The sequence below is a fragment of the Ranitomeya imitator genome, chromosome 4, assembly GCF_032444005.1.
Source record: "Ranitomeya imitator isolate aRanImi1 chromosome 4, aRanImi1.pri, whole genome shotgun sequence".
Lineage (NCBI taxonomy): Eukaryota > Metazoa > Chordata > Amphibia > Anura > Dendrobatidae > Ranitomeya > Ranitomeya imitator.
The window spans coordinates 144,497,010-145,073,725 of NC_091285.1; the positions used below are offsets into that span (position 1 = coordinate 144,497,010).

The window sequence follows — 576,716 nt, forward strand, 5'->3', positions numbered from 1 at the left end:
TGTAGGCCTAATGCAGTGTAGTTTTCTACAACTACTAAACGAGAGTCGGAAGACAGAAGCAATGGCAAGGAAACCTGGGGAACACCTTGGAGTGTAACACACCATCTCTCTCCACCCGATACCCATTTTGTAGGCCCAATGCAGTGTATTTTTCTACAACTACTAAACGAGAGTCGGAAGACCGAAGCAATGGCAAGGAAACCTGGGGAACACCTTGGAGTGTAACACACCATCTCTCTCCACCCCATACCCAATTTGTAGGCCTAATGCAGCCTACTTTCCGACAACTACTAAACGAGAGCATGAAGATCGAAGCTCAGGAAAGGCAACCTGGGGAACACCTTGGAGTGTATCAAACCCTCTCTCTACACCACGGAAGGGCTGATTCTTAGGAAGGAAGGCTGTCGGAAAGAAGCAGGGCGCGTCCGAGGGTGATTATATTCTTATTAGGTATATACTCACCCTCGGATGCGCCCTGCTTCTTTATTTGTAATGAATGTTTATTTGCAATGTGGTTTTGACTTACTCTATTTTTTTGGTAAATAATGATTTTATTATTTTCATTGTTTTGCATCTTCTTGGCAATAATATAAAGAAGACGCGACAGGACAACACTCGGTGGATGCCATATCTGTGTTTTAAATTGAAAAAAACTTTCAGTTAACTACTTGCAGGAGAAAGTTATTGTAGCTGGTGGCCATTTTTAGTACTGTACCAGATTTTTGTTGTATGTGTTTGTTTTTAATGTTAAAATGTCTGCATTTGATATCTCTCCAGTATTTTCTTTTTTATAAGCAAAATACTTATTTTTATATTTTCTGATGTTGGTTCAAGGGGTACACGGGCAGCAGTAGACAGGTCAGTGGAGGCCTAGTGGAAGGAGGGACCGCAGACAGGCTTCGAAGCCCTAACATAATAAATTGGGCTGGCTGTAGGCAATTTAAAATTGGTTCCAGGGGAACACGGGCAGCAGTAGACAGGTCAGTGGAGGCCTAGTGGAAGGAGGGACCGCAGACAGGCTTCGAAGCCCTAACATAATAAATTGGGCAGGCTGTAGGCAATTTAAAATTGGTTCCAGGGGAACACGGGCAGCAGTAGACAGGTCAGTGGAGGCCTAGTGGAAGGAGGGACCGCAGACAGGCTTCGAAGCCCTAACATAATAAATTGGGCTGGCTGTAGGCAATTTAAAATTGGTTCCAGGGGAACACGGGCGGCAGTAGCCAGGTCAGTGTAGTAGTAGTGGAAAGAACGGGCCGCAGACAGGCTTCGAAGGCCTAACATAACAAAAATTGGGCTGTAGGCAATTTAAAATTGGTTCCAGGGGAACACGGGCGGCAGTAGACAGGTCAGTGGAGGCCTAGTGGAAGGAGGGACCGCAGACAGGCTTCGAAGCCCTAACATAATAAATTGGGCTGGCTGTAGGCAATTTAAAATTGGTTCCAGGGGAACACGGGCAGCAGTAGACAGGTCAGTGGAGGCCTAGTGGAAGGAGGGACCGCAGACAAGCTTCGAAGCCCTAACATAATAAATTGGGCTGGCTGTAGGCAATTTAAAATTGGTTCCAGGGGAACACGGGCAGCAGTAGACAGGTCAGTGGAGGCCTAGTGGAAGGAGGGACCGCAGACAGGCTTCGAAGCCCTAACATAATAAATTGGGCTGGCTGTAGGCAATTTAAAATTGGTTCCAGGGGAACACGGGCGGCAGTAGACAGGTCAGTGGAGGCCTAGTGGAAGGAGGGACCGCAGACAGGCTTCGAAGCCCTAACATAATAAATTGGGCTGGCTGTAGGCAATTTAAAATTGGTTCCAGGGGAACACGGGCAGCAGTAGACAGGTCAGTGGAGGCCTAGTGGAAGGAGGGACCGCAGACAGGCTTCGAAGCCCTAACATAATAAATTGGGCTGGCTGTAGGCAATTTAAAAATGGTTCCAGGGGAACACGGGCGGCAGTAGCCAGGTCAGTGTAGTAGTAGTGGAAAGAACGGGCCGCAGACAGGCTTCGAAGGCCTAACATAACAAAAATTGGGCTGTAGGCAATTTAAAATTGGTTCCAGGGGAACACGGGCAGCAGTAGACAGGTCAGTGGAGGCCTAGTGGAAGGAGTGACCGCAGACAGGCTTCGAAGGCCTAACATAAGAAAAATGTCAATACAATGGTATTGACAGTGCCAGGCATTGAAGGATGTCAGCGCATAGACTAAACATTGGTGGAGCTGTGAGAGAAAATTTTGCAAGTCGTAGAGCACTGTTTGACCTGGGGGGGACTGTCTTGTGGCCGGCGGTACAGGCCCAGGGCCCCTCATATTACAACGGTGTGTCTGACGTTGGGTGCGCACCACCACCGCCAGACACTTTATTGTACTATGAGGGACCTAGTGGCAGTGCCGTCGACCAAAAGCGGGCACACCCACCTCTTCAGACAAACAGTACTCTCACGGGTGCTGGCGCCAAGTGGCGATACCACGGCCCAGTGTGGGGACTTTGGCCATTTAGGGAGGTGTTAACATGTCGGATGCTGGACAATCAGGTGCTGCAAATTACGAGATTGGAAAAGTCGTTCAGAATAGTCCACAGGCAAGACCTTTTCATAGGAAAGCTAGGTGTCAGCCGGGCAAGGTGGGGCAAAAGATTTCGAAATCCAGTTGTGGTTCATTTTAATGAAGGTTAGATCATCTACATTTTGGGTAGCCAGACGAGTCCTTTTTTCTGTTAGTATTGAACCTGCAGCACTGAATACTCTTTCTGATAGGACACTAGCTGCCGGGCAAGCAAGCTCCTGCAATGCATATTCTGCCAATTCTGGCCAGGTGTCTAATTTTGATGCCCAGTAATCAAATGGGAATGACGGTTGAAGGAGAACGTCGATAAGGGATGAAAAATTGTTAGTAACCATACTGGACAAATGTTGTCTCCTGTCACTTTGAATTGATGCTGCAGTACCTGTCCTGTCTGCGGTCATAGCAAAATCACTCCACAACCTGGTCAGAAAACCCCTTTGGCCAACGCCACTTCTGATTTCTGCCCCTCTAACACCTCTGGTCTGCTGGCCCCTGCAGCTCGTGTTAGAACGATCACGGGCGCTGTGTGCAGGGAATGCCAGAAGCAAACGGTCAATAAGCGTTGATTGTTTGGTTGCTAATATTAGTTCCAAGTTCTCATGTGGCATTATATTTTGCAATTTGCCTTTATTGCAAGGATCAAGGAGGCAGGCCAACCAGTAATCGTCATAGTTCATCATTTTTGTTATGCGTGTGTCCCTTTTGAGGATACGTAAGGCATAATCCGCCATGTGGCCCAAAGTTCCAGTTCTCAAATCTGAGGTTGTGCTTGGTTGAGGGGCAGTTTCAGGCAAATCCACGTCACTTGTGTCCCTCCAAAAACCAGAACCCGGCCTTGCCGCGCCAACAATTTCCACTGGCCCCGGAAAAGCTTCCTCATTAAAAATATAATCATCCCCATCATCCTCCTCGTCCTCCTCCTCCTGTTCGCCCGCTACCTCGTCCTGTACACTGCCCTGGCCAGACAATGGCTGACTGTCATCAAGGCTTTCCTCTTCCTCAGCTGCAGACGCCTGATCCTTTATGTGCGTCAAACTTTGCATCAGCAGACGCATTAGGGGGATGCTCATGCTTATTATGGCGTTGTCTGCACTAACCAGCCGTGTGCATTCCTCAAAACACTGAAGGACTTGACACATGTCTTGAATCTTCGACCACTGCACACCTGACAACTCCATGTCTGCCATCCTACTGCCTGCCCGTGTATGTGTATCCTCCCACAAAAACATAACAGCCCGCCTCTGTTCACACAGTCTCTGAAGCATGTGCAGTGTTGAGTTCCACCTTGTTGCAACGTCTATGATTAGGCGATGCTGGGGAAGGTTCAAAGAACGCTGATAGGTCTGCATACGGCTGGAGTGTACGGGCGAACGGCGGATATGTGAGCAAAGTCCACGCACTTTGAGGAGCAGGTCGGATAACCCCGGATAACTTTTCAGGAAGCACTGCACCACCAGGTTTAAGGTGTGAGCCAGGCAAGGAATGTGTTTCAGTTGGGAAAGGGAGATGGCAGCCATGAAATTCCTTCCGTTATCACTCACTACCTTGCCTGCCTCAAGATCTACAGTGCCCAGCCACGACTGCGTTTCTTTCTGCAAGAACTCAGACAGAACTTCAGCGGTGTGTCTGTTGTCGCCCAAACACTTCATAGCCAATACAGCCTGCTGACTTTTGCCAGTAGCTGCCCCATAATGGGAGACCTGGTGTGCAACAGTGGCAGCTGCGGATGGAGTGGTTGTGCGACTGCGGTCTGTGGACGAGGTCTCGCTTCTGCAGGAGGACAAGGAGGAGGAGGAGGGGGTGCGAACGGCTACAGCCAACTGTTTCCTAGACCGTGGGCTAGGCAGAACTGTCCCAAACTTGCTGTCCCCTGTGGACCCTGCATCCACCACATTTACCCAGTGTGCCGTGATGGACACGTAACGTCCCTGGCCATGTCTACTGGTCCATGCATCTGTTGTCAGGTGCACCTTTGTGCTCACAGATTGCCTGAGTGCATGGACGATGCGCTCTTTAACATGCTGGTGGAGGGCTGGGATGGCTTTTCTGGAAAAAAATTGTCGACTGGGTAGCTTGTAGCGTGGTACAGAGTAGTCCATCAGGGCTTTGAAAGCTTCGCTTTCAACTAACCGGTAGGGCATCATCTCTAACGAGATTAGTCTAGCTATGTGGGCGTTCAAACCCTGTGTACGCGGATGCGAGGCTAAGTACTTCCTTTTTCTAACCATAGTCTCATGTAGGGTGAGCTGGACTGGAGAGCTGGAGATCGTGGAACTAGCGGGGGTGCCGGTGGACATGGCAGACTGAGAGACGGTGGGAGATGGTATTGTTGCCGCCGGTGCCCTAGATGCAGTGTTTCCTACTACAAAACTGGTGATTCCCTGACCCTGACTGCTTTGGCCTGGCAAAGAAACCTGCACAGATATTGCAGGTGGTGCGGAAAATGGTGGCCCTACACTGCCGGAAGGGATGTTGCGTTGCTGACTAGCTTCATTGGCCGAGGGTGCTACAACCTTAAGGGACGTTTGGTAGTTAGTCCAGGCTTGCAAATGCATGGTGGTTAAATGTCTATGCATGCAACTTGTATTGAGACTTTTCAGATTCTGTCCTCTGCTTAAGGTAGTTGAACATTTTTGACAGATGACTTTGCGCTGATCAATTGGATGTTGTTTAAAAAAATGCCAGACTGCACTCTTTCTAGCATCGGATACCTTTTCAGGCATTGCAGACTAAGCTTTAACCGGATGGCCACGCTGTCCTCCAACAGGTTTTGGCTTTGCCTCGCGTTTTGGGCAAGATACGGGCCCGGCAGATGGAACCTGTTGCGATGTTGATGCCTGCTGCGGCCCCTCCTCCTCCGCTTCAGAACTGCTGCCGCCTGCACCCTGTTCCCCCAATGGCTGCCAATCGGGGTCAAGAACTGGGTCATCTATTACCTCTTCTTGTAGCTCGTGTGCAACTTCGTCTGTGTCACCGTGTCGGTCGGTGGTATAGCGTTCGTGATGGGGCAACATAGTCTCATCAGGGTCTGATTCTTGATCAGCACCCTGCGAGGGCAATGTTGTGGTCTGAGTCAAAGGACCAGCATAGTAGTCTGGCTGTGGCTGTGCATCAGTGCACTCCATGTCAGATTCAACTTGTAATGGGCATGGACTGTTAACTGCTTCACTTTCTAAGCCAGGGACGGTATGTGTTAAGAGCTCCATGGAGTAACCCGTTGTGTCGCCTGCTGCATTCTTCTCTGTTGTTGTTTTTGCTGAAGAGGACAAGGAAGCGACTTGTCCCTGACCGTGAACATCCACTAACGACGCGCTGCTTTTACTTTTACCAGTTTCACGAGAGGAGGCAAAAGAGCTAGAGGCTGAGTCAGCAAGATAAGCCAAAACTTGCTCTTGCTGCTCCGGCTTTAAAAGCGGTTTTCCTACTCCCAGAAAAGGGAGCGTTCGAGGCCTTGTGTAGCCAGACGACGAACCTGGCTCCACAGCTCCAGACTTAGGTGCAATATTTTTTTTCCCACGACCACCTGATGCTCCACCACTACCACTACCCTCATTACCAGCTGACAATGAACGCCCCCGGCCACGACCTCTTCCACCAGACTTCCTCATTGTTTTAAAAACGTTACCAAACTAACGGTATTTGTTGCTGTCACACAACTTACACGGTGAGCTATAACTTCAGTATGATTTAGCTACCCCTTTACAGGTGGGTGAGACCACAACGAAAATCAGGCACAATGTTACACACTCTGTTGTTGGTGGCAACAAATGAGAGAGATGCCACACACGCAGGACTGTCACTGAAGCGCAAATGTAAATATTAATCTCCCACTGATTTGTTTTTTTTTTTTTAAAGGGAGACTTTAGAAAAAAAAAAAAATAAAAAAAAATGATTTTTTAAGGAAGAATTTATAAACCAAATAAAATGAAATGATTGTTTCAGGGAGAATTTAGAAAACAAATAAAAAAAAATAGGCTTTCTATGGCCCACTGAGTGAGAGAGGACGCACACAGGAGTCAGGAGTGGCACACAAGCCCAGAGGCCAATATTTATCTCCCACTGATTGATTTAGTGATTTTTTCAGGTAGATTTTGAAACCCAAATCAAGCAAAAAAATTAATAGGCTTTCTATGGCCCACAATTGGAGAGAGAGAGAGATGGCACACCCAGGAGTCAAGACTGGCACACAAGCAGAAAGGGCAATATTAATCTCCCACTGATTTGATTTTTTTTTTTTTTTCAGGGAGACTTTAGAAAAAAAAAATACAAAAAAATGAATTTTTCAGGAAGAATTTAGAAACAAAATAAAATAAAATGATTATTTCAGGGAGAATTTAGAAAACAAATAAAAAAAAAAATAGGCTTTGTAGGGCCCACTGAGTGAGAGAGGACGCACACAGGAGTCAGGAGTGGCACACAAGCCCAGAGGCCAATATTTATCTCCCACTGATTGATGTAGTGATTTTTTCAGGTAGATTTTGGAACCCAAATCAAGCAAAAAAATTAATAGGCTTTCTATGGCCCACAATTGGAGAGAGAGAGAGATGGCACACCCAGGAGTCAAGACTGGCACACAAGCAGAAAGGGCAATATTAATCTCCCACTGATTTGATTTTTTATTTTTTTTTCAGGGAGACTTTAGAAAAAAAAATACAAAAAAATGAATTTTTCAGGAAGAATTTAGAAACAAAATAAAATAAAATGATTGTTTCAGGGAGAATTTAGAAAACAAATAAAAAAAATAGGCTTTGTAGGGCCCACTGAGTGAGAGAGGACGCACACAGGAGACAGGAGTGGCACACAAGCCCAGAGGCCAATATTTATCTCCCACTGATTGATTTAGTGATTTTTTCAGGTAGATTTTGGAACCCAAATCAAGCAAAAAAATTAATAGGCTTTCTATGGCCCACAATTGGAGAGAGAGAGAGATGGCACACCCAGGAGTCAAGACTGGCACACAAGCAGAAAGGGCAATATTAATCTCCCACTGATTTGATTTTTTTTTTTTTTCAGGGAGACTTTAGAAAAAAAAAATACAAAAAAATGAATTTTTCAGGAAGAATTTAGAAACAAAATAAAATAAAATGATTGTTTCAGGGAGACTTTAGAAAACAAATAAAAAAAAAATAGGTTTTGTAGGGCCCACTGAGTGAGAGAGGACGCACACAGGAGTCAGGAGTGGCACACAAGCCCAGAGGCCAATATTTATCTCCCACTGATTGATTTAGTGATTTTTTCAGGTAGATTTTGGAACCCAAATCAAGCAAAAAAATTAATAGGCTTTCTATGGCCCACAATTGGAGAGAGAGAGAGATGGCACACCCAGGAGTCAAGACTGGCACACAAGCAGAAAGGGCAATATTAATCTCCCACTGATTTGATTTTTTATTTTTTTTTTCAGGGAGACTTTAGAAAAAAAAATACAAAAAAATGAATTTTTCAGGAAGAATTTAGAAACAAAATAAAATAAAATGATTGTTTCAGGGAGAATTTAGAAAACAAATTAAAAAAAATTGGCTTTGTAGGGCCCACTGAGTGAGAGAGGACGCACACAGGAGTCAGGAGTGGCACACAAACCCAGAGGCCAATATTTATCTCCCACTGATTGATTTAGTGATTTTTTCAGGTAGATTTTGGAACCCAAATCAAGCAAAAAAATTAATAGGCTTTCTATGGCCCACAATTGGAGAGAAAGAGAGATGGCACACCCAGGAGTCAAGACTGGCACACAAGCAGAAAGGGCAATATTAATCTCCCACTGATTTGATTTTTTTTTTTTTTTCAGGGAGACTTTAGAAAAAAAAAAAACAAAAAAATGAATTTTTCAGGAAGAATTTAGAAACAAAATAAAATAAAATGATTGTTTCAGGGAGAATTTAGAAAACAAATAAAAAAAAAATAGGCTTTGTAGGGCCCACTGAGTGAGAGATGACGCACACAGGAGTCAGGAGTGGCACACAAGCCCAGAGGCCAATATTTATCTCCCACTGATTGATTTATTGATTTTTTCAGGTAGAATTTAGAACCCAAATCAACCCAAAAAATAAATAGGCTTTCTATGGCCCACTATTTGTGAGAGAGATGGCACGCTCAGGACTGGCACACGAGCCCAAAGGCCAATATTAATCTCCCACTGATTGATTTATTGATTTTTCAGGTAGAATTTAGAACCCAAATCAAGCAAAAAATTAATAGGCTTTCTATGGCCCACTGAGTGAGAGATGGCACACACAGGAGTCAGGAGTGGCACACAAGCCCTGAGGCCAATATTTTTCTCCCACTGATTGATGTTGTGATTTTTTCAGGAAGATTTTGGAACCCAAATCAAGCAAATAAATAAATAGGCTTTCTATGGCCCACTGAGTGAGAGATGACACAGACAGGGATGGCACTCTAGCAGAAATGCCAATCTTAATCTCCCACAAAAAAAAAAAAAAAAAGGAACTGTCCTTCAATTACTATCTCCCTGCAGTAATCTCAGCCAGGTATGGCAGGCAGCAATAAGGAGTGGACTGATGCACAAATTAAATAAAAAGTGTGGACAAACAAACAAGATAGCTGTGCAGAAAGGAAGGAACAAGAGGATTTGTGCTTTGAAAAAAGTTGGTTTGCACAGCGGCGTACACACAGCAATGCAGCTATCAGGGAGCCTTCTAGGGCAGCCCAATGAGCTACAGCGCTGAGGAAAAAAAAAAAAAAATGTAGCTTCCACTGTCCCTGCACACCGAAGGTGGTGTTGGGCTGTGGAAATCGCTACAGCACAAGCGGTTTGGTGGTTAATGGACCCTGCCTAACGCTATCCCTGCTTCTGACGAAGCGGCAGCAACCTCTCCCTAAGCTCAGATCAGCAGCAGTAACATGGCGGTCGGCGGGAACGCCCCTTTATAGCCCCTGTGACGCCGCGGACAGCAAGCCAATCACTGCAATGCCCTTCTCTAAGATGGTGGGGACCAGGACCTATGTCATCACGCTGCCCACACTCTGCGTTTACCTTCATTGGCTGAGAAATGGTGCTTTTCGCGTCATTGAAACGCGACTTTGGCGCGAAAGTCGCGTACCGCATGGCCGACCCCGCAGAGGGGTCGGATCGGGTTTCATGAAACCCGACTTTGCCAAAAGTCGGCGACTTTTGAAAATGAACGACCCATTTCGCTCAACCCTAGCCATAAGTACATAGGGGAAAATAAATATTTGATACTCTGCCGATTTTGCAAGTTTTCCCATGCGAAGAATGGAGATGTCTGTAATTCTTATCATAGGTACACTTCAACTGTAGGTAGGAAAACTTGCAAAATTGGCAGTGTATAGTAACATAGTAACATAGTAACATAGTTAGTAAGGCCGAAAAAAGACATTTGTCCATCCAGTTCAGCCTATATTCCATCATAATAAATCCCCAGATCTACGTCCTTCTACAGAACCTAATAATTGTATGATACAATATTGTTCTGCTCCAGGAAGACATCCAGGCCTCTCTTGAACCCCTCGACTGAGTTCGCCATCACCACCTCCTCAGGCAAGCAATTCCAGATTCTCACTGCCCTAACAGTAAAGAATCCTCTTCTATGTTGGTGGAAAAACCTTCTCTCCTCCAGACGCAAAGAATGCCCCCTTGTGCCCATCACCTTCCTTGGTATAAACAGATCCTCAGCGAGATATTTGTATTGTCCCCTTATATACTTATACATGGTTATTAGATCGCCCCTCAGTCGTCTTTTTTCTAGACTAAATAATCCTAATTTCGCTAATCTATCTGGGTATTGTAGTTCTCCCATCCCCTTTATTAATTTTGTTGCCCTCCTTTGTACTCTCTCTAGTTCCATTATATCCTTCCTGAGCACCGGTGCCCAAAACTGGACACAGTACTCCATGTGCGGTCTAACTAGGGATTTGTACAGAGGCAGTATAATGCTCTCATCATGTGTATCCAGACCTCTTTTAATGCACCCCATGATCCTGTTTGCCTTGGCAGCTGCTGCCTGGCACTGGCTGCTCCAGGTAAGTTTATCATTAACTAGGATCCCCAAGTCCTTCTCCCTGTCAGATTTACCCAGTGGTTTCCCGTTCAGTGTGTAATGGTGACATTGATTCCTTCTTCCCATGTGTATAACCTTACATTTATCATTGTTAAACCAAATCTGCCACCTTTCAGCCCAAGTTTCCAACTTATCCAGATCCATCTGTAGCAGAATACTATCTTCTCTTGTATTAACTGCTTTACATAGTTTTGTATCATCTGCAAATATCGATATTTTACTGTGTAAACCTTCTACCAGATCATTAATGAATATGTTGAAGAGAACAGGTCCCAATACTGACCCCTGCGGTACCCCACTGGTCACAGCGACCCAGTTAGAGACTATACCATTTATAACCACCCTCTGCTTTCTTTCACTAAGCCAGTTACTAACCCATTTACACACATTTTACCCCAGACCAAGCATTCTCATTTTGTGTACCAACCTCTTGTGCGGCACGGTATCAAATACTTATTTTCCCCACTGTATGTAAAAGTATTTACTTTTATATAAATGCCACTATTTTCCTGTCTTTTGTTTTGCTTTTTTATCTGTGCCTCTCTTTCTGAGATATACTCCTTTCTTCACTGCATATAGTTTTCCTAACTGAACATGGTCATCAAGAAGCCTTCAATAAAGACAACTTGGCTAAAGAAAGACAGAATTAGATACAAGGAAGATGTGCTATATCTCATTTATTTTCATAAATCAACTATGAGGTTTTTGGTTAAAAGAAGAATAATACGGCTTACAAAAAAAGCAAAATTTTCGCCTCAATCCAATTTTTTTTTACTTTACTTGTAAGTTGTCATCAAGCTGAAAGCTCGTCGGCTGCCTTTTTGCTAATTTGTAGAGAGACAGGAAAGAGACTAAAGAATTCTAAAAAAAAAATACTCCTCTAGCAGCTCAGCTTCTGGTGGTGCGTAGTCCCTTGATGTCAGAAAGAACGAGTTGTGAAAAACCTAGCCAGTGCCTTGGACGACATATCTCATGACGAAGGTTTGCTACAAGGGTTCCACATCCTTTAATGTACTTATTGGGGCTAATATGAAGATAGGAAAATATATTTGCTATATAAAAATAAATGAAAACATGCTCATATGTAATAAAAGGTAATGACGTTATAAAAGAAAGCTATCTCAACACTACAAACCACTGCATAGGGGACTTGTTAGGGATGAGGCTAAATATGTTTATGTATATATCCTTTCTATAATGAAAACGTTGGCCAAAATTCAAAGTTCTGATATCTTTTAGCATATCCACCCTTATGAAATATGTTATCGAAGTCATAGATAACTGCACTGGATGTTATAATGCTTCATATTGAAACCACAGGTTATTAACATAGAGACGATGGGTGATGACGAGTTACATTCACAGTGTTGAAAAGTATTTTACAGTACAAATCATCTAACCAATTTTACAGGCATTTTATATAGAGATAAATGTTTTTTATTTTTCCATCATCTTTATTGTTAGCTATTTATTTAATGAATCTGCATTTTGGTGATATATACAGCCTTCAGATTTTATTTAACATTGCTTAATCTCCAAGAATTTGTAACTTAGATTTAGGCCAGTTGGGTCTCGTTGGTCCTGAACCAGTAAAATCATCAAAGATTTTTACTTTTGCACTGTGTCCTGAAGCTGTTATGGCAGTGATGAAAACGGCTGAAGAACGTGCACTTCACTTGGAGCTTCAGACACAGATTCCTTTAACAATGAAGTCCATATGTTCTGTTTTGGGAGGTATTTAAGAAGCCACAGTCTTGCTCTGCAGGTCATGTAATCCAAACACATGCTACACCATCTCGGATGAGTCCTGCTTAAGAAAAAAAAAGAAAAAATAAATTCAGAACTACACTGACTTACATTTATTCATCAATAAAATTAAAGGAGTAAAAACCAGTTAACAATCTGGTGATAACAGTATGGTTACATGTAACGTACACACTTTGGCCAAGCAGCATGGTACTTGGTTATGCAACACTTATAAATTCAAACATTTTGTCATAACCTACATGTTCCATTGACACAGTATCATCTATATATATAATTGTCTAAGGGTTTTTCCGTCTGTCTGTCTGTCTGTCCTGGAAATCCCGCGAAGGGCACTGCATGGCGATGATGATGTCATAAAGGTTGCCTCGACCAATCAGCGACGGGCATAGTCTGCCGCGAATTCGCCTCGACCAATCAGCGACGGGCACAGTATTGACGTAGATGTCATAATGGTTGCCATGGCGACGATGATGTCATAAAGGTTGCCTCGACCAATCAGCGATGGGCACAGTCTGCCGCGAATTCTGGAATCATCATTGTCCATATACTACGGGGACATGCATATTCTAGAATACCCGATGCGTTAGAATCGGGCCACAATCTAGTATCATATATAATACACCAAAACACATCTTTCAGCATATTGTCTGTAGTGACCTCCATTGTTCTCTCTCACCAGCTCTCCATCATGACATCTAGACAAGATGGAGACGAAAAGAAAGAGACAACCCCTATCATAGAAGATGTCATCTATAAGGTACCTGGATATAAATGTTTATTTGTGATACTGATTAATTTCATCAGTACTGGAGTAACAGCAACTCTCAGCATCTCTTTACCATTGTTAAGGACATACTGGGAATTGTAGGTTCATACTATCCAATTATTTATGGGGCTGACTTGATATTACAGTTGATTGCTGTACTAAACTTAATTATTGTATTAAAATACTTATGATAGCTCTGCTAATGTAATCATGTACTGGTGGTTCTGGTAAAATATTCATGTCCTGATGGTTGTTCTGGTGCCGTATTAATGTATCAATGGTAGTTCTGGTGACACATTCATGTTTTGACGGTAGTCAGGGATAAATATCTCTATTTGTTATATTGTAATGTATAAATGGTCTGCAAACAATGATTGATTCTATATCTAACTTTAAAACACACCCTAATAAGTCACACATCTAAAGTACACCACATTTTTTACTTTTGCTGGTATTTTCTCGTGACAAAGGTAACAGATCTAGAGGAACAGGTCGTTAGAGCTTGTTTGCTGACTGATTGAAGGAGGGGGTAGTGCATTAGGGTTCTTGTTACCTTAGGCTCTTACCCATTCCTTTGTTTGGGTGGGTAACATTGGCTTCATCTGCATAGAGTGCAAAAATACCTTGCTCATGCCCATTTCCACTAAAATGTTGCTAACTTCTTTCTAGGTCATCATATCTGGCAGACCCTGAGGCCATTATTTAACTTTGGATTGTCAAGGCAACCATTGGAACCACACAATCTTGAGCTCATGTTTCTGATTCTCTCCCTTTCCCTGTTAACCATTTAGATGACACAGTTGCTATTGACCTCAGCATCTAGCGAGTTAAACAACACATACCAATCATGACCAATGCAGCAGACTGTTAACTATAATTTAATGCTAAAGCCGCTGCATTTTAACCCCTTAGCGACCGCCGATACGCCTTTTAACGGCGGCCGCTAAGGGTACTTAAACCACAGCGCCGTTAATTAACGGCGCTGTGGAAAAAGTCCATAGCGCCCCCCAGAGGCCGATTTTCTCCGGGGTCTCGGCTGCCGAGGGTAGCCGAGACCCCAGAGAACATGATTCGGGGGGTTTTTAACCCACCCCGCATTTGCGATCGCCGGTAATTAACTGTTTACCGGCGATCACAAAAAAAAAAAAAAAAAAGCGATCTCTTTTTAATTTCTCTGTCCTCCGATGTGATCGCACATCGGAGGACAGAGAAAAGGGGTCCCAGGTGGCCCCCCAATACTCACCTAGCTCCCCCGATGCTCCTCGTGTCTCCCGGTGGGCGCCGCCATCTTCAAAATGGCGGGCGCATGCGCAGTGCGCCCGCCGGCCGGCACCGGGTGAATCTTTGGGGTCTCGGCTGCCGGGGGTAGCCGAGACCCCAAAGAGCACGATCGGGGTCGGTATTACCGACCCCTGTTTTGCGATCGCCGGTAATTAACTGTTTACCGGCGACCGCAAAAAAAAAAAGTAAAGTGTAATTCTCTGTCCTCTGATGTGATCGCACATCAGAGGACAGAGAAATAGGGGGATTCGGGGACCCTAGCATACTCACCTAGGTCCCTGGATCCTCTTGCTGCTCCTCCTGGCCGCCGGCAGCAGAACATGGCGGACGCATGCCCAGTGCGCCCGCCATCTGTCTCCATCTGCCGGCCGGCAGGAGAACAGCAGTTGGGGCTAAAATTAGGGGTACGGTTAGGGTTAGGGTTAGGGGTAGGGGTAGGGTTAGGTTAGGGTTAGGTTAGGGGTAGGGTTAGGGGTAGGGTTAGGGTTAGGGTTAGGTTAGGGTTAGGGGTAGGGTTAGGGGTAGGGTTAGGTTAGGGGTAGGGGTAGGGTTAGGGGTAGGGTTAGGGTTAGGGTTAGGGGTAGGGTTAGGGGTAGGGTTAGGGTTAGGGTTAGGGGTAGGGTTAGGTTAGGGTTAGGTTAGGGGTAGGGTTAGGGGTAGGGTTAGGGGTAGGGTTAGGGTTAGGGGTAGGTTAGGGGTAGGGTTAGGGGTAGGGTTAGGGGTAGGGTTAGGTTAGGGGTAGGGGTAGGGTTAGGTTAGGGGTAGGGCTAGGGTTGGGGCTAAATTTAGGGTTAGGGTTGGGGCTAAATTTAGGGTTAGGGTTGGGGCTAAACTTAGGGTTAGGCTTCTTTCACACTCACGTCGGTACGGGGCCGTCGCAATGCGTCGGCCCGACATACCGACGCACGTTGTGAAAATTGTTCACAACGTGGGCAGCAGCTGTAGTTTTTCAACACATCCGCTGCCCAATCTATGTCCTGGGGAGGAGGGGGCGGAGTTACGGCCACGCATGCGCGGTCAGAAATGGCGGATGCGACGTACAAAAAAACGTTTCATTGAACGTTTTTTTGTGCCGACGCTCCGCCAAAACACAACTGATCCAGTGCACGACGGACGCGACGTGTGGCCATCCGTCACGATCCATCGGCAATACAAGTCTATGGGCAAAAAACGCATCCTGCGGGCACATTTGCAGGATCCGTTTCTTGTCCAAAACGACGGATTGCGACGGAATGCCAAACGACGCAAGTGTGAAAGTAGCCCTAGGGCTAGGGTTAGGGTTGGGGCTAAAGTTAGGGCTAGGGTTGGGGCTAAAGTTAGGGTTAGAGCTGGGATTAGGGTTAGGGTTTGGATTAGGGTTCGTATTAGGGTTAGGGTTGGCATTAGGGTTACGCTTGGGATTAGGGTTAGGTTTGGGATTAGGGTTAAGGTTAGGGTTGTGATTAGGGGTGTATTGGGATTAGGGTTAGGTTTGAGGTTAGGGTTGAGATTAGGATTAGGGGTGTGTTGGATTTAGGGTTTTGATTAGGGTTATGGTTAGGGTTGACATTAGGGTTGTTTTGGGGTAAGGGTTGTGATTATGGTTAGGGTTAGTGATTAGGATTATGGATGAGGTTGGGATTAGGGTTAGGGGTGTGTTGGGGTTAGGGTTGGAGCTAGAATTGGGGGGTTTCCACTGTTTAGGTACATCAGGGGGTCTCCAAACACGACAGCCAATTTTGCGCTCAAAAAGTCAAATGGTGCTCCCTCCCTTCTGAGCTCTGCCGTGCGCCCAAACAGTGGGTTACCCCCACATATGGGGCATCAGCGTACTCGGGATAAATTGGACAACAACTTCTGGGGTCCAATTTCTCTTGTTACCCTTGTGAAAATAAAAACTTGGGGGCTACAAAATCTTTTTTGTGAAAAAAAAAATATTTTTTATTTTCACGACTCTGCATTCTAAACTTCTGTGAAGCACTTGGGCATTCAAAGTTCTCACCACACATCTAGATAAGTTCCTTGGGGGGTCTAGTTTCCAAAATGGGGTCACTTGTGGGGGGTTACTACAGTTTAGGTACATCAGGGGCTCTGCAATCGCAACATAATGCCCACAGACCATTCTATCAAAGTCTGCATTCCAAAAAGGCGCTCCTTCCCTTCCGAGCTCTGCCGTGCGCCTAAACAGTGGTTTACCGCCACATATGGCGCATCAGCGTACTCGGGATAAATTGGACAACAACTATTGCAGTCCAATTTCTCCTGTTACCCTTGTGAAAATAAAAACTTGGGGGCTACAATATCTTTTTTGTGGAAAAAAAAATATTTTTTATTTTCACGACTCTGCATTCTAAACTTCTGTGAAGCACTTGGGCATTCAAAGTTCTCACCACACATCTAGATAAGTTCCTTGGGGGGTCTAGTTTCCAAAATGGGGTCACTTGTGGAGGGTTTCTACTGGTTAGGTACATCAGGGGCTCTGCAAACGCAACATAATACCCGCAGACCATTCTATCAAAGTCTGCATTCCAAAACGGCGCTCCTTCCTTCCGAGCTCTGCCGTGCGCCCAAACAGTGGTTTACCCCCACATATGGGGTACCAGCATACTCAGGACAAATTGGACAACAACTTTTGGGGTCCAGTTTCTCTTGTTACCCTTGTGAAAATAAAAATTTGGTGGCTAAAAAATCTTTTTTGTGGAAAAAAAAAATATTTTTTATTTTCACGGCTCTGCATTATAAACTTCTGTGAAGCACTTGGGCATTCAAGGTTCTCACCACACATCTAGATAAGTTCCATGGGGGGTCTAGTTTCCAAATGGGGTCACTTGTGGGGGATTTCTACTGTTTAGGCACATCAGGGGCTCTCCAAACGCGACATGGCGTCCGATCTCAATTCCAGCCAATTCTACATTGAAAAAGTAAAACGGCACTCTTTCTCTTCCAAGCTCTGCGGTGCGCCAAAACAGTGGTTTACCCCCACATATTGGGTATCGACGTACTCAGGAGAAATTGCACAACAACTTTTGTGGTCTAATTTCTCCTGTTACCCTTGTGAAAATAAAAATTTGTGGGCAAAAAGATAATTTTTGTAGAAAAAATGCAATTTTTTTTTTCACGGCTCTACGTTATAAACTTCTGTGAAGCACATGGGGGTTCAAAGTGCTCGCCACACATCTAGATAAGTTCCTTAAGGGGTCTAGTTTCCAAAATGGTGTCACTTGTGGGGGGTTTCCACTGTTTAGGCACATCAGGGGCTCTCCAAACGCGACATGGCGTCCAATCTCAATTCCAGCCAATTCTACATTGAAAAAGTAAAACGGCACTCCTTCTCTTCCAAGCTCTGCGGTGCGCCCTAACAGTTGTTTACCCCCACATATTGGGTATCAGCGTACTCAGGAGAAATTGCACAACAACTTTTGTGGTCTAATTTCTCCTGTTACCCTTGTGAAAATAAGAATTTGTGGGCAAAAAGATCATTTTTGTGTAAACAAAAGCGATTTTTTATTTTCACGGCTCTACGTTATAAACTTCTGTGAAGCACTTGGGGGTTCAAAGTGCTCACCACACATCTAGATAAGTTCCTTAAGGGGTCTAGTTTCCAAAATGGTGTCACTTGTGGGGAGTTTCCACTGTTTAGGTACATCAGGGGCTCTCTAAATGTGACATGGTGTCCGATCTCAATTCCAGCCAATTCTGCATTGAAAAAGTCAAACGGCGCTCCTTCACTTCTAAGTTCTGCGGTGCGCCCTAACAGTGGTTTACCCCCACATATGGGGTATTGGCGTATTCAGGAGAAATTGCATAACAAAATTTATGGTTACATTTCTGTTTTTACACTTGTGAAAATAAAAAAAATGGTTCTGAATTAAGATGTTTGCAAAAAAAAGTTAAATGTTCATTTTTTCCTTCCACATTTTTTCAGTTCCTGTGAAGCACGTAAAGGGTTAATAAACTTCTTGAATGTGGTTTTGAGAACCTTGAGGGGTGTAGTTTTTAGAATGGTGTCACACTTCATTATTTTCTATCATATAGACCCCTCAAAATGACTTCAAATGTGATGTGGTCCCTAAAAAAAAATGGTGTTGTAAAAATGAGAAATTGCTGGTCAACTTTTAACCCTTATAACTCCCTAACAAAAAAAAATTTTGTTTCCAAAATTGTGCTGATGTAAAGTAGACATGTGGGAAATGTTATTTATTAACTATTTTTTATGACATATCTCTCTGATTTAAGGGCATAAAAATACAAAGTTTGAAAATTGCAAAATTTTAAAAATTTTCGCCATATTTCCGTTTTTTTCATAAATAATCGCAAGTAATATCGAAGAAATGTTACCACTAACATGAAGTACAATATGTCACGAAAAAACAGTCTCAGAATCAGCGGGATCTGTTGAAGCGTTCCAGAATTATAACCTTATAAAGTGACAGTGGTCAGAATTGCAAAAATTGGCCTGGTCATTAAGTACCAAATTGGCTCTGTCACTAAGGGGTTAAGTTGTAGTTGGATGCACTTCTTTTATTTCTCAGGTCAGTAAAAAGCTGTTTTGGTGATTACTAAGGATCAAACAGCTCTGTGTGATGTTTAAACTGGATGAAGAACAACAAAACTCTGCTACAAAGATGAGATTTCATGTCATAGGGCATACAATATGGCCATGGTAACCACAGTAGTTGTACTGCATCAGCAAGGTCGGATACAGGGAAACCAAGCAGATAAGACTAGAGTATCAAGATATGCTGTTCATGCTCTTTGGAAGCACAAATAAATTAATGGGCAACATTGAAAACAGTAGATGCAGTTTTTGGGTGAGGAAACTTAATGAACAAGATGAAAGACACATCATGCCTACTTCCTTTCAAAATTAGCAGCAAACAGTTGGACCCAGCTACACTTATCTATGGTTCAGAGAAGTCTGACCAGAAATAGTCTCCAATGAAGAATTATTGCCAAAAAGCCCTAACTTTGACATTGAAACAAAGCCAAGCAGCTCAAGCTATGCATGAAAACACAGGAACAGTAGTGCAGAAAATAATGACATCTGGTGCTCTGGAACGAAACATCAAAATGTTAAATATTTGGCTGTAAGAGAAAACATTAATGATAGACGGATCCCTCTTTAAAAGGCTAGAGGACTTTCCTAAATTCTCTAACAAAAGCTTACGCAAGTTAAGAGACTTGAGCAACCTCTTGGTAGAACTCCAAGTCGCCAAAACTGAAGGAAACCTGCTAGGCCTACGTCCATAGACACAGCCAGGGGTATCAAACTCATAGTGCTGAAGCTACTTCACAGTTTGAAACATAAAGGGGCGAACTGGGGCTCAGATTACAAAGTGCAACACAATGTACGGCCATCCTTTTTTTGTACCCTGTTCCAACAAATTCCTTGTGAAGGAGAAGCTCACCAACTTAGTACACTCGAACGCCATGGACGATAGATACACCACTGATTGCTCGTGTGGCTGGGACAAAGATTACCTAGGGTGTGCTATCTTGCAAGAGGCTAGATGATTATAAATTAGCCAATTCCATTGATGGTGATACCTTCCTAGAGATAATGGATCAAGGATTTCACAAGGATAAAACCAATAGCTGGGTGGCCCTGCTACCGTTCAAGTCACAGAGATCTCATCTTCTTAGCAACAGAAAGATGCCCCATGCCCCTACAGTTGCTTTCATCCTGTCCGCTGCATAAACTTTATAAGATCTGCACAGACTATACCACATCAGACAGATGTACCAGTCCTAAGCGTGGGAGTGCCTCCATTCTTCCCTGCTCTAAGGTAATGTTTATTTTAGGTCTTTATCCACTTGCCAACTCCAATTCCTTCATTTACAATACCGACACTCATAATTTCTTTTGGATATCCTCCCACCTCACCATACCCATCTGCACTGCTCCTGGTAACTCTGGCTATACGGTGTCAATATACACTGCTATGACATTCCTTTCCTTAATTTCTCCCTCGCCTCTTCACTCCTATGTATCCTAAAAGATACCAACTACCAGTGCCCTATACTATATTGCAGTGCATCTCATTAATATATCCTGTACTCACACTGGGCATCTAAGCACTATTGTATATATTATATATATTTTTTCTTGTTTATATTGTACATATATTCCCACTGTATATCTGATACCCTTACTGTGTTTTGCTTTTTCCTCCGCGACAATGTGAACAAGACCCAGGAAGGGTCGAAACATTTTACATTTGCTGTCTCATTACACCCTGCACATGTGTCTATTTGCACGTCTGCAAATCGACTTCATCTACATTATGAAATTAGAGTGTGCTGTAATTTTCACTACAGCCATGCTAGACGCAGTAATCTATGTGGTCTAGTCATGAATGGAAGTCCATGCTTGGCATGAACAGATAGGGAGATACAGTGCCGTAGTGCACAGCACCGAATGCTGGCCAGTGCTGCCCTTTGTCCAGTCCTCATGGCCTCTCCTTTTTATGTCGTAGCTCCAGCCTGGACTTCGGGATGCAACCTGGTCTCACAGCTCACTGAGCATCATACATCTATGTCGTCATGACATGCATCATGCAATAACTTTCCACCCCTGCTAAGATCTGTCCTAGAGCCAACAGGCCAGGATAGGCAAGTTTTGATGGGGCAAAGAAGAGGAGGCTTTGAAGACCATACTGCCAGAGCATAACAAGAGGGGCATTCAATTTGTGGAGAATAATTTCTCTGTAAATCGAATTTCCTGGGAAAATTTATGCAATTCTGAGAATTCAAATGTTGTCATAAATATTTCTATCTATACATATTCATATATACATACATATATACATATATACAGCATAGAAGTATTAACATTCATTTGCACCCACTGTTGACATGCCTTTGAGAAATAGGGGAACTGTAAATTGCCTAAAGCTGTCAGTTTGTATTAAGCTGTTTGGTGGATCCTGAAAATCTTGGCAGCATATAACAGCAATTTAATTGTACATTGCAAAAGAAATATAAATTGAGTAGATATACTAAAGGAGGAAAATGCAATTACAGATATGTTAATGATTTTGCATAATATATGTACTGTATATGTAATGTTTGTTGCCTTTGTTAGAACCAATTGTAAAATATGTAATACTCAACTTTATTCCCAGTCCATGCAGGGTAAATATGGAAACACTGCCATATTTATGTATAGGCACATGTCTAGTTATTCTTTAAATGTGATCAATGGGGTAAGAGTGAGACGAGAAAAAAACATTTTCATAGACAGACCTTTGTCAGATGGCTGCCATTAGCAATAAAAGGATTTAATGTACTGTAGATTTATCTGACTGATTTTTCTTGGCCGACTTTATAATTTGTTTTATTCACCAAACTGACTGAAAGTAATTATTGTGCTAAAGCACAAACTTCAAACACATTTTTTAAAATAACAGATTGTGAGATTTGCCTCCTCAATTTATTGGAACAAAGGTATTTAAAGTCACCTTTATTAAACAAAAATTTCAGTGTATACATAGAACACTGTTAAAAAAGCTAGCTAAGTATGCATAAGAGGCATGGCACCTGCCTGGGTGACTCTAACCCTGGAGCAAAGCCAGTTACTTCTTATCAGTTACAGCAAATGTGACTTTGAGTCTATCAGTGATTGTAGAACACTTTATCAAATTAAGGTGTAACAAATCAGCCATAACATTAAAAGCAATGACAATTAAGGGGAATAAGCTTATTTATGCTATAATGACATCTATCAAGAAGATAATTTGTTGAATGCCAGAAAATGGGCAAGTGGAAAGATTTGAGAAACTTTGACTACAACCCCTGGCAAAAATTATGGAATCACCGGCCTTGGAGGATGTTCATTCAGTTGTTTAATTTTGTAGAAAAAAAGCAGATCACAGACATGGCACAAAACTAAAGTCATTTCAAATGTCATCTTTCTGGCTTTAAGATACGCTAAAAGAAATCAAGAACAAAAAATGTGGTAGTCAGTAATGGCTTGTGGAATTTACCCAGTGGTCCAACAAAGGGCAGCAGATGATTCGGTGAGACAGTCTTTTGCCCCCAGGCTCACTCATTGAGAGTGAACACTAGACTGTTCTGTCCAGATCCACAGAAAATTTACTGAAGCACCGATTTCTAAAAAAACAAGTTAAGACTGGCAATAATGTCCATGTGAGAGTACAGAAAGCATGCCGGCTTACTAAACACTGAGGTGTATAGCAACAGACAGGTCAGAATACCCATGCTGATCCATATCCACTTTTGAAAACACAATCGGCAAGTAGTGCCCATTTTCATAAAAGAGCTCAAGGTCCTTCCCTTTTAATTATTGACCAATAAGCTTAACATTTATTGTGAGAAAAAAATAAAGGGACTTGTGCATAGTATAGTAGAAAAAACATTATAAATGATAGCAAGCATGGCTTTACTAAGGACAGAAGCTGGCAGACTAACATGATTAGATTTTAATAATAATAATAATAATAATAATAATAATCTTTATTTATATAGCGCCAACATATTCCGCAGCGCTTTACAGTTTAACAGTTTCAAACACAAAAGTCATAAGTAACAACGTCAACAATACAATAATTAAAGCAAAATAAGACGACCCTGCTCATGAGAGCTTACAATCTACAATGAGGAGGGGGAGATGCAAAGTACAGGTGTGTATTTACAATGATGTATTTACAATCATGGTCCAGCCATCTTCAGGGGGTGGGGGATAGATGGGCATAGTGAATGGGCTACACACACACAAACATAACATAACTTTGATTAGTGAACGTGATAGGCCACTCTGAACAAATGTGTTTTGAGCGAGCGCCTAAAGCTATGCAAATTATGGATGGTCCTAATATCTTGGGGTAGAGCATTCCAGAGGATTGGCGCAGCACGGGGGAAGTCTTGGAGTCGGGAGTGGGAGGTACGGATTAGTGCAGAGGTTAATCAAAAGTGATTTGCAGAGCGCAGTGGTCTGTTTGGCTGATAGACAGAAATGAGGGAGGAGATGTAAGGGGGTGCCGCACTGTGGAGAGCTTTGTGGGTGAGAACAAGTACTTTGAATTGTATCCTGTAATGAATGGGTAGCCAGTGTAACGACTGGTGAAGAGCGGATGCGTCCGAGTAACGATTAGCCAGATGGACGACCCTGGCTGCTGCATTAAGGATGGACTGGAGAGGGGAAAGTCGAGTGAGGGGGAGGCCAATTAATAGAGCGTTACAGTAGTCCAGGCGGGAGTGGATCAGGGCGACAGTGAGGGTTTTAGCTGTCTCCATGGTGAGAAAAGGGCGGATTCTAGAGATGTTCTTTAGGTGTAAGCGGCACGAGCGGGCAAGAGATTGTATATGGGAGGTGAAGGAGAGATCGGAGTCAAACATAACACCCAGACAGCGCGCCTGCTGCCGGGGTGTTATTATGGTGCCACCCACAGAGAGGGAAATGTCAGATTTAGGGAGGTTAGTAGATGGTGGGAGCAGAAGAAGTTCAGTTTTGGAGAGGTTGAGTTTCAGATAGAGAGCGGACATGATGTTGGAGACTGCGGACAGACAGTCAGTAGCGTTCTGTAGTACAGCGGGGGTAAGGTCAGGGGATGACGTATATAGTTGTGTGTCGTCGGCATAAAGATGGTACTGAAAGCCAAATCTGCTGATGGTCTGTCCAATTGGGGCCGTGTAGAGAGAGAACAGAAGGGGGCCAAGGACTGAGCCCTGAGGTACCCCAACAGTGAGAGGAAGAGGAGATGAAGTGGAGCCAGAGAACAGAACACTGAAGGAGCGGTCAGAAAGATAGGAGGAGAACCAGGAGAGAGCAGTGTCCTTAATGCCTAGTGACTGGAGCCTAGAGTGAAGGAGAGGGTGGTCAACAGTGTCAAAAGCTGCAGAAAGGTCGAGAAGAATGAGCAGAGAGTGGTCACCATTACGTTTTGCTGTCAGAAGGTCATTGGTCACTTTGATGAGTGCAGTTTCTGTCGAATGTAGGGGGCGGAAACCGGACTGTGAAGGGTCTAGGAGGGAGTGAGTGGAGAGGTAACGGGTAAGGCGGGAGTATATCAGGCGCTCCAAGAGTTTAGAGATGAAGGGGAGATTGGAGACCGGTCTGTAGTTGTTTGTGCAGGATGGGTCGAGGGTGGGTTTCTTTAGTAATGGAGTAATGATAGAGTGTTTGAAGGAGGAGGGGAAAATGCCAGAGGAGAGGGAGAGATTAAAGATTGTAGTTAGGTGACTTGTGACAACTGGAGAGAGAGACTGGAGGAGATGTGAGGGAATGGGGTCGGTAGTGCATGTAGTCGGACGAGAAGAGGAGAGGAGCTTGGAGACTTCTTCTTCTGTGATGGGGCATTTTATGAAGAGATGGTGAATAGTAACCTGAAAGATGTAGCTGTTAATATAGTGTTTTTTGACTTTGCAACGTTGTTTAACACTGTCCCACATATATGCATCGTGAAGAGCTGCCCACTGACTTTTTCCAACATGGAGCACTGGTATGTCGATCTTATTGTTATGTTTATTAGAGATTTGCTTGCTTGTCAGTTTAAGGTGCGCAAATGTCTCCTGGAAAGTGTTCAGCCTCAGGAATCAATATCTCCATCCAGTGACAGTAAGAAGAGGGCATGTGGGCTGGGTCTCATGTATACATAAGGCCTACATTAGCATTTCTGTCCTGCATCTGGTGGGGGCATGTGTGTCTTTGTTCCTTTCACAACCCTGCAGACAGGCTGGAGACTGGGCTTCTAAAACATTCTTCAACAAATGTTTAAAGGTAAGTTCACACAGGGCGTTTTTTGCTGTGTTTTTTTTGCTGTTTTTTATGCTAATTTTCAGCTGCTTTTTACAGTACCAATACCAGTACAGTACCAGTACCAATGCGATTTCAGAAATTTCAAGCACACACATTTTTTTGTGTGATCAGTATTTTGTACTTTGCTGCGTTTTTTGGACATAGAGCATGTCACTTTCAGCGTTTTTGCTGCGTTTTTTCACCCATTGACTTGAATGGGTGTTGAAAAAACGATGCAAAAACACAGCAAAAATGGAGGTATCATTGTTTGCTGCGTTTTTGCTACTGAAAAGTCAAGGACATTAGCATGGACAAAGAGAAAAAAATGCACCAGAAAAACGCACCAAAATTGCACAAAATCCACAACAAAAAAACGTACCTAAACCTATGTTTTTGCCGCAGTTTCTTTCCTGCCAAGAAGATCAGATTTTGGTGTAGAAATAAAGCAGCAGAAATGCCCTGTGTGAACTCACACTAAAGGTAGCTTCACACATAACAATATCATTAACGATATCGTTGCAACGTCACGCTTTTTGTGACGTAGCAACGATCCTGCTAACAATCTCGTTATGTTTGACAGCGACCAACGATCAGGTCCCTGCTGGGAGATCGTTGGTCAAGGGGAATGATCAGGACCTTTTTTTGGTCGCTGATCACCCGCTGTGATCACTGGATCGGAGTGTGTGACGCCGATCCAGCGATGTGTTCACTTGTAACCAGGGTAAATATCGGGTTACTAAGCGCAGGGCCGCGCTTAGTAACCCGATATTTACCCTGGTGACCATTGTAAAAGTAAAAAAAAAAGAAATACATACTCACATTCCAATGTCTGTCACGTCCCCCGCCGTCAGCTTCCCTGCATTGACTGTCAGCACCGGCCGGAAAGCAGAGCACAGCGGTGACGTCACCACTGTGCTCTGGCTCTGCTTTATGGCCAGCGCTGACACAGTCAGTGCGGGAAGCTGATGCCGGGAGACGTGACAGACATCGGAATGTGAGTATGTACTCTTTTTTTTTTTAACTTTTACAATGGTAACCAGAGTAAATATCAGGTTACTAAGCGCGGCCCTGCACTTAGTAACCCGATGTTTACCCTGGTTACCTGGGTGATGCAGGGGGATTTCGGCATTGTTGAAGACAGTTTCAATGATGCCGAAGTCTTTCCCCTGATCGTTGGTCACTGGAGAGAGCTGTCTGTGTTACAGCTCCCCAGCGACCACACAACGACTTACCAACGATCACGGCCAGGTCGTATCGCTGGTCGTGATCGTTAGTAAGTCATTTAGTGTAACGGTACCTTTAGGGAGAAAGTGTGAAGACTTCTATTCATCCAGGTGGCTGATCTGAAGAGAGGGAAAACAATAAGCCACATGTCTTGTGAGTGAGTAGGAGCAGTAACACGGGCAAGGATCTGTTGCTGAGGTCTGGTGCCCATGTATGGATGGCCTATGGAGATTGGAGATCGCTTGCTGGCTAGAGCTGTTTACACATGCTTCTGTAGTGAGATCTGTTATCTGAATTTGAGGAACTATCCTAAGGCTGGGTTCACATTGCGTTAATGGCAATGAGTTGACGGCATCCGTTACATAGCGGCACTAACGCTATGTAATGGATGCATTTGCGCACCCATTAACTGCCATTATGTAGCGCATTGCTAACGCATGTCATAATCGGCATGCGTTAGCGATGTGCCGTCATTCTGTGATGGACCCTCGGACGCAGTCTGCAGCATTTTTGAGTCCGTCACCGCTAGCACAGATAGAGCATCTGCGCTAGCGCGATTGCATAAACGCGATCTTTTTTGGCACTTGCGTTAACGCAGTCCGTTTAACGTATGCGTTGAACGGACTGCACTAACGCAATGTGAACCTATCCTTAGGACTATTGTTACTGGCTGGAGCAGATTGCACATACTACGGTTGTGGAATCCATCATCTGGACTGTTACTACAGACTATACTGGCGGGAGATACAAGAGTTGTGGGCCAACCAAAAGTTAGGAGATAGTGGGTATTTCCTGGTACAGGGGCAGTGGAACTCCTGGCCCCTGGTTGGGATCTTGTGGACTGAGGGGCATTGCATGGTGACCATCTACTCAGAATTGCTGGAAGACAATAGATGTAAGAAGAAAAAATAGTTGCATTGCTATTCTGTAACACCCCAGGTAACTGGTTATTACAGTGATGTTGGCTTCCTTTCGTGGAGGGTGATGTCATGCTTGGAGGCAAGGAGGATTTCCTTTATCAGGTAAGCACCTACATGCAACACATTCTGAATCCAGGCCAGAAGGGGGAGCTCTGAACACGGATTCAGGGGAGCTTCCCCAAGACATAAGTATTCTGGTCTGGAGGAGGAGTTATACAGTTGGTAGCAGACGTGGAAGAGAGAGGAGTGAGAGCAGAGAGTGGGGCCATGCAGCCATGTGTGAGTTGCAGCTCCAGGAACGGTAGATAACCTGAAGGGTTGGAATGTAGTAAGCATCTGAGGAAAGGAGCAAAGGAGAAGGAAAGGGCTTAGAGGGGAACTGTGTCTGGGCACCCTCTGAGCTGAAGCGCAGGAACCGGGCACCTTGAGCTGTGTTGAACTCTAGGTCCACAGCAGAACCAGAGGGCAAAGGACTGTATGTAATTTGCCTGCACCCATACCTGAAGGTGCAGCAGTACACAAAGAGCCCGGGTCATGATAGAGACCATATAAAAAGGCTCGCACTGCCCACCATACCGGTAACTGTCCCAGGACGGGAGAGAGAGGACTTTGTCAGGGAGCCACAGGCATCAAGGACCTCTCATACGAGCGCAAACAGGAAGGCTTACGGACCTCACCTGGGAGACGGACCCACAATTGCCTCCTGGCCGGCCAGACCACATCACCACCTGTTTGGCCTGATTTAACCAGTGAACCAGGAAAAGGCATTACAACCCTGTGTCCTCCATTTATTTGCCGGCATCCACCACACCATCCCTGCCCCGTACACCGGGAGCCCTGGAGGACTCAGCTTCACCTGTTGGAAGCAATACCATCTGGCTGCTGTACCATCACCCCAGCAGACCCCTTTAAGCAGCGTCGGTCACCTCTGACCGAGAACCACAATTGGCATCACAAACTTTTATTGCTTTGCAACTCCCTTTTAAAAACTATCCCTTTTACTTGGGCACCCAGGACCACGGACCGGGTCACTGCCACTGTGACCACCCCTTTAACAAGGACCGAACCCGGCACCGAGTACCCCACGGCCCTGGCGGGCAACTCAATTCTGCCTATGTGATTATTACAACATGCAGCCTCAGCTCTTCACATGTATAATGGGTGAATTAAGGTTTGTAGAGTTAGAAAATATGGTTTGTAATTGGATAGAGAACTGGCTCAAAGATCCTCTGTTATCTGCTGTTATAAGTTGTGCAGCTCAAGGTTCACTGCTGAGTCTGTTCTTAGTCAACTTATTTTAATATTCTATTTTTTTCTATTCTATTTTTTCTATTTTGTTTATTGTTTTTTTTTTTGCAGTTGACTCCAAACTATGTAGTAAAATGTGGTCTATAGAAGACAATCATAAGTTACTGGTTGACTTGGAGAAACTGGGTGTTTGGGCATCCACATGGTAGATGAGGATCAGTGTTCTGCCCATCTTAATGTGCAGAGAGTTAATTATCATGTTATTCAAGTTGTGGCCACTGGAGGTCATCAGTTGCCTACTTTTCATGTTGTTTACCAACCTTTCCCTCCTAAGAGCAATGTCTTATGGGTTAGTTCCGCCCACATTCTTCTTGTGAAGACAAGCTTCAGTAGCCATTTTTCCTCAGATCTGCAGAGAGACACAAGTGCTCCTGTCTCGCTTACTTTCTTACCCCTGTCCTAACGGATCTCGTTTTTCAGCAGTCATCCACTATGATCAGTCATCCACTATGATCAGTCATTCACTATGATTATTCACTGAACATCCACCTTGTACATCAACATCATTCACTATTTGATCATCTACTATGAATACTGTCCACCATTGTTGTTCAACGTTATAGTTTTGGTTATCATCACCCTAATAAATAAGACTTAAGCATCAACACAGTCTGTTTACTGGGATGTAGATGAAGGTTTAGCCGTATGTTGGAATCCACACAGCATCCTACGTGGAGGAAGGCAGAACAGTGAAAAACGAGACCGCCAGTCGCAGGCGGTGATTGTAAAGTAAGATCAGATTAGCTGCCTTCAGTGAAACTGATAGCCGGTCGCAGGCTGTAGTTGTTCAGACTGTACGGAACCGCTAACACCCACACTGCTCCGCATTCGGGTATCACAGCAGCCTCCATACAGCCGCGGGACTATACTGCAGCCCGCCAAGAGAAGCTACATCATTCCCGCCACGCGGAAGCTCACCGCACCTAGACTCAGTTTCCCGCCAAAACACTCAGCAGTACGCAGCTAAGCGCACAATGTCTCGAAACAGCACATCCTCACTCAAGACGAGGTCACGAGCAAGCTCTAACAGGTCATCATTAGCAGAGCTGGCTGCTGTCGCTCGTGCTGAAGCTGAAGCAGCCAAAGCAAGGTCCTCCTTTGCCGAGAAAGAAATGCATCTAAAGCTGAGACAAGCAGAGCATGAGGCAGAAAAGGTGCGTTTGCAGGTAGAACAAACTGCACGCCTGCAAGCCGAAACCGCACGTTTGCGGGCAGAGCATGAAGCAGAAAATGCACGTTTGCGGGCAGAGCAAGAAGCAGAAGGTGCGCGCCTGCAAGTGTCTCTAGAAAGACTTATGGTAGACAAAGAGGCAGCAGCTGCAATAGCTAAGGCAGAGTACTTGGAAGCCATGAAGGATCCTGATTATGAGAGACACAGCAACGTTCTTGGAACAGATCTAGAGCAGCAAGATCCAGCTCAGCGCGTCGCAGAGTACGTTCATCGACACTCCAGCATGGACAACACCCTCGACAGACTACAACGATCAGCCTATGCCGATTATCATCGATCCAACCCCGAACCTCACTACTACAAACAAGAAGACGTCCAAGACAGAGGAGTCGACCACAGCTACCGTTCCACTGAGAAGAAGGTACAGCTCCCACCTCACCTTAAAGAGACATCTTCTTCACTAGAAAGGTACTATGCAGACTGTCCGAAGCCAAGAGCATCTCACAGGTATGGTGATGCACCACACACTAGACATGGCTATAACATACCGGCTCGTACCAACACTGATCAAGCCACCATAGACTTAGCAAAGTTCTTTGCCCGCCGAGAACTGGTAACAAAAGGACTTGTAAAGTTCACTGACAAAGCCGAAAACTACAGGTCGTGGCGAGCTTCGTTCCAGAACGCCATTCAGGGACTGGACGTTTCTAGTAGTGAGGAGTTAGATCTCCTGGTAAAGTGGCTTGGAACTGAATCGGTCGAGCATGCTAAAAGACTAAGAGACATTAACATAGAATACCCACACATAGGTTTACGTAAAGTGTGGGAAAGACTTGACGAATGCTATGGGTCCATAGAAGTAATAGAGAATGCTTTATTCAAAAGAATTGATGATTTCCCTAAGATAGGGCCCAAGGGTTATCAAAGACTTAGAGAATTGAATGATTTATTGATAGAGTTACAGGTCGCCCAGAAGGAAGGTCACTTGGCTGGATTGGCATTCTTAGACACTGCTAGGGGTGTCAATCCAATAGTACAAAAACTTCCTTACAATCTTCAAGAAAGGTGGATTATACATGGTTCACGGTATAAACAAATTCATAACGTACCATTCCCTCCTTTTGCTGTATATGTTGAGTTTGTCACCCAGCAAGCCAAGATCAGAAATGACCCTAGTTTTGATTTCACTCTGTCATGCTCCACTACCCCTGGTGTCAAACCCAGTAAGACACCCGTGGCAGTCCATAAAACTGATATTGATTCCACAGGTCCTCCACACAAGACAACCAAGCCCCCTACGGAAGAGAGCAAACCTCAGGATGTCAGTAAGCAGTGTCCTCTACACAGGAAACCACATCCTCTACTAAAGTGCAGAGCCTTCAGGGAGAAGACTTTAGAGGATCGCAAAGGTTTCCTCAAGGAAAACAACATCTGCTTCAAATGCTGTGCTACGACCTCTCACTTCGCCAGGAACTGTGGAGCTAGCGTGAAATGTGCAGAATGCAGCAGCACGGATCACAATACAGCCTTGCATCCTGGACCACCTCCAGGAGTGTTGTCACAAGCAGAGGAGCACGATGAGAAACAGAAGAACACCGACGAAGACACCCCTGCGGTCACCTCTCAATGTACGGAGATCTGTAAGGGACTCAAGGGAGGAAGATCCTGCTCAAAAATCTGCCTTGTCCGAGTCTATCCAACAGGCCACAGAGACAAAGCGCTCAAGATATATGCAATCCTAGATGACCAAAGTAATAGGTCTTTAGCCTGGTCCATCTTCTTTGACAACTTCAGCATTGTAGGCCCCAGTTCTCCCTACTCCCTTAGGATATGTTCAGGTACCGTCGAGACGGCGGGGAGGAAAGCAACCGGATACAAAGTGGAGTCCATGGATGGCCAGACCTGTCTGTCACTACCGACCATCCTGGAGTGCAACCAGATTCCTGACAACAGGTCTGAGATACCTTCACCAGAGGTGGCAACGTTTCACCCCCACCTGAAGTGTATAGCCCACCTGATACCTAAGTTGGAACCAGAAGCGCCAATAGCTTTACTTCTTGGAAGAGATATACTACGAGTCCACAAGACTAGAGAATATATCAACGGCTCACTGAATGCTCCATATGCGCAGAGGCAAGACCTTGGATGGGTCATTGTAGGAGATGTCTGTCTAGGAGGAGCACACAAGCCGGTCTCAGTCAACAGTATGCTTACCAGCACACTAGAAAATGGACGTCCATCTCTCTTCCAGCCGTGTCACAATAGTCTGCTGGTAAAGGAACTACCGAGCAGCACTCCCCTACCTTGCCCTTTCTCAGTTCCTATCAACGAAGACCACGCCTGTGAAGGTGAACAAGACCACATAGGATGTACAGTCTTCCACAGGACGAAGGAAGACAACAAGGTAGCGATGTCTATAGAAGACAAGATATTCCTGGACATCATGGACGAACAAATAGTCAAGGATACGGCGAATAGTTGGGTCGCACCTCTACCATTTCGACCTCAGAGGAGACGCCTACCCAACAACAAGGAATTGGTCTACAGCAGATTCATCTCCCTAAGACAGAAGCTTCAGAAGTCACCTGAGACGAAGGAACATTTCTTTACCTTCATGGGAAAGATATTCCAGAACAACCACGCAGAGATTGCACCTGCACTTCGACACGGAGAGGAGTGTTGGTACCTGCCCATCTTCGGAGTGTACCATCCTAAGAAGCCAGGTCAAATTAGAGTGGTATTCGACTCAAGTGCCAAATGCGAAGACGTGTCATTGAATGATGTCTTACTGTCGGGCCCAGACCTCAACAACAGACTTCTGGAAGTATTACTCTGTTTCCGTAGAGATTCAGTGGCATTTATGGCCGACATACAACAGATGTTCCACTGTTTTCTCGTCAAAGAGGAACACAGAAACTACCTGAGGTTCTTCTGGTACCGTGACAACAACCCAGACGAAGACATCGCAGAGTACCGGATGCGGGTACACATCTTTGGGAACAGTCCTTCCCCAGCGGTCGCAATCTACGGCCTCCGACATTCTGCCAAAAAGGGTGAAGAAGAGTATGGCTTGGACATCAGGTCCTTTGTGGAAAAGGATTTTTACGTGGATGACTGTTTGAAGTCCACACCGACAAGTGAGGCCGCAATCAGTCTACTAAAGAGGACTCGTGACATGCTCGCTCAGTCTAACCTAAGGTTACACAAGATTTCTTCCAACAGCCGAGAGTTGATGGAAGCCTTTCCCTCTGAAGACTATTCCAGCGATCTAAAGGATTTAGACCTCAGCATCGACCCCCTTCCTATGCAGCGGAGCCTTGGATTGCTGTGGGACCTGAAGACAGATACCTTCACCTTTCAGATCAGCAAGGATGAGAAACCCTTCACGCGCAGAGGAGTTCTTTCCTTCGTGAATAGTTTATACGACCCCTTGGGGTTCGTAGCTCCAGTAACCATCCAAGGAAAGCTGATGCTCAGGGACTTCACCCAAGACACTACTGATTGGGATGATCCACTTCCAGCGGGAAAGGCTGACCTGTGGGCAGAGTGGAGGAAGTCTCTTGAAGCCCTGACCAACCTTCGTGTGAAACGACCGTATGCTCCTGTGCCATCCACAGAGGTCAAAACGCAAACACTTTGTATTTTCTGTGATGCATCAGTCAAAGCGATTGCAGCAGTAGCGTACCTCAAATCCACAGACGTAAGCGGACAATGCCATATCGGGTTCGTTATGAGCCGGATGAAATTGGCCCCACTTCGTGAACACACGATACCCAGACTGGAACTCTGTGCTGCTGTCCTCGCAGTTGAGTTGGCCGAGCTGGTCTTGGATGCGATGGGCCTGAAGATCGGGGATGCAGAGTTCTACACCGATAGCAAGGTGGTACTGGGGTACATCTGTAACGAGACACGACGCTTCTACGTCTACGTCAGCAACCGGGTACTTCGGATAAGAAGATCCACCGACCCTAATCAGTGGCACTACGTACCTACTCATCACAATCCTGCGGACCACGCGACTAGATCCATTGCACCCAGTCATCTGAAGGACACTTCATGGTTCACAGGTCCTACCTCTTTGTACCGTTCGATGTCCCAGATCAGCAGGCCTGAAACTTTCGAACTAGTGGGTCCAGACACAGACAAAGAGATCCGACCTCAAGTGTCTGCTCTACATACAGAGATTTCAAGCTGCCACCTCGAATCTCACCGGTTCAGCAGGTTCTCCACATGGAAGTCACTTGTTCGAGCTTTAGCTTGTCTATTTCATGTAACCCAGTCATACAAGTCAGCACTACCTGATAGCCAGAGACGTTGTAAAGGTTGGCATAACTGCAGGCTTGCGTTTACTGCTCCCGACCTGGAAAGAGCCAAGGTTATAATACTTCGTGCCATACAAAGAGAAACCTATGGCAGAGAAATAGACAACCTTAACAAGGGACAACCCATTCCTGAGGTCAGTGGGCTGAGGAAGCTCGATCCGATTGTCGATCAAGAAGGGCTGCTGAGAGTCGGTGGTCGTCTTCAAGAAGCTGAGGTAGAAGTTTCAGAGAAGCACCCGGTGATAATTCCTGGACGTCATCACGTAACGACCCTGCTGATTCAACACCATCATGTCTTGGTGAGACACCAAGGCCGTTTGTTCACTGAAGGAAACCTAAGGGCAGCTGGACTATGGATAGTTGGAGCTAAGAGAAGAGTGAGCAAACTCATCTTTGACTGTGTTACGTGTCGCAAACTCCGGGGCACATTCCAAAATCCGAAGATGGCCAATCTTCTACCCGACAGACTCAGTTCTGAACCTCCCTTCACCAACGTTGGACTAGATGTATTCGGTCCTTGGTCTGTGGCTACACGACGGACTAGAAAAATACTTACGGAAGCAAAGTGTTGGGCGGTTCTATTCACGTGTCTGTCCGTCAGAGCCGTTCATATCGAAGTAATCGAATCGATGGACACATCAAGTTTTATAAACGCACTTCGACGCTTCATCGCAATCAGAGGACCTGTGAAGCATATTCGTTCTGACCGAGGTACAAATTTCGTCGGAGCTGCAAGAGAACTCCAAATCCCTTCCAATCTGGACATCGATAATGTGGAAAGGTATCTAGGTGAGCAAGGATGTACCTGGACCTTCAATCCACCACACTCTTCGCACATGGGAGGTGCGTGGGAAAGGATGATAGGGATAGCACGCAGAATATTAGACTCTATCTTCTTGCAAGCTAACACCAGACTTACACAAGAGAGTTTATCCACGTTCTTGGCAGAGGTCTCAGCCATCATGAATGCCAGGCCACTGACAGCACTTTCTAGTGATTCCGGAGATCCATCCATCCTTACTCCTGCAATGTTACTCACACAGAAAACCTGTTTCCCGAAAGCTCCACTCGGAGAATTCAATGACAAAGACCTCTACAGACGACAATGGAGGCAGGTACAAAGCGTGTCCAACGTCTTCTGGAATAGATGGAGGAAACAGTATCTTTCCACTCTGCAAAGCAGGACAAAGTGGCAGAAAGATTGCCCAAACATTCAATCTGGCGATGTTGTACTCGTCAAAGACAGTCAGTCACATCGGAACGAGTGGCCACTCGGCCTAGTCATTAAGACCCTGCCCAGTAAAGATGGGAAAGTGCGGAAAGTAGAGGTCAGAGTGTGCAAGCTTGGAGAAAACAAACTGTTCCTCAGACCCGTTACTGAGCTTGTATTATTATTTTCCCCAAAAGAACCTAATTGTGGCATCTGTTGACGCCAAGCGTGGAGTGTTCTGCCCATCTTAATGTGCAGAGAGTTAATTATCATGTTATTCAAGTTGTGGCCACTGGAGGTCATCAGTTGCCTACTTTTCATGTTGTTTACCAACCTTTCCCTCCTAAGAGCAATGTCTTATGGGTTAGTTCCGCCCACATTCTTCTTGTGAAGACAAGCTTCAGTAGCCATTTTTCCTCAGATCTACAGAGAGACACAAGTGCTCCTGTCTCGCTTACTTTCTTACCCCTGTCCTAACGGATCTCGTTTTTCAGCAGTCATCCACTATGATCAGTCATCCACTATGATCAGTCATTCACTATGATTATTCACTGAACATCCACCTTGTACATCAACATCATTCACTATTTGATCATCTACTATGAATACTGTCCACCATTGTTGTTCAACGTTATAGTTTTGGTTATCATCACCCTAATAAATAAGACTTAAGCATCAACACAGTCTGTTTACTGGGATGTGGATGAAGGTTTAGCCGTATGTTGGAATCCACACAGCATCCTACGTGGAGGAAGGCAGAACAATCAGTGTTGAGCAATGTAAAATTTTGCACTTCAGAACAATTAATACAAAGGCTCTATTTGTTATAGTGAAAGTATAACTAGAAACGTTACTTGGAAAAAGATCTGGTTGTACATGTAGATCACAGACTATATAGCATCAAGCAATGTCAATCAGCAGCTTTTAATGCCAGAAGAATATTTCCATCTATTAAGGCCGGCGTCACACTTGCGAGTTTTACGGACGTAAGAGCGCAGAAATTACGTCCGTAAAACTCGCAAAAAATACGGCACAATTATTCTCTATGCCCCTGCTCCTATCTGCCGTATTAAACTGATCAGTATTATACGGCTTTCTACGGCCGTAGAAAATCGCAGCATGCTGCGTTTGTCACCGTATTGCGCAAATAAAACTTCAATGAAAGTCTATGGAAGCCCCAAAAATACGGATTACACACGGACCAGCAGTGTGACTTGCGAGAAATACGCAGCGCTGTTAGAGAGAAAAGCCGGCAATTCAGTGCGGTGTACAGTAAAATAACACTGACAGCTTACAGTAGAATAGGTAGAATAAATGTGTACACATAGAATAGGTATATATATATATATATATATATATATATATGTCAGTGAGACACATATATGTATATATATTAATATTTCATCCAGCGCGATATAGCAGAAAGCCGGTAATTCAATTACCGGCTTTTGCTTTCTCCTTCCTAAAACCCGACATGATATGAGACCTGGTTACATACAGTAAACCATCTCATATCCCCATTTTTTTGCATATTCCACACTACTAATGTTAGTAGTGTGTATATGCAAAATATGGCAGTTCTAGCTAGTAAATTAAGGGGTTAAATGGCGGAAAAAATTGGCGTGGGTCCCGCACAATTTTCTCCGCCAGAGCAGTAAAGCCAGTGACTGAGGGCAGATATTAATAGCCTGCAGAGGGTCCACGGTTATTGCCCCCCCCCTGGCTAAAAACATCTGCCCCCAGCCACCCCAGAAAAGGCACATCTGGAAGATGCGCCTATTCTGGCACTTGGCCACTCTCTTCCCATTCCCGTGTAGCGGTGGGATATGGGGTAATGAAGGGTTAATGTCACCTTGCTATTGTAAGGTGACATTAAGCCAAATTAATAATGGAGAGGCGTCAATTATGACACCTATCCATTATTAATCCAAGACTAGTAAAGGGTTTAAAAAAAAACACACACACATTATTAAAAATTAATTTAATGAAAAAAACACAAAGGTTGTTGTATTAATTTATTCTACTCTCAATCCACTCACTGAAGACCCTCGATCTGTAAATAAAAAAAAAAATAATAAACCAAGAATATACATACCTTCCGAGGATCTGTCACGTCCAACGATGTAAATCCATCTGAAGGGGTTAAAATATTTTGCAGGCAGGAGTTCTGTTAATGCAGCGCTATTCCTGCCTGCAAAACCCCAGCGAATGAAGGTAAAGTAGGTCAATGACCTATATTTACCTGCATTTGCGGTGAGGCGCCCTCTGCTGGTTGTTCCAAGATCGTGGGAACTTTTCTAGAAAGCTCCCTGGCTCGAGATCATAAGAGGGCGCCCTCTGCTGGTTGTCCTCATATGAACTCGAGCCAGGGAGCTTTCTAGGAAAGTTCCCACGATCTAGGAACAACCAGCAGAGGGTGCCTCACCGCAAATGAAGGTAAATATAGGTCATTGACCTACTTTACCTTCATTCGCTGGGGTTTTGCAGGCAGGAGTAGCGCTGCATTAGCAGAACTCCTGCCTGCAAAATATTTTAACCCCTTCAGATGGATTTACATCGTTGGACCTTACAGATCCTCGGAAGTTATGTATATTCTTGGTTTATTTTTATTTTTTTTGATTTACAGATCGAGGGTCTTCAGTGAGTGGATTGAGAGTAGAATAAATTAATACAACAACATTTGTGTTTTTTTCATTAAATTAATTTTTAATAATGTGTGTGTGTTTTTTTTTTTAACCCATTACTAGTCTTGGATTAATAATGGATAGGTGTCATAATTGACGCCTCTCCATTATTGATTTGGCTTAATGTCACCTTACAATAGCAAGGTGACATTAACCCTTCATTACCCCATATCCCACCGCTACACGGGAATGGGAAGAGAGTGGCCAAGTGCCAGAATAGGCGCATCTTCCAGATGACACACCCTGCCTACGGAGGAGCTACGGACCACTATTTTCGGGACTTTTCAGCGTATTACGGCCGTAATATACGGACCGTATTTTCATACGCTGTGTGTGACGCCGGCCTAAAAGTGATATAATATCACGTAACAATACTACCACACTACAAAACTTTAATGACACCGCATCTTAAATATACAATTCAGTTATGAACAACAGTTCATAGAAAGGATAACTTGTCGTTAGGAAAGGTACAAAGAAGAGCCACAAAACTGATAAGGGGCGCAGAGAATTTGGTTATGGGAAAAGATTAAAATGTTTACATTTATTTATTCTTGAGAAGAGATGTCTAATGATGGACATGATTAGCTTGTACAAATGAATAAATAACTTATACAGAAAATATGGTCAAAATGCAGTTTTGTGTAAACCCCGTCACAAAAACGAGAGCGAACTCCCTCACCCTGCAACAAGAAAAGATCAATCTCCAGAGACAGTCTTTCTTTACCATAAAAACATTAATCTGTTGAATAGTCTACCTCAAGAGCTGGTCACACCGTGAACTGTTAGGCTAGGTTCCCATTGCGTTAATGGGACAGCGCTAACGGACAGCGTTGCATGGCGAAATTAACGCCGTGCAACGCGTCCGTTAGCGCACCCATTGGCAGCAATGGTAATGCGCATCGCTAGCGATGTGCCGTTCTTTTGTGACGTGCCTCAGACGCTGCTTGCAGCGCCCGAGGCATGCCCGAGGTCCGTTCCCCGCTCTCGCAGATCGGGGATCTGTGCTAGCGGGAAGGTTAAATGCAACCCCAAAAAATACATTGCGTTAGTGCAATCCGCTAGCGCTATGCGCTAAACGGATTGCCCTAATGCAATGGGAACCTAGCCTTAGGGTATGTGCACACGTTGCGGTTTTTCCTGCGGATCTGCAGTGGTTTTGACGCTGCAGTTTTCCATGCGGTGTACAGTACAATGTTAACCTATGGAAAACAAAAATCGCTGTGCACATGCTGCGGAAAAAAACGTGCGGAAACACTGCGGTTTATTTTCCGCAGCATGTCAATTCTTTGTGCGGAATCCGCAGCGGTTTGGCACCTGCTCCATAGTAAAAATCCGCAGGTGTCTAAACCACAGTGGAAACCACATAAAAAACCGCGATAAATCCGCAGTACTTTTTGCACTGCGGATTTAATCAACTCTGCTGCGGAAAATTCCGCAACGGAATCCGCAGCGTGTGCACATGGCCGCAATGACTAAAAAAAGGTTTAGATGCTTTATTAGAAGAAAATTAGATAGGTTATTGTTTAAATGTGTAAAGTTCTTTCTTGTAAGTTTAGTCCAGTGAATCGACAATTAGGATCAGGATCGAAGATTAGCTTTTGGGGCAATCTTGATCATACTCGTACATTGTGGCTTCTTTTAAATTATGTAACTCGCTTGATATGTGTCTATTACCAGGGAAATAGAAGGCATCGATTCGGTATGCACTATGGGAAGATTGCAAAATAGCAGAAATCGTGAAATGTTCTCAGTCATGTTACTTTTGCCAGACTGGGCTTCATAAGAGATCATTATTTAAACTATATATTGAACAGCAATTTTGAAATCTTGCAGTATATAAACCAAGCAGTCAAACAGTTGTAGGTTCAAGTCACTTAGGTGGATTAAGTTAGGATTTCTTGCAGAAATTTCCTGAACCAAACCGGACATTTTCTTAAAGAAATCCACGTGCGATTTTTTTTTTTGCGTTTTTTGCACGTTTTTTTTGCAGATTTTTTCTGTCTTTTTTCCGAAGGTTCCCAATGCAATATAGTGGGAAATCCGCAAAAAAAATCTGCAAAATTAATGAACATGCGTTTTTTACCACGATGTGTTTTTTTCGTGGAAGAAAACCCAACATATGCACAAAAATTGCAGAATGCATTATAAATGATGGGATGCATATGTATGCTTTTTAAAGTGTTTTTATTGTGTTTTTATAGCGAAAAACGCGATAATTCCTGAACATTTGCACACAGCCTAAGGCTATGTGCACACGTCAGGATTTCTTGCAGAAATTTCCTGAACAAAACCGGACATTTTTTGCAAGAAATCCGCATGCGGATTTTTTGCGTTTTTTTTTTCCGCATATTTCTCTCATTTTTTGCGCGTTTTTTTCCAGAGGTTCTGGGATGCAATTCTATAGTGGGAAATCCGCAAAAAAATCTGCAAAATAAATGAACATGCTGCGTTTTTTTCCACGATGCGTTTTTTTCATGGAAAAAAAAACAACATATACACAAAAATTGCGGAATGCAACATAAATGATGGGATGCATATGTATGCGTATTTTAAGCGTTTTTATTGCGTTTTTATAGCGAAAAAACGCAAAAAATCCGTAACGTGTGCACACAGCCCAAAGTCAAAAGTGATTAAAAATGTTAAAATGTTTCAATTGCTCACCTTTTCTCCACCACAAAATAAGAAAATGAATACAAACAAAAAAATAAACACAGTATAGTTGCATCTAATCTATCAAAATAGAAAACACTGCAAAGAAAAATTAATAACTAAATACCTGGATTGTGTTATATCAGTCATTGCATCTCCAATAAAAATAAATACAGGTGGTTCTCAAAAATTAGAATGTCATCAAAAAGTTAATTTATTTCAGTTCTTCAATGCAAAAAGTGAAACTCATATATTATATAGAGTCATTACAAACAGAGTGATTTATTTCAAGTGTTTATATCTGGTATTGTTGATGACTATGCAAATAAAAACCCAAAAGTCATTATCTCAGTAAATTAGAGTAATTAACAAAAAACACCTGCAAAGGCTTTCTAAGTGTTGAGAAAGGTCCCTTGGTGTTAGAAGTCAGTACTTCACTACCATGTGAGAGGTATCACAGGAACTGTTCATTCATGGATCTGCTGCTTAGCGCAGACATTGGACCCAGCCTCTTGCTCAGGCTCCTGTTATACATGTGGTTTCTGCTGGCTCTACAGCTAAAGTCTATGGTAAGCAGTGGTATACAGAGGCAGCCCCACTCTCTGGAGTCTAAGTCCAGAAATCACCTTACTGAGCATGTCCATGATGTGGCGCCTTGTCATTGGTGCTCGGATGCTTTCTGCTATGGTGATGTGGCAGCTTCGGATTGGTCCACGGGCGACGCCCCGTCTGACTGGGCATGAGTGTTTGGGATGGAACATGGCACATAAAGTGCTTTCAGCGAAGCATGCGGGCATGCTAGCATCACTTGCGTATGTGTGGGTGGATTTGCTTCTCTGTGCGTTTTGTGTGCATAGCACCGTATCAGCTACAAGTGGGACGTCAATGATGTGTGTCAGCATGGGTTCAGGGCTGGTCCTGTGCCATTAGAATTCTGGCACCTCCGGAGAGGAGATTGGCTGTGTGTTCTTGCTGATGTGAGTTTTTGCTATCGGTTCTATCCTGTGTGTATGCTATACTTCCCTGTGGGGTTAACAGGGTATAGCACCATAGAGCAAGTTCAACCCACATGTTCTTTTGCAGTGGTTCTAATGGGGTATTGCACACTTCCTATTGTCCCTGTACCCTTTGGTGGTTAGCTGAGCTGGTACTTACCGTTCCTGTACCCATAAGTGGTTAGCTGAGCTGGTACTAACCTTCCCTGTATTCCTCGGTGGTTAGCTGAGCTGGTACTTACTGTCCCTGTACCTCTTTGTGTTAGCTGAGTTGGTTCTCCTCTCCCTGTGCACCTCTGAGTAGTATCTGGGTTTGGTTTTCTGCATTCCATTCACACTGTGTGGAGTTAATTTAGTGTGTTTAAGGAGGAACTTTCGCTAGTTTTTTATCCGTCTTTATCACACTAGCAGCAGTGTTACATCTCTGCACAGTGGACCCCGGGTTGCGATTGCACTTTATAGTTTATTTTAATTTAGTGCAATCCATCAACCGTAACAGTATGCTAGCACCAGGGTCTGGCTAGTTATGGCAGATGTACAGTTTGAGCAAAGGAAAGCTTCGGCCATTGAGAAAAAGTTCTCCACTGTCTCCCAGTGTGTATCAGGTTTTAAGCTTTGCCTGGAGGGAATCAGCGGGGGGGGGGGGGGGGGGGGCGGTTAATACTAGAAGCCAGGACTTCCCTATCATGTGGGATGTATCACGGGCACTGTTTGTTGCTCTTGTCTCCCATTTAGGTCCAGCCACTGGGTCTGCTGCTTAGCGCAGATGTTGGTCCCAGCATCTTGCTCAGGATCCTGTTATACATGTGATTACTGCTGGCTTTCCAGCTAAAGTCTATGGTAACCAGTGGTGTACAGAGGCAGCCCCATTCTCTGGAGTCCAGAAATCACCTTACTGAGTATGCCCGTGATGTTTCACCTTATCATTGGTGCTCGGATACTTTCTGCTCTGGTGATATGGCAGCTCCGGATGGGCCCATGGGCGATGCCCTGTCCAACTGGACGTGTGTGTTTGCGGTGAAGCCTGGCACATAAAGAGCTTTCAGCGAAGCACACGGGTGTGCTAACGTCACTTGTGTTTGGTGTATGTGTGGGTGGATTTGCTACCCCTCTGTCTGTGAATTTTGTGTGTGTTGCACCGTATCAGCGACCAGTGGGATGTCAGTGATCTGTCAGCATGGGTTCAGGGCTGGTCCTGTGCCATTAGAATTCTGGCACCTCTGGAGAGGAGATTGGCTGTGTGAGTACAGGGCTGGCATCTAGCTATTAGAATTCCGGCTCCTCCGGAGAGGCGGTTTGCTGCGTGTTTTTGCTGACTGTGAGTTTTTGCTATCTGTTCCGTCCCGTGTGTATGCTATACTTCCCTGTTGGGTTAACAGGGTATTGTATCACAAAGCAAGTTCAACCCATGTGTTCTTTTGCAGTTTTTCTAACGGGGTATTACACATTACCTATTGTCCCTTTACCCCTCGGTGGTTAGCTGAGCTGGTACTAACCTTCCCTGTACTCCTCGGTGGTTAGCTGAGCTGGTAATTACTGTCCCTGTACCTCTCGGTGTTAGCTGAGTTGGTACTCCTCTCCCTGTGCACTGCTGAGTAGTATTTTATCCGTCTTTGCTCACACTATCTGCAGTGTTATATCTCTGCACTGTGGACTGGGTTGCGATTGCACTTTACAGTTTATTTTATTTTTGTACAATCCGCCAAACCTAACACTTAGTCTTTTTCAGTAGGCTCCACAATCATGGGGAAAAATGCTGAAATGACAGATGTCCAGAAGGCAGTCATTGACACACTCCACAAGGAGGGTATGCCACAAAAGGTCATTGCTAATGAAGCTGTCTGCTCACAGAGAGCTGTATCCAAGCATATTAATAGAAAGTTGAGTCGAAGGATAAAGTGTGGTAAAAAAAAGGTGCACAAGCAAAAGGATAACCGCAGCCTGGAAAGGATTGTTTAGAAAAGGCCATTCAAAAATTTGGGGGAGATTCACAATGAGTGGACTGCTGCTGGATTCATTGCTTCAAGAGCCACCACACAAAGATGTATCCAGGACTTGGGCTACAAGTGTCACGTTCTTTGTGTCAAGCTACTCATGACCAATGGACACTGCTAGAAGCGCCTTACCTGGGCCAAGGAGAAAAAGAACTGGACTGTTGCTCAGTAGTCCAAGGTGTTGTTTTCAGATGAAAATAAATTTTGCATTTCATTTGGAAATCAAGGTCCCAGGGTATGGAGGTAGAGTGGAGAGGCACACAACCCAAGCTGCTTGAGGTCTAATGTGAAGTTTCCACAATCAGTTACGGTTTGGGGAACCATGTCATCCGTTGGTGTAAGTCCACTTTATTTTATCAAGACCAAAGTCAGCTCAGCCGTCTACCAGGAAATTTTAGAGCACTTCATGCTTCCCTCTACTGACAAGCTTTTTGGTTATGGACATTTCATTCTCCAGCAGGATTTGGCACCTGCACACACTGCCAAAAGTACCAATACCAGGTTTAAAAACAACAGCATCACTGTGCTTGATTGGCCAGCAAACTCATCTGACCCTAAACACATAGAGATTCTACGTGGTACTGTCAAGAGGAAGATGAGAGACACAAGACCCAACGATGCCGAAGAGCTGAAGGCTGCTAGCAATGCAACCTCGGCTCCCATAACACCTCAGCAGTGCCACAGGCTGATCGCCTCCATGCCACACTGCATTGATGCAGAAATTGATGCAAAAGGACCCCCAACAAGTATTGAGTGCATTTACTGAACATAGCTTTCTGTAGGCCAACATTTTGGATTTTAAAATAATTTTTCAAGCTGGTGCTATAATGTATTCTAATTTACTGAGATAATGACTTTTGGGTTTTCATTGGCTGTAAGCCATAATCGTCAACATTAATACAAATAAACACTTGAAATAAATCACTTTGTTTGTAATGACTCTTTTGTATTGAAGAACTGAAATAAATTAACGTTTTGATGATATTCTAATTTTGTGAGAAGCACCTGTGCATACTGTAAATTGATACACATAAAGATATCACTAAGTAAAAATACAAGCTATCATACAGCTCCTTCAATTGTAAAATATTATAGTTAAATGTCTTTAAAAAATGATGAGAGCCTATAGCCTGAAACACCGTGTCTGCAAATTAAAACACTGATTTGGCTTTTATCCTAAGTCATTTTGCAAGACTCATTAAAAGATTGATTGTGACTTGTAGAATTGCTACTTCCAACAGGTGGTGCTATAGAGTTATAGTCCTCTTTTTCTCTGAAGAGGCAATTTGCATATTCAAATTCCCAGAGGAGCATTGCACGGCGAATAAACCTCCTTACCTTGACAAGCCAGATCTGGTGTGTCACTCTCCACAGGGAGAAACCTTACCCCTTGGACTTCAGTCCAGAGCCTGTCACCTAGCCAAATTAGTTCTCATGCTTCGCACTGACGAGGGCCAACAGCCCGAAACACTGTGTCTGCGAATTGAGATTCTGATTTGGCTTTTATCTTAAGTCATAATGCACGATTCGTTAAAGGGTTGATTGTGACTTGTAGGATCGCTACTTCCAACAAGTGGCGCTATAGAGTTCAAGTCCTCCTTTTCTCTGAAGAGGCAACTTGCATATTAAATTTCCCAGAGGAGCATTGCATGGCAAATAAGCCTCCTTGCCTTGACAAGCCAGACACAAAAATAATTTTTTTACAAAAAATGTAATTCTCTAAAAAAAATAGGTTTGGTCTTAATGTAATTTCACTGACATGAAAATGCATACTGCCAGATCATTTTTACTACACAATCTACTATATAATTGTCTAAGGGTCACTTCCATCTTTCTGTCTGTCTGTCTGTCTTTCTGTCTGTCTTTCTGTCTTTCTGTCTGTCTTTCTGTCTTTCTGTCTGTCTCGGAAATCCTAAGTCGCTGATTGGTCACGGCAAAACGGCCGTGACCAATCAGCGACGGGTACAGTCTGGCGGCAAAATGGCCGCTCCTTACTCCCTGCAGTCAGTGCCCGCTCCATAATCCCCTCCAGTCAGCGCTCACAAAGGGTTAACAATAACATATAATTAAACCTGGCACTCAACTTTTTATAAATATGATTTTTTTTTTTATTCCAAGCGGAAGAGTAGTAACAGCAATATTCCAAGCGGAAGTGCAGTAACAGCAAAAAATTTCGGTCATGAACAAATGACCTTCATCAGTTACTGAAAGTTATGCCACGGTGTAACGCACTCCGCTAACGCTGCTATTAACCCTGTGTGACCAACTTTTTACTATTGATGTTGCCTATGCAGCATCAATAGTAAAAAGATCTAATGTTAAAAATAATAAAAAAAAGTAAAAAATCATTATATACTCACCCACCATTGGCTTCCGGATCCGGCCTAAGCCTTTCCCGCTCCTCGCGACGCTCCGGCGACCGGTCCATGCATTGCGGTCTCGCAAGATGATGACATAGCGGTCTCGCGAGACCGCTACGTCATCATCTCGCGAGACCGCAATGCACTCTTGGGTACGGAGCATCGCGAGGAGCATTGGTAAATGCCTCGGCTGGATCCGGGGGGCTGACGAAGGGTCAGTATAGCACTATTTTTTTATTTTAATTCTTTTTTAACAGGGATATGGTGCCCACATTGCTATATACTTCGTGGGCTGTGTTATATACTACATCTCTGTACTATAGACTATGTAGGCTGGGCAATATACTACGTGGCTGGGCAATATACTACGTGGCTGGGCAATATACTACATGGCTGGGCAATATACTACGTGGCTGGGCAATACACTACGTGGCTGGGCAATATACTACGTGGCTGGGCAATATACTATGAGGCTGGGCAATATACTAAGTGGCTGGGCAATATACTACGTGGCTCGGCAATATACTACTGTGCTATTTACTACGTGGGCTGTGCTACAGTTAGGTCCATATATATTTGGACAGAGACAACATTTTTCTAATTTTGGTTATAGACATTACCACAATGAATTTTAAACAAAAAAATTCAGATGCAGTTGAAGTTCAGACTTTCAGCATTCATTTGAGGGTATCCACATTAAAATTGGATAAAGGCTTTAGGAGTTTCAGCTCCTTAACATGTGCCACCCTGTTTTTAAAGGGACCAAAAGTAATTGGACAATTGACTCCAAGGCTATTTCATGGACAGGTGTGGGCAATCCCTTCGTTATGTCATTCTCAATTAAACAGATAAAAGGCCAGGAGTTGATTTGAGGTGTGGTGCTTGCATTTGGAAGGTTTTGCTGTGAAGTAAACATGCAGTCAAAGGAGCTCTCCATGCAGGTGAAACAAGCCATCCTTAAGCTGCGAAAACAGAAAAAACCCGTCCGAGAAATTGCTACAATGTTAGGAGTGGCAAAATCTATGGTTTGGTACATCCTGAGAAAGAAAGAAAGCACTGGTGAACTCATCAATGCAAAAAGACCTGGGCGCCCAGGGAAGACAACAGTGGTGGATGATCGCAGAATAATCTCCATGGTGAATAGAAACCCCTTCACAACAGCCAACAAAGTGAACAGCACTCTACAGGAGGTCGGCGTATCAATATCCAAATCTACCATAAAGAGAAGACTGCATGAAAGTAAATACAGAGGGTTCACTGCACGGTGCAAGCCACTCATAAGAATCAAGAAGAAAAAGGCTAGACTGGACTTTACAAAAAAAAACATCTAAAAAAGCCAGCACAGTTCTGGAAAAACAGTCTTTGAACAGATGAAACCAAGAACAACCTCTACCAGAATGATGGAAAGAGAAAAGTATGGCTATGGCGTGGTACAGCTCATGATCCAAAGCATACCACATCATCTATAAAACACGGCGGAGGCAGTGTGATGGCTTGGGCATGCATGGCTGCCAGTGGCACTGGGTCACTAGTGTTTATTGATGATGTGACACAGGACAGAAGCAGCCAAATTAATTCTGAGGTATTCAGAACCATACTGTGTGCTCAGATCCAGCCAATTGCAGCCAAAGTGATTGGTCGTCGTTTCATACTACAGATGGACAATGACCCAAAACATAAAGCCAAAGCAACCCAGGAGTTTATTAAAGCAAAGAAGTGGAATATTCTTGAATGGCCAAGTCAGTCACCTAATCTCAACCCAATTGAGCAGCATTTCACTTGTTAAAGACTAAATTTCAGACAGAAAGGCCCACAAACAAACAGCAACTGAAAACCACCGCAGTGAAGGCCTGGGAGAGCATCAAAAAGGAGGAAACACAGCGCCTGGTGATGTCCATGAGTTCAAGACTTCAGGCAGTCATTGCCAACAAAGGGTTTTTAACCAAGTACTAGAAATGAACATTTTATTTAAAATTATTTAATCTGTCCAATTACTTTTGGTCCCTTTAAAAACAGGGTGGCACATGTTAAGGAGCTGAAACTCCTAAACCCTTCATCCAATTTTAATGTGGATACCCTCAAATGAAAGCTGAAAGTCTGAACTTCAACTGCATCTGAATTGTTTTGCTTAAAATTCATTGTGGTAATGTCTTTAGCCAAAATTAGAAAAATGTTGTCTCTGTCCAAATATATATGGACCTAACTGTATATACTACGTGGCTTTGTTATATACTATGTGCCTTTGCTATATACTACGTGGCTGTGCTATATACTACATGGGCTGTGTTATACGCTACTTGGCTGTGCTATATTTCTCTGCTGTATCTGTGCATCATGTATCGTGGTATGTGTTAAAGAGGGGGGCCCACTGAGACTCTTTTGCCCGGGGGCCTCAAAAACCTTGAAATGGCCCTGGCTTCACTGATTGTTCGCGGCCGGGCATGACCAATCAGCGACAGGCACAGTCCGTCCGCGAATTGGTGCGGAATTTGAACCACGCTTCGCTAATTGGTCGCGGCCGGCCGTTTCTTTTGTTTAAATTGCATTATTCTGAAAACTTCATAAATAAACTACATACATATTCTAGAATACCCGATGTGTTAGAATCCGGCCACCATCTAGTGAATCAAATAAAAGCAAAACTTAAAAACAATTGCAAAATTGCTTTTTACTAACTGTTTTTTTCACTTGTGCATGTAGAAAAGATGTCTTTTAATGTATAAAAAATATATATTAAAACTGTACAAAAAGTTGTTCAAAAGCAGCAAAATGGCAAAAAATGCATGCACAAATTAGAAAAATCACCAATGTAAATAGAACTTCAACTTTATATGCTACAAAAGAACAAAAATGACCAGCACGTCCTAACTGAATGAAGCAAATGTTAGCAGGTGCTGATCAGTTTTTGTTTCTTTGTAGCATATTAAACTTAGTAATTGCATTTCTGCAAAATCCTCTAATTGCCTGGAAAATATGAGGTCTCCAAGATTTATATTGAACCTCTGTAATGCAAACACAGTCTGGTTATTGTCCAAGTGACCTCAACCAATCTGGCTAGGGAAAAATATATGGTAACCTGTGGAAACCAGCAGCCTATTTATCTACACCCTTCATTTTCAAAATTTGGAACCTATTTAAATTACAAACAGCAGTCTAAAAATTATCACTTTGTGTTGGAAGATGTTTGTCTTGCTGGTAGTTATACATAGGTGGTACATGCAAGTAGATGTTACACAATATAGGGCTATCAAGCAGATGGTGTGACTGATTTAATCATTGGCATCCTTGGGTGAATGAAAGCTGGCACTGATCCATACCTGATTGTGTTTGAAAAATGTTATATTCTCCATGCTGGCAGAGGATTACATGGTCGGCTTTAGTGTGACAAATCTAAAGACCCACTGAGTCCCCTCTCTGATTGTACACTGGAGGCTGGATGTGACAGTACGCCCAAAGCAAGCTGTGTCACTCCCCTCTGGTCCAATCTGGTGAGCCTGAAGTCCATGGTATCAAAATTCAGGGTATCTGATGGTGAAAGGACACAGAGCAGGTACAAATGATCCTGGCTGTTCACACTATTTAAGGTTGGATTCACACTTGCGTGTGGCTGGTCTGCGTATGGCTGTGCACAAGAACGCAACTTTATGCGGTCGGCGGGCACGTCAAAACGCCGCATGTGGACGCATCCGCATACAACGCATATTCTTGCATACCCAATGTTAAAGATAGGTACGCAGGACAATGCAGGACACATGCGGAAGTAAGCGGAGCATAGGCGGAGCTTAAGGGAGGAACTATGCAGCCATACGCAGACCAGCCACACGCAAGTGTGAACTTAGCCTTATAACGTTAGCTGATCTACATTAATTTGTGGCATCAGCAGAAAAAGCATTTGGATCATCAGGTGGAGCGCCCGCCAGGGATGTGGGGTACTCGGGCCAGGTCGGATAGTTCTTAAGGGGGATGTGTCATGGCAGCAGTGACCCGGTCCGTGGCCCTGGGCGTCCAATAAATGTGAAATGGAGGGGAAAATAAAGTTTATGGGGTATAGTTCATGACGCCACCCGTAGTATTCGGAAGGGATAGCTGACGCTGCTTAAATAGACCGCTAGGACTGATGGTGATGCAGCAGAGTTGATACAGCTCTTCACAGGTTAGAGTTAAGTCCCAGTGCACTAATGATGTGAAAGATACTAGTGATGATTGTAGTGCAGAGTGGATGGTGCAGTAAATTACTCTGTGGACACAGCAGGGTGCAGTTTCCACACTTTTACTCACACTTCTTGGTGCAGTCTATGGCACTGATTACAGATGGTTATGGAGATCTGGGCAGCATGAAAACAATTTGGGCTCCACCTAACGCGGTGAGTTTAGAGTAGGCCTCCCTATTGCGCTGTATTTTGAGGTCCTTGCTGCCTAAAGCTGTGCTGAGTCCTATGTTCCTTCTTGTTCTTTAGTCCTTGTCTGTATGGCAGGCAGCGTGAGCCTATTACAGGTGTCACTCCTTCGTGGTGGCTGCAGGCTCTCATCTGCTGCTGTGCCTTCAGATGTTGTGATGGGCCAGGAGACCTGCAGTTCCTTGCCCTCTGGATTTAGCTGATAGGTCCTCAGTAGCCACACAACCACGGACTCTGGCGTCCAGTCTCTAGCACTTGGCCCTGAGGTGAGCTTATCTACAGCTCCAATCCTCAGGTTCCTCCTTGACTTCCTCTCTTCCCTCTGTCTCCCTCAGACTAACTAACTCCGCCTCCAGGTCAGAACTTATACAGGAAGCTCCTGTGAAATCAGGTTTTAGCGCTCCCCCTTCTGGTCTGGAGTAGGAAGGTGTTGCATGCTGAAGTATTACCTGCCAAGGGAATCACTCCTTGCTTCCAGACTCCTGGGGTGCCACACATGTTATATATATATATATATATATATATATATATATATATATATATATATATATATATATATATTGTAATTGGTGCTGCTCCCTTGAGTATTTGGACAATTTTCTTTTTTTTGGAAAAAAAATGCATTTATAGATTTTAAAAAAAATTGGGTTTGATGATTATTAAACAATTTAGCCTTTTGAACAATTTTTCCCTTTCATACCTGCCCTTTGCAGGGACACAACATGCAGAGAAGAGTTGTTTCTGTAAGGATCGGACAGTGGTCACCGGGTCATAAACCATAAAATAATCTACCACTGTGCAAAAACATCACAGCAATTTTCCAGGTAATGCACCCATTTCCCTACCCTACAAATATATTAATATTTTTGGAAAAAATGATAAGGTTTGATAAAAAAAATAGCAGTAATTGAAGTATGAGAATTTTGCTCTGATTATTTTAACAATTTTGCCCTTTCAGACCTACCCTATGCAGGGGCAGCACACACAGGAAAGTATTGACTATATACCAGAGAGGAGTCATCTAGTCATTTATGACTTTCATTGTGCAAAAACTTAACTGATTAAATAATACAGATTTTCCCTGAAATACTCTGATTAACCTGCCCCCCAAAGCTTTTTAAGAGTTTTTTAAATATATATATATAATTTTGGTCAAGAAAATTGCAGTCATGAGATTCAAAGAATTTTTGTGGTGATTTGGAATCAACCTCACAATTGGACGATAATTTTGGTTTCCGTTGACATGTCATTTTGTTCTTGACAAATTGCACAATTTATATCAAAAAATATAATAAATAATAATAATTTTACCAGGGATTCAAGCTAGAGGAGGCTAATTTGCATATTCCAGGAGCCTTCTGGGAAAAGCAAGGAGTCTCCCTAAGCTAGAAGATCGTTGGGTACAGCCGGGACCAGCTGCTTGGAAAGCATCACCAAACCGCGTGCCTTACGGCGCGCAAATTTTTGCCTGTAGGACATTATTGCAAGAGAGCTTGGCTGAGTAGATTACACAAGAAGGAAAACACACAGCAAGTCAGCAGGATCTAGGAGCAACATGGCAGATGTGACAACCTACATGGTGAGCTGCAGCATGTGCTACATGTTCACAGATCGACCAGAAGAAGAATCAAATTTCACCTGTCAGAAGTGTAGACTAGTGGCCCTTTTAGAAGAAAAGGTGCGGGGTCTGGAAGAAAGAATAGCAACTTTGAAACTCATCAAAGAGAATGAAGACTTTCTAGACAGAACAGAAGCATCTCTACTGGTCACAGAAGGTGAAAAAAGTTTCAGAGAACCTCCAAAAGCAGATGAGTGGAAGCATGTGACCAAAAGAAGCAAGAAGACCATGGAGAAATCACCAACCACACAAATGAAGAACCGATATCAAATCTTTGTAGAGGATGAAGATGGCACACCTAAGGATGAAGCAATACCAGCAAGCAAAAAAGAAAAGGGCACACAGCAACAAGTGACAGCAAAAAGTACAGCCAAGAAGCAACGAAGAGTGGTGGTGGTGGGAGACTCACTACTGAGAGGCACAGAAGCAGCCATCTGCAGACCGGACATAACCGCAAGAGAAGTATGCTGCCTTCCAGGTGCGATGATCAAGGATGTGACCGATAGGATACCAAAGCTCTTCAGCTCCAAGGACGTCCACCCATTTCTTCTGATACATGTTGGCACCAATGACACGGCAAGGAAGGACCTACCGACAATCTGCAAGGACTTTGAAGAGTTGGGGAAGAAAGTAAAGGAACTGGATGCACAGGTAGTTTTTTCTTCTATCCTTCCAGTAGACGGGCATGGCACCAGGAGATGGAACAGGATCCTTGATGCAAACAACTGGCTAAGACGATGGTGCAGACAACAAGGATTCGGATTCCTGGACCACGGTGTGAATTACTTGTACGATGGACTCCTCGCCAGAGACGGACTACACCTCAACAAACCTGGGAAACACACATTCGCCAGAAGACTCGCTACACTCATCAGGAGGGCGTTAAACTAGAAGAAGAGGGGACGGGAAGAAAAACATTAGACTTGAACAAAGAAGACCCAGGAAAACATACTCAGAAGGGAGGTAAGAACATTTCTAAAACAATCCACAGCGAGGAGATTGGAACAAAACAAAATCCTCTAAACTGCATGCTCGCAAACGCCAGAAGCCTGACAAACAAGATGGAAGAACTAGAAGCAGAAATATCTACAGGTAACTTTGACATAGTGGGAATAACCGAGACATGGTTAGATGAAAGCTATGACTGGGCAGTTAACTTACAGGGTTACAGTCTGTTTAGAAAGGATCGTAAAAATCGGAGAGGAGGAGGGGTTTGTCTCTATGTAAAGTCTTGTCTAAAGTCCACTTTAAGGGAGGATATTAGCGAAGGAAATGAGGATGTCGAGTCCATATGGGTCGAAATTCATGGAGGGAAAAATGGTAACAAAATTCTCATTGGGGTCTGTTACAAACCCCCAAATATAACAGAAACCATGGAAAGTCTACTTCTAAAGCAGATAGATGAAGCTGCAACCCATAATGAGGTCCTGGTTATGGGGGACTTTAACTACCCGGATATTAACTGGGAAACAGAAACCTGTGAAACCCATAAAGGCAACAGGTTTCTGCTAATAACCAAGAAAAATTATCTTTCACAATTGGTGCAGAATCCAACCAGAGGAGGAGCACTTTTAGACCTAATACTATCTAATAGACCTGACAGAATAACAAATCTGCAGGTGGTTGGGCATCTAGGAAATAGCGACCACAATATTGTACAGTTTCACCTGTCTTTCACTAGGGGGACTTGTCAGGGAGTCACAAAAACACTGAACTTTAGGAAGGCAAAGTTTGACCAGCTTAGAGATGCCCTTAATCTGGTAGACTGGGACAATATCCTCAGAAATAAGAATACAGATAATAAATGGGAAATGTTTAAGAACATCCTAAATAGGCAGTGTAAGCGGTTTATACCTTGTGGGAATAAAAGGACTAGAAATAGGAAAAACCCAATGTGGCTAAACAAAGAAGTAAGACAGGCAATTAACAGTAAAAAGAAAGCATTTGCACTACTAAAGCAGGATGGCACCGCTGAAGCTCTAAAAAACTATAGGGAGAAAAATACTTTATCTAAAAAACTAATTAAAGCTGCCAAAAAGGAAACAGAGAAGCACATTGCTAAGGAGAGTAAAACTAATCCCAAACTGTTCTTCAACTATATCAATAGTAAAAGAATAAAAACTGAAAATGTAGGCCCCTTAAAAAATAGTGAGGAAAGAATGGTTGTAGATGACGAGGAAAAAGCTAACATATTAAACACCTTCTTCTCCACGGTATTCACGGTGGAAAATGAAATGCTAGGTGAAATCCCAAGAAACAATGAAAACCCTATATTAAGGGTCACCAATCTAACCCAAGAAGAGGTGCGAAACCGGCTAAATAAGATTAAAATAGATAAATCTCCGGGTCCGGATGGCATACACCCACGAGTACTAAGAGAACTAAGTAATGTAATAGATAAACCATTATTTCTTATTTTTAGGGACTCTATAGCGACAGGGTCTGTTCCGCAGGACTGGCGCATAGCAAATGTGGTGCCAATATTCAAAAAGGGCTCCAAAAGTGAACCTGGAAATTATAGGCCAGTAAGTCTAACCTCTATTGTTGGTAAAATATTTGAAGGGTTTCTGAGGGATGTTATTCTGGATTATCTCAATGAGAATAACTGTTTAACTCCATATCAGCATGGGTTTATGAGAAATCGCTCCTGTCAAACCAATCTAATCAGTTTTTATGAAGAGGTAAGCTATAGGCTGGACCACGGTGAGTCATTGGACGTGGTATATCTCGATTTTTCCAAAGCGTTTGATACCGTGCCGCACAAGAGGTTGGTACACAAAATGAGAATGCTTGGTCTGGGGGAAAATGTGTGTAAATGGGTAAGTAACTGGCTTAGTGATAGAAAGCAGAGGGTGGTTATAAATGGTATAGTCTCTAACTGGGTCGCTGTGAGCAGTGGGGTACCGCAGGGGTCAGTATTGGGACCTGTTCTCTTCAACATATTCATTAATGATCTGGTAGAAGGTTTACACAGTAAAATATCGATATTTGCAGATGATACAAAACTATGTAAAGCAGTTAATACAAGAGAAGATAGTATTCTGCTACAGATGGATCTGGATAAGTTGGAAACTTGGGCTGAAAGGTGGCAGATGAGGTTTAACAATGATAAATGTAAGGTTATACACATGGGAAGAAGGAATCAATATCACCATTACACACTGAATGGGAAACCACTGGGTAAATCTGACAGGGAGAAGGAGTTGGGGATCCTAGTTAATGATAAACTTACCTGGAGCAGCCAGTGCCAGGCAGCAGCTGCCAAGGCAAACAGGATCATGGGGTGCATTAAAAGAGGTCTGGATACACATGATGAGAGCATTATACTGCCTCTGTACAAATCCCTAGTTAGACCGCACATGGAGTACTGTGTCCAGTTTTGGGCACCGGTGCTCAGGAAGGATATAATGGAACTAGAGAGAGTACAAAGGAGGGCAACAAAATTAATAAAGGGGATGGGAGAACTACAATACCCAGATAGATTAGCGAAATTAGGATTATTTAGTCTAGAAAAAAGACGACTGAGGGGCGATCTAATAACCATGTATAAGTATATAAGGGGACAATACAAATATCTCGCTGAGGATCTGTTTATACCAAGGAAGGTGACGGGCACAAGGGGGCATTCTTTGCGTCTGGAGGAGAGAAGGTTTTTCCACCAACATAGAAGAGGATTCTTTACTGTTAGGGCAGTGAGAATCTGGAATTGCTTGCCTGAGGAGGTGGTGATGGCGAACTCAGTCGAGGGGTTCAAGAGAGGCCTGGATGTCTTCCTGGAGCAGAACAATATTGTATCATACAATTATTAGGTTCTGTAGAAGGACGTAGATCTGGGGATTTATTATGATGGAATATAGGCTGAACTGGATGGACAAATGTCTTTTTTCGGCCTTACTAACTATGTTACTATGTTATGTTACTATGTTATATAGCGCCAACATATTCCGTAGCACTTTATAATTAAGCAGGAACATGAACAGTTCACAGTGCGGTGATATTGCAATTCCACAATTTTATTTATTTTTACCATGTTCACTAAATGCTAAAACTGACCTGCCATTATGATTCTCCAGGTCATTAGATACCAAACATGTAAAGATTCTTTTCTATTTAAGTGGTGAAAAAAAGTTTGTAAAACATTTTTTGCCATTTTCTGAAACCTGTAGTGTTTCCAATGTCCAAGACCTGGGGCAGTTGAGAACTTATTTTTTACATGCCGAGCTGACGTTTCTATTGATACCGTTTTGGTGTAGAAATGATCTTTTGAGAACCCGTTATTGCATTTTCATGCAATGTTGTGGAGACCAAAAAAACTGTAATTCAAGCATTTTGATTTTTTTCACAAAACGATTCTGAGCTCGGCAGTACTAAATATGTGCATTTTTATTTATTTTTACTTTTTTTTTATTTTGAATGGGGCGAACGGGAGATGATTTAAACTTTTATATTTTTTTATTTTTTTTATATTTTTCATAACTTTTAAAACATTTTTATACTGCCTTCATTAGTCTCCATGGGAGACTAGAATCTGCGATCTTCTGATTGCCTGTACTACACATAGTAGGGCTTCGGGGCTTTGTCTGACCTAAAACAATGATGACAGCAGTACCATGTATTCACATACATTTTTTACATTTGAGCCTGTGAGGCTGTGTGCCCACGTTGCAGTTTTTATGCGTTTTAACGCATAAAACCGCTTAAAAACCGCATTCCCATGCAATCATATGGGATTCCACAGTTGCTGTGCCCATGCTGCGGATTTTCCCACTGCGGAATCGCATAGCGGTAAAATCCACAGCATTTTCATCATTTCTGCGGAATCGTGGTGATTCCGCAGCCATAGGATTGAAAAGCTTCTTTTATGCATATGGCTAAGCCCACCATTCGTAAAGTGAGCGCTTCATGTGCGGAGGTTTCCTAGGGTCTGGAGGAGAGAAGACTCTCCTTCAGGCCCTGGGTACAATATTCCTGTAAAAAAATTTTTTTATAAAAAATAGGGATATACTTACCTTCTGATGGCCCCCGGAGTCCTCCCGACTCTCAGCTGTGCACACAGCGGCTTCCGTTCCCAGGGATGAATTGCGCAAATCACCTGGGATGATGTCGCAGTCACGTGACCGGGACATCACAAAGGTCCTTTGCACAAAGTATCCCTGGGAATGGAACATACCAGGAGCGCCGCTGAGGAGATTGGGGGCTGTCGGAAGGTGAGAATAACCATATATTTTTTTTTAATTATTTTTAACATTCTGTCTCTTACTATTGATGCTGCTAAGGCAGCATCAGTAGTAAAAAGTTGGTCACACTTGTCAAGAACTTTGTTTGACAAGTGTGACCAACCTGTCAATCACTTTTCCAAGCGATGCTTCAAATCGCAAGCATTCTGCAAGCTAAAAACGCTTGCAAAGCGCTTGTGTTTTGGGGGAAAACGCATGAGAATTCCTCATGTATTTTACCCGCGACAGGAAGTGGCAGAAATGACATTTCTGCAGCATTTCTGCAATGCGGGCACATAGACTGAGGCTTTAAATAAGGCTGTACAGTATCTGCTTTTATATTTTTATGATGCTTAGAAATTCCCTATGTTTTGCTATTAGCGGGTTTATTTTTTTACCTACAGGGCTTATCTCGACAAGAAAACAAAGCTAGTCTTTGGAGAGAATTTCTGTTTATTTCAATACAAACAAGCATATGTCATTGCTGTGTTATCATTAGTACATGCTGTGTGAGGTTTCTTTTTGCTTTTGTAAATGTTAAAAGGGGTGGTCCATTATCTAAAATATATTTCCTAACTATCTGTTTTTACATCTTAACCACTTTTGTAATTAGCTTTATTACACCAAACCTTACACTTTTCCTTATCTAGCTAATCTTTAAATGTGTTTATTCTACTGTACTTCTTGTGATGTTTTGTTTGAGAGGAGTCCTAAACATAACATATCAGGAGGCTGGGGCTGCACTCACTCCATGGTCAGTCCATCGCCCTTCCGAAAACAGGACATCACAGGGGGCATGGCTACAGAAACACTCGCTAGTTTCTTACATTGTATTGCCTTGCATTCTGTATAAAAGATAACCTCACCTAATGAACACCGGTTTTGCTCATTCATCAGGTAATTATTAAATGAGCATTTTTACATGGAATCTGTCACCACACTTGACCTATCTAAACTAATAATATAGGCATATAGTTATAGACTGTTGGAAAAAGTCCGACCTGTATACCTCATTTCTTATGCATTGTTGTTAAAAAATCACCCTTTATCACTTTAGGTAAATCACTTCTTCCAGGCAATTGGGAGGGTTTAGTCTAGAAGATAACTCTGCCTCCAGAGCTTATTTTACATGATGGAGGTGTTTCCAGTGTGAAACAATAACTCACACAAAACAGGAGAAATTAACTTTGCTTGAGACTCGATCGAGCATCAAAGTATTAAGGTACGCTCGTTACTCGATCGAGTGTTGCTGTTGCTCAAGCGGCATGCTCAAATCCCCGACGTGCATTTTTCGTGGCTGTTAGACAGCCAAAAACCTGCTGGGATTGCCTGTCATACATGATACTGCCATAGCCATGTTGGTTACTGGCATTATTGTGATTGACTGGCCACGTGGGGTCTTATATGAGACCCGGTGACACGATGCTCGACACACTGTTGTCTAGAAAGCAATACAAAACACAGATTAAGAAAATCCGGAAAAAAAAGGGGAGTGTACATATCCAAAATAGAATAGACAATATTTTATTAGTAAATCATAACAAAACAATTAATCAGTAAAAAATTAAAAATAAGGTTACTTCTTCTAACAGTATAATCAGGGTAATCATATACATAGAAGCTAAATTGGTCTTGTTGAGGCGGTCCTCCATAATTGCAGCGAAAATAGTGACTTTAATCAGGTGTTAAGGACTGGCGGAACGCACCAAGTATAGATGGTAAGAAACTAGGTGCGTTCGCAGTCCGAGGTCCACCGTGCAGGTAAAAGACCCTGCAGCTAGCAAGACGGACAATATGGCGGTACACTAAAGGATACACGCGTGGGTTAAACCTCACCCAGCGTGAAGAAAGCGATCCTGTTAATTCACAGGACCGCAGTACCGCACTAGTGCGCGAGCAAGTGGTCAGCGGACTTAACCCCAGAAGGGATTGGAGCCCGATTAGACCCTTGCTGGCGTAACACCGCAACTGGGTGTGTAGAGAACCTAAAGAAATATAAGTGCACAAGAGTGCGAGCGATGCCGCACTAACGGACGCCACTAACCACCCAGACTCGGGTATGGAAAGCGCAAGGCAGGCGCACGGCGCCGTACTGGCAGGCACAGCTACAGGACGCTGAGATGTGTGTTTAGTGCTGTAGGCTATGTCGGGCGCTAGGTAGCAGCCATACACCTTCCGCGAACAGACATTCACTAGGGTAGGGGTTTCCAAGGACGACTTGCACTCACAACATACACACATTAGCAATTGTTAGACAATACTAGCGCATGGCCGTGCGGTCATGCGCAGTTTATATAGCAGCAGCACAGGAAGTGGCCACAGCACTTTTGCCCTTCTAGGACCTGCCAAGAGGACCAATGGAATGTGCTGCAGAGCCTGAGCACATGACCCTCGATCTCCAACGGGAGACCTTACGCTGGGCATGCTCAGTACATGCAGACAAGGACCCTTCCAATCCACCAAATAAAATTTTTTGCCACGTACCACCTTGCTTCCCACAATAGCATTCACCTCAAACTCATCCGTGGATGAACCCGATGTCCCAGCAGATAACTCAGAAAACCGAGACAAACGAACGGGCTTTAAGAGGGAAACGTGAAAGGTATCGGTGATACCAAGGCGTGGAGGAATGGCCAAACGGTAAACCACAGGGTTAACCTGTTCCAGAAATTTAAACGGGCCAATGTAGCGAGGAGCAAACTTAGTGGACTCAACTCGCAGCCTGATGTTACAGGCGGAGAGCCACACTAAGTCGCCGGGAGCAAAGACCGGAGCGGGACGCCGGTGTGTATCAGCCGAAACCCTCATTCTCTCCTTGGAGGCCCGAATGGCATCCTGTGTGCGGTCCCAGATGTCCCGTGCCTCCACCGCCCAGTCTGCCACCCTAGAATCGGTGGATGACACGGGCATGGGCACAGGAACACGCGGATGCTGGCCGTAATTAAGGAGAAAAGGAGTTTGGCCAGTGGAATCGGCTACGGCGTTGTTCAAGGCAAATTACGCCCAAGGTAGCAAAGATGCCCAGTCATCCTGCCTAGCGGAGACGAAATGTCGCAAATATGTCACCAGAGTCTGGTTGGTTCTCTCCACCAACCCATTCGTCTCGGGATGATATGCAGAGGAGAGGTTTAACTCTATGCTGAGCAAACGGCAGAGCTCTCTCCAAAACCGAGACGCGAACTGGGGACCCCGATCGCTGACAATCTTATCAGGCATACCATGCAATCGGAAAACATGCTTCATGAACAACACCGCCAAGGCCCGTGCTGAGGGTAACCGAGGAAGCGGTACCAAATGTACCATCTTAGAGAAATGGTCGGTGACAACCCAAATAATGGAGCAGCCACGCGACTTGGGTAAGCCCACCACAAAGTCCATTCCGACCATCTCCCAGGGCCTGTCTGCCACCGGTAGAGGGTAAAGCAACCCAGCAGGCCGTTGCCGAGGAGACCGATTCTGGGCGCAAGAAACGCACGCCTGAATATAGTCCTTGACATCTCGGACCATATGCGGCCACCAATATGTTCTCGCCAAAAGCTCAGAAGTCCTCTTGGTCCCAAAATGCCCACCCACTCTGGAGGAGTGAGCCCAAGAGAGAACCTCCGGTCGCAAGTTAGCTGGCACGAAAGTCTTGCCCGGGGGCACAGACTCCAGCGAAACCGGAGCTACAGTTCTCAAGCTCTCAGGCGGGACAATAAGCCGAGGCTCCTCCTCCTCCTCCTCAGATGACACTACGGAGCGGGAGAGAGCGTCGGCACGAACGTTCTTCTCCCCGGAGAGAAAATGGAGGGTAAAATGGAACCGGGAGAAAAACAGGGACCATCTAGCCTGGCGAGAATTTAGCCGCTGGGCCGTCTGTATATACACCAAGTTCTTGTGGTCAGTGAAGACTTGGAAGGGAAAGCGAGCTCCCTCCAAGAGGTGTCTCCACTCTGAAAAAGCCAACTTCATGGCTAGCAACTCCCTGTCCCCGATGGAATAATTCCTCTCCGCTGGTGTGAAAGTTTTGGAGAAGAAGAAGCAAGGATGCTTCCGACCTTGAGCATCCTTTTGGAAAAGGACTGCTCCAGCACCAACGGATGAGGCATCCACCTCCAAGATGAATGGTTTATCTACATCGGGGCGATGTAGGATGGGAGCGCTAGCGAAGTGTGACTTAATCGAGAGAAAGGCCTTGGAGACCTCCTCTGACCACAACTTGGGATTTGCTCCCTTCTTGGTGAGGGCGACCAAGGGAGCTACCAAAGTTGAAAAGTGTGGAATGAACTGGCGATAGTAATTAATGAACCCCATAAAGCGCTGCACCGCTTTAAGAGAATGGGGTTCCTGCCAGTCCATTACTGCCTGTAGCTTGGCAGGATCCATAGCCAAACCCTGGGCAGAAATGATATAACCAAGGAAAGGCAAGGACTCCTGCTCAAACACACACTTCTCCAACTTAGCGTAGAGGGAGTTTGCCCGTAAGAGGTCGAAGACTTTGCGAACATCTCTCCGATGGGAGTCTATATCTGGAGAGTAGATGAGAATGTCATCCAGATAGACTACGACCGAGGTGGTGAGCATATCCCGAAAGATGTCGTTCACAAAGTCTTGGAAAACGGCTGGGGCATTACAGAGCCCAAAGGGCATCACTAGATATTCATAGTGCCCATCCCTGGTGTTAAAAGCCGTCTTCCATTCATCCCCCTCACGGATGCGAATCAGGTTGTAAGCACCCCGCAGATCTAACTTTGTAAATACCTTTGCTCCCCGTAGCCTATCAAAGAGCTCAGATATCAGGGGTAATGGGTACTTGTTCTTAACGGTAATGGCATTAAGACCCCTGTAGTCTATGCATGGACGTAAGTCTCCAGTCTTCTTCTGTACGAAGAAGAACCCAGCCCCTGCCGGTGACACTGACTTCCTAATGAATCCTCTTGCCAGATTCTCCTGAATATACTGGGACATTGCCTCCGTCTCCGGGAGAGATAACGGGTAGACTCGACCCCGGGGAGGCTCAGCACCAGGCAAGAGGTCAATAGGACAGCCATAGGGGCGGTGAGGCGGAAGAGTCTCCGCAGCTCTTTTGGAGAACACGTCTGCATGGGACCAATAGTGCTTGGGGAGAGAGGAAAGATCTGCGGGTACTTGTGTAGTAGCAACCTGAACGCACTCCCTCTGACATCTACCCTCACAGGATTTACTCCATCCCAAAATTCTCCCAGAGGACCACTCAATATGAGGAGAATGGTAGCGAAGCCATGGCATCCCCAACAGGACCTCATCAATTCCCTCAGGAATGACTAATAGGGAGATTGTCTCCTGATGTGATGGAGACACAGATAGCGTGAAAGGAATGGTTTGGTGGGTAATCTGTGAAGGTAGTGTTGACCCATTTTCCACTCGAACGGTCACTGGCTGGGCGAGCATCACCAAGGGTATTGCATGACGCTGGGCAAAGGCGGAGGACATAAAGTTACCCTCTGCCCCAGAATCCAAGCATAGCTCGACCGTAAGAGTGGATGGGCCTATGGTAATTGTCCCCTTGAAGGACAACTTTGAGGCAAACATCGCCGTGTCTAGTGTACCTCCTCCAACTGCCACTAGACGCTGACGTTTCCCCGACCGCTGAGGACTCTTGGAGGCAAGACGTCCTGACTGCTGGCAAACATGACGGACCTTATGTGCACGAGCGGACTGAGACTTAGATCCCGCTCGTGTCACCTCCAAGGTCTCATGTGACTCAGATGCCTGGACTGGGGATTCCAAAGGTTTGGCGAAGGTAGGAGCCAGCCGAAACCTCTGCCTACACTGGGCTCGTTCCAACCTCCGCTCGTTAAAACGGAGGTCTATACGAGTAGAAATAGATATTAACTCCTCCAGTGTGGCAGGAATCTCCCTAGTGGCCAGAGCGTCCTTAACATGGTCAGCCAGGCCCCTCCAGAATATGGGGATAAGGGCTTTATCCGACCACTCCAGCTCGGAAGCTAAAGTATGGAATCGGACGGAAAAATGGCTGACCAAGGACTCACCCTGAGTTAATGCCAGTAGTTGGAGCGCTGTATCATGGGTGAGTTGAGGTCCTAGAAAGACCTTTTTCAGCGTGCCCAGAAACAACGGAGCACTCTGCACCACATGATCATCACGCTCCCACAGCGGCGTAGCCCACTCCAACGCCCTGTCCGACAACAGCGAGACAATAAATCCCACCTTAGCCCGCTCTGTAGGAAAACGTGCAGCCAGGAGCTCGAGGTGGATAGAGCACTGACTCACGAATCCCCTACAAGTTTTGCAATCTCCAGAAAATTTTTCTGGCAACGGGAGGCGGGATAATGTCGGAACAGGGGTGGCAGTGGACAAGGTTGCTGCCGCCACGCCAGCAGCCTTTACAGCAACTGCGGTAACATCCACAGCTGAGGTTGAGTTCTCGAGAACCTTCAACCTACCCTCCAACTGCTGGATATACCGCAAAGATTGCTGAATGTCCGCCATACTAGCCAGACCTTGGCGCTAGTATTATGTTAAGGACTGGCGGAACGCACCAAGTATAGATGGTAAGAAACTAGGTGCGTTCGCAGTCCGAGGTCCACCGTGCAGGTAAAAGACCCTGCAGCTAGCAAGACGGACAATATGGCGGTACACTAAAGGATACACGCGTGGGTTAAACCTCACCCAGCGTGAAGAAAGCGATCCTGTTAATTCACAGGACCGCAGTACCGCACTAGTGCGCGAGCAAGTGGTCAGCGGACTTAACCCCAGAAGGGATTGGAGCCCGATTAGACCCTTGCTGGCGTAACACCGCAACTGGGTGTGTAGAGAACCTAAAGAAATATAAGTGCACAAGAGTGCGAGCGATGCCGCACTAACGGACGCCACTAACCACCCAGACTCGGGTATGGAAAGCGCAAGGCAGGCGCACGGCGCCGTACTGGCAGGCACAGCTACAGGACGCTGAGATGTGTGTTTAGTGCTGTAGGCTAAGTCGGGCGCTAGGTAGCAGCCATACACCTTCCGCGAACAGACATTCACTAGGGTAGGGGTTTCCAAGGACGATTTGCACTCACAACATACACACATTAGCAATTGTTAGACAATACTAGCGCATGGCCGTGCGGTCATGCGCAGTTTATATAGCAGCAGCACAGGAAGTGGCCACAGCACTTTTGCCCTTCTAGGACCTGCCAAGAGGACCAATGGAATGTGCTGCAGAGCCTGAGCACATGACCCTCGATCTCCAACGGGAGACCTTACGCTGGGCATGCTCAGTACATGCAGACAAGGACTTAGTCCCAGAGAAGTCCGCTCGCTGCTGACCAGCACTGACTTTAATGGCAGAGACTGGAGAAGCAGCACTAACTCTCAGAACAGAGTGAGAATGAGCAAGACGCTGGGACCGACGTCCTTGCTGAGCAGGCTCCACTGCGGCTGGACAAGAATGGGAGACCGCAGCGGAAGTGGCTCGAGATTCCCCCTGTGCAGAAGCGGGAACTCGACCCCTAACATCAGGGATTTTGAAACATGTAAACCTGTTTGGCTAAGTGCCTTTTACTGCAACCACTAGGAGTGTATAAATCCACAGGATCATAAGCAGCTAATCCTACATGTACATATGAATCAGGGTAAGATTCAGAATCATATTACAATAAAGTGCCTCAGTGCATATGGTTTGAAATGCTAATACAATCGTTGAATAGTACATTTATATGGATGGTTGAGGCAAAAATAAAACAATCAGACCCAGGCCAAAAGTAAATGGCATGCAAACGGTTGCAATGACAGTGGATAAAGTATTAGTGCATATGTTTTACCTGACACAAAAGTCAAGAGCTGAGTGACCGCTGTGTCTCCCACCACAATGCGCGTTTCGCCTATTCTTCTTCCTGGGGCCCTCGGAAGAAGAATAGGCAAAGAACAGATAAAAAGCACAATGGGGTGGGGGATGCAGCGGTCACTCCGCTCTTGACTTTTGTATCAGGTAAAACTTATGCACTAATACTTTATCCATACTTTTCCATATACAGTCGATGTACTATTCAATAATTGTATTAATATTTCAAAACATATGCACTGAGGCCCTTTATTGTAATGTGATTATGAATTGTACCCTGATTCATATGTACATGTAGGATTAGCTGCCTATGATCCTGTGGATTTCTACACTCCTAGTGCTTGCAGTAAAAAGCACTTAATCAAACAGGTGTATATGTTATAAAATCCCTGATTAAAGTAACTCTTTTCCCTGTAATTATGGAGGACTGCCTCAACAGGACCAGTTTAACTTCTATGCATATGATTACCCTGATTATACTGTTAAAAGAAATAACTTTATTTCTGAACTATATTTTTTCCGCTGCATCTCTTTTTTGGCACGAGGCATCTGTTTTTAATTTTTTACTGATTAAAGGGACTCTGTCACCTGAATTTGGAGGGAACAATCTTCAGCCATAGAGGCGGGGTTTTCGGGTGTTTGATTCACCCTTTCCTTACCCGCTGGCTGCATGCTGGCTGCAATATTGGATTGAAGTTCATTCTCTGTCCTCCATAGTACACGTCTGCGCAAGGCAAGATTGCCTTGCGCAGGCGTGTACTACAGAGGACACAGCATGAACTTAAATCCAATATTGCTGCCAGCATGCAGCCAGCGGGTAAGGAAAGGGTGAATCAAACACCCGAGAACACCGCCTCCATGGCTGAAGATTGTTCCCTCCAAATTCAGGTGACAGTGTCCCTTTAACTGTTTTGTTATAATTTACTAATAAAATATTGTCCATTCTACTTTGGATATTTGATGTCCCAAGGTCCTGGTTGTCACAGTGGCATTGCTCTCCTCACGGGGAGAGTGATGTCACGCTTGGACGCGATGGAAGATTCCTCTTAACAGGTAATTAGCACATACAACACCATTCTGACTCCAGGCCAGAAGGGGGAGCTCTATACCCGACTTCAGGGGAGCTGCTCTCTCTGTTTGGGAGGAGTTAGTTGCTAAGCAATTGCTAGGCAGTTAGGAAGGGTTAGACAGTGGGTAGCAGACAGTGAAGACACACAGAAGGACTTAGGAGCTAGAGGAGGCCTGCAAGTGGGCCTCTCTAAGCTGAGCGTAGAAACCGGGCACAGGGAGCCTGAGGTCATAAGGAACTACAGGTCCCAGGGCAGAACCGGAGGACAGGAAACTAAAAGGGACTTGCTCACATAATACCTGAGGTACAGCAGCAATCAGAGTCCGGAGTCACCGTGGACAGAGACCCCAAAGAGACAGCTCAAGTTGCCTACCGTGCAGGTACTGTCCCTGAACAGAGAAGAAAGAGGACCTTGATAAGAGAGCTACAGGCAGCAACGGACTACAGACCAGAGCATAGTGGAAGGCTCCCAAACTGACCTGTCAAAGGGATTTCCACCTGTCTTTGAGCTGCCTGGACTCCATCTTTACCTGTTGCCAGTACCCTGGTCTGAGGCGGCTAAACACCAGTAAACCAGGTAAAGACTGCAACTCTGTGTCCTCCATTTATTTGCCAGCATACACCATCCCTGCTAAACACATTGGGAGCCCTGGAGACCCCGCTTCACCTGTGGGAAGCGACTCCATCTTTGCTGCAGCACCATCGCCCCAAGAGGACCCCTTTACGTAGCGTCAGTCACCTCTGACCGAGAACCACAGGTGGCATCAAAAACTTTCATTATTTCCACAACCCCTTTAAAGACTGTCCCTTTTACTTGGGTGCCCAGGGCCACGGATCGGGTCACTGCCAATGTGACCACCCCTTTAATTGTGACCAGACCCAGAACTGAGCACCCCACTGCCCTGACGGGCGACTCAACTATATATACCCCCCTTTCTCCAGATTTTCTTACTCTGGGTTTTGTTTTGCCTGTCAAGTTACGGAGTGTGATCTTTGTGCTGTAAAGGTTTTATGAATTAAGATATATGCACTGTTATCTGGAAGCCGTTCAAGGAGAGTTGTTATAAGAAGGAGCGCTTATGTTTAACCTTATAAATAAATTATTTAAAAAATGATGTTGGACACTTCTACATTACTATCCCCAAAGGTTGATGTTACCTGACATAGCACAGCTGACATCAACCCCCAAAAATATTATACTGATTCCGATTGCACCAGGGCAATCGAGAAGAGCCAGTCAAAGCACCAGAATTGGCACATCTGATGGATGCTCCAATTGTGGGGTGGCTGCAGGCTGGTATTTTTAGGTTGGGAATGGCCCGAAAACCAGGGATCTTATCAGCCTGATAATATAAGACCTCAGCTGTGTACTTTTCCTTGGCTGGTTCATGTAAAATCAGGAGGCAGAGATCTTCCAGGCAGCTTCCTCCTCACAGCCTGGAAGAGGTCATTATTAACATAAAGTGATGAAAGATTATTTATCAGCAGCAAGACATCTAATATGAAAGACGCAAGTAGAACTGTTTTCAGCATTCTGTTACCTGAATGCCCATACTAATAGTTTAGATAGTTCAAATGTGGTGACAGATTCATTTTAACAGCTATTCTTCATAATTATCTTGCAGTGTTAATATCCTTTACCTTACATGTATTCTTATCTGTGCTGATAATGACATTAGTGAGAAGTGTCATCTGAGTAGCCACTGACTTCAGGATGTTTAAGAATTGTTGTTTAATTTAGATAAGGACATGTCCATGAAACAGCATAATTCAATGTAAAAATGCTTGATGATAATAATTATAATCATAAATTATGGTCATACAAGCATGCAGCTTTAATCTTTAACCCTTTCCAGGCTCAATGGCAATTGAACAAAGATCCACACTCACCCAATGTGCTCTTGACCATATTTTAGTTATCTCCTGGAATATTCGACCTAGTCCACTGATCCAGCTGGATTCTGCATAAAGCCCTCTGAAGTTTAAGGTCATGGTGGCGGGCCTTGTACAGGGTTACAAATCAAGAATGATAAGCAACCTAGGGTCCTGAGCTGGAAAGGGTTAAATCATAAAAAAATGGATCAGTGGAGAAGAACATTGAAAATGTTTAAATATAGCATACAAACATTATTTGCTATTGTTAAATTGTTCCTTATAAAGCATGCGCAAAAATTAAAGCAGTACTGGTATAAAAAAATATGGGTGATCATTCTCTTTTCAAATGTGTATGGCCAGCAGAAGACCTGGTGTGGATGGTGTACTTTGAAAATCCATATTAGATGACAGCATAATCCTCGCCCACCTAGCCTGGATGTCAGCTCCTAAGCGTCTCTCCTGCCCCTGAGATCTCATACTGTTTAGTATAAGCTGCCATCAGCCAGACTGGCTGTGTAGAGATTAATTACACTTCAGCTCACTCTATAGCTAGAATAATAAAATGCTCACTTTAGTGAGAGGATCATACAGCTATTCCAATTTTTTTTTTTTAAAGGAAAGACATGTCTGTGTCCGCTCCTGCCCAAACTGATGTCAAATAGTGAGGTGCAATGCCCACATTCAGATAGTAGTGCATAAATAATGCGGCATCAAAAGAATGTAAAAGAGGTAAAAAGTGGGCATACAGGGAATGAGGATCCCATGAGAATGCAGACCCCATGCGTATTTCCACAGGAGGAAGCTTCCTAAGGCTACTTTCACACTAGCGTCAATTGGCCTCCGTCGCAATGCGTCGTTTTGGAGAAGAAACGCATCCTGCAAAGTTGCCGCAGGATGTGTTTTTACTCGATAGGCTTTCATTAGCGATGCATTGCGACGGATTGCCACACGTCGCATCTGTCGTACGACGGATGCGTCGTGTTTTTGCAGTCCATCGGGACAAAAAAACGTTGCCTGCAACTTTTTTGTCCGTCGGGTCCGCTTTTTCCGACCGCGCATGCGCGGCCGGAACTCCGCTCCCTCCTCCCCGGACCTTAAAATGGGGCAGCGGATGCATTGAAAAACTGCATCCGCTGCCCCGTTGTGATTTTATTTCACAGTATGCGTCGGTAGGTCGGCCCGATGCACTGCGACGGGCCCGTACCGACGCTAGTGTGAAAGTAGCCTAAGGGGTCATTAATCCGTTTTTGAATTGCTCATGTTTACCATGTATTTTGGCTAGTACTTCCTAAATATACAGATGGTGTTCACTGCATTGGGATTTTTTCCCATACGGCTATTCTTACATAGATATTCAAAGTACAGTATGTCAGCCTCATTTTTGATGAAAGATCAATTTTTTTATTCTTTTTTTAAATATATGCCTTTTTAGCAACATTAAACCAAAATGGTATTCAAATAGAAATACCGTGTAAATTAGTATTTACATCTATTAGGATTCGTTGTTTTGTATCACAGCAGAAGCAAAATGTGTTATTGATTTGATTTTACTACTGGGTGACAGCTAATTTGCATGTTTTTGGGGCATGAAGCAATGACAGGACGACCCTATACGCAACTGGTCTCCGGAAAGAGAACCTTACTATGATTCATTTAGGCTATCCCAGCTCTATACTGATAAGGGGCAAACACTTGGTCATCAGCAGTCTTGTCTAATATACATGGTCATGGTTTCAAGGTCGGACATTGACTTATATTGACTCTACTAGGTGGCAGTCATAACACAGCTAGCTTTCCTCCCTCAAATGGAGAACTAATTTTACGGATTTATTTTTCCCATGGAGCATTGCCAATATGGAACATACAGCTGTTCTCCTTATTGAGAGCCAGTACTTCCCTAAAATCAAATCATTGCACTGACACTGATGTAGCTTAGGAAAGATCAAGGCTATTGCTTGCTTACACATGTAAGTATAGAAGTGCCCAAATAATTACTCATAAAGGTAATAAACCTTTCGTGCAGCAGATATCACTTCTAAATGTTTGTCCTTGCAATTCCATTCCTAAAGTTAATTCTTAATAGAGTAAATGAGCTCATAGCCAACTAAAAGGGTACGCGTAGAAGTGAGTGGATGCCATATAGAGTTACTGTATGTAAGATTGAGTAGATTTTAGATATTTTGGCTAACAGGTGAAATATATGTATAATTGATGGTCAAATTATGCAAAATTAACTGTTGGTCAAAATATGCTAAATGAATTGCTGGTCAAAATATCAAACAAAAAATGAAATAGATAATTCACAAGCATGTTGTTTAACTTGTCAAAATCTATATAATAATACAAGATTGTGGCCCGATTCTAACGCATCGAGTATTCTAGAATATGCATGTCCCCGTAGTATATGGACAATGATGATTCCAGAATTCGTGGCAGACTGTGCCCATCGCTGATTGGTCGAGGCAACCTTTATGACATCATCGTCGCCATGCTGTGCCCATCACAAGCATGTTGTTTAACTTGGCAAAATCTAAATAATAATATGGAGAACATGGAAATAAGGAGCAGTACCAAACTTTTGATGTCACTTATCTCAGTAAAAACAATAAGATAAGACAGTGCCACCCACTGGACCGATACAGCTGAAAACAGTACAGTTGACAAGTGAATCAGAGGGGTGTTATGAAAAGGTAATTCAGAACCACAATGGACCTTGAAGTTCAGAGCACACAAAGTGACCTGACAATTACCAAAAACATAGAACGAGCTCTGAGACGTGGGAACTCTGCTGACCGCAATTCCTAATCCTATCACACCACACTAGAGGTAGCCGTGGATTGCGCCTAACGCTCTCTATGCAACTCGGCACAGCCTGAGAAACTAACTAGCCCTGAAGATAGAAAAATAAGCCTACCTTGCCTCAGAGAAATTCCCCAAAGGAAAAGGCAGCCCCCCACATATAATGACTGTGAGCAAAGATGAAAATACAAACACAGAGATGAAATAGATTTAGCAAAGTGAGGCCCGACTTACTGAATAGACCGAGGATAGGAAAGATAGCTTTGCGGTCAACACAAAAACCTACAAACAACCACGCAGAGGGGCAAAAAGACCCTCCGCACCGACTAACGGTACGGAGGTGCTCCCTCTGCGTCTCAGAGCTTCCAGCAAGCAAGAAAAACCAATATAGCAAGCTGGACAGAAAATATAGCAAACAAAAGTAACACAAGCAGAACTTAGCTATGCAGGATTGACAGGCCACAGGAACGATCCAGGAGGAAGCAAGACCAATACTAGAACATTGACTAGAGGCCAGGATCAAAGCACCAGGTGGAGTTAAATAGAGCAGCACCTAACGACTTAACCTCATCACCTGAGGAAGGAAACTCAGAAGCCGCAGTACCACTCTCATCCACCAAAGGAAGCAGCCGAAGTACCACTCACGACCACAGGAGGGAGCTTGGCCACAGAATTCACAACAGTACCCCCCCCTTGAGGAGGGGTCACCGAACCCTCACCAGAGCCCCCAGGCCGACCAGGATGAGCCACATGAAAGGCACGAACCAGATCGGCAGCATGGACATCAGAGGCAAAGACCCAGGAATTATCTTCCTGACCATAACCTTTCCACTTAACCAGATACTGGAGTTTCCATCTCGAAACACGAGAATCCAAAATCTTCTCCACTATATTCTCCAATTCCCCTTCAACCAAAACCGGAGCAGGAGGATCAATAGATGGAACCACAGGTGCCACGTATCTCCGCAACAATGACCTATGGAACACGTTATGGATGGAAAAAGAAGCTGGAAGAGTCAAACGAAAAGACACAGGATTAAGAACCTCAGAAATCCTATATGGACCAATGAAACGAGGCTTAAATTTAGGAGAGGAAACCTTCATAGGAATATAACGAGATGACAACCAAACCAAATCCCCAACACGAAGTCGGGGACCCACACAGCGCCTGCGGTTAGCGAAACGTTGAGCCTTCTCCTGGGACAAAGTCAAATTGTCCATTACATGAGTCCAAATCTGCTGCAACCTATCCACCACAGTATCCACACCAGGACAGTCCGAAGACTCAACCTGCCCTGAAGAGAAACGAGGGTGGAACCCAGAATTGCAGAAAAACGGCGAAACCAAAGTAGCCGAGCTGGCCCGATAATTAAGGGCGAACTCAGCCAAAGGCAAAAAGGACACCCAATCATCCTGATCAGCAGAAACAAAACATCTCAGATATGTTTCCAAGGTCTGATTGGTTCGTTCAGTCTGGCCATTTGTCTGAGGATGGAAAGCCGAGGAAAAAGACAAATCAATGCCCATCCTAGCACAAAAGGCTCGCCAAAACCTCGAAACAAACTGGGAACCTCTGCCAGAATGTTCTCTGGAATGCCATGTAAAGGAACCACATGCTGGAAAAACAATGGCACCAAATCAGAGGAGGAAGGCAATTTAGACAAGGGCACCAAATGCCCCATCTTAGAGAAGCGATCACAAACCACCCAAATGACCGACATTCTTTGAGAGATGGGGAGATCCGAAATAAAATCCATAGAGATATGGGTCCAAGGCCTCTTCGAGACCGGCAAGGGCAAAAGCAACCCACTGGCACGAGAACAGCAGGGCTTAGCTCGAGCACAAATCCCACAGGACTGCACAAAAGAACGCACATCCCGCGACAGAGACGGCCACCAAAAGGATCTAGCCACCAAATCTCTGGTACCAAAGATTCCAGGATGACCAGCCAACACCGAACAATGAACCTCAGAGATAACTTTATTCGTCCACCTATCAGGGACAAACAGTTTCTCCGCTGGGCAACGGTCAGGTCTATTAGCCTGAAATTTTTGCAGCACCCGCCGCAAATCAGGGGAGATGGCAGACAAAATTACCCCCTCTTTGAGAATACCCGCCGGCTCAGGCAAACCCGGAGAATCGGGCACAAAACTCCTAGACAGGGCATCCGCCTTCACATTTTTAGAGCCCGGAAGGTACGAAACCACAAAGTCAAAACGGGAGAAAAACAGCGACCAACGAGCCTGTCTAGGATTCAACCGTTTGGCAGACTCGAGATAAGTCAAGTTTTTGTGATCAGTCAAGACCACCACGCGATGCTTAGCTCCTTCAAGCCAATGACGCCACTCCTCGAATGCCCACTTCATGGATAGCAACTCTCGATTGCCAACATCATAATTTCACTCAGCAGGCGAAAATTTCCTGGAAAAGAAGGCGCATGGTTTCATCACCGAGCAATCAGAACTTCTCTGCGACAAAACAGCCCCTGCTCCAATTTCAGAAGCATCAACCTCGACCTGGAACGGAAGCGAAACATCTGGTTGGCACAACACAGGGGCAGAAGAAAAACGACGCTTCAACTCCTGAAAAGCTTCCACAGCAGCAGAAGACCAATTGACCACATCAGCACCCTTCTTGGTTAAATCAGTCAACGGTTTAGCAATACTAGAAAAGTTATTGATGAAGCGACGATAAAAATTAGCAAAGCCCAGGAACTTCTGCAGACTCTTCAGAGATGTTGGCTGAGTCCAATCATAAATGGCCTGAACTTTAACAGGGTCCATCTCAATAGTAGAAGGAGAAAAAATGAACCCCAAAAATGAAACCTTCTGAACACCAAAGAGACACTTTGACCCCTTCACAATCAAAGAATTAGCATGCAGGACCTGGAACACCATTCTGACCCGCTTCACATGAGACTCCCAATCATCCGAGAAGACCAAAATGTCATCTAAGTACACAGTCAGGAATTTATCCAGGTACTCTCGGAAGATGTCATGCATAATGGACTGAAACACTGATGGAGCATTAGAAAGCCCGAATGGCATAACCAGGTACTCAAAATGGCCTTCGGGCATATTAAATGCTGTTTTCCATTCATCGCCCCGTTTAATACGCACAAGATTATACGCACCACGAAGATCTATCTTGGTGAACCAACTAGCCCCCTTAATCCGAGCAAACAAATCAGACAGCAGCGGCAAGGGGTACTGAAATTTGACCGTAATTTTATTTAGAAGGCGGTAATCAATACAAGGTCTCAGCGAACCATCCTTCTTGGCCACAAAAAAGAACCCCGCTCCCAATGGCGACGATGACGGGCGAATATGACCCTTCTCCAAAGACTCCTTCACGTAACTCCGCATAGCGGCGTGCTCAGGTACAGATAAATTAAACAGTCGACCTTTAGGAAACTTACTACCAGGAATCAAATCGATAGCACAATCACAATCCCTATGCGGAGGTAGGGCATTGGACTTGGGCTCATCGAATACATCCCGGTAATCAGACAAGAACTCTGGGACCTCAAAAGGGGTGGATGACGAGATAGACAGAAATGGAACATCACCATGTACCCCCTGACAACCCCAGCTGGACACAGACATTGATTTCCAATCTAATACTGGGTTATGGACTTGTAGCCATGGCAACCCCAACACGACCACATCATGCAGATTATGCAACACCAGAAAGCGAATAGCCTCCTGGTGCGCAGGAGCCATGCACATGGTCAGCTGGGTCCAATACTGAGGCTTATTCTTGGCCAAAGGCGTAGCATCAATTCCTCTCAATGGAATAGGATGCTGCAAGGGCTCCAAGACAAACCCACAGCGCCTAGCAAACTCCAAGTCCATCAAATTCAGGGCAGCGCCTGAATCCACAAATGCCATGACAGAATTGGAAGACAAAGAGCAGATCAAAGTAACGGACAAAAGAAATTTCGACTGTACCGTACCAATGGTGGCGGACCTAGCGAACCGCTTAGTGCGCTTAGGACAATCGGAGAAAGCATGAGTGGAATCACCACAGTAGAAACACAGCCCATTCTGACGTCTGTGTTCTTGCCTTTCAGCTCTGGTCAAAGTCCTATCGCACTGCATAGGCTCAGGTTTATGCTCAGATAATACCGCCAAATGGTGCACAGATTTACGCTCACGCAAGCGTCGACCGATCTGAATGGCCACAGATATAGACTCATTCAGACCAGCAGGCATAGGAAATCCCACCATGACATCCTTAAGGGCTTCAGAGAGACCCTTTCTGAAAATAGCTGCCAGCGCACATTCATTCCATTGAGTGAGCACGGACCACTTTCTAAACTTCTGACAATAAATCTCTATCTCATCCTGACCCTGACACAGAGCCAGCAAATTTTTCTCTGCCTGATCCACTGAATTAGGTTCGTCGTACAGCAATCCGAGCGCCAGAAAAAACGCATCAATATTACATAATGCAGGATCTCCTGGCGCAAGGGAAAATGCCCAGTCTTGAGGGTCGCCACGTAATAAAGAAATAATGATCTTAACTTGTTGAACTGGGTCACCAGAGGAGCGGGATTTCAAAGCCAGAAATAGTTTACAATTATTTATAAAATTCAAAAACTTAGCTCTATCTCCAGAAAATAACTCAGGAATAGGAATTTTAGGTTCAAACATAGGATTATGAACCACCAAATCTTGAATGTTCTGTACACCTACAGTGAGATTATCCATCAAAGAGGACAGACCCTGAATGTCCATGTCCACACCTGTGTTCTGAACCACCCTGATGTAAAGGGGAAAAGAAAGACAGAACACAGTGCAAAGAAAAAAAAATGGTCTCAGAACTTTTCTTTTCCCTCTATTGAGAAGCATTAGTACTTTGGGCCTCCAGTACTGTTATGAACAGGTAATTCAGAACCACAAAGGACCTTGAAGTTCAGAGCACATAAAGTGACCTGACAATTACCAAAAACATAGAACGAGCTCTGAGACGTGGGAACTCTGCTGATCGCAATTCCTAATCCTATCACACCACACTAGAGGTAGCCGTGGATTGTGCCTAACGCTCCCTATGCAACTCGGCACAGCCTGAGAAACTAACTAGCCCTGAAGATAGAAAAATAAGCCTACCTTACCTCAGAGAAATTCCCCAAAGGAAAAGGCAGCCCCCCACATATAATGACTGTGAGCAAAGATGAAAATACAAACACAGAGATGAAATAGATTTAGCAAAGTGAGGCCCGACTTACTGAATAGACCGAGGATAGGAAAGATAGCTTTGCGGTCAACACAAAAACCTACAAACAACCACGCAGAGGGGCAAAAAGACCCTCCGCACCGACTAACGGTACGGAGGTGCTCCCTCTGCGTCTCAGAGCTTCCAGCAAGCAAGAAAAACCAATATAGCAAGCTGGACAGAAAATATAGCAAACAAAAGTAACACAAGCAGAACTTAGCTATGCAGGATTGACATGCCACAGGAACGATCCAGGAGGAAGCAAGACCAATACTAGAACATTGACTGGAGGCCAGGATCAAAGCACCAGGTGGAGTTAAATAGAGCAGCACCTAACGACTTAACCTCATCACCTGAGGAAGGAAACTCAGAAGCCACAGTACCACTCTCATCCACCAAAGGAAGCTCATAGACAGAACCAGCCGAAGTACCACTCACGACCACAGGAGGGAGCTTGGCCACAGAATTCACAACAGAGGGGCTACTATAGTTGATAGGTAGAGGAGGAAAGGCGATACAGAAAAACGCATGAGCTAATGTCGGTAGACTAACAAGATTAAGGAAGTAGAAATGATAATATTGCAAGAAAAATCTGATGTCAAGGGGATAAATTGAGATATGGCTCAATGACAGCTGTGATTGGGCAGTTAAATTGCTGGGTTACCATCTGTTCGGAAGTAATAACATGAGAATATGAAAAGGGAAAGATGTGCCATGGTCTTCTCATATGTATTATTTTGTGTATAAACCATTTATTATAATGATATGTGTGAAATTAATAAGTAGAAGTGGAAATAATGGGAGGAAAGGGGGATTAATGTAATAATGACAATAGTTTTTTTTTTTTATAGGTATCCAATAAAAGAAGAATGAGGTCTGAATGAGGTGACTAACCATAGTAAGGGCTCACTCTCATCAGCGTAAATAAAATCGGTGTGATGTTGTTCTTGAAAAGTACTGACATCACCACTTGCATCGTGATCATTTTCTCACAATGCGAGCGGTGGCGTTAGCAAGGTGACTACCGTTTAATGGCTATGAACTCTGGCGACCTTACTCAAATCAGCACTAGACACTCAAAAAGTGTTCTCATGCTGCTATCTCAGTATTTCCGGCTGGCTTCCTGAGCGGTCACATCATGACATGGCTCTACAAACCATCTGGATATAGCAAAACTGGAGTTCTTCGTGCGACAGCATCACATCTGGGTTATCTGCAAACAGGTTAGGATTGATTTTTGTTTTTATTTTGATTTTAATGAATGGGTAGAAGAGGGTCAGGAAGTTTTATTTGAAATAAAAGATTTGTCTTTATTACATTTGACAATGGGGTTAGCAATGGGGTTGTCTTATAGATGCCTCTCCATTACTAACCCCTGGACTTGATGTCAGCAGACAGCACAAAGGTGACATCAACTCCAATAATATTACCCCACTTGCCTCAGCACCAGGGCAAGTGGGAAGAGGGGAGGCTATGCCCCATAATTGGCGCATCTAATGGATGCAAAATTTCTGGGGTGGCTGAATGACAATGTTCATAATTTGGGAGGGGGCCAATATCCTTGGCCCCTTTCTAGGCTATTAATATTAGCACACAGCTATATTCCTAGGTTTTGCTGGTTATTGTTAATAAGGGGAACCTCATGTCATTTTTTTGGGATGTCACCACTTCTTAATAACCAGTAAAGACTAAGAAGATAGCTATCAGCGGATATTAATAGCCTGAGCAGCTCCATGTTTATTACTCCTTTCCTAGACAATAAACATCAACCCACAGGAGTTGGCTTTCGCTCAGCTGGATAAGAAAAATATGGGTGAGCTCACGCCATTTTTTTCTTTATATATATATATATATATATATATATATATATATATTGTATTCTGATGGTTTGGGCTGTGAATTTACTGTACTCGGCTGATGAAAGGCTGGGTTTCCTATGGGGTGGGAGCATAAAAAAACTGCACTGCATATGCATGGCCCTTGTGCAGTGCGATTTTTTTCTCATGTCCATTCACTTGCATTGCAGGATTTTGTCGGATATACGCGGTCCAATTTTTCTTCCCAGTCCGATCCAAGCTGAAAAAACATCAAAGATGACCACAGAATCATTGACTAACACTAGTCAGAGTGCAATCCAATTTTTTTTATCAGATTTCACAAGTCCATTTTAAATGCAGATGAGCCTGAGCATTATAGAAGAGATTAGCAAATAGATTTGATGCAAATTGAATTTATTAACAATTTCATAACAGCAGAAATTTTTAACAATTTACAATTTGCTTGTATGAATTGCCTAAAATACAGTTCGGTCCATATATATTTGGACAGCGACAACATTTTTCTAATTTTGGTTATAGATATTACCACAATGAATTTTAAACAAAACAATTCAGATGCAGTTGAAGTTCAGACTTTCAGCTTTCATTTGAGGGTATCCACACAAAAATTGGATGAAGGGTTTAGGAGTTTCAGCTCCTTAACATGTGCCACCCTGTTTTTAAAGGGACCAAAAGTAATTGGACAGATTCAATAATTTTAAATAAAATGTTCATTTTTAGTATTTAGTTGAAAACCCTTTGTTGGCAATGACTGCTTGAAGTCTTGAACTCATGGACATCACCAGACACTGTGTTTCCTCCTTTTTGATGCTCTGCCAGACCTTCACTGCGGTGATTTTCAGTTGCTGTTTGTCTGTGGGCCTTTCTGTCTGAAGTTTAGTCTTTACCAAGTGAAATGCTCAATTGGGTTGAGATCAGGTGACTGACTTGGCCATTCAAGAATATTCCACTTCTTTGCTTTAATAAACTCCTGGGTTGCTTTGGCTTTATGCTTTGGGTCATTGTCCATCTGTAGTATGAAACGACGACCAATCAGTTTGGCTGCATTTGGCTGGATCTGAGCACACAGTATGGTGGCTCTGAATACCTCAGAATTCATTCGGCTGCTTCTGTCCTGTGTCACATCATCAATAAACACTAGTGACCCAGTGCCACTGGCAGCCATGCATGCCCAGGCCATCACACTGCCTCCGCCGTGTTTTATAGATGATGTGGTATGCTTTGGATCATGAGCTGTACCACGCCTTCGCCATACTTTTCTCTTTCCATCATTCTGGTAGAGGTTGATCTTGGTTTCATCTGTCCAAAAATGTTCTTCCTGAACTGTGCTGGCTTTTTTAGATGTTTTTTTGCAAAATCCAGTCTAGCCTTTTTATTCTTGATGCTTATCAGTGGCTTGCACCGTGCAGTGAACCCTCTGTATTTACTTTCATGCAGTCTTCTCTTTATGGTAGATTTGGATATTGATACTCCGACCTCCTGGAGAGTGTTGTTCACTTGGTTGGCTGTTGTGAAGGGGTTTCTCTTCACCATGGAGATTATTCTGTGATCATCCACCACTGTTGTTTTCCATGGGCGCCCAGGGCTTTTTGCATTGATGAGTTCACCAGTGCTTTCTTTCTTTCTCAGGATGTACCAAACTGTAGATGTTGCCACTCCTAATATTGTAGCAATTTCACAGATGGGTTTTTTCTGTTTTCGCAGCGTAGGGATGGCTTGTTTCACCTGCATGGAGAGCTCCTTTGACTGCATGTTTACTTCACAGCAGAACCTTCCAAATGCAAGCACCACACCTCAAACCAACTCCAGGCCTTTTATCTGCTTAATTGAGAATGACATAACGAAGGGATTGCCCACACCTGTCCATGAAATAGCCTTGGAGTCAATTGTCCAATTACTTTTGGTCCCTTTAAAAACAGGGTGGCACATGTTACGGAGCTGAAACTCCTAAACCCTTCATCCAATTTTAATGTGGATACCCTCAAATGAAAGCTGAAAGTCTGAACTTCAACTGCATCCGAATTGTTTTGTTTAAAATTCATTGTGTTAATGTCTATAACCAAAATTAGAAAAATGTTGTCTTTGTCCAAATATATATGGACCTAACTGTAGCTGCTGTCACTTTATGTGATAAAGAAGATTGAATAAGCTACGGAAGGCTCATATTCTGCCACCGATGTACATGGGCGAGATGTGTCTGATGGATGTAAACACGGTTCTCTGTATAAGAAATAGCAGATAGCATTAACTCACTAACTCCTGCCTATTATTTCTGATGAGCTGCTGATTAGTCCAGAAGGATGAGGCAGTGATGAATTCAACAGGTTTTATTCACAGTACCTTAATGAGATGAGGTGAGGTGAGATACCAGGGATGATGAAGGGATGAAGATGAGGTAGAAGTTAGTACTGCAGTTTAGAAGAGCAAAGTTAGAGGTAACAAGAGAATCCCTTCTCCAGTCCTGTAGCATGTGTTGTACAAGATGGCACTGATGAAGAAGGAAGTGATATACAGATAGGACGAGTTCAAGAAGAAAGGTATTATGGGTAAACAGAGTAATAATGTATGAAGAACATAATATACAACTGCCAGTAGATGGTAGCAAAGTACAACAAATACAATAGATGGAATTAAACCATATATATCAGAAAAGATCCTATAATGGCTGAAAGTTATGTAAAAGTTTAGCTAACATCACAGTGCACATGAGGTGGACATGATGCCATTCCCATAATGCCTTGCAGCTATCATATCACACTGTGCAACGCCCGCTAGGGCTGTGGAGTACTCGGTTTGGGTCGGTCAGTTCTTCAGGGGGGTTGTCACGGTAGCAGTCTCCCCGGCCCGTGGCCCTGGGCATGTAATAAAATAATGAGGGGAAGTTTATAGAGGATTTAACGTGATGCCACCTGTGGGGTTCGGCAATGGACGGCCGACGCTGCTTAAGGGGACTGCTGGTGTCGATGGTGACGCAGCTGGGATGGTTCTGCTCCCCGCAGGTGGAGCGGAGCTCCAGGGCTACAGGTGCTGTTGTAAGGGATTGTGGACATTGGGGTGCAGGACTGAGGGTGCGAGAATTGACTAGAGGACACAAGGGCTGTAGTTTTTTTTAACTTTTACTCACTGGTTGAAGGTGCGGTCCGGGGCATGAGTAGCAGATGGTAATGGATATCTGGACACCCTAGAAGCAATTAAGGATCCATCTATCCAGATGGGTTCGGAGGTCTTCCTACTGCGCTGCCTGTTAGGTCCTTGCTGCTTTAAGCTCTGCTCAAGTCCCTTTCACTGTCTGAGTTAAAATAAAACATTACCTGCATGACAGGCCGCTTGAGCCTAATACAGGCATTGCTCCTTCGTGGTGGCTTTGGGCTCTGTTATGCTGCTGTGCCACTGGGTGTTAGATGGGGCCAGGAGACCTGCAGTCTCCTGCACCCCAGATTTAGCTGCCAGGACTTCAGTACCTGCGCAACCACGGACTCCGGTGTCCAGTTTCTAGCACTCAGTTCTGGGGAGAGCTTGGTTACAGCTCCACTCCCCAGGGTCTCCTCATCTTCTCTCCTCTTCTCTCACTCTCTCCCTCAGACTGAGTAACTCCACCTCAAGGCCAGAACTTATAGGGAATATCCCCTGAAACCTGGTGTTAGGGCTCCCTCTTCTGGTCTGGAGTCAGGAAAAAGTGTTGGATGCTAGTGTAACCTGGTAAGGGGACCCTTCCTTGCTTCCAGGCATGACATCACCTCCTGTGAGGGAGGCAATGCCACTATGACAACCGGACTCTTGGGGTGCCACAACTGTATTGCCAATCAGGAGGGATAATCAAAGCTTGTCAAACACATCTCCAGTCTCTTCAAGTCTTTTTTAATTCTTTGTACTTGACGCCGAGACACATTAAAGGTTTTTTCTTTCATTGTTGGTTTTCCATTACCACATTTTATTTTGCCATACATAATTTACTACACTAAATTAACTCTTGCAAATGTTTTCAACCACAATGCCCTCCTTCGCAAAAAAAACTGAGCATGGAGTGCTTGTTAAATGTGCAAAAAAACAACAGTAACAACAGGTATCAGTATTGGTGTGATGTGTATGGGTGTCAAATTTTTGTGTCAATATAAACAGTAGATTTTGACATGCATGCATTGAGAAGTAGACACAGTTTTCTGCATTTAACGCCTCGGGGCCCAGAAGCCACAGCTAAACAAAAGGCAAATAAAAAAGCGTGTGGCATTTGCAAAGTCCCACAGCCTGCTAAACACATGGACGCTGGAAAAATGGCAGAAGGTGGATTTCGCTTATGAATCTTCAGTAGAATTACACCACAGCCACCGCAAATACTGCAGGAGACCTACTGGAGCCCGTATAGATCCAAAATACACCCAGAAGACAGTTAAATTTAGTGGTGAAAAGATTATGGTCTGGGGTTACAGTCAGTATGGGGGTGTGCGAAACATTTTCAAGGTGGAAGGCAATATCAATATCCTAAAATATCAAGAAGTATTTGCTACCACTTGTAATCCAAATCATAAAAGAGGTCAAATTCTGCAGCAGGATGGTGCTCCATTTCATACATCCATCTCTACAACAAAGTTCCTCCAGGCAAAAAAGATCAAGGTGCTCAAGGACTGGCCAGCCCAGTCACCAGATATGAACATCATTGAGCATGTTTGGGGTAGGTTGAAAGAGGAAGCTTGAAAGACAAAACCAAAGAATCTATATGACCTTTGGGAAGCATTTAAGACTGCATTCTTTGCTTTTTCTGATGACTTCAGTAATAAATTGTATGAATCATTGTTGAACCGCATGGATGCAGTCATTCAAGCTCATGGAAGTTACACATAATATTAAATATGACTGTAATAGCACCACAACTTCATTCACCAATGTTATGCAATATACATTTGTATTTTAAGTTAATTATTTGTTTGAAGATCACATTACTTTCTGTGGGCGACAAAACTTTTGTCTTGCCAAAATCTGACCATTCTGTGTCAATTAACTGTTCAATATTTATGCATTGATGCCAATTTAGTGTCTTAAGCTAAACCACATTTTGGAGGATTTCAGCTTTCAAAAGAATAATTTATACAACCAATGGATGAATTTAACGTCAGTTTATAAGCTTTTATTTACATAACATGGATAAGCGACATAACTTCTGTCAGGGAGTGTACTCTTCCTCTTCTTCTAACATTCCATTGTCTATGTGTGACTAGGAAATATCATTTGAGCAGTTGTCCATTTGTGTGATAAATCAAGTCCACACATGTCCAAGTTCACATTAGTTGCTACTATACGACGTGGATTCTACTGCCTTTCTCATACAACACTCAACCTTGATAGAAGATAGCTAGCCATTATTTCTCTAAGAAAGTTGGTTTCATTGTACCCCAAGGTGTTTATTAGGGTTGAGCGAAACGGGTCGTTCATTTTCAAAAGTCGCCGACTTTTGGCAAAGTCGGGTTTCATGAAACCCGATCCGACCCCTTTGCGTGGTCGGCCATGTGGTACGCGACTTTCGCGCCAAAGTCGCGTTTCAATGACGCGAAAAGCGCCATTTCTCAGCCAATGAAGGTAAACGCAGAGTGTGGGCAGCGTGATGACATAGGTCCTGGTCCCCACCATCTTAGAGAAGGGCATTGCAGTGATTGGCTTGCTGTCTGCGGCGTCACAGGGGCTATAAAGGGGCGTTCCCGCCGACCGCCATGTTACTGCTGCTGATCTGAGCTTAGGGAGAGGTTGCTGCCGCTTCGTCAGATGCAGGGATAGCGTTAGGCAGGGTCCATTAACCACCAAACCGCTTGTGCTGTAGCGATTTCCACTGCCCAACACCACCTTCGGTGTGCAGGGACAGTGGAAGCTACATTTTTTTTTTTTTCCCCTCAGCGCTGTAGCTCATTGGGCTGCCCTAGAAGGCTCCCTGATAGCTGCATTGCTGTGTGTACGCCGCTGTGCAAACCAACTGCTTTTTTCAAAGCACAAATCCTCTTGTTCCTTCCTTTCTGCACAGCTATCTTTTTTGTTTGTCCACACTTTTTATTTAATTTGTGCATCAGTCCACTCCTTATTGCTGCCTGCCATACCTGGCTGAGATTACTGCAGGGAGATAGTAATTGTTGGACACTCCCTGTTTTTGTTTTTTTTTTTGTGGAAGATTAAGATTGACATTTCTGCTAGAGTGCCATCCCTGTGTGTGCCATCTCTCACTCAGTGGGCCATAGAAAGCCTATTTATTTTTTTGCTTGATTTGGGTTATAAAATCTACCTGAAAAAATCACTACATCAATCAGTGGGAGAAAAATATTGGCCTCAGGGCTTGTGTGCCACTCTTGACTCCTGTGTGTGCCATCTCTCAGTCAGTGAGCCATAGAAAGCCTATTTATTTTTTTGCTTGATTTGGGTTCTAAAATCTACCTGAAAAAATCACTACATCAATCAGTGGGAGAAAAATATTGGCCTCAGGGCTTGTGTGCCACTCCTGACTCCTGTGTGCATCATCACTCACTCAGTGGGCCATAGAAAGCCCATTTTTTTTTTTTTTTGCTTTATTTGGGTTCTAAATTCAACCTGAAAAAATCAATAAATCAATCAGTGGGAGATTAATATTGGCCTTTGGGCTTGTGTGCCAGTCCTAAGCGTGCCATCTCTCTCTCTCAGATAGTGGGCCATAGAAAGCCTTTTTATTATTTTTTTTATTGGGTTTATAAATTTTCCCTGGAACAAAAAAAAAAAAAGTGGGAGATTAATATTGGCCTCTGGGCTTGTGTGCCAGTCCTGAGCGTGCCATCTCTCTCACAAATAGTGGGCCATAGAAAGCCTATTTATTTTTATTTTTTTGGTTTTATAAATTCTCCCTGAAAAAAAAAGGGAGATTAATATTGGCCTTTGGGCTTGTGTGCCAGTCCTAAGCGTGCCATCTCTCTCTCTCAGATAGTGGGCCATAGAAAGCCTATTTATTATTTTTTTTATTGGGTTTATAAATTTTCCCTGGAACAAAAAAAAAAAAGTGGGAGATTAATATTGGCCTCTGGGCTTGTGTGCCAGTCCTGAGCGTGCCATCTCTCTCACAAATAGTGGGCCATAGAAAGCCTATTTATTTTTATTTTTTTGATTTTATAAATTCTCCCTGAAAAAAAAAAGGGAGATTAATATTGGCCTTTGGGCTTGTGTGCCAGTCCTAAGCGTGCCATCTCTCTCTCTCATTTAGTGGGCCATAGAAAGCCTATTTATTTATTTATTTTATTGGGTTTATAAATTTTCCCTGAAAAAAAATAAAAAGTGGGAGATTAATATTGGCCTCTGGGCTTGTGTGCCAGTCCTGAGCGTGCCATCTCTCTCACAAATAGTGGGCCATAGAAAGCCTATTTATGTTTTTGGTTGATTTGGGTTCTAAATTCTACCTGAAAAAATCAATAAATCAATCAGTGGGAGATAAATATTGGCCTCTGGGCTTGTGTGCCACTCCTGACTCCTGTGTGCGTCATCTCTCACTCAGTGGGCCATAGAAAGCCTTTTTTTGTTTTATTTGTTTTCTAAATTCTCCCTGAAAAAATCATTTTATTCTACTATTTTTTTTTCCTAAAGTCTCCCTGAAAAAAAAAAAACAAACAAATCAGTGGGAGATTAATATTGCCCTTTCTGCTTGTGTGCCAGTCTTGACTCCTGGGTGTGCCATCTCTCTCTCTCTCTCTCCAATTGTGGGCCATAGAAAGCCTATTATTTTTTTAGCTTGATTTGGGTTCCAAAATCTACCTGAAAAAATCACTACATCAATCAGTGGGAGATAAATATTGGCCTCTGGGCTTGTGTGCCACTCCTGACTCCTGTGTGCGTCATCTCTCACTCAGTGGGCCATAGAAAGCCTTTTTTTGTTTTATTTGTTTTCTAAATTCTCCCTGAAAAAATCATTTTATTTTATTTGGTTTCTAAATTCTTCCTGAAAAAATCATTTTATTCTATTTTTTTTTCCCTAAAGTCTCCCTGAAAAAAAAAAAAAAAAACAAATCAGTGGGAGATTAATATTGCCCTTTCTGCTTGTGTGCCAGTCTTGACTCCTGGGTGTGCCATCTCTCTCTCTCTCTCCAATTGTGGGCCATAGAAAGCCAATTATTTTTTTAGCTTGATTTGGGTTCCAAAATCTACCTGAAAAAATCACTACATCAATCAGTGGGAGATAAATATTGGCCTCTGGGCTTGTGTGCCACTCCTGACTCCTGTGTGCGTCATCTCTCACTCAGTGGGCCATAGAAAGCCTTTTTTGTTTTATTTGTTTTCTAAATTCTCCCTGAAAAAATCATTTTATTTTATTTGGTTTCTAAATTCTTCCTGAAAAAAATCATTTTATTCTATTATTTTTTTTCCCTATAGTCTCCCTGAAAAAACAAACAAAAACAAATCAGTGGGAGATTAATATTGCCCTTTCTGCTTGTGTGCCAGTCTTGACTCCTGGGTGTGCCATCTCTCTCTCTCTCTCCAATTGTGGGCCATAGAAAGCCAATTATTTTTTTAGCTTGATTTGGGTTCCAAAATCTACCTGAAAAAATCACTACATCAATCAGTGGGAGATAAATATTGGCCTCTGGGCTTGTGTGCCACTCCTGACTCCTGTGTGCGTCATCTCTCACTCAGTGGGCCATAGAAAGCCTTTTTTGTTTTATTTGTTTTCTAAATTCTCCCTGAAAAAATCATTTTACTTTATTTGGTTTCTAAATTCTTCCTGAAAAAATCATTTTATTCTATTATTTTTTTTCCCTATAGTCTCCCTGAAAAAAAGAAAAAAAAATCAAATCAGTGGGAGATTAATATTACCCTTTCTGCTTGTGTGCCAGTCTTGACTCCTGGGTGTGCCATTTCTCTCTCTCTCTCCAATTGTGGGCCATAGAAAGCCTATTATTTTTTTAGCTTGATTTGGGTTCCAAAATCTACCTGAAAAAATCACTACATCAATCAGTGGGAGATAAATATTGGCCTCTGGGCTTGTGTGCCACTCCTGACTCCTGTGTGCGTCATCTCTCACTCAGTGGGCCATAGAAAGCCTTTTTTTGTTTTATTTGTTTTCTAAATTCTCCCTGAAAAAATCATTTTATTCTATTATTTTTTTTTCCTAAAGTCTCCCTGAAAAAAAAAAAAAATCAAATCAGTGGAAGATTAATATTTACATTTGTGCTTCAGTGACAGTCCTGCGTGTGTGGCACCTCTCTCATTTGTTGCCACCAACAACAGAGTGTGTAACATTGTGCCTGATTTTCGTTGTGGTCTCACTCACCTGTAAAGGGGTAGCTAAATCATACTGAAGTTATAGCTCACCGTGTAAGTTGTGTGACAGCAACAAATACCGTTAGTTTGTTTATGTTTTTAAAACAATGAGGAAGTCTGGTGGAAGAGGTCGTGGCCGGGGGCGTTCATTGTCAGCTGGTAATGAGGGTAGTGGTAGTGGTGGAGCATCAGCTGGTCGTGGGAAAAAAAATATTGCACCTAAGTCTGGAGCTGTGGAGCCAGGTTCGTCATCTGGCTACACAAGGCCTCGAACGCTCCCTTTTCTGGGAGTAGGAAAACCGCTTTTAAAGCCGGAGCAGCAAGAGCAAGTTTTGGCTTATCTTGCTGACTCAGCCTCTAGCTCTTTTGCCTCCTCTCGTGAAACTGGTAAATGTCAAAGCAGCGCGTCGTTAGTGGATGTTCACGGTCAGGGACAAGTCGCTTCCTTGTCCTCTTCAGCAAAAACAACAACAGAGAAGAATGCAGCAGGCGACACAACGGGTTACTCCATGGAGCTCTTTACACATACCGTCCCTGGCTTAGAAAGTGAAGCAGTTAACAGTCCATGCCCATTACAAGTTGAATCTGACATGTAGTGCACTGATGCACAGCCACAGCCAGACTACTATGCTGGTCCTTTGACTCAGACGACAACATTGCCCTCGCAGGGTAATGATCAAGAATCAGACCCTGATGAGACTATGTTGCCCCATCACGAACGCTATACCACCGACTGACACGGTGACACAGACGAAGTTGCACACGAGCTACAAGAAGAGGTAATAGATGACCCAGTTCTTGACCCCGATTGGCAGCCATTGGGGGAACAGGGTGCAGGCGGCAGCAGTTCTGAAGCGGAGGAGGAGGGGCCGCAGCAGGCATCAACATCGCAACAGGTTCCATCTGCCGGGCCCGTATCTTGCCCAAAACGCGAGGCAAAGCCAAAACCTGTTGGAGGACAGCGTGGCCATCCGGTTAAAGCTTAGTCTGCAATGCCTGAAAAGGTATCCGATGCTAGAAAGAGTGCAGTCTGGCATTTTTTTAAACAACATCCAATTGATCAGCGCAAAGTCATCTGTCAAAAATGTTCAACTACCTTAAGCAGAGGACAGAATCTGAAAAGTCTCAATACAAGTTGCATGCATAGACATTTAACCACCATGCATTTGCAAGCCTGGACTAACTACCAAACGTCCCTTAAGGTTGTAGCACCCTCGGCCAATGAAGCTAGTCAGCAACGCAACATCCCTTCCGGCAGTGTAGGGCCACCATTTTCCGCACCACCTGCAATATCTGTGCAGGTTTCTTTGCCAGGCCAAAGCAGTCAGGGTCAGGGAATCACCAGTTTTGTAGTAGGAAACACTGCATCTAGGGCACCGGCGGCAACAATACCATCTCCCACCGTCTCTCAGTCTGCCATGTCCACCGGCACCCCCGCTAGTTCCACGATCTCCAGCTCTCCAGTCCAGCTCACCCTACATGAGACTATGGTTAGAAAAAGGAAGTACTTAGCCTCGCATCCGCGTACACAGGGTTTGAACGCCCACATAGCTAGACTAATCTCGTTAGAGATGATGCCCTACCGGTTAGTTGAAAGCGAAGCTTTCAAAGCCCTGATGGACTACGCTGTACCACGCTACGAGCTACCCAGTCGACACTTTTTTTCCAGAAAAGCCATCCCAGCCCTCCACCAGCATGTTAAAGAGCGCATCGTTCATGCACTCAGGCAATCTGTGAGCACAAAGGTGCACCTGACAACAGATGCATGGACCAGTAGGCATGGCCAGGGACGTTACGTGTCCATCACGGCACACTGGGTGAATGTTGTGGATGCAGGGTCCACAGGGGACAGCAAGTTTGGGACAGTTCTGCCTAGCCCATGGTCTAGGAAATAGTTGGCTGTAGCCGTTCGCACCCCCTCCTCCTCCTCTTCGTCCTCCTGCAGAAGCGAGAGCTCGTCCACAGACCGCAGTCGCACAACCACTCCATCCGCAGCTGCCACTGTTGCACACCAGGTCTCCCATTATGGGGCAGCTACTGGCAAACGTCAGCAGGCTGTATTGGCTATGAAGTGTTTGGGCGACAACAGACACACCGCGGAAGTTCTGTCCGAGTTCTTGCAGAAAGAAACGCAGTCGTGGCTGGGCACTGTAGATCTTGAGGCAGGCAAGGTAGTGAGTGATAACGGAAGGAATTTCATGGCTGCCATCTCCCTTTCCCAACTGAAACACATTCCTTGCCTGGCTCACACCTTAAACCTGGTGGTGCAGTGCTTCCTGAAAAGTTATCCGGGGTTATCCGACCTGCTCCTCAAAGTGCGTGGACTTTGCTCACATATCCGCCGTTCGCCCGTACACTCCAGCCGTATGCAGACCTATCAGCGTTCTTTGAACCTTCCCCAGCATCGCCTAATCATAGACGTTGCAACAAGGTGGAACTCAACACTGCACATGCTTCAGAGACTGTGCGAACAGAGGCGGGCTGTTATGTTTTTGTGGGAGGATACACATACACGGGCAGGCAGTAGGATGGCAGCCATGGAGTTGTCAGGTGTGCAGTGGTCGAAGATTCAAGACATGTGTCAAGTCCTTCAGTGTTTTGAGGAATGCACACGGCTGGTTAGTGCAGACAACGCCATAATAAGCATGAGCATCCCCCTAATGCGTCTGCTGATGCAAAGTTTGACGCACATAAAGGATCAGGCGTCTGCAGCTGAGGAAGAGGAAAGCCTTGATGACAGTCAGCCATTGTCTGGCCAGGGCAGTGTACAGGACGAGTTAGCGGGCAAAGAGGAGGAGGAGGATGAGGAGGATGATGGGGATGATTATATGTTTAATGAGGAAGCTTTTCCGGGGCCACTGGAAATTGGTGGCGCGGCAAGGCCGGGTTCTGGTTTTTGGAGGGACACAAGTGACGTGGATTTGCCTGAAACTGCCCCTCAACCAAGCACAACCGCAGATTTGAGAACTGGAACTTTGGCCCACATGGCGGATTATGCCTTACGTATCCTCAAAAGGGACACACGCATAACTAAAATGATGAACGATGACGATTACTGGTTGGCCTGCCTCCTTGATCCTCGCTATAAAGGCAAATTGCAAAATATAATGCCACATGAGAACTTGGAACTAATATTAGCAACCAAACAATCAACTCTTGTTGACCGTTTGCTTCTGGCATTCCCTGCACACAGCGCCCGTGATCGTTCTCACACGAGCTGCAGGGGCCAGCAGACCAGAGGAGTTAGAGGGGCAGAAATCAGAAGTGGCGTTGGCCAGAGGGGTTTTCTGACCAGGTTGTGGAGTGATTTTGCTATGACCGCAGACAGGACAGGTACTGCAGCATCAATTCAAAGTGACAGAAGACAACATTTGTCCAGTATGGTTACAAACTATTTTTCATCCCTTATCGATGTTCTCCCTCAACCGTCATTCCCATTTGATTACTGGGCATCAAAATTAGACACCTGGCCAGAATTGGCAGAATATGCATTGCAGGAGCTTGCTTGCCCGGCAGCCAGTGTCCTATCAGAAAGAGTATTCAGTGCTGCAGGTTCAATACTAACAGAAAAAAGGACTCGTCTGGCTACCCAAAATGTAGATGATCTAACCTTCATTAAAATGAACCACAATTGGATTTCGAAATCTTTTGCCCCACCTTGCCCGGCTGACACCTAGCTTTCCTATGAAAAGGTCTTGCCTGTGGACTATTCTGAATGCCTTTTCCAATCTCGTAATTTTCTGCACCTGATTGTCCAGCATACGACATGTTTACACCTCACTAAATGGCCAAACTCCCCACACGGGGCCGTGGTATCGACACTTGGCGACAGCACCCGTGAGAGTGCTGTTTGTCTGAAGAGGTGGGTGTGCCCGCTTTTGGTCGACGGCACTGCCACTGGGTCCCTCCTAGTACAATAAAGTGTCTCTGGCGGTGGTGGTGCGCACCCAACGTCAGACACACCGTTGTAATATGAGGGGCCCTGGGCCTGTACCGCCGGCCACAAGACAGTTCCCCCCCCAGCTCAAACAGTGCTCTACCACTTGCAAAATTATCTCACAGCTCCACCAATGTTTAGTCTATGCTCTGACATCCTTCAATGCCTGCCACTGACAATACCATTGTATTGACATTTTTGTTATGTTAGGCCTTCGAAGCCTGTCTGCGGTCACTCCTTCCACTATGCCTCCACTGACCACACCACTGCTGCCCGTGTACCCCTGGAACCAATTTAAAATTGCCTACAGCCAGCCCAATTTTTTTATTTTAGGCCTTCGATGCCTGTCTGCGGTCCATTCTTTCTACTACTACTACACTGACCAGGCCACTGCTGCCCGTGTACCCCTGGAACCAATTTAAAATTGCCTACAGCCATGTGTTATTATTTTAGGCCTTCGATGCCTGTCTGCGGTCACTCCTTCCACTAGGCCTCCACTGACCACACCACTGCTGCCCGTGTACCCCTGGAACCAATTTAAAATTGCCTACAGCCATGTGTTATTATTTTAGGCCTTCGATGCCTGTCTCCGGTCACTCCTTCCACTAGGCCTCCACTGACCACACCACTGCTGCCCGTGTTCCCCTGGAACCAATTTAAAATTGCCAACAGCAATGTGTTATTATTGTTAGGCCTTCGATGCCTGTCTGCGGTCACTCCTTCCACTAGGCCTCCACTGACCACACCACTGCTGCCCGTATACCCCTGGAACCAATTTAAAATTGCCTACAGCCAGCCCAATTTTTTTATTTTAGGCCTTCGATGCCTGTCTGCGGTCCGTTCTTTCTACTACTACTACACTGACCAGGCCACTGCTGCCCGTGTTCCCCTGGAACCAATTTAAAATTGCCAACAGCAATGTGTTATTATGTTAGGCCTTTGATGCCTGTTTGCGGTCACTCCTTCCAATAGTTCTCCACTGACCAGACCAATGCTGGCCATGTACCCCTGGAACCCAGCTGAAAGTGCATGTAGCCTCCTTTTTTTCTTTGTTTTATATTTAGAAAGCCCAGATGAACTACGCTGTGCAACGGTTCAAGCTACCCAGTCGACATTTCTTTTGCGAGAAAAGCCATCCCAGCCCTCCACCGGCATGAAAAAGTCTGCAATGTCATAGCACTCAGGCAATCAAACAGTAGAAAGGTGCACCTGACAAGAGACGCATGGACCAGTAGGCATATCCACAAAAAGTTACGTGTCCATTACGGCGCACTGGGTTAATGTGTTGGATGCATGGTCCACAGGGGACAGCCTACAAAGTCTTTCTGCAGTCCCTAATTCCAATTTTCCTCCGCTGACCACACCACTGCTGCCCGTGTACCCCTGGAACCAATTTTACAGTGTCTACAGCCTAATTTTGTTATGTTAGGCCTACTACGCCTGTCTGCGGTCCCTCCTTCCAATACTCGTCCACTGACCACACCACTGCTGCCCGTGGACCCCTGGAACCTATTTTTAATTGCATAGAGCATCCTTTTTTTAATAGTAGGCGTACAAAGTCTGTCTGCGGTCCACTATTGAAATTGTCCTCCACTGCCCAGAGCACTGCTGCTTGTGTACCCCTGTAACTTTTTTAAGCTGCAGTGAGCCACATTTTTGGGTTAAGTCCTACTACCTGTGTCTGTCTGCGCCACTCAATTCAGCTGTGTTCCTTTGAAAAAAGCTGAGCGTCAATAGTCTTGTTTTCAGCCTCTAGGAATTTTAAAACTGCATTGGGGTACAACTTTGGTAGGGCCTACTAACGGTGTCTGCCTCCCCAAGGTGTGCCCCAGGTTTCCTCGCCATTGCTTCGATCTTAATGCTCTCGTTTAGTAGTTGTTGGAAACTACACTGCATTAGGCCTACAAATTGGGTATGGGGTGTAGAGAGATGGTGTGTTCCACTCCAAGGTGTTCTCCAGGTTGCCTTTCCTGAGCTTCGATCTTCCGGCTCTCGTTTAGTAGTTGTTGGAAACTACACTGCATTAGGCCTACAAATTGGGTATGGGGTGTAGAGAGATGGTGTGTTCCACTCCAAGGTGTTCTCCAGGTTGCCTTTCCTGAGCTTCGATCTTCCGGCTCTCGTTTAGTAGTTGTTGGAAACTACGCTGCATTAGGCCTACAAATTGGGTATGGGGTGTAGAGAGATGGTGTGTTCCACTCCAAGGTGTTCCCCAGGTTTCCTCGCCAATGCTTCGATCTTCATGCTCTCGTTTAGTAGTTGTTGGAAACTACACTGCATTAGGCCTACAAATTGGGTATGGGGTGTAGAGAGATGGTGTGTTCCACTCCAAGGTGTTCTCCAGGTTGCCTTTCCTGAGCTTCGATCTTCCGGCTCTCGTTTAGTAGTTCTTGGAAACTACACTGCATTAGGCCTACAAATTGGGTATGGGGTGTAGAGAGATGGTGTGTTCCACTCCAAGGTGTTCTCCAGGTTGCCTTTCCTGAGCTTCGATCTTCCGGCTCTCGTTTAGTAGTTGTTGGAAACTACGCTGCATTAGGCCTACAAATTGGGTATGGGGTGTAGAGAGATGGTGTGTTCCACTCCAAGGTGTTCCCCAGGTTTCCTCGCCAATGCTTCGATCTTCATGCTCTCGTTTAGTAGTTGTTGGAAACTACACTGCATTAGGCCTACAAATTGGGTATGGGGTGTAGAGAGATGGTGTGTTCCACTCCAAGGTGTTCTCCAGGTTGCCTTTCCTGAGCTTCGATCTTCCGGCTCTCGTTTAGTAGTTTTTGGAAACTACGCTGCATTAGGCCTACAAATTGGGTATGGGGTGTAGAGAGATGGTGTGTTACACTCCAAGGTGTTCTCCAGGTTGCCTTTCCTGAACTTCTACCTTCAGGCTCTCATTAAATTGTGGTTAAACGGAACAACTGCATTTGGCGTACTAGTTGGTTTGGGGCCTACTATCGGTGTCTGCCACTCCTTGCTGTTCTCCTGGTTTCCTGTCCTGAAATTCCATTTTCAGGCTCTCGTTAAGTAGTTGTTAATGTTAGACTGCATTTGGCCTACTAGTTGGGTTGGGGCATACTATCGGTGTCTGCCACTCCTTGCTGTTCTCCTCCACTGAACAAAGCTGTGCCGCCTGTTTACTACGGTTGCCAATTTTGAACTGCATTTCGACTACTTACTGATTTGGGCCTACTCTCTGTGTCAGCCTCTCATTCCAGTTGTCCTCCACTGCAATGCCCCCTGGTTAGTCCTGTGTTACCAATTTTGAACTGCATTTAGCCAACTTTATTCTTTGGGCCTATATCTGTGTTTCCTCCTCATCCTGCCCATTGCCCAGCCAGTGATAGATGAGTCTGCTGGTACATTGACCCATAACGCAAAATTCCCCGTGCACGCTACACAGCAAGATTGTGACCCTGCTGAAAGTCAGGTTCCTCTTCCCGCATACCATACCACCTTACACGGGGACAGAGAGAAAGGTGCAGATGAAAGTGCAGGTTCCTTCATCAGGTGGGGGGAGGAATACTAGTTGGCGACGTCACTGGCACAGGGCCTCTCATAGTACGCAAAAGTGTTGCTGCCGGTGGGAGGCGCCCCCGCCATGCAAACACACCACTGTACTTTGAGGGGCCCTGTGCCAGTGCCAATGCCAACGAGTGGGCCCCCCCGCTTGCTCAGGATCACAGCACTTGCAAAGTTGAAATACTTACCTCTCCCTGCTCCACTGCCGTGACGTGGTCCAGATTTACTGGGCCCACTAATTACTTGAACCAGCCCTACCCCCCACAACTTTAGCCAAATGACCCCCAATTTCAAATGCCTTCCAATTATTATAAGGTAAATTACGATTGACAAGCTTCTTTAACAAGAATGGATGTTTTTGCCATTAAAATGGGCAGTGTAGGTGTTTTCCTGGCCTCCACTCACTGCCGACTATGCTCCCCCATTGACTTGCATTGGGTTTCGTGTTTCGGGCGATACCCGACTTTTCGCGATAATCGGCCGATTCCACTCGACTCGACTTCTAAGATAGTCGGGTTTCGCGAAACACGGCTCGACTCTAAAAAGGTCAAGGTCGCTCAACCCTAGTGTTTATGTAATTAACTTCCTTTTATAATCGATTTAGTTGTTATTATAGTAATTCTTTAGCTCAATAACTATACCACTATTTTATATTGTTATTAGTCATGAGCGAATATACTCGTTACTCAAGATTTCTTGAGCATGCTCGGGGGTCCTCCGAGTATTTTTTAGTGCTCGGAGATTTAGTTTTCCTCACCTCAGCTGAATGATTTACATCTCTTAGCCAGCTTGATTACATGTGGGGATTTCCTAGCAACCAGGCAACCCCCACATGTACTTATGCTGGCTAACAGAGGTAAATCATTCAGCTGCGCCAAAAAAAACGAAATCTCCGAGCACTAAAAAATACTCGGAGGACCCCCGAGCCTGCTCGAGAAATCTTGAGTAATGAGTATATTCGCTCATCACTAGTGTTGAGCGATACCTTCCGATATTTGAAAGTATCGATATCGGATGGGATTGGCCGATATCCAAAAAATATCGGATATCGCCGATACCGATACCCGATACCAATGCAAGTCAATGGTACACAAATATCGGAAGTGATCCTGGATGGTTCCCAGGGTCTGAAGGAGAGGAAACTCTCCTTCAGGCCCTGGGATCCATATTCATGTAAAAAATAAAGAATAAAAATAAAAAATATGGATATACTCACCCCTCCGAAGGACCCTGGCTGTCACCGCTGCGAGCGTCTGCCTCCGTCCCTAAGAATGCAGTGAGTGAAGGACCTTCGATGACGTTGCGGTCAGGTGAGCGGTCAGGTGACCGGTTATTATTATATTATTGTCATGAGAGTAACATGTTTGAAAAATTTCATTTTTTTCAACATGGAATGTCAATCAACTCTTTATATCTCTTTATATCTAATTCATTGTTTTTACTTAGGTGGAAACACTGAAGAGCTATTGTTGATCTGAAGCCTGTGTCACTCCAGTCACTCTGTCACTATTCCTTGCCCAGCTCTGCTTCCTCTTGCTTAAAGGGAACCTGTCAGCAGGATTGTGCTCAGTAACCTACAGACAGTGTCAGGTTTTCACTGTTATACTGATTACAATGACACCTTGGTTGGTGAAACCTGTCTTGTGGTTGCTGTTTGATCCTTATTTTCAGTTTTGAGTTAATGATATGCCCGTGGTCCGGGGCGGAGCTTTGGGGGGTCTTCTTGTGGTGCTCTGATTAGCTATTCATAATGAAGACTGCTGATAGGTCTCTGATACCTCAGTGACCTGCCCCCTAGTTAACATATTGAATATTATATATACATATTGAAAAAAAACCCTTCTGCAGGCAGACGCCTGTTGTGGAACCTGTGCTCCAGCATAATCGCATATGTGCTGACTATATAATTAATATGGCTGAGGTTATCCTGATATTCCCCCCAAAAAATCCACAGGCCACCCTGAAGTATAAGCATATCATTAACTCAAAACTGAAAATAAAGATTAAACAACAACCACAAGACTGATTTCATCAACCAAAGTATCATTGTAATCAGAGTATAACGGCGCTGATCTGACACTGTCTGTTGGTTACTGTGCACAATCCTGCTGACAGGTTTACTTTAACTGACACCTCTTATGCCTGAAGACCCAGTGCACAGAGACTGTCAGTTGTGAATCCTGCTTACAAATTCCCATAGGGTATGTGCACACGTTGCGGATTTTGCTGCGGATTTTTCCACAGCGGATTTGGAAAAACCGCAGTGCAAAATCACTGCGGTTTTCACTGCGGATTTTTACGCGGTTTCTTCTGCGGATTCCTCTGCGGGTTTTCAACTGCACTTTCCTATTGGTGCAGGTTGAAAACCGCAGTGGAATCCGCAGAAAGAAGTGACATGCTACTTCTTTGTTTCTGCGTGGCTTTTTCCGCAGCGTGTGCACAGTGGTTTTTGTTTTCCATAGGGTTACATGGTATTTTACACCGCATGGAAAACTGCTGCGGATCCGCAGCGGTTTTGACGCAGCAGCAGCAAAAACCGCAACGTGTGCACACAGCCTTAAATACCTCCTTAGAGATTTCTTTTGGCTTGGTGGGTGAATAAATTAAACAATTTAATTTCATGTATGCTATTGCTGCATTGCAAAAATAATTTATTTTTTTAGGGTTTAAAAAAGAAACAATTGCTTCCTTGATTACGTCTTTTCATCTTTAGAATTAAAAAAAAAAATGTAAGGATTTTTTGAGTACTAAATGGTCTGAATTCTCCTGGGAGTCCATTGCACAGGAATACACTCCTTCACAATATTGGGCACAGAAGACTCGCTTAGAAATTAAAACATTAATCATCATGCTCATTTGATATAAAAATTGGGATTTTGGGGGGCATTAAGGCCATGTTCACACGTTGCGATTTTTACTGCGGATCCGCAGCGTTTTTGACACTGCGGATCTGCAGCAGTTTTCCATGCGGTCTACAGTACCATGTAAACTTACGGAAACTCAAATCCGCTGTGCACATGCTGCGGAAAAAAATGCGCGGAAATGCAGCGTTGTTTCTTCTGCAGCACGTCAATTCTTTGTGCGGAACTGCAGCGTTTCTGCACCCATTGAATTGCATTGAGTCGTGCCCTTCCGCAGCAAAACCGCCGATGTAAAAAAGATCTGCAGTTTAGGTGAGGAGGAAACACTGCAGTTCGGGAGGGGGGAAGAGTGTGGGCGGAGTGTGGGCATTGTGTGGGCGGTTACTGTGTGCGTGTGTGTGCGGGCGGGGTCTGTGAGCTCTCTGTGCCGGGTCTGCGGGCTGTCTTGGTGGTCTGCGGGCTGTCTGGGGGTCTGTATCATCTCCATGCTGGGTCTGCGGGCTGTCCAGGTGGTCTGTGGGCAGTCCTGGGGTCTGCGGCTTCTCCGTGCCGGGTCTGTGGGCTGTCCGGGTGGTCTGTGGGCTGTCCGGGTGATCTGCAGGCTGTCCGGGTGGTCTGCAGGCTGTCCGGGTGGTCTGCGGGTTCTCAGTGCCAGCTCTGCTGGCTGTCCGGGTGGTCTGCAGCCTATCCGAGAGGTCTGCGGCCTGTCTGGGTGGTCTGCGGGCTGTCGAGGTGGTCTGTGGCCTGTCCGGGTGATCTGCGGCCTGTCCGGGGGATCTGCGGCCTGTGTGGGGGTCTGCGGCCTGTCTGGGTGTGTGTGGCACTGTGTGTGTGTGTGCGGCATTGTGTGGGTGTGTGCGCATGTGTGTGTGCAGGCATCGTTCAATGGGATTACAAGTCCCATCTGGCTATGCCTGCTACACTGACAGTGAGTGACACATTAGCCAATGATGGGACAGTAGTAGTCCCATCATCCGGCTAATGTGTTGAATGTGTAAAAAAACACAAACATACAACATACATACAACATATTACATACAACATACATACTACATACATACAACATACTACATACATACAACATACTACATACATATAGCATACTCCATACATATAATATACTACATACATACAACATACCCCATACATACAACACACTGCATACATACAACATGCAACATACAACATGCAACATACATGCAACATACATACAACATGCAACATACTACATACATACTACATACATACTACACACATGGAACATACTACATACATGCAACATATATACAACATGCAACATACTACATATATACAACATATTACATACAGTACAGTCCAAAAGTTTGGACACCTTCTCATTTAAAGATTTTCTGTATTTTCATGACTATGATAATTGTACATTTACGCTGAAGGTGTCAATACTATGAATTAACACATGTGGAATTATATACTTAACATAAAAGTGTGAAACAACTGAAATTATGTCTTATATTCTAGGTTCTTCAAAGTAGCCACCTTTTGCTTTGATGACTGCTTTGCACACTCTTGGCATTCTCTTGATGAGCTTGAAGAGACAGTCACCGAGAATGGTATTCAATTCACAGGTGTGCTCTGTCAGGTTTAATAAGTGGGATTTCTTGATTTATAAATGGTGTTGGGACCATCAGTTGTGTTGTGCAGAAGTCTGGTGGCTACACAGCTGATAGTCCGACTGAAAAGACTGTTAGAATTTGTATTATGGCAAGAAAAAAGCAGCTAAGTAAAGAAAAACGAGTGGCCATTGTCATGGCATTCTGTCTGTTTCTGGTTTTCGGCATGACAATGCATATGTTTGCTTTAACCCTTTACTCTTTTCCCCCTAAATTGAGCTAGGATATTGTTGGCTTTTACCTGAATGGAGCCTTCTCAGTTCCCTGCTGCGCAGTCGTACATTGGCATTTAGGCATTTGCCCTGCTGCATACCTTCCTCATGTGCAGTCCCTGGTTGCTGCTGTGAAGCTGTCTGTGGGTTGTGAGGTCATTTGCGGCTGGTGCATGACTTTCCACGTGGGTCAGTTCATGCAGTTTCAGTCGGGTGCCCTGAGCCTCAGAACCTGCACTGCTGGTGCTGTAATGGTTTCTGTGTGTGCTTAGGGCGTGCGGCCACACCTCCCCTGCTTTCATCAGGGTTGGGGTGTGTACTTCAAATGCTGTCCCCAGCCAATTGCTGAGTGGCAGCTCATATATAAATTTCCCGTGCCCTATGGGCGGGGCCTAAGCTACACTCACAAAGCTCTTGAACTTTGCTATGTGTGTTTGTGTTCCTTCACTTCTCTCGTCTATGTTTTGGTACCAATGTCCTTGCTTTGATTCCTGTTTCGTCCTGTTCTGTCGCCTGTCCTGGAGGTGGTATATCCAGGACCGAATCCTTGATCCTGTACCTGTCCTGTACCTGTCTGAACTGTGTCTGCTGTGATTATGTTCCCAGAATGCCTTTGCATCTGGAGCCTCACTCCCAGTGATTTTGAGTCTCCTGAAACCTGTGTTTCTGCTGAGCATCTACTACTCTGTGCTCTGACTACCATGCGGTGTTAACCCTGTCAGGCTCATGTCCAGTACGGCGGTGTCTGCACCATCACGCTTGAGTTCCTTCCTAGGTCCTATGCCCGGAGCCTGAGGACCGCAGTCTGGAACCTGATGAAAGCTGTCTGGAGCTTGGAGCCGGATGACTCTGGTGGTGCCTGTAGGTCGTGTCGGATGTCCGGAACCAAACGACTCCTATCTGATGCTCTGCCTGTGTCCTGATGTCCTGAGGTCTTTCCTAGGTCCAGATGTCCCGATGTTCTGTCTGTGCCCTGTTGTCCTGCCTGTGTCTTGATGACCTCATGGACCCTGATGTCCAGATATCCTGTCTGTTCCCTGATGTCGTGATGCCCTGCCTGTGTTCTGATGTCCTGAGGTCTTTCCTGAGTCCAGATGTCTTGATGTCCTGTCTGTATCCTGATGTCTTGCCTGCGCCCTGATGTCCTTGTGTATCCTGATGTCCTGCCTGTGTCCTGATGTCCTCGTGTATCCTGATGCCCTGCCTGTGTCCTGATGTCATGCCTATGTGTGCCTCGGTGATCCGTTGGTGCCTTAGGGTCCACTGGGTGGTACCCTTCTGAGGTGTGGAATCGGGAGATTTCCTCGTGTATCCTGATGTCCTCGTGTATCCTGATGTCCTGCCTGTGTCCTGATATCCCGCCTATGTGTGCCTCAATGATCCGTTGGTGCCTTGGGGTCTACTGGGTGGTACCCTTCTGAGGTGTGGAATCGGGAGCCTGACATCATCATGTTTTGTTTATGTACTGTGTGACTTTACTTTAGTAAACTTTACTTTCTTTATATCTGAAGTATCGGTGTAATCAAGTCCTACGTGTCTCTCCTTGTCCACATGCTCCGCTACCACAGAACCCCGGTCTCTGCCCTCCCCTAGTTCGGATAGTTGCGGGTCCCCCTCTGCGGTTTAAAGGGTCCGTATTTCATCCCCGGGGGATGCATGCCCCACGCCTTCTGAGGTTGGTCAGCTTGGGTGCGTCTATGGGCTGGGCCGCATTGGCGGCCGCAGCAGATCGTGACAGCCATCATTACTTTAAGAAATGAAGGTCAGTCAGTCCGAAAAATTGGGCAAACTTTGAAAGTGTCCACAAGTGCAGTGGCAAAAACCATCAAGCGCTACAAAGAAACTGGCTCACATGAGGACCGCCCCACGAAAGGAAGACCAAGGAAGACCACCTCTGCTTCTAAGAATAAGTTTATCTGAGTCACCAGCCTCAGAAATCGCAGGTTAACAGCAGCTTAGATTAGAGACCAGGTCAATGCCACACAGAGTTCTAGCAGCAGACACATCTCTACAACAACTGTTAAGAGGAGACTTTGTGCAGCAGGCCTTCATGGCAAAATAGCTGCTAGGAAACCACTGCTAAGGACAGGCAACAAGCAGAAGAGACTTGTTTGGGCTAAAGAATACAAGGAATGGACATTAGAACAGTGGAAATCTGTGCTTTTGTCTGATGAGTCCAAATTTGAGATCTGTGGTTCCAACCACCATGTCTTTGTGCGACGCAGAAAAGGTGAACGGATGGACTATACATGCCTCGTTCCCACTGTGAAGCATGGAGGAGGAGGTGTGATGGTGTGGGGGGCTTTGCTGGTGACATTTTTGGGGATTTATTCAAAATTGAAGGCACACTGAACCAGCATGGCTACCACAGCATCTTTCAGCAGCATGCTATTCCATCCGGTTTGCGTTTAGCTGGACCTATTTTTTTTTCTACAGGAAAATGACCCCAAACACACCTCCAGGCTGTGAAAGGGCTATTTGACCAAGAGGGAGACTGATAGGGTGCTACGCCAGATGACCTGGCCTCCACAGTCACCAGACCTGAACTCAATTGAGATGGTTTGGAGTGAGCTGGACCGCAAAGTGAAGGCAAAAGGGCCAACAAGTGCTAAGCATCTCTGGGAACTTCTTCAAGATTGTTGGAAGACGATTCCCTGTGACTACCTTTTGAAGTTCATCAAGAGAATGCCAAGAGTGTGCAAAGCAGTCATCAAAGCAAAAGGTGGCTACTTTGAAGAACCTAGAATGTAAGACATAAGTTCAGTTGTTTCACACTTTTCTGTTAAGTATATAATTCCACATGTGTTAATTCATAGCTTTGATGCCTTCAGTGTGAGGATACAATTTTTATAGTCATGAAAATACAGAAAAATCTTTAAATGAGAAGGTGTGTATTTGTAGCCAGGAGGGCAATATCCATTGCCCCTCTCTAGGCTATGAATATCAGCCCGCAGCTGTCTGCGTAGCCTTTCTGGCTGTAAAATATAGGGGGACTCCATGTCATTTTTTGGGGGAGGTCTCCTTATTTTAATAGCCAGTAAAAGCTACGCAGACAGCTGCGGGCTGATATTCATAGCCTGGGAGGGGGCCATGAGTATTACCCCCTTCCCAGGCTACAAATATTGGCCCCCGGCCGTCGGCTTTCCCCCTCTGGTGCAGAAAATTGCGCAGGAGCCCACGCCATTTTTTTCCGTTTTTTTTTAAATTAATTAATTGTTTAGTAAGAAACATAGGCCTCGCTATTATATATCTAAGGATATATCTATAGATATATCCTTAGATAAATCTATATATCTAATATCTATATATGGATAACTATGGACATATGCATAGCTATATCTATAGATGGATAACTATGGCTATATCGATCTATAGATATATTTATAGATAGTTATATCTATAGATACATAGATATATCTATCTGGCTACTTTCACAAATCATGTTTTTGTCGTTAGGCACAATCCGGCGAGATTTTTTTTTTGCCGGATCCGTTTTTTTCTCATAGTTATATTAGCGCCAGATTGCGCCTGATGGCCACACGTTTCATCCGTTTTTTGCCAGATGTGTCAGAACAGCTGTTTCCAGTGGACGGAGAAAACAAACAGAAAAACGTTTTTTTTCTGTCCGGTAAAAAAACGCCCAGCGACTAATCCAGCAAAAAACGTATGAAACTGAGATGTAAAATGATGAATCCGGCCTCCCAATCCAGTTTATAATGCATTTTTCCATTGAAATCATGCACATTTTCCGTTCTCTCTGTCAAAAAAACGGATCAATTGCATCAGTTTTTTACTATTTGCAACGGATCCGTTTTTAAAAAAATTTGCCGATCCTGTCTAATGGATAGATGTAGATAGATGTATGGATAGCTAGGTTACTTTCACACATCAGTTTGTTTCCATCAGGTAGGATCGGGCGAATTTTTGAAATAACGGATACGTTGCAAATAGTGAAAAACTGATGCAACTGATCCGTTTGATTTTTTTCAGAGAGAATGAAAAATGTGCATGATTTTAATGGAAAAAATGCATGAAAAACCGGATTCGGAGGCCAGACTCATCATTTCACATCTCAGTTTAATACGGTTTCCGCCAGAAACAGTTTCTTTTGACGGATCCGGCAAAAAACGGATGAAACGTGTGGCCATCAGGTGCAATTCGGCGCTAATACAACTCTATGAGAAAAAAAACGGATTCGGCAAAAAAAACCCGGATCCGTTTTTTTCAAAACTCGCCAGATTATGCCTAACAGCAAAAACCTGATGTGTGAAAGTAGCCTAAAGGTAACATCACACATAACGAGATCGTTAACGATATCGTTGCAATGTCACGCTTTTTGTGACGTAGCAACGATCTCGCTAACAATCTCCTTATGTGTGACAGTGACGAACGATCAGGCCCCTGCTGGGAGATCGTTGGTCGTGGGTAACGATCAGGACCTTTTTTTGGTCGCTGATCACCCGCTGTCATAGCTGGATCGGCGTGTTTGACGCCGATCCAGCAATATTTTCACTTGTAACCAGGGTAAATATCGGGTTACTAAGCGCAGGGCCGCGCTTAGTAACCCGATATTTACCCTGGTTACCATTGTAAAAGTTAAAAAAAAACAGTACATACTTACATTCCGATGTCTGTCACGTCCCCCGGCGTCAGCTTCCCTGCACTGACTGTCAGCGCCGGCCGTAAAGCAGAGCACAGCGGTGACGTCACCGCTGTGCTCTGCTTTACGGCCGGCGCCGCTGACAGTCAGTGCGGGAAGCTCACGGCGGGGGACGTGACAGACATCGGAATGTAAGTATGTACTGTTTTTTTTTTTACTTTTACAGTGGTAACCAGGGTAAATATCGGGTTACTAAGCTCGGCCCTGCGCTTAGTAACCCGATGTTTACCCTGGTTACCCGGGTGCTGCAGGGGGACTTCGGCATCGTTGAAGACAGTTTCAATGATGCCGAAGTCTTTCCCCTGATCGTTGGTCGCTGGAGAGAGCTGTCTGTGTGACAGCTCCCCAGCGACCACACAACGACTTACCAACGATCACGGCCAAGTCATATCGCTGGTCGTGATCGTTGGGAAATCGTTTAGTGTAACGGTACCTTAACTATCCATATATCTATCTATATCTATCTCATTCCATCTATCTATCTGTCTGTCTATCTATCTATCTATCAGTCTATCTATGTGTGTAATGGAGTGTGGGTTGGACAAATGTAAAAGAGGAGGTTGGACAAGACATGACATCACAAATCTTTTTTTTGTTCAATAATACATCTTTATTTAGCTTTCAAAAACGCGTACAAAAACGCATAAAAAAGCATCAAAAACCATGCACAGAACGCATAAAAAATGCATCTGTGTTTTCTGCCAAGAGCTGCGGATTTAGTGCAGAAAAATCCGCAGGCAAATCTGCAACGTGTGCACATAGCCTAGCAAGTGTAAATTCCCCCAGTAGATCCACGCATAGTGTTTTAACTTCTACACAGTATTGGGCAGTGTTATTTTTCATCACTATCTCAGGCCGGTTTCACACATCAGTGGCTCCGGTACGTGAGGTGACAGTTTCCTCACGTACCGGAGCCACTGACACATGTAGACACATGGAAATCAATGCATCTGTGCAGATGTCATTGTTTTTTTGCGGACCGTGTCTCCGTGTGCCAAACACGGAGACTTGTCAGTGTTCGTGGGAGCGCACGGATTACACAGACCCATTAAAGTCAATGGGTCTGTGTAAAACACGTACCGCACACGGACGTTGTCCGTGTGCAGTCCATGTGCCGTGCAGGAGACAGCGCTACAGTAAGCGCTGTTCCCCCCACTGGTGCTGAAGCCGCCATTGATATCTTCTCTGTAGCAGCGTTTGCTGTAGAGAAGATATGAATATTCCTTTTTTTTTGTTTCTCGTGTTTAACATAAAGATTCCTGTCCCCACCCCCCTCCCACCCCCTGTGCACCCGCCCGCTGTTCTTAAAATACTCACCCGGCTTCCTCACTGGCTGGCGCTGCTTCCTGTCCTGGGCGCACCTTCTACTGTATGAGCGGTCACGTGGGGCCGCCGATTACAGTCATGAATCTGCGGCTCCACCTCCCATAGGAAAATAGGGACTTGGGAAAATAGGTAAAACACAAACTGCAACTGACCCAGCCAGTTCCTGTACAGACCAGAGATTCTGACCCCCTCGGTCCCTAGTGTCCCCTACATGGGTTTGAGTAGCCCTAAAAACAGAATAAAAGATGGAAGCTTGGACATATGCTGCCTGAAAGGCTGTTGACTGCTTCATGTTCTTCCTAAGTAACGGGAGGGCAGAGCAAAGTGTGATTTACCTACAGAAGGGAAGGAGTGCTGAGACAGAAAGGGATCCCAGAGGGAGCTAAAACAAACCACAAAATACAAAATGTTAACATGAGGTACTTACTCCTAGAGAGTATGCTGCCTACTTTCGAAACAAGAAACAATATAGGTGCAGGGTGGAAAGTATAAACAGCAGAGGGATAAACCCCAGCTGGTCTTTCACTTATTGGCATAAACAACAGCAATATAGCTGGACATTCAAATGAGAACATCACTAACAGGAAACAGCGACAGGGGGAAAGTATATAGCCACTCCCGAAAGGTGATTGGGCACACAAATTAATAAATGAAGACATTTAACAGACTATAAACACCCAGATAAAACTTATGACTGCTGAAGGTCAGCGGATAGAGAAGCCAACCGCAAAGCACAGGCTCAAGGATGCAAATCCCAGACGCATGACAGTATCACGACCTTCTACGAGGGGCCACAAGACCCATTGATCCCCAACCACTGACGCTGCTGACAGAACTTTCTCACTAGGCAATCTGAAAGCAAATCTTCTGTATTAAGCTGGGTATTATCTTCCAGACCAAAACCTTTCCATTACATTAAGTACTGTAGTTGACGTCTGACAACCCAAAATGTATTCTACCACATACTCCTTGTCCTTCTCCAAGTCTACTTCAATGATGTTATGAGGACCTGGCGTCCCCACTGTTAAGAAGAGATTAATGGAAAGAATTATTAATCCTTTACGCAACAAGGATTTGGAGCTTAATTACCTTAGGAGCAAATTTCCTAAAGACTTTGAAGCAAGCCAAACAAAATCTCCAACCTTAAAGATAGTGCGCTCCTACATCTGTGGTTTGAAGTGCTCAACTAGTTGATTAAACAAATCAGGAATAAGAGGTACTGGGTGAGAATTACGTACAGTTATCTTATTATCTTATTAATTTCTCCAAAAGCCAAACACTGACATAATCCTTCATCTTTTTTTCTTAACAAAGTAAAATCACATGGCGACTTGTGAGGTGGAAGGCCTTATGTGTTCCATGGAGAGACTCTTTTGAATGTACTTTTTCAAGGCATCTCTTTTAGTAAAAGATGTTAAACAGATGAGATTTAGGTAATTTGGCCCATAGGATAAATTTGATAGCACAATCATGTGACCTATGCAAGGGAAAAAGTTCACATTCAGTCTCAGAAAAAACATCCTCAAAATCTGGAATAAAATCTGGAAAAAGATATCTCATAAATGCCAGGGATTTAGATAAACAACTGGAAAAAAATCCCCCAAGACTTAACCTTGTGAGTCTTTGAATTGATGGTGAGATTGTGATGCACCAACCAGCGCATACTCAATACATTTTTAGCTGGTAAGGAGACAAATATCATGAATGACATAGATTTTGTGTGTGACACTCCGATTCTCATGCACACATTCTCAACCTTAAAACTAAATGACTTTGGGTGTGGAGAGAATTATCAATTGCGGTTACTTGAATACGATGACCAAGAGTTCACACTGTATATCCACACTCGATAGCAAAATCACTGTCAATGAGATCTAAGGCGGAATTTGAGTCAACAAACTGTGTGATAAATACAGCAGTTGTGACGCATTTCTATTATACTTTTCCTCTGATTTTTCCACTCCTGGTTTTGGCTTACAAATACTGATGTAAAATACTGACCAAATACTGAATGTGTGAACATGGTCTTACAGTGAGTAAAACACTTAATGGGAACCTGTCATCTTGGAAAAAGATATTCACCAGTTAATGTAGGCATCATTTTCCGATAAAAAGTACTACAATGGTACCTGGTCGCCTTACTGAAAGTGTGGATGCTGGGAGAAAATGAACGTATTTCCTCCTGGGAGATGCTGGTGTTCAGTCATGGTGGTGCTCAGAGCAGCTACAGTCACCGCTCATTATGCTATGAATAGCGGCTCTAAGCATGCCCCGGCACTTTCACAGCTCGCTTGGCAGAGATGTGCTGCAAAGATGCCTACATGACTGAAAGCAGCCAGAAGCTTCCTGAGGGAATAAATGTATTTTCTTCACGTAGTCGCACTTTCAGTAAAGCAACACTATCCATATGCAGATAAATCCCATGCAGATAAACAGCATTTTCCAAAGTAACAGATAGCCTTTAAAGGTTTTCTAAGAAATGCTTTCTTGGAATATTTTGAAATAACCTTAAAAAATTCAGCATCTCCATGGATTTTGAGGGATGCTTCTTGTCAAACTAATTTTATCAGGTTCTACGTGGTGATGAATTCTAGACTGGACAAAGGTAAGGCTGTAAATATTTTTTATTTAAACCTTTTATATGGCATTTGATTTGATGCTATATAAAAGCTAGCTAAATTAAGAATGCTTAGAATGGGTTAGCAGCTGGCCCAGTGATAGAAAACAGATGGTGGTTATTAATGGAATTCTGAAAATGACTTAAGGGTATTAGTGGACACTAAAACTTCATTTTAGCAGCCAATGCCAGGCAGCAGCTGCCAAGGTACAGAAAGTAATAGGATGCCTTAACATTGGCATAGATATGCAAGCCAAGAACATAGGTTTGACAAATCACTAGTCAGACCATACATAGTACACTGTGTACAATTATTAGCATCACTTCATAAGATGAACTACAGTAAGTGGATTAAACTAGAATTGGAGTGTTGGAGGGTGACCAAGGTAAATAGGGATTGTATAACCTATTATATACTGGCCATTATGTTGTTCCATTATTAAAATTTTAGGGACACTTCTGTGCAATATATATATATATATAAATATATATATATATATATATATATATATATATATATATATATATATATATATACATATATATAGTCTTACCCAGCACTGCTGTATATTAAATATGCAATACAGAAGCAACATTTCAGTTTGTATAGTTTAATACAGCATTGCTTTACATTATATTTTCAATATCATCTATAATTGCTTCTGTATCTCTTCTGTAACCTTTCCACACAATTGTGCGATTAATTAATTGAATAAGTTCAAAAGGTGTTTGGTTGTCTTCCTTGAAACTTTAACACTAAAATCATAGGTACAAGATTCTGGAGTTTGGACATTGTTTCCCAGCAATTGTCATGAGCCGTACAGAGGTGTTTGCTTTTCCATTCATCAACACGGTTGGTAAATAACATTAACATTTTTCTTCTTTTTTTCTTTCTTATTGATCAAGTCAAAATAACACAATTTACAGATTTTTATAAAATTTAAAAAAAGCAGTAAATTCTACTGTTCTTGTTATTCAGACTTTGAATTATGATAAATTGTCCCCCCAAAACAGTATGATATGCCTACAGCCCCTACATACAGTATAATGGTCCCACAGCTTCCCACATAGTATACTGGACACTACAGCTCCCAATACAGTATGATGGCCCCCACCTCCTCACACACCGTATGAACCCCCACAAACCCTCAAAAAGTGAGATACCACATACAGAATGATGATACTCATGCATTATGATTCCTTACAGTTCTATATATAGAGAATGATACCCTCAAAGTATGATCTCTCATAGCCACTGCCACATTATGATAACCACCACAGCCTCCAAACGGTATGATGACCCCTCTCAGCCCCTAAACCTAGTATGATGGCCTCTACTGTCCCCATGCAGTATGATTCCCCATAGCCATCAAACATAAAATGATGCCCCTCAGTATGTTTCCACAACAGCTTCTCTACACAATATGATGGCCTGGTACAGCACCCCAACACAGTATAATTCTGCACAACTCCTAAACATAGCATTAAAACCTCCCAAAGTCCTCTAAACACAGAATGATGATCTCCACAATATGAGCCTCCAAAGTGCCTCAATACAGTATGATGGCCTTACAGCACCCCCAGACCTTGATGAACCTAGGTCTTTATTCAACCTATGTAACTATTTACTCAGAATGGAGAACCCCACACTATTATCTCCTACAGCTCCGAAACACTGAATGCTGACCCCCATAGTCCTCCAAACACAGAACGATAATCTCATAGTCAACAAACACAAAATAACTACCCCCACAGTATTTTTCCCCACAGCCCCCAACACAATATGATCACCCCTACACAGCATAATGGCCTACAAAGCCCACCGTTTGGTGACACGCACAGTCCTTCAACAGCCCCCCAACACAGAATTATGACACCCTGGAGTATGATCTCCACAGCCCCCCAACACACAATTATGTCCCTCTCAATATGATCCCAACATTCCCCAAACACATAATAATGGCTCCACACATTCTTCTCTCTCACAAATGTATGACAAAAAAAGCAAACACTACTTTCCTTGCCTCTCTTCCCCAGCATACTGCTCCTGTCCTTGCTTCCTTGCCCTGCATACTGAGGCTCTACATCTCGCACGATCTAATGACACCATCATGCATGCTGTACTGAGACAGTTTCATATGCTTGATGGCGGAGGACAAGGCCGGGGATGCAGATAACGACATAATTGAGTAGTTTGCCCAGATATGTATTACACTATTTATTTTTCTTTATTACTAATTAAAATCTATCCTAAAACACCATTTTTAACTTTTTGAAATCAATTACTAGAATGGTAGAAGAAAATATTTTTAAAACAACCGTTCGTGTGCATAATTTATGAAACATAGAGAGGTTACTACACAGGAATTATGGGAAGATGGAGGAACTAAGCTGTCCTGATAATTTTTTCATAATTAGCATGTTCTTTAATATCTTAATTCTAACTTGGAAGAATTGTTGATGAGGTTTGTACACATATCAGGAGAAAATTTGGTCCACTCCTCTTTGCAAATCATCTATAATTTATTAGGATTTTGAGGTTGTCGCTTGACAACTCGAAGCTACTACTCACTCCATAAGTTTTTATGGGATTAAGGTGTGGAGACTGGCTAGGCCACTCAGTGACCTTAATGTGTTTCTTTTTGAGCCACTCCCTTGTTGCCTTGTCTGTATATTTTGGGTTGTCTTGCTGGAGGACCCAGCCACAACCCATTTCTAATGTCCTGGCGGAGGGAAGGAGGTTGTCACTCAGGATTTTACAATACATGGCTCCATCCATTCTCCCAATCTCCCAGTGAAGTAGTCTTGTGCACTTAGCAGAGAAACACCCCCAAAACATAATGTTTTCACTTCCATGCTTGACAGTTGGGACCGTCTTCTTTGGTTCATATTCAGTATTTCTCTTCCTCCAAACACAGCAAGTTGAGTTAATGCCAAAGATCTCAATTTTTTTCTCATTTGACCACAGCACCTTTTCCCAATCACTCACAGAATCATCCAGGTGATCATTTGCAAACTTCAGGTGGGCCTGCACATGTGCCTTCTTGAGCAGGGGGACCTTGCGGGCATTGCATTATTTTAAACCTTTATGGTGCAATGTGTTAGTAATGACTGTGATGACTGTGATTTCAGCTGCCTTGAGATCATTAACAAGCTCCCCCATGTAATTTTAGGTTGATCTCTCACCTTCCTCATGATCAAGGATACCCCAAGGGGTGAGATTTTGCATGGTGCCCCAGATCGATAACAATTGACAGTCATTTTGTATTTCTTCCATTTTCATACTATTGCACCAACAGTTGTCTCCTTCTCACCCAGCGTCTCACTTATGGTTTTCTCCTTCCAGACCTGGACTAAAGCATCCGACAACTCCTGGACAGTCTGTGGTGCAATGTGACATTGGTGGATGGTGCTAGACATGATGTCCCAGATGTGTTCAATCGGATTCAGGTCTGGAAAACGGGCGGGCCAGTCCATAGCTTCAATGCCTTCATCTTGCAGGAACTGCTGACACACTCCAGCCACAAAAGGTCTGGCATTGTCCTGCACTAGGAGGAACCCAGGGCCAACCGCACCAGCATATGGTCTCACAAGGGGTCTGAAAATCTCATCTTGGTACCTAATGGCAGTCAGGCTACCTCTGGTGATCACATGGAGGGCTGTGAGGCCCTCCAAAGAAAAGCTGCCACACACCATTACTGACCCACTGCCAAACCGGTCATGCTGAAGGATGTTGCAGGCAGCAGATCTCTCTCCACGGCGTCTCCAGACTCTATCCCGTCTGTCACATGTGCATAGTGTGTACCTGCTTTCATCTGTGAAGAGCACAGGGCGCCAGTGGCAAATTTGCCAATCCTGGTGTTCTGTGGCAAATGCCAAGTGTCCTGCATGGTGTTGGGCTCTGAGCACAACCTCCATCTGTGGACTTCAGGCACTCAGACCATCCTCATGGAATCGGTTTCTAATCAATTGTGCAGACACATGCACATTTGTGGCCTGCTGGAGGTCATTTTGAAGGGCTCTGGCAGTGCCCTTCCTGTTCCTCCTTGCACATAGGCTGAGGTAGTGGTCCTGCTGCTGGGTTGTTGCCCTCCTACGGCCCCCTCCACATCTCCTGGTGTACTGGCCTGTCTCCTGGTAGCACCTCCAGCCTCTGGACACTATGCTGACAGACACAGCAAACCTTCTTGCCACAGCTTGCATTGATATACCATCATGGATGAGCTGCACTACCTGAGCCACTTGTGTGGGTTGTAGAGTGCATCTCATGCTACCATGAGTATAAAGGCACAACCAACATTCAAAAGTGACCAAACCATCAGCCAGAAAGCATTGGTATTGAGATGTGGTCTGTGGTCCCCACCTTCAGAGCCACTCCTTTATTAAGTGTGTCTTGATAGTTGCCAATAATTTCCATCTGTTGTCTATTCCATTTGCACAATAGCATGTGAAATTGATTGTCACAGAGTGTTGCTTCCTAAGTGGACAGTTTGATTTCAAAGATGTTTGATTTATTTGGAGTTATATTCTCTTGTTTAAGTGTTCCCTTTATTTTTTTGAGCAGTATATTTATATACAGCACAGACCAAAAGTTTGGACACACCTTCTCATTTAAAGATTTTCTGTATTTTCATGACTATGTAAATTGTACATTCACACTGAAGGCATCAAAACTATGAATTAACACATGTGAAATTATATACTTAACAAAAAAGTGTGAAACAACTGAAATTACGTCTTATTTTCTAGGTTCTTTAAAGTGGCCACCTTTTGCTTTAATGACTGCTTTGCGCACTCTTGGCATTCTCTTGATGAGCTTCAAGAGGTAGTCACCGGGAATGGTCTTCCAACAATCTTAAAGGAGTTCCCAGAGATGCTTAGCACTTGTTGGCCCTTTTGCCTTCACTCTGCGGTCCAGCTCACCCCAAACCATCTCGATTGGGTTCAGGCCTGATGACTGTGGAGGCCAGGTCATCTGGCGTAGCACCCCATCACTCTCCTTCTTGGTGAAATAGCCCTTACACAGCCTGGAGGTGTGTTTGGGGTCATTGTCCTGTTGAAAAATAAATGATGGTCCAACTAAATGCAAACCGGATGGAATAGCATGCTGCTGCAAGAGCTGTGGTAGCCATGCTGGTTCAGTATGCTTTCAATTTTGAATAAATCCCCAACAGTGTCACCAGCAAAGCACCCCCACACCATCACACCTCCTTCTCCATGTTTCACAGTGGGAACCAGGAATGCAGAGTCCATCCGTTCACCTTTTCTGCGTCGCACAAAGACACGGTGGTTGGAACCAAAGATCTCAAATTTAGACTCATCAGACCAAAGAACAGATTTCCACTGGTCTAATGTCCATTCCTTGTGTTCTTTAGCCCCAACAAATCTCTTCTGCTTGTTGCCTGTCCTTAGCAGTGGTTTCCTAGCAGCTATTTAACCATGAAGGCCTGCTGCACAAAGTTTCCTCTTAACAGTTGTTGTAGAGATGTGTCTGCTGCTAGAACTCTGTGTGGCATTGACCTGGCCTCTAATCTGAGCTGCTGTTAACCTGCGATTTCTGAGGCTGGTTACTCGGATAAACATCCTCAGAAGCAGAGGTAACTCTTGGTCTTCCTTTCCTGGGGCGGTCCTCATGTGAGCCAGTTTCTTTGTAGCGCTTGATGGTTTTTGCCACTGCAGTTGGGGACAATTTCAAAGTTTTCCCAATTTTTTCAGACTGACTGACCTTCATTTCTAAAAGTAATGATGGCCACTCTTTTTCTTAACTTAGCTGCTTTTTTCTTGCCATAATACAAAAACTAACAGTCTGTTCAGTAGGACTACCAGCTGTGTATCCACCAGACTTCTGCACAACACAGCTGATGGTTCCAACCCCATTTATAAGGCAAGAAATCCCACTTATTAAACCTGACAGGACACACCTGTGAAGTGAAAACCATTCCCGGTGACAACCTCTTGAAGCTCATCAAGAGAAGGCCAAGAGTGCATTCAAAGCTAAAGGTGGCTACTTTGAAGAACCTAGAATATAAGACATAATTTCAGTTGTTTCACACTTTTTTGTTAAGTATATAATTCCACATGTGTTAATTCATAGTTGTGATGCCTTCAGTGTGAATGTACAATTTTCATAGTCATGAAAATACAGAGAAATATTTATATTAGAAGGTGTGTCCAAACTTTTGGTCTGTACTGTATATATATAGATATATATATATACATATTTATATTTTTGTTTTCTAATTTCAAACTACTGGCCTTTTTATCATTTTGAATAATTTCTTTCATGTCTTGTAGGATTTCTTCAGTCGGTATTTAAGCTCTGAATTGTAAAAACAACTGTAATGGTTTGACTTTTAAGAGTTTACAAGATGTTCCAGAACAAGTCTTCCACTTAAAGAAAATGTCAGTAAGTTAAAGATGAATAAGGAACACTAATTTAAGAGATCAAGCTTGAAAAGTGCATGACCTGCTGAGACAAAAGCTAACAAAAAACCCTCTGAATTTAAAGTATAGTGCTCTTCTCAGTGATTCTACATCATTGCTCCTGGCCTAGACAAAGCTTCAGAAACTGTGATGGTCATTTGTTAAGGTGACAAACCTGCAGAAAAGGCTAATTGTATGCTGTCTATAGTCCCTGTGGATCCTGAACAAATGAACATTGTTGGAAAGCACAGAAACGTGTAAAGGTCCTTCTCAAAAAATTAGCATATAGTGTTAAATTTCATTATTTACCATAATGTAATGATTACAATTAAACTTTCATATATTATAGATTCATTATCCACCAACTGAAATTTGTCAGGTCTTTTATTGTTTCAATACTGATGATTTTGGCATACAACTCCTGATAACCCAAAAAACCTGTCTCAATAAATTAGCATATTTCACCCATCCAATCAAATAAAAGTGTTTTTTAATAACAAACAAAAAAACCAACAAATAATAATGTTCAGTTATGCACTCAATACTTGGTCGGGAATCCTTTCGCAGAAATGACTGCTTCAATGCGGCGTGGCATGGAGGCAATCAGCCTGTGACACTGCTGAGATGTTATGGAGGCCCAGGATGCTTCAATAGCGGCCTTAAGCTCATCCAGAGTGTTGGGTCTTGCATCTCTCAACTTTCTCTTCACAATATCCCACAGATTCTCTATGGGGTTCAGGTCAGGAGAGTTGGCAGGCCAATTGAGCACAGTAATACCATGGTCAGTAAACCATTTACCAGTGGTTTTGGCACTGTGAGCAGGTGCCAGGTCGTGCTGAAAAATGAAATCTTCATCTCCATAAAGCATTTCAGCCGATGGAAGCATGAAGTGCTCCAAAATCTCCTGATAGCTAGCTGCATTGACCCTGCCCTTGATGAAACACAGTGGACCAACACCAGCAGCTGACATGGCACCCCACACCATCACTGACTGTGGGTACTTGACACTGGACTTCAGGCATTTTGGCATTTCCTTCTCCCCAGTCTTCCTCCAGACTCTGGCACCTTGATTTCCGAATGACATGCAAAATTTGCTTTCATCAGAAAAAAGTACTTGGGACCACTTAACAACAGTCCAGTGCTGCTTCCCTGTAGCCCAGGTCAGGCGCCTCTGCCGCTGTTTATGGTTCAAAAGTGGCTTTACCTGGGGAATGCGGCACCTGTAGCCCATTTCCTGCACACGCCTGTGCACAGTGGCTCTGGATGTTTCCACATCAGACTCAGTCCACTGCTTCCTCAGGTTCCCCAAGGTCTGGAATCGGTCCTTCTCCACAATCTTCCTCAGGGTCCGGTCTCCTCTTCTCGTTGTACAGCGTTTTCTGCCATATTGTTTCCTCCCAACAGACTTACCATTGAGGTGCCTTGATACAGCACTCTGGGAACAGCCTATTTGTTGAGAAATTTCTTTCTGGGTCTTACCCTCTTGCTTGAGGGTGTCAATGATGGCCTTCTTGACATCTGTCAGGTCGCTAGTCTTACCCATGATGGGGGTTTTGAGTAATGAACCAGGCAGGGAGTTTATAAAAGCCTCAGGTATCTTTTGCATGTGTTTAGAGTTAATTAGTTGATTCAGAAGATTAGGGTAATAGGTCGTTTAGAGAACCTTTTCTTGATATGCTAATTTATTGAGACAGGTTTTTTGGGTTATCAGGAGTTGTATGCCAAAATCATCAGTATTAAAACAATAAAAGACCTGACAAATTTCATTTGGTGGATAATGAATCTATAATATATGAAAGTTTAATTGTAATCATTACATTATGGTAAATAATGAAATTTAACACTATATGCTAATTTTTTGAGAAGGACCTGTATATGGGCTTGATATCACTTGTGGTAGTCAGAAAGGTGCAGAAATACAGTAGGAATTAGAATTGTTCTAACAAATAAATTTGAGTCAGTCCTCAATCTGGATCAAATTCACAGTTTTCTTGTGTTATCACTGGGTAATGATTTACTATTCTATAAACATGTTCTAAGAGCTAGGCATTGTGTTTAGCCCATGTGCTCCTGGGTCCCAATGCAAAATCTGCAACATGGCCTGCCATTATGCCATTATTATTATAGTTATAAAACAGGTGGTCTGAGAAATTTAGAATTCTGCATTCAGGCAAAAGTAGGGTCAAACAGAGAAATATTACTTACTCACCCCCATTCCAGTGCCTGTACTTGCTGTTTCCGCTGTTAACATTAGTTGCAGATGTCATAGCTTGTATACACCTAGTGATGTCTGACTGACCTCAGCTGTATTTAGTCAAGTTTTCATATTACACAATTTTATAAATTTGATTTTATCAAGAAATTGGCCAAAAGTTATATTTGACATGTGGGAAACACTCTGGAAGCTAAGGTATATTATGGCAACAATTGGTTTTAGAGGAATATGATCAATGCACATTTAGAAATTGTAGAAGAAACTCCTAACAAGCTGAAGACCCCTAGACACATTAGACTAAAGATTGTCAAACATGCTAATATCAGTAGTTATGTAACGTTTGCACCCAGACTGGTTGGTGCGAGCATGTGGGGGTGTGGCCCCACAGTGCCACAAACCAGACTACACAGGAAGGGGCATGACTAAGCAGCTTCCTTGGTATTCATTGGAGCCTCTGATGGTGAGGTCAGGCTTGTGCGGCAGGTAGCTGCCAGGTACAACTCCAGGGTGGAGTTTGGCTGTGGCTGCTGATCCCACTGAGAAACGGAACAATGACAGGTAGGCGGGCATGGCTGAGGCAATGACAGGCAGGCAGGCACGGCTGAGGCAATGGCAGGCAGGCGGGCATGGCTGAGACGCTGGCAGACAGGCAGGCACGGCTGAGACACTGTCAGACATTAGGACACGGCTGGCATTCTGGTGGGCATGATGGAGGCTCTGGCAGGTGGACACAGCTAGCGGGACTGGAACCAGTATGGGTAAGACAGGAACATAGACAGGCATGCGTAGTGTATGTGGACAGGTAGGGACCTGTTCACACAGGAGAGAAGGGACAGATTCAGGGAGGACAGGAACACGGACAGGTATTAGTGATATAAGGGAACAGGCAGGGACCTGTTCAGACAGCAGGACAAACACTAGCAAGGTACGGAATGAGAGCGGAGCATAACTGCAGAGCAGAGAAGGGCAGAACCGCAAGGCACGAAGCAAAGCAGAACCACAAGGCACCGAGTGAAAGCAGGACAGAAACAAAGAGCATGGAGTGGGAGCAGGATGGAATGGTAGAGTGTGGAGCAAGAGCAAGACGGAGCCACAAGTGAGCGGAGCCGGGTGCAGAGCCAAGAGTAGAGCGGAGCCACAAGGAGCAGAGCAGAGAAAAGCCGCAGGGTGCAGTGAGCAGAGCAGACGTAAACACAGAAAACGGAACACAATAATGCACCCAGCAAGTTAGGGAAAGCTACAGACAAGGCTACAAGTAGACACAGGTTTAGGACTGAGTTCAGATTAGGTCAGGTACAGGAACAGGATAAGATACAAGAGTAGGACACAGTACTGACAAGAGCGGACACATATTTTGCTCAACTGACAAACATATTTCTGTTGCATTATTAAACTGGGATCTAAGGGGTTAGGCTTCTCCTTGTGGAGAGTGACATTCCAGCTCTGGCTTGACAAGGTAAGGAGGCTTGTATGCCGTGCAATGCTCCTCTGGGAAATGTTATATGCAAATTGCCTCCTCATAATGAAGAGGACTTGATTGATCACTACTTCCAACAGGTGGCGCTATAAAGAGTTAAAGTTAGGGGCAGCACGGTGGCGCAGTGGTTAGCACAGCAGCCTTGCAGCGCTGGAGTCCTGGGTTCTAATCCCACCCAGGACAACATCTGCAAAGAGTTTGTATGTTCTCTCCGTGTTTGCGTGGGTTTCCTCCGGGCACTCCGGTTTCCTCCCACATTCCAAAGACATACTGATAGGAAATTTAGATTGTGAGCCCCATCAGGGACAGCGATGATAATGTGTGTGCAAACTGTAAAGCGCTGCGGAATATGTTAGCGCTATATAAAAATAAAGATTATTATTATTATTATAAGTCCTCTTTCTCTCTGAAGAGGCAATTTGCATTAGTACACCATATTAACATTACAAAACAAGTCAGATTTTGTTTGATATACAGCGCCTTGTGAAAATATTTGGCTCCCTGGAACTTTTCAACCTTTTCCCACATATCATGCTTCAAACATAAAATCATTTTGTATCCAAATCCAGATTTAAACTTTTCTACAACAGTATCATGGACCTGCCAGTTGTGTTCCTTGGTCTTCATGATGATCTCTGTGCTTCAAACAGAACCCTGAGACTATCACAGAGCAGGTGCATTTATACGGAGACTTGATTACACACAGGTTTATTATATTTATCATCATTAGGCATTTAGGACAACATTGAATCATTCAGAGATCCACAATGAACTTCTGGAGTTTGCTGCACTGAAAGTAAAGGGGACGAATAATATTGCATGCCCCACTTTTCAGTTTTTAAATTTCCACATAAATGTAAAATAACCAATAAATTTTGTTCAACTTCACAATTGTGTTCCACTTGTTGTTGATTCTTCACCAAAAATTTACATTTGGTATCTTTATGTTTGAAGCATGATATGTGGGAAAAGGTTGAAAAGTCCCAGGGAGCCGAATACTTTTCGCAAGACACTGTATTAGTTTTCAAGAAATTATGTTTTTTTTTCTTTGTTTTCCTTCTTTTATTTATATATCCATATTGTAACTTATTAACAACATATTATTATTGGGTATGTCTATCTATATTGGGGTTTTTGTGTAGAAATTCCTTTTAATTTCAAAACTTTTTATTACAGAAAATATTATATGTATTTTTGCACTGTTCATGAGGTATTAATAAACTGTCAATACTCAGATAAATACTTTAAGCTCTTTCTGCCAGCTGACTGGATAGTACGTTAGCTGGCAGTATCCCCCGCTTTGAGGTGGGCTCCGGCGGTGAGCCCACCTCAAAGCCGTGACATGTCAGCTGTTATAAACAGCTGACATGTGGCCGCAATGGGCGCTAGTGGAATCACTCTCCGCCCGAGCCCATTAACTAGTTAAAAGCTGCTGTCAAACTCTGAAAGCGGAATTCAACAAGTGCCGCCGGCCGCACGGCCGGAAGCACTCACACCGCTGACCCCGTCACATGAACGGGGCTCATCGGTGTATTGCCATAAAAACCTGAGGTCTCCTTGACCTCTATCGTTGTTCATGGCCGATTACTGTGAGCACCACCCTGCATTTCTGCTACATAGAGGTGATCTGTGCTTCACCTCTATGTTGCAGAGGCAATTGTGTAGTGCATACTTCTAGCCTCCTATGGAGGCTATTGAAGCATGCCAAAAAAAATAATATGGTGTTTAAAAATATAAAAGAAATAAAAAAATATAAGGGTATGTTCACACGTTCAGGATTTCCATCCTTTTTTTTTCAGGACTGTTTTTTTAAAAAACTGCAGCTCTTGGCAGAAAACGCAGGTCCTTTTTTTGGTCCTTTTTTGTCCTTTTTTGATGCGTTTTTTGATGCGTTTTTTGATCCTTTTTTTTATGCAGTTTTCTAACCCTAACCCTAACCCTAACCCTAACCCTACCCCTAACCCTACCCCTAACCCTAACCCTACCCCTACCCCTATTCTAACCTTAGTGAAAAAAAAAAAAAAAATTCTTAATTTTTTTATTGTCCCTACCAATGGGGGTGACAAAGTGGGGGGGGTGTCATTTACTATTTTTTTATTTTGATCACTGAGATAGGTTATATCTCAGTGATCAAAATGCACTTTGGAGCGAATCTGCCGGCCGGCAGATTCGGCGGGCGCACTGCGCATGCGCCCGCCATTTTGCAAGATGGCGGCGCCCAGGGAGAAGACGCCCGGACGGACACCGGGACGCCGGGTAAGTATAAGGGGGGGAGATTAGGGCACGGGGGGGCATCGGAGCACTGGGGGGGGCATCGGAGCACGGGGGTGGGGCATCGGAGCACGGGGGGCGGGATCGGAGCATGGGGGGGCAGCCACACTCCGCCCACGCACTTCCGCCCGCTCCCCCGCACTTCCTGCTGCAGCGGTTCTGCACATCAAATCGCAGTAAAACCCGCAGATATATTTTTAATCTGCGGGTTTTACTGCGGTTTTGACCTCACAATGGAGGTCTATGGGTGCAGAACCGCTGCGGTTCAGGAAAAAGAAGTGACATGCTCCTTCTTTTTTGCCGCAGCTATTCTGCGCGGCTTTTTAAACGAAATTCCGGATCATGTGCACAGCAGTGACTGTTTTCCATAGGGTTACATTGTTATGTACCCTGCATGGAAAACAGCTGCGGAACCGCAGCGGCAAAACCGCTGCGGTTCCGCAGTAAAAAACGCACTGTGTGAACATGGCCTAAAAGTTCAAATCACCCCCTTTTGCCCCAATCAAAATAAAACAATAAAAAAAGATCAAATCTACACATATTTGGCATCGCCGCATTCAGAATTGCCCGATATATCAATAAAAAAAAGGATTAAACTTCTCGGCGTAGCGAGAAAAGAACAAAATGCCAAAATTACGTTTTTTGGTCGCCGCGACATTGCATTAAAATGCAGTAACGGGCGATCAAAAAAACATATCTGCACAAAAGTGGTATAATTAATAACGTCAGATCGGCACATAAAAAATAAGCCCTTACCCAACCCCAGATTACAAAAAATGGAGACAGTACCGGGAATCGGAAAATTGCACAATGTTTTTTTTAGAACATTTTGGATTTTTTTTCACCACTTAGATATAAAAAAACTTGGATATGTTTGGTCTCTACGAACTCTTAATGACCTGGCGAATCATAATGGCAGGTCAGTTTTAGCATTTAGTGAACCTAGCAAAAAATCCAAACAAAAAACAAGTGTGGGATTGCACTTTTTTTGCAATTTCATCGCATTTGGAATTGTTTTCCTGTTTTCTGTTACACGACATGGTAAAACCAATGGTATCATTCAAAAGTACCACTCGTCCTGCTAAAAATAAGCCCTAACAAGGCCATGTTGACAGAACAATAAAAAAGTTATGGCTCTGGAAAGAAGGGGAGAGAAAAACAAAAAAAGCTCCGGGGTTAAGGGGTTAATATAAATTTATCAATTTTGATTCAAGTATAAAAACTATATGTCCCAGCAGAACCAGTCTATGTATAGACCCTTTCACTCATCTGGATAAAACTGGTACCAGAAAAACCACTACTGGTGTCATCAGTGTTTTGAATCAGTGTTTTCCGGTATGGCTTAAGAAAAATAAATTACAAAGCTTCTCCTATACTTTGTAAAGTTAAACACGTACAGCACGTGGATGGCACACAAATGTTTTACACCGACCCTTAGACTTGTATTGGTCCTTGTCATCCGTAGTGCTTAAAAGAAAGGACCTGTCTCCATGTGGTTTACACAAACATATAGTCTGTGTAAAAACACAGAAATGAGAGCAGACTAGTGATGAGCAAGTATACTCATTACTCGAGTTTCTCCCAGCATGCTCGGGTGATCTCTGAGTATTTTGTTGTGCTCGGAGATTTCCTTTCTGTCTCCGTAGCTTTATGACTTGCGGCTGCTAGACAGCCTGAGTACATGTGGGGGTTGCCTGTTTGTTAGGAAATCCCCACATGTATTCAGGCTGTCTAGCAGCCGCAAATCATGCAGCTATGGAGACAGAAACTAAATCTCCGAACACATCCAAATACTCAGAGATCACCCGATCAGCAGTGTCCTGTCTTTCCTCTGTAGACCTCTAGAGTGTAAGCTCTTGTGGTCAGCAAGGTTCTATCTTTCTCGCCTGTAAAGTGTGAGCTCTTATGGTCAGTGGGGTTCTCTCTCTTTCACCCTCACTTGTATTTTCCGAGTAACTACAAGCAATGCAACTTTCACAGTATTGAGTTTTGTGAATTTTTTTTTATTGCAAATCAAATTTTGAGGGAAAGTTTGTCAAAGCCAGCAAGTTCAAATTTCAAAAGATCCGCTTATCTTTACTACTTTCTCCTATTCTAAGTGCTCAATTATGTGATACAATTAAATTGTTGATATTGTTTTAGTATGTACCCTCTGAACTGTAAAATGGAATGGAATATATTGGTGGAATATAAATAAACATTATTAGTATGCACACGGCTCTATTATCAGGTTGCTTTGAGTTGTAATAGTGCTCATAGAGGTACATGAACCCTCTACCATACCTAGATGTGTCTCAGGTTTCATACATAGTTTTTATCTGATGGATTCTGATTAATACAATTGTGGCATGCCCAATCAAATGCCATGTTGTTCAAAAAGAGAATGTGTCCAAGCACACTGGAATAAATTTATTTTAGTATTTACACCAATTTCTGTTGTAAAAAATGTCACAAATTATAGTTCACCCAATAGGTATGCGGCAAATATTTAAGCTGCTACCCCTGCTCATAGCATTTTTTATTAAAAGCGTGTGGAGCTTTGCAAAGGGGCAGTGGGACAAAACAGGTCAAAAAAGTCTCAGAAACTATAGCGTAAATTTACGTTGGCCTACAGCTGGCGTAGATTTAATTATACACAGCTTCTAATAAATTAAATCTAAATTACAGCTCAGGCTTTCATTTGTTTAAACTTGCAATATAACCTTAGTTCTTGTACTTATGTCTGTTTTGTCCTTCTCTCACTACCTTATCAAGGTCCTATCTTAGGAATGCTTTCTCATTTTATGTACACTACAGTGTAAGTAAACATTCTTCCTGAACAGAACAAAAAAATTATCTCTGTTCATTTTTAAAGAAAAAAAGACATGACACAAATATAAAGAACCTTTGTCCAGTGGTCTAATATGTATGGAGTCCTCAACTTTCCTCGATAGATGATGTCGGCAAAGATAAGGATCTGGCATAGAAAATTTTGGGGTGCCAATCCTTTTGTACGCTATGAGATAAGCTGCCTCCGGAGATATCTGTCAGCAGTCCTGTCATGGAGAATATGAGTGTGCTTTTGTGCATTGGAGAATCGGGCACAATATTTGCCATTTGAAAGGCAACTATTTAAAGTGTATGAGGGGCTTTAAAAGACTTGTCTGGCATCACTCATTACATGGTCAGGAGGTGAGCATCATGGAATATGTTGCATCTGCATATACTTGTCAGGACACACCGTAACCAACAGTTACTCCATTGCATTACTCCAATGAATGGGACATGTACTCATTACCAGTCAACTGTGCAAGAGTTCTGGGAGGTATACTCAATACCATAATCAACGTCATGAGAGCTGCTCATTTTATTCTCATATTAAAACAAGTGTGCAGGTGTAAAGTTAGCATGACTAGCTGTCAGCCCACAGCTATTGAAGGTTTATAGGCACATTTAGGCTATGTTCATTACACAGATAAAGTCAGTTTAGATGGAAAGAATAGTTAAGCAGCAGAGGTTTGCTATTCTTCAACACATGGACAATAACTTCTGCTTTACGCAATTTTGGAATGTTGCCTTTTTCTGAACATATAAGAGTTCACAATTTGGTGGCTATCTGGATGTTTGCACTCTCAGCTGGGACTTGTGTTGTTTCATTCTTCAGGGGGGCAAACTTCCAAGGTTCTCCATCCAAAACCGAAAGGGACCCCTACAAGGTCCCGTAAAGCTGGTTTACAAACCTCTAACTGTATGTATAACGCCCGCTCTCCATTATTAGTGATGTTTACGAGGTTAGAAAGGTAGTAGGACCACATACTTGTCACATGAAGACATCAGCAGATCAATTGGTGAAAAATGAAATTTGAGTCGAATTTACTGAAATTCATGTTTTCACACAAATTTGATCATTTGGAGATTTGAATTGGACACAACTTGCCGCATGCTATTTGCCACACTGCTGAAAAATCTGAGAGCGGACTAATGTCATTCTGCATTACAGAGCAGGCCTCCCCATAATACCCAGCAATAATGACCTATTATGGATTTAGATTTCACCTCTTACAGATAATCATACCTTTTACAGTGGTGGTCAGTACCTGGACCATCAGAGATCAGAAGTTACCAGTGGAAAACCAATTGTACTGAAAAGTTCTTTTCCATCTCTGGAGTCACTAGGTGAGGCTCTTTTTTCTGTAGTGTTTGAGTTATTAGGTTTAACAGGGTCATTTCTTTCTCTTGTCTATACAGTGCAAGCTCTTATGGTCCGCCAGGTCCTCTCTCTCTCGCTTGTAAAGTGTAACTTCCTAACACCAATGGGGTTCTATCTCTTTCTCTCCTCTCATCCACATGTATTTTCTGAGCAATTACAAGCTTTCCAGAATAAATGGAATAGATAGATAGAATTTTTTTATCTTACGTTTCGTAAAGTCTGTGAATTAAAATTTAAAAAGATCTGACCACATGACTAAAGGTCCTTCAACCTGTAGAGTCTGAAGGAACTGAAGGGGAGGTTTAAACCTGATATTTCTCTAAATTGAAACAGTGATAAAGTTACTATAACTAGGACCTCCATCTGAAGTCAGTATTCTAGTATGTTCAGGAATTCCATTCTTTAATCTATCATGTCCTCTATACTCTTCGTATGCATGTAGAATATTGTATGCATAGCAGATGTGTATATATACAGTATGAAGAGTGCTTCAACGCTGTAGAAGAGGACCATCACTGCAATTAACAATACTTTCCTTTTTAATGGATGAGGTGAACCTGTAGAGATAATTACCCTCTTCAGACACTTCATTTTCAATGGCTTTACCTGGTGTCACTTTATTTTTAGTCTTTATAGTTATAGTCTACATATAGTTATTAAGGTTGAAGGAAGACTTTAAGTCCATCTAGCTCAACCTATAGCCTAACCTAACATGCCCTAACATGTTGATCCAGAGGAAGGCAAAAAAAAACCATGTGGCAAAGAGTAAGCTTCACATTGGGGAAAAAAATTCCTTCCCGACTCCACATACGGCAATCAGACTAATTCTCTGGATCAACGCCCTATCAAGGAATCTAGTGTACATACCCTGCAACATTATACTTTATCATCCTGTTTAATATAGTTTACCCTAGTTGCAGGGGAGGAGATACAGCATCCGCATAAACAAGTGGCGGCAGCGCAGACAACCATTCGAAAAAACATTAGTCCTGATTATCTGATGATGCAAACATGTTGACAATGACCTGATGAATCAGGAAAACGCTCATTTGCTGGGTAATTTGATCATTTATGCCAGCATGGAAATTACTCATTATCAGTCACACATTGCCCAGTTGAAATAGGGAATGGGCTGGCAATAAGTTGGTGCTGTGTCTGAATGAAATTATCTTAATAGTGATTCTTCTATCCCCCTACTGTAATCTTGTTGTCAGTATATCACTGCTGGTAAATGAGTAAAAGAGGACATTCAATTACCATGATTGGTATGTAGTCGATTGGCATTAGTTTTAATAGTCTAAAATTAGCATAGGTAAATGCACCCAAAATGCTTCAGTGTGATGTTACAATATCTTAGCATTTGGGACCTCACTTTTAATTTTATGCAGAGCCACACTTTTTCTAAATCTGGCCCTGTTATCTATCTACAAAAAAAGCAAAAGTTCCATGTAGCAATTCAGTGCATGCCCACCAGTTGCGTTCAAACAAAACTCTTAGGATAGAAAAACGTAAAATGAAGGCAACAATCCAAGAGGTTCAGATGCAAAAATTGGTTTATGTACCAATGTGGAAAGTGATAACATTTTGACTCATTAGATAAGCCATTATAAAGCAGTAACGTAATGGACAAAATGGTTTAACCCCTTTGTGAGCTAATTTTGACCTTAATGACCAGGCCAAATTTTAGAAATCTGACCAGTGTCATTTTATGTGGTAATAACTCTGGAATGCTTCAACTTTTCTCAGTGATTTAAAAAATGTTTTTCATGGCATAATGTACTTCATGATAGTACTAAACTTTGTCCGATATGACTTGCCTTTTTTGTGAAAATATCATAATTTTGGTGAAAATTGTGAAAAAAAAATCGCAATTCAAAATTTCAATCTTTACATAATTAAATCAATTAGTCATACTGAAAAATTAATAAATAACATTTCCCGTATGACTACTTTACATCTGCAAATGTAAAAATATATATGGAGGTAGAGTAGGAGAGTGCTGGTTACGCTCACATGGTCGTGTTGTGACTGGCACAACTCCTATGGAGGCCTGAAGAAAAATAACTGCTGCTGTCCCGTGGCTAGTGGATAAATCCTCCGGAATATATTAGATTCAGTTGGATAAACATGTAGGTGGGCTGTGCTGCTATTTATTCACAAAGCATTTTAATGCCGCATCGGCACCTGTTTCAAGTGAAAAAACACATGAAGCCTTTTCCTCATCATTTTTTCTGAAGAATTGATTCACTCCAGCAGCACGGCCCACCTATACGCTTATCCACCTGAATCCATACTTTACATCTGCAACCTTTTTGAAACACAATATTGTGTTGTTAGGATGTTAGAGGGGTTAAAAGTTGAGAAAGTGGAGTGAAAAAAATCATTTCAATTTTACCTCTAAAATCTTGGTTTAGCCCCAACTTTTTTCACTTTTGCACAAGGCAACACCAAAAAGTGGGCCCCACAGTTTATGTTATCCACTTTCTTCAGAGCTCAGCGATACTCCACATGTAGTCGAAAAGCTATGTTTGGACAAACAGCAGGGCTTATAATGCTTGTGGTGTTCTTTCCCCAGGATGGGTTGGAGGTAACACCAAAAATTGGGCCCACAGTTTGTTATCCACTCTCTTCCGAGCTCATCGATACCCCACATGTAGTCAAAAAGCTCTGTTTGGACAAACGACAAGGCTCATATTGGAAGGAGCAATATTTGAATTCTTCAACACAAATTTCATTGAAAGATATGGCAGGCACCATGTCGCATTGTCAGGGCCCCTAAGGTGCCTAAACAGCAGAAATCCCCCACAAGTGACCCAATTTTGGAAACTACACCCCTCACTGACTTTATCCAGGGGTATAATTATCATTTTGAACTCACAGGTACTGCACTGAATTTGATAAAATTAGGTTGTCATACTGATTGTGCCATCATATTGTTATAATTTTGTTTTGGAACTTTTGAAAAACCCCAAGCCTAGCCCTAATGCTAAGCCTAACCCTAATTTTACCATAACCCTATCCATAACCGTAACTCTCAGCCTAACCCTAATCCTAAGCCTGACCCAAACGGCAAAGAATAAAAGAAATGAAAGTTATAAAAATGTTAAAAAATCAAGGGGGTGCACAGCGACACAGCCCAAGCTCAGTCTTATTTACTAATTATTAGGCTTTTAATCACTGTGATTGTGTCTATCACAGTGATCAAAAGTCAGCAACGAATAGGAAAATATCCCTGCGTTTGAAGGGGGCAGGCAGATCTCGGTGGGTGCATAGCACATGAGCTCGTCATTTTGCTTCATGATGAGGACGAAGGGCTAGGGTAAGACATCACCAGTAGCAAGGTATCATGGGGAACTCGGGGATATGATTGGTTAAGACCATCTATCAAATGATTTTTACATTGGATCTCACTTTTTTTACATGATCGCCTTTATTTATAGAATAATGGCAATCACTTCATCGGGGACTGGTCCAGAACGTGTTCTCCAGGGTCTCAGCTATCTCTGGTAGCTGAGACCCAAATGATTTTTGGACTCTGGATGGTGTTATTATCGTATTCCCGATCTCTGTTGCAAAATGGCGATGAGGGATTAAGGCCCCTTAGCAGCCGTCCTTTTTATGCATCTCAATTGTTTCTAAGGATTTAAAAATGGATTATTACCTTACAGGTCTTGATGTGCTAAGTTTATTCATAAGTTTGCAGTCACACAGAGTGATTGCAGACTTAACGATTTGGACTGGGCAATCTCTTTAAGCTTTACTCACATCACATCTTTATTAAAGGTTCATGCTTGCAATTTCCAGTGGCAGAGGTCCTGGTTTTATCTCTGCATCATTGGCATAAAATACATGCAGGAATGTGGTTGAGCCTGGCAGTAAGGCATAAATAAGGACAGTAAAATAAGGTCATGTGATGTAGTTTTTTGCTTTATTTAATAGGTGTTGCCTTGTAAATGGGCTACCTCCCATTATGCAAACACATGACATGAAGTCAGTGAAATAACTATTGAGTGCAAGCCTAAGATTAAATCTCTACATGTATGTCACCAGCCGTGTCCTATTTTATTTTCTTTACTATGGGTCTAAAAACTAACAGGCAGGTAGTTAACAGAGACAGCTACCTGCCTTTTGTACTGGACATAGACCACTGCTGCTGCCAATCCAGCTACTACATTCTCTTCTTTTTGCAGGCTGTTCTGTTGATGTAACTTGATGGCCGACGTCATGCTGATTGACAGCTGGCTCCCCGTAGTTTGGCAATGGGGAGCCGGCTGTCAATCACCATGATGTCGGTAGTCATGCCCTGTCAAAAGAGCAGAGCTGAAGAGAGGATGCTGCTCTACTATGTGACATCAGCAGAAGTCGCTGAATCGCCGAAAGGAGCGGATTGTGACCGCTCTAACCGACAGAGATTGGTGTTGGGCACAATAGGCACCTGTTAGTTTTTAAGCCCATAACAAAAAATATTACATACTCCTAAATACCCCCTTCAAAAATAGATTACTAGTCTGTCTAATTTTATCTGTCTATCTCTCTGCACTGTTTTCTGAAGACACAGACACATTGAAGTTGGGACATAGCCTTAACCTTCAGATGCAGCAAGAAAGCATCCAGATTGTCCAGCTGGATCCAGGATGGTTTGAAGGTATGCCTAGTATTTAGGGCATTGAAAATGGGACACGTGCTATTATGTGAACACATGCTATAAAGGCAAGGAAGTAATATAGGATAAGCCTTTGAGCTAAAGAGACCAAGAAAGTCATTTTTTCCCATGTGAGTTATCCAATACTATTACATACCGGGGTACTAATACTTTGGGGCCTGTTGGAGATTTTTCTTTAGGCCCCAAGAGGTTCATTTAGTTTATGCCACTATAGAAAGGCATTTTAAACAGGGAAAATGGTTCTCTATGACATAGTAACGCGTCTAATAGCAGTAGATCTCAGCAGGTATTGATATCCTACTTTTGCCTTGTGATGCCTGCTGCTCCAGGTCAATTGAGGGCATGTGGACATATTATATAAGCAAAGGCATACATTTTAAGACATACAGTATACCTTTCACAATTTACTTTATAATAAAATAAATATTTGTTTTACATATACTAAGCCATGTGTGTCATGCAAAGTAAGAGAAGAGAAGATCTTTTTAACAGCAAAAATATAGATGACGTATGAGGCCATAAGCTTCAAATATGACATACTCCTATGTATCTGAGCGACTACATTGCAAACAGTTAGATTTAATTAAAGGTCATATGGTCTTGGTCTGTTGGTATATGAGCTTAATACCTTTATAAACTTTGTTTTAAATTTCCGTGCTTTCTTGGCTGGAATAGAACAATTTGTTTTGTGTCCATACTTGTTTAGATAAATAAATGACAGCAGATTTTAGAGAAATTCTACAGCTATGTTCTTCGTTATAAAGAGCATTTGAGGATGTAAGAATATAAAGTAGCTAAATAACATATCCTTCCTTAGTTATCTAATCTAGACCATTGCAAAAAATAAAATGTGTCACAAAACTGCTGCAGACCATTGCATACATGATAGATGCATATATATATATGTATATATATACACACACACACCGTATATACTCGAGTATAAGCCGGCCCGAGTATAAGCCGACCCCCCTAATTTTCCAACAAAAAACTGGGAAAACTTATTGACTCGAGTATAAGCCTAAGGTGGAAAATGCAGCAGCTGCCGGTAAATGTTAAAAATAAAAATAGATACCAATAAAAGTAAAATTTATTGAGACATCAATAGGTTAAGTGTTTTTGAATATCCATATAGAATCAGGAGCCCCGTATAATGCTCCATACAGTTCATTATGGCCCCATAAGATGCTCCATACACAATAGGCCCCATTGTTGTGAATTCTGTTGTCGGGCTCCCTCCTGTGGTCATGAATGGTACTTCGGCTGGTTCTGTCCATGGACTTTCTCTGGTGGCTGTGGGTGTTTCTGAGTTTGCTTCCACAGATGACGAGGTTAATTCGTTAGCTGGCTCCTCTATTTAACTCCACTTAGATCTTTGCTCCATGCCACCCATCAATGTTCCAGTATTGGTCTAGTTCACTCCTGGATCGTTCTTGTGACCTGTCTTCCCAGCAGAAGCTAAGTGACTGCTTGTTTTTCTCTGGTTTGCTATTTTTCTGTCCAGCTTGCTATTTGGATTGTTGTCTTGCTTGCTGGAAGCTCTGGGACGCAGAGGGAGCGCCTCCGCACCGTGAGTCGGTGCGGAGGGTCTTTTTGCGCCCTCTGCGTGGTCTTTTTGTAGGTTTTTGTGCTGACCGCAAAGCTACCTTTCCTATCCTCAGTCTGTTCAGTAAGTCGGGCCTCACTTTGCTTAATCTATTTAATCTCTGTGTTTGTATTTTCATCTTTACTCACAGTCATTATATGTGGGGGGCTGCCTTTTCCTTTGGGGAATTTCTCTGAGGCAAGGTAGGCTTTATTTTTCTATCTTTAGGGCTAGCTAGTTCCTTAGGCTGTGCCGAGTTGCATAGGGAGCGTTAGGAGCTATTTCTAGTGTGGTTGATTAGGGATTGCGGTCAGCAGAGTTCCCACGTCCCAGAGCTCGTCCTATATTATCAGTAACTATCAGGTCATTCCGTGTGCTCTTAACCACCAGGTCCATTATTGTCCTGACCACCAGGTCATAACAGTACAGGTGGCCCAAAGTACTAATGCATCTCAATAGAGGGATAAGAGAAGTTCTGAGACCATTTTTTTTCTCTTTGCAGTGTGTTTTGTCTCTCTTTTCCCCTTTACATCTGGGTGGTTCAGAACACAGGTGTAGACATGGACATTCAAGGTCTGTCCTCTTGTATGGATAATCTCACTGCAAGGGTACAAAACATTCAAGATTTTGTGGTTCAGAATCCGATGTCAGAGCCTAGGATTCCAATTCCTGATTTGTTTTTTGGTGATAGATCTAAGTTCTTGAATTTCAAAAATAATTGTAAATTGTTTCTTGCCTTGAAACCTCGCTCCTCAGGTGACCCTGTTCAACAAGTAAAGATCATTATTTCTTTGTTACGTGGTGACCCTCAAGACTGGGCATTTTCCCTTGCGCCAGGAGATCCGGCATTGCGTGACGTTGATGCGTTTTTCCTGGCGCTTGGATTGCTTTATGATGAACCTAATTCAGTGGATCAGGCAGAGAAAATCTTGCTGGCTCTGTGTCAGGGTCAGGATGAAGTGGAGATATATTGTCAGAAGTTTAGAAAGTGGTCTGTGCTCACTCAGTGGAATGAATGTGCCCTGGCAGCAATCTTCAGAAAGGGTCTCTCTGAAGCCCTTAAGGATGTCATGGTGGGATTTCCCATGCCTGCTGGTCTGAATGAGTCTATGTCTTTGGCCATTCAGATCGATCGACGCTTGCGTGAGCGTAAAGCTGTGCACCATTTGGCGGTACTATCTAAGCATGGGCCTGAGCCTATGCAATGTGATAGGACTTTGACCAGAGCTGAACGGCAAGAACACAGACGTCGGAATGGGCTATGTTTTTACTGTGGTGATTCCACTCATGCTATCTCCGATTGTCCTAAGCGCACTAAGCGGTTCGCTAGGTCTGACACCATTGGTACGGTACAGTCTAAATTTCTATTGTCCATTACTCTGATTTGTTCTTTGTAATCCTATTCTGTTATGGCATTTGTGGATTCAGGCGCTGCCCTGAATTTGATGGATTTGGAGTATGCTAGGCGCTGTGGTTTTTTCTTGGAGCCCTTGCAGTATCCTATTCCATTGAGAGGAATTGATGCTACGCCTTTGGCCAAGAATACAGGTTCATAATCCAGTATTGGACTGGAAATCTATGTCTGTGTCCAGCTGGGGTTGCCAGGGGGTACATGGTGATGTTCCATTTTTGTCTATTTCATCTTCCACTCCTTCTGAAGTTCCAGAGTTTTTGTCGGATTATCGGGATGTATTTGATGAGCCCAAAGCCAGTGCCCTACCTCCTCATAGGGATTGCGATTGTGCAATTAATTTGATTCCTGGTAGTAAGTTTCCTAAGGGCCAATTGTTCAATTTATCTGTGCCAGAACACGCCGCTATGCGGAGTTATATAAAGGAATCCTTGGAGAAAGGCCATATTCGCCCGTCGTCATCACCGTTAGGAGCAGGGTTCTTTTTTGTGGCCAAGAAGGATGGTTCTTTGAGACCTTGTATTGATTACCGCCTTCTCAATAAAATTACAGTCAAATTTCAGTATCCTTTGCCGTTGCTGTCTGATTTGTTTGCTCATATTAAAGGGGCTAGTTGGTTCACCAAGATAGATCTTCGAGGGGCGTATAATCTTGTGTGTATTAAACAAGGCGATGAATGGAAAACAGCATTTAATACGCCCGAGGGCCATTTTGAGTACCTGGTTATGCCATTCGGGCTTTCCAATGCTCCATCAGTATTTCAGTCCTTTATGCATGACATCTTCCGAGAGTACCTGGATAAGTTCCTGATTGTGTATTTGGATGATATTTTGGTCTTTTCGGATGATTGGGAGTCTCATGTGAAGCAGGTCAGAATGGTGTTCCAGGTCCTTCGTGCGAATTCCTTGTTTGTGAAGGGGTCAAAGTGTCTCTTTTGAGTTCAGAAGTTTTCATTTTTGGGGTTCATTTTTTCCCCTTCTACTATCGAGATGGACCCTGTTAAAGTCCAAGCCATTTACGATTGGACTCAGCCGACATCTGTGAAGAGCCTGCAAAAGTTCCTGGGCTTTGCTAATTTTTATCGGCACTTCATCGCTAATTTTTCTAGTGTTGCTAAACCGTTGACTGATTTGACCAAGAAGGGTGCTGATGTGGTCAATTGGTCTTCTGCAGCTGTAGAGGCTTTTCAGGAGTTGAAGCGTCGTTTTTCTTCTGCCCCTGTGTTGTGCCAGCCAGATGTTTCGCTCCCGATTCAGGTTGAGGTTGATGCTTCTGAGATTGGAGCTGGGGCTGTTTTGTCGCAAAGAAGTTCTGATGGCTCGGTGATGAAGCCATGTGCTTTCTTTTCTAGAAAGTTTTCGCCTGCTGAGCGCAATTATGATGTTGGTAATCGAGAGTTGTTGGCCATGAAGTGGGCATTCGAGGAGTGGCGTCATTGGCTTGAAGGAGCCAAGCATCGCGTGGTGGTCTTGACAGATCACAAGAATTTGACTTATCTTGAGTCTGCCAAACGGTTGAATCCTAGACAGGCTCGATGGTCGTTATTTTTCTCCCGTTTTGATTTTGTGGTTTCGTACCTTCCGGGCTCTAAGAATGTGAAGGCTGATGCCCGGTCAAGGAGTTTTGTGCCTGACTCTCCGGGTGTTCCTGAGCCGGCGGGTATTCTCAAAGAGGGGGTAATTTTGTCTGCCATCTCCCCTGATTTGCGGCGGGTGCTGCAAAAATTTCAGGCTGATAGACCTGACTGTTGCCCAGCAGAGAAACTGTTTGTCCCTGATAGATGGACTAGTAGAGTTATCTCTGAGATTCATTGTTCAGTGTTGGCTGGGCATCCTGGAATCTTTGGTACCAGAGATTTGGTGGCTAGATCCTTTTGGTGGCCGTCTTTGTCACGGGATGTGCGTTCTTTTGTGCAGTCCTGTGAGACTTGTGCTCGGGCTAAGCCCTGCTGTTCTGGTGCCAGTGGGTTGCTTTTGCCCTTGCCGGTCCCGAAGAGGCCCTGGACGCATATTTCTATGGATTTTATTTCGGATCTTCCCGTCTCTCAAAAGATGTCGGTCATTTGGGTGGTTTGTGATCGCTTTTCTAAGATGGTCCATTTGGTACCTTTGTCTAAATTGCCTTCCTCCTCTGATTTGGTGCCATTATTTTTCCAGCATGTGGTTCGTTTACATGGTATCCCGGAGAACATCGTTTCTGACAGAGGTTCCCAGTTTGTTTCGAGGTTTTGGCGATCTTTTTGTGCTAGGATGGGCATTGATTTGTCTTTTTCCTCGTCTTAACATCAGACAAATGGCCAAACCGAACTAACTAATCAGACTTTGGAAACATATCTGAGATGCTTTGTTTCTGCTGATCAGGATGATTGGGTGTCCTTTTTGCCGTTGGCTGAGTTCGCCCTTAATAACCGGGCCAGCTCGGCTACTTTGGTTTCGCCGTTTTTCTGCAATTCTGGTTTCCATCCGCGTTTCTCTTCAGGCAGGTTGAGTCTTCGGACTGTCCTGGTGTAGATACTGTGGTGGATAAGTTGCAGCAGATTTGGACTCATGTGGTGGACAATTTGACATTGTCCCAGGAGAAGGCTCAACGTTTCGCTAACCGCCGGCGCTGTGTGGGTCCCCGACTTCGTGTTGGGGATTTGGTTTGGTTGTCGTCTCGTTATGCTCCTATGAAGGTTTCCTCTCCTAAGTTTAAGCCTCGTTTCATTGGTCCGTATAAGATTTCTGAGGTTATCAATCCTGTGTCATTTCGTTTGGCCCTTCCTGCTTCTTTTGCCATCCATAATGTGTTCCATAGGTCGTTGTTGCGGAGATACGTGGCGCCTGTGGTTCCATCCGTTGATCCTCCTGCCCCGGTGTTGGTTGAGGGGGAGTTGGAGTATGTGGTGGAGAAGATTTTGGATTCTCGTATTTCGAGACGGAAACTCCAGTACCTGGTCAAGTGGAAGGGTTATGGTCAGGGAGATAATTCCTGGGTTTTTGCCTCTGATGTTCATGCTGCCGATCTGGTTCGTGCCTTTCATTTGGCTCATCCTGGTCGGCCTGGGGGCTGTGGTGAGGGTTCAGTGACCCCTCCTCAAGGGGGGGGTACTGTTGTGAATTCTGTTGTTGGGCTCCCTCCTGTGGTCATGAATGGTACTTCGGCTGGTTCTGTTCATGGACTTTCTCTGGTGGCTTTGGGTGTTTCTGAGTTTCCTTCCACAGATGACGAGGTTAATTCGTTAGCTGGCTCCTCTATTTAACTCCACTTAGATCTTTGCTCCATGCCACCTGTCAATTGTTCCAGTATTGGTCTAGTTCACTCCTGGATCGTTCTTGTGACCTGTCTTCCCAGCAGAAGCTAAGTGACTGCTTGTTTTTCTCTGGTTTGCTATTTTTCTGTCCAGCTTGCTATTTGGATTGTTGTCTTGCTTGATGGAAGCTCTGGGACGCAGAGGGAGCGCCTCCGCACCGTGAGTCGGTGCGGAGGGTCTTTTTGCGCCCTCTGCGTGGTCTTTTTGTAGGTTTTTGTGCTGACCGCAAAGCTACCTTTCCTATCCTCAGTCTGTTCAGTAAGTCGGGCCTCACTTTGCTTAATCTATTTCATCTCTGTGTTTGTATTTTCATCTTTACTCACAGTCATTATATGTGGGGGGCTGCCTTTTCCTTTGGGGAATTTCTCTGAGGCAAGGTAGGCTTTATTTTTCTATCTTTAGGGCTAGCTAGTTTCTTAGGCTGTGCCGAGTTGCATAGGGAGCGTTAGGAGCAATCCACGGCTATTTCTAGTGTGGTAGATAGGATTAGGGATTGCGGTCAGCAGAGTTCCCACGTCCCAGAGCTCGTCCTATATTATCAGTAACTATCAGGTCATTCCGTGTGCTCTTAACCACCAGGTCCATTATTGTCCTGACCACCAGGTCATAACACCCCATATAATGCTCCATACAGTTTATTATGGCCCCATAAGATGCTCCATATACAAATATGCCACATATAATGCTCCATGCAGTTCTTTATGGCCCCATAAGATGCCCCATATAATGCTCCATTCAGTTCTTTATGGCCCCATAGATGCCCCATATAATGCTCCATGCAGTTCTTTATGGTCCCATAGATGCCCCATATAATGCTCCATGCAGATCTTTATGGCCCCAAATGTTAGGGGTCGAGTTCCTGCCTCTGCACAGGGGGAATCTCGGGCCATCTCCGCTGCGGTCTCCCATTCTTCTCCTGCCGCAGTGGAGCCTGCTCAGCGGAGACGTCGATCCCAGCGTCTCGCTCAGTCTGACTCTGTGCTAAGACTTACTGCTGCGTTTCCTGCTTCTGCCATTGAAGTCATTGCTGGGCAGCGGCGAGCGGACGCTTCTGGGGCTAAGTCCTGCTTTTCACATTCTGAGCATGCCCAGAGTAAGATCTCTCAGTGGAGATCGAGGGTCACATGATCAGATACTGCAGCTAAGGTCCTTGTAGGTGCTAGGACTAAATCCTGCTTTGCACTCTGAGCATGCCCAGGGCGAGATCTCTCACTGGAGATCTAGGGTCACATGCTCAAGTGCTGCAGCACTCCATTGGTCCTTCTTTGATAGGTCCTAAACGTGCTGTAACTATTTAAGGCTCGCATGGCCGCACGGCCATGCGCTAGTATCAAGTCATATGTGCTTTGTGCCAGTGTGGTTATGCATAAGTGTGTTCAGGGACCCGGCTGAAATAAGCCCCTAGAATACCGGCACCTCCGGTGAGGAGATTGTATGAGAGTGTTCAGGGACCCAGCTGAAATAAGCCCCTAGAATACCGGCTTCTCCGGTGAGGAGATTGCATGTTGAATAACCACAGACTGCTATCAGCTAGGCAGTAAGCTTGTGCTCCTGTGAGGCTAACAGGGCACAGTGCTTTCCTCTCGCGGCTGCTCTGTGAGGTAACAGAGCTAGTCTATACCGCCAAACAGTGCCGCCATTCACTAGCAGCAGGTTCTTCCTGCACGGTGGATCCCGGGCTGCGAACGCACCATTTATAATAAATATCTATTTCTACTCGGTGCGTTCCGATAGCCCTAACATAATACTAGTGCCAGGGTCTGGCTAGTAAATGGCGGACGATCAGCGTCTACAGCGGTACATCCAGCAGCTGGAGGGTAGGTTGGCGGCTCTAGAGCGTGCAACCTCAGCTGTGGACGTTACTGCTGTCGCTGTTCAGGCTGCAGGTGTAGCTGCAGCCAGTTTGTCCGCTGCCACCCCTGCTCCGACTTTATCCCGTCTCCCGCTTCCAGACAAGTTTGCTGGTGACAGTAAGCTATGTCGAGGATTCGTGAGCCAGTGCTCCATACATCTCGAGCTGCTGGCTGCACGTTTTCCTACGGAACGGGCGAAAGTGGGATTCATTTTGTCTCTTTTGTCGGGCAGGGCGTTGGAGTGGGTAACGCCGCTTTGGGAACGTAATGATCGTGTGGTGCAGAGTGCTCCTATCTTCCTGGACGCTCTGAGGCAGGTCTTTTTGGGACCCCGTGTCACCCATGATACCGCGCTCCAATTGTTGGCAATTACTCAGGGTTAGTCCATGGTCAGCCAGTTCGCCATCCCATTCCGGACTCTAGCTTCTGAGCTGGAATGGCCGGATAAAGTCCTTATTCCGGTGTTCTGGAAAGGACTGGCAGATCATGTTAAGGACGCCTTGGCCACTAGGGAGATTCCCGCCACACTGGAGGAGCTCATTACTTTATCTAGATCAAAAATGAAGAGAGACGTGGCAACACTCACCGATCCTGTGAAGAGGGCTTTACCTTTTATTTAAAGCAAACGTGAGACCATCTTCATGGCACGGAGGAGACAAAATAGAGGAGGTGAGCGGGGGAGAGGACAACAGCCGTTTCGCGCCCACACCGGCGCTTCTACGGGTCCACACTGGACGGGAACAACGTCAGGTGAGATAAGCACAAAGGTTCCGCCCCCTGCAACGTGTATCCCGTCCAGAGCAGGCAGAAAACAGGTGCATATCAAGGGAACAATCAAAACAGTGAGTATTAAAATCAGTTACAAAAACATAAATATAAAGATATTGAACATGCACATATATGATCACAAAATCTCTATGGAAAACGACATAACAAATACATAAATCGTACGCAGTGTGGAAACTGTGCACAATGAGCCTTTATAGTAACACCCAAATTGCTATCCTATACAAATTTTTCCTTGTCCATCAACACTATCATTATAGAGATGTTATACTATTGGAAAAAATAAAGTATAGGGAGAAGCATATTTTAAGTGCCGAATTATATCATAAATATGACACTAGGTTGGCAATATATAAGATGCAAATATCATAAAAAAACGGACATATCAATTTTTTCATTGAGGCCAGCTGGTCCTGTGGCCTTAGTTTTCATTATCCACAGTGCCTCTCGTTGCAACAATAATTTATGAAGATCTCCTCCTTGTCTGGGTAAAAAAACCTTTTCTATTCCTGCGAATGTCAGTACATCAGGATTTCCTGCATGGCTCTCTCTGACATGTTGAATGAGTCTAGGAACACCTTTACCTGTCTCAATAGATTTTTGATGTTCTCTGAAACGTGTGAAAAGTTTTCTGATGGTCTTCCCTATATAAAATCTCCTGCACAGACAAAAAATAATGTAAACTACATAATTAGTCCTACAGGTGATAAGTTGTTTAACTTGGTGTGTATAGGGACCAATATGTAAGGTAGGGGTCTGTATATGAAAACGGCAATATTTACATTGTCCACATTTATGATTCCCTTTTGGGGTCAACTGCTCTAGCCAGGTATTCTTATCGCTAGTTATGCGGTTACGGACTAGCATATCTCTAACTCTTTTCCCCCTTCTATTGGTGATAAGAGGGCCCCCAGCAGCTATATCAGTTAATTCTCTGTCTCCCTCTAAAATATGCCAATGCTTCCTTATGGTCGATCTAATTTCCCTATCCATGGAACTATACTGGAAGCAGAAGGTGAATTGACGAGGGGGACTATCGGTAGAATTCGTTAGCTGTGAGCGGGTATTAACCCTTTTGATGGCATCACCTAGAATGTCTTCAGGGTACCCTCTGTCCCGCAATCGTTCACATAAATTCTCTGACTGTTCTTTAAACCCTCTGACTGTGTTGTTAATCTTTTTTGTCCTCAACAACTGACTGTAAGGTAGTGATTTTTTGACATGGGGAGGGTGAAAACTATTGAAATGTAATAAAGAGTTAACGGCAACGGATTTACGAAACACTGAGGTACAAAATTTTTCTTCTTGGATGTGGACAGCAACATCCAAAAATTCTAATTTATCACTGCCAAAATTGGAAGTGAAAGACATCCCCATAGTGTTTTTAATATTTAGGAAATCGACAAACTGATTAAAAGTGTCCTCAGTGCCGTCCCAAATAAGGAATACATCGTCTATATATCTAAGATAAACTCTAATATGTTTCAAAAAAGTGTTCAATTGCGAATATACATAGTCCTCTTCGAACACAGCCATATACAGATTGGCAAAAGTACATGCAGCCGGGGTCCCCATGGCAGTCCCGGTGATCTGCCTGTACCATTCATCCTGAAAAGTAAAAATATTGTGGGTGAGAATAAAAAGAAGACTCTCACATACAAAATCTATATAATATTTGCTCTTATCTGTAGTCTCAAGAATTCTCCTGATAGAATGAATACCTAAATCATGAGGGATGTTAGTGTACAGGCTGATCACATCTAGGGATGCCAGGGAGAACCCCGGCTGCCAATCCAAATTCTGAACACATTTCAGAAAGGAGTCCGTATCCTTAATATATGAGGGGACGTCTTTCAATAGGGGGCGTAGGAACCAATCGATGTATTGGGAAAGGGGTTCAGTCAGCGCTCCAATCCCTGACACAATTGGTCTCCCAGGAGGCGACGTGACTGATTACTTTATCTACCCGCATCGATCTCCGTTTTAACGAGCGGAGGTTGGAGTGGACCCAGTGTAGGCAGAGGTTTCGGCTGGCTCCCACCTTTGCCAAACCTCTAGAATCTCCTGTTATGGCGTCCGACTCCCATGAGCCCATGGAGGTTTCTCGAGCAGGACCTAGGTCTCAGACTGCTCGAGTACCTGTGGTGTGTAAAAATTGCCAGCAACTTGGACATTATGCTAATAGATGTCCACGGCGGTCGGGAAACGATCGCGTCTAGTGACCATTGGAGGAGGTTCACTGGACACAGCGGCATTTTCCTCCAAATTGTCCTTTAAAGGGACAATCCTGTTAGGCACATCCACTCATACAGTAGAGCTTTGTGTGGATTCAGGAGCAGAGGGAAATTTTATGTCTTCTGCTTTTGCTCTGCGCCACGCAATACCTCTGGTTATGCTTGCCAAACCAGTAACTGTTAGAGTGGTGAATGGGTCGACACTCCCGTTACAGATCACACATCAGACTGTCCCTTTCACGTTAGTCATGTCCCCATCCCACCAGGAGATTATTTCCCTTCTTGTCCTTCCCGAGGGAATGGATGAGATTCTGCTGGGAATACCCTGGCTCCGTTTCCACTCCCCACATATTGAGTGGACCTCTGGGAGGATATTGGGTTGGAGTGAATCCTGTAAGGGCAGATGTGTGAAAGAGTGCGTTCAGGTTTCCACCACTGAGATACCCGCAGATATCTCTACTCTCCCCAAATACTATTGGTCCTATGCAGACGTCTTCTCCAAAACGGCCGCGGAGACCCTTCCGCCTCACCGTCCCTATGACTGTCCTATAGATCTCTTGCCTGGAGCAGAACCTCCTCGGGGACGTGTCTATCCCCTCTCTCTCCCTGAGACGGAGGCTATGTCCCAATACATCCAGGAGAATTTGGCAAGAGGGTTTATTAGGAAGTCAGTGTCACCAGCAGGGGCAGGGTTTTTCTTCATACAGAAGAAGAATGGAGAATTGCGTCGTTGCATAGATTACAGGGGTCTTAACGCCATCACCGTTAAAAATAAGTACCCGCTGCCCATGATTTCTGAGCTTTTTGATAGGCTACGGGGAGCTAAGGTATTTACCAAATTAGACCTGCGGGGAGCTTATAACCTGATTCTCATCCGTGAGGGGGACGAATGGAAGACAGGCGTTTATCTCCAGAGATGGGCACTATGAGTATCTGGTGATGCCCTTCTGGCTCTGTAATGCCCCAGCCGTTTTCCAAGACTTTGTCAATGACATCTTCCGGGATATGCTTTCCACCTCGGTCGTAGTCTATCTGGATGATATTCTCATCTTCTCTCCAGATATTGACTCCCACCGGAGAGATGTTGGCAGAGTCTTCGATCTCTTACGGGCAAACTCTCTTTACGCAAAGTTGGAGAAGTGTGTGTTTGAGCAGGAGTCTTTACCTTTCCTGGGCTATATCATCTCTGCCCAGGGACTGGCTATGGATCCTGCCAAACTACAGGCAGTGATGGACTGGCAAGAACCCCATTCACTTAAAGCGGTGCAGCGCTTTATGGGGTTCATTAATTATTACCGCCAGTTCATTCCCCACTTCTCAACTTTGGTAGCTCCCTTGGTAGCCCTCACCAAGAAGGGAGCAAATCCCAAAGTGTGGTCTGAAGAGGTCTCCAGGGCCTTTTCTTCTACTAAGTCTCATTTTGCTAGCGCTCCCATCCTACATCGTCCCGATGTCGATAAGCCGTTTATAATGGAGGTGGATGCCTCTTCCGTTGGTGCTGGAGCAGTCCTTTTCCAAAAGGATGCTCAAGTGTTGTGAATTCTGTGGCAAAGCTCCCTCCTGTGGTCACAAGTGGTACTTCGGCTGATTCTCTCTGTGAGCTTCTGTTGGTGGAGGGAAGTGGTACTGCGGCTTCTGAGTTTCCTCCCTCAGGTGATCTGGTGAGGTCGGTAGGTGCTTCTCTACTTAACTCCACCTAATGCTTTGATCCTGGCTTCCTGTCAATGTTCCAGTGTTGGACTTGCTTTTCCCTGGATCATTCCTGTGGCCTGCTGCTCTGCATAGCTAAGTTCTTCTTTGCTATTTGTTTGCTATTTTTTCTGTCCAGCTTGTCTAATTTTTTGCTGGAAGCTCTGGGACGCAAAGGGTGTACCTCCGTGCCGTTAGTTTGGTACGGAGGGTCTTTTTGCCCCCTTTGCATGGTTTTCTTTAGGGTTTTGTGTAGACCGCAAAGTTACCTTTTCTGTCCTCGCTCTGTTAAGAAAGTCGGGCCTCACTTTGCTGAATCTATTTCATCTCTACGTTTGTCTTTTCATCTTAACTCACAGTCATTATATGTGGGGGGCTGCCTTTTCCTTTGGGGTATTTCTCTGAGGCAAGGTAGGCTTATTTTCTATCTTCAGGCTAGTTAGTTTCTCAGGCTGTGCCGAGTTCCATAGGCAGAGTTAGGCGCAATCCACGGCTGCCTCTAGTGTTGTTTGGAGAGGATTAGGGATTGCGGTCTGCAGAGTTCCCACGTCTCAGAGCTCGTTCTATGATTTTCGGTTATTGTCAGATCACTGTATGTGCTCTGACCGCTATGTCCATTGTGGTACTGAATTGCCTTTCATAACAGTACAGGAAGCCAAAAGTACTAATGATTCTCAATAGAGGGAAAAAAGAAGTTCTGAGACCATTTTTTTTTCTTTGTACTGTGTTTTGCCTTTTTTTCCCCCTAGACATTTGGGTGGTTCAGTACACAGGTGTAGCGATGGACATTAGAAGTCTGTCTTCATCTGTGGATCAGCTCTTGGCAAGAGTACAAAAGATTCAAGACACTATTGATCAGAAATCTATGTTAGAACCAAGAATTCCTATTCCTGATTTGTTTTTTGGAGACAGAACTAAGTTTCTGAGTTTCAAAAATTATTGTAAATTAATTCTGGCCTTGAAACCTCGCTCCTCTGGTGATCCAGTTCAACAGGTTTTGATTGTTATTTCTTTTTTGCGCGGCGACCCTCAATACTGGGCATTTTCTCTTGCGCCAGGAGATCCTGCATTGAGTAATATCGATGCGTTTTTCCTGGCGCTCGGATTGCTGTACGATGAACCTAATTCAGTGGATCAGGCAGAGAAAAATTTGCTGGCTCTTTGTCAGGGTCAGGATGAGATAGAGGTATATTGTCAGAAATTTAGAAAGTGGTCCGTGCTCACTCAATGGAATGAATCTGCGCTGGCAGCTATGTTCAGAAAGGGTCTCTCTGAAGCCCTTAAGGATGTCATGGTGGGATTTCCAATGCGTGCTGGTTTGAATGAGTCTATGTCTTTGGCCATTGAGATCGGTCGACGCTTGCGTTAGCGTAAATCTGTGCACCATTTGGCGGTATTACCTGAGCTTAAACCTGAGCCTATGCAGTGCGATAGGACTTTGACCAGAGTTGAACGGCAAGAACACAGACGTCTGAATGGGCTGTGTTTCTACTGTGGTGATTCCACTCATGCTATCTCTGATTGTCCTAAGCGCACTAAGCGGTTCGCTAGGTCTGCCACCATTGGTACGGTACAGTCAAAATTTCTTCTGTCTGTTACTTGATCTGCTCTTTGTCATCGTATTCTGTCATGGCATTTGTGGATTCAGGCGCTGCCCTGAATTTGATGGACTTGGAGTATGCTAAGCGTTGTGGGTTTTTCTTAGAGCCCTTGCAGTGTCCTATTCCATTGAGAGGAATTGATGCTACGCCTTTGGCCAAGAATAAGCCTCAGTATTGGACCCAGCTGACCATGTGCATGGCTCCTGCACATCAGGAGGTTATTCGCTTTCTGGTGTTGCATAATCTGCATGATGTGGTCGTGTTGGGGTTGCCATGGCTACAAGCCCATAATCCAGTATTAGATTGGAAATCCATGTCGGTGTCCAGCTGGGGTTGTCAGGGGGTACATGGTGATGTTCCATTTCTGTCAATTTCGTCATCCACCCCTTCTGAGGTTCCAGAGTTCTTGTCTGATTACCGGGATGTATTTGATGAGCCCAAGTCCGATGCCCTACCTCCGCATTGGGATTGTGATTGTGCTATCAATTTGATTCCTGGTAGTAAATTCCCAAAAGGTCGACTGTTTAATTTATCCGTGCCTGAGCACGCCGCTATGCGCAGTTATGTAAAGGAATCCCTGGAGAAGGGGCATATTCGCCCGTCATCATCACCATTAGGAGCACGGTTCTTTTTTGTAGCCAAGAAGGATGGTTCGCTGAGACCTTATATAGATTACCGCCTTCTTAATAAGATCACGGTTAAATTTCAGTACCCCTTGCCATTGTTATCTGATTTGTTTGCTCGGATTAAGGGGGCTAGTTGGTTCACCAAGATAGATCTTCGTGGTGCGTATAATCTGGTGCGAATCAGGCGAGGAGATGAATGGAAAACTGCATTTAATACGCCCGAGGGTCATTTTGAGTATCTAGTGATGCCATTCGGACTTGCCAATGCTCCATCAGTGTTTCAGTCCTTTATGCATGACATCTTCCGAGAGTACCTGGATAAATTCCTGATTGTGTACATGGATGACATTTTGATCTTCTCGGATGATTGGGAGTCTCATGTGAAGCAGGTCAGAACAGTTTTTCAGGTCCTGCGTGCTAATTCTTTGTTTGTGAAGGGATCAAAGTGTCTCTTTGGTGTGCAGAAGGTTTCATTTTTGGGGTTCATCTTTTCCCCTTCTACTATCGAGATGGATCCTGTTAAGGTCCAAGCCATCCATGATTGGACTCAGCCGACATCTCTGAAAAGTCTGCAAAAGTTCCTGGGCTTTGCTAATTTTTATCGTCGCTTCATCTGCAATTTTTCTAGTATTGCCAAACCATTGACCGATTTGACCAAGAAGGGTGCTGATTTGGTCAATTGGTCTTCTGCTGCTGTGGAAGCTTTTCAAGACTTGAAGCGTCGTTTTTCTTCTGCCCCTGTGTTGTGTCAACCAGATGTTTCTCTTCCGTTCCAGGTCGAGGTTGATGCTTCTGAGATTGGAGCAGGGGCTGTTTTGTCGCAGAGAGGTTCTGATTGCTCAGTGATGAAACCATGCGCTTTTTTTTCCAGGAAGTTTTCGCCTGCTGAGCGAAATTATGATGTGGGCAACCGAGAGTTGCTGGCCATGAAGTGGGCATTCGAGGAGTGGCGTCATTGGCTTGAAGGAGCTAAGCATCGCGTGGTGGTATTGACTGATCATAAGAACTTGACTTATCTTGAGTCTGCTAAGCGGTTGAATCCTAGACAGGCTCGTTGGTCGCTGTTTTTTGCCCGTTTTGACTTTGTGATTTCGTACCTTCCGGGCTCTAAAAATGTGAAGGCGGATGCTCTGTCTAGGAGTTTTGTGCCCGACTCTCCGGGTTTGTCTGAGCCGGCGGGTATCCTCAAGGAAGGAGTAATTGTGTCTGCCATCTCCCCTGATTTGCGGCGGGTGCTGCAAAAATTTCAGGCTAATAAACCTGATCGTTGTCCAGCGGAGAGACTGTTTGTCCCTGATAACTGGACTAATAAAGTTATCTCTGAGGTTCATTGTTCGGTGTTGGCTGGTCATCCTGGAATCTTTGGTACCAGAGAGTTAGTGGCTAGATCCTTTTGGTGGCCGTCTCTGTCACGGGATGTGCGTACTTTTGTGCAGTCCTGTGGGATTTGTGCTCGGGCTAAGCCCTGCTGTTCTCGTGCCAGTGGGTTGCTTTTGCCCTTGCCGGTCCCGAAGAGGCCTTGGACACATATCTCTATGGATTTTATTTCTGATCTTCCCGTTTCTCAAAAGATGTCAGTCATTTGGGTGGTCTGTGATCGCTTTTCTAAGATGGTCCATTTGGTACCCTTGTCTAAATTGCCTTCCTCCTCTGATTTGGTGCCATTGTTCTTCCAGCATGTGGTTCGTTTACATGGCATTCCAGAGAATATCGTTTCTGACAGAGGTTCCCAGTTTGTTTCAAGGTTTTGGCGAGCCTTTTGTGGTAGGATGGGCATTGACTTGTCTTTTTCCTCGGCTTTCCATCCTCAGACTAATGGCCAGACCAAACGAACCAATCAGACCTTGGAAACATATCTGAGATGCTTTGTTTCTGCCGATCAGGATGACTGGGTGTCCTTTTTGCCTTTGGCTGAGTTCGCCCTTAATAATTGGGCCAGCTCGGCTACCTTGGTTTCACCATTTTTCTGCAATTCTGGGTTCCATCCTCGTTTCTCTTCAGAACAGGTTGAGTCTTCGGACTGTCCTGGTGTGGATACTGTGGTGGACAGGTTGCAGCAGATTTGGACTCATGTAGTGGACAATTTGACCTTGTCCCAGGAGAAGGCTCAACGTTTCGCAAATCGCAGACGCCGTGTGGGTCCCCGACTTCGTGTTGGGGATCTGGTTTGGTTATCTTCTCGTCATATTCCTATGAAGGTTTCCTCTCCTAAGTTTAAACCTCGTTTCATTGGTCCGTATAGGATTTCTGAGGTTCTTAATCCTGTGTCTTTTCGTCTGACCCTTCCAGATTCTTTTTCCATACATAACGTATTCCATAGGTCATTGTTGCGGAGATACGTGGCACCTATGGTTCCATCTGTTGATCCTCCTGCCCCGGTTTTGGTGGAGGGGGAATTGGAATATATTGTGGAGAAGATTTTGGATTCTCGTGTTTCTAGACGGAAACTCCAGTATCTGGTTAAATGGAAGGGTTATGCTCAGGAAGATAATTCCTGGGTTTTTGCCTCTGATGTCCATGCTCCCGATCTTGTTCGTGCCTTTCATGTGGCTCATCCTGGTCGGCTTGGGGGCTCTGGTGAGGGTTCGGTGACCCCTCCTCAAGGGGGGGTACTGTTGTGAATTCTGTGGCAAAGCTCCCTCCTGTGGTCACAAGTGGTACTTCGGCTGATTCTCTCTGTGAGCTTCTGTTGGTGGAGGGAAGTGGTACTGCGGCTTCTGAGTTTCCTCCCTCAGGTGATCTGGTGAGGTCGTTAGGTGCTTCTCTACTTAACTCCACCTAATGCTTTGATCCTGGCTTCCTGTCAATGTTCCAGTGTTGGACTTGCTTTTCCCTGGATCATTCCTGTGGCCTGCTGCTCTGCATAGCTAAGTTCTTCTTTGCTATTTGTTTGCTATTTTTTCTGTGCAGCTTGTCTAATTTTTTGCTGGAAGCTCTGGGACGCAAAGGGTGTACCTCCGTGTCGTTAGTTCGGTACGGAGGGTCTTTTTGCCCCCTTTGCGTGGTTTTCTTTAGGGTTTTGTGTAGACCGCAAAGTTACCTTTTCTGTCCTCGCTCTGTTAAGAAAGTCGGGCCTCACTTTGCTGAATCTATTTCATCTCTACGTTTGTCTTTTCATCTTAACTCACAGTCATTATATGTGGGGGGCTGCCTTTTCCTTTGGGGCATTTCTCTGAGGCAAGGTAGGCTTATTTTCTATCTTCAGGCTAGTTAGTTTCTCAGGCTGTGCCGAGTTGCATAGGCAGAGTTAGGCGCAATCCACGGCTGCCTCTAGTGTTGTTTGGAGAGGATTAGGGATTGCGGTCTGCAGAGTTCCCACGTCTCAGAGCTCGTTCTATGATTTTGGTTATTGTCAGATCACTGTATGTGCTCTGACCGCTATGTCCATTGTGGTACTGAATTGCCTTTCATAACACTCAAGGTCGGAAGCATCCGTGCTTCTTCTTCTCCAAGACCTTCACACCAGCGGAGAGGAATTATTCCATCGGGGACAGGGAGTTGCTAGCGATGAAATTGGCTTTCTCAGAGTGGAGACATCTCTTGGAGGGGGCTCGTTTTCCCTTTCAAGTTTTCACAGACCACAAAAATTTGCTATATTTGCAAACAGCCCAGCGGCTAAATTCTCGCCCGGCCAGATGGTCCTTATTCTTCTCCCGATTCCACTTCACCCTCCATTATCTCGCTGGGGAGAAGAACATTCGAGCTGATGCCCTTTCTCGCTCTGTTGTATCATCTGAGGAGGAGGAAGGAGAGCCTCGGCTTATTGTTCCTTCTGAGAGCTTGAGAACCGTGGCTCCGGTGTCGCTTGAGTCTGTGCCTCCGGGCAAGACTTTTGTGCCCATAAATTTGCGACCGGAGGTTCTCTCTTGGGCTCATTCCTCCAGGGTGGGTGGACACTTTGGGACAAAAAGGACATCTGAGCTGCTGGCGAGGACGTACTGGTGACCGCATATGCTCCGAGATGTCAGAGATTACGTTCTGGCGTGTGTCTCATGCGCCAAAAATAAGTCTCCTCGACAACGGCCGTCTGGGTTACTCTATCCCTTGCCGGTGGCAGACAGGCCCTGGGAGATGGTCGGGATGGACTTTGTAGTGGGTTTGCCCAAGTCTCGCGGCTGTACCGTCATTTGGGTAATTACCGATCATTTCTCGAAAAGGGTGCATTTGGTGCCGCTCCCACGGTTACCTTCTGCACGGGCCTTGGCAGCGTTGTTCATAAGTCACATCTTCCGCCTACACGGCATGCCAGACAAAATTGTCAGTGACCGCGGTCCCCAGTTTGCGTCTCGGTTCTGGAGAGAGCTTTGTCGTCTTCTCAGCATTGAGTTAAATCTCTCTTCCGCATATCATCCCGAGACGAATGGGTTGGTAGAGAGGGCCAATCAGACTCTGGTCACTTATCTACAACATTTTGTTTCTGCCAGGCAGGATGACTGGGCTTCTTTATTACCATGGGCAGAGTTTGCCCTTAATAACGCTGTAGCCGACTCCACCGGTCAGACTCCTTTCCTCCTTAATTACGGCCAGCATCCGCGGGTTCCTGTGCCTATGCCCGTGTCCTCTGCTGACTCCAGGGTGGCAGACTGGGCAGTGGAGGCACGGGACATTTGGGACCGCACTCAGGATGCCATTCGGGCCTCGAAGGAGAGAATGAGGTCCTCCGCCGATGCACATCGGCGCCCTGCCCTGACCTTTGCTCCTGGCGATTTAGTGTGGCTCTCCGCCCGTAACATCAGGCTGCGTGTAGAGTCCACTAAGTTTGCACCTCACTACTTGGGTCCCTTCAAGGTCCTCGAACAGGTTAATCCTGTGGTCTACCGTCTGGCCCTTCCTCCACGCTTTGGTATCACTGACACCTTTCATGTGTCCCTCCTTAAGCCCGTATACATGTCCCGGTTTTCTGAGTCATCTGCTGAGACATCGGGTTCGTCTACGGACGATTTCGAGGTGAACGCTATTTTGGGCTGCAAGGTGGTACGTGGTAAAAAATTTTATTTGGTGGACTGGAAGGGTTACAGCCCTGAGGATAGGTTCTGGGAGCCTGCTGAGCACATTCAGGCTCCGCAGCTTATTGCTGCCTTCGAACGTAGCGAGGCCCAAGGAGGGGGGGGCCCTAGGAGGGGGGGTAATGTTAGGGGTCGAGTTCCTGCCTCTGCACAGGGGGAATCTCGGGCCATCTCCGCTGCGGTCTCCCATTCTTCTCCTGCCGCAGTGGAGCCTGCTCAGCGGAGACGTCGATCCCAGCGTCTCGCTCAGTCTGACTCTGTGCTAAGAGTTACTGCTGCGTTTCCTGCTTCTGCCATTGAAGTCAGTGCTGGGCAGCGGCGAGCGGACGCTTCTGGGGCTAAGTCCTGCTTTTCACATTCTGAGCATGCCCAGAGTAAGATCTCTCAGTGGAGATCGAGGGTCACATGATCAGATACTGCAGCTAAGGTCCTTGTAGGTGCTAGGACTAAATCCTGCTTTGCACTCTGAGCATGCCCAGGGCGAGATCTCTCACTGGAGATCTAGGGTCACATGCTCAGGTGCTGCAGCACTCCATTGGTCCTTCTTTGATAGGTCCTAAACATGCTGTAACTATTTAAGGCTCGCATGGCCGCACGGCCATGCGCTAGTATCAAGTCATATGTGCTTTGCGCCAGTGTGGTTATGCATAAGTGTGTTCAGGGACCCGGCTGAAATAAGCCCCTAGAATACCGGCACCTCCGGTGAGGAGATTGTATGAGATTGTTCAGGGACCCGGCTGAAATAAGCCCCTAGAATACCGGCTTCTCCGGTGAGGAGATTGCATGTTGAATAGCCACAGACTGCTATCAGCTAGGCAGTAAGCTTGTGCTCCTGTGAGGCTAACAGGGCACAGTGTTTTCCTCTCGCGGCTGCTCTGTGAGGTAACATAGCTAGTCTATACCGCCAAACAGTGCCGCCATTCACTAGCAGCAGGTTCTTCCTGCACGGTGGACCCCGGGCTGCGAACGCACCATTTATAATAAATATCTATTTCTACTCAGTGCGTTCCGCTAGCCCTAACACCATAGATGCCCCATATAATGCTCCATGCAGTTCTTTATGGCCCCATAGATGCCCCATAAAATGCTCCATGCAGTTCTTTATGGCCCCATAGATGCCCCATATAATGCTCCATGCAGTTATGGCCCCATAGATGCTCCATATAATGCTCCATGCAGTTTTTTATTACCCCATGTAATGCTGAATATAATGCTCCATGCAGTTCTTTATGGCCACATAGATGCCCCATATAATGCTCCATGCAGTTCTTTATGGCCCCGTAGATGCCCCATATAATGCTCCATGCAGATATGGCCCCATAGATGCTCCATATAATGCTCCATGCAGTTCTTTATGGCTCCATGTAATGCTCCATATAATGCTCCATGCAGTTCTTTATGGCCCCATAGATGCCCCATATAATGCTCCATGCAGTTATGGCCCCATTGATGCTGTTAGGACTGGCGGAACGCACCAAGACAGATGGTATAGATGCGTTCGCATTCCGGGGTCCACCGTGCAGGTGAAAACCTGCTGCTAGCAATTAGCAGACTATATGGCGGTACACTAGAGTATACACGCGTGGGTTAACCTCACCCAGCGTGAAAGAAGCAATCCTGTTAAGGCACAGGACCGCGGTACCACACCTAAAGCGCGAGCAAGTAGTCAGCGAACTCAACCCCAACTGGGATTGAAGTCCGATTAGACCCTTGCTGGCGCAACACCGCAACTGGGTGTGAAATGAAACAGAAGAGCATGCAGTGCCGCACTAACGAACGCCACTAACCACCCAGACTTGGGTAAGGAAAGCACAGAGGAAGTGCACGGCGCCGTACTGGCGGTCACAGCAACTGGACGCTATAATGTGTGACTAGTGCTGTAGGATAAGTCGGGCGCTAGGTAGCAGCCATACACCTTCCGCGAACAGTCATACTATAGGGTATGGGTATCCAAGTACGACTTGCACTCACAACATACACACATTAGCAATTGTTTGACAATACTAGCGCATGGCCGTGCGGTCATGCGCAGTTTATATAGCAGCAGCACAGGAAGTGGCCACAGCACTTTTGCCCTTCTAGGACCTGCCAAGAGGACCAATGGAATGTGCTGCAGAGCCTGAGCACATGACCCTCGATCTCCAACGGGAGACCTTACGCTGGGCATGCTCAGTACGTGCAGACAAGGACTTAGTCCCAGAGAAGTCCGCTCGCTGCTGACCAGCACAGACTTTAATAGCAGAGACTGGAGAAGCAGCAGTAACTCTCAGAACAGAGTGAGAATGAGCAAGACGCTGGGACCGACGTCCTTGCTGAGCAGACTCCACTGCGGCTGGACAAGAATGGGAGACCGCAGCGGAGGTGGCTCGAGATTCCCCCTGTGCAGAAGCGGGAACTCGACCCCTAACAGATGCTCCATGCATTTCTTTATAGCCCCATAGATGCCTCATATAATGCTCCATGCAGTTATGGCCCTATAGATGCTCCATGCCGTTCTTTATGGCCCCATAGACACTCCATATAGCATTGTGCCACATGTAATGCTGCTGCTGCACTAAAAGAAATGACATACTCACCTCTCGTCGCTGCTCCTCAGCGTCCCGTCTCTCCACACTGACTATTCAGGCAGAGGGCAGCGTGCACACTAAAACATCATCGCGCCATCTGACCTGAACAGTCACTGCAGAGGACGCAGAATATGGAGCCTCGGTGGAACACGGAAAGGTGAATATGACATACTCACCTGCTCCTGGCACTCCTGACGCAGTCCCCGCATGTCCCACAGTCTTCGGGAGCGGCAGCTCCTTCCTGTAGCGAGCTGTCACATGGTACCGCTCATTACAGTAATGAATATGCGGCTCTACCCCTATGGAAGTGGAGTCCATATTCATTACTTTAATGAGCGGTACTAGTGACAGCTGAAAAGGGAAGAAGCTGCAGCGCCCGAAGACCGTGGAACATGCAGGGACCGCGTCAGGAGCGCCGGGAGCAGGTGAGTATTTGATAGGCATCATTGCTCCTCAACCGCCGACCGCCCCACCTTCCATGACTCGAGTATAAGCCGAGAGGGGCACTTTCAGCCCATTTTTTGGGGCTGAAAATCTCGGCATATACTCGAGTATATACGATACATATATATATATATATGTATATATATATATATATACATATATATATATATACAGTACAGACCAAAGGTTTGGACACACCTTCTCATTTAAAGATGTTTCTCTATTTTCATGACTATGAAAATTGTAAATTCACACTGAAGGCATCAATACTGTGAATTAACACATGTGGAATTATATACTTAACAAAAAAGTGTGGAACAACTGAAATTATGTCTTATATTCTAGGTTCTTCAAAGTAGCCACCTTTTGCTTTGATGACTGCTTTGCACACTCTTGGCATTCTCTTGATGAGCTTCAAGAGGTAGCACCGGGAATGGTTTTCACTTCACAGGTGTGCCCCGTCAGGTTTAATAAGTGGGATTTCTTGCCTTATAAATGGGGTTGGGACTAGGGTTGAGCGAAACGGGTCGAACATTTTCAAAAGTCGCCGACTTTTGGCTAAGTCGGGGTTTCATGAAACCCGATCCGACCCCTGTGCGGGGTCGGCCATGCGGTACGCGACTTTCGCGCCAAAGTCGCGTTTCAATGACGCGAAAAGCGCCATTTCTCAGCCAATGAAGGTAAACGCAGAGTGTGGGCAGCGTGATGACATAGGTCCTGGTCCCCACCATCTTAGAGAAGGGCATTGCAGTGATTGGCTTGCTGTCTGCGACGTCACAGGGGCTATAAAGAGGCGTTCCCGCCGACCGCCATCTTACTGCTGCTGATCTGAGCTTAGGGAGAGGTTGCTGCCGCTTTGTCAGAAGCAGGGATAGCGTTAGGCAGGGTCCATTAACCACAAAACCGCTTGTGCTGCAGCGATTTGCACTGTCCAACACCACCCTCGGTGTGCAGGGACAGTGGAAGTTTTTTTTTTTTTTTTTCCCCTCAGCGCTGTAGCTCATTGGGCTGCCCTAGAAGGCTCCCTGATAGCTGCATTGCTGTGTGTACGCCGCTGTGCAAACCAACTGCTTTTTTCAAAGCACAAATCCTCTTGTTCCTTCCTTTCTGCACAGCTATCTTTTTTGTTTGTCCACACTTTTTATTTCATTTGTGCATCAGTCCACTCCTTATTGCTGCCTGCCATACCTGGCTGAGATTACTGCAGGCAGGGAGATAGTAGCTGCCTGCCATACCTGGCTGAGATTACTGCAGGCAGGGAGATAGTAATTGTAGGACATTCCCTGTTTTTTTTTTTTTTTTTTTTTTGGTGGGAGATTAAGATTGGCAATTTGGCATTTCTGCTAGAGTGCCATCCCTGTGTGTGCCATCTCTCTCACATAGTGGGCCATAGAAAGCCTTTTCATTTTTCTGTATTTTTTTTTGTGGGGTGTATAAATTCTCCCTGATAAAAATACAGTGGGAGATTAATATTGGCCTTTGGGCTTGTGTGCCAGTCCTGAGTGTGCCATCTCTCTCACAAATAGTGGGCCATAGAAAGCCTATTTTATTTTTTTTTGGGTTTTATAAATTCTCCCTGAAAAAAGGGAGATTAATATTGGCCTGTGGGCTTGTGTGCCAGTTGTGAGCGTGCCATCTCTCTCACAAATAGTGGGCCATAGAAAGCCTATTTAATTTTTTTTTTGGTTTTATAAATTTCCCTGAAAAAAGGGAGATTAATATTGGCCTCTGGGCTTGTGTGCCAGTTGTGAGCGTGCCATCTGTGCCAGCCCTGAGCGTGCCATCTCTCTCACAAATAGTGGGCCATAGAAAGCCTATTTAATTTTTTTTTTTGGTTTTATAAATTCTCCCTGAAAAAAAGGGAGATTAATATTGGCCTCTGGGGTTGTGTGCCAGTTGTGAGCGTGCCATCTGTGCCAGTCCTGAGCGTGCCATCTTTCTCACAAATAGTGGGCCATAGAAAGCCTATTTAATTTTTTTTTTGGTTTTATAAATTTTCCCTGAAAAAAGGGAGATTAATATTGGCCTCTGGGCTTGTGTGCCAGTTGTGAGCGTGCCATCTGTGCCAGCCCTGAGCGTGCCATCTCTCTCACAAATAGTGGGCCATAGAAAGCCTATTTAATTTTTTTTTTTGGTTTTATAAATTCTCCCTGAAAAAAAGGGAGATTAATATTGGCCTCTGGGCTTGTGTGCCAGTTGTGAGCGTGCCATCTGTGCCAGTCCTGAGCGTGCCATCTCTCTCACAAATAGTGGGCCATAGAAAGCCTATTTAATTTTTTTTTTGGTTTTATAAATTTTCCCTGAAAAAAGGGAGATTAATATTGGCCTCTGGGCTTGTGTGCCAGTTGTGAGCGTGCCATCTGTGCCAGTCCTGAGCGTGCCATCTCTCTCACAAATAGTGGGCCATAGAAAGCCTATTTAATTTTTTTTTTGGTTTTATAAATTTTCCCTGAAAAAAGGGAGATTAATATTGGCCTCTGGGCTTGTGTGCCAGTTGTGAGCGTGCCATCTGTGCCAGCCCTGAGCGTGCCATCTCTCTCACAAATAGTGGGCCATAGAAAGCCTATTTAAATATTTTTTTGGTTTTATAAATTCTCCCAGAAAAAAAGGGGAGATTAATATTGGCCTCTGGGCTTCTGTGCCAGTCCTGAGCGTGCCATCTGTGCCAGTCCTGAGCGTCCCATCTCTCTCACAAATAGTGGGCCATAGAAAGCCTATTTTTTTTTTTTTTTGGGTTTTAGAAATTCTCCCTGAAAAAAAAAGGGAGATTAATATTGCCCTTTGGGCTTGTGTGCCAGTACTAAGCGTTCCATCTCTCTCTCTCTCTCAGTCAGTGGGCCATAGAACGCCTATTTTTGGTTTTATTTGTTTTCTAAATTCTCCCTGAAAAAATCATTTTATTTTATTTGGTTTCTAAATTCTTCCTGATAAAATCATATTTTTTTTATTATTTTTTTTTCTAAAGTCTCCCTGAAAAAAAAAAAAAAAAACAACCAAAAAAAACAGTGGGAGATTAATATTGGCCTTTCTGCTTGTGTGCCAGTCTTGACTCCTGGGTGTGCCATCTGTCTCTCTCTCTCTCTCCAATTGTGGTCCATAGAAAGCCTATATTTTTTTTCCTTGATTTGGGTTCAAAAATCTACCAGAGAAAATAACTACATCAATCATTGGTAGAAAAATATTGGCCTCTGGGCTTGTGTGCCACTCCTGACTCCTGTGTGCGTCATCTCTCAGTCAGTGGGCCATAGAACGCCTATTTTTGTTTTTATTTGTTTTATAAATTCTCCCTGAAAAAATCATTTTATTTTCTTTGGTTTCTAAATTCTTCCTGATAAAATCATATTTTTTTTATTATTTTTTTTTCTAAAGTCTCCCTGAAAAAAAAAAAAAAAAAAAAACAACCAAAAAAAACAGTGGGAGATTAATATTGGCCTTTCTGCTTGTGTGCCAGTCTTGACTCCTGGGTGTGCCATCTGTCTCTCTCTCTCTCTCTCTCTCTCTCTCCAATTGTGGTCCATAGAAAGCCTATATTTTTTTTCCTTGATTTGGGTTCAAAAATCTACCAGAGAAAATAACTACATCAATCATTGGTAGAAAAATATTGGCCTCTGGGCTTGTGTGCCACTCCTGACTCCTGTGTGCGTCATCTCTCAGTCAGTGGGCCATAGAACGCCTATTTTTGTTTTTATTTGTTTTATAAATTCTCCCTGAAAAAATCATTTTATTTTATTTGGTTTCTAAATTCTTCCTGATAAAATCATATTTTTTTTATTATTTTTTTTTCTAAAGTCTCCCTGAAAAAAAAAAAAAAAAAACAACCAAAAAAAACAGTGGGAGATTAATATTGGCCTTTCTGCTTGTGTGCCAGTCTTGACTCCTGGGTGTGCCATCTGTCTCTCTCTCTCTCTCTCCAATTGTGGTCCATAGAAAGCCTATATTTTTTTTCCTTGATTTGGGTTCAAAAATCTACCAGAGAAAATAACTACATCAATCATTGGTAGAAAAATATTGGCCTCTGGGCTTGTGTGCCACTCCTGACTCCTGTGTGCGTCATCTCTCAGTCAGTGGGCCATAGAACGCCTATTTTTGTTTTTATTTGTTTTATAAATTCTCCCTGAAAAAATCATTTTATTTTATTTGGTTTCTAAATTCTTCCTGATAAAATCATATTTTTTTTATTATTTTTTTTTCTAAAGTCTCCCTGAAAAAAAAAAAAAAAAAACAAACCCAAAAAAAAATTGGGAGATTAATATTGGCCTTTCTGCTTGTGTGCCAGTCTTGACTCCTGGGTGTGCCATCTGTCTCTCTCTCTCTCTCTCTCTCTCTCTCCAATTGTGGTCCATAGAAAGCCTATATTTTTTTTCCTTGATTTGGGTTCAAAAATCTACCAGAGAAAATAACTACATCAATCATTGGTAGAAAAATATTGGCCTCTGGGCTTGTGTGCCACTCCTGACTCCTGTGTGCGTCATCTCTCAGTCAGTGGGCCATAGAACGCCTATTTTTGTTTTTATTTGTTTTATAAATTCTCCCTGAAAAAATCATTTTATTTTATTTGGTTTCTAAATTCTTCCTGATAAAATCATATTTTTTTTATTATTTTTTTTTCTAAAGTCTCCCTGAAAAAAAAAAAAAAAAAACAAACCCAAAAAAAAATTGGGAGATTAATATTGGCCTTTCTGCTTGTGTGCCAGTCTTGACTCCTGGGTGTGCCATCTGTCTCTCTCTCTCTCTCTCTCTCTCTCTCCAATTGTGGTCCATAGAAAGCCTATATTTTTTTTCCTTGATTTGGGTTCAAAAATCTACCAGAGAAAATAACTCCATCAATCATTGGTAGAAAAATATTGGCCTCTGGGCTTGTGTGCCACTCCTGATTCCTGTGTGCGTCATCTCTCACTCAGTGGCCCATAGAAAGCATATAGTTTGTTACATTTGTTTTCTAAATTCTCCCTGCAAAAATCTATTTTTTTTTTTTTTTGCGGTTTCTAAAGTGTTCCTGAAAAAAATAAAAATAAAAAAAAAATAATAGTGTGACATTAATATTAACATTTGTGCTTCAGTGACAGTCCTGCGTGTGGGGCATCTCTCTAATTTGCAGCCACCAAAAAAAGAGTGTGTAACATTGGCCCTGATTTTCGCTGTGGTCTCACCAACCTGTAAAGGGGTAGCTAAATCATACTGAAGTTATAGCTCACCGTGTAAGTTGTGTGACTGCAACAAATAACGTTAGTTTGGTTACGTTTTTAAAACAATGAGGAAGTCTAGTGGAAGAGGTCGTGGCCGGGGGCGTTCATTGTCAGCTGGTAATGAGGGTAGTGGTAGTGGTGGAGCATCAGGTGGTCGTGGGGAAAAAAATATTGCACCTAAGTCTGGAGCTGTGGAGCCAGGTTCGTCGTCCGGCTACACAAGGCCTCGAACGCTCCCTTTTCTGGGATTAGGAAAACCGCTTTTAAAGCCGGAGCAGCAAGAGCAAGTTTTGGCTTATCTTGCTGACTCAGCCTCTAGCTCTTTTGCCTCCTCTCGTGAAACTGGTAAAAGTAAAAGCAGCGCGTCGTTAGTGGATGTTCACGGTCAGGGACAAGTCACTTCCTTGTCCTCTTCAGCAAAAACAACAACAGAGAAGAATGCAGCAGGCGACACAACGGGTTACTCCATGGAGCTCTTTACACATACCGTCCCTGGCTTAGAAAGTGAAGCAGTTAACAGTCCATGCCCATTACAAATTGAATCTGACATGGAGTGCACTGACGCACAGCCACAGCCAGACTACTATGCTGGTCCTTTGACTCAGACCACAACATTGCCCTCGCAGGGTGGTGATCAAGAATCAGACCCTGATGAGACTATGTTGCCCCATCACGAACGCTATACCACCGAACGACACGGTGACACAGACGAAGTTGTGCAGGAGGTACAAGAAGAGTTATTAGATGACCCAGTTCTTGACCCCGATTGGCAGCCATTGGGGGAACAGGGTGCAGGCGGCAGCAGTTCTGAAGCAGAGGAGGAGGAGGGGCCGCAGCAGGCATCAACATCGCCACAGGTTCCATCTGCCGGGCCCGTATCTTGCCCAAAACGCGTGGCAAAGCCAAAACCTGGTGGAGGACAGCGTGGCCATCCGGTTAAAGCTCAGTCTGCAATGCCTGAAAAGGTATCCGATGCTAGAAAGAGTGCAGTCTGGCATTTTTTTAAACAACATCCAATTGATCAGCGCAAAGTCATCTGTCAAAAATGTTCTACTTCCTTAAGCAGAGGTCAGAATCTGAAAAGTCTCAATACTAGTTGCATGCATAGACATTTAACCACCATGCATTTGAAAGCTTGGACTAACTACCAAACGTCCCTTAAGGTTGTTGCACCCTCGGCCAATGAAGCTAGTCATCAACGCAACATCCCTTCCGGCAGTGTAGGACCACCATTTAGCGCACCACCTGCTGTATCTGTGCAGGTATCTTTGCCAGGCCAAAGCAGTCAGGGTCAGGGAATCACCAGTTTCGTAGTAGGAAACACTGCATCTAGGGCACCGGCGGCAACAATACCATCTCCCACCGTCTCTCAGTCTGCCATGTCCACCGGCACCCCCGCTAGTTCCACGATCTCCAGCTCTCCAGTCCAGCTCACCCTACATGAGACTATGGTTAGAAAAAGGAAATACTTAGCCTCGCATCCGCGTACACAGGGTTTGAACGCCCACATAGCTAGACTAATCTCGTTAGAGATGATGCCCTACCGGTTAGTTGAAAGCGAAGCTTTCAAAGACCTGATGGACTACGCTGTACCACGCTACGAGCTACCCAGTCGACACTTTTTTTCCAGAAAAGCCATCCCAGCCCTCCACCAGCATGTTAAAGAGCGCATCGTCCATGCACTCAGGCAATCTGTGAGCACAAAGGTGCACCTGACAACAGATGCATGGACCAGTAGGCATGGCCAGGGACGTTACGTGTCCATCACGGCACACTGGGTAAATGTGGTGGATTCAGGGTCCACAGGGGACAGCAAGTTTGGGACAGTTCTGCCTAGCCCACGGTCTAGTAAACAGTTGTCTGTAGCCGTTCGCACCCCCTCCTCCTCCTCCTCCTCCTCGTCCTCCTGCAGAAGCAAGAGCTCGTCCACAGACCGCAGTCGCACAAACACTCCATCCGCACCTGCCACAGTTGCACACCAGGTCTCCCATTATGGGGCAGCTACTGGCATACGTCAGCAGGCTGTATTGGCTATGAAGTGTTTGGGCGACAATAGACACACCGCGGAAGTTCTGTCCGAGTTCTTGCAGCAAGAAACGCAGTCGTGGCTGGGCACTGTAGATCTTGAGGCAGGCAAGGTAGTGAGTGATAACGGAAGGAATTTCATGGCTGCCATCTCCCTTTCCCAACTGAAACACATTCCTTGCCTGGCTCACACCTTAAACCTGGTGGTGCAGTGCTTCCTGAAAAGTTATCCGGGGTTATCCGACCTGCTCCTCAAAGTGCGTGGACTTTGCGCACATATCCGCCGTTCGCCTGTACACTCCAGCCGTATGCAGACCTATCAGCGTTCTTTGAACCTTCCCCAGCATCGCCTAATCATAGACGTTGCAACAAGGTGGAACTCAACACTGCACATGCTTCAGAGACTGTGCGAACAGAGGCGGGCTGTTATGTTTTTGTGGGAGGATACACATACACGGGCAGGCAGTAGGATGGCAGACATGGAGTTGTCAGGTGTGCAGTGGTCGAAGATTCAAGACATGTGTCAAGTCCTTCAGTGTTTTGAGGAATGCACACGGCTGGTTAGTGCAGACAACGCCATAATAAGCATGAGCATCCCCCTAATGCGTCTGCTGATGCAAAGTTTGACGCACATAAAGGATCAGGCGTCTGCACCAGAGGAAGAGGAAAGCCTTGATGACAGTCAGCGATTGTCTGGTCAGGGCAGTGTACATGACGAGGTACCGGGCGAAGAGGAGGTGGAGGATGAGGAGGATGATGGGGATGAGTATATTTTTAATGAGGAAGCTTTCCCGGGGGCACGGGAAATTGGTGGCGTGGCAAGGCCGGGTTCTGATTTTTTGAGGGACACAAGTGACGTAGATTTGCCTGCAACTGCCCCTCAACCAAGCACAACCGCAGATTTGACAACGGGAACTTTGGCCCACATGGCGGATTATGCCTTGCGTATCCTCAAAAGGGACACACGCATTACAAAAATGATGAACGATGACGATTACTGGTTGGCCTGCCTCCTTGATCCTCGCTATAAAGGCAAATTGCAAAATATTATGCCACATGAGAACTTGGAACTAATATTAGCAACAAAACAATCAACTCTTGTTGACCGTTTGCTTCTGGCATTCCCTGCACACAGCGCCCGTGATCGTTCTCACACGAGCTCCAGGGGCCAGCAGACCAGAGGTGTTAGAGGGGCAGAAATCAGAAGTGGCGTTGGCCAGAGGGGTTTTCTGACCAGGTTGTGGAGTGATTTTTCTATGACCGCAGACAGGACAGGTACTGCAGCATCAATTCAAAGTGACAGGAGACAACATTTGTCCAGTATGGTTACAAACTATTTTTCATCCCTTATCGACGTTCTCCCTCAACCGTCATTCCCATTTGATTACTGGGCATCCAAATTAGACACCTGGCCAGAATTGGCAGAATATGCATTGCAGGAGCTTGCTTGCCCGGCAGCTAGTGTCCTATCAGAAAGAGTATTCAGTGCTGCAGGTTCAATACTAACCGAAAAAAGGACTCGTCTGGCTACCCAAAATGTAGATGATCTAACCTTCATTAAAATGAACCACAACTGGATTTCAAAATCTTTTGCCCCACCCTCCCCGGCTGACACCTAGCTTTCCTATGAAAAGGTCTTGCCTGTGGACTATTCTGAATGACTTTTCCAATCTCGTAATTTTCTTCACCTGATTGTCCAGCATACGACATGTTTCCACCTCACGAAATGGCCAAACTCCCCACACGGGGCCGTGCTATCGACACTTTGCGCTTGGACCCTTGAGAGTGCTGTTTGTCTGAAGAGGTGGGTGTGGCCGCTTTTGGTCGACGGCACTGCCACTGGGTCCCTCATAGTACAATAAAGTGTCTCTGGCGGTGGTGGTGCGCACCCAACGTCAGACACACCGTTGTAATATGAGGGGCCCTGTGCCTGTACCGCCGGCCACAAGACAGTTCCCCCCCCCCAGCTCAAACAGTGCTCTACCACTAGCAAAATTATCTCTCACAGCTTCACCAATGTGTAGTCTAGGCGCTGACATCCTTCAATGCCTGGCACTGACAATACCATTGTTTTGACATTTTTGTTATGTTAGGCCTTCGAAGCCTGTCTGCGGTCCCTTCTTTCTACAACTACTACACTGACCAGGCCACTGCTGGCCGTGTTACCCTGGAACCAATTTAAAAGTGCCTACAGTCAGCCCAATTTTGTTATGTTAGGCCTTGGAAGCCTGTCTGCGGTCACTCCTTCCACTAGACTTCCACTGACCAGACCACTGCTGCCCGTGTACCCCTGGAACCAATTTAAAAGTGCCTACAGCCAGCCCAAGTTTGTTATGTTAGGCCTTGGAAGCCTGTCTGCGGTCACTCCTTCCACTAGACTTCCACTGACCAGACCACTGCTGCCTATGTACCCCTGGAACCAATTTAAAAGTGCCTACAGCCAGCCCAAGTTTGTTATGTTAGGCCTTGGAAGCCTGTCTGCGGTCACTCCTTCCACTAGACTTCCACTGACCAGACCACTGCTGCCCATGTACCCCTGGAACCAATTTAAAAGTGCCTACAGCCAGCCCAAGTTTGTTATGTTAGGCCTTGGAAGCCTGTCTGCGGTCACTCCTTCCACTAGACTTCCACTGACCAGACCACTGCTGCCCATGTACCCCTGGAACCAATTTAAAAGTGCCTACAGCCAGCCCAAGTTTGTTATGTTAGGCCTTGGAAGCCTGTCTGCGGTCACTCCTTCCACTAGACTTCCACTGACCAGACCACTGCTGCCCGTGTACCCCTGGAACCAATTTAAAAGTGCCTACAGCCAGCCCAAGTTTGTTATGTTAGGCCTTGGAAGCCTGTCTGCGGTCACTCCTTCCACTAGACTTCCACTGACCAGACCACTGCTGCCCATGTACCCCTGGAACCAATTTAAAAGTGCCTACAGCCAGCCCAAGTTTGTTATGTTAGGCCTTGGAAGCCTGTCTGCGGTCACTCCTTCCACTAGACTTCCACTGACCAGACCACTGCTGCCCGTGTACCCCTGGAACCAATTTAAAAGTGCCTACAGCCAGCCCAAGTTTGTTATGTTAGGCCTTGGAAGCCTGTCTGCGGTCACTCCTTCCACTAGACTTCCACTGACCAGACCACTGCTGCCCGTGTACCCCTGGAACCAATTTAAAAGTGCCTACAGCCAGCCCAAGTTTGTTATGTTAGGCCTTGGAAGCCTGTCTGCGGTCACTCCTTCCACTAGACTTCCACTGACCAGACCACTGCTGCCCGTGTACCCCTGGAACCAATTTAAAAGTGCCTACAGCCAGCCCAAGTTTGTTATGTTAGGCCTTGGAAGCCTGTCTGCGGTCACTCCTTCCCCTAGACTTCCACTGACCAGACCACTGCTGCCCATGTAACCCTGGAACCAATTTAAAAGTGCCTACAGCCAGCCCAAGTTTGTTATGTTAGGCCTTGGAAGCCTGTCTGCGGTCACTCCTTCCACTAGACTTCCACTGACCAGACCACTGCTGCCCATGTACCCCTGGAACCAATTTAAAAGTGCCTACAGCCAGCCCAAGTTTGTTATGTTAGGCCTTGGAAGCCTGTCTGCGGTCACTCCTTCCACTAGACTTCCACTGACCAGACCACTGCTGCCCATGTACCCCTGGAACCAATTTAAAAGTGCCTACAGCCAGCCCAAGTTTGTTATGTTAGGCCTTGGAAGCCTGTCTGCGGTCACTCCTTCCACTAGACTTCCACTGACCAGACCACTGCTGCCCATGTACCCCTGGAACCAATTTAAAAGTGCCTACAGCCAGCCCAAGTTTGTTATGTTAGGCCTTGGAAGCCTGTCTGCGGTCACTCCTTCCACTAGACTTCCACTGACCATACACTGCTGCCCATGTACCCCTGGAACAAATTTAAAAGTGCCTACAGCCAGCCCAAGTTTGTTATGTTAGGCCTTCGAAGCCTGTCTGCGTCCCGTTCTTTCAACTACAACTACACTGACCAGGCCACTGATGGCCGTGTTCCCCTGGAACCAATTTTAACTTGCCTACAGCCAGCCCTATGTTATTATGTTAGGCCTTCGAAGCCTGTCTGCGTCCCGTTCTTTCAACTACAACTACACTGACCAGGCCACTGATGGCCGTGTTCCCCTGGAACCAATTTTAACTTGCCTACAGCCAGCCCAATGTTAGGCCTTTGATGCCTGTCTGCCGTCACTCCTTCCACTAGGCCTCCACTGACCTGTCTATTGCTGCCCGTGTACCCCTTGAACCAACCTAATAAAATATTTTAAAAATTAATTTGATTATAAAAAATAAGAACGTGTTGAGATTTCAAATGCAGACATTTTAACAATCAAAACAAACACACAACAAATATCTGGAACTGTACTACAAAGGTCCAACAGCTACAATTTCTTTCTCCTGCAAGAAGTTAACTGAAAGTTTTTTGGAGTTGTTAACACAGATATGGCATCCACCGAGTGTTGTCCTGTCGCGTCTCCTTTAAATTATTTCCAATAAGATGTTAAACTATTAATTTAATAAAATCAATAATTAAAAAATTAATTGAGTAAGTCAAAAGCACATTGCAAATAAACATTAATTACAAATCAAGAAGCATGGCGCGTCCAAGGGTGAGTAGATACCGAATAAGAATATAATCACCCTCGGACGCGCAATGCTTATTTAAAACAGCCTTCCTTCCTAAGAATCAGCCCTTCCGTGGTGTAGAGAGAGGTTGTGTTACACTCCAAGGTGTTCCCCAGGTTGCCTTTCCTGAGCTTCGATCTTCCGGCTCTCGTTTAGTAGCTGTTGGAAACTACGCTGCATTAGGCCTACTAATTGTGTATGGGTGAAACAGTGGCGCATCTGCGGTCCCTCCTTCCACTAGGCCTCCACTGACCTGTCTACTGCGGCCCGTGTACCCCTTGAACCAACCTAATAAAATATTTTAAAAATTAATTTGATTATAAAAAATAAGATCGTGTTGAGATCTCAAATGCAGACATTTTAACAATCAAAACAAACACACAACAAATATCTGGAACTGTACTACAAAGGTCCAACAGCTACAATTTCTTTCTCCTGCAAGAAGTTAACTGAAAGTTTTTTGGAGTTGTTAACACAGATATGGCATCCACCGAGTGTTGTCCTGTCGCGTCTCCTTTAAATTATTTCCAATAAGATGTTAAACTATTAATTTAATAAAATCAATAATTAAAAAATTAATTGAGGAAGTCAAAAGCACATTGCAAATAAACATTAATTACAAATCAAGAAGCATGGCGCGTCCAAGGGTGAGTAGATACCGAATAAGAATATAATCACCCTCGGACGCGCAATGCTTATTTAAAACAGCCTTCCTTCCTAAGAATCAGCCCTTCCGTGGTGTAGAGAGAGGTTGTGTTACACTCCAAGGTGTTCCCCAGGTTGCCTTTCCTGAGCTTCGATCTTCCGGCTCTCGTTTAGTAGCTGTTGGAAACTACGCTGCATTAGGCCTACTAATTGTGTATGGGTGAAACAGTGGCGCATCTGCGGTCCCTCCTTCCACTAGGCCTCCTCTGACCTGTCTACTGCGGCCCGTGTACCCCTTGAACCAACCTAATAAAATATTTTAAAAATTAATTTGATTATAAAAAATAAGATCGTGTTGAGATCTCAAATGCAGACATTTTAACAATCAAAACAAACACACAACAAATATCTGGAACTGTACTACAAAGGTCCAACAGCTACAATTTCTTTCTCCTGCAAGAAGTTAACTGAAAGTTTTTTGGAGTTGTTAACACAGATATGGCATCCACCGAGTGTTGTCCTGTCGCGTCTCCTTTAAATTATTTCCAATAAGATGTTAAACTATTAATTTAATAAAATCAATAATTAAAAAATTAATTGAGTAAGTCAAAAGCACATTGCAAATAAACATTAATTACAAATCAAGAAGCATGGCGCGTCCAAGGGTGAGTAGATACCGAATAAGAATATAATCACCCTCGGACGCGCAATGCTTATTTACAACAGCCTTCCTTCCTAAGAATCAGCCCTTTCGTGGTGTAGAGAGAGGTTGTGTTACACTAAGGTGTTCCCCGGGTTGCCTTTCATGAGCTTCGATCTTCCGGCTCTCGTTTAGTAGTTGGTGGAAACTACGCTGCATTAGGCCTACAAATTTGGTATGGGGTGTAGAGACAGGTTGTGTTACACTCCAAGGTTTTCACCAGGTTGCCTTTCCTGAGCTTCGATCTTCATGCTCTCGTTTAGTAGTTGTAGAAAAGTACGCTGCATTAGGCCTACAAAATGGGTATGGGGTGGAGAGAGATGGTGTGTTACACTCCAAGGTGTTCCCCAGGTTGCCTTTCCTGAGCTTCGATCTTCATGCTCTCGTTTAGTAGGTGTCGGAAAGTAGGCTGCATTAGGCCTAAAAAATGGGGAATGGGGTGGAGAGAGATGGTGTTTTACACTCCAAGGTGTTCCCCAGGTTTCCTTGCCATTGCTTCGGTCTTCCGACTCTCGTTTAGTAGTTGTAGAAAAGTACACTGCATTAGGCCTAAAAAATGGGTATGGGGTGGAGAGAGATGGTGTGTTACACTCCAAGGTGTTCCCCAGGTTGCCTTTCCTGAGCTTCTATCTTCAGGCTCTCATTAAATTGTGGTTAAATGGAACAACTGCATTTGGCGTACTAGTTGGTTTGGGGCCTACTATCGGTGTCTGCCACTCCTTGCTGTTCTCCTGGTTTCCTGTCCTGAAATTCCATTTTCAGCCTCTCGTTAAGTAGTTGTTAATGTTAGACTGCATTTGGCCTACTTGTTGGGTTGGGGCCTACTATCGGTGTCTGCCACTCCTTGCTGTTCTCCTCCACTGAACAAAGCTGTGCCGCCTGTTTACTACGGTTGCCAATTTTGAACTGCATTTCGACTACTTACTGATTTGGCCCTACTCTCTGTGTCAGCCTCTCATTCCAGTTGTCCTCCACTGCAATGCCCCCTGGTTATTCCTGTGTTACCAATTTTGAACTGCATTTAGCCCACTTTCTTCTTTGGGCCTATATCTGTGTTTCCACTTCATCGTGCCCATTGCCCAGCCAGTGATAGATGAGTCTGCTGGTACATTGACCCATAACGCAACATTCCCCGTGCACGCTACACAACAACATTGTGACCCTGCTGAAAGTCAGGTTGCTCTTCCCGCATACCATACCACCTTACACGGGGACAAAGAGGAAGGTGCAGATGAAAGTGCAGGTTCCTTCATCAGGTGGGGGGAGGAATACTAGTTGGCGACGTCACTGGCACAGGGCCTCTCATAGTACGCAAAAGTGTTGCTGCCGGTGGGAGGCGCCCCCGCCGTGCAAACACACCGCTGTACTTTGAGGGGCCCTGTGCCAGTGCCAATGCCAACGAGTGGGCCCCCCCTGCTTGCTCAGGTTCACAGCACTTGCAAAGTTGAAATACTTACCTCTCCCTGCTCCACTGCCGTGACGTGGTCCAGATTTCCTGGGCCCACTAATTACTTGAACCAGCCCTACCCCCCACAACTTTAGCCAAATGACCCCCAATTTCAAATGCCTTCCAATTATTATAAGGTAAATTACGCTTGACAAGCTTCATTAAGAAGAATGGATGGTATTGACATTAAAATGTGTACTCTAGGTGTTTTCCTGGCCCCCACTCACTGCCGACTATGCTGCCCCATTGACTTGCATTGGGTTTCGTGTTTCGGTCGATCCCGACTTTACGTCATAATCGGCCGATTTCACTCGACCCGACTTTGGACATAGTCGGGTTTCGCAAAACCCGGCTCGACTCTAAAAAGGTCAAGGTCGCTCAACTCTAGTTGGGACCATCAGCTGTGTTGTGCAGAAGTCTTGTGGATACACAGCTGATAGTCCTACTGAATAGACTGTTAGAATTTTTATTATGGCTAGAAAAAGAACAGCTAAGTAAAGAAAAACGAGTGGCCATTATTACTTTAAGAAATAAAGGTCAGTCAGTCCGAAAAATTGGGAAAATTTTGAAAGGTTCCCCAAGTGCAGTGGCAAAAACCATCAAGCGCTACAAAGAAACTCTCTCACATGAGGACCGCCTCAGGAAAGGAAGACCAAGAGCCACCTCTGCTTCTGAGGATAAGTTTATCCTCACATTGACCAGCAGGTGACGTATATCAGTTCTAGTTACTCATTGAATTGTAGGCTCAGGGCACTGAAAAGACATGTTTTGTCTATTTAAATGTAGGGTAATAGCTCTATAGAGATGTGTACAGTAGAACAGGTATCCATCAGAGGGAGGTCACTTTGTCGCTGTTGATGGGCACATATGGATTGGCCAATTTATGAGTAAAAAACCTCTATTTTTGTAAGTTCATTTTACTGAATTATAATACAGTTTAGACTCAATGTTTTTAGTGTTTGCATATATCTTGGCTCCTATAGAGTTCTGCTGTGTTTACTTTTTCTTTATAATGCAGCTATCGCAGCTGTACCGTGTTCATTTTAGGACATGGTCACAAATCAAAGTCAAACATCAGAAATACTCTGTCTGATACCTCATTCTGATACTTGACTCTTATACCTGACTCTGATACCTGAGTCTGATACTTGACTCTGATACCTGACTCTGATACCAGAGTCTGATACTTGACTCTGATACCTGACTCTGATACCTGACTCTGATACCTGACTCTGATACTTGAGTCTGATACATGAAATTAGTAAAATTAGTAAAATTAGCTAAAATTAGTACCTGGGATCACTTGAGCTTGTGGTGCAATGGTAAGGCCAACGGCTGTAGTGTCTAGACGCAGGATCCGTTTTTTTTCCGCCGGATCGGTTTTATTTTTCTGCCGGCTCCGTTTTTTTACGCCGGATCCGATTTTTTTTACGTTGGATCTGTTTTTTTTACGCCGGATCCAGGTGTTTTTACGCCGGATCCATTTTTTTTTCGCCGGATCCGTTTATTTTACGCCGGATCCGTTTTCTTTTTTGCCTGATCCGGTTTTTTTTCCGCCAGATCCTTTTTTCTTCCGTCGGATCTGTTTTCTTCGCCGGATCCGTTTTTTTACGCCGAATCCGTTTTTTTTCGGCGGATCGTTTTTTTTTCGCCTGATCCATGTTTTTTACGCCGAATCCGTTTTTTTTTCGCCGGATCCGTTTTTTTCTGTCGTATGTTTTTTTACGCCATTTCCATTTTTTATGCCAGATCCGTTTTTTTTTTACACCGGATTTTTTTTTTTTGCCGGATCCGTTTTTTTTCACCTGATCCATTTTTTTTTACGCCGAATCCGTTTTTTTCGCCTGATCCATTTTTTCTTCCAGATCCGTTTTTTTTTTACGCCTGATCAGTTTATTTTTGCGTTGTATCCGTTTTTTTACGCCGGATCCATTTTTCTTCTGCCGGCGGAAAAAAAACGGATCCGGCGTAAAAAAAAACGGTTCCGGCGTAAAAAACGTTTTTTTTTTACGCCGGATCCGTTTTTTCCGGCGGCAGAAAAAAAACGGATCCGGCGTAAAAAAACGGATTCGGCGTAAAAATAAATGGATCAGGCGTAAAAAAAAAACGGATCCGGAAGAAAAAAATGAATCCGGCGTAAAAAACGGATTCGGCGTAAAAAAACGGATCCGGCGAACAAAAACGGATTTGGCGTAAAAAAACGGATCCGGCAAAAAAAACGGATCTGGCGGAAAAAAAATCCGGATCCGGTGTAAAAAAAAACGGATCCGGCGTAAAAAATGGATATGGCGTTAAAAAAAACGGATCCGGCGTAGAAAAAATGGATCCGGCGTAAAAATAAACGGTTCAGGCGTAAAAAAAAACGGATCCGGAAGAAAAAATGAATCCGGCGGAAAAAACGGATTCGGTGTAAAAAAACGGATCCGGCGAAAAAAAACGGATTTGGCGTAAAAAAAACGGATCCAGCAGAAAAAAAATGGATCCGGTGAAAAAAAAAACCGATCCGGCGTAAAAAAACGGATTCGGCAAAAAAAACGGATCCGGCGTAAAAAAAAAATGGATCCGGCGAAAAAAAAACGGATCCGGCAGAAAAAAAAGGATCTGGCGTAAAAAAAAAAAAAGGATCCGGCAAAAAAAAAAAAACAGATCTGGCAGAAAAAAAAAGGATCTGGCGAAAAAAAACGGATCCGGTGTAAAAAAAACAGATCCGGTGTAAAAAAAACGGATCCGGCGTAAAAAAAGGATCAGGCAGAAAGAAAACGGAGCCGGCAGACAAAAACGGATCCGGCGGACAAAAACGGATCTGGAAAAAAAACGGATCCTGAGGAAAAAAAACGGATCCTGCAGAAAAAAACGGATCTGGCGGAAAAAAAACGGATCCGGCCGACAAAAACGGATCCGGCAGAAAAATAAAACCGATCCGGCGGGAAAAAAAGGATCGGCGGAAAAAAAATGGATCCTGCGTCTAGAGGCTACAGCCGTCGGCATTACCATTGCACCACAAGCTCAAGTGATCCCAGGTACTAATTTTAGCTAATTTTACTAATTTTACTAATTTCATGTATCAGAGTCAAGTATCAGAGTCAAGTATCAGAGTCAGGTATCAGAGTCAGGTATCAGAGTCAGGTATCAGAGTCAGGTATCAGAGTCAGGTATCAGAGTCAGGTATCAGAGTCAGGTATCAAAGTCAAGTATCAGAGTCAAGTATCAGAATCAGGTATCAAAGTCAAGTATCAGAGTCAAGTATCAGAGTCAGGTATCAAAGTCAAGTATCAGAGTCAAGTATCAGAGTCAAGTATCAGAATGAGGTATCAGACAGAGTATTTCTGATGTTTGACTTTGATTTGTGACTTTGATATGTGAAAGTCAGGTATCAGAATCAAGTATCAGAATGAGGTATCAGACAGAGCATTTCTGATGTTATTTCTGATGTTTGACTTTGATTTGTGACCATGTGTGAAAGTCAGGTATAAGAGTCAAGTATCAGAATGAGGTATCAGACAGAGTATTTCTGATGTTTGACTTTGATTTGTGACCATGTCCTAAAATGAACACCGTACAGCTGGCACCTGTTCACACCTAGGAGGTGCTGGTCAGGTTTTTTCCTTATAGATAGATAGATAGATAGATAGATAGATAGATAGATAGATAGATAGATAGATAGATAGATAGATAGATAGATAGATAGATTATAGACATGTCTACAACATCTGAAAAGGTCAGTAAAACATAAAAATGAAAAACTAACTAAACCACAAAACACAAATTGAAAAAAAGAGCAAATCACCTGAATTTTTCACAAATAAAAAAATCACTAAGTGAAAGACATTCACACCAAAAAAAAAACCTGGCTGAAATGCATTGATGAATCGGGCTCTTAATATTGTCCTAAATTAACCACTAACAAAGCACAATGTGTCAAGATAAAACATTCTCAAAATCCCTGGGATGCCTAGAAGCGATCCAAAGTTATCACCACATAAAGGGAAACGAGTCACATTTGAAAAACCAGACAAAGTAAGCAATGGCGGCAGTGGCTGTGGCGAGAAGACATACATTTCAAATGTACATGATAAATGTTTTCATCCAAAAGGAGACAACTAATTTATGGAGAAAAGCCCAACTTTTCTATTTTATTAAGAAAAGGCATTTTAAAGAAATGCATCAATATAATGAAAATAATGGGTTCCCCCGTGGGTTTATCGATGTTTAATATGACATATTTAGGCGTCTGTGAAACTTGGTCTGAGGAAGGTGTATGATGAATGACCTGGCCAAAAGTCAACAGAATTAAACTTGGCAACTTCATATTTAAGACTTTCCATATCGATAGTCTGTATATTAGAGACAGTACATGGACCATGTTCCACAGATATCTAAATGAGACCTTATATTGACATAGGAACTTTGTCAGCTACATAAAAAAAAAGTTTTTTCTGTTCAGTGGCCAAGTGTGAATGTGTGCTTACATGCTGCATGCACATCAGTTTATATCCCAGCTCATACATTTGGGTTTTCTTACATAAAATATATGAGGTTAAGTAGCAACAAATAAAATATACTCACTTTATAAATCAATGGTTTAAGTATATTCATTATCATATGTACTGTATATATTGGCTTGTACAAGGACTTTATTTTTGATACTATACAAGTGTATTAATACATTTGATGCTATATGCATTGATATTCCATATAGAATTTCAAGCCAAGAAGCAAACCAGAAATGTATTCATCTACTATATCATCGTCTAATTCCGTCTAATGCTTGTCTGTAACGGAAATCCCGCTTCGCTGATTGGTCGTGCCAGCTGGCCGTGACCAATGAGCGTAGTTCAGTCACGTTTACTGAACAAGTTCTGTCAGTCACAGTGCCACGTAGTTCAGTCACGTTTACTGAACAAGTTCTGTCAGTCACAGTGCCACGTAGTTCAGTCACGTTTACTGAACAAGTTCTGTCAGTCACAGTGCCACATAACTCACTCCTGTTTACTTCATAAATAAACTACATACATATTCTAGAATACCCGATGCGTTAGAATCGGGCCCCCATCTAGTACATTATATAAGGGCTGGCTTTCCAGTGCCAGAAAACATACTGGTAATACCTTATTACAATAGTAATATTACTATGGAAAAAAATATATCAAATTGTTGATAGGCTTTAGACTTTGATATTCCAAGTTCACAGTGGTGTGTCAGCTGGAAGCAAAGGAATACAATATTTGCAGACTGAAATCTTAAGGAAAATTAATATTCTGATACCAAAGTGCAAAGCTGTAACATGTGAACAGATAAGAAAAAGAATACGATTTATCTGACTCAAAAGTATAGAAATCTTATTCATTTTTACTTACTCAAAGATACTGTATCCACAAATCGAAGTGCAGACTATTCGGTATGTTCTAGAATTATGTCTCTTTTCACATTTCTCTCAATTATGTCCACGATAGTTCACACCCAGCATTGTAAGACAATATTAAAGGAGATGTCTCCTATTATTACTGCATTCCCAGATAAAAAGTTTAAAAGGAACCTATCACCATAAAAATGCTGTTAACCATATAAATGCTGTGATATGTTGCTAATCTGCAGGTTATGACCCATGATCAGCTGACATGTGTCCCTAACAGCCACAGGTGGAATTGCGATCCACCCACGGCTGTTAACATGTGAAATGCCACTGTCAATCCCTGACAGCTGTATTTAACTCGTGCAAACCGGATGTGTGTTAGTAGCTCCTCCCATCTGCGCTCCTGCCACATGACCGTGGGACGCTGATGGGTTGGCATGACAATCTGAGGTCTGCAAGAGACCCCTGTCATTATCATTGCTGAACTGCTATGGGCACCTCCCCGTGGCCAGCGCTCATAGCAGAGGAGCATTTTTGCTACACAAAGCAGGGCTGCAGCCCTTCTACGTGTAGCACAAGCGACCAGAAGATCTCATTATCAAGTTTCCCAAAGAGACTATTGAAACAGTAAAAAAGTTTTTTTTTTAAATATTTTAAAAATATAAAAGTTCAATTCACCCCCCTTTTGCCCCATTCAAATTAAAGCAATTAAAAAATTTTCAAAAATACACATTTTTGGTATCGCCGCATTGATAAATGCGCGCCCGATGTATCAAAACATAAAAAAAATAATTTGTTCAATAAAAGGCATAACGAGAAAAAAACACCAGAATTATGTTTTTTTGGGTTGTCTCAGCATTGCAATAAAATGCAATAACAGGCGATCAAAACATCGTATCTATCCCAAAATGATCTCAATTAAAATAACAGCCTAGCGAGCAAAATATAAGCTCTCAACTGGCCCCAGATCCCAAAAAGTGGAGAGACGCTATGTGTCTCGGAAAATGATGTCATTTTATTAAATAAATAAAAAAGAATGTATACATGTTTGGTATCTATGATGTTATAACAACCTGGAGAATCAAAATTGTAGGTTAGTTTTAGCATTTAGTGAACATGGTAAAAAAAAAAAATCAAAAAACTATTGTGGAATGGCAGTTTTTTACAATTCCAAAGCAGTTGGATTTTTTTTTCCAATTTCCATTACACCATATGGTAAAATAAATGGTGTACATCTTTTCCCCCAAGAAATAAGGCTAGACATGGCAATATTGATGGAAAAATAAAAAAGCTATTGCTCTGAGAAAAAGAGAAGCAAAAAACAAAAATGCAAAAACAGAAAAACCCAAGGTGGTAAAGGGGTTAATAGCAAATTTTGCTGAGAGAATTTTTTTTTCTCCCCAACAGTATTCCAGATTCAAATACGGGGGCGATACGGAGGCGGAACTGGCACGGGTTGAGTATACAGAGAGGCGGCTATAACCACGTCACCAGCCCTGATTGACACTCACTTTGCATTGGGGCCGGCTGTCAGCCTGAACCAGTTGTGTGGTTACAGCTGCCACTCTGTATGCTCAGTGGTGACTGAACCCGTATCAGTGCCGTACCCGTGACTGAAACAATAAACTAAAAGGGGGGCAAGCTCTACCATATGAGACTTAAAGAAAACCAAAAGAAAATGGGCAACTGAGCTAGGTAAAAAAAATAATTTTTATTCACAAAGTATTATATATAAATAAGCAAATGCAATCAAGACAGAAACAATTAAAACAGGAGACGACACCATAGTGCCACGTCCGTGCAGGAGATAGCAATTAGTTAAAGAACAGTCCATCTATAGAGCTAGGCAACTCAATCAGAATAAATATAAATAGTAGTATTTCCATACAGGCAATATAAGAAATATTGGAGATAATATTCCATAAAAAGTTTCATAGGAAAATATATAGTCTCAGTGACATAATGCTAGTCAATATACAACTGTGTCCTATAAAACAAATATAGGAACCTTCAAATTTGCCACTAAGTCAGGAATTTAGGATAAAGTGCCTAGTGCCATAGCGTAAAGAGTATTAATGTATAAAAGCATAAATGTGGGCGTCCAATAAGCAAATACAGAGTTCAATCATATATAAGCCACACATACAAACATTGCTGCACAAAGACAAAACATACACATAGATGGCCAAGAGTACTGTATATATCAGAATAATGAAATGGATAGACCGACCTGCTGAGGACGTGGGAGAGAAGAATCCCAACGCGCGTTTCGCACTCTGCTTCTTCGGGGGGGGGGGCGTCCCCCGAAGAAGCAGAGTGCGAAACGCACTTTGGGGGGCCTCTCTTCCATGTCCTCAGCAAGTCAGCCTATCCATTTCATTGTTACAGATTCCTTGTCCTCATGACAGGCTTCTGTACTGGTTGTGATGTAGGACATTCTTGGGTCATACACTAACTGTTTGTTTTTATGGGGATGGCGAAGGAAATACTACCATAATAACCTTATAGGTATTAATTTTGTATGATACTCATAGATCTATCTGTCTGAGAATAATTTATGCTATACTCCCTTTCTAAATGAGTTTATGTATTCTATTGCTGACAAAGTCATGGACCTGAAGGTTTTGTGACTTTTGTGGCTTTTGCTGTATGATTAAATTTAGTACCTGGATAATTGTATGTGGCTATACCACATTTTAATAATGCACCACTCACATTGCGCATGGTAAGGTTTTTTAAATATTAATATTAAAATTTAATTTATAATTTTCCTCTAATATGCTAATCATTATAGTTGTAGCTACTGCCATTGTTGTTAGACAGTCAAACATCCCTGCTGCTTCTAAGGCTGCTAGCGCTGGCCCTATACAGTCAGATATTTCTTTGCCTGCTCCATCATATTCTATACTGTGTGGAAGGTGCAGGTTCTGCTAATACTTATAGACAGCCATATACAGGTGCTTGTCGCAAAATTAGAATATCATCAAAAATTTAATTTATTTCATTTATTCAATACAAAAAGTGAGACTCATATATTATACTAGATTGTGGCCCAATTCTAACGCATCGGGTATTCTAGAATATGCATGTCCCCATAGTATATGGACAATGATGATTCCAGAATTCGCGGCAGACTGTGCCCGTCGCTGATTGGTCGAGGCAACCTTTATGACATCATCGTCGCCATGGCAACCATTATGACATCATCGTCGCTGTGCCCATTGCTGATTGGTCGTGGCAACCTTTATGACATCATCGTCGCTATGGCAACCATTATGACATCATCATCGCTGTGCCCGTCGCTGATTGGTCGAGGCAACCTTTATGACATCATCGTCGCCATGGCAACCTTTATGACATCATCGTCGCTGTGCCCGTTGCTGATTGGTCGAGGCCTGGCGGCCTCGACCAATCAGAGACGCGGGATTTCCAGGACAGACAGACAGACAGAAAGACAGACAGACAGACAGAAAGACAGACAGACGGAAAAACCCTTAGACAATTATATATATAGATACAGTCATTACAAACAGAGTGATCTATTTCAAGTGTTTATTTCTGTTAATGTTGATGGTTATGACTTACAGCCAATGAAAACGCCAAAGTCATTATCTCCAGTAAACTAGAATAATTAACAAAAAACACCTGAAAAGGCTTCCCAAGCGTTTAAAAAGGTCCCATAGTATTTGTCAGTAGGCTCCACAGTCATGGGGAAGACTGCTGACTTGACAGATGTCCAGAAGGTAGTCATTGACACACTCCACAAGGAGGGTAAGTCACAAAAGGTCATTGCTAATGAAGCTGGCTATTCACAGAGTGGTATATCAAAGCATATGGAAAGTTGAGTGGAAGGAAAATGGTGCACAAGCAACAGGGATAATCACAGCCTTGAAAGGATTGTTAAGAAAAAGCTATTAAAAAATTTGGGGGAGATTCACAAGTAATAGACTGCTGCTGGAGTCATTGCTTCAAGAGCTACCACACACAGGCTTTTTGGAGAGGGAGATTTCATTCTCCGGCAGGACTTGGCACCTGTCCACATTGCTAAAAGTACCAATATCTGGTTTAAAAACAACAGTATCACTGTGCTTGATTGGCCACTAAAATCATCTGACCTTAACTCCATAGAGAATCTATGGGGTGTTGTCAAGAGGAAGATGAGTGACACCAGACCCAACAAAGCAGATGAGCTGAAGGCTGCTATCAAAGCAACATGGGTCTTCTATAACACCTCAGCAGTGCCACAAGCTGATCGCCTCCATGCCATGCCGCATTGATGCAGTAACTGATGCAAAAGGAGCCCCGACCAAGTATTAAATGCATTTACTGAACATACATTTCAGTAGGACAACATTTCAAATTTTTAAATCATTTTTCAAGCTGTTTTTTTAAAGTATTCTAATCTACTTATATAATGACTTTCAAGGCTGTGGTTATCCCGGTTGCTTTAGCTCCTTTTTCTACCACACATTTTCCTTTCACTCATCTTCCTATTAATATGCTTGGATACAGCACTGGATACAGCCAGCTTCTTTAGCAATTACCTTTTGTGGCTTACCCTCCTTGTCAAGTGTGTCAATGATTGCCTTCTGGACATCTGTCAAGTCAGCAGTCTTCCCCATGATTGTGGAGCCCACCGAAGCAGACTAAGGGACCTTTTTAAATGCTTAGGAAGGCTTTGCAGGTGTTTTTTGCTAATTATTCTAATTTACTGAGATAATTACTTTTGGGTTTTCATTGCTTGAAAGTGATAATCATCAACGTTAACAGAAATAAACACTTGAAATAGATCACTCTGTGTGTAATGACTATATATAATAAATGAGTTTCACTTTATGTATTGATGAACTGAAATAAATTAACTTTTTGATGATATTCTAATTTTATTAGAAGCACCTGTATCTCCTGCCTGGTTTTTTATCTGTACTGTACTCCTACTGGGATCCATACCCTGCCCAACCTAACTAAAGCTGAAACTGCTTCCAAAAAGGGATAATTTTCCAAACAGTCAATCAGTAGCTGAATACGAAAAAAAGGATACTTTTTGAAGGTTTACTAAAAAGCAATGGCTTTTTCATTTCCCAAACAACAAACCTATGTCTACTCACCAAAATTGGATAGTCTAAGAATCCCAGCACAATAATGCAGATACAAAGCTTGTATGATGCATGTATGTGTTTTATAGCTCTGATGGTGAATAAACAGATAACATTTTAACGCTTCAACAAAAATGTTTTTGTTCAAGGAATCTGTAGAGAAAACCGGAAAGGACAAACAAGGTAGGAGATTGACAGCATACACTTGTGAATTTCTTATCTTGTTTGTACTGGTTTTCTCTACAGTACAGATTTCTTGAAAACAAACCATTTTGGTTGAAATATTATCTGTTTATTCACCACCAGAACTATTAAACATATTCAAGTATCATACAAGCTTTGTATGAGGGAAGAGGGAATCAATATCACCATTACACACTGAACGGGAAACCACTGGGTAAATCTGACAGGGAGAAGGACTTGGGGATCCTAGTTAATGATAAACTTACCTGGAGCAGCCAGTGCCAGGCAGCAGCTGCCAAGGCAAACAGGATCATGGGGTGCATTAACCCCTTCCCGACCTGTGACACAGCGTATGCGTCATGAAAGTCGGTGCCAATCCGACCTGTGACGCATATGCTGTGTCACAGAAAGATCGCGTCCCTGCAGATCGGGTGAAAGGGTTAACTCCCATTTCACCCGATCTGCAGGGACAGGGGGAGTGGTAGTTTAGCCCAGGGGGGGTGGCTTCACCCCCTCGTGGCTACGATCGCTCTGATTGGCTGTTGAAAGTGAAACTGCCAATCAGAGCGATTTGTAATATTTCACCTAAAAAAATGGTGAAATATTACAATCCAGCCATGGCCGATGCTGCAATATCATCGGCCATGGCTGGAAATACTAATGTGCCCCCACCCCACCCCACCGATCGCCCCCCCAGCCCCCCGATCTGTGGCCCACTCCCCTCCGTCCTGTGCTCCGCTCCCCCGTCCTCCTGTCCGCTCCCCCCGTGCTCCAATCACACCCCCCCGTGCTCCAATCAAACCCCCCCGCACTCCGATCCCCCCCGTGCTCCGATCCACCCCCCCTGCACACCGATCCACCCCCCCTGCACACCGATCCACCCGCCCGCACACCGATCACTCTCCCCCATGCTCCGATCCCTCCCCCCCGTGCTCCGACGCCCCCCCGTGCCCTGATCTCCCCCCCGTGCCCTGATCTCCCCCCCCTGTGCCCTGATCTCCCCCCTTATACTTACCAATCCTGGCGGGGTCCGTCCGTCTTCTTCCCCGAGCGCCGCCATGTTCCAAAATGGCGGGCGCATGCGCAGTGCGCCCGCCGAATCTGCCGGCCGGCAGATTCGTTCCAATGTGAATTTTGATCACTGTGATATAATCTATCACAGTGGTCAAAATAAAAAAACAGTAAATGACCCCCCCCATTTGTCCCCCATAGATAGGGACAATAATAAAATAAAGATTTTTTTTTTTTTTTCACTAAGGTTGGAGTTAGAACTAGGGTTAGGGTTAGGGGTAGGGGTAGGGGTAGGGTTAGGGGTAGGGTTAGGGGTAGGGTTAGGGGTAGGGTTAGGGTTAGGGTTTCGGTATGTGCACACGTATTCTGGTCCTCTGCGGATTTTTCCGCAGCGGATTTGATAAATCCGCAGTGCTAAACCGCTGCGGATTTATGGCAGATTTACCGCGGGTTTTCTGCGCATTTCACTGCGGTTTTACAACTGCGATTTTCTATTGGAGCAGTTGTAAAACCGCTGTGGAATCCGCAGAAAGAAGTGACATGCTGCGGAATGTAAACCGCTGCATTTCCGTGCAGTTTTTCCGCAGCATGTGTACAGCGATTTTTGTTTCCCATAGGTTTACATTGAAATGTAAACTCATGGGAAACTGCTGCGGATCCGCAGCGTTTTCCGAAGCGTGTGCACATACCTTTAGAATTAGGCTATGTGCACACGGTGCGGATTTGGCTGCGGATCCGCAGCGGATTGGCCGCTGCGGATCCGCAGCAGTGTTCCATCAGGTTTACAGTACCATGTAAACCTATGGAAAACCAAATCCGCTGTGCCCATGGTGCGGAAAATACCACACGGAAACGCTGCGTTGTATTTTCCGCAGCATGTCAATTCTTTGTGCGGATTCCGCAGCGTTTTACACCTATTCCTCAATAGGAATCCGCAGGTGAAATCCGCAGTAAATCCGCAGGTAAAACGCAGTGCCTTTTACCCGCGGATTTTTCAAAAATGGTGCGGAAAAATCTCACACGAATCCGCAACGTGGGTACATAGCCTTAGGGTTAGGGTTGGGTTGGAATTAGGGTTGTGGTTAGGGTTAGGGGTGTGTTGGGGTTAGGGTTGTGGTTAGGGGTGTGTTGCGGTTAGGGTTGTGGTTAGGGTTACGGCTACAGTTGGGATAAGGGTTAGGGGTGTGTTGGCGTTAGAATTGAGGGGTTTCCACTGTTTAGGCACATCAGGGGGTCTCCAAACGCAACATGGCGCCACCATTGATTCCAGCCAATCTTTTATTCAAAAAGTCAAATGGTGCTCCTTCCCTTCCGAGCCCCGACGTGTGCCCAAACAGTGGTTTACCCCCACATATGGGGTATCAGCGTACTCAGGACAAACTGGGCAACAATTACTGGGGTCCAATTTCTCCTGTTACCCTTGAGAAAATAAAAAATTGCTTGCTAAAACATCATTTTTGAGGAAAGAAAAATGATTTTTTATTTTCACGGCTCTGCGTTGTAAACGTCTGTGAAGCACTTGGGGGTTCAAAGTGCTCACCACATATCTAGATAAGTTCCTTGGGGGGTCTAGTTTCCAAAATGGGGTCACTTGTGGGGGGTTTCTACTGTTTAGGCACACCAGGGGCTCTGCAAACGCAACGTGACGCCCGCAGACCATTCCATCAAAGTCTGCATTTCAAAACGTCACTACTTGACTTCCGAGCCCCGACATGTGCCCAAACAGTGGTTTACCCCCACATATGGGGTATCAGCGTACTCAGGACAAACTGGGCAACAATTACTGGGGTCCAATTTCTCCTGTTACCCTTGAGAAAATAAAAAATTGCTTGCTAAAACATCATTTTTGAGGAAAGAAAAATGATTTTTTATTTTCACGGCTCTGCGTTGTAAACGTCTGTGAAGCACTTGGGGGTTAAAAGTGCTCACCACATATCTAGATAAGTTCCTTGGGGGGTCTAGTTTCCAAAATGGGGTCACTTGTGGGGGGTTTCTACTGTTTAGGCACACCAGGGGCTCTGCAAACGCAACGTGACGCCCGCAGACCATTCCATCAAAGTCTGCATTTCAAAACGTCACTACTTGACTTCCGAGCCCCGACATGTGCCCAAACAGTGGTTTACCCCCACATATGGGGTATCAGCGTACTCAGGACAAACTGGGCAACAATTACTGGGGTCCAATTTCTCCTGTTACCCTTGAGAAAATAAAAAATTGCTTGCTAAAACATCATTTTTGAGGAAAGAAAAATGATTTTTTATTTTCACGGCTCTGCGTTGTAAACGTCTGTGAAGCACTTGGGGGTTCAAAGTGCTCACCACATATCTAGATAAGTTCCTTGGGGGGTCTAGTTTCCAAAATGGGGTCACTTGTGGGGGGTTTCTACTGTTTAGGCACACCAGGGGCTCTGCAAACGCAACGTGACGCCCGCAGACCATTCCATCAAAGTCTGCATTTCAAAACGTCACTACTTGACTTCCGAGCCCCGACATGTGCCCAAACAGTGGTTTACCCCCACATATGGGGTATCAGCGTACTCAGGACAAACTGGGCAACAATTACTGGGGTCCAATTTCTCCTGTTACCCTTGAGAAAATAAAAAATTGCTTGCTAAAACATCATTTTTGAGGAAAGAAAAATGATTTTTTATTTTCACGGCTCTGCGTTGTAAACGTCTGTGAAGCACTTGGGGGTTCAAAGTGCTCACCACATATCTAGATAAGTTCCTTGGGGGGTCTAGTTTCCAAAATGGGGTCACTTGTGGGGGGTTTCTACTGTTTAGGCACACCAGGGGCTCTGCAAACGCAAAGTGGCGCCCGCAGACCATTCCATCAAAGTCTGCATTTCAAAAGTCACTACTTCCCTTCTGAGCCCCGACGTGTGCCCAAACAGTGGTTTACCCCCACATATGGGGTATCAGCGTACTCAGGAGAAACTGGACAACAACTTTTGGGGTCCAATTTCTCCTGTAACCCTTGGGAAAATAAAAAATTCTGGGCTAAAAAATTATTTTTGAGGAAAGAAAACGTATTTATTATTTTCACTGCTCTGTGTTATAAACTTCTGTAAAGCACTTGGGGGTTCAAAGTGCTCACCTCACATCTAGATAAGTTCCTTTCGGGGTCTAGTTTCTAAAATGGGGTCACTTGTGGGGGGTTTCTACTGTTTAGCCACATCAGGGGCTCTGCAAACGCAACGTAATGCCCGCAGAGCATTCCATCAAAGTCTGCATTTCAAAATGTCACTACTTGACTTCCGAGCCCCGACATGTGCCCAAACTGTGGTTTACCCCCACATATGGGGTATCAGCGTACTCAGGAGAAACTGTACAACAACTTTTGGGGTCAAATTTCTCCTGTTACCCTTGGGAAAATAATAAATTGCAGGCTAAAAAATCATTTTAGAGAAAATAAAATTTTTATTTTATTTTCATGGCTCTGCGTTATAAACTTCTGTGAAGCACTTGGAAGTTCAAAGTCCTCACCACACATCTAGATTAGTTCCTTTGGGGGTCTAGTTTCCAAAATGGGGTCATATGTGGGGGATCTCCAATGTTTAGGCACACAGGGGCTCTCCAAACGTGACATGGTGTCCGCTAATGATTGGAGCTAATTTTCCATTTAAAAAGCCAATTGGCGTGCCTTCCCTTCCGAGCCCTGCCGTGCGCCCAAACAGTGGTTTACCCCCACATATGGGGTATTAGCGTACTCAGGACAAACTGGACAACAACATTTGCGGTCCAATTTCTCCTATTACCCTTGGCAAAATAGGAAATTCCAGGCTAAAAATCATTTTTGAGGAAAGAAAAATTATTTTTTATTTTCATGGCTCTGCGTTATAAACTTCTGTGAAGCACCTGGGGGTTTAAAGTGCTCAATATGCATCTAGATAAGTTCCTTGGGGGGTCTAGTTTCCAAAATGGGGTCACTTGTGGGGGAGCTCCAATGCATAGGCACACAGGGGCTCTCTAAACGCGACATGGTGTCCGCTAACAATTGGAGCTAATTTTCCATTCAAAAAGTCAAATGGCGCGCCTTCCCTTCCGAGCCCTGCCGTGTGCCCAAACAGTGGTTTACCCCCACATATGAGGTATCGGCGTACTCGGGAGAAATTGCCCAACAAATTTTAGGATTCATTTTATCCTATTGCCCATGTGAAAATGAAAAACTGAGGCGAAAAGAATTTTTTTGTGAAAAAAAAAGTACTTTTTCATTTTTACAGATCAATTTGTGAAGCACCTGAGGGTTTAAAGTGCTCAATATGCATCTAGATAAGTTCCTTGGGGGGTCTAGTTTCCAAAATGGGGTCATTTGTGGGGGAGCTCCAATGTTTAGGCACACGGGGGCTCTCCAAACACGACATGGTGTCCGCTAACGATGGAGATAATTTTTCATTCAAAAAGTCAAATGGCGCTCCTTCCCTTCCGAACCTTACCATGTGCCCAAACAGTGGTTTACCCCCACATGTGAGGTATCGGTGTACTCATGAGAAATTGCCCAACAAATTTTAGGATCCATTTTATCCTGTTGCCCATATGAAAATGAAAAAAATTGAGGCTAAAAGAATTTTTTTGTGAAAAAAAAGTACTTTTTCATTTTTACGGATCAATTTGTGAAGCCCCCGGGGGTTCAAAGTTCTCACTATGCATCTAGATAAGTTCCTTGGGGCGTCTAGTTTCCAAAATGGGGTCACGTGTGGGGGAGCTCCAATTTTTAGGCACACGGGGGCTCTCCAAACGTGACATGGTGTCCGCTAAAGAGTGGAGCCAATTTTTCATTCAAAAAGTCAAATGGCGCTCCTTCCCTTCCAAGCCCTGCCGTGCGCCCAAACAGTGGTTTACCCCCACATATGAGGTATCAGCGTACTCAGGACAAATTGGACAACAACTTTCGTGGTTCAGTTTCTCCTTGTACCATTGGGAAAATAAAAAAAATGTTGCTAAAAGATAATTTTTGTGACTAAAAAGTTAAATGTTCATTTTTTCCTTCCATGTTGCTTCTGCTGCTGTGAAGCACCTGAAGGGTTAAAAAACTTCTTGAATGTGGTTTTGAGCACCTTGAGGGGTGCATTTTTTAGAATGGTGTCACTTTTGGGTATTTTCAGCCATATAGACCCCTCAAACTGACTTCAAATGTGAGGTGGTCCCTAAAAAAAATGGTTTTGTAAATTTCGTTGTAAAAATGAGAAATCGCTGGTCAAATTTTAACTCTTATAACTTCCTAGCAAAAAAAAATTTTGTTTCCAAAATTGTACTGGTGTAAAGTAGACATGTGGGAAATGTTATTTATTAACTATTTTGTGTCACATAACTCTCTGGTTTAACAGAATAAAAATTCAAAATGTGAAAATTGCGAAATTTTCAAAATTTTCGCCAAATTTCCGTTTTTATCACAAATAAACGCAGAATTTATTGACCTAAATTTACCACTAACATGAAGCCCAATATGTCACGAAAAAACAATCTCAGAACCGCTAGGATCCGTTGAAGCGTTCCTGAGTTATTACCTCATAAAGGGACACTGGTCAGAATTGCAAAAAACGGCCAGGTCATTAAGGTCAAAATAGGCTGGGTCATGAAGGGGTTAAAAGAGGTCTGGATACACATGATGAGAGCATTATACTGCCTCTGTACAAATCCCTAGTTAGACCGCACATGGAGTACTGTGTCCAGTTTTGGGCACCGGTGCTCAGGAAGGATATAATGGAACTAGAGAGAGTACAAAGGAGGGCAACAAAATTAATAAAGGGGATGGGAGAACTACAATACCCAGATAGATTAGCGAAATTAGGATTATTTAGTCTAGAAAAAAGACGACTGAGGGGCGATCTAATAACCATGTATAAGTATATAAGGGGACAATACAAATATCTCGCTGAGGATCTGTTTATACCAAGGAAGGTGACGGGCACAAGGGGGCATTCTTTGTGTCTGGAGGAGAGAAGGTTTTTCCACCAACATAGAAGAGGATTCTTTACTGTTAGGGCTGTGAGAATCTGGAATTGCTTGCCTGAGGAGGTGGTGATGGCGAACTCAGTCGAGGGGTTCAAGAGAGGCCTGGATGTCTTCCTGGAGCAGAACAATATTGTATCATACAATTATTAGGTTCTGTAGAAGGACGTAGATCTGGGTATTTATTATGATGGAATATAGGCTGAACTGGATGGACAAATGTCTTTTTTCGGCCTTACTAACTATGTTACTATGTTATCTGCATTATTGTGCTGGGATTCGCAAACTATTAAATACAGGCTGATGCCTCTCTTTTACATACTCACCAAAATTGGATATTTTTTATCATCTCTAGTCAAAAATCCATTGCTTCTTTTGAATAGACTGCATGTTAATAAACTCCAGACCAGCAGTTATCTGCCCCTCAAAATGATTAATTTTGGACCATTTTTAATTTTTAAAAGCATTAACAGTGCAACAGTGCAATGTGTTATTAAAGGGTGATGATTACCACCAATTTCATTATATTTACTCATAGACATGTATGCTCTGGTCAGATTGACATTGCCAAAGTTACATTTGCATTAAACAGCTTGAAAGGTGTTGGATAGAGATGCGCGAACCCAAGCTTAATAGTTCAAGGTTTGTACCAGACAGTTAGTGCCCGGTGCGTAATGTCGAACTTCTACCGGAAGTTCGTTGCAATGTTCAAAGTTCCAGGGGAAGTTTGAAAGGAGAGAGTTCAAGCTCCAGTACAACTCTGATACCCGAACTGAACTTTCACAGATCTGCTCATCCGTTGTGTTGGACATAGCCCTAGCAAGTCAATCTCAAAGTGTTATACACATCTTTTCAGGACATTTGGAAGCTTTGCGGGACTCTCTATTTTTGGCAAGTTCTGCAAAGCTGGTGAATTGGAATTTCAATATTCTCTCATCTCTAGAAATATTAAATATGTTTGTTTATACACAACATATATAACAGAAATTTTTGGCCTAATCAATTCTACAATTCCTCCATATATTTATGTTTTACATGAATGAGGGTTAGGCTACGTTCCCACCATCAGATTTTATTGATTTTCTATGTTGCATATTTTTGAAAAAATGCAAGTAGCCTATTTTACTTAATGGGTGCAGAAATAGTTCGGAAAACCTGCAACATCGAAAGGTCACCAATAGCCCATCATGGGAATGTAACCTTAAGGAGGGCTAAACCAGCAGTTCATGTCAGTGTGGAACAGATCCATAAAATGTTACCTATAGACTTTGATCTGCATATACTGTATGCTTTTTTGGCTCCAAGTTCACATATATGTATAACAAGCAGAACATATATAACATGCAGAAGATTAAACAAAATCTCAAACCTTGTGTCACATTTTAAGTTCGGATTTGCTGGTTTTCTTCCATTTGGGTTTTTATATTCAGGATATATTTAGAGCAAATACCTCTACTGTCTAGATAAATTCTATTTGTTACTTCTTTGCCTATTCTATATGAACATCATTGCACCAGAAGAAGAGAAGAATGTTCACTATAGTCTCAGCTCGGTGCTACTCTCTGTTCACAGTGCTCTCAATGGTTTAGAGCCATTTTTGTTGGAAAAAACATCGTAAAGCATGATAGAACCTGACAGACCCTGTTACAATAAATGCAGACCTAAAGGATTGGTGGATATTCCAGAGGCCAGACCCTCATCAATTATAAAGTGACTGCAAATTCTTTAGCTATGCCATCATTGTACTAAATAGGACTACCTCTTTATTTTTATCTGTTTATTTTAACTGTTATTATTATTGATATGAATGAAGATTTTGGTCAACCCAAATTGTGCATGAATATTTTAATTTATAAGTTAGCAATTAAATTGAAAAATTTACCTTTCCGTAACATGTTTGTTGAAAGGAGTACATTCTTTTCCATTACTTTCTTGTAGGTTATGCTGCTTATCATCACGAATGCTTTGCATATCTTGAAGACTTCGTTCTCCTGGACGTCGAATATGAATCAGGGTAAGCGGGGTTTCATTGCTAAGTGGACCCACACGTCTACAGTGAAGGAGGCGTTGATAGGCTGTACGGAAGTCTCTATTCAGAGCAGCATACAAAATTGGGTTGAGGGCAGAGTTGGCATAGCCTAACCATAGAACTATTAAGAAAGCTGTCTTGTCAACTTCAATGTCATTCACTCCCTCATATGTAAATACAGTGAAATATGGGAACCAACAGATGATGAAGGCCCCCATCACAGCTGCCAATGTAACAGTAGCTTTATGTTCTCGAACAGTAGGTAGTGTTGGACTAACAGCATTACAGCAATTGGCATGATTTATTCTCTTGGCTTGTTCTCTAGCAATCTTGAAGATTTTGTAATACATTAGACACATTATGACCAAAGGAAGATAAAAAGTTAGTAAGCCATCTACTAAGACATATTCTTTGTTCAACTCTAGCTTGCATTCTGTGTTTCCATCTCCTCTAAGGTTTTGAATAGATTTATCTTTTGTATTCCAACCAAGGTGGATCGGAATGAAAGAGACCATTAGAGATACCACCCATATCACTCCCATTGCTATGGCTACACGGCACGGAGTCACCAGCATGGAGTAGCGAAGAGGGGCTGTAACGCCATAATAACGGTCCAAACTGATCATGAAAAGATTGAGAATAGAGGCTGTACACAGCATAACATCCAGACTTGTATAAATATTGCAAAATGCAGATCCAAATGGCCATTCTTCATGTATTAAGTTCAAGGCTGAAAATGGGAGCACCAGAATACCCAACAGAAGGTCTGTGATAGCCAAAGAGACGATGAAACAATTTGTCATGCTTCGGAGTCGTCTGTCAAAACCAACGGCCAGGCAGACCACCACATTGCCACAAATGGTAATGATTATAATTAAAACCAGCACAGCTCCAATGACTATGTTATATAGGATTGTCTTCCAGCACATATCAACTGAATCCTTAGAGTCTTCATCCATTACTGAACACCTTGCCTTGTATCTGTTGGTCCTGAAAATAGTTTAAATTTTGTTGGTTTATGTTCAGTGTTAGAGAAGGAAGTTAGGTTTCACAGTACATGTTAATCAGGGATTACTGGTTTTATTATAGGGGTCCAGCAATGCAATATTCACCTGCGCATTGCTGGACCCCACTGAATAATAAGCAATTCTTTGACTGATAGTATCCGCTGACGTATGGTTGTCTATTTATTTATTCTTTTTTGGTTCAAGTCGATTTGTAAAACTGGAGATTTTGCTCACTCCTTTACACTTAGTGGTGTTCACCATTTGTATTGACGTTCTCGAACTCTTACTATAATAAATCATTCATAGTAGTTAGAGACAGCATTGCTTCTTCACTTCTGGAAGTCTAGCGTTAGGAGTACATTTCAGAATTAGCAGATGAGTTGGTGAATGTCTTTATCAACCTGAAAAATGAGTAAAAATTGAAAGTTAAAATAAAACAAAACATGTCTTGATAAATGCATCTATGTGAGCTCAGTCATTTCACATTCATCATGTCATATCAGCTGCTGTTGGTTAACAGACAATTGTTTCTTAAAGCATGTGCTATGTTAAATAAGTATATGGGATTTTGTTTAAATGTCAGTCAGATTAGTCAGGAAGGACATTGTTCCTTTTAGCACTAATTAGGTCCTCTAAGACCTTGCTCCTATCTACAGTATGTAACCATCCAGCTTTTTTTCCACAGAGATACTGATGTAAGAATGGACCTTATAGTTTACTAGATTGTGGCCCAATTCTAACGCATCGGGTATTCTAGAATATGCATGTCCCCATAGTATATGGACAATGATGATTCCAGAATTCGCGGCAGACTGTGCCCGTCGCTGATTGGTCGAGGCAACCTTTATGACATCATCGTCGCCATGGCAACCATTATGACATCATCGTCGCTGTGCCCATTGCTGATTGGTCGTGGCAACCTTTATGACATCATCGTCGCTATGGCAACCATTATGACATCATCATCGCTGTGCCCGTCGCTGATTGGTCGAGGCAACCTTAATGACATCATCGTCGCCATGGCAACCTTTATGACATCATCGTCGCTGTGCCCGTTGCTGATTGGTCGAGGCCTGGCGGCCTCGACCAATCAGAGACGCGGGATTTCCAGGACAGACAGACAGACAGAAAGACAGACAGACAGAAAGACAGACAGACGGAAAAACCCTTAGACAATTATATATATAGATTATCTGGATGCTTTCAGGAGCTGAAACAGAAAACTGTGCAGCTTGTGTCTTTGATCCAACAAAGTGCAGAAAAGCCATCTGAGAACTGTTGCATTGATGACATCGGTTCTCATCACTCGCGGCACAAAAAAAACGGATGGCCAGGATATATGGAAATCTCATCTAACATTCTCCAGTTGAATTAAATGGAAATTGCTTTTCAATAGTAATAGCAACTATGCAATTTTAGCTAGGAATTCATTTCCATTCACGCCATAATTGTATATTCGCTTCATTGGGCCAAACAAAACAGTGAGCCCAAACCTGGAATGAGAAAATGTATGGTTTTGCTGGCGAGCAGTGATCACAGGTATTCCAAATTCTAAGGTTTGTTTAACCCCTTCACGACATGTGCCACACATGTACTGATATACTTCGCAAGACGCAAGCGAGTGTATAGAGCAGGCTCACTAAGTGAGCCCGCCCCATATCTAGCAGGTGATGGCTGTATGTTATGCTTGTAAGAATCGCAGGTGAAACAGAGCTCCAGCCGTGACTGTTTACCTGTTACATGCCGTTGTCAAACTTTGAGAGTGCACATTTAACGCTCACAGGCAAGGGGCCACATCATTCCATGTGCTCGTGACATGATCGCGGGATGCAAATGGATTGCTTTGACAGCTACTGAAGAACCCTATGCTTATCATTATTGAAGTCCTTTGAAACCCTGCCTGCGGACAGGATTCAAAGGAGACTCTACTTTTTGCTGTGGCATTGCGATATGTAGCACAAACGATCAGTTGTTTAGAGCTTCAAGTCCCCTAAAGGAACTATTGAAAACAGTGAAAAGTAAAAAAAAGAGTTTTAAAAAATATGAAAAAAAATTTAAAAGTTCAAATCACTCCCCGTTTCCCCTACTAAAAATAAAGGTATAAACAAAACCAAAAACACATATGTGGCATCACTGGATTCAGAAAGAACGATAAAATAAAATTTTTGGGGAGGCACTGAAAAGCCACAAAAATGTTGTAACAAGCGATCAAAACATCACATCTATCCCAAGGTCATTTGTACCACAAAATCGTAAAAATAATTAGCAAAAAACAATGTCAGAATTTTTTTTAATATAATTTCTCCCCACTTGGATTTTTTTTCCTGTTTTACTGTACACCTGTACCTATATGGTAACATGAATTTTGTCATTCAATAGGACATTTCATCCTTCAAAAAAACAAGCTCTGGGAAGAAGGGGAGAAAAATATGAAGATGCAAAAACGGAAATTGGCCACGTCGTAAAGGGGTTAAAAGCTAGTTCTGAAGTATTAACCAGTATATAGAAATATTTATTCTGTCCTATACTTACTCAATCTCTCAGCTGCTTTTATAAACCTGAGAATGTTGCTTGGATGAGATTTGCCAGATGTTCAGAAACTTGCTTACTTGCTAACATCTACAAGGATAAACGTGACAAACTGTAGAGTTGTGTTTCATGTGGTGGAAATCACACACAGCATTTTTCTGCATGTTCTATGCCATTTTTGTGGACATTTTCACAGCAATTGTCTAGGTGAAATGCACAGCAACCAGATGATACTTTAATGTTTATAGTGATATTTATATTCAACATTTTCATGCAAAGCATTTTTGTTTGTGGTATTTTAATGATATTTTGGGGGTCAGCTCAAATTTGATGCAGTCATATATCATTTTGGAGAAGTTCAGAAGAAGAAAACAACTCATTTTGCATTTAACTCATGGTTTAACATGTTTATAAAAATTGATTTTAGGCACAAATGCATGCATTTAAGTACAAAAAAGCCCACATTCTTTAACCCCTTTCTAACAATGGATGTAATGATTTGTCCATGTGCCCTGGGCCTATTTCTCCATGGATGGATCATCACGTCATCACAATCGCCCACGCACACAAAGGTTGTGCGGGCGATTGCTGCAGGGTGTCAGCTGATTCTGAAAGCTGACACCCGGCACTAGGTGCCAGGAGCGGTCACAGACCGCTTACAGCACTTTAAGCCCCAAACTGCTGTTATCGAACATGATTGCGGCATTCCACAAGCCAGCAGAGGGCTGACAGCCCCTCCGTCTTTGGATCAGAAACCTCCCGGCGTGACGCGGGGTCCAAATCGTTGCCATGGTGACCCGATGTCGTCATGAAGACATCTGGGTCACCAGAGCTAATAAACTTGCTTATTATGCACAGTGCATGATCAGCAAGTCTCTGTCAGTGCAGAGCTGACAGTTTCTATAGCATGCAGATGCTGCTTCATCTGTATGCTATAGAAACGATCAGCCTCCAAACAATGATATTCCCATAGTGGGACAAAGTATAAAAAAAAGTTAGAAAAAGGTAAAAAAAAAATAATAATGGTAAAAATATTAAAAAATAAATAAAAACGATAATAAAAAAAATAATATACAGCTCTGGAAGAAATTAAGAGACCACCACATCAAAACCCTGCCATGGACAGCCCAAACTCCAGACCTGAACCCCAAGGAAATCTCTGTAATATAATCAAGAGGATCATGGATAGTCACAAGCCATCACACAAAGAAGAACTGCTGAGAAAAAAAGACATTTTTGCATGGGAAGCAATGTGAAAGGCTGGTGGAAAGCATGCCAAGACGCATGAAGGCTGTGAATAAAAATCATGGTTATTCCACAAAATATTGATTTCTGAACTCTTCCTGAGTTAAAACATTAGTATTGTTGTTTCTAAATGATTCTTAACTTGTTTTCTTTGCATTATTTGAGGACTGAAAGTACTGTTTTTTTGTTTTTAATTTTGACCATTTTTCTTTGTCAGAAAAAAAAAATACAAAATTTATTGCATGGAAATTCGGAGACATGTTGTCAGAAGTTTATAGACAAAAAGAACAATTTATATTTTACTCAAAAATATACATATAAAGAAAAAAAATCAGAAAAACTGAACATTTTGCAGTGGCCTCTTAATTTTTTCCAGAGCTGTGTATTCTATCTCTAACTAAATATTTGAATGAAAAAATATATATAAACAATAAAAGTAAGCATATTTGGTATCGCCACGTCCGCAACGACCCAACCTATAAAATAGTCCCCCTAGGTAACCCCATTAGTGAACACCATAACAAAAATAAAAAACAAGGCAAAAACCAATGCTTTATCATCATGACACCAAACAAAAAGTAGAATAAAACGATCAAAAAGACAGATATAAATAATCATAATACTGCTGAAAACGTCTTGACCCACATAAAAACAAGCCGCCATACAGCTCCATCAGAGGAAAACTAACAAAGTTATAGCTCTCAGAATAAAGTGATGCAAAAATAATAATTTTTTTCTATAAATTAGTTTTATTGTATAAAAGCGCTAAAACATACAAAAAGATCTAAATGAGGTATCACTGTAATCATACTGACCTGAGGAATAAAACTGCCTTATCAATTTTACCACACACGGAACGGCGTAAACCACCCCACAAAAAGAAATTCAGGAATTGCTGGTTTTTGTTCATTCTGCCTCACAAAAATCAGAATAGAAACCGATCAAAAAATGTCATGCACCCGAAAATGGTAGCAGTAAAAACATTAACTTGTCCTGCAAAAAACAAGACCTCTCATGACTCTGTGGGCCAAAATATGGAAAATAATAGCTCTCAAAATGTGGTGATGCAAAAACTATTTTTTGCAATGAAAAGCATCTTTTAGTGTATGACAACAGCCAAACATAAAAACCCATTATAAGGCCTCTTTCACATGTCCTGATATTTCCAGTACCGGAGATGTCAGTGTCTGTGTGTAATACTAGTGGCACACGTGTGGAATGCGAGTGCTGCATCAGTGCCACATGGAAGGGCACCAGGGAAGAACGGTTTCAGTAAGCCCGTCACCAGGTGCATACCTCTCTTTATTTTCACCCATGCTCTACAGGCGATTGGCGTGAGCAGGGGAAGATGATGAGTTATATTTAAGTGATAAAAGAGACAGCAGGCAGTGGCTGATTGGACTATTACTCCCATCAGCCTACCCATGCTGCTGCTAATAACAGTGAGAGCAAGAGCGGCTGATGGGGGTATTCATCAGCCGCCGCCTGCGCTATAAATAAGTAAATAAATGAAAAAAAAGCATGTGTTCCCTGGTATTTTCTATAACCAGCCAGGAAAATCTCACAGCTGGGGGCTGCATCCCTCAGCTGTCAGCTTCAGAAAGGCTAGTTATCAAGAATAGAGTAGTCCCTATGCTGTTTTTTTTAAAAAAAATTTTTAATAAATAATGAAAAAATAAAGGCGTGGGGTCCCCCCCATTTTTGACAACCAGCCTTGCTAAAGCAGACAGCTGGGGGCTGGTATTCTCAGACTGGTAAGGGGCCATGGATATTGCCCCCCCCAGCCTAACAATAGCAGCCTGCAGCTGCCCAGAAAAGGCACATTTATTAGATGCGCCAATTCTGGCGCTTTGTACAGCTCTTTTCACTTGCCCTGGAGCGATGGCAAGTAGGGTTCATATTTGTGCGGTTGATGTCACCTTTGTATTGTCAGGTGACATCAAGCCCACAGCTTAGTAGTGGAGAAGCGTATATAAGACACCGATCCATTATTTATAGTTATATGGTAAACAAAGACACAGCCAGAATAAAGTCTTTTACTAGAAATAAAAAAACAGACATTTCCATTTTTATTTAAAAATAACAAACACAGTTATACTTACCTAATGCCTATTCCACCAAAGCCCTCGTTCTCCTGTAATAAAACAAAAATAAAAAAATAACAATATCCCTCACCTATCTGTCGTTCCGTCCCACATTGTAATCCATGTCTGGGTGATAATTTGTTTTCAACTTGGACGATGCCAAAATGCGACCGGCCAGGCTGAGAACAACTTGTGAATATGATGCTGTGAGCACAGGATCAGTGAACAGTGGTGACGTCATAGAGGTTACCTCCTGTCACTGATTCTTCGTTCCCAGCTCGGCTGAACTGCGGTGAGATCCGGTGATATCCCCACAGTGCTTACTTTAACGCTTTTTCCTCTGCGCCGATGCGTGTCACACAGATGACATCCATGTGTGTTATGCATGTGCAGGTGGGCAGGACTTTTTGCGCCCCATGGTGACATTAAAAACGGACATGTCAGCGTGTTTTGCCCACGGACACACAGTCCGTGTAAGCACACTGACATGTGCACAGACCCATTCACTTGAACAGGCAAATACCACTCCATTCCTCCTGAGTCTCTCCATATGGCTTAGTAGTACTTTACAGCCACATATGGGGTATTGCCACGTTCAGTAAAAATTGTGAGACAAATTTTGGTACCATTTTTACCCACCTCCTAATAATAATAATAATATCTTTATTTTTATATAGTGCTATCTTATTTCGCAGCGCTCTACAGTTTGCACACATTATCATCGCTGTCCCTGTTGGGGCTCACAATCTATGATCCCTATCAGTATGTTTTTGGAATGTGGGAGGAAACCAGAGAACCCGGAGGAAACCCACACAAACATGGGGAGAACATACAAACTCCTTGCAGATGATGTCCTTGGTGGGACTTGAACCTAGGACCCCAGCGCTGCAATGCTATCCACTGGGCCACCGTGCTGCTCACTTGCTGCCCACTTGCCGCACCTCTTGTATGAAAATGTTAAATCTTTAGCTACAACAAAATTTTGGTGGTAAAAATGAAAAAGTTATTTTGTCTTCACTGTCCAATGGTATAAAATTCTGATACACACCTATGGTGTCAATATGATCGCTGCACATCTACATGAATTCAATGAGAGGTGCAGTTCGTAAAATGGGGTCACTTATGAGGGGTTCTGCTTTGCTGGCACCTCATAAGCTCTCCCAGTGGGTTATGGCACCTGCAAACCACAAAAGTAAAATTTGGCGCTCTTTGCCTTCTAGGATTTTCAATGTGCCTGAAAAATATTTCCCGATTACATATAGGGTATTGGCGCACTCAGGAAAAAATGGACCTTAGATTGTTGTAAAAATATTTCCTATTATCCTTTAGAAAAATTAAAAACAACTTTTTAGTGGTAAAAATATAATTTATACTTTCTTAACCTCAGTTGTATAAACTTTTATGAGGCACATGTAGTGTCAATATGATCAATGCACCCCTAGATTAATTCATTGGGGAGTGTAGTTTGTGAAATAAGTTCACATATAGGGGGTTCTGTTGTTCTGGCACCTCAGGGGCTCAGCCAATGTGACATGGCATCCTCAAACCATTCCAGTAAAATCCAATATGGTACCTCTTCCCTTCTGAGTTTTGCACTGTGCCTCAAAAGTAGCATTCCCCTACTTATGGGGTAACGGCATACCCAAGAGAAATTGCAGAACAACAATTTCTCATGTTATCCTTTGTAAAATAAAAAATTTGGGGCGAAAAGATGATTTTTGTGGAAAAAATATGATTTTTTATTTTCATGGCTCTACGTTATAAACTTCTGTGAAGCACTTGGGGGTTCAAAGTGCTCACCACAGATCAAGATAAGTTCCTTGGGGGGGTCATTTTTAGGGGGTTTCCGTGGTTTAGGCACATGAGGGGCTCTCCAAATGCGACATGTGTCAGATATCAATTCCAGCCAATTTTGTGTTGAAAAAGTCAGACAGTGCTCCTTCCAGTCCGAGCTCTGCCATGCGCCCAAACAGCGGTTTACCCCACAAATGGGGTATCAGTGTACTCAGGACAAATTGCACAACAACTTTTGATGTCCATTTTCTCCTGTTAACCTTGGGAAAAAAATTTGGGTCGAAAAATTTCAATTAATTGTAATTACAAAAAAAAAATGCAATTCCACATTTTTGGGGGGGATTTTTTTTAAACATATTCACTAAATGCTTAAACTGACTTGCAACTATGATTCTCCATGTCATTGCGAGTTCATAGACACCAAACATGTTTAGGTTGTTTTTTATTTAAATGGTAAAAAAATCCAAAGTTAGTTAAAAAAAATTAATTCCGAGACTCGTAGCTTTTCCATTGTTTGTGATCTGAGTCTGGGTGAGGGCTTATTTTTTGCGTGCCAAGCTAGCGTTTTAATGATACAATTTTTGTGTGGATACAATCGTTTGATAGCCTATTATTGCATGTTAATGCAATGTTGTGGTGACCAAAAAAAAACGTAATTCTGGCATTTTTACATTTTTTTCCGCTACACTGTTTACTGATCGAATTAATTAATTTTATAGCTTGATAGATTGGGCGATTCTGAACATGGTGATAGAAAATATGCGTATTTTTTATATTTTTTTAAATTGTTTTATATTGGAAGTGGGTGATTTGAACTTTAATTTTTTTAGTATTTTTGAAAACATTTTTTTTAGTTTTTGCATGCTTCAATGATCTCAATGGGAGACTAGAAGCTGCAGTTGTCTGAACACCTTTGCTACACACAGTCGATGATCAGATTGCCTGTGTGTACAACAAATGCACTCTTACTATGAGCGCTGACCCACCCTGGGTCAGCACAGCCCCCCAGGCGGTACAGCCATCCTCGAACTCAGACCTCGAACGGGTGGTCTGGTAAACTCCCATGGGCACAACTGGGAGCAGTACCTCCCACACCTGCTATTTGCCTACCAGGAAGTTCCACAGGCCTCAACAGGGTTCTCCCCCTTAGATCTCATGTATGGGCGACAAGTGCGTTTGTCTCTGGTTAAAGAGGCATGGAAAGGAGACTTAGCCACACCTGTAGTGTTAACATTGAGTATGTTGTGTGCTTCCAGGACAAGAATCAGGACTTGACACAGTTGGTGCACAGCAATATGGCACAAGCTCAGGCTAACCAGAACCAATGGAATGACCAGAATGCTTGTGAGAGGACCTACCAGATGGAGCAATAGGTGTGCATACTGATCCGCATTCCCCAAGACAAGCTTCACACAGCCTGAGAAGGCCAGCACCTCATGCACTAGCGGCTCTATACTGTAACTTATTGATCAACCTGGTTCACACTGTGGCAAGGCGGAAGGCTTTCCACATGAACGTGATGAAGGCATATTGTGAGCAGAAGGTCTACACCCTCCCAGTGTGCAACCTGCCAGAAGAGGTAGAGGCGGTTCCAGCTGTGGGAAATCCTACACACCTTCCCGGTTTTATTCAGCAACAAGTTCAGGAGGACAGAGTTGGCCGTCCATCACATTGACACCCTGCAATACAGCCTTCAACATATCGGGTCTCCATGGAAGTGCACAATCCCTTTAGCTGGTTACATACCATATCCAGAAAAAATGGGATATTGCTTTGCTGGAGCCTTTTGCTCCAACAATGCCACTTTTCCATTCGCCACAAGAAGGGCCATGACTACAGTCACGCCGGTGGGTTATTCCAACAACGGGGGGTTGCGGACAGGCACGTGAGGGAACACCGGAAAGTGCTGCCCCCTAGCACCCTCTAAAGGGGGGAGGTGTGAAGAATATGGGGAGATTTAATGTCATACTAATCAACTGTATCATATCCGGTCCAACAACACAATCGTCTTTCAGGATGTGTAGCTGTAATAGAACACCTTGTTCAGCAGGTTGTCCAGCCTTCCCAGCTTCAAAGGGAAACACTCCCACTCCCAATTAGCTTGTTCCAAGACTTTCCTGACAGGATGACCCCCTGCAAAGTCCACACTGTGTAACTGCAAATTGATAAGTCCATAAGGAAATTATGGATTTATCATATGTCCTAGCTGTAAACCGGTTACATTTTCAAGATCTTAGGAGCTAGCCAAACGCCTGCCAGAATATTTATCCATTATAGCACCTCAAGGTGGGGAGTTACACACCACAACTAGTTGAAGTCAAGTAGCAAAGCCAAGTTTAGTTACCAAGCATAACAAGGGCCCGACAGAACTTATGGTGCAAAAACCACTGCCTAAAGGTGATTAAATATCTAATTTAACTTTGGGCTGCTATTTTATTTCGATCCACAAATTCACACATTTGTGTTCTTGGTTTAACTGCACATGCTACTGGGGCTGGTTTCTTGCCCAATATATTCCTATTAATTAGGAACTGGTGGCAGTCATACGGGGCTGGCATTGCTCTGTTTCACTGGTGTTCGTAAAAGGGGCATCTCATCCTGTTTGGGTTGTGAACGAGCGTTGTGTCATGCCTGAGGCTGTGTGGGACCCACTTTTTTACTCCCCTTGTCTCCCTGTACTTATGTGAACAGGTAGTTTGGAACATCATGTTGATGAAAGTGGGGAGACCGTACCATGTGATCCCTCCGCTAAAATAGTATCATCAGGTGGGGTGCAAGGTGTGGTTCATCCCAATACCTTTCTAAGAAAAAAATCCTACCTTTCTTTTCAGATGTTGAAGCTTTCAGTATAGCATTGTATTTGCTTTCTCTTTCTTCAATCAGTCACATGGGTAAAAACAGCAGTTGTGAATTATGTGTAGCATGACGGGCAGGTTCTGCAGTGTCGGAAAGGCATATTCTAATTTACATGGCTATAAAGCATATCTCTTGCAATGTGTATGAAGAAAGTATTACCTATATTGCCTCTGGTGGTTTTGAGGAATATACTGTAAATATGGTTGATATCTCTGAGAACAGGGTACACAAGTAGTTTGATCCATCATAAATGTGTGCATTGTACAGAATTATTATAATGTTAGGTCTGTGTGACTATGATGCAGTTTCTTAGCTAAATACTTTTGATTAAGAAAAAGGAAGCAAAATGAATGAAGAAATTAACTCTAACTTCTTCCAGATTGGCCTATTTTCTTTTTTCGTGCTTTCCTTTCTCCTCTCCTTCAGCCAAAACCCACAAATTGTTTATTTTTCCTTTTAACAAAGCCAAAAATTCAAATTTTGTCTCTTTTTGCCCCTCATTACTAATTGGGTTAATTAGCTGTATATTTTGATAGATCAGACTTTTATAGAAGCAACAATAACAAATGTTTCACCATTTTACTATAGTATTGCAACCGTAAAAATCATGGTCATCTATGAAACATAGCCATAGGTTAGTATTCAAAGGAGACATGGAAGGCAGAGGAACCTACAGCAGGTCACCGTTTGCCAAGGCAATCTCTTTGGAACCCTACAATCATGTTGTTGGAAGTCAATGGGCAAAAGGAATGGCACACCTGTGAATCCATTGTCAGATATTGACAGCGACATTTGAGGGGTTAACAGCAGTCAACATAGTAGAGCTTTGCTTGCTTCTGTTAAAAGTAGATGCTGGTTACGCAACCCAGTCATACTCGTATATACTCGTGTATAAGCCAAGATTTTCAGCACAATTTTTTGTGCTGAAAACGCCCCCCTCTGCTTATACACGAGTCATGGTACAAAAAGCAGGTGGGGGGGTGTGGCGGAGCAGTGTGTGACAGGAACCGATATCTGTGGCACAGTGACAGCTGCAGCCACCAGCTAACAGAAGAGATCATACTCATCCTCCATCCCTGCATCTCTGTTGTACCGGCGCCGGTGGCTCTCCTCTCCTGTGCTGAGCGGTCATGTGGTACTGCTCATTAAGATAATGAATATGGATACGTCTCCACTCCCATAGGTGTGGAGCGCATATTCATTACCTTAATAAGAGGTACCACATGACCGCTGAGCAGAGGAGAGGAGAGCCACCAGCACCAGGAAAATGGAGATGCAGGGCCGGAGATGCAGGGGGAGGAGGGTGAGTTTGATGGGAAGGGGGGCAATGTGAGCCATGCATACAACCATGGCACGGGGGAGCTGAGCCATGGGGGATGGGGAAGCTGAGTCATGCGGGATGGGGGAGCCGAGCAATGCGGACCAGGGGAGCTGAGCATTGCAGGACTGGGGGAGCTGAGCCATGTGGACCGGGGAGCTGAGCAATGCAGACCAGGGGAGTTGAGCAATGCAGGCCAGGGAAGCCAAGCGCATACAACAGTGCGAGCCACATACCAGGTCAGGACGAGGGGAGCCACTTACCAGAAAAAGGTGCTAAAGCAACCGGGATAACCACAGCCTTGATAGGATTGTTAAGAAAAGGACATTGAGAAATTTGGGGCAGATTCATAAGGAGTAGACTGCTGCTGGAGTCATTACTTCAAGAGCCACCACACACACACAGACGTATCCAGGACATGGGCCACAAGTGTCGCATTCATTGTGTCAACCCACTCATGACCAATAGGCAATGCCAGAAGTGTCTTACCTCGGCCAAGGAGAAAAGAATTGGACTGTTGCTAAGTGGTCCAAGGTGTTGTTTTCATTGTTTTCAGAGGAAAGTAAATTTTGCATTTCATTTGGAAATCAACGTCCCAGAATCTGGAGGAAGAGTTAAGAGGCACACAGCCCCAAGCTGCTTGAGGTCTAGTGTGAAGTTTTCACCATCAATGATGGTTTGGGGAGTAGTGATGAGCAAGCACTAAAATGCTCGGGTGCTCGTTGCTTGGGTCGAGCAAATTGGAATTCTTGGGTACTCGACCTGAGCAACAAGCCCAATGTAAGTCTATAGGAAACCCGAGTATTTTTACTGCGATCCCCTGGGGTCCTTTTAAGGTCTAAAAATATCAGAAAATGTTGGAAACACTGCCCAAATGACACAGGAACATCATGGGGATCAACCCTGGAAGCATTCCGGACTCCTAGGTCACAGCTGTAAGCAATGTTGCCAGAGTTTCATGCCATTTTTACAGGTGCACCAAAAAACGTACAAAAACGAAACCAAAATGGATATTGCTGGGAAATATGTTAAGGTACATCGTTCCAGGGTAATGACTAGTATAAAAGGCAAAATAATTTAGCCCAGACCAAAATGTTCCTCCACCACTGGATCACATGCAGAGTTTTTGATGCATTTTTCACCTTTAACATTGCTTTCAACCAATACAAATGCATTCACTGGGAAATGTCATTGTAACATTTAACAACCCTAGCTGGCCATGTGGTGTGTGACACATAAAGAGACACATTGTTTCATTTCTGAAGGAGGGACTCTTAAAGTCACAAAACATATTTTTAGAGGGGCATCAGGCGGCATTAATATTGTTAAAGAGCCATTATTAAACAGTGGGTCTCCTATGCTGTTATTGGCTATGCAGTGAGTGGCTGGGCTGCCAAGAGTTACAACACCCCAATACCCCTTTCATGAGAGGTACAGGAGGGTCTCCTGAAAAAAATGTTTCATTGAATGCAAGACCTGCCCTGCTATCAAGTCATATGCACCCCAATAAGCCTTTGAACCCTTTGGGAGGGTATGAGAAAACTGTCACAGATCTTTGCCATTGTTCTCCTGCATGAGCTGCATTGTACGTCTGTCTCTCTCACTTGGACTCCTCGGTTGTACAACAAACTGTGATGTCTGCTGCCAGCGTTCTCACATGGGAATTTTCTAAGTAATTCTGCTACAAGGGCCCTCTGGTGCTGCAACATTTTAGTTCACCTCTCTGCCTCTGGCAGAAGAGATTGAAAGTTCTCTTTGTAGCGTGGGTCTAGACGAGTCACCAACCAGTAATGAGTGTCACCAAAAATTTTATAATGTAACGGTCACGTGAAACGCAGAGCAACATAAAGTCAGCCATGCGTGTCAGACTGCTAACAGGCAAGACTTCCGTGTCCTCACAAACAGGACGACTGATCATGCTGTATTCCTCCTCATGCTCCTTCTCCACCCTGTTCTAAGACCATCCCCACTGAACAGATGGTATGACAGCTGTTCTGGTACGTCTATAGCGCATGAAAGTAGCTCCTGTTCTTCCTCCTCATTGCCTATCAATCCACGCTGAGAAGACATGGGCTGGGCTGAGTGTAATCCTCCTTTATGGTTCCTTTCTTCATGTCCTCATGCTCTGCCTGCAATGCATCCTCTTTAATTGTGAGCAGAGAGGTTTTCAGAATGCTGAGAAGTGGGAATGCTGAGAAGCGGGATGGTGATGCTAATTATGGTGTCATCGCCGCTCACCATCTTGGTGCAATCCTCAAATTTTTGTAGTATGGTACATATGTCTGACATCCATGTCCACTCCTGAGGTCTTATGTGTGGAGTCTGATCTGAATATCGACGGCCTTGTTGGTAGTCAACAACTGCCCTCTTCTGCTCACAAATCCTTTCCAAGATTTGCTGCATAGAGTTTCAGAGTGTGGGGACATCACACACAAGTCGGTGAGCCAGAAGCTGCAAACGCTGCTGAAGCACGGCAAGAGCGGCTGAAGCTGTAGCTGACTTTCTAAAATGGGCAGACAGATGGCGTACTTTCACTGGCAGATCTGGCAGCTTCGGGTAGCTTTTCAGAAAACATTGAACCACGAGGTTAAGCACATGGGCTAGGCAAGGTATGTGTGTGAGCTCACCTTGCCTCAGAGCCGCCACCAGTTCTGGCCATTATCATACACGACCATGCCTGGCTGCAGGTTCAGCGGTGTAATCCAAATATGTGACTGCTGTTTCAGATCTGTTCACAAATCTTCTGCATTTTGCGGTTTGTCACCTATGCAGATTAACTTCAGCACAGCCTGTTTCCGCTTGGGTGAGGCAGTGCTGTAGTGCTTCCACCTTCTGACTAATGTGTTGATTTCAGATAGAGAGGCTGAAGAGGAGGAGAAGGTGCAAGAGCTGTACACTGTGAGGGCAACCCTGATTGACGTAGGGCCCGCAATCCTCATCGTGGGGAGGATGTGTTCCATCCCAATGTCGGACTGGGTCCCGGCTTCCATTGTGTGAACCCAATGTGCCATAAGTGAGCTGTACCATCCCTGGCCACAAGCACTTGTCTACGTGTCCGTGGTTAGGTGGACTTTCCCAGTAACAGCATTGTTGAGGGCATGGGTAATGTTGTGGGACACATGCTGGTGTAATGTCGGTACGCACACGGAGAAATAGTGGCGACTATGGAACGAGTACCGTAGGACAGCCATCAGATTGAGGAAAGCTTCCATCTCAACGAGCCTAAAAGGCATCATTTCGAGCGCAAGCAGAAGAGAAATGTCAGAATTTAGGACTGTGGCCTGTGGGGCGTTGGCTGGGTATTTCCGCTTGCATTCCAATGACTGGGATATAGACAACTAAAGGCTGTGCTGGAACAAGGACGTGGACGGGCTTGATGATGGTGCTGATTGACTGCGGGCAACAACAGGTGCAGGGCTAGAGGCATCTTCACATGCACGGGGCATTGGCTTCTATGCAAAACAGTGGAAGAAGCAGTGGTGTCACCTGCAGACAGTGTTCCTGGAGCCTGGGGTTCGGCTCACAAAGTCGGGTGCTTTGCTGCCATGTGCCTGATCATGCTGGTGGTGGTAAGGCTTGTAGTTTTGCTACCCTTGCTGGCAGGTGCTGCAAATGGCCTGTTTGGGGTTATCGGCAGAGTCTTTAAAAAATAACCAGACTCAGGAAGATCTAACAGTTAGAATGGCAACTTCCCTCATGTTGGGGTTACGGGGAATGGATGCATGCCTTCTTTCTGTGGCCACCACACTGCTTCTTCCTGCCTGTTGGGGTGATATGCCTCCTTCCCCATGTGTGCTGAAGTCCTCGCTTTGCATGTTGTCCTGCCAGGTTGGGTCAGTCACTATATCATCCACCACCTCATCTTCACATCCGCACCCTGCTCCTCCTGCTGACTTTCTGACAATTGTGTCTCATCATCGTCCGCCTCTTGTCACACTTTCCCACCATCGCCTTCATGTGACCGTTGCTGTTCAAAGCTTTGGGCATAGCTACATGCAATCTCATCTGGCGCCACTTCAAGTAGACCAGCCGAGAGTCCGGAATCTTGAAAGGGAAAACTGAACAGCTCGTCAGAGTGTCCAAGTGTGGGATCAGTCGTCTCAGGGCACTCGGCATGGTGAGAGGAAGGAGGATCAGGGTGAGTAATATCCGGTCCACACTCACAGCTACTCAGACTTGACCTTGTGGAAGACATGGTGGTAGTGGTGGTGGCTAAGTGACTGGAAGCATTATCAGCTATCCAACCAAGCCTGGTTCACACTGCTCTGGCTTCAATAGTGGTGTGCTGAGGTCCCCTAGAAACTGGGACAGGAAGGTCAAATGAGAACATGTGGGTCTTTGTTGTGGCCCACTTTCAGCTTGGCCACATCCTCGTCCTCTGCATGCACCATCAGCATCACATCCACTTCCCCATCCACTTCCCAGTCCCTTGCCTTGCCCATTTTAAATGGACTACTGCACTATTTCAAAAGCTCAACACAGATGTATTTATTTGGAGCTAAATTATATCTGATCAGTATGCCTGCAAAACTACAATTTTTCAAACAAAGAAACACCAGGCCTCAGTCTGACATAAACAGACTGTATTAATTTTTTTTTGCTTTTTGCTGAATTAAAAAAAAAAAAAGAGTAGAACAAGGCTAGCACACAGAACTATGCTACGTATGCCTACAAAAATACGATTTTTCAAACACAGATACACCAGAATTCAGCCTGATATAGACTGTACAAATTATTTTTTGGCTTTTGGTGAATTTTATAAAAAAAAATTGAACAAGGCTAGCACAAAGAACTATGCTACGTATGCCTGTGAAAATATGATTTTTCAAACACAGCTACACCATGCCTCAGCCTGACATAACAGACTGGATTAAAACTTTTTTTTGCATTTTGGTGAATTTAAAAAAAATTAAAAAAGAGTAGAACAAGGTTAGCACACAGAACTACAGTATGCTACGTATGCCTGCGAAAATATGATTTTTCAAACACTTATACACCAGGACTCAGCCTGACATAGACTGTATAAATTACTTTTAGTTTTTTGGTTAATTTTAGAAGAAAAAAAATTTGGACAAGGCTAGCAGACAGAACTATGCTATGTAGGCCTGCGAAAGTACGATTTTTCAAGCACGCATACACCACGCCTCAGCCTTACATAACAGATTGCATTAATTTTTTTTTGCTTTTTGGTGAATTTAAAAGAATTAAAAAAAAAGAGTAGAACAAGGCTAGCACCCAGAATTATGAAACGTATGCCTGCGAAAATGCGATTTTTCAAACACAGATACACCAAGACTCGGCCTGACATAGACTGTATAAGTTAGTTTTTGTTTTTTGGTGAATTTTAGAAAAAAAAAATTGAACAATGCTAGCACATAGAACTATGCTACGTATGCCTGTGAAAATACTATTTTTCAAGCACAGATATGCCACGCCTCAGCCTTACATAACATACTGTATACATTTTTTCTTTGCATTTTGGTGAATTTAAAAAAATAAAAAACAAAGAGTAGAACAAGGCTAGCACACAGAATTATGCTACGTATGTCTGCGAAAATATGATTTTTCAAACACAGATACACCAGGACTCAGCCTGACATAGACTGTATAAATAATTTTTGGTTTTTTGGTGAATTTTAGAAAAATATAAAATTAAACAAGGCTAGCACACAGAACTATGCTAAGTATGCCCGCGAAAATACGTTTTTTCAAACACAGAAACACCAGGCCTCAGCCTGACATAAACAGACTGTATTACATTTTTTTGCTTTTTGCTGAATTAAAAAAAAAAAAGAGTAGAACAAGGCTAGCACACAGAATTATGCTACATATGCCTGTGAAACTATGATTTTCAAAACAGAGATACACCAGGTCTCAGTCTGACATAACAGACTGTATACATTTTTTTGGCTTTTGGTGAATTTTTGAAAAAAAAAAACACTGAAAACTGCAGCTAGGTATATAGTAAATAAGAAGCAGCAGACAGTTTTGGAGCTTTGGGAGGTATGCAGAGACAGCTATGTATGCACATACAGTGCTTGCAGGCCTTGTACTGATGTAGATGTGTGCACATAGGCTCCCCTGCCTACTTAGCGCTGCAATCTCGAGACCCCTGAGTTAGCCCTAAAAAGGACTGTTGGTTTATCAGGAGTTGTGGACTGAACAGTTGCAGACCTACACTAACTATTACAAGGACGATTTTGACCCTATCTCAGTAGCAGCTCTCCCTACACTTGCTAAACCCGGAGCAGAATGCAGCGAGCAGGGTGGCACCAGGTCTCTTATAGACCTGATGACACTGTGCGGCCATCCAATCACTGTAATACCACAACAAAGATGGCTGCGGCATTACAGTGCATGGCAGACAATCCCTGCATTGTCATTGGCACTCTAAAGAGTGTCAGATTTGCAGGGCGGAGACCCGAGCTCCCGCCGAATAATCCCGGAAATACTCGCTGAGTACACCGAGCATAGTAAAACTCGAGTGAGTACCGAGTAGTGGCGAGCACGTTCGCTCATCACTATTGGGGAGCCATGTCATCTGCTAGTGTAGGTCCACTGTGTTTTAACAAGAGTCAGCAAAGCTGTCTTGCCAGGAAATTTTAGAGCACTTCATGCTTCCATCTGCCTACATATTATTTGGAGATGGAGATGTCATTCTCCAGCAGGACTTGGCATCTGTCCACACTGTTAAAAGTACCAATACCTGGTTTATAAACAACAGTATCACTGTGCTAGATTGGCCAACAAAATTGCCTGACCTTAACCCCATAAATTCTAGGGGAAGATGAGAGATGAGAGACACCAGACCCAACAATGCAGATGAGCTGAAGTCTGCTATCAAAGCAACCTGGTCTTCCATAACAGCTCAGCAGTGCCACAGGCTGATCGCCTCCATGCCACGCCACATTGATGCAGTAATTGATGCAAAAGGAGCCCCGACCAAGTATTGAGTGCATATACTGAACATACATTTCAGTAGGCCAACATTTCACATTTTAAAATCATTTTTCTAGCTGGAGTTATAAAGTATTCAAATTTAGAGATAATGACTTTTGGGTTTTTATTGGCTGTAAGCCATAATCATCAACATTAACAGAAATAAACTCTTGAAATAGATCACTCTGTTTGTAGTGACTCTATATATTATATGAGTTGCACTTTTTGCATTGAAGAACTGAAATAAATTAACTTGCTGATGATATTCTAATTTTATGAGAAGCACCTGTATTTGAATTGCGGTGTTTTTTTGCAATTTCACAACACTTGTATTTTTTTTCCCCATTTTCCAGTATATTAAATGGTACAATGAATCGTGTCATTAAGGCTACGTTCACATTAGCGCTCCGCTAATGTGCGTCGCTGTTGCGTCGGCGACGCAGCGGCGACGCGCCCCTATGTTTAACATGGGGGGCGCGTGCGTTTTTTTTGTTGCGTTTTCCGACACGTGCGTCGTTTTCGACGCTAGCGTCGGACGCAAGAAAATGCAACAAGTTGCATTTTTCGTGCGTCCGATTTTCGTCAAAAACGACGCACGCGTTGCAAAACGCAGCGTTTTTGCGTGCGTTTTTGGTGCGTCGTGCGTTGCGTCACCGTTGCGTCGCCGACGCACCGGCGCGCAACGCTAATGTGAACGTAGCCTAAAAAGTACAACACTTTCTTCAAAATCAAAGCCTCATATGTCTATGTGGACACAAAAATAAAAAAAAGTTATGGCTCTGGATAGAATGGGAGGTAAAAACAAAAAAAGGGACATTGTCCATGTCAAGAGAGTGGGCAGCTCACAAGTGGTAGCTACTCGAATAATGAGCATGTCACTTCTATTATATTATAACAGCTTCAGGATTTCCAAACCTTGAAGCGGCTAAAAGAAATGACATAAGACAGAATGTGCACACAGCAATGTTGTTTTGACAGTGTTGGGATTCCAGATGGAATCGAATGAAAAAGACATGTGCGCATAGCCCAAGACAGTTACAATAAATCCCCTCCTCATGTGTTCTATTTATTCTACAGTCAATCTGGAGTATCTGTTTATGAATAAAAAAGAATCCATTGTAGAATGGAAAGAAGTGAAAGAGATTCTGTAATTAGCTTATTTTCAAGCATTTCACGATTGAAATGGAGCTCTAATCATGCGTGTCTGGAACACAATGTCATTATTATTATAAACAATAAGGTAGATTATAATAATGTGAGACACCTTAATTTATGCCGATTTCGGTCCCTCATTTAGCTGACATACAATTCACTAATTCTGCTTGCACACAAGCTCTTTCAATGAGCATATCGCATATTGCAACATAAGTCATGTGCCAGATTGATAGGTAAGGCACAAAATATGGAGACTAAACTTTTCTTTTTATAATCTTCGTATAATTTTATATAATCTTTTTGCCATAACTCTCACTTTACATAAACAGATTTTTTGGGTATTTGAACTACTGGAATTGCATGTGGATTAAAGGTAAATTTGTCAAATTAGGACACCCTACATAAGTAAGGCCATGGTTAGATTAGATAAGCCTATATCAAGTAAACTTGGTGGATTTCATTAGTATTGTCGTTCGTGAGTCTGTATTTTACGTCAATGTGACATTCCCATCTGTATTTACAGTTGTGCTCAAAAGTTTACATATCCCAGCAGAATTTTTGCTTTCATGACCTTTTTTCAGTGAGTATAAATGATAACACCAAAACTTTTTCTCCACTCATGGTGCGTGGCTGGGTGAAGCCATTTATTGTCAAAATACTATGTTTTCTCTTTTTAAATCATAATGACAATCTAAAACATCCAAATGACCCTGATCAAAAGTTTACATACCCTGGTGATTTTGGCCTGATAACATGCACAGAAGGTGACACAAATAGGTTTGAATGGCTATTAAAGGTAACCTGTTTGCTTATAATCAGGGTGTGTGCATAAAAGCTGAGTGAGTTTCTGGGATCCAGACAGACTCTTGCATCTTTCATCCAGCCACTGACATTTCTAGATTGTGAGTCATGGGGAAAGCCAAAGAATTGTAAACGGATATACAGGAAAATGTAGCTGAACTGTATAAAACAGGAAAGGGAGACAAAAAGATATCCAAGGAATTGATAATACCAGTCAGCAGCATTCAAACTGTGATTAACAAATTTAAAATCAGGGGCTCTGTAAAAACAAAACCATGATCAGGTAGTGTTAGGGCTGGTGGAACACACAGAGTATATTTCGATATTATTATTGGTGCGTTCACAGCCTGGGGTCCGCCATGCAGGAGACCAACCTGCTGCTAGCAAATGGTGGCACAATATGGCGGTAGAAGCGAACTCTGTTACTTCACAGAGTCAAACAGAAGGGTAAACGCTGTGCCCTGTTAGCGTCACAGGGGAACACAGATGCCTAACAGAGCAAAAGCAATCAGTGGTCAGGGAGTAGCAAGCACACAAACACCTCCTTTCTGGTGGAGCCGCAATTCTATTGGCTTTACACCAGCTCTGAATTCACTATACAAACTCCTCACCGGAGGTGCCGGTATTCTAGTGGCTTATTTCAGCCGGATCCTAACAACAAGCAGACAAGACCACTGAGTAGCTAAAGCTGATAACATAAGCTGATACTAGAGCATGGCCATGCGGCCATGCAAACCTTTTACAGCTGCAGCAACTTGAGGACCTTCCTAGAGGACCAATGGGAGCTGCTACAGTACCTGAGCAACTTCAGGACCTTCCTAGAGGACCAATGGGAACTGCCACAGTACCTGAGCATGTGACCCCCCCCCGACCTCCAATGAGAGGTCTTAAACCAGGCATGCTCAGAAGGGGAAAAGCAGGACTTAGTCCCAGAGACGTCTGCTTGTTGCTGACCAGTACTGGCTACAATGGCTGCGCCTGGAAAGGCAGCAGTAACCATCCGCACAGTATCAGGCTGAGCAAAACGCTGGGACCGATGTCTCCACTGTGGCTGGAGAAGAATGGGAGACCGCAGCAGAGATGGTTTGAGATTCCCCCTGTGCAGAGGCGGGAGCTCGACCCCTAACAGGTAGGCCAACAAAAATTTAATCCGCAACCTCCAGGAAAATTGTTTGGGATGCAAAAAAAATCCCACAGATAACATCAGCTGGAAAACAGGACTCTCTGAAAACTAGAGATGTGGCTGTTTCATGATGTACAATAAGGAGGCACTTGAAGAAAAATAGGCTACATGGTCGAGTCGCCAGAGGAAAGCCATTACTGTGCAAATGCCACAAAGTATCTCGCCTACAATACACAAAACTGCACTGAGACAAGCCTCAAAACTTCTGGAATAAGGTAATTTGGAGTGATGAGACCAAAATTTAACTTTTTGGCCACAACCATAAACATTACATTTGGAGAGAGGTCAACAAGGCCTATGATGAAAGGAACATCATTCCTACTGTAAAGCACTGAGGTGGATCGCTGATGTTTTGAGGATGTGAGCTACAAAGGTACAGGAAACTTGGTCAAAGTTGAAGGAAAAATGAATGCAGTTACGTTATCAACAAATACAGGAGGCAAATTTGCAATCATCAGCCCGGAAGCTGTGCATGGGACTTTCTTGGACGTTCCAACATGACATTAATCCAAAACACAAGGCCAAGTCGACCTGTCATTGGCTGCAGCAGATTAAAATGAAGGTTCTGAAGTGGCCATCTCAATCTCCTGACCTCAGTATCAATGAGCCATTCTGGGGAGATCTCAAGCACGCAGTTCATGCTAGACAGCCCAGGAATTTACAGGAACTGGAGGCTTTTTGCCAAGAAAAGCGGGCAGCTTTACAATCTTAGAAAATATAGAACCTCATCCACAACTACCACAAAAGACTTCAAGCTGTCATTGATGTTAGAAGAGGTAATACAAGTTATTAAGTAATGGTGTATGTAAACTTTTGATCAGGGTAATTTGGATGTTTTGGGTTGTCATTATGATTTAAAAAGAGAAAACATAGTAGTTTGACAAGAAATGGCTTCACCCAACCACAAACCAAGAGTGGAGAAAATGTTTTGGTGTTATCATTCATATTCTCTGAGAAAAGGCCAAGAAAGCAAAAATTCTGCTAGGGTATGTAAACTTTTGAGTCCAACTGTATACATCAACATTTTAAATGAACATGATCAAATATTGTTTATAAGGCTCATGATAGCACTGCATTCATAATGTATTAGTAAAAATCGGATGCAAAGCAAATATTCTTTTTGGGATCCAATTTGTGCCCAAAGACTTTTTAACTGGCGAGTTTCAGCCAATATAGATAAGAGAATAGGGTATACATTCAGTCTATGTGAAAAAATTGAAAAGTTCACAGGTCCATTTGAACTCATCTGAGTTGAATTATAGTGCCTTGAAAAAGTGTCCATACCCCATTAACTTGTCCACAATTTTTTCAAGATACACTGACAAATTTAAGTTTATTTAGTTGGGATTTTTTGTGATGTAGAAAGTATTTGTCAAGTGTATAGAAAATGATGCATGGTTTTCTAAATATTTTAAAAATGTAAATATGAAAATTGTGATGTGCATTTGCATTCAGCCACCCGCCTGAGGAAAAACTTTGTAGAAGTAACTTTGACTGCAATTACTTCTGCAAGTCTTTTGGGGTATGTCTCTACAAGCTTTGCATTTCTAAAGGCTGAAATTGTTGCCCATTCTTCTTTGCAAACTAACTCAAACTCAGTGAGATTGGATGGAGAGCATGTGTGAACAGCAATTTTCAAGTTTTGTGACAGATTCTTAATGGGAATTAGGTCTGGAGTTAGACTGGGCCAGTCAAACACATGACAATGTTTTGATCTCAACCATTCCAGCATACTGTAGCTTTGGCAGTATGTTTAGGGTTGTTGTTCTGTTGTAAGGTGAACCTACACCCCAGTCTCAAGTCTTTTGAAGCCTCTAAAATGTTTCCTTCAGGTTTGTTTTGTATTTAACTACATCCATATTCACATAAACTCTGATCAGCTTCTTTGTCCCTGCTGAAGAAAAGCCTTACCACAGCATGATACTGCCACCACCATGTTTGATGGTGGGGATGGTGTTTTTAGAGTGATATGCAGTGCTAGTTTTCGACCACACATATAATTATTTCCCAAAATGTTCTACTTTGGTCTCATGTGACAAGAACACTTTATTCCACAAGCTAGTTGTGTCCCCTATATGGCTTTTTGAAAACTGCCAACAGAACTTCTTATGCAGAGAGAAAAAAATTGTGAAACCAGTTCACCTACATCAACATGCTGCATGCTGAAGCAGAAAATGTTGTTATTGCTTTTTAAAATTGAATCCATTTATTAAAGAATATTTAAATTTTGATGGCAGAAAAAAGGTTCACATGACAAAGGATGCAGCAACGTGTTTCAAACACTCACAAGTGACCTTTTTCAAAGCTACTTTAAAGGACATCCTATGGTTTGTTTTTTGTTTTTTTAAATCCTTCTTGCTACTCTTCTATAAAAGATAGATATGTTGAGTAAAAGACTAACTGTTGTTCTGTGGACAGATTCTCCAACCTAAGTTGTGGTTCTCTGTAACACTCCTCCAGAGAGACCATGAACCTTTTGGCTGCTTCTCTAATTAGTGCTCTCCTTAGTTTGGATGTCAGTTTAGATGTATGACCATGTATTGGTAGGTATGCAGTTGTGCCATACTCTTTCTATTTTTAGATGATTTGGATTGAACAATACTCCATGAGATGTACAGAGTGTGGGTCACTTTTTAATAACCTAACACTGCTTTACTATTCTCCATAGCTTTATTCCTGACCTGCCTGGTGTGTTCTTTGGTTTTTATGATGCTGTTTGATTCCTAATATTCTCAAACAAATATCTGATTCCTTCACTGAACAGTACTAGTTATAATGAAAATAAATTACACAAAGGTGGACTTAATTTACTAATTATATGACTTCTAGAGACAATTGGTCAATCAGGATTATATATAGGATTATATTTAGGAGTATCAGACTACAGGGGGGCAGAATACAAATGAATGTCAGAATTTTCAAATGTTTTTAAAATATTTAGAAAGCATGTATAATTTTCATTACTCTTCACAAATACCATTTAAGTTTGTGGTTGTACCATCAAAATATGTGGAAAAGTATGAATATTTTTTAAGGCTTTTTTGGTTAGTGTGCTGTCAGATATTTACTTGGATAGCACATGTCCATATAATATGCTCGTTTGAATAAGCCTTAAAGATGTATTGGACTAGAAGTAAAAATCTGCGCCCTTGAGGTCGGAGTCACACTCAGCGCAGGGAAATACGGTCTGTAATAAGCAGAAATTATCCCAAAACAGTGATCCGTATGTCATCCATAGGCAGGGTGTGGCAGCGTATTTTACGCATGTCATCCTCTGTATGTAATCCGTATGGCATCCGTACAGCGAGAGTTTCTCGCCGGCTTGCAAAACGGACATACAATGGATCCATGGGCTCAAATATTCATGAAAACATATATACAGTCTATATATATGTATATATATATATATGTCAGTGATATATACTTAATACAGCGCTAGATAGCTTAACCCCTTCATGACCTTGGGATTTTTTGTTTTTCCGTGTTCGTTTTTCACTCCTCTCCTTCCCAGAGCCATAACTTTTTTATTTTTCCGTCAATTTGGCCAATTGAGGGCTTATTTTTGCGGGACAAGTTGTACTTTTGAACGACATCATTGGTTTTAGCATGTCGTGTACTAGAAAATGGGAAAAAAATTCCCATTCCCATACCATTCCCATTCCCATGCAATCCCATACTTGTTTGGCTTTTTTGCTAGGTTCACTAAATGCTAAAACTGACCTGCCCTTATGATTCTCCAGGTCAGTACGAGTTCACAGACACCTAACATGACTAGGTTATTTTTTACCTAAGTGGTGAAAAAAATTCCAAACTTTGCTAAAAAAAAAACAAAAAAAAAAACAATTGCGCCATTTTCCGATACCCGTAGCATCTCCATTTTTCATGATCTGGGGTCGGTTGAGGGCTTATTTTTTGCGAGCCGAGATGACGTTTTTAATTATAGCATTTTGGTGCAGATACGTTCTTTTGATTGCCCGTTATTGCATTTCAATGCAATGTCGCGGCGACCAAAAAAACGTAATTCTGGCGTTTCAAATTTTTTTCTCGCTACCCTGTTTAGTGATCAGGTTAATCCTTTTTTTTAGTTGATAGATCGGGCGATTCTGTGACGCCGCCCAGCCGGAAGCGGTAGTTAAATGTCGCTGTCTGCGTTTGACAGCGGCATTTAATTAGTTAATATGCGCGGGCAGATCGCGATTCTGCTCGCGCCTATTACGGGCACATGTCAGCTGTTCAAAATAGCTGACATGTCCCGGCTTTGATGCGGGCTCACCGCCGGAGCCCGCATCAAAGCAGGGGATCTGACCTCGGACGTACTATCCCGTCCGAGGTCAGAAAGGGGTTAAAAGCCGGTAATTCAATTGCCGGCTTTTGCTATCTCCTTCTCAAACCCGACAGGATATGAGACATGGTTTACATACAGTAAGCCATTTCATATCCTTTATTTTTGCACATACTCCTCACTAATAATGTTCCAAGTGTCTGTGTGCAAAATTTTGGAGCTCTAGTTGTTTAAATAAAGGGTTAAATCACAGAAAATAATGGCGTGGGCTCCCGCTCAATATTCTCCGCCAGAGTGGGAAAGCCAGTGACTGAGGGCAGATATTAATAGCCTAGAGAGGGACATCTGGAAGATGCGCCTATTCTGGCACTTAGCCTCTCTCTTCCCACTCCCCTGTAGCGGTGGGATATGGGGTAATAAAGGGTTAACCTCGTAGTGACGGAGCCAAATTTTTGAAATCTGACCAGTGTCACTTTATGTAGTAATAACTCTGGAACGCTTCAACAAATCCCAGTGATTTTGAGATTGTTTTTTCGGGACACATTATTCTCTATGATAATGGTAAATTTAGGTTGATATGTTTTGTGTTTATTTATAAAAAATATCAGAAATTTGAGAAAAAAGTTAAAAAAAAGAAGCAATTTTCAAACTTTGAATGATTATCCCTTTAATCCAGATAGTCATACCACAGCAAAATATTAATAAATAAAATTTCCCTCATGTTTGCTTTACATCAGCACCATTTTGTAAAATGTTATTTTATTTTGTTTTCATTTTAGGAGGTTTAAAAATGTAGCAGTAATTATTCATTTTTTCATGGAAATTTACAAAATTTATTTTTTTAGGACTTTTCCATATTTGAAGTGCCTTTAGGGGTCCCATATATAGGGAAACTCCACAAGTTATACAATTTTAAAAACAGCACCCCCTTACATATTGAAAACTGCAGTCAGTTAGTTTTTTAACCCTTCAGTTGCTTTTAAGGAATTAATGCAAAGTGGCATGACAGAAATGAAAAAGTGTATTTTTACCACCTAAATGCCTCTAACTTCAGAACAGATTACTACAGCCGTCAGACTCTAAGGCCGCACAATCATGATCTGAGGGCATCAGTTGGGATAAAGGGGAAGACCCCACACTCTGTTAACCATTTATAATGATGTAGTCACTATTTACAGCAGCATATAAGGGGTTAAACAGATTTGGATGGTGCAAACACGGATCGTGGCTGGTGCAGCAAGTTGTCAGCTATAGTGTACAGCCGACAGCTACTGCATTGTCACCTGTATGGGGATGCTATTCTCTTATATCTCAGGTCAGTCAAAAGACGTATTGGCTGTCATTAAGGGGTTAATGTCACCTTGCTATTGTAAGGTGACATTAAGCCAGGTTAATAATGGAGAGGCGTCAATAAGACACCTATCCATTATTAATCCAATAGTAGTAAATGGCTAATAAAACACACACACACATTATGAAAAAAAATATTTTATTGAAATAAAGACACAGGGGGTTGTAATAGTTTATTATAATCTCAATCTAATTGAAGACCCTTGTCACCTGAAACAAAGTTAAAATAAAAAACCAACAATATCCCATACCTCTCCAATGCTCAGTCACAAACTCAGATGAACTCGAGCGTCAGAAAATATTCAGAAAAATTCTCACGCTTGAGTTCATTTGAGGTTATACCAGCAGGGGGCGCAGCACCGCAAGTCTAGGTAGCTACGTTCCCCTTCTTCCCATTTATTCCCCACTTTTTACAGGCAGGAGCGGCTGCATTAGCAGGCTCCTGTTTGTAAAATTATTTAACCCCTTCAGATGGATTTATATCGTGGAACATTTACTACTATTGGATTAATAATGGATAGGTGTCTTATTGACACCTCTCCATTATTAACCTGGCTTAATTTCACCTTACAATAGCAAGGTGACATTAACCCTTTATTACCCCATATCCCACCACTACAGGGGAGTGGGAAGAGAGAGGCTAAGTGCCTTTTCTGGGGTGGCTGGGGGCAGATGTTTTTAGCCAGGGGGGTCCTATAACCATGGACCCTCTCCAGGCTATTTAAATCTGCCCTCAGTCACTGGCTTTCCCACTCTGGCGGAGAAAATTGTATGGGAGCCCACGTCAATTTTTTCCGTGATTTAACCCTTTATTTTAACAGCTTAGCTAGAGCTCCAAAATTTTGCACACAGACACTTGGAACATTATTAGTGAGGAGTATGTACAAAAATAAGGGATATGAAATGGTTTACTGTATGTAAACCATGTCTCATATCCTGTCGGATTTGAGAAGGAGATAGCAAAAGCCGGCAATTGAATTACCGGCTTTTTTGCTATCTAGCTGTGTATGAAATATAAATATATATCTCACTGACATATATATATATACTAGATGGTGGCCCAATTCTAACGCATCGGGTATTCTAGAATATGCATGTCCACGTAGTATATTGCCCAGCCACGTAGTATATTGCCCAGCCACGTAGTATATTGCCCAGCCACGTAGTATATTGCCCAGCCATGTAGTATATTGCCCAGCCACATAGTATATTGAACAGCCACGTAGTATATTGCCCAGTCACGTAGCATATTGCCAAGCCACATAGTATATTACCCAGACACATAGTATATTGCCCAGCCACGTAGTATATTGCCCAGCCATGTAGTATATTGCCCACCCACGTAGTATATTGCCCAGCCACATAGTATATTGCCCAGCCACTTAGTATATTGCCCAGTCACGTAGTATATTGCCCACCCACGTAGTATATTGCCTAGCGACATAGTATATTGCCCAGTGATGTAGTATACAGCACAGAGCCCTTAGTATATTGCACAGCCCACATAGTATATTGCCCAGCCACATAGTATATTGCCCAGCCACGTAGTATATTGCCCAACCACATAGTATATTGCCCAGCCAAATACTATATTGCCCAGTCACGTAGTATATTGCCCAGCCACATAGTATATTGCCCAGCCACATAGTATATTGCCCAGTCACGTAGTGTATTGCCCAGTCACGTGGTATACAACAAAGAGCCACGTAGTATACAGCACAGACACATAGTATACTGCCCAGTCACGTAGTATATTGGCCAGTCATGTAGTATACTGCCCAGCCACATAGTATATTGCCCTGCCACATAGTATATTGCCCAGTCACGTAGTATACTGCCCAGTCACGTAGTATACAGCACAGAGCCACGTAGTATACAGCACAGACACGTAGTATACTGCCCAGTCACATAGTATATTGCCCAGCCATATAGTATATTGCCCAGCCACATTGTATATTGCCCAGCCACATAGTATGTTGCCCAGCCACATAGTATATTGCCCAGTCACGTAGTATATTGCCCAGTCACGTAGTCTACAGCACAGACACGTAGTATACTGCCCAATCACGTAGTATATTGGCCAGTCACGTAGTATGCACCATATCCCTGTTAAAGAAAGAATTATAATAAAAAATAGTTACATACTCACCTTCCGGAGCCTCCCGATTGAAGCGGCCGGTTATCGATGGTCCTCGCGCACTCCGGTCTGAAGAGTGCATTGTGGTCTCACGAGATGATGATGTACATCATATCGCGAGATCGCAGCATGAACCGGGCATCGCGAGCGGGAAAGGCCTGTTGTGGATCCGAAGGACCGACGGGCAGTGAGTATATAGCGATTTTTTATTTTTTTTATTATTTTTAACATTAGATCTTTTTACTATTCATGCTGCATAGGCCGCATGAATAGTAAAAAGTTGGTCACACAGGGTTAATAGCAGTGTTAACCGAGTGCGTTACACCGCGGTCAACGCTGCCATTAACCCTGTGTGAGCGCTGACCGGAGGGGAGTACGGAGCGGGCACTGACTGCGGGGAGGAAGGAGCGGCCATTTTCTTCCAGACTGTGCCCGTCGCTGATTGGTCGTGGCTGTTTTGCCTTGACCAATCAGAGACTTGGATTTCCATGACAGACAGAGGCCGCGACCAATGAATATCCATGACAGACAGAAGGACAGACAGGCAGAAAGACGGCAGTGACCCTTAGACAATTATATAGTAGATATATCTCTATACTATGTGTAGACATTTATTCCACCTATTCTATTGTAAGCTGTCAGTGTGATTTTACTGTAAACCGCACTGAATTGACGGCTTTTCTATAGAACACAGCTGCGTATTTCTCGCAAGTCTGTGTTGGTCCGTGTGTAATTCGTATTTTTCTCGCCCCATTGACTTTCATTGGCGGATTTTTTGCGCAATACGCTGATACGGAAAATACGGATGCATAAAATACGCCAGAGAGGAGCTGGGCCATAAAGAATCATTGTACCGTGTGCGATGCGTATTTTTTGCGCCTCTCATACGTCTGTAAAACACGCTAGTGTGACCCCGGCCTTACATGTCTATGTCATAGCTATCCCTGCGCAGTTTAAGCAGAAAACATTACAATCACAGTGCATCTCACTATTCATTTGACTGACATGTTGCTCAGGACATTCACCACTTGACGCTACCTATGAGTCAGTTAACAGGAGGAAAGTGGGACTGGGAGGGGAATAGTGTCAGAGAGGCAAAGGCAGATGTTTCATTTAGAGAGCAACAGATTGCATAAGTAAAAGTTTTGATAATATTATGCTTCAGAGACCATTTAAATGTTCTGACAGATTTCCTTTAAATATGGTTTGTAAGTAAGGTGTTTTCTTTCATTGTATTCCTGACTGTGATGTTAATGAAACTGTTGAAAATTTTTCCGCAAATAACACTAAAAATGAAGAATGATATTAGGCTCATTGGACAGTGTGAAAATTACAAGATTTTTTTTTAATGTTGTTTAATACAGTTATAGAGGGAAATAAAAGTAAACATTGTTATAAAATACCGTAAATAATTTAACATAAAAACCTGATTCATACAATTTGTCATTTTCTGATGGCATGTTCTCTTCAAACAAGTTTTTGGCTACAATAGTTTGCATTTAGCTAATCTTCATCAATTGTAATACATTTTTCCATAAATATTAAAGTACAAAGCTATTTTTAAAGATCATTTTGTTCATTAGTTTAGTATGCATGCCTATTTTATTTTTCAGCTAAAGAGGTTTCCCCAAAATAATCAAGAGAGTGCTACAGTGGGGGGAAAAAGTATTTCGTCAGCCACCAATTGTGCAAGTTCTCCCACTTAAAAAAGATGAGAGAGGCCTGCAATTGACATCATAGGTAGACCACAACTATGAGAGTCAAAATGAGAAAACAAATCCGGAAAATCACCTTCTCTGATTTGACAAGATTTATTTTTCAAATTATGGTGAAAAATAAGTATTTGGTCATTAACAAAAGTTCAACAAGAAACTATTTCATGTGTAATCACTGAAAAGTTTTAGCATACAAGAGGCAGGTAAATGGCTTCAAACTTATTCTGCAGCAGGATAAAGACCCCAAACAAAGAGCCAATATGATTAAACTATCTACAGGTAAAGAAGAACAAGAAGTCCTGGAAGTAGTTATGTGGCCCCCACCAAGCACTGATCACAACATTAAGTCTATCTGGGATTACATGATTTAAAAAAAAGGATTTGCTCAGGCCTACATTCACAGAAGAGCTGTGGTTAGTTTTCCAAGATGTTTGGAACAACCTCCCTGAAGAGTTCCTTAAAAAAACTGAATATAAGTGTACCTAGAAGTATTAATGATTTGATGCTTTTTGAAGGCAAAAGCTGGTCACACCAAATATTGATTTGATATAGCCTTCTCTTTTGCTCATTCACTTTGAATTTTGCTTATTGATTAAAATAAACAACATTTCTATTTTTGAAAGCATTCTTACATTGCATCATTTTTCCATACTTGAATAAGCATTTTTCACAGTACTATAGGCCAAGTTTTTATTAGTATGAGTTGTATCTATGAGATATTTATCATGCATCTTGTCAATATTTCATAAATATTTATGATGTTAATACTCCTAATTCCAGAATGAAAATTCTAATCTTTGTTCTTATATATATAACCATATATGTGCAGAGCTGGGGAGGAGACAGTGGAATGTGCCCATGTCCCTGATCTGTTTAGGGGACATTGTGCACTCACGTATTGTGCCCCCAGCTAATAGCTGGGTGATACTTACTACTTAAGGCACCTTCACCTGTTGGAGGTGCCTGTGCAACATTCTACTTAGTGAGTTTCTAGCCTACCTATTGTTAGGTCCTCTTTGTCCACATTTTCTGATATTGTTCCAGTTTGATAACCTGCATTCTGTCTGCTATAAAGTGCTGCACAATCTGAACCAGTACCATATGGCCATCCTGTCTGCTATCTAGAGCTACACAGTGTGAAAAAGTACCATGTGGCCTTTATGTCTGCTATCGAGATCTGCATGGTTTGTACCTGCTCGAAGTGGCTGTCCTGCCCACTATACAGAGCTGCAAAGTCTGAACCAGCACCAAGTGGCCGTCCTGTCTGCTATCTAGAGGCATAAAGTCTGTACCTTTTCCAAGTGGCCATCTTGCCCCATCTAGGACTCAGTATCCAAACTAACATCTCTTACTCTTGGGGTCAGCTGCTACTGCCGGACACTGCCCTGGAGAGGTACCTAGCAGCTAACTTCCACACAAGCCTGACCTCACCATCAGAGGATCCAGTGAAAACTAAGTAGCTGCTGGTTTACACCCCTCCAAGAAAAGCCTGGTCCGTAGCGCAGTGGACCCACTATCCACTAGCATTACACAATTGCTCATTTTACCTTTCTATCCTGCTAATTTTTCGCTTTTCCATTAGGTCTATGATTTCGCATGATAAAAAGCTGACTAATTGAATCTTTCTAAGCTCTATGTAACAAGAAGTCTATTTTCCCTGCATGGGTCATAACAAGTCACTGCAAAAGTCCCTGGAAAGGGAGGAGGAGGAGGCAGCTTGGTCAGGAGTTGAAGAAGGAAATGATTTATGTGAGGAAAATAGACTTTCTGTTTCTGTACAGAGCAGAGGAAAGAGAATAATTAGCTGGGTAGAAATGCAAAATGAGCAATTGTAATTAAACAGGGCTGTACAATATGATGACTGCAATATATTAAGATGATACAAACTTTGATGGGAGTGCTTCTTTAATTAAAAAGATTATGACAAGCTGCAAAATACATACTGTACATTACATTAAATACATTTAAAAACACCACAATAAATTGCCAATGCACACAGGCAATATTAAACACACTGATGAAATAAAGCTAGCCCTCAAAAAAGAATAAGAATGACCAATAGTCAATAAATAAATAAATAAGTGTATTAGTCCTGAAAGGACAAACATTCAATTCAAGGTTATTAATGCATTATTATTTGTCAGAAACAAACAAATAAGCACTACAAATCAACAAGTGCGTAAACTAACTCCGAGAGAAATTTAGTGAGTACAAGTTACTAGTACATGAACATATTATGCAAAAAAAAATGCAGGTCAGCAGCATTTATGGCATCAACCAAATTCAATATTTCAAGAAAAACAAGGTAAAGCAAAACACAGTATACAGAGGAGATACGCAAAAAAAAAAAGGCTTTGTGAGGCAAAAGGAATGAACTCCCACACGTTTCGATGCAAAGTGCTGCTTCCTCCCTGAGGATACATTTGTTAAACTGATTTTCTATTATTTAATATTAAAGTATGATAGTACAATAATACATTTTTCCTGGAAGCTGCACTAAATCAATATTTCATAAAGGTCAACTTATCCATTGTTACAAAGACCACATTACTTTGTAATGAAGACACACTGAGCAAGGGGAGATAACTATTACTGTATTAGTTGCACATCCAAATTCTTTTATCTTAAATCAGGAAAAAAAACTATTTATATTTTTAAAAACTAAAACCTTTAAGCGCCGTATAGTTTAATGAAGATTTCCAAAATAAATCTTTAAATGCCCCTGAGCTGTGTACTCCAATTATGTCGATAAAAAAAGGTTGTTAGGGCTGGATAAAAAAGAAACAGATCAAAATATGAGTAGGGCAGATAAATAAACACTAACTCTAAGGATTCAATGACTTCTATATTTATTAAGATAATCAAGGACAATTATGGTGATGCTTGAAAGTTTGTGAATTCTTTAGGGGTTTCAATATATTTACATATTTTGACCAAATTTTCATGTCATAAAAGGAGATAAAGAGAATCACACCAAAGAAATTAGTTAAAAATATTAGATGTCACTTTTGAAATGAAAAAAAAAAATGATCCAAAACATGTCTGTGAGAAGCAAAAGTATGTGAACCTTTAGGATTAGCAGATTATTTGATGGTGAGATTGGAGTCTGGTGAGCTCAATCATTCAGATGTGAGTTGGTGACCTGTTTTATTTAACCTAAGGCAGGTTTTATGTATATATATATATATATATATATATATATATACTAGATTGTGGCCCGATTCTAACGCATCGGGTATTCTAGAATATGCATGTCCCCGTAGTATATGGACAATGATGATTCCAGAATTCGCGGCACACTGTGCCCGTCGCTGATTGGTCGAGGCAACCTTTATGACATCATCGTCGCCATGGCAACCATTATGACATCTACGTCGATACTGTGCCCGTCGCTGAATCAGAAACGTGAGATGTCTACGTCCTTTATGACATCATCGTCGCTGTGCCCGTTGCTGATTGGTCGAGGCCTGGCGGCCTCGACCAATCAGAGAGCCGGGATTTCCAGGACAGACAGACAGACAGACAGACGGAAAAACCCTTAGACAATTATATATATAGATATATATACTGTATATATATATATACACTGCTCAAAAAAATAAAGGGAACACTTAAGCAACAGAATATAACTCCAAGTAAATCAAACTTTTGAGAAATCAAACTGTCCACTTGGGAAACAACAATGTTTGAAAAATAAATTTTGCATGCTCTTGTGCAAATGGAATAGACAATAGATGGAAATTATTGGCAATTATCAAGACACACGCAATAAAGGAGTGGTTCTGCAGGTGGGGACTACAGACCACATCTCAGCACCAATGCTTTCTGGCTGATGTTTTGGTCACTTTTGAATGTAGGGTGTGCTTTCACACTCGTGGTAGCATGAGACGGACTCCACAACCCACACAAGTGGCTCAGGTAATGCAGCTCATCCAGGATAGCCCATCAATGCGAGCTGTGGCAAGAAGGTTTGATGTGTCTGTCGCTGTAGTGTCCAGAGGCTGGAGGCGCTACCAGGAGACATGCCAGTACACCAGAAGTGGAGGGGGCCATAGGAGGGCAACAACCAAGCATCAGGACTGCTACTTCAGCCTTTGTGCAAGGAGGAACAGGAGGAGCACTTCCAGAGCCCTGCAAAATGACCTCCAGCAGCCCACAAATGTGCTTGTGTCTGCACAAACAATTTGAAACCAACTCCATGAGGATGGTCTGAGTGCCTGACATCCACAGATGAGGGTTGTGCTCACTGCCCAACACCCTGCAGGATGCTTAGCATTTGCCACAGAACACCAGGATTGGTAAATTCGCCACTGGCGCCCAGTGCTCTTCAAAGATTAAAGTAGGTTCACACTGAGCACATGTGACAGATGCAACAGAGTCTGGAGACGCCATTGACAACGATTAGTTGCCTGCAATATCCTTCAGCATGACCGGTTTGGCAGTGGGTCAGTAATGGTGTGGGGAGGCATTTCTTTGGAGAGCAGCACAGCCCTCCATGTGCTCACCAGAGGTAGCCTGACTGCCATTAGGTACCTAAATGAGATCCTCAGACCCATTGTGAGACCATATGCTGGTGCAGTTGGCCCTGGGTTCCTGCTAATGCAGGTCAAGGCCAGACCTCATGTGACTTGTGTGTGTCAGCAGTTCCTGCAAGATGAAGGCATTGAAGCTATGGAGTGACCCGCCTGTTCCCCAGACCTGAATCCGATTGAACACATCTGGGACATCATGTCTCGCACCAACCACCAATGTCACTTTGCACCAGAAACTGTCCAGGAGTTGGCAGATGCTTTAGTCCAGGTCTGGGAGGAGATCCCTCAGAAGACCATCCGCCACCTCAATAGGAGCATGCTCAGGTGTTGTAGGGTGGTCATACAGACACGTGGAGTCCACACATACTGAGCATCATTTCCTTGTCTTGAGGCACTTCCACTGATGTTGGATCAGCCTGTAACTTCATTTTCCACTTTGATTTTGAGCATCATTCCAACTCCAGACCTCCGTGGGATATTAGCTGTGATTTATGTTGATTATTTTTAGGTTTTATTGTTCTCATCACATTCCACTATGTAATGAATGAAGATTTACAACTGGAAAATTTATATATTGTTATTTTTTTATTTTACTTTTATTACAGGAGATTGAGGGCTTCTGTGGGATTAGCCGAGGACATAATTATTATTAAAGGAGTAGGTGTCATTTTTTTCAATTAAAGGACTTTATTCTGCCTGTGTATTTATTTACCATACAGCTATAGGATTACTAATGGATAGGTGTTTTATAGACGCTTCTCCATTACTAAGCCTTGGGCATGATGTCACCTGAAAATACAAAGGTGACATCAACCCCACAAATAAGAACCCCACTTGCCACTGCTGCAGGGCAAGTGGGAAGAGTTGGGCAAAGCGCCAGGATTGGCACAACTAATAGATGCGCCTTTTCTGGACAGCTGCGAGCTGCTATTTTTAGGCTGGGGTCAATATCCTTGGCCCCTTACCAGCCTGAGAATACCAGCCCCAGCTGTGAGCTTTAGTAAGGCTGGTTGTCAAAAATGGAGAGGACCCCACACCGTTTTTAAAAATTATTTAATCAAATAATTGAAATTAAGGCATGGGGACCCCTCTATTCTTGATAACTAGCCTTGCTGAAGCTGACAGCTGAGGGTTGCAGCCCATATCTGAAAGTTTTGCCTGGCTGTTTATAGAAAATATGGGGAACCCACGCCGGGTTTTTCATTCATTTAGTTATATCACAGGTGGTGGGTCAGGAATACCCCCATCATGAACTCCTGCTGACACTGTTATTAGTGGCAGCAGGTGTAGGTTGATGGGAGTAATAGTCCAAAAAGCCCCCACCTGCTGTCATTTTTCTGACTTGAATAGAACACTTATCATTCTCCTCTGCTCATGCCAACCGTCGGCAGAGCAGGGAAGAATGATGAGAGCCATCTTCTGTACCTGGTACAGGGGAACAGCACTTACTGTAGTGCTTCCTCCCCGTCACCAATGCGTGTCAGACAGATGACATCCATGTGTGTTCTCTGTGTACACAGGTGCGGGACATTTTTCCACCCGTGCCGACTATAAAAAAGGACATGTCTACGTGTGGGGCACATGGACACACGGTCCGTGGAAACACACTGACAAGTGCACATACCCATTCATTTGAATGGGTCTACATGTGTCAGTGTCTCCGGTACATGTGAAAACTGTCATCACACGTATTGAAGACATGGATGTGTGAAAGAGGCCTAAGGCTGAGGAAGGAGAGAAGAGCTTTTCTCCTCCTCCTCCTCTGCAGGGATGGATAGTGATTGGTGGAGGGAACTGTTGCTGAGCTGCCTCCACCAATCACATATCTGTCCCTGCGCACAATTTAAAGTTGTAACTACTGTATGCACAAGTCCGAGATCCTTTTAGGAAAGGTAAGCAAACAACTCCCATCATCTTTCAGAATATACTTTATCAATGGGTATATTCTGAAGGATTTAGTGTAAATATACACTGTAATAGTAGTGTCCGAAGTGTTCATCGTAAATGTGACTACCATCTCCCTCATCTTTCAGAATACATCCACGTATACAGTAAGTGGGTGTATTCCTGAGGATGAGGGGGTGGTAGTCACAATATATGGTACTGCAGGCACTGTACTTTAATTCACAGATCCCCCATAACACAGCATCATCCACAGATAATATTTTTGTATTTTATTAAAGGTTTTTTGGCTCAAAATATTTTTTTTCTTATTTTCCTCTCTAAAATCTAGGTGCGTCTTATAATCAGTTGCGTCTAAAATGTAAAGTATATTATGAATAGTGCACTTCAGTATGATGTATCTTCCTTCGTCATCATAAATTATATCTGTTAGAGTGAATTGGAGTTTATTACTAATAACTATGAAGACTCTTTTGTTTTTTTAATTGGCGAGGTGGAGTTATACCATCTAATGTAGGTGTTAGTTTTGGTTATGGGAGTGTATGGCTTTTTTTAATAGGGTCTCCTGGAGAAAGACAATATCTGTTTTGTTTTTTCCTAGGTACCTCAGTATTTGTATTGTTTTTATGGGAGGTTGATACCTTTCACATTCAATTATGTAATGTTTAAATTAGGCATGTTTAAAATGGTAGGGTAGAATCTTACTGGGTGATGAAGGATAGGTCTGGGAATAGGTAATTGAAGGTTTTCAGAGATTGTTAACAGACAAGGTGAGGTAGACTTTTTTATCTGTGGTGATAAAAAGTGGATGATTTGAATGGGAATGTAGTAGTTACAGCTGTCTAGTAGAAAGAAACAAAGCTGTTCCAGGCCAGGTATTACTGCAAGAGTTGAGCAACAGATCCTTGACCACGTGGACCTGTGGTTTTAGCGTAGAAAAATAGTCAAGAGGATAACAAAAGTAAACTTCCAGGAAAGTTTAAATAATAACAAGACTTAAGAATGAAGGATTGAGAGGGCAAATATATGTAAATGTGAAAAAATTGCTAGAAACTTTATAAAAATCAAAGTTCATCAGACTATGACATCAAATAATTCAAATATGTCCAAAAGACGTAATTAAAGTGCTAGATACTAAATATACAGGGTGGGCCATTTATATGGATACACCTAAATAAAATGGGATTGGTTGGTGATATCAACTTCCTGTTTGTGGCACATTAGTGTATGGGAGGGGCAAAACTTTTCAAGATAAGTGGTGAGCATGGTGGCCATTTTGAAGTCGGCCATTTTGGATCCAACTTAATTTTTTCCAATGGGAAGAGGGTCATGTGACACATCAAACTTATTGAGAATTTCACAAGAAACGCAATGGTGTGCTTGGTTTTAAGGTAACTTTATTCTTTCATGAGTGATTTAAAAGTTTATGACCACTTACAAAATGTGTCCAAAATGCTGCCCATTGTGTTGGATTATCAATGAAACCCACTTCTCCCACTCTTGAGACACTGATAGCAACATCGCAGAAGAAATGCTAACACAGGCTTCCAGTATCCATTGTTTCAGACTGAAAAAAAAAAGTTGGATCCAAAATGGCCAACTTGAAAATGGCCGCCATGCTCACCACTCATCTTGAAAAGTTTTCCCCCTCCCATATAACAATGTGCCGCAAACAGGAAGTTGATATCACCTACCATTCCCATTTTATTTAAGTGTATCCATATAAATGGTCCACCCTGTAGAAACCCACACTATCCGTAACAGCAGTATTTTACTGCCCAGGGATACAAAGTGATTCCAGCAAAGGTGATAGCATCATGATTTATTATTGATATAATATTAAAAACATAATGAAAAAAAGAAGAAAAACAAGGGTGGGAATATACTTCCAAAGGGGGATGTGCAAAGGGAGGGTCAGCCATACAAGTCAAAGTACTGGTGACATAAAAATGCAATTCATGAAATACACAATAAGTTAGCTGTATTTACCAATCTGTCCAGTTCTGTATTTTTAGTGGTGTGAAAGTCAGGGGTTCTGAATAATATATAAAGTGTTTAGTGCAATAAAGGAATCCAATAGATATCCACTTCTTGACAGACTGTCATACAGGCAAATAGAGTGACCCATGCTCATATAAACCAGTTTTATACACACATAGCGTTGTAAAGTGCCATGAAAAGTCAACAAGCTTGAGAAAATTACACCATTTGTGATGGTTAGAGGTGACAGGACTTTAAGGGAGACCAGGATAGTCGAATATCCCCAGCCCGCATGCCATTTTGCAAATGCTTCAGGTACCTCCTCATAATACAACAAGGAGCCCAGAGGACAGGACATACACAAGAGGTGAATGTACAGACCTCCTTCTTTCGGACTACTGGATCTCCTGATGAATCCCAAGAAACGTATCGGGAGGTGATCTCCTACCTAGTAGGATCTCCTACACGGCCCTTAAGAAATGGATGCTCGAAAGGGACATATATTGCTCTGCATCCTGATGGGCCTCTAAAATAGGGTTAATACCTAACAACTTGGCGATAATTGAAACCTTGGGTAAGAGAGTTCCAATTCCGATTTCACATTAGTTGTTTTTCTGTAAGCAACCACATGAAAATTGAGTGTGGGGAATTAAACTCACCTTGGTACTATAGCAGCTGCATTTAATGGATCCATGGAGGATCTTTCTAAACCAACTTCATCGCAGACCTAGATTGTCCTAATCAATACAGGGTGTACTCTGCTCTCCTAGTGTGAATAGTGACTACATGGGCAGCTAACTATTATTCTTTGGTGCATATCACTCACCTGTTGTTCTGAGTTCTGACACTTAATGTGCACTCAGCCATTTACATGCAATTACCTTGGCCCTTTGGGCATATGTGCAATAAAGGTGTAATGGGAGGTAATGTGTGTTTTCTCTTTCTCCTAAACCCTGTGGCTGTAGTGACACTTAGTAAGTAACCATGATAAACTACCTGGCTTAACTATAGATTTGTATTTCACTCTCCTCGTATTCTATTTATTTGCGTATCTTGCCTGTTGGTAAATTTCTTCTTTTGTTCTGAAACTTTGCCAGCAACTAAAGGTACCGTCACATTTAGCGACGCTGCAGTGATATAGACAATGATGCCGATCGCTGCAGTGTCGCTGTTTAGGTCGTTGTCTGGTTCCTGGACAGCTGTCACACAGACAGCTCTCCAGCGACCAACGATGCCGAAGTCCCCAGGTAACCAGGGTAAACATTGGGTTGCTAAGCGCAGGGCCGCGCTTAGTAACCCGATGTTTACCCTGGTTACCATTGTAAAAGTTAAAAAAAACAAACAGTACATACTTACATTCCGGTGTCTGTCCCCCGGTGTCAGCTTCCCTGCACTTTGTCAGCGCCGGCCGGCCGTAAAGCAGAGCACAGCAAAGGACGAGCATCCGAAACGCGCGTCGGGGTGCGCGATAACGGGACCCTGTAACCTCTGGAACATAGGTATTTTTGTGGAGTCATATTATCTTCTGTGAGCTTGTGGCTTGCGCTTCATTTGCACACTGCACATTGCACTTTTGTGGTGCTGCCTACTTACTTTATTGTGTTACCTTACTGTGGTGCACTCTATGCCCCGCTGGTATCCTTATATATTTGTTTCAGCACTCCTTGCACTTTGATGCTATTAACCCTTTGTGGTTACACATATTCTGTGCCCTAAATAGGGTTTTTGTTATTGTGACTTATTTAGCACTTTTTGCACTTTGTTGTTATCAAATATTTGCGGTTGCACACATATTTTGAGTGCATATACTGTTTTGCACTTATTTTTTTATTTTTTTGTCATTTTACTGCAGCGCACTTTACATCTTTTTCATATATATTTTTTTCTATTATTGTTTTAATATTTTTTTGGCTGAAACCACATGTGACAAAATATATTTATATCCATTAATAATTTTTCCAGAGGTCACTTATTAATATCCTATATATTTTAAACAATTTTTATTGTCCTGTAATACTCGCGTACTATTACCCTTTTTAACATTGTGCCGTTGCCACTATAAATAAAGGCTTATATTTTCTAATAATCCTCTGTGTGGGTACACTTCTTTGGCTGTCCGTGTTTAAGTTGTGGTTGGTTCTTCCCCCTAGTGTTTGGTCACTACTTTCTGCACAGTGCACCACTAGGGTTTTATTAACATTTACTGATATATATAATTATATAAGTTATTGGATATTCTTGGTGCATTGTGTTGTATAAACATTGGTGGAAAGAGGTGGAAGTCCAATGGTGCGTGGTCAGGTGAATAAGGGGGATGCGGTAGAATTTCAAAGCCACAAGAGCATGCAGTCTTTTGGGCAACATGTGAGTTGTGAACAGGTGCATTGTCTTACAGAAGGCGAACACCTTTGGTGAGCATGCCACGTCTCTTGGTTTTGATGGCCTCCCACAATTTCCGCAGCAGTTCAGCATAGCAACCTTTGCTAGGAAATCCATTAATACCCTACTCTGTGCTGGTCCCAAAATGCTGTGAGCATGCCTTGCCTGCCAAGGGTTGGGCACATGCCTTCTTTGGAGGCAGTGAGTCATAATGCTTCCATTGCATTGACGGGACTTTAGTTGCAGGATTACAGTTAGGGACCAAGCTTTCATCCTGTGAGATCAGTCTGTTGAAAAATTCCTCCTAGCTTCCATGGCAGATCATCAATAGAGCCTGAGAGCATTCGACTCATTCCTGCATCTGGAAACGTGTGAGCAGCTGGAGAATCCAGCGAGTGGATACGTTATGCATGTGAAGATGGTCTTGGATGATTTTTTCCATGGACTCCAAACTAATCTTGACGTTTTGTGCTAGGTGGCGAATGGATACGCGGTGATTTTCCAAAATGGTAACCTCCACTTGCTGGATGGTGTTTTCATCAATAGCAGAGTTGGGTCACCCTAGAATTGGAGCTGTTTGCACTGAAGTCCGACCACATTTGGATTGATGATGCCTGTTCTTGACTGCATCATATGATGGGGAGTCGTAACCATAACCCTTTTTCATCTCATCGAACGTCTCCTTTGGTGTGCGGCCTTACAAGTAAAGGAACTTGAATACTGCTTTGTATTCCACTGGGTCCATTATCAATCCTCACAACAATTTAACACCTGTAAAATCAAGACCGTTATCAGTTCTAAGTTGAAAATTAGCCTATAACCTATAGAGACTTGTATCATTTCACACGTGCAGTTTCAGCATCCTGTGATAAATAGAAGTGGGTCAGGGGAAATCTTTAATGAATGCCCCTCGTGAAACTACAGCATTTGGTCTCTTTACTTTCCATATGTTTACAAGCTGTTGTCCCAGCTTTTTTGAAAATATTCTGCTGACAAAAATTTGTAAATGAGTTACTTTTTTCAAACATAATGGAATAATGTATAATCTTCCCTTTTTGACATGTGTTCTATGTAAATAAAATATGGCAATAAATTATTTGCAAATCATTGCATTCTTGTTTTCTTTACACTTTAAACAGCATTCTAACGTGTTTGCAATTGAGGTCATATATACATTGTCAACCAGTCCTGATGAGATCTAATGTGTATGACCACCTTTAATTGTAAAGGTACCGTTACACTAAACGACTTACCAATGATCACGACCAGCGATACGACCTGGCCGTGATCGTTGGTAAGTCGTTGTGTGGTCGCTGGGGAGCTGTCACACAGACAGCTCTCTCCAGCGACCAACGACTTCGGCATCCTTGAAACTGTCTTCAACGATGCCGAAGTCCCTGGGTAACCAGGGTAAATATCGGGTTACTAAGCGCAGGGCAGCGCTTAGTAACCCGATATTTACCCTTGTTACCATTGTAAAAGTAAAAAAAAAAAACAGTAATACTCACATTCCGTTGTCTGTCACATCCCCCGGCGTCAGCTTCCCGCACTAACTGTGTCAGCGCCGGCCGTAAAGCAGAGCACAGCGGTGATGTCACCGCTGAGCTCTGCTTTACGGCCAGCCGGCGCTGACAGTCAGTGCAGGGAAGCTGATGCCGGGGGACGTGACAGACAACGGAATGTGAGTATGTACTGTTTTTTTTTTTAAACTTATACAATGGTAAACAGGGTAAATATTGGGTTACTAAGTGCGGCCCTGCACTTAGTAACCCGATATTTACCCTGTTACCAGTGAACACATCGCTGGATCGGCGTCACACACGCCGATTCAGCGATGACAGCGGGTGATCAGCGACCAAAAAAAAGGTCCTGATCATTCCCAGCGACCAACGATCTCCCAGCAGGGGCCTGATCGTTGGTCGCTGTCACACATAATGATTTCGTTAACGATATCGTTGCTACGTCACAAAAAGCAACGATATCGTTAAAGAAATCGTTATGTGTGAAGGTACCTTAAGGAAGGAGACAGAAGTAGATTAGAGAAAAGTCTACCTTATGTAAACATTGGATATCTGATTGTAAATTTCACTTAAAATGGGAGATACTTTTTAAACAAGAGTTATTGAAAACTATATGCCTGGGCAAACAACCATTGGAATAATATATGTGATTTTTACCCTTCTCGCTAATTAACATAAATAGCCAGGGGCTTACTGTCCAAAGCTACGGCCATGCTACTATGGGGCCCTTGAGTTGGTGTAGCCCTATGCTGTGTAGCATTGCCTTTATGCCTGTATTGACAATTTCAATGCCTTCGACACTCTACGGCATTACTCATCCTCTGAGTCTGAGACACAGTGCAGCAGGCACAATAGTAGTGTTAGATTGTGCAGTACGGTGGCGCAGTGGATAGCACAGCAGCTTTGCAGTGCTGGGGTCCTGGGTTCTAATCCCACCCAGGACTACATCTGCAAAGAGTTTGTATGTTCTCTCCGTGTTTGCGTGGGTTTCCCCCCGACACTCTGGTTTCCTCCCACATTCCAAAGACATACTGATAGGGATTCTAGATTGTGAGCCCCATCGGGGACAGTGATGATAATGTGTGCAAACTGTAAAGCGCTGCGGAATATGTTAGCGCTATATAAAAATAATGATTATTATTTATTGTGCTTTCTATTTGGACATCAGTCTACATATCAAAATACAGATACAAAAGACAGATATAACCAATCTCGGCCAGGAGCATTCTCATAATTGCTTCTCCATTACTAATATCCAACCATATAGATAATAGTGGACAAATACATATGACTACCAAAAAATGAGTATAAAATACCCACAGACCACTATAGCAAGAGATATCATAAAATCAATAAGGTTTATTGAAAAATTCATTTAAAATTAATACATAGTACCATGCGAGAATTTTCAAAGAGAACAAGACAAAAGACCATGTACAGTGAAGATGTCATATATAGCTGTAATATTTAGCATATAGCATTGAAGACCCTTAGTAATGAACCCGCCCCATGTAAGATTCCCAAAGACATCCTATAAGGTAATTGTATGTATCTAATACCTGGATACTGAGACTCATAACTTGCAGGGCATTAGTAAAAGTATAGAAAACAGGTTCAATGCTTACCCATTGTAGTATATCACTGCACAGGAACGCCCCGACGCGCGTTTCGCCCACGTGCTTTATCAAGGGGAGTGTGTTACTTACCCCCACTTTACCTCATTAAATACCCCCCGAAAGATAAGGCCAGCCAGTAAGGTGCCTCGCATGCGAAGACGCCCCGCCATGCCTTCAGGTGCATCGGGTCCGGCGTTCATCTCCGGTGCGCGTTAGAGGAAATCCCTCTTTGACGTCATATGACGCGACCGGAGATTCATAATAACCTTAGCCGATGCAAAGGCAAGACGGCGAGCGAGTGCGCATGCGCATACCAGCGCCATTTTAAAGAAGTCCCGAGGAGGGAGCCATATTGTTATGTCCCATAATATGTGATGGAAAAAGAAAAGGAAAAAAAAGGGGAAGAAGTGCGCCTGCGCACATATCAACCACCTTAAAAGATCTCTACCCCGATAAATACCAGCGCAATCTATAAAGAACCACATACAAAGTACCAATCGGTCTTTCTCCCAAGTGAGACTATACCTATTAGTTATTCATTTGTACATTAACATGTGCGCTAGAAAAAACACTCCTTTTCCCCACCCCTTTCTCCCTCCCTCCCTCTTTCCCTCCCCCCTCCCTCCCCTCCTCCCGAATATCCTATAGTGAGCCCCAATGTAAACATTAAACGATGCGGTAAGGCGCATGCGCAATCCAGCGCCACATTAAGGAGCCTTCATATAACTGTGCTCGAAGAGCAAAAAATTGAACAAAAGTGCATGCGCGTATCGGCGGCATCCTTAAGAATATCAAAGAAGGCACCGTATGGTAACATTCGCAAGCACAAACCTCAAGCACATGCACATACCACGGTCTGTCCCTGCAATAAAGCCTATGTTGGGCTGACATCAAGAGAATTGCGTATCAGGACCAGAGAACACGTGCGAGACATCATTGCGGCAGAGGGGGTGGATGACCTTTCAGTGTTGAAAACAATACCTAAACATTTTAAGTTATATCACAAGTCGGACCCGAGAGGTTTTAAGGTTAAAGGAATTGATAGGGTGCATTGTGGTATCAGGGAAGGTAACGTGAAACAGATTCTGGCTCAGACTGAATCCAAATGGATTATTGAACTGGGCACTATGTCCCCAGGTGGATTGAACGAGAATGTTAGTTTTGCATCATTTTTGTAATCCCTGTTTTTTATTTGGTGTTTCTTTATGTGTGTTTTTAATTATATTTTTTTCTTCTTTGTTTATTTTTACCTTAATAGTAGGATCATGGTTGTTCTATGAGTGGGACATTGGCGATTTGTCTTCATTCAAAGAAGAATTTTCTCCCGATTTTTCCTCCCCCCCTTTTCCCTCTGTATTAACATCGGAGGACTTATCAAGCATGGAAGCAGTTGATTCACCTTCATTTAAAGAAGAATTTTCCCGATCTTTCTGTTGTATTTCCGTCTTCTTTTCCGTTTGTATACACCTGGAGGACTCATTAAGTATGGAAGTATTTGTCAAATGGACATGTTGGAGAGAGGAGAGAGACGGGATAAGGAAGAAGAGAATGAGGGAAAGAAGTAAGAAAAGAAAAGCACTAAGTACCCATGATGTCGAAGGAATGAAAGAAGATGGGCATCGAATATACATCAAGACGTCATATTTGTGGGTTACGTACATATATAGTATCTATTGGTAGTGTTCGAGATTATTTCATATGTATTGTATTGGTAGCACTTTTTTGTTTTGTATAAATGATAAGAATAATTCTGTCTACTATACATTTCACTATAAGGTCAGCTTTGGGACGCATATGTGGAATCTTTCATTGGGTGCATGGGGTTATATATAACATTCTCTACATACCTTTGTAGATATGGCGTTGGTATAGGGTCATTTGGCCCATTAAGGATCACGCATATGTATGTGGGCATATATATACATTTTTCTCCTTTTTTTCTCCTTTCCCCCCCCCCCCCCCCCTCGTCTTTTCCTTTTTCTCTTTTTTTCTTTCGTAGCACAGTGATATGGTATTACCATGAGATTTTTCAGAGATGATGCTGGTATGCGCATGTGCTTGAGGTTTGTGCTTGTGAATATTACCATACGGTGCCTTCTTTGATATTCTTATGGATGGCGCCGATACGCGCATGCTCTTTTGTTAAATTTTTTGCTCTTCGAGCACAGTTATATGAAGGCTCCTTAATGTGGAGCTGGATTGCGCATGCGCCTTACCGCATCGTTTAATGTTTACTTTGGGGCGCACTATAGGATATTCGGGAGGAGGGGAGGGAGGGGGGAGGGAGGGAGAAAGGGGTGGGGAAAAGGAGTGTTTTTTCTAGCGCACATGTTAATGTACAAATGAATAACTAATGGGTATAGTCTCACTTGGGAGAAAGACCGATTGGTACTTTGTATGTGGTTCTTTATAGATTGCGCTGGTATTTATTGGGGTAGAGATCTTTTAAGGTGGTTGATATGTGCGCAGGCGCACTTCTTCCCCTTTTTTTTCCTTTTCTTTTTCCATCACATATTATGGGACATAACAATATGGCTCCCTCCTCGGGACTTCTTTAAAATGGCGCTGGTATGCGCATGCGCACTCGCTCGCCGTCTTGCCTTTGCATCGGCTAAGGTTATTATGCATCTCCGGTCGCATCATATGACATCAAAGAGGGATTTCCTCTAACGCGCACCGGAGATGAACGCCGGACCCGATGCACCTGAAGGCATGGCGGGGCGTCTTAGCATGTGAGGCACCTTACTGGCTGACCTTATCTTTCGGGGGGTATTTAATGAGGTAAAGTGGGGGTAAGTAACACACCCCCCTTGATAAAGCATGTGGGCGAAACGCGCGTCGGGGCGTTCCTGTGCAGTGATATACTACAATGGGTAAGCATTGAACCTGTTTTCTATACTTTTACTAATGCCCTGCAGGTTATGAGTCTCAGTATCCAGGTATTAGATACATACAATTACCTTATAGGATGTCTTTGGGAATCTTACATGGGGCGGGTTCATTACTAAGGGTCTTCAATGCTATATGCTAAATATTACAGCTATATATGACATCTTCACTGTACATGGTCTTTTGTCTTGTTCTCTTTGAAAATTCTCACATGGTACTGTGTATTAATTTTAAATGAATTTTTCAATAAACTTTATTGATTTTATGATATCTCTTGCTATAGTGGTCTGTGGGTATTTTATACTCATTTTTTGGTAGTCATCAGTCTACATATGCTGCATAGAAATGGAGCAAGATAAGTAGTGTTAATTTATTTTCTTTTAAGCATCAGTACTCAGGGGAAGCTGTTTGAAACATGATGATGTGACTGTCTGTGGGGGCATCAAACTGAGTGGAAGCCTGTGGGGATGTCATACTGTGTTTTGGGGCTGTTGTAACATCATATTGAGTGGGAAACTCTTGGGGAATCATTAGTGTGGTGAACTGTCTGGGGTGCTGTGAGTGTATTATATAGTATGGGAAGCTGTGGGACATCATACTGTGCTTCGCTGCTGTCGTGGCATAATATTGAGTGTGAGGGTGTCAAACTGTGTGTCGGGATCTGTAAAGAAATTGATTGTATGCGGTTTTGTTGGCACCATAGTGTGTGGGTGGACTGTGGGGGCATCAAACTGTGTGGGTGAACTGTAGGGCCATAATGCTATGTGGTGTGCATGATACTGTGGTTGACTGGCTGTGAGGGCCATCATACTCAGTGTATGGGAACTTTCAGACATCATACTATCTGGGGCACTTTAGGGGCATCAGCTGTGGGTGGTTTTATGCTGTGCTGGGGGTCACTTTAGTGCTAACATATGGCGTAGAGGCCACCTTGCTGAATGGGGGACTGTGAGGGCCATGATACTGTGTGTTGTGAACTGTGAGGCTGTGAAACTTTATGTGGTGGAACTATATGGATTTCATAATATGTTGTGGACTTTGGGGGGTACTGCGGCAGCATAATATTGTGTGGAGGACACTGTGAGGTCATCAGACATTGTCGTAGACTATGTAGAATCATCATCTTGATCACATGAAGTGAAATTGTCGGGGAGAATTAACTGTGGGTATATAATACTGTTGTATGGGATGAGCATTTTTTAGGTCATAACACTCGATAAGGGAAGGTAAGGGGCATCATAGTGGGTGAGAACACTAAAGGGCTTCAGAATAGGCATAATTACTATGTACATGCAGCAATACATGTCCTTTTCCCAGTTTAAAAAATAAAAAATCAGAAACTAAGTAATCAAGTGGTCATTTTTTTTACTTTTTAGATGATATTTAATGATATTGTACCAAAACTTTAAAAAAGGTTCTGTTCTTTATTTTTGTACGCATTTATTTTGAATTATACTTATTATTATTATTATTATCATCATTATTTATTATCTTTTTTGCTTAAAGGAGTTGTCTTTAGAAGACAATTTACTTTCTTTTTTATAACTGGAATCTTCTCAAACCTCTGATATAATCTGCTGACACCATGGGATGCCACAAATTCCCACTCATTTTGGATGCTGAGGAGGAATTCAACATTACATGGTGCCCACCTAGATGAATCTACGTATATGTCAGATCTGTCAAAACATTCTAAGTCATAAGACATCCTTATTCTCTTAAAATAAACTTTTTTTGATGAACATAAATATATATGCATAACTGCTTAATATGCCTACTCTCATACGGTATGTTGTTTCATAACGTTATTACCATATATCCAGAATGGGTTACACAGAATTCGACATGCTAATTTCACCAAGATATGTAATGCTAGTAATATGAAAAGAGCTACAAAAATGTATTATCTAGATATTTGCAAACTTCTAATATCTTTTATATAGACTCATGGAGTGACTTGACTTTGACGAACAACTGCATAAGCCATAATGTTTTAAGACTGCTGTGTCTTGATTTTTTGCTGTGGTGAAATGTGATCTTTAAGCAACTCTTAAATCAAGCACATTGACACTTCAACTGAAGACTGACAGATTGTCACTTACATCTAAGTGTTACTATACCATTCATTATTAAATGCCACTTATAATTGCATCCGACATATTAAATCACAATGGCAATTTCCAAGACGTTCAAACAAAAATAGAGTACATGTATGGAGAAAAATATAATCTGGATTACCGTATATACTCGAGTATAAGCCGAGATTTTCAGCCCATTTTTGGGGGCTGAAAGTCCCCCTCTCGGCTTATACTCGAGTCATATACCGGGATGTCAGTAGGGGAGGGAGAGCGGGGGCTGTGTAATTATACTTACCTGCTCCCGGCGCGGTCCCTGCAGTCCCGGCTTCCCCGGCGCTGCAGATTCTTCCTGTACTGAGTGGTCACATGGTACCGCTCATTACAGAAATGAATATGTGGCTCCACCTCCCATGAGTGTTGAGCTGCATATTCATTGCTGTAAATGAGCGGTAACTGTGACCGCTCAATACAGGAAGAAGATGCAGCGCCAGGGACTGCAGGGACCGCGACGGGAGCAGGTAAGTATACGGGGAGCACAGCGCTGCGCGATATTTACCTGCTCCTCGCTCCGGTGCGTCTCCGTCTGCAGCGTCCTCTAGCAGTGATGCTCAGGTTAGAGGGCGCGGTGACGTAGTCAGTGCGCGCCCTCTGCTGAGCGTCAGTGCTGGAGACGGAGACGCACGAGGAGCAGGTAAATATTGAAAGCGCTGGTGTCCTCAGCGAAGAGAGGTGAGTATGTGATTTTTTTTTTATTGCAGTAACAGCATTATATATGGCACAGCATTATAAGGAGCATCCATGGGGCAATAATGAACGGGGCCGAACATTATATATTGCACAGCTTTTTATGGAGCATCTATGGGGCCATAATGAACGGTGCAAAACATTAAATATGGCACAGCTTTATAAGGAGCACCTATGGGGCCATAATCAACGGTGCAGAGCATTCTATATGGGGCACAGCTTTCTATGGAGCAATAATGAACGGTGCAGAGCATTATATATGGCAGAGCTTTCTATGGAGCATCTATGGGACCATAATGAACGGTGCAGAACATTATATATATAGAAAATGTTCAGCACAGCCAAAAGGAGGAGGTGCACGGTCATAGGTTCCCAAGCCTTTATGTAAAATGCAAGTGACTAGCACACTCCAAAAGTGTTGTGATGCAAAGTGGGGGTTTTATTTACATACAGTATTCACAAACGTTTCGGTCGTTACTGGACCTTCATCAGTGTGCTGCTGAATGAAGCAGTAGGCACGCGGTATGTACCGCCAGTATGGCCTGCAAATAGTGCACAAGGGGTAGGCACAAACTATGGAGATAAGATAGTGTGTCACAAACTGACGCTGTCTGCTGAATGAAGCAGAGGCCACACGGTATACACCGTCAGTCTGGGCTGCAAGAATAGTGCGCACTATCCGCCTCATCAGCAACAGGAAGCACGCGGTGTCCACGTGAAATAGATCTGAATAAAATGTAGTATAAATGTTTTAATTTCTAATCTCTGTTGCAGAGATATTAGTTTGTAAAGTTCGCAATGCTCCTCTGGGAAATATTCAAATTGTCTCTTCAGAAAGGAAGAGCACTAGCACTAGAACTGAGAGCCTACGTATACAAATATCATAAGACTGACCGTCCCTTCCAGACAGAAATCAGGTGTGTACAGGAGCACTAAGAGTAGTGGCCCCATTTTACAAACTGCACCCTTCACTGAATACAGCTAGTGATGCAGTGAGGAGATTGACACTACAGGCATGTCACAGATCTTTATACCATTTTGTGGTGAAGAACTAATAAATATATTTTTATTACTAAAATACTGTTTTAGCCCCAGATTTTTTTTATTGTCACAAGGTCAGATAGGTAAGGCCTCATAATTTATTACACAATTTCTCCTAAACGTGGCAATACCCCATTTATGGCTATAATATACTGTTTGGCTACAAGGCAAGGCTTTGACTTTCGAGGCTTAGATTTTTCTAGAATAGTTTGCGGACTCCATTTGCAAAGCCTCTGATGTGCCTAAACAGTGGAAACTCCATCAAGTGACCCCTTATTGGAATTTACACGCCTATTCGAATTCATCCTTGAGTGTAGTAACAATTTTTATATTATGGGCGTTTACCAGAAACAAACACGCAGGGGAATTTGCAGAGTGACAATTGCAAATAAGCAATTGTAGTGCCCAGTACATTGTAGTACCCAATACATTGCGCCCAGCTTGTACTTCTGGAGCCACATACTCTTAAATTAAGTGGGTGCACCTCACTATCTTAATGTTAATCATGAAGATGCTAACTGTGGCTCAGGCACATTGTGGAGCTCAGAAGGGAAAGGGGCATTGGAATTTGGGAGCACAGATTTCGTTGGATTTCTTTTAGTATAAGCCATGTCACACTTCCAGAGCCTTTGCGCTACCAGTAACTTGGACACCCCAATAATTTTGTTAACAGGTGACGGACTTGAGAGGGAACTTTTTTGTGGGTTGAGTAGAAGTTTTTATTGGTGGCATTTTGGGGAAGCATGGAACATGTTATCCATGTGGTGCATGCTACAAAGATCAATGATAACAGAGATTAATATCAACAACTCATTAAATAGTTCAAAAAGAACGATAGCAGCACTCAACGATAGTGTAATTTTAACTTTTTTGCATTGCAAAGTGGTGCTTACATTCAGAGCCAGAGGGAGCAACCAATTGTTGCTGGTGGTTTAGTGCCGACTCATGTTCTTTCTTACTCGTATTTATGAATTGACAGCTTATTAGCATCAGTGTTGCCAGTGATTTGTCTACATTGACACATTAAGGACACAAACTGTGACTTTTTCTGCATGCCTTCAAGCCCACGCACAAACACTCTTTGTGACTTCATTATGGAGAAGCGGATAAGAAAACTTGATACTCATGAAAGTTGTAAAGCAGAATTTCATAATTAGGAGACAATACAATATGCTATGAGATGTTTGGTCTTAAATTCTAATCTTCAGCCAGCTAATGATTTCATATATCTCCATCTTTTTTCTTGTAGTCACTATCATGTCTATTTGATAAAGAAAAATATATACTTAAGCATCCATATATCTGAGATAATTAATCTCAGTGGGTATTATTTCCAGAGACATGTCATAAATTGTTTTTTGATGCTAGCTTTCTGGGAGTTTTTTTCATGCTACTTACTATCTTGCTCTGCGTATCTTTTTTTTCCTCTATAATGGCCTTACACTGTATCCTGAAAACTCATCTAGTATATAATTGTCTAGGGGTCACTTCCGTCTGTCTGTCATGGAAATTCATTGGTCGCGCCCTCTGTCTGTCATGGAATCCAAGTCACTGATTGGTCATGGCAAAACGCCCACGACCATTGCCACGACCAATCAGCGACGGGCGCAGTCTGGCGGCAACATGGCCGCTCCTTCTTCCCCGCAGTCAGTGCCCGCTCCGTACTCCCCTCCAGTCAGCGCTCACACAGGGTTAATGGCAGCACTAATGGACCGTGTTATGCTGTGGTGTAACGCACTCCATTAACGCTGCTATTAACCCTGTGTGATCAACTTTTTTACTATTGATGCTGCCTATGCATCCTCAATAGTAAAAAGATTTAATGTTAAAAATAATAATAAAAAGAAAACATCATATACTCACAATCCGGCGCCTTTCCCGCTCCTCGCGACGCTCCGGTGACCGCTTCAAGCGGCAGGTTCCAGTGGCAAGGATGGTATGCGACAAGGACCTGCCATGACATCATGGTCATGTGACCACGACATCATCACAGGTCCTGCGAGAAAGACCTGCCATGACGTGGCGGTCACGTGACCACGACGTCATCACAGGTCCTGCGCCCATACCAACCCTGGGACCGGAAGCTGCCGCGTGCACCGCACACAGGGCCAGGACTTCAACGGAGGGTGAGTATATGTTTATTTTTTATTTTACGTCTGTATACTACATGACTCTGTGCTGTATACTCTGTCACTGTGCAATATACTACGTGGCAGGGCAATATACCACATGGCTCTGTGCTGTATACTCCGTCGCTGTGCAATATACTATGTGGCTGGGCAACATACTACATGGCTCTGTGCTGTATACTCCATCGCTGGGCAATATACTACGTAGATGGGAAATATACTACATGACTGTGCAATATACTACGTGGCTGGACAATATACTACGTGGCTGAGCAATATACTACATGACTGGGCAATATACTACGTGACTGGGCAATATTCTACGTGACTGGGGAATATACTACGTGGCTGGGCAATATACTACGTGACTAAGCAATATACTACGTGGCTGGGCAATATACTACATGGCTGGGCAATATATTACGTGGACATGCATATTCTAGAATACCGGATGCGTTCTTCAACGGAGGGTGAGTATATGTTTTTTTTTTATTTTGAGTCTGTGTACTACATGGCTCTGTGCTGTATACTCTGTCACTGTGCAATATACTACATGGCTGGGCAATATACTACATGACTGGGCAATATACTACATGGCTGGGCAATATATCACGTGGCTGGGCAATATACTACATGGCTGGGCAATATACTACGTGACTGGGAAATATACTACGTGGCTGGGGAATATACTACGTGGCTGGGCAATATACTACTTGGCTGGGCAATATACTACGTGGCTGGGCAATATACTACGTGGCCGGGTAATATACTACGTGGACATGCATATTCTAGAATACCCGATGCGTTAGAATCGGGCCACCATCTAGTATTACCATATTTATGTTGCATATTGAGTACTACCTGACTGGAATATTTTATATAACTTTGGGCTGCATATTAATAAAGACATTAAGATTTTCAACTTTCATGGGTCTTATCTGCATTCAAGGGGAAGGGATGGGAAGAGATAACCCAAGAGTGACATGTTTTTAATTCACTAGAATATAAATTGTTTTGGTCAGCGAGGTCCTCTCTCTCCTGTAGAGCGTAAGCTTTAATGGCCAGCAGGGTTCTCTCACTCTCTCTCATCTGTTAAGTGTAACTCTTATGGAAAGCAAAGTTCTCGATCTTCTCCCCCCCATGTATTTTACAAGGAATTACAAACTTTCCGGTATGAAAATTTGTTCAAATGAATTAGCCTTTATTTGAATTTCTGGACAAATAAACTAGGCAAAGTTGGTAAATTCAAATTTAAAACTATTTGTTTTTCTCTAATGTCAAACATTACTGGCATGGTCTCAGTAAGAATGACTAATTGCTAAAGTTGATATCAGAACACAGTGCCAAACTTCAGGATGACAGTGTGAAATCCCAGTCATTGGGATGAAAATTCTCACAGAAGAAGGAAGTGTTATCAAAAGCAAAATATGTATTAATAGGTGAAAGACCATTATACTTGAATTTTTATTCATGTGGCGTTGGAAGGAAGTGGTTAAGAATATTGTGAATCTAACATTTTATCCCAGTGCACCAATAGTAATTTAAAACTGCAAATGTAGACCAAGAAGTTCAAAAAAAGCAAATCACAAAAGATTTCTTTGGAAAACTCCATAGAGGATTGATAGAGACAAATACATTTACACTGTATAGTTACTGAATTATAGCTAAGCATTTCGATAATTCATTTATTGTTTCCGTAAATTATAATCCAAAGATGTCATAATTATGACTCACCAAAAAGTCTAGTCAGTCATTACTAAAGAAAACAACATTTTAGTTGGTGGCCAATCTATTTATCGAGAAGGTCAGATTTAATCTTTAGTACAATATGATTTTGACTAAAAGGATACTCAGCAAAGGATATCTGCCAACAAAAATAATTGCATATGAATGCTTTAAACTTTTTGTTTTAAAATTATGTGTGTGTATATGTTAAAAAGGCACACATAGTGTTCTGGAGGTGAAAGATGGATCTCCAGAACAGAAGGTATCAAATAAGGAGGAAAGAAATGTACTGCACTGTTCTGGATGTGAAATGTGGACCTCCAGACTAGATGGTACCAGACTAGGAGTTAAGAAGTATACAGCAATGTTCTGGATGTGAAAGGTGGATCACCAGACAAGAAAGTACCAGACGATAAGGTAAGAACTGTATTGCAATATTCTGCTTTATTGTAAAAGAGCAAATAGATATTTTAAAGTCATGCACAACTTAGGATATGCACTACCATATATCAAGAGCCCTGCTGCAGACTTACAGCAGGAGTTGGTGCACGTGTTACAGAAGGAGAGCGAGAGAGTAAGGAGTGCTGCAGTGCCCTTATCTGCCAGAGCCCAGGACCTAAACCACGTGACCTCCGGGGAAGTGGATGGAGGCGGAGCCAGATGCCGAGTGGCGGCGGTGACCGGCGGAGCCGGATAGTAGTCTGAACGTGCCAAAGTCAAGCCAGGAGGTCCATATAGTGCCAAAAGGTAGACATAGCAAAAAGGTCCGGGAGCCGAAGTTATCGGTGCAGTACAAACTGGGCAGACAGGAGGGAAGTTAGAGTACCAAGCCGAAGGTCAGAGCCAGAAACAGACAATTAGCACAGAATCACAAGGCAAAGCACAAAATGAGAAAATAGACTGAGTCATACACAAGAAAGCAACCTGACAGCAGTATGCAAGCACAACACAGCTAAGACAGATGTGGTATAGCCCTCCCTAAACCAGAAGGAGGCTATACAAATTAACCCTGAGAGGACATGGAAGGAACCCTGTCCACAACCATGACACTATACTGTAGGTGTTATGCCGGAGGTGGCAGACTGTTAGGCTATATTCACACTTTGCGGATTTTGCTGCGGATCCGCAGCGGATTTGACCGCTGCGGATCCGCAGCAGTTTCCCATGAGTTTACATTTCAATGTAAACCTATGGGAAACAAAAAACGCTGTGCACATGCTGCAGAAAAATCCGCGCGGAAACGCTGCGGATTACATTCCGCAGCATGTCACTTCTTTTCTGTGGATTTTCAGCTGCTCCAATAGAAAACTGCAGTTGAAAATCCGCAGAAGAAAACGCAGTAAAAACCGCGATAAATCCGCAGTAAAAACCACGATGGGTTTTCACTGCGGATTTTGCAATTCCGCTGCGGAAAAATCCGCAGTGGAATCTGCAAAGTGTGCACATAGCCTTATGCCGGAGGTGTCAGATACCGAGAGTGGACCCACTGTACTGTGAAACGGAACCTCCCCCGAGCGAGTGCACCAGATTGGACAACCCCTATACAGGGAGCAAGCTCAGAAGCCTCGAGTACCACAAATGCCAGGACCAGGGGTCGGCTCAAGGATAGCGAACAAACAGAGATGGGACTGGGGCGCAGGAAGAGAGATACACCTGTTCGGGTAAGGAGCAGGATAAATAACCACAAAAAGAGGAAACATGGTAAGGGAGACCAAAGAGAAGAAGGTCAGCAGACCAATGAGGAGACTGAGGAGAAGGTAACAGGTTCCAGGAGGACACAGGGCAGAGCCGGACACTGAAAAGGTAACAGGAGGCAAGGAGTTAAGACACAGAGATCAGTATCAGTATGGACATAAGCAAGGAGCAGAGGGAGAGGCCTGGTAATGGGAGAGAAACTCAACAATCAGGCACCTCCACAAGGGGAGGGCGGACTGAAATACCTATTGCTAGCCCCCTATTGGCCCGGCAATACTGCCGGGTCAGGTTACAGTTCTGGATAAGGGGGAGGTATGTGCATGCGCTTGATCTCTAAGATGCAAATGGGAAGAGACAATGCATGCGGCTGGCAGCAGGGAGGAAGCGTGCCGACGTGCCCAAGCAGGCATGCGCTGGGAGCCAGACCTGAGAGAAGCCCGCAGCAGCATGGGAGCAACGAAAGAGGAGGAGGAATCGGCGAGCTCAGTGCCGGCAGCATCAACCCTGGGACCGGTGAGCATGGTGCCAACAGTAGGTATACTAATTTAAAGGAAAAGTCACCACTTACTAGTACTAACATCTATTTTAGACTCCTTGTTAAAGTCATTAATTCTCCTACAGTATTTTTGTCTCCTGAACATTTTTTAGCATTGACAAAATAAAAAGAGTCTCTATTTTTCAGCATTTAGTATTGTCTTCTGGATTAGAACAACTTGCAAGTTATTTAAGGCTAGGTATAACACTGTGACGTGTTTGGTAATGAAGGGGGGCTTCTAGCTACCCCTGTAAATGGAACGCTAACTATTTCTGTCCTGGGGTTACTCTTGAAGGTAGAGAGGCCTGAGTCTCCAACCTTACTGTGATCCTGGAAATGTCCTAAACTGTCCCCTTCCCCTCCACAGAAGGCCTGAGACAGATACGTTAGTGTGTAAACACGTAAGACAAGCAGGGATAACAAAACACAACTTACATGCAAAAACACTCACCAAGGGTAGAGTAGAAAAAAAGGAAGGATAGGAATGCACAAACAAAATGGTATTAGGATGATGTAGAAATCATACACCCAAAAATAGCTTTCAACAATCTCCAGCAGCCGCTATGAACTCCTACTTCAGCACACCAACTCCGTTAAGCCAGGAAGCAAACTTTCACAGGCAGGGATGAGAAGGTCTGGCCAGGAATTATATAGAGAAAATTAGGTCAGGAGCAGCTGTGAGATGGAGCTGCATGTCTCTAACCAGCATACAACAAAGTCCATTTAAAATGAGGAACAAAACGCACAGGCTAAATGCAAGACCTGAATTTTACAGTACGTAAAAATCGCCTAACCCCAGCTCTCCCACGAGGACTTGACACACTCGTGACCCTAGTCACTTGACACTGAAATCCCAGCATCACATTACAACATTGCATCTATGGTTTCACATTACAAAGTGCAACATCCTACAACAGCGATAGTCACAACTGTTTCCAATTGAGTTGGATTTTCTTTAGCAATTTGCAAGCGACTCACTTGCCATAAGCATCAAGGCCAGTCGCAAGTAATGTGAGGCTTGTTGCAACTTGCCTCTTTTATTTTACAGCATAATCAAAGCTTGAAAATAGTCAAGCGATAGCAAGTTAAACAGATGTTTTTATCACATCACTTCTCTGAGAATTGCTGTCAAATGACAAATGTCGCCTTGGAACCCTAGCTTAAAATTATATTGGCATATAAAATAGTTAAATAAATTGAAACCAATCACAGTAATTCCTACCTTATTCTGAAAAAACAGTGTTTTTCTCTACAGTATGTGTCTTAGGAGATCAGATGAGTTGCTGTAAGGACACTGTTTCCATCTTCTCAGCAGCCTCTCTCTGGTGAAACTGGAAAATTACCACTGAATTCTCTGCATGATTTCTGTTTATGAATTATGCAAAATAAACTCCATTATTGCAAGATGGATTCCAAATAAATCATGGATGTTGCAATTTAAGAGGATTATTCACATTTACATCACAGTGCAGTCCTAAGTTTTCGTTGCATCAGCCACATGCACAGAGACAGGGAGAAAAACAGGTGAAAGTTACCAGAGGAGGAAAGTATACACCATATATACAGTTGTGCTCAAAAGCTTACATACCCTGGCAGAATTTTTGCTTTCTTGGCCTTTTTTCAGAGAATATGAAAGATAACATCAAAACTTTTTCTCCGCTCATGGTTAGTGGTTGGGTGAAACCATTTATTGTCAAACTACTGTGTTTTCTCTTTTAAAATCATAATGACAACCCAAAACATCCAAATAACCTTGGTCAAAAGTTTAGATATCCCATTTCTTAATACCGTATATTGCCATCTCTCACATCAATGACAGCTTGAAGTTTTTTGTGGTAGTTGTGGATGAGGTTCTTTATGTTCTCAGAGGGTAAAGCTTGCCACTCTTCTTAGCAAAAAGCCTCCAGTTTCTGTAGATTTCTGGGCTGTCCAGAATCAATTGAGTGCTTGAAATCTCTTTAGAGTGGCTCAATGATATTGAATTCAGGAGACTGAGATGACCACTCCAGAACCTTTACTTTGCTCTGCTGTAGCCAATGACAGGTTACCTTGGCCTTGTGTTTCGGATCGTTGTCATGTTGGAACGTCCAAATACATTCCATGTGCAGCTTCAGGGCTGATGATTGCAAATTTGCCTCTAGTATTTGCTGATAACGTGCTACATTCATCATTCCTTCAACTTTGACCAAGTTTCCCGTGCCTTTGTAGCTCGCATATCCCCAAAACATCAGTGAACCACCTAAGTGCTTTACAGTAGGAATGGTGTTCCTTTCATCATAGGTCTTGTTGACCGCTCTCCAAATATAACGTTTATGGTTGTGGCGAAAAGTTAAATTTTGGTCTCATCACTCCAAATTACCTTGTTCCAGAAGTTTTGAAGCTTATCTCTGTGCTGTTTTGATTTGTATTGTAGGCAAGATACTTTGTGGCATTTAAGCAGTAATGGTTTTCTTCTGGCAAGTCGACCACGCAGCCCATTTTTCTTCAAGTGCCTCCTTACTGTGCTTCTTGAAGCAGGCACATCGCTAGTTTTCAGAGAGTCCAGTATTTCAGCTGATGTTATTTTTGGGTTTTTCTTTGCATCTTGAACAATTTTCCTGGCAGTTGTGAACAACATTTTTGACCGTGGTTTTGTTTCTACAGAGCCCCTGATTTTCCATTTGTTAATCACTGTTTGAAAGCTGCTGACTGGAAACATTGATTCCTTGGATATCTTTTTGTATCCCTTTCCTGCTTTATACAGTTCAACTACCTTTTCCCATAGATCCGTTGACAATTCTTTTGCTTTCCCCATGACTAAAAATCCAGAAACATCAGTAGCTGAATGATAGATACAAGAGTCTGTCTGGATCCCAGAAACTCACTCAGCTTTTATGTACACACACACACACACTGATTACAAGCAAAAAAGTCACAGGTGAGAATGTTACCTTTAGTAGCCATTCAAAATCACCAGGGTATGTGAACTTTTGATCAGGGTCATTTGGATGTTTTGGATTGTCATTATGATTGAAAAAGAGAAAACACAGTAGTTTGACAATAAATGGCTTCCCCAACCACTAACCATGAGTGAAGAAAAAGTTTTGGTGTTATCATTCATATTCTCTGAAAAAGGGCCAAGAAAGCAAACATTTTGCTGGGGTATGTAAACTTTTGAGCACAACTGTACTTGTGCATAAGCCAAGTTTTTCAGCACTTTTTTGTGCTGCAAATGCCCCCTTCGGCTTATACATGAATCACTGTCCCATAAAATGGTGGGGAAAGGGGAGCAGTGGGTGACAGGAGGCAGAAGCTGGCTGCAGCGGATAAAGCCTGTACCCACTGCTAAAAAGAAATGAATATTCACTGCACTTGCAGTGAACATTGATTTCTCTTTTAGCACATGCACAGTGCAATCAGTAGTCACTGGTCACCAGCAGCTGCCAGGCTATCACGGGTGCCCGCTCATTACGGTAATGAATATTCCCTTAACTCCACTCCCATAGGCATGGAGAGGTGAATATTCATTCCCTTAATGAGCAGGGACACTTGATCGCTTGTCTTCAGGAGCTGCTTGCACCGGAACGAGATGCTGTGAGGGCGCGAAGGGAAAGTAGGTAGGATTTTTTTTAATGCTTTTCTCATACATACATGGAAGGGGAAGAAAAACCATGCAGACGAGGATAGCAAAAAGGAGTCATGCATAGAAAGATGGGAATAAGAAACCATGCAGATAAGGATGGGAATAAGAAGCCATGCAGACAAGGATGGGAATAAGGAGCCAAGCATACAAGGATGGGACTAAGGAGTCATACAAGGATCACGATAAAAGTGAATTTCCTAAAATTCATGATTTCATGCAAATCCAAACATTTTGAAATTCAATTCTCGGTTTTCAAAAAGAAAAACCTTACTTAGAATAATTCCCTAATCTCCTATCATGCTAGAACATCAGAGGGTGGATTAATGCCGTTTTTCACTGGTCTCCTCATGGTGCCCTGCAGTTATGACTAGGGTTGAGCGACCTTGACCTTTTTAGAGTCGAGCCGTGTTTCGCGAAACCCAACTATCTTAAAAGTCGAGTCGAGTGGAATCGGCCGATTATTGCGAAAAGTCAGGGATCGACCGAAACACGAAACCCAATGCAAGTCAATGGGGGAGCATAGTCGGCAGTGAGTGGAGGCCAGGAAAACACCTACACTGCCCATTTTAATGGCAAAAACATCCATTCTTGTTACAGAAGCTTGTCAATCGTAATTTAGCTTATAATAATTGGAAGGCATTTGAAATTGGGGGTCATTTGGCTAAAGTTGTGGGGGGTAGGGATGGTTCAAGTAATTAGTGGGCCCAGTAAATCTGGACCACGTCACGGCAGTGGAGCAGGGAGAGGTAAGTATTTCAACTTTGCAAGTGCTGTGATCCTGAGCAAGCAGGGGGGGCCCACTCGTTGGCATTGGCACTGGCACAGGGCCCCTCAAAGTACAGCGGTGTGTTTGCACGGCGGGGGCGTCCCCCCACCGGCAGCAACACTTTTGCGTACTATGAGGGGCCCTGTGCCAGTGACGTCGCCAGCAACGAGTATTCCTCCCCCCACCTGATGAAGGAACCTGCACCTTCATCTGCACCTTCCTCTTTGTCCCCGTGTAAGGTGGTATGGTATGCGGGAAGGGGGACCTGACTTTCAGCAGGGTCACAATCTTGCAGTGTAGCGTGCACGGGGAATGTTGCGTTATGGGTCAATGTACCAGTAGACTCATCTATCACTGGCTGGGCAATGGGCAAGATGAGGAGCAAACACAGATATAGGCCCAAAGAATAAAGTGGGCTAAATGCAGTTCAAAATTGGTAACAGGACTAACCAGGGGGCATTGTTTTGTTCAGTGGAGGTCAACTGGAATGAGAGGCTGACACAGAGAGTAGGCCCAAATCTGTAAGTAGTCTAAATGCAGTTCAAAATTGGCAAGAGTAGTAAACAGGCGGCACAGCTTTGTTCACTGTAGGAGAACAGCAAGGAGCGGCTGACACAGATAGAAGGCCCCAACCCAACTAGTAGGCCCACTGCAGTTTTAAAATTCCGATAGGCTGAAAACCAGATAATTGTAGGTCATTTTTTGTAAAGAGGACAGCTGTATTGAGTGGCGCAGCCAGACACTACAAGTAGGCCTTAAACCACAAAGTTGGCTCGACGCTGGTTTAAAAAAGGTTACATGGGTACACGTTCTGCATTGTTGTGCTCAGTGGAGGACAATTGGAAGGAGGGACCGCAGAAAGACTTTGTAGGTGTAAAATTACAAAATAGGCTCTATGCAGCTTCTATTATGTGGCAACCTGGAGAACACCTTGGAGCGGCAGACACCGTCTCTACGACCCAGACCCAACTTGTAGGCCTAATGTAGTGTTGTTTCAACAACTACTTAAGACGAGCATGAAGATTGAAGCAATGGAGAGGAAACCTGGAGAACACCTTGGAGTGGAAGACACCGTCTCTACAACCCAGACCCAACTTGTAGGCCTAATGCAGTGTAGTTTTCAACGACTACTAAACGAGAGTAGGAAGATCGAAGCAATGTGGACGAAACCTGGGGAACACCTTGGAGTGTAACACACCGTCTCTCTACACCCCATACCCAATTTGTAGGCCTAATGCAGTGTAGTTTTCAACAACTACTAAACGAGAGCCGGAAGATCGAAGCAATGGAGAGGAAACCTGGGGACCACCTTGGAGTGGAACACACCGTCTCTACACCCCATACCCAATTTGTAGGTCTAATGCAGTGTAGTTTTCAACAACTACTAAACGAGAGTCGGAAGATCAAAGCAATGTGGATGAAACCTGGGGAACACCTTGGAGTGTAACACACCGTCTCTCTACACCCCATACTGTTATGAACAGGTAATTCAGAACCACAATGGACCTTGAAGTTCAGAGCACACAAAGTGACCTGACATTTACCAAAAACATAGGACGAGCTCTGAGATGTGGAAACTCTGCTGACCGCAATCCCTAATCCTATCACACCACACTAGAGGTAGCCGTGGATTGCGCCTAACGCTCCCTATGCAACTCGACACAGCCTGAGAAACTAACTAGTCCTGAAGATAGAAAAATAAGCCTACCTTGCCTCAGAGAAATTCCCCAAAGGAAAAGGCAGCCCCCCACATATAATGACTGTGAGTAAAGATGAAAATACAAACACAGAGATGAAATAGATTTAGCAAAGTGAGGCCCGACTTACTGAATAGACCGAGGATAGGAAAGATAGCTTTGCGGTCAACACAAAAACCTACAAACAACCACGCAGAGGGGCAAAAAGACCCTCTGCACCGACTAACGGTAAGAAGGTGGTGCTCCCTCTGCGTCTCAGAGCTTCCAGCAAGCAAGAAAAACCAATATAGCAAGCTGGACAGAAAATATAGCAAACAAAAGTAACACAAGCAGAACTTAGCTTATGCAGGATAGACAGGCCACAGGAACGATCCAGGAGGAAGCAAGACCAATACTAGAACATTGACTGGAGGCCAGGATCAAAGCACCAGGTGGAGTTAAATAGAGCAGCACCTAACGACTTAACCTCATCACCTGAGGAAGGAAACTCAGAAGCCGCAGTACCACTCTCATCCACCAAAGGAAGCTCATAGACAGAACCAGCCGAAGTACCACTCACGACCACAGGAGGGAGCTTGGCCACAGAATTCACAACAGTACCCCCCCCTTGAGGAGGGGTCACCGAACCCTCACCAGAGCCCCCAGGCCCACCAGGATGAGCCACATGAAAAGCACGAACCAGATCGGCAGCATGGACATCAGAGACAAAGACCCAGGAATTATCTTCCTGACCATAACCTTTCCACTTAACCAGATACTGGAGTTTCCGTCTCGAAACACGAGAATCCAAAATCTTCTCCACTATATACTCCAATTCCCCTTCAACCAAAACCGGAGCAGGAGGATCAATAGATGGAACCACAGGTGCCACGTATCTCCGCAACAATGACCTATGGAACACATTATGGATGGAAAAAGAAGCCGGAAGAGTCAAACGAAAAGACACAGGATTAAGAACCTCAGAAATCCTATATGGACCAATGAAACGAGGCTTAAATTTAGGAGAGGAAACCTTCATAGGAATATAACAAGATGACAACCAAACCAAATCCCCAACACGAAGTCGGGGACCCACACAGTGCCTGCGGTTAGCGAAACGTTGAGCCTTCTCCTGGGACAAAGTCAAATTGTCCACTACATGAGTCCACATCTGCTGCAACCTATCCACCACAGTATCCACACCAGGACAGTCCGAAGACTCAACCTGCCCTGAAGAGAAACGAGGGTGGAACCCAGAATTGCAGAAAAACGGCGAAACCAAAGTAGCCGAGCTGGCCCGATTATAAAGGGCGAACTCGGCCAAAGGCAAAAAGGACACCCAATCATCCTGATCAGCAGAAACAAAACATCTCAGATATGTTTCCAAGGTCTGATTGGTTCGTTCAGTCTGGCCATTTGTCTGAGGATGGAAAGCCGAGGAAAAAGACAAATCAATGCCCATCCTAGCACAAAAGGCCCGCCAAAACCTCGAAACAAACTGGGAACCTCTGTCAGAAACGATGTTCTCTGGAATGCCATGTAAACGAACCACATGCTGGAAAAACAATGACACCAAATCAGAGGAGGAAGGCAACTTAGACAAGGGCACCAAATGGACCATCTTAGAGAAGCGATCACAAACCACCCAAATGACCGACATTCTTTGAGAGACGGGGAGATCCGAAATAAAATCCATAGAGATATGTGTCCAAGGCCTCTTCGGGACCGGCAAGGGCAAAAGCAACCCACTGGCACGAGAACAGCAGGGCTTAGCCCGAGCACAAATCCCACAGGACTGCACAAAAGAACGCACATCCCGCGACAGAGACGGCCACCAAAAGGATCTAGCCACCAAATCTCTGGTAACAAAGATTCCAGGATGACCAGCCAACACCGAACAATGAACCTCAGAGATAACTTTATTCGTCCACCTATTAGGGACAAACAGCTTCTCCGCTGGGCAACGGTCAGGTCTATTAGCATGAAATTTTTGCAGCACCCGCCGCAAATCAGGGGAGATGGCAGACAAAATTACCCCCTCTTTGAGAATACCCGCCGGCTCAGGCAAACCCGGAGAATCGGGCACAAAACTCCTAGACAGGGCATCCGCCTTCACATTTTTAGAGCCCGGAAGGTACGAAACCACAAAGTCAAAACGGGAGAAAAACAGCGACCAACGAGCCTGTCTAGGATTCAACCGTTTGGCAGACTCGAGATAAGTCAAGTTTTTGTGATCAGTCAAGACCACCACACGATGCTTAGCTCCTTCAAGCCAATGACGCCACTCCTCGAATGCCCACTTCATGGCTAGCAACTCTCGATTGCCAACATCATAATTTCGCTCAGCAGGCGAAAATTTCCTGGAAAAGAAGGCGCATGGTTTCATCACCGAGCAATCAGAACTTCTCTGCGACAAAACAGCCCCTGCTCCAATTTCAGAAGCATCCACCTCGACCTGGAACGGAAGCGAAACATCTGGTTGGCACAACACAGGAGCAGAAGAAAAACGACGCTTCAACTCCTGAAAAGCTTCCACAGCAGCAGAAGACCAATTGACCACATCAGCACCCTTCTTGGTTAAATCAGTCAACGGTTTAGCAATACTAGAAAAATTATTGATGAAGCGACGATAAAAATTAGCAAAGCCCAGGAACTTCTGCAGACTCTTCAGGGATGTTGGCTGAGTCCAATCATAAACGGCCTGAACTTTAACAGGGTCCATCTCGATAGTAGAAGGAGAAAAAATGAACCCCAAAAATGAAACCTTCTGAACACCAAAGAGACACTTTGACCCCTTCACAAACAAAGAATTAGCACGCAGGACCTGGAACACCATTCTGACCTGCTTCACATGAGACTCCCAATCATCCGAGAAGACCAAAATATCATCCAAGTATACAATCAGGAATTTATCCAGGTACTCTCGGAAGATGTCATGCATAAAGGACTGAAACACTGATGGAGCAATAGAAAGCCCGAATGGCATAACCAGGTACTCAAAATGGCCCTCGGGCGTATTAAATGCTGTTTTCCATTCATCGCCCCGTTTAATACGCACAAGATTATACGCACCACGAAGATCTATCTTGGTGAACCAACTAGCCCCCTTAATCCGAGCAAACAAATCAGACAGCAGCGGCAAGGGTACTGAAATTTGACCGTAATTTTATTTAGAAGGCGGTAATCAATACAAGGTCTCAGCGAACCATCCTTCTTGGCCACAAAAAAGAACCCCGCTCCCAATGGCGACGACGACGGGCGAATATGACCCTTCTCCAAAGACTCCTTCACGTAACTCCGCATAGCGGCGTGCTCAGGTACAGATAAATTAAACAGTCGACCCTTAGGAAACTTACTACCAGGAATCAAATCGATAGCACAATCACAATCCCTATGCGGAGGTAGGGCATTGGACTTGGGCTCATCGAATACATCCCGGTAATCAGACAAGAACTCTGGGACCTCAGAAAGGGGAGATGATGAGATCGACAGAAATGGAACATCACCATGTACCCCCTAACAACACCAGCTGGACACAGACATTGATTTTTAATCTAATACTGGGTTATGGACTTGTAGCCATGGCAACCCCAACACGACCACATCATGCAGACTATGCAACACCAGAAAGCGAATATCCTCCTGGTGCGCAGGAGCCATGCACATGGTCAGCTGGGTCCAATACTGAGGCTTATTCTTGGCCAAAGGCGTAGCATCAATTCCTCTCAATGGAATAAGACACTGCAAGGGCTCCAAGACAAACCCACAGCGCCTAGCAAACTCCAAGTCCATCAAATTCAGGGCAGCGCCTGAATCCACAAATGCCATGACAGAATAGGAAGACAAAGAGCAGATCAAAGTAACGGACAAAATAAATTTCGACTGTACCGTACCAATGGTGGCGGACCTAGCGAACCGCTTAGTGCGCTTAGGACAATCGGAGATAGCATGAGTGGAATCACCACAGTAGAAACACAGCCCATTCTGACGTCTGTGTTCTTGCCTTTCAGCTCTGGTCAAAGTCATATCGCACTGCATAGGCTCAGGTTTATGCTCAGATAATACTGCCAAATGGTGCACAGATTTACGCTCACGCAAGCGTCGACCGATCTGAATAGCCAAAGACATAGACTCATTCAGACCAGCAGGCATAGGAAATCCCACCATGACATCCTTAAGGGCTTCAGAGAGACCCTTTCTGAAAATAGCTGCCAGCGCACATTCATTCCATTGAGTGAGCACGGACCACTTTCTAAACTTCTGACAATAAATCTCTATCTCATCCTGACCCTGACACAGAGCCAGCAAATTTTTCTCTGCCTGATCCACTGAATTAGGTTCGTCGTACAGCAATCCGAGCGCCAGAAAAAACGCATCAATATTACATAAAGCAGGATCTCCTGGCGCAAGGGAAAATGCCCAGTCTTGAGGGTCGCCACGTAATAAAGAAATAATGATCTTAACTTGTTGAACTGGGTCACCAGAGGAGCGGGGTTTCAAAGCCAGAAATAGTTTACAATTATTTTTAAAATTGAAAAACTTAGCTCTATCTCCAGAAAATAACTCAGGAATAGGAATTTTAGGTTCTAACATAGGATTCTGAACCACTAAATCTTGAATGTTCTGTACTCTTATAGTGAGAATATCCATCAAAGAGGACAGACCCTGAATGTCCATGTCCACACCTGTGTTCTGAACCACCCTGATGTAAAGGGGAAAAGAAAGACAGAACACAGTGCAAAGAAAAAAAAATGGTCTCAGAACTTCTCTTTTCCCTCTATTGAGAAGCATTAGTACTTTGGGCCTCCATTACTGTTATGAACAGGTAATTCAGAACCACAATGGACCTTGAAGTTCAGAGCACACAAAGTGACCTGACATTTACCAAAAACATAGGACGAGCTCTGAGACATGGAAACTCTGCTGACCGCAATCCCTAATCCTATCACACCACACTAGAGGTAGCCGTGGATTGCGCCTAACGCTCCCTATGCAACTCGGCACAGCCTGAGAAACTAACTAGCCCCGAAGATAGAAAAATAAGCCTACCTTGCCTCAGAGAAATTCCCCAAAGGAAAAGGCAGCCCCCCACATATAATGACTGTGAGTAAAGATGAAAATACAAACACAGAGATGAAATAGATTTATCAAAGTGAGGCCCGACTTACTGAATAGACCGAGGATAGGAAAGATAGCTTTGCGGTCAACACAAAAACCTACAAACAACCACGCAGAGGGGCAAAAAGACCCTCCGCACCGACTAACGGTACGGAGGTGCTCCCTCTGCGTCTCAGAGCTTCCAGCAAGCAAGAAAAACCAATATAGCAAGCTGGACAGAAAATATAGCAAACAAAAATAACACAAGCAGAACTTAGCTTATGCAGGATAGACAGGCCACAGGAACGATCCAGGAGGAAGCAAGACCAATACTAGAACATTGACTGGAGGCCAGGATCAAAGCACCAGGTGGAGTTAAATAGATCAGCACCTAACGACTTAACCTCATCACCTGAGGAAGGAAACTCAGAAGCCGCAGTACCACTCTCATCCACCAAAGGAAGCTCATAGACAGAACCAGCCGAAGTACCACTCACGACCACAGGAGGGAGCTTGGCCACAGAATTCACAACACCATACCCAATTTGTAGGCCTAATGCAGTGTAGTTTTCAACAACTACTAAACGAGAGTCGGAAGATCGAAGCAATGGAGAGGAAACCTGGGGACCACCTTGGAGTGGAACACACCGTCTCTACACCCCATACCCAATTTGTAGGCCTAATGCAGTGTAGTTTTCAACAACTACTAAACGAGAGTAGGAAGATCGAAGCAATGTGGATGAAACCTGGGGAACACCTTGGAGTGTAACACACCGTCTCTCTACACCCCATACCCAATTTGTAGGCTTAATGCAGTGTAGTTTTCAACAACTACTAAACGAGAGTCGAAAGATCGAAGCAATGGAGAGGAAACCTGGGGACCACCTTGGAGTGGAACACACCGTCTCTCTACACCCCATACCCAATTTGTAGGTCTAATGCAGTGTAGTTTTCAACAACTACTAAACGAGAGTCGGAAGATCGAAGCAATGTGGACGAAACCTGGGGAACACCCTGGAGTGGAACACACCGTCTCTACACCCCATACCCAATTTGTAGGCCTAATGCAGTGTAGTTTTCAACAACTACTAAACGAGAGTCGGAAGACCCAAGCAATGGAGAGGAAACCTGGGGAACACCTTGGAGTGTAACACACCGTCTCTCTACACCCCATACCCAATTTGTAGGCCTAATGCAGTGTAGTTTTCAACAACTACCAAACGAGAGTCGGAAGATCGAAGCAATGGAGAGGAAACCTGGGGCACACCTTGGAGCGGCAGACACCGTTAGTAGGCCCTACCAAAGTAGTAGCCCCAATGCAGTTTTAAAATTCCTAGAGGCTGAAAACAAGACTATTGACGCTCTGCTTTTTTCAAAGGAGGACAGCTGTATTGAGTGGCGCAGACAGACACAGGTAGTAGGCCTTAAACCAAAAATGTGGCTCACTGCAGTTTAAAAAAGGTTACAGGGGTACACAGGCAGCATTGCTCTGGTCAGTGGAGGACAATTTCAATAGTGGACCGCAGACAGACTTTGTATGCCTACTATTAAAAAAAGGATGCTCTATGCAATTAAAAATAGGTTCCAGGGGTCCACGGGCAGCAGTGGTGTGGTCAGTGGAGGAGTATTGGAAGGAGAAACCGCAGACAGGCGTAGTAGGCCTAACATAACAAAATTAGGTTGTAGGCACTTTAAAATTGATTCCAGGGGTACATGTGCAGCAGTGGTGTGGTCAGCGGAGGACAATTTGAATTAGGGACTGCAGACAGAATTTGTAGGCTGTCCCCTGTGGACCATGCATCCAACACATTAACCCAGTGCACCATAATGGACACGTAACTTTTTGTGGACATGCCTACTGGTCCATGCGTCTCTTGTCCGGTGCACCTTTCTACTGTTTGATTGCCTGAGTGCTATGACAATGCAGACTTTTTCATGCCGGTGGAGGGCTGGGATGGCTTTTCTCGCAAAAGAAATGTCGACTGGGTAGCTTGAACCGTGGTACAGCGTAGTTCATCTGGGCTTTCTAAATATAAAACAAAGAAAAAGAGTAGGCTCCATGCACTTTCAGCTGGGTTCCAGGGGTACACGGCCAGCATTGGTCTGGTCAGTGGAGAACTATTGGAAGGAGGGACCGCAGACAGGCTTCGAAGGCCTAACATAATAAATTTGGCTGTAGGCACTTTAAAATTGGTTCCAGGGGAACACGGGCAGCAGTAGACAGGTCAGTGGAGGCCTAGTGGAAGGAGGGACCGCAGACAGGCTTAGAAGGCCTAACATAATGAATTAGGGCTGTAGGCACTTTAACATTGGTTCCAGGAGTACACGGGCAGCAGTAGACAGGTCAGTGGAGGACTAGTGGAAGGAGGGACCGCAGACAGGCTTCGAAGGCCTAACATAATAAAATTGGGCTGTAGGCACTTTTAATTCTCTTGCAGGGGTACACAGGCAGTGGGCACCATTGGTGTTGTCAGCGGCGGCCGATTGTAATGAGTGTCTGCCAGTTAGTAGTCCCAAAAAATAAATACATGATAAGAAAGAGAGGGGGCACCACAGATTCCAAGGGATCCAACCAGGTCTATATAATATGAACCATTTCAAAAAAGAAGAGAAAGAAATAGACCAAAAATCGGGGATCACCGGAGGCACGGATCAAGTAAAAAAAGGCAAATTTTATTCAAAAGTGTATAAACGGACACAGAAAACCACATAGAGCACACATTAAAAACATTTAAAACATTGGTCATCCATGTGACCTATACATGGTACACTTAGGCCCAAAATAGAGCCATCCCCCTGTATGAACCAACTCCCCAGTATCAATAGATGACAAATATAAAGAAAATCCTAACTATTACCGAGTGTGATGTCTATGTGAACAGCACCTTATTTTATCATACAAAAAATATATTGAAAAAGAGAGCTAAATGGCAAGTACACAAATAGTCATATAGCTACCACATTCAGCATCTGTCATAATGACTTGTAAGGAGATCCACAATGCCTAGATGCACCATGTTATAGTGAAGGCAGTATCCATGGTGCAAACACATAAAAAAAAAAAAGAGTCATCTAGACATGAACCCCAATTGCCATAGAAATGAATAAAGATACATATGGAGGTGCAGATAACCAGCCCAGCTGAGGGTACAATCAGGTTCAAAGACTAATAAATCTATTAGCAGAGTAAGTACGAGACTCAATGTGCCAAAGCTGCAGAGACTCCCATGCTGAAGAGGCATACACACAGTTACCAAAGCCTCTGGGGCTAGATGACCAAAGCTCAATCACGGCATGTAAAATAGAGCCAAGGGCTGCTGGACACACTCAGGACCACCTGGGGAGCGTACCCCCTGTCTCCACTCCCCAGGTGGTCCTGAGTGTGTCCAGCAGCCCTTGGCTCTATTTTACATGCCGTGATTGAGCTTTGGTCATCTAGCCCCAGAGGCTTTGGTAACTGTGTGTATGCCTCTTCAGCATGGGAGTCTCTGCAGCTTTGGCACATTGAGTCTCGTACTTACTCTGCTAATAGATTTATTAGTCTTTGAACCTGATTGTGCCCTCAGCTGGGCTGGTTATCTGCACCTCCATATGTATCTTTATTCATTTCTATGGCAATTGGGGTTCATGTCTAGATGACTCTTTTTTTTTTTTTTTTTTTTTTTTTTTTTATGTGTTTGCACCATGGATACTGCCTTCACTATAACATGGTGCATCTAGGCATTGTGGATCTCCTTACAAGTCATTATGACATATGCTGAATGTGGTAGCTATATGACTATTTGTGTACTTGCCATTTAGCTCTCTTTTTCAATATATTTTTTGTATGATAAAATAAGGTGCTGTTCACATAGACATCACACTCGGTAATAGTTAGGATTTTCTTTATATTTGTCATCTATTGATACTGGGGAGTTGGTTCATACAGGGGGATGGCTCTATTTTGGGCCTAAGTGTACCATGTATAGGTCACATGGATGACCAATGTTTTAAATGTTTTTAATGTGTGCTCTATGTGGTTTTCTGTGTCCGTTTATACACTTTTGAATAAAATTTGCCTTTTTTTACTTGATCCGTGCCTCCGGTGATCCCCGATTTTTGGTCTATTTCTTTCTCTTCTTTTTTGAAAAAATAAATACATGTTAATGTCTCGCATTACAACAAATAGAAAAACCAAAAGGGTGCAATCATTAGGTGCAGGGGTGGGCTCCTCTGCGTAGTTTTAGACCTAGTAATTTGGCCCAAAGTATTTACTTGGGTAAATATAGGACACTGCCCCTGACTATGTTAAGTACCATCATACATGTCAACATAATGGTATTGTCAGTGGCAGGAATTTACGGATGTCAGCACATAGACTAAACATAGGTGGAACTGTGAGAGATAATTGTGCAAGTAGTAGAGCAATGTTTGAGCTGGGGGTGGGGGAACTCTCTTGTGGCCGGCGGTACATGCCCAGGGCCCCTCATGTTACAACAGTGTGTCTGACGTTGCGTGCGCACCACCACCGCCAGAGACACTTTATTGTAGTATGAGGGACCCAGTGGCAGTGCCGTAGACCAAAAGCGGGCACACCCACCTCTTCAGACAAACAGCACTCTCACGAGTGCTTGCGCCAAGTGGCGATACCACGTCCCCGTGTGGGGAGTTTGGCCATTTAGGGAGGTGTAAACATGTCGTATGCTGGACAATCAGCTGCTGCAAATTATGAGATTGGTAAAGTCATTCAGAGTAGTCCACAGGCAATACCTTTTCATAGGAAAGCTAGGTGTCGGCCGGGCAAGGTGGGGCAAAAGAATTTGAAATCCAGTTGTGGTTCATTTTAATGAAGGTTAGATCATCAACATTTTGGGTGGCCAGATGAGTCCTTTTTTCAATTAATATTGAACCTGCAGCACTGAATACTCTTTCTGATAGGACACTAGCTGCCGGGCAAGCAAGCTCCTGCAATGCATATTCTGCCAATTCTGGCCAGGTGTCTAATTTGGATGCCCAGTAATCAAATGGGAATGACGGTTGAGGTAGAACATCGATAAGGGATGAAAAATAGTTAGTAACCATACTGGACAAATGTTGTCTCCTGTCATTTTGAATTGATGCAGCAGTACCTGTCCTGTCTGCGGTCATAGCAAAATCACTCCACAACCTGGTCAGAAAACTCCTCTGTCCAACGCCACTTCTGATTTCTGCACCTCTAACACTTCTGGTCTGCTGCCCCCTGCTGCTCGTGTGAGAACGATCACGGGCGCTGTGTGCTGGGAATGCCAGAAGCAAACGGTCAACAAGAGTTGATTGTTTGGTTGCTAATATTAGTTCCAAGTTGTCATGTGGCATAATATTTTGCAATTTGCCTTTATAGCGAGGATCAAGGAGGCAGGCCAACCAGGAATCATCATCGTTCATCATTTTCGTAATGCGTGTGTCCCTTTTGAGGATACGTAAGGCATAATCCGCCATGTGTACCAAAGTTCCAGTTGTCAAATCTGCGGTTGTGCTTGGTTGAGGGGCAGTTTCAGGCAAATCTACGTCACTTGTGTCCCTCAGAAACCCAGAACCCGGCTTTGCCACGCCACCAATTTCCAATGGCCCCGGAGAAGCGTCCTCATTAAAAAAATACTCATCCCCATCATCCTCCTCGTCCTCCTCCTGTTCACCCGCTACCTCGTCCTGTACACTGCCCTGACCAGACAATGGCTGACTGTCGTGAAGGCTTTCCTCTTCCTCGGCTGCAGATGCCTGCTCCTTTATGTGCGTCAAACTTTGCATCAGCAGACGCATTAGAGGGATGCTCATGCTTATTATGGCGTTGTCTGCACTAACCAGCCGTGTACATTCCTCAAAACACTGAAGGACTTGACACATGTCTTGTATCTTCGACCACTGCACACCTGACAACTCCATGTCTGCCATCCTACTGCCTGCCCGTGTATGTGTATCCTCCACAAAAACATAACAGCCCGCCTCTGTTCGCACAGTCTCTGAAGCATGTGCAGTGTTGAGTTCCACCTTGTTGCAACGTCTATAATTAGGCGATGCTGGGGAAGGTTCAAAGACCGCTGATAGGTCTGCATACGGCTGGAGTGTACGGGCGAACGGCGAATATGTGAGCAAAGTCCGCGCACTTTGAGGAGCAGGCCGGATAACCCCGGATAACCTTTTCAGGAAGCACTGCACCACCAGGTTTAAGGTGTGAGCCAGGCAAGGAATGTCTTTCAGTTGGGAAAGGGAGATGGCAGCCATGAAATTCCTTCCGTCATCACTCACTACCTTGCCTGCCTTAAGATCTACTGTGCCCAGCCACGACTGCGTTTCTGTCTCCAAGAACTCTGACAGAACTTCCGCGGTGTGTCTGTTGTCGCCCAAACACTTCATAGCCAATACAGCCTGCTGACGCTTGCCAGTAGCTGCCCCATAATGGGACAACTGGTGTGCAACAGTGCCAGCTGCGGATGGAGTGGTTTGGCGACTGCGGTCTGTGGACGAGCTCTCGATTCTGCAGAAGGACGAAGAGGAGGAGGAGGAGGGGGTGCGAACACCTACAGCCAACTGTTTCCTAGACCGTGGGCTAGGCAGAACTGTCTCGAAATTGCTGTCCCCTGTGGACCCTGCATCCACCACATTCACCCAGTGTGCCGTGATGGACACGTAACGTCCCTGGCCATGCCTACTGGTCCATGCATCTGTTGTCAGGTGCACCTTTGTACTCACAGATTGCCTGAGTGCATGGACGATGCGCTCTTTAACATGCTGGTGGAGGGCTGGGATGGCTTTTCTCGAAAAGAAGTGTCGACTGGGTAGCTCGTAGTGTGGTACAGCGTAGTCCATCAGGGCTTTGAAAGCTTCACTTTCAACTAACCGGTAGGGCATCATCTCTAACGAGATTAGTCTAGCTATGTAGGCGTTCAAACCCTGTGTACGCGGATGCGAGGATAAGTACTTCCTTTTTCTAACCAGAGTCTCATGTAGGGTGAGCTGGACTTGAGAGCTGGAGATCGTGGAACTAGCGGGTGTGCCGGTGGACATGGCAGACTGAGACACGGTTGGAGACGGTATTGTTTCCGCCTGTGCCCTAGATGCAGTGTTTCCTACTACGAAACTGGTGATTTCCTGACCCTGACTGCTTTGGCCTGGCAAAGAAATCTGCACAGATACTGCAGGTGGTGCGGAAAATGGTGGCCTTACAGTGACGGCAGGGATGTAGCGTTGGTGACTAGCTTCGTTGGCTGAGGGTGCTACAACCTTAAGGGACGTTTGGTAGTTAGTCCAGACTTGCAAATGCATGGTGGTTAAATTTCTATGCATGCAACTTGTATTGAGACATTTCAGATTCTGACCTCTGCTTAAGGTAGTTGAACATTTTTGACAGATGACTTTGTGCGGATCAATTGGATGTTGTTTAAAAAAATGCCAGACTGCACTGTTTCGAGCCTCGGATCCCTTTTCAGGCATTGCAGACTGAGCTTTAACTGGATGGCCACGCTGTCCTCCAACAGTTTTTGGCTTTGCCACGCGTTTTGTCCCATCTACGGGCCCGGCAGATGGAACCTGTTGCGATGTTGATGCCTGCTGCGGCCCCTCCTCCTCCGCTTCAGAACTACTGCCGCCTGCACCCTGTTCCCCCAATGGCTGCCAATCGGGGTCAACAACTGGGTCATCTATAACCTCCTCTTCTAGCTCGTGCGCAACTTCGTCTGTGTCACCGTGTAAGTCGGTGGTAGAGCGTTCGTGACGGGGCAACATAGTCTCATCAGGGTCTGATTCTGGATCAGTACCCTGCGAGGGCAATGTTGTGGTCTGAGTCAAAGGACCAGCATAGTAGTCTGGCTATGGCTGTGCATCAGTGCACTCCATGTCACATTCAACTTGTAATGGGCATGGCCTGTTAACTGCTTGACTTTCTAAGCCAGGGACGGTATGTGTAAAGAGCTCCATGGAGTAACCCATTGTGTCGCCTGCTGCATCCTTCTCTGTTGTCGTTTTTGCTGAAGAGGACAAGGAAGCGACTTGTCCCTGACCGTGAACATCCACTAAAGACGCGCTGCTTTTACATTTACCAGTTTCAGAAGAGGAGGCAAAAGAGCTAGAGGCTGAGTCAGCAAGGTAAGCCAAAACTTGCTCTTGCTGCTCCGGCTTTAAAAGCGGTTTTCCTACTCCCAGAAATGGGAGCGTTCGAGGCCTTCTGTAGCCAGACGACGAACCTGGCTCCACAGCTCCAGACTTAGGTGCAATATTTTTTTCCCACGACCACCTGATGCTCCACTACCACTACCATCATTACCAGCTGACAATGAACGCCCACGGCCACGACCTCTTCCACCAGACTTCCTCATTGTTTTAAAAACGTAACCAAAGTAACGGTATTTGTTGCTGTCAAACAACTTACACGGTGAGCTATAACTTCAGTATGATTTAGATATCCCTTTACAGGTGGGTGAGATCGCAGGGAAAATCAGGCACAATGTTACACACTCTGTTTTCGGTGGCACCAAATGAGAGAGGTGCCACACACGCAGGACTGTCACTCAAGCAGAAATATCAATATTGATCTCCCACTTTTTTTTTTTATTTTTTCAGGGAGACTTTAGAAACCAAATAAAAAAAAATGATTTTTTCAGGAAGAATTTAGAAACCAAATAAAAAAAATGATTTTTTTCAGGGAGAATTTAGAAACCAAATAAAAAAAAAATGATTTTTTCAGGGAGAATTTAGAAACCAAAAAAAATAAATAAATATTAATAGGCTTTCTATGGCCCACTATTTGAGAGAGAGAGAGATGGCACACCCAGAAGTCAAGACTGGCACACAAGCAGAAAGGGCAATATTAATCTCCCACTGATTTTTTTTTTTTTTTCAGGGAGAATTTAGAAACCCAATAAAAAAAAAATGCTTTCTATGGCCCACTATTTGAGAGAGAGAGATGGCACACCCAGGAGTCAAGACTGGCACACAAGCAGAAAGGGCAATATTAATCTCCCACTGATTTTTTTTTATTTTTTCAGGGAGACTTTAGAAACAAAATAAAAAAAATGATTTTTTCAGGAAGAATTTAGAAACCAAATAAAAAAATGATTTTTTTCAGGGAAAATTTAGAAACCAAATAAAAAACAAAAAAATAGGCTTTCTATGGCCCACTATTTGGGAGAGAGAGATGGCACACCTAGGAGTCAGGAGTGGCACACAAGCAGAAAGGGCAATATTAATCTCCCACTGATTTTTTTTTATTTTTTCAGGGAGAATTTAGAAACCCAATAAAAAAAAGGCTTTCTATGGCCCACTATTTGAGAGAGAGAGATTGCACACCCAGGATTCAAGACTGGCACACAAGCAGAAAGGGCAATATTAATCTCCCAATGATTTTTTTTTTTATTTTTTCAGGGAGAATTTTGAAATCCAATAAAAAAAAGGCTTTCTATGGCCCACTATTTGAGAGAGAGAGATGGCACACCCAGGAGTCAAGACTGGCACACAAGCAGAAAGGGCAATATTAATCTCCCACTGATATTTTTTTATTTTTTATGGGAGACTTTAGAAACAAAATTTAAAAAATGATTTTTTCACGAAGAATTTAGAAACCAAATAAAAAAAAATGATTTTTTCAGGGAGAATTTAGAAACCAAATAAAAAACAAAAAAATAGGCTTTCTATGGCCGACTATTTGAGAGAGAGAGATGGCACACCCTGGAGTCAAGACTGGCACACAAGCAGAAAGGGCAATATTAATCTCCCACTGATTTTTTTTAATTTTTTCAGGGAGAATTTAGAAACCCAATAAAAAAAAAGGCTTTCTATGGCCCACTATTTGAGAGAGAGAGATGGCACACCCAGGAGTCAAGACTGGCACACAAGCAGAAAGGGCAATATTAATCTCCCACTGATTTTTTTTTAATTTTTTCAGGGAGAATTTAGAAATCCAATAAAAAAAAAAGGCTTTCTATGGCCCACTATTTGAGAGAGAGAGATGGCACACCCTGGAGTCAAGACTGGCACACAATCAGAAAGGGCAATATTAATCTCCCACTGATTTTTTTTTATTTTTTCAGGGAGAATTTAGAAACCCAATAAAAAAAAAAAATAGGCTTTCTATGGCCGGCCGACTATTTGAGAGAGAGAGATGGCACACCCTGGAGTCAAGACTGGCACACAAGCAGAAAGGGCAATATTAATCTCCCACTGATTTTTTTTTATTTTTTCAGGGAGAATTTAGAAACCCAATTAAAAAAAAAATAGGCTTTCTATGGCCCACTATTTGAGAGAGAGAGATGGCACACCCAGGAGTCAAGACTGGCACACAAGCAGAAAGGGCAATATTAATCTCCCACTGATATTTTTTGATTTTTTCAGGAAGAATTTAGAAACCAAATAAAAAAAATGATTTTTTTCAGGAAGAATTTAGAAACCAAATAAAAAACAAAAAAATAGGCTTTCTATGGCCCACTATTTGAGAGAGAGAGATGGCACACCCAGGAGTCAAGACTGGCACACAAGCAGAAAGGGCAATATTAATCTCCCACTGATTTTTTTTTTATTTTTTCAGGGAGACTTTAGAAACAAAATTAAAAAAAATGATTTTTTCAGGAAGAATTTAGAAACCAAATAAAAAAAATGATTTTTTCAGGGAGAATTTAGAAACCAAATAAAAAACAAAAAAATAGGCTTTCTATGGCCCACTATTTGAGAGAGAGAGATGGCACACCCTGCAGTCAAGACTGGCACACAAGCAGAAAGGGCAATATTAATCTCCCACTGATTTTTTTTTATTTTTTCAGGGAGAATTTAGAAACCCAATAAAAAAAAAAAGGCTTTCTATGGCCCACTATTTGAGAGAGAGAGATGGCACACCCAGGAGTCAGGAGTGGCACACAAGCAGAAAGGGCAATATTAATCTCCCACTGATATTTTTTTTATTTTTTCAGGGAGAATTTAGAAACCCAATAAAAAATAAAAAATAGGCTTTCTATGGCCCACTATTTGAGAGAGAGAGATGGTACACCCAGGAGTCAGGAGTGGCACACAAGCAGAAAGGGCAATAATAATCTCCCACTGATTTTTTTTTTTTTTTCAGGGAGAATTTAGAAATCCAATAAAAAAAAATAGGCTTTCTATGGCCCACTATTTGAGAGAGAGAGAGATGGCACACTCATGAGTCAGGAGTGGCACACAAGCAGAAAGGGCAATATTAATCTCCCACTGATTTTTTTTTATTTTTTCAGGGATAATTTAGAAACCAAAAAAAAATAAAAATTAATAGGCTTTCTATGGCCCACTATTTGAGAGAGAGAGATGGCACACCCAGGAGTCAGGAGTGGCACACAAGCAGAAAGGGCAATATTAATCTCCCACTGATATTTTTTTATTTTTTCAGGGAGAATTTAGAAACCCAATAAAAAATAAAAAATAGGCTTTCTATGGCCCACTATTTGAGAGAGAGAGATGGTACACCCAGGAGTCAGGAGTGGCACACAAGCAGAAAGGGCGATAATAATCTCCCACTGATTTTTTTTTTTTTTTTCAGGGAGAATTTAGAAATCCAATAAAAAAAAATAGGCTTTCTATGGCCCACTATTTGAGAGAGAGAGATGGCACACTCATGAGTCAGGAGTGGCACACAAGCAGAAAGGGCAATATTAATCTCCCACTGATTTTTTTTTATTTTTTCAGGGAGAATTTAGAAACCAAAAAAAAATAAAAATTAATAGGCTTTCTATGGCCCACTATTTGAGAGAGAGATGGCACACTCAGGACTTGCACACAAGCCCAAAGGCCAATATTAATCTCACACTGTTTTTTTTTTTCAGGGAGAATTTATAAACCCCATAAAAAAAAAACAGAAAAATAAAAAGGCTTTCTCTGGCCCACTATGTGAGAGAGATGGCACACACAGGGATGGCACTCTAGCAAAAATGCCAATCTTAATCTCCCACAACTTATTTTTTTAGGGAGAAAAAAAAAAAAAAACAGGGACTGTCCTACAATTACTATCTCCCTGCAATAGTCTCAGTCAGGTATGGCAGGCAGCAATAAGGAGTGGACTGATGCACAAATTAAATAAAAAGTGTGGACAAACAAACAAGATAGCTGTGCAGAAAGGAAGGAACAACAGGATTTGTGCTTTGAAAAAAGCAGTTGGTTTGCACAGCGGCGTACACACAGCAATGCAGCTATCAGGGAGCCTTCTAGGGCAGCCCAATGAGCAACAGCGCTGAGGAAAAAAAAAAAAATGTAGCTTCCACTGTCCCTGCAAACAAAAGGTGGTGTTGGACAGTGGAAATCGCTACAGCACAAGCGGTTTGGTGGTTAATGGACCCTGCCTAACGCTATCCCTGCTTCTGACGAAGCGGCAGCAACCTCTCCCTAGGCTCAGATCAGCAGCAGTAAGATGGCGGTCGGCGGGAACGCCTCTTTATAGCCCCTGTGACGCCGCAGACAGCAAGCCAATCACTGCAATGCCCTTCTCTAAGATGGTGGGGACCAGGACCTATGTCATCACGCTGCCCACACTCTGCGTCCACCTTTATTGGCTGAGAAATGGCGCTTTCCGCGTCATTGAAACGCGACTTTGGCGCGAAAGTCGCGTACCGCATGGCCGACCCCACACAGGGGTCGGGTCGGGTTTCATGAAACCCGACTTTGCCAAAAGTCGGCGACTTTTGAAAATGAACGATCCGTTTCGCTCAACCCTAGTTATGACTTCTTACAGATTATCATAACTTGTGCATTGATGGTCATTACCTGGGGCATCACTTATCAGCGATTTTCACTACAAAGTTGTTTTTGCTTTCCAGAGGCATTGGGTAAGTCTTTATTGTCAGCATGGTCTTCTCTCTCACTTGTAGATTCTAAGCTCTTATGCTTAGCAGGGTCCTCTCTCTCTCTCCTGTAGAGTGAAAGCTCTTAGGGTCAGCAAAAACCACAACAATTCTGATACCTCATTATGTCCAAAATCATTCAAAACACTCTAAAAAAAGACCCTCCTATTATTTACACATCTCCTTGACTAATCTCTGCATAAAAGCCCACTTTTTAATATTGATTGATTAAAGTTTGTGTAAATAGTAGGATGGCCTTTTATAAGCTCTTATAATCAGCTCGGTCCTCTCTGTCAATCTTTCCTGTAGAATGTAAGCTCTGATTATTATTATTATTATTATTATTATTATTATTTATTTATATAGCACCATTGATTCCATGGTGCTGTACATGAGAAGGGGTTACATACAAGTTACAGATATCACTTACAGTAAACAAACGAACAATGACAGACTGATACAGAGGGGCGAGGACCCTGCCCTTGCGGGCTTACATTCTACAGGATTATGGGGAAGGAGACAGTAGGTTGAGGGTTGCAGGAGCTTCGGTGTTGGTGAGGCGGTAGCTTCGGTAGTGATGAGGAGGCAGCGGGGTCAGTGCAAGCTGTAGGCTTTCCTGAAGAGGTGGGTTTTCAGGTTCCATCTGAAGGATCTGAATGTGGTTGATAGTCGGACGTGTTGGGGCAAAGAATTCCAAAGGATGGGGGATATTTGGGAGAAGTCTTGGAGGCGGTTGGATGAGGAGCGAATAAGTGTGTAGGAGAGAAGGAGGTCTTGGGAGGACCGGAGATCACGTGAGGGAAGATATCGGGAGATTAGTTCAGAGATATATGGAGGAGACAGGGTGTGGATGGCTTTGTAGTTCAGTATTAGTAATTTGAACTGGATACGATGAGGGAATTGGAGCCAGTGAAGAGATTTGCAGATGGGAGAAGCAGAGGAGTAGTGAGGAGAGAGATGAATTAGTCGGGCAGCAAAGTTAAGGATGGACTGGAGAGGCGCAAGGGTGTTGGCATGGAGGCCGCAGAAAAGGATGTTGCAGTAGTCAAGGCGGGAGATGATTAGGGCATGCACAAGCATTTTAGTAGATTGACTGTTAAGAAAAGAACGGATTCTGGAGATATTTTTGAGCTGGAGGCGACAAGAGGTGGAAAGAGCTTGGATGTGCGGTTTGAAGGACAGGGCAGAGTCGAAGGTTACTCCGAGGCAGCGAACTTCCGGTATGGGGGGAAAGCATGATGTCATTGATTGTGATAGATAGGTCAGGTAAGGAAGATCTACGCGATGGAGGAAAGATGATGAGTTCAGATTTGTCCACATTAAGTTTTAGGAAGCAAGAGGAGAAGAAGGAGGATATGATTTATAGGCACTCTGGGATTCCGGATAGCAGAGTGGTGACGTTTGGTCCAGAGAGGTAGATCTGAGTGTCATCAGCATAGAAGTGGTACTGGAATTCATGGGACTTTATGAGTTGTCCCAAGCCAAGTGTATAGATTGAGAAGAGTAGGGGTCCTAGAACAGAGCCTTGGGGGACTCCAACAGGGAGAGGATGGGATGAGGAGGTAGTGTGTGAGTGGGAGACATTGAAAGTGCGGTTGGAAAGGTACGAGGAGATCCAGGATAGGGCAAGGTCTTTGATGCCAAAGGAGGAGAGAATCTGTAGTAAGAGGCAGTGGTCAACAGTGTCGAAAGCAGAGGACAGGTCTAGAAGGAGGAGTACAGAGTATTGTACATTAGCTTTCGCAGTAAGTAGGTCGTTAGTGATTTTGGTCAAGGCTGTCTCTGTTGAGAGATGGGGGCGGAAACCAGATCGTACATTGTCAAAGAGCAAGTTAGATGAGAGGCGGGAGGAAAGTTCAGAGTGGACGTGCTGCTCCAGGAGTTTTGAAGCGAATGGGAGCAGTGATATTGGGCGATAGCTGGACATAGCAGTTGGATCGAGGGTTGGCTTTTTAAGGATAGACATGATTGTGGCATGTTTGAAGAAGGGAAGGTGCCAGAAGATAGTGATAGGTTGAAGAGGTAGATTAGGGATCGGATAAGTGTGGTGGTGAGGTTGGGGAGGAGGTGGGATGGGATGGGGTCAAGCGCATAGGTGGTGAGGTGCGATTTGGAGAGGAGACAATTAAGCCCCCCTTCAGCGATTTTGGATAGGGAGGTTATGGGGTTTGGGCAGTGGTCTGGTATTCAAATGGGTTGTGGTGGTTGAACAATGAAGACTTGCCTTGTCTGGTTGATCTTATTTTTAAAGTGTGTGGCAAAGTCCTCAGCAGAGATGAGGGAGGTTGGAGGGGGCAGTAGGGGCGGAGGAGGGAGTTAAAGGTTTTGAATAACTGTTTGGGGTTGTAGGATAGGGAAGATACGAAGGTTGTGAAGTAGATCTGTTTAGCAGAGGTGAGAGCAGATTTAAAAGCGAGTGTTGCCTGTTTGAATGCAGTGAAGTCGTCTTGCAAGTGTGTTTTCTTCCAACACCGCTCCGCAACCCTGGACACTTGCCGGAGCTTTTTAGTGGTGTTATTGTGCCAAGGTTGTCTATTGATATGTCACACTCTGCCATGGACAAGAGGGGCAACTGTGTCAATAGGTGATGCAAGAGTGGCATTGTAGAAAGCAGTGGCACTGTCTGTGTCGTGGAGTGAGGATATGGATGCCAGTGGTAGGATAGAGACAGAGAGTGTGTGGGTGTCTAGGTGTGCAAGGTTTCTGTGGGGGTGCGCATTTTGCTGGACATGGATGACCGGTGAGGAGGACAGGGATGAGAAGATGAACAGATGGTGGTCGGATAGAGGGAGAGGGGAGGTGGTGAAGTTAGATAGAGAGCAGAGACGGGTGAATACCAGGTCTAATGTATGTCCGTCTGTGTGGGTGGCTGTGGAGGACCACTGAGTAAGTCCAAAGGATGAGGTAAGAAACAGAAGTTTGGAGGCTGTTGACTGAAGAGTATCAATGGGGATGTTGAAGTCACCCATGATGGTGGGAATGTCAGCAGAGAGAAAGTGAAGAAGCCAGGTGGAGCATTGGTCAATAAAGGCAGTGGTCGGGCCTGGAGGTCGGTATATGATGGCCACTTGGAGGTTGGAGGGAGAGTAGATGCGGACAGAGTGGACTTCAAAAGAGGGGAGGATAAGGGAGGGTAGATGTGGGTTTGGGTTAAAGGTGCAGTTAGAAGAAAGGAGGAGACCCACTCCTCCACCATGTTTGTTGCCGGGTCGAGGGGTGTGGGTGAAGTGGAGGCCTCCGTAACACAGCGCAGCAGGGGAGGCGGTGTCAGAGGGTGTTAGCCATTTTTCTGTGAGGCCAAGGAAGGCAAGATTGTGAGAGAGAAAAAGGTCGTGAATCACGTGAAGCTTATTGCAGATTGAGCGGGCATTCCAGAGTGCTCTAGAGAGAGGGAGCAGGGAGGTGGGCGTCAGGGGCACGGGTTTTATGTTGGAAAGATTGCGGTAGTTCATATTAGATAGGGAGCGATAGGAGGGGGTAGTAGTGGGAGGTATGAGCTGTGGGGGTTCCAGGTTAGTAGATATGTATCCAGCAGTGAGGAAAAGCAGAGAAATGGAGAGCAGGTTGGAGAAAGAGAGTGGCCGACTTGTTTTATGTTTTCTTAGGACAGATTTGAGGTTGACGAGCAGTCAGCAGAGGAGGACAGGTGGGGAGGTAAGAGGGAAGGGGAGATGATTATTAGGTTAGAGAGTGCTGGGGTTTGTGATAGCGAAGGAGAGAGAGGACTAGTGGAGCAAACACTGTAAGGGCATATGTAAACATGGTGAAGGAGTAAGATGGGTTAATAGAAAAGCTAGATCCAAGTAATAAGAAGTGCTTACTCAGCAGACATACCCAAAAGAGACAGATCACAGAGTGGAGTCCTGACTCCTGCCGTGACTAACTGACGTTGAAATAACTGCGGCGTCTTTATGCTTAGCTGCGAAATGCTTTGCTGTAATATTCAAGAGGGTTCTCTCTCTCCTGTAGAGTGTAAGCTCTAATAGTTAAGATAGTTTCTTTCTCTCTCCTGTAGAGTGTAAACTCTTATGGTCAGTGGGGTCCTGTCTCTGTCTTGCTTGTAGAATGTGATGATCATAATAAGATCATAATAAGAGAGAATCCCACTGGCCATTAGATCAATGGGTTTTCGCTCTCTCCTCTACCCAATATATATTTTCTGAGCAATTACCAGGTTTTTAGTATTGAGATTTTCTGAAATGTATTTTCAATCAATCAAATTATTGGGGAAATTTGGCAAATTTGCATTTAAAAAATCTGCTCATCTCTATTATTCACTTTTTCAATTCCACATGGCTCCAGAGCTGACATTCTTGTGTAAATTAGGCTACGTTCACATTTGTGTTGTGCGATGTTGCGTCGGAGACACAACGCACAACACAAACAAAAATGCAACAAAAGGCACGCTAAAACGCAGCGTTTTGCGACGTATGCGTCCTTTTTTGCCAAAATTTGGACGCAAAAAAAAATGCAACTTACTGCGTTTTCTGCGCCCCACGCTTGCGGCAAAAAAACTGCATGCGTCGCAAAACGCAGCACAACGCATGTCCATGCGCCCCCCAAGGTAAATATAGGGGCGCATGGCGCATGCGTTGCCGTGGTTGTGCCCGATGCAGCCCGGCAGAACGCAAATGTGAACGTAGCCTTAGTCATTAAACCTATCCAGTAGCCATCACATGGTATACATCATTCATAGCACTACTGCAGCCAATTTCTGGCCTCAGCAGTGATATCTTGTGTGCGGCATGTAAAGCAGAGATCAGCTTAGTCACAATCGGAGTGACACCACTGAAACCATTGGGAATTGTGCCACCTTTTCATACATCCCAGAAACCTGATTTAATATCGAGATCGAGAATTCTGTAGTTTGTTTTTGTCGCTCTAGGTTAACACAAAATGATTTCTGCTAGACACAGCTGTAGGCAAAGCATAAAAATAAATCTCATTTTATCCAATCACAGGAAAAAATAAATGCTTTCAGTTGTAGTGTGGCACTAAAAGCCAATAAATTATATTTGTGTGAACATGGAAACAATTTAACCTTGAAAAGGTCAGGATTTCATGACATTTTAAGAAACACTAAGCTGAGAAAAGTAGACTGTAAGTAAACATGAGAAAATCAAATCCAAGTCTGGAAAGGGATAAGCCTAATACACTTACTTTTTTGACTTTGTGCTTTGCTGACCCTCTTATGTTTGTTGTATATTCCTTACTATGCATGTGTGGCAGGCTGCTGCACTTTCATGGCAATTTCACAAAAAAAAACACATTTTCATCAGCAGTGAGTGCTCTTAAGGTTGTGTGGATTTGGTGTACATTTTTTGTAAATTGAAGTTGTGGAGATGGTAAGATTAAAAAACTACCTTATGTACTCGTGTATAAGCGGAACAGAGTATAAGTCTAGGCACTTAATTTTGCCTCGAAAAACTGGGAAAACTTATTGACTCAAGTATAAGCTGGGTATGCATTGTCCCCTAATCCCTATTCTGGTATGCATGGCATGGTTCCTCATCCCCATCCTGGTATGTATGGCTCCTAATTCCCATGCTTCTATGAATTGTTCTCCATCCTTATCCGCTTTGCAGATTGATCTTCTTATCTCTCATAATATAAATTGAGGGTTGACCAAGGATAAAGTGGTTTATGAACTGGAGCATTTTGCATACTTTTTTAGACTCAGAAAAGATATTTCAGACCTGTAACAATCATTCTTACGTCTTTTGCTCAAGATTGCTTACACTGGTTTGAGGCTTAAAGGGCCACTGTCACCCCCTCCAGCCATTATAAACTAAAAGAGCCACCTTGTGCAGCAGTAATGCTGCATTCTGACAAGGTGGCTCTTTTAGTTTTTGGTGCATTTATTCCCAAAATAAAGCGTTTTATAACTTCTCCAAAATACATGTCTTTATCCAGGGAAGCAGGTCTTAACCCCCCTGCTTTAAACGCCACACTGCCGTCACTCGAATCTTCAGGGGTGCCGGGCGCCGCCCCCTCCACGCTGTTTTCGCATGAAATCCGGCTCCTGCGCTGTGTAGTACTGTCTGGTGCAGGCGCAGTGAGCCACCCACCTTGGGAATCCCAGCCCTGCAGTGTGTTATGCATTATGCACAGTGTGGGGCTGGGATTCATAGGCAGGGCGCCCGCACAGGCACAGTCTGCAAGACTGCATGTGAGGCCAGACGGCCAGAGCTCACTGCGCCTGCACCAGACAGTACTACACAGCGCAGGCGCCGAATTTCATGCAAAAACAGCGAGGAGGGGGCGACGCCCGGTGCCCCTGAAGATTTGAGTGACGGCTGTGTGGCCTCTGCAGCAGGGGGGCCTGCCTCCTTGACTGAAGAAAAGGTATTTAGGACAAATTACAAAACTGATTATTTCGGCAGTTACAGCACCAATAACTAAAAGAGCCACTTTGTCAGAATGCAGCATTACTGCTGCACAAGGTGGCTCTTTTAGTTTATGATGGCTGGAAGGGGTGACAGTGGCCCTTTAACATATATTCACTATACTACAGAGTGAGTTGCTGTAGGCATAAACTCCCTGCTGATGTAATCAAAAGGAGACTTTAAAGGAGAAACAGAATGGTGGCCAATAGTTACAGTTATAATTAATTTTGCAAGAGATTTAGAGAATGTCACTAGATCTGATATAACATTGAAAACAGAAAGTAAAATAAGCAGAAGAAGTAGAAGGAAGAATGAAGAAGTCAAAGAAGAAGACGAATAAGAAGAAGAATGAGAAGGAGAAGAATGAGAAAGAGAAGAAGAAGAAGATGAAGAAGAAAAAGTGATGCTGTCTGATAGATAAGGAAATGCTTACAAATATGCTTAAATCGGATATGAAATATGAAATGTGATAATTTTACTTCACTGGCATTTTAGTTTTAGTTAGTTTTCTGTATTAGAAATTTTACAGCTATGAATATTATATCAAAAAATGCATTTTTTTAAAAAAGCATGCATCATAAGCCATTAATAACTCAGTTTGTTTTCAATAAAAAAAAAATCACAATGTAAATAATGGATAGGCTTCTGCAATTATTTCTTCCAGCGCAATACTACTATTACACTTTGATATAGCCTCAGTAGTGTACAGTTTTCCTCTGAGGGCAGCATGATTATCAAAAATTCTTTACATAAAAGCGAAAAAAATCTTCAGACAATATTTAAAGGAATACAATCTCAAAAGCTCAACTACATAAAACATTAAACCTGACATCTTTCGCTTTCTTCTGTCCATTTAACTAAATCGTGTCCCATAATGTTTTTTCCGTCATACTTTTACAAACTTGTTTTAGAAATTTGCAGTAACTTGGATAATCAGGTTGATATCTCAAAATTATGTTTTTCTCAAATTACTATTTTACATATTTTATCAATCTATAAATCATTAAAAAATATTAAGTTAAAACATGATCTTAATTATATTGCACTGATCTTAAGTTACAATCTGTACTGTAGTACAGAGCAGGATTTACAAATCTGCAGGCTTTAAACCCTTCATGACCAGAAGTATGTTTGTCTTTTCACATTTTCGTCTTTTGCTCCCCTTCTTCCCAGAGCCATAACTTTTTTATTTTTGGGTCAAAATGGACATGTGAGGGCTTGTTTTTTTGCGGGACGAGTTGTACTTTTTAACAACACTGGTTTTAACATACAGTGGGGCAAAAAAGTATTTAGTCAGTCAGCAATAGTGCAAGTTCCACCACTTAAAAAGATGAGAGGCGTCTGTAATTTACATCATAGGTAGACCTCAACTATGGGAGACAAACTGAGAAAAAAAAATCCAGAAAATCACATTGTCTGTTTTTTTAACAATTTATTTGCATATTATGGTGGAAAATAAGTATTTGGTCAGAAACAAAATTTCATCTCAATACTTTGTAATATATCCTTTGTTGGCAATGACAGAGGTCAAACGTTTTCTGTAAGTCTTCACAAGGTTGCCACACACTGTTGTTGGTATGTTGGCCCATTCCTCCATGCAGATCTCCTCTAGAGCAGTGATGTTTTTGGCTTTTCGCTTGGCAACACGGACTTTCAACTCCCTCCAAAGGTTTTCTATAGGGTTGAGATCTGGAGACTGGCTAGGCCACTCCAGGACCTTGAAATGCTTCTTACGAAGCCACTCCTTCGTTGCCCTGGCGGTGTGCTTTGGATCATTGTCATGTTGAAAGACCCAGCCACATTTCATCTTCAATGCCCTTGCTGATGGAAGGAGGTTTGCACTCAAAATCTCACAATACATGGCCCCATTCATTCTTTCATGTACCCGGATCAGTCGTCCTGGCCCCTTTGCAGAGAAACAGCCCCAAAGCATGATGTTTCCACCACCATGCTTTACAGTAGGTATGGTGTTTGATGGATGCAACTCAGTATTCTTTTTCCTCCAAACACGACAAGTTGTGTTTCTACCAAACAGTTCCAGTTTGGTTTCATCAGACCATAGGACATTCTCCCAAAACTCCTCTGGATCATCCAAATGCTCTCTAGCAAACTTCAGACGGGCCCGGACATGTACTGGCTTAAGCAGTGGGACACGTCTGGCACTGCAGGATCTGAGTCCATGGTGGCGAGGTGTGTTACTTATGGTAGGCCTTGTTACATTGGTCCCAGCTCTCTGCAGTTCATTCACTAGGTCCCCCCGCGTGGTTCTGGGATTTTTGCTCACCGTTCTTGTGATCATTCTGACCCCACGGGGTGGGATTTTGCGTGGAGCCCCAGATCGAGGGAGATTATCAGTGGTCTTGTATGTCTTCCATTTTCTAATTATTGCTCCCACTGTTGATTTCTTCACTCCAAGCTGGTTGGCTATTGCAGATTCAGTCTTCCCAGCCTGGTGCAGGGCTACAATTTTGTTTCTGGTGTCCTTTGACAGCTCTTTGGTCTTCACCATAGTGGAGTTTGGAGTCAGACTGTTTGAGAGTGTGCACAGGTGTCTTTTTATACTGATAACAAGTTTAAACAGGTGCCATTACTACAGGTAATGAGTGGAGGAAAGAGGAGACTCTTAAAGAAGAAGTTACAGGTCTGTGAGAGCCAGAAATCTTGATTGTTTGTTTCTGACCAAATACTTATTTTCCACCATAATATGCAAATAAATTGTTAAAAAAACAGACAATGTGATTTTCTGGATTTTTTTTTCTCAGTTTGTCTCCCATAGTTGAGGTCTACCTATGATGTAAATTACAGACGCCTCTCATCTTTTTAAGTGGTGGAACTTGCACTATTGCTGACTGACTAAATACTTTTTTGCCCCACTGTATAGTGCACTGTAAAACAGGAAAACATTCCAATTGTGGTGAATAGGGTTGAGCGACTTTTGTTTTTATAGGATCGGGTCAGATTTCACGAAACCCGACTTTTTCAAAAGTCGGGTCGAGTGAAATCGGCCGATCCTATAGAAAAGTCGGGGTCGGGGTCGGCCGAAACACGAAACCCAATGCAGTGCATTGGGTTTCTAATGGTTCCCAGGGTCTGAAGGAGAGGAAACTCTCCTTCAGGCCCTGCGATCCATATTAATATGTAAAATAAAGAATAAAAATAAAAAATATTGCTATACTCACCCTCGGACGTGCCCTGGTTGTAACCGGGAGCCGTCCTTCCTAAGAATCAGCGCTTGTAGGACCTTTCGATGACGTCACTGCTTCTGATTAGTCGCGTGAGCGGTCACATGGGCGTCACGCGACCAATCAGAAGCCGTGACGTCATCGAAAGGTCCTTCAAGCACTGATTCTTAGGAAGGCTGCGGGTTACAACCAGGGCGCGTCCGAGGGTGAGTATATACCTATTAGGAATATACTCACCCTCGGACGCGCCCTGGTTGTAACCCGCAGCCTTCCTTCCTAAGAATAAGCGCTTGTAGGACCTTTCGATGACGTCACGGCTTCTGATTGGTCGCGTGAGCGGTCACTTGGGCGTCACACGACCAATCAGAAGACGTGACATCATCGAAAGGTCCTTCAAGCGCTGATTCTTAGGAAGGAAGGCTCCCGGTTACAACCAGGGCACGTCCGAGGGTGAGTATAGCAATATTTTATTTTTATTCTTTATTTTACACTTAAATCTGAATTCCGATACCAATTCCCGATATCTTAAACATATCAGAACTCGGTATCGGAATTCCGATTCCAGATTCAGAAGATCGCCGACTTCATGGCCGACCCCACACAGGGGTCGGGTCGGATTTAATGAAACCCGACTTTGCCAAAAGTTGGCGACTTCTGAAAATGGCCGACCCGTTTCGCTCAACCCTAGTGGTGAAATTACAAAAAAAGTTAAATTTTACAGTTGTTTTGGTTTTTTTTCTTACCATGTCCACTAAATGCTGAAAGTGACCTGCCATTATGTTTCTCCAGGTTATAACACATTCATAGACACCAAGCATGTCTAGGTTCTTTTTTTATTTAAGTGGTAAAAAAAAATCTAAACTTTTGTAAAAAAAAATATGGCGCCATTTTCTGAGACCTGTAGCGTCTATTTTTTGTGATCTGCGGCTAGGTGAGGGCTTATTTTTTTAGCACCGAGCTGATGTTTTTATTGATACCATTTTGGTGTAGATAGGATCTTTTGATCACCCATTATTGCATTTTATTGCAATATAGCAGCGATAAAAAAAAAACGTAATTCTGATGTTTTGAAATTTTCTCTCGTTACACCATTTAATGATCTGGTTAATTTTTTTTTATAATGATAGATCGGCAATTTTAAATGCGGCAATACCAAATATGTGCATATTTGATTTTTCTATTGTTTTATTTTGAATTGGGCCAATGGCAGATGATTTTAACTTTTACATTTTTTCAATTTTTTTTAAAGATTTTTTAAAACCTTTTTTTTACTTTTTTTGCATGCTTCAATAGTCTTGATGGGAGTCTAAAAGTTGCAGTTGTATGATTGCCTCTAATACACACACGCGATGGTCAGATCACCTGTGTGTAGCAAAAATGCTCACTTGCTATGAGTGCGAACCACCGGGTGGCACTCATAGCAATCTGGCTATGACAACCATAGAGGTCTGCTGGAGACCTCTGGTTGTCATGCAAACCCATTGGTGACCCGCGATCACGTGATGGGGTTACCAAGAGGCAGGGTTTCTGGTGCGGTTCCGGTAAATGTAAAATAAATATCGCTGTCAGAGACTGACAGTGGCATTTAACAGGTAAACAGCCGCAGGTGGATCGTGATTCCACACGTGGCTGCTAGAGGCACATGTCAGCTGTTCAAAACAGCTGATATGTGCCATGAAAGAAGTGGGCTCAGTGCCGGAGTCCACATCAAATGGAGGGATTCCGATGTGGGTGTATTATTATGCCCAATGGCGGAAAGGGGTTAAGTTACTATTAAACTTTTAATTAGCATATTAATTTAAAGTATGCAACTGTGGCTGAACAATGTATGATTCTGACCTAAACTCCATTCATCATGCAGAAATGTTTTTTTACTCTGGTTACTTTATGGAATATGATTTGGCTTCATGGAAAGGAATGTGTCATAGGTGCATTGTTCATGCCTGCATGCAAGCTCTTAATAGGGCTTCCACAGACAGGCTTAAAGCACTCTATCTATTAGATCCAAGGGACTGTTGTGGCCTTTAGTTGATAATTCATTAGTAGGGATCTGGACTTACATTGGGGCCCATGGATTCAAGCCAAAGAGTAGGCTATTTACAGGTAGATCAAGTTGGTCGAAAAAAGAGTCATCAAGTCATTACCAAGAAGTCGAGGTGAAGATAAAATCAGAAAGCAAGCGGGTGGTCACAATAAGTTATAAGATCAGAAAATAGGATGATCAAAAGAGAAATTGAGCAGGGATGTGAACGAGGTCTAGATTAGCAAAATAACTGGCAGTGTGAGACATTGATCCAGGTAGTTAAATACCAGCAGCCCCCTTCTGGGTCAATCTGTATGGAGTAAACACTAGAGACCGAAATAGACTTAAGGGCTCCCTGGATGGCAGCACTTATCCCAGAAAATACACAGAATCACCATGTTATCACCCCGTGTCATCCACAATAAGACAAAGTGCCGCCTAGTGAAAGAAACCAAAACAGTAGGGGCAAACACTGATTGATCAACACAGAATTCTGTTCATAAGCTACAATAGTACCCATTGCAGGTGTAATTTAGAAAAATCATCTAATGATTTTAATTTTAAAGGATGTTTTTATAAAGTCTTTAACTTATTTCACCTACACAATGAATCCAATGTATTCATTTTTGTAAAAGAAATATATGCCAATCAAGGACAGCATTAAAGCCACCTGCTACTGTATTATTTTGTTTGCATATTATTCAGTTATGGAGCTTCCACCTGTTCACAATTGATTTATTCTGTTTGGAGGTGCTGGTCAGTTTTTTTGTTAAAATTTTTATTAAAATCAACTGTCTTACATTGTGTAGGTCTCCATATACTACCTGAATTACTCTGTTTAAGTGAGCAAGGACTCTACAGGACCTCTAAAGGTTGAGCTTCCTTGGCTCAGATTTGGTGATTTTTTTAAGCATATCGCTCAGAACTTTACAAACTAACTCAGGATCTTTAAATCTTGTCTTGATCGTCAAATCGCTTGTGCAAAAAATTCTGCCATTTTATTGGGTATATTATTTTGCAGTGTGAACCAGTATATTATTCTGCTGAAGACCATTGCCATTAGGTAATCCAGTTGCCATGAAGGTGTTTAGCATATTAAGGTAGGTGGTACACATCAAAGTATCATCCACAGAATTGGCAGGACTCATTGCATCCAGGAAAAAATCACATTCCCTCTTTCGTCTTGCACCTAGCCATCCATATGATATAAAATAAAGTGGGTTCATGTTATCCTAAATGTTCTTGGATACAATGCAGCTAAACCAGTTGATGAAAAGTTGAACTCCATGTATAAATACAGCTTTTCCCTTTAGCCTGTTTCAGTGACATATTTCTTTGTGGGTTAGCGGTGAATGAGAAAGCTATCAGTCTTTGTTCAACACAGCCATCCAAAGAAAACCCTCAGCAAAAGGTCTAGATTAGTGTTGAGCATTCCGATACTGCAAATATCGGGTATCGGCCGATATTCGCTGTATCGGAATTCCGATACCGAGTTCAGATATCGGATACCGGAATCAGAAGTTCCCATAGTGCAATAGTGCACTATAATGGAGTGTGGGCGGTGCGTGGGCGGAGACTGCATGTCTGCATGTGCAGGCAGGGTCTGTGTGTGACCGTGTGGGCTCTGTGCGGGCCTGCCGGGGCTCTGTGCGGGCTGCCGGGGGTCTGCGCTGGCTGCCAGCAGAAAAAAACAGATCCGTTGGAAAAGAATGGATCCGGCGGAAAAGAACCGATCTGGTGGAAAAAAACGGATCCAGTGGAAAAGAACGGATCCGGCGGAAAAAAACAGATCCTGCAAATGATTTCATCATTTTGGTTTGTCCTATCACCTCTTCGGAGGGGTTATTTATACTGTACTGGCACATGCAATCTTTGCTGGTTGTATTGCAAGTTAGATGGATGTTTGGAGTCCCTGCTCCCAAGTGAAGGATTATTTTGCTGATGTTCTCTCTATTGCTTCTCCAGCAGTTTGTTTGCGAGTTCCTCTTCTCAGCACTGTTTTTGTTTTGTTATATTCAGGGTCTGGTGGTTTTCACGTAAACCAAGGGTCTTTTTAGGTTCCTTTCTTTTCATTCTTCTTCTTCTTCTTCTTCTTCTTATTATTATTATTATTTATTTATATAGCACCATTGATTCCATGGTGCTGTACATGAGAAGGGGTTACATACAAGTTACAAATATCACATACAGTAAACAAACTAACAATGACGGACTGATACAGAGGGGCGAGGACCCTGCCCTTGCGGGCTTACATTCTACATGATTATGGGGAAGGAGACAGTAGGTTGAGGGTTGCAGGAGCTCCGGTGTTGGTGAGGCGGTAGCTCCGGTGTTGGTGAGGCGGTAGCTCCGGTGTTGGTGAGGCGGTAGCTTCAATAGTGATGAGGCAGCAGCGGTGTCAGTGCAGGCTGTAGGCTTTCCTGAAGAGATGAGTTTTCAGGTTCCGTCTGAAGGATCTGACTGTGGTTGATAGTCGGACGTGTTGGGGCAGAGAGTTCCAGAGGATGGGGGATATTCGGGAGAAGTCTTGGAGGCGATTGGATGAGGAGCGAATAAGTGTGGAGGAGAGAAGGAGGTCTTGGGAGGACCGGAGATCACGTGAGGGAAGATATCGAGAGATTAGTTCAGAGATATATGGAGGAGACAGGTTGTGGATGGCTTTGTAGGTCAGTATTATGTTGTGAATTCTGTGGCAGAGCTCCCTCTTGTGGTCACAAGTGGTACTTCGGCTGATTCTCTCTGTGAGCTTCCGTTGGTGGAGGAAAGTGGTACTGCGGCTTCTGAGTTTCCTTCCTCAGGTGATGTGGTGAAGTCGTTAGGTGCTGCTCTATTTAACTCCACCTTGTGCTTTGATCCTGGCCTCCAGTCAATGTTCTAGTATTGGACCTGTTTCCTCCTGGATCGTTCCTGTGGCCTGCTGCTCTGCATAGCTAAGTTCTGCTTTGCTATTTTGTTTGCTGTTTTTTTCTGTTCAGCTTGTCTATTTGTTTTTTCCTGCTTGCTGGGAGCTCTGGGACGCAGAGGGTGTACCTCCGTGTCGCTAGTTCGGTACGGAGGGTCTTTTTGCCCCCTTTGCGTGGTTTTTGTAGGGTTTTGTGTTGACCGCAAAGTTACCTTTCCTATCCTCGCTCTGTTCAGAAAGTCGGGCCTCACTTTGCTAAATCTATTTCATCTCTACGTATGTCTTTTCATCTTTACTCACAGTCATTATATGTGGGGCTGCCTTTTCCTTTGGGGTATTTCTCTGAGGCAAGGTAGGCTTATTTTCTATCTTCAGGCTAGCTAGTTTCTCAGGCTGTGTCGAGTTGCATAGGGAGCGTTAGGCGCAATCCATGGCTGCCTTTAGTGTGTTGGTGAGGATTAGGGATTGCGGTCAGCAGAGTTTCCACGTCTCAGAGTTCGTTCTATGTTTTTGGGTTATTGTCAGGTCACTGTATGTGCTCTGACCTCAATGTTCATTGTGGTACTGAATTACCTTATCATGACAGTACTGGAGGCCTAAAGTACTAATGATTCTCAATAGAGGGAAAAAAGAAGTTGTGAGACCATTTTTTTTTCTCTGCACTGTGTTTTTCCTTTTTTTTCCCCTAGACATTTGGGTGTTTCAGGACACAGGTGTAGCGATGGACATTAAGGGTCTGTCTTCATGTGTGGATCAGCTCACGGCAAGAGTACAAAATATTCAAGACTTTGTGGTTCAGAATTCTATGTTAGAACCGAGAATTCCTATTCCTGATTTGTTTTTTGGAGATAGAACTAAATTTCTGAGTTTCAAAAATAATTGTAAACTATTTCTGGCTTTGAAACCTCGCTCCCCTGGTGACCCAGTTCAACAAGTTAGGATCATTATTTCTTTTTTACGTGGCGACCCTCAGGACTGGGCATTTTCTCTTGCGTCAGGAGATCCTGCATTAAGTAATATCGATGCGTTTTTCCTGGCGCTCGGATTGCTGTACGATGAACCTAATTCAGTGGATCAGGCAGAGAAAAATTTGCTGGCTCTGTGTCAGGGTCAGGATGAGATAGAGGTATATTGTCAGAAATTTAGAAAGTGGTCCGTACTCACTCAATGGAATGAAGGTGCGCTCGCAGCTATTTTCAGAAAAGGTCTCTCTGAAGCCATTAAGGATGTCATGGTGGGATTTCCTATGCCTGCTGGTCTGAATGAGTCTATGTCTTTGGCCATTCAGATCGGTCGACGCTTGCGTGAGCTTAAACCTGAGCCTATGCAGTGCGATAGGACTTTGACCAGAGTTGAACGGCAAGAACACAGACGTCTGAATGGGCTGTGTTTCTACTGTGGTGATTCCACTCATGCTATCTCTGATTGTCCTAAGCGCACTAAGCGGTTCGCTAGGTCTGCCACCATTGGTACGGTACAGTCAAAATTTCTTCTGTCCGTTACCTTGATCTGCTCTTTGTCATCGTATTCTGTCATGGCATTTGTGAATTCAGGCGCTGCCCTGAATTTGATTGACTTGGAGTATGCAAGGCGTTGTGGGTTTTTCTTGGAGCCCTTGCAGTGTCCTATTCCATTGAGAGGAATTGATGCTACGCCTTTGGCCAAGAATAAGCCTCAGTACTGGACCCAGCTGACCATGTGCATGGCTCCTGCACATCAGGAGGTTATTCGCTTTCTGGTGTTGCATAATCTGCATGATGTGGTCGTGTTGGGGTTGCCATGGCTACAAGTCCATAATCCAGTATTAGATTGGAAATCCATGTCTGTGTCCAGCTGGGGTTGTCAGGGGTTACATGGTGATGTCCCATTTCTGACTATTTCGTCATCCACCCCTTCTGAGGTTCCAGAGTTCTTGTCTGATTACCGGGATGTATTTGATGAGCCCAAGTCCGATACCCTACCTCCGCATAGGGATTGTGATTGTGCTATCGATTTGATTCCTGGTAGTAAATTCCCAAAAGGTCGACTGTTTAATTTATCTGTGCCTGAGCACGCCGCTATGCGGAGTTATGTGAAGGAGTCCTTGGAGAAGGGGCATATTCGCCCGTCATCGTCGCCATTAGGAGCAGGGTTCTTTTTTGTGGCCAAGAAGGATGGTTCACTGAGACCTTGTATAGATTACCGCCTTCTAAATAAGATCACGGTTAAATTTCAGTACCCTTTGCCTTTGTTATCTGATTTGTTTGCTCGGATTAAGGGGGCTAGTTGGTTCACCAAGATAGATCTTCGTGGTGCGTATAATCTTGTGCGTATTAAGCGAGGCGATGAATGGAAAACTGCATTTAATACGCCCGAGGGCCATTTTGAGTATCTAGTAATGCCATTCGGACTTGCCAATGCTCCATCAGTGTTTCAGTCCTTTATGCATGACATCTTCCGAGAGTACCTGGATAAATTCCTGATTGTGTACTTGGATGACATTTTGATCTTCTCGGATGATTAGGAGTCTCATGTGAAGCAGGTCAGAACGGTGTTTCAGGTCCTGCGTGCTAATTCTTTGTTTGTGAAGGGATCAAAGTGTCTCTTTGGTGTTCAGAAGGTTTCATTTTTGGGGTTCATCTTTTCCCCTTCTACTATCGAGATGGACCCTGTTAAGGTCCAAGCCATCCATGATTGGACTCAGCCGACATCTCTGAAAAGTCTGCAAAAGTTCCTGGGCTTTGCTAATTTTTATCGTCGCTTCATCTGCAATTTTTCTAGTATTGCTAAACCATTGACCGATTTGACCAAGAAGGGTGCTGATGTGGTCAATTGGTCTTCTGCTGCTGTGGAAGCTTTTCAAGAGTTGAAGCGTCGTTTTTCTTCTGCCCCTGTGTTGTGTCAACCAGATGTTTCACTTCCGTTCCAGGTCGAGGTTGATGCTTCTGAGATTGGAGCAGGGGCTGTTTTGTCGCAGAGAAGTTCTGATTGCTCGGTGATGAAACCATGCGCCTTCTTTTCCAGGAAGTTTTCGCCTGCTGAGCGAAATTATGATGTGGGCAATCGAGAGTTGCTGGCCATGAAGTGGGCATTCGAGGAGTGGCGTCATTGGCTTGAAGGAGCTAAGCATCGCGTGGTGGTCTTGACTGATCATAAGAACTTGACTTATCTCGAGTCTGCCAAGCGGTTGAATCCTAGACAGGCTCGTTGGTCGCTGTTTTTCTCCCGTTTTGACTTTGTGGTTTCGTACCTTCCGGGCTCTAAAAATGTGAAGGCGGATGCTCTGTCTAGGAGTTTTGTGCCCGACTCTCCGGGTTTATCTGAGCCGGCGGGTATCCTCAAAGAGGGAGTAATTGTGTCTGCCATCTCCCCTGATTTGCGGCAGGTGCTGCAAAAATTTCAGGCTAATAAACCTGATCGTTGCCCAGCGGAGAAACTGTTTGTCCCTGATAGGAGGACGAATAAAGTTATCTCTGAGGTTCATTGTTCGGTGTTGGCTGGTCATCCTGGAATCTTTGGTACCAGAGATTTGGTGGCTAGATCCTTTTGGTGGCCATCTCTGTCGCGGGATGTGCGTACTTTTGTGCAGTCCTGTGGGATTTGTGCTCGGGCTAAGCCCTGCTGTTCTCGTGCCAGTGGGTTGCTTTTGCCCTTGCCGATCCCGAAGAGGCCTTGGACACATATCTCTATGGATTTTATTTCAGATCTTCCCGTCTCTCAAAAGATGTCAGTCATTTGGGTGGTCTGTGATCGCTTCTCTAAGATGGTCCATTTGGTACCCTTGTCTAAATTACCTTCCTCCTCTGATTTGGTGCCATTGTTCTTCCAGCATGTGGTTCGTTTACATGGCATTCCAGAGAATATCGTTTCTGACAGAGGTTCCCAGTTTGTTTCGAGGTTTTGGCGAGCCTTTTGTGGTAGGATGGGCATTGACTTGTCTTTTTCCTCGGCTTTCCATCCTCAGACTAATGGCCAGACCGAACGAACCAATCAGACCTTGGAAACATATCTGAGATGCTTTGTTTCTGCTGATCAAGATGACTGGGTGTCCTTTTTGCCTTTGGCTAAGTTCGCCCTTAATAATCGGGCCAGCTCGGCTACCTTGGTTTCGCCTTTTTTCTGCAACTCTGGGTTCCATCCTCATTTCTCTTCAGGGCAGGTTGAGTCTTCGGACTGTCCTGGTGTGGATACTGTGGTGGACAGGTTGCAGCAGATTTGGACTCATGTAGTGGACAATTTGACCTTGTCCCAGGAGAAGGCTCAACGTTTCGCTAATCGCAGACACTGTGTGGGTCCCCGACTTCGTGTTGGGGATTTGGTTTGGTTATCTTCTCGTCATATTCCTATGAAGGTTTCCTCTCCTAAGTTTAAGCCTCGTTTCATTGGTCCGTATAGGATTTCTGAGGTTCTTAATCCTGTGTCTTTTCATCTGACCCTTCCAGATTCTTTTTCCATACATAACGCATTCCATAGGTCATTGTTGCGGAGATACGTGGCACCTATGGTTCCATCTGTTGATCCTCCTGCCCCGGTTTTGGTGGAGGGGGAGTTGGAGTATATTGTGGAGAAGATTTTGGATTCTCGTGTTTCAAGACGGAACTCCAGTATCTGGTTAAGTGGAAGGGTTATGCTCAGGAAGATAATTCCTGGGTCTTTGCCTCTGATGTCCATGCTCCCGATCTTGTTCGTGCCTTTCATATGGCTCATCCTGGTCGTCCTGGGGGCTCTGGTGAGGGTTCGGTGACCCCTCCTCAAGGAGGGGTACTGTTGTGAATTCTGTGGCAGAGCTCCCTCCTGTGGTCACAAGTGGTACTTCGGCTGATTCTCTCTGTGAGCTTCCGTTGGTGGAGGAAAGTGGTACTGCGGCTTCTGAGTTTCCTTCCTCAGGTGATGTGGTGAAGTCGTTAGGTGCTGCTCTATTTAACTCCACCTTGTGCTTTGATCCTGGCCTCCAGTCAATGTTCTAGTATTGGACCTGTTTCCTCCTGGATCGTTCCTGTGGCCTGCTGCTCTGCATAGCTAAGTTCTGCTTTGCTATTTTGTTTGCTGTTTTTTTCTGTTCAGCTTGTCTATTTGTTTTTTCCTGCTTGCTGGGAGCTCTGGGACGCAGAGGGTGTACCTCCGTGCCGTTAGTTCGGTACGGAGGGTCTTTTTGCCCCTTTTGCATGGTTTTTGTAGGGTTTTGTGTTGACCGCAAAGTTACCTTTCCTATCCTCGCTCTGTTCAGAAAGTCGGGCCTCACTTTGCTAAATCTATTTCATCTCTACGTTTGTCTTTTCATCTTTACTCACAGTCATTATATGTGGGGGCTGCCTTTTCCTTTGGGGTATTTCTCTGAGGCAGGGTAGGCTTATTTTCTATCTTCAGGCTAGCTAGTTTCTCAGGCTGTGTCGAGTTGCATAGGGAGCGTTAGGCGCAATCCACGGCTGCCTTTAGTGTGTTGGTGAGGATTAGGGATTGTGGTCAGCAGAGTTTCCACATCTCAGAGTTCGTTCTATGTTTTTGGGTTATTGTCAGGTCACTGTATGTGCTCTGACCTCAATGTTCATTGTGGTACTGAATTACCTTATCATGACAGTATTAGCAATTTGAACTATCATACTATGTATACTGTATTGAGAACTGTGATAACCATTATAATGTGTGAGTTTTTATGGGGTCAATCATACTGTGCGAGAGCTGAGGGAACATCATACGGTATGAGATTTGAGGTGAATGTACTGTTTTGAGAGCTGTAGTGATCATCATACTGTATGAGAGGCTGGGGTGAACATCATACTGTATTGGAGGATTTGGTGACCATCTTATTATATTGGGGGCTGTGAGAACATCATACTCTGTGGGGGTCTGTGGTGACTATACTGTTCATGGGGCAGTGTGGCCATCATATTATATGGGAGGCTGAGGTTATTATCTCACTGTGTGTAGTCTATGGGGGCCATCATGTTGTGGTGGGTCTGTGGGCCATCATAGTGTATTGGAGGCTGAAGTGACCATCATATTGTATGGTTGGTGGAGATTTTGTTATACTGTGTGGAGAGCTATGGGCCATATACAGTAACTGTGTGTGGAGGTTGTGATGCTATGTGGGTGGAGGAATGTGGGGAAACTCTGCTATTTTCGGGGCACTTTGGGGGTTATCATACTGTGTGTTTTTATTTTGGTGGGAATTTTATCCTATGTGAGACATGAAAGGGGTATTGTAGAGGGTGAGAACGCTAAGGGACTTCAGTAAAAGTAAAATACCAGTATTTAAAAATTGGGAGATAAGTCTTTCTGTGACTGTGCCTATACACAATGATAGTACTTTAGCTATGGAGCCTCAAACTGTCTATTTTACACCTCTGCTCAGTGGCATGATTACAATCAAGAGGCACTAGGCATAGTTATTATTAGGAGACACAATATGGGGGCATTATTTTAAGGAGGCACACTGTCAGATCATTATCGGGAAAGCACATTACTATTACTATATTACTGGGCGTCCAGAGAGAAAAAAGAAAAAAGTTGCCACTCACCCAGCGATGAAAGTAGAAAAGTCCTTTATTTATCCATACAATGGGATGCGGACATGCCTGTAGGGCTGCAGTACAAACGAGAGGGTGCGAGGAGGAGGTTCCATTGTATGGATAAATAAAGGACTTTTCTACTTTCATTGCTGGGTGAGTGCCAACTTTTTTCTTTTTTCTCTCTGGACGCGCTTATATGACTTGCCGCTTGGTTGTGCACCACTATGCGATTCTAATCCACGGTTTGTCTGCCTGCCGCATGAAACATTGATTTTTTGCAGCTTGTTTGCCTATATCAATTACCATCAATAACCACTCATCCTGGTGCCGTCATACTTTCTTTTTTTTTTCATTACTATATTACTATTCTAAGAAAGTAAATGGGCTGTTGCTACTATAAGGAGATATAAGGTCATTAGTATAAGGGGTCACAGGATGACTTATCTATCTATATAATCGTCTAAGGGGTACTTCCGTCTGTCTGTCAGTTTGTAGCGAGACCGCTACGTCATCTGGGTAATTTCGCAATGCATCACTGGGAACGGAAGCTGCCGGCCGCATTGCGAGGAGCGATACAGATTCGGTGGACGACGGAAGGTGAGTATATAACTATTTTTTATTTTAATTCTTTTTTTCACAGGGATATGGTGCCCACACTGTTGTATACTACGTGGGCTGTGTTATATACTACGGGGCTGTGCTATATACTACGTGGGCTGTGTTATATACTACATGGGCTGTGTTAAGTACTATGTGGCTGCTATATATTACGTGGCTGCTATATACTACGTGACTGCTATATACTACGTGGCTGTGCTATATACTACGTGGCGGTCTGTGTTATATACTATGTGGCTGCTATATATTACGTGGCTGTGCTATATACTACGTGGGCTGTGTTATATACTACGTGGCTGCTACATACTGCATCGCTGTGCTATATACTATGTGGCTGTGCTATATAATACGTGGCTGCTATATGTTACGTGGCTGGTTTATACTATGTGACTGCTATATACTACGTGGCTGTGCTATATACTACATGGCTGCTATATACTACATCGCTGTGCTATATACTATGTGCCTGTGCTATCTACTACGTGGCTGTGCAATATACTACATGGCTGTGCTACATACTGCGTGGGCTGTGTTATATACTACATCGCTGTGCTATATACTACATGGCTGCTATATACTACGTGGCTGTTCTATATACTACGCGGCCAGCTGCGACCAATCAGTGATATTGCTGTGGGATTTAAACACCGCTTTGGTGATTAGTCGTGCCCGGCCAACGTAGGTTGTGCATTGTACTACACGGGCTGTGCAATGTACTGCGTGGGCTGTGCTATACACTACATGGCCTGTGTTATTCACTACGTGGCCTGTTGTGAATTCTGTGGCTGAATTCACTCCTGTGGTCACAAGTGGTATTGCAGCCTCTGGGCTTCCTCCCTCAGGTGTTTTGGTGAGCTCGTTGGCTGCCTTGCTATTTAACTCCACCTGAGTCTGTCTTCCTTGCTCCTTGTCAATGTTCCAGTGTTGGATCTGAGCTACTGCATCTTTCCTGTGGCCTGCTGCTCTGCTAGATAAGTGTTACTTTGTTTTTGTTTCCGTTTTTTCTGTCCAGCTGTGCTATTCTCTTTTGCTGGAAGCTCTGAGACGCAAAGGGTGCACCGCCGTGCCATTAGTTCGGCACGGTGGGTCTTTTTGCCCCCCTTTGCGTGGTTCTGCTTTAGGGTTTTTTGTAGACTGCATAGTTCTCTTTGCTATCCTCGCTCTGTCTAGAATATCGGGCCTCACTTTGCTGAATCTATTTCATTCCTACGTTTTGTCTTTTCATCTTGCTAACAGTCATTATATGTGGGGGGCTGCCTATTCCTTTGGGGTATTTCTCTGAGGCAAGTCAGGCTTGTATTTCTATCTTCAGGCTAGTCAGCTCCTCAGGCAGTGCCGAGTTGCATAGGTAGTGTTAGGCGCAATCCACTGCTGCTTTTAGTTGTGTGAGGATAGGTTCAGGTATTGCAGTCTGCAGAGATTCCACGTCTCAGAGCTTGTTCTATTGTTTTTGGGTTATTGCCATATCACTGTATGTGCGCTGATTACTGCACACTGTGTTGCCTGATAGCACAGCATAACAGTACAAGGAGCCATAACCAATGATTCTCAATAGAGGGAAAAAAGAAGTCCTGACATCATTTTTTTTTCCTCAGCTCTGTCTTCAGTTTTTTTTTTTTTTTCCCCTAGACATTAGAGTGCTTCAGGACACAGCTGTGGACATGGATATTCAGGCTCTGTGCTCCTCAATGGATAATCTCGTTATAAATGTACAAAAGATTCAAGATACAATTGATCAGAAATCTATGCTAGAACCAAGAATTCCTATTCCTGATTTGTTTTTTGGTGACAGAACTACAGTTAGGGCCAGAAATATTTGGACAGTGACACAATTTTCGCGAGTTGGGCTCTGCATGCCACCACATTGGATTTGAAATGAAACCTCTACAACAGAATTCAAGTGCAGATTGTAACGTTTAATTTGAAGGGTTGAACAAAAATATCTGATAGAAAATGTAGGAATTGTACACATTTCTTTACAAACACTCCACATTTTAGGAGGTCAAAAGTAATTGGACAAATAAACATAACCCAAACAAAATATTTTTATTTTCAATATTTTGTTGCAAATCCTTTGGGGGCAATCACTGCCTTAAGTCTGGAACCCATGGACATCACCAAACGCTGGGTTTCCTCCTTCTTAATGCTTTGCCAGGCCTTTACAGCCGCAGCCTTCAGGTCTTGCTTGTTTGTGGGTCTTTCCGTCTTAAGTCTGGATTTGAGCAAGTGAAATGCATGCTCAATTGGGTTTAGATCTGGAGATTGACTTGGCCATTGCAGAATGTGCCACTTTTTGGCACTCATGAACTCCTGGGTAGCTTTGGCTGTATGCTTGGGGTCATTGTCCATCTGTACTATGAAGCGCCGTCCAATCAACTTTGCAGCATTTGGCTGAATCTGGGCTGAAAGTATATCCCGGTACACTTCAGAATTCATCCGGCTACTCTTGTCTGCTCTTATGTCATCAATAAACACAAGTGACCCAGTGCCATTGAAAGCCATGCATGCCCATGCCATCACGTTGCCTCCACCATGTTTTACAGAGGATGTGGTGTGCCTTGGATCATGTGCCGTTCCCTTTCTTCTCCAAACTTTTTTCTTCCCATCATTCTGGTACAGGTTGATCTTTGTCTCATCTGTCCATAGAATACTTTTCCAGAACTGAGCTGGCTTCTTGAGGTGTTTTTCTGCAAATTTAACTCTGGCCTGTCTATTTTTGGTATTGATGAATGGTTTGCATCTAGATGTGAACCCTTTGTATTTACTGTCATGGAGTTTTCTCTTTACTGTTGACTTAGAGACAGATACACCTACTTCACTGAGAGTGTTCTGGACTTCAGTTGATGTTGTGAACGGGTTCTTCTTCACCAAATTAAGTATGCGGCGATCATCCACCACTGTTGTCATCCGTGGACGCCCAGGCCTTTTTGAGTTCCCAAGCTCACCAGTCAATTCCTTTTTTCTCAGAATGTACCCAACTGTTGATTTTGCTACTCCAAGCATGTCTGCTATCTCTCTGATGGATTTTTTCTTTTTTTTCAGCCTCAGGATGTTATGCTTCACCTCAATTGAGAGTTCCTTTGACCGCATGTTGTCTGCTCACAGCAACAGCTTCCAAATGCAAAACCACACACCTGGAATCCACCCCTGACCTTTTAACTACTTCATTGTTTACAGGTTAACGAGGGAGACGCCTTCAGAGTTAATTGCAGCCCTTAGAGTCCATTGTCCAATTACTTTTGGTCCCTTGAAAAAGAGGACGCTATGCATTACAGAGCTATGATTCCTAAACCCTTTCTCCGATTTGGATGTGGAAACTATCATATTGCAGCTGGGAGTGTGCACTTTCAGCCCATATTATATATATAATTGTATTTCTGAACATGTTTTTGTAAACAGCTAAAATAACAAAACTTGTGTCACTGTCCAAATATTTCTGGCACTAACTGTAAGTTCCTGAGCTTCAAAAATAATTGTAAGCTATTTCTGGCCTTGAAACCTCATTCTTCTGGTAATCCTATTCAACAGGTTTTGATTATTATTTCTTTTTTGCGCGGCGACCCACAGGACTGGGCGTTTTCTCTTGCGCCAGGAGACCCTGCATTGAGTAATGTTGATGCGTTTTTCCAGGCGCTTGGATTGCTTTACGATGAGCCTAATTCAGTGGATCAGGCTGAGAAAAATTTGCTGGCTTTATGCCAGGGTCAGGATGATGTAGAAGTATATTGTCAGAAATTTAGGAAGTGGTCAGTACTCACTCTGTGGAATGATTCTGCACTGGCGGCTTGGTTCAGAAAGGGTCTCTCTGAAGCTCTTAAGGATGTCATGGTGGGATTTCCTATGCCTGCTGGTTTGAATGAGTCTATGTCCTTGGCCATTCAGATCGGTCGTCGCTTGCGCGAGCGTAAATCTGTGCACCATCTGGCGGTATTGTCTGAGAGTAAACCTGAGCCTATGCAGTGCGACAGGACGATGACTAAAGTTGAACGGCAAGAACACAGACGTCTGAACAGGCTGTGTTTCTACTGTGGTGATTCCACTCATGCTATTTCTAATTGTCCTAAGCGCACTAGGCGGTTCAATAGCTCTGCCGTCATTGGTACTGTACAGTCCAAATTCCTTCTGTCCATTACCTTGATATGCTCTTTGTCATCGTATTCTGTCATGGCGTTTGTGGATTCAGGCGCTGCCCTGAATCTGATGGATTTGGATTATGCTAAACGTTGTGGATTTTTCTTGGAGCCTTTGCGGTGTCCTATTCCGTTGAGAGGAATTGATGCTACACCTTTGGCCAAGAATAAGCCTCAGTACTGGGCCCAGCTGACCATGTGCATGGCTCCTGCACATCAGGAAGTTATTCGCTTTCTGGTACTGCATAATCTGCATGATGTGGTCGTGTTGGGGTTGCCATGGCTACAAACCCATAATCCAGTATTAGATTGGAACTCTATGTCGGTAACCATCTGGGGTTGTCAGGGAGTACATGGTGATGTTCCATTTTTGTCTATTTCGTCATCCATTCCTTCTGACATCCCAGAGTTCTTGTCTGACTTTCAGGATGTATTTGAAGAGCCCAAGTCTGATGCCCTACCTCCGCATAGGAATTGTGATTGTGCTATCAATTTGATTCCTGGTAGTAAATTCCCTAAGGGTCGTTTATTTAATTTGTCCGTGCCTGAACACACCGCTATGCGCAGTTATGTGAAAGAATCCCTGGAGAAGGGACATATTCACCCATCGTCATCACCATTGGGAGCAGGGTTCTTTTTTGTAGCCAAAAAGGATGGTTCGCTAAGACCGTGTATTGATTACCGCCTTCTTAATAAGATCACTGTTAAGTTTCAGTATCCCTTGCCATTGACATCTGACTTGTTTGCTCGGATTAAGGGGGCTAGTTGGTTTACTAAGTTTGATCTTCGTGGTGCGTATAATCTGGTGAGAATCAGGCAGGGAGATGAATGGAAAACGGCATTTAATACGCCCGAGGGTCATTTTGAGTATCTGGTGATGCCGTTCGGACTTGCCAATGCTCCATCTGTTTTTCAGTCTTTTATGCATGACATTTTCCGTGAGTATCTGGATAAATTCCTGATTGTTTACTTGGATGACATTTTGATCTTCTCTGATGATTGGGAGTCTCATGTGAAGCAAGTCAGAATGGTTTTCCAGGTACTGCGTGCTAATTCCTTGTTTGTGAAGGGATCAAAGTGTCTCTTCGGTGTGCAGAAAGTTTCATTTTTGGGGTTCATCTTTTCCCCTTCTACTATCGAGATGGATCCGGTTAAGGTCCAGGCCATCCAGGATTGGACTCAGCCGACATCTCTGAAAAGTCTGCAGAAATTCCTGGGCTTTGCTAATTTTTATCGTCGCTTCATCTGTAATTTTTCTAGCATTGCCAGACCATTGACCGATTTGACCAAGAAGGGTGCTGATTTGGTTAATTGGTCTTCTGCTGCCGTGGAAGCTTTTCAGGAGTTGAAGCGTCGTTTTTGCTGTGCCCCTGTGTTGTGTCAACCAGATGTTTCTCTTCCGTTCCAGGTCGAGGTTGATGCTTCTGAGATTGGAGCAGGGGCGGTTTTGTCACAGAGAGGTTCTGGTTGCTCAGTGTTGAAACCATGTGATTTCTTTTCCAGGAAATTTTCTGCTGCTGAGCGTAATTATGATGTGGGCAACCGAGAGTTGCTGGCCATGAAGTGGGCATTCGAGGAGTGGCGTCATTGGCTTGAGGGAGCTAAGCATCGCGTGGTGGTATTGACTGATCATAAGAATCTTACTTATCTCGAGTCTGCCAAGCGCTTGAATCCTAGACAGGCCCGTTGGTCGTTATTTTTTGCTCGTTTTGATTTTGTGATTTCGTACCTTCCGGGCTCTAAAAATGTGAAGGCGGATGCTCTGTCTAGGAGTTTTGTGCCCGACTCTCCGGGGTTATCTGAGCCGGCGAGTATCCTCAAGGAAGGAGTCATTGTGTCTGCCATCTCTCCTGATTTGCGGAGAGTGTTGCAGAAATTTCAGGCTAATAAACCTGATCGTTGTCCGGCCGAGAAACTGTTCGTCCCTGATAGGTGGACTAGTAAAGTTATCTCTGAACTTCATTGTTCGGTGCTGGCTGGTCATCCAGGAATCTTTGGTACCAGAGAGTTAGTGGCTAGATCCTTCTGGTGGCCATCTCTGTCACGGGATGTGCGTGCTTTTGTGCAGTCCTGTGGGATTTGTGCTAGGGCTAAGCCCTGCTGTTCACGTGCCAGTGGGTTGCTTTTGCCCTTGCCGGTCCCGAAGAGGCCTTGGACACATATTTCGATGGATTTCATTTCTGACCTTCCCGTTTCTCAAAAGATGTCGGTCATTTGGGTGGTCTGTGATCGCTTTTCTAAAATGGTCCATCTGGTGCCCTTGGTTAAATTGCCTTCCTCCTCTGATTTGGTGCCTTTGTTCTTCCAGCATGTGGTTCGTTTGCATGGCATTCCTGAGAATATTGTTTCTGACAGAGGTTCCCAGTTTGTCTCGAGGTTCTGGCGAGCCTTTTGTGGTAGGATGGGCATTGACCTATCTTTTTCCTCGGCCTTCCATCCTCAGACTAATGGCCAGACCGAACGAACCAATCAGACCTTGGAAACATATCTGAGATGTTTTGTTTCTGCTGACCAGGATGATTGGGTGTCATTTTTGCCATTGGCTGAGTTCGCCCTTAATAATCGGGCCAGCTCGGCTACCTTGGTCTCTCCATTTTTCTGCAATTCTGGGTTCCATCCTCGTTTCTCTTCAGGACAGGTTGAGTCTTCGGACTGTCCTGGTGTGGATTCTGTGGTGGACAGGTTGCAGCAGATCTGGACTCAGGTAGTGGACAATTTGACCTTGTCCCAGGAGAAGGCTCAGCTTTTCGCTAATCGTAGACGCCGTGTGGGTCCCCGACTTCGTGTTGGGGATCTGGTTTGGTTATCTTCTCGTCATATTCCTATGAAGGTTTCCTCTCCTAAATTTAAACCTCGTTTTATTGGTCTGTATAGGATTTCTGAGATTCTCAATCCGGTGTCTTTTCGTCTGTCCCTCCCAGACTCCTTTTCCATACATAATGTATTCCATAGGTCGTTGTTGAGAAGATACGTGGCACCTATGGTTCCATCTGTGGAGCCTCCTGCCCCTGTTTTGGTGGAGGGGGAATTGGAGTATATTGTGGAGAAAATTTTGGATTCTCGTGTCTCTAGACGGAAACTCCAGTATCTGGTCAAATGGAAGGGTTATGCTCAGGAGGATAATTCCTGGGTTTTTGCCTCTGATGTCCATGCTCCAGATCTTGTTCGTGCCTTTCATGTGGCTCATCCTGGTCGGCCTGGGGGTTCTGGTGAGGGTTCAGTGACCCCTCCTCAAGGGGGGGGGTACTGTTGTGAATTCTGTGGCTGAATTCACTCCTGTGGTCACAAGTGGTATTGCAGCCTCTGGGCTTCCTCCCTCAGGTGTTTTGGTGAGCTCGTTGGCTGCCTTGCTATTTAACTCCACCTGAGTCTGTCTTCCTTGCTCCTTGTCAATGTTCCAGTGTTGGATCTGAGCTACTGCATCTTTCCTGTGGCCTGCTGCTCTGCTAGATAAGTGTTACTTTGTTTTTGTTTCCGTTTTTTCTGTCCAGCTGTGCTATTCTCTTTTGCTGGAAGCTCTGAGACGCAAAGGGTGCACCGCCGTGCCGTTAGTTCGGCACGGTGGGTCTTTTTGCCCCCCTTTGCGTGGTTCTGCTTTAGGGTTTTTTGTAGACTGCATAGTTCTCTTTGCTATCCTCGCTCTGTCTAGAATATCGGGCCTCACTTTGCTGAATCTATTTCATTCCTACGTTTTGTCTTTTCATCTTGCTAACAGTCATTATATGTGGGGGGCTGCCTATTCCTTTGGGGTATTTCTCTGAGGCAAGTCAGGCTTGTATTTCTATCTTCAGGCTAGTCAGCTCCTCAGGCAGTGCCGAGTTGCATAGGTAGTGTTAGGCGCAATCCACTGCTGCTTTTAGTTGTGTGAGGATAGGTTCAGGTATTGCAGTCTGCAGAGATTCCACGTCTCAGAGCTTGTTCTATTGTTTTTGGGTTATTGCCATATCACTGTATGTGCGCTGATTACTGCACACTGTGTTGCCTGATAGCACAGCATAACAGTGGCCTGTGTTATACACTACGTGGCCTGTGTTATACACAACGTGGTCTGTGTTATTTACTGTGTGCGTGGTACTGCGTGGGCTGTGCAATATACTACGTGGCTGGGCAATATACTAGATGGCTGGGCAATATACTACGTGACTGGGCAGTATACTATGTGACTGGGCAGTATATTACGTGTCTGTGCTGTATACAACGTGGCTCTGTGCTGTATACTACAAAGGCTGGGCAATACACTACGTGGCTGGGCAATATACTACGTGACTAGCCAATATACTATGTCACTGGGCAGTATACTACGTGTCTATGCTGTATACTATGTGGCTCTGTGCTGTATACTACATGACTGGGCAATATACTACATGGCTGGGCAGTATACTATGTGGCTGAGCAATATACTACGTCAATGGGCAATATACTATGTCAATGGGCAATATACTACGTGGCTGGGCAATATACTATGCAGTTGTGCAACATACTACGTGGCTGGGCAATATACTACGTGACTGGGCAATATACTACGTGTCTGGGCAATATACTATGTGGCTGGGCAATATACTACGTGGCTCTGTGCTGTGTTCTACGTGGCTGGGCAATATACTACGTAGCTGGGCAATATACTACGTGGTTTGGCAATATACTACGTGGCTGTGCAATATACTACGTGACATGGACATGCATATTCTAGAATACCCGATGCATTAGAATCGGGCCACCATCTAGTACATACATATTCTAAAATACCCGATGCATTAGAATCAGGTCACCATCTAGTTATTATTATAAGGAGGAGTAGGGGACAATATTACTCTTTGTTTCTGTAAAATTGTAAGGAGGCGCAGGGGAGAGGAGCATTATTACTATGAGAAAGTAAAGAGGGAACATTATTACTCTGTAGGAACACAGATGGAGCACTGTTATTGTGTGGTAACACAAGGTGAATACAATTACTGCCAGTGGCGTAGGAAGGGGGGTGCGGGGGGGGGGGGGGTCCGCCCTGGGCGGCACACTGCGGGGGGCGGGTATCAGCGCGGCTGCGCGCACTCATTCTCTGCTCCTTCCTCTCTGCATAGTGAGGACTGGAGCAGAGCGCTGGCAGTGCGCGCCGCCGTGCAGATTTGCTGGCTGCAGTGTAGCAGGGGCACACAGTCACACACGCTGTGACTCACCCCCGCACCTGCAGTCAGCAGCAGAAGCTCCGATCCCTCCCCTCCAGCAGCGTCACAGCTCTTACACTGTGAAGAGCCATGGAGGGGCGGGGCTAAATGTCAGGGGCGGAGCCACAGACAAGCAGGAAGAAGAGGCAGAAGGAAATATGAAAATCAGAGCGGGAGACAGAAAAGATGTGAGAAGAGAGACAGAAAACACAACAGAGAGGCAAGACACAGGTGAGAAGTGTGTATATATATATATATATATATATATATATTACATCATTGTCTAAGGGTCACACTTCCGTCTTTCTGTCTGTCCTTCTGTCTTTCTTTCTTTCACGGATATTCATTGGTCGCGGCCTCTGTCTGTCGTCGCTGATTGGTCTCGGCAGCTGCCTGTCATGGCTGCCGCGACCAATCAGCGACGGGCACAGTCCGATTAGTCCCTCCGCTGCTGTCAGTGCCCGGCGCCCGCTCCTTCCTCCCTACAATCAGCGCTCGCTCCATAATCCCCTCCAGTCACCACTCACACAGGGTTAATAGCAGCAGCAACGGGCCGCGGTGTAACGCACTCCGTTACCGCTGCTATTAACCCTGTGTGTCCCCAACTATTTACTATTGATGCTGCCTATGCAGCATCAATAGTAAAAATATGTCATGTTAAAAATAATAAAAAAACAAAAAACCCGCTATACTCACCCTCCATCGCCTTTCCCGCTCCTCGCAACGCTCCAGTGCCCGCTCCATGCAAGCGGATGGTATGTGAGAAGGACCTGCCATGACGTCACGGTCATTTGACCGCAACGTCATCACAGGTCCTGCGCTCATACCAACCCTGGAACCGGAAGCTGCCTCGTGCGGTACAGGGCCAGAACTTCATTGGAGGGTGAGTATATGTTTATTTTTTATTTTAAGTCTGTATACTACGTGGCTCTGTGCTGTATACTCCGTCACTGGGCAATATACTACGTGGCTCTGTGCTGTATACTCCGTCACTGGGCAATATACTACGTGGCTGGGCAATACACTACGTGGCTGGGCAATATACTATGTGGCTGGGCAATATACTACGTGGCTGGGCAATATACTACGTGGCTGGGCAATATACTACGTGGCTGGGCAATATACTACGTGGCTGGGCAATATACTACGTGGCTGGGCAATATGCTACGTGGGCTGTGCAATATACTACATGGCTGTGTTATATACTACGTGGCTGTGTTATATGCTATGTGGGCTGTGCAATATACTACATGGCTGTGTTATATACTACGTGGCTGTGCTATACGCTATGTGGGCTGTGTTATATACTGCGTGGGCTGTGTTATACACTACGTGGCTATGCTATATGCTCCGTGGGCTGTGTTATATGCTATGTGGCTATGCTATATTTCTCTGCTGTATCTGCATCATGAATCATGCTATGTGTTAAAGGGGGGGCCCACTGAGACTCTTTCGCCCGGGGTCCTCTAAAACCGCGGCCGGCGCTGCAGCTGTTTAACGCTATTGACGTGCGGGCCCGCGCCCGTACGTCAATAGTTAACAACAGCCACCAGCCATTTGGAGGCTGGCAGCTGAAGTCAGCCGCAGCGCACACGTCGCCGGCTTCTGACGTCATTATCAGTCGCCGGCGAGTGTGCGCTGCTGGAGGGAGCTCACCGCATGGAGCGCTGGTCAGGTGAGGAGACTCTGTTTGTTTTTTTTGTTTTTTTGACAAGCTAATGGTGGACACACTGGGGCAATGCTGGAGACACTGGGGCAATGCTGGAGACACTGGGGCAATGCTGTAGGCACTGGGGCAGATTGCTGGACACACTGGGGGCAATGCTGGAGGACACACTGGGGCATTGCTGGACACACTGGGGCAGATTGCTGGACACACTGTCTGGGGGCAATGCTGAAGACACTGGGGCAGATTGCTGGAGACACTGGGGCAGATTGCTGGACACACTGGGGGCAATGCTGGAGGACACACTGGGGCAGATGATTGCTGGAGACACTGGGGCAATGCTGACGTCATTGTCAGTCGCCGGCGAGTGCACGCTTCAGCTGCGTGGAGAGAGCAGGAGCGCGGTCAGGTAAGCAGAACTTGTTTTTTTTTTTGCAGTCCCGATCATGCGTGTTGTCCTATTTTTGGTAACCTTTGTGTGTATTGAGCCGAGGGGGGGGGGGGGGCGCCAAACTCGGGAGCAGCCCCGGGTGGCAAAAGCTCTAGCTACGCCCCTGATTACTGCACGTCTAGAGAGAGGCATTATTATTATTATTATTATTATTATTTATATAGCACCATTAATTCCATAATGCTGTACATGAGGAAGGGGTTACATACAGAGATATAGATATCGTTTACAATAAACAAGTTTACAATGACAGACTGGTACAGAGGGGAGAGGACCCTGTCCTTGCGGACTTAAATTCTATCCATTATTACCGTATAGGGCACTGGTTATAGCACTAAGTGGTATGTGTAAAGGTGGGGAAATATGAGGATTGTGTTGGGAAATCAATAAAGTAGGGTGTAATCATCATCACTACAGTATTTTCTGATAATATTTGGTTATGATCTTGTCGTATTTGTCTATTAAACTGCAATATTATTATTGTGGTATTAGTTAAACCTTATGTGGCAGTATTATTAAAAAAATATAGATCTTGTAGTAAATCTAGATTTACTACAGGGTAATACAGGGTATTACAGGGTAATATTAGTAAAAAAGTAATACATAGTAAAAATAAATAATAATAATAATAATTTTAGTAATAATAAATATATTTTTATTGATCCGAAATAATGCTGTGAACACCATAAATGAACTGCAATATTTTTCCAATTTACTGGTTAAAAAATACTATATTTATGATCACCATATACCATTTGATTAAAAAAAAGAAAATTTGCGTGCTTTTCTGAAATAGAAGTGGCTTACAGCAATGAGTGTTTTGTGAGTTAAATCCCAGTAGCCCAATGATCTATAATACTGCACAAAGTAAAAGTTCGAGAAACAAATTCAATATAATAGACTTAACAGATGTTGTTGCATCCCAAAATGTGTTAGATTTTTATTCATCGTTTGCCCTGTTGGGTGCTTTTGTATTTACAACACCTGAGTCAGGCACTAACTTGTTATAAAGCACATTTTGTATGTGTGGTCCCCGGGCACATTCTATTCAAGTCCTACATCAATCCCTGTTGACTGTACGAACTATGATAAACGCAGATATAGAGAAATATAGACATATGCGCAAGCACAGTCAATGAAAATCCCTTGTACACACTTCCAACATGTGAAGTACATTTTGTACAAGGGGCATTCTTAGCTTTGTAAGCCACATAAATGCCAGATGTTTTGTTTCATGTATTGTACTGTATGTTGAAAACACTGTGCGTTCCCTGCTGGATTTAAGAAATGAAATAACCCAGTGGACTTTTTTTTTTACTGATTTTCTGTCGCTAGTGTCAATGAGATTAGTATTAGCCTCTCAAAGGCTTTGCTGAATTCTCAGAGCTAGAAAGAAAAAAACAAATTTCAATGTCGTCTACCATTCTTTATAGAAACTGACAGCATCTGCTAGACTGTGTTAGGTCACTGGTATCCTTAGGCTAGGTTCACATTGCGTTAGTGGGTGTCCGCTAACGGACTCCGTTACATGGCGCAATTGTCACAATTAACGCTATGCAGCGGATCCATTAGCGCACCCATTGACCGCAATGTGCTAACGGATCGCTAATGTATGCCATTTTTGGCATGCGTCAGCGATGTCCCGTTATTTTTGGACGGACCTCGAACGCTGCTTGCAGCGTTCAGGGTCCGTTCTTCGCTAGAGCATATCGGGCATCTGCGCTAGCAGGATGGCCAAACGCGATCACTTTTTGGACATTGCGTTAGCGCATTCCGTTAGCGTATGCGCTAAACAGATTGCACTAACGCAATGTGAACCTAGCCTAACTCAGTAGCAATTGGAGACAAAGTATTTGTATTACTTGTATGTTGCGGTGAGAAGCTGTAGTGATTTTTTCTCTACACATTGCACTACGTGTCATTTAATTCTCTGGCAGGCTAAACTAATGATGTCTCCTTCCATGTGGAATGGGTTTAGAGTAATTCATAATTTCAGTTGGATAATGTGGTCTCATATTTATGTATAACATTCACTGATGCACAGTTGGACTTCCTTCCATCATATTTATCCAGGTTCCATAATGAAATGTACAAGGCTGCACTCTAATACTGCAAGGTCAGTCTCTTGCGATAACATCCGCAAGCTGCTATTACTGGAAACCAGACATGTAATTTGCCAATATGTAAGTGGTACTGTAGCATACTCAAATCAAATAGTGGCTCGGTAGTTAAAGAAGCGCTCCCAAGAAACGGTTTTGTTCTATGAACTTGTCTGAATATGGGTTTTGCGCAACGCAAGTGCAATAAAATAGTTTCCAATCGCCATCTTCTCCATTTCCTAGCGCTGCCCCAGTTCTCTTTTGCCTCAAATAACACCAGATTACAGTGTGAACCAGATTTATCTTTTACAATGTTATTCTATGGAGTATCAGAAGGAAGCTCGGTAGGCTTCCGTTATAAAAATGACTTGCGGGTAACAAAACCCACAGCGTGATTCAGTAAATTGGAATTTCATTCATATAACGAAGAAGAGGACTGGAAAAGTGATAGAAACAGAAAACAGCAATTGTGTTAGACCATATTTGTATGTAAATACACCGATAGCTGCATTTCATTGCAAAACACGGGTGTGGTCGGTTCCTGGATCTTTACACTAATGTTAATGCTGCCTTTAATTGTCTAAATTAATATGTTTGTGGTTCACATACTTTCTTACATGGTTCATTATTACTTTCCATGTACTATGGGAGAGAAGCTGGATGAAGGCACAGCTGTATGACCTCGGGTTAATGAAGCTGCACACACACCAGGGAATACGGGTTGCCACTTCCAAAGAAAGAGAATCTGTATGTCCATGCAGAAGAAAGCGGATGGGCACATACCGTCCCGTGCATCAAAATCCTTTTCACAAGGTCCTGTTGGAGCGCAATGTAAGCGTGAAACGATCATCGTCTGTATTTGCGCTATCATTTTATCTGCCTGCTGTTGGTATGGTGATGCTACAATAAAGGATTTTGTCGCACGGGACGGTATGTGCCAATCCACTTTCTTCTTCATGGACTTTCCATGTACTGCATGGTTTGTTTATTCTATTTTGTACATCTTTGTCTGATTTAGTATACCATTCAGGTTTGGAATATATAACATATTTGCATAATACTGCCTGTTATTAGGATATTTCATTTCTTATACAGTTTATCATATTGTTATTTTTATTAATTAACAGGCTGCTTTATTACTTATTGTCTACTATTCATTGTTGTACTCTACCCTTTTTATTCCATTTACCTGTGACAGCATACACTACTATTATTATGCGGTGTGCATATCTACCATTCAGGATTACCCACCTTGTTTGTATCTGCTTTACCCTGTTTTTTGTGTTTTATTATCTTTTTGATAGAAACTAAAAAATTGTAATATATAGCTAAAAAGATTTTTAGCCATTGTAAAGAAATATTGGTTTACGCGTATGTAGACACGTTAAGGGAATAAGCATTTTCTCGAGAGTTCTTCTGACACAGTTTTGCCTCGTATGGGTTTGCAGTTGGAATCTAACCAAAAATTATATAATATGCATACATACATGCTAGCCACCTTAGGGAGAGACCCAAGTTGGGCTAAATGTAGCGGGACGAAAGAGACCGAAAAGCCCTCTACTCAAAGGAAATACATAGTGGATGCTTTCCTGAAACGGAAAGTACTTGCAAGCAGCATAATACAAAGAATAGCATGTATTCTGCTATTCTTTGTATTATGCTGCTTGCAAGTACTTTCCGTTTCAGGAAAGCATCCACTATGTATTTCCTTTGAGTAGAGGGCTTTTCGGTCTCTTTCGTCCCGCTACATTTAGCCCAACTTGGGTCTCTCCCTAAGGTGGCTAGCATGTATGTATCGCTTGCTCACCGAGCCCCACTTCATACAGCCAACCAATTCCAGCCCTGTGCTGATGAGGGCCTAAAGCCCGAAACACGTGTCCACAGGTAGGAATTGGTTGGCTGTGTAAATTTAGAAACTAATCCGCAGCATTGCACGCTTGGCGGTTCCAAGCGCTGTGGATTAGACAGGGGTGGAAAGAGATGATTTGCATAGCTCCGCCTCCTGCTATTCTTTGTATTATGCTGCTTGCAAGTACTTTCCGTTTCAGGAAAGCATCCACTATATAATATGCATTAAATTTAAGGAATCTTCTTATGTTTGGCTGGAGTCCTCCCACACATACTCATATTTTACGGACTTAGTGTGAATCTTAGACAGGGAAATTTTATAGCGAGATACTTAATTGACAAGGACTGATGTGCATAACATTTCTATATATGCTGTGAAATGCATGGTAGGCCACAAAAGATATAAATATCTAGGGTCAGCTGTGCAAAAGTTAAAAGAGGGGGCTAAACAGGAGGGCGTGGTGTATTGCAATTGGCTACTTGATGTGATCATAGAAGACTCCTTACAACACATAATGTCCTATGATACGTGGATACATCTTAAAAAATTTGCAGAACAATAGATGATAGTTAAAAAATTGCATTGTGGATCCGAATGACAATTTGAATATAGCTCTTGACATGAAGATCTTCCAACAATTCTTTGCACAGCTAACTGATAATGACTGTAAGTGTAGTGTAGTGCGGAGGTGTTCACACCGTGTGGTAATGAAGTTGTGACCCAGTAAAGTTCAAAGCAAATGTCTTTAATGTAAAAAACCTCACAAATGAAAAGCAAACGGTATACTCTGGATCACAGCAGGGGCGTCAAGACAGTCCATATCCAAGACCGGTTGCTGCGGGAAATTGAACCACCATGTAATGCAGAGCGGCACCAGGCGTTTTGCTTCCTTTCGCTCTTTGTTCACTTCACACAAGCCGTTTGTTGCAGAGCCACCAACACTGAAAGATTTAACACCTTAAACCCAAGGGTGGTTTGCACATTAATGACGGGGCCAATTTTTACAATTCTGACCACTGTCCCTTTATGAGGTCATAACTCTGGAACGCTTCAACAGATCCTAATGATTCTGGCATAGTTTTCTGGTGACATATTGCATTCATGATTATGGTAAAATTTCTTTGATATTACTTGCGCTTATTTGAGAAAAAAAATGGAAATTTGGTGAGAATTTTGAAATTTTATGCCCTTAAATCACAGAGATATGTCACACAAAATACTTAATAAGTAACATTTCCCACATGGCTACTTTAAATCAGAACAATTTTGGAACCAACATTTATTTTGTTAGGGAGTTATAAGGGTTAAAAGTTGACCAGCAATTTCTCATTTTTACAACACCATTTTTTTTAGGGACTACATCATATTTGAAGTCACTTTGAGGGGTTTAAATGATAGAAAATACCCAAGTGTGACACCAGTCTAAAAACTACACCCCTCGAGGTGCTCAAAACCACAGTCAAGAAGTTTATTAACCCTTCAGGTGCTTCACAGGAATTTTTGGAATGTTTAAAAAAAATGAACATTTAACTTTTTTTCACAAAAAATTTACTTTAGCTCCAATTTGTTTTATTTTACCAAGGGTAACAGGAGAAATTGGACCCTAAAAGTTGCTGTATAATTTGTTCTGAGTATGCTAATACCCCATATGTGGGGGTAAACTACTGTTTGGGCGCATGGCAGAGCTCAGAAGGGAAGGAGTGACATTTGACTTTCAATGCAAAATTGACTGGAATTGAAATAGGAAGCCATGTCACGTTTGGAGACCCCTGGTGTGCCTAATCATTGAAACCTCCCCACAAGTGACACCATTTTGGAAAGTAGGCCCCCTAAGGAACTTATCTTTATGTGTGGTGAGCACTTTGACCCACCAAGTGCTTCACAGAAATTTAAAATATAGAGCTGTAAAAATAAAAAATCATATTTTTTAACAAAAATGATCTTTTCGCCCCCAATTTTTATTTTCCAAAGGGTAACAGAAGAAATTGGACCACAAATTTTGTTGTGCAATTTGTCCTGAGTTTGCCGATAGCCCATATGTGGGGGTAAACCACTGTTTGTGTTCATGGCAGATCTCGGAAGGGAAGGGGCGCCATTTGACTTTTCAATGCAAAATTGACTGGAATTGAGATGGGATGCCATGTCGCACTTGGAGAGCCCCTGATGTGCCTAAACATTGAAACCCCCCAGCCCTAACCCTAACTTTAGCCCCAACCCTAACCCTAACTTTAGCCTCAACCCTAACCCTAACTGTAGCCCCAACCTTAACCCTAATTTTAGCCTCAAACCTAACCCTAACGGGAAAATGGAACTAAACACATTGTTTAAATTGTATTATATTTCCCTAACTAAGGGGGTGATGAAGGGTGGTTTGATTTTCTTTTATAGCGGGTTAGTTAGCTGATTTTTATGATTGGCAGCTGTCACAAACTAAAAGACACTTTTTATTGCAAAAAATAGTTTTTGCATCTCCGCATTTTGAGAGCTATAATTTTTCCATATTTTGGTCCACAGAGTCATGTGAGGTTTGTTTTTTTGCGGGAAGAGTTGACATTTTTACTGGTACCATTTTCGGGAATGTGACAGTTTTTGATCGCTTTTTATTCTGATTTTTGTGAGGCAGAATGAACAAAAACCAGCAATTCGTGAATTTTCTTTGTACCGTTCGGCGTTTGATAAAATTGATAAAGCATTGCTCCGAGGGTCTCAGGGAAGCCCAAAAGGAGCCCCCTCCCTGCGCGATGCTTTCTTATGCTGCCAGAACGCTGCGATCAAGTTTGATCGCAGTGTTCCAGGGGTTAATGTGCCAGGAGCGGTCCATAACCTCTCCTGACACATAGTGCCGGATGTCAGTTGCGATAGCCCCGTGAGCACGGCTGATCACGCTGGAAGTACTATCCCGTCACTGGGAATTAAGTTCCAGGTCATCTCGACGGGATAGTATGTCCAATGGGATTAAGAGGTTAAATGGAATCATGGCCTTAGAGCTACTTCCCAAACCTGCAAATCTCTCTAAAAATAAAAGGCCTTTAAGGGTTTTCCTAACAAACTGACTGAGTTCCTACTTGAACCCAATTCACTCATTCTTTTATTTTGCCGTGTGACTCACAGGCATCCTGCTGTGAACACAAGGCGCTCCAGCGGGTTTAATAGGAACCGGCCACATCCTGGGGGACACATATCGATCCTCGCATATTATCTCGCTCACTGTCTCATAATAGTTATAAAGGAAGAAACTGAGTTTTGTCTTTTTGGTGATCTAATTTGTATTTTGGAAAATATACCATCAAGGCTCTAACTAATATTTTTCAATGTCATTAAAGAGTATGACTTTTGATACAGTTGCCAGAGATCCCTATTATCTTTATCAATGTCGTTGATGCATCAATTTACTACATTGATAAAAAGTATAGTGCAAAAGGAATCTTCAGTATAACAGTGCAAAATGTCCGACCTGAAGTTATCATAGTTTCATTATGTCATGGTGTTAGGGCTAGCGGAACGCACCAAATAATAAGACAGATAGAGTATGGTGCGTTCGCAGCCCAGGGTCCACCGTGCAGAGATGGAACCTGCTGCCAAGTAATGACGGACTATATGGCGGTACTCATAAGTTTACACACGTGAGTTAAACTTCACCCAGCGTGAAGGAAGCGATCCTGTTGTGTCACAGGATCGCGGTACAGCACATAGAGGGCGAGCAAGTAGTCAGCGGACTCAACCCCAACTAGGATTGAAGTCCGATTAGACCCTTGCTGGCACAACACCGCAACTGGGTGTGTAAAGAAGCTAAATAACAATATTAGGGCACAAGAGTGCATGCGGTGCCGCACTGACGAACGCCACTATCCACCCAGGCTTGGGTAAGGAAAGCACAGAGGAAGTGCACGGCGCCGTACTGGCGGTCACAGCAACTGGACGCTGTAATGTGTGATTAATAATAATAATAATAATAATAATAATAATCTTTATTTATATAGCGCCAACATATTCCGCAGCGCTTTACAGTTTAACAGTTTCAAACACAACAGTCATAGGTAACAATGTTAACAATACAGTAATAAAGCAAAATAAGACAAAATAAGACAACCCTGCTCGTGAGAGCTTACAATCTACAATGAGGTGGGGGAGATACAAAGTACAGGTGTGTATTTACAATTATGTATTTACAATGATGGTCCAGCCATCTTCATGGAGTGGGGGGTAGATGGAGATACTGAATGGGCTACACACACACACACAAACATAAAATGAGTTTGATTAGTGCTGTAGGATAAGTCGGGCGCTAGATAGCAACCATACACCTTCCGCGAACAGACATTCAATAGGGAAGGGGTATCCAAGGACGACTTGCACTCACAACAAACACACGTAAGCAAATGTACACTAGCGCATGGCCATATAGTTGCAGCACAGGAAGTGGCCACAGAAACTTTGCCCTTCCAAGACCTGCCAAGAGGACCAATGGAATGTGCTGCAGAGCCTGAGCACATGACCCTCGATCTCCAACGGGAGATCTTGCCCTGTGCATGCTCAGTGTGTGCAGACAAGGACTTAGCCCCAGAGAAGTCTGCTCGCTGCTGACCAGCACTGGCTTTAATGGCAGAAGCTGAAGAAGCAGCAGTAACTCTCTGTACATAGTGAGACTGAGCAAGACGCTGGGATCGACGTCCCTGCTGAGCAGACTCCACTGCGGCTGGACAAGAATGGGAGACCGCAGCGGAGATGGCTCGAGATTCCCCCTGTGCAGAAGTGGGAACTCGAGACCTAACATTACCCCCCCTCCTAGGGCCCCCCCTCCTTGGGCCTCGCTACACTCGAAGGCAGCAATGAGCTGTGGGGCCCGAATGTTTTCAGCAGGCTCCCATGACCTGTCCTCTGGGCCATAACCCTTCCAATCCACCAGATAGAACTTTTTGCCGCGTACCACCTTGCACCCCAAAATAGCGTACACCTCGTAATCGTCCGTAGACGAACCCGATGTCCCGGCAGATGACTCGGAAAACCGGGACATGTATACGGGTTTCAAGAGGGACACATGAAATGTGTCGGTGATACCCAAGCGTGGAGGAAGAGCCAAACGGTAGACCACAGGATTAACCCGTTCGAGAACCTTGAAGGGACCCAAGTAGCGAGGAGCAAACTTAGTGGACTCAACTCGCAGCCTGATGTTACGGGCGGAGAGCCACACCAAGTCGCCAGAAGCAAAGGTCGGAGCGGGGCGCCGATGAACATCGGCGGAGGACCTCATTCTCTCCTTGGAGGCCCGAATGGCATCCTGCGTGCGGTCCCAAATGTCCCGTGCCTCCACAGCCCAGTCTGCCACCCTGGAGTCAGCAGAAGACACAGGCATGGGCACAGGAACACGCGGATGCTGGCCGCAATTCAGGAGGAATGGAGTCTGACCGGTGGAGTCGGCTACGGCATTGTTAAGTGCAAACTCTGCCCACGGTAGCAAGGATGCCCAGTCATCCTTCCTGGCAGAAACAAAATGTCGTAAATATGTGACCAAGGTATGGTTGGCCCTCTCTACCAACCCATTCGTCTCGAGATGATATGCCGAAGAGAGATTCAACTCAATACTGAGTAGATGACAAAGCTCTCTCCAGAATCGAGACGCAAACTGGGGACCCCGGTCACTAACAATTTTGTCTGGCATACCGTGTAGGCGAAAGATATGCTTGACGAACAAGACAGCCAACGCAAGTGCAGAAGGTAGCCGTGGAAGAGGCACCAAGTGCACCATTTTGGAAAAATGGTCGGTGATCACCCAGATAATGGTGCAGTTACGAGACTTGGGTAAGCCCACCACAAAGTCCATCCCGACCATCTCCCAGGGCCTGTCCGCCACCGGCAGAGGATAAAGCAAACCAGCTGGCCGTTGCCGAGGAGTCTTGTTCTTGGCGCAAGAGACACATGCCCGAACATACTCTGCGACATCACGAGCCATATGCGTCCACCAGTATGTCCTCGCCAGTAACTCAGATGTCCTTTTGGTACCAAAATGTCCACCCACCCTGGACGAATGTGCCCAAGAGAGAACCTCTGGTCGCAAGCTGGATGGTACAAAAGTCTTGCCCGGAGGCACAGACTCCAGCAAAACCGGGGCCACAGTTCTCAAGCTCTCGGTGGGGACAATAAGCCGAGGCTCCTCCTCCTCCTCCGCAGATGACACATCGGAGCGAGAGAGAGCGTTGGCCCGAATGTTCCTCTTCCCAGAAAGAAAATGGAGGGTGAAATGAAACCGGGAGAAGAATAAGGACCATCTGGCCTGGCGAGAATTCAACCGCTGGGCCGTCTGCAGGTACACCAAATTTTTATGGTCTGTGAAGACTTGGAAGGGAAAACGTGCTCCCTCCAAGAGATGTCTCCACTCCGAGAAAGCCAACTTCATGGCTAGCAACTCCCTGTCCCCGATGGAATAATTCCTCTCTGCTGGTGAGAAGGTCTTGGAGAAAAAGAAGCAAGGATGCTTCCGACCTTGAGCATCCTTTTGGAAGAGGACTGCTCCAGCACCAACAGAAGAGGCATCCACCTCCATGATAAATGGCTTATCAACATCGGGGCGATGTAGGATGGGAGCGCTAGCGAAGTGTGACTTTATAGAGTTAAAGGCCTTGGAGACCTCCTCAGACCACAATTTGGGATTCACCCCCTTCTTGGTGAGGGCAACCAAGGGAGCTACCAAAGTTGAGAAGTGCGGAATGAACTGGCGATATTAATTAATGAACCCCATAAGGCGCTGCACCGCTTTAAGAGAATGGGGTTCCTGCCAGTCCATCACAGCCTGTAGTTTGGCAGGATCCATAGCCAATCCCTGGGCAGAGATGATGTAGCCTAGGAAAGGTAAGGACTCCTGCTCAAACATACACTTCTCCAACTTGGCATAGAGGGAGTTTGCCCGTAGGAGGTCGAAGACTTTGCAAACATCTCTCCGGTGGGAGTCAATATCTGGAGAGTAGATGAGAATATCATCCAGATAGACTACGACCGAGGTGGAAAGCATATCCCGGAAGATATCGTTCACAAAGTCTTGGAAAACGGCTGGGGCATTACAGAGCCCGAAGGGCATCACCAGATATTCATAGTGCCCATCCCTGGTGTTAAAAGCCGTCTTCCATTCGTCCCCCTCACGGATGCGAATCAGGTTGTAAGCACCCCGCAGATCTAGTTTAGTAAATACCCTTGCTCCCCGAAGCCTATCGAAGAGCTCAGATATCAAGGGCAAAGGTTACTTATTTTTAACGGTGATGGCACTAAGACCCCTGTAGTCTATGCATGGACGCAATTCCCCATTCTTCTTCTGCACGAAGAAGAACCTTGCCCCAGCAGGTGACACTGACTTCCTAATGAATCCTCTTGCCAGATTTTCCTGGATGTACTGTGACATTGCCTCCGTCTCCGGGAGAGATAGCGGATAGACTCGACCCCGGGGAGGCTCAGCACCAGGCAAGAGATCAATAGGACAGTCATAGGGGCGATGGGGCGGAAGGATCTCCGCCGCCTTTTTGGAGAACACGTCTGCATAAGACCAATACTGCTTGGGGAGAGAGGAAAGATCTGCGGGTACCTCTGTAGTAGCAACCTGAACACACTCCCTCTGACACCTACCCCCACAAGATTCGCCCCATCCCAGGATTCTGCCAGAGGACCACTCGATATGAGGAGAGTGGTACCGTAGCCAAGGTATTCCCAACAGGACCTCATCAATTCACTCAGGAATGACGAGCAGAGATATAATCTCCTGATGAGATGGCGACATGGACAGAGTAAAAAGGATGGTCTGGTGTGTTATCTGTGAGGGCAGTGTCGACCCATTCACCACTCGTACCGTTACTGGTTGAGCTAGCATAACCAGGGGTATTGCGTGACGTTGGGCGAAGGCAGAAGACATAAAATTGCCCTCCGCCCCAGAATCCACGCAGAGCTCTACCGAGTGGGAGAATGAGCCTATAGTAATTGTCCCCTTAAAGGACAATTTAGAGGCAAACGTCGCCGTGTCTAGTGTACCTCCACCTACTACCACTAGACGCTGACGTTTCCTCGACCGCTGAGAACATCTGGTGGCTAGATGTCCTGACTGCTGGCAAACATGACAGACCTTGAGTGCACAAGCGGTCCGGGACTTAGATCCCGCTTGTGACGCTTCCCTGGCCTCATGTGACTCAGGAACCAGGACCGGAGATTCCAGAGGTTTGGCGAAGGTAGGAGCCAGCCGAAACCTCTGCCTACACTGGGCTCGCCCTAACCTCCGCTCGTTAAAACGGAGGTCAATTCGAGTAGAGACAGTTATTAACTCCTCCAGTATGGCAGGAATCTCCCTAGTGGCCAGAGCGTCCTTAACGTGGTCAGCCAGGCCCCTCCAAAATATGGGGATAAGAGCTTTATCCGACCAATCCAGCTCAGAAGCTAAAGTGCGGAATTGGACGGCAAAATGACTGACCAAGGACTCACCCTGAGTTAATGCCAGCAGTTGGAGCGCAGTATCATGGGTGACTTGAGGTCCTAAAAAGACCTGTTTCAGAGTGCTCAGAAACAGCGGAGCACTCTACACCACATGATCGCCACGCTCCCACAGCGGCGTAGCCAATTCCAACGCCCTGTCCGACAATAGAGACACTATAAATCCCACCTTAGCCCGCTCTGTGGGAAAACGTGCAGCCAGGAGCTCGAGGTGAATAGAGCACTGACTCACAAATCCCCTACAAAATTTGCTATCACCAGAAAATTTTTCTGGCAGCGGGAGGCGAGAAAATGTCGGAGCAGGGGTGGCAATGGACAGGGTTGCTGCAGCCACGCTAGCAGCCTGTACAGCAACTGCGGTAACATCCACAGCTGAGGTTGCGCTCTCAAGAGCCGCCAACCTACCTTCCAGCTGCTGGATATACCGCAAGGATTGCTGTTTGTCCGTCATTACTAGCCAGACCCTGGCGCTAGTGTAATGTTAGGGCTAGCGGAACGCACCAAATAATAAGACAGATAGAGTATGGTGCGTTCGCAGCCCGGGGTCCACCGTGCAGAGATGGAACCTGCTGCTAAGTAATGACGGGCTATATGGCGGTACTCATAAGTATACACACGTGGGTTAAACTTCACCCAGCGTGAAGGAAGCAATCCTGTTGCGTCACAGGATCGCGGTACAGCACATAGAGGGCGAGCAAGTAGTCAGCGAACTCAACCCCAACTAGGATTGAAGTCCGATTAGACCCTTGCTGGCACAACACCGCAACTGGGTGTGTAAAGAAGCTAAATAACAATATTAGGGCACAAGAGTGCATGCGGTGCCGCACTGACGAACGCCACTAAACACCCAGGTTTGGGTAAGGAAAGCACAGAGGAAGTGCACGGCGCCGTACTGGCGGTCACAGCAACTGGACGCTGTAATGTGTGATTAGTGCTGTAGGATAAGTCGGGCGCTAGATAGCAACCATACACCTTCCGCGAACAGACATTCAATAGGGAAGGGGTATCCAAGGACGACTTGCACTCACAACAAACACACGTAAGCAAATGTACACTAGCGCATGGCCGTGCGGTCATGCGCAGTTTATATAGTTGCAGCACAGGAAGTGGCCACAGAAATTTTGCCCTTCCAAGACCTGCCAAGAGGACCAATGGAATGTGCTGCAGAGCCTGAGCACATGACCCTCGATCTCCAACGGGAGATCTTGCCCTGGGCATGCTCAGTGTGTGCAGACAAGGACTTAGTCCCAGAGAAGTCCGCTCGCTGCTGACCAGCACTGGCTTTAATGGCAGAAGCTGAAGAAGCAGCAGTAACTCTCTGTACAGAGTGAGACTGAGCAAGACACTGGGAGCGACGTCCCTGCTGAGCAGACTCCACTGCTGCTGGATGAGAATGGGAGACCGCAGCGGAGATGGCTCGAGATTCCCCCTGTGCAGAAGCGGGAACTCGAGACCTAACACATGGTATATTTAATGTTCTCTTGTCTATTAAAGTAAGCGTTTTCTGTTTTTACAGGCTTCTAGATACTTTTTCAGTGTTTACCTTCATATTAGAAATAATAGACTGGATAATTCACTTTGTGGCTTTTATGAAGAAGCTGGTTAAAGTGCTATGTGCCGAGCGCTTCCAGCTATGCTTGAATGATTAATAAGGAGATGCAGATGTTAATTAAACTTTATGTTGAGATTCAAGACAAAAATCTATGAAAAAAATGAAGCAGAACTGTTTCACTCTGCAAAGTAAGTTTATTTAAATAGTAATGAGAGCACATAAATCACTTTCTAAGCACACAATAAAAAAGACCATGTTAATTAATACAGTGATTTCCCTGTATATTTTGAGACAGACGTAAAATACTCTAATGCTACATTTATACATCCATGTGAAGTGCTGTCGTGCTGTCTAATATTTTATTTGACTGAACACAGACCCAATGAGAATATCCCAACCTGATTCTCAAAATTGGATCAGAATATGACATGCTCTGAATCACACGGATCTCATTCTCAGATCCATTATTTTCACAGATGTGATATTAGATACATGCAAATTGACTCTTCAGAGTGATACATGAAACTGCATGAGTCCGTAACCTGTTTGCTAAAAAAATGGGGCAGCACGCAGATTCACATATGTGTAAATATTGCACAAAAAATCTTTTTATGCCAAACCTACAAATACAGTATGTAAATAAGTATATATATATATATATATATATATATATATATATATATATATATACAGTACAGACCAAAAGTTTGGAAACACCTTCCCATTTAAAGATTTTTCTGTATTTTCATGACCATGAAAATTGTACATTCACACTGAAGGCATCAAAACTATGAATTAACACGTGGAATTATATACTTAGCAAAAAAATGTGAAACAACTGAAAATATGTCTTATATTCTAGGTTCTTCAAAGTAGCCACCTTTTGCTTTCATGACTGCTTTGCACACTCTTGGCATTCTCTTGTTGAGCTTCAAGAGGTAGTCACCAGGAATGGTTTTCACTTCACAGGTGTGCCCTGTCAGGTGTAATAAGTGGGATTTTTTGCCTTGTAAATGGGGTTGGGACCATCAGTTGTGTTGTGCAGAAGTCTGGTTGATACACAGCTGATAGTCCTACTGAATAGACTGTTAGAATTTGTATTATGGCAAGAAAAAAGCAGTTAAGTAAAGAAAAACGAGTGGCCATCATTACTGTAAGAAATGAAGGTCAGTCAGTCCGAAAAAAAGTGAAAACTTTGAAAGTGTCCCCAAGTGCAGTTGCAAAAACCATCAAGCGCTACAAAGAAACTGGCTCACATGAGGACCACCCCAGGAAAGGAAGACCAAGAGTCACCTCTGCTTCTGAGGTTAAGTTTATCGGAGTCACCAGCCTCAGAAATCACAGGTTATCAGCAGCTCAGATTAGAGACCAAGTCAATGCAACACAGAGTTCTAGCAGCAGACACATCTCTACAACAACTGTTAAGAGGAGACTTTGTGCAGCAGGCCTTCATGATAAAATAGCTGCTAGGAAACCACTGCTAAGGACAGGCAACAAGCAGAAGAAACTTGTTTAAGCTAAAGAACACATGGAATAGATATTAGACCAGTGGAAATCTGTTCTTTGGTCTGATGAGCCACCGTTGGGGATTTATTCAAAATTGAAGGCATACTGAACCAGCATGGCTACCACAGCATCTTGCAGCGGCATGCTATTCCATCTGGTTTGCGTTTAGTTGGACCATCATTTATTTTTCAACAGGACAATGACCCCAAACACACCTCCAGGCTGTGTAAGGGATATTTGACCAAGAAGGAGAGTGATGGCGTGCTACGCCAGATGACCTGGCCTCCACAATCACCAGACCTGAACCCAATCGAGATGGTTTGGGGTGGGCTGGACCGCAGAGTGAAGGCAAAAGGGCCAACAAGTGCTGAGCATCTCTGGAAACTCCTTCAAGATTGTTGGAAGACCATTCCGGGTGACTACCTCTTGAAGCTCATCAAGAGAATGCCAAGAGTGTGCAAAGCAGTCATCAAAGCAAAAGGTGGCTACTTTTAAGAACCTAGAATATAAGACATATTTTCAGTTGTTTCATACTTTTTTGTTAAGTATATAATTCCACATGTGTTAATTCATAGTTTTGATGCCTTCAATGTGAATGTACAATTTTCATAATCATGAAAATGCAGAAAAATCTTCAAATAAGAAGGTGTGTCGAAACTTTTGGTCTGTACTGTATATAAGTTAATTTTTGGGAGGGGCATACAAATGATACAATACTTCCTTTGACAAAGTGCAACTTTTAATGTTTCAGACTTGTTTGCGTGGGTTTTCATTGAAATCTCCATGTTGTTCCGTACTCCAAAAACCTATTAATACATTAAGTAGAACAATAGCTCTCATAGCGCTCGTGTCTGCCATAGGAAATTTGATTGTTAGTCCCAATGGGGCTGAGACTGAAGTGGAATAATTTGGTGATATAAGAATGGAGAAGAAAATAAATAATAGGCTACTAGGCACCAATTTTGGAAGCCTTGCTTACTATGATAGTGAAATAAGTAAACTAATTTCAGAAAAGTCATCAACATTTGAGATGAGAGGATCAGGCAATATTCAAATTCAAATTCAGCTATTTGCATACATTTTCCTGGGAAATTTTATTAGTAAGGAAGTTATTCTGTGCAAATTTATTATGGTCTCTCCAGACCTCAGAGAACAATAAATGTAAGATGTAAAAGTAAAATAAAAATCTGTCCAGTCCTCGTCGCATCCTCTTATTACTGGCACAAGTGCTGAAGTTCTGCACAAGTTCTTGAAAGGTCACAATGGGCATCGTGACCTCGTGTGTGTATGCACAGAATTGCAAGTGACAAGGACCGAAAAGGTGACAGCGAGGAGCATAGGGAGCCGACAGGTGAGTAGTAAGATGATCATAAGTATTTTTGTATTACGGTATTTTATTTAACCTTTTGATGGCCTATTACAGCCATCAGCTACCATTTTGCTGAAATGGCTCAGAATTAAATTTAACAAATTCCACCTGATGGCAAATGGTATTCCTTTAATATTTCAATAAAATTTAACGTCACTATTTCAGTAGAATTCAGCTCCAGTAATATATATTCACTCTTCTTATATCAACATCAGATGTTGCCATGAGATAAAAATGCTTGAAGATAGTAATCAAAGAATACAAAGCCTTTGGATTGCTTTTTGGAATTGTGTTCAGTAAGTTTTAATATGCAGTATATATACTTGTATATAAACTTGTAGTGCAAAATTTTAAATAAAGTATTTAGCTGACATTACGGTTGTTAATACAATTTTTCACACAATTAAATTAGAATTTATGTTTTGGTTTCCCAAACTTTTTCTCACTCTCTGTGACTTCAGAGTCTCTTCAAATGTGATATTGCATCCGCAATCTATTCTGACGAAAATTGCGCTCCAGAATTCCATTGATGCTCCTTCCCTTTAGAGCCCTGACAAGTCTCCAAACAATATTGTCATGAAGTGTTAAATGACCTCATGATTGGTCAGTCACCAGAAGGCACAAAACACCAGGGAGACTTTAACAACGGTGGGCCCTGTTGGTAGGGAACGATGGGAATGGACACGTCATACACTCATCTGAGGATGCTCCCTGATCTTACTATAGTCCCTATACGTGTTCTTTCACCCCGTCGCTGAGCAGGATACCTAATCCCTCACTTGCCCTGCTCTTATCCCTAAGTAGGGAACTGGCAAGTGAGAACACTGGTCCCACCGCTGCACTAAGACAACACAAGGTAAGGTGAGACAGACAATGAAAGTGATAGGGTATTAAGAATACCACACTTAATTTTCTGCTGCAAAGCATTGCACAGCAAGATAATGACTCTAGATAAACCGAACACAGCTGTAGAATCACTGCTCCCAGAAAGCTCTTTCTCCCAGCAAGGTCGCTGCAGAATGAACTAACACCAACATTCAGCTGATGCATCAGATGACCTCTTGAAGGATGGTGGGAGTAGTCACCACCCACATCAGCTGATCCAGCAGCAATGCAATTACACCAGCAGGCCAAGGGGGAAACTGCATTAACCCCCGATGACCTGAAAGGAAAAAAGTTTTAATCTGAGGAAAACCAGATCTGCCACAAATCCAAAAATGGATCGTGACAGTACCCCCCTTTAAATGGGGGGCCTCTGGACCCTCAATACTGGACTTCACCAATAAACAACCTAAGGTGAGGACATCTCAATTCACCAGAGTTCATCTCGGCATTCACCTGACCCTCAGCTTTGCAGCACGACAGAGATGATAACGTAGGTGCACAAATCTCCAGAGCGCCGACCTGTGGAATGAGTTGTCCTCATCAACAGTGCTCATCAACGGTGGTTCTCAGCCTGCATGGTCGCATCTTGGCACCATCCAGGTTGAAAACTGTTTATCCCCCAGACATGAATTAGGGTGTGGGACAGAACGATGGAGAGGTGAGGGATATTGTTGTTTTTATTTTTGTTTTATTACAGGAGATGAGGGATTCAATGGAATTAGGCATTAGGTGAGTTTAACTGTGTTTGGTATTTTTAAATAAAAAAGTATATTAGTGTTTTGATTTATTTAAAATAAAAGACTTTAGTCTGGCTGTGTCTTTATTTGCAATACAACTATAAAATTAGTAATGGATAGGCATCTTATGGACGCCTCTCTATTAGTAGTCAGTGGGCTTGATGTCACCGGACAATACAAAGGTGACATCAACCCCACAAATATGAACCCCTCTTGCCACCGCTACAGGGCTAGTGGGAAGAGCAAGACAAAGCACCAGAATTGGCACATGTAAGAGATGTGCCTTTTCTGGGTGGCTGCGGGCTGCTATTTTTAGGCTGTGGTGGGGATAATATCTATGACCCCTTACCATCTTGAGAATGCCAGCCCACAGCTGTCTGCCTTAGCAAGGATGGTTGTCAAAAATGGGGGGAATCCACAGCGTTTCTTTTAATTATTTATTTAAATAATTAAAAAAAATTTGACATGGGCACCCCTCTCTTATTCCTAACCAGACTTGCTGAAGCTGACAGCTGAGGGTTTAAGCTCCAGCTGTGAGTTTTGCCTGGCTGGTTATCAAAAATAAGGGGTTACCCACGCCAATTTTTTTATTGTTATTTATTTACAGCACTGGAGCCAGCTGATAAATACTTCCATCAGCCGCTCCTTCTCTCACTGTTATTAGCAGCAGAAAGCATCGGCTGATGGGAGCAGTAGTCCAATCAACTGATACTAATGACCAAGGGTGAACTTTATACCTCCGATCACAGCTGCGCACTCATGCCATCTTTTGACAGTGTAGGAACAGCGACTCTGGATGATTTCACCACAGATCAGAAGTGGTGTTTGCCTTGCTGTCATGCACATGACAGCACAGCGCAAACCTGGTGTTCAGGCAGCCAAACCCGAACTGTAAGGCCGGGATCACACATGCGAGAAACACGTCCGTGCCTCCCATGTGAAAACCCAGCTCTGGTGATGGCACTTGGGAGCGGAGTGTGCAGCTCCATGTGTTGCTATGCGGCCACACGCTCCGCTCTGGAGTGCCGGTGCCAGAGCTTGGTTTTCACATGCGAGACATGGACGTGTTTCTCGCATGTGTGATCCCGGCCTAACACAGACTTCCTGGTGAAGTCCGTGTTTGGTGTTCATGCACAAACAGTATGTGTTCGGTACGGACACCAAACTTTATTGTTAGGGTTCACCCATCTCTGTTATTAACCCTTCAGGTTCTTCACAGGAATTAATGCAATGTGGAAGGAAAAAAATTAACTTTTTACTTTTTTCAGAAAAATTTTACTTTAATCCCAAATATTTATTGTCACAAAGGTTAAAGGAGAAAATGGACAACATCATTTGTTCTCCTGATTGCGCAGATACCCCAAATGTTGTAGAAAACTGCTGTTTGGGTGCATGATAGGGATAGGGAAGGAGCACTGTTTGACTTTTTGAATGCAAAATTGGCTGAAAATTGGCTGGAATCATTAATAGACACCATGTAGCATTTGCAGAGCCCCTGCAGCGCCTAAACAGTTGAAAACCCTTCATAAGTGACCCCATTTTTGAAACTATACCCCTCAAGGAATTTGTCTTGAGGCATAGTTTTATATTAATGATTATAATGATTTTGGCTTTACTCGTTTATGAATTTATAATGTGGAAGTTTGTGTAAGTTGTACAGAGTACATCAGATTAAAAAAGTGTGATGTGTCAACAGGGTTAAAGCAAATGTTAATTTATGGACTTGTGGTATGCTTTGAAACTGTTAGGGCTAGCGGAACGCACCAAATAATTAATTAGGAAGATGGTATAAGGTGCGTTCACAGCCTGGGGTCCACCGTTCAGAGATGGAACCTGCTGCTGAGTAATGACGGACTATATGGCGGTATAATGTGGATACCCACATGGGTTAGCTTCACCCGGTATGAGGGAAGCGAACCCTGTTGCATCACAGGTCCGCAGTACCACACAAAGAGCGCAATCAAGGAGCTGCAGAACTCTATCCCAAGACTCAGGGAAAGAGTTCCTCTAGACCTCTTGCGCTCGACACCGCTACTGGGGTGTCAGATTTAAATAGAAATAATAGTTTAATGCACAAGAGTGCGTGCAGTGCCGCTCTGGCAGATGCTTCTAACCACCCAGAAGTGGGTCAGGAAAGCGCTCTATTCTTAGGAAGGAAGGCTGCGGGTTAGAACCAGGGCGCGTCCGAGGGTGAGTATATACCTATTAGGAATATACTCACCCTCGGACACGCCCTCGGATGCTTCCTTCCTAAGATCTAGCGCCTGAAGGACCTTAGATGACGTCGCGGCTTGTGATTGGTCGCGTGACGCCCATGTGACCGCTCACGCGACCAATCACAAGCCGCGACATCATCGAAGGCCCTTCAGGCGCTCATTCTTAGGAAGGAAGGCTCCCGGTTACAACCAGGGCGCGTCCGAGGGTAAGTATTTCAATATTTTTTATTTTGATTCTTTATTTTACACATTAATATAGATCCCAGGGCCCGAAGGAGAGTTTCCTCTCCTTCAGACCCTGGGAACCATTAGAAACCCAATGCACTGAAAAAGTCGGGTTTCGTGAAATCCGACCCAATCCTATAAAAACAAAAGTCGCTCAACCCTACTGGCTACAAATGCAGAGCCTGGAAAGGCAGCAGTAACCAAGTGCACAGTATCAGCTTAAGCCAGACACTGGGACAGACGTTTGCTGAGCAAGCTCCACTGCGGCTAGAGGAGAATGGGAGACCCCAGCAGACATGGTTCGAGATTCCTCCTGTGCAGCGGTGGGAACTCGACTCCTAAGAGAAACAATCCTTAATGCAAAGGCCAGGTTTATCAGGGCAGGTTTTAAAGTTCTAAATTGTTTCTCTTCATATTCCCCTTTTGGAGCATACTCTGCACCTTTTTTGTGATCTTCCCTTTTTCGCTGTTTGGGAAACATCTCCAGAAAAATGTTGACCTGGTACAATAAATGCACCATCAGTTTCATAAACACTGGGACCCTCACCTTGCTGAGTGCCAAACATTGATAACTACAGTACCTCCTGAAACTGAAGGAAGGTGCCCATATTGCCTGCAGATAGAAACAGCAGAAAAGCATTGTACAGTTCCATCTGTACAATGTGCACGGGCAATTTTTTATATGGTACTTTAGCTTTTCACATATCACTATAAGGTTTGCGGACCTTATCTGAGAAATCTACACCCCCATTTACTTATTTACCTTCTGCATTATTATGTGATGTGCCTTAAATTGAAGCTGTAATAAATACTTAAAACATTTTTAATAAGCAGTGGTGTGGCCTGTTAGGCTTAAGTTGTGCAGTGTATTACCAAATAAATAATAGTAAAATCAATGTTCAAATCCCCTTGTGGGACTAGTCAGTATTGACATAAAATACATATATAAAAATAAAAATCACAGTGATAATAAAAAAAATTATAACAACCTGTACTATAAAACTAATTCAATATTTATGTCAATCGAAAAAGAAAAAATATTGAAAAACAATGCTAGAATTGATTTTTCTCTTTTTCCTGTCTCCCACAAAATAAAATACAAACTGATCAAAAAGTTCATGCATCTCAAAATGGTACCAATAAAATGTACCTTCCCTCCAGCTGCTGGATATTCTGCGAAAGCTGTCACTCTTCCGCCATTACTAGCCAGACCCTGGCGCTAGTACTGTATACTGTTAGGGTTGGCAGATTGCACTAAATAAATTTAATAAAGAAGTGCAATTGCAACTCCGGGTACACCATGCAAAGGTGTGAAACTGCAGCTAACGTGATAATGGTGGAGCACACAGCGAGCAATTGCTAGCTCGCACTGAGTTACACGTCATTCAGTCACCAGCACACAAAGTTGTGTCAGTCTCACACAGCAACAAAGCAGATATGACGCTAGATGCGATCCATGTTAACCTCACAGGGGATCGACGCGCACTAACGGGGCAAGTAGCAAACAGTGGTCACAAAGTCAGCAACAGCACTCAACCAACTCCTTTCTGAAGGTGCCGGAATTCTTATGGCTAGACGCCAGCTATGAATCTATACAAACTCCTTTCTTGAGGTGCCGGAATACTAACGGCTTTCTGCTGATCCTGAGCACATGCTGACATAGACCACACTGTTGCAATATCTCATACACACATGTAGTATGGTTGATATTGGCATGCCCACATGAGACTCTGAGACCCTTTTATAGGTTCAGTTCATGTCCAGTCAGACAGGACCTTGCACATGGGGCCAATCCGCAACTGCCACATCACCAGAGCAGCTGACGACCGACACCAATGAGAAATCACCACATCACGAGCATGCTCTGTATAGTGATTTCTGGACTTAGTCTCCAGAGCGTTTGCTCGTTGCTGTCTAGTGCTGGTTACCATAGGCTTGGCAGAAGAGCCAGCAGTAACCAGATGAACAGCATGAGCCTGAGCATGACGCTGAGACCGACATCTATGCTCAGCAGCACTTGCAGTGGCCAAAGATGAATGGAAGACTGCTGATGCAGGCAAGGCTTGGGATCTACCCCGTGCAGTGTGAGAAACCCAGTGCCTAACATTACCCCCACTAGCATACCACCTGGCGACATTTGCCAGGCTGAAAAGCTGCAATAAGCTGGGGGTCACGAATGTGCTCTATAGGCTCACAGTTTCTATCCTCAGGCCGATGACACTTCCAGTCCACCCAAAAAAATTTTGCCACGTATCACCTTGGATCCGACAATGACATTGACCTCAAAATCATCCGAAGACATATCCAAGCTCCTGGCAGGAGTTCCAGAAGACCAGGTAATATATACGGATTTCAACAAAGACACATGGAAGGTGTCAGTGATGTTAAGATGTGGTGGAAGGTTGAGACAATAGACTACAGGGTTCACCTGTTCCAGAACCTTGAAAGGAACTAGATAGCAGGGAGCAAATTTAGTGGACTCCACACGCAGCCTTATGTTCAGAGCAGAGAGACACACTAAGTCGCCAGAAGAGAAGCCTGGAGTGGGATGATGATTTGCGTCGCCAGAGACCCTCATTCTTTCCTTAGAAGCCCTAATGGCAACCTGCGTGCGGTCCCAGATGCCATGAGCCTCCACTGCCCAGTCTACCACCATAGGGTTGGAAGATGAGAAGGGCATGGGCATGGGAACATGTAGATGCTGACCGTAGTAAAGGAGGAACATAGTCTGCCCAGTGGAATCGGAGATGGCATTATTTAGACAAACTCTGCCCAAGGCAGTAAGGATGCCCAGTCGTGATGCCTGGCAGAGACAAAATGCCGAAGGTACAAGACCAGAGTCTGATTGGCCCTCTCCACCAGCCAATTCATCTCAGAATGACACTCGGTATAGACATTGAGCTCAATACTGAGCAATCGACAAAGCTCTCTCCAAAACCGAGAGGCGAACGGGGGACCACAGTCACTGAAAATCTTGTCAGGCATCCCTTGAAGGCGGAAAATATGCTTCACAAAAAGTACTGCCAAAGTCCGTGCCGACGGTACCACCGGAAGAGGGACCAGATGTATCATCTTAGTGAGTGAAATGGTGTTATGATTAGGTAATTCAGAACCACAATGGACCTTGAAGTTCAGAGCACACAAAGTGACCTGACAATAACCAAAAGACATAGGACGAGCTCTGAGACGTGGGAACTCTGCTGACCGCAATCCCTAATCCTATCCAAACACACTAGAGGCAGCCGTGGATTGCGCCTAACGCTCCCTATGCAACTTGGCACAGCCTGAGAAACTAGCTAGGCCTAAGATAGAAAAATAAGCCTACCTTGCCTCAGAGAAATACCCAAAGGAAAAGGCAGCCCCCCACATATAATGACTGTGAGTAGAGATGAAAATACAAAGGCAGAGATGAAATAGATTTAGCAAAGTGAGGCCCAACTTACTGAACAGACCGAAGATAGGAAAGATAACTTTGCGGTCAACACAAAACCCTACAAACAACCACGCATAGGGGCAAAAAAACCCTCCGCACCGACTAACGGTACGGAGGTGCTCCCTCTGCGTCCCAGAGCTTCCAGCAAGCCAGAAAAACCAATTAAGCAAGCTGGACAGAAAAAATAGCAAACAAAAATAACACAAGCAAAACTTAGCTTATGCAGAGCAGACAGGCCACAGGAACGATCCAGGAGGAAGCAAGACCAATACTAGAACATTGACTGGAGGCCAGGAGCAAAGCACTAGGTGGAGTTAAATAGAGCAGCACCTAACGACTTCACCACATCACCTGAGGAAGGAAACTCAGAAGCCGCAGTACCACTTGTGACCACAGGAGGGAGCTCTGCCACAGAATTCACAACAGTACCCCCCCCCTTGAGGAGGGGTCACCGAACCCTCACCAGAGCCCCCAGGCCGACCAGGATGAGCCATATGAAAGGCACGAACAAGATCGGCAGCATGGACATCAGAGGCAAAGACCCAGGAATTATCTTCCTGACCATAACCCTTCCACTTAACCAGATACTGGAGTTTCCGTCTCGAAACACGAGAATCCAAAATCTTCTCCACAATATACTCCAACTCCCCCTCCACCAAAACCGGGGCAGGAGGATCAACAGATGGAACCATAGGTGCCACGTATCTCCGCAACAATGACCTATGGAATACGTTATGGATGGAAAAAGAATCTGGAAGGGTCAAACGAAAAGACACAGGAATAAGAACCTCAGAAATCCTATACGGACCAATGAAATGAGGCTTAAACTTAGGAGAGGAAACCTTCATAGGAATATGACGAGATGACAACCAAACCAAATCCCAAACACGAAGTCGGGGACCCACACAGCGTCTGCGATTAGCGAAATGTTGAGCCTTCTCCTGGGACAAGGTCAAATTGTCCACTACATGAGTCCAAATCTGCTGTAACCTGTCCACCACCGTATCCACACCAGGACAGTCCGAAGACTCAACCTGCCCTGAAAAGAAACGAGGATGGAACCCAGAGTTGCAGAAAAACGGCGAAACCAAGGTAGCCGAGCTGGCCCGATTATTAAGGGTGAACTCAGCCAAAGGCAAGAAGGACACCCAATCATCCTGATCAGCAGAAACAAAACATCTCAGATATGTTTCCAAGGTCTGATTGGTTCGTTCGGTCTGGCCATTAGTCTGAGGATGGAAAGCCAAGGAAAAAGACAAATCAATGCCCATCCTAGCACAAAAAGCTCGCCAAAACCTCGAAACAAACTGGGAACCTCTGTCAGAAACGATGTTCTCTGGAATGCCATGTAAACGAACCACATGCTGGAAGAACAATGGCACCAAATCAGAGGAGGAAGGTAATTTAGACAAGGGTACCAAATGGATCATCTTAGAGAAGCGATCACAAACCACCCAAATGACCGACATTTTTTGAGAGACGGGGAGATCCGAAATAAAATCCATAAAGATATGTGTCCAAGGCCTCTTCGGGACTGGCAAGGGCAAAAGCAACCCACTGGCACGAGAACAGCAGGGCTTAGCCCGAGCACAAATCCCACAGGACTGCACAAAAGAACGCACATCCCGCGACAGAGAAGGCCACCAAAAGGATCTAGCCACTAAATCTCTGGTACCAAAGATTCCAGGATGACCCGCCAACACCGAACAATGAACCTCAGAGATAACTTTATTCGTCCACCTATCAGGGACAAACAGTTTCTCCGCTGGGCAACGATCAGGTTTATTAGCCTGAAATTTTTGCAGCACCCGCCGCAAATCAGGGGAGATGGCAGACAAAATTACTCCCTCTTTGAGAATACCCGCCGGCTCAGACAAACCCGGAGAGTCGGGCACAAAACTCCTAGACAGGGCATCCGCCTTCACATTTTTAGAGCCCGGAAGGTACGAAACCACAAAGTCAAAACGGGAGAAAAACAGCGACCAACGAGCCTGTCTAGGATTCAACCGTTTGGCAGACTCGAGATAAGTCAAGTTCTTGTGATCAGTCAAGACCACCACGCGATGCTTAGCTCCTTCAAGCCAATGACGCCACTCCTCGAATGCCCACTTCATGGCCAGCAACTCTCGATTGCCAACATCATAATTTCGCTCAGCAGGCGAAAACTTCCTGGAAAAGAAGGCGCATGGTTTCATCACCGAGCAATCAGAACTTCTCTGCGACAAAACAGCCCACGCTCCAATTTCAGAAGCATCAACCTCGACCTGGAACGGAAGCGAAACATCTGGTTGACACAACACAGGGGCAGAAGAAAAACGACGCTTTAACTCTTGAAAAGCTTCCACAGCAGCAGAAGACCAATTGACCACATCAGCACCCTTCTTGGTCAAATCGGTCAATGGTTTAGCAATGCTAGAAAAATTACAGATGAAGCGACGATAAAAATGAGCAAATCCCAGGAACTTTTGCAGACTCTTCAGAGATGTCGGCTGAGTCCAATCATAGATGGCCTGGACCTTAACAGGGTCCATCTCGATAGTAGAAGGGGAAAAGATGAACCCCAAAAATGAAACCTTCTGAACACCAAAGAGACACTTTGATCCCTTCACAAACAAAGAATTAGCACGCAGGACCTGGAACACCATTCTGACCTGCTTCACATGAGACTCCCAATCATCCGAGAAGACCAAAATATCATCCAAGTATACAATCAGGAATTTATCCAGGTACTCTCGGAAGATGTCATGCATAAAGGACTGAAACACCGATGGAGCATTGGAAGTCCGAAAGGCATAACTAGCTACTCAAAATGGCCCTCGGGCGTATTAAATGCAGTTTTCCATTCATCGCCCCGCTTAATACGCACAAGATTATACGCACCACGAAGATCTATCTTGGTGAACCAACTAGCCCCCTTGATCTGAGCAAACACATCAGATAGCAGCGGCAAGGGGTACTGAAATTTGACCGTGATTTTATTTAGAAGGCGGTAATCTATACAAGGTCTCAGCGAACCATCCTTCTTGGCCACAAAAAAGAACCCCGCTCCCAATGGCGACGATGACGGGCGAATATGACCTTTCTCCAAGGACTCCTTCACGTAACTCCGCATAGCGGTGTGCTCAGGTACAGATAAATTAAACAGTCGACCTTTAGGAAACTTACTACCAGGAATCAAATCGATAGCACAATCACAATCCCTATGCGGAGGTAGGGCATTGGACTTGGGCTCATCAAATACATCCCGGTAATCAGACAAGAACTCTGGGACCTCAGAAAGGGTGGATGACGAAATAGACAGAAATGGAACATCACCATGTACCCCCTGACAACCCCAGCTGGACACAGACATTGATTTCCAATCTAATACTGGGTTATGGACTTGTAGCCATGGCAACCCCAACACGACCACATCATGCAGATTATGCAACACCAGAAAGCGAATATCCTCCTGATGTGCAGGAGCCATGCACATGGTCAGCTGGGTCTAGTACTGAGGCTTATTCTTGGCCAAAGGCGTAGCATCAATTCCTCTCAATGGAATAGGACACTGCAAGCGCTCCAAGAAAAACCCACAACGCCTAGCATACTCCAAGTCCATCAAATTCAGGGCAGCGCCTGAATCCACAAATGCCATGACAGAATAAGATGACAAAGAGCAGATCAAAGTAACGGACAAAAGAAATTTTGACTGTACCGTACCAATGGTGGCAGACCTAGCGAACCGCTTAGTGCGCTTAGGACAATCGGAGATAGCATGAGTGGAATCACCACAGTAGAAACACAGCCCATTCTGACGTCTGTGTTCTTGCAGTTCAACTCTGGTCAAAGTCCTATCGCACTGCATAGGCTCAGGTTTATGCTCGGATAATACCGCCAAATGGTGCACAGATTTACGCTCACGCAAGTGTCGACCGATCTGAATGGCCAAAGACATAGACTCATTCAGACCAGCAGGCATGGGAAATCCCACCATGACATCCTTAAGGGCTTCAGAGAGACCCTTTCTGAAAATAGCTGCCAGCGCACCTTCATTCCATTGAGTGAGCACGGACCACTTTCTAAACTTCTGACAATAAATCTCTATCTCATCCTGACCCTGACACAGAGCCAGCAAATTTTTTTCTGCCTGATCCACCGTATTAGGTTCATCGTACAGCAATCCGAGCGCCAGGAAAAACGCATCAATATTACATAATGCAGGATCTCCTGGCGCAAGGGAAAATGCCCAGTCTTGAGGGTCGCCACGTAATAAAGAAATAATGATCCTAACTTGTTGAACTGGGTCACCAGAGGAGCGAGGTTTCAAAGCCAGAAACAGTTTACAATTATTTTTGAAACTCAGAAATTTAGCTCTATCTCCAGAAAACAAATCAGGAATAGGAATTCTTGGTTCTAACATAGAATTCTGAACCACAAAGTCTTGAATATTTTGTACTCTTGCAGTGAGATGATCCACACATGAAGACATACCTTTAATGTCCATCACTACACCTGTGTCCTGAACCACCCGAATGTCTAGGGGAAAAAAAAGGCAAAACACAGTGCAAAGAAAAAAAATGGTCTCAGAACTTCTTTTTTCCCTCTATTGAGAATCATTAGTACTTTGGGCCTCCAGTACTGTTATGATTAGGTAATTCAGAACCACAATGGACCTTGAAGTTCAGAGCACACAAAGTGACCTGACAATAACCAAAAGACATAGGACGAGCTCTGAGACGTGGGAACTCTGCTGACCGCAATCCCTAATCCTATCCAACCACACTAGAGGCACCTACTCAAGTGAGACCGGAGCCACCGTTCGAAGACTCTCTGAAGGGATGATTAGCCTTGGCCCGTTTCCCTCCTCAGATGAGACTACGGAATGAGATAGGGCGTCTGCACGCAAATTATTCCCCCCAGAGAGAAAATTAATAGTGAAATTAAATCAGGATAAGAATGAGGACCACCTGGCCTGCCAAGAATTCAGCTTTTGAGCCATCTGCAGATAGAGCAGATTTTTGTGATCCGTAAATACTTGAAAGGAACGTCGAGCTCCCTCTAGGAGATATCTCCACTCCGAGAAGGCCAACTTTATGGCCAGTAACTCCCTGTCCCTGATACAATAATTCCTCTCCACCGGTGAGAAAGTCTTGGAGAACTAGAAACATGGGTGTTTCCATCCGTGAGCATTCTAATGATATAGGACAGCGTCTGCACAGATGGAAGAGGCATCCACCTCCAGGATGAAGGGCTTATCCACATCTGGACAATGTAGCACAGGGGCCCTAGCGAAGTGGGACTTCAAGCTCCCTTCTTGGTGAGGGCTACCAATGGAGCTGCTAGAGTAGAGAAGTAGGCAATGATCTGGAAGTAGAAGTTAATTAACTCCATAATTCGCTGTACAGTCTTAAGAGAATGTGGCTCCTGTCAGTTCAACTCTGATTCCACCTTAGCAGGATACATAGCCAAACCTTTGGCAGAAATGATGTACCAAAGGAATAGTAGGGACTCCTGCTCAAACACACTTCTCTAACTTGGCATGAGAGTTGGCATGCAAGAGTTCAGAGACTCTGGCCACATTTCTACGGTGAGTATCCAGATTGGGAGAAAAAATAAGTACAGTACAGACCAAAAGTTTGGACACACCTTCTCATTTAAATTTTTTTCTGCATTTTCATGACTATGAAAATTGTAAATTCACACTGAAGGCATCCAAACTATGAATTAACACATGCGGAATTATATACTTAACAAAAAAGTGTGAACAAACTGAAAATATGTCTTATATTCTAGGTTCCTCAAAGTAGCCACCTTTTGCTTTGATGACTGCTTTTCACACTCTTGGCATTCTCTTGATGAGCTTCAAGAGGTAGTCACAGTAACTGGTCTTCCAACAATCTTAAAGGAGCTCCCAGAGATGCTTAGTACTTGTTGGCCCTTTTGCCTTCACTCTGCGGTCCAGCTCACCCCAAACCATCAATTGGGTTAAGGTCTGGTTACTGTGGAGGCCAGGTCATCTGGCGTAGCACCCCATCACGCTCCTCCTTGGTCAAATAGCCCTTACACAGCCTGGAGGTGTGTTTGGGTTCATTGTCCAGTTGAAAAATAAATGATGGTCCAACTAAACGCAAACCGGATGAAATGGCATGCCGCTGCAAGATGCTGTGGTAGCCATGCTGGTTCAGTATGCTTTCAATTTTAAATAAGTCCCCAACAGTGTCACCAACAAAGCACCCCCACACCATCACACCTCCTCCTCCATGCTTCACGGTGGGAATCAGGCATGTAGAGTCCATCCGTTCACCTTTTCTGCATCGCACAAAGACACGGGGGTTGGAACCAGAGATCTCAAATTTGGACTCATCAGACCGAAGCACAGATTTCCAATGGTCTAATGTCCATTCCTTGTGTTCTTTAGCCCAAACAAGTCTCTTCTGCTTGTTGCCTGTCTATTAACTATTAAAGCAAGTAAAAACTTTAAAATATATAAAAAAAAAGAGAAGTTCAGATCGCCCCCTTTTGCCTCATTCAAAATAAAACAACAACAAAAAAGTCATAAATACACATATTTGATGTCACTGCTTACAGAAATGTCCGATCTATCAAAATATCAAAAGAATTAGTCAGATCGGAGAAAGTCAAAAAGTCATAGTGAGAAAAAAAAATTGAAAATCCGAAATTAAGTATTTTTTTTGTTGATCACCACCACAACATTGAAATAAAATGCAACAATAGTTAAAATATCAGCTCAGCACCCAAAAAATAAGCACTCATCCAGCCCCAGATCCGAAAAAAAGAGACACTGCAAGTCTCAGAAAACGGCGCCTCCTTTTTTCAGAAAATTTGGATTTTTTTCACCACTTAAATAAAAAGAACCTATATATGTTTGGTAGCTACAAACTTGTAATCACTTGGAGAATCATAATGGCTGGTAAGTTTTAGCATATAATGAGCATGGTAAAGAAAAGAACAAAAACATTTGTATAATTGCAATTTTACTGCAATTTTTTTTCCTGTTTTCCAGTACACTATATGGTAAAATAAATGGTGTTGCTCAAAAGTACTACTCCTCCTTCAAAACACAAGCTCTCACATGGCCATAATGATAGAAAAAAAAAAAAAAAATATGGCTCTGGGAAGAACTGGAGCAAATAATGAAAAAGCAAAAACAGAAAATCACACGGTGGTGAAGGGGTTAAAACAATTTATGGCAAAATTCTAGTGAAATTACTTTGAAGAATCAAGACCCTTATTTGCAAAAAAGGATATGTTTGAACTACTTTATCGGATAGCACTTGGCCTAATGTTATACTATGGGTCAGTGAATATCTCCAATTATTTTGTCATGCCGATTCGGCATGAGAAAATAATTCCAGCATGCAATCAACTGAGCCATTGATACAGCCACCAATGGTTAAGATGGAGAAATTAAGTTCTCCGTCTTCTTTGCACATGTGCTGCGATTCTCTCAGGTGTGAGAATCGGATCACACTCATATCAAACTCTGGCAGAGTTTGATCCAAGTCGTGCAATTAGCGTGATTGGCCCGATTCTCTCGTGAGACAGAATGTACATCCGTTTGAGCGTACCCTTAATCGGAGAGTAGTACAGCCACTGACCATTATTACCATTTTGCGCCTAGAAAAACTCATACAAACTGACGAGAGCAGCATTATCACCAAGAGGAGACGGACACCAGCAACTTCACTATAAACTATAAAAGTTAAATTAGGTGTTATGTTTTCTGAAAATAACCCCCTAAGACCAGTGAGCCAATTTAGGAAGAAAGAGAGCTGTTTCCCACTTTTCCCTATCCATATCTGGAAACACTTTATGTAGAGCTCTTTTCTCTACAATTTTCTCTATTTGGAGATTAATTGATATGAAACTAAGCTTTAACTTTTTTATGTCATTTCTATTTAATCTAGTTTATTTAATGAGTATTTTCATTTTTTTTATGACAGATGGAAATTGTTTTATCCGACATGTCTGGTACCGATATGGGAATTATATCTCAAGTGTAGAAATCCCCCTTTCCTTATTGGAAAGCTATAAACAAACATACTTGAGGCAGTCACGAATCCTGTTAAGTACCTATATTGGATGTTCTTGGTGTGAAAAATCTATATGGAAAAATACTCCTGATCGCCCCACAGGTGGCATCGCCGGCACAATGTAACATCTGAATGACGTCCAATAATAAAACCACATTGAGGCGTTGGAAGTTTGAAAACGTCACTGTACCATAATGATTAGCCTGTTTGCTCTACTAAACTGTTGTCAGTGTCACAATCCATTAAACACAATTGAACAAACATTACAGTCACTTTTACACTTCTGTTTAATGGAATGAAATAGATAGGATACAGAATGTACCATTACTGGGAAGGTAGGTGCTTTTTTTGTTGGCTCGGAGCATGACTGATATCATTCAGACCTTGAAAATGAAAAACAGGTCACAAAGTCCTTTAAAACCAAAAGGTCTCCACAAACACCCAAAACTGGTAATTTTTTGAAGTCAACTTGATCGATCCCTATTAAGGAGCCTATCAACTGTAAGGAATTTTTTTGTTATTGTTAAAAAATATTTTAACGCCAAATCTAAGAAACTATGAGAAACCTATTAGTAAGCTATTAATCGCATTTTTAATGAAATCTACAGGTTGATATTCAGCTGGGAATGATGACACAACATAAGTGTTCCAGAATAATGGTATGTAGGAGAATAGCTTTTTGGAGGTATCTCAAAAACAATAATAAAAAATGTTTCTGTAAAATGAATCAAATTCTTTTGAAACATGGGATAGAAATATCATGTAATGGAATCATATGTGATGCTTGAAGATCAGAGAAAGGGAAAGTTCCTACCTGCATTGTGAGGATACTGCGGGCAGACAGCTTGTCAATTGCTTTAGGAAATGTTCCAGCTATAGAAATTCCCAATTCATATCCCGTGAATCTCCTTGAAAAGAATGGCACATCCATACAAAAGACTTGTCAGTTCGCCCACAAGGAGTGCGCGGTTCTTGTACTGCTCGCTGCAGCTTCTGGTCTTACAGACATGCAATCTCTGCTCTGAATATAGAATGACTCGAACAGGCAGAAGAGAGAGATGGGAGGGATTTTTATGCTCTGTAATCTCACTGGCAAATTCTATTATTCGGCAATGGTAACACTCCACAGAAGTGCTTTGCAGAAGTAGGTCTCTTTATCTGGTCAACCGATGCCCAACCATTTATCGAATTGTGAATCATCAAAATTAAGATTAGGAGTCACAGGCAACAAGCAAAATCAAACTTTCTCATTAAAGAAATATTTACAGAACTGGTTGGAAATTAACAGGTAAGGTTAGCTCACATGTCCGTTTATCTGTCCTGTTTTAGGAACAAATGGAATTCATGCCCAAAATGGAACAGTTTGCTAACTGATGTAAAAGAAAACAAAGCGACCCATATTTATTATTATTATGAGGTCCATCTGGTTTAAATTTAGTGTCATTTTTTTGGGATGGAAGCAAATGGTTCTGAATGTTGGACTTTTTCATGGTTTTAATAATGGACATCAATTGAAAACCAGATGAACCCCGTTATAATAATCGTTGAGGGCCATCTTTTTCCAGTTGGATCTGTTGGCATTGGGATTCATTTGGAGCATGATTTCTATTTGTCTGTTTCTTAAACAGAACAAATAAATGGATATGTGAACAGAGCCTTAGAGGACCATGTGATTGAAATAAACACATGAGTACAAGGAGCTATATTTGAAGGGTCAAAATGTGCCAAATAATTCAAGAATACTTATATAGAAATGTACAGTGCAAAGCTCAAAATCAATAACAAAAAATACGGCATACTCTTTATTGAAAACAAAATAATTCAAAGTATAAAAGTACATACAAAAGACAGGGGTGATGAAGCTTGATGTCAAATGCATGTTGAGTGCATTTTCATTATTAGGTAATGAAATACCGCACTACTCTCATTATGTGAAGGTTTATCTGATATTCTTTCCCTGTTTATCTGATTGTACCTTTAAGGGTCATTACTAGAGTTGAGCGACCTTGACTTTTTTAGAGTCGAGTCGGGTTTCGCAAAATCCGACTATCTCAATAGTCGGGTCGAGTGAAATCGGCCGATTATGACGTAAAGTCGGGATCGACCGAAACACGAAACCCAATGCAAGTCAATGGGGCAGCATAGTTGGCAGTGAATGGGGGCCAGGAAAACACCTAGAGTGCCCATTTTAATGCCAAAACCATGCATTCTTCTTAATGAAGCTTGTCAATCTTAATTTCCCTTATAATAATAGTTAAGGTAAGGTAAGTATTTAAACTTTGCAAGTGCTGTGATCCTGAGCAAGCAGGGGGGGCCCACTCGTTGGCATTGGCACTGGCACAGGGCCCCTCAAAGTACGGCGGTGTGTTTGCACGGCGAGGGCGCCTCCCACCGGCAGCGACACTTTTGCATACTATGAGGGGCCCTGTGCCAGTGACGTCGCCAACGAGTATTCCTCCCCCCACCTGATGAAGGAACCTGCACTTTCATCTGCACCTTCCTCTTTGTCCCCGTGTAAGGTGGTATGGTATGCGGGAAGAGGAACCTGACTTTCAGCAGGGTCACAATCTTGCTGTGTAGCGTGCATGGGGAATGTTGCGTTATGGGTCAATGTACCAGCAGACTCATCTATCACTGGCTGGGCAATGGGCAGGATGAGGAGGAAACACAGATATAGGCCCAAAGAATAAAGTGGTTTAAATGCAGTTCAAAATTGGTAAGAGGACTAACCAGGGGGCATTGCTTTGTTCAGTGGAGGACAACTGTAATGAGAGGCTGACACAGAGAGTAGGCCCAAATCAGTAATTAGTCTAAATGCAGTTCGAAATTGGCAACAGTAGTAAACAGGCGGCACAGCTTTGTTCAGTGGAGGAGAACAGCAAGGAGCGGCAGACACCAATAGTAGGCCCCAACCCAACTAGTAGGCCAAATGCAGTCTAACATTAACAACTACATAACGAGAGCCTGAAAATGGAATTTCAGGACAGGAAACCAGGAGAACAGCAAGGAGCGGCAGACACTGTTATTAGGCCCCAACCCAACTAGTAGGCCAAATGCAGTTGTTCCATTTAACAACTATTTAACAAGAGCCTGAAGATAGAAGCTCAGGAAAGGCAACTTGGAGAACACCTTGGAGCGGAAGACACCATCTCTACAACCCAGACCCAACTTGTAGGCCGAATGCAGTGTTGTTTTCAACAACTACTTAAGAAGAGCCTCAAGATTGAAGCAATGGAGAGGCAACCTGGGGAACACCTTGTAGTGGAACACACCGTCTCTACACCCCTGATCCAACTTGTAGGCCGCATGCAGTGTTGTTTTCAACAACTACTAAACGAGAGCCAGAAGATTGAAGCAATGGAGAGGCAACCTGGAGAACACCTTGGAGCGGCAGGCACTGGTAGTAGGCCCCAACCCAAGTACTAGCCCCACTGCAGTTAGATTTACAAAAAAATACTAAACGAGAGCCTGAAGATCAAAGCCCAGAAAAGGCAACCCGGAGAACACCTTGGAGCGGCAGACACTGGTAGCAGGCCCCAACCCAAGTACTAGTCCCACTGCAGTTAGATTTTAAAAAACTACTAAACGAGAGCCTGAAGATCAAAGCTCAGAAAAGGCAACCCGGAGAACACCTTGGAGCGGCAGACACTGGTAGTAGGCTTTAAACCCAAAATTTTGGTCAATGGAGTTTATAAAATGTTCCAGGGGTACACAGGCAGCATTGGTGTGGTAAGCGGAGGACAATTTCTATTTGAGACTGCAGACAGACTTAGTAGGCTGTCCCCTGTGGACCATGCATCCACAACATTAACCCAGTGCGCCGTAATGAACATGTAACCTTTCGTGGACATGTCTACTGGTCCATGCATCTGTTGTCAGGTGCACCTTTCTACTATTAGATAGCCTGAGAGCATGGACAATGCGGATTTTTACATGATGGTGGAGGGCTGGGATGGCTTTTCTCGCAAAAGAAGTGACGACTGGGTAGCTCTTACCATGGTACAGCGTAGTCCATCTGGGCTTTATAATTATAAATTAAAGAAAAAAAGTAGGCTGTATGCACTTTGAAATAGGTTCCAGGGGTACACGGGCAGCATTGGTCTGGTCAGTGGAGGAGTAGTAGAAAGAAGGGACCGCAGACAGGCTTCGAAGGCCTAACATAAAAAAATTGGGCTGTAGGCACTTTTAAATAGGTTCCAGGGGTACACGGGCAGCATTGGTCTGGTCAGTGGAGGAGTAGTAAAAAGAAGGGACCGCAGACAGGCTTCGAAGGCCTAACATAATAAAATTGGGCTGTAGGCACTTTATAATTGGTTCCAGGGGTACACGGGCAGCATTGGTCTGGTCAGTGGAGGAGTAGTAGAAAGAAGGGACCGCAGACAGGCTTCGAAGGCCTAACATAAAAAAAATTGGGCTGTAGGCACTTTATAATTGGTTCCAGGGGTACACGGGCAGCATTGGTCTGGTCAGTGGAGGAGTAGTAGAAAGAAGGGACCGCAGACAGGCTTCGAAGGCCTAACATAATAAAATTGGGCTGTAGGCACTTTATAATTGGTTCCAGGGGTACACGGGCAGCAGTAGACAGGTCAGTGGAGGCCTAGTGGAAGGAGGGACCGCAGACAGGCTTCGAAGGCCTAACATAAAAAAAATTGGGCTGTAGGCACTTTAAAATAGGTTCCAGGGGTACACGGGCAGCAGTGGTCTGGTCAGTGGAGGAGTAGTAGAAAGAAGGGACCGCAGACAGGCTTCGAAGGCCTAACATAAAAAAATTGGGCTGTATGCACTTTTAAATAGGTTCCAGGGGTACACGGGCAGCAGTGGTCTGGTCAGTGGAGGAGTAGTAGAAAGAACGGACCGCAGACAGGCTTCGAAGGCCTAACATAATAAAATTGGGCTGTAGGCACTTTTAAATAGGTTCCAGGGGTACACGGGCAGCAGTGGTCTGGTCAGTGGAGGAGTAGTAGAAAGAACGGACCGCAGACAGGCTTCGAAGGCCTAACATAATAAAATTGGGCTGTAGGCACTTTATAATTGGTTCCAGGGGTACACGGGCAGCATTGGTCTGGTCAGTGGAGGAGTAGTAGAAAGAAGGGACCGCAGACAGGCTTCGAAGGCCTAACATAATAAAATTGGGCTATAGGCACTTTATAATTGGTTCCAGGGGTACACGGGCAGCAGTAGACAGGTCAGTGGAGGCCTAGTGGAAGGAGGGACCGCAGACAGGCTTCGAAGGCCTCACATAAAAAAAATTGGGCTGTAGGCACTTTAAAATAGGTTCCAGGGGTACACGGGCAGCAGTGGTCTGGTCAGTGGAGGAGTAGTAGAAAGAAGGGACCGCAGACAGGCTTTGAAGGCCTAACATAATAAAATTGGGCTGTAGGCACTTTATAATTGGTTCCAGGGGTACACGGGCAGCATTGGTGTTGTCAGCGGAGGCCGATTGTAATGAGTGTCTGCCAGTTAGTAGTCCCAAACAATAAATAGATGTTAATCTCTCGCATGACAACAAAACGAAACCACCAAAGTGTGCAATCATTCGGTACTGGGGTGGGCTCCTCTGCGGAGTTTCAGACCTAGTAATTTGGCGCAAAGTATTTACTTGGGTAAATATAGGACACTGCCCCGGACTATGTTAAGTACCATCATACATGTCAACACAATGGTATTGTCAGTGGCTGGAATTTAAGGATGTCAGCGCATAGACTAAACATTGGTGGAACTGTGAGAGATAATTGTGCAAGTGGTTTAGTGAAAAAAGCAAAACCAAATCAGTCTAATTGGAAAAATCCAACAGAATCCCACCAATATTATAGGAACACAGCTATAGTAGGAATTAAAACATAACCTTTATTAGGTACGAGATAAAAATACTCAAAAACAACAACAAATAATGTCACCCCAAAACAGACGAAACTATAATGGTATTAAATGATGTAACCTGTCAGGTGAAACATCACCTATGGCTGATACCAATATAGACTAATAGTGAGGACAGTCATAATAAATTGTAAAATATACTGCCCCACATTCTCAAGATATCTCTAGTGAATGACAAAAGCACATGAGTGCAGAAAATGTTCAGCCAGGTAACCTTGTGTGTATAGGTATTGGCAGGTATCAAAAAGATGAACAGGCGGGAGGGGGGTAAGACAAATATGGTAGAAATCATATACAGCACCAATATTTAAAACAGGAATGATCTCACCAATTGCCGTGACTCAGGTCAGTGTAGCCCATAGTTCGCTGAGAAGGAAGGATCCATGAAGCAGCGATGTAAGGAGACAATGCCCTGTCGATCCCTAAGAGGGCTAACCATAAACCTATGTCCCCAAGCTCCCGCCCTTACAAGGGCAGTCCACAGCTACCCCTGAGCAAAAATCATGCCCTGCACTCTCCCTATAAGAATGTCCCGACGCGTTTCTTCGCAGGCCATATCATCAGGGGACTTGCCTGCCTGGGAGCTAAAGTGCACGAGTGCTATGATAGAGGACAAAAGATCCTGCCACCCTCCATGTTAGGACAGAGTAACATGGAGGGTGGCAGGTTCTTTTGTCCTCTATCATAGCACTCGTGCACTTTAGCTCCCAGGCAGGCAAGTCCCCTGATGATACGGCCTGCGAAGAAACCCGTCAGGACATTCTTATAGGGAGAGTGCAGGGCATGATTTTTGCTCAGGGGTAGCTGTGGACTGCCCTTGTAAGGGCTTGAGCTTGGGGACATAGGTTTATGGTGAGCCCTCTTAGAGATCGACAGGGTATTGTCTCCTTACATCGCTGCTTCATGGATCCTTCCTTCTCAGCGAACTATGGGCTACACTGACCTGAGTCACGGCAATTGGTGAGATCATTCCTGTTTTAAATATTGGTACTGTATATGATTTCTACCGTATTTGTCTTACCCCCCTCCCGCCTGTTCATCTTTTTGATACCTGCCAATACCTATACACACAAGTTTACCTGGCTGAACATTTTCTGCACTCATGTGCTTTTGTCATTCACTAGAGGTATCTTGAGAATGTGGGGCAGTATATTTTACAATTTATTATGACTGTCCTCACTATTAGTCTATATTGGTATCAGCCATAGGTGATGTTTCACCTGACAGGTTACATCATTTAATACCATTATAGTTTCGTCTGTTTTGGGGTGACATTATTTGTTGTTGTTTTTGAGTATTTTTATCTCGTACCTAATAAAGGTTATGTTTTAATTCCTACTATAGCTGTGTTCCTGCAAGTGGTTTAGCAATGTTTGAGCTGGGGGTGGGGGAACTCTCTTGTGGCCGGCGGTACAGGCCCAGGGCCCCTCATGTTACAACAGTGTGTCTGACGTTGGGTGCGCACCACCACCGCCAGAGACACTTTATTGTACTATGAGGGACCCAGTGGCAGTGCCGTCGACCAAAAGCGGGCACACCCACCTCTTCAGACAAACAGCACTCTCACGGGTGCTGGCGCCAAGTGGCGATACCACGGCCCCGTGTGGGGAGTTTCGCCATTTAGGGAGGTGTAAACATGTCGTATGCTGGACAGTCAGGTGCTGCAAATTACGCGATTGGAAAAGTCATTCAGAATAGTCCACAGGCAAGACGTTTTCATGGGAAAGCTAGGTGTCGGCCGGGCAAGGTGGGGCAAAAGATTTCAAAATCCAGTTGTGGTTCATTTTAATGAAGGTTAGATCATCTACATTTTGGGTAGCCAGACGAGTCCTTTTTTCGGTTAATATTGAACCTGCAGCACTGAATACTCTTTCTGATAGGACACTAGCTGCCGGGCAAGCAAGCTCCTGCAATGCATATTCTGCCAATTCTGGCCAGGTGTCTAATTTGGATGCCCAGTAATCAAATGGGAATGACGGTTGAGGGAGAACGTCGATAAGGGATGAAAAATAGTTAGTAACCATACTGGACAAATGTTGTCTCCTGTCACTTTGAATTGATGCTGCAGTACCTGTCCTGTCTGCGGTCATAGCAAAATTACTCCACAACCTGGTCAGAAAACCCCTCTGTCCAACGCCACATCTGATTTCTGCCCCTCTAACACCTCTGGTCTGCTGGCCCCTGCAGCTCGTGTGAGAACGATCACGGGCGCTGTGTGCTGGGAATGCCTGAAGCAAACGGTCAACAAGAGTTGATTGTTTGGTTGCTAATATTAGTTCCAAGTTCTCATGTGGCATTATATTTTGCAATTTGCCTTTATAGCGAGGATCAAGGAGGCAGGCCAACCAGTAATCGTCATCGTTCATCATTTTAGTAATGCGTGTGTCCCTTTTGAGGATACGTAAGGCATAATCCGCCATGTGGGCCAAAGTTCCAGTTGTCAAATCTGCGGTTGTGCTTGGTTGAGGGGCAGTTTCAGGCAAATCTACGTCACTTGTGTCCCTCAAAAAACCAGAACCCGGCCTTGCCACGCCACCAATTTCCAGTGGCCCCGGAAAAGCTTCCTCATTAAAAATATAATCATCCCCATCATCCTCCTCGTCCTCCTCCTCCTCTTCGCCCGCTACCTCGTCCTGTACACTGCCCTGGCCAGACAATCTCTGACTGTCATCAAGGCTTTCCTCTTCCTCTGCTGCAGACGCCTGATCCTTTATGTGCGTCAAACTTTGCATCAGCAGACGCATTAGGGGGATGCTCATGCTTATTATGGCATTGTCTGCACTAACCAGCCGCGTGCATTCCTCAAAGCACTGAAGGACTTGACACATGTCTTGTATCTTCGACCACTGCACACCTGACAACTCCATGTCTGCCATCCTACTGCCTGCCCGTGTATGTGTATCCTCCCACAAAAACATAACAGCCCGCCTATGTTCGCACAGTCTCTGAAGCATGTGCAGTGTTGAGTTCCACCTTGTTGCAACGTCTATGATTAGGCGATGCTGGGGAAGGTTCAAAGACCGCTGATAGGTCTGCATACGGCTGGAGTGTACGGGCGAACGGTGGATATGCGAGCAAAGTCCGCGCACTTTGAGGAGCAGGTCGGATAACCCCGGATAACTTTTCAGGAAGCACTGCACCACCAGGTTTAAGGTGTGAGCCAGGCAAGGAATGTGTTTCAGTTGGGAAAGGGAGATGGCAGCCATGAAATTCCTTCCGTTATCACTCACTACCTTGCCTGCCTCAAGATCTACAGTGCCCAGCCACGACTGCGTTTCTTTCTGCAAGAACTCGGACAGAACTTCCGCGGTGTGTCTGTTGTCGCCCAAACACTTCATAGCCAATACAGCCTGCTGACGCTTGCCAGTAGCTGCCCCATAATGGGAGACTTGGTGTGCAACAGTGGCAGCTGCGGATGGAGTGGTTGTGCGACTGCGGTCTGTGGACGAGCTCTCGCTTCTGCAGGAGGACGAGGAGGAGGAGGAGGGGGTGCGAACGGCTACAGCCAACTATTTCCTAGACCGTGGGCTAGGCAGAACTGTCCCAAAATTGCTGTCCCCTGTGGACCCTGCATCCACAACATTCACCCAGTGTGCCGTGATGGACACGTAACTGTTATGAAAGGTAATTCAGTACCACAATGGACATAGAGGTCAGCACACATACAGTGACCTGGCAATAACCCAAAAAACAAGAACGAGCTCTGAGACGTGGGAACTCTGTTGACCGCAATCCCTAATCCTCTCCAACACACTAAAGGCAGCCGTGGATTGCGCCTAACGCTCCCTATGCAACTCAGCACGGCCTGAGAAACTAGCTAGCCTGAAGATAGAAAATAAGCCTACCTTGCCTCAGAGAAATACCCCAAAGGAAAAGGCAGCCCCCACATATAATGACTGTGAGTTAAGATGAAAAGACAAACGTAGAGATGAAATAGATTTAGCAAAGTGAGGCCCAACTTCTGAACAGAGCGAGGATAGGAAAGGTAACTTTGCGGTCAACACAAAACCCTACAAAAACCACACAAAGGGGGCAAAAAGACCCTCCGTACCGAACTAACGGCACGGAGGTACACCCTCTGCGTCCCAGAGCTTCCAGCAAGCAGAAAAAAACAAATTGACAAGCTGGACAGAAAAAAACAGCAAACAAATAGCAAAGAGGAACTTAGCTATGCAGAGCAGCAGGCCACAGGAACGATCCAGGAGGAAACAGGTCCAATACTAGAACATTGACTGGAGGCCAGGATCAAAGCACTAGGTGGAGTTAAATAGAGCAGCACCTAACGACTTCACCACATCACCTGAGGAAGGAAACTCAGAAGCCGCAGTACCACTTTCCTCCACCAACGGAAGCTCACAGAGAGAACCAGCCGAAGTACCACTTGTGACCACAGGAGGGAGCTCTGCCACAGAATTCACAACAGTACACAACAACAGTACCGAACCCTCACCAGAGCTCCCAGGATGACCACGATGAGCCATATGAAAGGCACGAACAAGATCGGGAGCATGGACATCAGAGGCAAAGACCCAGGAATTATCTTCCTGAGCATAACCCTTCCACTTAACTAGATACTGGAGTTTCCACCTTGAAACACGAGAATCCAAAATCTTCTCCACAATATACTCCAACTCCCCCTCCACCAAAACCGGGGCAGGAGGATCAACAGATGGAACCATAGGTGCCACGTATCTCCGCAACAATGACCTATGGAATATGTTATGTATGGAAAAAGAATCTGGAAGGGTCAGACGAAAAGACACAGGATTAAGAACCTCAGAAATCCTATACGGACCAATAAAACGAGGTTTAAACTTAGGAGAGGAAACCTTCATAGGAATATGACGAGAAGATAACCAAACCAAGTCCCCAACCAAGTCGGGGACCCACACAGCGTCTGCGATTAGCGAAACGTTGAGCCTTCTCCTGGGACAAAGTCAAATTGTCCACTACATGAGTCCAAATCTGCTGCAACCTGTCCACCACAGTATCCACACCAGGACAGTCCGAAGACTCAACCTGCCCTGAAGAGAAACGAGGATGGAACCCAGAGTTGCAGAAAAATGGTGAAACCAAGGTAGCCGAGCTGGCCCGATTATTAAGGGCGAACTCAGCCAAAGGCAAAAAGGACACCCAGTCATCCTGATCAGCAGAAACAAAGCATCTCAGATATGTTTCCAAGGTCTGATTGGTTCGTTCGGTCTGGCCATTAGTCTGAGGATGGAAAGCCGAGGAAAAAGACAAGTCAATGCCCATCCTACCACAAAAGGCTCGCCAAAACCTCGAAACAAACTGGGAACCTCTGTCAGAAACGATATTCTCTGGAATGCCATGTAAACGAACCACATGCTGGAAAAACAATGGCACCAAATCAGAGGAGGAAGGCAATTTAGACAAGGGTACCAAATGGACCATCTTAGAGAAGCGATCACAGACCACCCAAATGACTGACATCTTTTGAGAGACGGGAAGATCTGAAATAAAATCCATAGAGATATGTGTCCAAGGCCTCTTCGGGACCGGCAAGGGCAAAAGCAACCCACTGGCACGAGAACAGCAGGGCTTAGCCCGAGCACAAATCCCACAGGACTGCACAAAAGTACGCACATCCCGCGACAGAGATGGCCACCAAAAGGACCTAGCCACCAACTCTCTGGTACCAAAGATTCCAGGATGACCAGCCAACACCGAACAATGAACCTCAGAGATAACTTTATTCGTCCACCTATCTGGGACAAACAGTTTCTCTGCTGGGCAACGATCAGGTTTATCAGCCTGAAATTTTTGCAGCACCCGCCGCAAATCAGGGGAGATGGCAGACACAATTACTCCCTCTATGAGGATACCCGCCGGCTCAGATACACCCGGAGAGTCGGGCAAAAAACTCCTAGACAGAGCATCCGCCTTCACATTTTTAGAGCCCGGAAGGTATGAAATCACAAAGTCAAAACGGGCAAAAAACAATGACCAACGAGCTTGTCTAGGATTCAACCGCTTGGCGGACACGAGATAAGTCAAGTTCTTATGATCAGTCAAGACCACCACGCGATGATTAGCTCCTTCAAGCCAATGACGCCACTCCTGGAATGCCCACTTCATGGCCAGCAACTCTCGATTGCCCACATCATAATTTCGCTCAGCAGGCGAAAACTTCCTGGAAAAGAAGGCGCATGGTTTCATCACCGAGCAATCAGAACTTCTCTGCGACAAAACAGCCCCTGCTCCAATCTCAGAAGCATCAACCTCGACCTGGAACGGAAGCGAAACATCTGGTTGACACAACACAGGGGCAGAAGAAAAACGACGCTTCAACTCTTGAAAAGCTTCCACCGCAGCAGAAGACCAATTGACCAAATCAGCACCTTTCTTGGTCAAATCGGTAAATGGTTTAGCAATACTAGAAAAATTGCAGATGAAGCGATGAAAAAAATTAGCAAAACCAAGGAACTTTTGCAGACTTTTCAGAGATGTCGGCTGAGTCCAATTATGGATGGCTTGTACCTTAACAGGGCATTTCTACTGTTGTGAATTCTGTGGCAGAGCTCCCTCCTGTGGTCACAAGTGGTACTTCGGCTGGTTCTCTCTGTGAGCTTCCGTTGGTGGAGGAAAGTGGTACTGCGGCTTCTGAGTTTCCTTCCTCAGGTGATGTGGTGAAGTCGTTAGGTGCTGCTCTATTTAACTCCAGTTAAATCTCTAGTTAAATAGAGCAGCACCTAACGACTTCACCACATCACCTGAGGAACGAAACTCAGAAGCCGCAGTACCACTTTCCTCCACCAACGGAAGCTCACAGAGAGAACCAGCCGAAGTACCACTTGTGACCACAGGAGGGAGCTCTGCCACAGAATTCACAACACGTAACGTCCCTGGCCATGCCTACTGGTCCATGCATCTGTTGTCAGGTGCACCTTTGTGCTCACAGATTGCCTGAGTGCATGGACGATGCGCTCTTTAACATGCTGGTGGAGGGCTGGGATGGCTTTTCTGGAAAAAAAGTGTCGACTGGGTAGCTCGTAGCGTGGTACAGCGTAGTCCATCAGGGCTTTGAAAGCTTCGCTTTCAACTAACCGGTAGGGCATCATCTCTAACGAGATTAGTCTAGCTATGTGGGCGTTAAAACCCTGTGTACGCGGATGCGAGGCTAAGTACTTCCTTTTTCTAACCATAGTCTCATGTAGGGTGAGCTGGACTGGAGAGCTGGAGATCGTGGAACTAGCGGGGGTGCCGGTGGACATGGCAGACTGAGAGACGGTGGGAGATGGTATTGTTGCCGCCGGTGCCCTAGATGCAGTGTTTCCTACTACGAAACTGGTGATTCCCTGACCCTGACTGCTTTGGCCTGGCAAAGAAACCTGCACAGATACTGCAGGTGGTGCGGAAAATGGTGGCCCTACACTGCCGGAAGGGATGTTGCGTTGCTGACTAGCTTCATTGGCCGAGGGTGCTACAACCTTAAGGGACGTTTGGTAGTTAGTCCAGGCTTGCAAATGCATGGTGGTTAAATGTCTATGCATGCAACTTGTATTGAGACTTTTCAGATTCTGTCCTCTGCTTAAGGTAGTTGAACATTTTTGACAGATGACTTTGCGCTGATCAATTGGATGTTGTTTAAAAAAATGCCAGACTGCACTCTTTCTAGCATCGGATACCTTTTCAGGCATTGCAGACTGAGCTTTAACCGGATGGCCACGCTGTCCTCCAACAGGTTTTGGCTTTGCCACGCGTTTTGGGCAAGATACGGGCCCGGCAGATGGAACCTGTTGCGATGTTGATGCCTGCTGCGGCCCCTCCTCCTCCGCTTCAGAACTGCTGCCGCCTGCACCCTGTTCCCCCAATGGCTGCCAATCGGGGTCAAGAACTGGGTCATCTATTACCTCTTCTTGTAGCTCGTGTGCAACTTCGTCTGTGTCACCGTGTTGGTCGGTGGTATAGCGTTCGTGATGGGGCAACATAGTCTCATCAGGGTCTGATTCTTGATCATTACCCTGCGAGGGCAATGTTGTGGTCTGAGTCAAAGGACCAGCATAGTAGTCTGGCTGTGGCTGTGCATCAGTGCACTCCATGTCAGATTCAACTTGTAATGGGCATGGACTGTTAACTGCTTCACTTTCTAAGCCAGGGACGGTATGTGTAAAGAGCTCCATGGAGTAACCCGTTGTGTCGCCTGCTGCATTCTTCTCTGTTGTTGTTTTTGCTGAAGAGGACAAGGAAGCGACTTGTCCCTGACCGTGAACATCCACTAACGACGCGCTGCTTTGACATTTACCAGTTTCACGAGAGGAGGCAAAAGAGCTAGAGGCTGAGTCAGCAAGATAAGCCAAAACTTGCTCTTGCTGCTCTGGCTTTAAAAGCGGTTTTCCTACTCCCAGAAAAGGGAGCGTTCGAGGCCTTGTGTAGCCAGACGACGAACCTGGCTCCACAGCTCCAGACTTAGGTGCAATATTTTTTTCCCACGACCAGCTGATGCTCCACCACTACCACTACCCTCATTACCAGCTGACAATGAACGCCCCCGGCCACGACCTCTTCCACCAGACTTCCTCATTGTTTTAAAAACGTAAACAAACTAACGGTATTTGTTGCTGTCACACAACTTACACGGTGAGCTATAACTTCAGTATGATTTAGCTACCCCTTTACAGGTGAGTGAGACCACAACGAAAATCAGGCACAATGTTACACACTCTGTTGTTGGTGGCAACAAATGAGAGAGATGCCACACACGCAGGACTGTCACTGAAGCACAAATGTAAATATTAATCTCCCACTGATTTGATTTTTTTTTTTTTTCAGGGAGACTTTAGGAAAAAAAAATAATAGAATAAAATGATTTTTTCAGGAAGAATTTAGAAACCAAATAAAATAAAAGGATTTTTTCAGGGAGAATTTAGAAAACAAATAAAACAAAAAAAGGCTTTCTATGGCCCACTGAGTGAGAGATGACGCACACAGGAGTCAGGAGTGGCACACAAGCCCAGAGGCCAATATTTATCTCCCACTGATTGATGTAGTGATTTTTTCAGGTAGATTTTGGAACCCAAATCAAGCTAAAAAAATAATAGGCTTTCTATGGCCCACAATTGGAGAGAGAGAGAGAGATGGCACACCCAGGAGTCAAGACTGGCACACAAGCAGAAAGGGCAATATTAATCTCCCACTGATTTGTTTTTTTTGTTTTTTTCAGGGAGACTTTAGGAAAAAAAAATAATAGAATAAAATGATTTTTTCAGGAAGAATTTAGAAACCAAATAAAATAAAATGATTTTTTCAGGGAGAATTTAGAAAACAAATAAAACAAAAAAAGGCTTTCTATGGCCCACTGAGTGAGAGATGACGCACACAGGAGTCAGGAGTGGCACACAAGCCCAGAGGCCAATATTTATCTCCCACTGATTGATGTAGTGATTTTTTCAGGTAGATTTTGGAACCCAAATCAAGCTAAAAAAATAATAGGCTTTCTATGGCCCACAATTGGAGAGAGAGAGAGAGAGATGGCACACCCAGGAGTCAAGACTGGCACACAAGCAGAAAGGGCAATATTAATCTCCCACTGATTTGTTTTTTGTTTTTTTTTCAGGGAGACTTTAGGAAAAAAAATAATAGAATAAAATGATTTTTTCAGGAAGAATTTAGAAACCAAATAAAATAAAATGATTTTTTCAGGGAGAATTTAGAAAACAAATAAAACAAAAAAAGGCTTTCTATGGCCCACTGAGTGAGAGATGACGCACACAGGAGTCAGGAGTGGCACACAAGCCCAGAGGCCAATATTTATCTCCCACTGATTGATATAGTGATTTTTTCAGGTAGATTTTGGAACCCAAATCAAGCTAAAAAAATAATAGGCTTTCTATGGCCCACAATTGGAGAGAGAGAGAGAGAGAGATGGCACACCCAGGAGTCAAGACTGGCACACAAGCAGAAAGGGCAATATTAATCTCCCACTGATTTGTTTTTTTTTGTTTTTCAGGGAGACTTTAGGAAAAAAAAATAATAGAATAAAATGATTTTTTCAGGAAGAATTTAGAAACCAAATAAAATAAAATGATTTTTTCAGGGAGAATTTAGAAAACAAATAAAACAAAAAAAGGCTTTCTATGGCCCACTGAGTGAGAGATGACGCACACAGGAGTCAGGAGTGGCACACAAGCCCAGAGGCCAATATTTATCTCCCACTGATTGATTTATTGATTTTTTCAGGTAGAATTTAGAACCCAAATCAACCAAAAACATAAATAGGCTTTCTATGGCCCACTATTTGTGAGAGAGATGGCACGCTCAGGACTGGCACACAAGCCCAGAGGCCAATATTAATCTCCCACTTTTTCTTTTTTTTCAGGGAAAATTTATAAACCCAATAAAAAAAAAAAATAGGCTTTCTATGGCCCACTATCTGAGAGAGAGAGAGAGAGAGATGGCACGCTTAGGACTGGCACACAAGTCCAAAGGCCAATATTAATCTCCCTTTTTTTTTTCAGGGAGAATTTATAAAACCAAAAAAAAAAAAATAAATAGGCTTTCTATGGCCCACTATTTGTGAGAGAGATGGCACGCTCAGGACTGGCACACAAGCCCAGAGGCCAATATTAATCTCCCACTTTTTTTTTTTTTGTTCCAGGGAAAATTTATAAACCCAATAAAAAAAATAATAAATAGGCTTTCTATGGCCCACTATCTGAGAGAGAGAGATGGCACGCTTAGGACTGGCACACAAGCCCAAAGGCCAATATTAATCTCCCACTGATTGATTTATTGATTTTTTCAGGTAGAATTTAGAACCCAAATAAAGCAAAAAAAAAAAAAATGGGCTTTCTATGGCCCACTGAGTGAGTGATGATGCACACAGGAGTCAGGAGTGGCACACAAGCCCTGAGGCCAATATTTTTCTCCCACTGATTGATGTAGTGATTTTTTCAGGTAGATTTTAGAACCCAAATCAAGCAAAAAAATAAATAGGCTTTCTATGGCCCACTATTTGTGAGAGAGATGGCACGCTCAGGACTGGCACACAAGCCCAGAGGCCAATATTAATCTCCCACTTTTTTTTTTTTTGTTCCAGGGAAAATTTATAAACCCAATAAAAAAAATAATAAATAGGCTTTCTATGGCCCACTATCTGAGAGAGAGAGATGGCACGCTTAGGACTGGCACACAAGCCCAAAGGCCAATATTAATCTCCCACTGATTGATTTATTGATTTTTTCAGGTTGAATTTAGAACCCAAATAAAGCAAAAAAAAAAAAAAATGGGCTTTCCATGGCCCACTGAGTGAGTGATGATGCACACAGGAGTCAGGAGTGGCACACAAGCCCTGAGGCCAATATTTTTCTCCCACTGATTGATGTAGTGATTTTTTCAGGTAGATTTTAGAACCCAAATCAAGCAAAAAAATAAATAGGCTTTCTATGGCCCACTGACTGAGAGATGGCACACACAGGAGTCAAGAGTGGCACACAAGCCCTGAGGCCAATATTTTTCTCCCACTGATTGATGTAGTGATTTTTTCAGGTAGATTTTATAACCCAAATCAAGCAAAAAAATAAATAGGCTTTCTATGGCCCACTGAGTGAGAGATGGCACACACAGGGATGGCACTCTAGCAGAAATGTCAATCTTAATCTCCCACAAAAAAAAAAACAGGGAGTGTCCAACAATTACTATCTCCCTGCAGTAATCTCAGCCAGGTATGGCAGGCAGCAATAAGGAGTGGACTGATGCACAAATTAAATAAAAAGTGTGGACAAACAAAAAAGATAGCTGTGCAGAAAGGAAGGAACAAGAGGATTTGTGCTTTGAAAAAAGCAGTTGGTTTGCACAGCGGCGTACACACAGCAATGCAGCTATCAGGGAGCCTTCTAGGGCAGCCCAATGAGCTACAGCGCTGAGGGGAAAAAAAAAAATGTAGCTTCCACTGTCCCTGCACACCGAAGGTGGTGTTGGGCAGTGGAAATCGCTACAGCACAAGCGGTTTGGTGGTTAATGGACCCTGCCTAACGCTATCCCTGCTTCTGACGAAACGGCAGCAACCTCTCCCTAAGCTCAGATCAGCAGCAGTAACATGGCGGTCGGCGGGAACGCCCCTTTATAGCCCCTGTGATGCCGCAGACAGCAAGCCAATCACTGCAATGCCCTTCTCTAAGATGGTGGGGACCAGGACCTATGTCATCACGCTGCCCACACTCTGCGTTTACCTTCATTGGCTGAGAAATGGCGCTTTTCGCGTCATTGAAACGCGACTTTGGCGCGAAAGTCGCGTACCGCATGGCCGACCCCGCACAGGGGTCGGATCGGGTTTCATGAAACCCGACTTTGCCAAAAGTCGGCGACTTTTGAAAATGAACGACCCGTTTCGCTCAACCCTAGTGATGAGTGAGTATACTCATTGCTCAGGTTTTCCCATGCAGCTGCATGATTTACGGCTGCTAGCCAGCCTGAGTACATGTGGGGGTTGCCTGGTTGCTAGGGAATCCCCATATGTATTCAAGCTGTCTAGCAGTCACAAATCATGCAGCTGCATCAACAAAAACTGAATCTTGGAGCACTCACAAAAATACTCGGTGATCACCCGAGCAACGAGTATACTTGCTCATCACTAGTGAAGATGAAAAATGTTGACTAGACTAGACGACAGAAGGGACTGTGCTGACAGAAGTGACTCTTGAAGTGCTAATGGTTTACAGGTTAGGGGCATGACATACTTGTCGTGCCTGGAGCTTTAGCATACTTGACAACAGTCCAGAATTTTCTAGGCAAAGGCTTCAAAAATGTTGCTTTCTAGAGATTTATTATAATAATATTTTATACTGTATGTTTCTTTTATTTTAACCCCTTTCTGACCTCGGACGGGATAGTACGTCCGAGGTCAGAAGCCCCGCTTTGATGCAGGGCTCCGCGGTGAGCCCGCATCAAAGCCGGGACATGTCAGCTGTTTTGAACAGCTGACATGTGCCCGTAATAGGCGCGGGCAGAATCGCGATCTGCCCGCACCTATTAACTAGTTAAATGCCGCTGTCAAACGCAGACAGCGGCATTTAACTACCGCTTCCGGCCGGGCGGCCGGAAATGACATCATCGCCGACCCCCGTCACATGATCGGGGGTCGGCGATGCGTCAGGATGGTAACCATAGAGGTCCTAGAGACCTCTATGGTTACTGATAGCCGGTGGCTGTGAGCGCCACCCTGTGGTCGGTGCTCACAGCACACCTCCATTTCTGCTACATAGCAGCGATCAGCAGATTGCTGCTAAATAGCAGTGGCGATCAAGTTGTGCCTGCTTCTAGCCTCCCGTGGAGGCTATTGAAGCATGGCAAAAGTTAAAAAAAAAAGTTAAAAAAATGTGAAAAAAATAAAAAAAATATAAAAGTTTAAATCACCCCCCTTTCGCCCCAATCAAAATAAATCAATAAAAAAAAAAATCAAATCTACACATATTTGGTATCGCCGCGCTCAGAATCGCCCGATCTATCAATTAAAAAAAAACATTAACCTGATCGCTAAACGGCGTAGCGAGAAAAAAATTCGAAACGCCAGAATTACGTTTTTTAGGTCGCTGCGACATTGCATTAAAATGCAATAACGGGCGATCAAAAGAACATATCTGCACCAAAATGCTATCATTAAAAACGTCATCTCGGCATGCAAAAAATAAGCCCTCAACCGACCCCAGATCACGAAAAATGGAGACGCTACGAGTATCAGAATATGGCACAATTTTTATTTTTTTTTTTTTAGCAAAGTTTGGAATTTTTTTTCACCACTTAGATAAAAAATAACCTAGTCATGTTAGGTGTCTATGAACTTGTACTGAACTGGAGAATCATAATGTCAGGTCAGTTTTAGCATTTAGTGAACCTAGCAAAAAAGCCAAACAAAAAACCAGTGTGGGAATGCACTTTTTTTGCAATTTCACCGCACTTGGATTTTTTTTCCCGTTTTCTAGTGCATGACATGCTAAATTACAACTCGTCCTGCAAAAAATAAGCCCTTACATGGCCAAATTGACGGAAAAATAAAAAAAGTTATGGCTCTGGGAAGGAGGGGAGTGAAAAACGAACACGGAAAAACGAAAAATCCCAAGGTCATGAAGGGGTTAAGCATGTTTAAAAAAAGAGCAGGGGGCATCTCTTATATGTAAGGTAAGCAGAACGATAGAGTGGAGGAACCAGTTGACAATGTGTTTCATGACTATATCAATGTATGTATATCAACAGCATTTCTGCAAAGACCTTTTTTGAGGAAGAACCTATAATGGATCTTTCATGCTTTACTAGCAGGAATATGAAGTGTACAGGAACAACTTTAATTTGGGTTGCTAAAAAAAGAATGCACACATTGCCTCCAGACAGATCGGAGTACTGTACATTGTAAGTTACACTTCCAACAGGATTAATGTATCTCACAGCTTGTTCAGTGCACAGAGAAGGAATATACAGAAGAACAATTCGTGTACATTGTATGTACAATAACATGGGTAACCACTATAATTTAAAGGGGAGATTCACTTCAATAGTCCAAATGATTTGTTCTTAGTAATAGCAAGGCATGGCAAACCTGCGCTTGAGAAATGCAAACAGTTTGTGTCCCACTTCCCAGCAATCGCTGAGTCCTTTTCATCAGCATATTATATTTTAATAAAATACTGACCTAACTTAAACCAGATGCATATACACAGTCCAATATTACCAATAATACCTTTATATAAGGCCAAGTTAATATGGTGTCACAGGTTTGCCACGACAGAGAGGAGCCAGAAGACCGCAGTGTCTGTTTTCGCTCTGATTTCTCCTACTCCTGCACTGTTTAGAAGCACTTCACCTTAATATTACAAGGTGCAGGTTTTTTCCAGCAGTGCAGGGGTTAATATGCTCAGTTGAGAGATCCTGGAAGCTTACTTGCTTTAAGACTCTCAGCTGTTCACTGTTTGCCACACCCATCTCCTATATAATCTGGGCCCTGGCTAGCACTCCATGCCAGAGCCAGCTTATGGTGTAAGCAGGTTAAGGGATGCATGACAGACAGAAGGCAGAGCATGGGTTAACCAAATGTAACAATTTAATAAAACAGAGTACTCACTCTTCTCAGGGAGGTAAATGGTTTAATGTATAGTTAATAAGAATAATGAAGGTAAAACAATAGCAGTCCAGTTAAAAAACTTATTGTGTCCTTTATGCTCCTTCTCAGCAGGGGTTACCGCAAGGGTTGTAACACCGAGAGCATCAGGGAAGATGTCCTCAGATGGGGTCCTTTAAAAGATGGTCCGTCTTCCGGCACCAGCGGTCAGTCTCTTGTACCTTTCGCAGAGCCCCTAGTCCATAAATACGTGTGGCCGAAGCAAACAAGGCAGCAGCACTTCCAGTGTCAACCGGAAACAGGCCCAAATACACTGGTAGGGAAGGCTGCACGATTCTGTCCGGTGGTAGGCCTTCTCTCCTCGGCTCATGCGTGGTACTCTAAGTCACTGAGTGCATGGTACCTCTCCCCACAGCAGCCCTGCTGGAGATGGTGAGGACCAACCAATGCAGCCTGTTGTGTCACCGGTACTCAGGGGACGAATCCGCACCAAACTGCCAACTGCTGCTCGTGCATTTCCTTATATCTTGCCCCTCCTACCTGGGTCATGAGGTTGGTACCACTTCTCATTCTTTCCCCCAGGCAACACGGGAGGCAGCCTCAACAGTTCCAGACCCGGCTCGGTACAGGTACCCGCAGCCTGGTCTTCCTCCTTACAATTTGGTATGGTGGTTGGTGGATGTCATTTGAGAAGGCATTTGGTTGATTTATCTGAGCCTGTTGCTAGGTTTTGGGTGTATGCTATTCCCCCTCTTTCTCCTACTCTGGATTTACCCCATCCTCCACTCCAAGGGATAACCACTGTTACTTGTGTGAGTATATTTGTATGATTGGTATTTTCAATTACCCCTGTTTGTATTACCTTGTTTGTCTGGTTGGTATATTACAGTACACTACAACTCCGCCCTTTCCAGGGTGGGGGAAGAGTACAGACTGACAGTGGATTCAGGAGCTAAGGCAAGTTACATGGCCCTGCCAACTTCACCACCAGAAATAATCCATGGAACAGGGTGAGCTTGGGTCCCCCTAGCGTTACAGACAGGGAAGGAGCTCCTGGTCCTGGTACACCCAATAGCAGAGTTGTGACATATGGATGACTATCATTTCCAATACCACTACCACTATAATATTTGTACTTAACAAACTACACTGTACAAAGAACAATTTATAAATAATAAAACTATACACTTAACAAAACATGATGACTATATTATATCACCATGTTATTACCAAATATCTACCGTATTTTTTGGATTATAAGATGATCCGGATTATAAGACGCACCCCATATTTTGAGAATTTTTTTTTTTAATAAAATGGTGGTGCTTTTTATAATCCATGCATCTTATTGCTTACTGAGGGTGGTTGCTGTGGTGAAGCGGGGTCGCTGCTGGAGAAGGCAGAAGTGGGGTGATGCTGCAGGCCACAGGCTGGGATAAGGGGGTGTTCCAATGCGCAGCACGCCACTGCAGGGCTCTCCAGTACCACTGCGGGGGTCTCCGGTGCTGCGTGGGGGTCTCTGGTGCTGCTAGGGGCTCTGCTGACATTTTGTGAAAGGCCAGAAAGGCCCCCCACAGTTCAATGGTTTCTTGTACGGTGGACTCCGGGAAAATTACCAACGGGGGGTGGTGCATGCACAGATGGAGATCTCACCACCCAGAGAGAATAGATTTCAGTGCTGAGATCTCATCTCCTGAGATCTTGGTGCTGAGATCTCCATCTGCGCATGCACTGCCCCCCGGCTGCCATTTTCCTAGAGTCCATTGCACAGGAAACCATGGTACTACGTGTGGCTCTGCCCTTTCACAAAATGTCAGCAGAGCCCCTCGCAGCAGCGAAGACCCCCGCACAGCACCGGAGACACACGCAGCACCGGAGACTCCTGAACAGCACTGGAGACCCCCATAGCAGCACTGGAGACCTTTGCAGGGGCACCAGGGACCCAAGCATGGCATCGGAGACACTGCGCAGCACCATCGGACACCCGCAGCACCACTGGACGCCCCCTCATCCCAGCCTGCTGCCTGCAGCAATGGTATCAGTAAGGTATATACGCATTATAAGACGCACCACCATTTTCCCCCCAAATGGAAAAAAGTGCGTCTTATAATCCGAAAAATATTTTATGTGTGCATAATTATTGGGCAATTACAGTATTAGTGTGCAGAATTATGCGAATAAATGAAAAACACAAGTTTTCTCAACTCGATTATTCATTTTCATCTGTTCAAGTGAGAATAATAACCAAACATCTCAAAATACAAAAATAAATTTCTGACATTTAAAAAAATCAGTGACTAATATACTCACCTTCTTTTCAATGGCAGCCATAAGCTCCATTCATGCAGTCTGTCAAGTTCTTAATCTGTTGATTATCAACTTTTTGGGCATCATCAACCACAGCTTCCCAGACATTGTTCAGAGAGATTTACTCTTGTTTGAGGTCTTTACTGGATAGCCACCCAAGGGAGTACTTCGATAATTGCGACAAAGCATTGTCCTGCATAAAAATCATTGTTCTGAAAAGATGCAAACCATTTCCTGTATTACTTGTTGAATAATGTGTCTAAAAACTTGCAGCTGGTTTTGTAGTTTATTTTGAGTCCATCTTCAACTTTGATTCAATCGAATGGCTGGGATGTCACTCACTCCGTCCCTTGGACATAGCAAGTTGTGGAATCATGACAAAACCTTTGAAAAACCTGTCTTGACTTATTCTTGGCCGACGCTTGATGTTACAACTTAAAGGGACACTGTCACCTGAATTTGGAGGGAACAATCTTCAGCCATGGAGGCGGGGTTTTGGGGTGTTTGATTCACCCTTTCCTTACCTCCTGGCTGCATGCTGGCTGCCATATTAGATTGAAGTTCATTCTCTGTCCTCCATAGTACATGCCTGCACAAGGCAATCTTGCCTTGCGCAGGCGTGTACTATGGAGGACAGAGAATGAACGTCAATCCAATATTGCAGCCAGCATGCAGCCAGCGGGTAAGGAAAGGGTGAATCAAAAACCCCAAAACCCCGCCTCCATGGCTGAAGATTGTTCCCTCCAAATTCAGGTGACAGTGTCCCTTTAAGTCTTTTGTTCAGTAGTGGTTGAGTTTTATTCTTCCTTATCTTGGCCATGCTTTTGTGCACTGAACACCTTGTATTTCCTGACACTCCAGGGAGTTTGCAGTTCTGGAATATGACAACACTGGTGGATACTTCGTACCAGGTTTGAGTCTTCTGAAATCTTTAGCAGTTAATGTGCATATTTGTTCTCAAAATGTTTTTTGCGACTCTGTTGACTACAAAACTTTTGATGTTTCCAATATCTCAGCAATTTCAAGAGTGCTCCATCTTTCCATAAGACTTTGAGTAAGTGAAATCTCTTTTTTAGCCTATTTTGCATGAGGAATATTTCTGCCTAATAATTCTGCACACGCGTGTTGATAGCCTTAGTTGACACCCTCCCTCAATACACATCACCTCATCTGCTTTAATCCAAAAGTATTCAAGTTTATTCATCTCTGATTTTGAAAAAAGCATAACAATTATGATATGGTTAGAATAATATTATTTGTGCCCACAGTGTTCATATATATAAGTTGCGCACAAACATTTAGCATTTTGACTATAAATATTGTGACAAGGTCACTGGCATGGTATTTGAGGGGAAATATGTGTCACAAAAACTGCTTTCACCCATGATCTAGAAATCCATAAGTTTCTCTTCAGCATCCTAGGTTCTGAAGGAATTATTCGGCCATGTTATGGGCAGGTTTGTAGATGAGTAGGTAAGAGATGGGCTTGATGCCTACTCACCATATCTCCACCTCAAGGGTGTGGCTGGGATGTTAAATGTCCAGACAGGTTTTTGTGTCAGTGCTATTTGGAGGGAAGAAGCCTCCAAACAGGTAGCTTCTGTGAGAGCTGCCGCATGTGACCCAGAATGCGAGAGCCATACTGTGAAGAACTTTATATGGACTTTTTGTATTTATTTGATGCAGAAAGGCTGATTTCAATTACTATTTTGGGCACATTGGTCTATGAAGCAATAAACCACCTATAGACTTTAACCAAACGTGTTCCTGTGTCTAGGTCAGGGAGCAGCTAAGTGAGCTGACCTTCCACAATATATAAAGAAAAATTACTACCATCCGATGGTGATCATATAGTGGTAGCTACTAGTGATGAGCAAACTTGCTCAGATAACTTCATATTCGAGCACGCTCAGGTGTTATCTGAGCATCTGGGCATGCTCGTATATTATGTTCGCGTCCCTGCGGCTGCATGATTTCTGGCTGTCAGACAGCCTCAACACATGTGGGGATTCGCTAACAAGCAGGCATTCCCCACATGTATTGAGACTGTCTAACAGACGCAAATCATGCAATCGCAGAGACTCGAAAATACTATACGAGCACGCCCAGATGTTTGGCTAACACCTGAGTGTGCTCAGGTAAGACGTTATCCGAGCACCTTCGCTTGTGACTAGTAGCTACTAGTTCTATAAGAGATTACACTACAGTTGATATTTCTAATTAGAGCTATTCATTTTCCATGCCTTTCAAATCTGGCCCAGACTTCCATCATGATTTCTTTATGACTTTTGTCTTCAATTTGCAACACAGATGCTGCACCATCTCCACCTTGTTCCAAACTATGCAAACTTCGCCATCCTGCTGCTACCACTACTTCTGAGTCCATTGTTGCCCTGTTTGCATCCCTAGTACACCAGCTGTGATGCAGAATAAGGCCACGGTCACACTATCAGTATGTGGTCAGTATTTGTAAGCCAAAACCAGGAGTGGAACAAACAGAGGGGAAAGCTATAATAGAAACCCATCACCAAATACTGATAGTGTGACCATAGCCTAAACCTAATACTTCAAACATTGTGTTATCATGATAGCAAATCCTCCCCAAATAAAAATATGCAGACGGTGTCCCTGAAATTCACATTGCCAAAAGCAAAAATATCTAGACAGAGTATCTAGAGTTCCAATGAAATCAATAGTACAGATACTGCCAGCTAGACAGTAATAGTTCACACCACAGTGACAATGTTTGTACCCTAAACAGTAACAAGGTTGCTCAGTGTTATATTTTGTGACCCCCACAATAAGTGTTCCTTTTTTTTGCTGACAGTCAGAAATAGTGCTCTCTTTGTTTTATGCCCAGTAATTGCGCCCACTTTCTGCTTCCACACAGCAAATGTGCCCCTATATGCCCTATAGACATTAATAATGACCCATGTGTGTTCCATGGGAAAAATGGTCATTGTACTACTTTGAAAGGAATAATGTCCCCTTTATGAATAAATAGTAATAATGCCCCATTAATGTTGCTGAGTACTATTTTCAAATAATAATGTTCACACAGTGCTTTATTTCAGTAGTAATGCCTCTTCAGTGCCTTCTTCCATTAGTAATGCACCCTCAGTGTCCTCTTCAAGTTATAAGTCCTCTGTTGTGAATTCTGTTATCGAACTCCCTCCTGTGGTCATGAATGGTACTTCGGCGAGTTCTGTCCATGGACTCCCTCTGGTGGCTGTGAGTGGAGCTGCTGCTTCTGAGGTTCCTTCCACAGGTGACGTAGTTTGTTCTTTGGCTGGCTGCTCTATTTAACTCCACTCAGATCGTTACTCCATGCCAGCTGACAATGTTCTTGTACTGGTTCAGTTCGCTCTTGGATCTTTCTGGTGGTTAGGAGCACCCGGAACGACCTGATAGTTAAACTCACACAGGACAAGCTCTGGGAAGTGGGAGCTCTGCTGACCGCAACCCCTAATCCTATCACAACAACTAGAAAAATCCGTGGAGCGTACCTAACTCTGCCTAGACGCCTCTTCACAGCCTAAGAGCTAACTAGCCCTAAAGATAGAAAATAAAGCCTACCTTGCCTCAGAGAAATTCCCCAAAGGAAAAGGCAGCCCCCCACATATATTGACTGTGAGTTAAGATGAAAGTCACAAACGCAGAAATGAAACAGTTAAGATCTATCTCCAGAAAAAAACTCTGGGATAGGAATTCTAGGTTCAGACATAGGCGTATGTACAACAAAATCTTGTATATTTTGAACCTTAGCAGCAAGATTATTCAGGCTGGAAGCCAAACTCTGGACGTCCATGATAAACAGCTGAGGTCAAAGCCATTCAAGGATTAAGAGGAGGAAAAAAAACAGCCAAGCTGCAATTAAGGCTAGTGCTTTGCTGGTGACACTGTTGGGGATTTATTCAAAATTGAAGGCACACTGAACCAGCATGGCTACCACAGCATCTTGCAGCGGCATGCTATTCCATCCGGTTTGCGTTTAGTTGGATGTCATGATCCCAATGGCAGGGGATCACAAAAGGACAAGCACAAAAACAAAACAAGCTCTAGGGTGATGGAACCTGAGCTGACCGCGATCCTGAACCTAAACAAACAACTAGCAGTAGCCGGGGAACGTGCCTACGATGATTCCTAGACATCTCGCGCCAGCCGAAGGATTAACTTCCCCTATTAGAAGAAACACAGACCTCACTTGCCTCCAGAGAAACACCCCACAGAAATAGCAGCCCCCCACATGTAATAACGGTGAAATGAGAGGAAAGCACATACGTAGTTATGAAAATAGAATCAGCAAAAATGAGGCCCGCTAAAGCTAGATAGCAGAGGATACAAAAGTGAACTGCGCGGTCAGCGAAAAACCCTTCAAAAAACCATCCTGAAATTACTTGAACTCATGTGCCAACTCATGGAACATGAGGAGTAATTTCAGCCCACTAGAGCAACCAGCAGCAAGGAATCACATATCAGCAAGCTGGACTAAGACAAAAATAAAGCAAAACGTGGAACAGGAAAATCAAAACTTAGCTTGTCCTGAAGATAACAGACGCAGGGAGCAGAGGTAAAAAGACACACTGATTACATTGATCGCCGGCGAGGAAATGACAAAAATGCCAGGTTAAATAGGAAACTCCCATAACCTGATGGAACAGGTGGACACCAGAGACCGCAGAGAACACAAGTCACCCAGTACCATCAGTAACCACCAGAGGGAGCCCAAAAACAGAACTCACGACAGTTGGACCATCATTTATTTTTAAACAGGACAAGGACCCCAAACACACCTCTAGGCTGTTTAAGGGCTATTTGACCAAGAAGGAGAGTGATGGGGTGCTATGCCAGATGACCTAGCCTTCACAGTAACCTGACCTGAACCAAATCAAGATGGTTTGAGGTGAGCTGGACTGCAGAGTGAAGGCAAAAGGGCCAACAAGTACTAAGCATCTCTGGGAACTCCTTCAAGGTTGTTGTAAGACCATTCCCGGTCACTACCTCTTGAAGCTCATCAAGAGAATGCCAAGAGTGTGCAAAGCAGTCATCAAAGCAAAAGGTGGCTACTTTTAAAAACCTAGAATATAAGACATATTTTCAGGTTGTTTCACACTTTTTTGTTAAGCATATAATTCCACATGTGTTAATTCATAGTGTTGATGCCTTCAGTGTGAATGTACAATTTTCATAGTCATGAAAATACAGAATAATCTTTAACCCCTCTGTGACCTTAGACGTACTATCCCGTCGAGGTGCCCTGGGCTTATCTGACCCTGGACGGGATAGTACGTCATAGCCGATCGGCCGCGCTCACGGGGGGTACCTCAGAGTTAAGATTTAACTCCACTCAGATCGTTACTCCATGCCAGCTGACAATGTTCTTGTACTGGTTCAGTTCGCTCTTGGATCTTTCTGGTGGTTAGGAGCACCCGGAACGACCTGATAGTTAAACTCACACAGGACAAGCTCTGGGAAGTGGGAGCTCTGCTGACCGCAACCCCTAATCCTATCACAACAACTAGAAAAAGCCGTGGAGCGTACCTAACTCTGCCTAGACGCCTCTTCACAGCCTAAGAGCTAACTAGCCCTAAAGATAGAAAATAAAGCCTACCTTGCCTCAGAGAAATTCCCCAAAGGAAAAGGCAGCCCCCCACATATATTGACTGTGAGTTAAGATGAAAGTCACAAACGCAGAAATGAAACAGGTTTCAGCAAAGGGAGGCCAGACTTACTAAACAGACAGAGGATAGGAAAGGTATCTTTGCGGTCAGCACAAAAAAAACTACAAAAAGACCACACAGAGTGTGCAAAAAGACCTCCGCACCGACTCACGGTGCGGAGGTGCCACTCTGCATCCCAAAGCTTCCAGCTAGCAAGGCAAAATCATGATAGCAAGCTGGACAAGGAAACAATGAACAAATAATAAACTAGCAGGGACTTAGCTTCTGCTGAAGTAGACAGGTCACCAGAAGAGGCCCTGGACGCATATTTCCATGGATTTTATTTCAGATCTCCCTGTCTCTCAAAGGATGTCGGTCATTTGGGTGGTTTGTGATCGCTTCTCTAAGATGGTCCATTTGGTACCCTTGTCTAAATTGCCGCCAGGGCACACTCATTCCACTGAGTAAGCACAGACCACTTTCTAAACTTCTGACAGTAACCACCAGGTCCATAACAGTACAGCTGGCCCAAAGTATTAATGCATCTCAATAGAGGGATAAGAGAAGTTCTGAGACCATTTTTTTTCTCTGCAGTGTGTTTTGTCTTTCTTTTCCCCTTTACCTCTGGGTGGTTCAGGACACAGGTGTAGATATGGACATTCAAGGTCTGTCCTCTTGTGTGGATCATCTCACTGCAAGGGTACAAAACATTCAAGATTTTGTGGTTCAGAATCCGATGTTAGAGCCTAGAATTCCAAATCCTGATTTGTTTTCTGGGGATAGATCTAAGTTCCTGAATTTCAAAAATAATTGTAAACTGTTTCTAGCTTTGAAACCCCGCTCCTCTGGTGACCCCGTTCAACAAGTGAAAATCATTATTTCTTTGTTGCGTGGTGACCCTCAAGACTGGGCATTTTCCCTTGCGCCAGGAGATCCTGCATTGCGTGATGTAGATGTGTTTTTTCTGGCACTTGAATTGCTTTATGATGAACCAAATTCAGTGGATCAGGCAGAGAAAATCTTGCTGGCTTTGTGTCAGGGTCAGGATGAAGCGGAGGTGTACTGTCAGAAGTTTAGAAAGTGGTCTGTGCTTACTCATTGGAATGAGTGTGCCCTGGCGGCAATTTTCAGAAAGGATCTTTCTGAAGCCCTAATGGATGTCATGGTGGGATTTCCCACGCCTGCTGGTCTGAATGAGTCTATGTCCTTGGCCATTCAGATCGATCGGCGCTTGCGTGAGCGCAAAGCTGTGCACCATTTGGCGGTATTCTCTGAGCATAGGCCTGAGCCTATGCAATGTGATAGGACTTTGACCAGAAAGATCCAAGAGCAAACTGAACCAGTACAAGAACATTGTCAGCTGGCATGGAGTAACGATCTGAGTGGAGTTAAATAGAGCAGCCAGCCAAAGAACAAACTACGTTACCTGTGGAAGGAACCTCAGAAGCAGAAGCTCCACTCACAGCCACCAGAGGGAGTCCATGGACAGAACTCGCCGAAGTACCATTCATGACCACAGGAGGGAGTTCGATAACAGAATTCACAACAGTCCTCATCTTGCCTTCTCAAAAATAAAGCTTATACTCACTTAATCTTATCGGTGTAGACCGTGCAATGCAGTGCTGTCAAAGAGTCATAGAATGGTAGTGTTGGAAGGGACCTTCAGTCACCGTGTCCAACCCCCTGCTCAATGCAGGATTCACTAAATCATCTTAGACAGATGTCTGTCCAGCCTCTGTTTGAAGACTTCTATTGAAGGAGAACTCACCACCTATTGTGGCAGCCTGTTCCACTCATAGATTTGCCTCACTATCAAAAAGATTTTTCTAATATCTAATCTGTATTATCTCCCCTTCAGTTTCATTCCTTTGTTTCTCGTGTGTCCATGTGCAAATGAGAATAATGGTGATCCCTCTACAGCAGAGGTCTCAAACTGCATTCCTCGAGGGCTGCAATTTCCTAGTATTGCACAGGTGATAATTTAATCACCTGTAGAGAATGATTCCAGCACCTTGTGCAATGCTAAGGAAATCTTGAAAACATGCATGGTTTGAGGCCCTCGAGGAATGCAGTTTGAGACCCCTGCTCTACAGTGTAACATCCTTCCATATACAGTACAGACCAAAAGTTTGGACGCACCTTCTCATTTAACCCCTTTACCCCCAAGGGTGGTTTGCACGTCAATGACCAGGCCAATTTTTACAATTCTGACCACTGTCCCTTTATGAGGTTATAACTCCGAAACGCTTCAACGGATCCTGGTGATTCTGACATTGTTTTCTCGTGACATATTGTACTTCATGATAGTGGTAAAATTTCTTTGATAGTACCTGCGTTTATTTGTGAAAAAAACGGAAATTTGGCGAAAATTTTGAAAATTTCGCAATTTTTAAACTTTGAATTTTTATGCAATTAAATCACAGAGATATGTCACACAAAATACTTAATAAGTAACATTTCCCACATGTCTCCTTTACATCAGCATAATTTTGGAACCAATTTTTTTTTTGTTAGGGAGTTATAAGGGTTAAAAGTTGACCAGCAATTTCTCATTTTTACAACACCATTTTTTTTTAGGGACCACGTCTCATTTGAAGTCATTTTGAGGGGTCTATATGATAGAAAATGCCCAAGTGTGACACCATTCTAAAAACTGCACCCCTCAAGGTGCTCAAAACCACATTCAAGAAGTTTATTAACCCTTCAGGTGTTTAATAGGAATTTTTGGAATGTTTAAATAAAAATGAACATTTAACTTTTTTACACAAAAAATTTAATTCAGCTCCAATTTGTTTTATTTTACCAAGGGTAACAGGAGAAATTGGACCCAAAAAGTTGTTGTCCAATTTGTCCTGAGTACGCTGATACCCCATATGTGGCAGTAAACCACTGTTTGGGCGCATGGGAGAGCTCGGAAGGGAAGGAGCGCTATTTGACTTTTCAATGCAAAATTGACAGGAATTGAGATGGGACGCCATGTTGCGTTTGGAGAGCCACTGATGTGCCTAAACATTGAAACCCCCCACAAGTGACACCATTTTGGAAAGTAGACCCCCTAAGGAACTTATCTGGATGTGTGGTGAGCACTTTGACCCACCAAGTGCTTCACAGAAGTTTATAATGCAGAACCGTAAAAATAAAAAATCATATTTTTTCACAAAAATTATATTTTTGCCCCCAATTTTTTATTTTTCCAAGGGTAAGAGAAGAAATTGGACCTCAAAAGTTGTTGTCCAATTTGTCCTGAGTACGCTGATACCCCATATGTGGCAGTAAACCACTGTTTGGGCGCATGGGAGAGCTCGGAAGGGAAGGAGCGCAGTTTGACTTTTCAATGCAAAATTGACAGAAATTGAGATGGGACGCCATGTTGCGTTTGGAGAGCCACTGATGTGCCTAAACATTGAAACCCCCCACAAGTGACACCATTTTGGAAAGTAGACCCCCTAAGGAACTTATCTAGAGGTGTGGTGAGCACTTTGACCCACCAAGTGCTTCACATAAGTTTATAATGCAGAACCGTAATAATAAAAAATCATATTTTTTCACAAAAATTATATTTTTGCCCCCAATTTTTTATTTTTCCAAGGGTAAGAGAAGAAATTGGACCTCAAAAGTTGTTGTCCAATTTGTCCTGAGTACGATGATACCCCATATGTGGCAGTAAACCACTGTTTGGGCGCATGGGAGAGCTCGGAAGGGAAGGAGCGCCGTTTGACTTTTCAATGCAAAATTGACAGGAATTGAGATGGGACGCCATGTTGCGTTTGGAGAGCCACTGATGTGCCTAAACATTGAAACCCCCCACAAGTGACACCATTTTGGAAAGTAGACCCCCTAAGGAACTTATCTGGATGTGTGGTGAGCACTTTGACCCACCAAGGGCTTCACAGAAGTTTATAATGCAGAGCCGTAAAAATAAAACAAAATTTTTTTCCCACAAAAATTATTTTTTAGCCCCCAGTTTTGTATTTTCCCTAGGGTAACAGGAGAAATTGGACCCCAAAAGTTGTTGTCCAAATTGTCCTGAGTACGCTGATACCCCATATGTGGGGGGGAACCACCGTTTGGGCGCATGGGAGGGCTCGGAAGGGAAGGAGCGCCATTTGGAATGCAGACTTAGATGGAATGGTCTGCAGGCGTCACATTGCGTTTGCAGAGCCCCTAATGTACCTAAACAGTAGAAACCCCCCACAAGTGACACCATTTTGGAAAGTAGACCCCCTAAGGAACTTATCTGGATGTGTGGTGAGCACTTTGACCCACCAAGGGCTTCACAGAAGTTTATAATGCAGAGCCATAAAAATAAAACAAAATTTTTTTCCCACAAAAATTATTTTTTAGCCCCCAGTTTTGTATTTTCCCTAGGGTAACAGGAGAAATTGGACCCCAAAAGTTGTTGTCCAATTTGTCCTGAGTACGCTGATACCCCATATGTGGGGGGGAACCACCGTTTGGGCGCATGGGAGGGCTCGGAAGGGAAGGAGCGCCATTTGGAATGCAGACTTAGATGGAATGGTCTGCAGGCGTCACATTGCGTTTGCAGAGCCCCTAATGTACCTAAACAGTAGAAACCCCCCACAAGTGACACCATTTTGGAAAGTAGACCCCCTAAGGAACTCATCTTGATGTGTTGTGAGAGCTTTGAACCCCCAAGTATTTCACTACAGTTTATAACGCAGAGCCATGCAAATAAAAAATATTTTTTTTTCCACAAAAATTATATTTTAGCCCCCAGTTTTGTATTTTTCCAAGGTTAGCAGGAGAAATTGGACCCTAAATGTTGTTGTCCAATTTGTCCTGAGTACGCTGATACCCGATATGTGGGGGGGAACCACCGTTTGGGTGCATGGGAGGGCTCGGAAGGGAAGGAGCATCATTTGGAATGCAGACTTAGATGGATTGGTCTGCAGGCGTCACATTGCGTTTGCAGAGCCCCTAATGTACCTAAACAGTAGAAACCCCCCACAAGTGACCCCATATTGGAAACTAGACCCCTCAATGAACTTATCTAGATGTGTTGTGAGAACTTTGAACCCCCAAGTGTTTCACTACAGTTTATAACGCAGAGCCGTGAAAATAAAAAATCTTTTTGTTTTCCCACAAAAATTATTTTTTAGCCCCCAGTTTTGTATTTTCCCAAGGGTAACAGGAGAAATTGGTCCACAAAAGTTGTTGTCCAATTTGTCCTGAGTACGCTGATACCCCATATGTTGGGGTAAACCCCTGTTTGGGCACACAGGAGAGCTCGGAAGGGAAGGAGCACTGTTTTACTTTTTCAACGCAGAATTGGCTGGAATTGAGATCGGACGCCATGTCGTGTTTGGAGAGCCCCTGATGTGCCGAAACAGTGGAAACCCCCCAATTATAACTGAAACCCTAATCTAAACACACCCCTAACCCTAATTCCAACGGTAACCCTAACCACACCTCTAACCCTGACACATCCCTAACCCTAATCCCAACCCTATTCCCAACTGTAAATGTAATCTAAACCCTAACCCTAACTTTAGCCCCAACCCTAACTGTAGCCCCAACCCTAACCCTAACCCTAGCCCTAACCCTAGCCCTAACCCTAACCCTAACCCTAGCCCTAACCCTAGCCCTAACCCTAGCCCTAACCCTAGCCCTAGCCCTAACCCTAGCCCTAACCCTAACCCTAACCCTAGCCCTAACCCTAGCCCTAACCCTAGCCCTAACCCTAGCCCTAACCCTAACCCTAGCCCTAACCCTAGCCCTAGCCCTAGCCCTAACCCTAGCCCTAACCCTAGCCCTAGCCCTAACCCTAGCCCTAACCCTAGCCCTAATGGGAAAATGGAAATAAATACATTTTTTTTTATTTTTCCCTAACTAAGGGGGTGATGAAGGGGGGTTTGATTTACTTTTATAGCGAGTTTTTTAGCGGATTTTTATGATTGGCAGCCGTCACACACTGAAAGACCCTTTTTATTGCAAAAAATATTTTTTGCAATACCACATTTTGAGAGCTATAATTTTTCCATATTTTGGTCCACAGAGTCATGTGAGGTCTTGTTTTTTGCGGGACGAGTTGACGTTTTTATTGAAAACATTTTTGGGCACGTGACATTTTTTGATCGCTTTTTATTCCGATTTTTGTGAGGAAGAATGACCAAAAGCCAGCTATTCATGAATTTCTATTGGGGGAGGCGTTTATACCGTTCCGCGTTTGGTAAAATTGATAAATCAGTTTTATTCTTAGGGTCAGTACGATTACAGCGATACCTCATTTATATCATTTTTTTATGGTTTGGCGCTTTTATACGATAAAAACTATTTTACAGAAAAAATAATTATTTTTGCATCGCTTTATTCTCAGGACTATAACTTTTTTATTTTTTTGCTGATGATGCTGTATGGCGGCTCTTTTTTTGCGGGACAATATGACACTTTCAGCGGTACCATGGTTATTTATATCTGTCCTTTTGATCGCGTGTTATTCCACTTTTTGTTCGGCGGTATGATAATAAAGCGTTGTTTTTTGCCTCGTTTTTTTTTTTTTTTCTTACGGTGTTTACTGAAGGGGTTAACTAGTGGGACAGTTTTATAGGTCGGGTCGTTACGGACGCGGCGATACTAAATATGTGTACTTTTATTGGGTTTTTTTTTTATTTAGATGAAGAAATGTATTTATGGGAATAATATTTTTTTTTTTTTTTCATTATTTTGGAATATTTTTTTTAATTTTTTTTACACATTTGGAAAATTTTTTTTTTACTTTTTTACTTTGTCCCGGGGGGGACATCACAGATCAGTGATCTGACAGTTTGCACAGCACTCTGTCAGATCACTGATCTGATATGCAGCGCTGCAGGCTTCACAGTGCCTGCTCTGAGCAGGCTCTGTGAAGCCACCTCCCTCCCTGCAGGACCCCGATCCGCGGCCATCTTGGATCCGGGGCTGGAGGGAGCAGGGAGGGAGGTGAGACCCTCACAGCAACGCGATCACATCGCGTTGCTCCGGGGGTCTCAGGGAAGCCCGCAGGGAGCCCCCTCCCTGCACGGTGCTTCCCTGCACCGCCGGCACATCGCGATCATCTTTGATCGCGGTGTGCCAGGGGTTAATGTGCCGGGGGCGGTCCGTGACCGCTCCTGGCACATAGTGCCGGATGTCAGCTGCGATAAGCAGCTGACACCCGGCCGCGATCGGCCGCGCTCCCCCCGTGAGCGCGGCCGATCGGCTATGACGTACTATCCCGTCCAGGGTCAGATAAGCCCAGGGCACCTCGACGGGATAGTACGTCTAAGGTCACAGAGGGGTTAAAGATTATTCTGTATTTTCATGACTATGAAAATTGTACATTCACACTGAAGGCATCAACACTATGAATTAACACATGTGGAATTATATGCTTAACAAAAAAGTGTGAAACAACCTGAAATTATGTCTTATATTCTAGGTTTTTAAAAGTGGCCACCTTTTGCTTTGATGACTGCTTTGCACACTCTTGGCATTCTCTTGATGAGCTTCAAGAGGTAGTGACCGGGAATGGTCTTACAACAACCTTGAAGGAGTTCCCAGAGATGCTTAGTACTTGTTGGCCCTTTTGCCTTCACTCTGCAGTCCAGCTCACCTCAAACCATCTTGATTTGGTTCAGGTCAGGTTACTGTGAAGGCTAGGTCATCTGGCATAGCACCCCATCACTCTCCTTCTTGGTCAAATAGCCCTTAAACAGCCTAGAGGTGTGTTTGGGGTCCTTGTCCTGTTTAAAAATAAATGATGGTCCAGCTGTTGTGAGTTCTGTTTTTGGGCTCCCTCTGGTGGTTACTGATGGTACTGGGTGACTTGTGTTCTCTGCGGTCTCTGGTGTCCACCTGTTCCATCAGGTTATGGGAGTTTCCTATTTAACCTGGCTTTTTTGTCATTTCCTCGCCGGCGATCAATGTAATCAGTGTGTCTTTTTACCTCTGCTCCCTGCGTCTGTTATCTTCAGGACAAGCTAAGTTTTGATTTTCCTGTTCCACGTTTTGCTTTATTTTTGTCTTAGTCCAGCTTGCTGATATGTGATTCCTTGCTGCTGGTTGCTCTAGTGGGTTGAAATTACTCCTCATGTTCCATGAGTTGGCACATGAGTTCAAGTAATTTCAGGATGGTTTTTTGAAGGGTTTTTCGCTGACCGCGCAGTTCACTTTTGTATCCTCTGCTATCTAGCTTTAGCGGGCCTCATTTTTGCTGATTCTATTTTCATAACTACGTATGTGCTTTCCTCTCATTTCACCGTTATTACATGTGGGGGGCTGCTATTTCTGTGGGGTGTTTCTCTGGAGGCAAGTGAGGTCTGTGTTTCTTCTAATAGGGGAAGTTAATCCTTCGGCTGGCGCGAGACGTCTAGGAATCATCGTAGGCACGTTCCCCGGCTACTGCTAGTTGTGTGTTTAGGTTCAGGATCGCGGTCAGCTCAGGTTCCATCACCCTAGAGCTTGTTTTGTTTTTGTGCTTGTCCTTTTGTGATCCCCTGCCATTGGGATCATGACAGTATAGCCGGCCAAAAAAAAAATTGGTCATCGTTTTGGCTGAAGTAGGAGGAAAAGTAGTCTGAGGAAGTTTTTTTTTTGTTGTTTTTTTTTTTTTTTTTGTTTTCTCCTCCTCAGTGTTTGCTGCCTAGCCTTAATTGCAGCTTGGCTGTTTTTTTTCCTCCTCTTAATCCTTGAATGGCTCTGACCTCAGCTGTTTATCATGGACGTCCAGAGTTTGGCTTCCAGCCTGAATAATCTTGCTGCTAAGGTTCAAAATATACAAGATTTTGTTGTACATACGCCTATGTCTGAACCTAGAATTCCTATCCCAGAGTTTTTTTCTGGAGATAGATCTAGTTTTCTGAATTTTAGGAGCAATTGCAAGTTGTTTCTTTCTTTGAAATCTCGCTCCTCTGGAGACCCTGCTCAGCAGGTCAAGATTGTTATATCTTTCCTGCGGGGTGACCCTCAGAATTGGGCATTTGCATTGGCACCAGGGGATCCTGCGTTGCTCAATGTGGATGCGTTTTTTCTGGCATTGGGTTTGCTCTATGAGGAACCTAACCTAGAGATTCAGGCTGAAAAAGCTTTATTGGCTCTCTCTCAGGGGCAAGATGAAGCAGAAATATATTGTCAGAAATTTCGGAAATGGTCGGTGCTTACTCAGTGGAATGAGTGCGCTTTGGCTGCAAAATTTAGAGATGGCCTTTCTGAGGCCATTAAAGATGTGATGGTGGGGTTCCCAGCGCCTACAGGTCTGAATGAGTCCATGACTATGGCTATTCAGATTGATCGGCGTTTACGGGAGCGCAAACCTGTGCACCATTTGGTGGTGTCTTCTGAACAGGCACCTGAGATAATGCAATGTGATAGAATTCAGTCCAGAAGTGAACGGCAAAATTATAGGCGGAAAAATGGATTGTGTTTTTATTGTGGTGATTCAGCTCATGTTATATCAGCATGCTCTAAACCAGAGGTCCACAACTCCAGTCCTCAAGGCCCACCAACATGTCATGTTTTCAGGATTTCCTTAGTCTTGCCCAGGTAATAATTGCATCACCTGTGCAATGCAAAGGAAATCCTGAAAACATGACCTGTTGGTGGGCCTTGAGGACTGGAGTTGGGGACCTCTGCTCTAAATGCACAAAAAAGGTTGATAAGTCTGTTGCCATTGGTACTTTACAGTCTAAGTTCATTCTGTCTGTGACTCTGATTTGTTCATTATCATCCATTTCCGTCGATGCCTATGTGGATTCAGGCGCTGCCCTGAGTCTTATGGATTGGTCATTTGCCAATCGCTGTGGGTTTAGTCTGGAACCTCTGGAAGTTCCTATTCCTTTGAAAGGAATTGACTCTACACCTTTGGCTATGAATAAACCTCAGTACTGGACACAAGTGACCATGCGTATGACTCCCGTTCATCAGGAGGTGATTCGCTTCCTGGTACTGTATAATTTACATGATGTCTTAGTGCTTGGTCTGCCATGGTTTCAAACTCATAACCCAGTCCTAGACTGGAAAACAATGTCTGTGTTAAGCTGGGGATGTCAGGGGGTTCATGATGATGCATCTCCGATTTCCATAGCTTCATCTACTCCTTCTGAGGTTCCGGTATTTTTGTCTGATTATCGGGAGGTTTTTGAGGAGCCTAAGCTCAGTTCGCTTCCTCCTCACAGGGATTGCGATTGTGCTATAGATTTGATTCCTGGCAGTAAATTCCCTAAAGGTCGTTTGTTCAATCTGTCAGTGCCAGAGCATACTGCTATGTGGAATTATGTTAAGGAGTCCTTGGAAAAGGGACATATCCGTCCATCTTCGTCCCCTTTGGGAGCAGGTTTTTTTTTCGTGGCCAAAAAAGATGGTTCCTTGAGGCCTTGCATAGATTATCGTCTTTTGAATAAGATTACAGTCAAATATCAGTATCCTTTGCCATTGTTGACTGATTTGTTCGCTCGCATTAAGGGGGCTAAATGGTTCACTAAGATTGATCTTCGGGGTGCGTATAATCTTGTGCGGATAAGGCAGGGTGATGAGTGGAAAACCGCATTTAATACGCCTGAGGGCCATTTCGAGTATTTGGTGATGCCTTTTGGACTTTCTAATGCTCCTTCTGTCTTCCAGTCTTTTATGCACGATATTTTCCGTGAATATCTGGATAAATTTATTATCGTGTATTTGGATGATGTTTTGTTTTTTTCTGATGACTGGGAGTCTCATGTTCAGCAGGTCAGGAAGGTGTTTCAGGTCCTGCGGGCCAATTCTTTGTTTGTAAAGGGTTCTAAATGTCTCTTTGGAGTCCAGAAGATTTCCTTTTTGGGGTATATTTTTTCCCCTTCTACTATTGAGATGGATCCCGTCAAGGTTCAGGCTATTTGTGACTGGACGCAGCCTACATCTCTTAAGAGTCTACAGAAGTTCTTGGGCTTTGCTAATTTTTATCGTCGCTTCATAACTAATTTTTCTAGTGTTGTTAAGCCGTTGACGGATTTGACTAAGAAGGGTGCTGATGTTACTGATTGGTCTCCTGCGGCTGTGGAGGCCTTTCAGGAACTTAAGCGCCGGTTTTCTTCTGCTCCTGTGTTGCGTCAGCCAGATACGTTGCTTCCTTTTCAGGTTGAGGTTGATGCTTCCGAGATCGGAGCGGGGGCGGTTTTGTCACAGAGAAGCTCCGATGGCTCAGTGATGAAGCCATGTGCGTTCTTTTCTAGAAAATTTTCGCCCACTGAACGGAATTATGATGTTGGTAATCGGGAGCTTTTGGCCATGAAGTGGGCATTTGAGGAGTGGCGTCATTGGCTTGAGGGTGCTAGACATCGTGTGGTGGTCTTGACTGATCACAAAAATCTGATGTACCTTGAGTCTGCCAAGCGTCTGAATCCTAGACAGGCTCGTTGGTCACTGTTTTTCTCCCATTTCAATTTTGTGGTTTCATACCTGCCAGGTTCAAAGAATGTGAAGACGAATGGCCAGACGGAACGAACTAATCAGACTTTAGAAACTTATTTAAGGTGTTTTGTTTCTGCTGATCAAGATGACTGGGTTTCCTTTTTGCCGCTTGCCGAGTTTGCCCTTAATAATCGGGCTAGTTCTGCTACCTTGGTGTCTCCTTTCTTTTGTAATTCGGGGTTTCATCCTCGTTTTTCCTCTGGTCAGGTGGAGTCTTCTGATTGTCCTGGAGTGGACATGGTGGTGGATAGGTTGCATCGGATTTGGAGTCATGTGGTGGACAATTTGAAGTTGTCCCAGGAGAGGGCTCAGCAGTTTGCTAATCGCCGTCGCCGCGTGGGTCCTCGACTTCTTGTTGGGGACTTGGTGTGGTTGTCTTCTCGTTTTGTTCCTATGAAGGTCTCTTCTCCTAAGTTCAAGCCTCGGTTCATCGGTCCCTATAGGATCTTGGAAATTCTTAACCCTGTGTCGTTTCGTTTGGATCTCCCGGCATCGTTTGCTATTCATAATGTGTTCCATCGGTCGTTGTTGCGGAAGTATGAGGTACCTGTCGTTCCTTCGCTTGAGCCTCCTGCTCCAGTGCTGGTGGAGGGTGAATTGGAGTATGTTGTGGAGAAGATCTTGGATTCTCGTGTTTCCAGACGGAAACTCCAGTATTTGGTTAAGTGGAAGGGTTATGGTCAGGAGGATAATTCTTGGGTGATTGCCTCTGATGTTCATGCTGCCGATTTGGTCCGTGCTTTTCATAGGGCTCATCCTGGTCGCCATGGTGGTTCTCGTGAGGGTTCGGTGACCCCTCCTCAAGGGGGGGTACTGTTGTGAGTTCTGTTTTTGGGCTCCCTCTGGTGGTTACTGATTGTACTGGGTGACTTGTGTTCTCTGCGGTCTCTGGTGTCCACCTGTTCCATCAGGTTATGGGAGTTTCCTATTTAACCTGGCTTTTTTGTCATTTCCTCGCCGGCGATCAATGTAATCAGTGTGTCTTTTTTCCTCTGCTCCCTGCGTCTGTTATCTTCAGGACAAGCTAAGTTTTGATTTTCCTGTTCCACGTTTTGCTTTATTTTTGTCTTAGTCCAGCTTGCTGATATGTGATTCCTTGCTGCTGGTTGCTCTAGTGGGCTGAAATTACTCCTCATGTTCCATGAGTTGGCACATGAGTTCAAGTAATTTCAGGATGGTTTTTTGAAGGGTTTTTCGCAGACCGCGCAGTTCACTTTTGTATCCTCTGCTATCTAGCTTTAGCGGGCCTCATTTTTGCTGATTCTATTTTCATAACTACGTATGTGCTTTCCTCTCATTTCACCGTTATTACATGTGGGGGGCTGCTATTTCTGTGGGGTGTTTCTCTGGAGGCAAGTGAGGTCTGTGTTTCTTCTAATAGGGGAAGTTAATCCTTCGGCTGGCGCGAGACGTCTAGGAATCATCGTAGGCACGTTCCCCGGCTACTGCTAGTTGTTTGTTTAGGTTCAGGATCGCGGTCAGCTCAGGTTCCATCACCCTAGAGCTTGTTTTGTTTTTGTGCTTGTCCTTTTGTGATCCCCTGCCATTGGGATCATGACATCCAACTAAACGCAAACCGGATGGAATAGCATGCCGCTGCAAGATGCTGTGGTAGCCATGCTGGTTCAGTGTGCCTTCAATTTTGAATAAATCCCCAACAGTGTCACCAGCAAAGCACCCCAACACCATCACACCTCCTCCTCCATGTTTCAGGGTGGGAACCAGGCATGTAGAGTCCATTCGCTCACCTTTTCTGCATCGCACAAAGATACGGTGGTTGGAACCAAAGATCTCAAATTTGGACTCATCAGACCAAAGCACAGATTTCCACTTGGCTAATGTCCATTGCTTGTGTTCCTTAGCTCAAACAAGTCTCTTCTGCTTGTTGCCCGTCCTTAGCAGTGGTTTCCTAGCAGCTATTTTACCATGAAGGCCTACTGCACAAAGTCTCCTCTTAACAGTTGTTGCAGAGTTGTGTCTGCTGCTAGAACTCTGTGTGGCATTGACCTGGTCTCTAATCTGAGCTGCTGTTATCCTACGATTTCTGATTCTGGTGACTCAGATAAACTTATCCTCAGAAGCAGGGGTGACTCTTGGTCTTCCTTTCCTGGGGCGGTCCTCATGTGAGCCAGTTTCTTTGTAGCGCTTGATGGTTTTAGCCACTGCACTTGGGGACACTTTCAAAGTTTGCCCAATTCTTCAGACTGACTGACCTTCATTTCCTAAAGTTATGATGGCCACTCCTTTTTCTTTGCTTTTTTCTTGCCATAATAGAAATTTTAACAGTCTATTCAGTAGGACTATTAGCTGTGTATCCACCAGACTTCTGCTCAACACAACTGATGGTCCCAACCCCATTTATAAGGCAAGAAATCCCACTTATTAAACCTGACAGGGCACACCTGTGAAGTGAAAACCATTTCCAGTGACTACCTCTTGAAGCTCATGAAGAGAATGCCAAGAGTGTGCAAAGCAGTCATGAAAGCAAAAGGTGGCTACTTTGAAGAACCTAGAATATAAGACATAATTTCAGTTGTTTCACACTTTTTTGTTATGTATATAATTCCACATGTGTTAATTCATAGTTTTGATGCCTTCATTGTGAATTTACAATTTTCATAGTCAGGAAAATACAGAAAAATCTTTAAATGAGAAGGTGTGTCCAAACTTTTGGTTTGTACTGTATTTGTAGACAGCCATGAGGTCTCCTCTTAGCTTTCTTTTTTGCAAGCTAAACATTACCAGATACTTAAATAGCTCCTCCTATGACATACTTTGCAGTCGGAAATCAAAAAAAACTTGGCACTCAAGAAGAATTTTGGTGTAAAGAAGAAGATCCTTTAATGTGCATCCACAAAGATATAAGTTTGAACGTTTTCGGTCCACATCCGGACATTCATCAGAACAATTTTACTGGACGCGCGTCTCTCTGAGCGACTTCCACTGCATTCCACGTGTGCTGATATCCACAGGATCTCCCATTGCATCCACCAAAATTCTTCTTGAGTGCCAAGTTTTTTCTGATTTTGGATTCCTGGGCTGGATACCCTACTTGAGCACCTATACTGATTACTAGTACGAGTGCCGTATTGCTTCTTTTTTCATACTTTGCAATCTGCTCACTGTCCTGGCAGCTCTTTCCTGAACTTGCTCCAATTTTTCAATGTTGTTTTTATATTGTGGTGCCCAGAAGGGAACATAGTAATTCAGGGGCTGTCTGACTAAGGAGGAGTAGAGAGGCATAATTACTTCATGCCATCTAGGCTCTATGCTCCTCTTAATACATGTGCTGTTGCTTAGTTCTATTCCTATCACTCTGTAGATGTAAGTTTTGTTTTTCTTGTCCAGATATGGAATTCTGCATTCTCCCTGTTAAATACCATTCTATTAGTCGCTGCCCATTGTTCAATCTTATCTAGATCCTTCTGAATCCTTTCTTTGTCTTTTCTAGAGTGCCTACTGTGCTAGGACCCAGGCATTTTTTAGTCTGCAGGCCTTGATAAAGCTATGGCCAACAAGATAGTGTATGAGGGGCTAGTAGACCCAAGAGTTAAAAGTGGTATAGGCTGGATCATTTAAAGGAGGACAGAAATTTTGCACCTCCTCAGAATTTGATGCCAAGGGCAACACCTTAGGTGACCCTTCTCCCAATGGTTCTCAGCTCTGACATATGTAAACAATCATAAATAAATATGAGCAAATCTGAACTATGCAGCAGTAAGCACTAAACAGTTAACCCTCCGTCAGGAACAATATTTGCACTAACTCGTAATGGAACAATGTGCCTGTCAAGCGCAGGCTAGAAAAATGCCTAGAATATCTAATTTTCTCAATTTCAGTGATCTAAAATTGATCATAGACCTTCATAGGGATGTAATAAAAGAGACTACACATTATCAGGTGCAAAACAAACCCATTTACTCAACATAAAAGTAATAACTTTGATATACACAAATTTCAAAACTCCCACCAAATAGCCATTCATTTGTAAGAAAATCAGCCTTATTTATATGAAATATCCACAAACCTTTCTCTATCCATTCATAAAACAAGATAAATAAACAATAGTAATGACTAAAAACATTACATACCAACCTTATAAAGTGTGATGTGTTCGGGACCAATGAGCCTGAGAAGCCAGCACAGCTATATCTTCCTTCCTGAAGCTCTGCAGACCAACTGTGGTATCAGGTTTCACACAGCAGCTAGAGCCAGGAGACTATCTAGAGGGAGGGGGTTTCCTGAAAATCTGGTGAGAAGGGAGAAATGAAAGTAGAAGAGCTGCGCCTGTCAGATCCATTCTTCCTGACGGAGGGTTAATGGAGCTGTGCTGTTCAGCTCTTCAACTGTTCACTTCTGGCCACCATTGGATCTACAAACAGTTGATCAGTAGAGTGCTGGGTCTCGGAACCCCTACCATCTGAAATTGATGATCCATCCAGAGGGTAGATTATCACTATCACATTAGTAAAATATTCCTTGAAAGATCGGTATGCAAATCATTGATAAATATTGGACCTAAAGAAGAGTCTATCTTTACCTTTCTTCCTTGCAAGAGCAGCTTCATTTCTTAACCCCTTTACCCCCAAGGATGGTTTGCACGTTAATGACCGGGCCAATTTTTACAATTCTGACCACTGTCCCTTTATGAGGTTATAACTCTGGAACGCTTCAATGGATCCTGGTGATTCTGACATTGTTTTCTCGTGACATATTGTACTTCATGACAATGGTAAAAATTATTTGATAGAACCTGCGTTTATTTGTGAAAAAAACGGAAATTTGGCGAAAATTATGAAAATTTCGCAATTTTCCAACTTTGAATTTTTATGCAATTAAATCACAGAGATATGTCACAAAAAATACTTAATAAGTAACATTTCCCACATGTCTACTTTACATCAGCACAATTTTGGAACCAAAATTTTTTTTTGTTAGGGAGTTATAAGGGTTAAAAGTTGACCAGCAATTTCTCATTTCTACAACACCATTTTATTTTAGGGACCACATCTCATTTGAAGTCATTTTGAGGGGTCTATATGATAGAAAATACCCAAGTGTGACACCATTCTAAAAACTACACCCCTCAAGGTGCTCAAAACCATATTCAAGAAGTTTATTAACCCTTCTGGTGCTTCACAGGAATTTTTTGAATGTTTAAATAAAAATGAACTTTTAACTTTTTTTCACAAAAAATGTAATTCAGCTCCAATTTGTTTTATTTTACCAAGGGTAACAGGAGAAAATGGACCCCAAACATTGTTGTACAATTTGTCCTGAGTATGCCAATACCCCACATGTGGGGGTAAACCACTGTTTGGGCGGATGGGAGAGCTCGGAAGGGAAGGAGCGCCGTTTGACTTTTCAATGCAAAATTGACAGGAATTGAGATGGGACGTCATGTTGCGTTTGAAGAGCCACTGATGTGCCTAAACATTGAAACCCCCCACAAGTGACACCATTTTGGAAAGTAGACCCCCTAAGGAACTTATCTAGAGGTGTGGTGAGCACTTTGACCCACCAAGTGCTTCACAGAAGTTTATAATGCAGAGCCGTAAAAATAAAACAAAATTTTTTTCCCACAAAAATTATTTTTTTAGCCCCCAGTTTTGTATTTTCCTGAGGGTAACAGGAGAAATTGGACCCCAAAATTTGTTGCCCAATTTGTCCTGAGTGCGATGATACACCATATGTGGGGGGAACCACTGTTTGGGCACATGGGAGGGCTCAGAAGGGAAGGAGTGCCATTTGAATGCAGACTTAGATGGAATGGTCTGCAGGTGTCACATTGCGTTTGCAGAGCCCCTAATGTACCTAAACAGTAGAAACCCCCCACAAGTGACACCATTTTGGAAACTAGACCCCCTAAGGAACTCATCTAGATGTGTTGTGATAGCTTTGAACCCCCAAGTGTTTCGCTACAGTTTGTAACGCAGAGCCGTGAAAATTAAAAAAAAAAATCTTTCCTCCCAAAATTATTTTTTAGCCCCCAGTTTTGTATTTTCCCGAGGGTAAGAGGAGAAATTCGACCCCAAAAGTTGTTGTCCAATTTGTCCTGAGTACGCTGATACCCCGTATGTTGGGGGAAACCAACGTTTGAGCGCATGGCAGAGCTCGGAAGGGAAGGAGCGCCATTTGGAATGCAGACTTAGATGGAATGGTCTGCAGACGTCACATTGCGTTTGCAGAACCCCTAATGTACCTAAACAGTAGAAACCCCCCACAAGTGACCCCATATTGGAAACTAGACCCCCCAGGGAACTAATCTAGATGTGTTGTGAGAACTTTGAACCCCCAAGTGTTTCACTACAGTTTATAACGCAGAGCCGTGAAAATAAAAAATCTTTTTTTCCCACAAAAAATATGTTTTAGCCCCGAGTTTTGTATTTTCCCAAGGGTAGCAGGAGAAATTGGACCCCAAAAGTTGTTGTCCTATTTGTCCTGAGTACGCTGATACCCCATATGTTGGGGTAAACCCCTGTTTGGGCACACGGGAGAGCTCGGAAGGGAAGAAGCACTGTTTTACTTTTTCAACGCAGAATTGGCTGGAATTGAGATCGGACGCCATGTCGCGTTTGGAGAGCCCCTGATGTGCCTAAACAGTGGAAACCCCCCAATTATAACTGAAACCCTAATCCAAACACATCCCTAACCCTAATCCCAACAGTAACCCTAACCACACCTCTAACCCTGACACACCCCTAACCCTAATCCCAACCCTATTCCCAACCGTAAATGTAATCTAAACCCTAACTGTAACTTTAGCCCCAACCCAAACTGTAGCCCTAGCCCTAACCCTAGCCCTAACCCTAGCCCTAACCCTAACCCTAGCCCTAGCCCTAACCCTAGCCCTAACCCTAGCCCTAACCCTAGCCCTAACCCTAGCCCTAACCCTAGCCCTAACCCTAGCCCTAACCCTAACCCTAGCCCTAACCCTAGCCCTAACCCTAGCCCTAACCCTAGCCCTAGCCCTACCCCTAGCCCTAACCCTAGCCCTAACCCTAGCCCTAACCCTAGCCCTAACTCTAACCCTAGCCCTAATGGGAAAATGGAAATAAATACATTTTTTTAATTTTTCCCTAACTAAGGGGGTGATGAAGGGGGGTTTGATTTACTTTTATAGCGGGTTTTTTAGCGGATTTTTATGATTGGCAGCCGTCACACACTGAAAGACGCTTTTTATTGCAAAAAATATTTTTTGCGTTACCACATTTTGAGAGCTATAATTTTTCTATATTCTGGTCCACAGAGTCATGTGAGGTCTTGGTTTTTGCGGGACGAGTTGATATTTTTATTGGTAACATTTTCGGGCACGTGACATTTTTTGATCGCTTTTTATTCCGATTTTTGTGAGGCAGAATGACCAAAAACCAGCTATTCATGAATTTCTTTTGGGGGAGGCGTTTATACCGTTCCGCGTTTGGTAAAATTGATGAAGCAGTTTTATTCTTCGGGTCAGTACGATTACAGCGACACCTCATTTATATCATTTTTTTATGTTTTGGCGCTTTTATACGATAAAAACTATTTTATAGAAAAAATAATTATTTTTGCATCGCTTTATTCTCAGGACTATAACTTTTTTATTTTTTTGCTGATGATGCTGTATGGCGGCTCGTTTTTTGCGGGACAAGATGACGTTTTCAGCGGTACCATGGTTAGTTATATCTGTCTTTTTGATCGCGTGTTATTCCACTTTTTGTTCGGCGGTATGATTATCAAGCGTTGTTTTTTGCCTCGTTTTTTTTTTTTTTTTCTTACGGTGTTTACTGAAGGGGTTAACTAGTGGGCCAGTTTTATAGGTCGGGCCGTTACGGACGCGGCGATACTAAATATGTGTACTTTTATTGTTTTTTTTTTTTATTTAGATAAAGAAATGTATTTATGGGAATAATATTTTTATTTTTTTTTTCATTATTTTGGAATATTTTTTTTTATTTTTTTTTACACATTTGAAATTTTTTTTTCTTTACTTTTTTACTTTGTCCCAGGGGGGGACATCACAGATCAGTGATCTGACAGTTTGCACAGCACTCTGTCAGATCACTGATCTGATAGGAGTGCAGGCTGCTTCACAGTGCCTGCTCTGAGCAGGCTCTGTGAAGCCACCTCCCTCCCTGCAGGACCCGGATCCGCGGCCATCTTGGATCCGGGGCTCGAGGGAGCAGGGAGGGAGGTGAGACCCTCGCAGCAACGCGATCACATCGCGTTGCTGCGGGGGGCTCAGGGAAGCCCGCAGGGAGCCCCCTCCCTGCGCGGTGCTTCCCTGTACCGCCGGCACATTGCGATCATCTTTGATCGCGGTGTGCCGGGGGTTAATGTGCCGGGGGCGGTCCGTGACCGCTCCTGGCACATAGTGCCGGATGTCAGCTGCAATAAACAGCTGACACCCGGCCGCGATCGGCGGCGCTCCCCCCGTGAGCGCTGCCGATCGCATATGACGTACTATTGCGTCCTTGGGAAGTAAAGCCCACCCCACATGGACGCAATAGTACGTCTAATGGCAGAAAGGGGTTAAAGTAATGATGGCCACTTGTTTTTCTTTACTTAGCTGCTTTTTTCTTGCCATAATACAAATTCTAACAGTCTATTCAGTAGGACTATTAGCTGTGTATCCACCAGACTTCTGCTCAACACAACTGATCGTCCCAACCCCATTTATAAGGCAAGAAATCCCACTTATTAAACCTGACAGGGCACACCTGTGAAGTGAAAACCATTTCCGGTGACTACCTCTTGAAGCTCATCAAGAGAATGCCAATAGTGTGCAAAGCAGTCATGAAAGCAAAAGGTGGCTACTTTGAAGAACCTAGAATATAAGACATAATTTCAGTTGTTTCACACTTTTTTGTTAAGTGTATAATTCCACATGTGTTAATTCATAGTTTTGATGCCTTCAGTGTGAATGTACAATTTTCAGTCATGAAAATACAGAAAAATCTTTAAATGAGAACGTGTGTCCAAACTTCTAGTCTGTACTGTATACACTAGTGATGAGTAGTGTTGAGCGATACCGTCCGATACTTGAAAGTATCGGTATCGGATAGTATCGGCCGATACCCTAAAAGTATCGGATATCGCCGATACCGATATCCGATACCAATACAAGTCAATGGGACACCAAGTATCGGAAGGTATCCTGATGGTTCCCAGGGTCTGAAGGAGAGGAAACTCTCCTTCAGGCCCTGGGATCCATATTAATGTGTAAAATAAAGAATTGGTCGCGTGGCGGTCACATGGGCGGCACGCGACCAATCAGAAGCCGCGACGTCATTCCGCAGGTCCTAAACGCGCTCATTTTAAACAAAGAAGCCTGCCGGTTACCCGCGGTGATGTCCAGGGGCCGCCGGAGAGGTGAATATATCAATATTTTTTATTTTAATTCTTTATTTTACACCTCACTATGGATCCGATACCGATACCCGATACCACAAAAGTATCGGATCTCGGTATCGGAATTCCGATACCGCAAGTATCGGCCGATACCCGATACTTGCGGTATCGGAATACTCAACACTAGTGATGAGCGAATATTCTCGTTACTTGAGATTTCATGCTCGGGTGACCTCTGAGTATTTTTTAGTGCTCGGAGATTTAGTTTTTCTTGCCACAGCTGAATGATTTACATCTGATAGCCAGCATAAGTACATGTGAGGGTTGTTTGGTTGCTAGGGAATCCCCATGTACTTCTGCTGGCTATCAGATGTAAATCATTCAGCTGCGGCAAGAAAAACTAAATCTCCGAGCACTAAAAAATGCTCGGAGGACCCCCGAGCGTGCTCGGGAAATCTCGAGTAACGAGTATATTCGCTCATCACTAGTATATACGCATGGAGGAAAATAAAATGTTTTAAAATTCTTGCACCTTTTTCTTTGTAACAGATAATTTGATATTTAATTCTAGCACTGTAAGTGGGAGGTCAATGCCATCTGAAAGGGGATCTGTCAGTGGGATCAACCCTCCTAACTCGTGTATATGTGCATGCAGGTCATAGGAAGCTGAATAAGTTATACTTTGATATCTCAAATGACATGACAGTGCAACACGGCGCCTGTAGTAAGAAAACAGTGAAAATTTTTATTGAAACCCAATTGCAAAAATTATGTTTAGCATTCGATTTCAGTCATGGTTGTGGTGCCGTTTAGTCACTCTGAGTATACAGAGCGGCCTCTGTAGCCATGCCCCTGGCCCTGACTGACACTTGCTCTACATTGAGGCCGGTTGTCAATCAGGTTCTGAGGGTCTGTATACTCAGAGCGATGACTGAACCAGAGCCAGATCCACTCGCCGTGACTTAAGTTGAATGCTGGTGGGGAGAATAAAGATCATTTTCTCCCTGCTGTTAACTTGCAGGCATATCTGCAGGATAAGAGCATGGTGACAGGTTCCCTTTAACCAATATACAGTAATACTGCTATCTGCTAATATCCTGCTTTATGGCTTTATTTATTTGTTTATTTTGTATCTCTTAGTTTTTGTGTTCTTATACCTAACTATACCTTCAGCTGCATAATCTTATTAAACTTAGTGTCAGTTCTTCACCATCTTGCTATTTCCCATTTTTGCGCTTTTGTTTTTTGCTCTCTTTCTTCTCAGAGCCATAACTTTTTTTTTACTTGTCTCTCATCATAGCCATATTCAGGCTTGTATTTTGCGAGATAAGTTGTATTTTTGAATGACACCATTTATTCAACCATGTAGTGTATTGCAAAATGGGAAAAAAAATCCAAGTGCGGTGAAATTTCAAAAAAATGCAATTCCAAAATGTTTTGGGGTTTTTTATTTATCATGTTCACTTAACGCTAAACGTGACCTGACAATAGAATTCTCCAGGTCATTACGAGTCCCCAGATGCCAAATATGTATAGTTTTTTTTTAAGTGGAGAAAAGAAAAGTTGTCATTTTCCAAGACCCAATTCAATTTTAACAGGGAGAGATTATCATATAATTGCATAAAATATAACTTTTAATAGTAAGATTAAAGGAACCGAGAATAAAAATGAACACACAAGGACCCTACTTCAATACATTAATATAAAGTGCAAGTGCTCTGTAAACCAGTGCTCATATAAAAAGATTCAATCTTATCAATTTGACAAGGTGTGTTCCTCCAGGCAGAATTGTAGGAGCAGATATGACAGGGATCATTTCTATTTAACCCTGTCGTGCCCCATGTCTTGACATTGCTCTGACAAGAGTAGTACTCAAGTGTAGTACTCAAAGCTGCCACCAGGAATTTCAATGCCCCATACTGGTATCATTTTCAGCCCCCTTAAGACTCATCTCTGTCTCCACCCCAGCTCCGCCTCCACCCAAGCTCCGCCTCCACCACCCAAACATTCCACAGTCCCCCCGCCCACTCTTGGAAAAACTCCTCTTCTCCATCAAGTCCTCACCAATTAGACATTATCAGTTCCCATCTAACACCAGATCACACATATGTCCAACAGGTTTTGTTTTGACTAAAAGGTTTTTTAAGCCGCCACCACGACAAGGTAGACTCTATTGGCCGAGCACTACTCTAATCTAACCTATTATACATTTTATAAAATATTAATTACTATTTTTAGGTACATTTTTATTTAAGGGACCACGTCACATACAGTTTTAAACAAATTGAAACCATATTTTGATAATTTTTTATAATTTTCTGATTGCAAATTATTTTATTCTATTTTCTGTACATTTAAGGGAGCTGCTCTCTTGCCTGTTTGGAGATATAGATATTGGACATGTCCATGTATATACAGTATACCACTGTTATACATGTTAAATGATTTTAATATTGTCATATTAAATAACGCTAATTTCTAGTTAAAATATACAATTTCAAACACCAGTACTGTTGTATGGTTGATTGTTGTGTTACCACTATACCTTCTCATTTTGCAATAATGCTATCAATTACATGCAACCCATTAGCGAGGCATCATACCACAACAAAATAAAATACCATATTTTCACAATTGCTAACATCCTTGATGTGACTGTATGCCCAGGGCGTATGTCTAGGAGGTGCTGTGTGACAAAGCGATTGTGCTACAGGCAATGAAAATGGAAAAAGCAGGCTTACCACATTTATCTCACTGCTCACATATCTTGAGTCAACATGGAAAATTTTAAGAAGTACAAAAGGGAGCAGATTAACCAACAACTTTGTAGGAAATGAATAAAAAGAAAAAAGGAAATCTTTTTTCTTTCTCTCCTCGCACAAGCTTTTGCTAAATGTTAACAGATGTCATTTTGCTGAATGACCAGAGCAAGGATATCGTAGGTTAATTTTATCAAAATATTTGTTCGCAGAACTGCCTTTCTTGACTCTGCTTGACTTTATTAACAAATTGTGGCTGTGCTGTGATTACAAATAGGCAAAGACATGAAGAACATATATATTATAAAATAGGTCCACAAATGATAACCAGTCATACAATAACCTTTATCCATGTACTGGACGACTCGCTAAAACATACAGTCATGGCCAAAAGTATTGACACCCCTAGATTCTGTCAGATAATACTCAGTTTCTTCCTGAAAATGATTGCAATCACAAATTCTTTGGTATTATTATCTTCATTTATCTTGTCTTAAATGAAAAAACACAAAAGAGAATGAAGCAAAAAGCAAAACATTGATCATTTCACACAAAACTCCAAAAATGGGCCAGACAAAAGTATTGGCACCCTCGGCCTAATACTTGGTTGCACAACCTTTAGCCAAAATAACTGCGACCAACCGCTTCTGGTAACCATCAATGAGTTTCTTGCAATGCTCTGCTGGAATTTTAGACCATTCTTCTTTGGCAAACTGCTCCAGGTCCCTGATATTTGAAGGGTGCCTTCTCCAAACTGCCATTTTTAGATCTCTCTACAGGTGTTCTATGGGATTCAGGTCTGGTCTCATTGCTGGCTGTCATGATATGTACTTTTGCCCTGTCCTGTATCTGAATAATATGCCATTTGATGTATGTAACTGTTCTCTGGTTTCTATTAGCTGTAATTTATGTATTTTCTTGTGCTGGGAGTTCACCTGTAACAATATGTCTCCTTCCCCCAATACTTGCAGCCCTAAGCTATAATGTAATTAAGCTTTGTCAATACCACTAGTGAAAGAATAGCCATTCTTCCTCACAGCAGGTGGCTAGTCAAATGTACATACTACATAGACTACTTGGAGCCCACCAGTCTAGAATCTTCTGGTGGACCCAACCATTGAATAGAAGGTGTGACCCCTAGCCCCCTTCATGGGCAGATCCCAGGAGCTCAGACAATCCATTCTTATTTTGAGATCAGATGTGAGTTGATCCTAAAAGGAGAAGGAGTGGGGATTCTTAGCTCAGGCAAGACCCCACGCCCATCTGGGACTGCGGAAGCGAACGGGGCGAGACTTGATCTGAGGACATATCTCGTCGTTCGTGAGATTGTTTTGGGATCCCTTGGACTCGTGTGGACTATTGCTTTGTTAGCTGGCACAAGGATTATCGGGAGGTGCCCCCGAACCTGTTCCGTTGGACTAATTGTGGACTCTGTAGATCTACCTGCATGTGTTGTTCCAGCGTTCTTGATAATAAATCTGTGGAATCATCCCTTGGCCTGTTGTCCCTTCTTGCTCTGCCGTACACCTCGTCACAAACTGGTTGGCAGCAGAGGGATCAGAGCAGAAGGAATGGAGGACAATGGCCCAACATCGGGAACCAACACCGCAGAGTACAAGAACTGGACTTTGGGGAGCCTACAATCAAAGGCCCGTGAAGTAGGAGTCCGTTTTAAGGGACTCTCCAAGGAACAGCTTATTGAGGCTTTGGAAGGAGTTCACCTGCAAGATGACGCTGAGGAAGGATCCTCACAGCAAATGGAGGAAAGACTGCAGTCGGAGGTAAATACCCAAAAAAGTCAGTGGGTTGTGTGGTACGAGGAGGAGTTGGCATTGCTGGGAGAAGAGGCCACCATAGACGATAAGAGGGAGGCCATTCACAGAGCTCAGGAGAAGGAGGCTATTCACAGAGCCGAGGAGAGAGAGGCTATTCACAGAGCCGAGGAGAGGGAGAGGGAGGTCATTCACAGAGCCAAGGAGAGGGAGGCCATTCACAGAGCCGAGGAGAGAGAGGCCATTCACAGAGCCGAGGAGAGGGAGAGTGAGGCCAATCACAGAGCTCAGGAGATGGCATTGCTGGAGAGGCAGATCGCTTTGGAAGCAGCTAGAAGCTCCAGACAGACTCTAACCCCAGCACCCACCATGAGGGAACTCCCCAGAGTGTCCCGCAAAGACTTCAAGCCCTTTAATGAGGCTGCAGGTGACATTGAGGGCTTCTTCCAGGACTTTGAGCATCAGTGTCGATTAATGGAAGTCCCGGAAAGGGACCGAGTCCGACATCTGGTGGGGCTCTTAGAGAGTGGAGCTGCCGCAGCCTATAGAGCTATGGACCCTCAGGGGAACTGTGAGTATGCGGAGATTAAACGGACTATTCTAGAACATTATGCTGTTACCCCAGACACTTACAGGACTCAGTTCCGTACTTTAGCCTGTGATGAGGAAGTGTCTTTCAAGATGTATGCCCACAGACTCAAACAAATATGTCATCGCTGGCTGGAGGCAGAGGAGGCCTTAACCTGGGAGACCTTCCTCCAGGTTATCCTAAAAGAGCAGTTTTACTTCAAGTGCCCGGCTGAGATCCGGGAATGGGTGCGTGAGAGGAGACCAGCCACTGTGGAGGAAGCTGCAGCTCTAGCTGATGAGGCTCTCACCATCAAGCCTCAGTGGAGGTTCTGTTGGAGGATGGAGAGAGGCCTACCAGCTCCACAACACCGGTGGCCCCCTGTTCTTCTGTCCCCATTGTTCCCCATTCCTCTAAGCCACCACCTCATGCTGATACCCATGTAAATGTGCCTCCAGTTGCTTCTACTGCGTTTTCTGGAATACGACGAGGAGAGGAAGTAGCAGAGCGCAGGTGTTATGGTTGTGGGCATCCGGGGCATCTGCAGGCCTCATGCCCAGCCAGCCCATGGAGGAGTCGTCCTCAAAACCCTACAGCACCTTCAGGTGGGGGCCGGCCTCCAGGTTCCCTTACCCCTCGCCCAAGAGGATGCCTTGGATGGAGTGAGACCCAGCACAGATGCTATGGATGTGGACAACCGGGGCATCTGCAAGCCTCCTGCCCAGCTGTTCAAATGAGGATTAATCCTGTACCCAGTCATATTATTAATTATGTACAGCCAAGTGCCATGGAGGATGACGTGTCACCACTACGTGAGGACTGGCCTTGTGCCTCACCCACACATGTTGCACCACTAGGAGTTTATGGTGTGCGACCTTCTGCTCATCGAGGTAAGCACTTGCAGGAGGTCGTGCTGGATGGACAGAGACTTATTGGATTTTGTGACTCAGGAGCTTTCCTCACACTGGCTGATCCCCGAGTGGTTCGGCCTGAGGCAATCCATCGAGGACCTGGGATTGTCATTGAACTGGCTGGTGGACAATGGAGGACTATTCCCACAGCCACTGTGGATCTGAACTTTGGTTTTGGGGTCAGGCGATGTGTGGTTGGGGTGATGGGTGGTCTGCCTGCAGATGTTCTCCTGGGCAATGATGTGGGAGAGCTATGATGCCAATTCGTGGCTGCATGAAGCCACATGTAAGTTATGCTCTGCCTGTGTGTACTTAACCAGCGACCTGTAGAGGTCCCTAGTACATACACAAATTGGGAGGAGAAGGGATTGTCTCATGATATGTACTTTTGCCCTGTCCTGTATCTGAATAATATGCCATTTGATGTATGTAACTGTTCTCTGGTTTCTATTAGCTGTAATTTATGTATTTTCTTGTGCTGGGAGTTCACCTGTAACAATATGTCTCCTTCCCCCAATACTTGCAGCCCTAAGCTATAATGTAATTAAGCTTTGTCAATACCACTAGTGAAAGAAGAGCCATTCTTCCTCACAGCAGGTGGCTAGTCAAATGTACATACTACATAGACTACTTGGAGCCCACCAGTCTAGAATCTTCTGGTGGACCCAACCATTGAATAGAAGGTGTGACCCCTACCCCCCTTCATGGGCAGATCCCATGAGCTCAGACAATCCATTCTTATTTTGAGATCAGATGTGAGTTGATCCTAAAAGGAGAAGGAGTGGGGATTCTTAGCTGAGGCAAGACCCCACGCCCATCTGGGACTGCGGAAGCGAACGGGGCGAGACTTGAGCTGAGGACATATCTCGTCGTTCGTGAGATTGTTTTGGGATCCCTTGGACTCGTGTGGACTATTGCTTTGTTAGCTGGCACAAGGATTATCGGGAGGTGCCCCCGAACCTGTTCCGTTGGACTAATTGTGGACTCTGTAGATCTACCTGCATGTGTTGTTCCAGCGTTCTTGATAATAAATCTGTGGAATCATCCCTTGGCCTGTTGTCCCTTCTTGCTCTGCCGTACACCCCGTCACACTGGCCACCTTAGAAGTCTCCAGTGCTTTCTCTCAAACCATTTTCTAGTGCTTTTTGAAGTGTGTTTTTGGTCATTGTCCTGCTGGAAGACCTATGACCTCTGAGGGAAACCCAGCTTTCTCACACGGGGCCCTACATTATGCTGCAAAATTTGTTGGTAGTCTTCAGACTTCATAAGCCATGCACACGGTCAAGCAGTCCAGTGCCAGAGGCAGCAAAGCAACCCCAAAACATCAGGGAACCTCTGCCATGTTTGACTGTAGGGACCGTATTCTTTTCTTTGAATGCCTCTTTTGTTCTCCTGTAAACTCTATGTAGATGCCTTTGCACAAAAGCTCTACTTTTGTCTCATCTGACCAGAGAACATTCTTCCAAAACGTTTTAGGCTTTTTCAGGTAAGTTTTGGCAAACTCCAGCCAAACTCCAACTCCATGTTAGTCTAGGTTCTTTATCCAACATCCGCACAATCTTGCGTTGAAATCTCTTTTCTTTTCCATCCACATCTAGGAGGGTTAGCCAGAGTGCCATGGGCTTTAAACTTCTTGATGACACTGCGCACGGTAGACACAGGAACATTCCGGTCTTTGGAGATGGACTTGTAGCCTTGAGATTGCTCATGCTTCCTCACAATTCGGTTTCTCAAGTCCTCAGACAGTTCTTTGGTCTTCTTTCTTTTCTCCATGCTCAATGTGGTACACACAAGGACACAGGACAGAGGTTGAGTCAACTTTAATCCATGTCAACTGGCTGCAAGTGTGATTTAGTTATTGCCAACACCTGTTAGGTGCCACAGGTAAGTTACAGGTGCTCTTAATTACACAAATTAGAGAAGCATCACATGATTTTTCGAACAGTGCCAATACTTTTGTCCATCCCCTTTTTTATATTTGGTGTGGAATTATATCCAATTTGGCTTTAGGACAATTCTTTTTGTGTTTTTTCATTTAAGACAAATTAAATGAAGATAATAATACCAAAGAATTTGTGATTGCAATCATTTTCAGGAAGAAACTAAGTATTATCTGACAGAATTGCAGGGGTGTTAATACTTTTGGCCATGACTGTACATATACAAGGAGAACTCCGAGTCAAAAATGTACCAATAAAATATCAACAAAATTTATTAATACAACAATTAAAAATAAACAAAAACAATGTAATACAACCAAATCTTGAACTAATGTAATGCATGGGTTTTAAATCAAGTAGTGATTGAATCCACAGGTGTAACAAAAGATGGCCGAAGAAAAGGACAGGGTCAGGTGATATATAGGGCGCAATTAGAAGAGAGCAAGGGCATGTGATATATTGTGATGGGCTAAAGGACAGCATCTCTATAAAGCTTCACTACCGTTCAAAAGTTTAGGGTCACCCAAATTTGCGTTTTTACTGAAAACTCATATTTTTTTTACTCAAATGAAAATTAATTGAAAATCTGGTCCAGACATTGACAAGGTTCGAAAAAAAGACTTTTATTTGAAATAATAATTTTCCGCTTCAAACTTTGTTTCATCAAAGTATGCTCCCTTTGCAGCAATTACAGCATTGAAGACCTTTGGCATTCTAGCAGTTAATTTGCTGAGGTAATCTGGAGAAATTTCACCACATGCTTCCACAAGCCCCTACCGCAAGTTGGTTTGGCTTGATGGGCACTTTTTTACGCACCATATGGTCAAGCTGCTCCTACAACAGCTCAATCGGGTGTCTGTGCTGGTCACTCCATTACAGATAGAATACCAAGTGCCTGCTAATTCCCTAAATAGTTCTTGCATAATTTGGAGATGTGCTTTGGGTCATTGTCCTGTTGTAGGATGAAATTGGCTCCAATAAAGCAGTTCCACAGGGTATGGCACGGCATTGCAAAATGGAGTGATAGCCTTCCTTATTCAAAATCCCTATTACCTTGTACAAATCTTTGACTTTACCAGCACCAAAGCAACCCCAGACCATCACATTACCTCCACCATGCTTGAGAGATGGCATCAGACACTCTTCCAGCATCTTTTCAGTTGTTCTGCGTCTCACAAAGGTTCTTCTGTGCTTCCTCTGTTCAATGTCTGTGTTATTTTGCCCATATTAATATTTTCCTTTTATTAGCCAGTCTCAGATATGGCTTTTTCTTTGCCACTCTGTCCTGAAGGCCAGCATCCCAGAGTCGCTTCTTCACTGTAGATGTTGACACTGGTGTTTTGCATGTACTATTTAATGAAGCTGCCAGTTGAGGATCTGTGAAGGCGTCGATTTCTCAAACTACAGACTCTAATCTATTGGTCTTCTTACTCAGTTGTGCAGCGGGGCCTCCCACTTCTCTTTCTACTCTGGTTAGAGCCTGTTTGTGCTCTTTTCTGAAGATAGTAGTACACACCGTTGTAGGAAATCTTTAGTTTCTTTGCAATTTCTCGCAAGAACAAGAATAGACTGTCGAGTTTCGCATGAAAGTTCTTTTTTTCTGGCAATTTTGAGAGTTTAATGGAACCAACAAATGTAATGCTCCATATTCTCAACTAGCTCAAAGGAAGGTCAGGTTTTTAATTTCTCTAATCAGCCAAACTGTTTTCAGCTGTGCTAACATACTTGCACAAGGGTTTTCAAGGGTATTCTAACCATCCATTAGCCTTCTTACACAGTTAGCAAACACAAAGTACCATAAGAACACTGGAGTGATGGTGTTAGGACTGGCGGAACGCACCCAGAAAGATGATTTAGATGCGTTCGCAGTCCGAGGTCCACCGTGCAGGTGAAAACCCGCTGCTAGTAAATTGCAGACTATCTGGCGGTACACTAAAGTAAACACACGTGGGTTCAACCTCACCCAGCGTGAAGGAAGCAATCCTGTTGCGTCACAGGACCACGGTACCGCACCTAAAGTGCGAGCAAGCAGTCAGCGTGCTTAACCCCAACAGGGATTGAAGTCCGATTAGACCCTTGCTGGCACTACACCAAAACTGGGTGTGTAAGGAAACTAATTGGAAATATATAAATGCACAGGAGTGCGAGCAATGCCGCACTGTCGGACGCCACCAACCACACAGGCTTGTGTATGGAAAGCGCAAGGCAAGCGCACGGCGCCGTACAGACGAACACAGCAAGAGGACGCTGTAATGTGTGTATCGTGCAGATGGTTAGTCGGGCGCTAGATAGCTACCAACATCCGCGAGCAGACAACAACTCTAGGGAGGGATATTTAGGGATATCCATCGACATACATCCATCTACACACACACATATATCATTATGAGACAATACTAGCGCATGGCCGTGCGGTCATGCGCAGTTTATATAGTTGCAGCACAGGAAGTGGCTACAGAACTTTTGCCCTTCCAAGACCTGCCAAGAGGACCAATGGAATGTGCCGCAGAGCCTGAGCACCTGACCCTCGATCTCCAACGGGAGATCTTGCCCTGGGCATGCTCAGTATGTGCAGACAAGGACTTAGTCCCAGAGAAGTCCGCTTGCTGCTGACCAGTACTGGCTTTAATGGCAGAAGCTGGAGAAGCAGCAGTAACTCTTAGAACAGAGTGAGATTGAGCAAGACGCTGGGACCGACGTCTTTGCTGAGCAGACTCCACTGCGGCTGGAACAGAATGGGAGACCGCAGTGGAGATGGCTCGAGATTCCCCCTGTGCAGAAGCAGGAACTCGACCTCTAACAGATGGTTGTTGGAAATGGGCCTCTATTCACCTATGAAGATATTACATTACAACCAGATGTTTGCAGCTAAAATATTCATTTACCACATTAACAAAGTATAGAGTGTATTTCTGAATCATTTAATGCTAGCTTCATTGGAAAAAACTGTGCTTTTCTTTTAAAAATAAGGAAATTTCTAAGTGACCCTAAAGTTCTGAACGGTAGTGTATATTAGCAAAAGTAGCCCAATGTACCAGTCCCTAGATCACACTGCTGCGCCCAGTAAAATGCATAGTTAAATCAAGTAACAGCAAAAAAAATGGGGGGGTAATTACCCATGGTACTAATGTGACCTGCCTCCACCTCTACCACGTACCTAGACGTGCGTTTCGCCGTACCCCACTTCCTCACATGCCCCCTGAGGAAGCGATAATTTGAACGTGAAATGCATGTCGGGGTACGTGGCCGAGGTGGAAGCAGGACACATTACTACCATGGGTAATTAACCCCCTTTTTTAGCTGTTACTTGATTTAACTATGCATTTTACTGGGTGCAGCAGTGTGATCTAGGGACTGGTACATTGGGCTACTTTTGCTAATATAGCTTTATAGAGATGCTGTCCTTTAGCCCATCACAATATATTTCATGCCCTTGCTCTTTTCTGCTTGAGCCCAATATATCACCTGTCCCTGTCCTTTTCTTTTGCCATCTTTTGTTACACCTGTGGATTCAATCACTACGTGATTTAGAACCCATGCATTACATTAGTTCAAAACTTGGTTGTATTACATTATTTTTGTTTATTTTTTGTTGTTCTATTAATACATTTTATTGATATTTTATTGGTACATTTTTGACTCTAAGTTCCCCTTTAATATGTATTTAATAAAATAGTACTTTACATGAGGAATTTTATAGCAACTGTACACATCCCCACCTTTATTCAACCATTTTCCTTTTTTCTATGGACTTTAACTCAAAGTTATAGGGAAAGGGCATCATCCTCCACAAGATTGCTTAAGGTCCCACACACCCTAATATCACATTTTTATGACTTATCCTGCCAATTTCTCAGAAAAGGCACCATGAATCAGCTGACTGGTACCTTTTAAAAACTATGTGTCAGGGACTACCATAATAAAGACTTACCGTATATATTCGAGTATAAATCTAGAAAATACACCGCACTCACTTGTGGAATATGATGCAGAAAGATTTAACAATTTATTGTGTATATAAGCATATCAATTGGTAACAAATACATAAAGTGAGAAGCGTTTCATCAATACATGACGTTTAGAATCCACCGGATTCTTATTCATATTACGCTGTAAAAAGAAAAATCAAGTATACCAAACATATAAATAAACAACATAAAAATCGAACATCATGAAAATAATAGTATATGATGGGTAAAAAGTCCCAAAGGGTAGCCCCAAAGCGTAGATATATTGAAGAAATTGAAAAAACACCACCTTACAAAACGTGTCCATAAACAAAAATCACACATGAGAGAGGAAGAGAAATTGGTCAGTACCTTTCACAAAGTATAGCCAGTAATGCTATATACCCAAGGGGGAAGTATACGCTGTATTCAGGATATGTGCTGTAGGGAATGATGTGATAATGAGAAACTAACGTGCTGCCAGTATAGAAGATGTAAGAGGAACCATATTCTGTACCTAGGATAATGGCGTGCGGCATCAGGGTGACAGCTGGACCTGTAAAGACGTGTATCAGGTCAAACATGAGGTAAGTATAGGGTGAGAGGAAAATGCTCCTAATATGAGCCCCTGTATATTACCTTGATGAGTAGTCAGGAAAAGCGGCGCTCCCGCGCCCTGCTCTTGCTGTGTGTGCATGTGAATGGCCGCAGCGTCTATATGCCAGCGTCCGTCCCGGAAATAACGCCCATCGGAAGTGACATGGCGCAAGATACCACGCAGATGCGGTGGTTGTTAGGGACGCTTCCCAGAGTGTAAACCCCTAACGGCACTTGCGCAATCAGCGCTGGAGCGGTGTAGTTTAATGGCGTAAGTGTGAGTAACGGCAGCATATGGAGAAGAAAGTCTGATGTAGAACATAAGGAAAATAAATAAAGCACCCACAAATGGAACAGCGTTGTGAATTGAACGCTGTAGAGTGTAATAGTACTCAAGCCCTAATATAATGAGAGAGAAAGCACCTGATGTTGAACCTAAGGAAAATATGTAAAGCGCCCACAAATGGAACAGCGTTGTGGATTAAACGCTGTAGAGTGTAATATCATTAGAGCCATGATATAATGAGAGAGATAGCACTGATAAACTAAAGATAAGAAAAAAGGGAATAATGAAAAAATAAACAAAAACATAAACAAAGAAGGAAAAATGGGAAAATAATATGGAGATAAAATGGTGTGAAACAAAAAAATAGAAAATAAAAAATAATGATGAGGAAAATAAAGTAAAAGAAGAAAGCCAATAGAGGGGAAAAAAATAATAAAAATTAATAATGAAAATGAACAATAAAATAAGAAAATTAGAAAAAGGAAAAATAAAGGAAATAGGAAAAAATAATGGGAAATAATAAAAAATAAGAAATCAAAATTTAAAAAGGAAAATAATTGAAAAAAATTGAAAAAAACGTGAAAAAAACGTGAAAAAAATGAAAAAAAAAGTGAAAAATATGAAAGAAATGAAAAAAATGAAAAAATGAAACAATGAAAAAAGAAGGAAGAGAATAAAAAAAGAATATAAATATAAAAATAAAAATAAAAAAATGAAAAAATATGATAAAAAAATAATAAAATAAATAAATAAAAAATAAAAACTGAAAACGCAATGTAAGTTATACTCAATATTAAGCAGAACACGGACTCACCCGAGGAGCGACCAAGTCAGCGTGTCTAAAAAGTGAAAAAAAGGGGAGAGAAAATTAATAGTCAATAATGAACATTCATAGGTGCCAGTGTATCTCTCTATTCAGGCCCCTGGGTTCTAAAGTATCGAGCGTGTAAATCCAGTAGGTCTCCCTTTGTTTAAGAAGCCTAATATGGTCACCACCTCCCCTAGGACGGACTACTTGTTCAAAGATTTGAAAACGTAACTGAGCCACTGAGTGTCATTTCTTCCTGGCACCCTGGTATGATTGATTGGCCCCATCCTCTTTCTTGTATGATTGGCCCCATCCCCTTGCTGGTATGATTGGCTCCATCCCAGTCCTGGTATCCACAAAATCTGGTTAGGCTGGGGTCACACTAGCAAGAAACTCACACGAGTCTCGCACCTCACTAACGAGCACTGCCACCGGCGCTGGGACATGAGTAGTGTTGAGCGATACCCTCCGATATTTGAAAGTATCGGTATCGGATGGGATCGGCCGATATCCAAAAAATATCGGATATCGCCGATACCAATACCCGATACCAATGCAAGTCAATGGGACACAAATATCGGAAGTGATCCTGGATGGTTTCCAGGGTCTGAAGGAGAGTAAACTCTCCTTCAGGCCCTGGGATCCATATTCATGTAAAAAATAAAGAATAAAAATAAAAAAATATAGATATACTCACCCCTCCGACGAACCCCAGCTGTCACCGCTGCAAGCGTCTGCCTCCGTTCCTAAGAATGCAGAGAGTGAAGGACCTTCGATGACGTCGCGGTCAGGTGAACGGAGGTCACGTGTGTCAATACTTAAGAGAAATGAATATTCAGAATATTCATTTTTCTTAATTATCAGCATATGTGCCTGCCGGCCCCAGCAGCAAGCAGGCGGCAGACTGTGTGTGCTACTGAAGAGGAATGGATACTCACCGCGATATCTGCTGAACACCCGGTGAGTATTTTGGCAGCTGTGCTCACTCTGTTTGTGAGAAGCATATGATATTCCTGCCATGCGCTGCTTAGAAGCATTAAGCAGCTACTGGCGCCTGAGCAGGACGCTGTGACTGCTAGAAAGCGGAGAAAGGTAAGAGTAAGGTTTGTTTTTTTAATCCTTTCTGATGGGGTCATGGATACCAGGATTGGATAGGGCCAATCATACCAGCAAGAGGATGGGGCCAATCAATCATACCAGGAACTGGATGGGGCCAATCAATCATACCAGGTACTGGATGGGGTCAATGAATCATACCAGGAACTGGATGGGGCCAATCAATCATGCCAGGAACTGGATGGGTCTAATCCAGTAAAATCATCCTTAAAACCCATCCTGCGCGATAATATAGGGGAATTTAATGAAAATGTAGAATCCCTGTGGGTGGAGATAAGGGGAGGGGGAAAAAATAATAAATTACTGATAGGGGTTTGTTATAAATCTCCAAAAATAATGGAAGCAATGGAGAATATCCTCGTAAAGCAAATAGATGAAGCTGCGACTCAAGGAGAAGTCATTATTATGGGGGACTTCAACTACCCTGAAATAGATTGGGGAACAGAAACCTGCAGTTCCAGCAAAGGTAATCGGTTTTTGACAATTATGAGAGACAATTACCTTTCACAACTGGTTCAGGACCCAACAAGAAGGGGGGCACTGCTAGACCTAATATTAACCAACAGGCCAGACCGCATATCAAATATAAGGGTTGGGGGTCACTTGGGTAATAGCGATCACAAAATAATAAGTTTTCATGTATCCTTTAAAAAGATGTGTAGTAGAGGGGTTACAAGGACACTAAACTTCAGGAGGGCAAATTTCCAACGGATGAGAGAGGATCTTGGTGCAATTAACTGGGACGATATCCTGAGACACAAAAATACACAAAGAAAATGGGAGACGTTTATTAGCATCCTGGATAGGACCTGTGCACAGTATATACCGTATGGGAATAAACATACTGGAAATAGGAGGAAACCAATATGGCTAAATAGAGCTGTAAGGGGCGCAATAAGTGACAAAAAGAAAGCATTTAGAGAATTAAAGGAAGTAGGTAGTGAGGAGGCATTAAATAAATACAGAAAATTAAATAAATTCTGTAAAAAGCAAATCAAGGCAGCAAAGATTGAGACAGAGAGACTCATTGCCAGAGAGAGTAAAAATAATCCTAAAATATTCTTTAACTACATAAATAGTAAGAAACTAAAAAATGATAGTGTTGGCCCCCTTAAAAATAGTTTGGGTGAGATGGTGGATGAGGATGAGGAAAAAGCCAATATGCTAAATGACTTTTTTTCATCAGTATTTACACAAGAAAATCCCATGGCAGACAAAATGTCTAGTGATAAAAATTCCCAATTAAATGTCACCTGCTTAACCCAGCAGGAAGTGCGGCGGCGTCTAAAAATCACTAAAATTGACAAATCTCCGGGCCCGGATGGGATACACCCTCGAGTACTGCAGGAATTAAGTACAGTCATTGATAGACCATTATTTTTAATCTTTAAAGACTCCATAATAACAGGGTCTGTGCCGCAGGACTGGCGTCTGGCAAATGTGGTGCCAATATTCAAAAAGGGAACAAAAACTGAACTCGGAAATTATAGGCCAGTAAGCTTAACCTCTACTGTGGGTAAAATCCTGGAGGGCATTCTAAGGGACGCTATGCTGGAGTATCTGAAGAGGAATAACCTCATGACCCAGTATCAGCATGGGTTTACTAGGGACCGTTCATGTCAGACTAATTTGATCAGTTTCTATGAAGAGGTAAGTTCCGGATTGGACCAAGGGAACCCAGTGGATGTAGTTTATATGGACTTTTCAAAAGCTTTTGATACGGTGCCACACAAAAGGTTGATACATAAAATGAGAATAATGGGGATAGGGGAAAATATGTGCAAGTGGGTTGAGAGCTGGCTCAGGGATAGGAAACAAAGGGTGGTTATTAAGCCAATCAATCATATGAGGAACTGGATGGGGCAAATCAATCATACCGAGAAGTGGATCGGGCCAATCAATCATACCAGGAACTGGATGGGGCCAATCAATCATGCCAGGAACTGGATGGGGTCAATCAATCATACCAGGAACTGGATGGGGCCAATTAATCATACCAGGAACTGGATGGGGCCAATCAATCATATCAGGAACAGGATGGGGCCAATCAATCATACCAGGAATGGGATGGGGCCAATCAATCTTACCAGGAATGGGATGGGGCCAATCAATCATATCAGAATAAGAATGGGACCATGCATACCAAGATAGGGATGAGGAGACCATATTTACCAGGATAGGTGATCTTAAGTACAGAACTGACCACATTTTTTACTTCAGATTTTTGTTTCCTAATTTCCTCCTCTAAAACCTAGGTGCATCTTATGGTCCGGTGCATCTTATAGTCCAAAAAATATGGTACTTCATTTACTAGGATATCTGATCATGAATTGTATACTACAAGAACCTAAAAATAATAGATGTACATTTGAAAATATGCTTAAACTAATAAAATATTATTATTTTTTTAATTTATGAATTGGTTATTTATTTATTTATTTATTTATTTATTTATTTAGTTTAAGAATACAATGCATTATCTATTCACAATTTCTGCCTGGATTAAATTTATACAAATAATATTTCCCCCTTACTAATTGACGAAAGATAGAGTGGTGCTTGAAAGTTTTGGAGATCCTCAAAGTCCAGACATCCAAAAAATAAAGAAACAATAAATTGATTACAAAATATTGAGATTTGTCAATTGATGAAAATGATCCAATATCATGATTGTGAGTGGCAAAAGTACAGTGGGGGAAATAAGTATTTGATTCATTGATGATTTTGTAAGTTTGCACACTGACAAAGTCATGAACAGTCTATAATTTAAATGTTAGGTTATTTTTAACATTGAGAGATAGAATATCAAAAACAACATCCAGAAAATCACATAATAAGAATTTTGTAAATCGATTTGCATTTTGCAGTGAGAAATACAGCATTTGATCGCCTACCAACCATTAAGAGTTCTGGCTCCTACAAACCAGTTAGATGCTCCTAATCAACTTGTTACCTGCATTAAAGACAGCTGTTGTACATAGTCATCTTTATAAAAGACTCCTGTCGCAGACTCAATTAATCAGTCTGACTCTATTCTCTACAACATGGTCAAGACCAAAGAGTGTTATAAGGATGTCAGGGACAAGATCATAGACCTGTACCAAGCTGGAATTAGCTACAAAACCATACATAAGATGCTGGGTGAGAAGGAGACAACTGTTGGTGCAATAATAGGAAAATGGAAGAAATATGAAATGACAGTCAATTGACATCGATCTGGGGCACCATGCAAAATCTCACTGGGTGGGTTATTCTTGATCATGAGGAAGGGGAGAGATCAGCCTAAAACTAGATGGGGGAACTTGTTAATGATCTCAAGGCAGCTGGGACCACAGTCACCAAGAAAATCATTGGTAGCACATTACGCCGTACGGGTTTAAAATCCTGCAATGACCTCAAGGTCCCCTTGCTCAGGAAGGCACATGTGCAGGCCCATCTGAAGTTTGCCAATGAACACCTGGATGATTCTATGAGTGATTAGGAGAAAGTGCTGTCGTCAGATGAGACAAAAATTTAGGTCTTTGGCATTAACTCAACTTGCTGTGTTTGGAGGAAGAGAAATGCTGCCTATGACCCAAAGAACAACATCCTCACAGTCAAGCATGAAGGTGGAAACTTTATGTTTTGGGGTGTTTCTTTGCTAAGGACACAGTACTACTTTACTGCATCAATGGGAGAATGGATGGAGCCATGTACTGTAAAATTCTGAGTGACAACCGCCTTCCCTCCGCCAGGAAATTAAAAATGGGTCGTTGCTGACTCTTCAAGCAAGACAATGAACCAAAACATACAGCCAAGGCAACAAAGGAGTGGCTTAAAAAGAAGTTCATTAAGGTCATGGAGTGGCCTAGACAGTCTCCATAACTTAGTCCCATAGAAAACTTAATGATTTAGAGATGATCTACAAAGAGGAGTGGACCAAAATTCCTCCTGACATGTGCACAAACCTCATCATCAACTACATAAAACGTCTGACTTCTGTGCTTGCCAACATGGATTTTGCCACGTATTAAGTTTTGTTTGCCAGAGAGATCAAATAATTATTTCTCACTGCAAAATGTAAGTAAATTTATGCAATTTATACAATGTGATTTTCTGGATTTTATTTCTGATATTCTACCTCTCAATGTTAAAATTAACCTACCCTTAATATTATAGACTGTTCATGTCTTTGTCAGTGGGCAAACTCAACAAGGGATCAAATACTTATTTCCCCCCTGTATATGTCCTTTCAGTATCTGGTGTGACCCCTTATGCTGCTATAATTTGATTTAAATGTTTCTGGTAGTTGTTAAAGAAGCACGCCTATTAAAATATTTATCATCTTAACATATTGCAATTATCATATTATTTAGCAATGTGTACTTACAACTGCTAATTTCGCCCTTCTACCTAGCTAATTATTTTGCTTTCAATTTATAATTCATTGTTCCATCAATCATGGGCAGCTCACCTGGCCCATATGTAGCAATGCATGCCCATGCCCATGTAAGGGGGTGGGAAGCAGATGATGTGATTCCTCGATATTATATTGCACTCGCCACTGAATGTCGCCATCTACTGAGTGAATGAGTAGGCAGGTACTAAAAGATGAGTGAAGCATTTCCAAAGGGAAGACCTTGAAGGGAAAGCTGTGACAGGAGATAGCTGTGGCGCAGTTGTCAAATAAAAAAGGCTGGAGTTGTGATGCTGGAAATCTCTCACTGCCAGCATACGAGACGGGGAGGGTGAGTCAGCAGAGTAATGCTCTAGTGTCCAACCCAGAAGCAGAGTGACTGAAAAGTGGCTTGATACCAAGGAAAGCTAGACATTGATGGTCAAGCACTCCTGGGGAAGAAAAAAAAGAAAAGATTACAAGTACATCTCCGGAGATCTTAATGTTCCTGTGTCAATGGTGAACACCATAATCATAATAAATTGCTGAAAGGTTGCAACGCAGGATAGTCTGGATGGTGGATAAGCATCCTCAATCAGAAGACCCCTGGAAGCATCTCTGACTCCCAGATCACTGCTGAGAACAATGGTGTCACACTTTTACTACACTTTATGAGTGACAATAAAACATTCCAAACTGACGAGTAATTGCATTTTACAGGAAAATAATGTTAAAAAGGATTTTAAAAATATATAATTTCAGTAAACCAAAATTTATTTTTTCATTAGGAAATTGGAAATTTCTGTTAACGTGTGCAGGACACTGTAGGTTTCTCATTCACTTTGCATATGACTCCCTGACAAGTCCCCCTAGTGAAAGACAGGTGAAACTCTACAATATTGTGGTTGCTATTTCCTAGATGCCCGACCACCTGCAGATTTGTTATTCTGTCAGGTCTATTAGATAGTATTAGGTCTAAAAGTGCTGCTCCTCTGGTTGGATTCTGCACCAATTGTGAAAGATAATTTTTCTTGGTTATTAGCAGAAACCTGTTGCCTTTATGGGTTTCACAGGTTTCTGTTTCCCAGTTAATATCCGGGTAGTTAAAGTCCCCCATAACCAGGACCTGATTATGGGTTGCAGCTTCATCTATCTGCTTTAGAAGTAGACTTTCCATGATTTCTGTTATATTTGGGGGTTTGTAACAGACCCCAATGAGAATTTTGTTACCATTTTTCCCTCCATGAATTTCGACCCATATGGACTCGACATCCTCATTCCCTTCGCTAATATCCTCCCTTAAAGTGGACTTTAGACAAGACTTTACATAGAGACAAACCCCTCCTCCTCTGCGATTTTTACGATCCTTTCTAAACAGACTGTAACCCTGTAAGTTAACTGCCCAGTCATAGCTTTCATCTAACCATGTCTCGGTTATTCCCACTATGTCAAAGTTACCTGTAGATATTTCTGCTTCTAGTTCTTCCATCTTGTTTGTCAGGCTTCTGGCGTTTGCGAGCATGCAGTTTAGAGGATTTTGTTTTGTTCCAATCTCCTTGCTGTGGATTGTTTTAGAAATGTTCTTACCTCCCTTCTGAGTATGTTTTCCTGGTTCTTCTTTGTTCGAGTCTAATGTTTTTCTTCCGGTCCCCTCTTCTTCTAGTTTAACGCCCTCCTGATGAGTGTAGCGAGTCTTCTGGCGAATGTGTGTTTCCCAGGTTTGTTGAGGTGTAGTCCGTCTCTGGCGAGGAGTCCATCGTACAAGTAATTCACACCGTGGTCCAGGAATCCGAATCCTTGTTGTCTGCACCATCGTCTTAGCCAGTTGTTCGCATCAAGGATCCTGTTCCATCTCCTGGTGCCATGCCCGTCTACTGGAAGGATAGAAGAAAAAACTACCTACGCATCCAGTTCCTTTACTTTCTTCCCCAACTCTTCAAAGTCCTTGCAGATTGTCGGTAGGTCCTTCCTTGCCGTGTCATTGGTGCCAACATGTATCAGAAGAAATGGGTGGACGTCCTTGAAGCTGAAGAGCTTTGGTATCCTATCGGTCACATCCTTGATCATCGCACCTGGAAGGCAGCATACTTCTCTTGCGGATATGTCCGGTCTGCAGATGGCTGCTTCTGTGCCTCTCAGTAGTGAGTCTCCCACCACCACCACCACTCTTCATTGCTTCTTGGCTGTACTTTTTGCTGTCACTTGTTGCTGTGTGCCCTTTTCCTTTTGCTTGCTGGTATTGCTTCATCCTTAGGTGTGCCATCTTCATCCTCTACAAAGATTTGACATCAGTTCTTCAGTTGTGTGGTTGGTGATTTCTCCATCGTCTTCTTGCTTCTTTTGGTCACATGCTTCCACTCATCTGCTTTTGGAGGTTCTCTGACACTTTTTTCACCTTCTGTGACCAGTAGAGATGCTTCTGTTCTGTCTAGGAAGTCTTCATTCTCTTTGATGAGTTTCAAAGTTGCTATTCTTTCTTCCAGACCCTGCACCTTTTCTTCTAAAAGGGCCACTAGTCTACACTTCTGACAGGTGAAATTGGATTCTTCTTCTGGTCGATCTGCGAACATGTAGCACATGCTGCAGCTGACCATGTAGGTTGTCACATCTGCCATGTTGCTCCTAGATCCTGCTGACTTGCTGTGTGTTTTCCTTCTTGTGTAATCTACTCAGTAATTCTTCTTGTGTAATCTACTATTATGCTAATCAACCTTTTAACAAGGTTTTTGAGGCTCATATAGAAACGAACTTTAGCCAAGAAGATGTAATACACTATGAATGAGCAATATAATACCAATAAACTTTAGAACATGTTTTTTGAGGGTTAGATACCAAAGAAATGTATTCTTGACCATGGAATAGTCTATGGGTGTGCAATATGATACCGATAAGGCTATGTGCACACGTTGAGTAAAATTTTGACACCATTTTTGCATATCTTGGTAGCAAAAACACTAGTTTTTGGTGTATTTTTGCCCCACATTTTTGATTGATTTGAGTGGTCAATGGTGAAAATCACAGGGTAAGGCTACGTTCACATTTGCGTTGTGCGCCGCTGCGTCGGCGATGCAATGCACAACGCAAATAAAAACGCACCAAAACGCACGCAAAAACGCTGCGTTTTGCGACGCATGCGTCCTTTTTTGCCGAAATTTGGACGCAGGAAAAATGCAACTTGTTGCGGCAAAAAAAACGCATGCGTCGCACAACGCAGCACAACGCATGTCCATGCGTCCCCCATGTTAAATATAGGGGTGCATGACGCATGCGTCGCCGCTACATCGCCCGACGCAAACACGCAAAACGCTAATGTGAACGTAGCCTAAAAAAGCACAGAGAATTGACATACAGCAGATTATTTTCTGCACCAAATCTGAATGTCAAAAATACTTAATGTGTGCATGACATGTTAGATTTCTCATTCACTTTGCTGGCATCAGTTATTTTTTCAGGTTTAATCACAAATCCACAAAAACAGCCTAAAATTTTGAACACATTATTTGAGGCTTATAAAGCAACGAAATTTACCCAAAATTGTGCAAGTCTATGGATGATAAATATAATACCGATAAATTTTTGAACAAGTTTTTGAGTCTTATATAGAAACGAACTGTACCCAAGACTATATAATACTGTGTGGCTGAGAAATGTAACCCTACTAAAAATGTTATTGTTTTTTTTCTTCAGTTTTATAGATCACAGGAAATGTACCCCAGACCACAGTATTGTATATGGATTTGAACTGTAATCCAGACAATTTTTTAACACTTTTTTATTGTGTTAGATAATATCACAGAAAATTACCCCAGACCACAGAATAGTGTATGAGTGAGAAATGTGATGCTACTAGTTTTTTAACTCTTTTTGGAATATTAAATATCACAGAAATATACCACAGAACATGTGAATCTGTATGGCTGCAACATTTTGTAATGATTTTTTTCTGCTTTATAGATCACAGGAAATGTACCCGAGACCATATAACACTGCACTGGTGAAAAATTCAACCCTGCAATTTGTTAACCTCTTAACTTCCAAAGCTTTTTTGGTTTTGCATTTTTGTTTTTCACTCCCCTCTTCCCAGAGCCATAACTTTTTATTTTTCTGTAAATATGACCATGCAAAGGCTTATTTTTTTCAAGTTGTACTTTTGAAAAACACCATTGGTTTTACCATGTCGCGTAATGGAAAACGGGAAAAAAATTCCAAGTGCGGTGAAACTGCAAAAAAAGTGCATTCCCACAGTTGCTTTTTGTTTGTATTTTTTGCTAGGTTCACTAAATGCTAAAACTGACCTGCCATATATTATGATTTGCCATGTCATTACGAGTTCATAGACACCAAGCATGTCTAGGTTCTTTTTTTATCTAAGTGGTGAAACAAAATTCCAAAAGTTGCTTAAAAAATGGGGTGATTTTCCGATACCCATAGCGTCTCCATTTTTCGTGATCTGGGGTTTGGTGAGGGCTCATTTTTTTGTGTGCCAAGCTGACGTTTTTAATGATACCACTTTGGTGCAGATACGCTCTTTTGATCACCTGTTATTGAATTTTAATGCATTGTTGCAGCGACCAAAAAAATGTAATTCTGGTGTTTTGACTTTTTTTTATCACTACGCCGTTTACCAATCAAGTTATTTTTTTATTGATAGATCGGGCGATTCTGAACTCGGAGATACCAAATAAGTGTAGGTTTTTTTGTATTGTTTTATTTTGAATAGGACAAAAGGGAGTGATTTAAACTTTTATATTTTTTTTATTTTTATCATATTTTTAAAAACATTTTTTTTTATTTTGACATGCTTCAATAACCTCCATACGAGGCTAGAAGCTGCCACAACTTGATCAGCTCTGTTACATAGATGTGATGTTCAGTTCACCTTTATGCAGCAGAATTACTGCATTACTATGAGAACTGATCACAGGGTGGCACTAAAAACATTCAGGCATCAACAACCATAGAGGTTTTAAGGAAACCTCTGGCTGTCATGCCGATGCACTGAAGAGCCCCTATCATGTGACATGGGTTACCGATGGGCGCATTTCCAGCCGGATGGCTGGAAGTGCATGTTAAATGCCGCTGTCAGAGTTTTACTCAGCATGACATAATCCAGGGCACAATCTGTTGCTAAGCCTGCCTCTGGGAGGGACCGTATCTTCCGGTCACGCAGTGTCCTCAATGCCCAGAACTTCTGTTTCTCATGGGTTATTCTCTGCCGTCTCGCCCCGGTCTTAAGAATAGCGGCCCACACAAAAATCTGCCACATGTGGGATTACTTGCTCCCGCTCTGTTTAGCCTTCTTCCTCAGTGCTACAGCCCCAGTCACTCTGCTTGGGCTAGCTCTGCTGCTGCTGTACTTTCTTCTGTTCTCTGGCCCCCTGGATACTAGATGCTGGGCCCCACTCTTCAAGTACATTTCGTGGCACGGTGTCGTCCTGGGCTAGACAGCCCTAGTGCACTACTCGGGCGCCTCGGCCCAACAAATTAAAACGGGAAGACTTACTTATCCTACCGTGCCCATCATACAGTTAACTATTTGCTATCGTAACCACCTCTAAGCTATAAGGCTAACCTTGCAATTCCCTCATCTAGTGGCCAACCTGGGGTAGAAAACTGTCCATATTTAATACATACAAATACAGTGAATGGTAATACATATGATATGTTGCAGTACCAATATTACAAACAATAGTAATACACCTTAGTGGTGTAGCAGTACCAAAACATAACAGCATATAGACATTATAATAACATATTTAACATAAGGACCTGTAAAGAAGTAAAGTCAAAAAGGAACATTATCCTCCTCCCCCTTACACTTGTCTACAGACTGCATTCTGTCACCATCCCTGCTCCTACCACTCTCTCTCCCTCCCTAGTCTAATAGTATGTAATGCAAACAGAAAAGCAAACAATTAGCCCTTAGAAGGGCTGTTATTATGATGACAAAGCTTCAGCACCAGTATCAACACTACAGGCCTCTGATTTGTTATACTGTGCACACAGGCCTAGACAAGCACTATCTCCCTCCAATACCAAGTGTCAGAGAGCTGTGCAATGGTGTCAGTATGCCGAGTGGCACCTGTCCTTTTATAACCTCTTATAATGTCACATGGCCATCCAATCAAGATGGCTATAGCATTAAAGTGATGCGCAGGCAATCCCCTCATGCCTATTGGCTGTGTAACAAGCGCAAAAAATACATGGCGGAGATTCGAGTTTTACAGTAAGCACCACCCATTACTCACTAATAACGAGTACATCCAAGCAGCAGGATAGTTCTTCCCTCTATTATCTCTTAAATTTGTCAAATCATAATGTGGTCTAATTTTTCTACACATAAAAATTAATCATGTGAGACAATACAACTTGTTTTTAAATCTGAACTGATTTGAATCTACCACCCCTTAATCTACCTAGAGTTTTCTTTACTCTGTTGCCAATGGATTCTTCTTCTAGTAACACTAACGCTGTTAGTCAAGCATTCTCATATGCACTTATAGATCCTATATAATTTAAAAAATCTGACTGCTTAATTGTTGCATAACTCTGCCTCCCTATGATGAAGATTCAAGCCGCATTAACATTCAGCCACTCTAATTTATAATAAACAGATGAACCTATGACCGAGGCTGCACTTATAACCGAGGCAGCACTGACAACAATGCCCTAGGACACTGCTATTGTTAACTGATTTGGCAGAGCGTGGAACACGTCACTGTCTTCAGCAGGACAGGACACAATCTACTTCCATCCTCTGAGATGCTGGAAGCCAGAGCAATGCAAGACACATTGGGTGATGCGATGAGGCTGTATCCACTGTGAGAGGAAATAGAAGAGGAAATGGCATGGGAAGCAATTGGGAGGTGGGACACAGGAATATGTGAGTATAAGGTTTTATTTTTTAAGGGGCTGTGTGGGGATAATCATATATTATAAAGGCTGTGTGGAGGCCATAAAACATTATGGGTCTTGTTTGGGGATCAACATACGTTATGTAGGGTTGCGCATGGGTCATCATATGTTATGAGGTGCTGTGTCAGGACCATCATACATTACGGGGGGCTTTGTGGATGTATTAAAACATTAGAGGTGGTTGTTTGCGGATCAGCATACCTTATGTATGGTTATGTAGAGGCCATTATACATTATGGAAACCATCCTACATTGGCGGTCTTTGTGGGGACCCGCATACATTGTGGGGGGCTGGGTGTGAACCATCATACATTATGGGGGATGTATGGGGTTCATTGTATATTATGGGTGTGTGGGGGGATAATCATACTCTAAGGGGGCTTTGTGGGAACCATTATACTTTATAGGTGGCTGTGTGGTAATCATTATACTCTATTGGTGTCTGTGTGGGGACAATCATGCTATGTTTGGGTCTATATGGGGCAATCATATGTTATGGGGGTTGCATTGGATCATCATACGTTATTGGGAGTTGTGTAGGGACCTACATATCCTATAAGGGGACTGTGGGGTGACCAGTATACCTTTTTGTGGACTGTGTGGAGACTATCATAATCTATGAGGGTTGTATGGAGACATGCTCTATTGGTGGCTGTTTGGAAACAAACATACTCTATGGAGAGTGGTGGTGGGCATCACCGGTCACCCATGTCCCGCAACATGCACACCCATGCAGGAACCTCGCACACCTAGACACCCACACACTTTCTGACTCTATTCTACCATCCTCACTCCACGAGACAGACACTGCTTTCTACAATGCCACTCTTGCATCAGCTATCGACATGGTCGCCCCTGTCATGCATAGCAGAGTGCGACAAAACACATTCGCAAGACGATTTCACTGCACTCAAACAAGCAACACTCGCATTTAAATCAGCTCTCACCTCTGCTAAAAAGGCCTACTTCACAACCCTCATATCTTCCTTACCCCACAACCCCAAACAGTTGTTGAACACTTTTAACTCCCTCCCACCACTGCCCCCTCCGAGTTCCCTAATCGTTGCTGAGGACTTTGCCACGCACTTCAAAAATAAGATAGACCAAACAAGGCAAGTCTTTGTCGTCAAACCACCACAACCCCTTTGTATACCAGACCAATGCCCAAACCCCATAACTTCCCTCTTCAAAATCACTGAAGGGGAGCTTGCTTATCTTCTCTCCAAATCACACCTCACCACTTGTGCAATTGACCCCATCCCACCTCCTCCCCAACCTCACCACCACACTAATCCCATCCCTAGCCCATCTCTTCAACCTATCACTAACTTCTGGTACCTTCCCCACTGCTTTCAAACATGCCACAATCACACCTATCCTCAAAAAGCGATCCCATGACGCAAGCGTTATGTCCAGCTATCGCCCCACATCTTTGCTCCCATTTGCATCCAAACTCCTTGAGCAGCACATCCATGCTGAACTTTCCTCTCACTTTGCATTTAACTCTCTCTTCGACAACCTGCAATCTGGCTTCTGTCCCCACCATTCCACTGAGACTGCCATGACCAAAATTACTAAGGACTTACAACCAAAGCTATTAGACAATTCTGTATATTCCTACTTCTAGGCCTGTTCTCTGCCTTTGACACAGTTGACCACTGCCTCCTACTGCAGATCCTCTCTTCCTTTGGGGTCAAAGACAACTCCCTATCCGGAGTCTCCTCATACCTTACCAACCGCACATTTAGCGTTTCCTACTCCCATACTACCTCTTCATCTCTCCCCCTCTCTGTTGGTGTCCCTCAAGGCTCTGTCCTTGGGCCCTTAATCTTCTCAATCTATACACTCGGCCTGGGACAACTCATAAAGTCCTATGGCTTCCAGTACCATCTATATGCTGATGACACCCAGATCTACCTCTCTGGCCCAGATGTCACCTCTCTGCTCCTCAGAATCCCAGAGTGTCTATCAGCTATATCCGCCTTCTTCTCCTCTCGCTTCCTGAAGCTCAATGTGGACAAATCTGAACTAATTATCTTTCCTCCATCTCGCATATCTTCCCTATCTGACCTATCTATCAAAATAAATGAAATCACATTTTCCCCTGTCCCCAAAATCCGCTGCCTCAGATTAAAGCCCCCGTCACACTTAGCGACGCTGCAGCGATACCGACAACGATCCGGATCGCTGCAGCGTCGCTGTTTGGTCGCTGGAGAGCTGTCACACAGACAGCTCTCTCCAGCGACCAACGATCAGGGGAAAGACTTCGGCATCTTTGAAACTGTCTTCAACGATGCCGAAGTCCCCGGGTAACCAGGGTAAACATCGGGTTACTAAGCGCAGGGCCGCGCTTAGTAACCCGATGTTTACCCTGGTTACCATCGTTAAAGTAAAAAAACAAACGCTACATACTTACCTACCGCTGTCTGTCCTCGGCGCTCTGCTTCCTGCACTGACTGTGAGCACAGCGGCCGGAAAGCAGAGCGGTGACGTCACCGCTCTGCTTTCCGGCTGCCTGGTGCTCACAGCCAGAGCAGAGAAGCACAGCGCCGGGGACAGACAGCGGTAGGTAAGTATGTAGCGTTTGTTTTTTTACTTTAACGATGGCAACCAGGGTAAACATCGGGTTACTAAGCGCGGCCCTGCGCTTAGTTACCCGATGTTTACCCTGGTTACCAGCGAAGACATCGCTGAATCGGCGTCACACACGCCGATTCAGCGATGTCAGAGGGGCCTCAACGATCAAAAAATGGCCCAGGCCATTCCGACACGACCAGCGATCTCACAGCAGGGGCCTGATCGCTGGTACGTGTCACACATAGCGAGATCGCTACTGAGATCGCTGTTGCGTCACAAAACTTGTGACTCAGCAGCGATCTCGCTAGCGATCTCGCTATGTGTGACGGGGCCTCTGCCCTGTCCTTCAAACCGCACATCCAAGCTCTCGCCCCCTCCTGTCGCCTCTAGCTCAAAAATATTTCCAGAATCCATTCTTTCCTCAACCATCACTCTACCAAAATGCTTGTGCATGCCCTAATCATCTCCCGCCTCGACTACTGCAACATCCTCCTCTGTGGCCTAACTTCTAACACTCTCGCACCCCTCCAGTCCATCCTTAACTCTGCTGCTTGACTAATTAATCTCTCTCCTCACCATATTCCTGCTTTCCCTCAAAGCAAATCCCTTCAGTGGCTCCCATTCCCTCAGCGTATTCAGTTTAAACTACTAACACTGACCTACAAAGCAGTCCATAACCTTTCTCCTCCGTATATTTCCAAACTAATCTCTCAATTTCTTCCCACACGTAATCTCCAGTCCTCCCAAGACCTCCTTCTCTCCTCCACACTTATTCGCTCCTCACCCAATCGCCTCCAAGACTTCTCCCGAATATCCCCCATCCTCTGGAATTCTGTGCCCCAACACATCCGGTTATCTAGCACACTTGGATCTTTCAAAAGAAATCTTAAAACCCACCTCTTCAAAGAAGCTTACAGCCTGTAATGATCACACGGCCACCTTAACACCATCGGAGCTACTGCAACCCTCGACCTACTGTCTCCCTCCCCATAATCCTGTAGAATGTAAGCCCGCAAGGGCAGGGTCCTCTTCCCTCTGTATCAGTCTGTCATTGTTAGTTTTGTGTACTGTAAGTGATATTTGTATTTTGATGTAACCCCTTCTCATGTACAGCACCATGGAATTAATGGTGCTATATAAATAAATAATAATAATAAAAAAATAATAATAATGGGGCAGGATGGAGACACGGAGCAGGATGGAGGCAGATGGGGCAGGATCATGGGGCAGGATGGAGACACAAGGCAGAATGGAGGCACAGTGGGCAGGATGGAAACACAGGGCAGAATGGAAACACGGGGGCAGGATGAAACATGGGGGGCGGGATGGAAACATGGGGGCAGGATGGTGACACAGAGGCAGGATGGAAGCACAGGGCGCAGGATGGAAACACAGGGGGCAGTCGAACGGTGTGCTGCCTTCCTGGCGCTCGAGTCCGACACATCGCTGATCGGGTGGACAGATTACTGGGAGGGGCTGGTGAGGACCCAGCGGTCATGGTGCACATTGGCACTAATGACAAAGTTAGAGGTAGGTGGAAGGTCCTTAAAGATGATTTCAGGGAATTAGGCTGCAAGCTGAAAGCAAGGACCTCCAACGTGGTATTTTCCGAAATACTGCCTGTACCACGTGCCACGCCAGAGAGGCAACAGGAGATTAGGGAGGTTAATAAGTGGCTCAAGAATTGGTGTAGGAAGGAGGGGTTTGGGTTCCTGCAGAACTGGGCTGACTTCTCAGTTGGCTACAGGCTCTACGCTAGGGACGGGCTGCACCTCAATGGGGAAGGTGCAGCTGTGCTGGGGGAGAAAATGGCTAGAAGGTTGGAGGAGTGTTTAAACTAGGAATTGGGGGGGAGGGTATTCATTTTATAGGAGGGGAAGATAGTGCAGATAGAGACCTGGGCACAAATAAGGAAGTTGGAGGTGGCGGTGGCATGGGGGGTGGGGTTAGAACAGTTAATAATTTAAGAAAGAATAGAGGTGCAGAGAGATACATAAAATGTATGTATACTAATGCCAGAAGCCTCGCCAACAAAATGGACGAATTAGAACTAATGTTGTTGGAGCATAATTATGACATGGTGGGGATATCTGAAACGTGGCTGGATGAGAGCCATTACTGGGCTGTTAACTTGAAGGGCTATAGTCTGTTTAGAAATGACCGTACAGATAAGCGAGGGGGTGGGGTGTGTCTATATGTAAAATCGTCATTAAAACCCATCCTGCATGATAATATAGGTGACTTTAATGAAAATGTAGAATCCCTGTGGGTGGAGATAAGGGGAGGGGGAAAAAATAATAAATTACTGATAGGGGTTTGTTATAAATCTCCAAAAATAATGGAAGCAATGGAGAATATCCTCGTAAAGCAAATAGATGAAGCTGCGACTCAAGGAGAAGTCATTATTATGGGGGACTTCAACTACCCTGAAATAGATTGGGGAACAGAAATCTGCAGTTCCAGCAAAGGTAATCGTTTTTGACAACTATGAGAGACAATTACCTTTCACAACTGGTTCAGGACCCAACAAGAAGGGGGGCACTGCTAGACCTAATATTAACCAACAGGCCAGACCGCATATCAAATATAAGGGTTGGGGGTCACTTGGGTAATAGCGATCACAAAATAATAAGTTTTCATGTATCCTTTAAAAAGATGTGTAATAGAGGGGTTACAAGGACACTAAACTTCAAGAGGGCAAATTTCCAACGGATGAGAGAGGATCTTGGTGCAATTAACTGGGACGATATCCTGAGACACAAAAATACACAAAGAAAATGGGAGACGTTTATTAGCATCCTGGATAGGACCTGTGCACAGTATATAACGTATGGGAATAAACATACTAGAAATAGGAGGAAACCAATATGGCTAAATAGAGTTGTAAGGGGCGCAATAAGTGACAAAAAGAAAGCATTTAGAGAATTAAAGGAAGTAGGTAGTGATGAGGCATTAAATAAATACAGAAAATTAAATAAATTCTGTAAAAAGCAAATCAAGGCAGCAAAGATTGAGACAGAGAGACTCATTGCCAGAGAGAGTAAAAATAATCCTAAAATATTCTTTAACTACATAAATAGTAAGAAACTAAAAAATGATAGTGTTGGCCCCCTTAAAAATAGTCTGGGTGAGATGGTGGATGAGGATGAGGAAAAAGCCAATATGCTAAATGACTTTTTTTCATCAGTATTCACACAAGAAAATCCCATGGCAGACAAAATGACTAGTGATAAAAATTCCCAATTAAATGTCACCTGCTTAACCCAGCAGCAAGTACGTCGGAGTCTAAAAATCACTAAAATTGACAAATCTCCGGGCCCGGATGGGATACACCCTCGAGTACTGCAGGAATTAAGTACAGTCATTGATAGACCATTATTTTTAATCTTTAAAGACTCCATAATAACAGGGTCTGTACCACAGGACTGGCGTATAACAAATGTGGTGCCAATATTCAAAAAGGGGACAAAAACTGAACTCGGAAATTATCGGCCAGTAAGCTTAACCTCTACTGTGGGTAAAATCCTGGAGGGCATTCTAAGGGACGCTATACTGGAGTATCTGAAGAGGAATAACCTCATGACCCAGTATCAGCACGGGTTTACTAGGGACCGTTCATGTCAGACTAATTTGATCAGTTTCTATGAAGAGGTAAGTTCCGGATTGGACCAAGGGAACCCAGTGGATTTAGTGTATATGGACTTTTCAAAAGCTTTTGATACGGTGCCACACAAAAGGTTGATACATAAAATGAGAATAATGGGGATAGGGGAAAATATGTGCAAGTGGGTTGAGAGCTGGCTCAGGGATAGGAAACAAAGGGTGGTTATTAATGGAGCACACTCGGACTGGGTCGCGGTTAGCAGTGGGGTTCCACAGGGGTCAGTATTGGGCCCTCTTCTTTTTAACATATTTATTAATGACCTTGTAGGGGGCATTCAGAGTAGAGTTTAAATATGTGCAGATGACACTAAACTCAGCAGGGTAATCAATACAGAAGAGGAAAATTTTATATTACAGGATGATTTATGTAAACTAGAAGCTTGGGCTGATAAATGGCAAATGAGCTTTAATGGGGATAAATGTAAGGTCATGCACTTGGGTAGAAGTAATAAGATGTATAATTATGTGCTTAATTCTAAAACTCTGGGCAAAACCGTCAATGAAAAAGACCTGGGTGTATGGGTGGATGACAAACTCATATTCAGTGGCCAGTGTCAGGCAGCTGCTACAAAGGCAAATAAAATAATGGGATGCATTAAAAGAGGCATAGATGCTCATGAGGAGAATATAATTTTACCTCTATACAAGTCACTAGTTCGACCACACTCAGAATACTGTGCACAGTTCTGGTCTCCGGTGTATAAGAAAGACATAGCTGAACTAGAGCAGGTGCAGAGAAGAGCGACCAAGGTTATTAGAGGACTGTGGGGTCTGCAATACCAAAATAGGTTATTACACTTGGGGCTATTTAGTTTGGAAAAACGAAAACTAAGGGGTGATCTTATGTTAATGTATAAATATATGAGGGGACAGTACAAAGACCTTTCTGATGACCTTTTTAATCATAGACCTGAAACCGGGACAAGGGGGCATCCTCTGCGTTTGGAGGAAAAAAGGTTTAAGCATAATAACAGACGGGGATTCTTTGCTGTAAGAGCAGTGAGACTATGGAACTCTCTGCCATATGATGTTGTAATGAGTGATTCATTACTTAAATTTAAGAGGGGACTGGATAGCTTTCTGGAAAAGTATAATGTTACAGGGTATATACACTAGATTCCTTGATAGGGCGTTGATCCAGGGAACTAGTCTGACTGCCGTATGTGGAGTCGGGAAGGAATTTTTCCCCAATGTGGAGCTTACTCTTTGCCACATGGGTTTTTTTGCCTTCCTCTGGATCAACATGTTAGGGCATGTTAGGTTAGGCTATGGGTTGAACTAGATGGACATATAGTCTTCCTTCAACCTTAATAACTATGTAACTATGTAACTATGTATGTAAGGATGGAGACAGGGTACAGGATTGAGACAGATGGGGCAGGATCATGGTGCCGGATGGAGATATGGTGCACTATCATGGGGAGGATGGAGACACTTGGTGCAGGATCATGGGGCAGGATGGATATGATGGTGACAGATGGGGCAGGATCATGGGGCAGATGGGGCAAGATCATGGGGAAGATGGAACAGAATCATGGAACAGATGGGGCAGGATGGAGAGATCATATGGGGCAGGAATGGGCGTCACATAGGGGCAGAAAGGATACTTGTGAGGGCAGGATGGAAGAACATATGACTGGAGCCAGGAATGAGACACATGGGGGCCAAGATGGGGAATATTATTACCATAGGGGCTAATTAAGGGATATTATTACTGCAATTATGTATTTATTTTATTTTTTGAGGATACTGTTTTAAATGGGGTGATGGTCCTGTTACTGTGCAGAGTGACACTATGTCCCCTTTTTTTCTGGTGTAATGTTGAAGTTGGCAAAAAATTTACTAATGTGCTCTGCAAGCGGTGCTCTAGATAACTGTTATTTCCTGCAGCGACGAGCCCTAGCTGGAAGAAGTGATGGCTGTCTGTGCTGGATGAAGATGAAAAGCGAATATGAAGAACTTTACCTAGAGACATCACTGGTGAGGCAGTGTGTTACCTGTACACTGACACTATATATCCTATACAATATACAGAGCTCCTGTGCATAATGTCATTTATCACTGTATAACCTGTACAATATAAACAGCGCTTGTGTGTGTAATGTCACTGCTGATCACTGTATTACCAGTACACTGATACTGTATACAGGGCTCCTGTGTACAATGTCACCGGTAATCACTGTATTATCTGTACACAGACACTGCATACTAAGTACAGATCTCTTGTTTATAATGGCACTTATGGTGATGTTAGTATTGTGTTTTTTTTTATTAATGATCAGTATTGTAGTATTCAGTCACTATGTGGTAGTAATATGTTGTCCGGCCATGGTGTGGTGGTATTTATCCCTTGTACGTGCTATTATTTGGTCACTATGTGGTCGTAATATGTGGTCTGGACATGGTGTAGTGGTACTTGTTCTTTTTTTGTGATATTATAGGTCAGTATGTGGTGGTAATATGGGGTCTGGTCATGGTGCGGTAGTATTTGTCCATTGTATGTGATATTATTGATCATTTCTAAAATTGAAAAATGAATAAAAATATACCTAAATTGTATTGCATATTTTAACAAATGTTTATCAGGTTAAAGTAGAGTAGGTCCTGGCCAAAATGGTCTATCTTGTCAAGGTGGCTGCTTAAAAAATCTTTTGGCCAAAACAAAAGCTGCTGGCAAAATGTGTGATCTGGTGAGGGGGCTGTAAATCAGTAAGTCAAAGATGTCTCTGTGTTACATTATTCAGGAACGAGTTATGTATAGAAGAAGAGGACATAGTGGTCTGGCACGAATAGAAAAGAAAAGGGAAATGAATAACTATATTCATCAAGAATGTCCCTGGTGAGAGCAGTTTGCACATAAAGCATATGGTTTACAGAGCACTGGGGTAAATCTGATATTACCATTCCAATGAAACATGGCGTTTGTAAATAGCAATCAATATTAGGCAAATAATGGGTTACAGGCACTGCATTTAAAATAATCATTTTTAACTACAATAGTCATGCAGATTTCGAGATATATGAAAAATATTGCTATTGTTGGAATGACGCTTAAAAATATATAGGTATACAGACAGGAGACTGATATCCTCTTAAATATGATTGTGTGATGGGAGATGTGCAGTCATCATCATGATTACATGATAATCTATGATAGCAGCTTCTGTCTCTCCTCTTTGGAGAACTTCATTGGTATACTCCTTTCAATTTGATCAAAAAGGCAATTCTGGAGACTTACTTACTTCCTTCAGAAAACAAGCCATATAATTCTCAAAGAGTCACTATGGGAATACATGACCTAACTGACAAGACGTACAGCATGAATTTTCAGATAGAAAATAAGAACTAAATCGAATACCAAAGGCTGAATTATACCGTATATTGGGGACTAGAGACTTGATGAATTTTTAAAAAAATCACGTTTGTGCTACTCTGTCAGGTTTTTCTAAGCAATCTGAAGGTACCATATGGTAGGGGCCGAGACACTCATTCCATGGGTGTGTTATTTTTTAGGCTGTGTGGTGTTGTTTCAATACAAGCAGTGTTTTATCAACAGGAGATTATCACTGCCGGAGTAGCTGGGTATCTCCTGGTCCAACTTCACCCCCACAGATTTTTGAGCCCTGACATATCTAAAGCAGAGAAAACTCTGATTGTATCTCAGCTGCTTCACCCAGTAATAAGTGATAAATCGCTAGAATCAAGATCTCTTTCCCTATATTATGCTGCTCTCAGAAGAAGTAGCAACAATCTGATGACAGATTCCCTTATCACGTATTTGTAGCCTACAGGCGATGTGGGTCCATGGTTTCGGCTTGATTGTATTTCTCGAGGTTTCTGACATTTTGCTGTTTAAAAGCTGCTGAATATCATTCCCAGCTAATGGCTACTGCCCTGCTGCCCTGCTGACTTACTTACTTGGTGACAAATTAGATTTTGCTGAATTTTAGACACCGTCGTATGATTATTTTGTAGAAAGAAAGCAGTTATTTTAAAACCTATAAATCATGTAGTCAAGAGATCACGCACCATCTCTTGTAGTAAGCATTGATCTGTGCTTGCATTTTCCCTGAGAACTGAAAGCATGGACAATTCACAAAGTGACATTCGAGTAAGGGTGTTGTCGGTAAACTCATTGTTAACTCTCAGCGACTTGTGTGAAGGTTATAGAATGACTTTGCATGTGCAGCTGTTTTCAGTTCATTCATCTCATTACTGCAATTAAATTCATTACCATTAAACCCCAACAGTGTCATTCAATTGCAACCTTGATATGATCCTTCAGTGTAATAAGCTGATATATTCTAAAGTTGCGCCTTATGCAAAAGTCTTTTATAAGGACACCTGTGTGGATGTTGATAGGATATAGGATATAATACTGCCATACTATTACATAGCTTCCAACTGTTTTGGATTTATCAAGACTGTCCCTATTTGAGGGGGAGTCCTGCTGTCCCAGCAGATCAGGGCTGACTTCCACTCTCTCTCTCCCCGTGTAATGTATTCATCGCTCCTTGGCTCATCTTCCTCGGGGGTGATGATGAAATCTCTCTGCTCTGCAAACACATTCATTAATTAATTCATTAATTAAACAATTCTTTCCTTTACTTGTGATCTGGCCTTCCTGGGTATGGAACCCACATGAGCCACAGCCTCCAGTGACAGGTGTAGGAGTATTTTCTATACTTGAAACTGCATAGTATGCTCTAAACCGACAGTTTGCACTGATACATAGAGATACATCTGTACATTGTAGTGCATTTCTATCGCCATGTATTCTAAAGGGGAAAAAAATCAGATTTTATCTTCCTATTTTTTTCTCTCTAAAAGATTACTAAAAAATAGTGAAAAACAATTATAAAAATGTCATTTTCTTCTTTTTTCTTGTGAGCTGATCTCCCCATAAAACAAACCCACGCCCTGCATCATTGCAAGAAGAATCTAAATCTATGAGCTAGAGACTGCACTGACTAGAAACGGAGGATTTTCTATAGTTGAAGCTGCACTGCCGGCTCTGAACCCACTGGGGTTATGATACATCTGTATATAGCATATAGTATTGTATTCTAGAGGGGAAATTGGAAAATAGTAGTGCGATTTCTTTCGTCCTATAAAATTACAAAAAATAATTTAAAACACTTACAAAAATGTAATTCTTAATGCACTTTTTAAAATGAATAAACAACATAAATCTGGAAATAACACATATTTGGTGTTCCTATATTCGTAAAAACATGCACAGCACCGTTATCAAAGTTTTTAGGGTGATCAGTAAATGGCATAAAAAAGGTGTGATTGATTTTTTTTCTCCATTAAACCCATGAAACTATTAATAATAAAATGTAATGCTGAGGCCATGTTCATTTGTAGCTTAAATTTTTTTCTACTGCACATTTTCTGCGAATGTGCTCACCAAATGACGCAATGTTTGCTGCAGGTTTTTATATACATTTCTCTCTCATATGATGAGTTTTTGGTGCAGATCTGAAGCGGCATTTTTAATGCTTTTTTAATAGACCAGAAAAGTTTTGATTCTACACTCAAAAAAGGAACAGCATTGTTTTGTTTATGCTGCTTATTTTCTGCTGCTCTTTTGGACAAAAATTCTGCTGTGTTTAACTGCCCAAGCAAATCGAATGTTATTTAATGAAAACTGTTCCCGCTGTGCGTCAACTAAAGACGCTACTGAACTGTGCGGTTTTGGTACTTTTTTTTACTTTAGAGGATTCTAAATGAAGCTTTAAAAAACACATGTAATAACACAGGGTACGTGTGCACGTTCAGGATGGCCGGCGGTTTTGACGGAGTGGCAAACTCGCTCCGCCCAAAGCTCCGCCCCCTTCTGGGGACGCGATGATGCTGGATGTTTTCATTGCACACATCCGGAATCATCGCACCCCACACATAGGGTCCTGTGTTATACCTTGCGGTGGCGCAGCATCGCCGCAAGGTAAACGGACATGCTGCAATCTGAAAAGACGCGCCGCATGTCCGGAATCGCAGGGCCACTGGATGCGTGTTACCACGCATAGTGGAGATGGGATTTCATGAAATCCCCTCCACTATGCTGTAACATCTGGACTCTGCGTGTTTGACGCTGCGTCTCTGTGCAGCGTCAAACACACAGCGTTTCCTGAATGTGGAAACAAACCGTTACAGTTTTTTTTTCAAGTACAGAATTAAAGCATTTCTGTGCTACAAAAAAACACATTAAAAATGCTCCTACAAATCTGCACCAAATGCACCTGAAATAAGAGGGAAAATGCATAAAAAATGCAGCAAAAATCAGAAAAGATTGTTATTGCATAGTTTGGTGCGGACACCTGCAGAAAACATCAAACACAATACTTGCGTAATATGTGGAATGGCCTTACAGACACCAAAATGCCAGATGTAATTCAGTGAGCCTACATAAAACAACAAAGTTATGGCTACTACATCAATGAATGAATGAATGAACAAAAAATACATCCATAGGTCCAATACCACATAGCTTGTCCCTCTTACTCTTCTGCAAAAGATGAGAGGTGTTCATTTAAATACATACAAATTTGCTTGAAAAATGCTTTTGCATAGGTTAAAACATTGGACTACATCTGCTTATTTCACTGGATTAATTAAAAGCTCACAAGTGAACATGGACTGTCTCCATTCCTCTCTGTGTTGGGATTTCACAGCAATGATACATTAGAACAGTGTGATTTGATTTATGAAGCTATCTACACATATAGTGCCCATTTTGTAAGCTTAGAGATATATGGAAACGGACTGGCCCATTGGGGAACAGGGAAATCCCCGGATGGGCCCCTGTGCAGATCTGGGCCCCCAACCCCACTATATGGGCAGTACTTGGCATAATTCACTTGATTTACTCTGTACAGAAAAAACAGCATCTCATCATTCATTAACCAAACTACTCAGTTTATTATTATACAGAGATATATGGAATCAGGCTCAGACTGGACCATTGGGGAAATATTCTGGTGGGCCCGTGTGCAGATCTGGGAACCCAACCCCACTGTATGGGCAGTACTTTGCATAATTCACTTGATTCACTCTGTACAGAAAAAAGCAGCATCTCACCACTCATTCACCAAACTACTCATTTTATTACAATATAGAGACATAGGTAAATTTGTGAATGAGGGTAGTGTAATATTTGTATGTAGGTGAAAAGTGCCCCCTTCAAAGTCAATGTAACTGGTGAGCCCTTGTCACCCCAGTTCAACCATGTATGTAATGCTCCTTACTAAAGTTGAGCGACTTTTACTTTTTTAGGATTGAGTCAGGTTTTGCGAAACCCGACTTTGTCAAAAGTCGAGTAGGGTGAAATCGGCCGATTATTCCGAAAAGTCGGGGGCCGACCGAGACACAAAACCCAAAGCAAGTCAATGGGGAATCAAAGTCGGCAGTGAGTGGAGGACAGGAAAACACCTACAGTGTCCATTTTAATGCCAAAAACATCAATTCTTATTTCTTAAGCTTGTCAATCTTAATTTACTTTATATTAATAGTTAGGCATTGAAAACAGGGGTCATTTGGCTAAAGTTGTGGGGGGGGGGTAGGGCTGGCTTAAGATTTTCGTGGGCCCAGGAAACGCGGAATACGTCACGGCGGTAGAGCCGGGAGAGGTAAGTATTTCAACTTTGCAAGTGCTGTGATCCTGAGCAAGCAGGGGGGGCCCACTTGTTGGCACTTGGCACTGGCACAGGGCCCCTCATAGTACAGCGGTGTGTTTGACGGCAGATGACGACTCCCACTGCCAGAGACACTTTTGCGTACTATGAGGGGCCCTGTGCCAGTGACGTCACCAATGAGTATGCCCCCCCACCTGATGAAGGAACCTGCACTTTCATCTGCACCTTCCTCTTTGTCCCCGTGTAAGGTGGTATAGTATGCAGGAAGGGGAACCTGACTTTCAGCAGGGTCAGATTCTGGCAGTGTAGAGTGCAAGGGGAATGTAGTGGTCTGGGTCAATGTACCAGCAGACTCATCTAGGTGTGGCAGGATGAGGCGGAAACACAGATATAGGCCCAAATAATAAAGTAGGCTAAATGCAGTTCAAAATTGGTAACAGGACTAAACAGGCGGCATAGCTTTGTTCAGTGGAGGACAACAGTAATGAGGGTGCAGATACAGTTTGTAGGCCCACAATAAAAAAGTAGGCTAATGCAGTTCAAAATTGGTAACTGGACTAAACAGGCGGCATTGCTTTGTTCAGTGGAGGACAACTGTAATGAGTGGCGCAGACACAGTTTGTAGGCCCACAATACAAAAGTAGGCTAAATGCAGTTCAAAATTGGTAACAGGACTAATCAGGCGGCATAGCTTTGTTCAGTGGAGGAGAACTGTAATAAGTGGTGCAGACACAGTTTGTAGGCCCACAATAAAAAAGTAGGTTAAATGCAGGTTCAAAATTGGTAACAGGACTAAACAGGCGGCATAGCTTTGTTCAGTGGAGGACAACTGTAATGAGTGGTGCAGACACAGTTAGTAGGCCCAAAATAAAAAAGTAGGCTAAATGCAGTTCAAAATTGGTAACAGGATTAAACAGGCGGCATAGCTTTGTTCAGTGGAGGACAACTGTAATGAGTGGCGCAGACACAGCAGGCCCAAATGCAAAAGTAGGCTAAATGCAGTTCAAAATTGGTAACGGGACTAAACAGGCGGCATAGCTTTGTTCAGTGGAGGACAACTGTAATGAGTGGCGCAGACACATTTAGTAGACCCCAATACAAAATTAGGCTAAATGCAGTTCAAAATTGGTAACAGGACTAAACAGGTGGCATAGCTTTGTTCAGTGGAGGACAACTGTAATGAGTGGCGCAGACACAGTTAGTAGGCCCAAAATAAAAAGTTGGCTAAATGCAGTTCAAAATTGGTAACAGAACTAAACAGGCAGCCTGGCTTTGTTCAGTGGAGGACAACTGTAATGAGTGGCGCAGACACGGTTTGTAGGCCCAAATACAAAAGTAGGCTAAAAGCAGTTCAAAATTGGTAACAGGACTAAACAGGCGACATAGCTAGGTACTGGGGTGGGCTCCTCTGCTGAGTAGCAGACAGTGGTAGTAGGCGCAAAGTATTAACTGGCCTAAATGGAGGCCAGGGCCCCTGTATATTTTAACTATCATCTATCATTCCATCATTCCAACAAATTTGTATAGGCAGTGCCATTGAAGAATTTAACAGCACAGACTACACAGTGGTGGAGCAGGGAGAGGTACGTATTGCAAGTGGTAGAGCACTGTTCGAGCTGGGGGGGGAACACTCTCTCGTGGACGGCGGTACTGGCACAGGGCCCCTCATATTACGCTGGTGTGTCTGACTTTGGTTGTGCACCACCACTGTTAGAGACACTTCATTGTACTATGAGGGACCCTGTGCCAGTGCCGTCGCCCAAGAGTAGGCGCACCCACCTGTCCAGGCAAACGGCACTCGCACGGGTGCTTGCGCCAGGTGGTGACCACGGCCTTGTGGGGGGAGTCAGCCAATTTAGGGAGGTATAAAAATGGCCTTTGGTGGATATTCAGCAGCTGCAAATGGAGGAATTGGAGATGTCATTAAGAGGAGGCAAAAAGCAAGACATTTTTCAGGCAAGCTACATGTCAGCAGAAGAAGGTGAAGCAAAATAATTTGAAATCCATGATTGGTTCATTTTAATGAAGGTTAGATCATCAACATTCTGGGTAGCCAGACGTGTCCTTTTTTGGTCAGTATTGATCCAGCTGCACTGAAGACTCTTTCTGATAGCACACTAGAAGCAGGGCAAGCGAACTCCTGTAATGCATATTCTGCCAGTTCAGGCCATGTGTCTATTTTAGATGCCCAGTAATCAAAGGGGAATGACCTGTGAGGGAGAACATCGATAAGGGAGGAAAAGTAGTTCGTAACCATACTGAACAAATGCTGTCTCCTGTCACTTTGAACCGATGCAGCACTACCTGTCATGTCAGCGGTCATTGCGAAATCACTCCACAACCTGGTCATAAAACCCCTCTGTCCAATGCCACTTCTGATTTGTGCACCTCTAACACCTCTGCCATGTTGCCCCCTACGGCTCGTGTGAGAACCATCACCGCCGCTGTGTGCTGGGAATGCCTGAACCAAACTGTCTACAAGAGTTGCTATTTTGCTAGCCGTTATTTGCTCAAGGTTCTCATGTGGCATGATATTTTGTAATTTTCCTTTATATCGTGGATCCAGGAGGCAGGCCAATCAGTAATCGTCATCGGTCATCATTTTGATAATGCGGGGGTCCCTTTTTAGGCATACTCAACCATGTGAGCCAATGTTCCAGGTGTCAATTCACTGCTTGTGCTGGGTTGAGGAGCATTTTCTTGCAAATCAACATCACTTGTGTCCCGCAAAAACCCTGTACCTGACCTTGCAATGCCACCAGTTTCTATTGCCCCCTATGATGCATCCTCCTCCAATAAATATTCATCCCCATCATTCTCCTCCTCCTCCTCTTCATCCACCACCTCGTCCAGGAGAGACCCCCTGAGCAGACAATGGCTGACTGTCATCAAGGCTTCCCTCCTTCTCGGCTACAGACGCCAGCTCCTTAATGAGCGTCAAACTTTGCATCAGCAGAAGCATTAGTGGGATGCTCATGCTTATGATGGCGTCGTCTGCACTTACTAGCCGTGTGCATTCCTCAAAACACTGAAGGACTTGACAGAGGTCTTGGAGCTTCGACCACTGCACACCAGACAACTGCATGTCTGCCATCCAACTGCCTACCCGTGTATGTGTATCCTCCCACAAATTAATTATAGCACGCCTCTGTTCGCACAGCCTCTGAATCATGTGCAGTGTGGAGTTCCACCTTGTTACAACGTCAATTATTAGGTGGTGCTGGGGAAGATTCAAAGATCGCTGATGGATCATCATACGGCTGGAGTTTACGGGTGACCGGCGGATGTGCGAGCAAAGTCTTCGCACCTTCTGGAGCAGGGCTGTTAACTTCGGATAATGTTTGAGGAAGCACTGCACCACCAGGTTCAAGGTGTGAGCCAGGCAAGGTATGTGTTTCAGTTCTGAAAGGGCTATGGCATCCATAAAATTCCGTCCGTTATCACTGACTACCTTGCCTGCCTCAAGATGTACACTGCCCAGCCATGACTGAGTTTGCTGCTGCAAGTACTCGGCCAGTACCTCCGCTGTGTGTCTGTTGTCGCCCAATCACTTCATTTCTAACACAGCCTGCTGATGCTTACACTAGCTGTTCGATAATGGGACACCTCGTGTGCAACACCGGCAGCTGCAGATGGAGTGGTCGTGCGACTGTTCTCTGTGGACGAGCTTTCGCTTCTAGAGGAGGATGAGGAGGAGGAGGAGGGGGGTGAACACCTACAGCCAACTGTTTCCTAGACCGTGGGCTAGGCAGAACTGTCCCACTATGGCTGTCCCCTGTGGACCCTGCATCCACCACATTAACCCAGTGTGCCGTGATGGACACATAACGTCCCTGGCCATGCCTACTGGTCCATGCATCTGTTGTGAGGTGCACCTTTCTATTGACTGATTGCCTCAGTGCATGGATGGACAATGCGGTCTTTGACATGCTGGTGGAGGGCTGGGATGGCTTTTCTCGCAAAGAAGTGTCGACTGGGTAGGTCATAGCGTGGTACTGCGTACGCCATCAGGGCTTTGAAGGCTTCACCCCTTCTCTAACAAGATTAGTCTAGCATTGTGGGCGTTCAAACCCTGTGTACACGGGTGACAGGATGAGTACTTTTTTTTCCTAATGAGAGTCTCTTGTAGGGTGAGCTGGACTGGAGAGCTGCATATGGTGGAACTAGCAGTGGTAGTGGACATGGCAGATTGAGAGAGGGTTGGTGATGGTATTCTCAATGTTGGCCTACATACAGTGTTTCCTACCAATAACCTTGTGATTCCCTGACTGCTTTGGCCTTGTAACGATACCTCCACATTTGCTGCTGGTAGTGTCCTAACTGGTTGGGTTACAGTGAGGGAAGCAATGTAGCGTTGCTGACTACCTTTATTCTGAGCAGGTGCACCAACGGTACGGGACGTTTGGTAGTTAGTCCAGGCTTGCAAGTGCATACTGGTTAAATGTCTAAGCATGCACATTTAAATTTTAAAGATTCTTCCCTCTGCTAAAGGTCTTTGAGCATTTCTTACAGATAACTTTTGACTGATCATTCGAATCTTGGTTAAAGAATGGCCACACTGCACTCTTCCTACTATGGAATACCTTTTCAGACATTGCAGGCTGTGCTACTTTCACCGGATGGCCACGCTGTCCTAAAACTGTATTTGTTTTTGACAAACATTTTTGGCCTGATATGGGCCTGCCAGATGACAGCTGTTGCGATGTAGATGGCTGTTGCGGATCATCCTCCTCCGCTTCAGAGCTACTGGCAGCGGCACCCTCTTCCCCCAATGGCTGACAATCTGGGTCAACAACTGGGTCATCTATCACCTCCTCTTCAATGTCATGTGCACCTTCCTCTGTGTCACCGTGTAAGGTGCTATAGCGTTCGGGACAGGGCACCATATTCTCATCAGAGTCAGATTCTGGTTCAGTACACTGCGAGGGCAATGTAGTGATCTGAGTCAATGGAACAGCATTATAATCTAGCTGTGGCTGTGCATCTGTGCACTCCATGTCCGATTCATCCTGTAATGGGCAGTTAACAATTTCCCGTTCTAACCCAGGCACGGTATGTGTAAAGAGCTCCATAGAGTAACCTGTAGTGTCGCCTGACGCATCCTTCACTTTTGGTTTGGGTGAAGGACACAAGCAAATGTCTTGTTCATGACCGGGAGCATCCACTGACGACTCGCTGCTATTATATTTGGAACTTTCTGAAGAGGAGGTGAAAGAGCTAGAGGCTGAGTCAGCAAGGAAAGCCAAAACTTTTTCCTGCTGCTCCGGCTTTAAAAGCCGTTTTCCTACTCCCAGATAAGGGAGCCTTCGAGGCCTTGTGTAGCCAGACGATGACACTGGCTCAATACCTCCATCCTTAGGTGCAATTGTGCTTTTGCCACTACCACCAGATGCACCACCAACACCATCATCAGTACCCGCTCGCAACCACCGCCCACGGCCTCTTCCACCTAACTTCCTCATTTTTTGGAAAATCTAACCAAAATAACAAGCTTTATATGGTACTGTAAAACAAGGTAGTAGGTGTATATAAATGTGTTGAGACTTTAAATCTCCCTTTTTTGGGGGGGAGACTGAACAAAAAATCAGGCCCTGTGCAAAAAACAACACAATGTAATAGGCTGAAAGTAGCTGGCTGATATACGACAAACTAACAGGACAGAAGTATATCCACTTTGTGAGAATTTGAATCTCCCCCTTTTTTTTGGGAGACTGAACCACAACTTAGGCCCAGTGTATAAAACAACGCAATCTAAGTGGCAGAAAGTGGCTGGCTGATATACGACAAACTAACAGGACAGAAGTATATCCACTTTGTGAGAATTTGAATATCCCTTTTTTTTGGGAGACTGAACCACAACTTAGGCCCAGTGTATATAACAACACAATGTAAGTGGCAGAAAGTGGCTGGCTGATATACCACAAACTAACAGGATTGAAATATATCCACTTTGTGATTATTTGAATCTCATTTATTTTTTGGGGAGACTAAACCAAACCTCAGGCCCTGTGCATAAAACAACACAATGTAAGTGGCAGAAAGTGGCTGGCTGATATACAACAAACTAACAGGACTGCAGTATATCCACTTTGTGATAATTTGAATCTCACTTTTTTGGGGGGGAGACTAAACCAAACCTCAGGCCCTGTGCATAAAACAACACAATGTAAGTGGCAGAAAGTGGCTGGAAGATACATGAAAAAATACAAGAACTGTAGTACAATTTCAGTCTCCCTACAATGATCTCAGGACAAGTATGGCAGCAATAAAAAGGACTGCTGCACACAAAAGTGTGGACAAATAAACAAGATAGCTGTGCAGAAAGGAGTAACAGGATTTTTGCTTTTAAAAAAGCAGTTGGTTTGCACGGCAGCGTGCAAACAGCAATGCAGCTATCAGGGAGCCTTATAAGGCAGCCTAATAAGCTAAAGAGATGATGCACAAAAATATAGCCTCCACTGTCCCTGCAAACAAATGGTGGTGTTGGACAGTGGAAATCGCTACAGCACAAGCAGTTTTGGGGTTAATCCTCGCTCCCTAACTGTATCCCTTCTTCTGATGAAGCTGCAGCAACCTCTCCCTATGCTACGATCGGCACAAGTAAGATGGCGGTCGGCGTGCACGCCCCTTTATAGCCCCTGTGATGCCGCAGAAAGCAAGCCAATCACTGCCATGCCCTTCTCTAAGATGGTGGGGACTGAGACCTATGTCATCACGCTGCTCACACTCTGCGTCCTCCTTCATTGGCTGAAAAATGGCGCTGAAAGCATCATACGAAACGCGACGTTGGCGCGAAGATCGCCGACCTCATGGCCAATCCCCACTAGGATCGGGTCGGGTTTCATGAAACCCGACTTTGTCTAAAGTCGGCGATTTTTGAATTTGTCCAATCCGTTTCGCTCAACCCTACTCCTTACATTTTTCCATATGCTGTAATATTTATATGTAATATTTGGGCGGCACGGTGGCGCAGTGGTTAGCACAGCAGCCTTGCAGCGCTGGAGTCCTGGGTTCAAACCCCACCAAGGACAATATCTGCAAAGATTTTGTATGTTCTCTCCGTGTTTGCGTCGGTTTCCTCCCACATTCCAAAGACATACTGATAGGGAATTTAGATTGTGAGCCCCATCGGGGACAGCAATGATAATGTGTTCAAAATGTAAAGCGCTGCGGAAAATGTTAGCGCTATTTAAAAATAAAGATTATTATTATTTATTATATCTATGGAATGCTCCAGTAAGATCAGTTTACTATGTTATTAATTCATTAGAGAAGTAAGAAGTTTAGAGTAAGCAAAATACAGTTTTTAATAGGCAATTGTTTTCATTATAATTGCTTAAAATTTCATTTGGTATATTATATTATCATTTGGTACTGTAGATGATATTTAATGTGATAAATGATAACATGGGGTAACCAACCCTCACCCAAAGTGTAAGGTACAGCGGTTCTTTCCAAAATACAGGATTTACAAGGTATCAAAGTAGACATACGATAACCAACGGAAAAAGAATAACTTTACTGTTACACCAGTTTTGCATTTCCCTGTGTATATCACCATAGCCAACTAAACAAATTCTAACATTGTTAAATAGACATCAGCGAGTATTTATGTATAAGGATCAAAGGTCTACTTGCAGGAACTGGGTACAGACTCAATAATACACTTAGCAGTCTGCTAATCAGTATGCTAAACATTTTGTTCCTATAATTTATTTGAAGCTATACAAAAGAGTCAGACATTTAAATAAACTCGAAAATATCACGATTTGCTCCATTGAAGTTTTATTTTTGTAATCAGAAATTATTTTGAAGCAATTATATTCATCGATGCGAGTGCAAAACCCCGCACAGTATAATTTACAGATATCAATCACAAAAATTAAAAATAGTCATTTGCCTGGAGAAAATATACAAAGGAATGGAAAAATAAATGTTCTATCATTTCTACAGAGAGACTTAAAGATAATGGACATTATATAGTAAATGGACCTGTAAAACCTAAAGTTTCACATCGCACTGCCGCAATAAATTTTTTAAAGCTTGCCTTGCAAAGATCAAAAAATAACTTGTTAACTCCATATTGCTCCATACTGAAAGTGCTGTTTCAACTGCCTTGTTCATTGACTCAGGCTAGGTTCACATTTGCGGTTGAGTCCGCAGCGTCTCGTCCACAAACGCAAACGCATTGCAAAACGCATGCAAATGCATGATAATGCTGCATTTTTTATCCGCATCAACTTAAACATGGCGGATAAAAAACACAACATGTGCATACATTTTTGCATGTGTTCGCGTTTTTTAGGCTCATGCATTTGATAGGAAAAATTTTTCAAGAAGAATTTCCTTGAAACAAGCCACACCACATGGACGTGGCTCATGGAATTTCTCTATATAAACCCTTGTACAGATGAAATCCTCACATTTCGCTCCTGTATCCTGTATCAAGATGGATTTTCGCATAGAGTTTCTATCGGAATCTAGATTTGGATGTCAACTTGTTTCTTTCCTTTGCATTTGAGTGTAAGCAAGAATGGAAAAGAGAAAAACAGAGAAGACCGTGTCGGCGCTTTTGGCAGCCCCCGATTCTTGAACTACGACAGAGCCAATGGGCCTACCACTCCTTATTCAGTGAGCTCCGTGAAAACCCAAAGACGTATTTTGAGTACACAAGGATGTCTCAAGACAACTTTATGGAATTGCTGGACTGTGTACAAGAAGCCATCAACAGGCAGGACAGCCAGCTCCGTAGAGCGATTCCTGCTGAGGAACATCTGCTGGTGACACTAAGGTACGTAATATTTAAACATTAACGCCTGTCATACTTATTATTGTTCTGCAATGTACTTAATATTTTTCCCATTTTTTGTTTTGCTAAAATACTGTCCTAAATATTATTGTTATAAAACCCATGTTGTTCTTTTCTCTTTTTATTTTTCTTTCTTTCTCTATTTTGCAAAACCCCAGTCATAAAAATTGATGTTCTGATTTATTTTTTTCTTTCTCTTTTCAGCAGATTCCTGGCTACCGTAGAGAGCCTATCATCATACCATTTTCAGTTCCGTATAGGAAATTCCACACTTGCTGGGATTATCACAGACACCTGCCGAGCTTTGTGCGATGTTCTCCATGCGGAATTTATCCCCCTACCCACCAAGGAAATCTGGCAGCAAACTGCAGACCAATTTTTTGAAGTTTGCAATTTCCCCAACTGTTTGGGAGTTGACTGTTTGGGGGTTTGATAGAAACCATATCAGAATTACCAAACCGGCTGGAACTGGATCCGAGTACTTTAATTATAAAAAATATTTTTCCATAGTGCTCATGCCGATTGCAGCTGCGGACTGTAGGTTTGTCGCCGTGGACATTGGATCTTTTGACTCCCAGACATTTAAAAACTCGGACATAGGCCAAAGGTTGTATGGGAATCATTTTAATTTTCCCCTGCCACAACCTCTTCCCAACACTCAAACCCGCCAATGCCATTTGTTGTGGTTGGGGATGAGGCCTTTCAGATGTGTGGAAACCTCCTGAAACCATACTCCAGTCGGACTTGAACCACACAAAAAGGATTTTTAATTACAGACTGACCAAGGCACAAAGAACTGTTGAGTGTGACTTTGGTATAAATAACTTTTACAAACTGATGAGGCGGAAATGTTATGGACCTGGGGGGTGTGGAGCAGGGAGGATTGGCTATGGGTGGACGATGAAGGGGTTCCAGGGGAAGGGGTAACTAAACTTGTGGGGTCTGAGAGGTCAAGGATAGAAGTACAGAAACAAAGAGAGAGGGGAGCGCACATGAATGGTATCAGCTGGGAAAAGAATGCAGAAAGGTCTTAGACCTACTCACCACAGACGGTTATGCTGGATATGCATAACCATGTGGAGTGGCTCAGAAGGATTCCTAGTCCTGTGGGGCAGATGAACGGCAGCTCCTAGACCTTGGCACGGTGGTGTCCGGAAGGCGCAGGACGATGATGGACGGCTGAAGTCCGGAGATGTGCCGGCGTGCAGGAGACTCCGAATACTGCGTCTCATGTGATCAAGGACCTGCCGGTCACGTGGTAAAAAGTCCAGCAAAGGGCAATTTGGCTTGTCAGCTGCAGCTCCCACCGCGGTCTCTCAAGAAGGGAGCAGCAATGCAAATTGAAAAAAAATTATTAATTGACACCTGAAGAAGACAGCGATTGGCTGTTGAAATGCGTTGTGATTAAAGATTTTAAATCCCTAACCTGTGCTCCTGTGGCCTCTGTCATCAGCGCTCCATCCAGACCTCTTTCCTTTTTTCAATTTGCAAGGATGGAAATAGACACATTAGGAGTGGAAGCATGGGACTGAGAGACACATTGGAAGAGAGAGAAAAACTGGACAACACAGACACATTGGGAGGTGAGGGTGTTAAGGACTGGCGGAACGCACCAAGTATAGATGATATGAAACTAGGTGCGTTCGCTGTCCGAGGTCCACCGTGCAGGTAAAAACCCTGCTGCTAGTAAGACGGACTATATGACGGCACTATAAGTATACACGCACGGGTTAACTTCACCCTGTGTGAAGGAAGCGATCCTGTTGAGTCACAGGACCGCGGTACCGCACATAGAGCACGAGCAAAACGTCAGCGAACACAACTCCAACACAGGATTGAAGTCCGATTAGACCACTTGCTGGCACAACACCGCAACTGGGTGTGTAAAGAATCTATTAAAATAGTATATAAAGGCACGAGAGTGCATGCAGTGCCGCACTGACGGACGCCACTAACCACCCAGGCTTGGGTAAGGAAAGCGCAGAGGAAGCGCACGGCGCCGTACAGGCGGTCACAGCAACTAGACGCTGTTATGTGTGTAACGTGCTGTTGGATAGGTCGGGCGCTAGATAGCAAACATACACCTTCCGCGAACAGTCATCCAATAGGGAGGGTACTTTAAAGAGCAACTTTCACTCACAACACACACACATATTATCAAGACAATACTAGCGCATGGCTGTGCGGTCATGCGCAGTTTATATAGTTGCAGCACAGGAAGCTGCTACAGAAGTTTTGCCCTTTCAGGACCTGCCAAGAGGACCAATGGGATGTGCTGCAGCACCTGAGCATGTGACCCTCGATCTCCAACGGGAGATCCTGTCCTGGGCATGCTCAGTGTGTGCAAATAAGGACTTAGTCCCAGGGAAGCCCGCTCGCCGCAGATCAGTGCAGGGTACAACAGGAGAGCCGGAAAAGGCAGCAGTAACCCTTTGCACAGAATCAGTCCCAGCGAGACGCTGGGAGCAACGCCTCCGCTGAGCAGAGCCCACTGCGGCCGAAGCAGAATGGGAGACCGCAGCAGACACAGATCGAGTTTCCCCCTGTGCAGCAGAGGAAACTCGACTCCTAACATTACCCCCCCTCCTAGGGCCCCCCCTCCTTGAGCCTCGCTACGTTCGAAGGCAGCAATAAGCTGCGGAGCCCGAATGTGCTCAGCAGGCTCCCAGGACCTATCCTCAGGGCCGTAACCCTTCCAGTCCACCAAAAAAATTTTTTTGCCACGTACCACCTTGCACCCCAAGATAGCGTTCTCCTCGAAATCGTCCGTAGACGAACCCGATGTCTCGGCAGATGACTCAGAAAACCGGGACATGTATACGGGCTTAAGGAGGGACACATAATAATCTTTATTTTTATAATCTTTATTTTTATATAGCGCTAACATATTCCGCAGCGCTTTACAAGTTGCACACATTATCATCACTGTCCCCGATGGGGCTCACAATCTAGGATCCCTATCAGTATGTCTTTGGAATGTGGGAGGAAACCGGAGTACCCGGAGGAAACCCACGCAAACACGGAGAGAACATACAAACTCTTTGCAGATGTTGTCCTGGGTGGGATTAGAACCCAGGACCCCAGCGCTGCAAGGCTGCTGTGCTAACCACTGCGCCACCGTGCTGCCCACATGAAAGTTGTCGGTGATACCAAGGCGTGGAGGAAGGGCCAGACGGTAGACCACAGGATAAACCTGTTCGAGGACCTTGAAGGGACCCAAGTAGCGAGGAGCAAACTTAGTGGACTCAACTCGCAGCCTGATGTTACGGGCGGAGAGCCACACCAAGTCGCCAGGAGCAAAGGTCGGAGCGGGGCGCCGATGAGCATCGGCGGAGGACCTCATTCTCTCCTTAGAGGCCCGAATGGCATCCTGAGTGCGGTCCCAAATATCCCGTGCCTCCACAGCCCAGTCTGCCACCCTGGAGTCTGCGGAAGACACGGGCATAGGCACAGGTACCCGTGGATGCTGACCATAGTTGAGGAGGAATGGGGTTTGTCCAGTGGAGCCAGCTATGGCGTTGTTCAGCGCAAACTCTGCCCACGATAGCAAGGATGCCCAGTCATCCTGCCTGGCTGAAACAAAATGTTGCAGGTATGTGACCAAGGTCTGGTTGGCCCTCTCTACCAACCCATTCGTCTCGGGATGATAAGCGGAAGAGACATTCAACTCAATACTGAGAAGATGACAAAGCTCTCTCCAGAACCGAGACGCAAACTGGGGACCCCGGTCACTGACAATTTTGTCAGGCATACCATGTAGGCGGAAGATGTGTTTAATGAACAACGCTGCCAAGGCCCGTGCAGAAGGTAACCGTGGTAGCGGCACCAAATGCACCATTTTTGAGAAATGATCGGTGATGGCCCAAATGATGGTACAGCCGCGAGATTTGGGTAAACCCATGACAAAGTCCATCCCGACCATCTCCCAGGGCCTATCTGCCACCGGCAAGGGATAGAGCAACCCAGCTGGCCTTTGCCGCAGAGATTTATTTTTGGCGCAGGAGACACACGCCAGAATGTAATCCCTGACATCCCGGACCATATGCGGCCACCAGTACGTCCTCGCCAGTAGCTCAGATGTCCTCTTTGTCCCAAAGTGTCCACCCACCCTGGACGAATGAGCCCAAGAGAGAACCACCGGTCGCAAATTAATGGGCACAAAAGTCTTGCCCGGAGGCACAGACTCCAGCGAAACCGGCGCTACGGTTCTCAGGCTCTCAGAAGGGACAATAAGCCGAGGCTCCTCTTCCTCCTCTTCAGTTGACATAAGGGAGCGAGAGAGAGCGTCAGCACGAATATTCTTCTCCCCGGCGAGAAAATGAAGGGAAAAGTGGAACCGGGAAAAGAACAAGGACCACCTGGCTTGGCGAGAATTTAGCCGCTGGGCTGTTTGCAAGTAGACTAAATTTTTGTGGTCCGTGTAAAATTGGAAGGGAAACCGCGCACCTTCCAGAAGATGTCTCCACTCTGAAAAGGCCAATTACATTGCTAGCAACTCCCTATCCCCGATGGAGTAGTTTCTCTCCGCTGGCGTGAAGGTCTTAGAGAAGAAGAAGCATGGATGCTTCCGACCTTGAGCATCCATTTGATAGAGGACTGCTCCAGCACCAACGGATGAGGCATCCACCTCCATTAGGAATGGCTTATCCACATCGGGACGATGTAAGAAGGGAGCGTTAGCAAAGTGGGACTTAATAGAAGTGAAGGCCTTGGAGACCTCTTCCGACCACAATTTGGGATTCGCTCCCTTCTTGGTGAGGGCTACCAAGGGAGCTACCAGAGTTGAGAAGTGGGGAATGAACTGGCGGTAATAGTTAATGAACCCCATAAAGCGCTGCACCGCTTTAAGAGAATGGGGCTCTTGCCAGTCCATCACAGCCTGTAGTTTGGCAGGATCCATAGCCAATCCCTGGGCAGAGATGATATAGCCCAGGAACGGTAAAGACTCCTGCTCAAACATACACTTCTCCAACTTAGCATAAAGAGAGTTTGCCTGCAGGAGGTCGAAGACTCTGCCAACATCTCTCCGGTGGGAGTCTATATCTGGAGAAAAGATGAGAATATCATCCAGATAGACTACAACTGAGGTGGAAAGCATATAATAATAATAATAATAATAATAATTTTTATTTATATAGCGCCAACATATTCCGCAGCGCTTTACAAATTATAGACGGGAATTGTACAGACAATAGACATTACAGCATAACAGAAATATAGTTCAATACAGATACCAGGAGGAGTGATGGCCCTGCTCGCAAGCTTACAAACTATGAGGAAAAGGGGAGACACGAGAGGTGGATGATAACATTTGCTTTAGTTATTCGGACCGGCCATAGTGTAAGGCTCAGGTGTTCATGTAAAGCTGCATGAACCAGTTATCTGCCTAAGTATGTAGCAGTACAGACACAGAAGGCTAATACTGCATAAAGTGTATGAGAACATGATGCGAGGAACCTTTTCTTTTTTTTTTATATAAATAGGCCACACAGGGATCGTTAGGTTAATGCATTGAGGCGGTAGGCCAGTCTGAACAAATGAGTTTTTAGGGTACGCTTAAAACTGTGGAGATTGGGGATTAATCGTATTAACCTAGGTAGTGAATTCCAAAGAATCGGCGCAGCACGTGTAAAGTCTTGGAGACGGGAGTGGGAGGTTCTGATTATTGAGGATGCTAACCTGAGGTCATTAGCGGAACGGAGGGCACGGGTAGGGTGGTAGACTGAGACCAGGGAGGAGATGTAGGGTGGTGCTGAGCCATGGAGTGCTTTGTGGATGAGGGTAGTAGTTTTGTACTGGATTCTGCAGTGGATGGGTAGCCAGTGTAATGACTGGCACAGGGTAGAGGCATCGGTGTAACGGTTGGTGAGGAATATGATCCTGGCTGCAGCATTCAGGACAGATTGGAGCGGGGAGAGTTTTGCAAGAGGGAGGCCGATTAGTAGAGAGTTACAATAGTCCAGACGAGAATGAATAAGTGAAACAGTAAGAGTTTTTGCAGAGTCGAAAGTAAGAAAAGGGCGAATTCTAGAAATGTTTTTGAGATGCAGGTAAGAAGAGCGAAAGATGTCGTTGACAAAGTCTTGGAAAACGGCTGGGGCATTACAGAGCCCGAAGGGCATCACCAGATACTCATAGTGCCCATCTCTGGTGTTAAACGTCGTTTTCCATTCGTCCCCCTCACGGATGCGAATCAGGTTATAAGCACCCCGCAGATCTAATTTAGTAAACACTCTAGCTCCCCGAAGCCTATCGAAGAGCTTGGATATCAAGGGCAAAGGATACTTGTTCTTAACGGTGATAGTGTTAAGACCCCTGTAGTCTATGCATGGACGTAGTTCCCAATTCTTCTTCTGCACGAAGAAGAACCCTGCCCCAGTAGGTGACACTGACTTCCTGATAAATCCTTTTGCCAGATTCTCTTGAATGTACTGAGACATGGCCTCTGTCTCCGGGAGAGATAATGGATAAACTCGACCCCGGGGATGCTCCGCACCAGGCAAGAGATCGATAGGACAGTCATAGGGGCGATGGGGCGGAAGGGTCTCCGCCGCCTTTTTGGAGAACACGTCTGCGTAAGACCAATATTGCTTGGGGAGAGAGGATAGATCTGCGGGTACCTCAGTAGTAGCAACCTGAACACACTCTGGGTGACACCTACCCCCACATGATTCACCCCATCCCAGAATTCTGCCTGAGGACCACTCGATGTGAGGAGAGTGGTACCGTAACCAAGGTGTCCCCAACAGGACCTCATCAATCCCCTCAGGAATGATGAGCAGAGATATAATCTCCTGATGGGATGGTGACATGGACAGAGTAAAAGGGATGGTCTGATGTGTTATCTGTGTGGGGAGTGTCGACCCATTCACCACTCGTACCGTTACTGGTTGAGGTAGCATAACCAGGGGTATTGCGTGACGATGGGCGAAAGCAGAAGACATAAAATTGCCCTCCGCCACAGAATCCACGCAGAGCTTTACCGAGTGGAAGGATGAGCCAAAAGTAATTGTCCCCTTAAAGGACAATTTGGAGGCAAACGTCGCAGTGTCTAGTGCACCTCCACCTACTACCACTAGACGCTGACGTTTCCTCGACCGCTGATGACATCTGGTGGCAAGATGTCCTGACTGTTGGCATACATGGCAAACCTGGGGTGCACGAGCGGTCCGGAACTTAGATCCCGCTCGTGACACTACCTTAGGTTCATGGGGCTCAGGAGCCTGGACTGGAGATTCCAAAGGTTTGGCGAAGGTGGGAGCCAGCTGAAACCTCTGCCTACACTGGGCTCGCTCTAACCTCCGCTCGTGAAAACGGAGGTCAATACGAGTAGATACTGTTATTAATTCTTCCAGTGTGGCGGGAATCTCCCTAGTGGCCAGGGCGTCCTTAACGTGGTCAGCCAGCCCCCTCCAAAATATAGGGATAAGGGCTTTATCCGACCACTCCAGCTCAGATGCTAGAGTGCGGAAGTGGACGGCAAAAAGGCTGACCATGGATGAGCCCTGAGTCAATGCCAACAGTTGGAGCGCCGCATCATGGGTGACACGAGGTCCTAAAAAGACCTGTTTCAGAGTGCTCAGGAATAACGGAGCACTCTGCACCACATGATCGCCACGCTCCCACAGCGGCGTAGCCCACTGCAACGCCCTGTCCGACAATAAAGATATGATAAAGCCCACCTTAGCCCGCTCTGTAGGGAAACGAGAGGCCAGAAGCTCGAGATGTATTGAGCACTGACTCACGAAACCCCTACAGGACTTACTGTCACCAGAAAATTTCTCTGGTAGCGGGAGGCGAGATAGCGTCGGTACAGGGGCGGCAGTGGACGAAGTAGCTGCAGCCACACTTGCAGCCTGAACAGCGACAGCAGTAACATCCACAGCTGAGGTTGAACGCTCTAGAGCCGCCAACCTTCCCTCCAGCTGCTGGATGTACCGCTGTAAACGCAGATCGTCCGTCATTACTAGCCAGACCTTGGCGCTAGTATTCTGTTAAGGACTGGCGGAACGCACCAAGTATAGATGATATGAAACTAGGTGCGTTCGCAGTCCGAGGTCCACCGTGCAGGTAAAAACCCTACTGCTAGTAAGATGGACTATATGACGGCACTATAAGTATACACGCACGGGTTAACTTCACCCTGTGTGAAGGAAGCGATCCTGTTGAGTCACAGGACCGCGGTACCGCACATAGAGCACGAGCAAGACGTCAGCGAACACAACCCCAACACAGGATTGAAGTCCGATTAGACCACTTGCTGGCACAACACCGCAACTGGGTGTGTAAAGAAACTATTAAAATAGTATATAAAGGCACGAGAGTGCATGCAGTGCCGCACTGACGGACGCCACTAACCACCCAGGCTTGGGTAAGGAAAGCGCAGAGGAAGCGCACGGCGCCGTACAGGCGGTCACAGCAACTAGACGCTGTTATGTGTGTAACGTGCTGTTGGATAAGTCGGGCGCTAGATAGCAAACATACACCTTCCGCGAACAGTCATCCAATAGGGAGGGTATTTTAAAGAGCGACTTTCACTCACAACACACACACATGTTATCAAGACAATACTAGCGCATGGCCATGCGGTCATGCGCAGTTTATATAGTTGCAGCACAGGAAGCTGCTACAGAAGTTTTGCCCTTTCAGGACCTGCCAAGAGGACCAATGGGATGTGCTGCATCACCTGAGCATGTGACCCTCGATCTCCAATGGGAGATCCTGTCCTGGGCATGCTCAGTGTGTGCAAATAAGGACTTAGTCCCAGGGAAGCCCGCTCGCCGCAGATCAGTGCAGGGTACAACAGGAGAGCCGGAAAAGGCAGCAGTAACCCTTTGCACAGAATCAGTCCCAGCGAGACGCTGGGAGCGACGCCTCCGCTGAGCAGAGCCCACTGCGGCCGAAGCAGAATGGGAGACTGCAGCAAAGACGGATCGAGATTCCCCCCTGTGCAGCAGAGGAAACTCGACTCCTAACAGAGGGTGGACGTAGTACAATACTTATGCTGCCTTTAGTCCTTCTTGCTTTCTGTCCAGTTTTATGCGACATCTTCCTTTTTTTTACGTCTCCTTGGAAGGGTGGGAGTGGTGGTTTCAGCAGGGCATTTATGAACTGGACCCGGCCTGGTGGTGGTAGTGGACAGCTGTGCAGGTTCTCCTGGTGGCCTAGTGGTGGTGGCGGTGGACAGCCGTGCAGGATCTTCTGGCGGCCTACTGATGGTGGTGGTGGTCAGCTGTGCAGGCGCAGGACTCAGCATGGTTTTGGTGGTGGAGTGAATTGCAGCAGCACCCGGCATGGTAGTGGTGTGCAGCAGGACTGGGCATGGTGGTGGCCGTACAGTGGTATGCAGCAGAACTCAATATTGATGTTATGTGTGTAATTGGTAGCACAGGTGGAAATATTACCTGTGCCTGGTGGAAGTACCGAGTCTGCAGCATAGCCTGAATGTAAGAAGCTTTGCAGGCCTGCATCACGTTGAGCTGGAGTTCAGGCGTAAGGTATTCCGACATGCCCTGCTCTATCCTGTTAATTAAAATGGTGTACTGGTCTCTGGAGGTCAGTTTCCAGACAGATAAGGCGTTGGTTGACATCCTGGAAGACTGAGCTCAAGTGAATAAACTCGGGCATGAGTGACCTGTCCAAGGCCTTCTACCGCTGGTGGAAAGAGACCCCCTAAAAAGAGGTAGAGGACTGGGACAGGGGAATATCTGAAGGACCAGCTGTCTGCTCTCCAGCCTTTGAATCCGGCCCACTTTCTGCTTCGCTGGTAGATGGCTGGGACTGGTCCGTGGCAGTTCATTGAGGGACCGCTCCAGAGGACGATCCCGGTTCAAGGGTGCTGCTGCAGGTTCTGTGGAAAGAAAAGTAAAACATTATTACAAAAAATATCAATTGAAAAAGCGCCAACTCCTGTGGAATAGAAAAATTCACATTAGTGAATACAACACAATGGAATACAGCACAAAAATACTTACGTTCTTTAAGGAAGGACAGGCCTCAGGAAAGCCAGCAGCCGATGGTACTTGTATTTCCCTATCCTTGCTGCAGCACCACTGCAAACTTGGATCTCCTGTCTCAGGTCCTTGTTGAAGTAATCCTTCATCAAACACCAACGGGTTTTGACTTTCATCACTGTCAATAGGGAAAAAAATTGTTAAACAATGCACTTTAGGCCGGGATCACACAACCTTGTGTGATGCGAGAAACTCGCAGGAGTGATCCCGGCCTTCAGGTTCACTGCCGCATCAGACCACACTGCAATACTTACGAAAAGCCTTTCTGACTTGTGAAGTGGCATAGTCCCAGTCATCCATCAGCACTTGGGCCACCTCATTCCACAGCCGCCGAATCACCACAGCGTCCGAATGCTGCTGCTCCCGAGTGTCCCACAACGGATCTCACTCCTGCACCAAGGGGAAGAAGAGGTCATTTTCTATAAAGTTCTCCTCCGGTTGTGGGACCTAGAAATGGAAAAAAAATACATTAATGTTGGAAAGATAAAACACTTAAAACCAACAACAGTCAAGAATAAATAAAAACAGTCATGAATACTTACACGCCGTCTTGCCACCGGAGCTTGGGCCTGAGTCTGCTGCTCCTGCTCATCTGCACTGGAAGGGTTCTGTAAAAAGAAAAATAAATATGTTGTGTAATAGTGACAGTGAATACTTCACAATCAGCAACAAATGTACTCACTTCAATCTCCTGTCCACTATGTGAGCTCTGATCTTCAGTGGAGGACATAATAAAGAATGCTGCAAGAGAGACAGAAATGATGACAGACTTCATGGAGAAAAAAAGACAGGCAGACACAAAGCTTGTGTACTTACATTTTGATAGAGTCTTCCAAACTTGATGCTGCAATGCTTGTATCGCTTCCAGAGTCTTGAGAGTAATGGACTTCCACTACCCACACCTTCTTTTATAAGGTTTGTTTGGGGGGGTGGCTTAAAACAAGTTCCTAGACATTTTTACTCATAAGATCACATGCATACGCAAACGCAAGCAAACACAAGTCCTTGTGTATGCATGCGTTCCCATCGACTGTAATCCGTTTATTTGATAAACTCCTTCCTCAAGTTTCTGCATGCGTATGGGGCAGAAATTTGCTGCCACAAAAATTCTAACATGGTGCATCAGCCGCACCGCGAAAATACGCATGTGTAAGCAAACACAGGCTAACCCATGCAAACGCATGCACCTGCATCTACAATGTAAAATATAGGAAATCAAGACGCATGCGGATGTATGCATCCAAAATGTTGCGGACACAACCGCCAATGTGAAACCAGCCTTTGAGAAGCTGTTTTGAACTTCATGTGTATTGTATATCAGCACTGCAGTGTGAGCTTTTCTAATCCTTTCACTCATGCTCAGACACTATGTACAAACACACTTTATATCAGTACATGGGGAGGAGAACAAAGAAGTTCACACAAGGTGGAGGAGAGCAGAAAAGATCATGCAGGGTGGAGGAAAGCAGAGGAGCTCCCACAGATGGAGGCGAGAAGAGGAGCTCATGCAATGTGGATGAGAGCAGAGGAGCTCAGAAAAAAATGTAGGAGACCAGAATAGCTCATATAGGGTGAAGGAGAGCAGGGGAGCTCTCAATATGGTGGAGAGCAGAGAAGTTCACATGTTAAATATTAATTATTATTTATTGAATTATTATTATATTCAATTCTATACTGAGCCTCGTGGAAGGTTTCGCTGACATTACATGACATTACAGCTATTCCTATGTATTTAGCTCAGAGTAAAAGTTAACACCATATAGAGAGAACACGTGCTCTATGGGACATATATAATCACGGCTCATAGGAGGGTGAGGGCGGTCACTTGGGGCCTCCTCCTTCACTCTCTACGGACTTCAGACTCCACACAAACGGAATGAACAGCTGGTCTGTGAGTTAACAATGATGACTTCTACCATACTCCATGACAAAGACAGATGCCATTTACCATTCATAATCTTAGGAAAGATGGGGAACAAACTTTGATATGGACAAATGGACAATCTCTTTGTAAGTATTTCACTTATTTTATGCTTGCTGCAATGATGTTTTTGGTGGACAATCCAATAAACCACTACATTTTTTGTGAGGCATCTGGTAAAGAATCCTGATTAAATAAATATACGAAACAAGCATATTTAACATCACACAAGGTGTAAGACAGCAGAGTAGCTCACACAAGGTAGAGGAGAGCAGAGGAGCTCATGCAGGGTGGAAGAAAGTTGAGGAGCTCAGACAAAGTGGAGGAGAGCAGAGAATTCACATGCAGGGTGGAGGAGAGCTGAAGAGCTCACATAAAGTTGAGAGCAGAGGAGCTCATACAAGGTGTAGGAGAGTAGAGGAGCTCACACAAGGTGGAGTAGAGCAGAGGAGCTCATGCAGTGTGAAGGTGAGTGTCATGCTGGGTTAGGGACAAGCAAGATAACACAACAATGGGGAGAGGGAGGGGAAACAGAAACACTAGGGAAGGGAGAGGAGTGGAGACCCCTAGGCAGATCTAACAACACCCTGTCTTGCCTGACATCCCTAAATAGGTTCTGCACCTATCGCCGAGCAGGAACCTAATCCCTGCCTGACCTTAGCTATAGGCCCTGGATAGGGAGGGAATGGGGTTGTAATGACCGTTATGCCGGTCGCTGCTCGAGAACAGAATACGGTGCTGCTATGAATGACTCAGACAGCACAATATGATATTAAACCAACTTTTCTTTATAACTTATGCAAAAAATGACAGAATTTTCTCTCCCTCTTTTCTCTCAGACAGCACAATATGATATTAAACCAACTTTTCTTTATAACTTATGCAAAAAATGACAGAATTTTCTCTCCCAACACAATATGGGCCACAACAGCCACAACTCACAGAATACAAGCTATGCAGCCTGAGAGTCCCCAAGTGCCAGCTTCACAGACTAGAATCAGACTACCCACAACTATACCACCCCCTCCCTTAACTGTAATGGGCCTATACGGGGTTATACTGTGCCTGTGACACGTGGTCCTCTCAGGAATACAATCTTACTCCCGCCTCCCGCCTAATTTACAATAAATCACGGGTGCCAGTTTTTTCCCCAACATATATATATATATATCACAGTATATACTCAATGTATACGCAGTGCACTGTCTTATTGTTGAGTGCTCAGAGTGTACTCTTTCACAATATATGCTTCAACGGTAAATAACTGAATTTTTTATACTGATGTCCAACAGCGGATTAAATAGGTATTTGAGCCACCAAATCTTCTGGTGCAGATCCAGATAAAGTTCACAAATAATTCCAGGAATATCCCACAGCCAGAATCGTGAAGCGCAGCAATCCACACAGTGTCTATTAGTTATTATGCAATTCTTAATACAATAGTGTCCTTAAATAGGCTGTGATTCCTATCAGCTATCCCTAGCTAACTACACAGTCGGTGACCGGTCACACTTCTCTGTTTACTCACAAGAATAGCTTTCGTGAAATCACACAGTCCCAAAACAGGAATGCCTCAAGATCTGGATTCCCCACTCTCTATCACCGCGCTGCTTCTTCTCAAACGCCCAGAAACTCTCTCTGTGGTAACTGTCCTGTTTCCAGAATCTTCTTGTCTTTTACTCATGGGTGACCTCCGGTGGCTGAACAAAATTACTGCAACAACATTGTAATTATCCTGTCTATTACTCAAGGATGACCTCCGGTGGCTCAACACAGTTACTGTATCAACACTGTTTATGATAGAAAAAGCATCACCATTTTACAGGGTGAACTAGTAAGCCACCACTACAACTAAAGATAGAGAGGGAGAACAAACGAGGGGATACACTTAGCCTGAGAAAACCACCGACATCACACCAATAATCCTCCAAAAGTGCACCAAGAAGACAATTGCCGACTGTTAGAACTTCCAGCCAGACAGAGGGAAATTGTGCTAACACCAGCACCTTGCTGAAGAGACTGAAAGTATTTAAACCTTCATCAAGGATGTGCTAATTAGCAGCAGAAGGTGGAGGTAACTGTTGGGTACTAGATGGAGACGGGTATCATTCCATAGCAGAGATGCAAAAATCAAGAAGGTGCTTGTAGAGCAAATCGCAATAGCCTTCTATAGCCAGATCCAGGATGACTATCCATCACACCTGACACATCTGTGACAGTACCCCCCTTCTACAAGAGGCCTCCTGTCTTTCAGGATCCAGTTTTTCAGGATGAGAGGCACCTCTAATGCTGAAACCTACATCCTCTCCTTTGGACCATAACCTATCCAGTGCACCAAGTACTGCAAGCAATAATGCTGAATATTAGAATCAACAATCTTCAAAAGCTGTAACTCAAATTACCATCAACAAAGATTGGGGCAGCAGCAGGGGAGAGAACTCAAGAGGTTCAGCATGTTTCTTGAGCAGAGACCTGTGGAATGCATTGTGAGTTTTAGGAGCCTGGGGAAACTCAAAACCAAAAGCTGCAGGGTTAATTAGGGTGGTTAGTTAATGGGGGCCAATAAACCTAGGTCCCAGCTTCTAGGAAGAAATTTTCAGCTTGATATTCCTGGTAGATTACCACACAAAGTCATTCACACTTAGGTCCGGACCTGGCAAGTGTTTCCTGTCAGTCATACATTGGACCTGTCTCCCATGATCTTCAAATTACTATGAACCACACTGAAGTGAGTGACAAAGCAATACGCTCTTCCTTAGGAACTCCCGAAGCCCCTCCCCCACTAAAAGTACCAAACTATGGAATAAAAGCATAAGCACCAAAGAACGGTGACTTGCCGGTAGATACTTGGCAATGATTATTAATAGCAAAGTAGGCCAACTGTAAGTAAGATGCCCAATCCTCCTGGTTTCTGCAGACAAAACACATGAGGTAAGTGTCCAAATTCTGATTAGTGCTCTCGATCTGTCCATTTGACTGAGGATTGAAAGCAGAGGAAAAGGACAACTGCACCCCAAGTCGAGTACCGAACACTATTCAGAACTTAGGAAAAATTGGGTCCCCCGATCTGACACCACATCGGAAAGAACCCTGTGAAGCATCATGATCTCAATAACAAAAACCTGAGCAAGAGTCCTGGCATTCGGAAGTGCTGGTAATGCCATGAAATGCACAATTTTACTGAACCTATCCACAACCACCAGAACCACAGTCTTACGTGCCGATAACGGTAGGTCAGTAATAAAATCCATGGACAAGTGTGTCCATGGTCTGCTAGGAATGGGCAGTGGAAGAAGAGAACCAGATAGATGCATGCAAACACTACAAGCAGACACCTGTTCAACCACATCCCGATGCAACCCTGGCCACCAAAAACAAATAGAAAGGAGGTTGTCTTACCACCAGGATGACCAGCAAGTACAGAGTTATGATATTCCCTAATTACTTTACAATGCAAATCAGATAGCACAAATAACCTCCCTGAAGGGCAGGAGGCAGGGGCGCCCCCCTAAACCTCTGACATCTCACCCTCCAGGTCAGGGTATAAGGTCAAGATGTCTATCCCTTCAGCAAAATTGGGGCAGGGTCCTTATGGTCACCACCACCAGGGAAGCTCCAGGACTAAGCATCTGCCTTGGTATTTTTAATTCCTGGACAGAAAGTGACAACAAAATTGAATCTAGTAAAGAACAGGGTCCATCTAGCTTGCCTAGATTTGAAACATTGAGCTGAAGATATGACAGGTTCTTGTGGTCTGTGATAACAGTAATAAGATGGATTGCCCCCTCCAACCAATGTCTATGTTCCACAAACGCCAATTTAATTGCCAAAAGCTCCCTTTTACTCATGTCATAATTTTTTATCAGCCGAGGAAAATTATTTGGAAAAGAAGGCGCATGGATGCCATTTACCAGGCAATGGACACTGAGACAACACAGCCCCAACCCCCATCTCCGACGCATCAACCTCAAAGTTTGAGAAACATCCGGTTGACTGAGTATAGGTGCAGTGTTAAAACAACTCTCTAAAGAGGAGAAAGGTTGCTGAGCATCATCATCCATTTATAAAAATCAGACCCCTTCTTTGTCATGTCAATAAGGCGTTTCACCATTACAGAATAATTTTGAATAAACTTCCGTTAAAAATTAGTAAAACCCAGAAAACGCTGTAATGCCTTCAGTTTCTCGGGACAGTGCCAATCAAATACAGCACAAACCTTCTCTGAATCCATCCAAAAACCAGAAGATAACAACAAGTACCCCAAAAACTGCACCTCCTGGATGGCGAAAACACATTTTTCTAGTTTAGCATAAAGCTTCACATCCCTTAATATCTGAAGCACCTGTCTCACATGCCACCGATGTGTCTCCAAATCAGGTGAATAAACCAAAATGTCATCCATATGGACCACTACAAACCTGCCCACTAAATAATAGAAAATATAATTTATGAAATGATGGAACACTGCCGATGAATTGGTCAGACAGAAAGGCATACCCAGACTCTCAAAATGTCCCTCAGGGTTATTGAAAGCCATTTTCCTTTCATCCCCTTCCCTGATTCTAACCAGGTTATAGGCCCTCTTAAATCCAACTTGGAGAAAACCTTCATGGTTTGTCTCTCAGGACTGGACAGATTGTATAAAGAGATGTGCAAACCCGATCAGTAAAGTTCACCTTCTGTACCAAATACCTACTGTTCAGACACGGACCCCGAACACGGACTTCATCAGAAAAACTCTCACGGTGCAAGCGGGGATGTCACTGAGGTCACGGCAGTTCAGTCCATCTGGGAACGGAGTCTCAGCGACTGGAGGTAACCTCGATGATGTCACCGCCAGTCACTGAGGCTTTACTAGCAGCAGTTCAGTCACCAGTGGTTCTCAGCCTGGACGGTTGCATTTTGGCATGAGACAGAATGACTGACAGGTGAGGGATATTGTAGTTATTTATTATTTATTATTTATTACAGGAGAACAAAGGCTTCAGAGGAATTAGGCGAGGTCATATGTATGGTTTAATGGAGATTATTAAAGAAGTCTGTGCAATTTTTTCAAATAAAGGACTTTATTCTTGGTGACTGTGTTTTCATACAGTGTGACTATGGTGTTAGTAATGGGGGTGTCTTATTGGCGCCTTTCCATTACTAACCTTGGGGCTTGATGTCACCAGACAATATAAAGGTGACATCAACCCCCCTACTATCACTCCACTTGCCACTGCTAAAGGGCAAGTGGGATGAAATGGTCAAAGCGCCAGAATGGGAAAATCTAATAGATGTTGCTTTTCTGCGCTGCTGCAGGCTGCTCATTTTAGGCTGCCGGTGCCAATATCTATGGCCCTTTACCAGCCTGAGAATACTAGCCCCCAGCTGTCTCCTTTAGGAAGGCTGGTTGTTAAAAATTCGGGGCACACAATTTTTTAAATATTTTTTTATTTTAATAATTAAAAAATATGGCATGGGGACCTCTCTATTCTTGATAACTAGCCTTGCTGAATCTGACAGCTGAGTTTTGTCTGGCTGGTAACAAAAATACAGGGGAACTCATGCCGTTTTTTTTTTTATTATTATTTTTTACAGTGCAGGAGTGGCTGATGAATACTCCCATCCGCTGCTCCTGTTCTCGCTGTTATTAGCGGCAGCAGGTGTTGGATGATGGGAGCAGTTGTCCCATCAGCTGACACCAGTGACCGGAGGTAAACTTTATACCTCCAATCACAGCTGAGCACTAACGCTGTCTTTTGACAGCATGGGATCCATGGCTCTCTGACTGGCAGGGATAGTTTCACCAAGTATCAGAAGCGGTGTTTGCCGCGCTGCCATGCACATGACAGTGCGACAAATGCCTGGTGTTCGGGCAGCCGAACCCAAACAGCAACACAGACTTCCTAGTGAAGTCCGTGTTCGGTGTCCATGCCCGAACAGTAGGTGTTCGGTACGGACGCCGAACTTTACTGGTCGGGTTCACCCATATCTACCCCTGATGTTCCAAACAATGGACCCAATTCTGGAAATTAGACCCCTCAAAGAATGTATTAAGATGCATGGTGAGCATCTTGAAGCCCCAAGTGATTCACAGAAGTTTATAAAGTTGAGCCGTGAAAATAAAAAAAAATCAAATTTTCCTTACAAAAATGTTATCTTAGCCCCACATTTTGCATTTTCAAAAGTGTAACAGGAGCATTTTCACCATACAATTTGTTGTGCATTTTCTCTTGAGTGCACCGATACCCCATATGTGGGGAAATATTATTTTTGAGGCACAGTGCAAAGCTCAAAGGGAAGAGTCACCATATTAGAGTTCAGATTTTGCTGGAATGGTTTGAGTGATGTAATTCAGATGAAACCCCCAAAGGGAGCCACTCATTATAATGAGGCAGCAGTGTTACTAGGGACTCCGTTTGGCCTATGTTCATTATTGCCTTTCTTTTCAAGAAGTGCACAAAACTGTGGCTGACGGAACATTTATACAATCCTGAAAAGACTGACACCACCAAATCACAGGTCCTATGGCATCCACAGTACCACCATTTGCCTCATTACACGGAATCTTCCGCTGGCGGTTCTATCTGAATTACATATTTCAGAGATTTACATGGAAACTTCGGTGTAAGCACTCGGCTCATAGCTCAGGAAAAATGTGCGCCGAGCCTTACTGCGATCTTTGGGAGGCAGAATGAACAAAACAGCAGGTCAAATTATTGGTTTTATTTATTTTTTACACCATTCCTTATTCAGTATAATTGATAAGGCAAATTTTTCTTTGAGTCAGTGCGATTACAGAGAGACCAGATTTATATTGGTTTTTTATGTTTGGCTGCTGTCCCACACTGAAAAATGCTTTCCCTTGCAAAAAACAAGTTTTTGCATCACCATATTTTGAGAGCCATAATTTTTCCAGATTTTGGCAGACAGAGTCATATGAGAGTTTGTTTTTTGTGGTTTTACAAGTTGACGTTTTTAATGGAACCATTTTCAGACACATGACATTTTTTGATCACTTTCTATTCCAAGGCAGATTAAACAAAAAACAGCAATTCAGGAATTTTTTTTTTTTTTGGGGGGGGGAGGGGGGAGGGGGGGTTATGTCGTTCCGTGTGTGGCAAAAATTGATAAGGCAGTTTTATTCTTCGGGTCAGTATGATTACAACGATACCAGATTTATATTTTTTATATATTTTGGTGCTTTTACACAATAAAAACTATTTTATAGACGAAACAATTATTTTTGCGTCACTTTATTCTGAGAGCTATTACTTTTTTATTTTTCCACTGATGAAGCTGTATTATGGCTTGTTTTGTTTGCTGGACAAGATGACTTTTTCAGCGGTACCATGTTTATTTATATTTGTCTTTTTGGTCTCCTTTAATTCCACTTTTTGTTCAGCAGTATGATGTTAAAACTTTTTTTTGCATTGCTTTTTATTTTTTTATTGTGTTCACTAAAGGGTTTAATTAGTGGGACTGTTTTTCGCACAAATATTTAATTATGGGTACAATATAGATTTTTTTCATTTTTTTTTATTCTTACCATTTTTAAAAATCTTTTTTTAACTTTTTTTTTTAACCTTTCTTGCTTTGTCCAACTATGGGACTTTCATCTTTTCCAGACTGATCGCTTCTATATCATGGGGATGCAGCAGCATCCCTGTGCTTTGCAAACTGTCAGCTATGTACTGACAGACAAAGTTGCTCATCATACTCTGAGGATGATCAAGCAACTTTGCTAGCTCTGGTGACCCGGATGTTGTCATGACGACATAGAGTCACCAAGGCAACGATTAGGACTCTGCGATGATGTCGCGGGCATCCGATCCAAGAACAGAGGGGCTGTCTTCCCTGTGACTGCTCCCGAAATTAGGAGATTAAAGTGCCAGGAGCGGTGCGGGACGACACCTGGCACTAAGTGCTTTGTGTCAGCTGTCAGAATCAGCTGACACTTGGCCGCAATCGAGCGCACAGCCACTGTGGGTGCAAAATCACTGCGATGTATCCATATGACCCAGATCAATTAGGCACAGAGCACAGGAATGTATGGATATGTCTCAGGTGGGAAAGGGGTTGAAAAAATGTTAAACTTTAGGTTGCCACTGCACTTGCAGTCTTGTGTTGTTTGCTTGGACCGCCAACAGAGAGGAATAGTAACTTGCTTACTAGCTTTTCAAATACTTGTCTCAATAAAATATTGAAAGAATAGAATTTATTTTCCATTTTGTTTAATATTATATTGAAAGAATAAGAAAAATCGCATACTTGGGCAACAAAATGCATTTTACACACTGTCTGACTTTGGCTTTTTGCATTGCAGTAGAGACACTGCCCAACCTGAGATTTAGCCATGAAAACGATTGGGTTGAAACAGGAGAAACTTCCTTTGTTCTCTCAAACTATTAATACTGACTGAGTTTATTTATTATGATTAAAAATACCCATTTGGACAAACGCACAAAAATTATATGCCAAACTATTAATTATCCTACCGGATAATTAAGAAATACAGATAAATGAAATGCACAAATGGATAGTCCACACTAAACTGGGAATGTAAGGGAATTAAGACAGGCTTCCTATATTGGGCCAGAATCTTTCCCTGCCTAGGCCGCAGAGGTTGGCACCCTGAAGATAGGCAAAGTGCCACCCTTCCTCAGTGGTAGCTGGCCCTAGTGAACCCCAACCCATTTGCAACCAATAAATATAGGAGATCAAATAAAAAAGTAAATAATACGCGTCCGACAGATAAAAAGGTCCAGATGTTAAAGAACAATCCTCATTCCTTCACCAAAGAAACAAAACTTGTGTCGATAAAACTTAGTTGTCTACATGATGCGTCTCTCTCAACACATTTTCCCTTTTGACATTGGTTCATCAGGAAACCACAATGAAGGATACCATGTGGAAGTGGACGTCCTGCTATAGTATGTTATCCCTGAAAACACCTTTAACATCTACTAAACTATCAGGAATTATAGCAATCACAAATAATTCTGTGACTACAATGTGCAACTTTTGACTTGGCTTGTATTTTTCTTGGCTTAGTTTGTCCTATTTATACCTCCAACTATTAATTTTGCTTTCTAATTTCTCAAAAAATGGCAGCTCAAAGTTAAACGATAATCAAGTAGCAGACAATATAAGGTGTCATTATTTTGAGGCTTGTAGAACCTTGCTGCTATTGTTAGAAGGTCAATAAAATAAGAAGGCCAAGATAAAAACAATACCAATAGCAATCTGCTATTTAATTATTACTCAAAGCCAACACCATTTGGAGAAATAAAGCGGAGACTGGTTTCATATGAAATCAACTTCTGCCTTTTCAGAGTTGTTCATATAGCAGCCCTATTGTATTTCCACTATGACTCCTCGGATTAAAATGATAAATTACTCTTCAATCTAATTTGTGTAGCATAAAACATGTCAACCAGGTTTGTTAACTTTTTTTAATCCACTCACTGTACTTTCCAGTGAAAAAGAAAGCATGTTGTCCTTTGGAAAATTGATGTAAATTTGCCATATTATGACCATTATTAACAGAGAACATTAAAACAATATTTTTGTTATGAACACTAGCTGCTGTCCTTTGCTTTATACATGCTAAAGGTTTGCCATATTGCTTGGATATGCCATGACTTAATTTCTGCAAAATGTATGACCTACAGCAGGGCCGCTTTTACCAAGCCAGTTGGATGAGGTGTCTCCTAGGTTGCAACATTTGTAGTTTCCCAGATAATTAAATTTGGTCTGTTGTGCTAAATAGGGTTGAGCGAAACGGGTCGGCCATTTTCAGAAGTCGCCGACTTTTGGCAAAGTCAGGTTTCATGAAACCTGACCCGACCCCTGTGTGGGGTCAGCCATGAAGTCGGCGATCTTCTGAATCTGGAATCGGAATTCCGATACCGATTCCCGATATGTTTAAGATATTGGGAATTGGTATCGGAATTCAGATTTAAGTGTAAAATAAAGAATTAAAATAAAAAATATTGCTATACTCACCCTCGGACGCGCCCTGGTTGTAACCGGGAGCCTTCCTTCCTAAGAATCAGCGCTTGAAGGACCTTTCGATGACGTCACGGCTTCTGATTGGTCGCGTGACGCCCATGTGACCGCTCACGCGACCAATCAGAAGCCGTGACATCATCGAAAGGTCCTTCAAGCGCTGATTCTTAGGAAGGAAGGCTCCCGGTTACAACCAGGGCGCGTCCGAGGGTGAGTAACATAGTAACATAGTAACATAGTTAGTAAGGCCGAAAAAAGACATTTGTCCATCCAGTTCAGCCTATATTCCATCATAATAAATCCCCAGATCTACGTCCTTCTACAGAACCTAATTGTATGATACAATATTGTTCTGCTCCAGGAAGACATCCAGGCCTCTCTTGAACCCCTCGACTGAGTTCGCCATCACCACCTCCTCAGGCAAGCAATTCCAGATTCTCACTGCCCTAACAGTAAAGAATCCTCTTCTATGTTGGTGGAAAAACCTTCTCTCCTCCAGACGCAAAGAATGCCCCCTTGTGCCCGTCACCTTCCTTGGTATAAACAGATCCTCAGCGAGATATTTGTATTGTCCCCTTATATACTTATACATGGTTATTAGATCGCCCCTCAGCCGTCTTTTTTCTAGACTAAATAATCCTAATTTCCCTAATCTATCTGGGTATTGTAGTTCTCCCATCCCCTTTATTAATTTTGTTGCCCTCCTTTGTACTCTCTCTAGTTCCATTATATCCTTCCTGAGCACCGGTGCCCAAAACTGGACACAGTACTCCATGTGCGGTCTAACTAGGGATTTGTACAGAGGCAGTATAATGCTCTCATCATGTGTATCCAGACCTCTTTTAATGCACCCCATGATCCTGTTTGCCTTGGCAGCTGCTGCCTGGCACTGGCTGCTCCAGGTAAGTTTATCATTAACTAGGATCCCCAAGTCCTTCTCCCTGTCAGATTTACCCAGTGGTTTCCCGTTCAGTGTGTAATGGTGATATTGATTCCTTCTTCCCATGTGTATCTATCATTGTTAAACCTCATCTGCCACCTTTCAGCCCAAGTTTCCAACTTATCCAGATCCATCTGTAGCAGAATACTATCTTCTCTTGTATTAACTGCTTTACATAGTTTTGTATCATCTGCAAATATCGATATTTTACTGTGTAAACCTTCTACCAGATCATTAATGAATATGTTGAAGAGAACAGGTCCCAATACTGACCCCTGCGGTACCCCACTGGTCACAGCGACCCAGTTAGAGACTATACCATTTATAACCACCCTCTGCTTTCTATCACTAAGCCAGTTACTAACCCATTTACACACATTTTCCCCCAGACCAAGCATTCTCATTTTGTGTACCAACCTCTTGTGCGGCACGGTATCAAACGCTTTGGAAAAATCTAGATATACCACGTCCAATGACTCACCGTGGTCCAGCCTATAGCTTACCTCTTCATAAAAACTGATTAGATTGGTTTGACAGGAGCGATTTCTCATAAACCCATGCTGATATGGAGTTAAACAGTTATTCTCATTGAGATAATCCAGAATAACATCCCTCAGAAACCCTTCAAATATTTTACCAACAATAGAGGTTAGACTTACTGGCCTATAATTTCCAGGTTCACTTTTAGAGCCCTTTTTGAATATTGGCACCACATTTGCTATGCGCCAATCCTGCGGAACAGACCCTGTCGCTATAGAGTCCCTAAAAATAAGAAATAATGGTTTACTATTACATTACTTAGTTCTCTTAGTACTCGTGGGTGTATGCCATCCGGACCCGGAGTTTTATCTATTTTAATCTTATTTAGCCAGTTTCGCACCTCTTCTTGGGTTAGATTGGTGACCCTCAATATAGGGTTTTCATTGTTTCTTGGGATTTCACCTAGCATTTCATTTTCCACAGTGAATACCGTGGAGAAGAAGGTGTTTAATATGTTAGCTTTTTCCTCGTCATCTACAACCATTCTTTCCTCACTATTTTTTAAGGGGCCTACATTTTCAGTTTTTATTCTTTTACTATTGATATAGTTGAAGAATAGTTTGGGATTAGTTTTACTCTCCTTAGCAATGTGCTTCTCTGTTTCCTTTTTGGCAGCTTTAATTAGTTTTTTAGATAAAGTATTTTTCTCCCTATAGTTTTTTAGAGCTTCAATGGTGCCATCCTGCTTTAGTAGTGCAAATGCTTTCTTTTTACTGTTAATTGCCTGTCTTACTTCTTTGTTTAGCCACATTGGGTTTTTCCTATTTCTAGTCCTTTTATTCCCACAAGGTATAAACCGCTTACACTGCCTATTTAGGATGTTCTTAAACATTTCCCAATTATTATCTGTATTCTTATTTCTGAGGATATTGTCCCATTCTACCAGATTAAGGGCATCTCTAAGCTGGTCAAACTTTGCCTTCCTAAAGTTCAGTGTTTTTGTGACTCCCTGACAAGTCCCCCTAGTGAAAGACAGGTGAAACTGCACAATATTGTGGTCGTTATTTCCTAGATGCCCGACCACCTGCAGATTTGTTATTCTGTCAAGTCTATTAGATAGTATTATGTCTAAAAGTGCTGCTCCTCTGGTTGGATTCTGCACCATTTGTGAAAGATAATTTTTCTTGGTTATTAGCAGAATCCTGTTGCCTTTATGGGTTTCACAGGTTTCTGTTTCCCAGTTAATATCCGGGTAGTTAAAGTCCCCCATAACCAGGACCTCATTATGGGTTGCAGCTTCATCTATCTGCTTTAGAAGTAGACTTTCCATGGTTTCTGTTATATTTGGGGGTTTGTAACAGACCCCAATGAGAATTTTGTTACCATTTTTCCCTCCATGAATTTCGACCCATATGGACTCGACATCCTCATTTCCTTCGCTAATATCCTCCCTTAAAGTGGACTTTAGACAAGACTTTACATAGAGACAAACCCCTCCTCCTCTCCGATTTTTACGATCCTTTCTAAACAGACTGTAACCCTGTAAGTTAACTGCCCAGTCATAGCTTTCATCTAACCATGTCTCGGTTATTCCCACTATGTCAAAGTTACCTGTAGATATTTCTGCTTCTAGTTCTTCCATCTTGTTTGTCAGGCTTCTGGCGTTTGCGAGCATGCAGTTTAGAGGATTTTGTTTTGTTCCAATCTCCTCGCTGTGGATTGTTTTAGAAATGTTCTTACCTCCCTTCTGAGTATGTTTTCCTGGATCTTCTTTGTTCAAGTCTAATGTTTTTCTTCCCGTCCCCTCTTCTTCTAGTTTAACGCCCTCCTGATGAGTGTAGCGAGTCTTCTGGCGAATGTGTGTTTCCCAGGTTTGTTGAGGTGTAGTCCGTCTCTGGCGAGGAGTCCATAGTACAAGTAATTCACACCGTGGTCCAGGAATCCGAATCCTTGTTGTCTGCACCATCGTCTTAGCCAGTTGTTTGCATCAAGGATCCTGTTCCATCTCCTGGTGCCATGCCCGTCTACTGGAAGGATAGAAGAAAAAACTACCTGTGCATCCAGTTCCTTTACTTTCTTCCCCAACTCTTCAAAGTCTTTGCAGATTGTCGGTAGGTCCTTCCTTGCCGTGTCATTGGTGCCAACATGTATCAGAAGAAATGGGTGGACGTCCTTGGAGCTGAAGAGCTTTGGTATCCTATCGGTCACATCCTTGATCATCGCACCTGGAAGGCAACATACTTCTCTTGCGGTTATGTCCGGTCTGCAGATGGCTGCTTCTGTGCCTCTCAGTAGTGAGTCTCCCACCACCACCACTCTTCGTTGCTTCTTGGCTGTACTTTTTGCTGTCACTTGTTGCTGTGTGCCCTTTTCTTTTTTGCTTGCTGGTATTGCTTCATCCTTAGGTGTGCCATCTTCATCCTCTACAAAGATTTGATATCGGTTCTTCAGTTGTGTGGTTGGTGATTTCTCCATGGTCTTCTTGCTTCTTTTGGTCACATGCTTCCACTCATCTGCTTTTGGAGGTTCTCTGACACTTTTTGCACCTTCTGTGACCAGTAGAGATGCTTCTGTTCTGTCTAGAAAGTCTTCATTCTCTTTGATGAGTTTCAAAGTTGCTATTCTTTCTTCCAGACCCCGCACCTTTTCTTCTAAAAGGGCCACTAATATACCTAATAGGTATATACTCACCCTCGGACGCGCCCTGCTTCTTTCCGGCAGCCTTCCTTCCTAAGAATCAGCGCTTGAAGGACCTTCGGTGACGTCACGGCTTCTGATTGGTCGCGTGACGCCCATGTGACCGCTCACGCGACCAATCACAAGCCGCGACATCATCGAAAGGTCCTACAAGCGCTGATTCTTAGGAAGGAAGGCTCCCAGTTACAACCAGGGCGCGTCCGAGGGTGAGTATAGCAATATTTTTCATTTTTATTCTTTATTTTACACATTAATATGGATCGCAGGGCCTGAAGGAGAGTTTCGTCTCCTTCAGACCCTGGGAACCATTAGAAACCCAATGCACTGCATTGGGTTTCGAGTTTCGGCCGACCCCGACCACGACTTTTTTATAGGATCGGCCGATTTCACTCGACCCGACTTTTGAAAAAGTCGGGTTTCGTGAAATCCGACCCGATCCTATAAAAACAACAGTCGCTCAACCCTAGTGCTAAACTGACAGCTAGACTGATGGAAACCTGCTCGCGGCATTTAATTGTACAGTATTTGTGTCTTTTAGATGTGAATACAATTGATGCTCTAAGGCAGTGTTCCCCATGTCCAGTCCTCAAGAGCCACCAACAGGTCTTGTTTTCAGTATTTCCTTAGTATTGCACAGGTGATAATTGCATCACCTGCACAGGCAAGCATTCACTGACCTGTGTAATACTAAGGAAATCCTCAAACCATGACCTGTTGGTGGCTCTTGAGGACCGGAGTTGGGGAACACTGCTCTAAGGACTGACACTGCAGAGGCAGAGACAATGTGCAGTGGTGTGAAGTCCTTAACTCATCTTGTTGCTCATTGCTATGCCACAGAAGAACACAAAGATGATGGAAGGAAAGTATTCCCTATAGCTGAAGATACAAGACACTTTTATTGTAGATGGGGTGGTGGTTAGTGTGAGGCGGGGGGGTTGTTGGTGGTGGAAATATGAGAGAATGGACAGTATACAGAGTGTAACGTGTAGGGGACGAACAGTCTGGAAATTGAGTAAGATGGTGATGGACATAATGGACAGAGAGCCCTGTGGAGGGGACTGCATGAAGAGAAACAAGTGAGAACTTATATGTAACTGAGAGTGGAATTTATAGTTCATAAGGGCAGATAGTGAGGCAGTTATACTGTAGTTCATAAGAGGTCAGTGTGTCAGTTATAATTCATATGAAGAACCAAGTGGAGGTCATAGATCATGAGGACAAATTGTGTGGCAATAAGTGGGAATAGTGTGGCAGCTATAGTTCATGCGGGAAAACAGTGTGATGTTTAGAGTTTATAGGGGCAGACAGAGTGGCAGTTATAGAATGAAAATAGTAACAACAAAGCTCAAAAATCAATGATAAAAATGCATTTACTCACTGCAGGTTCATACTGCACTGCTGAAAGAGGAACTATTTCATTTTTTACCTCAGGTAGCAGATAAGCTAGAATAGGCCAGGATCTCAAGGGACTTTCAATATCGTGAGAATTAAGGGTTAAGGCTATATTCACATGTTGCATTTTTGCTGTGCTTATTAAGTTATGAGATTTCAGAAATTTCTCGCAGACACTTTTTTTTCCGGACTGAATAGGAAAACAGCAGCTTTTTTTAAAATCTGCAGCATGTCAATTGGATCGCCCCCAGACACAGGGCCACGAGTTCTCGGTACCGGGCCTCTCTGGTTCGGTTCTGAGGCTGTCACGGTGGCTAGACCCGGTCCGCGACCCTGCTAAGGGGCGTCCAATGAAGGTGGTGGTACAGTCTATCAGGGATTCGTGACGCCACCTGTGGTGTTTGGTCAGAGTGACCGACGCTGCTGTGGGGTCCGCTGGGGTGATGGAATGACAGCTGGATGGTATACCTTCCCACAGGTGAAGTATGTCCCCAGGGCTTCCCAGTAAGGTGGATGGTGATGGTGTGAGGTGCAGGCAATAACGAGGACACAAGGTTGCAGTCTCTTTACCTCTTTACTGAAGACTTCAGGATCCTCAATCCAGAGCACGTTTAACAGGGCTATCTGAGACCGGCCGGTCCGATGGGCACATCCAGAGTTCCCTTCGCAGATGGAAATCGTTGCCTACCACTAGCGCCTGTGTGTTGTAGTCCAACCCTGCTGAGCATTCGGAATAGTCCTCACAACTGCTGTTCTCGTTCGTCGTTCTCTACAGCTCTCTCTTTCTTTAGTTCCAGATGTTGCTAGCTTCTCGTCCCCCAGATATGTTATGGCTAGGACGCACCCGTATGACGGGAAGGCCTGGAGGACTTCTGGGACCCTAGAGATGCCCCTCTCCCACTGTTGCCCCCTATGTCTTCTTAGGAAATTTAAGGTAGACAGCCAACCTATAATTAACTGTCCTGCGGAGTTCGAAGTAAGGCCTAGAGTCAGTTACTCCCGCAGTGTTCCGGCCACCGGCTACACGCCTCAGTAGGATGTTGCCTCGGTCTCACGGCACGAATCCTACTGGCTCTCCTTTGTGCTTGATCTCGTTTACACTGTTCCACAATATCCTTCCCTTCGTGTCTCTTTCTTAGGATACCGCCGCAAGGTAGTGCAGGCGCGGTTCCGTTACATTCTGTTCTGTTCGCTAGGTACCTGCCAGGTTCCCACGCCTGACAGGGACCCCCCTGTGTCTTCTCCCTGCAACACCCCCTGCCACGGGATGTTGCCTGAATCCAACCCAGTCAGCTTCTGCCTAACTTCCTCCCCAACCCCTAGTTTTACCAGTGTGAGGAGTGGCCCAATAAATAAAGCCTTTTGCTCCCCCTAGTGGCCGGAGTGTGAAGTGTAAAGTGTTCTGGTGATACCTGGTCAGGAGAACTCATTTAGTGCCATCAGACGTACCATCACTCCCCTTAGTGGCAGAGCGTCATACTGCAATGACCAGATCTCTGGGGCGCTGCATCAATTCTTTCAGCATTTGTGCAGCATTTTTTCACCCACAGAAAGCAATGAGTAAAGTGCAAAAAAGCAGCAGAAATGTAGACAAACACATTGTCATCAATTTTTGTAGGGCTTTTATGGAAAAAAGCAGGCAACGAATACGTAAAACCCACTTATTTTTGTGACTTCCCACAAATGAAAATGTCTTGGTGTCCTCACTTGAGCATTGTTCTTAGTATTTATACAGTTTAGTTAAGTTAGTGATACAGCTCTGGCAAAAATTAAGAGACCACTGCACAGTTTTATAAAAATCAGCTTCTCTACATGTCTGACAGCCATTCCATTCCAGCGTCAGTTGAATTTCAACCATAGTACACTTCATTCTACTTAATGTGCTTCTGATTAGGTGATCACCTGACCCAAACCTTATTTAATGAAGCAAAGTATAAAAATAACACTGAGGTGGTGTTCACAATCCTCTTGCAATAAGACAAGCTGGATGGCAAAACAAGTGCTAGTAATATCCCAAAAGTAATAGGAATGAAAAAAATTACTTTTAAAGATGCCAAAGGAGTTCAAATGAAAAGTCTTGAGTGAGGAAAAGAAGGGTTAAATTCTGGCTTTACTAGCAGAGGGATACAGTGAGCATCATGTTGCTTCCATACTTAACATTTCTAAGACGGCAGTCCATTACAACAAGGTCAAGCAGCAGACATTGGGGGACAACAAAGCTACAGACTGGCAGAGGGTGAAAGCGACTCTCCACTGACCGCGAGGACTGTCATCTTATTTGAATGTCACTCAGCAACCGCAGGATGACATCATGTGACCTGCAAAAGAAATGGCAAATGTCAGCTGGGGTGAAATGGACAGCAACATCAGTTCATAACAGGCTCCTAGAAGCAGGGCTCAAGTCATGTAAAGCTAGAAAAGGCATTTCATCAATGAGAAGCAAAGGAGAGCCAGGCTGAAACTTGCCAAAGACCATAAAGATTGAACCATAGAGGACTGGAGTAAGGTAATCTTCTCTGCTTAGTCTAATTTTCCCTAACCCCTGGTGGTCTAATGTTTAGACAGAGACCTGGAGAGGCGTACAAGCCACTGTATCTTGCACCTACTGTGAAATTTGGTGGAGGATCGGTGATGATCTGAGGATGCTTCATCAAGGCTGGAATTAGGCAGGTTAATCTTTGCGAAGGATGTATGAATCAAGCCGCACACAAGGTTATCCTTGAAAAACAGTTGATTCATTCTGCTCAGGCAATGTTCCTCAGTCTGAGGACTATTTTTTACAGCAGGACAATGCGCCATGCCACACAGCTAGGTCAATCAATGTGTGGATGAAGGACCACCACATCCAACTCTGTCATGGCCAGCCCAATCTTTAGACCTGAACCCCATTGAAAACCTCTGCAATGTAATCAAGAGGAAGATGGATAGTCAAAAGCCATCAAACAAAGAACTGCTTACATTTTTGTACCAGGAGTGGCATAAGGTCACCCAGAAGCAGTGTGAAAGACCGGTGGAAAGCATGCCAAGACGCATGAAAGCTGTGATTAAAAATCATGGTTATTCTACAAAATATTGATTTCTGAACTCTTCCTGAGCTAAAACATTAATATTGTTTTTTTTCTAAATGATTATGAACTTGTTTTATTAGCATTGTTTGAGGTCTGCAAGCACTGCATTTTTTTGTTATTTTGACCATTTCTCATTTTCTGAAAATAAACACAAAATTTAGTGCTTGGAAATTTGAAGACATGTTGTCAGTAGTTTACAGAATAAAAGAGCAATTTACATTTTACTCAAAAATATGCCTATAAAGAGAAAAATCTGGCAAACTGAAAATTTTGCAATGGTCTCTCAATTTTTGCCACAGCTGTATGTGTTACAGTAAACAGCACATGACCATCTCGCCCTGCCAATGAGTGAAATGAATCATTACCTAACCAACTAGATGACGTTGACTAGGGGCGTACATTGAAATCATTGGGTCCCATAGCAGAAGTTCTAATTGGGCCACAGGGGTCACAGAAGAGAATATTTCACAACATTTCAGTCTTTACAAAGTAAATTTATTCCTATTGAAGCTTCTAGATTTCCTTTTCTTTACCCCCATAAAGCATGATGCCCACAATAGCATCTCCCAAAACACAATTTGATACTCCCACAGTGAATTTTTCTTCAGTACACCCCACCCATGGTATGATTACCCTACTGTGCCCCTGCCCCTCATTCATCCCCCAGCAAATTATGGTGACCCAAACACAGTATGATGCCCCAAATGTGCCACACGCCCTCTGTACAGCATAATGGCCCTCACACCCCTCCACTCAGGATGATGGCCCCAACACAACCATCCACATTGTATAATTACCAACACTAGCCCTTCAAACTGTACAATGGCCACCACCCAGCCCTTTAAACAGCATACTGGCCCTCTACAGCACTCTAAACAATATTATGGACCACACAAAAACCTTCACACTGAATAATTGTTTTCATACAGTATAATGGCCCCAACATACCCCTCCAAAAAGTATAATGGTCCCCAGATACCCCTGCAAACAATATAATGCTCCACACATGGACCTGCACACAGTATAAGGGCCCCCCACATGAGTATTTTAGAAAGTGAAATAAGGACTTTAGGATGGAATTGAAAAGGGAACACATTGTTTTATTATCAGACAAATTAAAGAAGCAATAAAAGATTTATGTATTATGCATCTTAGGGCTCATGCAGAACAAACATATTTTCGGTCCAAATGCGATCTGACAAATCATAAGATCACACTCGGACCAATGTTATTCTATGTTCCCGTGCACATATCCAATTATTTCCTAGACCAAAGCCAATCCTGCATCCTGGTATATGTCTGTAGGTGAGCATCACTATGTCATTTTTTAATATTCCAAACCACTGTGAAAATTAAAATTTTGTCCAGATAACCCCTTTATGTGAGTGTAAAGGCCCCTTCACATTAAGCGACGCTGCAGCGATACCGACAATGATCCGGATCGCTGCAGCGTCGCTGTTTGGTCGCTGGAGAGCTGTCACACAGACAGCTCTCCAGCGACCAACGATGCCGAAGTCCCCGGGTAACCAGGGTAAACATCGGGTAACTAAGCGCAGGGCCGCGCTTAGTAACCCGATGTTTACCCTGGTTACCAGCGTAAAAGTAAAAAAAAACAAACACTACATACTTACCTACCGCTGTCTGTCCCCGGCGCTCAGCTTCTCTGCACTCCTCCTGTACTGGCTGTGAGCACAGCGGCTGGAAAGCAGAGCGGTGACGTCACCGCTCTGCTTTCCGGCTAACCGACGCTCACAGCCAGTACAGGAGGAGTGCAGAGAAGCTGAGCGCCGGGGACAGACAGCGGTAGGTAAGTATGTAGTGTTTGTTTTTTTTTTACTTTTACGCTGGTAACAGGGTAAACATCGGGTTACTAAGCGCGGCCCTGCGCTTAGTTACCCGATGTTTACCCTGGTTACCAGTGAAGACATCGCTGGATCGGTGTCACACACACCGATCCAGCGATGTCCACGGGAGATCCAGCGACGAAATAAAGTTCTGGACTTTGTTCAGCACCCAACGATCTCCCAGCAGGGGCCTGATCGTTGGTCGCTGTCACACATAACGATTTCCTTAACGATATCATTGCTACGTCACAAAAAGCAACGATATCGTTAACGATATCGTTATGTGTGAAGGTACCTTTAGTCAATCCCAGTTCAACACATAGTATAATGATTAGGAGATACGAACACAACTCATTATTGGATGATCTATTGACGTAATGATGTTAATCTATTGCTACATTTGACTATCTTCATCAGAACCAAAGACTTTTGACTAGAACGTCAGGAAACCTAACTGGTCACGACATTCAAATCTTCTCTTGCAGGTGAGAATAGAAAAATGATTGCCCTTTTGCAGCAATTGGTAGGGGGGTTTGGTCCAACCGTGATCTAAAAGTTAACACCTATCCAATCATAGGTACTTAGGCTCATATGAATGTAATAAAGGGTGGGGCATTTTTGTGGATACACCTGGGTGGGCCATATATATGGATATACCTAAGTAAAATGGGAATGGTTGGTGATATCAACTTCCTGTTTTTGGCACATTAGTATATGGGAGGGGGGAAACTTTTCAAGATGGGAGGTGACCATGGCGGCCATTTTGAAGTTGGCCATTTTGGATCCAACTTTATAAATGGCCCACCCAGGTGTATCCATAAAAATGGCCCACCCTGTATATTGAAATTGCACTGATTTGTACCTGCTTTGATTGTGTGCGACATACCATCTATAATTATAGTTATTTTACCGATCTTTACTTCAACCGAGATATGATTGATAACATTTATCTTGGCAATGTGTGCCTCTCCTTGTGTAGTATCTGCTACTTTAGTATTGGTAACATCTGCAATCTCATGTCCTAGCAATAATGTTTGTTCTACTTAACGGTGAGTCTATTAAATATTCCTGGCTGATATCTGAATTCCAGGAAATCATACTGCATTCATTCTATGATTCTTTTTTTTTATGACAATTGCAAAGTGCTGTTCTCAATCAGCTTGTGCCAACGTGCAGAGTTGTAAGTTCAGCACATGAAAACATAGAGATATTCATTCTCACCCCACCAGATGGTAGAATAATGCTGCTGTTTCCCTGCTCCTTATTTCATTGTCTTTCTGTGTCAGGTAGAACAGCATCACTAATCAGGTTTCATTTTCCGTTTGACGCTAATCATTTGCCAGAGTAAAGAATATGCCAGCTAACGCGCAAACATAGATTTGTTTAACACTCATTAGAAAAGACAAGGAGACAAGCACAAGTCAGTACATGAGGACGTGACATAACATTTGCTGTGTGCCATCTGTAACTATAAAGCTTCTATTACTATATGTGCTCAGTTTCACAATCTGGATCAGATTCAGAGCTTTACAGTATTAATGCGCTTGAGGTAAATATCAAATTAGTTGGATTTCTGAAATCATGCCAAATACAAGACGCGACATAAAAACATTTCTAAAATGCACACATCCAAGTTAGGGATTATTTTAATCAATTACAAGAAGTGAAAAGAGGAAGCTCCAATCCTGACTCATTATGGCAATTGCCTGTATTGCTGCTGAATATAAATGATGTGAACTAGATTGAAGAGTATATTTTTAAGTATGACACATAGTATCAAGTCAATAAATCTATTGACGCTGTAAAGTATGGTTTCTTTCAGATTTGGGTTATTATTCATTTGGGTGTTATTAAAAGTATGTGTTGCATATAGTAAAGAATTTGAGCTGCACATACTAAATACTAGGAGACAAGTAGTAGACTATATGATATAGAATATTGTATGACATTGTGTGAATCAGTAAGCAAAGGGTGTACGTACACTTTATGGCTAATGTATTAGGACACCTACACGAGTTTAGGCCATCACTTTGTAAATCTATTGATCTTGAGTAATTATTCCACTCTTCTGCGAAGGTTTTCTACAAGATTTTGAACTGTATCTGTTGTAGGGTATACCTTCATCCAGAGGAGCCTTTATGAAATAAGACACTGGTGATGGATGAGTGGCCTAATTAAAGAAGCATTTCCATCAAAATATTTACTCTCTTAAAATATTGCAGTCACCATATTAAATAGCACTGTGTACTCGCAATTGCTCTTTTTTCCTTTCTACCCAGCTAATTCATCTCTTTTCAATTTAGTGTATGATATCATGTGAATAAGAACTGACTAGCTGAATATTTCTAAACTCTATGTACAAACACGAGGTCAATTTTCCCCATATGAGTCATGAGTCCTGAAAAAGTCCCTGGCAGGGGGAAGAGTAAGCAGCTGGGTCAGGAGCTGAAGAATGGATTGACAAATTCAAGGACAAGAAACTTCCTGTTTCTACATAAATCAGAAAAAAAGAGAAGATTTAGCAGGGTAGAAAGGCAAAATTGTAAGTACACAGTGTAGTTTAATATGATGACTGCAATATATTAAGGGGATAAAAAGTTTGATGGGAGTGCTTCTTTAATAATCTAAGTTCTATTACATGCCAAATGGATGCCCAAAAGTTCAGTCTGTTCAAATCATTAACATCTTCAATAGGCTGCACTATGGTACATAAATTGGTATAATCTGCAAACACTGGAACAGCACTATTAAACCTGTATTCTATATCATTAAAGTGAACCAGTAAATTCATGCTGCCCAAACCGTTAGCATTAGACATTGCCTGTATGATTATTTTAGCATTTCAAATAAACATACCGTATATACTCGAGTATAAGCCAAGATTTTCAGCCCAAAATTTTGGGCTGAAAGTGCCCCTCTCGGCTTATACTCGAGTCACGGTGGGCGGCAGGGTCGGCGGGTGAGGGGGAGAGGGCGCTGAGGCATACTCACCTAGTCCCGGTGGTCCTAACGCTCCCCCTGCCCGTCACACGGTCTTCGGTGCTGCAGCTCTTCCCCTCTTCAGCGGTCACGTGGGACCACTGATTAGAGAAATGAATATGCGGCTCCACCTCCCATAGGGGTGGAGCCGCATATTCATTTCTCTAATCAGCGGTGCCGGTGACCGCTGATAGAGGAAGAGGCTGCGGCACCGAAGACTGTGTGACAGGCAGAGGGAGCGGGATGCCAGGAGCAGGTAAGTATGTAATATTCACCTGTCCGCGTTCCACACGCCGGGCGCCGCTCTGTCTTCCCGGCGCCGCTCCGTCTTTGCGTCCTCTTGCTCTGACTGTTCAGGTCAGAGGGCGCGATGACGCATATAGTGTGTGCGGCGCCCTCTGCCTGATCAGTCAGTGCGGAGACACGCCGGGACCGGACGCCGGGAGCTGCAAGCAAGAGAGGTGAGTATGGCTTTTTTTTTTTTTTATTATTGCAGCAGCAATGGCACAGCTTTATATGGCACAGCTATGGGGCAATAATGAACGGTGCAGAGCACTATATGGCACAGCTATGGGGCAATAATGATCGGTGCAGAGCAAAGTCCAAAAAGATTCAACCAAGGCTGGGATAAGGAAAAATATGGCTTTATTGATTGGATGCCTATGATTATATATAATCAAATTTAATATGTTAATTATGTAAAAGACTCAAACAAAAATAAATATAAATCAATAAAAGCTTGCGCACACTGACAATATATATAAAAAAAGCTATAGCAAAAACCTACCAACAGGATATAGTCTATATCTATGTATAATAATATGACTGCACCAAAGAGTAAAAAAATTAAAATAAAAAAATATATAAAAATAAATATAAACAATTTTATATTATTTCAAAATATTGTGAAAAAAGGGGCAGTTTAATATATACAACTGAATTATACTGTGCTAAATTAAAGTGACTAGTGCAAAAAAGGCAGCAGGAGGAGGGAAATAAATTTCCTGACTTATATCAATCTCTCTGTTGTACCACCCAGATAATAAAACAATAAAATGTGTAAGTAAACAATGGTGTAATTATAAGTTAATAAAAATTGATTAGGGAAACAATCCACTACATATGCCACAAAATCCAATGTGCAAATGTGCGAATTAAGGTGACAAAGTGCAAAGCATAAAAAGGGAGAGAGAGGAGACAAAATGAGAGATAAATAGATATATACCCTATCCTGCTATTATTTATCCATGTCCACTCCAGGGACTAAACCGTAAAAGAAATTAATATAAATTGAAAAAGGCTTCGAATACACAGTGATGGTTTAGATAAAGTGCACAAGTGTAAATAATCAGCCTAAGTGGTACCCATGAATCAAGAGTTCTAACAAATTGGTGCCATGAATCTAGTCAATATGTACCTGCGGTGGTTAGGCCAGTGTGCGCGCTCACCCGACGCGCGTTTCAGAACGATTCTTCTTTCCTTCATAAAAGGTGGCTAAAGTGTGCGCTGAGACGCTTTATATAGTGTCTTAATCCGAGCGCTGCGGCCCGGGTATGTCCGGCGCGTGCGCAGTCGGGAGGTCCAGGACTTCCGGTCCCCGCGTCACATGACCGGCCGCATGGGAACGGAGTACCCAGCGTAACCACGGAAACATGGACGCGGGGAACCGGAACCCCAGGACACAGACCACGCACGCTCACAGCCAGGGGCGCAGTGTGGGAAAATAAATGAGCTGGATACAGTAAGGAACATTTGGAGATAAGGGGACAGGGGGAGGAGGGGATAATTAAAAAACTGTTACCGCAATTCAATGATAAATGGGGCCATGACCATATATATAAGTATAATGTGCTGTAAGATCCTGCTGCTGTATTACAATGTATGCTTATGAAAAGACAAGCACCTCACTAAAACTACCATATGGGTCCAGCCCCAAAGAGAAATAATAAAAAAAGAAAAATAAAAGAAGAAAAATAAATATAAAAAAAAAGATTATACCATGTATATCAATCACGAATATGATGCTAATACATAATATACAAAAATCAACTAAAACAAAAAATAAAAAATAACAAAAAATAATAATAATAAATAATGAATAAATAAATGATGATTAAATTAAAAAGAATTAAATAAAAAACAAAAAAGAAAAAACAAAAACAAATAAAAAATAAATAAGAAATAAAAATATATAATAAATAAAATAAAGAAAATTAGCACATAAATACGGTAACAGAAGATGAAAAATAAATAAAAACATTTTTATAAAGAAAAAATATAAGAAAAAAAAAATGATTTTTTTACAATGTCCAAGACAAATATTTTGAGAATCCAATCCAAATGTCCATAGATTGTAACAACATATAGTATCTTCTTGTGTCGAATTCAATGTTTTTAATGTCCTTTAATTACTTGATAGATGCGACACGTCTTCTCCAACGCCGCCGAACCAAGGCATATAGAGCGCTATATGGCACATCTATGGGGCAATAATGAACGGCGCAGAGCACTATATGGCACAGCTATGGGGCAATAATGAACGGTGCAGAGCACTATATGGCACAGCTATGGGGCAATAATGAACGGTGCAGAGCACTATATGGGACAGCTATGGGGCAATAATGAACGGTGCAGAGCACTATATGGCACAGCTATGGGGCAATAATGAACGTCGCAGAGCACTATATGGCACAGCTATGGGGCAATAATGAACGGTTCAGAGCACTATATGGCACAGCTATGGGGCAATAATGAACGGTATGGAGCATCTATTTTTATTTTTGAAATTCACCGGTAGCTGCTGCATTTTCCACCCTAGGCTTAAACTCGAGTCAATAAGTTTTCCCAGTTTTTTGTGGCAAAATTAGGGGGGTCGGCTTATACTCGGGTCGGCTTATACTCGAGTATATACGGTAATGTTTTAGCAGGAGAGAAGACTAGTCCATTTCTTCTCCCAGCTGGATATTCCCAGTACTGTTAGAGGTGATTGACCGGTCTCTTGCTTTGTACACCTGTAGTAGAGACTTGTCAATCACTTGCATCAGTGCTGGGAAGATTCAAATAGAGATGACCCTGGACTAGTATAATTTCTGGCTATGGACATGGTCACTTGCCAGATCTTCAAAGTATATTATCTCTGCAATGCCAAAGCATTTGAAAGAATAATTCACTTGCCCTCAATTAGGCAGTAAATCTCTGATTCATAATATCCAAGGATTGAACAATAAGAATCGCCAGACAGGTTAGCTTTAATAATAAGTTAAGTAAAAGTTGACACAGCCCTGATCATTGGGGTAAGCCACTTATAAGACCACTCAGAGAAGCAGTCTTTCATCACAGCTTTCTATCCAGTTACAAACTTTACTTTCTAAAGTTATAGACTTTAATTTACCCATGGAACTATATCAAATGCCTTTTCTAAGTCCAAAAACACTATATGCATGGCTAACTTTCTACCAAGGTTTCTACTCACCTCTTTAGCAAACCTTATCAAGATAGTTTGACAGCTTCTGTCTTTTGTAAAAACATGCTGGCTATCTTTTACAACATTATTGTCTATTAAACATTTCTGTTTAGAACTCTGTATAGGCCCCTCAAACATTTTTCCCCCCAAAGGGTGTTAAGCCTACGGACTTATAATTAACCAGTTAAGACCTGGAGTCTTTCTAAAAATAAGCACCACATTATTTTGTGTCAGTCAGAGCTCCTGGACGCAGCCCCCCTGGGTCCGGGGCCTTGTTCACATCATTTAACTCAGCTTAGATCATATCTACAAGGAAGGCCAAGTATATGGATACACCTAAATAAAATGGGAATCGTTGGTGATATCAACCTTTTGGAAAACTTTTGAAGATGGGTGGTGACCATGGTGGCCTTTTTGGATCCTTCTTTATAAATGGCCCACCCAGGTGTATCCATATAAATGGCCCACCCTGTATATTTAGTCAAGTGAGTATATTAGTTGATGTATGATGAGCAATAAAATCAGCCACTCTTTTCTCTTTGGTGTATACCAATATATCAATTTATAAAAGTTTTGAGACTGACACAAATGTTACTTTTTACAAAGTTTGCTGCTTAAATATTTTTAAATCTTTTTGTCTGATGTTTCTATGGTTACTGAAGTACAATAAGCATTTCATGCAATTTTAAACTTTTATTGTCAAATACATCAAGTTTATGTAGAGACGATATATTTACAGTACTGAAACGTTTCAGGAATCTTGCAATTCGCCTTGCAGCTGGATATAAGGTTCTGAACAAATCCTGACTGACAGCAACCTATTTTTGTCTAATCAGTGCTCCTAGTTTATTTGTGTGTTTATTTGCCCACCTGCTTTTTGGGGATTGAGCACAGGTTCACAGAGGAGATGAGCTCTGTGGCGTTTCCTGGCAAGGACCCAAAATTTCAATATTTTGTTCAACCACTCAGCTGTCACATTTGCCTTGTGACTTGAGGCATGCCATAAAAAGAATTGTTCATCAGCAACTCTTAGATCATTCTTAAAAGTTGCAACTGGATTATTTTTAGAAGTTGTTCTTCGAGCATGTTTGTGTTCTGAACATATTCACTCTCACACCAGGAAAACACCGCATCCACACCCAACTAGTCCCTAAAAAGACTAGAAAGGCCCTAGGCACACAACTAAAAAACATCACCTCGGAGCTGGCTCCTTAAAAGCCCATTGAGGGGTGTATCGTGCCTCCTGAGAAACCAGAGAGGAGGCTGCAATACACCACTAACAAGGGGAAAGAAAAGTTTGTGGAGAGATGTGAGAACCCAAGGTGAAAAACTAAGACATGTTCATATAAAGTGAAGAAATGATGGTTAAGGAGTACCAAAAATAAAAGGAAGAAGTGAGACCTCCCAAGAACTTAATAGTGATAAAAGGAAAAGGTGCTGGGAAGGAAAGCAAATCAACTTACTGCACAAATACAAATGGAGTTTACTCAGCAAGATAAACCCTAAAGATACTGAGCTGGAACTCTTAACCCCTTCATGACCCAGCCTATTTTGACCTTAATGACCTGGCCGTTTTTTGCAATTCTGACCAGTGTACTTTATGAGGTAATAACTCAGGAACTCTTCAACGCATCCTAGCGGTTCTGAGACTGTTTTTTCGTGACATATTGAGCTTCATGTTAGTGGTAAATTTAGGTCAATAAATTCTGCATTTATTTGTGATAAAAACGGAAATTTGGTGAAAATTTTGAAAATTTCACAATTTTCACGTTTTGAATTTTTATTCTGTTAAACCAGAGAGTTATGTGACATAAAATAGTTAATAAATAACATTTCCCACATGTATACTTTACATCAGCACAATTTTGGAAATAAAATTTTTTTTTGCTAGGAAGTTATAAGGGTTAGAATTTGACCAGCGATTTCTCATTTTTACAACGAAATTTACAAAACCATTTTTTTTAGGGACCACCTCACATTTGAAGTCAGTTTGAGGGGTCTATATGGCTGAAAATACCCAAAAGTGACACCATTCTAAAAACTGCACCCCTCAAGGTGCACAAAACCACATTCAAGAAGTTTATTAACCCTTCAGGTGCTTCACAGCAGCAGAAGCAACATGGAAGGAAAAAATGAACATTTAACTTTTTAGTCACAAAAATGATCTTTCAGCAACAATTTTTTTATTTTCCCAATGGTAAAAGGAGAAACTGAACCACGAAAGTTGTTGTGCAATTCATCCTGAGTACGCTGTTACCTCAAATGTAGGGGTAAACCACTGTTTGGGCGCACGGCAGGGCTTGGAAGGGAAGGAGCGCCATTTGACTTTTTGAATGAAAAATAGCGGACACCATGTCGCGTTTGGAGAGCCCCCGTGTACCTAAAAATTGGAGCTCCCCCACAAGTGACCCCATTTTGGAAACTAGACGCCCCAAGGAACTTATCTAGATGCATAGTGAGCACTTTGAACCCTCAGGTGCTTCACAAATTTATCCGTAAAAATGAAAAAGTACTTTTTTTTCACAAAAAATTATTGTTGCCTCAATTTTTTCATTTTCACATGAGCAACAGGATAAAATGGATCCTAAAATTTGTTGGTCAATTTCTCCTGAGTACAACGATACCTAACATGTGGGGGTAAACCACTGTTTGGGCACATGGTAAGGCTCGGAAGTGAAGGAGCGCCATTTGACTTTTTAAATGAAATATTATCTCCATCGTTAGCGGACACCATGTCGCGTTTGGAGAGCCCCTGTGTGCCTAAACATTGGAGCTCCACAAGTGACCCCATTTTGGAAACTGGACCCCCCAAGGAACTTATCTAGATGCCTATTGAGCACTTTAAACCCTCAGGTGCTTCACAAATTGATCCGTAAAAATGAAAAAGTACTTTTTTTTCACAAAAAATTTCTTTTCTCCTCAATTTTTTCATTTTTACATGGGCCATAGGATAAAATGGATCCTAAAATGTGTTGGGCAATTTCTCCCGAGTACGCTGATACCTCACATGTGAGGGTAAACCACTGTTTGGGCACACGTCGGGGTTTGGAAAGGAAGTAGTGATGTTTTGAAATGCAGACTTTGATGGAATACTCTGCGGGCGTCACGTTGTGTTTGCAGAGCCCCTGATATGCCTAAACAGTAGAAACTCCCCACAAGTGACCCCATTTTGGAAACTAGACCCCCAAAGGAACTTATATAGATGTGTGGTGAGCACTTTGAACCCCCAAGTGCTTCACAGAAGTTTACAACGCAGAGCCGAGAAAATAATAAATACGTTTTCTTTCCTCAAAAATAATTTTTTAGCCCAGAATTTTTTATTTTCCCAAGGGTTACAGGAGAAATTGGACCCCAGAAGTTGTTGTGCAGTTTCTCCTGAGTATGCCGATACCCCATGTGTGGGGGTAAACCACTGTTTGGGCACACGTCGGGGCTCAGAAGGGAAGTAGTGACTTTTGAAATTCAGACTTTGATGGAATGGTCTGCGGGCATCACGTTGCGTTTGCAGAGCCCCTGGTGTGCCTAAACAGTAGAAACCCCCCACAAGTGACCCCATTTTGGAAACTAGACCCCCAAGGAACTTATCTAGATATGTGGTGAGCACTTTGAACCCCCAATTGCTTCCCAGACGTTTACAACGAAGAGCCGTGAAAATAAAAAATCATTTTTCTTTCCTCAAAAATGATGTTTTAGCAAGCAATTTTTTATTTTCACAAGGGTAACTGTTATGATCCGGTGGCCTAGGAGCAGCATGTGACGTACTCTGGAGAAGGTGGTACCTGTACTGACTGCAGACCCTGAACTAGCACAGCAACTAGAAGTAGCCTTGGGATGTACCTAACACTCCCTAGACACCTCGACACAGCCTAAGGACTAACTTCCCCTAAAGATAGAAACGGGAAAACTATCTTGCCTCAGAGAAAATCCCCAAAGGATAGACAGCCCCCCACAAATATTGACTGTGAGAGGAGAAGGAAATGACATACGCAGACTGAAATCAGGATTTAGCAAAGGAGGCGTTTCTAGCTACAAAGATAGAATAGGACAGAGTACTATGCGGTCAGTATTAAAACACTAGAAAATATCCACCACAGAAAATACAAATCTCCACATCTGACTAAAGACATGGAGGGTATATCTGCATCTCCAGAGATATAGCTTGGCTGCAAAAAATCCTTACACAGACAAAGCTGGACAAGACAAAACATGAAAATGCACAGAACTATAAGGCCCACAGCATGTGGACAGCAAAAACAAAGCCAGAACTTATCTTTGTTGAAAAGAACAGCAAAACAGGAGAGACCAGTCAGGGATGTGAATCCTCCAAAAACAATGGACAACTGGCATTGACTAAAGTATCAAGCAAGACTAAATAGCCCAGTCCAAATTGCAATAAGTGGACACACCTGATAAATGCTGCGATCCAAAGACAGCAGCACTACCACTCATAGCCACCGGAGGGAGCCCAAGAGCAGAATTCACAACAGTACCCCCCCTTGAGGAGGGGTCTCCGAACCCTCACCAGAGCCCCCAGGCCGATCAGGACGAGCCAAATGAAAGGCACGAACCAAATCGTCAGCATGAACATCGGAGGCAACAACCCAAGAATTATCCTCCTGGCCATAACCCTTCCATTTGACAAGATACTGAAGCTTCCGCCTCGAAAAATGAGAATCCAAAATCTTCTCAAGCACATACTCCAACTCCCCATCAATCAACACCGGGGCCGGAGGATCAACAGAGGGAACAATGGGCACCACATACTTCTGCAACAAAGATCTATGGAAAACATTATGGATGGAAAAAGAGGCTGGAAGGGCCAAACGAAAAGACACTGGATTGATAATCTCAGAAATCCTATAAGGAGCAATAAACCGAGGCTTGAACTTAGGGGAAGAAACCTTCATAGGAACATGACGAGAAGACAACCAGACCAAATCCCCAACCCGAAGCCGGGAACCAACACACCGATGACGGTTAGCAAAATGCTGAGCCTCCTCCTGAGACAACACCAAATTGTCCACCACATGAGCCCAAATTTGCTGCAGCCTGTCAACCACAGAATCCACACCAGGACAATCAAAAGGCTCAACCTGCCCTGAAGAAAAACGAGGATGAAAACCAAAATTACAAAAAAAAGGCGAAACCAAGGTTGCAGAACTAGCCCGATTATTAAGGGCAAACTCGGCCAATGGCAAGAAAGCCACCCAATCATCCTGATCAGCAGACATAAAGCATCTCAAATAAGTTTCCAAAGTCTGATTAGTTCGCTCGGTTTGAACATTTGACTGAGGATGAAATGCGGAAGAAAAAGACAAATCAATGCCCAGCCTTGCACAAAAGGCCTGCCAAAACCTAGAAACAAACTGGGAACCTCTAACGGACACAATATTCTCCGGAATGCCATGTAAACGAACCACATGCTGAAAAAACAACGGAACCAAATCAGAAGAGGAAGACAATTTAGGCAAAGGTACCAAATGAACCATCTTAGAAAACCGATCACAAATCACCCAGATAACCGACATCCTCTGAGAAACCAGAAGATCTGAAATAAAATCCATAGAAATATGCGTCCAAGGCCTCTCAGGGACTGGCAAAGGCAGAAGCAACCCACTAGCACGGGAACAACAAGGCTTGGCCCGCGCACAAGTCACACAGGACTGCACAAAAGAACGCACATCTCGCGACAAAGAAGTGTTGTGAATTCAGCTTTTGGGCTCCCTCCGGTGGTTGTAGAGGGTAATGCAGTTGTGCCTGGACTGCAGGATTGGACAAGTGTATCTACTAATTGCAAAACTGACTGGGGTATATAGCTTTGCAGGACTCTTTAGTCCCTGCCAGTTGTCCATTGTTTTTGGAGGATTCACATCCCTTCTGGTCTCTCCTGTTCGCTGTGCTTTTCTTCAAAGTTAAGTCCTGGCTTTGTTTTTGCTGTCCACCTGCTGTGGACCTTATAGTTCTGTGCATTTTCATGTTTTTTCTTGTCCAGCTTAGTCTGTGAAGTATTTTTTGCAGCCTTGCTGTGTCTCTGAAGATGCAGATATACCCTCCATGTCTTTAGTCAGATGTGGTGATTTGTATTTTCTGTGGTGGATATTTTCTAGTGTTTTAATACTGACCGCATAGTACTCTGTTATATTCTTTCTATTTAGCTAGTAGGGCCTCCTATGCTAAATCCTGATTTCATGTCTGCGTATGTTTTTTCCCTCTCCTCTCACAGTCAATATATGTGGGGGGCTGTCTGTCCTTTGGGAATTTTCTCTGAGGCAAGATATGTTTCCTGTTTCTGTCTTTAGGGGTAGTTAGTTTCTTAGGCTGTGTCGAGGGGTCTAGGGAGTGTTAGGTACCCCCCACGGCTACTTCTAGTTGCGCTGCTAGGTTCAGGGTTTGCGGTCAGTACAGGGGCCACCTTCTCCAGAGTACATCTCATGCTGCTCCAAGGCCACCAGATCATAACAGTACAACTGGCCAACAATGAGTTAATTGCATCTCAGAAGAAGGGAGGGAAGTGTTGTGAATTCTGTTGTCGGGCTCCCTCCTGTGGTCATGAATGGCACTTCGGCTGGTTCTGTCCATGGACTTCCTCTGGTGGGTGTTTCTGAGTTTCCTTCCACAGGTGACAAGGTGAATTCATTAGCTGGCTGCTCTATTTAGCTCCTCTTGGATCTTTGTTCCATGCCACCTGTCAATGTTCCAGTATTGGTCTAGTTCACTCCTGGATCGTTCTTGTGACTGGTCTTCCCAGCAGAAGTTAACTTCCTGCTTGTTTTTCTTGGGTTTGCTATTTTTCTGTCCAGCTTGCTATTTTTATTGTTGTCTTGCTTGCTGGAAGCTCTGGGACGCAGAGGGAGCGCCTCCGCACCGTGAGTCGGTGCGGAGGGTCTTTTTGCGCCCTCTGCGTGGTCTTTTTGTAGGTTTTTGTGCTGACCGCAAAGCAACCTTTCCTATCCTCAGTCTGTTCAGTTAGTCGGGCCTCACTTTGCTAAATCTATTTCATCTCTGTGTTTGTATTTTCATCTTTACTCACAGTCATTATATGTGGGGGGCTGCCTTTTCCTTTGGGGAATTTCTCTGAGGCAAGGTAGGCTTTATTTTTCTATCTTCAGGGATAGCTAGTTTCTTAGGCTGTGCCGAGTTGCATAGGGAGCTTTAGGAGCAATCCACGGCTATTTCTAGTGTGGTTGATAGGATTAGGGATTGCGGTCAGCAGAGTTCCCACGTCCCAGAGCTCGTCCTTATTATGGATTGCAGTCAGCAGAGTTCCCACGTCCCAGAGCTCGTCCTTATTATCAGTAACTATCTAGTCATTCCGTGTGCTCTTAACCACCAGGTCCATTATTGTCCTGACCACCAGGTCATAACAGTACAGGTGGCCCAAAGTACTAATGCATCTCAATAGAGGGATAAGAGAAGTTCTGAGACCATTTTTTTTCTTTGCAGTGTGTTTTGTCTCTCTTTTCCCCTTTACCTCTGGGTGGTTCAGGACACAGGTGTAAACATGGACATTCAAGGTCTGTCCTCTTGGATGGATAATCTCACTACAAGGGTACAAAACATTCAAGATTTTGTGGTTCAGAATCCGATGTCAGAGCCTAGGATTCCAATTCCTGATTTGTTTTTTGGTGATAGATCTAAGTTCTTGAATTTCAAAAATAATGTAAATTGTTTCTTGCCTTGAAACCTCGCTCCTCAGGTGACCCTGTTCAACAAGTAAAGATCATTATTTCTTTGTTACGTGGTGACCCTCAAGACTGGGCATTTTCCCTTGCGCCAGGAGATCCGGCATTGCGTGATGTTGATGCGTTTTTCCTGGCGCTTGGATTGCTTTATGACGAACCTAATTCAGTGGATCAGGCAGAGAAAATCTTGCTGGCTCTGTGTCAGGGTCAGGATGAAGCGGAGATATATTGTCAGAAGTTTAGAAAGTGGTCTGTGCTCACTCAGTGGAATGAATGTGCCCTGGCAGCAATCTTCAGAAAGGGTCTCTCTGAAGCCCTTAAGGATGTCATGGTGGGATTTCCCATGCCTGCTGGTCTGAATGAGTCTATGTCTTTGGCCATTCAGATCGATCGACGCTTGCGTGAGCGTAAAGCTGTCCACCATTTGGCGGTACTATCTGAGCATGGGCCTGAGCCTATGCAATGTGATAGGACTTTGACCAGGGCTGAACGGCAAGAACACAGACGTCGGAATGGGCTATGTTTTTACTGTGGTGATTCCACTCATGCTATCTCCGATTGTCCTAAGCGCACTAAGCGGTTCGCTAGGTCTGCCACCATTGGTACGGTACAGTCTAAATTTCTATTGTCCGTTACTCTAATTTGCTCTTTGTCATCCTATTCTGTTATGGCATTTGTGGATTCAGGCGCTGCGCTGAATTTGATGGACTTGGAGTATGCTAGGCGCTGTGGCTTTTTCTTGGAGCCCTTGCAGTATCCTATTCCATTGAGAGGAATTGATGCTACGCCTTTGGCCAAGAATAAGCCTTAGTACTGGACCCAATTGACCATGTGCATGGCTCCTGCACATCAGGAGGATATCCGCTTTCTGGTTTGCATAATCTGCATGATGTGGTCGTTTTGGGGTTGCCATGGCTACAGGTTCATAATCCAGTATTGGACTGGAAATCTATGTCTGTGTCCAGCTGGGGTTGCCAGGGGGTACATGGTGATGTTCCATTTTTGTCTATTTCGTCTTCCACTCCTTCTGAAGTTCCAGAGTTTTTGTCGGATTATCGGGATGTATTTGATGAGCCCAAAGCCAGTGCCCTACCTCCTCATAGGGATTGCGATTGTGCAATTAATTTGATTCCTGGTAGTAAGTTTCCTAAGGGCCGATTGTTCAATTTATCTGTGCCAGAACACGCCGCTATGCGGAGTTATATAAAGGAATCCTTGGAGAAAGGCCATATTCGCCCGTCGTCATCACCGTTAGGAGCAGGGTTCTTTTTTGTGGCCAAGAAGGATGGTTCTTTGAGACCTTGTATTGATTACCGCCTTAAAATTACAGTCAAATTTCAGTATCCTTTGCCGTTGCTGTCTGATTTGTTTGCTCGTATTAAAGGGGCTAGTTGGTTCACCAAGATAGATCTGCGAGAGGCGTATAATCTTGTGCGTATTAAACAAGGCGATGAATGGAAAAACGCAATTAAAACGCCCGAGGGCCATTTTGAGTACCTGGTTATGCCATTCGGGCTTTCCAATGCTCCATCAGTATTTCAGTCCTTTATGCATGACATCTTCCGAGAGTACCTGGATAAATTCCTGATTGTGTATTTGGATGATATTTTGGTCTTTTCGGATGATTGGGAGTCTCATGTGAAGCAGGTCAGAATGGTGTTCCAGGTCCTTCGTGCGAATTCCTTGTTTGTGAAGGGGTCAAAGTGTCTCTTTGTTGTTCAGAAGGTTTCATTTTTGTGGTTCATTTTTTCCCCTTCTACTATCGAGATGGACCCTGTTAAAGTCCAGGCCATTTACGATTGGACTCAGCCGACATCTGTAAAGAGCCTGCAAAAGTTCCTGGGCTTTGCTAATTTTTATCGGCGCTTCATCGCTAATTTTTCTAGTGTTGCTAAACCGTTGACTGATTTGACCAAGAAGGGTGCTGATGTGGCCAATTGGTCTTCTGCAGCTGTAGAGGCTTTTCAGGAGTTGAAGCGTCGTTTTTCTTCTGCCCCTGTGTTGTGCCAGCCAGATGTTTCGCTCCCGTTTCAGGTTGAGGTTGATGCTTCTGAGATTGGAGCAGGGGCTGTTTTGTCGCAAAGAAGTTCTGATGGCTCGGTGATGAAGCCATGTGCTTTCTTTTCTAGAAAGTTTTCGCCTGCTGAAAGTAATTATGATGTTGGTAATCGAGAGTTGTTGGCCATGAAGTGGGCATTCGAGGAATGGCGTCATTGGCTTGAAGGAGCCAAGCATCGCGTGGTGGTCTTGACAGATCACAAGAATTTGACTTATCTTGAGTCTGCCAAACGGTTGAATTCGAGACAGGCTCGATGGTCGTTATTTTTCTCCCATTTTGATTTTGTGGTTTCGTACCTTCCGGGCTCTAAGAATGTGAAGGCTGATGCCCTGTCAAGGAGTTTTGTGCCTGACTCTCCGGGTGTTCCTGAGCCGGCGGGTATTCTCAAAGAGGGGGTAATTTTGTCTGCCATCTCCCCTGATTTGCGGCGGGTGTTGCAAAAATTTCAGGCTAATAGACCTGACCGTTGCCCAGCGGAGAAACTGTTTGTCCCTGATAGATGGACTAGTAGAGTTATCTCTGAGATTCATTGTTCAGTGTTGGCTGGGCATCCTGGAATCTTTGGTACCAGAGATTTGGTGGCTAGATCCTTTTGGTGGCCGTCTTTGTCACGGGATGTGCGTTCTTTTGTGCAGTCCTGTGGGACTTGTGCTCGGGCTAAGCCCTGCTGTTCTCGTGCCAGTGGGTTGCTTTTGCCCTTGCCGGTCCCGAAGAGGCCCTGGATGCATATTTCTATGGATTTTATTTCGGATCTCCCCGTCTCTCAAAAGATGTCGGACATTAGGGTGGTTTGTGATCGCTTTTCTAAGATGGTCCATTTGGTACCTTTGTCTAAATTGCCTTCCTCCTCTGATTTGGTGCCATTATTTTTCCAGCATGTGGTTCGTTTACATGGTATCCCGGAGAACATCGTTTCTGACAGAGGTTCCCAGTTTGTTTCGAGGTTTTGGCGATCCTTTTGTGCTAGGATGGTGTTGTGAATTCTGTGGTCAAGCTCTGTTATGAAAGGCAATTCAGAATCACAATGGACATGGAGGTCAGAGCACATACAGTGAACTGACAATAACCCAAAATAATAGAACGAGCTCTGAGACGTGGGAACTCTGCAGACCGCAATCCCTAAGCCTATCAAACCACACTAAAGGTAGCCGTGGAGCGCTCCTGACCAGAACCTAGGCGCCTCATCACAGCCTGAGAAACTAGCTAATCCTGAAGATAGAAAAACAAGCCTACCTTGCCTCAGAGAAATTCCCCAAAGGAAAAGGCAGCCCCCCACATATAATGACTGTGAGTAAGATGAAAACACAAACATAGAGATGAAACAGATTTAGCAAAGTGAGGCCCGACTAGCTGAACAGAATGAGGATAGGGAAGATAACTTTGCGGTCAGCACAAAAACCTATAAAAAACCACGCAGAGGGGACAAAAAGACCCTCCGCACCGACTAACAGTACGGAGGTGGTCCCTCTGCGTCTCAGAGCTTCCAGCAGGCGAGAAAAACCAATAAAGCAAGCTGGACAGAAAAATAACAACAAAATAACATAAGCAAAACTTAGATTTGCAGAGCAGCAGGCCACAGGAATGATCCAGGGAAAAAACAAGTCCCACACTGAAACATTGACAGGAAGCATAGATCAAAGCATCAGGTGGAGTTAAGTAGAGAAGAAGCTAACGAGCTCACCAGATCACCTGAGGGAGGAAACTCAGAAGCTGCAGTACCACTTTCCTCCACAAACGGAAGATCCCAGAGAGAATCAGCCGAAGTACCACTTGTGACCACAGGAGTGAACTCACAACAAAGCTCCCTCCTGTGGTCATGAGTGGTACTTCGGCTGGTTCTGTCTATGAGCTTCCGCTGGTGGATGTGAGTGGGGCTGCGGCTTCTGAGTTTCCTTCCTCAGGTGACGAGGTTAAGTCATTAGGTGCTGCTCTATTTAACTCCACCTAGTTCTTTGTTCCTGGCCTCCAGTTAATGTTCCAGTATTGGTCTGGCTCTCTCCTGGATCGTTCTTGTGGCCTGTCTGCCCTGCATAAGCTAAGTTCTGCTTGTGTTACTTTTGTTTGCTATATTTTCTGTCCAGCTTGCTATATTGGTTTTTCTTGCTTGCTGGAAGCTCTGAGACGCAGAGGGAGCACCTCCGTACCGTTAGTCGGTGCGGAGGGTCTTTTTGCCCCTCTGCGTGGTTGTTTGTAGGTTTTTGTGCTGACCGCAAAGCTATCTTTCCTATCCTCAGTCTATTCAGTAAGTCGGGCCTCACTTTGCTAAAATCTATTTCATCTCTGTGTTTGTATTTTCATCTTAACTCACAGTCATTATATGTGGAGGGCTGCCTTTTCTTTTGGGGAATTTCTCTGAGGCAAGGTAGGCTTATTTTTCTATCTTCAGGGCTAGTTAGTTTCTCAGGCTGTGCCAAGTTGCATAGGGAGCGTTAGGCGCAATCCACGGCTACCTCTAGTGTGGTATGATAGGATTAGGGATTGCGGTCAGCAGAGTTCCCACGTCTCAGTGCTCGTCCTATGTTAGTAACTATCAGGTCACTTGTGTGCTCTTAACCACTAGGTCGATTGTGGTTCTGAATCACCTGTTCATAACAGTACTGGAGGCCCAAAGTACTAATGCTTCTCAATAGAGGGAAAAGAGAAGTTCTGAGACCATTTTTTTTTCTTTGCACTGTGTTTTGTCTTTCTTTTCCCCTTTACATCAGGGTGGTTCAGAACACAGGTGTAGACATGGACATTCAAGGTCTGTCCTCTTTGATGGATAATCTCGCTATAAGTGTTCAGAACATTCAAGATTTAGTGGTTCAGAATCCTATGTTAGAACCTAAAATTCCTATTCCTGAGTTATTTTCTGGAGATAGAGCTAAGTTTCTGAATTTCAAAAATAATTGTAAACTATTTCTGGCTTTGAAACCCCGCTCCTCTGGTGACCCAGTTCAACAAGTAAAGATCATTATTTCTTTATTACGTGGCGACCCTCAAGACTGGGCATTTTCCCTTGCGCCAGGAGATCCTGCATTATGTGATATTGATGCATTTTTTCTGGCGCTCGGGTTGCTTTATGATGAACCTAATTCCGTGGATCAGGCAGAGAAAATCTTGCTGGCTCTGTGTCAGGGTCAGGATGAGGTAGAGTTATATTGTCAGAAATTTAGGAAGTGGTCTGTGCTCACTCAATGGAATGAATGTGCTCAGGCAGCAATTTTCAGAAAGGGTCTCTCTGAAGCCCTTAAGGATGTCATGGTGGGATTTCCTATGCCTGCTGGTCTGAATGAGTCTATGTCTTTGGCCATTCAGATCGATCGATGCTTACGTGAGCGTAAAACTGTGCACCATTTGGCGGTATTATCTGAGCATAAACCTGAGCCTATGCAATGCAATAGGACTTTGACCAGAGCTGAACGGCAAGAACACAGACGACGGAATGGGCTGTGTTTTTACTGTGGTGATTCCACTCATGCTATCTCCGATTGTCCTAAGCGCACTAAGCGGTTCGCTAGCTCTGCCACCATTGGTACGGTACAGTCGAAATTTCTTTTGTCCGTTACTTTGATCTGCTCTTTGTCATCCTATTCTGTCATGGCATTTGTGGATTCAGGCGCTGCCCTGAATTTGATGAACTTGGAGTATGCTAGGCGCTGTGGGTTTTTCTTGGAGCCCTTGCAGTAACCTATTCCATTGAGAGGAATTGATGCTACGCCTTTGGCCAAGAATAAGCCTCAGTACTGGACCCAGCTGACCATGTGCATGGCTCCTGCGCATCAGGAGGATATTTGCTTTTTGGTGTTGCATAATCTGCATGATGTGGTCGTGTTGGGGTTGCCATGGCTACAAGTCCATAACCCAGTATTGGATTGGAAATCAATGTCTGTGTCCAGCTGGGGTTGTCAGGGGGTACATTGTGATGTTCCATTTCTGTCTATTTCATCATCCACCCCTTCTGAGGTCCCAGAGTTCTTGTCGGATTACTGGGATGTATTTGATGAGCCCAAGTCCAGTGCCCTACCTCCGCATAGGGATTGTGATTGCGCTATCGATTTGATTCCTAGTAGTAAGTTTCCTAAAGGTCGACTGTTTAATTTGTCTGTGCCTGAGCACGCCACTATGCGGAGTTACGTAAAGGAATCCTTGGAGAAGGGTCATATTCGCCCGTCGTCGTCGCCATTGGGAGCAGGGTTCTTTTTTGTGGCCAAGAAGGATGGTTCGCTGAGACCTTGTATTGATTACCGCCTTCTAAATAAAATCACGGTCAAATTTCAGTACCCCTTGCCGCTGCTGTCTGATTTGTTTGCTCGGATTAAGGGGGCTAGTTGGTTCACCAAGATAGATCTTCGTGGTGCGTATAATCTTGTGCGCATTAAACAGGGCAATGAATGGAAAACAGCATTTAATACGCCCGAGGGCCATTTTGAGTACCTGGTTATGCCATTCGGGCTTTCTAATGCTCCATCAGTGTTTCAGTCCTTTATGCATGACATCTTCCGAGAGTACCTGGATAAATTCCTGATTGTATACTTGGATGATATTTTGGTCTTCTCGGATGATTGGGAGTCTCACGTGAAGCAGGTCAGAATGGTGTTCCAGGTCCTGCGTGCAAATTCTTTGTGAAGGGGTCAAAGTGTCTCTTTGGTGTTCAGAAGGTTTCATTTTTGGGTTTCATTTTTTCCCCTTCTACTATCGAGATGGACCCTGTTAAAGTTCAGGCCATTTATGATTGGACTCAGCCGACATCTCTGAAGAGTCTGCAAAAGTTCCTGGGCTTTGCTCATTTTTATCGTCGCTTCATCAATAATTTTTCTAGTATTGCTAAACCGTTGACTGATTTAACCAAGAAGGGTGCTGATGTGGTCAATTGGTCTTCTGCTGCTGTGGAAGCTTTTCAAGAGTTGAAGCGTCGTTTTTCTTCTGCCCCTGTGTTGTGTCAACCAGATTTTTCGCTCCCGTTCCAGGTCGAGTTTGATGCTTCTGAGATTGGAGCAGGGGCTGTTTTGTCGCAAAGAAGTTCTGATGGCTCGGTGATGAAACCATGCGCCTTCTTTTCCAGGAAGTTTTCGCCTGCTGAGCGTAATTATGATGTTGGCAATCGAGAGTTGCTGGCCATGAAGTGGGCATTCGAGGAGTGGCGTCATTGGCTTGAAGGAGCTAAGCATCGCGTGGTGGTCTTGACTGATCATAAGAACTTGACTTATCTCGAGTCTGCCAAACGGTTGAATCCTAGACAGGCTCGTTGGTCGCTGTTTTTCTCCCGTTTTGACTTTGTGGTTTCGTACCTTCCGGGCTCTAAAAATGTGAAGGCGGATGCCCTGTCTAGGAGTTTTGTGCCCGACTCTCCGGGTTTGTCTGAGCCGGCGGGTGTTCTCAAGGAGGGGGTAATTTTGTCTGCCATCTCCCCTGATTTGCGGCGGGTGCTGCAAAAATTTCAGGCTAATAGACCTGACCGTTGCCCAGCGGAGAAACTGTTTGTCCCTGATAAATGGACGAGTAGAGTTATCTCTGAGGTTCATGGTTCGGTGTTGGCTGGTCATCCTGGAATCTTTGGTACCAGAGATTTGGTGGCTAGATCCTTTTGGTGGCCGTCTCTGTCGTGGGATGTGCGTTCATTTGTGCAGTCCTGTGGGATTTGTGCTCGGGCTAAGCCCTGCTGTTCTCGTGCCAGTGGGTTGCTTTTGCCCTTGCCAGTCCCGAAGAGGCCCTGGACACATATCTCTATGGATTTTATTTCGGATCTCCACGTCTCTCAAAAAATGTCGGTCATTTGGGTTGTTTGTGATCGCTTCTCGAAGATGGTCCATTTGGTACCCTTGTCTAAATTGCCTTCCTCCTCTGATTTGGTACCATTGTTCTTCCAGCATGTGGTTCGTTTACATGGGATTCCGGAGAACATCGTTTCTGATAGAGATTCCCAGTTTGTTTCGAGGTTTTGGCGAGCCTTTTGTGCTAGGATGGGCATTGATTTGTCTTTTTCCTCGGCTTTCCATCCTCAGACAAATGGCCAGACTGAACGAACCGATCAGACCTTGGAAACATATCTGAGATGTTTTGTTTCTGCCGATCAGGATGATTGGGTGTCCTTTTTGCCGTTGGCTGAGTTCGCCCTTAGTAATCGGGCCAGCTCGGCTACTTTGGTTTTGCCGTTTTTCTGCAATTCTGGTTTCCATCCTCGTTTCTCTTCAGGGCAGGTTGAGTCTTCGGACTGTCCTGGTGTAGATACTGTGGTGGCTAGGTTGCAGCAGATTTGGACTCATGTGGTGGACAATTTGACATTGTCCCAGGAAAAGGCTCAACGTTTCGCTAACCGCCGGCGCTGTGTGGGTCCCCGACTTCGTGTTGGGGATTTGGTTTGGTTGTCGTCTCGTTATGTTCCTATGAAGGTTTCCTCTCCTAAGTTTAAGCCTCATTTCATTGGTCCGTATAAGATTTCTGAGGTTATCAATCCTGTGTCATTTCGTTTGGCCCTTCCTGCTTCTTTTGCCATCCATAATGTGTTCCATAGGTCGTTGTTGCGGAGATACGTGGCGCCTGTGGTTCCATCCGTTGATCCTCCTGCCCCGGTGTTGGTTGAGGGGGAGTTGGAGTATGTGGTGGAGAAGATTTTGGATTCTCGTATTTCGAGATGGAAACTCCAGTACCTGGTCAAGTGGAAGGGTTATGGTCAGGAAGATAATTCCTGGGTTTTTGCCTCTGATGTTCATGCTGCCGATCTGGTTCGTGCCTTTCATTTGGCTCATCCTGGTTGGCATGGGGGCTCTGGTGAGGGTTCGGTGACCCCTCCTCAAGGGGGGGGTACTGTTGTGAATTCTGTTGTCGGGCTCCCTCCTGTGGTCATGAATGGTACCTCGGCTGGTTCTGTCCATGGACTTCCTCTGGTGGGTGTTTCTGAGTTTCCTTCCACAGGTGACAAGGTGAATTCGTTAGCTGGCTGCTCTATTTAGCTCCTCTTGGATCTTTGTTCCATGCCACCTGTCAATGTTCCAGTATTGGTCTAGTTCACTCCTGGATCGTTCTTGTGACTGGTCTTCCCAGCAGGAGTTAAGTTCCTGCTTGTTTTTCTTGGGTTTGCTATTTTTCTGTCCAGCTTGCTATTTTTATTGTTGTTTTGCTTGCTGGAAGCTCTGGGATGCAGAGGGAGCGCCTCCGCACCGTGAGTCGGTGCGGAGGGTCTTTTTGCGCCCTCTGCGTGGTCTTTTTGTAGGTTTTTGTGCTGACCGCAAAGCAACCTTTCCTATCCTCAGTCTGTTCAGTTAGTCGGGCCTCACTTTGCTAAATCTATTTCATCTCTGTGTTTGTATTTTCATCTTTACTCACAGTCATTATATGTGGGGGGCTGCCTTTTCCTTTGGGGAATTTCTCTGAGGCAAGGTAGGCTTTATTTTTCTATCTTCAGGGATAGCTAGTTTCTTAGGCTGTGCCGAGTTGCATAGGGAGCGTTAGGAGCAATCCACGGCTATTTCTAGTGTGGTTGATAGGATTAGGGATTGCGGTCAACAGAGTTCCCACGTCCCAGAGCTCGTCCTTATTATCAGTAACTATCTAGTCATTCCATGTGCTCTTAACCACCAGGTCCATTATTGTCCTGACCACCAGGTCATAACAGGGAAGGTTTTGAGCCATTTTTTTTCCTTAGCCTGTTCCTCCCTCTTAATCTCTGGGTGGCTGCGGAACCTATTAATAACATGAGTGTTCACGAGTTAGTTTCTCGTGTGGATCAGCTTGCTGCTAGGGTACAGGGTATTTCAGATTATATTGTTCAGACTCCTGCCTTAGAACTTAGGATTCCCACTCCTGATTTGTTCTTTGGTGACAGATCCAAATTTTTGAGTTTCAAAAATAACTGTCAACTGTTTTTTGCATTGAGACCCTGGTCTTCTGGTGATCCCATTCAGCAGGTTAAAATTATCATATCCCTGCTGCGTGGTGACCCACAGGATTGGGCATTTTCCCTGGAAACTGGCAGTCCTGCTTTGCTTAATGTTGATTCTTTCTTTCAAGCATTGGGGTTATTGTATGATGAGCCTAATTCTGTGGATCAAGCTGAGAAGATCTTGTTGGCCCTGTGTCAGGGTCAAGAAGCGGCAGAATCGTATTGCCAGAAATTTATAAAATGGTCTGTACTGACTAAATGGAATGAGGATGCCTTGGCGGCAATTTTCAGAAAGGGTCTTTCTGAATTCGTTAAAAATGTTATGGTGGGGTTCCCCATGCCTGCTGGTCTGAGTGATTCTATGTCTCTGGCCATTCATATTGATCGGCGCTTGTGCGAGCACAGAGTTGTGCACACTGTGGCGTTGTCCTCGGAGCGGAGCCCGGAGCCTATGCAGTGTGATAGGATTTTGTCTAGAGCTGAACGTCTAAGATTCAGGCGCCAGAATTGGTTGTGTTTTTACTGCGGCGATTCTGCTCATGTTATTTCTGATTGCCCTAAGCATACAAAGAGATTCGCTAGTTCTGTTACTATCAGTACTACGCAACCTAAATTTCTGTTATCTGTGACCTTGATCTGCTCATTATCATCATTTTCTGTCATGGCATTTGTGGATTCAGGCGCCGCTCTGAACTTAATGGACTTAAAATTTGCCAGACGTTGTGGTTTCCCCTTACAGCCTTTGCAGAACCCTATTCCTTTAAGGGGCATTGATGCTACACCGTTGGCTAAAAATAAACCTCCGTTTTGGACACAGCTGACCATGCGCATGGCGCCAGCCCATCAGGAAGATTGTTGTTTTCTGGTGTTGCATAATTTGCATGATGATATTGTGCTGGGTTTCCCATGGTTACAGGAACATAATCCGGTGTTAGATTGGAGATCTATGTCTGTGACTAGTTGGGGTTGTCAGGGGGTTCATGGTCACGTTCCTTTGATGTCAATTTCCTCTTCCCCCTCTTCTGAAATTCCTGAGTTTTTGTCAGATTTCCAGGATGTATGCGATGAGCCCAAGTCCAGTTCCCTTCCACCGCATAGGGACTGTGATTGTGCTATTGACTTGATTCCAGGTTGTAAGTTCCCTAAGGGTCGACTTTTCAACCTGTCTGTGCCAGAAAATGCCGCCATGCGGAGCTATATTAAGGAGTCTTTGGAGAAGGGGCATATTCGGCCATCTTCTTCACCATTGGGAGCAGGTTTTTTTTTGTTGCCAAGAAGGATTACTCCTTGAAACCCTGTATTGATTATCACCTTTTGAATAAGATCACGGTCAAATTTCAATACCCTTTGCCTTTGCTTACTGATTTGTTTGCTAGGATTAAGGGGGCTAGCTGGTTTACCAAGATAGACCTTCGAGGGGCATATAATCTTATTTGTATTAAGCAGGGTGACGAATGGAAAACTGTATTTAATACGCCCGAAGGCCATTTTGAATACCTTGTGATGCCATTCGGACTCTCTAATGTACCATCTGTGTTCCAATCCTTCATGCATGATATCTTTCGGAGTTATCTTGATAAATTCATGGTTGTATATTTGGATGATGTTTTGATTTTTTCCGATGATTGGGAGTCTCATGTGAAACAGGTCAGGATGGTATTTCAGATCCTCCGTAGTAATGCTTTATTTGTGAAGGGGTCGAAGTGCCTCTTTGGAGTGCAGAAGGTTTCTTTTTTGGGCTTCATTTTTTCTCCCTCATCTATAGAAATGGATCCGGTTAAGGTTCAGGCCATTCATGATTGGATTCAGCCCACATCTGTGAAGAGCCTTCAGAAATTCTTTGGCTTTGCTAATTTTTATCGTCATTTCATTGCCAACTTCTCCAGTGTGGTTAAACCTCTGACCGATTTGACAAAGAAAGGCGCTGATGTGACGAATTGGTCCTCCGCGGCTGTTTCTGCCTTTCAGGAGCTTAAACGCCGATTTACTTCGGCCCCTGTGTTGCGTCAGCCAGATGTTTCTCTTCCATTTCAGGTTGAGGTTGACGCGTCTGAGATTGGGGCAGGGGCCGTTTTGTCTCAGAGGAATTCTGATGGTTCTTTGATGAAACCGTGTGCCTTCTTTTCTCGGAAGTTTTTGCCTGCGGAACGCAATTATGATGTCGGCAATCGGGAGTTGTTGGCTATGAAGTGGGCATTTGAGGAGTGGCGACATTGGCTTGAGGGGGCCAAGCACCGTATTGTGGTCCTGACTGATCATAAGAATCTGATTTACCTCGAGTCTGCCAAATGGCTGAATCCTAGACAGGCTCGACGGTCCCTGTTTTTCTCCCGTTTTGATTTTGTGGTCTCGTACATTCCTGGTACTAAGAATGTTAAGGCGGATGCCCTCTCTAGGAGTTTTTTTATTGATTCCCCTGGGGTTCTTGAGCCGGTCGGCATTCTGAAGGAAGGGGTGGTCCTTTCTGCCATTTTACCTGATTTACGACGGATTCTTCAGGAATTTCAGGCTGATAAAGCTGACCGCTGTCCAGTGGGGAAACTGTTTGTTCCTGATAGATGGACTAGTAAAGTGATTTCTGAAATTCATTGTTCTGTGTTGGCTGGCCATCCTTGGATTTTTGGTACCAGAGATTTGGTTGGTAGGTCCTTTTGGTGGCCTTCTTTGTCGCGGGATGTGCGTTCTTTTGTGCAGTCCTGTGGGATTTGTGCGCGGGCTAAGCCTTGCTGTTCCCGCTTTTGCCATTACCGGTCCCCGAGAGGCCCTGGACACATATTCCTATGGATTTTATTTCCGATCTTCCTGTTTCCCAAAGGATGTCGGTTATCTGGGTTGTCTGTGACCGATTTTCTAAGATGGTTCATTTGGTGCCTTTGCCTAAATTACCTTCTTCTTCTGATTTGGTTCCGTTGTTTTTTCAGCATGTGGTACGTTTGCATGGTATTCCGGAGAATATTGTGTCCGACAGAGGTTCCCAGTTTTTTTCTAGGTTTTGGCGGGCCTTTTGTGCCAAGCTGGGCATTGATTTGTCTTTTTCTTCTGCATTTCATCCTCAGACAAATGGCCAGACTGAGCGAACTAATCAGACCTTGGAGACCTATTTGAGATGCTTTGTGTCTGTTGATCAGGATGATTGGGTGGCTTTTTTGCCATTGGCCGAGTTTGCCCTTAATAATCGGGCTAGTTCAGCTACTTTGGTTTCGCCTTTATTTTGTAATTTTGGTTTTCATCCTCGTTTTTCTTCTGGGCAGGTTGAGCCTTCTGATCTTCCTGGTGTGGATTCTGTGGTCGACAGGTTGCAGCAGATTTGGGCTCATGTGGTGGACAATTTGGTGCTGTCTCAGGAGGAGGCTCAACGTTTTGCTAACCGTCGTCGGTGTGTTGGTTCCCGGCTTCGGGTTGGTGATCTGGTTTGGTTATCTTCCCGTCATGTTCCTATGAAGGTTTCTTCCTTTTAGTTTAAGCCTCGATTTATTGGTCCTTATAGGATTTCTGAGATTATTAATCCGGTGTCCTTTCGCCTGGCGCTTCCGGCCTCTTTTGCTATTCATAATGTCTTCCATAGATCTTTGTTGCGGAAATATGTGGAGCCTGTTGTTCCCTCTGTTGATCCTCCGGCCCCTGTGTTGGTCGATGGGGAGTTGGAATATGTTGTTGAGAAGATTTTGGATTCTCGTTTTTCGAGGCGGAAGCTTCAGTACCTTTTCAAATGGAAGGGTTATGGCCAGGAGGATAATTCTTGGGTTTCTGCCTCTGAAGTCCATGCCGCTGATTTGGTTCGTACCTTTCATCGGGCTCATCCTGATCGGCCTGGGGGCTCTGGTGAGGGTTCGGTGACCCCTCCTCAAGGGGGGGGTACTGTTGTGAATTCAGCTTTTGGGCTCCCTCCGGTGGTTGTAGAGGGTAATGCAGTTGTGCCTGGACTGCAGGATTGGACAGGTGTATCTACTAATTGCAAAACTGACTGGGGTATATAGCTTTGCAGGACTCTTTAGTCCCTGCCAGTTGTCCATTGTTTTTGGAGGATTCACATCCCTTCTGGTCTCTCCTGTTCGCTGTGCTTTTCTTCAAAGATTTAACTCCTCGCTTTGTTTTTACTGTCCACTTGCTGTGGACCTTATAGTTCTGCGCATTTTCTTGTTTTTTTTTTTCTTGTCCAGCTTTGTCTGCGAAGTATTTTTTGCAGCCTTGCTGTGTCTCTGGAGATGCAAATATACCCTCCATGTCTTTAGTCAGATGTGGTGATTTGTATTTTCTGTGGTGGATATTTTCTAGTGTTACTGACTGCATAGTACTCTGTTCTATTCTTTCTATTTAGCTAGTAGGGCCTCCTATGCTAAATCCTGATTTCATGTCTGCGTATGTTTTTTCCCTCTCCTCTCACAGTCAATATATGTGGGGGGCTGTCTGTCCTTTGGGAATTTTCTCTGAGGCAAGATAGGTTTCCTGTCTCTGTCTTAAGGGGTAGTTAGTTTCTCAGGCTGTGTCGAGGGGTCTAGGGAGTGTTAGGTACCCCCCACGGCTACTTCTAGTTGCGATGCTAGGTTCAGGGTTTGCGGTCAGTACAGGGGCCACCTTCTCCAGAGTACGTCTCATGCTGCTCCAAGGCCACCAGATCATAACAAAGAAGGCCACCAAAAGGACCTACCAACCAAATCTCTGGTACCAAAAATCCCAGGATAGCCAGCCAACACAGAACAATGAACCTCAGAAATCACTTTACTAGTCCATCTATCAGGAACAAACAGTTTCCCCACTGGACAGCGGTCAGGTTTATCAGCCTGAAATTCCTGAAGAACCCGTCGTAAATTAGGGGATATGGCAGAAAGAATCACCCCTTCCTTCAGAATGCCGACCGGCTCAAGGACCCCAGGAGAATCAGGCAAAAAACTCCTAAAGAGGGCATCAGCCTTAACATTCTTAGAACCCGGAAGATACGAGACCACAAAATCAAAACGGGAGAAAAACAGGGACCATCGAGCCTGTCTAGGGTTCAGTCGTTTGGCAGACTCGAGGTAAATCAGATTTTTATGATCGGTCAGGACCACAATACGGTGCTTGGCCCCCTCAAGCCAATGTCACCACTCCTCAAATGCCCACTTCATAGCCAACAACTCACGATTGCCGACATCATAATTGCGTTCCGCAGGCGAAAACTTCCGAGAAAAGAAGGCACACGGTTTCATCAAAGAACCATCAGAATTCCTCTGAGACAAAACGGCCCCTGCCCCAATCTTAGATGCGTCAACCTCAACCTGAAATGGAAGAGAAACATCCGGCTGACGCAACACAGGGGCAGAGGTAAATCGGCGTTTAAGCTCCTGAAAGGCAGAAACAGCCGCGGAGGACCAATTCGTCACATCAGCTCCTTTCTTCGTTAAATCGGTCAGAGGTTTAACCATACTGGAGAAGTTGGCAATGAAACGACGATAAAAATTAGCAAAGCTCAAGAATTTCTGAAGGCTCTTCACAGATGTGGGCTGAATCCAATCATGAATGGCCTGAACCTTAACCGGATCCATTTCTATAGATGAGGGAGAAAAAATGAAGCCCAAAAAAGAAACCTTCTGCACTCCAAAGAGGCACTTAGACCCCTTCACAAATAAAGCATTATCACGGAGGATCTGAAATACCATCCTGACCTGTTTCACATGAGACTCCTAATCATCGGAAAAAATCAAAATATCATCCAAATATACAATCATGAATTTAACAAGATAACTCCGAAAGATATCATGCATGAAGGACTGGAACACAGATGGGGCATTAGAGAGTCCGAATGGCATCACAAGGTATTCAAAATGGCCTTTGGGCGTATTAAATGCAGTTTTCCATTCGTCACCCTGCTTAATACGAACAAGATTATATGCCCCTCGAAGGTCAATCTTAGTAAACCAACTAGCCCCCTTAATCCTAGCAAACAAATAAGCAAAGGCAAAGGGTATTGAAATTTGACCGTGATCTTATTCAAGAGGTGATAATCAATACAGGGTCTCAAGGAGTAATCCCTCTTGGCAACAAAAAAAAAAACCTGCTCCCAATGGTGAAGAAGATGGCCGAATATGCCCCTTCTCCAAAGACTCCTTAATATAGCTCCGCATGGCGGCATGTTCTGGCACAGACAGGTTGAAAAGTCGTCCCTTAGGGAATTTACAACCTGGAATCAAGTCAATAGCACAATCGCAGTCCCTATGCGGTGGAAAGGAACTGGATTTGGGCTCATCACATACATCCTGGAAATCTGACAAAAACTCAGGAATTTCAGAAGAGGGGGAAGAGGAAATTGACATCAAAGGAACGTGACCATGAACCCCCTGACTGCCCCAACTAGTCACAGACATAGATTTCCAATCTAACACCGGATTGTGTACCTGTAACCATGGAAAACCTAGCGCAATAGCTTCATGCAAATTATGCAACACCTGAAAACGACAATCTTCCTGATGGGCTGGCGCCATGCACATGGTCAGCTGTGTCCAAAACTGAGGTTTATTTTTAGCCAACGGTGTAGCATCAATGCCCCTTAAAGGAATAGGGTTCTGAAAAGGCTGCAAGGGGAAACCACAACGTCTGGCAAATTCTAAGTCCATTAAGTTCAGAGTGGCGCCTGAATCCACAAATGCCATGACAGAAAATGACGATAATGAGCAGATCAAGGTCACAGATAACAGAAATTTAGGTTGTACAGTACTGATGGTAACAGAACTAGCGATTCTCTTTGTATGCTTAGGGCAATCAGAAATAACATGAGCAGAATCGCCGCAGTAAAAACACAACCTATTCTGACGCCTGAATCTTTGTCGTTCAGCTCTAGACAAAATCCTATCACACTGCATAGGCTCAGGGCTCCGCTCGGAGGACAACGCCACAGTGTGCACAAGTCTGCGCTCGCGCAAGCGCCGATCAATCTGAATGGCCAGAGACATTGAATCACTCAGACCAGCAGGCATGGGGAACCCCACCATAACATCTTTAACGGATTCAGAAAGACCCTTTCTGAAAATTGCCGCCAAGGCATCCTCATTCCATTTAGTCAATACAGACCATTTTCTAAATTTCTGGCAATACGATTCTGCTTCTTCTTGACCCTGACACAGGGCCAACAAGGTCTTCTCTGCATGATCCACTTAATTAGGTTCATCATACAATAACCCTAGCGCCTGAAAAAAAGGTGTCTACATTAAACAAAGCAGGATTCCCAGATTCCTGGGAAAATGCCCAATCCTGAGGATCACCACGCAGCAGGGAAATAACAATTTTAACCTGCTGAATGGGATCACCAGAAGAACGGGGTTTCAGAGCAAAAAACAGTTTACAGTTATTTTTATCAGGAGTTGGAATTCTAGGCTCTAAAACCGGAGTCTGAACGATATAATCGGAAATACCCTGTACTCTAGCAGCAAGTTGGTCCACACGAGAAACCAATTCCTGAACCTCCATGCCAGCGCCTAACTCCTGAGCCACCCAGAGGAAAAGAGGGAAGGAAAGACACAACAGACTACAGAAAAAAAAAGGTTCAGCACTTTCCTTTCCTTCTTCTGAGATGCGTTTAACTCATTGTTGGCCAGTTGTACTGTTATGATCTGGTGGCCTAGGAGCAGCATGTGACGTACTCTGGAGAAGGTGGTACCTGTGCTGACCGCAGACCCTGAACTAGCACCACGACTAGAAGTAGCTGTGAGATGTACCTAACACTCCCTAGACACCTCGACACAGCCTAAGGACTAACTTCCCCTAAAGATAGAAACGGGAAAACTATCTTGCCTCAGAGAAAATCCCCAAAGGATAGACAGCCCCACACAAATATTGACTGTGAGAGGAGAAGGAAATGACATACGCAGACTGAAATCAGGATTTAGCAAAGGAGGCCTTTCTAGCTAAAAAGATAGAATAGGACAGAGTACTATGCGGTCAGTATTAAAACACTAGAAAATATCCACCACAGAAAATACAAATCTCCACAAAAAGCTGGACAAGACAAAACATGAAAATGCACAGAACTATAAGGCCCACAGCATGTGGACAGCAAAAACAAAGCCAGAACTTATCTTTGTTGAAAAGAACAGCAAAACAGGAGAGACCAGTCAGGGATGTGAATCCTCCAAAAACAATGGACAACTGGCACTGACTAAAGGATCAAGCAAGACTAAATAGCCCAGTCCAAATTGCAATAAGTGGACACACCTGATAAATGCTGCGATCCAAAGACAGCAGCACTACCACTCATAGCCACCGGAGGGAGCCCAAGAGCAAAATTCACAACAGGTAACTTGAGAAATTGGACCCCAATAATTGTTGCACAGTTTGTCATGAGTATGCTGGTACCCCATATGTGAGGGTAAACCACTGTTTGGGCACACGTCGGGGCTCGGAAGTGAGGGAGCACCATTTGACTTTTTGAATACAAGATTGGCTGGAATCAATGATGGCGCCATGTTGCGTTTGGAGACCCCTGATGTGCCTAAACAGTGGAAACCCCTCAATTCTACCTCCAACACTAACCCCAACACACCCCTAACTTTAATCCCAACTGTAGCCATAACCCTAATCACAACCCTAACCCCAACACACCCCTAACCACAACCCTAACCCCAACCCTAATTCCAACCCTAACCCTAAAGCTATGTGGCCACGTTGGGGATTTGTGTGAGATTATTCAGCACCATTTTTGAAAAATCCGTGGGTAAAAGGCACTGCGTTTTACCTGCGGATTTAGCGCGGATTTCCCGTGTTTTTTGTGCGTATTTCACCTGCAGATTCCTATTGAGGAACAGGTGTAAAATGCTGCGGAATCCGCACAAAGAATTGACATGCTGCGAAAAATACAACGCAGCGTTTCCGCACGGTATTTTCCGCACCATGGGCACAGCGGGTTTGGTTTTCCATAGGTTTACTTGGTACTGTAAACCTGATGGAACACTGCTGCGAATCCGCAGCGGCCAATCCACTGCGGATCCGCAGATAAATCCGCAGTGTGCACATAGCCTAATTCTAAAGGTATGTGCACACACTGCGGAAAACGCTGCGGATCCGCAGCAGTTTCCCATGATTTTACAGTTCAATGTAAATTTATGGGAAACAAAAATCGCTGTACACATGCTGCGGAAAAACTGCACGGAAACGCAGGGGTTTACATTCCGCAGCATGTCAATTCTTTCTGCGGATTCCGCAGCAGTTTTACAACTGCTCCAATAGTAAACTGCAGTTGTAAAACCGAAGCGAAATGCGCAGAAAAACCGCAGTAAATCCGTGATAAATCCGCAGCAGTTTAGCACTTTTTTATTTTGATCACTGTGATAGGTTTTATCACAGTGATCAAAATGCACTTGAAACGAATCTGCCGGCCGGCAGATTCAGCGGGCGCACTACACATGCGCCCGCCATTTTGGAAGATGGCGGCGTCCATGGAGAAGACCCCGGGAGGCTCGTTAAGTATGATGGGGAGGGAGGGAGCACGGGGGGTGGATCGGAGCATGGGGGGGGTGGATCGGAGCGCGGGGGGATGGATCGGAGCACGGTGGGGTGGATCGGAGCACGGTGGGGTGGATCGGAGCACGGGGTGGATTGGAGCACGGGGGGTGGATTGGAGCACCGGGGGGTGGATCGGAGTGCAGGGGGGTTGGATCGGAGCACAGGGGGGATTGGAGCACGGGGGAGTGGACAAGAGCAAGGGGGGAGCGGACAGGAGGACGGAGGGGAGCGGAACTCTGTGTAGAGGACAGATCGGTGGCTTGGGGGGGGGGCGATCGGTGGGGTGGGGTGGGGGCACATCATCGGCCATGGCTGGATTGTAATATTTCACCAGTTTTAATAGGTGAAATATTACAAATCACGCTGATTGGCAGTTTCACTTTCAACAGGCAATCAGAGCGATCGTAGACACGGGGGGGTGAAGCCACCCCCCTGGGCTGTACTACCACTCCCCCTGTCCCTGCAGATTGGGTGAAATTGGAGTTAACCCTTTCACCGGATCTGCAGGGACGCGATCTTTCCATGACGCCACATAGGCGTCATGGGTCGGATTGGCACCTACGATCATGACGCCTACGTGGCGTCATGGGTCGGGAAGGGGTTAAGGTACCGTCACATTAAGCGACGCTGCAGCGATCTAGACAACAATGCTGATCGCTGCAGCGTCGCTGTTTGGTTGCTGGAGAGCTGTCACACAAACAGCTCTCCAGCGACCAACGATCCCGAAGTCCCCGGGTAACCAGGGTAAACATCGGGTTACTAAGCGCAGGGCCGAGTTTACCATTGTAAAAGTAAAAAAAAAAAACATTACATACTCACATTCCTGTCGCGTCCCCTGGCCTCAGCTTCACTGCTCTGTGTAAGCGCGCTTGCCGGAAAGCAGAGCGGTGACGTCACCGCTGTGCTTTGCTTTACGGCCGGCCGGCGCTGACACTGGGGGACGCAGGGAAGCTGATGCTGAGGAACGTGACAGGAATGTAAGTATGTAGTGTTTTTTTTTTACTTTTACATTGGTAACCAGGGTAAACATCGGGTTACTAAGCGCGGCCCTGCGCTTAGTAACCCGATGTTTACCCTGGTTACCAGTGAAGACATCGCTGAATCGGTATCACACATGCCGATCTAGCGATGTCAGTGGGAGATCCAGCGACGAAATAAAGTCCTGGACTTTCCCCAGCGACCAACGATCTCCCAGCAGGGGCCTGATCGTTGGTCGCTGTCACACATAACGATTTCGTTAACAATATTGTTGCTACGTCACAAAAAGCAATGATATCGTTATGTGTGATGGTACCTTTAAATGTACATCCACCAGGAAATATAGCCTGCTAGAAAATACCCTATAAAGCCCCACCCGGAACTTGATAGGGCAAACCAAAATAGGAAAATGTAAAATGCCAGGAAAGGAGCAAATCAAGAATAGAGAATAAGGACAAAATAAAAATCAGCATTTGGACAGGGAGGAAAAGAACTATAAATCAATATGCAGAAGAACCAACAATGAAGCAACAGGTCACCAGTAGTGATGAGCGAGTATACTCGTTGCTCTGGTTTTCCTGAGCACGCTCGGGTGACCTTCGAGTATTTGTTAGTGTTCGGAGATTTCGTTTTCATCGCAGCAGCTGAATGATTTACAGCTACTAGCCAGGCTGAGTACATGTGGGGGTTTCATGTTTGCTAGGGAATTCCCACATGTAATCAAGCTGTCTAGTAGCTGTAAATCATTCAGCTTCCGTGATGAAAACTAAAACTCCGAACACTAACAAATTCTCGGAAATCACCCGAGTGTGCTCGGGAAAACCCGAGCAACGAGTACACTTGATCATCACTAGTCACCAGATCAAATCTTCAAACCAAGCTATGACAGTTCTCCCCTTCTATGAGGGTCCACCGGATCCTCAAAAGCCCCCATTGTTAGACATCACAAATAGAACTCCGTCACCAGGCTATCCGCATAAAGATCCTCCAAGTCAAACTAGGGGTTATGTTTAGGACTATAACCTTTGCACTTGCCGAAATACTGCACACGGCACCTGACACCAGCAACTCGCTTGACCTCATACTCCTGATCCTCTTCTAAATACTCCTAAATTATGTCTTAAGGACTAAATGTCAAAAGGGAAGATTGGGAAAAATTATTGATCTTCCAGGCAATAGTAAGTTGCAAGAAGTCATCAAGAAAGTAAAGCCAGCTCACCACCTTCCAGGTGCACGGGAACTCCGTCCTGATGAGATGATATGTAGCAGAGAAAAAAAAAGGTCTTTGTTCCAGATCCTTAGGTAAAATCTTCAAAATTTATTTCATCAATTAAAAAATGACAAAAGGCATGCTCCAAGAACGCACCATGTGCACACAGAAACAGCAGGTGACGCGTTTCGATCGCCAGAGAAATCTTTATCAAAGCTGCTATATGCTACAAATGAAGGATATATATATATATATATATATATATATATATATATATATATATATATATATATATATGTATATATATATATATATATACAGACTGAACCAATCCATTCAGTGTCACAAATCACATGACACATAAGGTCCTACAACATTGATTGTGAACAAACAGAACATACAAAAATGAGATAAAAACACTCCAACAAAGAACAATATACAAAGCAAATGAATAAAAGACAAATTCATTGATAATGAAATATAATTGCATTGCATCTATTCAGTCCGTCTGGAAATCTGGTGCCTAGGTAATAAATCCAGTAGGCTTCTCGGTTTCTCGGTGTCTGACATCTCCACCACGTAGTGAGTTATTAACCTTCTCCAGTCCACAACCTTGCAGTGAGGAAATGTTACCAGCATGTCTCTGAAAGAAATGTTTTGCTACTGAAGATATATTACGGGAAAGGTTAGTATCAGTACCATTAGAAATATCATTTAAATGTTAAGCTATGCGAGTTTTTAACTTTCTTTTTGTGCAGCCTACATAGGCTAATTTACAGATGGTACAATCAATTTTATAAACCACTGACTTAGTGTTACAATTAATAAAACTCCTAATATTGAATTTTTGAGTATTGTCATGATTGTGAAAAAATTTGGTATTGTTAGCTTGTTTGCATGTTTTGCAATTTGTTGTTCCATGTTTATAGCTACCCTTTGTACTCAACCGTGTCTCCCGAGAAGTACGAGATGTATATATGCTAGGAGACAAAACATTACCTATAGTGGGTGCCTTTCTTGCTACTATATTGCATCCACTTTGTAATATCAATGCAAGTGCGGGATCCTCATGCAAAATTGGAAGAAATTTTTTGATGATATTTCTGATTGAATAAAATTGAGAACTATATTGCAAACATAAAAGAGTTTTACAAACAACAAAGTCATCAGTTATATAGTTAAAATTATGAGAGGAAATCAAATCCTCATGATTTTTGGTTGCCACTCTATTTAGAGTTCTATTTAGCATCCAATTGGGATCCCTTTTTTTTTTAAATTCTTACAAGACTGCTTTAATTCTGTATTTAAATTTTGTTGATCATTACAATTACGTTTAATTCTAGTAAACTCACCAACAGGTATAGACCTGATGGTGTGTTTAGGATGACAGCTTTTGGCATGAAGAATTGTGTTGCCACTCATTGGTTTATGATACGTTTGTGTGGAAATCTTGCAATCCTGAACCCCACATAATTTCAAATCCAGAAAAGAAATCTGATGTCTATCAAAGACATGAGTAAACCTAATATTCAAATTATTAGAGTTGATGTAGTATGAAATCTGGTATGGCAGATACATCGGCACCCCATATGATGAGTGTGTCATCAATGTATCTGCCATACTAGACAATGGCAGAAATAAAAGGATTAAAATCAGAAAGCAAAAACTGAAATTCCCACAAAGCCATGACCAAATTTGCTAATGAAGGTGAAAATTTTGCACTCATGGCCACCACAGTGTGCTTGTAAATAAAACATTTATCAAAAGAAAAAAAATTGTGAGTTAACAAAAAAAATGCAACCTGCAAAATATAATTGATTAAGTCTTGGGAATAATTACTGTATCTTGTCAGATGAAAATCCAGAGATCTCATTGCCAAATCATGTGGTATACATGTATATAATGAAATAACATCCACACTTAGCCAGGTATAAGTCGATGACCACTTTCTATTGAAAGACCATATTATTGCCAGAGTTTGGCAAATCAGTGACAAAGACCATGGACAGGTGGGTCAAAATCTGCGACGGAACATTGTTAGGCAAGAGATAATCTACTGAAGCTTGACGAGAGGTTTTAGCCCTGCACACACTCTGAAGAGCTAGCGGCAAAGGTTAACCACACCATATCTACATTCCTTAATGTATGGACACCATGGATCCAATATAGGTTTCAAGCAACCTTTTTTGCGGCAATCTCAACGTAATTACATCACACCCCAAGGTGCTCCCTCAACATCCCCACCCCTACTTCCCCCTTATCTTTCCTCCCCCCTTCTTCCTCTCTCTCCATCTCTCTATATCCTCTACCTGGAGCCCCCTTTCCTTGCCTCTTCTACTTTATTTCTTACACTGTTGCTTAAAATACATTTATAAACAAGAAGATAACCATACATCATTAAATACGGTGACCTAGTTTAATAACGACAGTTACTTGATGTATACTATGCTTGTACTACATTTAATTGACTTTGTCACAGTTATTTTATGGAATATTTGTAATACGCTAATTTTCTCAATAAAAAGAACATTGAAAGAAAGAAAGAAAGAATGCAGTCTTCCATTCGTCACGCTGGATGAAAACATTGCATACATTGAAGCACATTTACAAATAAATTACATACTACTGAATAGTCATCTTCCGTTCTTTCATGGTAACACAGAACATCCCATTTGCTTCTTCTTTTTATGTAACAAAATCAACTTCAGGAGTATTGAATTAAGTCTTCCATTCGTCACCCTGACTTACACGTATAAGGTTACATGCACATCTTAAGTCAAATTTGGACAATCATTTAGCTTCAAATAATTGGCTAAATGGTCAGATATAAGGAGCAAAGGGTAAGGATTGCAAAAAGTGATTGTACAGACCACATCTCAGCACCAATGCCTTCTGGCTGATGTTTTAGTCACTTTTGAATGTTGGTTGTGATTTTACACTCGTGATAGCATGAGACGGATTCTACAACCCACACAAGTGGCTCATGTAATGCAGCTCATCCAGGATGGCAGATCAATGCAAGTTGTGGCAAGAACGTTTTCTGTGTCTGTCAGCATAGTGTCCAGAGGCTGGAGAAAGGTCAGTACACCAGGAGATGTGGAGGGGGCCGTAGGAGGGCAACAACACAGCAGCAGGACCGCTACCTCAGCCTTTGTGCAAGGAGGAACAGGAGGAGCACTGCCAGAGCCCTGCAAAATGACATCCAGCAGGCCACAAATGTGCATGTGTCTGCACAAATGGTCTGCACAAATGACATCCGTGAGGATGGTCTGAGTGCCCAGCATCCACAGATGGGGGTTGTGCTCAAAGCCCAACACTGCAGGATGCTTGGCATGTGCCAGAGAACACCAGGATTGGAAAATTCGCCACTGGCGCCCTGTGCTCTTCACAGATTAAGGTTTACATTGAACACATGTCACATATGTGACAGAGTCCGGAGATACCGTGGAGAGCGATCTGTTGCCAGCAACATCCTTCAGCATGACCAATCTGGCAGTGGGTCAGTAATGGTGTGGGGTGGCATTTCTTTGGAGGGTCGCACAGCCCTTCATGTGCTCGCCAGAGGTTGTCTGACTACCATTAGGTAGGCCGAGATGAGATCCTTAGACCCCTTGTGAGACCATATGCTGGTGCAGCTGGCCCTCGGTTCCTCCTAATGCAGGACAATGCCTGACCTCATGTGGCTGGAGTGTGTCAGCAGTTCCTGCAAGATGAAGGCATTGAAGCTATGGACTGGCCCACCCATTCCCCAGACCTGAATCTGATTGAAGACATCTGGGACATCATGTCTTGCACCATCCATCAACGTCACATTGCACCACAGACTGTCCAGGAGTTGGCGAATGCTTTATTCCAGGTCTGGAAGGAGATCCCTCAGGAGACCATCCGCTGCCTCATCAGGAGCATGCCCAGGCATTGTAGGGAGGTCATACAGGCACGTGGAGGCCACACACACTACTGAGCATCATTTCCTTGTCTTGAGGCATTTCCACTGAAGTTGGATCAGCAGGATGACTCCGATTTTTCTAGATGTCTGTAGAGATATTTGGCTTCCGTCAAGACTCAACTTGCAGAATTCATTCTGGACTTCAGTATTCTTTTTCTGAAATGGATTGTGATGTTCTTCCGCTGCATAGGTCATACGATTGTGCTATTGACTTCATGCCAGGAACTAAGATACTTAAAACTCAGTTGTTTAACCTTTCTCTTCCAAAGAGGAAGGATTTAAAATAAAATATTCAAAATAGTCTTGCTACAACCATTCACCTCTCCGGTCGCATTGGGGTTCTTTTTTGTAAAGAAAATAAATGGAGGGTTGCGTCCATTCTTGGATTTTAGAGCTATACACTGATTCAAAAAAATAAAGGGAACACTAAAATCCCACATCCTGGATATGACTGAATGAAATATGCCAGTTGTAAATCTTTATTTATTTCACAGTGGAATGTGTTGAGAACAATAAAACCTGAAAATGAACAGCGTAAAATCACAACTAATACCCACAGAGGTTTGGAGTTGGAATGATGCTCAAAATCAAAGTGGAAAATGAAGATACAGGATGATCTACACTACACTAACGTTGTAGGTAAAGAAGGAGAAGCAGTGAATGAAGTAGATTCAATATGCAACACTCAAATTTTCATACATCATTCTGAACTTTAACAGCAATGTGACTGAAAGAGCTGAGTTATTAATTGCCGACACTTGAATGGGAAAGCCAAGAGTAGAGACTAGGGTTGAGCGAAACGGGTCGGCCGTTTTCAGAAGTCGACGACTTTTGGCAAAGTCGGGTTTCATGAAACCCGACCCGACCCCTGTGTGGGGTCGGCCATGAAGTCGGCGATCTTCTGAATCTGGAATCGGAGTTCCGATACTGATTCCCGATATGTTTAAGATATCGGGAATTGGTATCGGAATTCAGATTTAAGTGTAAAATAAAGAATAAAAATAAAAAATATTGCTATACTCACCCTCGGATGCGCCCTGGTTGTAACCGGGAACCTTCCTTCCAAAAGAATCAGCGCTTGAAGGACCTTTCGATGACTTCACGGCTTCTGATTGGTCGCGTGACGCCCATGTGACTGCTCACGCGACCAATCAGAAGCCGTGACGTCATCGAAAGGTCCTTAAAGCGCTGATTCTTAGGAAGGAAGGCTGCGGGTTACAACCAGGGCGCGTCCGAGGGTGAGTATAGCAATATTTTTTACTTTTATTCTTTATTTTACACATTAATATGGATCGCAGGGCCTGAAGGAGAGTTTCCTCTCCTTCAGACCCTGGGAACCATTAGAAACCCAATGCACTGCATTGGGTTTTGTGTTTCGGCCGACCCCGACCCTGACTTTTCTATAGGATCGGCCGATTTCACTCGACCCGACTTTTGAAAAAGTCGGGTTTCGTGAAATCCGACCCGATCCTATAAAAACAAAAGTCGCTCAACCCTAGTAGAGACATCATGAGCACAGTTTACAGCTAAATCCTGATCAATTAGATTTAAGGCAGAACCTAAATTAACAAATGCAAAGTAAATAAAATACCAGACTTTGATTTTTGTTCAGACATTCAGGTTTGTTTATAGGTGTCCCTGGAGACAAGACTTTTGGAACCTGCATCTTTATATGGTAAAGTCTCTTTTTTTCTTTCTTTTAGAAACTATTTTTAAAATTTGAAACATTGAACCATGATATGACCTGAATGACCAAAGTATGAATAAAAATGAGCTGAAGCTTTGAGTTTCTGTGACGCCTCTGGGGTCTCTGTAAGCACAAATTTTCATAGGTTCACAAGTCTCAACTGACAGCAAGGAAGATGTCACTGAAACACCTTTAACCCCTTAGTGACCGAGCCAAATTTTTGAAATCTGACCAGTGTCACTTTATGTGGTAATAACTCTGCAACGCTTCAACAAATCCCAGTGATTTTGAGATTGTTTTTTCGTGACACATTATACTTTATGATAATGGTAAATTTAGTTCAACATTTTTTGTGTTTATTTATAAAAAATATAAAAAATTTGAAAAAAATGTTAAAAAATTAGCAATTTTCTAAATTTGAATGATTATCCCTTTAATCCAGATAGTCATACAACAGCAAACCATTAATAAATAACATTTCCCACATGTCTGCTTTACATCAGCACCATTTGTAAAATGTTATTTTATTTTGTTAGCATTTTAGGAGGTTTAAAAATGTAGCTGCAATTTTTCATTTTTTCAAAAAAATTTACCACATTTATTTTTTTAGGGACTTATCCATGTTTGAAGTGACTTTAGGGGTCCCATATATTGGGAAACCCCCAAACGTGATACCATTTTAAAAACAGCACCCCTAAACATATTGAAAACTGCTGTCAGGTAGTTTATTAACCCTTCAGGTGCTTTACAGGAATTAAGGCAAAGTGGCATGACAGAAATGAAAATGTGTATTTTTACCACCTAAATGTTGCTAACTTCTAAACAGATTACTACAGCCGTCAGACTCTAAGGCCGCTATTTGGTCATGAATTGCCATCGCAAACATCAGGACAACAAAATCATGATCTGAGGGCACCAATTGTGACAAAGAAGAAGCCCCCACACTCTGTTAACCATTTATAATGATGTAGTCACTATTGACAGCAGCATCTAAGGGGTTAAACAGATTAAGAAGGTGCAAATACTGATCGTGGCTGATACAGCAAGTTGTCAGCTATAGTGTACAACCAACAGATGCTGGATTGTCATCTGTATGGGGAGGCTATTCTCTTATATCTCAGGTCAGTTAAAAGACGTATTGGCGGTCATTAAGGGGTTAAATCAGTCATAGTTTCCTCCAGGAACTTTAGACCAGCATATCCTTAATCAGATCTGAAAGTCAATAGCAGAACTCCATCCGAAAAGTGGGGTTGTTCCAGAAAGTCTCTATTGCCCAGTGTCAAAACTCTTGAGTAGCAGTCCTCAGCTTTACGGCCTCCATGAACCAATAAACGTATCTTGGATTCAGCAAGAGCGACTTTGTCATGGTCATCATAAATGAGACCAAGACTCGAGGAAAATGTCTCTACAAAGTCATTTTTCTCTGGCACATTATATTTTTCTCTGGCAAATAGAATGCACAAGCCTGTGGATCTCCAAGGAGTAAAGACAAAAAATGTGTACTTATTGATTCTCGGACCCAGTAGATATATGGAGTATGCAAAAGTATAGTTTACACGAGACAGAAAAAAACAGAAAACATACTTCTGTCCTTGTTGAAGAAATCCATCAACTTTACCTGGGGCTCAACCGCAATGCTCTTTAGGCCTGAGTCATTTGGAAGAGCAGAACCATCGAGCTGTTGTTGCTGCTTGATATCCACTGTCTCCAGGGATAAAGACTGCAATTGTGTGGCCAGGTACTTTTCTGAATCCATGCTGGTGCCTCAGAACACACTAAAGGACTGGTTATAATTAGTGTTGAGCATTCCGATACCGCAAGTATCGGGTATCGGCCGATATTTGCGGTATCGGAATTCCGATACCGAGATCCGATATTTTTGTGATATCGGGTATCGGTATCGAATCAATAGGGATGTGTAAAATAAAGAATTAAAATAAAAAATATTGATATGCTCACCTCTCCGGCGGCCCCTGGACTTCACGCTGCTATCCGGGAGGCTTCTTTGTTTAAAAAGCGCGCCTTTCGGACCTGTGAATGACGTCCCGGCTTCTGATTGGTCGCGTGCCGCCCATGTGACCGGCACGCGACCAATCAGAGGCCGCGACGTCATTCGCAGGTCCTCAATTCCTAGAATTAGCAGTTTTGTGAATGAGAATGACGTCGCGGCTTCTGATTGGCCGCGTGCCGGTCACATGGGCGGCACGCGGCCAATCAGAAGCCGCGACGTCATTCTCATTCACAAAACTGCTAATTCTAGGAATTGAGGACCTGCGAATGACGTCGCGGCCTCTGATTGGTCGCGTGCCGGTCACATGGGCGGCACGCGACCAATCAGAAGCCGGGACGTCATTCACAGGTCCGAAAGGCGCGCTTTTTAAACAAAGAAGCCTCCCGGATAGCAGCGTGAAGTCCAGGGGCCGCCGGAGAGGTGAGCATATCAATATTTTTTATTTTAATTCTTTATTTTACACATCCCTATGGATCCCAGGGCCTGAAGGAGAGTTTCCTCTCCTTCAGACCCTGGGAACCATGAGAATACCTTCCGATACTTGATGTCCCATTGACTTGTATTGGTATCGGATATCGGTATCGGCGATATCCGATATTTTTCGGGTATCGGCCGATACTATCCGATACCGATACTTTCAAGTATCGGACGGTATCGCTCAACACTAGTTATAATTATACTGTATAAACCTGTTCACACTCACACCAAGGAAACACCACACTCACACCCAACTGGCCCCAGTATAGACTAGAAAGTCCATAGCTGCACAACCTAAAACACTACCTCAAACCTGGCTCCCTAAAAGGCCATTGAGGGGTTTCTCATACCTCCTGAGGAACCAGAGTGGAGGCTACAACACAGTACCAACAAGGGGAAAGGTAAATTTGAGCAGAGATACTAGAATCCAAGTTGAGAAACTAAGACACATTCAAATAAGGTGAATAAATAAAGCAAGGAAACCCCAAAGATTAAGAGCTGAAATTTCAATATGTATATCCACAAGAAAATATAGCCAGCAAGAAAATGCAGAGAAGGGATATTATGTGGAACCCCATTCAGAACGTGATAGGGCAAACCAAGATGGGAAAATGGAAAACACCTGGAAAGGAGATAACCAAGAAAGTGGTAAAAGGACAAACAAACATTTAGCATTTGGACAGGGAAGGAAAAAAGCAAAAGCTCAACAGACAGAAGAACCGACCATGGCTGATCAACAGATTGAATCCCCAGATCAAGCCATTACAGTTTGGATATCATTCTTAATTCTTAACAGCGTACTTTTTCAGAAATTGCAGTACTCTCATGTAGGAATGCTGGTTTTATTTATAAAGGACAAACTACATCAAGGGTAGGGCAGGTAAGGCAGTAGCTTTTGCTTGCGCTGTTGTGGCCCTAGCTAAAGCAGTGTGGTAGCGCATTGTGTAAAGTGAATGCAACTCAAATCATTTCTTTCTAGAGACCAACTATTTTCAACTTCTTCGTCTTTTGTCTTTTTCACAGTCTTATATTCTAAACACTGGGGGTGGTCAAATTCCACTTTTCATGTTAACTTCCAACTTCTAAAGCATATCAAAATCCTACATCTTACATAAACTGTAAAGCGCTATGGAAATTAATGGTAGTTTATATGCAAATAAAAAACTAGATAAATGCACACACCATGCTCTAACCTAACATATAATGATAGTCTCTTTGTTACAATGTCTTGTCACATCTGGTCCCTCCCTAGTGATGGAAACTCCCCACAACACAATGTCAAGACCATGTAACACTTCAAACAGAAGGGTATTTGTTAAACAGTTAAATGGGGAACAATATAAAATAAGGTTACATTATTGCTTTCACTAGTACATACAATGGGAAGGAATACATTGGATAACACAACCTTACAGAGGTAGCTTTAAACAAAGGTAACATTTGCAAGAGGGTGATGGCAACATAAGCACGAATGAACAAAATAACTACTTCTGAGCTATCATGTCATCCTTAAAGGTTCACTGACAAACATTTTGATGCTCTTCTGCATTCCTATAAGGTCAAAAAACCCTTCAAGGACTTACACTCACTGTCACTTTGTTTTTGTAGTAAAGATGGTGATCTTTGGCTTTACGTTTATGTTACTCATAAATAAAATAGCAACTGGCATCCTATATCATTAGACATATGGGATCATTTCTGTTTTCAGACTATCTTGAGTTGATCAGTTTATCCTGATCTGAGCTAAAACAAAATCATAGAAAAGTCTACAAGCTGAGTTGAACTTAAAACTCATGAATCACCTAAGATGACACAATCAGCGTGGGAGGAACATTCGTCTTCGATGCATGTGCCTAGATAAAAGCATAGCACTGTATTTACTCCGCTCTTAATGTCAAATGGAAAGTAGAATGTCACAAATACCTGTAATATAACTCTTTGAAATGTGAACAGATCAGATGAACAGATGAATGTACTGTACCAAACACTTTGTTTCATTATTTAAAAATTTATTTGAACTGCACCCATTTCGTTAATAAGAATAATTGGGTGTAGGCTGTAACCTTAATGGAAATCTGTCAGTAGGATCAATCCTCCTAAACCATCTGCATGGGCATTTAGATCATAGGCAGCTGAACTGAATGTTGCCTCGAAATTTGCAATCTGATATGTTATTCCAGAGAAATCCATTTTTTTCTTCTATATAAATGAGCTTTTCCAGGCTATGGGGCGGACACAGATCTGTAAGAGAATCTGAATTCAGATTTTAATTTTGGGAAAAAGGGGAATTGCCAGTGTGAGACATTTAACTAACACAGTATAGTAGAACTGAATTTTGTCTCATTAAAACATATTTTTTTGCGGCTGTTTGAGCTCTGCTCTATGGCAACAATACTGCAACCTTTTTTTTATTATTTTAGTGTTCCAATTGCTTTCTATGTGTTGCAACACTAATTAGCATGTACCTTGCCCCAACAAAATCTTTACTGGGGTCCTGCCGCATCGGTAGGGTGCATGTTTAGTAGGTTGCTCTCTTATTTTGGGTTAAGATGAGGCTTTAGCTGTAATTGGTTGAGGGGTAAGTATGATTTCTTGAGCACTTTGTACCTACCTCACTCTTGCACTGATTATTTTCACATCTTTCGGGTAGCAATTTGTTTAGTCATAATTGGTGATGAGCGAATATACTCATTACTCGAGATTTCCCAAGCACGCTTGGGTGTCCTCCGAGTATTTTTTGGTGCTCGGAAATTTAGTGTTTATTGCCACAGCGGAATGATTTACATCTGTTTGCCAGCATAAGTACATGTGCGGATTCCCTAGCAACCAGGCAACCCCCACATGTACTTATGCTGGCTAACAGATGTAAATCATTCAGCTGCGGCAATGAAAACTAAATCTCCGAGCCCTAAAAAATACTCTGAAGACACCCGAGCGTGCTCGGGAAATCTCGAGTAATGAGTAGAGTTGAGCGACCTTGACCTTTTTAGAGTCGAGCCGGGTTTCGCGAAACCCGACTATCTCAAAAGTCGAGTGGAATCGGCCGATTATCGCGAAAAGTCGGGGATCGACCGAAACACGAAACCCAATGCAAGTCAATGGGGGAGCATAGTCGGCAGTGAGTAGAGGCCAGGAAAACATGTACAGAGCCCATTGTATTGGCAAAAACATCCATTCTTGCTACTGAAGCTTGACAATCGTAATTTAGCTTATAATAATTGGAAGGCATTTGAAATTGGGGGTCATTTGGCTAAAGTTGTGGGGGGTAGGGCTGGTTCAAGCAATTAGTGGGCCCAGGACATCTGGACCACGTCACGGCAGTGGAGCAGGGAGAGGTAAGTATTTCAACTTTGCAAGTGCTGTGATCCTGAGCAAGCAGGGGGGGCCCCCTCGTTGGTATTGGCACTGGCACAGGGCCCCTCAAAGTACAGCGGTGTGTTTGCACGGCGGGGGCGCCTCCCACCGGCAGCAACACTTTTGCGTACTATGAGGGGCCCTGTGCCAGTGACGTCGCCAACGAGTATTCCTCCCCCCACCTGATGAAGGAATCTGCACCTTCCTCTTTGTCCCCGCGTAAGGTGGTATGGTATGCGGGAAGGGGGACCTGACTTTCAGCAGGGTCACAATCTTGCAGTGTAGCGTGCACGGGGAATGTTGCGTTATGGGTCAATGTACCAGCAGACTCATCTATCACTGGCTGGGCAATGGGCAGGATGAGGAGGAAACACAGATATAGGCCCAAAGACTAAAGTGGGCTAAATGCAGTTCAAAATTGGTAACAGGACTAACCAGGGGGCATTGTTTTGTTCAGTGGAGGACAACTGGAATGAGAGGCTGACACAGAGAGTAGGCCCAAATCTGTAAGTAGTCTAAATGCAGTTCAAAATTGGCAAGAGTAGTAAACAGGCGGCACAGCTTTGTTCACTGTAGGAGAACAGCAAGGAGCGGCAGACACAGATAGAAGGCGCCAACCCAACTAGTAGGCCCACTGCAGTTTTAAAATCCCGATAGGCTGAAAACCAGATAATTGTAGGTCATTTTTTGTAAAGAGGACAGCTGTATTGAGTGGCGCAGCCAGACACTACAAGTAGGCCTTAAACCACAAAGTTGGCTCGACGCTGGTTTAAAAAAGGTTACATGGGTACACGTTCTGCATTGTTGTGCTCAGTGGAGGACAATTGGAAGGAGGGACCGCAGAAAGACTTTGTAGGCGTAAAATTACAAAATAGGCTCTATGCAGCTTCGATTAAGTGGCAACCTGGAGAACACCTTGGAGCGGCAGACAACGTCTCTACACCCCAGACCCAACTTTTAGGCCTAATGTAGTGTTGTTTCAACAACTACGTAAGACGAGCATGAAGATTGAAGCTATGGAGAGGAAACCTGGAGAACACCTTGGAGCGGAAGACACCGTCTCTACAACCCAGACCTAACTTGTATGCCGAATGCAGTGTTGTTTTCAACAACTACTAAACAAGAGCTTTAAGATTGAAGCAATGGAGAGGCAACCTGGGGAACACCTTGGAGTGTAACACACCGTCTCTACACCCCTGACCCAACTTTGTAGGATGAATGCAGTGTTGTTTTCAACAACTACTAAACAAGAGCTTTAAGATTGAAGCAATGGAGAGGCAAACTGGGGAACACCTTGGAGTGGAACACACCGTCTCTACACCCCTGACCCAACTTGTAGGCCGAATGCAGTGTTGTTTTCAACAACTACTAAACAAGAGCTTTAAGAATGAAGCAACGGAGAGGCAACCTGGGGAACACCTTGGAGTGGAACACACCGTTTCTCCACCCCTGACCCAACTTGTAGGCCAAATGCAGTGTTGTTTTCAACAACTACTAAACAAGAGCTTTAAGATTGAAGCAATGGAGAGGCAACCTGGGGAACACCTTGGAGTGGAACACACCTTCTCTACACCCCTGACCCAACTTGTAGGCCGAATGCAGTGTTGTTTTCAACAACTACTAAACGAGAGCCAGAAGATTGAAGCAATGGAGAGGAAACCTGGGGAACACCTTGGAGTGGAACACACCGTCTCTACACCCCTGACCCAACTTGTAGGCCGAATGCAGTGTTGTTTTCAACAACTACTAAACGAGAGCCAGAAGATTGAAGCAATGGAGAGGAAACCTGGGGAACACCTTGGAGTGGAACACACCGTCTCTACACCCCAGACCCAACTTGTAGGCCGAATGCAGGGTTGTTTTCAACAACTACTAAACGAGAGCCAGAAGATTGAAGCAATGGAGAGGACACCTGGGGAACACCTTGGAGTGGAACACACCGTCTCTACACCCCAGACCCAAATTGTAGGCCGAATGCAGTGTTGTTTTCAACAACTACTAAACAAGAGCTTTAAGATTGAAGCAATGGAGAGGCAACCTGGGGAACACCTTGGAGTGGAACACACCGTCTCTACACCCCAGACCCAACTTGTAGGCCGAATGCAGGGTTGTTTTCAACAACTACTAAACGAGAGCCAGAAGATTGAAGCAATGGAGAGGCAACCTGGGGAATACCTTGGAGTGGAATACACCGTCTCTACACCCCAGACCCAACTTGTAGGCCGAATGCAGTGTTGTTTTCAACAACTACTAAGCAAGAGCTTTAAGATTGAAGCAATGGAGAGGCAACTGGGGAACACCTTGGAGTGGAACACACCGTCTCTACACCCCAGACCCAACTTGTAGGCCGAATGCAGGGTTGTTTTCAACAACTACTAAACGAGAGCCAGAAGATTGAAGCAATGGAGAGGCAACCTGGGGAACACCTTGGAGTGGAATACACCGGCTCTACACCCCAGACCCAACTTGTAGGCCGAATGCAGTGTTGTTTTCAACAACTACTAAACAAGAGCTTTAAGATTGAAGCAATGGAGAGGCAACCGGGGGAACACCTTGGAGTGGAACACACCATCTCTACACCCCAGACCCAACTTGTAGGCCGAATGCAGTGTTGTTTTCAACAACTACTAAACGAGAGCCAGAAGATTGAAGCAATGGGGAGGAAACCTGGGGAACACCTTGGAGTGGAACACACCGTCTCTACACCCCTGACCCAACTTGTAGGCCGAATGCAGTGTTGTTTTCAACAACTACTAAACAAGAGGTTTAAGATTGAAGCAATGGAGAGGCAACCTGGGGAACACCTTGGAGTGGAACACACCGTCTCTACACCCCTGACCCAACTTGTAGGACGAATGCAGTGTTGTTTTCAACAACTACTAAACAAGAGCTTTAAGATTGAAGCAATGGAGAGGCAACCTGGGGAACACCCTGGAGTGGAACACACCGTCTCTACACCCCTGACCCAACTTTGTAGGCCGAATGCAGGGTTGTTTTCAACAACTACTAAACAAGAGCTTTAAGATTGAAGCAATGGAGAGGCAACCTGGGGAACATCTTGGAGTGGACCACACCGTCTCTACACCCCAGACCCAACTTGTAGGCCGAATGCAGTGTTGTTTTCAACAACTACTAAACGAGAGTCAGAAGATCGAAGCAATGGCGAGGAAACCTGGGCAACACCTTGGAGCGACAGACACCGTTAGTAGGCCCTACCGAAGTAGTAGCCCCAATGCAGTTTTCAAATTCCTAGAGGCTGAAAACAAGACTATTGATGCTCAGCTTTTTTCAAAGGAGGACAGCTGTATTGAGTGGCGTAGACAGACACAGGTAGTAGGCCTTAAAACAAAAATGTGGCTCAATGCAGTTTAAAAAAGGTTACAGGGGAACACAGGCAGCATTGGTCTGGTCAGTGGAGGACAATTTCAATTATGGACCGCAGACAGACTTTGTACGCCTACTATTAAAAAAAGGATGCTCTATGCAATTAAAAATAGGTTCCAGGGGTCCACGGGCACCAGTGGTGTGGTCAGTGGAGGAATATTGGAAGGAGGGACCGCAGACAGGCGTAGTAGGCCTAACATAACAAAATTAGGCTGTAGGCACTTTAAAATTGGTTCCAGGGGTACACGGGCAGCAGTGGTCTGGTCAGTGGAGGACAAGTGTAAGGAGGGACCGCAGACAGGCGTAGTAGGCCTAACATAATAAAATATGGCTGTAGGCACTTTAAAATTGGTTCCAGGGGCACAAGGGCAGCAGTAGACAGGTCAGTGGACGCCTAGTGGAAGGAGTGACCGCAGACAGGCTTCGAAGGCCTAATATAATAAAATATGGCTGTAGGCACTTTAAAATTGGTTCCAGGAGCACACGGGCAGCAGTGGTCTGGTCAGTGGAGGACTAGTGGAAGGAGGGACCGCAGACAGGCTTCGAAGGCCTAACATAATAAAATTGGGCTGTAGGCACTTTATAATTGGTTCCAGGGGCACACGGGCAGCAGTAAACAGGTCAGTGGACGCCTAGTGGAAGGAGGGACCGCAGACAGGCTTCGAAGGCCTAACATAATAAAATTGGGCTGTAGGCACTTTATAATTGGTTCCAGGGGTACACGGGCAGCAGTGGTGTGGTCAGCGGAGGACAATTTGAATTAGGGACTGCAGACAGACTTTGTAGGCTGTCCCCTGTGGACCATGCATCCAACACATTAACCCAGTGCGCCGTAATGGACACGTAACTTTTTGTGGACATGCCTACTGGTCCATGCGTCTCTTGTCAGGTGCACATTTCTACTGTTTGATTGCCTGAGTGCTATGACAATGCAGACTTTTTCATGTCGGTGGAGGGCTGGGATGGCTTTTCTCACAAAAGAAGTGTCGACTGGGTAGCTTGAACTGTGGTACAGCGTAGTTCATCTGGGCTTTATAAATATAAATCAAAGAAAAAAAGTAGGCTTCATGCACTTTCAGCTGGGTTCCAGGGGTACACGGCCAGCATTGGTCTGGTCAGTGGAGAACTATTGGAAGGAGGGACCGCAGACAGGCTTACAAGGCCTAACATAATAAAATTGGGCTGTAGGCACTTTATAATTGGTTCCAGGGGTACACGGGCAGCAGTGGTCTGGTCAGTGGAGGACTAGTGGAAGGAGGGACCGCAGACAGGCTTCAAAGACCTAACATAATAAAATTGGGCTGTAGGCACTTTATAATTGGTTCCAGGAGTACACGGGCAGCAGTGGTGTGGTCAGCGGAGGACAATTTGAATTAGGGACTGCAGACAGACTTTGTAGGCTGTCCCCTGTGGACCATGCATCCAACACATTAACCCAGTGCGCCGTAATGGACACGTAACTTTTTGTGGACATGCCTACTGGTCCATGCGTCTCTTGTCAGGTGCACCTTTCTACTGTTTGATTGCCTGAGTGCTATGACAATGAAGACTTTTTCATGTAGGTGGAGGGCTGGGATGGCTTTTCTCACAAAAGAAGTGTCGACTGGGTAGCTTGAACTGTGGTACAGCGTAGTTCATCTGGGCTTTATAAATATAAAACAAAGAAAAAGAGTAGGCTCCATGCACTTTCAGCTGGGTTCCAGGGGTACACGGCCAGCATTGGTCTGTTCAGTGGAGAACTATTGGAAGGAGGGACCGCAGACAGGCTTACAAGGCCTAACATAATAAAATTGGGCTGTAGGCACTTTATAATTGGTTCCAGGGGTACAAGGGCAGCAGTGGTCTGGTCAGTGGAGGACTAGTGGAAGGAGGGACCGCAGACAGGCTTCGAAGGCCTAACATAATAAAATTTGGCTGTAGGCACTTTAAAATTGGTTCCAGGGGAACACGGGCAGCAGTAGACAGGTCAGTGGAGGACTAGTGGAAGGACGGACCGCAGACAGGCTTCGAAGGCCTAACATAATAAAATTGGGCTGTAGGCACTTTATAATTGGTTCCAGGGGTACACGGGCAGCAGTAGACAGGTCAGTGGAGGCCTAGTGGAAGGAGGGACCGCAGACAGGCTTCGAAGGCCTAACATAATAAAATTGGGCTGTAGGCACTTTAAAATTGGTTCCAGGGGAACACGGGCAGCAGTAGACAGGTCAGTGGAGGCCTAGTGGAAGGACGGACCACAGACAGGCTTCAAAGGCCTAACATAATAAAATTGGGCTGTAGGCACTTTATAATTGGTTCCAGGGGTACATGGGCAGCAGTAGACAGGTCAGTCGAGGCTTAGTGGAAGGAGGGACCGCAGACAGGCTTCGAAGGCCTAACATAATAAAATTAGGCTGTAGGCACTTTGAATTCTCTTGCAGGGGTACACAGGCACCATTGGTGTTGTCAGCGGCGGCCGATTGTAATGAGTGTCTGCCAGTTAGTAGTCCCAAACAATAAATACATGTTAATGTCTCGCATTACAACAAAACGAAAACACAAAAGGGTGCAATCATTAGGTACAGGGGTGGGCTCCTCTGCGTAGTTTCAGACCTAGTAATTTGGCACAAAGTATTTACTTGTGTAAATATAGGACACTGACTATGTTAAGTACCATCATACATGTCAACACAATGGTATTGTCAGTGGCAGGAATTACGGATGTCAGCGCATAGACTAAACATTGGTGGAACTGTGAGAGATAATTGTGCAAGTGGTAGAGCAATGTTTGAGCTGGGGGTGGGGGAACTCTCTTGTGGCCGGCGGTACATGCCCAGGGCCCCTCATGTTACAACAGTGTGTCTGACGTTGGGTGCGCACCACCACCGCCAGAGACACTTTATTGTACTATGAGGGACCCAGTGGCAGTGCCGTCGACCAAAAGCGGGCACACCCACCTCTTCAGACAAACAGCAATCTCACGGGTGCTTGCGCCAAGTGGCGATACCACGGCCCCGTGTGGGAAGTTTGGCCATTTAGGGAGGTGTAAACATGTCGTATGCTGGACAATCAGCTGCTGCAAATTATGAGCTTGGTAAAGTCATTCAGAGTAGTCCACAGGCAATACCTTTTCATAGGAAAGCTAGGTGTCGGCCGGGCAAGGAGGGGCAAAAGAATTTGAAATCCAGTTGTGGTTCATTTTAATGAAGGTTAGATCATCAACATTTTGGGTAGCCAGACGAGTCCTTTTTTCGGTTAATATTGAACCTGCAGCACTGAATACTCTTTCTGATAGGACACTAGCTGCCGGGCAAGCAAGCTCCCGCAATGCATATTCTGCCAATTCTGGCCAGGTGTCTAATTTGGATGCCAAGTAATCAAATGGGAATGACGGTTGAGGGAGAACATCGATAAGGGATGAAAAATAGTTAGTAACCATACTGGACAAATGTTGTCTCCTGTCACTTTGAATTGATGCTGCAGTACCTGTCCTGTCTGCGGTCATAGCAAGATCACTCCACAACCTGGTCAGAAAACCCCTCTGTCCAACGCCACTTCGGATTTCTGCACCTCTAACACTTCTGGTCTGCTGCCCACTGCAGCTCGTGTGAGAACGATCACGGGCGCTGTGTGCAGGGAATGCCTGAAGCAAACGGTCAACAAGAGTTGATTGTTTGGTTGCTAATATTAGTTCCAAGTTCTCATGTGGCATAATATTTTGCAATTTGCCTTTATAGCGAGGATCAAGGAGGCAGGCCAACCAGTAATCGTCATCGTTCATCATTTTCATAATGCGTGTGTCCCTTTTGAGGATACGTAAGGCATAATCCGCCATGTGGGCCAAAGTTCCAGTTGTCAAATCTGCGGTTGTGCTTGGTTGAGGGGCAGTTTCAGGCAAATCTACGTCACTTGTGTCCCTCAATAACCCAGAACCCGGCCTTGCCACGCCACCAATTTCCAGTGGCCCCGGAGAAACTTCTTCATTAAAAAAATACTCATCCCCATCATCCTCCTCGTCCTCCTCCTCCTGTTCACCCGCTACCTCGTCCTGTACACTGCCCTGACCAGACAATGGCTGACTGTCATCAAGGCTTTCCTCTTCCTCGGCTGCAGATGCCTGCTCCTTTATGTGCGTCAAACTTTGCATCAGCAGACGCATTAGGGGGATGCTCATGCTTATTATGGCCTTGTCTGCACTAACCAGCCGTGTGCATTCCTCAAAACACTGAAGGACTTGACACATGTCTTGTATCTTCGACCACTGCACACCTGACAACTCCATGTCTGCCATCCTACTGCCTGCCCGTGTATGTGTATCCTCCCACAAAAACATAACAGCCCGCCTCTGTTCGCACAGTCTCTGAAGCATGTGCAGTGTTGAGTTCCACCTTGTTGCAACATCTATGATTAGGCGATGCTGGGGAAGGTTCAAAGACCACTGATAGGTCTGCATACGGCTGGAGTGTACGGGCGAACGGCAGATATGTGAGCAAAGTCCGCGCACTTTGAGGAGCAGGTCGGATAACCCCGGATAACTTTTCAGGAAGCACTGCACCACCAGGTTTAAGGTGTGAGCCAGGCAAGGAATGTCTTTCAGTTGGGAAAGGGAGATGGCAGCCTGTTATGATGAGGTAATTCAGTACCACAATGGACATAGAAGTCAGAGCACATACAGTGATCTGACAATAACCCAAAAACATAGAACGAGCTCTGAGACGTGGGAACTCTGCTGACCGCAATCCCTAATCCTCTCCAACCACACTAGAGGCAGCCGTGGATTGCACCTAACGCTCCCTATGCAACTCGGCACAGCCTGAGAAACTAGCTAGCCTGAAGATAGAAAATAAGCCTACCTTGCCTCAGAGAAATACCCCAAAGGAAAAGGCAGCCCCCACAAATAATGACTGTGAGTTAAGATGAAAAGACAAACGTAGAGATGAAATAGATTTAGCAAAGTGAGGCCCGACTTACTAAACAGAGCGAGGATAGGAAAGGTAACTTTGCGGTCAACACAAAACCCTACAAACAACCACGCAAAGGGGGCAAAAAGACCCTCCGTACCGAACTAACGGCACGGAGGTACACCCTCTGCGTCCCAGAGCTTCCAGCAAGCAAGAAAAAACAAATAGACAAGCTGGACAGAAAAAAACAGCAAACAAAATAGCAAAGCAGAACTTAGCTATGCAGAGCAGCAGGCCACAGGAACGATCCAGGAGGAAACAGGTCCAATACTAGAACATTGACTGGAGGCCAGGATCAAAGCACTAGGTGGAGTTAAATAGAGCAGCACCTAACGACTTCACCACATCACCTGAGGAAGGAAACTCAGAAGCCGCAGTACCACTCTCCTCCACCAACGGAAGCTCACAGAGAGAATCAGCCGAAGTACCACTTGTGACCACAGGAGGGAGCTCTGCCACAGAATTCACAACAGTACCCCCCCTTGAGGAGGGGTCACCGAACCCTCACCAGAGCCCCCAGGACGACCAGGATGAGCCATATGAAAGGCACGAACAAGATTGGGAGCATGGACATCAGAGGCAAAGACCCAGGAATTATCTTCCTGAGCATAACCCTTCCACTTAACCAGATACTGGAGTTTCCGTCTTGAAAGACGAGAATCCAAAATCTTCTCCACAATATACTCCAACTCCCCCTCCACCAAAACCGGGGCAGGAGGATCAACAGATGGAACCATAGGTGCCACGTATCTCCGCAACAATGACCTATGGAATACGTTATGTATGGAAAAAGAATCTGGAAGGGTCAGACGAAAAGACACAGGATTAAGAACCTCAGAAATCCTATACGGACCAATGAAATGGGGTTTAAACTTAGGAGAGGAAACCTTCATAGGAATATGACGAGAAGATAACCAAACCAAATCCCCAACACGAAGTCGGGGACCCACACAGCGTCTGCGATTAGCGAAACGTTAAGCCTTCTCCTGGGACAAGGTCAAATTGTCCACTACATGAGTCCAAATCTGCTGCAACCTGTCCACCACAGTATCCACACCAGGACAGTCCGAAGACTCAACCTGCCCTGAAGAGAAACGAGGATGGAACCCAGAGTTGCAGAAAAACGGCGAAACCAAGGTAGCCGAGCTGGCCCGATTATTAAGGGCGAACTCAGCCAAAGGCAAAAATGACACCCAGTCATCCTGATCAGCAGAAACAAAGCATCTCAGATATGTTTCCAAGGTCTGATTGGTTCGTTCGGTCTGGCCATTAGTCTGAGGATGGAAAGCCGAGGAAAAAGACAAGTCAATGCCCATCCTACCACAAAAGGCTCGCCAAAACCTCGAAACAAACTGGGAACCTCTGTCAGAAACGATATTCTCTGGAATGCCATGTAAACGAACCACATGCTGGAAGAACAATGGCACCAAATCAGAGGAGGAAGGTAATTTAGACAAGGGTACCAAATGGACCATCTTAGAGAAGCGATCACAGACCATCCAAATGACTGACATCTTTTGAGAGACGGGAAGATCTGAAATAAAATCCATAGATATATGTGTCCAAGGCCTCTTCGGGACCGGCAAGGGCAAAAGCAACCCACTGGCACGAGAACAGCAGGGCTTAGCCCGAGCACAAATCCCACAGGACTGCACAAAAGAACGCACATCCCGCGACAGAGATGGCCACCAAAAGGATCTAGCCACCAACTCTCTGGTACCAAAGATTCCAGAATTACCAGCCAACACCGAACAATGAACCTCAGAGATAACTTTATTCGTCCACCTATCAGGGACAAACAGTTTCTCCGCTGGGCAACGATCAGGTTTATTAGCCTGAAATTTTTGCAGCACCCGCCGCAAATCAGGGGAGATGGCAGACACAATTACTCCCTCTTTGAGGATACCCGCTGGCTCAGATAAACCCGGAGAGTCGGGCACAAAACTCCTAGACAGAGCATCCGCCTTCACATTTTTAGAGCCTGGAAGGTGCGAAATCACAAAGTCAAAACGGGCAAAAAACAGCGACCAACGAGCCTGTCTAGGATTCAACCGCTTGGCAGACTCGAGATAAGTCAAGTTCTTATGATCAGTCAAGACCACCACGCGATGCTTAGCTCCTTCAAGCCAATGACGCCACTCCTCGAATGCCCACTTCATGGCCAGCAACTCTCGATTGCCCACATCATAATTTCGCTCAGCAGGCGAAAACTTCCTGGAAAAGAAGGCGCATGGTTTCATCACCGAGCAATCAGAACTTCTCTGCGACAAAACAGCCCCTGCTCCAATCTCAGAAGCATCAACCTCGACCTGGAATGGAAGCGAAACATCTGGTTGACACAACACAGGGGCAGAAGAAAAACGACGCTTCAACTCTTGAAAAGCTTCCACAGCAGCAGAAGACCAATTTTTCACAGATGACTTTGCGCTGATCAATTGGATGTTGTTTAAAAAAATGCCAGACTGCACTCTTTTGAGCCTCGGGTCCCTTTTCAGGCATTGCAGACTGAGCTTTAACCGGATGGCCACGTTGTCCTCCAACAGGTTTTGGCTTTGCCACGCGTTTTGTCCCATCTACGGGCCCGGCAGATGGAACCTGTTGCGATGTTGATGCCTGCTGCGGCCCCTCCTCCTCCGCTTCAGAACTACTGCCGCCTGCACCCTGTTCCCCCAATGGCTGCCAATCGGGGTCAACAACTGGGTCATCTATAACCTCCTCTTCTAGCTCGTGCACAACTTCGTCTGTGTCACCGTGTAAGTCGGTGGTAGAGCGTTCGTGACGGGGCAACATAGTCTCATCAGGGTCTGATTCTGGATCAATACCCTGCGATGGCAATGTTGTGGTCTGAGTCAAAGGACCAGCATAGTAGTCTGGCTGTGGCTGTGCATCAGTGCACTCCATGTCAGATTCAACTTGTAAAGGGCATGGCCTGTTAACTGCTTCACTTTCTAAGCCAGGGACAGTATGTGTAAAGAGCTCCATGGAGTAACCCGTTGTGTCGCCTGCTGCATCCTTCTCTGTTGTTGTTTTTGCTGAAGAGGACAAGGAAGCGACTTGTCCCTGACCGTGAACATCCACTAACGACGCGCTGCTTTTACCTTTACCAGTTTCAAAAGAGGAGGCAAAAGAGCTAGAGGCTGAGTCAGCAAGGTAAGCCAAAACTTGCTCTTGCTGCTCTGGCTTTAAAAGCGGTTTTCCTACTCCCAGAAAAGGGAGCGTTCGAGGCCTTGTGTTGCCAGACGACGAACCTGGCTCCACAGCTCCAGACTTAGGTGCAATATTTTTTTCCCACGACCACCTGATGCTCCACTACCACTACCATCATTACCAGCTGACAATGAACGCCCACGGCCACGACCTCTTCCACCAGACTTCCTCATTGTTTTAAAAACTTTACCAAAGTAACAGTATTTGTTGCTGTAAAACGACTTACACGGTGAGCTATAACTTCAGTATGATTTAGATATCCCTTTACAGGTGGGTGAGACCACAAAATCAGGCACAATGTTACACACTCTGTTTCGGTGGCACCAAATGAGAGAGATGCCACACACGCAGGACTGTCACTCAAGCACAAATGTCAATATTGATCTCCCACTTTTTTTTTTTTTTTTTCAGGGAGAATTTAGAAACCAAATTAAAAAAAAGTAGGCTTTCTATGGCCCACTATTTGAGAGAGAGAGATGGCACACCCAGGAGTCAAGACTGGCATACAAGCAGAAAGGGCAATATTAATCTCCCACTGATTTTTTTTTATTTTTTCAGGGAGACTTTAGAAACCAAATTAAAAAAAAATGATTTTTTCAGGGAGAATTTAGAAACCAAATAAAAAAAAATAGGCTTTCTATGGCCCACTATTTGAGAGACAGAGATGGCACACCCAGGAGTCAGGAATGGCACACAAGCAGAAAGGCCAATATTAATCTCCCACTGTTTTTTTTTATTTTTTCAGGGAGACTTTAGAAACCAAATTTAAAAAAATGATTTTTTCAGGGAGAATTTAGAAACCAAATTTAAAAAAAATGATTTTTTCAGGGAGAATTTAGAAACCAAATAAAAAAAAATAGGCTTTCTATGGCCCACTATTTGAGAGAGAGAGATGGCACACCCAGGAGTCAAGACTGGCACACAAGCAGAAAGGCCAATATTAATCTCCCACTGATTTTTTTTTATTTTTTCAGGGTGAATTTAGAAACCAAATTAAAAAAAAAAGGCTTTCTATGGCCCACTATTTGAGAGACAGAGATGGCACACCCAGGAGTCAGGAATGGCACACAAGCAGAAAGGCCAATATTAATCTCCCACTGTTTTTTTTTTATTTTTTCGGGGAGACTTTAGAAACCAAATTAAAAAAAATGATTTTTTCAGGGAGAATTTAGAAACCAAATTAAAAAAATGATTTTTTCAGGGAGAATTTAGAAACCAAATAAAAAAAAATAGGCTTTCTATGGCCCACTATTTGAGAGAGAGAGATGGCACACCCAGGAGTCAAGACTGGCACACAAGCAGAAAGGCCAATATTAATCTCCCACTGATTTTTTTTTATTTTTTCAGTGTGAATTTAGAAACCAAATAAATAAAATAAATAGGCTTTCTATGGCCCACTATTTGAGAGACAGAGATGGCACACCCAGGAGTCAGGAATGGCACACAAGCAGAAAGGCCAATATTAATCTCCCACTGTTTTTTTTTTATTTTTTCAGGGAGACTTTAGAATCCAAATAAAAAAAAAGATTTTTTTCAGGGAGACTTTAGAAACCAAATAAAAAAAATGATTCTTTCAGGGAGAATTTAGAAACCAAATAAAAAAAAAATAGGCTTTCTATGGCCCACTACTGGAGAGAGAGATGGCACACCCAGTAGTCAAGACTGGCACACAAGCAGAAAGGCCAATATTAATCTCCCACTGATTTTTTTTTTATTTTTTCAGGATGAATTTAGAAACCAAATAAAAAAAAAAAAAATAGGCTTTCTATGGCCCACTATTTGAGAGACAGAGATGGCACACCCAGGAGTCAGGAATGGCACACAAGCAGAAAGGCCAATATTAATCTCCCACTGTTTTTTTTTTATTTTTTCAGGGAGACTTTAGAAACCAAATTTAAAAAAATGATTTTTTCAGGGAGAATTTAGAAACCAAATTTAAAAAAAATGATTTTTTCAGGGAGAATTTAGAAACCAAATAAAAAAAAATAGGCTTTCTATGGCCCACTATTTGAGAGAGAGAGATGGCACACCCAGGAGTCAAGACTGGCACACGAGCAGAAAGGCCAATATTAATCTCCCACTGATTTTTTTTTATTTTTTCAGGGTGAATTTAGAAACCAAATAAAAAAAAAAAAGGCTTTCTATGGCCCACTATTTGAGAGACAGAGATGGCACACCCAGGAGTCAGGAATGGCACACAAGCAGAAAGGCCAATATTAATCTCCCACTGTTTTTTTTTTATTTTTTCAGGGAGACTTTAGAAACCAAATTAAAAAAAATGATTTTTTTCAGGGAGAAGTTAGAAACCAAAAAAAAAAAATGATTTTTTCAGGGAGAATTTAGAAACCAAATTAAAAAAAATAGGCTTTCTATGGCCCACTATTTGAGAGAGAGAGATGGCACACCCAGGAGTCAAGACTGGCACACAAGCAGAAAGGCCAATATTAATCTCCCACTGATTTTTTTTATTTTTTCAGGGTGAATTTAGAAACCAAATAAATAAAATAAATAGGCTTTCTATGGCCCACTATTTGAGAGATAGAGATGGCACACCCAGGAGTCAGGAATGGCACACAAGCAGAAAGGCCAATATTAATCTCCCACTTTTTTTTTTTTTTTTTTTCAGGGAGACTTTAGAATCCAAATAAAAAAAATGATTTTTTTCAGGGAGAATTTAGAAACCAAATTAAAAAAAATGATTTTTTTCAGGGAGAATTTAGAAACAAAAAAAAAAATAAAAAAATAGGCTTTCTATGGCCCACAATTTGAGAGAGAGATGGCACACCCAGGAGTCAAGACTGGCACACAAGCAGAAAGGCCAATATTAATCTCCCACTGATTTTTTTTATTTTTTCAGGGTGAATTTAGAAACCAAATAAAAAAAAAATAAATAGGCTTTCTATGGCCCACTATTTGAGAGACAGAGATGGCACACCCAGGAGTCAGGAATGGCACACAAGCAGAAAGGCCAATATTAATCTCCCACTGATTTTTTTTAATTTTTTCAGGGAGACTTTAGAAACCAAATTTAAAAAAAATGATTTTTTCAGGGAGAATTTAGAAACCAAATAAAAAAAAAAATAGGCTTTCTATGGCCCACTATTTGAGAGAGAGATATGGCACACCCAGGAGTCAAGACTGGCTGTTAGGGGTCGAGTTCCTGCCTCTGCACAGGGGGAATCTCGGGCCATCTCCGCTGCGGTCTCCCATTCTTCTCCTGCCGCAGTGGAGCTTGCTCAGCAGAGACGTCGATTCCAGCGTCTCGCTCAGTCTGACTCTGTGCTTAGAGTTACTGCTGCTTTTCCTGCTTCTCCCATTGAAGTCAGTGCTGGGCAGCGGCGAGCGGACGTTTCTGGGGCTAAGTCCTGCTTTTTACATACTGAGCATGCCCAGAGTAAGATCTCTTAGTGGAGATCGAGGGTCACATGATCAGATACTGCAGCTAAGGTCCTTGTAGCTGCTAGGACTAAATCCTGCTTTGCACTCTGAGCATGCCCAGGGCGAGATCTCTCAGTGGAGATCCAGGGTCACATGCTCAGGTGCTGCAGCACTCCATTGGACCTTCTTTGGAAGGTCCTAAACATGCTGCAGCTATTTAAGCCTCGCATGGCCGCACGGCCATGCGCTAGTATTGTCTTTTGTAAATGTGTGTGTGTTGTGAGTGAAAGTCGTTCTTTAAAATCCCCTCCCTATTGTATGACTGCTCGCGGAAGGTGAGTGATTGCTACCTAGCGCCCGACTTAGCCATCAGCACAGTACACACATTACAGCGTCTTATTGCTGTGACCGCCAGTGCGGCGCCGTGCGCTTTCTCTGCGCTTTCCTAACCCAAGCCTGGGTGGTTAGTGGCGTCCGCCAGTGCGGCACCGCACGCACTCTCGTGCCTCTAAATATATTCTCTTGGTGCGGTACCGCAGCCCTGTGACTCAACAGGGTTCGCTTCCTTCACACTGGGTGAAGTTAACCCAAGTGTGTATTCATATTGTACCGCCATCTCGTCCGTCTCTACTAGCAGCAGGGTTTTCACCTGCACGGTGGACCTCGGATGGCGAACGCACCTAATACCATTACACCTTATACTTGGTGCGTTCCGCCAGTCCTATCATAATACTAGCGCCAAGGTCTGGCTAGTAATGACGGACGATCAGCGTTCACAGCGGTACATCCAGCAGCTGGAGGGAAGGTTGGCGGCTCTTGAGCGTTCCACCTCAGCTGTGGATGTTACTGCTGTCGCTGTTCAGGCTGCAAGTGTGGCTGCAGCTACCTTGTCCACTGCCGCCCCTGTACCGACGCTATCTCGCCTCCCGCTACCAGAGAAATTTTCTGGTGACAGTAAGTCCTGTAGGGGTTTCGTGAGTCAGTGCTCAATACATCTCGAGCTTCTGGCCTCTCGTTTCCCTACAGAGCGGGCTAAGGAGGGCTTTATCGTATCTTTATTGTCGGACAGGGCGTTGCAGTGGGCTACGCCGCTGTGGGAGCGTGGCGATCATGTGGTGCAGAGTGCTCCGTTATTCCTGAGGCCTCTGAAACAGGTCTTTTTAGGACCTCGTGTCACCCATGATACGGCGCTCCAACTGTTGGCATTGACTCAGGGCTCGTCCTTGGTCAGCCAGTTTGCCGTCCACTTCCGCACCTTAGCATCTGAGCTGGAGTGGTCGGGTAAGGCCCTTATTCCTATATTTTGGAGGGGGCTGGCTGACCACGTTAAGGACGCCCTGGCCACTAGGGAGATTCCCACACTGGAGGAATTAATAACAGTATCCACTCGTATTGACCTCCGTTTTCACGAGCGGAGGTTAGAGCGAGCCCAGTGTAGACAGAGGTTTCGGCTGGCTCCCACCTTCGCCAAACCTTTGGAATCTCCAGTCCAGGCTCCTGAGTCCCATGAGCCTATGGTAGTGTCACGAGTGGGATCTAAGTCCCGGACCACTCGTGCACTCCAGGTTTGTCATGTTTGCCAACAGTCAGGACATCTTGCCACCAGATGTCTCCAGCGGTCGAGGAAACGTCAGCGTCTAGTGGTAGTAGGTGGAGGTGCACTAGACACGGCGACGTTTGCCTCCAAATTATCCTTTAAGGGGACAATAACATTAGGCTCATCCTCCCACTCGGTAGACGTCTGCGTGGATTCTGGGGCGGAGGGCAATTTTATGTCTTCTGCCTTCGCCCAACGTCACGCAATACCCCTGGTTATGCTACCTCAACCAGTAACGGTACGAGTGGTGAATGGGTCGACACTGCCCGCACAGATAACACATCAGACCATCCCTTTTACTCTGTCCATGTCACCATCCCATCAGGAGATTATATCTCTGCTCATCATTCCTGAGGGGATTGATGAGGTCCTGTTGGGGATACCTTGGTTACTGTACCACTCTCCTCACATCGAGTGGTCCTCAGGCAGAATTCTGGGATGGGGTGAATCATGTGGGGGTAGGTGTCACCGAGAGTGCGTTCAGGTTGCTACTACAGAGGTACCCGCAGATCTATCCTCTCTCCCCAAGCAATATTGGTCGTATGCAGACGTGTTCTCCAAAAAGGCGGCGGAGACCCTTCAGCCCCATCGCCCCTATGACTGTCCTATTGATCTCTTGCCTGGTGCTGAGCCTCCCCGGGGTCGAGTCTATCCATTATCTCTCCCGGAGACGGAGGCAATGTCTCAGTACATTCAAGAGAATCTGGCAAGAGGGTTCATCAGGAAGTCAGTGTCACCTGCTGGGGCAGGGTTCTTTTTCGTGCAGAAGAAGAATGGGGAACTGCGTCCATGCATAGACTACAGGGGTCTTAACGCTACCACCATTAAGAACAAGTATCCTTTGCCCTTGATATCTGAGCTTTTCGATAGGCTTCGGGGAGCAAGGGTGTTTACCAAACTAGATCTGCGGGGTGCTTACAACCTGATTCGCATCCGTGAGGGGGACGAATGGAAAACGGCGTTTAACACCAGAGATGGGCACTATGAGTATCTGGTGATGCCCTTTGGGCTCTGTAATGCCCCAGCCGTTTTCCAAGACTTTGTCAACGACATCTTCCGGGATATGCTGTCCACCTCAGTTGTAGTCTATCTGGATGATATTCTCATCTTTTCTCCAGATATTGACTCCCACCGGAGAGATGTTGGCAGAGTCTTCGACCTCCTACGGGCAAACTCTCTTTATGCAAAGTTGGAGAAGTGTATGTTTGAGCAGGAGTCTTTACCGTTCCTGGGCTATATCATCTCCGCCCAGGGATTGGCTATGGATCCTGCCAAACTACAGGCTGTGATGGACTGGCAAGAGCCCCATTCTCTTAAAGCGGTACAGCGCTTTATGGGGTTCATTAATTATTACCACCAGTTCATTCCCCACTTCTCAACTCTGGTAGCTCCCTTGGTAGCCCTCACCAAGAAGGGAGCAAATCCCAAAGTGTGGTCTGAAGAGGTCTCCAGGGCCTTTTCTTCTACTAAGTCTCATTTTGCTAGCGCTCCCATCCTACATCGTCCTGATGTCGATAAGCCGTTTATAATGGAGGTGGATGCCTCTTCCGTTGGTGCTGGAGCAGTCCTTTTCCAAAAGGATACTCAAGGTCGGAAGCATCCGTGCTTCTTCTTCTCCAAGACCTTCACACCAGCGGAGAGGAGTTATTCTATTGGGGACAGGGAGTTGCTAGCGATGAAATTGGCTTTCTCAGAGTGGAGACATCTCTTGGAGGGGGCTCGTTTTCCCTTTCAAGTTTTCACAGACCACAAAAATTTGCTATATTTGCAAACAGCCCAGCGGCTAAATTCTCGCCAGGCCAGATGGTCCTTATTCTTCTCCCGATTCCACTTCACCCTCCATTATCTCACTGGGGAGAAGAACATTCGAGCTGATGCCCTTTCTCGCTCTGTTGTGTCATCTGAGGAGGAGGAAGGAGAGCCTCGGCTTATTGTTCCTTCTGAGAGCTTGAGAACCGTGGCTCCGGTGTCGCTTGAGTCTGTGCCTCCGGGCAAGACTTTTGTGCCCATAAATTAGCGACCGGAGGTTCTCTCTTGGGCTCATTCCTCCAGGGTGGGTGGACACTTCGGGACAAAAAGGACATCTGAGCTGCTGGCGAGGACGTACTGGTGGCCGCATATGCTCCGAGATGTCAGAGATTACGTTCTGGTGTGTGTCTCATGTGCCAAAAATAAGTCTCCTCGACAACGGCCGTCTGGGTTACTCTATCCCTTGCCGGTGGCAGACAGGCCCTGGGAGATGGTTGGGATGGACTTTGTAGTGGGTTTGCCCAAGTCTCGCAGCTGTACCGTCATTTGGGTTATTACCGATCATTTCTCGAAAATGGTGCATTTGGTGCCGCTCCCACGGTTACCTTCTGCACGGGCCTTGGCAGCGTTGTTCATAAGACACATCTTCCGCCTACACGGCATGCCAGACAAAATTGTCAGTGACCGGGGTCCCCAGTTTGCGTCTCGGTTCTGGAGAGAGCTTTGTCGTCTTCTCAGCATTGAGTTAAATCTCTCTTCCGCATATCATCCCGAGACGAATGGGTTGGTAGAGAGGGCCAATCAGACTCTGGTCACATATCTACGACATTTTGTTTCTGCCAGGCAGGATGACTGGGCATCTTTATTACCATGGGCAGAGTTCGCCCTTAATAACGCTGTAGCCGACTCCACTGGTCAGACACCTTTCCTCCTTAATTACGGCCAGCATCCGCGGGTTCCTGTGCCTATGCCCGTGTCCTCTGCTGACTTCAGGGTGGCAGACTGGGCAGTGGAGGCACAGGACATTTGGGACCGCACTCAGGATGCCATTCGGGCCTCAAAGGAGAGAATGAGGTCCTCCGCCGATGCACATCGGCACCCTGCCCCGACCTTTGCTCCTGGCGATTTAGTGTGGCTCTCCGCCCGTAACATCAGGCTGCGTGTAGAGTCCACTAAGTTTGCACCTCGCTACTTGGGTCCCTTCAAGGTCCTCAAACAGGTTAATCCTGTGGTCTACCGTCTGGCCCTTCCTCCACGCCTTCGTATCACTGACACCTTTCATGTGTCCCTCCTTAAGCCCGTATACATGTCCCGGTTTTCTGAGTCATCTGCCGGGACATCGGGTTCGTCTACAGATGATTACGAGGTGAACGCTATTTTGGGGTTGAAGGTGGTACGTGGTAAAAAATTCTATTTGGTGGATTGGAAGGGTTATGGCCCTGAGGACAGGTCTTGGGAGCCTGCTGAGCACATTCGGGCTCCGCAGCTAATTGCTGCCTTCGAACGTAGCGAGGCCCAAGGAGAGGGGGGTAATGTTAGGGGTCGAGTTCCTGCCTCTGCACAGGGGGAATCTCGGGCCATCTCCGCTGCGGTCTCCCATTCTTCTCCTGCCGCAGTGGAGCTTGCTCAGCAGAGACGTCGATCCCAGCGTCTCGCTCAGTCTGACTCTGTGCTTAGAGTTACTGCTGCGTTTCCTGCTTCTCCCATTGAAGTCAGTGCTGGGCAGCGGCGAGCGGACGTTTCTGGGGCTAAGTCCTGCTTTTTACATTCTGAGCATGCCCAGAGTAAGATCTCTCAGTGGAGATCGAGGGTCACATGATCAGATACTGCAGCTAAGGTCCTTGTAGCTGCTAGGACTAAATCCTGCTTTGCACTCTGAGCATGCCCAGGGCGAGATCTCTCAGTGGAGATCCAGGGTCACATGCTCAGGTGCTGCAGCACTCCATTGGTCCTTCTTTGGAAGGTCCTAAACATGCTGCAGCTATTTAAGCCTCGCATGGCCGCACGGCCATGCGCTAGTATTGTCTTTTGTAAATGTGTGTGTGTTGTGAGTGAAAGTCGTTCTTTAAAATCCCCTCTCTATTGTATGACTGCTCACGGAAGGTGGGTGATTGCTACCTAGCGCCCGACTTAGCCATCAGCACGGTACACACATTACAGCGTCTTATTGCTGTGACCGCCAGTGCGGCGCCGTGCGCTTTCTCTGCGCTTTCCTAACCCAAGCCTGGGTGGTTAGTGGCATCCGCCAGTGCGGCACCGAACGCACTTTCGTGCCTCTAAATATATTCTCTTGTTGCGGTACCGAGGCCCTGTGACTCAACAGGGTTCGCTTCCTTCACACTGGGTGAAGTTAACCCAAGTGTGTATTCATATTGTACCGCCATCTCGTCCGTATCTACTAGCAGCAGGGTTTTCACCTGCACGGTGGACCTCGGACGGCGAACGCACCTAATACCATTACACCTTATACTTGGTGCGTTCCGCCAGTCCTAACACTGGCACACAAGCAGAAAGGGCAATATTAATCTCCCACTGTTTTTTTTTTATTTTTTCAGGGAGAATTTAAAAACCATATAAAAAAAAAAGAATAGGCTTTCTATGGCCCACTATTTGAGAGAGAGAGATGGCACACCCAGGAGTCAAGACTCGCACACAAGCAGAAAGGCCAATATTAATCTCCCACTGATTTTTTTTTTTCACGGAGAATTTAGAAACCAAATAAAAAAAAAATAGGCTTTCTATGGCCCACTATTTGAGAGACAGAGATGGCACACCCAGGAGTCAGGAATGGCACACAAGCAGAAAGGCCAATATTAATCTCCCACTTATTTTTTTTTATTTTTTCAGGGAGAATTTAGAAAACAAATAAAAAAATAAATAAATAGGCTTTCTATGGCCCACTATTTGAGAGACAGAGATGGCACACCCAGGAGTCAGGAGTGGCACACAAGCTGAAAGGCCAATATTAATCTCCCACTGATTTTTTTTAATTTTTTCAGGGAGAATTTAGAAACCAAATAAAAAAAAAAAAAGGCTTTCTATGGCCCACTATTTGAGAGAGAGAGATGGCACACCCAGGAGTCAGGAGTGGCACACAAGCAGAAAGGCCAATATTAACCCCTTCATGACCGTGGGTTTTTTTGTTTTTCCGTGTTCGTTTTTCGCTCCCCTCCTTCCCAGAGCCATAACTTTTTTATTTTTCCGTCAATTTGGCCATGTGAGGGCTTATTTTTTGCTAAACAAGTTGTACTTTTGAACGACATCATTGGTTTTACCATGTCGTTTACTAGAAAACGGGAAAAAAATTCCAAGTGCGGTGAAATTGCAAAAAAAGTGCAGTCCCACACTTGTTTTTTGTTTGGCATTTTTGCTAGGTTCACTAAATGCTTAAAATGACCTGACATTATGATTCTCCAGGTCATTACGAGTACATAGACACCTAACATATCTAGGTTATTTTTTACCTAAGCGGTGAAAAAAAATTCAAAACTTTGCTAAAAAAAAATAAAAAAAAAAATTTGCGCCATTTTCCGATACCCGTAGCGTCTCCATTTTTCATGATCTGGGGTCGGTTGAGGGCTTATTTTTTGCATGCTGAGATGACGTTTTTATTGATAGCATTTTGGTGCAGATACGTTCTTTTGATCGCCCGTTATTGCATTTAAATGCAATGTCGCGGTGACCAAAAAAACGTAATTCTGGCGTTTCGAATTTTTTTCCCGCTACGTTGTTTAGCCATCAGGTTAATGCTTTTTTTTAGTTGATAGATGGGGCGATTCTGAGCACGGCGATACCAAATATGCGTAGATTTTATATTTTTTTTATTGATTTATTTTGATTGGGGCGAAAGGGGGGTGATTTAAACTTTTATATTTTTTTTATTTTTTTCACATTTTTTTTTACTTTTTTTTTAACTTTTGCCATGCTTCAGTAGCCTCCATGGGAGGCTAGAAGCAGGCACAACCCGATCGCCTCTGCTACATAGCAGCGATCTGCTGATTGCTGCTATGTAGCAGAAATGGAGGTGTGCTGTGAGCGCCGACCACAGGGTGGCGCTCACAGCCACCGGCGATCAGTAACCATAGAGGTCTCTAGGACCTCTATGGTTACAATGGAGACGCATCGCCGACCCCCGATCATGTGACGGGGGTCGGCGATGACGTCATTTCCGGCCACCCGGCCGGAAGCGGTAGTTAAATGCCGCTTTCTACGTTTGACAGCGGCATTTAACTAGTTAATAGGTGCGGGCAGATCGCGATTCTGCCCGCGCCTATTACGGGCACATGTCAGCTGTTCAAAACAGCTGACATGTCCCGGCTTTGATGCGGGCTCACCGCGGAGCCCTGCATCAAAGCAGGGGAGCCGGCATCGGACAGTATAGTACGCCCGATGCCGGTAAGGGGTTAATCTCCCACTGATTTTTTTTTATTTTTTCAGGGAGAATTTAGAAACCAAATAAAAAAAAAATAAATATGCTTTCTATGGCCCACTATTTGAGAGAGAGAGATGGCACACCCAGGAGTCAGGAGTGGCACACAAGCAGAAAGGCCAATATTAATCTCCCACTGATTTTTTTTATTTTTTCAGGGAGAATTTAGAAACCAAAAAAAAAATAAATAAATAGGCTTTCTATGGCCCACTATTTGAGAGAGAGATGGCACACTCAGGACTGGCACACAAGCCCAAAGGCCAATATTAATCTCCCACTGTTTTTTTTTTTTCAGGGAGAATTTATAAACCCCACAAAAAAAAACCAGAAAAATAAAAAGGCTTTCTATGGCCCACTATGTGAGAGAGATGGCACACACAGGGATGGCACTCTAGCAGAAATGCCAATCTTAATCTCCCACAACTTATTTTTTTTAGGGAGAATTAAAAAAAAAAAAAAAAAAAAACAGGGACTGTCCTACAATTACTATCTCCCTGCAGTAATCTCAGCCAGGTATGGCAGGCAGCAATAATTAGTGGACTGATGCACAAATTAAATAAGAAGTGTGGACAAACAAACAAGATAGCTGTGCAGAAAGGAAGGAACAACAGGATTTGTGCTTTGAAAAAAGCAGTTGGTTTGCACAGCGGCGTACACGCAGCAATGCAGCTATCAGGGAGCCTTCTAGGGCAGCCCAATGAGCTACAGCGCTGAGAAAAAAAAATGTAGCTTCCACTGTCCCTGCAAACAAAAGGTGGTGTTGGACAGTGGAAATCGCTACAGCACAAGCGGTTTGGTGGTTAATGGACCCTGCCTAACGCTATCCCTGCTTCTGACAAAGCGGCAGCAACCTCTCCCTAGGCTCAGATCAGCAGCAGTAAGATGGCGGTCGGCGGGAACGCCTCTTTATAGCCCCTGTGACGCCGCAGACAGCAAGCCAATCACTGCAATGCCCTTCTCTAAGATGGTGGGGACCAGGACCTATGTTATCACACTGCCCACACTCTGCGTTCACCTTCATTGGCTGAGAAATGGCGCTTTTCGCGTCATTGAAATGCGACTTTGGCGCGAAAGTCGCGTACCGAATGGCCGACCCCACACAGGGGTCGGGGTCGGGTTTCATGAAACCCGACTTTGCCAAAAGTCGGAGACTAGGGTTGAGCGAAACGGATCGTTCATTTTCAAAAGTCGCCGACTTTTGGCAAAGTCGGGTTTCATGAAACCCGACCCGACCCCTGTGCGGGGTCGGCCATGCGGTACGCAACTTTCGCGCCAAAGTCGCGTTTCAATGACGCGAAAAGCGCCATTTCTCAGCCAATGAAGGTGGACGCAGAGTGTGGGCAGCATGATGATATAGGTCCTGGTCCCCACCATCTTAGAGAAGGGCATTGCAGTGATTGGCTTGCTTTCTGCGGCGTCACAGGGGCTATAAAGGGGCGTTCCCGCCTACCACCATCTTACTGCTGCTGATCTGAGCCTAGGGAGAGGTTGCTGCCGCTTCGTCAGAAGCAGGGATAGCGTTAGGCAGGGTCCATTAACCACCAAACCGCTTGCACTGTAGCGATTTCAACTGTCCAACACCACCTTTGTTTGCAGGGACAGTGGAAGCTACATTTTTTTTTCCTCAGCGCTGTAGCTCATTGGGATGCTCTAGAAGGCTCCCTGATAGCTGCATTGCTGTGTGTACGCCGCTGTGCAAACCAACTGCTTTTTTCAAAGCACAAATCCTGTTGTTCCCTCCTTTCTGCACAGCTACAGTGGGGCAAAAAAGTATTTAGTCAGTCAGCAATAGTGCAGGTTCCACCACTTAAAAAGATGAGAGGCGTCTGTAATTTACATCATAGGTAGACCTCAACTATGGGAGACAAACTGAGAAAAAAAATCCAGAAAATCACATTGTCTGTTTTTTTAACATTTTATTTGCATATTATGGTGGAAAATAAGTATTTGGTCAGAAACAAATTTTCATCTCAATACTTTGTAATATATCCGTTGTTGGCAATAACAGAGGTCAAACGTTTTCTGTAAGTCTTCACAAGGTTGCCACACACTGTTGTTGGTATGTTGGCCCATTCCTCCATGCAGATCTCCTCTAGAGCAGTGATTTTTTGGGCTTTTCGCTTGGCAACACGGACTTTCAACTCCCTCCAAAGGTTTTCTATAGGGTTGAGATCTGGAGACTGGCTAGGCCACTCCAGGACCTTGAAATGCTTCTTACGAAGCCACTCCTTTGTTGCCCTGGCGGTGTGCTTTGGATCATTGTCATGTTGAAAGACCCAGCCACGTTTCATCTTCAATGCCCTTGCTGATGGAAGGAAGTTTGCACTCAAAATCTCACGATACATGGCCCCATTCATTCTTTCATGTACCCGGATCAGTTGTCCTGGCCCCTTTGCAGAGAAACAGCCCCAAAGCATGATGTTTCCACCACCATGCTTTACAGTAGGTATGGTGTTTGATGGATGCAACTCAGTATTCTTTTTCCTCCAAACACGACAAGTTGTGTTTCTACCAAACAGTTCCAGTTTGGTTTCATCAGACCATAGGACATTCTCCCAAAACTCCCCTGGATCATCCAAATGCTCTCTAGCAAACTTCAGACGGGCCCGGACATGTACTGGCTTAAGCAGTGGGACACGTCTGGCACTGCAGGATCTGAGTCCATGGTGGCGTAGTGTGTTACTTATGGTAGGCCTTGTTACATTGGTCCCAGCTCTCTGCAGTTCAGTCACTAGGTCCCCCCGCGTGGTTCTGGGATTTTTGCTCAACGTTCTTGTGATCATTCTGACCCCACGGGGTGGGATTTTGCGTGGAGCCCCAGATCGAGGGAGATTATCAGTGGTCTTGTGTGTCTTCCATTTTCTAATTATTGCTCCCACTGTTGATTTCTTCACTCCAAGCTGGTTGGCTATTGCAGATTCAGTCTTCCCAGCCTGGTGCAGGGCTACAATTTTGTTTCTGGTGTCCTTTGACAGCTCTTTGGTCTTCACCATAGTGGAGTTTGGAGTCAGACTGTTTGAGGGTGTGCACAGGTGTCTTTTTATACTGACAACAAGTTTAAACAGGTGCCATTACTACAGGTAATGAGTGGAGGAAAGAGGAGACTCTTAAAGAAGAAGTTACAGGTCTGTGAGAGCCAGAAATCTTGATTGTTTGTTTCTGACCAAATACTTATTTTCCACCATAATATGCAAATAAATTGTTAAAAAAACAGACAATGTGATTTTCTGGATTTTTTTTTCTCAGTTTGTCTCCCATAGTTGAGGTCTACCTATGATGTAAATTACAGACGCCTCTCATCTTTTTAAGTGGTGGAACTTGCACTGTTGCTGACTGACTAAATACTTTTTTGCCCCACTGTATCTTGTTTGTTTGTCCACACTTTTTATTTAATTTGTGCAGCAGTCAACTCCTTATTGCTGCCTGCCATACCTGGCTGAGATTACTGCAGGGAGATAGTAATTGTAGGACAGTCCCTTTGTGTTTTTTTTTTTTTTTTTTTTTTTTTAATTCTCCCTAAAAAAAAAAAGCTGTGGGAGATTAAGATTGGCATTTCTGCTCGAGTGCCATCCCTGTGTGTGCCATCTCACATAGTGGGCCATAGCCTATTTTTTTTTTTCTGTTTTTTTTTTGTGGGGTTTCTAAATTCTCCCTGAAAAAAAAAAACAGTGGGAGATTAATATTGGTCTTTGGGCTTGTGTGCCAGTCCTGAGCGTGCCATCTCTCTCTCAAATAGTGGGCCATAGAAAGCCTATTTATTTTTTTTTTATTGGTTTTATAAATTCTCCCTGAAAAAAAAACAAACAGTGGGAGATTAATATTGCCCTTTGGGCTTGTGTGCCAGTCCTGAGCGTGCCATCTCTCTGTCAAATAGTGGGCCATAGAAAGCCTATTTATTTATTTTTATTGGTTTTATAAATTCTCCCTGAAAAAAAAAAAAAAAACAGTGGGAGATTAACCCCTTCATGACCCAGCCTATTTTGACCTTAAAGACCTTGCCGTTTTTTGCAGTTCTGACCAGTGTCCCTTCATGAGGTAATAACTCAGGAACGCTTCAATGGATCCTAGCGGTTCTGAGATTGTTTTTTCGTGACATATTGGGCTTCATGTTAGTGGTAAATTTAGGTCAATAAATTCTGTGTTTATTTGTGATAAAAACGGAAATTTGGCGAAAATTTTGAAAATTTCGCAATTTTCACATTTTGAATTTTTATTCTGTTAAACCAGAGAGTTATGTGACACAAAATAGTTAATAAATAACATTTCCCACACGTCTACTTTACATCAACACAATTTTGGAAACAAAATTTTTTTTTGCTAGGAAGTTATAAGGGTTAAAATTTGACCAGCGATTTCTCATTTTTACAACGAAATTTACAAAACCATTTTTTTTAGGGACCACCTCACATTTGAAGTCAGTTTGAGGGGTCTATATGGCTGAAAATACCCAAAAGTGACACCATTCTAAAAACTGAACCCCTCAATGTGCACAAAACCACATTCAAGAAGTTTATTAACCCTTCAGGTGCTTCACAGCAGCAGAAGCAACATGGAAGGAAAAAATGAACATTTAACTTTTTAGTCACAAAAATGATTTTTCAGCAACAATTTTTTTATTTTCCCAATGGTAAAAGGAGAAACTGAACCACGTAAGTTGTTGTCCAATTTGTCCTGAGTACGCTGATATCTCATATGTGGGGGTAAACCACTGTTTGGGCGCACGGCAAAGCTTGGATTGGAAGGAGCGCCATTTGACTTTTTGAATGAAAAATTGGCTGCACTCTTTAGCGGACACCATGTCACATTTGGAGAGCCCCCGTGTGCCTAAAAATTGGAGCTCCCCCACAAGTGACCCCATTTTGGAAACTAGACACCCCAAGGAACTTATCTAGATGCATAGTGAGCCCTTTAAACCCCCAGGTGCTTCACAAATTGATCCGTAAAAATGAAAAAGTACTTTTTTTTCACAAAAAAATTCTTTTAGCCTCAATTTTTTCATTTTCACATGGACAACAGGATAAAATGGATCCTAAAATTTGTTGGGCAATTTCTCCTGAGTACACTGATACTTCACATGTGGGGGTAAACCACTGTTTGGGCACATGGTAAGGCTCGGAAGGGAAGGAGCGCCATTTGACTTTTTGAATGAAAAATTATCTCCATCGTTAGCGGACACCATGTCGCGTTTGGAGAGACCCTGTGTGCTTAAACATTGGAGCTCCCCCACAAGTGACCCCATTTTGGAAACTGGACCCCCCAAGGAACTTATCTAGATGCCTAGTGAGCACTTTAAACCCTCAGGTGCTTCACAAATTGATCCGTAAAAATGAAAAAGTACTTTTTTTTCACAAAAAATTTATTTTCGCCTCAATTTTTTCATTTTCACATGGGCAATAGGATAAAATGGATCCTAAAATTTGTTGAGCAATTTCTCCCGAGTACGCCGATACCTCATATGTGGGGGTAAACAACTGTTTGGGCACACGGCAGGGCTCGGAAGGGAAGGCGCGCCTTTTAACTTTTTGAATGGAAAATTAGCTCCAATTGTTAGCGGACACCATGTCGCATTTGGAGAGCCCCTGTGTGCCTATGCAATGGAGCTCCCCCACAAGTGACCCCATTTTGGAAACTAGACCCCCCAAGGAACTTATCTAGATGCATACTGAGCACTTTAAACCCCCAGGTGCTTCACAGAAGTTTATAATGCAGAGCCATGAAAATAAAAAAATAATTTTTCTTTTCTCAAAAATGATTTTTTAGCCTGGAATTTCCTATTTTGCCAATGGTAATAGGAGAAATTGGACCACAAATGTTGTTGTCCAGTTTGTCCTGAGTATGCAGATACCCCATATGTGGGGGTAAACCACTGTTTGGGCGCACGGCAGGGCTCAGAAGGGAAGGCACGCCATTTGGCTTTTTAAATGGAAAATTATCTCCAATCATTAGCGGACACCATGTCGCGTTTGGAGAGCCCCTGTGTGCCTAAACATTGGAGATCCCCCACAAATTACCCCATTTTGGAAACTAGACCCCCAAAGGAAATAATTTAGATGTGTAGTGAGCACTTTGAACCCTCAAGTGCTTCACAGAAGTTTATAACGCAGAGCCATGAAAATAAAAAAAAAAAATTATTTTCTCAAAAATGAATTTTAGCCCGCAATTTTTTATTTTCCCAAGGGTAACAGGAGAAATTTGACCCCAAAAGTTGTTGTCCAGTTTCTCCTGAGTACGCTGATACCCCATATGTGGGGGTAAACCACTGTTTAGGCACATGCTGGGGCTCGGAAGTGAAGTAGTGACGTTTTGAAATGCAGACTTTGATGGAATGCTCTGTGGGCGTCACGTTGCGTTTGCAGAGCCCCTGATGTGGCTAAACAGTAGAAACCCCCCACAAGTGTCCCCATTTTGGAAACTAGACCCCGAAAGGAACTTATCTAGATGTGAGGTGAGCACTTTGAACCCCCAAGTGCTTCACAGAAGTTCATAACACAGAGCAGTGAAAATAATAAATACGTTTTCTTTCCTCAAAAATAATTTTTTAGCCCAGAATTTTTTATTTTCCCAAGGGTTACAGGAGAAATTGGACCACAAAAGTTGTTGTCCAGTTTCTCCTGAGTACGCTGATACCCCATGTGTGGGGGTAAACCACTGTTTGGGCACACGTGGGGGCTCAGAAGGGAAGTAGTGACTTTTGAAATGCAGACTTTGATGGAATGGTCTGCGGGCGTCACATTGCGTTTGCAGAGCCCCTGGTGTGCCTAAACAGTAGAAACCCCCCACAAGTGACCCCATTTTGGAAACTAGACCCCCAAAGGAACTTATCTAGATGTGTGGTGAGCACTTTCAACCCCCAAGTGCTTTACAGAAGTTTATAACGCAGAGCCGTGAAAATAATAAATACGTTTTCTTTCCTTAAAAATAATTTTTTAGCCCAGAATTTTTTATTTTCCCAAGGGTTACAGGAGAAATTGGACTACAAAAGTTGTTGTCCAGTTTCTCCTGAGTACGCTGATGCCCCATGTGTGGGGGTAAACCACTGTTTGGGCACACGTGGGGGCTCAGAAGGGAAGTAGTGACTTTTGAAATGCAGACTTTGATGGAATGGTCTGCGGGCGTCACGTTGCGTTTGCAGAGCCCCTGGTGTGCCTAAACAGTAGAAACCCCCCACAAGTGACCCCATTTTGGAAACTAGACCCCCCAAGGAACTTATCTAGATATGTGGTGAGCACTTTGAACCCCCAAGTGCTTCACAGACGTTTACAACGCAGAGCCGTGAAAATAAAAAATCATTTTTCTTTCCTCAAAAATGATGTTTTAGCAAGCAATTTTTTATTTTCTCAAGGGTAACAGGAGAAATTGGACCCCAGTAATTGTTGCGCAGTTTGTCTTGAGTATGCTGGTACCCCATATGTGGGGGTAAACCACTGTTTGGGCACACGTCGGGGTTCGGAAGTGAGGGAGCACCATTTGAATTTTTGAATACAAGATTGGCTGGAATCAATGGTGGCGCCATGTTGCGTTTGGAGACCCCCTGAAGTGCCTAAACAGTGGAAACCCCTCAATTCTACCTCCAACACACCCCTAACCCTTATCCCAACTGTAGCCGTAACCCTAATCACAACCCTAACCCCAACACACCCCTAACCCCAACACACCCCTAACCCTAACCACAACCCTAATTCCAACCCAACCCTAAGGCTATGTGCCAACGTTGCGGATTCGTATGAGATTTTTCAGCACCATTTTTGAAAAATCCGCGGGTAAAAGGCACTGCGTTTTACCTGTGGATTTACCGTGGATTTCCAGTGTTTTTTGTGCGGATTTCACCTGTGGATTCCTATTGAGGAACAGGTGTAAAACGCTGCGGAATCCGCACAAAGAATTGGCATGCTGTGGAAAATACAACGCAGCGTTCCCGCGCGGTATTTTCTGCACCATGGGCACAGCGGATTTGGTTTTCCATATGTTTACATGGTACTGTAAACCTGATGGAACACTGCTGCGGATCCTCAGCCAAATCCGCACCGTGTGCACATAGCCTAATTCTAAAGGTATGTGCACACGCTGCAGAAAATGCTGCGGATCCGCAGCAGTTTCCCATGAGTTTACAGTTCAATGTGAACCTATGGGAACCAAAAATCGCTGTACACATGCTGCGGAAAAACTGCACGGAAACGCAGCGGTTTACATTCCGCAGCATGTCACTTCTTTCTGCTGATTCCTCAGCGGTTTTACAACTGCTCCAATAGAAAATCGCAGTTGTAAAACCGCAGTGAAATGCGCAGAAAAACCGCGGTAAATCCACGATAAATCGGCAGCGGTTTAGCACTGTGGATTTTTCAAATCCGCTGCGGAAAAATCCGCATAGGACCAGAATACGTGTGCACATACCGAAACCCTAACCCTAGCCCTAACCCTACCCCTAACCCTACCCCTAACCCTAACCCTACCCCTAACCCTACCCCTAACCCTACCCCTAACCCTAACCCTACCCCTAACCCTACCCCTAACCCTAACCCTAGTTCTTACCCCAACCTTAGTGAAAAAAAAAAAAATTCTTTATTTTTTTATTGTCCCTATCTATGGGGGTGACAAAGGGGGGGGTCATTTACTATTTTTTTTATTTTGATCACTGAGATAGGTTATATCTCAGTGATCAAAATTCACTCTGGAACGAATCTGCCGGCCGGCAGATTCGGCGGGCGCACTGCACATGCGCCCGCCATTTTGGAAGATGGCGGCGCCCAGGAAAGAAGACGGACGGACCTCGGGCGGCTAGGTAAGTATAAGGGGGGGAGATCAGGGCACGGGGGGGGCGTCGGAGCACGGGGGGGGTGGATCGGAACACGGGAGGGAGGATTGGAGCACGGGGGAGGATTGGAGCACGGGGTGAGGGATCGCTGTGCGGGGGGGTGGATCGGAGCACGGGGGGGTCGCTGTGTGCGGGGGGGGGGATCAGAGTGCGGGGGGGTTTGATTGGAGCGCGGGGGGTGTGATTGGTGCACGGGGGAAGCGGACAGGAGGACGGGGGAGCGGAGCACAGGACGGAGGGGAGCGGACCACAGATCGGGGGGCTGGGGGGGCGATCGGAGGGGTGGGGTGGGTGCACATAAGTGTTTCCAGCCATGGCCGATGATATTGCAGCATCGGCCATGGCTGGATTGTAATATTTCACCAGTTTTTTAGGTGAAATATTACAAATCGCTCTGATTGGCAGTTTCACTTTCAACAGCCAATCAGAGCGATCGTAGCCACGAGGGGGTGAAGCCACCCCCCCGGGCTAAACTACCACTCCCCCTGTCCCTGCAGATCGGGTGAAATGGGAGTTAACCCTTTCACCCGGCCTGCAGGGACGCGATCTTTCCATGACGCATATGCTGCATCATGGGTCGGAATGGCACCGACTTTCATGACGCAGCGTATGCGTCAAAGGTCGGGAAGGGGTTAATATTGCCCTTTGGGCTTGTGTGCCAGTCCTGAGCGTGCCATCTCTCTATCAAATAGTGGGCCATAGAAAGCCTATGTTAGGGCTAGCGGAACGCACCGAGTAAATAGAGATGTTTATTGATATTGGTGCGTTCGCAGCCCGGGGTCCACCGTGCAGGAGTACCTGCTGCTAGCAAACGGCGGAGCTATATGGCAGTATAGACTAACTCAGTTATCTCACTGAGTAGCCGTGAAAGGAAAGCACTGTGCCCTGTTAGACTCCACAGAGGCACAGGCTAACTGCCCAAACAGAGAGCAGTCAGTGGTCACACAAACACACAAAACTCCTCGCCGGAGGAGCCAGCATTCTAGGGGCTTATTTCAGCCGGGTCCCTGAATACACTCAGACTCAATCTCCTCGCCGGAGGAGCCAGCATTCTAGTGGCTTATTTCAGCCGGGTCCCTGAACACACATACATGTGACCACGCTGGCGCAAAGCACATAACATAAGACAATACTAGCGCATGGCCGTGCGGTCATGCGCAGTTTATATAGTTGCAGCACAGGAAGCTGCTACCGAAGTTTTGCCCTTTCAGGACCTTCCTGGAGGACCAATGGGATGCGCTGCAGTACCTGAACATGTGACCGAACATGTGACCCTCGACCTCCAATGGGAGACCTTGCCCTGGGCATGCTCAGTGTGTGCAAATAAGGACTTAGTCCTAGAGAGACCCGCTCGCCCCAGATCAGTGCAGGGTACCATAGGAAAGCCAGAAAAGGCAGTGGTGACCCTATGCACAGAATCAGCCTCAGTGAGACGCTGGGAGCGACGTCTCTGCTGAGCAGACCCCACTGCGGCCGATGCTGAATGGGAGACCGCAGCAGACACGGATCGAGATTCCCCCTGTGCAGCAGAGGAAACTCGACTCCTAACATTACCCCCCCTCCTTGAGCCTCACTACGCTCAAAAGCTGCAATAAGCAGCGGAGCCCGAATGTGCTCCACAGGCTCCCAGGTTCTATCCTCTGGGCCGTGACCCTTCCAGTCCACCAGATAAAATTTCTTGCCACGTACCACCTTGCAGCCCACAATAGCATTCACCTCAAACTCATCCGTGGATGAACCCGATGTCCCAGCAGATGACTCAGAAAACCGGGACAAACGAACGGGCTTTAAGAGGGAAACGTGAAAAGTATCGGTGATACCAAGGCGTGGAGGAATAGCCAAACGGTAGACCACAGGGTTGACCTGTTCCAGAACCTTAAACTGGCCAATGTAGCGAGGAGCAAACTTAGTGGACTCAACTCGCAGCCTGATGTTACGGGCAGAGAGCCACACTAAGTCGCCAGGAGCAAAGACCGGAGCGGGGCGCCGGTGTGTATCAGCCGAAACACTCATTCTCTCCTTGGAGGCCCGGATGGCATCCTGTATGCGGTCCCAGATGTCACGTGCCTCCACCGCCCAGTCTGCCACCCTAGAATCGGTGGATGACATGGGCATGGGCACAGGGACACGCGAATGCTGACCGTAATTAAGGAGAAAAGGTGTTTGACCAGTGGAATCGGCTACGGCGTTGTTCAAGGCAAATTCCGCCCAAGGAAGCAAAGATGCCCAGTCATCCTGCCTAGCAGAGACGAAATGTCGCAAATATGTCACCAGAGTCTGGTTGGTTCTCTCCACCAACCCATTTGTCTCGGGATGGTATGCAGAGGAGAGGTTTAACTCTCTGCTGAGTAAACGGCAGAGCTCTCTCCAAAACCGAGACGCGAACTGGGGACCTCGATCGCTGACAATCTTAACAGGCATACCATGCAATCGGAAAACGTGCTTGATGAACAACACCGCCAAGGCCCGTGCTGAGGGTAACCGAGGAAGCGGCACCAAATGCACCATCTTAGAGAAATGGTCGGTGACAACCCAAATAATGGAGCAGCCACGCGACTTGGGTAAGCCCACCACAAAGTCCATCCCGACCATCTCCCAGGGCCTGTCTGCCCCGGTAGAGGATAAAGCAACCCAGCAGGCCGTTGCCGAGGAGACCGATTCTGGGCGCAAGAAACGCACGCCTGAATATAGTCCCTGGCATCTCGGGCCATATGCGGCCACCAGTATGTTCTCGCCAAAAGCTCAGATGTCCTCTTGGTCCCAAAATGCCCACCCACTCTGGAGGAGTGAGCCCAAGAGAGAACCTCCGGTCGCAAGTTAGCTGGTACGAAAGTCTTGCCCGGGGGCACAGACTCTAGCGAAACCGGAGCTACAGTTCTCAGGCTCTCAGAAGGGACAATAAGCCGAGGCTCCTCCTCCTCCGATGACACTACGGAGCGGGAGAGAGCGTCAACACGAACGTTCTTCTCCCCGGAGAGGAAATGGAGAGTAAAATGGAACCAGGAGAAGAACAGGGACCATCTAGCCTGGCGAGAATTCAGCCGCTGGGCCGTTTGCAGATATACCAAGTTCTTGTGGTCAGTGAAGACTTGGAAGGGAAAGCGAGCTCCCTCCAAGAGATGTCTCCACTCTGAAAAAGCCAACTTCATGGCTAGCAACTCCCTGTCCCCGATGGAATAATTCCTCTCCGCTGGTGTGAAGGTCTTGGAGAAGAAGAAGCAAGGATGCTTCCGACCTTGAGCATCCTTTTGGAAAAGGACTGCTCCAGCACCAACGGATGAGGCATCCACCTCCAAGACAAATGCTTTATCAACATCGGGGCGATGTAGGATGGGAGCGCTAGCAAAGTGTGACTTGATCGAGAGAAAGGCTTTGGAGACCTCCTCTGACCACAACTTGGGATTTGCTCCCTTCTTGGTGAGGGCAACCAAGGGAGCTACCAAAGTTGAGAAGTGTGGAATGAACTGGCGATAGTAATTAATGAACCCCATAAAGCGCTGCACCGCTTTAAGAGAATGGGGTTCCTGCCAGTCCATTACAGCCTGTAGCTTGGCAGGATCCATAGCCAAACCCTGGGCAGAGATGATATAACCAAGGAAAGGCAAGGACTCCTGCTCAAACACACACTTCTCCAACTTGGCGTAGAGGGAGTTTGCCCGTAAGAGGTCGAAGACTTTGCGAACATCTCTCCGATGGGAGTCAATATCTGGAGAGAAGATGAGAATATCATCCAGATAGACTACGACCGAGGTGGTGAGCATATCCCGGAAGATGTCGTTCACAAAGTCTTGGAAAACGGCTGGGGCATTACAGAGCCCGAAGGGCATCACCAGATATTCATAGTGCCCATCCCTGGTGTTAAAAGCCGTCTTCCATTCATCCCCCTCACGGATGCGAATCAGGTTGTAAGCACCCCGCAGATCTAACTTTGTAAATACCCTTGCTCCCCGTAGCCTATCAAACAGCTCAGATATCAGGGGTAATGGGTACTTGTTCTTAATGGTGATGGCGTTAAGACCCCTGTAGTCTATGCATGGACGTAAGGCTCCAGTCTTCTTCTGTACGAAGAAGAACCCAGCCCCTGCCGGTGACACTGACTTCCTAATGAATCCTCTTGCCAGATTCTCTTGGATGTACGGGGACATTGCCTCCGTCTCCGGGAGAGATAACGGATAGACTCGACCCCGGGGAGGCTCAGCACCAGGCAAGAGGTCAATAGGACAGTCATAGGGGCGGTGAGGCGGAAGGGTCTCCGCAGCTCTTTTGGAGAACACGTCTGCATAGGGCCAATAGTGCTTGGGGAGAGAGGAAAGATCTGCGGGTACCTGTGTAGTAGCAACCTGAATGCACTCCCTCAGACATCTACCCTCGCAGGATTTACTCCATCCCAAAATTCTCCCAGAGGACCACTCAATATGAGGAGAATGGTAGCGAAGCCATGGTATCCCCAACAGGACCTCATCAATTCCCTCAGGAATGACTAATAGGGAGATTATCTCCTGATGTGATGGAGACACAGATAGCATGAAAGGAATGGTTTGGTGGGTAATCTGTGAAGGTAGTGTTGACCCATTTACCACTTGAACGGTTACTGGCTTGGCGAGCATCACCAAGGGTATTGCGTGACGCTGGGCAAAAGCGGAAGACATAAAGTTACCCTCTGCCCCAGAATCCACGCATAGCTCGACCATGAGAGTGGATGGGCCTATGGTAATTGTCCCCTTGAAGGACAACTTTGAGGCAAACATTGCCGTGTCTAGTGTACCTCCTCCAATTGCCACTAGACTCTGACGTTTCCCCGACCGCTGAGGACCCTTGGAGGCAAGGTGTCCTGACTGCTGGCAAACATGACGGACCTTATGTGCACGGGCGGACTGAGACTTGGATCCCGCTCGTGTCACCTCTAAGGCCTCATGTGACTCGGATGCCTGGCCTGGAGATTCCAAAGGTTTGGCGAAGGTGGGAGCCAGCCGAAACCTCTGCCTACACTGGGCTCGCTCCAACCTCCGCTCATTAAAACGGAGGTCAATACGAGTAGAGACAGTTATTAACTCCTCCAGTGTGGCAGGAATCTCCCTAGTGGCCAGAGCGTCCTTAATGTGGTCAGCCAGGCCCCTCCAAAATATGGGGATAAGGGCTTTATCCTACCACTCCAGCTCGGAAGCTAAAGTACGGAAGCGGACGGAAAAATGGCTGACCAAGGACTCACCCTGAGTTAATGCCAGTAGTTGGAGCGCTGTGTCATGGGTGACTTGAGGTCCTAAAAAGACCTTTTTCAGAGTGCTCAGGAACAACGGAGCACTCTGCACCACATGATCACCACGCTCCCACAGCGGCGTAGCCCACTCCAACGCCCTGTCCGACAAAAGAGACACAATAAATCCCACCTTAGCCCGCTCTGTAGGAAAACGTGCAGCCAGGAGCTCGAGGTGAATAGAGCACTGACTCATGAATCCCCTACAAGTTTTGCTATTTCCAGAAAAAAATTTTGGCAGCGGGAGGCGAGATAACGTCGGAACAGGGGTGGCAGTGGACAAGGTTGCTGCAGCCACGCTAGCAGCCTGTACAGCAACTGCGGTAACATCCACAGCTGAGGTTGAGCTCTCGAGAGCCGCCAACCTACCCTCCAGCTGCTGGATATACGGCAAAGATTGCTGAATGTCCGCCATTTACTAGCCAGACCCTGGCGCTAATATTCTGTTAGGGCTAGCGGAACGCACCGAGTAAATAGAGATGTTTATTGATATTGGTGCGTTCGCAGCCCGGGGTCCACCGTGCAGGAGTACCTGCTGCTAGCAAACGGCGGAGCTATATGGCGGTATAGACTAACTCAGTTATCTCACTGAGTAGCCGTGAAAGGAAAGCACTGTGCCCTGTTAGACTCCACAGAGGCACAGGCTAACTGCCCAAACAGAGAGCAGTCAGTGGTCACACAAACACACAAAACTCCTCGCCGGAGGAGCCAGCATTCTAGGGGCTTATTTCAGCCGGGTCCCTGAATACATTCAGACTCAATCTCCTCGCCGGAGGAGCCAGCATTCTAGTGGCTTATTTCAGCCGGGTCCCTGAACACACATACATGTGACCACACTGGCGCAAAGCACATAACATAAGACAATACTAGCACATGGCCGGCGGGCATGCGCAGTTTATATAGTTGCAGCACAGGAAGCTGCTACCGAAGTTTTGCCCTTTCAGGACCTTCCTGGAGGACCAATGGGATGCGCTGCAGTACCTGAACATGTGACCCAACATGTGACCCTCGACCTCCAATGGGAGACCTTGCCCTGGGCATGCTCAGTGTGTGCAAATAAGGACTTAGTCCTAGAGAGACCCGCTCGCCGCAGATCAGTGCAGAGTACCATGGGAAAGCCAGAAAAGGCAGTGGTGACCCTATGCACAGAATAAGCCTCAGCGAGACGCTGGGAGCGACGTCTCTGCTGAGCAGACCCCACTGCGGCCGATGCTGAATGGGAGACCGCAGCAGACACGGATCGAGATTCCCCCTGTGCAGCAGAGGAAACTCGACTCCTAACAGCCTATTTTTTTTTTATTGGTTTTATAAATTCTCCCTGAAAAAAAAAAAAACAGTGGGAGATTAATATTGCCCTTTGGGCTTGTGTGCCAGTCCTGAGCGTGCCATCTCTCTGTCAAATAGTGGGCCATAGAAAGCCTATTTACTATTTTTTTCATTGGTTTTATTAATTCTCACTGAAAAAAAAAAAACAGTTGGAGATTAATATTGCCCTTTGGGCTTGTGTGCCAGTCCTGAGCGTGCCATCTCTCTGTCAAATAGTGGGCCATAGAAAACCTATTTTTTTTTATTGGTTTTATAAATTCTCCCTGAAAAAAAAAAAAAAACAGTGGGAGATTAATATTGCTCTTTGGGCTTGTGTGTCAGTCCTGAGCGTGCCATCTCTCTGTCAAATAGTGGGCCATAGAAAGCCTATTTTTTTTTTGTTTTGTTTTATAAATTCTCCCTGAAATAAAAAAAAAAACAGTGGGAGATTAATATTGCCCTTTGGGCTTGTGTGCCAGTCCTGAGCGTGCCATCTCTCTGTCAAATAGTGGGCCATAGAAAGCCTTTTTTTTTTTATTGGTTTTATAAATTCTCCCTGAAAAAAAAAAAAACAGTGGGAGATTAATATTGCCCTTTGGGCTTGTGTGCCAGTCTTGAGCGTGCCATCTCTCTGTCAAATAGTGGGCCATAGAAAGCCTTTTTTTTTTTTTTTTTGGTTTTATAAATTCTCCCTTAAAAAAAAAAAACAGTGGGAAATTAATATTGCCCTTTGGGCTTGTGTGCCAGTCCTGAGCGTGCCATCTCTCTCTCTCAGATAGTGGGCCATAGAAAGCATATTTGTTTTTTGTTTTTTATTTGGTTTCTAAATTGTCTCTGAAAAAAAATCACTTTTTTTTTATTTGTTTTCTAAATTCTTCCTTAAAAAAATCATTTTTTTTTGGGGGGGGGTTTCTAAATTCTCCCTGAAAAAATAAAAAAAAGCAGTGGGAGATTAATATTGGCCTTTCTGATTGTGTGCCAGTCCTGACTCCTGGGTGTGCCATCTCTCCCTCTCAGATAGTGGGCCATACAAAGCCTATTTGTTTTTTGTTTTTATTTGGTTTCTAAATTCTCTCTGAAAAAATCACTTTTTTTTAATTGGTTTTCTAAATTCTTCCTTAAAATATCATTTTTTTTGGGGGGGGGGGTTTCTAAATTCTCCCTGAAAAAATAAAAAAAAACAGTGGGAGATTAATATTGGCCTTTCTGCTTGTGTGCCAGTCCTGACTCCTGGGTGTGCCATCTCTCTCTCTCAGATAGTGGGCCATAGAAAGCCTATTTGTTTGTTTTTTTATTTGGTTTCTAAATTCTCTCTGAAAAAATCACTTTTTTTTAATTGGTTTTCTAAATTCTTCCTTAAAAAAATTTTTTTTTTGGGGGGGAGGTTTCTAAATTATCCCTGAAAAAATAAAAAAAACATTGGGAGATTAATATTGGCCTTTCTGCTTGTGTGCCAGTCCTGACTCCTGGGTGTGCCATCTCTCTCTCTCAGATAGTGGGCCATAGAAAGCCTAATTTTTTTATTTGGTTTCTAAATTCTCTCTGAAAAAATCACTTTTTTTATTTGTTTTCTAAATTCTTCCTTAAAAAATCATTTTTTTGGGGGGGTTTCTAAATTCTCCCTGAAAAAATTAAAAAAAACAGTGGGAGATTAATATTGGCCTTTCTGCTTGTGTGCCAGTCCTGACTCCTGGGTGTGCCATCTCTCTCTCTCAGAAAGTGGGCCATAGAAAGCCTATTTTTTTTTATTTGGTTTCTAAATTCTTTCTGAAAAAAAATCACTTTTTTAAAATTTTTTTCTAAATTCTTCCTTAAAAAATCATTTTGGGGGGGGGGGGTTTCTAAATTCTCCCTGAAAAAATAAAAAAAAACAGTGGGAGATTAATATTGGCCTTTCTGCTTGTGTGCCAGTCCTGACTCCTGGGTGTGCCATCTCTCTCTCTCAGATAGTGGGCCATAGAAAGCCTATTTGTTTGTTTTTTTATTTGGTTTCTAAATTCTCTCTGAAAAAATCACTTTTTTTTAATTGGTTTTCTAAATTCTTCCTTAAAAAAATTTTTTTTTTGGGGGGGAGGTTTCTAAATTATCCCTGAAAAAATAAAAAAAACATTGGGAGATTAATATTGGCCTTTCTGCTTGTGTGCCAGTCCTGACTCCTGGGTGTGCCATCTCTCTCTCTCAGATAGTGGGCCATAGAAAGCCTAATTTTTTTATTTGGTTTCTAAATTCTCTCTGAAAAAATCACTTTTTTTATTTGTTTTCTAAATTCTTCCTTAAAAAATCATTTTTTTGGGGGGGTTTCTAAATTCTCCCTGAAAAAATTAAAAAAAACAGTGGGAGATTAATATTGGCCTTTCTGCTTGTGTGCCAGTCCTGACTCCTGGGTGTGCCATCTCTCTCTCTCAGAAAGTGGGCCATAGAAAGCCTATTTTTTTTTATTTGGTTTCTAAATTCTTTCTGAAAAAAAATCACTTTTTTTAATTTTTTTTCTAAATTCTTCCTTAAAAAATCATTTTGGGGGGGGGGTTTCTAAATTCTCCCTGAAAAAATAAAAAAAAACAGTGGGAGATTAATATTGGCCTTTCTGCTTGTGTGCCAGTCCTGACTCCTGGGTGTGCCATCTCTCTCTCTCAGAAAGTGGGCCATAGAAAGCCTATTTTTTTTTATTTGGTTTCTAAATTCTTTCTGAAAAAAAATCACTTTTTTAAAATTTTTTTCTAAATTCTTCCTTAAAAAATCATTTTGGGGGGGGGGGTTTCTAAATTCTCCCTGAAAAAATAAAAAAAAACAGTGGGAGATTAATATTGGCCTTTCTGCTTGTGTGCCAGTCCTGACTCCTGGGTGTGCCATCTCTCTCTCTCAGAAAGTGGGCCATAGAAAGCCTATTTTTTTTTTATTTGGTTTCTAAATTCTCTCTGAAAAAAATCACTTTTTTTTAATTTTTTTTCTACATTCTTCCTTAAAAAATCATTTTTTTGGGGGGGGTTCTAAATTCTCCCTGAAAAAAACAAAAAAAACAGTGGGAGATTAATATTGGCCTTTCTGCTTGTGTGCCAGTCCTGACTCCTGGGTGTGCCATCTCTCTCTCTCAGAAAGTGGGCCATAGAAAGCCTATTTTTTTTTTATTTGGTTTCTAAATTCTCTGTGAAAAAATCACTTTTTTTTATTTGTTTTCTAAATTCTTCCTGAAGAAATCATTTTTTTTGGGGGGGGGTTTCTAAATTCTCCCTGAAAAAATAAAAACAAACAGTGGGAGATTAATATTGGCCTTTCTGCTTGTGTGCCAGTCCTGACTCCTGGGTGTGCCATCTCTCTCTCTCAGAAAGTGGGCCATAGAAAGCCTATTTTTTTTAAATTTGGTTTCTAAATTCTTTCTGAAAAAATCACTTTTTTTTAATTTTTTTCTAAATTCTTCCTTAAAAAATCATTTTGGGGGGGGGGGGGTTTCTAAATTCTCCCCGATAAAATAAAAAAAAAACAGTGGGAGATTAATATTGGCCTTGCTGCTTGTGTGCCAGTCCTGACTCCTGGCTGGGCCATCTCTCTCTCTCAGAAAGTGGGCCATAGAAAGCCTATTTTTTTTTATTTGGTTTCTAAATTCTCTCTGAAAAAAATCACTTTTTTTTAATTTTTTTTCTATATTCTTCCTTAAAAAATCATTTTTTTGGGGGGAGGTTCTAAGTTCTCCCTGAAAAAAAAAAAAAAAACAGTGGGAGATTAATATTGGCCTTTCTGCTTGTGTGCCAGTCCTGACTCCTGGGTGTGCCATCTCTCTCTCTCAGAAAATGGGCCATAGAAAGCCTATTTTTTTTTTTATTTGGTTTCTAAATTCTCTGTGAAAAAAATCACTTTTTTTTATTTGTTTTCTAAATTCTTCCTGAAGAAATCATTTTTTTGGGGGGGTTTCTAAATTCTCCCTGAAAAAATAAAAACAAACAGTGGGAGATTAATATTGACATTTGTGCCTGAGTGACAGTCCTGCGTGTGTGGCATCTCTCTCATTTGGTGCCACCAAAAACAGAGTGTGTAACATTGTGCCTGCTTTTCCTTGCGGTCTCACCCACCTGTAAAGGGGTATCTAAATCATACTGAAGTTATAGCTCACCGTGTAAGTTGTTTGACAGCAACAAATACCGTTAGTTTGGTTACGTTTTTAAAACAATGAGGAAGTCTGGTGGAAGAGGTCGTGGCCGGGGGCGTTCATTGTCAGCTGGTAATGAGGGTAGTGGTAGTGGTGGAGCATCAGGTGGTCGTGGGAAAAAAAATATTGCTTTATCAGCAAGGACAATTTTCAAAAATAACCCGTATGCTTAACAAATATTATTGAGGTCCCTCACCTGTCTATGCTGAAAATATGTCGGTTCCCCCCTGATGAATTTAACTATGAAACGCGTTGGGAGACATCAGCTTCAAAGGGATTAAGGAACGGAGTGCTATGCTGCACCTACCAAATATAAAGATCCCTGGTACTCTGAAAAGGCACCGCTGGGAGATCCGGTCCTGTAGATGAGTATAAATTTACAAATAACTTGATATACATCCATTTGATGCACTGATCGAACATACTATAAATGTAACCCTATGAGGGAGGTATATATGTATTCTGAGAGCATCTATGGATTAACACACAAGAGAGATTTTTTCTATCCCTCTGGTATGTTTGTGGAGCTTGCGTTATATGTGTAAACACCATATGCAGATTTGAGTGACAAAGGAGAGATCCGCTGTATTTTGGCGTATGCCAACATCTGAATGATCTTTTTTGTTGGTCAGAATCAGATGGACCTCGGTCACATTATTAAGGAAACTGTGGGACAAAATATTTTGTATTTTTCTCCACGTAGAGGAAAGGTGTTAATAGGAAAAACGTCCCACAGAAATGATGATCAGTAATAAAAGGAGTTTGATATATAATCTCCACTAGCTGCTACACTCTGTAAGGGGCTTTAGTTGATTGTCCCCGAGAGGAGGCATATGTGTGGTTTACCAAATTCGTTCTTTGGTTTTATTTTGCACTATGTTGCGAGCACCGGCACTTTGAAATTATTGATAATATATTTGTTTTAGTGTATAGCAATAAAAGCTAAGTTTTAATAACCAGCTGAAAAATATTTGTTAAGCATACGGGTTATTTTTGAAAATTGTCCTTGCTGATAAAGCAAAATATTGCACCTAAGTCTGGAGCTGTGGAGCCAGGTTCGTCGTCTGGCTACACAAGGCCTCGAACGCTCCCTTTTCTGGGAGTAGGAAAACCGCTTTTAAAGCCGGAGCAGCAAGAGCAAGTTTTGGCTTACCTTGCTGACTCAGCCTTCTAGCTCTTTTGCCTCCTCTTTTGAAACAGGTAAATGTAAAAGTAGCGCGTCGTTAGTGGATGTTCACGGTCAGGGACAAGTCGCTTCCTTGTCCTCTTCAGCAAAAACAACAACAGAGAAGGATGCAGCAGGCGACACAACGGGTTACTCCATGGAGCTCTTTACACATACCGTCCCTGGCTTAGAAACTGAAGCAGTTAACAGGCCATGCCCATTACAAGTTCAATCTGACATGGAGTGCACTGATGCACAGCCACAGCCAGACTACTATGCTGGTCCTTTGACTCAGACCACAACATTGCCCTCGCAGGGTACTGATCCAGAATCAGACCCTGATGAGACTATGTTGCCCTGTCACGAACGCTCTACCACCGACTTACACGGTGACACAGACGGAGTTGCACACGAGCTAGAAGAGGAGGTTATAGATGACCCAGTTGTTGACCCCGATTGGCAGCCATTGGGGGAACAGGGTGCAGGCAGCAGTAGTTCTGAAGCGGAGGAGGAGGGGCCGCAGCAGGCATCAACATCGCAACAGGTTCCATCTGCCGGGCCCGTATCTGGCCCAAAACGCGTGGCAAAGTCAAAACCTGTTGGAGGACAGCGTGGCCATCCGGTTAAAGCTCAGTCTGCAATGCCTGAAAAGGTATCCGATGCTAGAAAGAGTGCAGTCTGGCATTTTTTTAAACAACATCCAATTGATCAGCGCAAAGTCATCTGTCAAAAATGTTCAACTACCTTAAGCAGAGGTCAGAATCTGAAAAGTCTCAATACAAGTTGCATGCATAGACATTTAACCACCATGCATTTGCAAGCCTGGACTAACTACCAAACGTCCCTTAAGGTTGTAGCACCCTCGGCCAATGAAGCTAGTCAGCAACGCAACATCCCTTCCGGCAGTGTAGGGCCACCATTTTCCGCACCACCTGCAGTATCTGTGCAGGTTTCTTTGCCAGGCCAAAGCAGTCAGGGTCAGGGAATCACCAGTTTCGTAGTAGGAAACACTGCATCTAGGGCACCGGTGGCAACAATACCAACTCCCACCGTCTCTCAGTCTGCCATGTCCACCGGCACCCCCGCTAGTTCCACGATCTCCAGCTCTCCAGTTCAGCTCACCCTACATGAGACTATGGTTAGAAAAGGGAAGTACTTAGCCTCGCATCCGCGTACACAGGGTTTGAACGCCCACATAGCTAGACTAATCTCGTTAGAGATGATGCCCTACCGGTTAGTTGAAAGCGAAGCTTTCAAAGCCCTGATGGACTACGCTGTACCACGCTACGAGCTACCCAGTCGACACTTCTTTTCCAGAAAAGCCATCCCAGCCCTCCACCAGCATGTTAAAGAGCGCATCGTCCATGCACTCAGGCAATCTGTGAGCACAAAGGTGCACCTGACAACAGATGCATGGACCAGTAGGCATGGCCAGGGACGTTACGTGTCCATCACGGCACACTGGGTGAATGTTGTGGATGCAGGGTCCACAGGGGACAGCAATTTTGGGACAGTTCTGCCTAGCCCACGGTCTAGGAAACAGTTGGCTGTAGCCGTTCGCACCCCCTCCTCCTCATCCTCCTGCAGAAGCGAGAGCTCGTCCACAGACCGCAGTCGCACAACCACTCCATCCGCAGCTGCCACTGTTGCACACCAGGTCTCCCATTATGGGGCAGCTACTGGCAAGCGTCAGCAGGCTGTATTGGCTATGAAGTGTTTGGGCGACAACAGACACACCGCGGAAGTTCTGTCCGAGTTCTTGCAGAAAGAAACGCAGTCGTGGCTGGGCACTGTAGATCTTGAGGCAGGCAAGGTAGTGAGTGATAACGGAAGGAATTTCATGGCTGCCATCTCCCTTTCCCAACTGAAACACATTCCTTGCCTAGCTCACACCTTAAACCTGGTGGTGCAGTGCTTCCTGAAAAGTTATCCGGGGTTATCCGACCTGCTCCTCAAAGTGCGCGGACTTTGCTCGCATATCCGCCGTTCGCCCGTACCCTCCAGCCGTATGCAGACCTATCAGCGGTCTTTGAACCTTCCCCAGCATCGCCTAATCATAGACGTTGCAACAAGGTGGAACTCAACACTGCACATGCTTCAGAGACTGTGCGAACAGAGGCGGGCTGTTATGTTTTTGTGGGAGGATACACATACACGGGCAGGCAGTAGGATGGCAGACATGGAGTTGTCAGGTGTGCAGTGGTCGAAGATACAAGACATGTGTCAAGTCCTTCAGTGTTTTGAGGAATGCACACGGCTGGTTAGTGCAGACAAGGCCATAATAAGCATGAGCATCCCCCTAATGCGTCTGCTGATGCAAAGTTTGACGCACATAAAGGGTCAGGCGTCTGCAGCAGAGGAAGAGGAAAGCCTTGATGACAGTCAGCCATTGTCTGGCCAGGGCAGTGTACAGGACGAGGTAGCGGGCGAAGAGGAGGAGGAGGACGAGGAGGATGATAGGGATGATTATATTTTTAATGAGGAAGCTTTTCCGGGGCCACTGGAAATTGGTGGCGTGGCAAGGCCGGGTTCTGGTTATTTGAGGGACACAAGTGACGTAGATTTGCCTGAAACTGCCCATCAACCAAGCACAACCGCAGATTTGACAACTGGAACTTTGGCCCACATGGCGGATTATGCCTTACGTATCCTCAAAAGGGACACACGCATTACTAAAATGATGAACGATGACGATTACTGGTTGGCCTGCCTCCTTGATCCTCGCTATAAAAGCAAATTGCAAAATATAATGCCACATGAGAACTTGGAACTAATATTAGCAACTAAACAATCAACTCTTGTTGACCGTTTGCTTCAGGCATTCCCAGCACACAGCGCCCGTGATCGTTTTCACACAAGCTGCAGGGGCCAGCAGACTAGAGGTGTTAGAGGGGCAGAAATCAGAAGTGGCGTTGGACAGAGGGATTTTCTGACCAGGTTGTGGAGTGATTTTGCTATGACCGCAGACAGGACAGGTACTGCAGCATCAATTCAAAGTGACAGGAGACAACATTTGTCCAGTATGGTTACTAACTATTTTTCATCCCTTATTGACGTTCTCCCTCAACCGTCATTCCCATTTGATTACTGGGCATCCAAATTAGACACCTGGCCAGAATTGGCAGAATATGCATTGCAGGAGCTTGCTTGCCCGGCAGCTAGTGTCCTATCAGAAAGAGTATTCAGTGCTGCAGGTTCAATATTAACCGAAAAAAGGACTCGTCTGGCTACCCAAAATGTAGATGATCTAACCTTCATTAAAATGAACCACAACTGAATTTCGAAATCTTTTGCCCCACCTTGCCCGGCCGACACCTAGCTTTCCTATGAAAAGGTCTTGCCTGTGGACTATTCTGAATGACTTTTCCAATCTCGTGATTTGCAGCACCTGATTGTCCAGCATACAACATGTTTACACCTCCCTAAATGGCCAAACTCCCCACACGGGGCCGTGGTATCGCCACTTGGCGCCAGCACCCGTGAGAGTGCTGTTTGTCTGAAGAGGTGGGTGTGCCCGCTTTTGGTCGACGGCACTGCCACTGGGTCCCTCAGGGTACAATAAAGTGTCTCTGGCGGTGGTGGTGCGCACCCAACGTCAGACACACTGTTGTAACATGAGGGGCCTTGGGCCTGTACCGCCGGCCACAAGAGAGTTCCCCCACCCCCAGCTCAAACATTGCTAAACCACTTGCACAATTATCTCTCACAGTTCCACCAATGTTTAGTCTATGCGCTGACATCCTTAAATTCCAGCCACTGACAATACCATTGTATTGACATGTATGATGGTACTTAACATAGTCCGGGGCAGTGTCCTATATTTACCCAAGTAAATACTTTGCGCCAAATTACTAGGTCTTAAACTCCGCAGAGGAGCCCACCCCAGTACCGAATGATTGCACCCTTTGGTGGTTTCGTTTTGTTGTCATGCGAGAGATTAACATGTATTTATTGTTTGGGACTACTAACTGGCAGACACTCATTACAATCGGCCTCCGCTGACAACACCAATGCTGCCCGTGTACCCCTGGAACCAATTATAAAGTGCCTGCAGCCCAATTTTTTTTATGTTAGGCCTTCGAAGTCTGTCTGCAGTCCCTACTTCCACTAGGCCTCCACTGACCTGTCTACTGCTGCCCGTGTACCCCTGGAACCTATTTTAAAGTGCCTACAGCCCAATTTTTTTTATGTTAGGCCTTCGAAGCCTGTCTGCGGTCCCTCCTTCCACTAGGCCTCCACTGACCTGTCTACTGCTGCCCGTGTACCCCTGGAACCTATTTTAAAGGGCCTACAGCCCAATTTTTTTGATGTTAGGCCTTTGAAGCCTGTCTGCGGTCCCTTCTTTCTACTACTCCTCCACTGACCAGACCAATGCTGCCCGTGTACCCCTGGAACCAATTATAAAGTGCCTACAGCCCAATTTTTTTATGTTAGGCCTTCGAAGCCTGTCTGCGGTCCCTTCTTTCTACTACTCCTCCACTGACCGGACCACTGCTGCCCGTATACCCCTGGAACCTTTTTTAAAGTGCCTACAGCCCAATTTTTTTTATGTTTGGCCTTCGAAGCCTGTCTGCGGTCCCTCCTTCCAGTAGGCCTCCACTGACCTGTCTACTGCTGCCCGTATACCCCTGGAACCAATTATAAAGTGCCTACAGCCCAATTTTTTTTTGTTAGGCCTTCGAAGCCTGTCTGCGGTCCGTTCTTTCTACTACTCCTCCACTGACCAGACCACTGCTGCCGGTGTACCCCTGGAACCTATTTAAAAGTGCCTACAGCCCAATTTTTTTTATGTTAGGCCTTCGAAGCCTGTCTGCGGTCCGTTCTTTCTACTACTCCTCCACTGACCAGACCAATGCTGCCCGTGTACCCCTGGAACCTATTTAAAAATGCCTACAGCCCAATTTTTTTATGTTAGGCCTTCGAAGCCTGTCTGCGATCCCTCCTTCCACTAGGCCTCCACTAACCTGTCTACTGCTGCCCGTGTACCCCTGGAACCAATTATAAAGTGCCTACAGCCCGATTTTATTATGTTAGGCCTTTGAAGCCTGTCTGCGGTCCGTTCTTTCTACTACTTCTCCACTGACCAGACCAATGCTGCCCGTGTACCCCTGGAACCTATTTAAAAGTGCCTACAGCCCAATTTTTGTATGTTAGGCCTTCGAAGCCTGTCTGCGGTACCTTCTTTCTACTACTCCTCCACTGACCAGACCAATGCTGCCCGTGTACGCCTGGAACCTATTTTAAAGTGTCTACAGCCCAATTTTTTTTATGTTAGGCCTTCGAAGCCTGTCTGCGGTACCTTCTTTCTACTACTCCTCCACTGACCAGACCAATGCTGCCCGTGTACCCCTGGAATCTATTTTAAAGTGCCTACAGCCCAATTTTTTTATGTTAGGCCTTCGAAGCCTGTCTGCAGTCCCTCCTTCCACTAGGCCTCCACTGACCTGTCTACTGCTGCCCGTGTACCCCTGGAACCTATTTAAAAGTGCCTACAGCCAAATTTTTTTTATGTTAGGCCTCCGAAGCCTTTCTGCGGTCCGTTCTTTCTACCACTCCTCCACTGACCAGACCAATGCAGCCCGTGTACCCCTGGGACCTATTTTAAAGTGCCTACAGCCCAATTTTTTTATGTTGGCCTTCGAAGCCTGTCTGCGGTCCCTCCTTCCACTAGGCCTCCACTGACCTGTATACTGCTGCCCGTGTACCCCTGGAACCAATTATAAAGTGCCTTCAGCCCAATTTTATTACGTTAGGCCTTCGAAGCCTGTCTGCGGTCCATTCTTTCTACTACTCCTCCACTGACCAGACCACTGCTGCCGGTGTACCCCTGGAACCTATTTAAAAGTGCCTACAGCCCAATTTTTTTTATGTTAGGCCTTCGAAGCCTGTCTGCGGTCCGTTCTTTCTACTACTCCTCCACTGACCAGACCAATGCTGCCCGTGTACCCCTGGAACCTATTTAAAAATGCCTACAGCCCAATTTTTTTATGTTAGGCCTTCAAAGCCTGTCTGCGATCCCTCCTTCCACTAGGCCTCCACTAACCTGTCTACTGCTGCCCGTGTACCCCTGGAACCAATTATAAAGTGCCTACAGCCCGATTTTATTATGTTATGCCTTCGAAGCCTGTCTGCGGTCCGTTCTTTCTACTACTTCTCCACTGACCAGACCAATGCTGCCCGTGTACCCCTGGAACCTATTTAAAAGTGCCTACAGCCCAATTTTTGTATGTTAGGCCTTCGAAGCCTGTCTGCGGTACCTTCTTTCTACTACTCCTCCACTGACCAGAACAATGCTGCCCGTGTACCCCTGGAACCTATTTTAAAGTGCCTACAGCCCAATTTTTTTTATGTTAGGCCTTCGAAGCCTGTCTGCAGTCCCTCCTTCCGCTAGGCCTCCACTGACCTGTCTACTGCTGCCCGTGTACCCCTGGAACCTATTTAAAAGTGCCTACAGCCAAATTTTTTTTATGTTAGGCCTTCGAAGCCTTTCTGCGGTCCGTTCTTTCTACTACTCCTCCATTGACCAGACCAATGCTGCCCGTGTACCCCTGGAACCTATTTTAAAGTGCCTACAGTCCAATTTTTTTATGTTAGGCCTTCGAAGCCTGTCTGCGGTCCTTCCTTCCACTAGGCCTCCACTGACCTGTCTATTGCTGCCCGTGTACCCCTGGAACCAATTATAAAGTGCCTACAGCCCAATTTTATTATGTTAGGCCTTCGAAGCCTGTCTGCGGTCCGTTCTTTCTACTACTCCTCCACTGACCAGACCACTGCTGCCCGTGTACCCCTGGAACCTATTTAAAAGTGCCTACAGCCCAATTTTTTGTATGTTAGGCCTTCGAAGCCTGTCTGCGGTACCTTCTTTCTACTACTCCTCCACTGACCAGACCAATGCTGCCCGTGTACCCCTGGAACCTATTTTAAAGTGCCTACAGCCCAATTTTTTTTATGTTAGGCCTTCGAAGCCTGTCTGCAGTCCCTCCTTACACTAGGCCTCCACTGACCTGTCTACTGCTGCCCGTGTACCCCTGGAACCTATTTAAAAGTGCCTACAGCCAAATTTTTTTTATGCTAGGCCTTCGAAGCCATTCTGCGGTCCGTTCTTTCTACTACTCCTCCACTGACCAGACCAATGCTGCCCGTGTACCCCTGGAACCTATTTTAAAGTGCCTACAGCCCAATTTTTTTATGTTAGGCTTTCGAAGCCTGTCTGCGGTCCCTCCTTCCACTAGGCCTCCACTGACCTGTCTACTGCTGCCCGTATACCCCTGGAACCAATTATAAAGTGCATACAGCCCAATTTTATTATGTTAGGCCTTCGAAGCCTGTCTGCGGTCCGTTCTTTCTACTACTCCTCCACTGACCAGACCACTGCTGCCGGTGTACCCCTGGAACCTATTTAAAAGTGCCTACAGCCCAATTTTTTTTATGTTAGGCCTTCGAAGCCTGTCTGCGGTCCGTTCTTTCTACTACTCCTCCACTGACCAGACCAATGCTGCCCGTGTACCCCTGGGACCTATTTAAAAATGCCTACAGCCCGATTTTATTATGTTATGCCTTCGAAGCCTGTCTGCGGTCCGTTCTTTCTACTACTTCTCCACTGACCAGACCAATGCTGCCCGTGTACCCCTGGAACCTATTTAAAAGTGCCTACAGCCCAATTTTTGTATGTTAGGCCTTCGAAGCCTGTCTGCGGTACCTTCTTTTTACTACTCCTCCACTGACCAGACCAATGCTGCCCGTGTACCCCTGGAACCTATTTTAAAGTGCCTACAGCCCAATTTTTTTTATGTTAGGCCTTCGAAGCCTGTCTGCAGTCCCTCCTTCCGCTAGGCCTCCACTGACCTGTCTACTGCTGCCCGTGTACCCCTGGAACCTATTTAAAAGTGCCTACAGCCAAATTTTTTTTATGTTAGGCCTTCGAAGCCTTTCTGCGGTCCGTTCTTTCTACTACTCCTCCATTGACCAGACCAATGCTGCCCGTGTACCCCTGGAACCTATTTTAAAGTGCCTACAACCCAATTTTTTTATGTTAGGCCTTCGAAGCCTGTCTGCGGTCCTTCCTTCCACTAGGCCTCCACTGACCTGTCTATTGCTGCCCGTGTACCCCTGGAACCAATTATAAAGTGCCTACAGCCCAATTTTATTATGTTAGGCCTTCGAAGCCTGTCTGCGGTCCGTTCTTTCTACTACTCCTCCACTGACCAGACCACTGCTGCCCGTGTACCCCTGGAACCTATTTAAAAGTGCCTATAGCCCAATTTTTTGTATGTTAGGCCTTCGAAGCCTGTCTGCGGTACCTTCTTTCTACTACTCCTCCACTGACCAGACCAATGCTGCCCGTGTACCCCTGGAACCTATTTTAAAGTGCCTACAGCCCATTTTTTTTTATGTTAGGCCTTCGAAGCCTGTCTGCAGTCCCTCCTTCCGCTAGGCCTCCACTGACCTGTCCACTGCTGCCCGTGTACCCCTGGAACCTATTTAAAAGTGCCTACAGCCAAATTTTTTTTATGCTAGGCCTTCGAAGCCTGTCTGCGGTCCGTTCTTTCTACTACTCCTCCACTGACCAGACCACTGCTGCCCGTGTACCCCTGGAACCTATTTAAAAGTGCCTACAGCCCAATTTTTTTTATGTTAGGCCTTCGAAGCCTGTCTGCGGTCCGTTCTTTCTACTACTCCTCCACTGACCAGACCAATGCTGCCCGTGTACCCCTGGAACCTATTTAAAAATGCCTACAGCCCAATTTTTTTATGTTAGGCCTTCGAAGCCTGTCTGCGATCCCTCCTTCCACTAGGCCTCCACTAACCTGTCTACTGCTGCCCGTGTACCCCTGGAACCAATTATAAAGTGCCTACAGCCCGATTTTATTATGTTAGGCCTTCAAAGCCTGTCTGCGGTCCGTTCTTTCTACTACTTCTCCACTGACCAGACCAATGCTGCCCGTGTACCCCTGGAACCTATTTAAAAGTGCCTACAGCCCAATTTTTGTATGTTAGGCCTTCGAAGCCTGTCTGCGGTACCTTCTTTCTACTACTCCTCCACTGACCAGACCAATGCTGCCCGTGCACGCCTGGAACCTATTTTAAAGTGCCTACAGCCCAATTTTTTTTATGTTAGGCCTTTGAAGCCTGTCTGCGGTCCCTCCTTCCACTAGGCCTCCACTGACCTGTCTACTGCTGCCCGTGTACCCCTGGAACCTATTTTAAAGTGCCTACAGCCAAATTTTTTTTATGTTAGGCCTTCGAAGCCTGTCTGCGGTCCGTTCTTTCTACTACTCCTCCACTGACCAGACCAATGCTGCCCGTGTTCCCCTGGAACCTATTTTAAAGTGCCTACAGCCCAATTTTTTTTATGTTAGGCCTTCGAAGCCTGTCTGCGGTCCCTCCTTCCACTAGGCCTCCACTGACCTGTCTACTGCTGCCCGTGTACCCCTGGAACCTATTTTAAAGTGCCTACAGCCCAATTTTTTTATGTTAGGCCTTCGAAGCCTGTCTGCGGTCCCTCCTTCCACTAGTCCTCCACTGACCTGTCTACTGCTGCCCGTGTACCCCTGGAACCAATTATAAAGTGCCTACAGCCCAATTTTATTATGTTAGGCCTTCGAAGCCTGTCTGCGGTACCTTCTTTCTACTACTCCTCCACTGACCAGACCAATGCTACCCGTGTACCCCTGGAACCTATTTTAAAGTGCCTACAGCCCATTTTTTTTATGTTAGGCCTTCGTAGCCTGTCTGCGGTCCCTCCTTCCACTAGGCCTCCACTGACCTGTCTACTGCTGCCCGTGTACCCCTGGAACCTATTTTAAAGTGCCTACAGCCCAATTTTTTTTTGTTAGGCCTTCGAAGCCTGTCTGCGGTCCCTTCTTTCTACTCCTCCTCCACTGACCAGACCAATGCTGCCCGTGTACCCCTGGAACCTATTTTATAGTGCCTACAGCCCAATTTTTTTTTGTTAGGCCTTTGAAGCCTGTCTGCGGTCCGTTCTTTCTACTACTCCTCCGCTTACCACACCAATGCTGCCTGTGTACCCCTGGAACATTTTATAAACTCCATTGACCAAAATATTGGGTTTAAAGCCTACTACCAGTGTCTGCCGCTCCCAGGTGTTCTCCGGGTTGCCTTTTCTGAGCTTTGATCTTCAGGCTCTCGTTTAGTAGTTTTTTTAAATCTAACTGCAGTGGGGCTAGTACTTGGGTTGGGGCCTACTACCAATGTCTGCCGCTCCAAGGTGTTCTCCAGGTTGCCTTTTCTAAGCTTTGATCTTCAGGCTCTCGTTTAGTATTTTTTTGTAAATCTAACTGCAGTGGGGCTAGTACTTGGGTTGGGGCCTACTACCAGGGTCTGCCGCTCCAAAGTGTTCTCCAGGTTGCCTATCCATTGCTTCAATCTTCTGGCTCTCATTTAGTAGTTGTTGAAAACAACACTGCATGCGGCCTACAAGTTGGGTCAGGGGTGTAGAGACGGTGTGTTCCACTCCAAGGTGTTCCCCAGGTTGCCTCTCCATTGCTTCAATCTTGAGGCTCCCCTTAAGTAGTTGTTGAAAACAACACTGCATTCTGCCTACAAGTTGGGTCTTAGTTGTAGAGACGGTGTCTTCCGCTCCAAGGTGTTCTCCAGGTTGCCTTTCCTGAGCTTCTATCTTCAGGCTCTTGTTAAATAGTTGTTAAATGGAACAAATGCATTTGGCCTACTAGTTGGGTTGGGGCCTACTAACAGTGTCTGCCGCTCCTTGCTGTTCTCCTGGTTTCCTGTCCTGAAATTCCATTTTCAGGCTCTCGTTAAGTAGTTGTTAATGTTAGACTGCATTTGGCCTACTAGTTGGGTTGGGGCCTACTATTGGTGTCTGCCGCTCCTTGCTGTTCTCCTCCACTGAACAAAGCTGTGCCGCCTGTTTACTACTGTTGCCAATTTCGAACTGCATTTAGACTAATTACTGATTTGGGCCTACTCTCTGTATCAGCCTCTCATTACAGTTGTCCTCCACTGAACAAAGCAATGCCCCCTGGTTAGTCCTCTTACCAATTTTGAACTGCATTTAAACCACTTTATTCTTTGGGCCTATATCTGTGTTTCCTCCTCATCCTGCCCATTGCCCAGCCAGTGATAGATGAGTCTGCTGGTACATTGACCCATAATGCAACATTCCCCGTGCACGCTACACAGCAAGATTGTGACCCTGCTGAAAGTCAGGTTCCTCTTCCCGCATACTATACCACCTTACACGGGGACAAAGAGGAAGGTGCAGATGAAAGTGCAGGTTCCTTCATCAGGTGGGGGGAGGAATACTCGTTGGAGCCGTCACTTGCACAGGGCCCCTCATAGTACGCAAAAGTGTCGCTGCCGGTGGGAGGCGCCCCCGCCACTGTGCAAACACACCGCTGTACTTTGAGGGGCCCTGTGCCAGTGACAATGCCAACGAGTGGGCCCCCCCTGCTTGCTCAGGATCACAGCACTTGCAAAGTTTAAATACTTACCTTACCTTAACTATTATTATAAGGGAAATTAAGATTGACAAGCTTCATTAAGAAGAATGCATGATTTTTGCATTAAAATGGGCACTCTAGGTGTTTTCCTGGCCCCCACTCACTGCCGACTATGCTGCCCCATTGACTTGCATTGGGTTTCGTGTTTCGGTCGATCCCGACTTTACGTCATAATCGGCCTATTTCACTCGACCCGACTATTGAGATAGTCGGGTTTTGCGAAACCCGACTCGACTCTAAAAAAGTCAAGGTCGCTCAACCCTATCGGCGACTTTTGAAAATGAACGATCCGTTTCGCTCAACCCTAGTAACGAGTATATTCGCTCATCACTAGTCATAATTAGTGTTGAGCGATACCTTCCGATATCAAGAAGTACGGTATCAGATTGGATCGGCCGACATCCAAAAAATATCGGATATGGCCGATACCGATACCCGATACCAATGCAAGTCAATGGGACACAAATATCGGAATGTAAATAAGCCCTTTCTGTCCTTCTACATCCTGTTCTGGAGGGGGAAAGAGTGTGGGTGGTGCGTGGGCTGACACTGTGCATGTCTGTGTGTGTGAGGCGGGGTCTGTGCGGGCCTGCCGGGGATCTGTACAGGCGTCTTGGGAGTCTGTGCGGCCTTCAGGGGCTCTGTGCGGCCTGCCGGGGCTCTGTGCGTGTCAGCTGGGGCACTGTGCTTATCTGCCGGGGCTTTGTGCGTGTCTGCTGGGGCTCTTTGTGTGTCTGCCGGGGATCTGTGCGTGCCTGCCGGGGCTCTGTGCGGCCCCGGGCCTCTGTGCGGGCTTGCCGGGACTCTATGCTGGCTCCTGGGGCTCTGTGTGGGCTTCAAGGGGCTCTGTGCGGCCTGCCGGGCTCTGTGCGGGCTTGCCGGATCCGGTTTTTCAACGCATCCACTGCCCATTCTGAAGTCCAGGGAGGTGGGGGCAGAGTTTTGGCCGCTCATGCACGGTAGAAAATGGCGGACGTGACGGACAAAAAACGTTCACTTGAATGTTTTTTCGTGCCGACGGTCCGCCAAAACATGACGGATCTGTTGCACGATGGACGCGACATGTGGCCATCCATCGTGATCCGTCGCTAATATAAGTCTATGGGTAAAAAACGCATCCTACAATCACATTTGCACAATCCGTTTTTTTCCCAAAACGACAGATTGTGATGGATTGCTAAAAACACAAGTGTGAAAGTAGCCTTAGAAACATCGGTCTTTCTATTATATATCTATGGATATATCTATCTATAGATATATCTTTAGATGCATAGATGTATCTATCCATATATCTGGCTGCTTTCATACATCAGGTTTTTGCCGTTAGGCACAATCTGACGAGTTTTGAAAAAAAACGGATCTGGCAGAAAAAAATGGATCCGTGGATTAAACGGATTTTGCAGAAAAAAACGGATCCGGTGGAAAAAAACGAATCCTGCGGAAAAAAAATGATCCGGCGGAGAAAAACATCCGGTGGATAAAACGGATCCTGCGGAAAAAAATGGATATGGTGGAAAAAAATGGATCCGGGTGAGAAAAACAGATCCGGTGGATAAAAACGGATCTGGCGGAAAAAAAACGGATCCGGTGGAAAAAATTAATCCTGTGGAAAAAAACAGAGCCGGTGAAAAAAACGGATCCAGTGGAAAAATGGATCCTGCGGAAAAAAATGGATCTGGTGAAAAAATGGATCTGGTGGAAAAAATGGAACCGGCGGAAAAAAACGGATCCAGCGGAAAAAAACGGATCAGTTTTTTTAAAAACTCGCCGGATTGTGCCTGATGGCGAAAACCTGATGTGTGAAAGCAGCCAGATGTATGGATAGATACATCTATGTATCTATATATATCTATCTATCTATAAATATATCTATAGATATATAGTCATGGCCAAAAGTATTGACACCCCTGCAATTCTGTCAGATAATACTCATTTTCTACCTGAAAATGATTGCAAACACAAATTATTTGGTATTATTATCCTCATTTAATTTGTCTTAAATGAAAAAACACAAAAGAGAATGAAACAAAAAGCAAAACATTGATCATTTCACACAAAACTCAAAAAATGGGCCAGACAAAAGTATTGGCACGCTCAGCCTAATACTTGGTTGCACAACCTTTAGCCAAAATAACTGCGACCAACCGCTTCTGGTAACCATCAATGAGTTTCTTACAATGCTCTGCTGGAATTTTAGACCATTCTTCTTTGGCAAACTGCTCCAGGTCCCTGATATTTGAAGGGTGCCTTCTCCAAACTGTTTTTAGCTCTCTCCACAGGTGTTCTATTGGATTCAGGTCTGGATTCATTGCTGGACACCTTAGAAGTCTCCAGTGCTTTCTCTCAAACCATTTTCTAGTGCTTTTTGAAGTGTGTTTTGGGTCATTGTCCTGTTGGAAGACCCATGACCTCTGAGGGAGACCCAGCTTTCTCACACTGGGCCCTACATTATGCTGCAAAATTTGTTGGTAGTCTTCAGACTTCATAAGGCGATGCACATGGTCAAGCAGTCCAGTGCCAGAGGCAGCAAAGCAACCCCAAAACATCAGGGAACCTCCACCATGTTTGACTGTAGGGACCGTGTTCTTTTCTTTGAATGCCTCTTTTTTTCTCCTGTAAGCTCTATGTTGATGCCTTTGCCCAAAAAGCTCTACATTTGTCTTATCTGACCAGAGAACATTCTTCCAAAACGTTTTAGGCTTTTTCAGGTAAGTTTTGGCAAACTCCAGCCTGGCTTTTTTATGTCTCGGGGTAAGAAGTGGGGTCTTCCTGGGTCTCCTACCATACAGTCCCTTTTCATTCAGACGCCGACGGATAGTACGGGTTGACACTGTTGTACCCTCGGACTGCAGGGCAGCTTGAACTTGGATGTTAGTCGAGGTTCTTTATCCAACATCCGCACAATCTTGCGTTGAAATCTCTTGTCAATTTTTCTTTTCCATCCACATCTAGGGAGGTTAGCCACAGTGCCATGGGCTTTAAACTTCTTGATGACACTGCGCACGGTAGACACAGGAACATTCAGGTCTTTGGAGATGGACTTGTAGCCTTGAGATTGCTCATGCTTCCTCACAATTTGGTTTCTCAAGTCCTCAGACAGTTCTTTCGTCTTCTTTCTTTTCTCCATGCTCAATGTGGTACACACAAGGACACAGGACAGAGGTTGAGTCAACTTTAATCCATGTCATATGGCTGCAAGTGTGATTTAGTTATTGCCAACACCTCTTAGGTGCCACAGGTAAGTTACTGGTGCTGTTAATTACACAAATTAGAGAAGCATCACATGATTTTTCAAACAGTGCCAATACTTTTGTCCACCCTTTTTATGTTTGGTGTGGAATTATATCCAATTTGGCTTTAGGACAATTCTTTTTGTCTTTTTTCATTTAAGACAAATTAAATGAAGATAATAATACCAAATAATTTGTGTTTGCAATCATTTTCAGGAAGAAACTGAGTATTATCTGACAGAATTGCAGAGGTGTCAATACTTTTGGCCATGACTGTATCAATAGATATATCGTAGAAAGGCCGATGTTTCTAAGGCTACTTTCACACTAGCGTTTTTAGCAATCCGCCACAATCTGTCGTTTTGGGAAAAAAACAGATCCTGCAAATGTGCTCGCAGGATACGTTTTTTACCCATAGACTTGTATTAGCGATGGATCGTGATGGATGGACACACGTCGCATCTGTCGTGCAATGGATCCGTCGTGTTTTGGCGGACCGTTGTCTGGAAAAAACATTCAAGTGAACGCTTTTTTGTTCGTCGCATCTGCTATTTTCTACCGCACATGCCGGAACTCCGCCCCCTCCTCCCGGACTTCAGAATGGGCAACAGATGCGTTGAAAAACTGCATTCGCTGCCCACGTCGTGCATAAATTTCACAACGTGCGTCGGTACGTCGGCCCAATGCATAACGATGGACCCGTACTGACGCAAGTGTGAAAGATTCCTTAATGAGCGTTGAATTAATAAAAAAACAGAAAAATACAACGTGGGCTCCCGCGCAATTTTCTGCGCCAGAGGGGGAACGGCTACAGCCGGAGGCCAATATTTGTAGCCTGCTATGAATATCAGCCCGCAGCTGCTACAAATACCAGTCTGCAGCCGCCCCAGAAATGGCGCATCTGTAAGATACGCCAATTCCGGCACTTAACCCCTCTCTTCCCACTCTTGTGTAGCGGTGGGATATGGGGTAATAAGGGGTTAATGTCACCTTGCTATTGTAAGGTGACATTAAGCCGGGTTAATAACGGAGAGGCGTCAATAAGATGCCTATCCATTATTAATCCAATAGTAACAAAGGGTTAATAAAACACGCACACATTAGGAAAAAAGTATTTGAATATTCTTCATTTAACCATACTTACCATACTTCAGCACCTGCAAAAAACGTAAAATAATAAACCATATACTACCTGTCCGCCGTAGTCCAATTAATAACGAGTGTCCCACGATGATCTCTCCTATAGAACAGTGACATCAGGTGATGTCACTGGTCTATAGGACCCTCAGTGACACACTGACAGGAGACAATAGCTCCTGCAGTGCATCAGGTTACCTTAAGACAAATTCTCACTTTATGGCAATTGCTGCATGGGAACATTTCTCACACAGCAAAGCCAAAAGTGAGACTAGGGACTATTTTTTTTTACAGCGGTGGAGGAACATAGTGCGGAAGGATACCTTCCTTTCGTCTTTGTATTCCTGGAGCCCCAAGAGAGCGGTCGCATCAGCTAATGCTGCCGTTCTCCACGGGAGATCGTCGTGGGACACGCGTGGATTTCTGCAGACAGTGAGTATATTGGTTGTTTGTTATTTTAATCTTTTTTACAGATGACACTGGCTTCGGGGAACAAAGTGACAAGCAATGGTGAGTATGTAATCTATGTTTAATGTACTGTGTGTCTGTATGTATGTATTGTATGTAATGTATGAATGTATTGTATGTAGTATGTATGAAGTATGTATGTAGTATGTATGTATGTATGTAGTATGTGTGTAGTATGTAGTATGTATGTAGTATGTATGTAGTGTATATGTAGTATGTAGTACTGTATGTATGTAGTATGTACAGTATGTATGTATGTAGTATGTATGTAGTATGTATGTAGCATGTATGTAGTTTGCAGTATGTATGTAGTATGTATGTAGTATGTATGTAGTATGTAGTATGTATGTAGTATGTATGCAGTATGTAGTATGTATGTATGTATGTGGTTTGTATGTAGTATGTATGCAGTATGTATGTAGTATGCAGTATGTATGTAGTATGTATGTATGTATGTAGTATGTATGTTGTATTTAGTATGTATGTAGTATGTACGTAGTATGTATGTATGTATGTAGTATGTATGTAGTATGTATGCAGTATGTATGTATGTAGTATGTATGTAGTATGTTGTATGCATGTATGTCTGTAGTATGTATGTAGTATGCATGTAGTATTTTTTTTTTACATTCAACACATTAGCCGGATGATGGAACTACTCCTGTCCCATCATTGGTTAATGTGTCAATCACTGTCACTGTTGCAGGCATCGTCCAATGGGACTTGTAGTCCCATCAGACGATGCCTTCACAGACCCCCGGCAGCCCGCACAGAGCCCCGGCAGGCAACACAGAGCCCCGGCAAGCCCGCCCAGAGCCCCGGCAGCCTGCATAGAGCCCCGGCAAGCCCGCACAGAGCCCCGGCAGGCACGCACAGAGCCCCGGCAGGCCCGCATAGAGCCCCGGCAGGCTGCACAGAGCCCCGGCAGCCCGCACACAGCCACGGCAAGCCGCACAGAGCCCCAGCAGGCACGCACGGAGCCCCAGCAGGCCTAAAAGAGCCCCGGCAGCCCACACAGACCCCTGGCAGCCCGCATAGAGCCCCGGCAGGCCTAACAGAGCCCCGGTAGGCCGCACAGAGCCCCGGCAGGCACGCACAGAGCCCCGGCAGGCCGCCCAGAGCCTCCACGGTTATGCACAAACCCTGCCCGCACACACACACGCAGTCTCCACCCACGTACCGCCCACACTCCATTATAGTGCATCATTGCACTATGGAGACTTCTGATTCCGGTATCCGATATCGCAAAAATATCAGAACTCAGTATCGGAATTCTGATACAGGGAATATCGGCTGATACCAGATATTTGCAGTATCGGAATGCTCAACACTAGTCATAATCACAATTGCTATATATTTTCACCAAAGATATAGTATTAAGAAGTGGATATATTTGTGGTATAGATATATGTACATATTGCACTTAATCCTTCTAATATTGTTAACCCCCTTGTCACTTTTCGATATACTGTACTTACTTTTCACGCTAACTCACTGCCAATGACATTACTTATGCTTACTCAGTGCTGTCTTATTCATTTTGTTTCCAATCTTTCTATTAGATGTCACCCTATTTAATTTACTTGTACATTACTACCACAATTGTGAGTTTTCATTTTTCATTTTCAACTTTTTTGTTTTTATTTTTTATTTTTTTAGATTTTTTATTTTTTCACGTTTTTTATTTTTCAATTTATTTTTACTTTTATTATCATTTTTTCCAATTTCCCATACACAGCCTTTTAATCTTTGTTACACTGCTCTTTGATCAGCAACCCATCGATATGGATGGCAGGGGTACACATTTGGGCCTGCATGTGTACTTCCGATTAATAATCATGTTCATATATGCACAATTCCACATTGTATTGTAGATGAGATAAAAATAATTACTTAAATGTGTCCATCTCTTCTTCATTTACAATATTATGCAAGATGACAGTGAGATAATCTGTGTGGCTTTCCCCATGGTGGAAGTGCTCAATGAGGTCAACGGTTTAATATCCCAAGGCAATGCGTCCTTCTGATGATATGCAGGGTGTCCCTTTGAAGACGCGTCTTGAGTGGACATTCTTATATGTCACCTGACGCTTAGCACGGGACTTTGGGGTATGTGATGATGTAATTGCTCTATATAACTATTGCCATTAGGTATACAAGAGGTCAGTGTCTCATAAATATTCCTCTAAATCTCTCTATTCCTAACACACCCCTTTGGAAGAAGATTTTGACAAAACGCGCATCAAGGCGTTTACACTATCCTGGCTTGTATCATGGGTAATTTTTAGACTTATCTTTATATTATGGTTCATGTGGTTTTTTTCATGGTTGCAACTACCAATGGATGCCTGCATACAATGTACTGATGATCTTTGTCTTCAATATTGGTCCACATTGAGTACTTTAATATAAATGATCATTGGGACATCAGGTAACATCCATGACGTATTCAAACATCATTTAGCACTAATTTTATGACATTTCTTTGAATTTTTTGGCATGACTGGGTTATATTATATGTGGATTTAATCTTTGGCTTTGCACCTTGAACTTTGTAACAACTTACCTTTTTTTTCTTTGACTGCCATAAGAATTAGCTCACTAAAACGAGTTACTGACAGAGCTCTGTTAGTTGGGTGAGATCAATCTGCTCCACCTGAGTGCTGTCTGACCTGTGTGAGCATGGGTTGCATCTGTCTGCCATCGTGCTTACACAGCTCTGACAGCATGCGCAGGTGAAGCAGAATAATCTTAGCCAGCTCACAGACCTGTGTGAGCGCGGGTAGTGTGTTTGCTATTACTGCACGCATTTCCCATCATTCTGAGCTTCTAATATGCATTGCGCACACTAAAGGTGGGAATGTGGAGGAAGTTTTTTTTTATGATGACAGGAACCGCGCATGCTGGGATGGACCGATAAAGCTCGCAGATGTAATAATGCCAGGGAGCCCATTTCAGAAAATGAAAGGCTGTTATTTTTTAACCGGAGCATAAGTTTTAACCCCTTAAGCCCCGAGGGTGGTTTGCACGTTAATGACCGGGCCAATTTTTACAATTCTGACCACTGTCCCTTTATGAGGTTATAACTCTGGAACGCTGTTTTCTCGTGACATATTGTACTTCATGAAAGTGGTAAACATTTCTATGATATTACCTGCGTTTATTTGTGAAAAAAATGGAAATTTGGTGAAAATTTTGAAAATTTTGCAATTTTCCAACTTTGAATTTTCATGCAATTAAATCACAGAGATATGTCACAAAAAATACTTAATAAGTAACGTTTCCCAGCTGTCTACTTTACAGCAGCACAATTTTGGAACCAACATTTTTTTTTTGTTAGGGAGTTATAAGGGTTAAAAGTTGACCAGCAATTTCTCATTTTTACAACACCATTTTTTTTTAGGGACCACATCTAATTTAAAGGCATTTTGAGGGGTCTATATGATAGAAAATAACCAAGTGTGACACAATTCTTAAGGTGCTCAGAACCACAGTCAAGTAGTTTATTAACCCTTCAGGTGTTTCACAGGAATTTTTGGAATGTTTAAATAAAAATGAACATTTAATTTTTTTCACAAAAAAAATTACTTCAGCTCCAATTTGTTTTATTTTACCAAGGATAACAGGAGAAAATGGACCCCAAACATTGTTGTACAATTTGTCCTGAGTACGCCAATACCCCATATGTGGGGGTAAACCACTGTTTGGGCGCATGGCTGAGCTTGGAAGCGAAGGAGCGCCATTTGACTTTTCAATGCAAAATTGACTGGAATTGAGATGGGATGCCGTGTTGCGTTTGGAGAGCCACTGATGTGCCTAAACATTGAAAAACCCCACAAGTGACACCATTTTGGAAAGTAGACCCCCTAAGGAACATATCTAGATGTGTGGTGAGCACTTTGACCCATTAAGTGATTCACAGAAGTTTATAACGCAGAGCCGTAAAAATAAAAAATCCTTTTTTTTCCACAAAAATTATATTTTAGCCTCCAGTTTTGTATTTTTCCAAGGGTAACAGGAGAAATTGGATGCCAAATGTTGTTATCCAATGTGTCCTGAGTATGCTGATACCCCATATGTGGGGGTAAACCACTGTTTGGGCGCATGGGAGAGCTCGGAAGGGAAGGAGCACTGTTTTACTTTTTCAACGCAGAATTGGCTGGAATTGAGATCGGACGCCATGTCGCATTTGCAGAGCCCTAATGTGCCTAAACAGTGGAAACC

General features: G+C 44.0%; 1 protein-coding gene across 6 annotated transcripts; it reads right to left on the reverse strand.

Moving 5' to 3' along the window:
• Positions 1-11,251: 11,251 nt before the first annotated feature.
• Positions 11,252-335,987, reverse strand: HRH2 (histamine receptor H2). Of its 6 annotated transcripts, XR_011320699.1 has the most exons (5): positions 335,757-335,965; positions 189,980-190,066; positions 186,294-187,848; positions 67,978-68,138; positions 11,252-12,398 (listed from the first exon to the last, which is right to left on the reverse strand). XR_011320699.1 is itself a non-coding variant. In XM_069763992.1 (4 exons), the coding sequence occupies exons 3-4, from the start codon at positions 187,397-187,399 to the stop codon at positions 12,227-12,229; spliced, it is 1,281 nt and encodes a 426-aa protein (XP_069620093.1). In that variant the 5' UTR covers positions 187,400-187,848; positions 189,980-190,066; positions 335,757-335,965; the 3' UTR covers positions 11,253-12,226. The 6 variants fall into 6 exon arrangements, 4 of the variants coding, with proteins under 4 accessions (XP_069620092.1, XP_069620093.1, XP_069620095.1 ...); XR_011320698.1 differs by lacking the exon at positions 189,980-190,066 and having other exon boundaries at positions 335,757-335,987; XM_069763992.1 differs by lacking the exon at positions 67,978-68,138 and having other exon boundaries at positions 11,253-12,401.
• Positions 335,988-576,716: the final 240,729 nt, after the last annotated feature.

What these genes read in the sequence shown, in the direction of transcription:
- HRH2 (XM_069763991.1), bottom strand. Translation starts at nt 187,399, where the DNA reads ATGGATGAAGACTCTAAGGATTCAGTTGATATGTGCTGGAAGACAATC. An exon ending in AACAAACATGTTACGGAAAG is followed by an intron (nt 12,402 to 186,293) that starts GTAAATTTTTCA and finishes TTTTTTCTTAAG; the next exon opens with CAGGACTCATCCGAGATGGT.